The following is a 576,716-nucleotide window of genomic DNA, read 5'->3' on the forward strand; positions in this document are numbered from 1 at the left end:
CATCTCCAAAAAACTAAATAAAAGTGATCACAAAAGCCCCATGTACCCTAAGATGCTACCAATACAAACTACATCTCATCATGCCAAAAATAAGCCCCCAGAGTTCTGCTGATGAAAAAATAAAAAAAATTATAGGACTTTGAATACAGCAGTGCAAAAAATATATATTTTTTTTTTTAAAAAAAGATTTTTATTATTCAAAAGTGGAAAAATATAAAAAATATCGAGAATTTTAGTATTGTCGTAATCATAAAAAAATTAATCATCTTATTTATGCTGCCTGGCAGAATTAATGGTTTTTTTTCTCCCTGCCCTCCAAAAAAATGTATAAAATATATACAATACAACATATGTACCAATAAAAACTACAGCTCAGCACGCAAAACACGAGTCGTCATATTTGATGAAAAGAATTTTACTGGAGATTAAAACTGGAGATTAAAATAATCCCAACCCCCAAAAAAAATGTTTTTAAGGGGTTAAAAACTGCGTACTTATAATAATGGCTAATATAGACACTGCCTTATTGAAGAATGGTGGTTGTAGGTTTGCAGCACTGCAGTGCATGGCAGCTCTAGAACAACTAATAGATGCCCAGTCAGTTATTTGTACTCTATAAAGCAGGAGGGTAAAGGTTTCCTGTAAATGTAGGGTGTCGCCAACTCATAACATGTGGGTTATAAAAGTGTCCTGAAGGAGTGTGGCACTGTGACTCCCTTGTCTCCTAAATAGACTCCGTCGCCACCCTTTTGCAGCCCTCACTGCACCATAAGGCAGCAGCTCTCACACTTATTACAGTAATATGTCTGCTGGATGCATCTGTGCAGTAGTTTGGGAGAAATTTATTAATAGCACCCAGACACAGAACTAATCCTGCATATTCATGAGCTGCAGGGTAGCCACACCTAGCAGAAAATCTGCTGCAGCGCATAAAGTGACCATATAACGCTAGATACCAGCTATTCACTGGTGTTTTGTAGACCATATAATTACAATACCATCATATCCAGTGATCACAGGTGACTTCCTCTTTGACCAGAGTTATTCAGTTTCCCTTTTCTTCTATAACTGGCCCAGGCTGCCATGATAACTTCTCCCAGCCAACAACTTGTCTCTGTGGAATTTGACACGCAGAAATCTTTGGTTCCTCGCTTTTCCTTCACCCTCCCTACATTATCTACATCTTTGCACAATACCCTCTTATATAGTGCCCACAATAGTAATAATGCTACCCGTGATACCCCACACAGTAGCACTGTCCCTATTTTGTTCTCCCTGTAGGTCCTACATAGTAAGTGTTGTTTATAGTGACCCTCACACAGTACAAGTGCCCCCATTTAGCAATTATGCCTAGTAAAAATACCCCTTGTGTCTCCTTTCACTAATCATGACTAATTTCAGAAATAGTGCCCTATTTATGCCCTTTCAGAAATTATGTTCCTGTTTGCCCACTTTCAGAAATAATGCCCTTTTTTTCATAATGCCCTTTTTTAGTAATAATGCCCCCTTTTTAAGTAGTAATGCTCACTTTTCAGAAATAATGCCCCCCTTCACTAATAATACACCCAATGTCCCTGGTGTGTAATTAAAAAAAACAGTCCATACCTCCTGTGTTGCTTCCCGGCAGCTGTAATGGGCGGCACTGTCCACCGCTACTTCCGTGTTGTATGATCACTGCAGACATGCCTTGCTTCACTAACACTGAGGCTAGAAATGGACTACAGTGATCATGTGACTGTCACTTAGTAATGCAACATGGAAGTGAACGGGGGGGTAGCGGAGCCCATTACAGCCGCAGGAAGCAACACGGGGGGTGAGTATGGATATATATTTTTTTTTATTTAACATGTTCATATTAGCATCTGGGGGGCCCGACTGCTGTGTCTGACCCAGCAGCCGGGCCCCCCTTTGACCTATTCCTGCTCACCAAATATAATGGGCTCCTCATAGCTCAGTGGGCCCTATTGAAAGCAATGGGATGCAGGCAACCCCTGCAGCTGTGGCAGGGGATTACTTCATCCCTGCAGGGAGTCCCCTTGTCACTGAATACTGTGACAGTCCTGTCACCAATGGTTCTATCAGACGTGCTATTTTTTGCACACATAGGCGCTCGCAAAAAAAACTTGTCTGAATTCACCCTAAGGGCGCCCACCCACTGGCGATTTTTTTATTTATTTTTTTTTTTCTTTGCGTTTTGCGTTTTTTCTCAAGAGCAATTAGAATTGAATGTACTCCTGTCCACTGGCGTTTTTTGTTGCGTTGCGTTGCGATTTTTAACATAGGAACTGTCAGTTGCATATGTGTCCTTATTTTTCTCCTAATGCACCCATGAAAGTCAATGGAAATTAATGGAAAAGCCGCGAAAACGCGGCGAAAAACGCGGGAAAAACGTGGGAAAAACGCCGCGAAAACGCGGCGTTTTTCACGCACGAAAATCGCAAACGCCAGTGGGTGGGCGCCCTTATTGTGTAAATTTTCTGCGCCATGTGAAGGCGACAAGTGCCAGAGCTGAAGAGGAGTCCCGCTCTGGAGATGACAGCGCCTTTTAGGGTTTATTTTAGGGCTTTTACAGTAGAATTTCCTTCTGTAAAAGTTGCATCACGCTGCACGAAAACCGCATTTTCGCATGATGCAATGCAACAGAAAGGAAGGCTCCATAGTGAAACATGGGCTACAAAACATTGCAAAATGTGGCTGTATAGAGCATGCCTGATTTTGTATTCTCGCAATGTCGCAGCCTACAAAGCATCGCTCGTGTGAAGGAGCCATTTGGAAAGCATGGGCTTCACATACATGCAATTTGTAGCACTGTCACATCACAAGAAAATTGCGCGATGTTGTCACCCGGGTGGAAATAGCCTAAAGCTAAAGGTAAGTTTAGGAGAAGAGCCCATTGAGTAACAAACAATCTCAATTTCATGTACAACACCTTATCAATGTGTTCCATAGGCTGGGGTAAAGTGCGCCAAGTTTAATTTTCTAAATTTACTAGTCATCCTTCATTCCAAGTTGTTCCAAAGTGGGGTAATTAATGCAGCTTTCCCTGTCTGGTAAAGTCCGGAGTCATAAAACATAATAATTATGATTCGAGCAGGAGGGAGTTACCCCAACTTGTACAGAGTTTGGAAAGCATTACAAAGGATTGTATCTTTCTTGTCCTGGACGCCATCCAGCAGATAATGAGTGAGTGACATAAGCTTCCTCAGAACCCGTTCTACCTGTTTGTGATTCATTACAAGAGTTTCGGCACAGTTTTTTTTTTTTTACTAGGATAACCTGAAACTTCATAAATTCCAAAATGTCTTGGATATGAAAATCCGGTTTTGCTACAAGGATTAGCTCCCGGACTAAATAAACTGCATGGTAAGTGAGAAGCACATGTACATCATAACATCAAACTCTGCAATGTGTCTTCTAAGTGGAGACAAATAGATCTCCTCATGTCTACGCAGAAACTCAAGGATCCCGGGACGGGTGCCAACTACGTCCTTTATGAAATACTCAAGATTCACTCATATAAAGCAAATTACTAATGGTATTAGCGCCAAGAGTAGCCAAGGCACACCTCCATTATAATTCATAGACATGTAATTACGTGGAGTCCTACTTACAAAGTATACTACTTGTTCTTAGAATGAGAACCATACCATAAAGCAGCTCGTCCTGGACACAATATCTGTGATGTGACCCACAAATAGTCTTTATTGCATCTGCGTATAAATAGACTCTGGGTGGATAATTAGATGTGTGTTTTAAGAACTTTCCTTCCCAGCTGTGAGCATCACTTATTTCTGCAGACATACTGTAGTAATGGGAAGTATCCAAGTATTGCGCTTCCTAAACCTCACTCCTCCACTACAGTTGCCATTGTTTATTACTCCAGGGGCGTGGACAGTATGATTGTTCCTCTCACAGTATATGTATCACCCAAGAGGAAGCAAAGGGAGCATGACAATGGTAGTTTACTCATATTGACAGAGCTATGAAGGAAGGAGGGAAGAGAAGATCATCATAGAAGCTTGTAATTTGAGAGAGGAGATTGGGAAAGCAGACTGTGATACAATGATACAAAGTTTCATACACACTTCCTGGCCGGTGTACCTCTGATTATAAACAACCTCCCAGAAATCAATAACACAAGAAACTTTGTAACATGTCTTTTTACAGAAATTGATAACTTTCTCTACTTATGGCCGCCTGCAGATCCCGCTATGAGAACTCTGCCAATCACAAGCTGCGCTCGGCCATTCGCTGAATTCATTATTCATTCATTGCGTGTTTGTGCATGTACGTGGATGCGCCGGTTTTGTGCGCACCTATGTATGCACCAGCACACGCTCGTCTGAACGCACCCTTACAGAATAAAAACACTGTTTTTTTAAAATACAAATAAAAGTTGAATTCGCATTGCCGTATTCCAAGCCCCGTGCCTTTTTAAATTTTCCACCTCTGGAGCTATGTCTTGTTTTTTGCAGGAAGAGTTGTACTTTTCACCGATACCATTCTGCGGTACATGCGTCTTTTGATTGTCTTTTATTGCATTTTTTTGATAAAGCAAATGGGCAACGAATAGCGTTTTGGCCATTTTTTAAAATGATTTTTTAATGTCGTATACCATGTGGGATAAATAATGAAATATTTTTGTTTGGGGGGGCTGTCATGATTGCGATGATATCTATTGTATGTACTTTTTTAAAATTTAAAAATAGTGTTGTGAGGGAAATTTACAATACTTTTTTTTAATACACTTTATTGATCTTTCTTTTGACACTATTTTTAGTCCCTCAAGGGGACTTGAAGATTGTTTTCTAGCATAGTACACTGCATTACTTCTGTAGCGCGGTCTGATAGGCTGAGATAGCTGGCAGAGGCGGAGGCCTTTGTCAAGCCTTCTGCTGCGATGGTAACCCATCGACACCTCGCGATCGTATTGCAGGGTGCCAAAGGGTGGTGGGAAGTCTCCTTCCCCATCACCCTTTTAATGCCGCGATCTGTACTGATCACGGCACTGCACGGAAGGGGGATTGTCAGTTATCTCTGAGCTGCTGAGTGGAGACTAACTGCTCTGATGTATCACACACTGCACACACAGGGAAGAGAAAATCCTGGACCTCTGTCTCTCAGTAGCAGCCTTCACCTGCCTCCCACCCCTCTGGGGCCTGGTCAAGTCAAGCCTTGGCTTACTGCCCAACTCAGTGCACATTGTCTAACACATCACCAACATGTCAGCTGGCTTGCTTTTTGGCACTCCAGCACCCCCTGCATCCCAGCGTTGTCCTCCTTTGTTGGCAGTAATGTCAGCTACCTAATAGCCTCAACCTTGGCCGCATTGCCAGCTTGGCCACTGGTTTAGTATAGGCTCCTCAAGGCATGCGTAAACATTTGCATATCCTCCCCTACAGGCAGCCAACTCTGCCGCTGACAGCAGTACCCTCCCCTGCCTTGTGCGGACCCCGATTACCTGATGAGCTTTTATGGTTTAATTTACTCCTATACTTTTTCCTTCTCAGCTCTTTAATGCACTTTATTTTTGAATGACTCGATTTAACCGTTCTGGAAGTCCCTTCTCCATCTATTGAATCATTGTCTGATAAATCTGTGGACGACTCACCAATTTTTCTCGCAGCTTAGGATGCAGCAAGGCTCTGCTCCTCATCCTCCTCCGCTATGGATGTTCGGTTACAGACGATAGGATGCTTCACGGTGTGCAGGCTCATGTAATTCGAAGGATCAGGGCAGTATCCACCACCTACATTGAGGGGTTCATAAATCTCTGAACTCTGCCTTACAAAACTCCTCTTACCTATGGCCATACCATTATGTGCCCCTAAGGACCTGCTCGTTTTTTCCATCTACTCCCTTTTACCTTGCCCCTCCGCTGGCCACCATTCCAGCCCTCTGCTCCCGGACAAAAGGTTGTATAATTAGGCTCCTGCCCATTGGGCCTGCTTCTTGTACCATCTTGACTGTCTCTCTGTATCCTTCAAGAAGGGGAGAGGGCTAGCCCAGGGCAAATGTAACTTGCCTGACTTAATACCCCATTCTCTGTTTCCTTGACCCATGTGCCTGTATTTGCCCCCATACGGCTCCTCATACCTAGCCACACCTGTCCCTCGTTGGCCTTTCTCTTTTGCTCATCACTTTTTGAAATAGGTTGTTTCACTTCATATATTGTCCATAATAGTCATACATGTCATGTTTTCAGTGTGGATGCACTTGTGCAATTGTCTTGTCTCTAGTTATGTGCATTGCACAGCTGCAGCATGTCAGAGGTTAATGTCTGTGAATGTCTGGGATATGTCTGGAAATTGTATCAAACTGTCTTGTCACGTGACGTTGTATGATATGTATGTTTCTACAAGAAGTCAGAGGGGGAGTTGTGCAGAGTTCCATTGCTTCAATGGTCGAGTGTGGAGAGAGAGTGCTGGCCACATGGGGGTACGTTCAACCCTCATGTGGTAAAGAATGGAAGCAGAGGACCCATCCCAGGACTCCTACCTTAAGTAAGTGAAAGTAAGCCCCCACTGTGCAGTGTTCCATCTACAAGTGAGTGTCAGTGGAGTGTTCTTTCGACCTCCGGTGTGTCTGTTCGTGAGTGGAGCCTTACAGATAACTCAGACTGTAGACCCGGTGTCGTTCTGTGTCCCGGAGTGTGTGTTCTGTCCAGGAGCAGAGTCATACAGATAACTAGGACTGCAGGCCCGGAGTCCTCCTGTGTCCCGGAGTGTGTGTTCTGTCTAGGAGCGGAGCCTTACAGATAACTAGGACTGCAGGCCCGGAGTCATCCTGAGTCCCAGAGTGTGTGTTCTGTCCAGGAGCGGAGCCTTACTGATAACTAGGACTGTAGGCCCGGAGTCATCCTGTGTCCTGGAGTGTGTGTTCTGTGCAGAAGCGGAGGCTTACAGATAACTAGGACTGTAGGCCTGGAGTCATCCTGTGTCCCGGAGTGTCTGTTCTGTCCAGGAGCAGAGTCATACAGATAACTAGGACTGTAGGCCCGGTGTCATCCTGTGTGCCAGAGTGTGTGTTCTGTCCAGGAGCGGAGCCTTACAGATAACTCAGACTGTAGGCCCGGAGTCATCCTGTGTCCCGGAGTGTGTGTTCTGTCCAGAAGCAGAGCCTTACAGATAACTAGGACTGTAGGCCTGGAGTCATCCTGTGTCCCGGAGTGTCTGTTCTGTCCAGGAGCAGAGTCATACAGATAACTAGGACTGTAGGCCCGGTGTCATCCTGTGTGCCAGAGTGTGTGTTCTGTCCAGGAGCGGAGCCTTACAGATATCTAGGACTGTAGGCCCGGAGTCATCCTGTCTCCCGGAGTGTGTGTTCTGTCCAGGAGCAGAGTCATACAGATAACTAGGACTGTAGGCCCGGAGTCATCCTGTGTCCCGGAGTGTCTGTTCTGTCCAGGAGCAGAGTCATACAGATAACTAGGACTGTAGGCCCGGTGTCATCCTGTGTTCTCCTCCCTGACTTTGCTGAAATTGTTCTTCCTACACTGGTGTGGGAAAGTTATCTTCAAAGAAGTACAGTTCCAGTCACTGCCCATTCCCATTGATTAAGATATTCAGCTTTCATGGTGTGTTATTTTCTCCGCCAGACAACCAACAGTGTGAAGGAACGGTGGCGTCACGAGTGACAACTTCTTCAGTCCACTACACATCTATACAGGTAACTGCTGTCCCAGCGCTGCCTGGAAGAGGCCTAGCGTTGCCTTGGCTCAGACCGTATGCGTCCCTCCGGGGAGGAGTTTGGTAGAGCCACAGTGACCAGTGCCATCTCTACCCTCGCCAGCTCCTCAATGTTGTGCCTTGTGTTTTGGTCGCTGGGGGATGTTACAATTGTATTTCAGGTGAAAATACAGAGTTGGCCAATCAACTCCTCCCATTGTTTATTTACCCGGAAGGGAGTTAATACGGTATTTACGGAGAAGAGAAATCCTTTAATCTGGCATCCCATAACCAGAGAACTTGATAAATATAGACAAAGAGCATTCAAGTCTAATTTGATTTTCCTTTCCATCTAGCCGTACTCTCCTCACTCCTCGCTTTAGTCTCACGACAGGACGTGTAAACACGGACTAGCGGTGCCGTCCTGTGCTGATGGCAGAGTTTGAGGTGCGGTCGCTCATCATCAGCTCATTGAATGATCCATACATTTTTCGTTCACAGATTATTAGTAAAATGTGTTCCACAACCTTCTAACCCCTGAAGGGCCTGGAATGTGGTGGCTGACGCTGTCAGGGTGGCTGACGGAAAGGTTTAGGCTTTTGCTGCTGGGTTGTGTTTTCATCTGAATTATCCCTCACTAATTACTTTGCTCCCTTATGGGCTATCCACCTTATCAGAGCAGAGACAGAAGATCACATTGATTTATTGGGTGCTCTGGATGAGGTTCAATGGTCCTCTTTATAAATATAGTTGCTTAGAGAGTTCTTAACTTCAAAGAGTCCGTGGCTTTAAGGAGTAGATGTCTGGATCTGCTTCTAAGGTTTGTTTAGGTCAAGCAGTGTTGAGATGACCGGGTGGAATTACGTTTATAGTGAGAGGGGAGTATGAAGGAAAGCAGAGTCTTATATAGATGGTCTGCACTGTGTTTTATGTCCATCTTTGTAAAGCGTAGACATTGGACATACAGGAGAGGAGGTCCCATTGGTACGATGACAGGGATACAAAATTCATAGTGTTTTTTTTTTTTTGCTGGACTACTTTTAAAAAATAACTATCTTTGGAAAAAAATGTTAATTATTTTATCTTCTGACCGCCATAACTTTTTAATTTTTCCGTTGGCATAGTTATGTGTGGGTTTTTAATTTTTTTTTGTGGGACGTCCTGTAGTTTCTATTGGTACCATTTTGCAGTTCATATGACTTTTTGATCGTTTTTTATTACATTTTTTCTTGGAGATGGGGTGACCAAAAAAACGCAATTCTGAAGTTGTGTATTTTTTTTTTTCTGACGACATTCACCATGCTGGAGAAATTATGTGACAAATCGAACTTTTACAGATGCAGCAATACCAAATATGCTTTCGTTTGCGGCTGTTACGGGTGGGTATCGGCTGTCAAAGACAGTCGGCACCTGCATGTATGGAATGGAATCGGCTCCCAATACCGCTCCATACAAATCCCCCATCCTCCATTACGTAACTGTACATCATGGAGTGTGAAGTGATTAAAGTCTATGTCCACCTCCACAGCCAACTTTTTGTATTGTTTCAATGCATCCAAAATGAAAAACGCAACAACCTGTCTTGATTAAAAGTTCTAAATCATTTTGTGTCTACAGCTCCCATGCACGCCTATGTGTCTCCATAGTTACAGACTACATACAAACCCTCTGCAAACTGATTCCGAGGTCTGATTCCTACTCTCTTTTTCATGTTCTCTGGTTCTTGCTCTTCTACCAACTGTGTGTTACAATAAATATGGGGATAGATGGAAGAATGGCTGCATGGGGTTTATGTCATTTGCGTTACTATGGAGACATATAGGTCTGTATAGGCGTTGTAGGCACCAAAAATGTTTAATGGGCCACTCTGGTGATTTTTTTTTTCATTCATTATGTAGCTATCCCCCAGTATATATAATTTAGTATTACCTAGGTTAGTGTTTCTCTGTATCTGAAAATTCCTTGAGTCCTTCTCTTCAGGTGGGTCATGTGATCTCATTGTGACCATTTGAGATTTATTTGTCTTAACGTCTTGTCCAGTAGTCAGTATTTCAGACTTCAGGACCTCCGGTATGATGATATTGTGTGGACAGTATCACACACACTCTCAGGTGGGGAGATAAACTCCTATCACAGTTACAGGTGATGATTAGAGGTTTATGTCACACGGTTATAATGAAGGAGATGGCATTTCAGCCACCTAACTGTATACTTATGATCTTTAGCTTGTTCAGGTGAATATAGCAGATAATTGTACACCATGTGTACAATAGTTTTTTTAAATGGACAACCCATTTAATAACTTTAATGCCACAGGATGTAAGTTTACGTCCTGGCAGGGTGGTAGTTAATGCAACAGGATGTGAACTTACGTCCTGTGGATGGCGCAGGCTCAGACGTAAGCCCACGCCATACTGCAGCAGGAGCCGGCAGTAACTGTAAGCCGAGCTCCCACTGCAACAGCGGGTATTGGTGTGTACACCGATCCCCGCTCTTAACCTCTTACACGCTGTGATCAATGTACATCGCAGCATGTAAAGGGTTCACAGAGGGAGCGCGTTGTTGTCCGGCCTGCCATAGTTTGTGATCGCTGTTGTGAGCGATAATGCATTGCACTACAGAAGTACTATGATGCATTATCATAGCATTTCTGGTTTAAGTCTCCTACAGGGACATAAAAATGTACAAAAAAAATAAAAAAAATTTAAAAAACGTTACAAAAAAAAAACTTTTTTGCGCACTTTTTCCCTTTTATATAGAAAAAATTGAAATGCAAAAATAATCCATATATTTAGTGTTATTGTATCTGTTACAGCCTGTACAATAAATTGAACACACTATTTATTCTGCACAGCAAAGACCATTAAAAAAAAACCTAGAAAATGGAGGTAAATGCTTATTTTGTTTATTTTGCCTCTCAAAGAAAACTAAGGTAAACTTCACACTGGTGAGCACGGAATAGGACTGTGAATCCCGCCCCAATATGGTGTTCCCTCTTCTCCTGCACTGCTATGAGTAGTATTCAGCAGGCAAGGATTAAAAATCCCCGCCTGCTGAAAGAGCTGCCTCTGATTGGCTGAGCACTGTGACCAATCAGAGGCAGCTCTCAGCTATTGAATGACAGCTGAGAGTTGCCTCTGATTGATCCCTGCGCTCAGCCCATCAGAGGCAGCACTCACCCATTCATGAATTCATAGTGGACAGCGCTCTTTTCGAGCGGCTTAACGCTGCTAGAGCGTTTATTTCCGCTGTGACGCCCGCTTCGGTCACGTGAATTTTTGAACGCATAACTGATGCATATCAAAAATTCATGTGTCAAAACGCCCGTGTGACTGAGCCCTGAATGCAATAATGTAAAACAATATATATTTCCAAAAAAGGGTTTTATTATGCAGAAGTGAAAAAACCTAGAAAAAAAATTGGTATCATTGTAATTACGTACCATAATAATCGTATGTCATTTATGCTGCATAATTAATGCTGTAAAATAAAAAAAAACTATGGCAGCATTGAGGTGCCTTCTCTCCTTGCCCTCCCCAAAAATGTATAAGTTTTGCACTATGTACCCAAAAAGTGCTATAAAAAAAACTACAGTTTGCCACGCATAAAACAAGTTCTCATATGGTCATGTGAAGGAAAAATAAAAAAATTATGGCTTTTGAAAAGGGAAGATGAAAATCCCCCAAAAATCATTGTGTCCTTATGGCCAAAATAGTCTGTGTCCTTAAAGGGTTAAGCTAGCCCATATCTGATGCTGGCCTGCACCTCTGCGTCCTGATATGGGAGAATTGGGCAATCCTTGCCCTTCACTCAACATGAATTTAATAGAATATTAATTAATTGAATGAACTCTAATTAGAGATGAGCGAGTATACTCGAGCAAGCATTGCCCTTAGCGAGTACCTGCCCGCTCAAGATGAAAGGTTCGGGTGCCGGCGGCGGGCAGGGAGCTGCGGGGGAGAGCAGAGCGGAGCGGAGGGGAGATCTCTCTCTCCCTCTCCCCCCCCCCCCCCCCCGCTCCCTCCTGCTGACAGCCGCTACTCACCGCTCCCCCGCCGCCGGCACCCAAACCTGCAGCCTCGAGCGGGCAGGTACTCGATAAAGGCAATGCTCACTTGAGCTATTGCCTTTACCGAGTATACTCGCTCATCTCTAACTCTGATATAAAGCTCGGCTGGTTTCAGTGGAGTTATTGGCGCGGAGGGTTAACATCACAAGATCTGTATCTGTAATACAATGAGACTCTGGAAGCGGGCTATGGGCTAGATATAGGGGGCACATCCTCTCCTGAGCCGGACTATGGGCTAGATATAGGGGGCACATCCTCTCCTGAGCCGGACTATGGGCTAGATATAGGGGGCACATCCTCTCCTGAGCCAGACTATGGGCTAGATATAGGGGGCACATCCTCTCCTGAGCCGGACTATGGGCTAGATATAGGGGGCACATCCTCTCCTGAGCCAGACTATGGGCTAGATATAGGGGGCACATCCTCTCCTGAGCCAGACTATGGGCTAGATATAGGGGGCACATCCTCTCCTGAGCCAGACTATGGGCTAGATATAGGGGGCACATCCTCTCCTGAGCCGGACTATGGGCTAGATATAGGGGGCACATCCTCTCCTGAGCCGGACTATGGGCTAGATATAGGGGGCACATCCTCTCCTGAGCCAGACTATGGGCTAGATATAGGGGGCACATCCTCTCCTGAGCCGGACTATGGGCTAGATATAGGGGGCACATCCTCTCCTGAGCCGGACTATGGGCTAGATATAGGGGGCACATCCTCTCCTGAGCCGGTGCTATCTGACCTCAGAAAGCTCCGCAGCCCGTCCTGTAGAAGCAAAGCCCTTTGAATTCAGGAATTGCCTTGCACAACCTAATCCCATAGGAGGGTCACGCTAAAACATCAGCAACACAAAGGAAACCTTTTTTTATTCCTGTGGAATTTGCACATATAGCAGTTTTTTGTCCTGCGGTTCTTTTCTTCACTTGATGTATGGGCCTGATGCTGGCACAATGCCTACATACAATGTGGTCACCCGACAGCATCAACAAAGACTATTGAAGTCATATCATATGGCACAAGGCCTAGTATTACCATAGTATCCAGTGCTACGGTATTGTAATATTCCGCTGTCTATGTATATAAAGTCCCCTTATATAAGTCTGCTGCAAGTCACATTCTAAACACAATGGGGAGACCTCTCCTACCACTTGGATTAGTCGTTAGGAGGGGTATTCTGATTAGGTCCAACCACCTTTGGTCATCATCATATACTTAAATAAAAAAATAAATCTTGTTAGTTGTATAGTGTCAGCTTATTCCGCAGCGCTTTCAGGTAATTTATTTATTACCCCCCACCACCACCACCAAGCTGGGTACACATTTTACCGACCTCGGAAGGATGGAAGGCTGAGTCAACCTGACCCAAGCGGGGATTGAACCCACAACCTCACTTAACTGTTTATGGCTGGAATATCACTTTAAGCCCTTAACCCTTTCCAATCCACTGTCTGACGTCTGAAGACATTTATGATTTAAGGTTATACAGCTCCGATGCTGGAAGACGTCCATTGGGGTTCACTTACTGTATATTGCCAGCCTCTCTGCTGTCGGAGCCTATCCAATGTGTCACCTCATGCAGTACTGGCTTTAGTACTGGCTTTAGCCAGCAGATAGCGCTGTTGTATAACGGCAGAAAAAGAGTAAGTCCCCTAGGAAAACCAGGATACAAATTGGATTGGAAAGGGTTAATAGGGTGTATATAGGTGTGCAGGGTCTATATAGAGCAGGATTGCAAGTCGATCCTGCTACATACACTGTGGGTGCTGGTTGCTTCTCACGACTAACATCCACCTGCAACAGCTGCAATCAGCTCTAACGCTGATCACAGCTGTTAACTCTCTAAATGCGCTGTCAATTCTGACAATGGCATTTTAATGCTTCGATCGTGGTTCGGAGTTCCCGAATGCTCCTGTCAACCCTGCAATGAGATCACGGGGTGCCATTCAGTTGCTATGATAGCTGGGGGTTTTCTGAAGGCCCCCAGGGCGGCAAATGTAAAATTGTCATATTACATTATACTGTATGAGCAATCAAATGATTGCAAGTTCAAGTCCCCTATGGGGATTTAAAATTTTTTTTTTACGTTTTTTGAATTATTATTAAGTAAAATTAAAAAACAAAAACTGTTCCCATATTAATAATAAAAAAAGAAATAAAAGCACATATGGTATCACCGCATCCATAAAAGTCCGATATATCAGACATTATTTATCCCGCATGGTGAATGTCAGAAAAAAAGCAGAAGTCTGCCCCCTATCAGGCCCTGGTAAGCCCGACTAATGCTTCCAATGTGCGAGAATCCAAGCATATAAACATTACCCAATGCGGTTCCCCCTTACAATGATTTGGGGTCGTTAGGAGATTCTCTAGTCTAGCATGTCGAAGTCGGACGTAAAAAGATTGTGCATATGGAAGTTAGACTGCTTTTGTCGTTGCATTCATCCTAACCTCCTGTCATCTTAGTTTTTTCTTCTTTCATTGCAGTTGGTATAGAGGAAAATCTACTTGTATGGCCAGGATCACACGACCGTGTGTGCCGGCATGCCGCACACGTATATTTCATATGCTAGCACACAGCATGTATGCAATGATGTGTACTTTCTGCCGCCTGCTAATCCCCATGTACTGGCATGTATATGCGTGTCATACGTGCGCAAGATAAAACATGCGGCGATCTATGTACACATGCTGTACACTATTTTGACCAGTTTTTGGGAGGAGCACAGTGTTCCACACTATGTGACTGTATTCGCATTCAATTGGGGGGGGGGGGGGGGGTGTTGGCTGCATTGCTGAACTGCTGAAGGGCAAATTAGTGAACCCAATTTTTACTCCCATTGACAGCCAGAGGAAGCACTGGTGGAGTTGGGGAAGGAACCAATCATCACTGGCTACAGGTTGGCCCTGTCCCCAGGTCTCATGTCCCTAAAAGCTGACGCTGCAGCCTTGGACTCCAGCTTGGCCCACCATTCATATGTCCAGTGCTGAGATTCTCCAGAAACCAACTAACATTAGCAGCTCCTCTTATAATGCTCTTCCACTTTTATAAGCGTCCAACTTTAGATTTTGCGATCCTCTATTATGGAACCTTACCAGTTCCGATTGTGCCACAAAGTAGGTTGTTTGCTACATATTGAGATCAAGCATTCGAAATGTAAAACAACACAAATGGCTTTGTTGTATGTAATCTGCTCCTTGTAATATGGTGGTAGCGTGAAACAGAAAGCCCCTTGTTCTTTACATTGCCCCTTTAACAAAAGTTGCAGAGGGCAGCTTAGTGGGAACACTTGTAGGGTATTAAGTCTCCATTCAAAGGGAGGAAACTGAAAGAAATGAGAGGATTTGATGTCACAGCAAGTCAACAACACTTTAACTTCACTCCATCTGTTTTAGCTACGCTTCAAAAAGTGACCAAACACTTCACAAGATGCTAAATGAACTCGCCTACAGGAAGATAAGGGTATATTTGTATTTGGTGTGAATGTTAAACGATCGCATGAAAACCACATGCAAGAATAAACACTGCAAAAGTTATGGCCAACTTTTATCTATTGCATCAGTAGCTTCAGGCCGGCTTCACACGGACGTATTTGTGTGCACAATGCACAGAGAATAGAAGCCATGGGTTTCAGTGGGTTCGTTCACTTAGGCGTATTTTGCATCGCATTTCGGTCGCGCAAAGCAATGCAGCATGCTCTACTTTCCTGCGCACTTGAAAGGTGTGCAAATGCACACGCAATATGCAAGGAGATGCGTGATATGCTGCGTAATTCCGCTGGAGAAAGAACACATCTGGAACTCATTAGACTTATTAGCCATTTCAATGGATGCGTCTTTGTTTGTCGCACACAAATGAACATGCAATGCAGGCGGAAAAGGAACAGTAAAATACGCTGATGCGCAAGCAAAAAAGCATCAATCATTCCACAAATACGCTGCGCTCAGGCACACGCAAATACGTATACGCTCATGTGAAGGGGGCCTTTGTCTTATTCTAAGGCTAAAGCAACAGTGCCAGTTTGTAATGAGGTACCGCTCACCATAGAACCGACCCTTGGGAAGACCTGGCCGTGGCCTCAGACTCAGGGCAAAAACATCTACAAGCCAACGGACCAGGCTTTTTTGGACATTTGAACCCGAGTAATACTCTAGATCCATCTGATAATAAATAGGCATTTCTACTTACTTTGCACTAGTGTTGAAGCAGTCATGGGTTGGTATTCATAGGGGCTATCTGGGGACTCTAAACATGTTGTTGCCAAACTAGGAGGTAGAGATGAGTGAGCATACTCGCTAAGGCAAACTAGTCGAGCGAGTATTGCCTTATGTGAGTACCTGCCCGCTCGTCTCTAAAGATTCGGGTGCGGCGGGGGAGAGCGGGGAGGAACGGGGGGAGATCTCCCCCCTGCTCACTCCAGCAACTCACGGCTCCCCCCCGCCGGTACCCGAATCTTTAGAGACAAGCGGGCAGGTACTCGCATAAGGCACTACTCGCTCGAGTAGTTTGCCTTAGCGAGTACGCACGCTCATCTCTACTAGGGAGCCATTGGTAACACCTTGGGTACCAATAAAGTTGTGTCATTGGCCATCTTCATGTATACGTATATGGACTTTTGCAACACCCCAAAGGGTCATAGCAGGGTACAGTGCCTAAAGTGAGACTCAATTTCTTCTAAAGGGAGACTCAGCTCATATAACTAAATACTTTGGGGCTTATTTACTTAGACTGGCATTTCACATGTTTGTCTAAAGTAAACCCTGTACCTAGCTATCAAATGCATTAAGAGGCACAAGCCACTTTTTTATTCATTATGTAGCTATCCCCCAGTATATATTTCTCTGTATACAACTTATTTATATAGCGACAACTTATTCCGCAGAGCTTTCAGGTAATTTATAAATAAACCCTACCAAGCTGCATACTATTACTTCAGAAGGATGAATCAACCTTGAGACGGCTACCTGAACCATGCAGGGATTGAACTCCCAAACTTCAAGTCATGAGTGAGAGCTTAGTACTGCATTTCTGCTGCCCTAACACATGCACCACATGCGGCTCTTTTGCCTCAGAAGGTCGTGGGATCTCAGTTCTGACCAGCTCATATCTACTTGAGGGTTATGGGTTATGGCTAGTCAGGTTCTCAGTCTGTGTGATGCCATTACACAGGATCTGGCTGCAGGGGACACAGTTCATTCCTGTCACAGTTACTAATAAGGATCCCACAGCTACTGTCACACAGCTATAATAGAGGGGATCACAGCTCATCCTCCTGACTGTATACTTATCGACTGTAGCTTATTTAGAAGACTATGGGAACTAATGATAACTAAATTGCCCCCCACACCTGCAGAAAGAAATAGTATACCTGTGCTGATGCATCATGGGATAGATGTGAAAGTGAAACCAAAGCCTTTCAGTATCAAGATGGTGAGTGATAAGGGGGGGGGGGGGCTACACTGCAGGGAAGTGGCTGGAATATACAGAGGAGACCTCCAGAGTGTGACAGGCAATCAGGTGAGGGGGGCAGGGATAGAAATATGTGTTTTTGCCAGAATGGCCCTTTAATTCATTTGTTGCATCTGGCAGCAATTCTGTACATGAGATGAAAACCTACACCAGCATTTGGTCCCACCCCCAAGAGCCAGACTTTGCCCACTCTTTGAAAAGGTCAAAGGTATTACATAGATGCCAAAAAGCCACATTTTTGGAGCATGCACCAAAATGGAGACATTTGGACACCAGGATTCTGGCATCAAAGATGTAATAAATAAGTCCAATTGAGTTTTGCAAATGTTTCCGTCCGATAAATGCCATCCAAGCAATGCAACCTTGGGTAGATGAACGAGTCTTGCTCTTGAGAAGTGAAGGTGACTCTCAAGAGATCTCAGCTGTTCCTTCCTTATGATGTACAATACAGATACTCTGTTGTCCATGACTCCTCATTTCTTAAGCGTTCTTATCACAATGAGGTGGGCTGTGATGACCATATCTTGTAAGGATTTAAGAGTCGTTGTTGTTTAAACAATTTGGACTGCAACTTCTGTCTTCAAGGTTCATAGCTTTTCTATAAAATGTTCTACATTAACTCTGGATGGGAGTATAAGTCATAAGGTGTCCATGCACATAAGAGCAGAGTCGGCTGATCTCAGCAAGCCTGGCCAGCTGTGTTATGTGTATCAGCTCTTATCCAACAGTAAGCATACCCAAGCCTTTGCTCTCACTAGAGATGAAAGGTTTCTGGCACCTGCTGACTCCCCTCTGCCCATGAGAGAACGTATGGCCAAACCGAGTGCATATGGAAGTGGTGGTGGTCAGGAAGAATATAGCTGTCAGCAGAATAAGTATTCAGCTGATGGCAATGAAGCTGTATGGCCACCTTTCAGCCTCATGCACATAGTGAAGTCATGAGTACAGAGGCTGTATGGAGGTCCAACGGTTCAACATTATGTTTTTGTTCCACTGTATGGCACCTTTGTGAGATAATCTATTTTCCCCTAGAAGTAATGCTGCTATGGGAAAATACATATGTAATATAGCTTGAGATAAACAATGCAGCCCTCCCAACTGTCCTGGATTCGGCAGGAGAGGAGATTTGGAGACCTTCTCAAAAGGATTGGTCATCAATTAGTGACTGATGACCTATCCTGAGCATAAGTCATCAATCTCTTAGAGCCGGACAACTCCTTTTAAAGCTGCTCATTCACTCTAGAGCACTCTTTAACCAACATATATCCCTACTGACTCTCTCATCCCATGCTGAAACACAACATGTCCAATCTCTAGGTGATCCAAAACATTAGATGAACATTGGCAAAACCCCTCAATTTTAGCATGACCAGCCAACCATCTAATATGCATGGGGATGTCCTGGCTTTGACTAACGGAAAATATTGAGGACTGGGTTGGATGTTGCCTTTCAACATGCCCAACCTGTTGTTGTCTTTGAAGATATGTCGCAATCAGAGGTGTTTGGCAGCAGCTTATTGCCCTCTTACCCTGAGCCGGGAGTAGAGGTGTACGGTGGAGTTGGATAGATTAGCTTTTGATTGTAAAAAGTGCTTTTCTTTGATCCAATTGGTGCTGGCAGGTTAGAGATTGGTAGTTCCCTAAACTTTCCGTACTCCGCACAGTAGCAAAGTGAAAGACAATTCTCCTACCTTAACAGTAAAGATAAAATAACTTGGGCGGAACTTTTCCCCTTCATAGCCTATGACAGATCTATGCTTGATCACAACTTTACTTCAAAGCACATCATTTTTAGAAACCACTCAGAACTCTACACCCGTACTTATAAATGGTGACAGGCCATCATTTAAGATTTGATGATCCTTCAGCACTACCCCAAATGCCACAAGTGTTGAAACAGAAAAGGCAGAAACAAAACCTCTCTTCATATAAAAGACGATGGCAGAAGAAGATGACAGCCTGTACTTGTGGTTTTGGTAAAGCTAGTGTTTTATAGAAAACCTATTTAGTAAAAGGAAATCATGGGTTATTGAAATAGACCGTCTAAATATAGATAGGTTGTGTGTAAAAGACTTTACTAAAATATAGTCTTTGTGTGTGAGTAATGGGAGAGAAAAAACAGACAACTGTAGACTATGGTCAGGAAGTCCACAACCACCCAGAGCAAAAATGACCCCCTCTTCCTTATCTGAGCTCTGCATCGCTTCTTCCGGACTCTTCTTCAACTTCAACTTCTTACTATTCCTTGTTGTAGGAGAGAAGAGTGTGATAGCCTTCAGGCCAGATCACCTGTCATTGGTACTTGTAGAAAAGGGTGTGGGCGTCCTGTACAGGGTCGCCAACCTGCAGGAAGGTAGCAAGACACAGTCTAAGTCATCCTAAGCAGCGGTCAACACACTAGATATATTTTTGTCTGCTGTATATAGAGGTGACAGTTATGTTGCTTGACTCTAAAGGTGGGTGACAGATATCAACCAATATCCGGGTTTAAGTGGTCATTGCATTCTGAGAACAGTTGTATTAATATGATAGCCAATGTGATAACTGTCATGGTGCGCTACCACCACGACTCACCTGTCACAGGAGCCGCGGTCGGCCACTGCCTTTGTATGCAGTCTACCCGGCGGGTTCCATCTTCCTGCACTTACTCCTCTTTGTCATCCTGGAGAATGCGCGTGTGCGCTCCAGTATTATCTCTTAAAAGGACATCACGCGTTCTACCATTGGGTTTTCCACCAATCCTTGGCCACTTCCTCCTATATTAGGCATTCTCTATCCGTAGAGAATTTCTAAGCAATCAGTCAATTGTAGCGAAAAATGTTCCATTCTTTTGAATTCTTGTTTTGACTTTCGACTGACTGACTTCTGCTCTCCCTGACATCAGCTCTGATTATAGGACTACGCTATTGTTTTTTTGCCCTGACTATCTGCCCAGACCTAGTTTCTGCACCTGTACTGCCTGCCCAGACATCCGCCTGTCAAATGACTACACTCCTATGCACACCATCAGATACCATGCCTTGACCCTCCGCAGCATCAGCAGCCATATCACCGGGACTATACTGGGCAAATAACAGCTTGGGGTCCTCACAGCAAACACCACATCTAACTTAGAGGGATCAAGGGTAAAACCTGGATTCCCCAGGTGCTGCCTCCAAAGATAGCCTTAAGCCAAACTGGTGTATGGCAAGATGCGTTCACATCTGCCTGCCTGACCATAAATAGGAAAAGTTCAAATCCCTTTATTTACCTAAAATTACATTTTTGGGTTAAAAACTCTCTTAAGTACTGGACACCAGGCGTCTTCCCTTCCTCATAATTTGTAGTGTGCATGTGCAGCAACAGAGATAACATTGAAGTCTATGGAGAGGAAAGCAGGCAGGGGGAGAAGGGAGAGAGACTTTTGCAGCAGCTAACTTTTAAGTGATTTAGAGCTATTGAAATTACATCTAGACTGCTCAGTACTTCTCTAGCGTCCTCCACGTTGATGTTAGTCTGTGGTATATGGTACAAGACGTTAGAGAGTCAAATCTGTGATTTTCTCCATGTGCAGCATTTGGAGCCATAATAGCAGCAGTCTCATCCCACAAGGTCAGAGAGAACAGAAAATTAGAGATACAGGCAGAGGGGAAAACAGGTGAAAAATAAAGTCATAAGGGCTAAACAAAAAAGCGCCATCAATGGGGAACAAACAGATCCATTTTTTTTTGTTTTATTTTGGTTTCTCTCCTCAAATGTACGCATAAATGTGTTAACACGCGTGTGACACTGGAGGGGGGGGGCTGTTATAGACTTGCATTAGGGCATGGGAGCTTCACATTCTGCCTCTGAAGAGAACTGCAACACTGTTGCAGAATGCAACAAAGTAATAGCTGGTGGGCGGCAGGGGGACTATTTTTCTTATTTCTTTAATTGGTCATGTGATCAGTGACAACTTGAAAGTGAAAACTGAAATATAAATGACCTTGTCTGCTCGTGCTGTAGCAATGCTTTCCTGGGTCTGTCTGTTTCGTACCACATTGAAGGAAGTGGTCAGATGTTGTACTCATCAGGGGAATTTGTCTCCTTCGTCTTGTCTCAAAAGTAATGCTTCTATTGTTTTAGATTGTTACAAATAGTAACAGTCACCGCTAGACTGCAAGTAACAGAGAGACAGACGTCAAACGGGTCACTCCTAAATGTCTCTGCTGCACTAGGCAGAGCTGCCATTCAGAAGACCCGAAGAGTTGAATAACAACCCCAGTAGGAACCTGAGACCTTATGTACACGGGCGTATTTTCTGTCCGTATTAGGGCTTCCTCACATGATCATGGTTGCGCACGCTAAATCTGCGTGTGCTAAGATAAAGAATGGAAACTATTGTTTTTAATGGGTTCTGTCTCATAAGCGCATTTTGCGCACACATTTCACACATGTAAATAAGCAAAATCTGCTTATTATCCTGCATTTTGCTCAGCAAAAGACCCATATGGTGGGTTAAGCTGCCCTTAAAGGAGATGTCTCGAGGAAGCAGTGAATTTTTTTTTTGCCCAGTCCCCCCCATTAAGCATACATTACTAAGCCCCCCTGTAAATGACTTTTCTAGCTGGTTTGTACTTACCGTTCCAGCGTTTCAGCAACTTATAAAAGTTTCCCCAAGATGGCCGCCGGCTCTTTTCCCGTCGCTCGCTGCAGCCCGACGTGCGCGCTCCCGAGACGCTGCCAGCTGTGTCTCCATGGCAACCAGACGCCCCGCAGCCGCCGACCGGACCCACCGCAGCCGCCGACCAGTCACCCACCGCCAGGCAGCAGGTAACCGGTGCTATGCTCCCGGCTCCCCAGCGCTACGCTCCCGGCTCCCCAGCGCTACGCTCCCGGCTCCCCAGCGCTAGACCCTCAGCCCAGGTGAAGGCCCCGGAGCCCAGCGCTAGGCCCCGGAGCCCAGGTGAAGGCTCCGGAGCCCAGCGCTAGGTTCCGGAGCCTAGCGCTAGGTTCCGGAGCCCAGGTGAAGGCCCCGGAGCCCAGCGCTAGGTTCCGGAGCCTAGCGCTAGGTTCCGGAGCCCAGGTGAAGGCCCCGGAGCCCAGCGCTAGGTTCTGGAGCCTAGCGCTAGGTTCCGGAGCCTAGCGCTAGGTTCCGGAGCCTAGGTGAAGGCCCCGGAGCCCAGTGCTGGGCTCCGGGGCCTTCACCTGTCAGTGAACATCACCCCCGACCCATCACTTACCTGGGCGGCTTCTCGGGACAGCTGGACACCTGGGCGGCTTCTCGGGACGGCAGCTCCAGTTTCTGCACCTTCCTCTAACAGAGGATGGTACAGAATGGCCGCTCCAGCGCGCTCCCGAGCAGTGACAGCTCGTCTGCGCATGCGCAGAAGAGCTGTAGCGGGGAGCACACTGAAGCGGCTCGTGCTGAAAGGAGAAGACCGGACTGCGCAAGCGCGTCTAAAAAAGCAAGCTGCCAGCGAATTTAGACGGAACCATGGAGACGAGGACGCTAGCAACGGAGCAGGTAAGTGAATAACTTCTGTATGGCTCATATTTAATGCACAATGTACATTACAAAGTGCATTAATATGGCCATACGGAAGTGTAGAACCCCACTTGGTTTCGCGAGACAACCCCTTTAATTCTATATTTTTTATGGACGTAACATAGTAACATAGTATGTTAGGCTGAAGGGAGACAATGTCCATCCAGTGCAGCCTGTTTCACGCACTCACTTTTTTGATCCAGAGGAAAGAAGAAAAAAAACTCCAATGAGACAAAAGCTAATTTAGCCCATTTGGGGTGAAAAAAAAATCCTCCCTGACTCCATAATGGCAATCAGAATAATCACTGGATCAACGTTTGAAAGTTCCGGATCAACAACAACACTGGTTATTTAATGTCTATATGCTGTAATGTAGTAGCACTATAAAAAAGACGTCTAGTCCCTTTTAAACTCATCTATGGATTTTGCCATCACCACGTCCTCAGGCAGAGAGTTCCACAGTCTCACTGCTCTTACAGTAAAGAACCCCCTTCTGTGTTGGCGATGAAACCTGCTTTCTTCTAGATGTAGTGGATGCCCTCTTCTTACTGTCGCAGTCCTGGGTATAAACAGATCATGGGAGAGATCCTTGTATTGTCCCCTAATGAACATAGTTATTTGGTCGCCTCTTAACCGTCTTTGAACTGAAACCACCCATTGAAGTCTATGGGATCACATCCGCCGGTTGCAGGCAAGTCATTGGTCAATACTTAAGTGACATTCAGAATATGTGCTGTAAACTGCCATTTCTTAAAGTGTGTTACAGAACTTTGTGATTAACGAAAGCTTATTATATCATCCCTTTAACATTAAGGCTAACAGTCTGATTGCCATTAGGGAGTCGGGAAGGAATTTTTTCCCCAAAAGGGCTAATTGGCTTCTGGCCTTGGGGTTTTTTGCCTTCCTCTGGATCAACAACACAGGAGGATAAACAGGCTGGACTAGATGGACATTGTCTTCATTCAGCCTTACGAACTATGTTACTATGTTACTTTTAGTTAGCGCCTGTTAGGTTCTCTGATGTTATCGTGGTAACTGCCTAACTTTGTGCAAGTGACAATAATTCTCTTTCTATTTCATCCTCTGAGTTCATTTGTCATATATATATTTGTAAGCCCAGGGGCCACATCGTGCTCTGGTGCCTGTTCTCTGCTCCTACCCCGACAAATTGGGCATAGTGAGCGGCAGGATACGATGTCAGATAGGGAGGCGCATAGTGCAAATGCTGACATGGCAGCACCTGGCTCATCAGCTAGTGGCCGAACCCCCACAAGAATCCCACCAGTTTGTACCATACTAAGCTACCTCACCAAATTTGACGGGCACAAGATTATTCTCTCGGACCGGGTAGCTAGGCTCAGAAGCGTTATCCGCCGGTACAACGGTGCTCCCGAGCTGCGGACGGAACTGGTTCTGAATGCATTGAAGGGGGATGCACGGAAAACTGTGCTACTGCGACCCGAATCTGAGCGTCAGATTGCGGAAGCCATTATCAAGTTACTTGAGGATGTTTATAGGGAAGCTGCAAGTGCCGAAAATTTGATGGCTCGATGCTTCACTAGAGAGAAGAAGAGAATAGACGCCAGTTTCCAACGCGCTTCAGAAAATCCTATCCAGTATACAAAAACGAGGCGCATCCAGTATGAACACCACGGCCAATGGATCAAATCTTGATAGATGAGTTTATCCTCAGGCTACGCAGTGTGCCCCTTTGGCCAGAGTCTACGCGAGCGGGTCAAGTGGTTTTGTGGGATTCCATGTTAACTGTCTAACTTCATGAAAGTGACAAAACCTTCTATTGCTATTTCATCCTCTGAGTTCATTTGTAATCCGGGTGTCCACATCATGCCCCCATACCCGTGTCACCTGCCCCTACCATATCCACATGGGCCGCTGATCAGGCAAAGGATTGGTGGTATGAATGTTCATGCCCGACCAACACCCCACATAATAAGGCCCTTATATTAGCCGCACTTTTTTGATTCTATTGGTATTCTTTGCACTTGTTAGCAGCTGCTCATTACTGAACACCTCCGGATTTTCCGCCCTTCACCTTATCAATACTAATCACTCTGCCCTGCAAGTAGCAATGCGCAGAATAACTGCTAATCGTTATTTTCGTCTCATTTAATGAAATTAGATCTCTGTAGAATTGTGCAAAATCTGATCAGATATTCCCTATTTTCAGTTTTCATTATCATGTAAAAATGTTAATTACTATCAGTGCTGAGCTGTCTGGAGTCTGAGGCTGCGTTCCCACACCGCAAAAGAGAGCCTGCAAGACCGTGCCGCTATTGGCAGCCGCAGCTGGGCAGAGTTGCCTGTGTTTTCTTGTTGTGTGGCGATGCAGCCTGACTGTATATGGATGGAGGTTAGAGCAGTAGCTGGAAACTCCCAAATACAGAATCTATAGGGACCTTCAACACTATTGCGGAATATTCCGTCCTGTATGAAAGGCCTCTCACAGCATTCTCTGCTTACCACAGGGTTACTTGGGGTGGTTGCCACCTTTGTATCCCTATATACCTACTGCTTAGGCAGATAAGTGTCACCTCATTAGTAAGCATTTGCCATTCAGGAGCCTTGTAGAGCTGGTTGCACCTCTTTACTAACCATTTATATTACAATATGAGGATAATGCTCTCTAATAACATTATTCGTAGTATTACCATATTTTTCGCTTTATAGGACGCACCGGATCATAAGACACACCCCTGTTTTAGAGTGGAAAAGTAGGGGGAAAATATTTTGAACTCACCCCGGGCCAGTGCAGAGATAGTGCCAGGCGACGGAGCAGCAGAGGTCAGGAACAGCGGAGCTCCGTGTAATAGCGGTGCTTCTTCAGCAGGAGAAGGGAAAAAGCCGATTGGTGGAGGCGGGGAAGCAGCAGCAGTTCCCGCCGGGGCTCACCACCAATCAGTGGCACGTATGGGCAGCAGTGGGGAGGAGAGAAAACTAGTAAGTGATCGCATATTTGTTTGTGCGATCACGACTTTTTTTGCACAACCACAATTCAGTTAGCGTTATCACACGTTTAAACGCGCGAACAAATGCCCCGCTTTGGGAGGAAGAAAAGTGCGTCTTATAAAGCGAAAAATATGGTATATGAGATCACATGAATTCCTAATATAGTGAAATTCTTATAACCCATCCAGATTATCAAATATTCTGAATCCTACAAACCGGGTTACTACAGATGATCCCCCCGATGTGAGACCCTCATAAATCCGTTTATTGATACAGAAATTTGATATCAATGGAAATAGAAATTTAACAAAATCTTCAACAAAGAAACGGACAATAGAATAGGGAGCTTCAAGAAGGCCCATATCCTTAATTGGGAGAGAGACTGGGGTGCCTGCACACAGGCGGATTCGCATTGTGGGATCTGGAGCGGGCGTCATTGCGAAATCTAGAGCAAATCAAAAAATCTCTCTATATATAAAGACGAAAGCCCTCACTGTCTGACTCACTCACTCAATCACTGACTCACTGACTGACTCACTGACTCACTCACTTGCCACTAATTCTCCAACTTCCCGATGTCGTAGAAACATGAAATTTGGCACAAGCATAGATTATGTCCAAAATAGGAAAAGCTAATTGGTCCAAACTTGATTATTCAATTCTAGCGCAAAAGAACTAGCATCCAAATTTTACGTACAGAATTTAATTCTCTCACTTCCCGATGTCGTAGAAATTTGAAATTTGGCACGGGCATTGATTATGTCATAAAAAGGAAAAGTCAATGGGTCCCAACTCGATTATTCAATTCTAGCGCAAAATAATTAGCGTCCAAATTTTATGTAGGGAATCTAATTCTCTCACTTCCCGATGTCATTTTATATAAAGGAAACGTCGCATGGTTAGCTCCACGTGGGGTTTCCTGGGTACCGCAGAGAACTATGCAAAATGGTGAACATATGTTTTTCCTCGGTATCTCTAAAGTAACCACGACTTCATAAGATTTTCCGTGTGAACACCAGATAAACACCAGTACCAAATTAACTTGGGTGAAGCCGGGTATATCAGCTATATCAGAGCAACAAGAAAAGAGTATTCCCTTGTCCCTCCCCACTCCCCACTCCGTCCCTCCCCTCCCTAATGTTCTGTTCCCAGTTCTTAAGGTAAAATGGAATGCTGTACTATTAAAAAAAATAGAAATGTACAAACTTTTGTTGTACAACAATGTTTTTTCCCTCAGACCTGATCAATGTGACCCTTTTTGTAACTCAACACACAGGAAGCCTGTAGGCAAGTTCCTCCCATACATGTTGCAGGTAGAACAACTGACTGTAATGGTTTCCATGATGCCGCAGATCATGGTGTGTGGTGAGGGGGACATATAGACTCCCCCAGAGGAAACCTCACAAGGTGTAAGATCAGGGGAACCTGGAGGCCAAGGAAGTTCACCATTGTTACCACCTGCATGGCCAAACACTAAAGACTCCATCCGACCACCGCTTCCCATTACAGTCTGCAGACTTTCGTAGAAAGAACATCGACACGGTTTGTCATCCAGTTTCAGGATCTGTAACAATTGCAGTCTGTAGGGATAACATCACAAAGATTTCCGCAGAATCTTCCGCACAGTCGGCGACAGGACGTCCAATTGTCTACTTCTTCCAACGGTGGATTTCTGAGGACTTCGTGTGAACCCCCTGCGCTGTGGTTGGTTGGGCAACAAGGACATCTTATAGTAAAAAAAGTTTTGCTAAATGAAAATTTTTGAATTGCAGTTTCTATTGATATCAAATTTCTGTATCTGAGTGTCATTAAACCGGAGTTATGGGGAAGATCATCTGTAATAACCCGGTATATAGAACTGATATATAGGGGAACAGAACCTTCAACGCAGCCAAAAACAAAATTATAAAGTGATACTTTGGGAAAATAAACTTAAAAATTCATCTGTTGCCTGAAGAGGAGACACCAACCCCAGTGCCAAGGTTTCCTCTACCTGCAGTCGGTATGGTATGGCATGGTCATAGACAATGGTCATCATGACCCACCCTGAAACCTAGAGAAAACCTATAGAGAATAAAGTCTGCATATGCGTGCACAGTGGGTCCTCCGTATAGGCTTCCAGGCAGGAAAAAACTAATTGGGTTAAAATAAGAAAATTGTGTAACTCTTTTAGATCCTATGTAAGTACATAGGAAAACCAGAATGTCATCACTTGACTGTGATGGGGTGAATCTACTGCCTTTCTCACGATCTAATCTCCATTGTAGAATATAGAATACTGTCTTCCTTGTGCTCTGTATCCAGACACAGCGTTTACCCTCCTGGGGTTAAGTAAGCATCGTATGATGATATGTGTAGATTTTCTCACTCGTCTTCATGCAAATTCTGTGGATTTCATATTCTTCGAGATAGCTGCATTGTCATAAGAGATGAGCGGCCCTTCCAATATTTTCTTTGGCTCGGGTTTGTAGCTATTAGGCCAGTGTTGCAGAAAGTTCTCACTGCTTTTACTAAGTGCGTGACACTGGGCCCAGTCCCATGTGGGATTAAGGAGCGGCTTGGAGGAGAGGTGACAGTGATTTACACATCGCTTCCATGCAGCTAAGGTGAGATAATTGGAGGGGATCCAATGTAGAGACAGTTAGATGAAGCGGTGGCCATGAGACCCGAGTGATGGTGTATCTTATCCTTACCTTTCCTCTGGTATATAGACATTTTTACAATACTTTGTGCCAAAGCAATGCACACTTCAATACCACAAAAAAAAATCATCTGAGCTTCTATATTCCCAGGTATCTGCAGGCTAAATTAAACACATGAGATATGCTGATGGAATCAATTCACTGGGATAAAGTGGGCTTATGGGATATAAAATCCTGCAGATCAATATTAAATAAGATTGGGTAACGGCCTTGAATAATAAGAATGTTCTGAATGTAATTGTACTGACACGATATACAAAGAGCAATGGTTGCATTATGTATTGTGGTCATCATGGATTTGATCTTTACCTTATCAGCCTTAGGATCATACAGAGAGAGGGAGGGGAAGTTAAAATCAAAATGGGACACTATTTAAGATTTTATTCACAATAGAACACATCAGAAGGGGAAGGGAGACATTTTTCCATGTCATTTCATAAAAATTAACTGATTTAGAAATTAAGGGCAGCCACACATCTCACAAAAGCTGGGACAGGGGTAACAAAAGGCTGGAAAAGTAAAGGCCCTTTTACACACAACGATTATCACTTAAAATTCTCTCAAAAGCCATCTTTTGAGCGATAATCGTTGGGTATAAATGTGCCCATCTTTCACTTTTCTACCGAACAATGATTTTCAGTTCGGCATGAAATCCATTATTCGGCAAAAGAGCTGATAAGACAGACTGCACGCTGTTTTCTGCCCGGGAAGCGCTGATAACATTGTCTCAGCTGTCAGCCTCGTGTCAGAACAAAGTGAATTTATTCAGAGAACAGCGGGTGGTCTGTTCCCTGAATACAGCTCCTGGCGGGTCACATGCTACTAATTGGTACTAATAGGCATTAGTACCAAATAATAGTTTATGCAAAAGCCATCTTTTGAGCGATCGTCTTTGTGAGTAAATGGGCCCTAAGTGGTACTAATAAAAAAACTGCTTTAGGATCAATTTTCCACTAAGTCACATCACTGTATATAAAAAGAGCATGTTAGAGAGGCAGAGTCTCTCAGAAGCAAAGATGGTTAAGATTTACCAATCTATGGAAAATTGCATCTAAAAGTTGTGGAACAATTTCAGAAAAATGTTCAACATAAAATTGTAAAGACTTTGAATATCCCACCATCTGCAGTACATCATATCATCAAAAGATTCAGAGAAGCTGGAGAAATTCATGCACAAAAGGGATAAGGCCAATGATCAATATTGGATGCTCAAGATCTACGGGCCCTCAGGTGTCACTGCATTAAAAACAGGCATGATTCTGTAATGTAAATCACTGCATGGGCTTAGGAATACTCCCAGAAATCGTTGTCTGGGAACAGAGTTCGCTGTACAATCCACAAATGAAAGTTAAAGCTGTATCATGCAAAGAAGAAGCCATATATCAACACAATCCAGAAACACCGACATCTTCTCTGGGCCAAAGCTCATTTAAAATGGACTGAGCCAAAATGGAAAACTGTTCTGTGGTCAGATGAATCAAAATTTGAATCTAATGGTATTGGGTTGCATTAGTGCGTATGGCATTGGCAGTATATAGAAGCTGTAGAACAACATGTCAATTCGGAGTTTTGCCATGAGGTGTCTCTGAATACATTTATTACATGACTGTTGGTATACACATTACCTAGACCAGTATATGAAATACTGGTCTAAGTAAACATTCCCCATTGAGTAATTCAAATTTGAAGCAATACCAAAATGAATAAAAATGTGCCCCAGTTCGAGGAAAAACTGGCACAGACGTCTGATGCATATAGAGGCAGAGTAAGCTGGTGCTCATTCCTTACTAAGAGCCCCTATGACAAGGGTGATCAAACTTTCTTAATCAAGTTGTCAGACTGTACCACTCCCAAGTCATAAAGAATGATGTGTCCCCATCTAAAGTAGATGCCAAGAATCTCTGATGGGTTGATAGGTACAGACTCCACCTCAGAGAATTCCACCCATCAGGAGTACGGTGGTTCTATACCCTGTTGTAGCACTCCAGAGAGGAAACAAGAAGAATATACAGTATTTTCCATCATAATGTTTTGCAACTCCCATAAATTACAATGGAGAGAGCCAACCGAGAGGAGACCACAATCATGAGGGGCTCGAAGAACGGCACTGTGGTTTTTGTCCCCCCTGCTCTATAAGAATCTGTACGGATATGGAAATTCTGTTAATGCTAAATATCTGTTCATCAGGGGTTAACCTTCATTTGTATCCAGTCTGCATACATCACTGTTTCAAAGAGACCATGACATGAAATTCATGGTGTCAACCACAAATCCACAGCAGAAAATGAGAACCCAGCTTCTCTCGAAGTTCCCACAGAAATTCGGAATTCTCTGAAGACTCCATAATGTTTCCTGCCTATTTGAAGCATCACATGGTGGCTGCATCACATTTCCTGATGGATCGTTCCGTAAATATATACTAATTACTAGAATTTTAGCAGATGAAATTATAAAGCAGTCATATGTCAAGAAATGCGGTTAGAAGATTGTAGCTGCTGGTTGAAACTGGAAAAAACGTCATGATGTTATGAGAGGCCAGGAGTTGTTACACCCCCCGCCCCCCTCCGAGGGGTTCTCATGTAGCCAAGTAATATGTATCCTACATTGCCCAAATAAGTGTCCATTTATATCAAATAATGGAGCATAAAAGACTGTAGGTATATTGCAGTAACTGTATATATACTGTACATACTGTATTATGCTGGGTCTTACCCTGTTTGAATGTAGCTCAGTGAGTAAGGGCTAATGCCCACGGACGGATTATCGCAGTGGAATTCTTAGTTAGACACCCGCCGTGAATTCCGCAGCAATGTCCGTCCATAGACATGCTGTAGTAAATGAATCTCCCCTGCCCACGAGCGGAAATCAACTGCGATTTTCTGCTCACAGGGGAGAATCAATGTTCTATTGTACGGGGGAAAGCGCGTGGACAGCTTCCATTGCAGTCAATGGAAGCAATCTGTCCTGTGATACTTCCACTGTGAGCATAGCAGAAGTACCATGAGAATCCGAGTCACAACCCAGCGCATCATGCGCTGCATTGCGCATGCGTGCTGGCTTGCTAGGTGAGACACTTGCGTGTGGATCCGGAGAAGTGGATGTCGGGTCTCTGGGGGCTCGCCGAGTCTGATTCGACTGCGATATTTTGCAGGAGGAATCCGACCTGGCCGTGGCCATGAGACCTAAAGCTTAGTATTGTAGTATTATCTGGCTGCATATTTATAAGACAACTTTTATAACATGGCCAGCTTAGCTACAGTGTGTAAGCACTATGCATGGTGGTACAGGTCTGAATAGTGCAGTCATCAAATAATGGTGAGATACCAGTTCTGCTCCGTGATAGTGATTACAGTGCAGTTACCTCCTGTAATTACAGGTAACATCTTCTCTGATTAAAGTCATGCAGTTTCCCTTTCTTTATCTCAGTCCAGACTGCCATAAAGAATACTTCTAGGCATGACTTACCTTTGTGCACTCTCGCTAGCCTGCCGCTTCTTCTAACGCCTCATATCCACGTGTGGATATGATTTGCAGAGATCCATAGGGATGCATGGGTATCCGCAAATTAATGAAAGCACGCGGATTGTTTTTTGTGGACCTTCTGGTCCGGAAAAAAATCGTAGCGTGCCCCATTTCTGTGCGGATACCACATTGACGGCTTCCATTGAAGTCGATGGAAGCTGTCCGCAGTGCAGAAAAAAGAAGATTCGGACAGGAGGGAGAAGCCCCGGACAGGTCTGCAGAAAATCCAGACAGGTAAAAAAATGTCCTTGGTCACAGGCAGGGTTGGCTCCCCCTGCAGGTTGAATCCGAACCGCCCATGGCCATGAGGCCTAATGCTACCAACACAGTAATAGTGCCCTCTTTTGTGTTTCCACACATTTATATTCATGGCTGCCGTTCTATGTGATGACATCAGTGGTACGCGCCACATGTAATTATTCCTTTAGCTGTAGACTATTGACATTGAGTATGGCCATGCTCAGTAGGATCATGGGAGCTGCTGGCCACCTGATCACCAAGACCAGGGTTAGATGAAGGCACCGATACAGCGCTGAAACTCGTTGCCACTGACACTGCTAACTCTCCAGGTCTTCTTCTATGTCAAAGCGCACCATATACCCGCGATCTTTCTCCTTCTATACTTCCTATTCCAAAGCTTTTCTGGTCAACGGGGAGGCTGCTGATGATAGGAGTTTGCTATGTAGTGTCCGGAGGGTGCTACAGAAAACAATCACACACTTCTGTCCTGCATCACCGTCCTATGTGCTAACCGAGGTGTAGGAGGTGCAGTACATTACAGAAACCCTGTTTCTCCTCTTGCAACTGCAAGCTTGGAAAACAGCTGGCCTTTGGTTGGCTGCGTGTCATGCACCAACTGATTGGTTAGGGGTGTGTGCCTGTTGGTCCAGAGTGGGAAATATCACTGTGGTCCTCTATGTGAAGGGGGAGTGGAGGTAGAGAAAGTGCGGAAAAGAGACAGAAAGAGAAGGAGGAGTTAGTCAGTCTGCAGTGGGGAGTCGTCGGGAGCAGTCATGTAGGAGGGAGCCTGCAGTACTTTCAGCTGAGAATAAGCGTCAACTCTGTTCCCCCAAGTCCTTCTTACAGTGTGGAGCAAGGAGGGTTAAGCCGTTCCACAAAACAGTGAGTTACAAAAATCACCTGGTGAAATTTCAGCCAGGGCTAGTAAAGCGGCCATCTTAACTTCAGTATACTCTGCACAAGTCATTTCTAGTCTCCCCAAAAAAGTGAGAGAAGGAAAATCTGTAATTACTTGAAGAAAAGTATATATCTTTGTGTATGCTATTCATCTGCCTCAGTTCCATTGTACATAGCATTGTCCTGCCATTTACAATGCTATCTAAATCAAGTTACTGAAAGTAAACTGCACACTCCCAGTTGATTTTCAAAATCCAATCCAGGACTCGTGTCAAGTTATTTACCACCATTGATTATCTTAGTCCTAGATTGGAGTGTTGGCGTCATCGTGACAAACCACGTTTATTACACAACGTAAAATTGCTGGGCATTCTGTGTCAGGGTGCTACTTCTGAGTGGAATACCTTTGCCGCCATAGTCGGGAGAGATTGTAGAGCCACTCTTGAGATCCCTATGGTCTTCCCCGCTTTGGCGCCTTCCGCTCGGGTGTTGCAGTTACATTGCCATTTACTTATAGTCCCAGACAGAGGCGTAAATTGAAGGTGCTGGGCCCCAGTGCAAAATCTGGAACTGGGCCCCCAACTATAAAGCTTCATTGATAATATTGGTTTGCAATATGGGGAGGAGATACTTTATGGGCCCCCTAGGGCTTCTGGGCCCAGGTGTGACCACACCTTCTGCACACCCTGTACTTATGCACCTGGTCCCAGGTACTATTTTTCCACCTTAGGCTGCCTGTCCATGGGTGCTTCAAAATCTCACGGCAGATCTCCGCCACGGGAGCCGCCGCCCGGGAGCAGGAGCCGGCAGACGGATCTCCGCGGTGAGCCTATCTGACAGATAGGCTTACCGCAGAGAATTGCGGCAATCCACAGCATGCTGTGATTTGCCGCCCTTAAGCGGAAAATCGCTATGATTCTGTGCTTGTGGTCAGGGGAGTTGCGCTTTCCATAGCAAAGCTATGGAAAGTTTGCATTGCATTCCCCGCGGACAGATTATCGCCGTGGGGAACGCAATGCAAAAGCGCCTGCGGACAGGCAGCTTTATCTCTTAATAATATCTATGCAGTTTTACTCTATGAGGCACCTTTTTATTGCTTTCTTCTTATGTTTGTCACAGTGCCTTCCCACTTATTGTCACAGTGTTTTTATAATAGCGCCTGCCACCGCTCCCTTATAGTGTCGCCTGCCACAGCTCCCTTATAGTGTCACCTGCCACAGCTCCCTTATAATGTCGCCTGCCACAGCTCCCTTATAATGTCGCCTGCCACACCTCCCTTATAGTGTCACCTGCCACAGCTCCCTTATAGTGTCACCTACCACAGCTGCCTTATAGTGTCACCTACCACAGCTCCCTTATAGTGTCACCTACCACAGCTCCCTTATAGTGTCACCTACCACAGCTGCCTTATAGTGTCGCCTACCACAGCCCCCTTATAGTGTCACCTACCACAGCTCCCTTATAATGTCACCTACCACAGCCCCCTTATAATGTTGCCTGCCACAGCCCCCTTATAGTGTCGCCTGCCACAGCTCCCTTATAATAGCGCCTACCACAGCTCCCTTATAGTGTCGCCTGCCACAGCTCCCTTATAATGACGCCTGCCACAGCTCCCTTATAATGTCACCTACCACAGCTCCCTTATAATGTCGCCTACCACAGCTCCCTTATAGTGTCGCCTACCACAGCTCCCTTATAGTGTCACCTGCCACAGCTCCCTTATAGTGTCACCTACCACAGCCCCCTTATAATGTCGCCTACCACAGCCCCCTTATAATGTCGCCTACCACAGCTCCCTTATAGTGTCACCTACCACAGCTCCCTTATAGTGTCACCTACCACAGCCCCCTTATAGTGTCACCTACCACAGCTCCCTTATAGTGTCACCTACCACAGCTCCCTTATAATGTCGCCTACCACAGCCCCCTTATAATGTCGCCTACCATAGCTCCCTTATAGTGTCACCTACCACAGCCCCCTTATAGTGTCACCTACCACAGCCCCCTTATAATGTCGCCTGCCACAGCTCCCTTATAATGTCGCCTGCCACAGCTCCCTTATAGTGTCACCTACCACAGCTCCCTTATAGTGTCACCTACCACAGCCCCCTTATAATGTCGCCTGCCACAGCCCCCTTATAATGTCGCCTGCCACAGCCCCCTTATAGTGTCGCCTGCCACAGCTCCCTTATAGTGTCGCCTGCCACAGCTCCCTTATAATGTCGCCTGCCACAGCTCCCTTATAATGACGCCTGCCACAGCTCCCTTATAGTGTCACCTACCACAGCCCCCTTATAATGTCGCCTGCCACAGCCCCCTTATAATGTCGCCTGCCACAGCCCCCTTATAGTGTCGCCTGCCACAGCTCCCTTATAATGTCGCCTGCCACAGCTCCCTTATAATGTCGCCTGCCACAGCCCCCTTATAGTGTCGCCTGCCACAGCCCCCTTATAATGTCGCCTGCCACAGCCCCCTTATAATGTCGCCTGCCGCAGCTCCCTTATAGTGTCACCTACCACAGCTCCCTTATAGTGTCACCTGCCACAGCTCCCTTATAGTGTCACCTACCACAGCTCCCTTATAGTGTCACCTACCACAGCTCCCTTATAATGTCGCCTACCACAGCCCCCTTATAATGTCGCCTACCACAGCCCCCTTATAGTGTCACCTACCACAGCTCCCTTATAGTGTCACCTACCACAGCTCCCTTATAATGTCGCCTACCACAGCCCCCTTATAATGTCGCCTACCACAGCTCCCTTATAGTGTCACCTACCACAGCCCCCTTATAGTGTCACCTACCACAGCCCCCTTATAATGTCGCCTGCCACAGCCCCCTTATAATGTCGCCTGCCACAGCCCCCTTATAATGACGCCTGCCACAGCTCCCTTATAGTGTCACCTACCACAGCCCCCTTATAATGTCGCCTGCCACAGCCCCCTTATAATGTCGCCTGCCACAGCCCCCTTATAGTGTCGCCTGCCACAGCTCCCTTATAGTGTCGCCTGCCACAGCTCCCTTATAATGTCGCCTGCCACAGCTCCCTTATAATGACGCCTGCCACAGCTCCCTTATAGTGTCACCTACCACAGCCCCCTTATAATGTCGCCTGCCACAGCCCCCTTATAATGTCGCCTGCCATAGCCCCCTTATAGTGTCGCCTGCCACAGCTCCCTTATAATGTCGCCTGCCACAGCTCCCTTATAATGTCGCCTGCCACAGCCCACTTATAGTGTCGCCTGCCACAGCCCCCTTATAATGTCGCCTGCCACAGCCCCCTTATAATGTCGCCTGCCGCAGCTCCCTTATAGTGTCACCTACCACAGCTCCCTTATAATGTCGCCTGCCACAGCTCCCTTATAATGTCGCCTGCCACAGCCCCCTTATAGTGTCGCCTGCCACAGCTCCCTTATAATGTCGCCTGCCACAGCTCCCTTATAGTGTCGCCTGCCGCAGCTCCCTTATAATGTCGCCTACCACAGCCCCCTTATAATGTCGCCTGCCACAGCTCCCTTATAGTGTCGCCTGCCACAGCTCCCTTATAATGTCGCCTGCCACAGCTCCCTTATAATGTTGCCTGCCACAGCTCCCTTATAATGTCGCCTGCCACAGCTCCCTTATAATGTCGCCTGCCACAGCTCCCTTATAATGTCGCCTGCCACAGCTCCCTTATAATGTCGCCTGCCACAGCCCCCTTATAGTGTCGCCTGCCACAGCCCCCTTATAATGTCGCCTGCCACAGCCCCCTTATAATGTCGCCTGCCGCAGCTCCCTTATAGTGTCGCCTGCCACAGCTCCCTTATAATGTCGCCTGCCGCAGCTCCCTTATAGTGTCGCCTGCCACAGCTCCCTTATAGTGTCGCCTGCCACAGCTCCTTATAATCACGTCTGTCTAACTACAAATTAGAGGTATAGAATACACTGTTTATTCCTGTAGCGTTTAATGCTCTGGCGAACCCTTCACTCACCTCATGTTCCTCTCCAGAACTGTGAAATATTCAGCCAGATAAAACACTGGACTCGCCAGTTTGTCTAGACGTGGAGCACAATAATAAAGTCGTAACGCAGTCGGCTTCTTATTATGAGACTGTATTAAAGAATACTGAATACTATTACAATATATTACACTCAGTGCAAGAATAATGGGAGAGGAGAAGATCAGGAGGACGTGAAGGGACTTTGGGAGAAAACACTTTTATTTCCCTGCAGACACTTGGTATTGTTCAAGGCTCTGTGTATACATTATTAGGAGCCTCCGACGGGGGTTCCATCAAAGTTGCCTTCACTTTTTATGGCAAGAATAGCATATACCACTATTTTTGTGGTTCTAATTAAAAAAAGAAACTAATGGAAACCATGACAGAACCCTGTTAAGGGTCAATGGGGTCCATCAGTCCTTGTTTGGACCCAACATTAATAGGATGTGGCACAGCATTAAGGCTTCTGTTATAAACGGAAGCCATGACTCCAGAGTCAGAGTCTATGATGTGTCTAAAATAAAATAGCTTTTCTTCTTAAGCTTCACCTCTAGGGACGCTTTTGGCTTGACACAATCTAGTACTTCCTTGTTAGTGATTCTCGCTGTCCATGGGATCCGAAGCGTTCTTCTCCAGCACCATAATTCAGAAGCCTTTAACGTCCTCCTGTCCTCCTTTTCAAGTTTCCAGCTTTCACAAGTATTAGTTACAATGGGAAAAATAATTGTGATTTACTAGGCAGCACTTGGTTCTGAAACTGATGTCTTTACTTTTCCAGATCTTGTCCATTCCCAGCCAAGCCGCACGACCCAGTATTACTCTTCGTTTGGTTTTTGAACTGCAATCTCCATTGCGATTTACCTTGGACCTCAGGAATATGTAATCTGGTGCAGCATCAATCTCTAGATCTCATGATCTTCGTCTCGTTGATGTTTGCGATGGGACCTTCTAGCTCACTTCTTTCTTTGACTGCCATTGTCCTAGATCATTTTCACTTTCTGCAAGATTGGTGTGAAAATAGAAGGGCGGAATATAAGCACTTTCTGACTCAGCCAAGCCAATTTTCCTCCTAACTGCCTCCGCATACATGCTGTAAAGAAATGGTGACACAATGCACCCTTAGCGCACTCCTATTCTGATTTTGAACCAGTCGGTGCCCCCAAATCGTGTTCTGCCTGTTGCTTACTGATTGATATAGAGTGATCATCTGAGCTCAATGAGATGTGTCGAGACACCCATTTGTTGGAGGCAAATCCAGAGCTTCTCAAGGTCTACACATTCAAAAGCCTTAGTGTAGCCAATAATACAGAGAGGAGGTCTTTTTGGTATTCTTAGTCCCAGGGTTGAGATATGTTCATGAGTGCCTCTGTCTTTTCAAAAAACAGTTTTCATATTTCCTAATCTGAGAGATTAGTCAACAGGAAAGCTCCAAGGTTCAGCTTCGGGGTTCTGCTGCGATTTCGATGTGGCTCCTCAGACACATTTAGCCCCCGTTGATGGGGCAATTCCACATGTGACAGTTCAATGTGATTCCCCCATGGAAACCACACCAAAAATTGACATGTAAATTCCTGTTTCCCGTAATGCGGATTTCAGGATCTGCGTGCAAAAAAAATCTGTGCCATGGTTCATTTTCATAGTATTCAATAGAATGCTAAAATGATGCGGATTTCACAGCAGATTTGGGTGAAATTCTTCAAAGAAGATCCAGAGGAAATCCCCCCAAGTGAACACAGTCTAAAGCCAGTTTTGAGCAAGTGTATTACGGGGGCATTTATGCCCCCATAATAAGGACAACTGTCCCGACCTAATTGTGGGACTGCTGGTCCGAACCCATCGCGTTCAGGTCAGTAGAGACGCGGTCGTGCCAGGACACTATTCTGTGTTACGGGCACTTAGATGTATCTGTAATACACTTGTGTGCAGCCCGCCTAAGGCTAGTTTCGCACGGGCAATCGCGATTTTGCTGTGAGAAAATTGCAGAAAAATCGCGTTACTTCCCTGCAGTTTGAGTGTCAGTTCTATTTTTTCTTGCCGCTTGCAATTTTCTTGTGTGTGTTTTTTTTGTGCGATTTTGCCACGATTTTTTAGCACGAAAGTCAATAGGACTTTCTAATGTTAAAAACACATTGCATCGCACGAAGTTCGCAAGTTCGTGCTTTGCGATGCAATAAAAAGGAGGCTCCATAGGGAAACATGGGAGATGAAAAAAAGTGAAACGCAGAAAGAGTGTCGCAATTTTTTTTCTCACATGAGTGAAAACATTGCAGATGTGAAGGAAACCAATGAAAATCATTGGTTCCATAATTCTGCGTTTTTACTCACTCTCACATTGCGCGACAATCTCATGATTTTATCACCTATGTGAAGGCGCCCTAATAGTAATGGGCTGATTAGACTGCTGGGGAATGGTACCTTGTCCATTGCTGTTTCTCAGGGATGACTGGCTGGGCTTTGCAGGTACGCCTTGTGGTTGCACATGGTGTTTGTTTGGAGAGGGAGGGCTGTGAGACCTCAGGATCTGCTGGCTATGACCCTGTTGTCTATCAAAGGTGTGCTTATTTACATACAAAGTGCTTTCTAAAAGCAGCAATCAAATAATGGGCTACATTTTGTTTGAGAGCTTCAGTATAGAGCTTAGTTGTGCTATTCTCCCAGGACTCCAATATACAAGTGACAAAACTTTCCCACCGCTGCAGGGATCAAGGAATAAACTCAGGTACATCTGCAGGGACTGTCCCACGAGAAGACGAGGACCGCAAATCCTTACAAAGACTGATAATTGTCTAAAGTCATCATGCACATAAAATAGCACATTTTTTCTGACTATAAGATGCAATTCTTAGTAAAACAAAATCTTACTGAAAAGTGTATGCTAAATGCCTGAGGAAGGAACCTGGGAGGTTGGAAAGCTTGCTGTAACATCATGTATTTTTGTTAGCCATTAAAAGGTATCATATCTACAAGATGACTTGGTTTCTCTTACTGAGAACAATCACACTTTGCTCTGCTGGCTAACAAGGTACTAAACGTTTTTTCATCTTACGTTCTGCGTATGACACAGACAGGACCTGTTATTTAAGGTCTAAGCTTTTAGCAGCTCCCTACTTATAGTATATAGTATGATAGTAATAGTAGCTTAGTTAGGGATCATTGTGCAGTACAGGATAGGGACAGGTAGGCATCCAATGCCCAATAGGGTGTTAGCGGTCCGGTTGGTTGGTTGGTTGGGTGTTAGGGGTAAAGTGTTAGTGTAGTCAGGTCGGCATCTACTCTACCGCCTACATCCCTGTCTGCTGAGTTAGAGGAATCCCCATCATCATCTCCTGATGTACTGCTGGTCATCTTCTGAAGGAATCCTGTATCTACCGTTGTCCATAGGGGCCCCTGCTTCCATTTTGGTCTGGAAGTACCATGCACGAGACTCTCTGTAAATACCAGGTATATATGTACAGTTTCTTCAGGACTTCTGATTCATGTACCTGCTGATGTAATTTCCAGTATGTTATACATATATACTGCTGACACTTATATGCCTAGAAAGTAGAGATAAGCGAGTATACTTGCTAAGGCACACTACTCGAGCGTCTCTAAAGATTCGGGGGCCGCTGCGGGTGACAGGTGAGTTGCGGCGGGGAGCGGGGGAGAGCGGGCGGGAGAGAGGGAGAGAGAGATCTCCCCTCCGTTCCTCCCCGCTCTCCCCCGCCGCTCCCCGCCCCCCGAATCTTTAGAGACGAGCTGGGAGATACTCGGCTAAGGCACTACTCGATCGAGTAATGTGCCTTAGCGAGTATACTCGCTCATCTCTACTAGAAAGGTATAGTTATAACCTTATCTGGTATTTCTGTACACGAACTGATTTTGTGTAATCTGAACAGCGGTTCTTGGTTATTGTTATTCATAGTTAATTCTCAGGAAAAGACCCTCCAGTACATTTGGTGAAGGCAATGTTAACCCTTTCCAATACAATTTGTATTCTGGTTTTCCTAGGGGGCTTACTCTTTTTCTGCTGTTATACAATGGCGGTATCTGCTGGCTAAAGCCAGTACTGCATGAGGTGACACGTTGGATAGGCTCCGACAGCAGAGAGGCTGGCAATATACAGTAAGAGAACCCCGATGGATGTCTTCCAACATCAGAGCTGTACAGCCTTAAATCATAATGTCTTCAGAGGTCAGACAGTGGATTGGAAAGGGTTAAAACTCATTTACATGCCCACTCTTCCACTCGGTTCTAGGTCTCCTTGTTCTATACAGGTTAGGGTCTGTTGTGAGAGGGATTGTGTTCATACCCCCACCCCCAACAGGGTTACACATACATAACCCTCATTAATATAAATATTACTAATGATGCAGAACGGATTGAATGTCAAATTCTGCAGTAGACCTCACCACTAAATCCTATTACATTGTAGTACCAATCGCACCAAGACCTGTGACCCCAATGTTATCTTTCAGTTGCGAAACACCCACTGAAAAATATTTACTTGTAACCACATTAGCTAGATAGTAAATAGATATCAGAACTTGACTTCACCTTTAATAGTTGCCTTTCTTGAGTTCTAACATTACTTAAGTACTCAGATACTCCCAGGAATTACAGGAGAGTCGATTTGTGTAACAAGCGGGCTGTCACTAGAATAACAGATATGAACCAAGTATCAAAGCAACAGAAAACAGTAATACAAAACTAGGGACTCGCTGTTAGATGACAGCAGAATGTAATGGAAACCAGATGAGGACAATGAAGGTGATAATGAAACTGGAGAAAATGGTATGAAACAGAAATAACATTCAGAAAACCATTTCGCTAATGTTAGCTCTATCTATGGCTTTCCCTAATCTCTCCCTGATACTGACCCTAACACAAGACACCACTGTCCCTCAGTAGTGATCATTAATTCTTACTGTCAAGCCCTATCTGGACAAGTGTCCCTGAGAACAAGAAGGCAGTAGGAATCAGACAAGAAGCCAAACAAGCAAGCTGAATGATAAACCAAAGCTGATAAACAAAAATAGGGAACAAGCAGACAAAACCAGAGGCTAGGAAACCAAGAATGAGCTAGACATAACCATAGGAGCAAGACCAAGCCCACAAGAACCATCTAGTCTAGAACAATGGATCAGCTTTTGAAAAAGTTGCATAACAACTGCCTGAATGTCAGGTTAGAAGATGGAAGGTAACAATACTTAACAAATCTCAACATGTATCCCAATCTCAGTTTCTTGAATTTCCAGAGTGAGCATTGTATCAAGCCCCATTAGCTTCAAAGATATTTACTACAGGCTACCGAGTTTTCCAGAAAATAAGACACTGTCTTATAATAATCTTTGCCCCAAAAGGGCACAGTGTCTTAATTTTGGGGGGCTTATACTCACCTGGTCCGCGGCGTCCCGATGCCTCCTCGTCTCACAGCTGATCTTCTGCTGGTGACGGGGCTTTGAATACCCCACCTCCAGCAAAGCGAGTGCTGTGATTGGCTTATCGAGCGCTGGCAGCCAATCACAGCTGGCGCTCAATGAGCCAATCACAGCCATTCAGTGATGTCATTCACTGAATGGCTGTGAATGATTGAACGCTGGCTCTGATTGGCTGGCTCTTGATCCAGTCACAGCGCTCGCTTTGCTGGAGGTGGGATATTGAAAGCCCTGTCACCAAAAAGAAGAGGATTTCTCAGTGCAGAGGACACGGCAGCTTGCGCAGTGCCAGGGACCATCGCAAGGGACTTAGACGCCGTAGGCCAGGTGAATATTGATGGTTTTTTTCCTGTACTTTAGCTAGGGCTTATTTTGATGGAGGGGCATATATTTCAAGCCTCCCCAAAAACCTGGGCAGGCCTTACTTTCAGGGAAAAACGGTAGTATCCTTTTTGGAAATTTTCAAGATTATTGTCCAATCAAACTTGGTATTTTATGGTACTTTATTGAGTTCTGCATTTTGACCACAAGAAGCCCAGAAGCATAAGGCTATTCTATAAAAACGTTGTGACAGATTATGGAATTGCTATCCTACACAACAGATTCCCCATCGAGCTGGTATGTGGAAGCTGCCAAACAACTCATGAGTGCCATTTTTGGGGACCAATTAAGAGAATTAGCAATGATGGCACTATTGGTATTCAGGTAATGTTAGCATCATCCAAATAACATAGCCAAACAGTGACAAATAACCATACAATGCAGTGCCCACATAATAATGCCATATAGCACCTACAGTTGAGCAGCCCTACAGTGTGAATACAACGCTACCATTTATTGCCCACGTAGGCTTACCTATGGGCTATTACAATATGTTATTACTACAATACAATAAACCTTAATTGTCTACTTTCTACACTTCTACTTAAACATACAGTATGCCTGGATCATGTGTCATTGATGTCCTCAGGCAAACAGTCAGTAGGGTTGTAGGTGCAGAGTAGCTTAAAACACAGTGTGTATAATCGAGTAAATATGCTTAATTGAGGAGGAGTCCAGCTTTGTGTATATTGGCTCCATATGGGTATTACTTTAGAAAAATGTCTGCAAAAAGTAAACTGAAAAGTTTCAGGTTTCTGCCAACCAGGTGCCCTCGCCTGCCAGTGTGTAAACTTCACAGAGAAGTACCAAGCATGAAGGAGTTACATAAAAGAATGACACAAAATGGTCAATATCGGATCAGATCACTGAAACAACCGCAGCCAGCCTAACAGAACATAGGTCATTGCCCCCGGCAAGAATTAAAGGGGTCACAGTTTTCACTTATTTAGTTACAGAATAGGAAATCATACAGTTTTCTAATATACTGGATATGTGATTAAAATTCTGTTCACATCCCTTTCTTACACCAGTTCAGTGGCCACTATCTACACAGTAGAATGGTATAGCCCATGGATAGGTCTGTCCATACCGCGTTTCTACCCCGATAATAAGCCCAGCTGTGATTTTCAGGGGAAGTTGGGGTGGGGCTTGAATTATAAGCCCACCCCTGAAAATAAGCCTAAGCTACACACATAAAAAAGCAATATTCACCTAGTAGATGGAGATCAGGTTCCTCCCGCTGGGCGGTGGTGCTGTTGCAGGCTTCCGTGTATTCCTTAACACCGACAGAGCATTTCTTCCTGGTAGCAGGGCTTGAAAACCCTGCCTCCAGCAAGTGGTTGCTCTGATTGATTCATCGAGCGCTGCATCAGCCAATCAGAGCCAGCGCTCGATTAACCAATCATAGCCATTCATTGATATAAGAATGGCTTATCAACCAGCTTTCTGTGTTCCCCAGTTAGATCATAGAATGATAGAGTTGGAAGCGACCTCCAGGGTCATCGGGTCCAACCCCCTGCTCAGTGCAGGATCACTAAATCATCCCAGACAGATGTCTGTCCAGCCTCTAAAGACTTCCATTGAAGGAGAACTCACCACCTCCCGTGGTAACCTGTTCCACTCATTCATCACCCTCACTGTCTAATATCTAATCTGTCTCCTCCCTTTCAGTTTCATCCCATTGCTTCTAGACTTTCCTTGTGCAAATGAGAATAGGGCTGATCCCTCTGCACTGTGACAGCCCTTCAGATATTTGTAGGCAGCTATTAAGTCTCCTCTCAGCCTTCTTTTTTGCAAGCTAAACATTCCCAGATCCTTTAACCGTTCCTCATGGGACATGATTTGCAGACCGCTCACCATCCTGGTAACTCTTCTCTGAACTTGCTCCAGTTTGTCGGTGTCTTTTTTAAATTGGGGTTCCAAGAACTAGATACAGATGAGGTCTGACTAAGGAAGAGTAGAGGGGGGATAATTACCTCACGTGATCTAGACTTTATATTTCTCTTATTATGTTTGCCTTTTTTGCTGCTGCACCACACTGTTGACTCATGTTCAGTTGGTGATGTATTAGATCTGCCTGCTGCCCCCTTATTTCTCCATCCGTTGGCTTACTTAGATCTGCTGCCCCTTTATATCTCCATCCGCTGCCCATTTAGACACAACAATTATTGTTCAAAATTCGCTCAAAAGCCATCTTTTGAGCGATAATTATTGTGTCTAAATGCGCTGCCCTCGTGCACTGTTATCAGGGCCGCACACTGATTTTCTCAGTGGGTGCGGCTGATGGTATTCTTTCAGCTGGTATCCTGCTGGGACCTCTCAGCAGGATACCAGCTGAAAGCTCTGAGAACAAAGCAGCTGTTTGCGTATACAAAACAGCTGCTGTTCTTGGAGTTATCAGTGGTGTCCCACTCCGCCTGCATTCAACTCTTTAAGAAGCTAATTAGCCACTTAAGAGTTTTGTAAAGAGGATCACTCAAAACTGTCACTCAAACTGACGTTTGAGCGATTTTTGAGTGATCATCTTTCAATGTAAATGCACCTTCACTTAATTAGCCAGCAGGTGATACTTTCCCTGTTGCTCCACACAGGAGAGGAAGTAAAGGGAAACATACTTCGGTATTATTGTATCTTGACTCCACCAGGAACTCCTGGTGGAGATGAGATTGACAGGGGGGTTACGCCCCTGAGCGTGATTGGCTGCATATATGCTCTGCATGTAGGTCCTGAAGGGCCACTAAAGGATTCCCAGCTGCAGAGCACAAGCGGGGACTGCCACAGCATTAGGAGCGGTGAGCCCATCATCACAGAAACGGCGGCGGCTGGAACGCAGCTGACAGCTGGGACTAATCAGAGAGAAGTGGCGGCCGCCCAGCATTACAGAGTTGGCGGACAGAACAAAGCTGACAGCCAGAACTCAGCAGACATAAGCGGCGGCCGTCCGCCTCTCCCGTCGGTGGACCACATGCATGGCCAGCGGCAAGATTGGGAGCAGTGAGCGTGAGTGCGCCGTCAGGAAGCACATAGGCTTGGCCAGCTGGCGGGATGCAGCAGTGAGGTGGCTGAATGGGAGCCGGGGATGGCTGCTCCGCTCACAATGATCTTCGGCTTACATTATGAGATGGTAATGTTGGCATGTTACAGCGGGAACATGGCAGCATTTACAGCTCATAATGGAAGCCTAAGAACAGAACTAACCGTCAGCCTAAGGCAGCAGGGCAGCCAGTAATCAATGCACACGCTGCAGCTAGGACCTGCCAGCCTTGACCCTATCAGGAGCTATGGTGTGTGAGAGGGGCGTTCCTCGTATCGCACCCTTAGCTTCCAGTGGCATCAAGATACCATAATACCACATACTTCTCTTCTATCACCACGCCTTCCGGCTTGTCATATTCAGGCTGAACACAAGTGAACAGTGTGCTTGTGACAAATCGTCGTAATTTCCTTGCAGGCTACCAGGCCAGTGCTAAACTTTAAAATTATACGTTTATAAGACAAGGAACCATCTGGTGACTCTACTACTTCTTTATTTAATTTCATCCATTAGAGATGGGGGACGCATAGTCTGTGACTAACAAACTTTTTTCTTAATAAGTAATATTTAAAGGACTCAAGAGCCCACTTAATGGCCAGGTATTGTTTTTTCACTATTGCATAAGAGGTGTTAATCTCCATTACTGATCTGTGATAGAATCGATCCAATAGGAGGCATCAGTCTGTACTACAAACTCTTTTTTAAAGTCAGAGGGTGGGTTACTAACACGAATAAAGAGTTAATTTCAACATTTGAAACTCTTTCCAGCTTTTAGACTCCATTTTATCATAACTAACTCTTTTACCTCAGTGGGTTCAGGTAAGGGGTCTACTATGTCTACAAAATTAGCCAGAAAAAAAAAGCCTATAGTAGCCGGTGATTTCCAAAAATGCTCTCACTTGTATGTTATTAACCGGTTGGAGCCAATTATGAATTGCCCCTCTCCTGATTAAGTAACCCAGATATTTGGTCTCCTCCAATCCAATGTAACATTTCTTGGGGTTCACCGTCAACCTGGCAGTCCTCAGATCATCAATCACTGCCTATATCTTGGCTAGGTCTGTCCCTAGACCGAACTAAATATCACTATATCATGCCGATAGGCAGAAGCGTGTTATTGGTGTGGCCTTAAGATTCTGTCCAATAGTTTTGGAAGCTCACAGGATTCCCATGTAATCCAAATGGCATATTCACATATTGGAAAAAAATGTCCGGTGTAGAAGATGTTGTGTAATCTTTAGCAGAGTCAGTCAGGGATATCTGCCAGCATCCCTTAGTCAAATCTAACATGATGCAACAAACTGTACCAAGTAGGTCTATCAGTTTGTCAACTCATGGCATGGGATTTGCGCCAAATTCAAGCATAGAATTCAACTTCCTGAAGTCATTGCAGAACCGTATGGTATCATCAGGATTTGGAATTAACACAATAGGGCTCGCCCACGCACTATGAGACTTTTCAATTAACCCCAGCTCTAACATAGGTTTAATTTCTTTGGAGACTGCCTCTCGCCAGGCCTCAGGAATCCTGTAGGTTTGAGTAACTTTACACCGGGTTCTGTTATAATGTTCTGTTTTATGAGTGTTGTCTGTTCCAGTTTCTCAGAAAAAATCTCTTTATTATTTCTAACCAGCTGTTTAGCCTCTTTCTACATCAGACAGAGACTTGGACATCTTTACCTCCGGTACCGACTTATCTGGAATAGGCTGAGCCAGTGCCGCAGATAGAGCTAGCTGGTCCTTCCAGGGTTTTATCAAATTCATAAATCTGTTCTGGTTTTCTTTTACATGGCTGATACACTTTACAGGTCATTGCACTTACTTTTTCCTTTATTTCACAAGACTCTTGGCAAGTCCACTGGTGTACTCTCTGGAATCTCATGGCTAGAGTCACACCTAAATATGCCAGGATCTCGGCTTTTGGTGGGTCAAAGTCCTCGGCTGCCATGAGACCAAGATCCACGTAAGCTTTTTGGGCAATTGGGCCTGCCTATCATGCATTTGTCTAATGCTTCTTGCTTCACAGGCCTTTCAAACTTAGGCCTCTTTCCCACAAGCGTAAATCAGCCTGGCCGTGAAAACGGCCATCCGATAAACGCTGTGATCTGATGCATTGCAATGCATCAGATCACATGGCCGTATTCCTGAGACGTAAAAGCGCCCGGTCAGGCCGATATAGCGCCGGGCGTTTTTACATCGGGCCCAAAAGATAGTCTTGGAACTATGTTTTGGGCCGGAATATGTCAGCTGCTGGAGGTGGGAGGTAGTTTAGCAGCATGGTTGCTAAACTCCCTACCTTTGCTCTCCTCCCCCCATGCAGGCTCACCTCTGCTCTCCTCCCCGCTCGTTCTTTGCAATGGGAGAGGGCGGGGGCGGGTCTAAGTGCAGGCCACGCCCCACCTCCTCCCATTGCTTGCTGCAGACAAGGGGTGGGATGTGAGCGGAGCTCCGTCCCCTCCCATTGCAAAGAACGAGCGAGGAGGAGAGCAGAGGTGAGCCTGCGATGGGAAGGAAGGGGAAAGGGCCGACTGCATGGTGACTTTGGCGCATATGCGCCAGGGGCGCATGTTGTGTAAATGGGAGCACAAACATTAGATTTGTCCACCCGTTCACCAGTTTTATCTCTCCCAATGTAGCGTATATTGGCCGGCCGTGAAAACGGCGGCCAATATACGCTCATGGGATAGAGTTTTGAGCAAGGAAAGCTTCATCATCTTCATCCGATGTAATCGTTTGTAAATATTGACTTGCGTGTATCACTCATTGCTCAGCTGCTGGTTGAGCTGCTGGTTTGCCATACGTGGTATCAGATCCTGCAGCATCTGGCGGTCTTTATTTGCAGCCTCCGTTAACATGGTTAGCTGTGCAATGGTAGCTTCCTAAGTAGCATTGGTCCACTGTTGCTCTCGGTTTGCGACTTGCCATGCTGATGCAGCTTGCGACAATGTTCGCATCCGAAACATCAATTGTGGCCGAATTAGCTCAGGATCACCTTTAATGGGGTCAAAGGACACATATCTTTCTCCAATGCAAGAAGTCAGCTGCCAGTTGTAAGTTTGAAACTGACACTCAGCCAGCTTTATTAACACAATTGCAAAAGAAAACAAAATAGAAAATAAACAGGCTTGCCTCTCCGGCACTAACTACAAATACATTTTCCTCTATACCAACTACAAAACAGCATTTTCAGCAAACCCACAGATACTATGTGCAGCTTGCACAGACCAGCTTTCTGTGTGCCCCAGGTAGAGTAGCTCCCTGGTCTGCTAGCTGTGCCTTATATCTCCACCCACTGGCTTAATTACTTGTTGCTCGACATAGGGGAGGGGAAACATAGCACCCTTCTATCACAACACCTTTCGGGTTGTCACACTGGCTTTAGGAAAGCCTGTGAAAACTGAGCATGCAAAACTGATGGGGCTTAGTAACGTTTTCCACATGCACATCTTCCTACTGGCTCATTAAGCACTTCTTTATGTTATGGGACGATAGCCATCCAAAATATTTTACATTTGCCTGAAATGAAGTGTTTTTTATGTTGCTTGGCTCACAGTTCAAATGTGTCATAAAATACACAACCTCAGTTCTATAGAGAAAGTTGACTTGGCCAACTTCGATCCGAGACATTGATCATTAAGATTCAATGAGTCTCTTGTTATTTACTCATTTTAATACTTTTAGTGAACACAGTATTTTTCTGACTTTAGGGCCTCCTTCACGCGACCGTATGCGTTTTCACGTTCGCCCATATGTGCCCTATATTTACATGAATAAAGATTTGCCGTAATTGAGTCCCGATCTGTATTTGGGGAGCTGCTGCGTATAGGCAAAAAATACACTGAAGTGCTGAAAGCCAGCAATCGGCAGTAATCCTTGGAATGACTAACAATGCTTATAGGGCGAGCGGTCTTCTTTTCCAAGCCTTGTACGCAGGGTAACTCCCCCTCCCTTTTTCCCAGCTTCAATAAAAGTCCATGGGCGCTAGCTGTTTATTTCGGCAAAATATATAAAATCCTGCTGAAAAGCATCTGTGCCTTATCATCCAGAGGCAGGGGGGTCTGACAGATCCAGAGACCCCTGACTGCTGCCTTAATGATCCGGCAGTGCGCTGATCGATCACCGGGAGAACTCTGCAGCCATATCTACCACACAGTCCTCCCTCTCCCTGCCAGATCAGAGTAGATAACACTGGAGATCACTCGCATTTCACCCTGGGGTGCAGGACCTCCTCTATACACACAGGAACAGACAGGAGCAAAGATCAAAGGTCATGTAGTAGCAGCAGGACTGTAGATGTCATAACCATGTGAGCAGCTAGAGGGGTAATGTATTACTACATACGTATGGGGAAATTTACTGTTAATCAGTGTTTAACGTGCCAGCTGTAGGTGTGCGTATGCATGTAGCAGAGTTGTATGAGCGGACTGTGTGTGCATGCAGGACAGCTGTGTGTGCATGTGCATGCAGTAGAGCTGTGTGTGAATGTGTATGTTACAGAGCTGTGTGTGTAGATGTATGTAACAGAGCTGTATGTGTGTGTGCATGTCGCAGAGCTATATGTGTGTATGTTACAGAGCTGTGTGTGTATTTGAATGCTGCTGAGCTGTGTGTGTATGTAGCAGAGCTGTATGTATGTTGTAGAGTTGTGTATGTTGTACGCCTGTACAATATGCATGCAGCAGAGCTGTGTATGTGTACAATGGTAACTTATGTGTTTGCGCAATTGTTTAATAAGAGCCAAATGCGTAGGGACAGATAGGCTTTCATGGTAGCATGATTTTTTGTGCTGTGAAGATCGCGTTATCACGTACTTAGCAACGCAGTGAACTGTTCACATCGGCGCTGGATGCACCCACTCCATGATTAAAAAGGCGGTGCAGCTTAATTAGCCCCCAGGTGTTATAAATTTGCCCACCAAATTGCGACATTCATTGCGCAATTTCACGAGGTTCGGTTACGCTATGGTGCCTTGGGTGCGCAATAATAAAGCGTGTCGCGGGTTTTTTGGCACATGCGGATTGTGTGAACAAAAAGCGATAGTGTGAACGAACCCATTGAAAACAATAGGTTCTATTCTCTGTTCAAGGTGAATACAACTGAATCTGCCTGTGCAAACGCACTCGCGTGAGTAAGCCCTTAACCCCTTTTCTATACTAGAACACCAACGCTAATGACGGGAGCCCCTCCTATTTGTTAGATCCCTAGAAACATTTAAGGTAGTATGAAATATTTTTCCTGTTTTCTGTTATCTAAATCTAGGGTGCGTCTTATAGCCCGCCGCTGGCAACTATCCCCCCCAATGACTGGCACTAGGTCTATGCAAGTGAATGGAGTTACGGCGCGCCCCTTGTCTATCCCACCCTTGCCTTTAAATTAGTAGGAAATATTTTTTCCAGTTTTCTGTTGTCTAAGGCCGGCTGCGCACAGCAAAGCCGAATTCCGCATGTGGGTTCACGCAGCCGATTCCGGCGACCCTGCGTACCTGCTTTTGCGGTACTGCGGATGACCACAGACACTCGCCATTGGTGATGCGCAGTACAGATTTTTTTTTAAATGCTTGGTTTTCCCCCGCCGTTGCTAGGCGATCACGCAGATACCCGCAGCCTATTCGCAATGTAAATTACGGATGTGCTTCGGGTCGGATGGCTTTCATTGACTGCAATGGAAGCCGTCCGTGCAGATTCAGCACAAAAATAGAGCATGCTGCGATTTAAAATCTGCTCTTGGATATTGCAAAAAGTTCTATTTTTTCAATAGGCACGGAATACCACGAGTAGTCCATGCTGGTGACGATTGCAGATTCTGCTATTAAAATCCGGTGGTATGAAGCGGGCCTATACCCGGGGGCGTCTGATAGACTGAAAGATACTTTTGAGTTGAACTCCTGCGCTTTTTTAACGAACTTTTCTTCGACTTCTCATGATCCAGAATAAATGCAGAATATTCCCCCACATTCAGCCGCTCAGGACAATGGAGGGACAATCTGTGTTATTAAATGTCATTTTCTTCTCCCCACATCCAGTCCTTCGCTCCCCGGCGTCCTCGCATTCCACTCCCATTGCTGATAGTAACCTCACGTCGGCTCCATCTGCTGCTAGAAGACAGCAATTTGTTGCCTTTGTGTCTAGCAGTAGCCAATGGTTACTGTATGTCCTTAACATGGAAAATCAATTTACAGATATCTCCCGTGGACGTAGAACAATGGGCAAGCAATAAAGCGCCAAATACTGGGAAACGGACTGAAGTTTGCAGACCACCTGAGGTCAAGGGAAACCGCTGACTTTGTAAGGCTTAGAAGTGGATCTTCACTCTTGTGCAGCTTCAAGAAATTGTACTGCAGAACGTCTGCAGAGGGAAGAGAGGAAGATCTGGGACTGTTTGGATCTTGGTCTACACTGGTTAGGCTGGTTCCACATGGGCAATCGCAATTTTGCCGCAAGAAAATTGCAGCAAAATCACATCTTTGTTCCTGCGTTTTTTTTAGAGTTAGTGATCCTTTTTTTTAGAATGGTCTCACATTGCTGTCGCCCCAAGGAAAAACGCATCGCACCGAGAAAATCATGGCAAAATCGTCATTTTTGTCACACGATTTTTGAGTGCCAGCGCGGCTTTTTCTTGCACATTTTATTGTGCAAACTTAGTGCGAAACTCAGTAGGACTTTCTAATGTTAAAAACGCATCACATTACACAAAAATCGCAAGTTCGTGCGTTGCGATGCGATAAAAAGGAGGTTCCATAAAACATGCAGTCTACCGCATCACACAGCACACGGACGGAGTGTCTGTCTACTGCGCAATGCTAATTGCACCCGAAAATGTAGGGCGCAACATGCTCTCACTTGTGTGATTGCACCCTTAGGGCTTCGGCACACAGGCGTATATTTTGTGTGTGCAGAATCGCTAGCGCACTATGCAGAGGATAGAATCCAGCGACTTCCATGGGTTTCCTCACATTCTGCATTTTTGTATTCAATTTTCACGCACGCAAAAATATACGCGACATGCTCTATTTTCGTGCGCGTTTGCGCACCCAAGGCACCATAGGAGTTTACCCCATCCGCATGCAATCACGCACTGAGGGCTATAACAGATGGACATCATTTTGTCCCGTTATGCCGCCATGATAATCATAGCGGCATAATGGGATGAAACCATTAGTTTTAATGATTTGGTTTTCACTGGCGATATTCTCGCACGTTAATACTACGTGTAGGAAAGACCGGGCAGGACATATCTCCCCACTTTTTTTTTTTTTAACTCGCATGGAATAGTGCAGAGTTTGAAAGGTTAAAAAATATATTTTTTTACCTCGTTCATGGGCAACGACGCTCCGTAGTGGCGAGCATAGTATTTAAAAGGCTGAAATCCGCAGAATAGAAGGGCATGCTGGGCATTTAGAATCCACAGTGTTTTTCAAAAATGCTGCAGATTTGTTGTGGAAATTTTTGGATGCGTCTGATGGAGATTTTTGAAATCTCCTCCTCATAGATTGTACTTTAAGGGCTTATTCACACAGTTGTATATCGACCAGGTTTTTACGCCCCGGACAATATACACTGCCCCTCTAATGCATTGGTGCACAGGGGTGTATCTCCGCAGCATAAAAGCGCCTGGCTGGGCGCTTTTACAGCGGCGGTGACTCCCATAGACTCCTATGGGAGCCAATGACAGCTGCAGGAGAAGGGAGGTGGGAGGGAGTTTGGCAGTGTGACTGCCAAACTCCGTCCTCCTTCTCCTCTCCACCCCTTGTCGCTGTTTGCAATGGAAGGAGCGGGATGGGGTGGAGCTAAGTCCCGCCCCAATCGGTCCCTGTGGAGTCACCCTACCCCTATCGTCCTCTAGAGAGTTCCCCTTCCAGGAGCCGTTCCTAGCAGATAATTACGACTGCAGCATCGGTGTCATCCTGTGTTTCCTCCTGGACCTCTAGACTTCTGTTTACCTGCACCAGTGTATTCCTAAGTGTATCCTGATAAAGTTCTAAGTAAAGTTTTGTCAGGCCCTGACCGTTCACAGGGAATGAGGTAAGTTATACTGTCTGTGGCTCCTTTATTTACTGCCGAGGGTCATTCCGGTGGGTAACAGAATGGTGGCGTCACCTGTGACAACCTTATCTCCTTTTCTTATGTTTATTGGCCATCCCTCTCTTAGGGGTGCCTGGAAGAGGCCCAGCGCTGCTCTGGCCGAGCCTACGTGTGTCCCTCCAGGAGGGAGCCTGGCAAGTGCCACCATGACAAGTGACCACTCTACCCTCCCAGCTCCTCAAACTTATGCCCTGTGTCTGGAGTCACCCTACGGGACGCTGCAATATAACAGGGTATTAGAGCCTCTATACCCACCCATATCACATCTTGTATCCAAACTAGAGGCAGTACAACAGGATACTAGAGCCTCCTGCCCCCTGTATTACATCTTGTATCCAAGCTAGAGGCAGTACAACACGGTACTACAGCCTCCATGTCCCCATATCACATCTTGTATCCAAGCTAGAGGTGGTACAATACGGTACTAGAGCCTCCATGCCCCCATATCACATCTTGTATCCAAGCTGGAGGTGATACAACAGGGTTCTAGAGCCTCCATGCCCCCATATCACATCGTGTATCCAAGCTAGAGGCGGTACAACAGGATACTAGAACCCCCACGCCTGCCTATATTACATCTTGTATCCAAGCTTGAGGTGGTACAACAGGGTTCTAAAGCCTCCATGCCCCCATATCACATGTTGTATCCAACCTAGAGGTGGTACAACAGGGTACTAGAGCCTCCATGCCCACCTATATTACATCTTGTATCCAAGTTAGAGGCAGTACAACAGGGTATTAGAACCCCCATGCCCACCTATATTACATCTTGTATCTAAGCTTGAGGCGGTACAACATGGTACTAGAGCCTCCATGCCCCCATATCACATCTTGTATCCAAGCTAGAGGCAGTACAATAGGGTACTAGAGCCTCCATGCCTGCCTCTATCACATCTTGTATCCAAGCTAGAGGCAGTACAACAGGGTACTAGAGCCTCCATGCCCACCCATATCACATCTTGTATCCAAGCTACAGGTGGTACAACAGGATATTAGAACCTCCATGCCCGCCCGTATCACATCTTGTATCAAAGCTAGAGCCGGTACTACAGGGTACTACAGCCTCCATGCCCACCGGTATCACATCTTGTATCCGAGCTAGAGGCAGTACAACAGGGTACTAGAGCCTCCATGCTCACCCGTATCACATCTTGTATCCAAGGTAGTGGTGGACCAACAGGGTACTAGAGCCTCCCTACAAGGGATCAGTTTTCCACAATAAATGCTCCTTTTGCTTTGATATTGTAATTACAATCACACAGAGAAAGTTTCATTCTATTCCTACAACTTCTGATGCTTTTTTGATAATGAGTGTAAGCGCAAATTTTGTCTTTTGCCCTATTTAGATGGAATGATCATCATCGCTCGTCGTTCAGTTTCAGCCTGCATAATAATCAGCGGCGGCTCCTATACTTATCATGCAACTAACTAAGGGTCTTTTAACATGGACAAATTTCGAATGGCACTTTTTCCCAAGGACCCTTCATATGAATTGATGCAGGGGCGTAGCTATGAGGGCTGCAGAGGTAGCAGTCGTTACCAGGCCCTGGAGCCATAGACCTCATGTCCACTTGCACGGATTCCACTGCTGAAACCCGCAGTGGAATCCACCCGTGCCCGCAGACATGGAGATAAACAGGCAGTTTCTTACCTCTCTGGATCCAGCGTGGGTCTTCTCCGTCACCGCTGGATCTTCTTTCTTCAGCATGGTGGATATGTCCGGGCGTGTCCAACGCATGCGCAATGTCATTTTCCTTTTTTGAATCTCCTGCTTTCCCGTGGTTCCGCAGCATGTCAGCGCTGTCAGCTGCACGTGTGCCACGGGTCGAACGGCCTCCAATGACTTCAATAGAAGCCATCCCTGCGGGAGCTGCAAAAACATGGAGCATGCTGCTATTTCTTCCCATGCGTGTGACCCGCACATCAGGGAAAAAAAATCACATCCGCCTGCTTTTAGCTGCTTTGCGGACGCTAATGCATCCCTATGGGTGACTTGATTTGCTGATCTCCTGCGCGAGTCCAGCAAATCAAATCCGCTTGTGGACATTGAGCCTTAGGGTGCCCAAAGGCCCCTCTATCATATAGGAATACACCATTATTATAAATGGCACCTGGGTAGTTGGGGGTCATGTTACAGATTTTGCATTGAGGCCCCCTACATTTGATAATGATGATTATCCGTTCAGTCGCATCCGACCTTCGGTCATTCCATGGATCAAAGTTCCCCATGCATTTCTGTCTTTCACCGCATCTTTCAGTTCGGTGATTGACATGTTGGTGGTGGCCTTGTTTGTATCCAGCCATCTTGTTCTTTGTCATCCTGATCTTCTCTTTCCACTGACATTGCCAAGCATCAGTACTGTTTCCAGTAAGTTAGCGCATCACGTTGTTACCATGAGGCCGGTCAGGGACCACGGGTGGCAGTGGCGCGGTTCGCCGTGGCGTTCTGGGATGGTGTTGCACCCACGTTCGGGTTGGAGGGTGCATAGGGTGTTCCATAAATCTCTTTTGAAGTTATTTATTGCTATGAGAGGCACTTGCGCTCTACCTCTGTGAGTTATAGTGTCTGGCTGGGAGCTCCAGTCAGCCGGCTTGATTGGTCTCTGCCCAAGGGGCAGAGACTCCTGAATATAGTCTGGCAGCTGCTGATAGCAGTTGCCAGTTATTGGTTCCGTTCCCTGTGTTTCTGACTTCGGTCCTGCTCCAGTGAAAGTTACCTTGTCTCGATCCAGCTCTGCCTGTGTTCTATGGTTTTACTGTCATGTTGGTTTTTGGTGTACCCGGTGGACTCGGTGGATTGGGACACGCATGTCAGACATCTCCATTTAGTGTTAGAGTTGCTACGGGAGTACCAATTGTATGTTAAATTGGAGGAGTGCTCATTTGGGGTCAAATGCGTGTCATTCCTTGGGTATATCGTTACTCCAACTGATGTGTGTATGGAGTCAGACAAGGTTGCGGCAATCGCACAATGGGCTAAACCAGATAATTTGACGGCTCTTCAGCGCTTTCTTGGTTTTGCCAACTTTTACAGAAATTTATAAGAAATTTTTCAGTGATTGCACAACCACTGACTGATCTCACGAAAAAAGAAGTGGACGTGAAGTCGGAAGCTTCAGAGGAGTTTGAGGAACTTAAGAGGTCTTTTTCCACCGTGCCGGTGCTTGCTCAGCCGGACCCTCAGAAGCCCTTTTTTGTGGAGGTAGACGCTTCGGAGGTTGGGGTAGGGGCAGTCCTCTCGCAGGAATTGGGGGGCCATTCAGGGTATAGTCCGTGTGCCTTCTTGTCCCGTAAATTCAGTAGCGCCGACTACGTTGTTGGGAACAGGGAACTGTTGGCAATAAAATGGGCATTTGAGGAATGGCGTCATCTTCTGGACGGGGCTTGACACCAGGTGACAGTCTTCACTGATCACAAGAACTTAGTGTATCTTGAGAATGCTAAGCGTCTTAATGTGCGGCAAGCCAGGTGGGCGCTTTTCTTCTCGAGATTCAATTTTACAGTCACGTACCTGCTGGGAGATAAAAATGTGAAAGCTGATGCCCTCTCCCGCAGTTTTGGGACTCCGGAGGTTAAGGACTCCCGCTGTCGTGGTGGCAGCCCTGACACGGAACCTTCCGGCTCAGCTTCAGGAATATCAACAACAAACCCCAGAGGGGGTTCCGGCAGGGAAGTTATTTGTACCGATGTCTCTGCGGTTGTTGGTTCTGGAAAAGTCTTATTCCTCCATTTTTGGGGGCATCCGGGGGTCCAGGAGATTCTTGAACTATGTTCCCATTTCTACTGGTGGCCCGGCATGGCAGAGGAGGTCTGGGAGTTCGTAAATCGGTGTTTAGCTTGTGCACGTGGTAAGAGTCGCCATAAGAGCCCTGAGGGACCGTTAATGCCGCTGTCAGTACCTGGTAGTCCATGGTTGCACGTGTCCATGGATTTTGTCACTGATCTGCCTCTGTCACAAGGTTGTTCCACCATTTTGGTAGTTGTTGACAGGTTCTCGAAGATGGCCCATTTTGTTGCATTGGAAAAATTACCGTCTGACACTGAATTAGCGAAGATCTGCATTAGAGAGATTATAAGATTGCACGGAATACCAGTCAATATAGTTTCGGATCGGGGGGTGCAATTCGTGGCCCAATTTTGGAGGGCCTTCTGTAAAAACTTGGGAACATCTCTGTCTTTCTCATCAGCGTTTCATCCGCAGACAAATGGGCAAAGGGAACGTAAAAATCAAGACCTAGTACAATACTTGCGTCTTTTTGTGGGCGAGAGGGTCAGTCGGTGGGTAGAGTTTTTACCTTTGGCCGATTTTGCCATAAATAATCGTATCAGTTCTGTGACGGGGGTGTCACCTTTCTTCTGTGTGTTCGATCGGCATCCCCGGTTCCTGACTTCTATTCCAGTACCTACAGTTTGTCCTGCTGTTGATGTTGTTACTAGTGAGTTGCGGGTGGTCTGGAATGGTGTGCACAAGAATCTGGAGGAAGCAAGTGGTCGTATGCAACTACGTACTTGTAAAAGGTCCACTGTGTCGGAGCCATTTGAGGTCGGTCAGAAGGTCTATCTGTCCACAAAGAATTTAGAATTGAAGCTCCCCTTGGTAAAGCTTGCGCCCCGTTTTATCGGTCCCTTTGCCATAACGCGAGTCATTAATCCTCTAGCTTATGAGTTGGATTTACTGAGTTCTTGGAGGGTGCATAGGGTGTTTCATAAATCCATTTTGAAGTTATTTATCCCTCCGGTGTGTGTGCGCAGCGTGTGGCGCGTGCAGCCGTGCGCGCGCCTGTGCCTGCTATGAGAGGCGCGCGTGCTCTACCTCTGTGAGTTAGGCCGCCTGCAGACGAGCGGAAATCCCGCCGCGGGATTTCCCGCGGGATTTCCGCCGCTGAAAGTCTGCATAGGAGTGCATTACAATACGCACTCCTATGCAGACGGCCGCGGTTTGGCCGCGCGAAATCTCGCGCGGCAAACAAACCGCGGCATGTTGTAATTTTCTGCGGGGCACGCACTCACCTGGCCGCTGGCTCCGGTCTGCGCATGCGCCGGCTGCGCGGCAGCCGGCACATCAAAGAGCCGGGGCCGCCAGGCGCGGGTGAGTACGCGCTCGTCCCTGCAGGCTCTGGGGTCGGATCGCGCGGCGAGATTTCTCGCTGCCGGATCCGACCCGCTCGTCTGCAGGCGGCCTTATAGTGTCTGGCTGGGAGCTCCAGTCAGCCGGCTTGATTGGTCTCTGCCCAAGGGGCGGAGACTCCTGAATATAGTCTGGCAGCTGCTGATAGCAGTTGCCAGTTATTGGTTCTGTTCCCTGCGTGTCTGACTTCGGTCCTGCTCCAGTGAAAGTTACCTTGTCTTGATCCAGCTCTGCCTGTGTTCTGTGGTTTTCCTGTCGTGTTGGTTTATTCTATAGGCCTTGCCTGTCGGTACTAGTAAGTTGTCATCTGCATAGGTACGGCGGTTTCTTTCTGTCCTGCCACTAGGCAGCATAGGGTCAGTGTTGGCGGCCTGGACCTGTCCACCTTTGGGGTTACCTCCAGGAAGGGACATTGGCACAAGTGAGGGTCAGGGAGTCCCGCGCCATGCGTACCTGTGCACCCTACTAGTAATGTAACACACTTGGCCAAAAAAGAGAGTCACTGTTTGATGATTTTGCCCTCTAGTGATATTTTCGGTCAGATGCGATCTAACACTACCTTGTTGATTGTCATGGTGGTCCAAGGTATCTGTAGCATTCACCTCCAGCACCACAGTTCAAGCAGTCTGTTTTTCTGAGCGTCTAACTTTCACAACCATACGTCGTTATGAGAAAGACGATTGCATCGACCCGTCTGGTTTTTGTTGCAATGCTTTTCCATTCCTTGCATGGCATTCTTACCAAGTGTAATCCGTCTCTTGATCTCGGGTCCAGATTGCCCGTTGCAATCGATTTTGGATACAAGGAAGATGAAATCTTGGACCGACTTGACTTCTTCGTTGATAATTTTATGTTCCCTGTACCGTTGCCTACCGCTGTCATGACTCGTTTTCTTGCTGTTGAGCTACAGTCCCATGCATTCACTTTCCTTCTGCACTCATTGGATAAGGTATTCCAGGTCCCTTTCACTTTCCGCCAGCAGGGTGGTGTCATCTGCATATCGGAGGTTGTTGACGTTTCTGCCACCGATTTTGATTCTGATTTGTCCAGATTGCATCGCCTCATGATCGTTTCTGCGTACAGATTGAACAGGACTGGTGATAGAATGCAGCCTTGCCGTACGACTTTCTCCATTCCAAACCAATCCGTGTTTCCATAAGCTGCCCTGACTGTTGCTTCTTGGTTGTTGTAAAGCGACCTTATAAGCTACATTTAGTCTCTTCCTAATCTTTTAATACTTTAGCAATGCCCCCGCCTGCTGGTTTTGCATCAAGGAGCTTCTCAAAAGACCTAATAATGCAGAAAAAAGTTGTGGGAGGACCCCTGTGGTGAAAATTTTCATCCTGGCCCACGAGCCTTTAATTATTTCTCTGATGCAAGCTGTATGAAGATGAACAATCGTTAATACAATTTTTCAGGCCTTATACAGTTTGCATATCGGTCCCTATTTATACAGTAAGATGTGCTGGCAACAAACGATTTTTGACCCACATCAAAGATGCCATGCAGGGCAATAATCGGAAACAAACATCCTTAAAAAGCCCTTAAACAAACCCTATTCTGGCACTGTAGGCCACCGTAAGGGGTAGTAGAGGGTAAAGGAACCCTATTAATGTGCCAATAGTTTTCTATAGTTTACTGTTGTTTATTTCTAGTTTTTTCTTTACTACCTATACCGGTTTCCCGCCTCTATAGTGTCTTGTAAATTATTATCTGAAGTCATTTTTCACTCAGCACTTCCTACCTGGTAATCCAGCCACAAAGCCTCTGTGAAGGCAACTTTTTAATTTTGTTGGCTGTACTTTTGTGCAGATCCTGACTGTCTTATTCTTCCCATCCATTCACTGGCTTAAATTGGCTTCCATGTTGATTTCAATCTCTAAGGCTTCTATCACTGCTGCCATTGTTTACCCACAATACCCCTGGAGCCTGCTTGGTGCAGACATGCCCTTGCTAGTTTGTTCTGTCTATCCAACAGTAGTCTTGTGGTGCCATCTGATTCACATCTTGAATGCTTTGTCTGTTACTGGAAGCAGAATTGAATTGGCCAATGTCTTGGAATTTTTTTTTTTTTTTTTGCAGAAGCTCATGTCCGAGCAATGCGGCTGAGAGGGGCTGTAGACATACAAAGGGTTATGACATCAGCTGTTGCAGCGCCACCATGGAAACAGCCTTCGTCTTTCACTGTAGCTTCAACGTGCATTTAAATAAGTAAACAACGTTCTTAGTATGCGTCGTATGGACACAGTAGGACAATGGCCAATAAATAAAGAGACTTTCTCCGGGCATTAAAGCATGGCACGTAACCTAAGGAAAAGTGACTTTACAAAAACAAGAATGAAGCAATGAGAGCATTGTTAGCAGGACGTGTCCGGTGGATTTGACGTCTTCCATGGTCAAGTGAAGGGTCTTCAAGGAGGTCAACCAATTATTATTTTAGGTTGACTGCAAAATCTTAACAACTGCTGTGAAATTGCTTGGGTTTTGTTTTATTTCCTTCTTGGGAAAGTGAGGGCTGACTGAGGGAAGGAGGAGGTGGGGGACTAGCTAGTGAACTATCTTTTCCTAGAGTCTCCTATGAAAAGAGAAAGGACCATTTAAAATGCTTCTGCCTTTTTTTGTATTTTATTATTTTTAAAAAAGTGTGTATGTTAGGAACCACCAAGCGATTTTTTCCAAAATGGATCAAAGGGGTTCCCCACTTTGGACAATCAGAAGGGTCCTGTCAAGAACAGTGTTCAGTGGGACATGAACTCTATACTTCTCGGTTGAGTCTTGCAGCTTTGACCATCATAGAATCCTCCTAGCCTTATCCAACTATATACTGCATTCAGAAAGTCTTCAGACCCTTTCACTTTTTTTTTTACATTTTGTTATGTTGTGGTCTTGTGAAAAGGTAAAAAAATAATGTTTTCCCCATCATTCTGCAAGTATTCAGACCCTTTGGTATGACACTTGAAATTTAGCTTTGGGGCCTCCTATTTCTCTTGATCGTCTTTGTGATGTTTCTACGCCCTGATTGGAGCCACCTGTGGTAAATTCAGTTGATTGGACTTCATTTTCAAAGACACCCCTGTCTATATAAACACTTACAGCTCACAATATATATAAGTTAGAGACAGGGGTGTGTGCAGGCACAGATCTGGAGAAGGCTATAGAAAAATTCAACTGGACTGAAAAAAGCCAAAAGCACATCGGCGTCCATAAATTCTAAATGGAAGAATTTTTGAACTACGGGGACTTTTTCTAGAGCTGCCGACCCACTAAACTAAGTAGTTGAGGGAGGAAGGGCCTTTGTAAGAAAGGTGACCAAGAACTCAATGGTCACTCTGGCTGAGCTCCAAAGATCCCGTGTGCAGATTCATTTAGAGGGGTGAAGTTTGCCTGTGGATCTACACCAAAATTCACATCAAAATCCACACCAATGGTGTGGATTTCGATGTGATTTTTTTTTGTGTGATCGTACTCTAAGGGGAAAATTTACTAAGGCCAGCATTTTCAACTCTAGTCTTAGTTTAATATGCCTCTTCATTAGAGATTAGCGAGCATACTCGGTAAGGCGATATACTCGAGAGAGCATCGCCTTTTTCGAGTACCTGGTGGCTCATCCCTGAAGATTCAGGGGGGCCGCGGGGGTCGGGGGCGGCGTGGGGCAGCAGGGAGGAGAGTGAGATCCCTCTCTCCCTCCCGATCCCCTCCGCAACCCCCCGCCCCCCCCCCCCCCCGAATCTACAGGGACGAGCCAGCAGGTACTCGAAAAAGGCGATGCTCTCTCGAGTAAATCACCTTACCGAGTATGCTCACTCATCTTTACTCTTCATATATCAGGCGCATCTTGGCACCTTTGTGCGCTAACATTAAAATGCATGCTAGGTCCGATCGAGCATACATTTCTGGCATAATTTACACAAGTTTTTTGGCATAATTTATACATTAATCTGTTGGTCTGGGATGGTCACACTCCCTCCCGACAATACCACCCACTTTTTTTTACAAAAGAGGTGTGGGTGACACAAAAAGCTTAAAAGACACAAATTTTTATGCAAATCCCCACTTATGCAACAATTTACAACTTTTTTACCCCAGAAAATGACATAAAAGTCTTTAGAAATGTCCCCCTAAGTGTCTAACTGCTACAACCTCAACATATCAGCTGTAATCTGTGGAGGACCCCCTGTAGTATGGAGCTACCACAGGGGAAATGGAGCATTACATTGTGTCTATTCACTGTGTAATACAGGACAGAAAATGTCTCCAGAGAGACACACTCTTTATAACCGCTCTATAATCTGGCCGAAAGATGAAGATCCTGAACAGGAGACCTCTCTCTAATAACTGCCAATGTATATGAAAATGGGCTTTCTAAACTGGACTAATTAATACATATGTTTAGATTGTCAATGTATAAGTCACATGAGTTTAGTACACATAGTGCATTGATCTTCCATTGAAGAAAATTTTGAAGAGTGTCCAGTAAAGTTTCCAATCTACTCTTCCAATAGTTATTGGTCTCAGACAATCCTTAAAGCAGGGGATCGTTTGGTGCAATTTTGTCAGGAGAATAACTTCAGGATTGTCAACACTTGGTTCATTCAGCGTAAGCAACGCTTGTACACATGGACCTCGCCAAATGGACAACATTGGAACCAGGGTGACTTCATTCTGTACCAAAAAACTCTGGAAAAGCTCTATTGCCACCACAATGATGCTGCCTGGTGCCGACTGCAGCACAGACCATCAACTGTTAGTGGCTAAGGTGAAGCTCAAACTGTGCAAGATCAAAAAGATACCAACCAGAAGAAATTCAATGTTAGCGATAAATATCGCTAATCTATGCTGTGCAAGTTAAGAACAGGTTTGACCTGCTCAGTGCAGAAGGCAAAGATCCAGATAAGCAATGGCAAGAAATCGAAGATACAATCATCGAAATTGCTATTAGACATGTGCAATACCAAAAGCCAAAGAAGATAAGCAAATGGCTATCTGACAACACCATCAAAATAGCCAATCAGAGAAAAGTGGTCAAAACCAGGGGAGCATGGAGGAACCCAAGAATCTGAGCACAGTTTTTCAATGTGAAGCCAAGTAAGGCAAGAAAGGATTGCTAAATGTATAATGTCAAAATCTCGAAGAGGCAAATAGGAGGGGACATAGAAGAGACATATTTGATGAAGTAAAAGTGATGCAATCCAGCTTCTCTGCTCAAAAAGGAACAGTCAAGGATCATAATGGAAATGAAATGAGTGATCAGCAGAAGATCAAGCATAGATAAAGAGAATACATAGAAGAGCTATATGCTAGCCAGTCTGAACACCAAAAAGATAATAATAATGGCCAGATGGACATTAAACCTAACATTTTGGAAGAATAAATACCATAGGCTATGAGAGAACTGCCAAATAAGAAAGCCCCACGAATTGATAGGATACCTGTAGAGCTTCTGAAACCAATACCAGTCAGTACCCTCACAGCCTTGTGCCAACAGATATGGTCCACTTGTAAATGGCCAAAGGATTGGACAAGATCAGTATTCATCCCACCATCAAAGAAAGGTGATGCCTGAGATTGCTCCAACTGTTGCACAATAGCACTGATCTCCCATGCCAGTAGGATCCTTTTGAAGATTATATAAAAGCGATTGCAGCAGGTCATTGATCGTGAACTGCCTGATGTCCAAGCCGGTTTTAGGAAGGAGGGAGGTACTAGAGATCCCAGTGCTAACATCAGATGCATCATGGAAAAGACACGTGAATATCAGAAAGATGTATACATATGTTTCATTGACTACAGTAAGGCTTTCAACTGTATTGAATATGACAAGCTCTAGGCGGCTCTGCATGACTTGGTGTCTCAGTTCACTTGATCAAGCTTATCAGATCACTGTATATCAATCAAGAAGCAATGGTGTGAACATTCTGTGGTGATACAGACTGGTTCAGGACTGGCAAGGGTGTGAGACAGCACTGCATACAGTTCCCATTCCTCCTCGACTTTTATGCTGAGGTGATCATGAGGAAATTAGACTTGGACACACCCAACATTGGAGTAAAGATCGGAGGAAGGACCATCAAAAACATGTGGATGATGTGACTCTGCTGGTTGAAAGAGAGGAGGACTTGATAAACATCATTTTGAAACTTAAGGAAGAAAGTGAAAAATATAGGCTACCAAGAAATCAAAGACCATGACAGCAGCAGCTAATGGAAAATTAAAGCTTCAAATTAACAACAAAGGAATTGAATTGGTTCAGGAAGTCATCTTCATTGGATCAAAAGTTGACCACGTTGGCAAATCCTCCCCAGAGATCAAATGTAGGATCGCATTGGGCCGCTCTGCAATGGTAGACATAAATAAGATCTGTAAGAGCTAAGAAATCACTCCACTACCAAAAGCAGACTAGTTGGAGCCATCGTCTTTCCTATGGTGATGTATGTGTCTGAGATTTGGACACTAAGAAAGGCCGACTGAAGAAGAATTGATGCATTCGAAATGTGGTGCTGGGGAAAATTATTAAGAATACCATGGACAGCCAGGGGAACAAACAGAGAAGAGTTGGATCACATAAGACCATCGCTAGAAGCTAAAGTTACTAGACTGCAACTGACTTACTTTGGCCACATCATGCGTGCAACTGGCTAAAGAAGTCAATAACGGTCAACAGAGCATGAGCGGCTCCAGCATGAAAATGCAGGATACTCTTTAAAAACCCTTACAATACAGCAGTTCAGTGGTCAGCAGAGTTGTCTAGAAGTGCTGGGGTGCAAGTTCAGATCCAATACACGGCAACATCTTTATGGAGTTTGCACTTTTTCACCATGATTGTGTAGGTTGTCTTCAAGTTTTCACTTCCTATTAACAATGCAAAAAATAACATCCCCCCCCATTCTCCATTTTTGTTAATAGGTTAAAAAGCCTGAAACAGCCATGTACAACTTTCAATAGTTGTCTCTGTACAAAATAGGCCATATCTGTGCTATACACTAGCAGTTTTAGATACATATTTGCAGGAAGTGGGGTGGTCCTGTTGCCGGTTTTGCATTGAGGCTTTGGAGACTCTGTTACGCCTCTGTAGAGGGGTTGTTCTGTATGTTCTATTAGGGGCATATGAAGGTAATAGGGAAGGGGAGGGGGTGTTTAGGGACAAGGGCAGAAAGTGAATCTTGCTTCAGGGGATCGCTGGCATATGTGCACTATATGGACATCCATTGGTTTCATTGGGCATCATATAATGCTTCCATAGACTACTACTAGACAGTTCTGCCGGTTATACCAGCTGATCTTTAAGGGTACTTACAAACAGGCTCCTTACATCAGTTACCAGTGGGCATTTGGTGAGGATTTTACTGCAAATTTTGGTGCAGAATTCACCTACTCAAATAAGGAGGTGGAATCCACATTAGAAAACTTGCGTGATAATTGACATGATGCAGATTTAATTCTACACTGCATGTCAGTTTCATAGCAGATTTTTTTCCACAGCATGTGGATGAGATTTCGAAAATCTTATCTACCTTGGTGCTACTGTAAATGCATCAGATTTTTCATGCAGACCTTCCCAAAAATCCGCAGCAAATCTGTCCCGTGTGGGCATACCCATTGTTGTTGCCCTGATCCACTCTTCGCTTTATGACTGCAAGTTGTTAAAGGGGTTGTCCCGCGGCAGCAAGTGGGGTTATACACTTCTGTATGGCCATATTAATGCACTTTGTAATGTACATCGTGCATTAATTATGAGCCATACAGAAGTTATACACTTACCCACTCCGTTGCTGGCGTCCCCGTCTCCATGGCTCCGTCTAATTCTGATGTCTTCTGGCATTTTTAGACGCGCTTGCGCAGTCCGTGCTTCTGGCTGGTGAATGGGGCCGCTCATGCCGGAGAGCTGGTCACCGCGTCGTCATCGTAGCTCCGTCCCGTCACGTGTGCCGATTCCAGCCAATCAGGAGGCTGGAATCGGCAATGGAATGCACAGAGCCCATGGTGCACCATAGGAGAAGACCCGCGGTGCACCATGGGAGAAAACCGCAGTGCATCCCTGGGAAAGGACCAGCGGCCATCTTAGGGAGAAGATTTTTATAACTCCATATTTCGTCAGATCGGTGAGTAGCAAGCGGTTTAAAAACCGCTTTAAATTGCTATTTTATGCCAGGGGGTGACAGGGGGAATGGGTTAAGGTAAAATTTTGATGTTTGCCGCGAGACAACCCCTTTAATGATTGTTCTGCCCCTTACTAAACTTTTCCCTCTACAGTCTATCTTGAATGCAGCAGCCAGGCTTATCCTTTTGTACAGCTGCTACATGGATGTCTCCACCCTGTGCCAATCACTCCACTGATGCCTCCACGCTTTACCAGTCACTGCACTGGTTGGCCATCCAATATAGGATACAATTTATTTATCACTCTCATTAAGGTGACCAGACGTCCTGATGTAGGTAAAACAGTCCCTCTTTGGGACCCTGTGTCCCCCAAGATACCTAAGCAAGACAGCCTTTTGCCCCACTTTTGGGATGCCGGGTCACCATGAAAGTGACTACCAACCAGGGTGCCGCGGCGCTTTGAAGATGAGAAGGAGGTAAGTGGTCTCAGAGAGCACTATTAATACTGGGGCCACTGTGGGAGTCACTATTTCTACTGGGGTCACTATTACTACTGGGGCTACTGTGGGGGTCACTATTACTACTGAGGCCACTGCGGGGGTCACTATTACTACTGAGGCCACTGTGGGGGTCACTATTACTACTGAGGCCACTGTGGGGGTCACTATTATTACTGAGGCCACTATATGGGTCATATTTACTACTGGGGCAGATATAGGGGACATTATTACTACTGGGGCTTATATAGGAGACACTATTACTACTGGGGCCACTGTGGGGAACACTAGTACTACTGAGGCCATTCTGCATGTGGCAGCATACCTCAAGCCGACTTAGGGTATGTTTACACGTGGCGGAAATGTTGTGGAATGTCTGCAGCAGACGTTTCTGCAACATTTCCACATCCAAAAAAGCTGTCAAAATCCACACCACTGGTGATAATTTTGACTGAAAATCAGATGCGTATCTGCAGCTGATTTCATACTATGCATTGCTCCCCCTCAACTCCTCCGAAGGCTTCCCGCTGTCAGCGCTCCCCGTCATCCTGTTCCCAGCGGCCTGGTCAGATGCAGCGGCGCTTGTCAGGTGATGCTGGTCAGGTGAGGCCAGCAGCTGATTTCCAGTCAAAATCAGCACCAGTGGTACGGATTTTTTCTCTTTATTTTGGATGTAGAAATTCTGTGGAATTTGCTCCCTGCCTTTTTTGAAATGACCCTGTACTTTTTATAACGATGGAGGTAAAATCATACGTTGTGATAAGACCCGCCCCCTGACCACACCTTTCTGCCCCGCTTTGACCATGGGAAAATCTGATCACCTCACTCTCATCCATAAAGCTCTCCACAATGCTGCACTACCGTATATCTCCTTACATATCTCCGTCTATCTCCCTACCCATGCTCTCTGCTCTGATAATGATCTCAGACTAAAGGCTCATTTACACGCAAACGACTGAAGAATTAAAAGATTTATCAATCTCTTTGCATAAAGAGAAAATGCAATGCAACAGAATGCAATTTTAACTGCCATCTCCCCACGGAGATAACAGCCTGTGGTCTACTGAGAGATAAATGTGTTTACTTTATCTCCAGTAGCTGAACAATGGACTTTAAGTTCACCTTAAAATCATCGTTCAAACGAAAAGTGCCCGATGCCTGCGTTTACATGTAATGATTATCGCTTAAATTAATTCATTTGAACGTGTAAATGGGCCTTAAGATCCTCTTTAATCCGAATCTCTGCCTCAAAGATTTTTCCATGGCTGCACCAGTTCTCTGGAATGCGCTACCCCAGACTATCAGGCTAATTCCTGACACACATAGTTTTAAGCGTACCTTGAAAACACATCTTTTTAGGGAGGCCTACCATATTCCCTCATCTAAACTCTTCTCTATCTACCCTGCTTCTTCACCCCCTCTTGACCCCCTTCTTTCGTTCACTTCTCATTCTTCATTCAGCTTCTGAATGCAGAAAACGGAATGATTTATTGTTCCGTGTAAACAGGCAGTATCACCAATGAATGTAAAGTGCTGCATAATATATTGGCGCCACATGAAAAATATTACATTATTATTATTATTATTATTAAATTCCAGCATATCTGATGCCTACTAATAAGCATGGATATTTTGGGATCCGTGTGAGAATCCACCCAACCATAATGGAGCAACCCATGCAGTGTGTGTATCACATAAAATATACCAGGACATCACCACAAGGAAAACCATAGGGCCTTTTAAGGGAAAACATTTTAATCCAAATGTGCATTCTAGGGAACTAAGGGCTTGTGGCATCTAAGCAGGATCCTCATTACCTATGCTAAAAGCATCCACAGATGGAGCGCATTGAAAGGAAACCACAGGCCGCTTCCCTAAAAAAAACCAAAGCATTTTTTGTCTCCAACATTCTGTTGTCTTCCTAAATTTTATAGGGTTCTAGTGCATTGAGAGTCCTGACCTGAAATCACCCCAGGCACAGGGATTCTGCAAAATTATGGGTTTCAGTTAATTTTCTTAGTGTCTATGTTGGCTCAGAACCCAACCAGTGGTGCCAGCGGACTGTGCTTAGCTGTTGCCGTCTTAGCTAAGGACAAGGCACTAGGTATTTTGACCCATAAATCACTTTGGCTTTTTCTTGGCTTTCATTCTTCTGTTTTTGGCTTTAACCTTTTTTTCTTTTCTCTTTATAAGACAAAGTATTAGTGTTAAGACTTTAAAAATGATGTAGCTTAAAGGGGTTGTCTGGGACTTTTTGGACTTTTTCTATTGATGACCTATCTGGAAGAGAAGTCCAAAAAGTCACAGACAACCCCTCTAAAGGAAAGCTATACCCGCAGCCAGTGCAGGTGAATGTAATCTATTGCCTACTGTTATCAGCCAGTTCATGCTAGGTACAGGCTGACTCTAGCATTCTCCATCAGACCTCATTGCTTCCTTTGTAAGGGCTTGTGCCTCTCCACCATGCAAAGCCGGTTTACGGCACTATGTGCTCCCTCATGCCAACCCCGCTCTGCACTTCTACGCAGAGCGGGGTGCCGGCTTCAGGACTACCAGAGGGGAAGGGTCTCTCAGCTGCAGCGGGGGCGGGGAATGTACTGCTGTGCAGGCCGTCCTGGATTCAGCCGCACCATTAGCTTACTCGCCTGCCAGGACCTGCAGGTAACCCAGCTCTCCAGCCAATCAGGTAGAGGGGGCATCACTCCCCTGTCAATCTTGACTCCACCAGGGCTTCCTGGTGGTGTCAAGATACACTAATACCTGCTTTCAACGGGTTTTAAAAAAAACAAAAAACAGTTTGCTGTCGTTCGCTTGCTTTCGGTTAAGGTTTCTTTTTTACTTGAACAAATAGCGCTGCAGACTGCATTAGTTGTTCTGGTCAAAAAATATGGAAACCTAATGGACAGCAAACCATTTTTTTTTTAATCTATTGAAAGGAATGGGGAGAAAACCGGAAACATTTAATTCTGTCTTTCTAGTCTGTAAACTGAACAGAGAGATGGAATTGTGCCAGAAAGCCCCAAAGCAAGTGTGAATGTACCCTTAGCTTTAGTATTATACAATGTGGCACAGCAAGATCTCCATTGCACAAATGCTGAACCAGCAGGAAGTAGCAATAAAGTGGGAAAACTTCATTCTGGGAGCTAACAGGAAAGCAGCATAGGGTCACTGGCACATATCCCATGTTGCGCCCAAGAGCAAGCCTTGCATTTACACCTAGCATACCTGGGCAGGTGCCATGGCCCGTTGGTCATAGGGGTTTGGGCTGCTGGGTCTGGCACAGTAGTCGGCCCCCATTACTTTAATTTAAAGTGTGTTTAATTTAAAAACAATAAACAGTACATACTCAGCTCCTCCGTAACTCCCTAGCAACTATTAGGCGCCCCTGTTCCCGCTGTCTGACTTCTGGGTTGTGCAATCACGTGATAAACACATGATCGATGTAGTCAGTTCCCGGCCTAGAATGTCCGCCGGGATTATTAGTGAATAGGGACAAAAGGGGTAGTATTACTGAGTGGAGGCAAAACAGGGTATTATTACTGAGTGGTGACATAACAAAGGTATTATTGCTAAGTGGGGGCAATTTTGCTGTGTAAGGGTCACTATAAGCACCACTTACTGTGTGAGGCCTACAGGGGGCATGTAAATAGAGGCATAAGTAATATGTGGGGTATCACAGGTGGTATTATTACTATCTTGGGTACTATAGAAGGTAAGATTGTGTAAAGGTGTAGATAACATAGGGAAGTTTTGGAAAAGCAAGTAGCCAAAGATGTCTGTGTTTCAAATTCCGCAGAGACAATTATGTGGCTGGGAGAAGTTGTCATGACGGTCTGGGCCAGATACAGAAGAAAAGGAGAACTGAACGACTCCAGACAGAGAGGACATCACCTGTGATCACTGGATATATTTGTAGTGTAATCACTTATATGGTCTGCAAAGCACCTGTGTAGGCTCCTGCTGCTGACACTTGTATTACAGCCAAACACAGTAGAAGATTTATTTATATATTCCGGTTTTATTTCTGATTTTGGCTGCCAAAAAACGTTTCACCCCAGTAAGCATCGTAACTCCCAAAGTAGCGATCTTCCTCTTAATCAGCAACTGTAAATAGACAAAATAGTAACATTAAATAGGGGTTGAGTACACAAGGACAGTACTATAACACTGTGAACCTACAGGTAAGCAAGCTGCCCTTTGCAATGTCACCAATACGTTTGCAGGAACAAATAGTCTTTGAAATAGCAAGCAAAGATGTCCCACAGGCAACGGCCCTATTGAAACCAATGGGAGAACATCACGATCCCCTGCTGCGGCTGTAACAGCTCCAGAAGGGGATTCTTTTAGCGATCTTCTCCGACTGATTTCAATGGGGCCAGCACTGCTGCCGCCGGCCCCATTGGACACAATGGGAGAACATAGTGATCTCCTGCCGCAGCTGTGACAGCCTTGGCGGAGATGGAAACACCTCGCATCCAGGGGTTTCCACATGTTTTCAGTGGGAACAACAGCAGCAGAGCCGGCCTCATTGAAATCAATGGGAGAAAATTGCGATCCCCTGCTGCGGCTGTGACAGCTGCGGCAGGAGGTTCCTTCAGCCCTGTTGGGATGGGAGGCTGTTTCCATGTGAAAACGCCTCGCATCCAGGGCTTTTCAGAAGCATTGTGAGGGCGATATCGGGCCATCAGTCGCTCTCGCCAGTGTGCAGGAGGCCTTATAGTTAGAAGCGTTCACGGCTATGAATATACGTTTAAAGAAGTGGCAAAACTTGCAGGCAACCCAATGAAGTAAAATCCTCAAAGTAGAATAAATGCACGGTGGCGTAACCTTTACATGCGAAGGGAATGGCGAATGAGCCTTCGTTATTATGTGTAGTTCCTTTGGCATACGTCATAACGGTTCATGAATTACCAACCAACGGTAGAGCAACTGGAGGGCGTGTAAAGAGATTTACTCTTCTTCTCCCTGCAGTGCATGAAAGTACAGCCTGACAAACAATCACCCCTCCCCTCAAGTCGTTTGGATGACTGAACGAGCGCTGATTAAACCGAACGACAAGCGACTGAACCAGCAATGATTTTTACGCGGACTGAAAACTAGTGACAAACAAAAAGTGAATGAAAAGTGCGTAGAGGCTTCGCGTTTAAACATGACGATTATCGCGCACTTCCATTTGTTTGAACGGACTTTAAGCAATAATCGTATATATAAATGGTCCATTAGTTTTAACTGTAACATGAGACAAATAGGATCAAAGGAAAGGAGGAGCATAAAGGAAGAAGCGCTGGGATGCGTTATCTTCTGTGTGTAGTTAATCATGCTGCAGTAAAGTCACAGCAGCCAATCAAATTCCATCATTCATTAGCTGACATTACCTGCTGTATCCTGATTGCACAGGTCGCTGTATGATATCACTACTCTGCATTCCAATCAGGCAATTATTCATCTCATATTAGAATAGCGGAATAATTAACAAAACTAGGATAACAGAAATGTTTCCCAGCTGCACAAAGTCCTGAACCGTTCCACAGGTCAATTATAGCTAATGGAAAAATGGAGCTGGGGCCCAGATGTAACACCGCACAAATATGCTGCTCTTTTTCACTATCACAAGCTCTTCTGCCAAGATAAATCGGCTTAGAAGACGTGTTAGTGACATTTACGGAGCATATGATGAAGGAGGAGTATAATCAGTAGGACTGCACACTGCCTGCTCTACTAACGCGATTTGCAGATTTATCAGCACATAAAACTAAAAAGTTGGTTACTCCTGGCCTAGACGAAGAATAGAAGCAAGGATTCTGATATCACGTTACTGCTGAGCAACTATTTTACCCAGAACTGTGTTAGTGAAACTGGGCATATGCCAGGACCCAAAGGACTTGTCTAGCCAAGAGTGGCAATCGCACTATGTCCTGCTCTGTAAAGCTGGGACTAGTTTCAGCACTAGGAGCCCATTGGGTCCCATAAATTAATACAACTGGGACAACAAGTCTTATCCATTACATTCTACATCAATTTTGGCCCACTAGATTCAACAGGTTAATGGGGACCAACAGTAGCACACCTTCAGGGGGCTTTTAGATACCAAGATACCCCACTGCAAAGACCGGTAATCCGTTTAAGATGGCCATTCTGCTGCCCCCTGGATGCAATATACAGAAGTGGGGTCACAAAGGAGACATTTTTACTAAGTTTGGAAACAGAGGGGACACTGTTACTAAAAAGGGCCACACAGGAGCATTATTACTAAGAGGGGCACTAGAGGAGCACTATTTCTAAGCGGAGTCATCAAGGGGATACTATTACTTAGAGGGCTAAAAGGAGCACTATTTCTAATTGGGGCTCCAGAGGGGCACTATTACTAAGTCGGATCAAGTAATAGTGCTATGAGAGGCCATGAAGGAAGCACTATTACTAAGCAAAATCACAGAGGTGAGAAGAAATATGTACAAAGACATAACATACAGAAAAGGAAGTCAAATGTGCACCACCTGATAAACTGCAGGGCAGCCCAATCACCATATCCCCTAGTAGCATGCAGAAAGCCAGATTGTAATATGAGGGAGCTAAATGCTCAGTGCAGACTAATGTGCAGCCACTCAACTCAACCCAGGATTGGGGGAAGGGTGACTGCAGACAACATAGTCTGTATATGTAAATTGATACCAAGGATGCCAGCCATAGATAAGTGCTCCACACCATACAGGAATACAACCCTCCTGGCAAAGCAGTAGACCGCAAGTACTGTTGCTAAGTGAGACCATGAAGGGAGCACTATTACTAAGTGTGGCTACAAAGAGAGCACAAGAGTATTACTAAGTGTGATCTGGAGGGGGCACATTGTTACTTTGTGGGACCACAGAGGAGGCATTATGGCTGTGGGTGGGCAATGAGAGGAGAGGTAGCGGGAAGATGGAGAGTCTGTAGAAATGAGTCATGGCTGGAGGAAATCTTCATAGTGGTCTGGGCCAAAATTGAGAAGAAAAATGAAAGAGGATGACTACAATCCAAGAAGCTGTTACCTGTGATATGGAACAATACAATAAGACAACAGCAAAAACCAGATTGATAGAAAGGTCTTTGAACAGCTGAAAAGTCCAGTAAAATGTGCATATTAGGATTTTACAGAGAAATACTATTGATAACCTATTCTCAGGATAGGTCATCAATAGTTGATTGGCTGAGGTCTATGGCTTGTTGCCCCGGACGATCAGCTCATTTGGTGCAATATACCGGGGTTGGAGTGGAAACATTTGGCTCCAACCCCTGTGTAGTGGCCGGCACTTGTAAAATCAATGACTGCTGCACCTGCAGTTACAAGTGTCGGACACTACACAAGGGTCGAAGCAAAAAGCTTCTGCTCCAACCCCTGTGTATTGCGACATGATAGTGGGCGGCCGAACAGCTGAGCGACTGGAGTCTTTAGTAGCGGACCTCAGCCAATCAACTACTGAAGACCTATCTTAAGGATAGGTCATCAATAATAGTTTGTGGAAAACCCCTTTAACGTATAGTATATCCAAAGAAGCCCTCCTTTGTCTTCCATATATTCTGATCTCACTCACATAAAGAACGTCTTATGTCACCAGTAACGGCCTCTGTCTGCTTCTGTGGTTTGCCAAAAAATCAATTTAAAAAAGTGAAGAATTTTTAAAAATTGTGTGGTAACTATAAAAATGATGAAGCTATAGCCTAGAAAATATATCTGAATAACCCTTTTAGAATAAAGGATTTTTTGCTGTAATTGTGATTGGCACATGTGGCCTATATCCACACATGGGTTTGTATATTCTGGGATAAACACATTTTTATACTTGCTGGAAAGTTATTTAGAGTTGTTGCCACTTTCCTTTCTCCCATTCTTCGTGCCAAATAGTCAAATTAAATGGGTCAGCATTTCTCCTGAGACATGCCGTAAGCAGCAGAGCCTATAGGGCCATTTCCAGGTTTATATGGGTCTTGGGTATCACAAGTAAACCAAGGCTACCATCCAACTTCAATTTATGATCAAATCACCAGAGCTACCAAGTTACGCAGACGTCAGCTATTCCAATAACAATTGTGTACCTCTCATACAATCTACAGCTAGTGGGTCTAAGGAGAACGGCAAGGAAACTCCATCAAACAGTGCGTGAGTGTGAATAAAACAGCAGGAAGATAGGTGCTGCCTTACAAAAGGTACAGTACTATGCGCTGATACCCGCGCAAATCTACATTGTTCACGGTGCAAATGCCTTGCGCAATTGCACATACGGTCATTTAAATAAGCCTTAAGTGTGTCCTGGGCTGTGCTAACCGGCTAGTTTGGTGTTCTGATGGTGTGACAAATCACATTGAAGAGTAAAAACAAAATGAAGTCTGCTAAGTGGAAAAATGACCTGACATGACCGAAAAAGAGACTGTGTAATGAGGTACAGCTTCATCGAAGTACATGCAAAGGACTGTGTTATTGAGATTTGTTGCTGTTGCAAGTGGCAAACACCAGTCAGACTTGAGCATTATAGACTTTGCTGCTAGAAACTACCAAGTTATTTGCCTCTGTGTAGAAGTGTAACCACTAAACCTGTTTTCCTCAATGAGAGACTGTAACCTCTATGCCCATTGCCACATACTAAGTAAACACTCACAGTGGTGAACCCTTCTGGGTCCATGTCATTATCTCCCGTGAGATCTGCATCACATCCTCTGAGCTAGAAACTGTAAGAATTGGCCCCATACATGTTGTCTTACAAGTATTGGTTTTCAATGGAATGGCCAGCAATACATATGATTGGCATTTACTATCCCTAAGAGGGTTTGCCGCAGGCAGAAGTCTTAAGCAAACACTGACTATGCTAGACTAATGTGCCTTTTGGAAGATGGATTCTCGTTTGAATGAGCGAGTGACGTCACCCCTAACATGCGAACTGCTTAGACAGTAAGATTATGGTTGAGAATCGTTCCTTCTCATGTAGAGTTCCACATTCCTATATGGAACACGGAGCGGGAAGTGTTTAAACGCAATGAGATGCGAACCATCCAACTATGATTTTTAGTCCTGTTGAAACTAAACAACGAACGAAAAGTGCAGAATTCTTGTTGGGTTGTTGGCTCAGTCATGTTCATACCCAATGGTTATCATTCACTTTCTCTCTTAACGATTTTTTTTTTTAACGATAAGCGTTGCATCTAAATGCAGCATTAAGACAGCAAGGAGCAAAGATTAGAGCTGATGTGGGAAGATAATACAGTATTGTTTTCACTCCTAAAGGTATCATGTGTCCAGCAACACCTGTGCCTTCCAGAAAATGATTATCCAACTGCTGGTGTAATGGTGTAGAGACTCAACTGAACCGGACCAAGGGGACACTTGCTGAGAGTGAAATTCAACTCTTCTCCACCAGACAGCAGGACACCTTCCTCGTTCTTGAGAATGCTGAGAATGACCTTTAGGGACGCGGTCCTTGACATAACTTTCATAAGCTAACTAGTGATAATTAGATCAATTTAACAGAGAGTGCATTCCTTGCAGACCCTCGGCAACAGCTGAAACATTTCGGAGCTCAAGGAGAGAAGAAGGTGACCGAAATATTCCTTGAAGCACTCGGCCAGAGCAAATACTTCTTGGGGCATAGGCTTCTTGTAGGACGATTCCCAGGCCTAGATTAAAATAGATGGCATAGCTCAAGAGTTCCATGTCTTGTTCCACAAATAAATGTCATTAAATAAATCATTCAGCTCTAAAAATAAGAGGATTCATTTCAATAGACTGGATTCAAATGGGGAGAGTGAGCAAGTGCAAGAGGAAAGGGAGGGGTCCCAACGCTTGTTCTTCAGAGACCAATTAGAAAATTAAAGCAACAGCCTTAATGGTTCTTGAAATGTGCCCTGTGTCAAACAAAAGGTATTCCAAAAGTAAAGTAATCCCGAAAATTATGTGTATGGTAGGCACTAACGATAGGCACCCATCCACTAGACACTAGAACTATTGGCTGTAAACCACAGGACAACCACAAACCACAGGACAGGGTTCAAAAATATTAGATACTAGCTGATTACCCGGCATTGCCCGTGTATTATATATATATAGTGTACTGATTTAATATATTAGTATATGAGGAGGAAGAGATCATCTGTGTTATATATTAGTATATGAGGAGGAGGTCATCTATGTAATATATTGGTATATGAGGAAGAGGTCATCTGTGTAATATATTGGTATATGAGGAGGAGGTCGTCTGTGTAATATATTAGTATATGAGGAGGAAGAGGTCATCTGTGTAATATATTAGTATATGAGGAGGAGGTCATCTGTCTAATATATTGGTATATGAGGAAGAGGTCATCTGTGTAATATATTGGTATATGAGGAGGAGGTCGTCTGTGTAATATATTGGTATATGAGGAGGAGGTCGTCTGTGTAATATATTAGTATATGAGGAGGAAGAGGTCATCTGTGTAATATATTAGTATATGAGGAGGAGGTCATCTGTGTAATATATTGGTATATGAGGAGGAAGTCATCTGTGCAATATATTGGTATATGAGGAGGAAGTCATCTGTGCAATATATTGGTATATGAGGAGGAGGTCATCTGTGTAATATATTGGTATATGAGGAAGAGGTCATCTATGTAATATATTGGTATATGAGGAGGAGGTCGTCTGTGTAATATATTAGTATATGAGGAGGAAGAGGTCATCTGTGTAGTATATTAGTATATGAGGAGGAGGTCATCTGTGTAATATATTGGTATATGAGGAGGAAGTCATCTGTGTAATATATTGGTATATGAGGAGGAGCTTGTCTGTGTAATATTAGTATTTGAGGAGGAAGTTGTCAGTGTAAGATATGATTATGTGAGGATCAGGAGGTCTGTGTAATACTGGCATAATTAAAAATCCAAAACTCACCGACTTCCCCTGTAATTTTTGTTACCAATAGCAACCAATCACAGCTCAGCTTTCACTTGCTATACTGCTGAGATAAAATGAAAGTTGCGCTGTGATTGGTTGTTACGTGCAACACAGGTTTCCTTTTGGTCAGCTTTCATTTCTGTGTGGTACATAGTGGTTTGGTGCTGGTGGGAAGCTGTAAGGTAGTTGGAGCAGAGGAGGAGGTTGTCTGTGTAAGATATTGTCTGAGGAGCAAGAGGTCTGTGTAATATATTAGTATTTGAGCAAGAGGAGATTGTCTGTGTTAGACAAGACTGAAATAAAAAACATCTGCTTAAAGGAGATGTCCCGAGGCAGCAAGTGGGTCTATACACTTCTGTATGGCCATAATAATGCACTTTGTAATGTACATTGTGCATTAATTATGAGCCATACAGAAGTTATAAAAAGTTTTATACTTACCTGCTCCGTTGCTGGCGTCCTCGTCTCCATGGAGCCGACTAATTTTTGGCCTCCGATGGCCAAATTAGCCGCGCTTGCGCAGTCCGGGTCTTCAGCTTTCTTCTATGGAGCCGCTCGTGCCAGAGAGCGGCTCCGTGTAGCTCCGCCCCGTCACGTGCCGATTCCAGCCAATCAGGAGGCTGGAATCGGCAGTGGACCGCACAGAAGAGCTGCGGTCCACGAAGGTAGAAGATCCCGGCGGCCATCTTCAGCGGTAAGTATTGAAGTCACCGGACCGCCGGGATTCAGGTAAGCGCTGTGCGGGTGGTTTTTTTAACCCCTGCATCGGGGTTGTCTCGCGCCGAACGGGGGGGGGGGTTAAAAAAAAAAAAACCCGTTTCGGCGCGGGACATCTCCTTTAAGTGCAATTCCTGCATTTTCCCCAGGGGTAGTGGGGCTGTCTTATGCCCCCGCCCCCCTCCCAAATTTGTCCCCATGGGATGAGTTGTATATATATACCAAGTTTGGTTGAAATTGCTCCAGGCATTCATGAGTAAGGATGAATGCCCATGGACGGATTTCTACTGCGTTTCTGCAGCTATTAAGTTCTACTGAACCTAATAGCTTTCTGCCTGCCAATGCTCACATGTTGCATTCTACCGTGGATTTCCGCAGCGGGAAATAAATCGCGGCATGTTCTCTTTGCCATGCATTTACGCCACGGAAGGTCTCTATTAATATAGCATTAATGGAGACCGCAGAAATCCGCAATCATCAGCAGGCATTTTTTGTTTTTAATCGCGGACGCGGTACTTCCGTGGTGTAAATACACGGGTGTATCCCGCAACGTTTGTGGGCATGAGCCCTTATGGTGGCACATACACACATCCTATTTTATATAGATAGATAGATAAACAACTAGGGCAATAAACTACACTGGTATGGAAATTAAAGAGCAAGGGAAACTGTTGTAAATGATTTTCCAATTAAAGAGGGCAGAACAGCAGGCAAGTGAACACCGAACGCTTTGAAAGTCCAAAAAGCATTAAATACCATAGAAAAGTTTCCAGAATCTTTTAGACAGAAAGAATGATGTATGAAACCACTGGACACCAGGGGCAGATACAGTAAATATCAAGACACTAGGAGTAGGAAACTAAACCACAGGACACTAGAGACAGTTATGCTGAACCACTGGACACCAGGAATGGGACACCAACCCACAGGGCATCAGGGACAACAATGTTTAAAGTGGTTTTCCAAGCTATTTTTTTATATATTGTTGGGCTCCCCATGCCCCAAACTATATAGAATAAATATACTCACTGCAACATGAGACTACTGTGTCAGCAAACCGGGGCTGCGGCATTTGACAGGTGACGTCCCATGAACCTGGCATGTGGGCTTCTAATATAGAAGCTTCAAGGCAGGTTTATGGGATATCACTGATTACATCCCTGCCTCCTATGTGTGCAGTAAACAACCCACGTGACCGGAACAGCAGGTAAGAAAAAATAAAATATTTTTTATTTTATACACACCTCGTCCCACTGCCACGAATGCAAAATGTCAGAAAACCCCTTTAATCACACAGTCCTGAACCTCTAAAAACTATGGGAGGGACACCAAACTATTTGTCACCAGAGATAGTGCACTAATCTACTGGACCTCGGGAAAGGTAAGGTAAGGTAAAGTCCCCTGGTGCAGCACCGAGTCATGACCGACTCCTAGTGTGACGCCACATCATGATGTTTTCTTGGCAGGCTGTTTTTGCAGGGTGGTTTGCCATTGCCTTCGTCAGTCATCTTTTACCCCCCCCCCCCCCCCCCCCCAGCAAGCTGAGTACTCACTTTGCTGACCTCAGAAGGATGGAAGGCCAAGTCAACCTTGATTCAACTACCTGAACCTGCAACCTTCAGGCTGTGAGTGAGAGCCTAGCACTGCATTTTCTGCTGCCCTAACACTCTGCACCACACCTTGGGAAAAGGGGTGCTTAATTACTGCCCAACAGGGTTGCACCATCAAACAAATGGATACCAAGGACAGGGATGCTTCAGCACTGGACACCAAAGGCCAAGCCAATAAAGTAATCTATACCAGAGACTCAGATTTAATTGCTAAACAGCAGGAACTTTGACACTAAACCACTAGACACCAGAAGCTATAGCACTGGGCACTAGAGATTCTATTACTAAATCACTGGACTATGCCCCAAAACTACTAAACACACCAGTGGACATTCTGTCTGCTTTGGGGGGGGGGGGGGGGGCTTCAGAGGAACTTGACTTTTCACAGACCTGATGAAAGTTAAAGGTTTGTTCATCTTGTACTAGAGTTGAAGCGGCAGGTGAAGCCTTGTTCAGCCTTAGAGATTACCTTCAAGACTGGACATGCCAGAGCACTTCAGCAAGCTGATTGCCACATGTGGAGCGACAAAGAGAAGTGACACAGCAAACAGGTAGAGCAAGGTGTACGTATGTATGAGTGAGTCCTGAATGATGTGTCTTAACATGAACTACAGACTCCTGTAGAGAGCACATGAGATCACACCCTTATAGAGAAGTCACATTGCAGCCTTGTAACAAGAGCTTCAGAGAGCAGGTTGCTGGGATGGAGTGGATTGGAAAGTACCATTGAGAGAGTAGTTTGATGTTGGGGTGATCTACGGAGCACCAAAGAGACGGCAGAAGAAGTTGAGTTTGCAGAGACAATGAGACCGGTAGGAAGGCAATGACAGCCTCTTGGTACATTTTGAACAAACTCCAGAGCAGTCTGGCCCGAGAGCTACCTGTGTCGCCTTAGGTTAATCTGCACTCTATTGTAGGTCTCGGTACCAAGGATTGCAGAGTTCAAGCAGTCATTGTGGAAAGCCAGCATAGCCAATGGGGACACTTATCTGAAAAAAAAGACAAGTTAAGAACAAGAGACCCTGGTGTACCAACACTGTGTTTAATATGCAAGACTTTTGAGACTGTATGGTTCCCTACATATTTAGAGCCTATCATAACTACAAGAGCTGACCCTAAGGCTGTGATGCCCAATTCCTGGAAGTTAAGTTAAGAAACTGCCATTAGGCAATTACAACAGTGTGTTCGAGATTGCTGAGAATTCGTTACAATACCGTTAACTCAAACAGTTTTGAGTATATTATATGCAGTTGCTGCTAGTCACCACAAGGACCTGCATTGCATATTTCCGTGGAGCTGTAGGCACACAGTTCACCACAATGGTCGCTGTGGAATTCTGCATGGTGGAGGGTGGCCCTCTCTGACTCATGGAGGCATTTAGTTGGCAATAAATGTGTGCCTACGTGAAGACAGACTCCTAAGGGGCGTCTTGCATCGTCAAAGTTTCTGGCCTTTGCAAGGCCCCGTTTAGTATTGTTGCTGGTTTCAATAAAGAAAGTTATCGGTAAAAATCCAAAAATATAATAATGTGATCCTAGAGATGTCCTAGTGGTGCCAGATTACTGGACTTCTGGGATCCATTATTAAGTGTTGCACTTGGCTGTAACGGCACCACAAAGAAAATGAAGCATTACACAGTTCCCACTGAAATGAATGGGCTGACCATTTAAAGATTTAGACTATTGTGTCCTCTAGCAGCAACTGCAGACATTTATCAAGCTCTCCTGGATGCCTCTAGCAACCAATCACAGCAAAGATTCTATTTTATCAGAGCACTTTAAGAAATGAAAGTTCAGCTCTGATTGGTTGCTATGAGCAAAAGGATAGTTTTCTTTTACATGGTTTTGATAAAAGAGGCCCTCTTTCCAGACATTCTTAACTGTGGGAGATTTATTTCTAGAATCAGGGCCATATTATAGGGAGGGCACATTTCGGACCCAGGAGTCCTACTCAGCCCACCATTCTGATAAATGTTCAGTTATCATATTCAACAACTTCAACATCAGAGCTAGCGCTTGATGAACAAATTACAGCCATTCACTGAGCACTGGCTCTGATTGGCTAAGCATCACAGCGCTCAGCCAATCAGAGGCAGCGCTTCCAGGAGGTGGGGATTTTTCAATCCCCGTTCAGAAGAGATGCTAAAAAACAGTGCTGGGACCGAGAAGAAGATGCAGTGGAACCAGACAGCACTTCTACGGTGATGTATTCTTTTTTTCCTGCAGCTAGGGCTTAGTTTAGAGCTTTGACAGTAGGGTTTTTTACTGTCAAAGTTGCATCGCACAAAAAACGTGTTTCCGTGCGATGCGATGCAACAGAAAGGAAGGCCCCATTGGGAAACATGGGCTACAAAAAATTGCAAATCATGGCTGTATAGAACATGCCGCGATTTTGAAGTCTCACAATGTCGCGACGCTACAAAACATTGTTTGTGTAGGAAGGACCCATTGGAAAACCTCAGCTTTACATACATGCGATTTCTAGCATTGTTGCATAGCAATAAAGTCACCCATGGGTATGCGGCCTTAGAAGCAAAGATTCAGAGATTCACCAATCTGTGAAAAACTGTGCCTACAAATTGTGGAACAATTTCAGAAAAATGTTCTTCAATGTAAAATTTCAAAGAATATGTTCACAGTGCAATCCACAAATACAAGTTAAAGCTGTATCATACAAAGTGGAAGCCATATATCAACACAATCCAGAAACACCGGCGTCTTCTCTGGGCCAAAGCTCATTTAAAATAGACTGTGGCATAATAGAAAACTGCTCTGTGGCCAAATTAATCAAAATTTTAAATTCTTTTTGGAAACCACAGATGCCATATCGTGCAGACTCAAGAAGAGAGGGACCATCCAGCTTGTTATCAGTGTACAGCTCAAAAGCCTGCATCTCTGACAGTATGGGGTTGCATTCGTGCCTATGGCATGGGCAGCTTACACATCTTGAAATGCATCAATGATGAGCAGTATAAAGAGGTTATAGAATAACATATGCTCCCATCCAGACAATGTCTCTTTCAAGGAAGGACTTGCATAAGAGTCCGGGTGCTGAACTGGCCATCTACAGTCCAGACCTTTCATCCATGGAAAACATTTGGCACATTATGAAGAAAAATCCAACAAAGATGACCCAGGACTACTGAACAGCTAGAATCCTACATCAGACAAGAATGGGACAACATTCCTCTCCCAAAACTCCAGCAGTTGGTCTCCTCACTTTCCAGATGTACACAGACTGTTGCAGCAAGAAAAGCTGATGCTACACAATGGTAGACACGGCCCCGTCCCAATTTTTGTGAGATATGTTGCTGCCATCAATTTCTAAATGAGTTCCTTTTTTTAAATGAAATGGAAAAATGTCTCTCTTCCTCCATCTGATATGTTCTGTTGTGAATAATATATGGTTGGATTAGATTTATAAATGTTATGTGTGCTGCTGAGACATGTTGTACTACTGTGCTTCCAGCAGCACAGCACTCTCAGGGTTAATTGACCCTGCTCCTGGTCAGTCTCTGTCTGGTGTTCAGGGTGAGCAGTCATGAATCCTTGTCTGTTGAAGTTTGCTGTGTGATCTGTGCCTTGCCGGTTCATGTCCGTTTGTCATTTATATTCTGTCAGGTTTCTGTCAGCTTGCTGTGTGCCCTGTGCTCTGTCCGGTTCCTTATGCAAGCTTGCTGTGTGATCTGTGTCTTGCTGGTTCATGTCCGTTCGTTCGTTTATATTCTGTCAGTTTTGTGTTAGCTTGCTGTGTGACCTGTGATCTGTGTCCTGTCCTGTTGCAGCTTGCTGTGTGAACTGTGTCTGGTGCTGCTGGACTCCTGGTTAGTGTAGGGACTAGCAATATAACCAGGAGCCATGAAGTGGCCTGCTAGCTTTCATGTTTTGTACAAAATGTCAACTAATACCTGGTATTTATATTCAGCTTATCTGTTACTAGTGGTTGCATTATGTATGCTGTGTATTCTGGCTAGGTGTTTCCTGTTGTTCTGTCCCTGTCATTTGGCATGTGAATGCGTCCTGTTCTGGTGTGTGGCTCCTAGGATCAGCTAGGGCCCAGATCCGAAGACCGCTGGGCTGCCCTTATTGGGGCAATGTGCCCGCTTAGGTAGGGCCAGGTCAAGCTCAAGGTAGCACAGGGTCAGTTGCCTGGATTCTGTGTGAATCTCCTGTGAAACCCATTTGCGTGCATCCCGTTCTTTGGTCGCGATTGTGTGGGCCCTGTGCTTAGTTTGCCCACATGATCGTAACAATAAATCATTGTATTCATTTTTTCCTAACATTTATTTACATTTTACACAGTGTCCAGACTTTTTTGGAATTGGAATTATATTATTCCTTCAAATTTTTATTCATTTTGGTTATTTTTTTAAATCTTTAGTGAATTTTTCAAGAAAGAGAAAGATAGTCCCACAACTTGATTTTGCAGATTCTTTATATTTTCAGAAAACAGAATATAAAACATTTTAATCTCAGAGTAATGGAGGGGGGATGTGGCAACTTAAAAAAGGGAAGAAAAAGAAATAAAAAAAGGATGGGGCTGGGCGGGGAGGAACTGGGAAGAAATTGTTTTATAAAAGGAAGGCGGTAAGGAGAGAAGAAGGTGGGTAGAAATTGCTAAGAAAAAAAAGGGGAAGGGGTAAGGAGTAGACTAATGAACAATAGCGATATTTAACAAAGATTAATAAAAGAACAATATACAAATATTTATACTGTTCAACCAGGGTTGACCAAGATTAGGAACTTAAGTGGAATTCGATAATGACCACAAGGTGTTAAATTTAGGAAATATGTTTTCTAATATGCTAATGAATAGAGATGAGCGAACGTACTCGGTAAGGCCAATTTTGCAATCGAGCACCGCGATTTTCGAGTACTTCACTACTCGGGTGAAAAGATTTGGGGGTCGCCAGGGGGCAGGGGGAGGCGTGGTGGAGCGGGGGGTAGCAGCGCGGAACAGGTGGGAGCTCTCTCTCTCTCCCTCTCCCCCCCACTCCCCTCTGCAACCCCCCGCTCACCCACAGCGTCCCCGAGTGCTTTTCACCTGAGTAGTGAAGTACTCGAAAATCGCGGTGCTCGATTGCGAAATCGGCCTTACCGAGTACGTTCGCTCATCTCTACTAATGAACCATTCAAAACATTGCATATTCTTAATTTTGTCAAGGGTCTTAGTAAAAGGGATGGTTAGGGATCTCCAGCTAACTACTATGGTCTACTTAGCTGCGGATGATGCAAGTGCCACAACCTGATGTACAGATTTAGGATACCCAATTATATCAGCGTTTAGAAGTGCAGACCAGAAAGCTTAATCGAGGTTCCCAGTTTAGAATTTATACGGCATTCGATTCTCAGCCATTGTGAGCGAGTGACCGGGCAGAACCAGAGGAGATGTGCGAAAGTACTAACTTGTCCCCAATTGCAAAAATGAGTATTAGGACATCCATGGGGAAATGTGGCATGCCTTTCTAGGATGAGATACCACCTTGTAGAAATATTAATGGAGGTTCCTTTTATGTTCTTAGAGTGGGATATGATGCTAGTCCTGTGAACGATCTGCTGCCAGGAGGAATCTCCTGACATAGGGCCTACTTCATCTTCCCAAGTGTAGAGCTTGAGAAGCAGAGGGATCTAAAAGTGATTGTAGAGGGAGGATATCATTTCCCTACTTCTAGGTGAATTGTGGCATAAGACTAGTCATTTGCAAGCCCTTTTGAAGTTGATAAAAGATTATTGATCTGCATATTACGGAAGTATGTGGTATCAGATTGGTTTATTATTTTGTATTAAATGAATATTTTGCAATAATATCCTTTTTGTATTAAAAATAATCCAGTTTATTTTTATTTGCTGGTGTAATGCTGCACCATGCATGAATTAAGAAAATATGAACACACTCTTATCTGTATCTGAAAAGTGCGGCGGTTGGGGGCATGGCTAATCAAAACATGTTTTTACTTTTGTTATTCTAGTGGTTGCAACTGGTAATGGCACCCCGCTCCATGGCAACAATAGTAATAGTGCCTCCAGTTGTGGCCCCAGTAATGCCCTCAGTAGTGGTTTCAATAATAATAGCAACTCTCTTAGTGCTCTTAAAAGTAATAGGGCCTCCCACATCCTGAACCTGAAGCCAGGCAGCTACTTCACACCATCATGTATTTCCCTCACTCTATCTCTTTAGCTTTTATTACAGTCCAGTGGTTGTAATAAAACCTGTGACCCCTGACATGGGATGGTACAGGATGTATAGGAACACAGATGCTGGGAGGAGAGGTCAGTGATCACAGCTCTGATTACGGTGGCCGGACAGGAGCTAAAAAGAGAAAGTGGGTGAAATACATGATGGTGTGGGGTTGCTGCCCCGCCAGAGGTGCTCCCAGCTGACAGTTATATTTTACCAGCCATTAATATGGCCAGTAAAAAAAAAATGCCAACACTGGCCTTTGGACTTAATTACTGGCTGGGCCGGTGAGTTACCGGCTGGGTGCCAACCCTACTTCACATAGACATACTAGTAGGTTCTTGTATGTTTAAGACGAGAGCTTTCTGACTGAAGGTGTTGAGGAAGGAGTTAAGCATGCTTCCCCTAGGCTATTCTTGGTCCCATATTGGTGGTGATGTCATACAAGAGTGAGTTTAACGCCTTCCCACTCCAGGGCGTAAACTTACGTCCTGGGGATAGCATGAGATCAGAAGAGATCTTGCGCTATCCAGCAGTAGCGGGAGCGGCTGGACTCCCGCTGCAACAGCTAGGGTGCATCGAGGGAAGCAGCGACCCCCGCTGTTAACCCCTTCCCTGCCGCGATCCATGTAGATCGTGGCATGGGAAGGGTTCACAGAGGGAGCGCACTCCCTCTATGATGTTACCGGGCTCTCGTGATGTAATCGCAGAGAGCTCGGCTGGTTACCATGGTAACAGTACGCCACCTACAGGCATCCTGTAATAAGCGATAAGCCATTGCGGAAGAGAAGTCCTGCAGTGCCTTATCATAGCGATCATCGGTGCTATGATGTAAGTCCCCCAGAGGGACTCAGATAGTGTAAAAGAAAGATAAAAATAATGTACAAAAAAGAAAAATGTAAAAAAAAGTTTAAAAAAAACTGTTTTTTGTGCTTTTTCTCATATTAGCATTAAAAAAAATTAAATCCCACACATTTGGTATCATTGTGTCCATAACAACACGTACAATAAGTTGAACATGCTTTTTATCCTGCACAGCAAAAAGGCGTAAAAAAACGCTAAAAAACTGAGGCACAATGCTAATTTTTAGCCTTTTGCCTCCCAAAAAACGCAATAAAAGTGATCAAAAAAGCCAAATGTACCCCAAAATAGTACCCATAAATGCTACAGCTCGTCTCACAAACAATAGGCCCTCACAGAGCTCCACCCATGAAAAAATAAAAAGTTATAGGACTTTGAATGCAGCAATTTAGAAAAAAAAATATTTCCAAAAAAAGGGTTTTTATTGCAGAAAAGTGGAAAAACCTGAAAAAAAAAAGAATTTTGGTATGGTTTTGTTGTAACCACACCGACCCGCAGAAAAAATGGATTGTGTCATTTATGCTGCATTATTAACGCTGTAAAAAAAAAAAAAAGTCTATGGCAGAATTGATGCGTTTTCTCTCCCTGCTATCATTAAAAAAATAATAGAAGTTTTACAATGTAGTCTATGTACCCAAAAATGGCACCAATAAAAACTACAGTTCGCTGCACAAAAAACGAGCTCTTATACGGCCGCGCCGATGGAAAAATAAAAAAGTTATGGATTTTGAAAAATGGAGATGAAAATCCATCAAAAATCGGTGTGTCCTTAAGCCCAAAATAGGCCATGTCATTAAGGGGTTAAGAGGGTTTAAATTAGGCAGTCCTGGGAAGTTTCCTCACCCAGTGTGATTTGGTGACAACAGGTTGACCCACCTGTCCTCCCCATGTTTGTTGTAAAATGTATATGCTTGTAACCCTCCCCTCATGTGAGCTTTTATATGTTTGCTTTATGCTGTTCAGCATGGTTTTCATTATTTACTAGATGTTGTATCTAACTTCCTTCTCTTTGGTATTTGCTAGATGTCACATCTTGATGGAAGGGAGAGCCTTGCATGGTCTACAAGTCACCGGATAGACGTCAAGGACATGCTCACCCACAGAAGGTTGGCTGACATTTTCAGGATGACATGGCCTTGTATATACAAAGCTATAGGTTAGCTCACCCAGTGCCCTAATATCACATCTGTTCATGATAATTAGCAGCATTTGGAGGGTGCTTGGAAAGCTCTGGTGAATGGCCAGCAGAAAAGAGAACGTGGTTCCAGCACACCAATTCCAGCATAATTAAAAATCTCCAATGCTTTCCTTAATCCATATTATAAAACAAGTTGCTGCACGAAATGTAGGGTCATTTTCCTACATGTTTGGGTGTACAAGCACTGTTAATCATAGCAATGTGTATACTAAAAGTCAAGCACCATAAAACCAACGCCAGCCAATCACCACCATATTTGCAAACATGTGGGCTATCTCATTTTCCGGAAAAGATTTGAATGAACTATTAAAATCAATGGGCTCTATTGACGGCGTAATACGGTACATATTTATGTTCATGCGAAAGAGCCCTTAAAGGGGTTGTCCCGAGGCAGCAAGTGGGTCTATACACTTCTGTATGGCCATATTAATGCACTTTGTAATGTACATTGTGCATTAATTATGAGCCATACAGAAGTTATAAAAAGTTTTATACTTACCTGCTCCGTTGCTAGCGTCCTCGTCTCCATGGTGCCGACTAATTTTCGCCCTCCGATGGCCAAATTAGCCGCGCTTGCGCAGTCCGGGTCTTCTCCTCTTCTCTATGGGGCTCCGTGTAGCTCCGCCCCGTCACGTGCCGATTCCAGCCAATCAGGAGGCTGGAATCGGCAATGGACCGCACAGAAGCCCTGCGGTCCATGGAGACAGAGGATCCCGGCGGCCATCTTCAGCAGGTGAGTATGAAGACGCCGGACCGCCGGGATTCAGGTAAGCGCTGTGGGGGTTGTTTTTTTAACCCCTGCATCGGGGTTGTCTCGCGCCGAACGGGGGGGGGGGTTTAAAAAAAAAAAAACCCGTTTCGGCGCGGGACAACCCCTTTAAGGGTTATCCAAAACCTTAATAGAGACCCCCGCATCCTTCTGCCAAAGGTGAACCCAGGATCCTCATAACTATATGTATATCCCAGGATAATCCCAACTAGCTCAATGTAGCAACACAACTGTGATCATAAATAACCCTGGAGGCAGATGACAAGACTTATATCTCAAGAGTCTGGTCTAAGTCTTCTGAGAGTCGCGCTGACAATTATATCCTTGTATCTAGAGGGACAGTCACATGGGGAAGTCATAAGATTCCATTCAATCATTGGATAAGAAAGGATTTGATGTTTTCATCCTTTTATTGTTATCATGTAACATTATTACCCATCTAATATCCAACTATTGTATGTGATACATTTTGTTTCACCCATTACCTGCAATTGCAGTTCATGATCCCATGGGGTGTGATAAGGGCAGACAAAAATCATATATTGTGCAGCGTCCGATCGGAGCGCCGGCTGCTGCGGGGGAGACCACTGGGAAAAACAAGATGGTGATCACGGGGGCTCAGCAATCCCTCCACACAATGGCAGTATGGGGCCTAGCTCGGTCAACACAGTGGAAATAATCAAACCCACGATGGAGTTGGTACATAGATGACGTGTCACGTGACGCCAGTGCCTCTTCCAAGGGGTAAATCACCTGAAACAAATAAAAGAGTCCACAGTCAATGTATGTCTTTCAAAACCGGAGGCACACAGTTTTTTTTCTACTCATAATATCAAATTTTGATTTTCCAAGAATACAGTGCAGCAATTAATTCACAGACAACACTTCTGGCACATTTTTCCTTTGCCTAGACTCTGACACACTTGCTGTCAGGTTGTGCTGCTGGAGTCTAGTGTTCTCTAGGGTTCCAGGAGCACTCCTTCACAGGTGAGGGATAATTTAGCTGGCTAGGTGTGGTTTGCTCAGGTCATCCTATACCCATGGTCTGTGCTCATGAATAAATAACATCTCCTTTCAGTATCCGTTGGGTGTCCAGGGTGAGCAGTCATGTTTCCTTCTCTGTGCAGCTTGCTGTCTGACTTGTGTCCTGTTACCTTTGTGTTGCAGCTTGCTGTGTAAACTGTGTCCCTTGCTGCTGGATCATGTTGTCTCGTTAGAGTAGGGACCGCGGGACACGAGAACCCTTGATCGCTGGGCTCGCGGCTTAAGTGACTTGGCCAATTCACGAACTTATCCCTCATATTTATTACAGCAATTGCATCTGCTTTAGCGTGCAGGGATGTTTGGTGAGTGTGATGGTCATTTTTCAGTTCTATGTTTGTCTGTCTGTGAGTCCAGTCTGCAGTTTTGCAGTTTTCTGTCCTGTTTGGTGTTTCTGCCAGTACGTCCAGTCTCAGTCTATTTTCCGTCCCTTGTTCCCGTTACGTTCTTGGTCACGTTCGTGTAGGCCCGGTGCTTATTTGCCCACATGAACGTAACACTTGCTCATAGAAGTCACTCTTCACCCGACATATAGACGTCATCAGTCTCAGTTAGTTGATGGACGAACTCCTGAGGGGAGCACTTCTGACACAGAGGGGAGCAACACCTAACATCTTCTCACCACTGCCTACCTTCTTTCTCTTGCTGTTTTAATGGCATTTCTGCAGAGTAGCTGCTTACAACTTGTCCTCAAAGTTGAAGTAGTGGAGTAAGTCCTGTACCTCGACATGGTAGTTAAGCAGGGGAATGTGTGATCACGACTGCCGACTCCTTAAACAGGAACCGATCTCCGGACTCCAATCCCCGGAGGGGACCATGGCAAATGGGATAGGCCCGAGGCTCTGCCCAGGCAGGGGCACCAGAGCATCAGCTTCCTGCTCACATGTCCTCCTCCACAGACTACATCTCTCTAACCCTCTTTTTTCCTCCCCCTAACTTTGCTCCCAACCTCTCTGAAGAACCAATCACACCACACAGAGCAGGTTAGGGAAACAAACGCACCAACACAAAACATAGACTTACACGAATACACGTACAAACAGAGACACAAAGACTGTCCATGCAGGGCAGGCAAACAACACCCAGAGGTACCCCAATTTTGAGCCACTACAATTGTGTGTATGGATTTCCAGAAGTAGAACTCAAAGCTCATAAACCCCAGTGCAAAATCTGTAACAGGTCCTCCCACCTACCATTGAGGCCGGATTTCCATAAGTGTATTTCTGCACGTGATAAACAGAAAATAGAACCCATGAACCCCCGTATTTATTGTGCGTGCGCGAATGCGCATGGTTTGCACATGCAAAAAGTACATTAATAAATGCAGTTGCTCCATGCAATTATGCAATACCCATTCCTCAAGTATGAGAATGCTCCAGTCTAACACTGGTATCTACTAATGCAGCAGTGGGGCCTTTGATCATCCATAGGTACCAGGTGCATTTGTAAGAATCACTGGCATAACTATAGAGGGTGCAGGGGATGCGGTTGCACCCGGGCCCAGGAGCCTTAGGGGGCCCATAAGGCCTCTCTTCTCCATATAGGGAGCCCAGTACTATGAATAAAGCATTATAGTTGGGGGCCTTCTTAAATAATTTGGATTGTGGCCCAGGAGCTTCAAGTTCCACCTCTGGTAAGAATGTTTGTTTGCCTAGTCATTGAGCCATGCGAAGGTGATGCCAATCACCCAACGAATTAGCAAACACTCGTTCTTCATGTGATCACATCATTCACGCCACACAAGAAAAATCATCGTTGTCGGCGGCCCATCTGCCCGTGCAATAAAGGGAATGAGCTGTTGATAGAGTTGATGCTGTATGGGTGACAAACGATTACATATACTTTTTGAATTGGCTTGTGTGAAGCCCAAACTACCCCCAATGTCATTGATTGGTGCTCTTTACATTGTTCAAAACAGGCCGAGTAAAAGGAGGCTTACACCTGCAGCTTTGACTTTTCAGCATCCCATTCACAACTCAGAATGCATTACATAAAGCTGGATTCACACGGGTGTCAAAATCACGTGAGATTTGTGTTGCGAGATGCACAAATCTCGCTCAAAAATGAACCCCATGCTTTTGAATGGGGTCATACACACGAGCGATGTTTTCCTGCATGGCACCGGGATGTGATGCTATGCAGGAAACAAATTGCGGCATGTTCTATTTGGCTGCGTGATCTCATATTGCAGCCCCATTGTTTGCCATGGAGCCGACGGCTGCATTGCCACCCCCATTGAAAGTAATAGGAGTAACTTTGCGATCCTCTGTTGTGACAGCCGCATCGGAGGATCCCTTCCTCCCCGCAAGGCTGTTATGCCTTAAAAACCGCTCGCATATGGGAGCGGGATTCACGGCCCCATATCACACTTGCCCTTGTGAAGTTAGCCTAACTATACTTTAGTTGGGATTTAGCCAAACGTAGCTCTTAGGTGCTTAAACAAGGCATCACGTAGTTACTGTATGCAGATAGTGATTTCTGCTCCAAGTAGAACACATGATCTAATTATCCGATTTTAAGCTTACACACATTCATGTCTTAGATGCACAAGAAGCCAATTAATCTAAATATGGGAAAAGCACAACACAAACTTGAGGGAAACTATGCCGATGTTGCCACTGACAAATTTATAGTGGGCCGTCATGATACACGGCTGAACTAGACTCACCCAACCGTCCCTGAGCAAAAGTCCCAGCGGTTGTCAAGTCATCCAATCCAGATGTTCCAGGAAGCAACTCTCCTGCTACAACCAGACCATGGGCTTTGGTACTTGCCATGGCATTTACAAAGGAATTGCTTCCCTATGCTGCAGTGGCAGGCCCAGTGTATTAGCTCTGCCCAGGGTATCATGGCATCTCAGATTCTGTAGAGGGAGAGGAATCATCCAACTTCTTGTACTCCAACAACAGTTCCTTATCTTTGAGGTCATTGGGAACAGGGCTACCATGGCTAGTGCCTGCCCCATCAGCGTTGTCATCATACTCTGCCCACATGGGATAGCAAAATAGCGATGACTCACCAGTTCTAGTTATACCTTTGGTATCATGGCCTTCCAGTCAATCTGCCCTCTTCTGTAGGCCTCAGATTTTTCTGCCATTCTCCTGAGCATTTAGCGTATCGGTATTGGGTGCCACCGTGGCATTGAGTGCCACCACCTCCTCTTCTGACAAGGGCCTGTGCTGAGCTGAAGTTGGGGCAACCCTCTGCAAACCCTCATTGACCATGTCGAAACACTTGATTGCTGCTTTGTAGCTAGGGGAAGAGGGTTCCTACTGGGGCTTCTTGGGTGACAGTGGATCTGAGGCATGATCACCAGTGAGAGCAGTTCAGGTGGGAAGGATGTATGGCTTATTGGCCCCACTTCAGCCACCTACTTGTCACTTAGGTCAGCTTTGGTCCTTCCCATAAGGTTTCAGTCTATGGGATTTGGCATTTTTTAACTTGAAACACCCTTTATGAGGTAGTTAATCACATGGTCGAATCCCATCTGCAAGTTGATCATTTGCAGATAATAATGGAATGCAAGGTACAAAATCGTAAGGCAGAAACTGAGGCACTGAAGTGCAAGTTCAGGGAAGATACAGGCGGAGTTCAAACCGTTTCGTTGCAGCAATCAGGAAACCAAATCAAACAGTCCAGGTCAAATCCAAATACAGCATACGATAATCACACCTATACATTTAAAGGGGGTGTCCAATTTAGAAAACTTGTTTTTATATATCTTACTAGGAAATCCTGAGTTAATAGAGGATAGGTCCTCTGTTCAAGATCCTCATTCCTGGTGAGAATGGAGAGCAGTTGAACATCTCTTACTCGGAGAGACCCATCCTGTATCACATAGGCAACACATTGACATGAACGGGCACTATGAAATGCTTAATTTCCCACTGTAGTGGTGCTGCTGGGAAGATGAACACTTATTGCTAGGACTATCCCACAGATTACAGCTGATTGCTGGGGGTCCCAGCGGTGGTCATCTTTTATTAGGATCAAGTGGCAGGGAAATGTTTAAAAAGTCTTGGATGCATTGCCTCTATTTGGCACATACTGGACCGCTGGCGTAACTGTAGGGGATGTGGTTGCACCCGGGCCCAGGAGCCTTAGGGGGCCTATAAGACCTCTCCATATAGGGAGCCCAGTACTATGAATAAAGCATCATAGTTGGGGCCCTGTTACAGGTTTTTCATTGGGGCCCAGAAGCTTCAAATTACGCTTCTGCATTAATGGCTTAAGAGAAGTCGGGGGGGGGGGGGGGCCTAGATAAACTTTTGCACCCAGGCCCATGAACCTTTAGCTGCGCCCCTGTACTGGACCTTGAAGAGGCCGAGTACAGTGTGCGCACCACTAGGGGAAGGGAAAAGCAATCATGGCAGCAGAGGGATCTGCTTCTTAGTACTATCAAAGTTCACATAAGTTTCTCCAGGCTTCCTGTGTGAGGGACTGTAAGCAGATCTCTTTTTACGTCACTTCCACCTTACTGTAAATTCGTTCGGCGTTCAGTTACTGCATGCATAAAAACAGAACAACGGATCGGCCGGTGTAAACAGGCAGTTGTTCCAATCCGCCTCCATTCAATAGCAATGATTGCTCCTGTGTAGAACCACAGGAACGATTATCGCTGGGACGACTTTTTGGACATCTGCGTCTGACAGGTTGTCCCATGTTAAAGCACCTTTAGGCCTCATGTCCATGGCACGGATTGATTCCGCAGCAGAAAACCTGCGAGTCAGTTCAGAAATCATTTTCAAATGCTTGATGATTGCGGGTGCGATATTTTTCCTCACGGATGTACATGGATGTACTGCAGATCGTCTACGCAAAAAAAAAAAATCACAAGCCCAAAGTGCCTGCCTTCCCCTCCCCACCACCTCCCTGCTTGGGCTCCAAGCAACCAGAAAGGTATCAGCCTACAAATCCGCAACGCATCCACAATTGAATCTATGAATCTAGATCTATGGAGCCACATCCGCCCAGAATCCGCAGTAAAATGGAGAATGCTGTGATTACTTTTCCATGCGTGGCATCGACACATCAAAACTGCAGGTGTTCATTGAAGTGCAGACGCCCCATGCTTCCCTATGGGCTGCTTGAACTGTGGTGTCCCGCATGAATGCCGCAATTCAGATCTGTCCGTGGACATTGAGCCTAACTCATAGTTGGAGACTTTTTTTTTTGAGGAAATAGCGAACAAAATTAGTACAAATCCCATTTGTAACAACCCAAACTATAGATTTATTATTAAACACTGCAGTTCAGCTCATCATAAAAAACAAGGCTCTGTTGATGGCGGCATGCAAAAAGTTATGGGTGACAGAATATGGCAAATAAAAATGATTTTTAAATGATTTTACTGTACAAAAATAGAAAAAATTAGAAAATATTAGTACTGCTGTAATTGTATCGACTCTCCAAAAAAAATATTCCAGAATTTGTTTAGTTCACCTCCTTCCAAAAAATTTAATAAACAGTGATCAAAAATGCAGTGCAGGATGTGAGCCAGATGTAGGAATATGCTGCCTGCCACCTGAGCAGTGTGATGTGCTAATGCAGTGCAGGATGTGAGCCAGATGTAGGAATATGCTGCCTGCCACCTGAGCAGTGTGATGTGCTAATGCAGTGCAGGATGTGAGCCAGATGTAGGAATATGCTGCCTGCCACCTGAGCAGTGTGCTGTGCTAATGCAGTGGCAGGCAACAAAAATCTAAAAACTAATAGAGCCATGGACAGTCAAGTTTATGATTCGTGGCCCAGAAGATCAGCGACAGAGCCCATTGTGTGGACAACAGCCAGAAGATATAGAGTGTCTGCCACTCTGGGTGGATGACAAAGGAGTCTAGAGCCAAAATAGTGTCTGGGGCTTTTATAATCAGGGCGGTCCAAATGTTGCACAGAGCAGGATTATAGTTGATGTATATGACTTATTTCTTGTGTTCTCATTAAGAGTCATAGTAAGGGGAGCCTGTAGTGACAACCTTAATGGTGCACCCATCCTGTTGTATATTCATATAATTACACCCTTCCATCCGGTGACAACACTTGTTTGTCTGTTTTCTTCTAGTCCGCTGGAGGAGAAAGGGGCAGCATACAGAGGTCTGTAGAGGGATGCAGCCCTGTGTAGCTCCATGATGCCCATGCTGTATGGGTTGTAAGCTGGGGAGAGCTTCCATTCTCTGTGGGTCCCATAACTACCATGTATATGGAATGTACGCTCATGATATGGAGACAATGCTTTCATATACTTATTAATGAGAATAAAGCTTCAGTGACATTATCCCTGTGTAACCAGGACCCAATTATCTGCATATCATATGTTAAGGACAAACATACTCAAGTGTTATGGGTGCCCTAGAGACAGAGGACCCATTTCTGGCTGGTCTTGTTCACATTTTCAAGGGCGGTGAGAACCTGCCCAGGGATGTGGTCTCCACAGGTGTTGTAATGTTAAAGAACAAGGAAGTGAAAACTACACTATAAATGGCATCGAAGCAGTGCCAGCCCTAGGTTAGATGGTGCCATATGCAAAACCCCCTTCCCCTTGTTCATAAAAAAGACTATAGATATTGCACTGAGGTAGTGTTACAAGATGTAGCGTCCACCGAGATGGAAGAGGATCATCTGCCCAGGTGGACATATTCACCTGGTGCCCATTCTCCTACAAATTGCTAACTAGTGCCCTGTGCAATCACAAGTGGCCACCAGGACCTCCTGTTGTGGGTGATTAGGAGCATAATGGTGTCAAGCAGCACCAGAAAGCTGCCTGCCTTTTGTTTTTGTTGTGGGGTTTACTGACATAAATTGCAACAGAATTGCTGCATGAGCCAAAATTTGTACCAAATTTTGGCACAGCAGAACTTACAATGCTCACTGGACTGATGATGACTATTGGTAAATGCCTTGATATAAAAAGGACAATTTCTTGCTGTGTAGTGAGGTGAGTTAGGTGCTGAACAGAGGAAGAAGAGGCTGCCGGCTGTGAGGAGGAGGCACATGGTGCTAGTGAGGAAAAAGCCTGAGAAGGAGAAACAGCAGTGTTGAGGTGACACAGGACTGAGCTTGAGAGAGCTGGGAATGGCGCTGTCCAGACTCAAAGGGGAGCAGAATGGCCCAATATTAGCGGAGAGGAGGAGAGAGTCACGCTCCCTACCCAAGGACGATGCTGCAGGATTGCTTGGGTTAATAGAAACGGCAACTCTCGCTCACCAAACTGTAAGTGAGGCCAGCCTCATAAGGGACAATGAGTGTGCACACCAGATAGAGGGCTTTTACTAAAGGCACTGAACTGTTGACAGGTTTCAGGTACTCAAGCCTCTGTTCATGGACTGAGTTATTTTTTGGCAAGGAGAGAGTCAAGTGTCACCTAGAATATCGAGCAAGGCTTAAAGAGACATTGCGAATGTATACTGTAATTGTCCTTTCTAATAGACTATATTGGAAGGTTAAGCCCCAAAAGGAAGCTGTGTATCCTATTCTGTAACCTATATTTTTTCAGAGCCGGTACCGATATTAGTGGAGTATTATTGATATTGTTCACAAGAGATTGCTATTGTATGGCTTGCTCACAAAGTATTATTATTCCTATGTTTTAGTTAGCAGTAGGTAGCATGTAGGTACCCAAAAGTAAACGTTTAATTGCTTAATCATTACTATTATATCCTTATTGCACATTCTTATCCTTTTGTTTAAAAAAAAATATATTATACATTTTGGTTACTCCATCTGCTGCATCGTATCCTGAATCCTATGTCAGTACACTTCCAGTCATTAGGTATGCTACTGGCGCAATAAGAATTAAACAAATAATAGATGCAATAGCTCTTTTGGAGGGACCTCAGTGCAGCTTGCTTGCCTTCACAGCAATAAAATTTTAAAGGGGTTTTCCAAGCAGCATCGGCTGTCAGTGCTGGGCTGCAGAGTTTGGAATAGAAGCCACCGCTCCAATCCCTGTGTAGTGCCCGGTGCTCATAATTTCAGGCGGAGCTTTCATTGAAATCAATGGGACCCCAGCCTGCAATTACGAGCACCGGCCACTACGCAGAGGTTGGAGCAACAGCTTCCACTCTGACCCGGTGTAGTCCAGCACTGACAGCCGGCGCTGCCTTGAAAACCCCCTTAAGAAAGAAATACTAAGACCGCCTGTGCGTTCCAGACCAGCAGAACAAGCAGAGAATGGTTGCTTTTTCAACTTTTCATCTTCAGATGTTTATTTTTTCTGTTCTGAACGAAAACTGAAGCGAGGGCTTTGTACAGCTTGAGTGTATTTTTATTTTTGTGTATTTTACTACTAGGGGCTAATAGGAAAAAGGATGTCGATTTCTCCTGGAGTCAGCAAGAAACAGAGAGAATTGAAATTATTTTCATTAGTTGAGTCTCCACATATGTAAAATTCTGCTTTTGATAACTACTGGCATTCCGTGCGGGGCCACGAGGACCCAGGTGCTTCCTGCTGGTGACAAATTATATTGACTATAATCCTCTTGTCTTTATTAGGTATACGGCTCTGCGCACAGCTGACAAAGTCTCTACTGCAGGCTTTCAGGAAGCAGATTGGCCTCAAAGAACTGTATCAAAGAGCAGGCATTAGTATGAATAAACTGCTAGAGAGAACTGCCGGATTAAGGCGCAGCCCTCCAAAAAACTAATTGGAAAGCAGATTAGGTAGAAGGACCTTTTTATTGGACAAGATACGAGCCACCTAAAAAAGACGTTTAGAGGCAAAGCCTCTTCCTCAGCTTGGCTGGGTTAAGGCACTATAATAGGTGATAAAAACAAGTATATGAATAAACTCATCGTGTGTCCTTATGTAAGAGCAATGATGTAGAAATGGTCGATGTAGACATAATTTGAAGCCGTATGTTTTGTTTTGCTCAAGTCAGGGCCCAATATAGTATTGGTCAATCACTTCTACTAAACAGTCCAGTAAAGAACATAACATGGTTGGAAACACAGTGTATAATGTGATCATACCAGTCCAAATGAGGCAATGAAACAATACAAGATACATTATTACCAAAAACGTAAAACGCTCATAATTAGAGCAACGATTTCAATGTAAAAATAAAAAATTGACAACAGAAAGAAAGAAGAAAAAAGAAAGGGGGGAGGGAGGATAGAAGAGGGGGATGGAAGACGGAGACATTCCAGTGAAAGCTTGTAGGCTACGGAGCCAGGTGGACAATTCAGGGGTTTCTTGAAACATTATACAAGGAGTCCAAATGCACTGGAAATTATAGGAAATTCATCTTGGTCCTCTAAGAAGTAGATCTTAGAGAATCTATCATACCATTATGTTAAACTGGGAAATTGAGAGCATTTCCAGTGACAAGGGATAACTAAATGGGTAGCTTGCAACCACCCCTTCTTCAGTGAGGAAGGAGCCCTACGATAATTTTAAAGATTAAGGTCATTGCCAGAGACCAAGCCAAATGGGTGTGACAGACTTTATTGTAAAGGGCATTTATAGCTAACAAAAAGGGGCAGTTTTTCCACTCTCCCATTAGATGTGAGCATGAGTGCCCAGTATTCACATTGTATCTTTAGTCTTTCCTGGTGTGTATGGTAAACAGAACCACAGACCCCAATCTACATGCCCTAAAATCACATCTTAGTGGTTCCTCTGTGTGGCTAATAAAGGTTGAGTGTGGGTTCACCACTAAAGTCAGCATTATGTAGCACAGGAAGTGCTGTGTGCTCCTTCGGTGGGCCAGCCGGGGAAATCACCATCACCCTAGTTGGCCAGTCTGAGCCTGTCCTTGGGTTATCTGAGACCTGCTGACCAGCCAGTTTGCTACTATGAGAATGCCTGTGGGGGGTGACCTGCACAGAAAGAGAGTGTACACTGTAGGGGGGTACACTGAGTCCTGCTGGTGTGCAACGACCCGCACTGAAGACCAGAGACAAAAGTGAGTCCTGCTAAGTGAAGAGGCATCTGACATGTCTGTAGTGGAGACTGTGTGCGAAGATAAAACTACACCAGAGTGCATGCAAAAAAACGTGCTAGGGCTGGTTAACATGAGCGTCTGTACGCGGGGCTGCATTTTCCTGCTCTGTTTGAGGAGCAGGAAAATAGCACCCCATGGCCTAATGGGTGCGCCTTATGACGGAACAGTACGGCCCCAAACAGACCCCATTGACCATAATGGCGTCCATTCAGTTTCTGGCCAAACTTCCAGCTTTTTACAAGATGAAATATTCTGTGGCACAGAGTATTAAGGCAGCAGAAAAGCTAGAATCCAATGATGGGAACGTATAAGGCCCCAACACCCAATCTTGGAGTTAGCTGATAAGATTGAAGAGTCTCCTATTGATAAAATATCTCCTTTAGAAGCCATATTGGCCCCCCATCCAACCTATGTGTCAATAAGCCTTCTTCCATATAAGTAATACTGGCCTACTGGTTCCTATATTGGAACCTTCCATTAACAATTACCTATACATTGGTGTTTCACAACTCATAGATCGTTCTTCCGTGTTAAGGCAGCAGAATGCAGTCCTAAGCTCTTACCCATCACCTGAAGGTTGTGAGTTCAAACATGGTTCAGGCTCAAGGTTGACTCAGGCTTCCATCCTTCCGAGGTCGGTAAAATGAGTACCCTGCTTGGTGGGGGGTAATAAGTAATAATTATCTGAAAGCGCTGCGGAATAAGTTGGCGCTATACAAATAACAAGATTTATTTATTTATTTTAGCATGTTGCACTATTTCGATGCATTGCATTTAAACAGAATACAGTGATACCTGTGACACTGGTATGGATGAGCCCTTATAGACATCCATTGCTGCCAGCAACCCCTGCTGAGAACTGAGTGCTATAGGCTGTGCTTCTGGAAACCATCAAGTTATTTGCCTCTTTCAAGACATGTAGCCACAGGTTGTTGCCCTCACTAAGAGATTAACTGCCAAATACTAAGTAAAAACTCTTTCTAGTTAAAGGCCCATTTAGACTGGATGAATGTTGGGCAAACAATGCCCGACACTCATCTCCGCATGTACTCGCTCCCATGCTGCTGCACGGGAGCTAGTATGGCTGGCTCACAGCAGGGCAGCTGCAGGAGATTTATCTCCTTGTGCTCCCCCGCCCCTCTCCATTGACTTAACATAGCGACTGTTCAATACTGAACGGCTGCTATTTACACTGAACGATCAGCGATGCATAAACATGAGCTAAACGATGATCGTTCAGTGTAAATAGCAGCCGTTCAGTATTGAACAGTCGCTATGTTAAGTCAATGCGGAGGGGCGAGGGAGAGCAAGGAGTGAAATCTCCTGCAGCCACCCGCCCCCCTGCTGGCCGCTCTGTGAGCGAGCCAGCAATACTGGCTCCCGTGCAACAGCAGTGAAGCGAGTGTATGCGGGGATGAGTGTCGGGCATCGTTTGCATGAAATTCATCCTGTCTAAATGGGCCCTGCTTTGTCCATGCCATTGTCTGCCCCATCCTCGAGTTGTACAGACTATGGTGTATTTGGGAAGTGCATATGTAGCAATTCTCTAACATATCCATTATAGGAGCTGTGTTTGCTTATAGGTTGGTAAATGAAAAAGACAACTCAAGGACGTGGATTTACAGAGGATTGTTTGACTTCTAACTTCAGACATAAAGTTCATTATATTCTAAGAGTTCGTTAGACAATCTATTGTTCCTCGTGCCCATAAATATTCTGGAGTTGCTTCTCACACTATCGTGGATCTTCTACTGTGACGATCAAGGACAGTTCTGTTTCCCAATCTAGTGACAAATAATATATTCCACCAATCACATGTAAGGATCTATTCTCCTACTGACTTCACCTTTAAAGAGTACCTGCACTTTCATCTAACTTTTAGCATGTCATAGAGATAAGCCAAATGTGTTAATCAGTGGGGGTCCTGCTGCTGAGACCCCTGCTGATCGCTAGAATGAGGGGGCTGCAGCGCTCACCCAAGCGCTGAGCCTCCTCAAGAGTCTTAACTGCTTTTTGGCTCCTTCTGATGGCTGAAGACAGCCCACATAGAGGTCTATAGAAATCGCTGGAAGGAGACGAAAAGCAGCGATCATCGGGGGGCTCAGCAGCAGGACCCCCAATGATCAATACTTTTGACTTGTCTCAATGACATGTTAAAAGTTAGCTAAAAATGCAGGTACTCTTAGGCCTCCCTCACACAGACATTTTTTACCGCGCTAATCGCGGTATAACGCTCCCGTTGTTTTCAAATTTTTGCCCGCTCATCATCAATGATGACTTAAGCTAAACTCCGCTGTCGGCCGCGGCTTCCTACGGCCGAAAGCGAGAGTAAAATCGCGGCGCTTACCGCAACGGCTCTGTGAGGGAGGCCTTAAAGGTGAATACTATTCTTAAAATGCCGCGGCATGTGCACGTGGCCCTGCAACGTTTTTTAACACATGGTAAAGCGTTTCACAGCGCCTTTTAACACACCCCATCATTAGGATGGGTGATGAGGTGCGTTAAAAAATGCGAAAAATAGAACAGACAGCACTCACAAATCGTGACCTTACTTCAAGCGCAGGTTTGCGAGGCCCCATTGAAATCCATGGGAGCGTTGTACTGTGATTAGTCCAGCATCCCGAGCCATATTCGCGGTCAAAAGCGGCCAACGTGAGAGAGGCCTAAATTGTCAGACTGAACTCCTCTACCTTTTTTTTGCCGGCCAGCTCCACCGCTGCTTTCCAGCCAGCTGCAGATATCCACATTGCTATTTAAATAACTGATGGTGAGTGCAAAAGCTACATCTCCCACAATGCCCCTCTGCCAGTTACTGACGGGTGCAAATTCACGAGTGTACGCATCCTTATGAAGTATAGAACTTTCATACCCCTTTAAGCCTGGTGCCGGGTTTGAGGGCAAATGTCACAGGAATTTAAAGCAGGAATGCTGGCATCATACTCTGCCCCCTCCAACCCGGCACGAGGCTGTAGGGAGTCAGTTTTGCTTGGCGTGTCCCGTTGGCGAAGAAAACGAAGATGGAGACTGTCATAAGGAAGGCAATATAGTAACCAAAATCCAAAGCTGTTGTAGATTGTTTCACTATCTCTCAATCTGTGACCCCACCTGCACTTCTCTCAATACACCCCATGAGCGGACAGGCAGCGGACCCCCCACAGAATCAGCGGACCCCTTTTCCTGAAAAACTCTGTGCTTATGGGAAATCCTGCTCCTCCAACTATTTTTTACTGCATAGCGTTGTAACGCGGTGCCATACAGAAAAACATCGGTAAGGTGAATGAACCTATTCAAAAGAATGGGTTTCGTATATGTGCGTCTCGCCAGTATGAAGGCGGCCTCCGTCTGACACCCCGCTCTTCTGCTCTTGGGCCCAATTCCTTCCTTTATGCAACTCTCGATCTGGGATCTTCCACAAGGCCGGCACAGTCCTTTCCTGAAATACTCTGTGCTGCTGCAGACATTGCTTCTTGCAGCTCGCTATCTCCTCGGCCATCACAGACGCTGCTCCTTCCACTATATAATCTGCCATCCATGCCAGTTCCTCCTGCGGCGCTGGGCGCTGTATAAACGCTGTAAGGCTCGCAGCAGCTGTTTAAAGCATAAGACATTAAGATTGAATTTAATGCTGAGGATTTGCTGCTGAATCCCAGAGATGGAGTTAACAGACAGGTGGAACTGGAGCCAATGGAAAATGTATTCACCTTCTAAGATTACCAGATTCTTGCTCCTCCAGACTGGAATGTACTTAATTTGGCCAAGAGTATTCACCAGCCGCAGCCAGCGATGTCTAATGCACCATGTACAGTGAGACGTCCACTCCTCACCACGGTGTGAATGTGAGCCATGACCAGGGTTATGGCACCTCTACAAGACCCCTTCATCAGCAGTGTGAAGGATTAACCCTTCAATAACCAGAGCTTTGCTCACCAGAGCAGTATAAAGAAACTTTTCCTAAGTTCTAGTCTACTTTCTTTCATGATCCAGCTTCATTTTGCTGTCATTGACAGGCCAGCCACACACACTACATAGGTCACATTCAAACTCAAGGCTTGCTGCGCCATTTTAGGTGGCCTGCAATGAGGGCTCGGTGCAGAAAAACCTCTTACTTCATTATTTCTGGGAGCCCCATTGAAATGAACGCAGCGGCATTACACATGTGCAACCACTGCGCAATTCAATCTCCACAACACTGCAGCTCAGTGCAGCAAGCCCGCAGAGGGAAAAAGAGGGGACACGGGACCCCTGTTCTTGGAAATGTTGGAGGTGTTAGTTGTCTCTGTCCCTGCTTCTAACACCAGCCCTAGTGCACCCAAGTTATGTCAAATCATCCTAGGGGAATCCAGACGGGGCGGATTTGCCGTAGAATTTCTCTGGACGTAATTAACTAATCGACAATAGGACAATAGGGGTCTAAGGAGAATGTCAAGAATCATTCTTCCGAGCATGCACTGTACAGTCAAGCAAATTGCAATCGATAATAATCCAGGTGCTCGAACTAGCATGTCTAAGTGCACAACTTCTGGTGGGCTTTAAGAGCATACAGTGAGTTTGAATGCCATTGCTGTCTACTATATGCAAATAGGGAAGAAGGAACAATACCTCTGCAGCGCCGCTTATTGGATGGCAGCAATCCTTCAAATCAATGTCAGACCCTTTAACCCATTTAGGACCAAGCACTGTAAATATACGGCGGGAATTAAAGCCTCCTGCTTCTGTAATCAATCAGAAGCAGGACAGGTAGTCAGTAGAGATGAGCGAGCATACTCAGTAAGGCCGCCTGCACACGAGCGGAAATTCCGCTGCGGGATTTCCCGCGGAATTTCCGCCGCTGGAAGCCTGCATAGGACTGCGCTAACAAACGCAATCCTATGCAGATGGCCACGATTTGGCCGCGTGATATTTCGCGCGGCATGCTCTATTTCTGTGCGGGCTCGCAGTGCCCCACACAGAAATGTCACTCACCCGCCGCCGGCACATCAAACAGCCGCAGCCGGCGAGCGCAGGTGAGTACGCTCTGGTCCCTGCAGGTGCTCGGGTTGGGTCCCACGGCGAGAATCCTTGCCGCCAGATCCGACCCGCCCGTCTGCAGGTGGCCTAAGGCGATATACTCGAGAGACCATCGCCTTTTTCGAGTACCTGCTGGCTCGTCCCTGAAGATTCGGGGGCGGCGCGGGGCAGCGAGGTGGAGGAGAGTGAGAGAGATCCCTCTCCCTCCCGATCCCCTCTACAACCCCCCGCTCACCCCCGCGGCATTTTTCACCAGCTTTTCCTCTGCATGTTCTATGACTAATTCTCAGCTTTCCCAGAGCTGGTCAGTAGAGACCAGTTGCTATGATGTCTCCACTATTTTCTATGTTGTCTCCTGTATACAACAAACAGAAACTAGAGGTGATTCTGCGCTTCTGTCACTATTTCTATATAGCGAAACAGCAGAAACGAGGCAGACAATAGGAAGAAGTATTCACTGGTGTAGATATGATTTACATAGTTGTGAGACAGTAAAACACTATTAGCTGCAGCACTATTTCCTTGCATCTTTCTGCTTCTGTCGCTGCTTCCCTGTGCATAAACCTTTATGGGCGGTATGTAATCTGATCCCTCAGTTAGTTGTTAGTCTTTCTATTGTAAATTTAGTTCAGGAAGAAAAAAGTAAGTGAACCTTTATGTTAATGACTTTTCCAAATGCTATTTGTCAAAAGGTGTTTGGATTTAGGAGTGTTGGCTTCACAGGTGCTTTGTCCTTTAGAAAAGGCACACAGAGCCTGGTTAGTGACAAATATGTTTATCTCAAGGAAGATTGGTTAGTGTCAATCATGCCTTGATGCAAGCAACTTTCAGAAGTCATGAAGTTGCAAAAGACTACAAAGACATTGCTAAAGACACGGAGGTGCATCAATCCACAGTTGGACAAATTATTTACAAATGCAGAAAAATCAGGACTGTTGCAATTCAACTTAGAAGTGGGTGTCCTGTTACCGATCACTGCAAGAGCACAACAGGCAACCCTGAAAGGGGTGACAAAGAGTCACAATAAAAGGCCAACATAAGACTCTACAAACTGCAGAAACCTTTTGTTCATGCGTGCACCATTAGAAAAACACCGAGCAAGCAGAAAGGGTCTGGACTGGTGTTTTAATCCCTTAAGGACATGGCGAATTTTTGGCTTAAAGACGTAACGATTTTTGGCGGATTTTCAGCTCCCTTCTTCAAAAGCCATAACTTTTTTATTTTTCTGTCAACGCAACGCATCAGCTCGCTCCCTCTGTGAACCCTTTACATGCTGCCATCTACATAGATCGCGGCAGGGAAGGGGTAACAGCGGGGGTCGCTGTCCCGATCCACCCCCACTGTTGCAGCAGGAAGCCGGCTATCAACGACAGCCGCCTCCGGCTACCAGATAGCGTGGGATCTCTCCTGATCTCACGCTTTCTACAGGGGGTAACTGTACGTTTTGTTGCATTAAGTACCCCTCTGCCAGAACGTACATTTATATCCTGTGTCGGGAAGGGGTTAATGAGAAAAATGTGGATATCCTGTATACTCACCGGGATTCTCTCTGCTATATATGTTATTGCCTTAGGCTTTAGGCCTGATGCTTCCTACAGTATCTCAATGTGGATCATGGAGGAGGAAAGAATTCAATGAGTCAGGATTCATGGCAACGCTGAGTCAGCATAAAATTGTGATCAAAAAATCCCCGTATACACTGCTCAAAAAATGATGGGGACACTTAAACCTGAACAGAGATGTAGCTAGAAAAGGCTGAACCCCATAGCAACATTATGAATGACCAATATAGTGGTAGATATCAGCTCTACAGATGCGCTCTATGGGCCGTATTAGTGATTACAGTATTGTTATATCCAATGATCAAAGACGATGACAGGAGTCGTTCACTTTCCCCATGTTTTCCATCTAGCCCAGACCGCATGACCACTGATCCTGGCCACACCTTGTCTGTGCAGAAGTTGACATACAGATATCTTTGGCTTCTTGCTTTTCCAGCATCTTCCCTACATTTTCCACACCTGTGCACAATCTTCTCATCCATAGTGTACCAGGTTGTAATAATGCCACCCATGGTGCCCCAAGCAGTGATAGTATCTCCCCTTTTGTGTCTCCTGCAGACCCCATACACTAAGTGCTTCTTTTGGTGCCCTAAACACAGTAAATGTCCCTTCTTTGTCCCCCAGTTAGTAATTATGCTTGTTTGACCCCAGCTGTGTATATTTTTGCCCCCCCTTTATGCCCCCACTCAATATTTATAGCGCCTTTTATGACTTTTATGCCCTCGCTCAGTATTTAAACTCCCCCTTGCCACCCGCTGAGTATTTATAAGCTCCCCCCTAATAATGGTTATATTATAAAACAAAGCACATTATACTCACCCCTGACAACTGTAGATTCAATGTCCCTGTCACTCTGTTCCCTCCTCGCTTCCCAGCAGCCAATCATATGCTCAGATATGCATGACTGCTGCAGCCATTCCCCATTCACACTGAGTACAAGTGACAGACATGAAATAGTCTGAAGATCATGGAGATGATAGCTATCCGATGTGTGACTTCTCTTTCCTTGCCTGCTGCCTGCCTTGATCCTTGACCTGATCTATGTTGTAAAAGTATTCCACCTGCCCTAACTCTGGCTCTGTTTTACAACTACGCCCGTATGTACACCTTCCGCTACCGCATTATGTAAAACCTGACAAATTGCATGAGCTGCCTCTTAACTCAGACTGCTTCTAGGGTAACAGTCTGAGGTTCCCTGCAGTAAAGACCAGATCCCAATTGGTAGGGTGAAAGGGTGAAAAACTGTGAACCCCAAATGCTGCCCCTGGGACTAGCCCCAAATCAAAACCAGTACTGAGGCACAGCCAATCCATACCTGCTGCTGTGACAAGTATACTAAAAATGTCCAGTTAAACCATTTTTAGAGTGGAATACTTCCCCTGAATTTACTGAATTGCAACATAGTTTTCGGAATAACAAACAGAAACGAGGCGCAAGCTGGTCATACAATATTATACACCACCGCTACCAGCAACCAGTTCGCTCTCCCTCTGAGACCTATACAAATGATGCTCTTGGAAGCCAATGGGCTGCTATGCACTGTACAGTATTACTAATTAGGCCAGAATTCTTCAATAACTGAGGGGATGAATTACTCTTTTGCTTTCAGTAAGCAGATCAGTAATTCGGGCACATCCAGGGAGGGTTGTGCAAGCCACTGCCAACACAATACCAAAACTAGATCTGCTCGCACTCCCATCCCAGGACGCTCAATAGCCACAATGTCTGGACTGTGAATTAACACTGATGAAAATCTGCCGTTTAGACAAATGTGTGCAAGACCTAAATAATACTCAACAAATAACTGACAAGGCATACTTCTATTTCAGACGTGAAAGTATTGCCTACACGGTGCAGTATTATAATACTTATATTCTTGTACATAGGAGGCAGTATTATAGTAGTTATATTCTTGTACATAGGGGGCAGTATTATAGTAGTTATATTCTTGTACATAGGAGCAGTATTATAGTAGTTATATTCTTGTACATAGGAGGCAGTATTATAGTAGTTATATTCTTGTACATAGGGGGCAGTATTATAGTAGTTATATTCTTGTACATAGGGGGCAGTATTATAGTAGTTATATTCTTGTACATAGGGGGCAGTATTATAGTAGTTATATTCTTGTACATAGGAGTCAGTATTATAATAGTAATATTCTTGTACATAGGAGGCAGTATTATAATAGTAATATTCTTGTACATAGGAGGCAGTATTATAGTAGTTATATTCTTGTACATAGGGAGCAGTATTATAGTAGTTATATTCTTGTACATAGGAGCAGTATTATAGTAGTTATATTCTTGTATATAGGGGGCAGTATTATAGTAGTTATATTCTTGTACATAGGGAGCAGTGTTATAGTAGTTATATTCTTGTACATAAGGGACAGTATTACAGTAGTTATATTCTTGTACATGGGAGCAGTATTATAGTAGTTATATTCTTGTACATAGTAGCAGTATTATAGTAGTTATATTCTTGTACATAAGGGGCAGTATTATAGTAGTTATATTCTTGTACATAGGGGGCAGTATTATAGTAGTTATGTTCTTGTACATAGTAGCAGTATTATAGTAGTTATATTCTTGTACATAGAGGGCAGTATTATAGTAGTTATATTCTTGTACATAGTAGCAGTATTATAGTAGTTATATTCTTGTACATAGGGGGCAGTATTATAGTAGTTATATTCTTGTACATAGGGGGCAGTATTATAGTAGTTATATTCTTGTACATAGGAGGCAGTATTATAGTAGTTATATTCTTGTACATAGGAGGCAGTATTATAGTAGTTATATTCTTGTACATAGGACCAGTATTATAGTAGTTATATTCTTGTACATAGGGGGCAGTATTATAGTAGTTATATTCTTGTACACAGGAGGCAGTATTATAGTAGTTATATTCTTGTACATAAGAGCAGTATTATAGTAGTTATATTCTTGTACGCAGAGGAGTATTATAGTAGTTATATTCTTGTACATGGGGGCAATATTATAGTAGTTATATTCTTGTACATAAGGGGACAGTATTATAGTAGTTATATTCTTGTACATAAGGGACAGTATTACAGTAGTTATATTCTTGTACATGGGAGCAGTATTATAGTAGTTATGTTCTTGTACATAGTAGCAGTATTATAGTAGTTATATTCTTGTACATAGGGGGCAGTATTATAGTAGTTATATTCTTGTACATAGTAGCAGTATTATAGTAGTTATATTCTTGTACATAGGGACCGTATTATAGTAGTTATATTCTTGTACATGGGAGCAGTATTATAGTAGTTATATTCTTGTATATAGGGGGCAGTATTATAGTAGTTATATTCTTGTACACAGGAGCAGTATTATAGTAGTTATATTCTTGTACGTAGGAGGCAGTATTATAGCAGTTATATTCTTGTACATAAGGGGACAGTATTATAGTAGTTATATTCTTGTACATAGGAGGCACTATTATAGGAGTTATATTCTTGTACATAGGGGGCAGTATTATAGTAGTTATATTCTTGTACATAAGGGGACAGTATCATAGTAGTTATATTCTTGTACATAGGGGCAGTATTATAGTAGTTATATTCTTGTACATAGGGGCAGTATTATAGTAGTTATATTCTTGTACATAGGAGCAGTATTATAGAAGTTATATTCTTGTACATAGGGGGCAGTATTATAGTAGTTATATTCTTGTACATAAGGGGACAGTATCATAGTAGTTATATTCTTGTACATAGGGAGCAGTATTATAGTAGTTATATTCTTGTACATAGGAGCAGTATTATAGTAGTTATATTCTTGTACATAGGAGGCAGTATTGTAGTAGTTATATTCTTGTACATAGGGGGCAGTATTATAGTAGTTATATTCTTGTACATAGGGGGCAGTATTATAGTAGTTATATTCTTGTACACAGGGGGCAGTATTATAGTAGTTATATTCTTGTACATAGGGGGCAGTAGTATAGTAGTTATATTCTTGTACATAGGGGGCATGATAGGTTTGCATATTCATATCCTTTAATCACTGTATTAACTGCTTGTTTTCCATTATAAAGTTTTGTGATTTCTAAAATTTTTCCATCAGAACTGGAGAAAGTACCATGTTGGGATTGAGTCCAGGTCCTGGAACATAATGTAACAACACTGATGGCTGCTCTGATAGAGGAATATATGTAGTCTTCCTCTGTGACTGGGACTCAGGTTGAGGGGTTGGCATTATTCCATGACTGTCACAGTAAATTGATTGAATCCAGAAGACTTCAATGGGAGGATAAGACAAAGTGTTCTCACTTCCTCTGCCCTTTTCTTCCTTCTCCTAAATGTCACCTTACAACAACTGTGTAATTTGGCAGCAGTGAAAAGAGCAGGCTGGACGGGGCAGGAAAGCAAGACGTTGATCATTTAACCTCTCTGTGTTGTTCCTCGGTGAATTCTGCCTACACCCTTCAAGGAAAAAACATTTTAGAAGTTACATTTGAAGGAAAATCCACTCATTTTACATTCCACCAAAAATAAACGTTTGGGTGGAATTCGCTTATCACTCCTTCAAGCCACAATTATTTTTCAGTGAGGAAGTTACACCAGCTACTACACAAGACATCATAGGACCATAGTGAAAAATCCTAGTAGAGTCCTACCAGCAACCCCTTCAAGTCCGGAGAGTTTTTATTTCTTGCTTTCGTTTTTTTTTTCATCCTCACCTTTTATAACTTTATTTGTTCGTCAGAGTAGCTGCAGGAGGTCTTGTTTTTGTTGGGAGAAATTGTAGTTCTTAATGTTCCATATAATGCACTGAAAAACTAATAACATTTTTACATGGGATGAAATGAAAAAAAAGCAATTGCGACATTTTATGTGGCGCTTAGTTTTTACAGTGCTCAGTGGCAATAAAATAGACGTGAACTTTGTTCTGTGGGTCGGTACAGCTATAGCAGTTTATATGCTTTTTATGCTTGACTACTTTTAAAAAGTAAAGAAACTGTTTTGTTTTTTTTAAACTAAAATTGCTTTCCATTCCTTTATTCTGAAATCCATAACCTTTTAATTTTTTTCATCACTTGGTCTACATTAGAGATGAGCAAGCATACTCCTTAAGGCGATTTACTCAAGAGAGCATCACCTTTTCAAGTACCTGCTGGGTCGAGTGAGAGAAATCTTTCTTTCCCTTCCGCTCCCCTCCGTAACCCCCCGCTCACCCCCCCCCCCCCCCCCCTGAATCTTCAGGGACGACCCAGCAGGTACTCAAAAAGGTGATGCTCTCTCGAGTAAATCGCCTTAACGAGTATGCTCGCTCATCTCTAGTCTACATGAAGGCTTGTTTTTTGAAGTTGTCATTTTTATTTTTGAGACTTTTATGATTGGCAACAGATGAATGATGCTTATTGCTTTTACTGTTAGGAGATTACTTTAACCCCTTGAAGCTTCATAATGTACAGTTCTGTCATTAAGGTTTAGAATCGGGGGTTGATCCCCCTCCATACAATGATCTTGGCTGTTAACCCTTTAAATGGCACTGTCAATTCTGACAGCGGGATTTACATGTCTTTATCAGATTTATGGTCCCCGCAGTGAGGTTTCGTTGCATGGCAGCCAGGGGCCTTCTAAAGGCATATTGCCTGTGGTTTGGCTTTACAGACTACCAGATCGTCGTATAATGTAATATTGTAGTATAAAATTAAACTGCAGAAGCGATCAAGTTCAAGTTCACTATTAAGCTAAGAAAATGTAAAAATGAGTTTTAAAAAGTTTTATTAAATATTAAAAAAATAAAAAAGAATGAAAGTTTTGTTTTTTTTATCAACTTTAGGGTTCATTCACATAGGCATAGGTGATTTCGGGTCGGCCGTGTCACGGTCATAGCACAACTGAAAATCGCATGAACGGGTGCACAAATCTCCCGTTTGTGCGCATGTTCAGAAGGTCCAGCTCTACTAAACTGCCTCCCTCTTTCTGCCCCCTCGCCGACTCTTGGCAAGGGGAGGGGGTGGGATCTAATGTGAAGGAGGCCTAATGGGTTCAAAGTATGAAAAGTCCTCCCTAAAAACCCATTTCTAGGCATTCATCGGAGCACAGGAGCCACCTAAAACTAACAGGGGATTTTTGTGTGGGGGTCTCAGACATCAGCTGCCTTCCCAGGTGGTGAGGTGATCATCGCAGTATTTTATGGGGAGGATTAATGATGGTTTCCAGGATCCCGGCCTGCACTGAGCAGACGTATTATCTCTCACTAGCGCTCTGCTGTCTAAACATTGGCGATGACTGAGCCGCATAAAATACATGAAACTAATTTACTGTCCAAAGCTTTGATAGTGATCCCACTCCGTTACCTTTCTTACATAAACACCGGCATTCATTACCTCCTCATCCGTCTCTGCTTAAGAACAGAATTCAAAGACCTTATACAAAAAATGACACTGTTACAGATAACTTTTTGGAGTCCCAGCCGGCTTCAGTCTTCTGGACGCAGCCTGAGTTTTCAGTTCTGATGTGTCACTTTATGTGGTAATAACTTTGGAATGCTTTTGCTCCTCCAAGTGATTCAGAGATTGTTTTTTTCAAGACGCATTTTATTTTAGTGGTAAATTATGGTGGACGTGTTTTACATTTATATATATTTTAAAAATGCATAATTTGAAAAAGTTAGCATTTTTTAAAATTTGACATAAGCCAGTCATGAAGTACCACACAAAACAGTCAATTTATATAACATTTGCCACATAGTAACATAGTATGTTAGGCCGAAAAAAGACATATGTCCATCCAGCCTATTATCCCCCAATGCTGATCAAGAGGAAGGCAAGAAAAACCTTAATGAGGTAGAAGACAATTTTCCACCTTTAAGGGAAAAAATATTCCTTCCTGACTCCTCTCCACTTGCTTATAGTGCCTCCTCTATGGCTCCACTCATCAGACGCACAGGACGGAGGATAACATGACTCCTCTCCCTGCCTCTGGGGACAATGTACCATGGGGAAGAGTCAGGGTTTACAGAGCATGGCACTCGGCTGTCCCATGTGGGAGATGAATGGTTTTTACTGCTTGGATGGAATATTGGAGCCCGGACCAGCAGGCAAGGGAGGAGTGGGGGGCGATTGGGATGGTTTCCTGCCTCCCAGATGGACAGGACTGCCCCCCCCAAAAAAATCTGGGACTGTCTCATTGAGTCTGGAATGGTTGGGAGTCAGATTATATGCGTTTTCCTTGAAGCTTTATGACATTGTGATGACTCTAAAAATTCCATGTTATTTTCAGGAAAGGAATGCAATAATATTTTAATGTGTGCTAAGAAAAGAAAATCACGCTGTGCACTTTAGATTCCTGTCTATCAATGATTACCGTTTTATAGCCCTGCTTGGTAGCTGACCAAATAATCACACAAGCCTGGCTATAAAATCTAATCTTGAAGCTTCAAGTCAAGCATGAAAAATGGATGTAAATTATTTGACATTTTCCTTCAACAGTCATTAATTATTGGAATATCTTGAGAGGAAGTAGAAGGAATCAATATTCTGTACTTTGCCTGTTCACTCCACAAAAAGTTAAAGCAACCGCACAGTATTTGCTTCTAGTGATCAATAGGTTTGGGAAAAGCGGTGTGTGGGGGGGTTAGCCTGCTTTACTTCTGGATAGGAGGCAGCTTGCTGCAGTAGAGCCCTCACCCCCCACCCCCCACCCCCACCCCCACCCCCACCAAACTTCCCTGCTTTCAATATAAGTCAACTAGCGTGAAACTATAGCGGATGCAGAGGTTACAATTGGGTCCTGGTGCTTCTCAGCCAGACCTGTATTGATATATTTGTCTCAGTCATCACATAATAAATCAGGGGATTCCTGTGTGCCCTTTATAGGCTAGAGTTGTTGAGTCTTGGTATATTTAGCAGGAGTAAACCTAAAATTACAACTATCCACAGTTGTCTTGCCATACGGCATTGTGTTGCTTACGGACCTCTAGAACCCTCCACACATCCATAGAGCTAAATGGTGAAATCTTGGCCTCCTGCAGCACTCACTGCAAATAGTTTCAAGGGGGTTGTCCAGGTCTTAACTACTGCTGTCCTATCCACAAGATGGGTCATCAATAGTTGATCAACAAGAGTCCACTGTTATCAGCTACTATCAGCTACGGTTAGTGTAGATGGAGCCGACAGCTCTGTACATATTGCAGTGGCCCAAATTGGTAATGTAGGCACAGCTCCCATTAAATATTATTGTTCTCCAGCATCTAAATCATTAAGTATCGTATATACCCGAGTATAAGCCGAGTTTTTCAGCACATTTTTTAATGCTGAAAAAGCCCCTATACTCACCTTCCAGCCAGCGTCTGTGTCTCCGACGCGATGGTCTCCCCGGAGGTGCGGCAGGCTGCTTGAGAATTCTCCCCGCTGTCACTTTCCTGCTCGGCTTTGAATTCCCCCACCGTCATGGCTGTGAATGATCGCGCACCGGGTGCGACTGACTGGCGCTCGATCCAATCACAGTGCTTACTTACACAGCGCTGACGTATTCAAAGCCGAGCAGGGAGATGACAGCGGGGAGAATTCTCAAGCAGCTTGCCGCACCACCGGGGAGACCATCGCGCCAGGGACACAAACGCCGGCTGGGAGGTGAGTATTGCATTTTTTTTTTAACCTGTATATACTCGAGTATAGCTCGGCTTATACTCCAGACAATAAGTTTTACCAGTTTTTTGTGGTAAAACTTATTGACTCGACTTATACTTGGGTCGGCTAATACTTGAGTATATATGGTACTTTATTGAGATCTATCCTAAAAACAAGTGATAGCGCCATCACATGAAACATCGCCTATGTGTTTTAGCTAAACCTTGGTCACACTATATACTACAGACACTCCAACACAATTACTGATGATGATCACACAGCTCCTGTCACATAGTTGTAATAGAGCAAATCACAGCTCATCCTCCTGACTATAGAAGGTAATTAAATGGTATAGCCTCAGCTAATGGTGTGTTGATGCATCATGGGATAGATGTGAAATTGAAAAAACAAAATTTCAGCTTCAAGATGGTGCCTGATCAGTATCACACAGGAGGACGCCCCACAACGTATTAGCTATATAACCCTAACAAGACATAAATATGCGGGAGGAGTGGGATTGGCCCATCTAGAATGATACCACAAGGCTGCGATAGGTAATTGCATTATAGACATGTGGCAGCACTCTGGGGATAAGCTGTGGGTGCAGGTGGAGCATGCTATAAATCCCTTTCAAATCAAGGGAGCATTTTGTGGTCTAAATCTTACACCCCTATAAAAGAGTCTGTCACTTAGATCACAGGAGCTCAACTTTAAAATAATTTCTCAGTGGTATAGAACCCCGGTCAAATTACATAAAATATACCCCTCCGTTTCTGATCAGTGCTGGAGGTGTATGGCACACAGGGGCTCCATGCTGCACAAATGGTGGGACTGCCCTCTCATCGCCCCCTTGTGGCAAGACGTATCCAGACTATACCAAACCATTTGTGCTTCCTCACAGCAGTTCACGCCAGAGTTGGCGCTCTTATCTATTACCCTGGGTCCAGTCTCTTAGTTCAAAAAGTAACTCCTCAGGCACTTGATTATGGCTATGCGACAGATTATTATCAGGTATTGGAGACAAAGTGTTGCAGTCCCCTTTGTCCGTTTGCCCTCAGGCGGCTGCTAGAGCCTTGTTTTTTCTGTCTGTCCATCTGTAAGTGTGCAGTGGCCCCGTGTGAATCACTTCTTTGTATTTGCTCTGTTCCTGCCTTTTAACTTCTAGATCAAGCCAGATGTCCCTGGATTCTAGCGTGGGCCGTCCTTGTCAGGATGATCGTCCTGCTATTAGGCAGGGTTTCCTCTTTGTGGTTTTAGTTGTCTTGTAGGGATTTAAAGACTACAAGGGCCCTTGACATGGGCTTGTGAGCTCACGTGTTTTGGCCAAAATACAAACCAATGCTTTTTACCTACTTATTTGCAATTCAATCTGCCTCAGTGTATTAGTTCATTGGTAAGTATTTGGCCGCCTGGTGTTTGGTTTACGTTTCATTGTCCATTTGAGTGCATATTCCATCCCCTTTATTGAGATTGCGTTTGTGTAGGTCGCTGTTCACATGGCCTGCACAAATGTAACATATACATTACCAGTAGTATGAGGGTTTTTTTGTGATGAAGTTTAATCCTAGATTGCAATGTTTTAGCAAAGGAATCATCTTGCATTAACAAAAGAAGATTTTTTAGGATAATATTTTTAATATCAAAGAAATGTACACAATAACTAATGAAAAAAGTCAGAGCAAATTAACTTGATGTCCCATATGGAGATTCAGGTAAATAATATTCTCTTTTTTTTAATTAACTATATTTTTAGCCCTTTTAATGTTTTGATTACTGTATCCTCAATGAGTTAATCTATTAGAGATATGTGATTCAGAATTTTAATCAGCATCAAAAGAGCAGGCACGTCTGCCTCTCACAAACTCCCCAATGGGGAGATTCTTTACCACATGTGGTGGATGGCAACTCTTAGGCCTCATGTCCACGGGCAAATTCAGATTTAAAATCCGCAGCGTTTTTCCTGCACGCGGATCCGCCCCCCGTAGGGATGCATTAGACACCCACAGGTAGTTAAATACCTGCGGATGTAACTTTTCCCTGCAGGTGCGGGTCCCGCGTTCAGGAAAAAATCCGGACATGCTTCATTTAGGTGCGGGTCTCCCACGGGGACGGCTCCCGCAGGCTTCTATTGAAGCCTATGGAAGCCATCTGGATCCGCAGGAGACCCACGCCTGAATTAAACTCACCTGCTCTGGGCGATGCAGGTCTTCCTTCCTTCGCGGCAGGGGAACTTCTTTCTGCGGCCCGGCGGATGTGCCCGGCGCATGCTGAGCACATCCGCCGGGCCCAAGAAAGAAGATCCGGCCGTGAAGAAGGGAAGACCTGCACGGCCCGCAGCAGGTGAGTTTATTCTTATTTTCAGCCCTCATGTCCGCAGGGCAGGAGGGACCCGCTGCGGATTCTACATGAAGAATCCGCGGCAGGCCTGATTTTCCCCGTGGACATGAGGCCTTAGCTTGCAGTAAGGTGTTACCGGCAGAGAGTTTTCTATATTTATTTAGTGCGGATTTTACCCAATGCAAAATCTCCAATTAATAAAACATGCAGAAAGGGAATAACAGATTGATGTTGTTGCAAATTTAATGATACATTAAGATCATTTGAATTAAAGGGGTGGTCTCGCGAAATCAAGTGGGGTCATACACTTCTGTATGGCCATATTAATGCACTTTGTAATATACATCGTGCATTAAATATGAGCCATACAGAAGTTATTCACTTACCTGCTCCGTTGCTAGCGTCCCCGTCGCCATGGTTCCGTCTAATTTCGGTGTCTTCTTGCCTTTTTAGACGCGCTTGCGCAGATCCGTCTTCTCCCTTCTTCTCCCTTCGGCTCCGCTCGGCAGCATCGGCATTTTGGCTCCGCCCCCTTGTACGCATCATCGCGTAGCTCCGCCCCCGTCACGTGCCGATTCCAGCCAATCAGGAGGCTGGAACCGGCACACATCATGGGGCGGAGCTACGCGATGATGCGTACAAGGGGGCGGAGCCAAAATGCCGATGCTGCCGAGCGGAGCCGAAGGGAGAAGAAGGGAGAAGACGGATCTGCGCAAGCGCGTCTAAAAAGGCAAGAAGACACCGAAATTAGACGGAACCATGGCGACGGGGACGCTAGCAACGGAGCAGGTAAGTGAATAACTTCTGTATGGCTCATATTTAATGCACGATGTATATTACAAAGTGCATTAATATGGCCATACAGAAGTGTATAACCCCACTTGCTGCCGCGAGACAACCCCTTTAAGATACAATATGAAATCTGAAACAACATCCAAAGGAGCCTGCCAGATAACGAGAAAATCGTCTGTATACCTACCATACCATATATTGTTGGTTGACTTAATAAATTGGGCATGTATCTGGCCTCTATATGCCAGTCAGACAGTCAAATCTGTCCCAACTATGAGTTGGTGTAGATTTGTGCTATACTTTATGTATAGCACAGCGAGTGATGAATTTCTCCTTTGTCTGTAACAGATGTTGAAGATCTGTATTAGAAAACTAGAGCTGGCACTAGGGTTGGGACATCGACACAAAAATATCGATAGTCGATAGTATAGACTATCGCTGAACAAACTATCGATTATTGTAAAATATCGGTGGAAATCTATCGCTATTTCAATATATCGACTTTTTTAAATGCTGTATAAAAATAAAATCGGTCCGGGGTTAATAAAGCAACAATCAACAAAAAATAAAGTTTTCTTTTAAAACCTTAAATGGTTGAATTAATTATTAACTTCTCACTGTTAATAACATGAAAATATATTAAAGTTACAAATGAAAATAAAAAAATTACAGATGAAACATAGAATTAAAATGAGGTATATGAAAAGACCTTTTTTATCATTGGCCCCAATAATCGTTATCTAATGAGCCAGGAATCATTAATTTGCTCGCATGCTTTCCCTTCAAAATGACTGGGAGTGCAGAAAGATGATTGGAGGTAAACCCACTGAAACAAGGTCCTGGCAGCTACAAGGAAGCCAGAAGATGGCCGCTGGACCTGACGGGATGTGCGCATGATCTCTGTGTGTGTTTGTGGGGCTGCGTGCCCTGCATTGTCTCAAGTTGCTGCTGAGAGACCAACGGTCTTCATGGCAACTTGTAAACAATGCAGAGCCTGGTACCGCGAACGCAGTGCCCCGAACACAATTGTAATTGCACTAGATGGGTCTCCTATCTTTCCTTCGTGCGTTCAGCGCAGCCCTCCATCTGCATGTGGAAATGCTTTAATTTAGAAAGCACTGCCCACCACCATCGCGTTAGACACAAGTGTTCAGAGCCTGCGTCTAACGCGATGAACAAACGCATGTGGAGGAGGGGCCGAAGACCCCACTATTCTGAGAGTCGTTTTCCCTGGAGCCAACCTTATTGGTGACATAGAGTCACCTGACACTTTCCAGAAGTTTCTAGAACTTGTTTATAAGTTCATTGGTGTCGCGAGCAAAACTGCATCCTGTGCAACACAAAGGAAAGGGCGGAATGTAAAGAAGGAAGATCTGGTCACCGGACAGCAAGACACGTTTCTGCTTTACAAAAATCAATTATATATCGCCCTAAACTATCGATGTTACCGATATATCGAACATACCAATATTGATGAAAAGGATCACCAAAGCATCAGCGATATATCAATATTTCGATATATCGGTTTTCGATGTCCCAACCTTAGCTCCCACCCGTATAAAGATATATGAAGAAATTAATCAGCACAGACGGTCGGCTTCATTTTGATGGAATGCTTACTGACTGTTGACACAATTTATTTTTTTACATTATTCTGTAGATATGAACTCTTCCTGCAAAATTACATTTTCTGCAAAGCCTAGAAATTGCTTACGTCACACTAGGCCACAATTGGTGCTTAGGGACATTAGTCACTATATAAAAACCCAAGGATAAACCTCTCATAATGCTGAGGTTAGGCTACAATAATTAGGTCTTCAGAAAACACCATGACATCTGTTTGAACTCAACAATCTTTATGTAAAACCTGCAATTACGACAAAGATTTTTTTTTAAATTCCACTGGGATACATAGAAAGGACAAGGATAATGAATGTGTCCATCTACCAAATGTGCAATTACCCACCAATAAAAAGGGTTCATCACTGCACAATTACAGTTTATCTCTCCACAAGAGGGTTGGGAACTTGCATGATCCATAATATTCTTCAATAAAGTCCATTATTTCTCTCCATAGCAGGACACAATCGTTAAACGTTACATTCAATTACATTAATAACAACTTAGGCCATGTCCTTTTAATAGTAAATCCTACTTATCAGTAATTGTCCTTTAACAAGTTTACCTTCTAACCTCTATCTACCGATACCCTCTTACTACCAGTACCCTGGGTACCATAGGGTCCAACCTCTATCTACCAATACCCTCTTACTACCAGTACCCTGGGTACCGTAGGGCCTAACCTCTATCTACCAATACCCTCTTACTACCAGTACCCTGGGTACCGTAGGGTCTAACCTCTATCTACCAATGCCCTCTTACTACCAGTACCCTGGGTACCGTATGGTCTAACCTCTATCTACCAATGCCCTCTTACTACCAGTACCCTGGGTACCGTAGGGTCTAACCTCTATCTACCAATACCCTCTTACTACCAGTACCCTGGGTACCATAGGGTCTAACCTCTATCTACCAATACCCTCTTACTACCAGTACCCTGGGTACCATAGGGTCTAACCTCTATCTACCAATGCCCTCTTACTACCAGTACTCTGGGTACCGTAGGGTCTAACCTCTATCTACCAATGCCCTCTTACTACCAGTACCCTGGGTACCGTAGGTTTAACACTCCAAAGTAGTTTCTTCAACTGGGCCTATGGCCTAAAGGTTATATAATTTGCTGTTTAATGATTACAGTTTCTCTTGCCATGTCACTTCTTTACATCCGTGCAGTGGCCTCTGTACAGACCTTTTACAATGCCTGGTGTGTTTCCACATCCAGGAAATGGCAGGGAGAGAGACCCTCTCCTTTCATGCACACATGAACTTCAGTCCTGGAGGTCTGGTTTCACTCCAATTTTCTGTGGCTGTGCCCCAGCTTTAGATTATGGCTGCATCAGCGTCTTGCACCACTATTTACTTAGATGACCTCCTGCACCACTTTAAATGCTGGTCTCTTACTGCTGCATCACACACTCACACTAACGCAAGCTGGTGCCATTCAGCACTTAGAACATCCTCCTCCTCTGCGTGCTAGCGCCCTCCGCATAGTGCTGGAGCTTACCCACCTGCTTCATTCATCCTAATGGGGCTTGATCTTTTGGGTAGTGACATAGTAGTTGCATCACCACCTGTGCTACAGAAGGATAAGGCCCCTTGCCTAAGCGCTTGAACTACTTGTCATTCTCTCCCCATGATGCATCACCAAGAAGGCCAGGGTTTACTGGCCCTAATGGCTTGGCCACTCTGACATTAATGACAGAATTGGTTTGGCACACTCTCACATAAAAAAAAAAACTTAACAGCACTACAAAAATATAAAGAGCATGGAAGCATGCCTCCTCTGTGGGAATAATCCTGAATACGCAACCATATAGATCACTAAAAGAAGTGAAAAGGGCAGCTTCCAAAGTGCGGCATCAAAAAAGGGGTCTTTTTATTCCATTAAAGCAGGTGTGAGGTTTTGGCTGAGCATAGCCTTTTTCAAACATGCTTTACTGGAATAAAAGACCCCCTTTTTGCCACTGTTTTTTTACTTCTTTTGATGCTTCACACTCTTTTACATGCAAAGATAATCTTTCAAAGATTGAAAGTTTAAGTGTTCTTTTTGCATAAAGTGTTAATGGCCAGTAATGCCCATTAACACTTTATCATCTTCACTTGTATGTAAAAGGGCCTCCCGTAACTGTTTGCAGAGTCCAGCCTGACTAATCACACACACAGCTGCATTGTTCTTCATGCAGCTCCAGTCAGAATACAATGCAATCTCCTGGCTCCCGTGAAGAACACAGCATGCAGTCTATTATGAGATACTTTATCTCTCTGCAGCTGAATCATGGATTTTAAGTTCACCTTAAAATCAGCATGCAGACAAAAAGTGCACAATGGCAGCATTAACACGTAACGATTATCACTCATTTTCATTGTTTGAACAAATTTTGAGCGATAATCGTTACGTGTAAATGGGCCTTTACAGTTGTCCAGTATCACCAAGAGTGTTATTGTCCTTTACCCAAGCTTTGAGTATGCAATTGTTCTGTACTCCAATTGTCATTAAGTCATTGTCCTGTCCCCTAAGGACTCATTCCCATGGGCGTATGTGTAAAACGCTGCGTGTGGTTATGCAGAGCTTTACTGTGGTGGGAGCCGGCAGTGAACCGGCTATTGCTGGGTATGGCAGTGATAGTGCACTGCACATGACAGCGTATTTCATGTGACTTGTTTCTCTCTTTTTTTAATTCTCCGCTGTTATGTAGAGGCGTTACTTATGTAACGGTGCGCGTACGCAATGTACAGTGTATGGACAGCATTGCATACGTTATTCATAAAGAACATTAGGGTGGTTCCTGCGTGATACACGGTAAAATAGAGCCTGCCATGATCTTTTTCACCTGCATATCTACACGCAATGTATATATGCTTATATGAATGGACCAATAAAAGCCAATTTACTTCCATTGCATACTATGTGGGTGTGCCTTGAGTGCGTAATATGTGGTGAAATGATGGCCATGTGAATGAGCCCTAAGTGTCTGTGAGTGTTCTGTACCTCAAGCGTCAGTGTGTCGCAGAGTGTTAAGGCAGCAGAACTGCAGTCTTAAGCTATCGCTCATGACCTGAAGGTTGCGAGTTCATTCCCTGCATGGTTCAAGGTTGACTCATCCTTTCAAGGTCGGAAAAATGAGTACCCAGCTTGGTGGGGGGTAATTAATAAATGACTTGCAAGCGCTGTGGAATAAGTTGGTGCTATACAAAGAACAAGGGGTTTTTTTTCAATGTGTCACTATCATGTACCCCCACTGCCAGTGTGTCATTGGTCTTGTAAAAGTATTAATATGACCTGTTACACGTGTTATTCAGGAATAAACAGAATTTAGTCCGCAGCTTGTAGAAGCAACGTCTTTTTGGTAGTCGGGCCTTGAGTGTTTCCTGGAGTCCATATTTAGTCATTTTATCCGCATTCCTTACTCATATGGAATGCGGATAAAATGTACGGTAGATAATTTATGCATACGTAACATTATGTATTCAATCATCAGTACTAAACTTTGCAGTAATTTGCTACTTTTTCTACTGCAGCAAGAACTTGCCTCCCGTGATTGGACACTACACCTTTCTTTGTTCTGATTTGCACTATTAGTAAAAATAACACTGAATTGGCTCCTCAGACAGAAGACAGTAGTGACTTCTCACAGTTGATGTCTCTTGTTCTTTCTCTGATGACCATTGCTAATTAATTTTGACACTTGAGAGATCCCAGGAGTCTTATTGCCAATCTTAAATTTAAAGGGGTACTGCCACATTCTGTGTCTGTGTGTCATTGTTCTGTACCCCAAGTAGCAGTGCATCCTTGTCCTGTCACCTCCGGTGTCAGCCTCCAATTGTTCTGTACCATAATTCTAAGTGTGTTATTATCCAGTGCCTCAAGTATAAGTGTGCCATTGTTCTCTTCCCCAAGCCTCAGTGTGCCATTGTTCTCTTCCCCACGTGTCAACATCTCACTATATACCTGGAACTCAGTAAGAACTCATGTCCTTTGGTTGCACAGTTGTCTCCTGAAGCCAATATGCAAGGTCAATATGCAGCCACAACGTCCTTGGCTTCAGTGACATGATACAGCTCATAGCCACAACAACAGCTGGATGAGATTTATCCACAGCCAAACCATCTTTCCAATCAGACAATTTTTTTCTTCAGTCTATTAAGCAATACAGGATACAGTGCAGTCGTGGGACTTGGCATGATGGATTGTGAGACATATCACTGAGTCATCCACAGCTTGATATACACCCAGTATAAAACCATTGAAGGAACACACAGACCAGTTACATTACATTACTGGTTAGACCTGGGGAAGCAGCGGCACGTGTCCTACTCTTAGACTTGTGAGGGGAAGGTCACCGGACCAAACACAGACAATATGATTTCTAGAACCGAAAATAATCATAAGTTCCTATGTTTAGGTTATACATCATCAATGCAGTGAATAGATTGCTAATTTTTACAGAACACAGAAAAGCCGGCAAATTTGGAATGTATCATGTCTTGCTGGCTACCTACATGTACTAACAGTCCTGTATATACAGCAATGAATATACACCTGCTGTACATACATAATTATATACAGGAGATACCCAGGTTATACCAGCATGGTCTAAATCACTATATACAGGAGATGTATAACTTATAACAGCTGTGCATTATAATTATATACAGGAGATACCCAGGTTATACCAGCATGATCCATATCACTATATACAGGGAGATGTATAAGTTATACCAGCTGTATATATATAATTATGTACAGGAAATACCCAGGTTATACCAGCATGGTCTATATCACTATATACAGGGAGATATATAATTTATACCAGCTGTATATATAATTATATACAGGAGATACCCAGGTTATACCAGCATGCTCCATATACACTATATACAGGAGATGTATAACTTATACCAGCTGTACATTATAATTATATATAGGAGATACCCAGGTTATACCAGCATGGTCCATATCACTATATACAGGGAGATATATAATTAATACCAGCTGTACATATATAATTATATACAGGAGATACCGAGGTTATACCAGCATGCTCCATATACACTATATACAGGAGATGTATAACTTATACCGGCTGTACATTATAATTATATATAGGAGATACCCAGGTTATATCAGCATGGTCCATATCACTATATACAGGAGATGTATAACTTATACCAGCTGTACATATATAATTATATACAGAAGATAACCAGGTTATATCAGCATGGTCCATATCACTTTATACAGGAGATGTATAGCTTATACCAGCTATACATCTCCTGTACATATATAATTGTTTACAAGAGATGCCCAGGTTATATTAGCATTATCCATAGCACTGACTAGAAGAAGATAAATAACTTCTAACAGCTGTATATACATAATGGTAGACCAGATGATGTGCAGGTTATACCTGCATGGCCCATATTAGCATATACAAAAAGATTTATAACTTATACCAACTGGACATGCATAATTATGTACAGAAGATACCCAGGTTATACCAGCATGGTCCATATCACTATATACAGGAGATGTATAACTTATAGCAGTACATATATAATTATATACAGGAGATACCCAGGTTATACCAGCATGCTCCATATCACTATTTACAGGGAGATGTATAACTTATACCTGTACATGCATTATTATATACCGAAGATGCCCAGGTTATACCAGTATGATCCATAGCACTGTATTGAAAATGATGTTTAACCCCTAGCGACATCCAAAATACATGTGCGTTGAATGTAAATGGAGCTTGCATGCAATGAGCTCATGAGGCGAGCCCGCTCCATACACATCAGTCAACCATCCTTTAACTATTTAGATTCTGTTGTCTGTACTAATAGAGGCATTTAAATGACCCAAGAAAGGGAGGGAATTCCTTTTGTCTCCTGAATGCCCCTTGCCCCTTGCAATGAGATCACAAGGCGCTATTTGCTTGCCATGGCAGCCTGGGGCCTTGTGAAGGTCTCCAGGACTGCTTTGTTGTTTTGTCCACTAAGTAATGCCTATGACACGGTTTAGTAGAACGCTTGCAAATAAGTTGTGAAAATGATCAAGCAATTGCAAGTTCAAGTCCCCTAAGAAGACTTAAAAATCAGTTAAATAAAGAGCATTTCATTATTACAAAAAATTAAAACATTAAGTTTATTTTTTTTTCTCATTTTTAACATAAAAAGAAAGCGCCCCCTACTTTCCCACCCAAAATTAAGAAAAAAAGCTTTAAAACATAAAACAGTACATAGTGTATTGGTCTGCTATAGGTCCCTGTTAAAAAATAACATTTTAAACAAAAAACAGCCCTAGCTAGGCTACATGTAAAATAATAAAAACAATACTGACCTGGCAGCCAGCGTTCGGGTCACTCGTGATGGCCTGCGGCGCTGCTACAGGCTGCCGTGTCCTGCTTCACGCCAAATACTCACCTAGCAGCCGGTGTTCGGGTCCCTTACGATGGCCTGTAGCGCTGCTGTAGGCTGCTGTGTCCTGCTTCACGCCGACAGAGCAGTTCTTCCTGGTAGTGGGGCTTGAATACCCCGTCTGCAGCAAGCTAATGCTCTGATTGGTTAATCCAGTGCCTCATCAGCCAATAAAAGCCGGCGCTGGATTAACCAATCACAACCATTCAATTATGTAATTCAATGATTGAATGATGCGGTGCTAGATTAACCAATCAGAGCATTAGCTTGCTGGACGCAGGGTATTTAAGCTCCACTTCCAGAAAGAACTGCTCTATCGGCGTGAAGGAGGACACGGCAGTCTGCAACAGCGCCGCAGGCCATCGCAAGGGGCCTAAACGCCGGCTGCTAGGTAAGTATTAGACACCCCCCGAGCCAGCCCCCCCCCGTGTAGAAGACGCAGGTTGACTTTTAACCAAAAAAAGCATGCAAATTAAGCTGATAAAGTACTAATGTCTGCAGTTTCTCTGGTGATAGGCTGGGTGAATTTATCCCTTGGAGGAAGCTGTGTATCAGGGCATGTTGGGGTTGCCTAGTAGAGATGAAAAATGGTTGCATAATGATTGAACTGAAAGAAGCTGTAGAAAACTGAACCACATGGAGAGCGCTGATCCATAAATGTCCGAGAGTTGGCCCTGACTGAACGGATAAAGATAGTCATCATGTTTGAACTTCATAAACTGCATTGTGGGGCTCATGCTCTGCTAGCTGATCGTTAAATTCGGTCCAACCTAAAAATTGTCCTTTAGGTTTATCAGCAGTTCTCCACGGGGAGTGCTGATAGCATTGTTTCCCACTGGAGAACAAAAGAACTGAAAGCAGATAAGAGCCCTCAGACTATTAACTGCTTTCAGCTAAGGCTTAATTTGCACACTTAATTGCTATTAAGTAGCTACTTAAAAGTTTATGCAAAATAAACGCTCAAACCTGTCACTCCAACTTTCGTTTGAGCGATCTTTGAGTGATCATCGCTCTGTGTAAATGAGCCTTAATCTGCTGAGCTATCTTAACCTATGTTTGTTTTAAGAACATGACAAGTGGGTGCTTCCACACGGAACGATTATCATTTGCTCGAGCGAATGAGCAAACGATGTCACAGGGAGACATGTGAATGATCTCCAGTGTTATCTACTGGAGGGGGATCGGGCTGTGGAAAGACTGTGTGGTATGTATAGCTGCAGAGTTCTCCTGGTGATCGATCAGTGCACTGCCGGATCATTAAGGCAGCGGTCAGGGGTCTCTGCATCTGTCAGACCATCCTGCATCTGTATGATAAAGAGCAAAAGCTTTTCAACAAGATTTTGTAGACCAAAACCAGGAATGGGTCCAAAATATGGAAGACATACAAATCTTTCCATTATACTTTCTCTCAACGTATACAAAATGTTGATGAAAAGTATTGACGAGTAAATAAGCCCCTATAATCAGAAAAATACGGTAAATGAGGGGAAGGCTTGTTGCACCTTGTTGTATCTAATGAGGCGTTATGAATGATATTAAAATTGCCACAAATTATTAGCCGTCCCGAGATATTGTTTTTGAGCTTTCTTATCAATGTATTAAGGAAAGCAATTTGAGATTTCTTATGAGCGCAAATGTTTACTCTGGTTTAAGTAGAATTGTTTATAGTGCAAATTTGGGCAACAAACCTGCCCCTGCTGTCATAAATCACACCAGATAGTGAAAAGGTAACTGAGTCTTTCACGCCAATAATTACACTTGCTTTTTCTTGTCTGTATTAGGCTGGGTTCACACGGGGCGGATTTGCCACGAAAATTCCGTCCGGAATTTCGCCGCGGCAAATCCGCATGCGGCCGCTAATCCCGGGATTAGCCAGCCATGTGGACGAGATTTCTCAGGCAAATCCGCTGCGGCAAAGCCGGCAGAAGCCGCCGCTGCAGCGCGGATTTGCCGGCCATAGCATGTTCATTTTTTTTTCCTTCCCAGCGGCCGCGCTCTCCTCTATGGGAGCACCGGCCACAGTGGAAGAGCAAGCAGCCGAGTCGCTTCAAAACCGCCGCGGGTTTTGAAGCAGCGGTTCTCCCGGCGGAAATCTCACAGTTTTTCACTGCAGCCAAACCGCGAGATTTCCGTTGAGAATCCGCCCCATGTGAACACAGCCTTATAGAAAAATATATGTGTGAAATGGGGGTTGGAGAATTTTGTAGAGGGTGGCTTCGTAAAATGTGATTCTTGATTATGAATTATGTCCGCATTAGCCTTTTTGACTTCCTTCCAGAATAACAAGCCTTTGTATGGACTGTTCAGTCCTTTGATATTAAGTGATAGTACACAGAAAACAGAACTGCGAGGATGAAAGGTAATAACATAGAGCCAATGATCAACAAGCAAAGAGCTTCCAAACAATAAGGGAAATTCGAGCAGTGTGTAAGACGGCAAATTCTGGGACTGTAGGAGAACGGTTCTTGTTCTAGGCCTATGAAAATGGTAAGCATAATATATACCTCAACAGTCTCTTGTTGATGTGCTCCACTCCTTAGCCAGCTTAAGTGTGGATGATGGATTTTTTTTCTTCTTTCTGCTCGGGTGGAAAAGAAGAGCTTAGGCAAAGAGTTGAAGGCATTGCAGTGGATATCAGTGGACAGGGTAGAAAGTGGAAGCGCTGGCTTCACTCCCATTGAAATCAATGGGAACACCACAATACTGTTCAACTTTCTGGTCCTATTATGGACATCCTGTCCTAGGCAGGAAGTGGAATAGCAGCGCGGCGCTCCCACTGATTTCAATGGGAGTAAAAGTGGCGCTCTCACTTCCTCTTTTGTCCGCCGATGACCATCCATTATTGACACCACCATGTCTCCTTGGACCTAAAGGGGGGTGTCTTTTGGAATTTACCCTAGACCCTTCCTATTCAAGTAAGTGCTCTTGTCTAGATATTAATGCTATATTCCAATCTATGGGCTTGACCTCGGAGTGCAGGAGAACTTTTCATTCATTTATTTCCCTTTAAAATCTAATAATGTGATTGTAGTAAACAATTACTCATAGTCTGTTCTTATCTCAAACCATACACATTGGTGGTTGCTGAAACCCAAATTCTCTTCTACAGCAGACACCAGATCCCCATTAGTAAATACCAGTTCAAGAATGTTATCTCCTCTAATGACCTAACAAGCTGGTTTAGAGATGCTTATTTAAGTGCCTCTATCAAATTCCTTGAAAATGCTTTAAGGATACTTCAATCTATATCAGGCATATTAAAGTCACCCATTATTATAATATCTCCCTTGAGTAATTTCAGCAACTAACAGGTTATCATAAACCTAGTTTTGCCTTGGAGACCTATATATGACACCAGTTTTAATCACAGTTACCTAAGTAGTTTGCATTTAAATCCAGAAAGTTTCCAGCTCTTTGTGTATATTTCAAATCACAGTTGATTTAAGACTATATCTGACATAAATAGCTACTCCGCTGCCCCTTCCTTCTACTCTGTATTTTCTGTACAACATGTACCCTGGTATGGCTATTTCCCAGTCATTACAACCATTTAAGCATGTTTCTGTTATGTCAACAGGTCTAAATTATCCTTGGACATAATAGCCACAGAGCTTGTTGCCTAAGCTTTGGGCATTATATGGAGAACGTCACTTTTTTTGTTTTATTCTTAGCAACTACATCAATTTTACCTTCAATATACCCCATTTTTGGAGTTACCAACAAACCATTTTAACATAACTGGCAGGGAACCAAATACATTTCTACCTCCCCCATCGAGTTTAAATGTCTGACAAAAAAAATTCTGAATTTCCCATCAAGCACTTGTCTACCTTTAGGTGAAAGAGTCAAACCATCCTTTATTAACAAATCCATCTTAGACCACCTACCAACATCATGACTAACAAATCCCAAACTTATGTTTTACACCACTGTTATAGCTATGCATTAAAGGGCCACCTCGGTAAAATTAATTTTTTAATTCATTATGTAGCTAGTCCTCCAGTATATATAAGTGAGCTAGTGTTATTCCTTTCTATCTGAAACTCCTGGAGTCCTTCTCCTCAGATGATCATGTGATCTCATTTCTGACCAGCTCAAATTTAATTGGGGTTATACTGTCTGAAAGTAGTCAATTTCTCAATTTGTGTGATGCTAGAGGGGGACATAGACACTCCTATCAGAGTTACTAATGATAATCACACAGCTCCGATCACACAGTTATAATAGAGGAAATAACAGCTCATCTTCCTAACTGCATACTTATGGCCTGGCTTATTTAGAAAAATATAGAATGTAATGATAATTAAATTGTTCCCCTAGAAGACAAAAATGGTACAACCTCTAGGTAATGCTGTGCCGAGGCATCATGGGATTGATACGAGAGTAAAACAAAAAATTCTCACCATTAGGGCGAGCACCCACTGGCGTTTTTTTACCTGCGTTTTGCGTTTTGCGTTTTTCCTGCACAGGCATAGAGATAACATGTGTTCCTGTCCACTGGCGTTTTTTTTGCATTGCGTTTGCGTTTTTAACATAGGAACTGTCAGTTGCATATGTGTCCTTATTTTTCTCCATGGAAATTAATGGCAAAGCCGCGAAAACGCCGCGAAAAACGCCGCGGAAAACGCGCGGAAAAACCGCGGGACACGCGGCGAAAACGCTGCGTTTTTTTCCCGCGGGAAACGCAAACGCCAGTGGGTGCTCGCCCTTAAGATGGCACCTGATAAGCATCAGATAGGAGGCTGCATTGCACAAAAGTGACTGCATTACACAGAGGAGACTGCCATAGTATTGATAGGGGATAACTTGTTTTTCAGGTAAAACCCCTTTAACCCTTTCCAATCCACTATCTGACGTCTGAAGACATTCTGATTAAAGCCTGTGCTGCTCCGATGTCGGAAAACATCCAGCAGGGTATCCTTACTGTATATTGCCAGCCACTCTGTTGTCGGGGTCTCTCCGGCATGTCCCATACCAAAGTCCTGGCTCTAGCCAGCAGATGGTGCCATTGTAAAATAGCAGAAAGAGAAAACACCCTAGGAAACCCTTAATCCAAAATTGGATTGCAAAGGGTTAAGGTCACCCTGCCTATCTCTCTTAACAAGTGCTGGGTCCTCATATTACTATGTGGACTTGTAGAGTGGGGTCTTTTTAATCCTTTCTATGTCCCCCCAGTGCAACATCTATAGGAGAGTATCTAATTCTCTGCTATATAACCTGCCTCTCCTGACTGATGAGATGATAAAGTTTTCTTCCAGCAGCTCAGAACCGAAAAACTGGCAATGCGTTTCATATCAGAAGTGCACTTATTAGGTAACAGATTTTATAGCTGCCTGAGAGTAAGTGGAAAAGACGTGTTATAATGTATATAGCAGAGAGGAGAACATCTGTGATTGTTTACAGAGCAAATCTGTCATCTCATCTCTGAAGAACTCTCATGGACAGGTCTACGTAGACCGAAGACACTCACGGTCCAATGTCCCCGTAGAAAAATTGGAAATCCATAGCATGGACCAGTTCCCAGAAAGCTCTCCGGAGGCAGCCATTGGGCTGTACAATGATTTTTATCAGCCAGAGCAAAATACTTGAATGGTCTACAGATGTCGTATTCTTGTTTAACACCTTCTTAACAGATATCACTTACATGAGTACCACTGCAAGTGGACACAGCAGTAAAATCTTTGTAATATCTGTCTATGCCCAGATTTGCAGCATCCTGAATGGTAAATCCGACTAGTTATACAGCCATGCATTCCCTGCTTACACAGCCGCACATAACTAGGCACAATTGGCAACTTTGCCGTGTTGGGGCAAATTTACTAATACTGTCAAATAGCTAGACGACACAAGTCTTAAAATGTGTATCACAGTGACTCTGCTGAACGGTATATATACACACTTACACCAAAAATGGGGCCAATATCTAAGCATACAGGTGCTCAGCATCAAAACACAATTATATACCCCAATCAAACAACACCTACTTTAACCCCTTAAGGACCAGGCTGTTTTTAGGGATTTTACCCATGTGGCGGTTTTACTGCTTCATTTTTTTTCCTTTAGCTACCAAAATTATTTTTGCTGCATTTTTGTTTCCGTGACATATAGGACTATTTTTTGAATATATTTTTCACTGACTTTTTTTCCCGTTTTTTAGTTTTATTGTGGGTAAAATGCTAAAAAAAAATCATTTTTTTAACATTTATAGTTTTTTTAAAAATTATTTTTATATTTACACTAAAATAAAGTATGGAAATGGGTTCCTCTATTTATTTCGGACGTTTTGATATATAGTATATATGGTTTTGGTTTGCAGGGCGCATACGGCGACAGTTTTTGTTGGCGTCTGCTATGTGTTATTCTCTTTCTTTTGTATGTATTGTTGTTTTATTCTGTTGTTTTGTCTTACTGATGTATGTAATTGTGTTTTTTACTATCTATGTCCCCCATGACTTCATATTAGACCTCTGGGGGACATTCACTTTTTTTTTCACTACGAGGCTCCTGTAGTGAAAGTACATTTTACTTTCACTTTCCCCACACAGTGATCATTGAGCACTGTATATCAAGGAAGCAGAAAGCAGGAAGGGTTAAAAACCCCTCCTGCCTTCTGCTCCGGGTTATCAGCTGTCACTAGCAGCTGATAACCCGTTCCTGCCTCTGACTCATTGCAGAGCCAGGAGACTTAAAGCACCGCCGTAATTTTACTATCGGTGGTGCTCTAAGCCCAGGACCAGCCGCCATAAATTTACTGTGGCTGGTCCTAAACGGGTTAAATATAAAGTTCATCTTTATTGAATACAAACATCTCCATAAAAACCTTTTAAAATATAGAAGAGCAGATATGTAAAAAGCAGGTATATGGATCCATCTTTACATCTCACATGACCAATAAATGTTCATTACGTTCATATCAGCATAGACAGAAAAAAAAGGTTTGGTTACGGTGTTAGCCAGTAGGGCAAAGCGTGATTGTTCTCAGTAAGAGAAACCAAGTAGTTTGTAGATATGATACCTTTTAATGGCTTACAAAAAATACATGATGTTATAGCGAGCTTTCAGACCTCCCATGGTCCTTTATCAGGGCGTAATGAAATGGATCTGAAGAGGCATGAATATATATACACACATACTGATGACAAGGCACAGACATGGTGGGATTAATTTGCACTTAAAAGAATACCAGAACAGAAATACAAACATAGATTTGGTTTCATGGTCCCTGAATTACTGTTGGGGGGGTCACCAGGACAGCAGTGTTATCTGTGCTATAGATGTCTCATACTTTCATACAGTCACGCATGAATCATCTTGAAGAATTAACCCTCTATTGAAAGTGTCAAAACTTGTTTTATAAATTTATATTCCCAAATTCTTCTGTGGCTTTGTCATTTCAAATTGCCTTTCAATATAATCACTTTCATGTCTTCCAAGTTGTGTTTGTAACTAGAAAAGTGTTCGGCCACAGGTAATTCTGTCTTTCTCTGTTTAATTGTGAGGCCATGGGATCTCATCCTGGCTCTCAGTTTTTGTCCTGTTTCTCCAACATAAAGTTCCCCAACAGGACATTCACTGCACAGGATCAGGTACACAACATTGGACGTGGAACATGTGAATGTCCCCGGGATCTTATAGTCCTGCTGTGTGTTGGGGATCCGTATCCTGTATCCAGTCCGTACATGTGAGCAGGTCTTACAGCTTCTTACATTACAGGGATAAGTTCCTTTTTGTGTGTCAGAGGGTAATGCACTCCTGATTATAAAGCTCCTCAAATTAGGAGGTTGCCTGTAACACAGAAGGGGAGGGTCCGGGAATATGGTTTTCCGACGGTCATCCTTGTGTAGGGTATGGGGGAGTTTCTTTGCAGTTTTCCTTAGTACCTCTAGCTGTGGATTGTAGGTCAATACTAGAGGAACATGATTGTTTTTTTCTTTCTCTGTGTATTGAAGTAGTTGATTCCTGGGTATCACATAACATACACTGTCAGCAAGACCACCTTAATATTACCTGCCACACCCGACACGGGTTTCGGGTACTGCTCCAGTGCGGAGCTCCAATTGATTTCCATGGGAGTGAAGTTGGCGCTCCCCTTACTACCTCTGATCATCAATAACAACATCCGGCTTGCAGCATAGTGCAGCAGTCCAGATGATCAACTGACAGACGGGGGTCCAAGCGGTGGACCCCCATTCATCAACTACGTATGACTTTTCCAGGGTATAGGTCATCAGCTAAGATAGACTGCAATATCATTTTAATTCTGCCAGGAGTCCAGCCTCCTCTGCCCACCCTGCACTATCAATGACACACTGACCCTACTATTCAAGTAGGGTAAGTGTGTCATTGTTAAGGGGAATCCGCTGCAGTGACTGATACAGACATGAAGACAGCTTAACCTCAGGTGCCAGGTTAAGATTCATTTAGGCTGCCTTCACATCTGTTTTCCTGCTCTATTCGGGAAGCAGGAAAGGGGAATCTCTTGGTTGAATGGGTCTGTTTTATGACAGAACTGAACAGCACCGAACGGACCCTATTGACTATAATGGGGTCCGTTGGGTTTCTGCTCAGCTGCCCGGCATTTACTAGAAGATAAAGCGCTGCATGCATCACTTTTGTGTCCAGTATTTTGTGCCATATCTGCGATGGAACCTCCATCCAGAGGATCCAACGTACATCTGAAGGCAGCCTTATACATTGAAGAACGGGGAGCTCGTAGTAGGAGCCAAGGACATGATTCTAGCAGATCCCCAGTATGCCTGGCTGTAGATGAATAATGTAATAGTTGGTTTGAATTCTAATTACTTGGGTAGTAAATCCTAACCCTAATTCTCTTTCCCTCTGTATAATATTACAATACATAGAGGCTTTATCCAGCCATAATCTCCAGAGAAATGTGCCACTTGCAGCTAACAATGTAGTACTAAGCGTTCTCCATCCAGAGTTACCTATTATAAATCTTGTTGAGTCACTGAATTCCTCGCATTACTAAACCTTCAATTTTGTGTGAAATGTCAGGTGCCTTAAGGCCCATTTAGACACAACTATTATCGCTCAAAATTTGCTCAAAAGACGGCTTTTGAGCAATAACCGTAACATCTAAACACGCGGACATCGTGCACAATTCGTTCATTGGGGATTTCTAGCAAGCTAGAAATCACTGATGACTCTTATCAGCGCCGCACGCTGATTTTCTCAGCAGGCGGCGCTGATAGTATTCTTTCAGCTGGTATCCCACTGGCAGTTCTCAGTTCTAAATCGTTCAGTCATTCACATTCCCTGTATAAGTGAATAACAACGATTGAACCATCGGTATGTAAACCGAACGATTAGCGAACAGCCAATGATGATTTTGAAACTTGCATGAAATGAATGATAAGCGACAAAAATGATCATTCAGTGTTCAGTCGTTGGCCGTGTTTATATTGAATGATTCGATCAAATTCGAATGATCCAGAGATTTTTTCAACAATAATTGTAAATGCACCTTTAGTTGATCGGGATAACTCAAGGTCTGATAAACAAGGTGCTCGCCCACCGACCCAACATTATTCGGGGCTATTTCTTGGAATTTTAGTCCTCAAAAAGTGCAGTTCTTGGTTCTATCTGTAACACACAGCAATATAAGAACACCATATAATAAGGCCTTATCTGGATATTTCAGAGAGCCCATCTGACAAGTGAACCCTGGACCAGGGCCACTGTTAACAATAGGGCAGGTTGGATTCCGCATACGGGAGTCGGCAGCAGAATCAGACCCTGCCTGCGGCTGAGGAGCGTGCGTACCTGTCTGGCTCTTCTTCTTTCTTTACTGCGAATGTGTGTGGAAGCGCCGGCGCGTATGAGCAGTAGAGGGTTCTTTTTTCAAACTCCTGCTTTCCTGCGGAATCTGCGGCCCATCCGCCATGTCAATTGCGGATGAGCCACAGATTGGACAAAGCTGGCATCACTCATCATGATATTATCTAAATGTAGTGACTTCTATATAAAGGCCCAGTTAGACACAACGATTATCACTAAAAATTAGCTCAAAACCCATCCTTTGAGCGATAATCGTTGCGTGTAAGCGTGCCCATCTTTCAGTTTTCTGCCGAACAATGGATTTCAGTTCAGCTTGAAATCTGTCCTTCAGCAGAACAGATGATAAGCAGGACCGCAAGCTGTACTCTGCCCGAGGAGCGCTGATTACAGCTGATAGCATTGTCTCAGCTGTCAGCCCCGCCAGCAGAACAAAGAGAATTTATTCAGAGAACAGCAGGTGGTCCTCTGAATAAATTGAGCTCCACATGCTACTACTTGCTACTAATAGGCATTAGCACCAATTAGTAGATTATGCAAAATGATAGCTCAAAAGCCATCTTTTGAGCAATTATCTTTGTGTCTAAATGCACCTTAACACTAGGATCACCATAACTGGGCATTTGCATTAATTAAACCCTCCTCCCGTCATCCCTTTGTTAGAGGGGGGGTCAGGAATCCTAGCATGGAAATTCAGCCTAATTTACGCCTGGTTTAGAGGCACATTCCCTAAGTTGACAACAAAAGAAATATTTCTTCCTGTAACTTTACAGGTGCTCTAATCTGATACAAAGACCTTATTTTCTTCTGCCTTTTATAATTTCAGCAATGTAACCTTCCTCCTAGACCAAGGAACATTTATATTAGGGGATCCCTGCCAAAAAGTCAATCATCCGTGCCAAGACCAGTGAGTCAATGGCCTGCAGCAGAAGGAGCTGCATCTTGGACACTGGATGTTCTAATCTGTGTACTTCTGACCTAAACCTCATACCTCCACATTCCCTGGGATCTGAACCTGAAACAAACTGACGGTAAAAAGTATACTAAAGCAAAAAGTTAGATAAGAAACTTAGAAAAATTCAATTTGTAAGGCCCCAAAACCCCATATCTGTGTTTCAGAATGTGTTTCTGAAAGAATGCACTCATTGTTAATGAAGTTACCTTACTTGATACCAAGAGTAATGCTGCGTTTATATGGAACGATCATTCAGAAAATCCATCCATCAAGTGAAAGTGAATGATAATTCGTTCAGTTTAAACACGTCAACAACTGAACGATAAATGAAAATCGTGAGGTTCTCGGGTATTATTAGGTTTCAGCCAGCATAAAAATCAGTGGCGGCTCATTCACCCGGGCAGTTTAAACACTGATCATTCATAGGAATGTGAAACACTGAATGATAAGTGAACGAGAACTACGCAAATCTCAATAATAATCGTGCAGGCCAAGCAGGTGGCCTAAATGGGCCAAAGGCTTTTGTGGAATCTTTTACCTAAGAAGCATCTCTACCATTAAGGATTGGTCACCAGAAAACCTTCAAGATTGGTGCCAGCAAAATAAGTGACTAAGGTGACAAACCTAAATACACCTTCACAGAGCCATTACATAGTGAGAACTAAAGGGATAATTCCCAAGGGGCCTTCACCACCCATGAGACTTCTCCTCTCGAAGGGCCTCCACCTTGCAATTAACTTTAGATTAAGATTTGGAGCCAGAGACATAACTTGAAGATTTGGGGCTCCAATACAAAACCTGTAGCAGTCCCCCCAACTATAATGCTTTATTCATATTACTGGGCTTCCTGGAGACAATAGGCTTATGGGCCCCCCAAGGATCTTGGGCCTGGGTGCAACTGTATCCCCTACAGTTAAGCCCCTGGGTGGAGCTCTGTCCTCTTTCTTCAGGGCTCCTATCTACATGCTCCTCGAACTAGAAGATATCTAGTGGCCAAGAGTGCAGTATTATTGCCATTACTCATCATGGTGGTGAAAAGTAGTTGATGTGGTCTGGTGCCTTATACAATATATCACCGTGCATGCCTGTAGACAAGGAATGGAGCAGGACAGAGGATAGCAGAAACACGGGAATAGAAAGATGTCAATTAGGTAAGTACATTGGAAAGCGTTTTGTTTCATGAATTTTGTTTAAAATAAGCCGTATTAGGCTGCTCCCACAATGCATTCAGAATGTCTGTTATATGCCTAGAAAGCTCCCCCATTCACCCAACGGAGGCAACAGATTACCCTTGTGGCCCCATCAGACTGGTTTACATCTGTATACTTTTTCCTGCTGTATAGAATAGCGCAATCTGCTGCACTATTCCATACATTGGCATGTAGCGAAAAATTTGTGCTACTTGATATGTTTTTTTAACATGGAAGCCAATGGGTGACATGGCATTCAGTGGCCTCCAGCAAATAAGCTGCTTTATTGGGAAGGAGACCTGTCACCAATTTTTTTGCTCAAGTGTTTTCCCCAACTTGGACCTTGTACCATAACTCCAGGATTAGACAAACATTGCCCCACCTGTCTGTAGGTTTTGTCTAGTATTATATGTAACTCAGTCCCATTCACTTCAATTAAGTTGCCCTACAATAGCAGACACAACCTGTGGACAGTGTGCCACTGATTCTGGAAGAAAACAGCCACATATATGTGGAACATTACACATAACCAAATGAAATCAATAGGTATTGATATAACGTCCTTCTCAAGGGCAAATTGGACATAGTATCTGCTGGGAGAAATTCCAGTGGCCCGGTTGGGTCCTCAGGCCAGTGCCTAGGCTCTTGAATTAAATAAAGTAGAGCTTACACTCACTTACCGGATGCTGCAGTCTGTGCTGCTTTCGTTCCCAGGTTGAACTCGTAGCACAATCTATATATATAAAGACGAAAGCCCTCACTGACTCACTGACTGACTGACTCACTGACTGACTGACTCGCCAATTCTCCAACTTCCCGATGTCGTAGAAACATAAAATTTAGCACGAGCATAGATTATGTTCAAAATAGGAAAAGTAAAGGGGTCCCAACTTGATTATTTAATTCTAGCGCAAAAGAATTGGCGTCCAAATTTTATGTACGTTATCTAATTCTTCAACTTCCCGATGTCGTAGAAATATGAAATTTGGCACGAGCATTGATTATGTCATATATAGAAAAAGTTAATGGGTCCCAATTCGATTATTTAATTCTAGCGCAAAAAAATTAGCGTCCAAATTATACGTACGTAATCTAATTCTCTCACTTGAAATTTGGCACAAGCATTGATTATGTCATAAATAGGAAAAGTTAATGGGTCCCAACTCGATTATTCATTTCTAAGCGCAAAAGAATTAGCGTCCAATTTTATGTACGTAATCTAATTCTCTCACTTCCTTATGTCATTTTTTATAAAGGAAACGTCGCATGGTGACCTCCACGTAGTATTTCCTGGGTAAAGAACCATGCAAAATGGTGAACATATTTTTTACCTCGGTATCTCTAAAGTAACCACGACTTCATAAGATTTTCTGAACACCAGATAAACACCAGTACCAAATTAACTCAGGCGAAGCCGGGGATATCAGCTAGTCACTTTATATGATTGCTGCAGCCAGTCCCCAGCCTCGGTGTTGTTGAGGTTGGAGATTGTCTGCAGTGCCCACATAATATGATCGCACTACCAGGAAGTCAGCAAAGAGACTACAGCAGCAAGAAATGATAATAAGCTCTTTTTTATGCATATCAAGGGGTATTATTTTTGAATGGGAGCATATAAGGGGTGTGGTGCCAATATAAATGGCTGTTTGTAGCCCTCCATCTTGTATCCATACAGCCATGAATATTCAATGTATAAATTATAAGGATTGTATAACTGAGTTTTATAGACTTGCTGGAGACCATGTTAATACCTGCACATAGTGTCACCATTGTCTTGTAATTCTACTACCATTGTCTATAGAGTCTTGTGATCTATTGTCTAATTAATCATGCAAATCTATCATCATTGTCTTAAGAATGAACTGGGGCCTTATGTATACTTGGAGCTTACTGTTGTCATTGTTTTAAGGATCAGTTTTGTTTGTATGATCTGGTTAATGGTCACTTCAGATTGTGACCTTTTTGTACAAGCAACTCTATTAGAGATGAGTGAGCGTACTCGTCCGAGCTTGATGCTCGTTCGAGTATTAGGGTGTTCGAGATGCTCGTTATTCGAGACGAGCACCACGCGGTGCTCGACTCCATTACAGTTTCTTCCCTGAGAAATTTGTGCACTTTTCTGGCCAATAGAAACACAGGGAAGGCATTACAACTTCCTCCTGTGACATTCCAGCCCTATCCCACCCCCCTGCAGTGAGTGGCTGGGGAGATCAGATGACACCCGAGTATTTAAATCTGCCCCGCCCGCGGCTCCCACAGATGCACGCTGAGAGAGATCAGGGAAAGTGCTGTCTTGCTGTAGCTGCTATAGGGAGAGTGTTAGGTGTTATTTTAGTCTTCAAGAACCCCAACGGTCCTTCTTAGGGCCACATCTGACCGTGTGCAGTACTGTTGAGGCTGCTTTTAGCAGTGTTGCACAATTTTTTTTTTTTTTATATCTGGCGTGCAGACCATAGCGTCCTCAGTCTGCAGTCATTTTACAGAGTATAGGGGCAGTACTGCTGAGGCAGGGACAGTGGTACAGGGAACTCCATATACAGGCTATATCACAGGCAGTGGGCTTTTTCCCAAAAAGTGGAATAAAATACTATATTTGGCCTGCCTGTGACCGTCTTCAGTTTACGGCGTGTGTGCTGGGGGTAGTAGTTGCTGATTAATACCCAGCCTTGCGCATAATTGTTTCCTGGCTGCACTGTGCTTTCAGTAACCACAGTCATCCTCCAACAGGGAAATCCATATACAGGCTATATCACAGGCAGTGGGCTTTTTCCCAAAAAGTGGAAAAAAATACTACATTTGGCCTGCCTGTGACCATCTTCAGTTTACGGCGTGTGTGCTGGGGGAAGTAGTCGCTGATTAATACCCAGCCTTGCGCATAATTGTTTCCTGGCTGCACTGTGCTTTCAGTAACCACAGTCATCCTCCAACAGGGAAATCCAAATACAGGCTATATCACAGGCAGTGGGCTTTTTCCCAAAAAGTGGAAAAAAATACTATATTTGGCCTGCCTGTGACCGTCTTCAGTTTACTGCGTGTGTGCTGGGGGTAGTAGTCGCTGATTAATACCCAGCCTTGCGCAGAATTGTTTCCTGGCTCTGCTGTGTCCGTTACATGATCGCCGTCATCCCGCCAGAGGGAAAGAGTATACATATATACGCTGCATACAGTGTCTGTCTGGTTTTTCACCCCCCCATTTGAAAAAATTGAAGCAAAATACTTAAGGCCTACCACTGGCCTTTGGCCACTTGACTGGTTCTGCCCTGTGAATTCCAGTAGCTCAGTCATACACACCTAGGTCTCACTACAGGCTTGCGCATAATTGTTTCCTGGCTCTGCTGTGCGTTCCGTAAGCGAAGTCAGCCTCCAACCACAGGCCAATAAGCGGCACATTTAATTACAGCGTTCTGTTTCTGCTCTACTCGTAATACACCATGCTGAGGGGTAGGGGTAGGCCTAGAGGACGTGGACGGGGACGAGGACGCGGAGGCCCAAGTCAGGGTGTGGGCACAGGCCGAGCTCCTGGTCAAGGTGTATCGCAGCCGACTGCTGCAGGATTAGGAGAGAGGCAAGTGTCTGGAGTCCCCAGATTCATCTCACAACTAATGGGTCCACGCGGTAGACCTTTATTAGAAACTGAGCAGTGCGAGCAGGTCCTGTTGTGGATGGCAGAAAGTGCATCCAGCAATCTATCGACCACCCAGTCTTCTACGCCGTCCACAGCTGCAACTCTGAATCCTCTGGCTGCTGCTCCTCCTTCCTTGCAGCCTCCCCACTCCATGAAAATGACACATTCTGAGGAGCAGGCAGACTCCCAGGAACTGTTCTCAGGCCCCTGCCCAGATTGGGCAGCAATGGTTCCTCTCCCACCGGAGGAGTTTGTCGTGACCGATGCCCAACCTTTGGAAAGTTCCCCGGGTCCGGGGGATGAGGCTGGGGACTTCTGGCAACTGTCTCAAGAGCTTTCAGTGGGTGAGGAGGACGATGACGATGAGACACAGTTGTCTATCAGTGAGGTAGTAGTAAGGGCAGTAAGTCCGAGGGAGGAGCGCACAGAGGATTGGGAGGAAGAGTAGCTGGACGATGAGGTGACTGACCCCACCTGGTTTGCTAAGCCTATTGAGGACAGGTCTTCAGAGGGGGAGGCAAATGCAGCAGCAGGACAGGTTGGAAGAGGCAATGCGGTGGCCAGGGGTTGAGGCAGGGCCAGACCGAATAATCCACCAACTGTTTCCCAAAGCGCACCCTCGCGCCATGCCACCCTACAGAGGCCGAGGTGCTCAAAGGTCTGGCAGTTTTTCACTGAGAGTGCAGACGACCGACGAACTGTGGTGTGCAAGGTTTGTCGCGCCAAGATCAGCCGGGGAGCCACCACCACCAGCATGCGCAGGCATATGATGGCCAAGCACCCCACAAGGTGGGACAAAGGCCGTTCACCGCCTCCGGTTTGCACCACTGCCTCTCCCCCTGTGCCCCAACCTGCCACTGAGATCCAACCCCCCTCTCAGGACACAGGTACGACCGTCTCCCAGCCTGCACCCACACCCTCACCTCCGCTGTCCTCGGCCCCATCCAGCAATGTCTCTCAGCGCAGCGTCCAGCCATCGCTAGCGCAACTGTTTGAGCGCAAGCACAAGTACGCCGCCACGCACCCGCACGCTCAAGTGTTAAACGTGCACATAGCCAAATTGATCAGCCTGGAGATGCTGCCGTATAGGGTTGTGGAAACGGAGTCTTTCAAAAGTATGATGGCGGCAGCGGCCCCGCGCTACTCGGTTCCCAGTCGCCACTACTTTTCCCGATGTGCCGTCCCAGCCCTGCACGACCACGTCTCCCGCAACATTGTACGCGCCCTCACCAACGCGGTTACTGCCAATGTCCACTTAACAACGGACACGTGGACAAGCACAGGCGGGCAGGCCACTATATCTCCCTGACGGCACACTGGGTGAATTTAGTGGAGGCTGGGACCGAGTCAGAGCCTGGGACTGCTCACGTCCTACCCACCCCCAGAATTGTGGGCCCCAGTTCGGTGGTGGTATCTGCGGCGGTGTATGCTTCCTCCACTAAACCACCCTTCTCCTCCTACGCAACCTCTGTCTCGCAATCAAGATGTGTCAGCAGCAGCACGTCGCCAGCAGTCGGTGTCGCGCGGCGTGGCAGCACAGCGGTGGGAAAGCGTCAGCAGGCCGTGCTGAAACTACTCAGCTTAGGAGAGAAGAGGCACACGGCCCACGAACTGCTGCAGGGTCTGACAGAGCAGACCGACCACTGGCTTTCGCCGCTGAGCCTCCAACCGGGCATGGTCGTGTGTGACAACGGCCGTAACCTGGTGGCGGCTCTGCAGCTCGGCAGCCTCATGCACGTGCCATGCCTGGCCCACGTCTTTAATTTGGTGGTTCAGCGGTTTCTGAAAAGCTACCCACGCTTGTCAGACCTGCTCGGAAAGGTGCGCCGGCTCAGCGCACATTTCCGCAAGTCCAACACGGACGCTGCCACCCTGCGGACCCTGCAACATCGGTTTAATCTGCCAGTGCACCGGCTGCTGTGCGACGTGCCCACACGGTGGAACTCTACGCTCCACATGTTGGCCAGGCTCTATGAGCAGCGTAGAGCTATAGTGGAATACCAACTCCAACATGGGCGGCGTAGTGGGAGTCAGCCTCCTCAATTCTTTACAGAAGAGTGGGCCTGGTTGGCAGACATCTGCCAGGTCCTTGGAAACTTTGAGGAGTCTACCCAGATGGTGAGCGGTGATGCTGCAATCATTAGCGTCACCATTCCTCTGCTATGCCTCTTGAGAAGTTCCCTGCAAAGCATAAAGGCAGACGCTTTGCGCTCGGAAACAGAGGCGGGGGAAGACAGTATGTCGCTGGATAGTCAGAGCACCCTCATGTCTATATCTCAGCGCGTTTTGGAGGAGGAGGAGGAGGGGGAGGAGCATGAGGAGGAGGGGGAAGAGACAGCTTGGCCCACTGCTGAGGGTACCCATGCTGCTTGCCTGTCATCCTTTCAGCGTGTATGGCCTGAGGAGGAGGAGGATCCTGAAAGGGATCTTCCTAGTGAGGACAGCCATGTGTTGCGTACAGGTACCCTGGCACACATGGCTGACTTCATGTTAGGATGCCTTTCTCGTGACCCTCGCGTTACACGCATTCTGGCCACTACGGATTACTGGGTGTACACATTGCTCGACCCACGGTATGAGGAGAACCTTTCCACTCTCATACCTGAAGAGGAAAGGGGTTCGAGAGTGATGCTATACCACAGGACCCTGGTGGACAAACTGATGGTAAAATTCCCATCCGACAGCGCTAGTGGCAGAAGGCGCAGTTCTGAGGGCCAGGTAGCAGGGGAGGCGCAGAGATCAGGCAGCATGTACAGCGCAGCAGGGGAACACTCTCCAAGGCCTTTGACAGCTTTATGGCTCCCCAGCAAGACTGTGTCATCGCTCCCCAGTCAAGGCTGAGTCCGCGGGAGCACTGTAAAAGGATGGTGAGGGAGTACGTAGCCGATCGCACGACCATCCTCCGTGACGCCTCTGCTCCCTACAACTACTGGGTGTCGAAGCTGGACACGTGGCCTGAACTCGCGCTGTATGCCCTGGAGGTGCTTGCTTGCCCTGCGGCTAGCGTCTTGTCAGAGAGGGTGTTTAGTGCGGCTGGGGGAATCATCACGGATAAGCGTACCCACCTGTCAACTGACAATGCCGACAGGCTTACACTCATAAAGATGAACAAAGCCTGGATTTCCCCAGACTTCTCATCTCCACCAGCGGACAGCAGCGGTACCTAAACAATACGTAGGCAGCACCCGCGGATGGAAGCATCGTTCTCTATCACCATAAAAAACGGGGACCTTTTAGCTTCATCAATCTGTGTATTATATTCATCCTCCTCCTCCTGCTCCTCCTCCTGAAACCTCACGTAATCACGCCGAACGGGCAATTTTTCTTAGGCCCACAAGGCTCAGTGATATTACTTTTGTAAACAATGTTTATACGTTTCAATTCTCATTAAAGCGTTGAAACTTGCACCTGGACCAATTTTTATTTTAACTCGGCTGCCTCCAGGCCTAGTTACAAATTAAGCCACATTAAGCAAAGCGATTAATGGGTTTCACCTGCCCTCTTGGTTGTGCATGGGCAATTTTTCTGAGGTACATTAGTACTGTTGGTACACCAATTTTTTTGGGCCTTCGCCTACAGTGTAATCCTAGTAATTTTTATGGGCTTCGCCTGCACTCATGGTACAGCAAGGTGTGTGGGGTTGGCCTACACTTTTGCTACATAAATGTAACTGGGGCCTTGTCTATACTGCAACTACTGAAATGTGAAAGAGACTGTTATCTCCCTAAACTGCTGCAACGGGAATGTTACTGTGGCCTGTCTTGACTGCTACTACTACTGAAATGGAACTAAGACTGTGCTCCCCCTATACTGCTGCTTCAGAATTGTTACTGGGGCCTGTTTTGACTGCTACTACTACTGAAATGGAACTAAGACTGTGCTCCCCCTATACTGCTGCTTCGGAATTGTTACTGGGGCCTGTTTTGAGTGCTACTACTACTGAAATGGAACTAAGATTGTGCTCCCCCTATACTGCTGCTAGTGATATGTTACTGGGGCCTGTCCAGACTGCTACTACTACTGAAATGGAACTAATACTGTGCTCCCCCTATACTGCTGCTAGTGATATGTTACTGGGGCCTGTCCAGACTGCTACTATTACTGAAATGGAACTAATACTGTGCTCTCCCTATACTGCTGCTAGTGATATGTTACTGGGGCCTGTCTTGACTGCTACTATTACTGAAATGGAACTAATACTGTGCTCCCCCTATACTGCTGCTAGTGATATGTTACTGAGGCCTGTCTTGACTGCTACTATAACTGAAATGGAACTAATACTGTGCTCCCCCTATACTGCTGCTAGTGATATGTTACTGGGGCCTGTCTTGACTGCTACTACTACTGAAATGGAACTAATACTGTGCTCCCCCTATGCTGCTGCTAGTGATATGTTACTGGGGCCTGTCCCTAATGCTACCGATGAAATGTTACTAATTCTGGGCTCTGCCTATACCGCTGCTAATGCTATGTCACTGGGGTGTGAAAACGGAGGCTTCCCAAAGACATGATGGCGGCAAGGCCATTTCCCACCAACGCGGTTACTGTTAAGGTGCATATAACCACGGACACGTGGAGAGGACACGTAGTGCCTCAAAAACATCCCCCTCCTCCTCCAACAATGAAAACATTCTTGGCAAATACCTTAGCATTGGTCCGTCTGGTTGCAGTCCAAGAATTTCACCTTTAACGACACAACAAGAGAGCCCCCCCACCATCCCCCCGCCACGACCCACTTAATCCTGGCCACATTCCGAAAACCAACTAAATAAAACCGCGCTACTAGGTCCGCAGTCGCGACCACATTCCCACCAACGCGGTTACTGTTAAGGTACATATTACCAGTCTGACTGGGGCATGCACTGTGGGCCGAAGCCCACCTGTATTGTATCTGACGTTAGCTCTGCTGAGCAATGCACTGCAATGGGATACATTTATGTACCGCCGATGGGTTCCAGGGAGCCACCCATGCTGTGGGTCCACAGGGACTTCACATTACGGTTTTGTACCTGCCAGTGTCTATGTATTATAAACCTCGGTCAGACTGGGGCATGCAGTGTGGGCCGAAGCCCACCTGCATTTAATCTGACGTTACCTCAGCTGTGCTGGGCACTGCAATGGGATTTGTTTATGTACCGCCGGTGGGTTCCAGGGAGCCACCCATGCTTTGGGTCCACACGGACTTCACATTAGGGAGTTGTACCTGTCTGTGTCTACTTATAAAAAAACACCAGTCTGACTGGGGCATGCAGTGTGGGCTGTAGCCCACCTGCGTTTAATCTAACGTTATCTCAGCCGTGCTGGGCAATGCAATGGGATTTATTTATGTAACGCCGGTGGCTTCCTGGGACCCACCCATGCTGTCGGTCCACACGGAGTTGTACCTGCCTGTGTCTACTTATAAAGAACCCCAGTCTGACTGGGGCATGCAGTGTGGGCCGAAGCCCACCTGTATTTAATCTGACGTTAGCTCTACTATCCAGGGCACTGCATTGGGACAAACTACAGGAGCAATACAGTGCTGATGAGATGTGCACAGCTACGCTAGCATTGGAGTCCTCTGTAGGCACGCGATTGCTGAGGGTTTGTGGAGAGGCCTATGTCCTGGGTGCAGTGAAAGTCCACTTCCAGCCTAGGATTGCTGAATCTGTGGGCTGAGGCCTATGCCGTGGGTGCGGTGCAAGTCTGCCATGTTTGGCCGCTCAGATCAATTTTTTGTTCATGTCTTGGGTTTCCTAGGACCCACCTATGCTGTTGGTGCAAACTTAGTTCCCATTGCGGTGTTTGACCTGTCTGGCACAAAGGCACTGACTGACTTGGGTAGGGGGCAGAGCGCTGACGGCTTTCCCCTTGCAGTGTGGATTGAGCTATGCGACACCTTGACAGAATGAATAGTGTGTGGCACATGGATTCCCCATTGCTATGCCCATGTTTGCAGCTCCTGACGGAGGTGGCACAGGATTGGAGTTCTCATTTCTTCTGTACAGCATTGTGGGCTATCGCCCCACCCCTTTTAAAGAGGGTCGCTGCCTAGCCCTGCCAACCCTCTGCAGTGTGTGCCTCCAGTTCCTCCTCATGGCAGACGCACTTATAAATAGACATGAGGGTGGTGTGGCATGAGGGCAGCTGAAGGCTGCGCAGGGACACTTTGGTGTGCGCTGTGGACACTGGGTCGTGCGGGGGGGTTGGGCAGCATGTAACCCAGGAGAAGTGGCAGCAGAGTGTCATGCAGGCAGTGATTGTGCTTTGTTGGAGGTAGTGTGGTGCTTAGCTAAGGTATGCCTTGCTAATGAGGGTTTTTCAGAAGTAAAAATTGTTGGGGGGGGGCACTCTTGCCACTGTTGTGGCTTAATAGTGGGACCTGGGAACTTGAGATGCAGCCCAACATGTAGCCCCTCGCCTGCCCTATCCGTTTCTGTGTCGTTCCCATCACTTTCTTGAATTTCCCAGATTTTCACAAATGAAAACCTTAGCGAGCATCGGCGATATACAAAAATGCTCGAGTCGCCCATTGACTTCAATGGGGTTCGTTACTCGAAACGAACCCTCGAGCATCGCGGGAAGTTCGACTCGCGTAACGAGCACCCAAGCATTTTGGTGCTTGCTCATCTCTAAACTCTATGCATTAATATTCAAGTAATAGATCATACTAGTATAAAGGACAGGAGAGGGTTTTGGGGAGTTAGAAGCATTTTGGACCTGTGACAAGGAATGCCCGTCCCGTTTTCTCTGACTTTTCGCCGTTGCTTCTCCGGCCTTTTTGGCTGCTGCATCACATTGTTGACTCATGTTCAGTCTATGATCTATTCGTTTACACAAGTCTTTTTCACACGTGCTGCTGCTTGGCTCAATTCCTTCCATTCTGTATTTGCTTTTTGCATTTTTTTTTTTCCCAGATGTAGGACTTTGCATGTCTCCTTGTTAAATACCATTCTGTTAGTCGCTGCCCACTGTGCAAGCTTTTCTAGATCTTTTTGAATACTCTCTCTTCCCTAGTGTCAGCAAATTTGATCAGTTTCCCATCAATTCCCTCCTCCAGATCATTTACAACAATGTTGAACAACACTGGGCCTAGGACAGAGCCTTGTGGTCCCCACTTGATACATTCTTCCACTTGGATGTGCAGCCACTTATGACCACTCTTTGAGTACGATCACTCAGCCAGTTGTGAATCCACCTTACAGTTGCCTTATCAATCCCATATTTGGTCATTTTTTCAATAAGTATTGCATGAGATACTTTGTCAAATGCTTCACTAAAGTCAAGATAAACTATATCCACCACATTTCCCTGATCAACCCAGTTGATGATAATGTCCTTCTTTACTTGTCCTGAACTTGTCCTTCTCTAAAGCCATATCTGAATTTGTTGTTTTTCTTTGAAGTTGGTAAAACAAGGGGGTATTATTGAATAGGGGGCATATGGTTGCATTATTACTGAGTGAGGACATAGAAAGAAGCATTGTTACTAGAGATGAGCGAACGTACTCGTTCGAGCTTGATATTCGTGCGAATATTAGGGTGTTCGGGATGCTCGTTACTCGTAACGAGTACCACGCGGTGTTCCGGTTACTTTCAGTTTCCTCTCTGAGACGTTAGCGCGCTTTTCTGGCCAATTGAAAGACAGGGAAGGCATTACAACTTCCCCCTGTGACGTTCAAGCCCTATACCACCCCCCTGCTGTGAGTGGCTGGGGGATCAGATGTCACCCGAGTATAAAAGTCGGCCCCTCCCGCGGCTCGCCACACATGCCTTGTAAGTTAGCTGAGGGAAAGTACTATCGTGGTGGTGCTGCTGTAGGGAGAGCGTTAGGAGTCAGTGTAGGCTTCAAGAACCCCAAAGGTCCTTCTTAGGGCCACATCTACCTGTGTGCAGGCTGCTGCTAGCAGTGTTTTTTTTTTTCTTTTTCTCAAAATCGGCAGTGCAGAGCATTGCACCCGGTATTAGGGACAGAAGTGGTGCATAGGCAGGGAGAGTGTTAGGAGTGAGTGTAGCCTTCAAGAACCTCAACGGTCCTTTCTAGGGCCAAATTTAAGCGTGTGCAGTACTGTGCTGGCTGCTGTTAGCAGTGTTGCATATTTTTTTTTTTCTAAAAATCGTCTGTGCAGAGCATTGCACCCTCCATTGATACTACAGGGACAGAATTGTGTAGGCAGGGCCACAACACAGTTATTGTTCATTGAATATACACAGTGGGTCCTTCCCTTTGCAAAAAAGGAAAAGAAATTATATTTGGCCTGCCTGTGTCAGTCCTAAGGTCTCCGTGTACGTGTGTGCTGCGTGGACAACGTACAAAAATCAGACGCAACCAGCTACGGTTTACTGCAGGCTTGCGCCATTGTCTTTCCTGACTGGCAAATACCTGCTCTGCTAGAGTTAATAACTCTGCTACACTAAAGTTGTGTGTCACTTTTTCAGGGCCACACTACAGTTCTAAAAGTTATTGTTCATTGAATATACACAGTGGGTCCTTCCCTTTGCAAAAAAGGAAAATAAATTGTATTTGGCCTGCCTGTGTCAGTCCTAAGGTCTCCGTGTACGTGTGTGCTGCGTGGAGAACGTACAAAAATCAGACGCAACCAGCTACGGTTTACTGCAGGCTTGCGCCATTGTCTTTCCTGACTGGCAAATACCTGCTCTGCCAGAGTTAATAACTCTGCTACACTAAAGTTGTGTGACACTTTTTCAGGGCCACACCACAGTTATTAAACGTATTGTTCACTGAATATATGCAGTGGGTGCTTCCCTTTGCAAAAAAGCGAATTCAATTAATTATATTTGGCCTGCCTGTGTCAGTCCTAAGGTCTCCGTGTACGTGTGTGCTGCGTGGAGAACGTACAAAAATCAGACGCAACCAGCTACGGTTTACTGCAGGCTTGCGCCATTGTCTTTCCTGACTGGGAAATCAAATCACTGGTAATACAGCATGCTGAGGGGTAGGGGTAGGCCTAGAGGATGTGGATGCGGCCGAGGACGCGGAGGGCCAAGTGAGGGTGTGGGCACAGGCCGAGCCAGTGCGGTGGCCAGGGGTAGAGGCAGGGCCAGACCGAATAATCCACCAACTGTTTCCCAAAGCGCACCCTCGCGCCATGCCACCCTGCACAGGTCAAGGTGCTCTACGGTGTGGCAGTTTTTCACAGAGACGCCTGACGACCGACGAACAGTGGTGTGCAACCTTTGTCGCGCCAAGATCAGCTGGGGAGGCACCACCAACAGCATGCGCAGGCATATGATGGCCAAGCACCCCACAAGGTGGGACGATGCCCGTTCAACGCCTCCGGTTTGCACCACTGCCTCTCCCCCTGTGCCCCAACCTGCCACTGAGATCCAACCCCCCTCTGAGGACACAGGCACTACCGTCTCCTGGCTTGCACCCACACCCTCACCTCCGCTGTCCTCGGCCCCATCCAGCAATGGCTCTCAGAGCAGCGTCCAGACGTCGCTAGTGCCACAGTTTGAGCGCAAGCGCAACTACGACGCCACGCACCCGCACGCTCAAGCGTTAAACGTGCACATTGCAAAATTGATCAGCCTACAGATGCTGCCGTATAGGCTTGTGGAAACGGAGGCTTTCAAAAGCATGATGGCGGCGGCTGCCCCGCGCTACTCGGTTCCCAGTCGCCACTACTTTTCCCGATGTGCCGTCCCAGGCCTGCACGACCACGTCTCCCGCAACATTGTACGCGCCCTCACCAACGCGGTTACTGCCAAGGTCCACTTAACAACGGACACGTGGACAAGCGCAGGCGGGCAGGGCCACTATATCTCCCTGACGGCACATTGGGTGAATTTAGTGGAGGCTGGGACAGAGTCAGAGCCTGGGACCGCTCACGTCCTACCCACCCCCAGAATTGCGGGCCACAGCTCGGTGGTGGTATCTGCGGCGGTGTATGCTTCCTCCACTAAAGCACCTTCCTCCTCCTCCAACGCAACCTCTGTCTCGCAATCAAGATGTGTCAGCAGTACGTCGCCAGCAGTCGGTGTCACGCGGCGTGGCAGCACAGCGGTGGGCAAGCGTCAGCAGGCCGTGCTGAAACTACTCAGCTTAGGAGATAGGAGGCACACAGCCCACGAACTGCTGCAGGGTCTGACAGAGCAGACCGACCGTTGGCTTGCGCCGCTGAGCCTCCAACCGGGCATGGTCGTGTGTGACAACGGCCGTAAGCTGGTGGCGGCTCTGCAGCTCGGCAGCCTCACGCACGTGCCATGCCTGGCCCATGTCTTTAATTTGGTGGTTCAGCGCTTTCTGAAAAGCTACCCCCACTTGTCATACCTGCTCGGAAAGGTGCGCCAGCTCTGCGCACATTTCCGCAAATCCCACACGCACGCTGCCACCCTGCGGACACTGCAACATAGGTTTAATCTGCCAGTGCACCGACTGCTGTGCGACGTGCCCACACAGTGGAACTCTACGCTCCACATGTTGGCCAGACTCTATGAGCAGCGTAGAGCTATAGTGGAATACCAACTTCAACTTGCGCGGCGCAGTGGGAGTCAGCCTCCTCAATTATTTACAGAAGAGTGGCCCTGGTTGGCAGCCATCTGTCAGGTCCTTGGAACATTTGAGGAGTCTACCCAGGTGGTGAGCGGCGATGCTGCAATCATTAGCGTCACCATTCCTCTGCTATGCATCTTGAGAAGTTCCCTGCAAAGCATAAAGGCAGACGCTTTGCGCTCGGAAACAGAGCCGGGGGAAGACAGTATGTCGCTGGATAGTCAGAGCACCCTCCTGTCTATATCTCAGCGCGTTGAGGAGGAGGAGGAGGAGGAGCATGAGGAGGATGAGGAGGAGGGGGAAGAGACAGCTTGGCCCACTGCTGAGGGTACAGATGCTGCTGGGCTGTCATCCTTTCAGCGTGTTTGGCCTGAGGAGGAGGAAGAGGAGGAGGAGGAGGATCCTGAAAGTGATCTTCCTAGTGAGGACAGCCATGTGTTGCGTACAGGTACTCTGGCACACATGGCGGACTTCATGTTAGGATGCCTTTCTCGTGACCCTCGCGTTACACGCATTCTGGCCACTACAGATTACTGGGTGTACACATTGCTCGACCCACGGTATAAGGAGAACTTTTCCACTCTGATTCCCGAAGAGGAAAGGGGTTCGAGAGTGATGCTATACCACAGGGCGCTGGTGGACAAACTGATGGTAAACTTCCCATCCGACAGCGCTAGTGGCAGAAGGCGCAGTTCCGAGGGCCAGGTAGCAGGGGAGGCGCAGAGATCAGGCAGCATGTACAGCGCAGGCAGGGGAACATTCTCCAAGGCCTTTGCCAGCATTATGGCTCCCCAGCAAGACTGTGTCACCGCTCCCCAGTCAAGGCTGAGTCGGCGGGAGCACTGTAAAAGGATGGTGAGGGAGTACGTAGCCGATCGCACGACCGTCCTCCGTGACGCCTCTGCCCCCTACAACTACTGGGTGTCGAAGCTGGACACGTGGCCTGAACTCGCGCTGTATGCCCTGGAGGTGCTTGCTTGTCCTGCGGCTAGCGTCTTGTCAGAGAGGGTGTTTAGTGCGGCTGGGGGAATCATCACGGATAAGCGTACCCACCTGTCAACCGACAGTGCCGACAGGCTTACACTCATCAAGATGAACAAAGCCTGGATTTCCCCAGACTTCTCTTCTCCACCAGCGGACAGCAGCGATACGTAAGCAATACGTAGGCTGCACCCGCGGATGGAAGCTACGTTCTCTCTCACCATCCAAAACGGGGACATTTCTGCTTCATCAATCTGTGTCTAATATTCCTCCTCCTCCTCCTGCTCCTCCTCCTGAAACCTCACGTAATCACGCTGAACGGGCAATTTTTCTTAGGGCCACAAGGCTCACTCATATAATTTTTCTAAACAATTTTAATATGTTTCAATGCTCTTAAAAGCGTTGAAACTTTAACTTGAACCAATTTTTCGTTAAACTGGGCTGCCTCCAGGCCTAGTTACCACTTAAGCCACATTAACCAAAGCGATTAATGGGTTTCACCTGCCCTCTTGGTTGGCCATGGCCAATTTTTTGGATGTACATTAGTACTGTTGATACAGCAATTTTTGTGGGCCCTCGCCTACAGTGTAATCAAATAAATTTTTAGCCCACCTGCATTACAGCTGATGTTACATCCGCTGTGTTGGGCAATGCAATGGGATATTTTTATGTACCGCCGGTGGGTTCCAGGGAGCCACCCATGCTGTAGGTGCACACGGAGTTTAACCTACATCTGTCCACTTGTAAAGAACCCCAGTCTGACTGGGGCATGCAGTGTGGGCCGAAGCCCACCTGCATTAAGCACGACATTACTACCTCAGCTGTGTTGGGCAATGCAATGGGATATTTCTATGTACCGCCGGTGGCTTCCTGGCACTCACCCATGCTGTGGGTCCACAGGGAATTATAAATGCATCTGTTTCCACTTGTAAAGAACCCCAGTCTGACTGGGGCATGCAGTGTGGGCCGAAGCCCACCTGCATTAAACATGACATTACTACCTCAGCTGTGATGGGCAATGCAATGGGATATTTTTATGTTCCGCCGGTGGGTTCCAGGGAGCCACCCATGCTGTCGGTCCACAGGGACTTCACAATAGGGAGTTGTACCTGCCTGTGTCTATGAATTAAAAACCGCGGTCTGACTGGGGCATGCAGACACCTTGACAGAATGAATAGTGTGTGGCACATAGGTTCCCCATTGCTATGCCCACGTGTGCAGCTCCTGATGGCGGTGGCACAGGATTCTATTTCTCATTGCTTCTGTACAGCATTGTGGGCTATTGCCCCGCCCCTTTTAAAGAGGGTCGCTGCCTAGCTGTGCCAACCCTCTGCAGTGTGTGCCTGCGGTTCCTCCTCATGGCAGACGCACTTCTAAATAGACATGAGTGTGGCGTGGCATGAGGGCAGCTGAAGGCTGCGCAGGGACACTTTGGTGTGCGCTGTGGGGGGGAGGGGGGGCGGTTGGGCAGCATGTAACCCAGGAGAAGTGGCAGTGGAGTGTCATGCAGGCAGTGATTGTGCTTTGTTGGAGGTAGTGTGGTGCTTAGCTAAGGTATGCCATGCTAATGAGGGCTTTTCAGAAGTAAAAGTTTTTGGGAGGAGGGGGGCCCCACTCTTGCCGCTATTGTGGCTTAATAGTGGGACCTGTGAACTTGAGATGCAGCCCAACATGTAGCCCCTCGCCTGCCCTGTCCATTGCTGTGTCGTTCCCATCACTTTCTTGAATTGCCCAGATTTTCACACAAGGAAACCTTAGCGAGCATCGGCGAAATACAAAAATGCTCGGGTCGCCCATTGACTTCAATGGGGTTCGTTATTCGAAACGAACCCTCGAGCATCGCGAAAAGTTCATTCCGAGTAACGAGCACCCGAGCATTTTGGTGCTCGCTCATCTCTAATTGTTACTATATTGAGGCATTATTACTATCTGGGGCACTATAAATGGGGAGATGATGTGTAAAAGGTAGGGAGGGTGCTGGAAAATAGAGAAGCCAAACATGTCTCTGTGTCAAATTCTGTGACAGTGAGAAGTCCTCATAGTGGTCGGAGCCAAATGGAGAAGATTAGGGAAAGTGAACAAATCCAGTCAGAGGGGATGTCACCCGTGATCACTGGATATAACTATTCTTTAATTCAGTGGATACCAAGCTTTTTCAGCCATAGACCCCTTTTTGAAGCAAAAGTTTCTCGTGGGGTCCCAAGGTGTGGTCAGGGGAGGGGTTAGGGGCGGGGCTTATCTCTGCATATGATTTTTACCTCCGTCATTATAAAAAGGACAGGTCTGTTTAAAAAGAAAACAGGGAGGAACACTGGAGCACTGGATGGGCGATTGCTATACATTATGTTTAAGATTAACATCCTGCAGAATTAAATCCCGCACCACATGTCCATATCCACACGGGTTTTGTGCAGATTTTTTTCCACAGCGAGTGGATGAGACTTTCAAATTCTCATCCATTTTGCTGCTACTGTAAATTCCACAGCTAATCCGCTCCATGTAATAATAGTGACCCCTATATAGGTGGCCCCAGTAGTAATAGCATCCTCTATATTCGTGGCTTCAGTAGTAATAGCGTCCTATATTGGCCCCAGTAGTAATAGTGTCCCCTATTGCGCCCCAGTGGTAATAAGTTCCTCCATAGTGGCCCCACTAGTGATAGTGTCCCCTATTGAGGACTCAGTAATAATAGGCTCCCCCATTGCGGCCCCAGTAGTAATAGGGTCCCACATTGCTGCCCCAGTAGTATTAGGGCCCCCCATTGCCACCGCAGTAGTACTAGTGTCCCCTATATTGGCCCCAGTAGCAATAGCATCCCCTATATTAGTCTCAGTAGTAGTAACATCCCGTATATTGGCCCCAGTAGTATTAGCATCCCCTGTATTGGCCCCAGTAGTAATAGTGACCCCTATTGCAGCCCCAGTAGTAATAGTGACCCCTATTGCAGCCCCAGTAGTAATAGTGACCCTTATTGCAGCCCCAGTAGTAATAGTGTACCCTCTTGCGGCCATAGTAGTAATAGGCTCCTACATTACAGCCACAGTAGTAATAGTGTCCCCTATTGTTGCCCCAGTAGTAATAGGGTCGCTCATTGCTGCCCCAGTACTATAAGGATCTGCCATTGCCACCCCAGTAGTAAAAGTGTCCCCTATATTGGCCCCAGTAGCAATAGTATCCCCTGTATTGGTGCCAGTAGTAATAGCATCCCCTATATTGGCCCCAGTAATAATAGTGTCCCCTATATTGGCCCCAGTAGTAATAGTGACCCCCATTGCAGCCCCAGTAGTGATAGTGTCCCCAACATTGCCACCCCAGTAGTAATAGCATCCCTATATTAGCCCCAGTAGTAATAGCATCCCCTATATTGGCCACAGTAGCAATAGTGATCCCATTCGGTCCAAGTAGTGATAGTACCCCCCCCCCCTCCATTGCCGCCCAGTAGTATTAGGGTCCCCCATTGCCACCCCAGTAGTAATAACATCCCCTACATTGGCCTCAGTAGTAATAGCGTCCCCCTATTGCTGCCCCAGTAGTAATACAGTCCCCCATTGCCACCCCAATAGTGATAGAGTCCCCCATTGCAGCCCCAGTAGTAATAGGGTACCTCATTTCTGCCCCAGTAATATTAGGGTCCCCATTGCTGCCCCAGTAGTGATAGGGTCTTTCATTGCCGCTATGCTTGCTCTTCAGATGCAGGGAGAGGTTTGGCAGCGCTTATTACAATAGGGGCAATTGGGATGGCCATGGGCCCTCTTGAAGTCTCGGGCCCGGGGCAGTCGCCCTAATCGTCCCTATTATAATCCACCATTGGTCCTTGCTCTACTCAGGGGTCAGTACATTATATGAGAGCAGATCATGACACTGCGATCACGTGGTACCGCGTTACTGATCACAAGATGTCATGCGCCAGCTGTCCCTAATGCAGTGATCATTCAGTATATATCTACACAGTACTACCCTACCATGGCTGTCCAGGCAATGATTCAGCCATCGTATTGGTCCGGTAACAAACAGTACTATTACCTCTGACTGTCACACGCTATCTTTCTCACTACCATCTTTACAATAGACATAATTAATTAGCAACATTCCTATAACAATTATACATTACCCGTCCCTCACTGCCGAATCTACACATTATAGCACCTCATCTTCATATTAAGCTCCTCATATGAAGACCCATATAAAGATATTACACTTGTACCAAGGCATGTCTATATGTTGTACTTATACATAAAGGCATGCCTGGACATCTCACTTTAAGACTCGGTTACACCATAATATACCTGGATTACAGATGCATTCCTATACCTGTTAGCATATACAAACACTAACTAGATACCTGTAGGCCTAATAGGAGGAAATTGTCTATTTTTCTATCGTAGATAAGAAGTTTTACAGAGATGGACAAAATCTTGTCTATGCAATTGGGATCCCAGACGTTCTGTAAGACAATCACACAATTCTGCTTCCTCTCAAATTGTTATCATTTTTGTAACTGCATCAGTTTTCCCATCCAACTTCACCAAACAACATTTGGTCAAATGTCGGCCATATTTAATTCACCTGCCCTATTCATTAGTGACTTAATGTTAAAAACTTCTTCATTTCAACCTGACATTTACGGGAAACACGACAGCATGGAGATTATATTTCCTGGAGTCACAGACTTTTTGAACAAACCATCGCCTATGTCTCCAACACCAAACCATAACCACAATGCACAGCATCCCATCCTCGTGTCACATCCGGAAGCTCAAAGTTATCATGTGATTCATGTTCACTACCTATAACAACACAGTAATCCAGCATGTTAGGCCGGCTGCACACGAATGGGTTGGATCCTGCAACGGAATCCGACCCTGTGCCTGTCCGGTGACCCTGCGTACTTATCGCTTTCTTCTGTACTGCGGATGGTCCGGCCGGCAAGCTATCAGACACATGCAGTACAGATTTTCTTGCACTGTCGCTAATTAATTAGCAACATTCCTATAACAATACCCTACAGTTATACATTACCCCTCCCTCACTGCCGAATCTACACATTATAGCATCTCATCCATATATTAAGCTCCTCACATGAAGACCCATAGAAAGATATTACACTTGTACCAAGGCATGTCTATATGTTGTACTTATACATAAAGGCATGCCTGGACATCTCACTTTAAGACTCGGTTACACCATAATATACCTGGATTACAGATGCATTCCTATACCTATTAGCATATACAAACACTAACTAGATACCTGTAGGAGGAGGAAATTGTCTATTTTTCTATCGTAGATAAGACAATTTCCAGAGATGGACAAAATCTTGTCTATGCAATTGGGATCCCAGACGTTCTGTAAGACAATCACACAACTCAAAATTCTTCTTCCTCTCAAATTATTAACATTTTTGTAACTGCATCAGTTTTCCCATCCAACTTCACCAAACAACATTTGGTCAAACGTCGGCCATATTTAATTCACCTGCCGTATTCATTAGTGACTTAATATTAAAAACTTCTTAATTTCTACCTATTTTAATAAAATGATCTGGAAAAAAATCAATTTTCTTTTTTTGTCACTAAAAATTGCAGTTTTTCACCAGTTTTTGGCCTAGAGGTCAACATCATACATCTCTTTTCACTAAAAAATACAGTTTGGAGTCATAAATTATATATAGGATCATGATGTCTAAGTCTGAAACTGTCTATTAGAATATTAAAAATATATATGTTCTCAGTTTTCATGTTATTGTTAGCAAGGAGAGATCTAAGCAACAAATATTTTTTGATTTTTGGAATTTCTGGCTACAGTTCCTAACGGGGGGCAAATAGAGGGCAATAAAGTGTTAATAACAAAGGTGTTCCAAAGAAAAAAAATGTGAGCCCTTTTTTTAGATCCAATAACTGATTTTGTATATTCAGAGTGTATGGATTACAGAAATTACTTCTATTTTCCTGTATCACATCAAGTTTTTAAAATATCTTTGGCTCACGCCATACCATTGGAACCCAAAAACGAAGTGCCTTTATCTTACACTTTGACCTGTTTCTCAGCTCTGCTACACAAGCACGGCACACTTTACGAGGGGCCCACGGTTTATATTGATTACCCAGCTTCATTTCAAAATAAGCGAAATACACACTTTTAACAAATGAGGTTATGCTCTGTCTCTGTGCTGCGATCATAAAACGTCCACAAATATAACAAAAAATCTTTGGATCATTCAAACATTTCCTTCTTTGCATGGTTATAGCACAACAAAAACACTGAAACAGATGAAATAGTCCACTGAAGCCCTCATCTAGACATGCATTACGATATCTTGCTCTGCACTGGTTGATGTAGCTTCTGGTACTGGTGTATCTTGTCTTCACCTAAAGAATAGGTGGAGACAAAATGCATGTCCACAACTTGATTGGCTGGGCAGGCGAATGGGTGCCCATCATCTCCCCAGCTGCGACATCCCATTTCCTCTGCTGCCAACTCTGTCACTCCCACCCCCACCTCCCATCGGGGTGCCATGTGCGCTCTCACTGCTGGCGACCCTGTGACTTTTCTTGTTGCTCTCCTATAATTCCCTTGCTGGCTTCAGCTCTCCCGTGTGCTCTGCCATCTCCCCTCCCACCTCTGGCGATGTCATTCTCCCTCCCTCCCTCCATTACATCACTGCCGCTGTAACATAATTTCCCCTCATGGAAGTTTTCGCCTACCGGCTCTGGTGCAGTGTGTCCCCCGTGGAGACTCTCCCCACCAGCCTCCCATCAGCGTTGCAATATGTCCGCCACTTACAGACTTCCATCCCCTCACCTGTCACTGGCCCTGGTGCTCTGCTTTCTCCCCTCTCTGCTCCGCTGCAGTCAGTCAGCCGCTTTTAGTCTCCTCACCAGCCTCGCATAATGGCTGCAATATGTAACGGCAGCGAGGAGACTGACAGCGCAGGAGTCGGGAAGGGGACAAGGGAGAGTGGCGGAGGGGTGAGTGACACGAGGTGGGAGGGGAGATGATGGGCACCCATTCTCCTGCCCAGCCAATCAAGTTGTGGGCCTATGGGCGTGCATTTTGTCTCCACCCATTCTTCTGGTGGAAACAAGATACACCAGTACCGTAGCTTCTACCCAATGTCCACCGTTCCAACAGTGAAACCTGCTGCTGTCTGATGAAATAATGTCATCTGCTGTAAAAAATGATGCAAAATGAACTAAATTTGAGAGAATGTTTACTTTCAAATACATAATTGTGTTCCTATGTCATTGGAGATATTGTTTATTTTTTAATATCTTGTTAACCATAGTTACTGAAATGATTAATAATTGGCATGTAATGGACAAAAGTAAGGGCAAATTACATATAAAGCAAGAGTCAAAAACAAAAAAGGAAAATCCATGTTGACCCGTGCAATCTGGTAATTTATTGATGTTTGTTTCCACCTGTTTTGCTTTTGTTTCCTCATTTCATTCTGAGAAGTGGGCAGAAAAGGGGGAAACAAGTACCATATGTATAATATATATACCATATATAATATGTATCAGTGTATTAGTGGAGGTAATATCTAGCAGCGCTTTTCAAATGTTCTTATGCAAAACATGTATCTCTTTTAAAAGATATATAAAAAATGAAATTTACAACAAACCTTCTACTTAGACAATGTGAACAATGTCAGATTTCTGCTTGACATCTACGGGAAACACAACAGCATGGAGATTACATTTCCTGGAGTCACCAACTTAGCCTGCACTTTGAAAAAACCATAGCCTATGTCCATTGCATGCAGCACCAGGGCACCAAGCCTCAGCACGGACGCTAGATCGTGTTCACACAAATGGCATAAACATGCGCAAGAAAGGCATCCAGGCCCCTATCGTTCTCTTTTAGTGAGTTTGCCATCGCCACCTCCTCACCAGAGAGTTCCATAGTCTCACTGCTCTTACAGTGAAGAACCCCCATGTTTACCCATGACTGCCAAATGTTGCCTTCTGCTGTGCAGAGGAGGGGTCAGCACATTATATGAGAGCAGATCGTGACGTGGCCATCATGCGGTACCGCATTACTGATCACAAGATGTCATGCGCCAGCTGTCCCTAATGCAGTGATCATTCAGTATATATCTACACAGAACTACCCTACCATGGCTGTCCAGGCAATGAGTCTATCAGCCATCGTATTGGTCCGGTAACAAACAGTACTATTACCTCTGACTGTCACACGCTATCTTTCTCACTACCATCTTTCAAAATAATGATCCGCGCCACCAGGAAATAAATAGTGAAAAGGACTCACCTGGTGCCCAGCGGGGTTCCCATAGACCAGACGATCATACGGGAGCTGCCCGCTGGCACCTGTAGTCCAGGTAGACCCGTAGTAAATGAAGAGAATCCCAATATCCTTCGATGAGGAAGGAGAGTCGCCAGGAAAGAAACAAAACCCCAAAGGGAGAAAATCCCCTCAATGGGTTAAAAGATAAAGTTCCAAGGCAAAAAAATCTTTCCGCGCTGCTGTCGAGTTTCTCTTACGAGAAAAAAATGAATATAAACTGTCGTAGCAGACAGTAATTGAACATATAATTCACTGGTTTTAATTCCAAAGAATAAAAATACAAAGCATGCTGCAGGGAATAGCTCTGCAGCAAAGGTCTTTACAACGCGTTTCAGCGTTCTATAAAACGCCTTTATCAAGTATAAATAACATACAAACAATCCCACATTATATAGCAAGTCTTACCTCTCCGGAGGTGGGAGTTCCCAGTAGTTCGCGGGAGGCGACCGCGAACTACTGGGAACTCCCACCTCCGGAGAGGTAAGACTTGCTATATAATGTGGGATTGTTTGTATGTTATTTATACTTGATAAAGGCGTTTTATAGAACGCTGAAACGCGTTGTAAAGACCTTTGCTGCAGAGCTATTCCCTGCAGCATGCTTTGTATTTTTATTCTTTGGAATTAAAACCAGTGAATTATATGTTCAATTACTGTCTGCTACGACAGTTTATATTCATTTTTTTCTCGTAAGAGAAACTCGACAGCAGCGCGGAAAGATTTTTTTGCCTTGGAACTTCACTACCATCTTTACAATAGACATAATTAATTAGCAACATTCCTATAACAATTATACATTACCCCTCCCTCACTGCCGAATCTACACATTATAGCATCTCATCTTCATATTAAGCTCCTCACATGACGACCCATATAAAGATATTACACTTGTACCAAGGCATGTCTATATGTTGTACTTATACATAGAGGCATGCCTGGACATCTCACTTTAAGACTCGGTTACACCATAATATACCTGGATTACAGATGCATTCCTATACCTGTTATTATATACAAACACTAACTAGATACCTGTAGGCCTAACAGGAGGAAAGTGTCTATTTTTTCTATCGTAGATAAGAACATTTCCAGAGATGGACAAAATCTTGTCTATGCAATTGGGATCCCAGACGTTCTGTAAGACAATCACACAATTCTGCTTCCTCTCAAATTGTTATCATTTTTGTAACTGCATCAGTTTTCCCATCCAACTTCACCAAACAACATTTGGTCAAATGTCGGCCATATTTAATTCACCTGCCCTATTCATTAGTGACTTAATGTTAAAAACTTCTTAATTTCTACATATGTTAATAAAATGATCTGAAAAAAATCTATTTTCTTTTCTTTTGTCACTAAAGTTTGCAGTTTTTCACCAGTTTTTGGCCTAGATGTCAACATCATAAATCTCTTTTCCCTAAGGCTTTATGCACACAGCCGTGACCAGCTCTGCAAGCGGAATACCCCAAAGGAGTCCGTCACGGCACCCTCACAAAGACCCCCTACATACCTCCGAATCCGCTGCACTAAGTCCAGCATGACGCGCCGGCAGTGTCATATGATGCGGCCAGCGATGGGCACGGTGCGTATTCACGCTATACTTCCGCAACGCTATGGAGAGTTGCGTTCCCCGCAGTCGGATTATCGCCGCGGGGAACACAATTCAAACTCGCCCGTGGACAGGCAGCTTTAGGTCAAATGCACACAACTGGGTCGGATTCCGACTGCGAGATCTCGCAGCGGAATCAGACTCTGGGCCCCGGCATTACCCTCGCGTACCCACACGTCTTGTAGTCTTCTCCCTGCTCTGTGGATGTGCCAGCTGGCACGCCGCTGCACATGTGCAGTGCAGAGAGTCACGTCGGCGATGACATGGATCTGCGGCAGTTTGCCGTGGGAGAGATGGCTTCCGTTGACTGCAATGGAAGCCGTCTGTGCGCGCCTGTGTGAGGTTTGCACTAGAATAGGACATGCTGCGATTTTCCACCAGCGAGCAGAAAATGGTAGTTGATTTTCACTCGTGGGCTCGGAAATGCGTTTTGCTTAGCATGTCCTATGGGCAGTATTTGCTGCGGGATCCGGAGGCGAACGCTCACTTGGAATCCTGCGGTGCAAATACGCCCGTGTGCATTTGGTCTAAGGCTCCATGTCCATGGCCTGCACAGATGTCTCATGCGGATATTTGCAGTGGATGCACTCCGGGTCAACTATAAAAATTGATTTATTGTCGCTCGTGGGAGATCATGGATTGCATTGTTTTGATGCGCGGATGCACTGTGGATCATCCACACGTGGAAAAAAATGCAATCCCAGCTCCCAGCCCTTTCTCCACCTTCCTAAATTCCCTGTGGATTGTAATTTCCCATAGATTCCTACTTGACATCTGTGGGAAACACAACAGCATGGAGTCTCTACACATTATAGCATCTCATCTTCATATTAAGCTCCTCATATGAAGAGCCATATACAGATATTACACTTGTACCAAGGCATGTCTATATGATGTACTTCACACATAAAGGCGTCTGGACGTCTCACTTTAAGACTCAGCAATACTGGGATACATCTGGATTACAGTTACACTCCTATACTTGTTAGCATATACAAACACTAACGAGATACTTTCCTATACTTGTCCAGCATTTACACATATCAAGTAGCTAACTTTATGCAAATATACATATTTAACCATGAAAATGTTCTTATGTTCAGAGTTTAACTTTTTTGAGCACAAGCCTTCGGGGTTGCGAGTTCACTCCAGGAATAAAGACTCCCCTGAACATTGCAAGTGGTTCCAGACCACTTCCTGCGGGTAGGCCTGCACCAGATATCCCGAATTCACTTGGTAACCGAAGACTGTGACCCAACCAGCCTGCCCTGCAGCGGCCACTATACTGGGAGCTGCACTGTGTACAGGAGGTAGAGACGGTCTTGTTACAAGTGACTATAGCAGTTTCTGCCAGCAGGCACACGGGCGCAATTATCTGGATAGCCAACCAGCTCAGAAGGAAGGGGGTCACAAAGGGGAGAATCTGCCTACACAGGTTAATGTAGCATTAATGAGTTCCTCATCCCAATAGGCACTGTGTACATCTTAAGTCCTGCTTCTCTGTGTTTGGTGCTCTGAGGCGCAGAACATGGGAGCAGGACTGAAAATGTGCAAAGTACCAGCCAAGCACCACAATATGTGTAATAGTCCAAGTAATTAAAGAAAAGATGACCACCAGCATTATGGTCTAATTGAAAGTAATATTAACATATGTGGGGAGGGGGAGGGAGACATAAAGGAGGCAATATTTTTGTAGGGGCCACGTAAGGGTCATAAAGGGGGCATTATTTTTCTATGGGGCAAACAGGGGGCACTATTACTGTAGGGCAAAAAAAGGGCTTATTATTGTGGGGCTACAAAGGAGGCTTGCTATTATGAGGCCACAAAGGGGACATAATTTTATGCTGGGCATTGTGGGGGATTATTACTGCAAAGCAGCACTATTACGTTGTGTGGTACAAAGAGGTCGCTACTACCGAGTAGGCAGCATGACTACTATGTAGGGCGCACTGAAAGGAGCGTGAAGAGTAGCAGCAGAATCTGGAGTCAGTGCAGAGTTGTGTTACGGCTGGAAGAAGTCTTCATGACAATCCAGATCTGGATATAGAAGGAAAGGGGAAAAGGACAACCAAGCGCATTGAGAGTAGTCACTGGTAAGTCACTGACTGTAATGCTAAGATTACAAATGTAAGTGAATTCTTGTGCATCTTAAGAAGTGTTTAGGAGAGAGGTGTTGGGAGATCTGAAGGTGGAGAATGTTACATCATTGGGTGTTAAAGGGGTTGTCCAGCGAAACAAAGTTGGGGTATACACTTCTGTATGGCCATATTAATACACTTTGTAATGTACATTGTGCATTAATTATGAGCCATACAGAAGTTATTCACTTACCTGTTCCGTTGCTGGCGTCCTCGTCTCCATGGTGCCGTCTAATTTTCAGCATCTAATCGCCCGATTAGACGCGCTTGCGCAGTCCGGTCTTCTCCGTGTTGAATGGGGCTGCTCGTGCTTGAGAGCTGGTCCTCGTAGCTCCGCCCCGTCACGTGTGCCGATTCCAGCCAATCAGGAGGCTGGAATCGGCAATGGACCGCACAGAAGACCTGCGGTCCACCGAGGGTGAAGATCCCGGCAGCCATCTTCGCAAGGTAAGTAAGAAGTCACCGGAGCGCGGGGATTCGGGTAAGTACTATCTGTTTTTTTTTTCAACCCCTGCATCGGGTTTGTCTCGCGCCGAACGGGGGGGCTATTGAAAAAAAAAAAACCCGTTTCGGCGCGGGACAACCCCTTTAATTAAAAAATGCACCAAAAATGCACTTTGGAAAATAAATGTAAAAAGGCACTATTAGGCTTTACGTCTGGGACCTATGGCTCTATATGTTTCCATGAGCATACCTTCACAGGTGAGGGTTAATTGAGCTGGCGAGGTGTGGTATTCACCAGCCAATCCCCCTGGGGGATTCTCTTGCCAGAGAATGCTGGTAATTTTATCATTTTTATGTATTCTGTGTTAATCCCACTCTGAGTTTGGTGTTATGCATGTCTAGTCTGTAGTCTGTCTTTCACCTTCCCTGAGGATGGTCTGGACACCTGTAGTCCCAATCTGCATCATGAGCAGACCCCCTCTACCCTTCCCTTTTACAGATATGGCCTCCAAATGTCTGATGTCTTATGTGTGTGTCAGGTGGATGATGCCTGACATTGTTCCCTGTTTGTTAGTGCAGTGTCTGACTCTTTCCCTTTGGTGTGAGGACACTTGCACTAGCAGTGGCTTATCTGTATGCATGTGAGCTCTGAGTGGGGTTTCTGTGTTGGGTTACTCTGTCACCGTAGGGTTTTGCTTTTATGTGTGATGTGTGGTGCGTGTCTGTGCTGGTGGCCGGACATGTGTGTGCAAACAGTGTTGTGTTCATTGGGTCTGTGCGGGTGCCAAGCAAGGTGTATGAACAGTCCTGTTCTGTGTTGCATGCAATCCCTGGGGTGTTGGTGTGAACAGCTACATATTCAGTCTCTGTATAGGTTTCAAGAAATCAGGTGTGAACAGTCCTGTTCTGTGAGTTGGTGTGAACTGTATCCTGTCCTGCTGTGGATTGTTTGCCATGCAGGGATAAGTAGGTCCCTAGTTTCCAGCGTGGGGTCGTCCTTATCAAGACGGTCACCCTGCTTTTAGACAGCGTTTTCTCGTGATGGTTGTCTCCAGCGAATGATGAATGAGAATGAGTTCGCCCCAGAATTTAATTGTGCTATCATATAGTAATAATCCCCCACTATGCCCTGCAAAAACTTATGACACCTTTGTGGCCCCATAGTACTGTTTTCACGAAAATAAGACCTGCCCCAAAAATAAGCCCTACTGATTTTCTGGCTTTGGGGGTAGGCTTGAAATATAAGCCATACCCCGAAAATAAGCCCTAGCCGCAATACATTAAAAAAGCAATACATTACCTAGAAGGCTCTGGCTACAGCCCTCAGGAGCTTCAGTAGGATGCCTGCAGTCCTCAGAAGATCTCTTCCTGGTTACAGGAATCATAAATCCCACCTCCAGGAAGCGATGGCTCTGACTGGTTCTCAAGTGCTTCAAAGCCAATCAATGCAGTGCTCGATGAGACAATGAGATGGCTGTGATGGGTTTAACCAGTGCTGCATTGATTGGCTGAGCAGCGCTCGAGAACCAATCACAGCCACCGCGTTGTGGGGGCACAATTTACGAACTGGCCAATAATGCCGCGGCTTAGCCAATTCATAAAGCCACTCAGCCAATCAGTGCAACGCTGGATGAACCAATCACAGTCATGGCATTGGTTCATCGAGCACTGAATTGATTGGCTGAGCAGCGCCCGAGAACTAATCAGTGCCATCGCTTCCCAGAGATGGGATTTATGAATCCTGTAACCAGAAGGCGATCTTCTGTGGGCGGCCGAGGACTGCAGGAAACCTGCCAGGGCTCCAGAGAGCAACGAGAGGGACGTGGACTCTTTTGGGGCAAAAGGTAACATAAGACAGGGTCTTATTTTGGGGGAATCACAGTAGTAAGCCTCCTTTGTTGCCCCCCATATAAAAGCACCGTCATTCAGTGTGCCATCTTCACATGGGGCGCCCCGTAACACACACAGATCACACCCATGTATTTCTGATCCTCTTACAAGTATATACTTCTGAGCTGCACTCCAATAATGAGCCTGTTGTCCTTTGTGTCTGCTGGAACCGCTGGCGTAGGGCACCACGTGGTGAATGCAACTCCTATTGCTACACGTCGGTAGTATTTCATTCTATGGCGCCTTAAAACACAAGCTGTATTGATACTTGACCTCAGGTCTCACTAAACAGAGCCTCAATTCTCCATCCTAATGAATCCGGCTCATTCCAGCACAGAAAATATTTGTCCTTCATCACCAAATAATATCTCGATGCTGCCTGCGCCAGGTAATCAACATTAAATCTTGCTCCTTCAACAGTTCATATTAGAATTTGGGGGGGATCAGACAACTTTTACCCTTGTTCAGATAATAGAAGGACAAGCTGAGCTGGGCGAGGGGGCAGGGTGGTGGGTCCACAGTCACTGGAGCTTGCTGTTCTACCATGCAGACCTGGTTGCTCCGTTCTGGCTCAGCGCACACTCCAGACGCGGCAGAAGGCTTCCAGCAGAAGTTCAGCATAACCTCAACATACTTCAGGGGAATTATATGAAAAGTTACAAAAAGGGATGAAAATCATGATATGTAACAATACTGTGTAATGATGTATAATAGAACTGCTATATAACTACAAGGGTTGCACACATAGCGAGCGCAATGGGGCCCAGGAACTGTTTAAAGGCTCATTCACATGAATGTAAAGACGCCATGTAAGGCGCAGTGAATAGAACCCATTGATTTCAATGGTTTCATTCACATCTGTGTATTGCATATCCTATTTTTGTGTATATTAAGGCGGCTTCAGACTGGCGTATTGGCGCAAGCAAAATTCACATGTGCGATACGTAGGGAATAGAACCCATTGATTTCACTGGCTTTTTTTCTCATTTCCTTTTTTTTTGTGCATGAATTCTTGCACATGCAAAAAAAATAGGTCCTGATCTATTTTTGTGCGCCTTTGCACATCAAGGGTCCCCATAGAAGTCTATGGGAGGTTTGCAAATGCACATGCAATAAGCAAGGGAATGCATGAAACACTGCGCAAATCCGTGAAATAAAAAAAGAACACATTTGGAGCTCACTAGGCTAAACAGCCATTTAAATCCTGGCGTGCGCATGAAGTAGAGAAAAATATTCCGCTACGCGTGCAACAAAAGCCACATGGGTTGCTGATTGCACACATATATTTGTAATAACGTTCATTTTCCTGACCATGGATCTGTGTGAAGCTGCACCCAATCAGCTGATGAACGGCGAAACACTCGTTTATTCGCCGATCGCATCTTTGTGAAGTATAAAAAATCATTGTTGTCAGCATCACATCTTCCCGTGTGAATGAGGGGGGTGCTGGAGACACTGATGAAATTGCGTTGGAAGTGAATGATTGTACATTCTAAGTTGGCCTGCGTGAAAGCCAGTTAAGCGAGCACCAATCTCGTTAGTCATCACTCATCATCAGGATGACATCTAGCAATTTAAAAGGACTTTAATGCAGGATAGTGTGGGGTCTGCGTCAAAAGCTGATAGTGCCGAAGATGGTGTGCAACACATGGGAGGTGAGGGAGTCTCCTGAACGATAGGAGACAGTGGCGATCTAAAAGTCTTTACGCTGGCCACTATGTAGACGAACAGGACTGATGCAGCAAGGGGGTCACGGTAAACTACGACATGGCGAGAGATTCAAAGAGATGGTTGGATATGCCGAGGACCAGCAGGTGCATTTTGGTTGATACCTTGAGAGGAGACAGAAAGAGCCGAGAAAGCCGGTAGTCGGTGTGTGCAGGCTGACGGGGACCCCGGGAGAGAAAAGCTGCTGCAAGTGATGCCAATGTCAGATCTGGAGAGCCAGGAATTGAATAAGTGCTCCTGCATGCAGGACTGAGGGTAGCCGTGTCTGTAAGTGGAAGAGAGCCGGGAACAGCAACAAACCGACAAGTGGTGGATGCTCTGGTCTCTTGTCAGCCAAAGATGTATCCTTTCGGTCCTAAAGCCCAGGTTTAAGAGATTATGCTAGAGGGGCGTTAGGGAAACATAGCCAGTACTGGAGTGTTAAAGCCTACGGTGTGAGTAATTAGGTATAGAGACTGAAAGGTTAATTGCATAAAGGACAATCGCTGAAGTTACTAAAGACAGATTTTATTAAAATATGTTTATGTCAAGTTTAAGAACATTAACCGTCCTGTGGAGTGATGCCATGCAAATTACATTTTCTGTTTACTAATGTTTTATGTTGCTGCCTGGAACTTGCCTCTGCCTGTCGCACCGCACCATCACGTACTATCCACCTGTCTCAACAGGACAAGCCTTCCCGAGCCGTAGATGCTCTTTGTAACTGCTCTACACACTGGCTAAGGCTAGTATCACACGGCCAGATATCGCGCTCGGGAACGTGCGATGTTCGCGCAGATGTTAGTCATTGTGGTGCGATGCGGGAAAGAATGGAGTTCATATTTGTGCCAGATTTGTGCGTCTCGAGCAATTTTCTTGACCATGTCAAAGCGGCCTGAGACACGAGGGAGCCTTATTATGCCTTACTGTTGACCACATCAAAACTTTTTTTCCAGCCTATGAATAACCATGCCATCAGTCATTCAGTGTAGATGTAAGCACCAATCAGGGCCCACTAGTCTTGCCGGGCCCGTGGCAATCTGGGTAATCTGCTTTAAATCTGAGAAGGGTCCACTGTGGCTCACCCACATATACTCACCAATTGCTTGCGTCTATGCACTGACTTCGATTTTCATGCTTGACCATTATGTTGTCTTTATAGTTTATTTTAACACAGCTTTACTATCTACTTGCCCTTTGCTTGCTGGTGAGGGTGATTTCTAGACACAAAGGATCCTTTATAGTGGGGATGGGGAGAGTGCCCAGCTCTTAGGAGATTGTGGTAGCCCGCAGAAGTTTTGCTAATTGCAGGTACTAAGGGAGAAGTTTGGGAGGGGTGTAGAGTGCAACCTGCTGTATGGAAGAGATTTGGTGGGGGTTGGTTTACAGCAACTGGGAGAACAGGTAGATGGAAAAGGAGATTGTAAATAAGATCCGATTCACCTGACTAAACAAGGAAATAGAAGTATAAAGGCTGCTTATTGGTGTCCTGTCTGAGTAAGTGGAGGGACTATGTGGAAATCCTCCATGAGTCTGTACCAGCCTGGTATCATCACACCATGAGAAAACACTAATTATAAAGAATGTGAAGTCCTAACATCGATCACAAAATCTCTGACCTGGTTGCATCATTATTTTGTGATTATCAAGGTGGTAGTTATGTTTCTGGCAATGCTCCATTGGAAAGAAGAATGCAAATTAGCCGTCCTCTAGAACAGGGGTGTTAAACAGCAGACGAGTTTCTCGGGTCAACATCGCGCACATGGTTGTTCTCAAACGGCCGATTGTAATTGCAAAACTCTATAGTGATAGTGACCCCCATAATTGCCACAGTAGCAGTAGTGGCCCCAGTAGTAATAGTGACCCCCCCCCCCCCATAGTGGCCCCATTAGTAGTAATAACCTCTATAGTGACCCCAGTAGTAATAGAGTTCCCTATAGTGGCCCCAGTTGTGACTGACCCCCATTGTGGCCCCAATAGAAATAGAGACCGCCAAAGTGACCCCAGTAATAACCGTGATCCCCATAGTGGCCCCAGTAGAGAAAGGGGCCCTCATAATTGACCCAGTAGTGCGTAACCCCCATTGTAGCCTGAATAGGAATAGTGAACTCCATAGTGACCCAAGTAATAATAGTGACCCCAATAGCAGCCCCAGTAATAATACTTACCCCCATAATGACCCCTGTAGTAAGTGTCCCTTATATTTGTTGCTTGATACTATCAAAGCTGATACTGGCATGGATATTAAACAACTGAAAGAAGCAGTACAAAATCAAAAAGACATGCAGGGAACTTGCCTTTAGGGTTACTGAGAGCTGTGAAACACTAAACAACTAACAACAACTACTGGGTTGCTCCAGTAGTAATAGTGCCCGCCGGAGTAGTCTCAGTAGTAATAGCGCCCCCCACCTATTGAGCTCTAGCCGGTCAGCATCCCTACAGGCATTCCACTCACCTGTTCCTCACAAGGAATCGCCCATTATTTTCTATGAGATCTTTAAAAAAAAATCGCACTGGCATGTCATGTGATTTGCATGTGAATGCGATGCGATTTTTTACTATTGAAATCTATTGGAAGCGCTTGCCATCTTTTCACGCCCATAAAAACCGCAAATACTTTGATTCGAGGCGATGAGTTTTTTAAGAAAAGCACAGCGCACTGGCATCTGGAATTGCAATTTCACAAGCGTGATATTGGTCTGATATCGTGCTGGCCCGTGTGAATGCACCCTAACCAAATCTAATTTCTCTGTAGTTGACAAACAAGGGCCAGTTCGAAGGAGCAGGGGCTTTCTTTTTGGAAAAAAGCTTACATTTGGGATTTTTGGGGGATTTCTTGCATGTTATAGTGATCTGGTTGTTAAAAATTCCTATGTGAGCGTGACTGGAACAGTTTGCTGCCGGAGCTGAGCACGTGGCAAATTAGGAACAGTAGCCATACAGAGTACCTATTATTAAAAAGAAACATTAGGCAGGCCGCACATCTGGGTCTCACTTCATAAATACCGACATAAGTAGCAGAAGGGTCTGGAAAACGTCCTGCCGAATAAATGAGTACACTAGGAACGTCATGCTGAAGGGTAATGAAGTTTTATGATTGGAGGGCTGGGTACATTCTTGGCCACCACTTTGTTTTTCTGGCTGGAAAGTCTCAGTTTTCAAGGTATGTATTTTTAGAGGATTAAAGTGCAGCGATTCAGTCTCTACTTTTATGTGGAAAATATGATTGTGCGGTTAGCATGAAGGAGCGGGCGATGGCCAGGGCTTGTTTCCTAGCTCGCAGTGCATAAAACAGCCAGGTCTGGTTTTTCAGGCTTGAGGAGCGTAAGATGGCCATGTCTGGATTTCTAGCCTGTAGGGAAAGAGTCGACCATATCTGGATTCATAACTTGCAGGGCATCAGATGGCCATGTTTAGTTTCCAAGCTTGGAGGGCATATAACAACCACATGTTGCAGGGTAAATTAAAAAAAAAAATTTCAGATAACTTATTTATTACCCCCACCAAGGTGGGCACTCATTTTACTGACCTCAGAAGGATGAGTCAACCCTGAGCCGGCTATCTGAACCAAGTGGGGATTGAACTCACAACCTTCAGGTCATGAGCAAGAGCTTAGGACTGCATTTCTGCTGACTTAACACTCTGCACCAAATGAGGCTGTTATGTGGTATATGGTGGCTAGGTCTGGTTGAATCGCTTGCAGGGTACAACATGGCCAGGTCTGATTTCCTAGCTCCCAGGCACACGAAATGACTGCAGATCTGTTTTCCAAACATGCCATGCGCAAGATAGCCCACGTTGTGTAGCTTACAAGCCAAGGTGGCTATGTAAAAGTTTGTCAAACTTGAAAGAAGTTGGCCATGCATTCTTTCCTATTAAATGGTGGGACAAAATGTCTTGTCTGGACTGGCCTGAAAGGCGGGCAACCTGTGCAGTGTCTCCTGAAGGGGGTGCCATTGATGGCCTGAAAACCATGACTTGTAGCCACCAGAAGTCTTGATAATAATTGTATAGCACTGCTATTAAATTATTTTATGTATGGAACTATGGGGTCACCATATATTTGCAATACTTAAAAGGGACCTGTCAGTGGATGAAGTCAACAGGACTGGTGGCATGGCTCTGCAGCCATGGCCTCACTGACTCTGTCCGACGTCACCCACTGAGAATGAGCGTCACATTGGCAGCACTAGGAGACAGACCTGTAAAGAGGTTGTCTGGGAAAAGGATCTTTATCCAATGGCTGATCCTCACAAAGTACCGAGTGAAGGTTTGTGGAGCATTATACTGTATTATGAGGCAGTGCATAATATATTTCCATAGAAAATTGTATGAAAATGTTATGGCACTGCTAATTTTCACATTCTCTGTGTAGCCAGCCAGGGAAAGAGGTGTGATATGACTATTACAGTCCATAGCCCCCACCCGGCTGCACTACATTGTTATGATGGGGGACTGGATGTTGTGCGTCAGTCTGGATGGTGTTGTGCAGCTCCCCCACAGTAGAAAGGAGTTCCAGGAGTCAGAAAGGCAGTTAAACAACAAAACTCCCATTTATTTTGTGTCTTCAGGTGGTAGACCAGATGACACTAATACAGTTCCATATATCCAGCTCAGGAGATGGCGACTGGAGATACCATCGTTTCTACACAAAATCCCTGTACTGCTTATCCCAGTTTTGCACTGGGGCCCTGGGAAGACTCTTACAATGTTGAATGTAAGGGTCTGGTAGGGTTTGGAGCCTTTCTGCTGTATCCTGAACAGACAGATAGTATAGTCAGAGGAAAGCCAGAGGTCAGTAATGGGTATCAATTCACAGTATGGAGGAGCAGGCAGGAGGTGAAGCTTCACTGTTTACTGGGAGCACAATAATCACGTAAGAAGTGAGGCACAAGGCCAGGTTTATTATGGAAGTCCAAACAAGGGAGAAGGGCAGAGCAAGTCAGGAAGGCAGGACCTGGATCAACACGAACAAGGACTAGGCTACAAGTCATCAGGGAAACTGTCCAGCAAGCTCCATAGCTCAACAGGTAGAGCTGCTGCCTGGAGGTTCAAATCCTGACATTGTATCTGGCACCTTCCCTAGACTCAGGAATGAGGCTGGGGGTCACCTTCCTTTAACAGCTGTCTGCACTTTTTGCTACACCTGATGTGCGCTCATGTCTGAAGCTAAACAGGGGTTTTTATAGACTTCTGTGACAGATCCTGAATAATGGTGAATCACAGGGGTTACTCTGTTCCCCTGATCTAAACTACTCCAGTCACCAACTCCAACATAGCCATCAAAACAGCCCATATGTAGAAATACCTAAAAAATAATTACCCCACCCCATCTTCCTAGAGTAAGATCACCACTTATGTAGAAGTAACAAATCTGGGTCACTACATATGACAGTATGCCATATAATAGGGGTACTGCGTCTAATATAAGGCTCGCCTTGTGTCTGGTTCCTCATGAACACTTGATCCTTCCCTTCATCATGTATAGGTACAAGATGGCTGTGTTAGGTTAGACAACCCTCAAAGGTACAAGATGACTTTAGCTAAGTGGTAGGACAAGATGTCTGATTCGAAGCATTATTGAATATAAGACGTCTTAAGCCCCATTTAGATGCAGCGAATATTGCCCAAAATTCGTCCAAATGACGGCTTTTGAGCAATAGCATGTAAATGCGGCCCATCTTGCACTTACCGTACACTCTTCGTTCATCGCTGACTTCAAGTCAGCATAAAATCCTGCTAACCAAGACAACATGCTGTGTTCTCTGCGGGCAGCGCTGATAGCATTGCATGCAGCCAGCAGCCTGTGGCAGAACAAAGCAGATGTATTTAGAGAACAGACCGCCCACCGTTCTCTAAATACACACACACATGAAGCTATTTAGCTACTAATGGGCTGATTCGCCCATTAGTAGCTAATGCAAAATGATCGCTCACAACTGTCAGTTTCTGACGAATTTGGAGTGATCATCTTTGCGTGTAAATGGGGCTTTAGACTTGCTTTCCATCACGTATGGGCAACCATCACCCAAGAGTTGTAACTAGCTATGCGTTCTGCTATGCCATAAAAGGGCCGGTGTGTCTGGATGGTCAGTTTTCTAAATTGATAGCACTGCCCAATATACTGGGACACATGCAAAAAGATAATGCTAAAGATACAATGTAACCATGTCCTTCATTAAACAGAGCAACGTAGCTGTGCCTTTTCTTGCAGGGCTGGGGGAGGAAAATGTTTTCTGCCAGGTCTAGTGGCTTCTTTGTAGCAGACAATGCAGTCAGCAGGTGGTTCATTCCTTCACTTCTCCGCTTCCTCCATCCTCCCCCAACACTGGGGCTTACAGTCTCCAACCTGGAGAAGAAGAGTCCTGCTGAAGATTAGTCCCCAGTTCATGTAAGGGTACTTTTACACGTAGCAATAATTGTTCGCCCAAGCAAATGAGCAAAATATGTAGCAGTCGATTTAATTACAAAAAAAATTGTTTATTTTTGTTTTTAGAGAATTATTCAGTGGCTTTACTGATGAATGAGAGCGACTGAACGATCAGTGTTTAGACCGAACAATTAGCAAGTGAGTCAACAATGATTTTCTTGCTTACGAAGTGAACAATTTTCTCGTTCATCAGTTATGATGAACACAGGGCGCCTACACAGGATGGAATTAGGACGGGCAGACACTTCTGCGTCACAATGTTATCCCTAAGGGCCTGATAGAGGGACTGCACAGTAAAATATCAATATTTGCAGACAATACGAAATTATACAAGATAATCAATGCCACGGAGGACAATGTACGGCTACAAAAGGAAGATCAATATTGATAAATGTAACATTACGCACATGGGCAGAAGAAACGGATGTCACCAATATACACTAAGGGTGACTACCCACTACAGGTTTTTTTTCACTGCGAAATTCGCACCTTTTTTTTCTGCAGGGGTCTATGGGACTTGTAATGTTAAAATCGCAATTTACCGCAAAATCGTGATTTTGCGCGACCGCGATTTTAACATTGCAAGTCCCATAGACCCCTGCAGAAAGAAAAAACGCTGCGAATTTCGCAGTGAAAAAAAAACTGTAGTGGGTAAGTCACCCTAAGGCTGATAAATCGCCTGCGGATCACGCTCTGTGAAGCTTTCCATTGCGTTGCTATGCAAAGCGCAGCAGGATTTAAATTGCGGCATGCTGCGATTGCCGCGATTCTCCACAGTGAGCCTATCTGTTAGAAAGGCTCACAGCTGAGACCTGTCAGCTCTCCCCCTGCTCCCCGCGGCAGAATATTGCTGGCGATATTCCGCCTCTGCCGTGGACAGGGGGCCTAAATGGGAAAGTGATATGGAAAAAGACCTGGAGGTACTAGTGGACTGTAGACTTAACTGGAGTAACCAATGCCAGGCAGCTGCTGCCAAGGCAAATAAAGTTTTGGGGTGCATTAAAAGAGGTATAGGGGCGAGAACATTATTATTCCACCATATAAAGAACTTGTCAGGCCTCACATGGAACTCATGTAATGTTATTACGCCTGGAGGCTGCACCATATACCCTAAAAAAAGTTTTTGTTTGTTTTAACAACAATGTGCAGACTTCTTGAATACATCAAAGTATGACAAAATATATATAACCGTATTCACTAAGTAATTTTGTTGTCTCAAAAATATGTTTTGAAATCTTCTCACACAAGAAAATGCAGTTATGGACCTCCTAGTGTATGTAGTGGCATTTGGGGCCTATTCATTCTCTAAAGGTTAGACTGCACATATGAGTCCGGACGGGTATTGTCTCTCCTTGAGGAGAGCACATGAAAGGTGACTGAGGAGACTTATAAGGCCATACATGCTCCTCTTTCTTGAATATTACCCAGAGGAGCATACATGCCTTATAAATCTCCTCAGTCACCTTCTAGGTGCTCTCCTCAAGGAGAGACAACACCCCTCCCGACCCACGTCATAGGTCTCTCTGTAGCCGAGCCTGAATCCTACTGCACACTGATGAGGGGCAAACACCCCAAAACAGCTGTCTGTGTATGGATTCTGCCTTTGTTTTCAATGCCCAATCATTGTTAAGACTTGTATAAAGAGTAGGACATGGATTTGAAGGAATCTGCCATCCAATAGGTGGCGCCGCAGAGGTATTGTTCCATCTCCCTTGTTTGCACATATGAAGAACTCCACATTTTTTTAAAGCCCTATATATACATTCCCTTATTAGACAGCTACATTTTGCAAAAAGTTGATTCTGTCTTAGAACTCAATATAAGGGATGGAAAAAATGTTCTAACCAATCACTGAGATCTAAAGGTTCATGCCCAGAATTCTCTTGCACCCTTGCTTTGAACAGAGTTGTACAATGGCTGCTATACAGGTTCATGCGGTCTCTGCTGTACCTCAATATGTCTGCAATTTCATACACATTTACAGTAGAGGGATCATTCTGCAGGAATTGAGGCTTCTTCACACGGGCATATTTACGTGCGCAATAGACAGAGGATAGAACCCAATGATTTCAATAGGTTCGTTCACATGCGCTCTATTTTCCTGCGCTCCCCATAGAAGTCAATGGGGAAGGGGGGCGCTCAATATGAATGGAGAAGCGTAATTCCGCTGGTAAAAATTACCTCTATAACTAATTAGCCATTTCAAGCGGTGCATCTTGTTTGCCGCGTGCAAATGAACATGTCCTGCGGACGGAAAAAGTATAGTGAAATACGCTCAAAAAAGCATCGCTCATATGAAGGAGTCATTGGGCTAGCTTCACACGGACATATGCACGATTGCGCACGCCTTGACACAAAGTTATGCGCTATGAACGGGGATTTTTCACACGTGTCAGCACATCTTACCGTACTCTATCTGTCTGCAGGGTATGGTTTTTCATGTGCGGGACAGAAACACACGACAATTGGAACGGCTGATTCTTCTGAGTTCCAGCAGAATTACGCAGTGTTTCACACGTCTCCTTGCGTATTCACCTCTATGGGGACCTTCGGTGCCATACTGAAATGTGCGCACAAAATTGTAAATGAACCCATTGACATCATTGGGTTCTATTCTCCTCTATTGCGTGAGAAGTATTGCGGTGTGAAGCCGGCCTTAGATAGACATAAGCTGCCCCCTGCTCCTTCAGACTTCATGTGTACAAAGCTATAATGAAGCTTTACTTCTTAGGAGGAGCACCTATGTACATACGGAGTCGGACAATGCTTGTATGGTAGCACATGGCGGATGAACGGCATATGCCTCTACTGGTGCAGGATCCCTTATTCTGAGATTCCACCATCATCTACAATTTAATTATCTTACTCCAGCATTTAATAATCCAGAAAGGGGAAACAGCTGCTCCATCGCGGCTGTGAATTGAGGTCTTTCTACATTCTCATTGAGCCAAGGCCGGTGTTGGCTCGTCATCTTTGTATTGGCCAGACAAAGGGTTTACGAAATGTTAATTGAAAAATGTTGCATCTGCGGTATCTCTGGATCTGAATAAAGTACAAGACTGTACTTGGTCTATATACTGGTTATTTGGATAGGAAGTGGTTAACCCACCGGGAATAAATATGCCCCCACACATCCGGCGACTGGGAGTTGTGCTGCCTGAAAGTCCCCCAGGCAGGGGTTTATGTCGCCAATTGGACACAAATTTAAAAAAGAAAAACCCCAAGAAAACCATATACTATGTGGTATGCTCTATTCTGGGGCCCACTGTATACCGCCTGCTGCTCTTATTTATATAGCCCCTTAGTGACCAGAGTAAAAATTTATTTTACCCTAAGGACCAAGCGATTGTCATCATCACATTACAAGAACTTTAATTTGTTGACATAGTCATATGAGGGCTCCTTTTTTTTGGGGGGGGGGGGGAGTTGTATTTTTTATTGTCACCACGCTGGGGTACATATAATGTCTTGTGGATTGAGATGAGCGAACGTACTCGTCCGAGCTTGATGCTCGTTCGAGTATTAGGGTACTCGAGACGAGCACCACGCGGTACTCGAGTCAATAACATTTACTTCCCTGCATGTTTTGCGCCATTTCCTGGCCAATAGACATGCAGGGAAGGCATTACCACTTCCTCCTGTGACGTTCCAGCCCTATCCCACCCCCCTGCAGTGAGTGGCTTGCAAGATCAAGTGACCGCCGAGTATTTAAAGCGGTCCCGCCCGCAGCTCGCCTCAGACACACACTGGGAGAGATTAGGGAGAGTGCTGTTCCTGCTATAGGGAGAGTGTTAGGCTACTGTCAGCGTCTTCAAGAACCCCAACGGTCCTTCTTAGGGCCACATCTTACCATGTGCATTACTGTTGTGGCTGCTGGGAGCAGTTTTGCACAATTTTTTTTTTCATCTTGGGCTCTGCAGACTATTGCGTTCTCAGTCTGCAGCCAATTATACAGAGTATAGGGGCAGTACTGGTGAGGCAGGGACAGTGGTAGTGTAGAATCCTGTCAACAAGTACCCCAAAAAAGCTCCTGCTTAGGGCTAGCTGTGACCGTGTGCATTACTGTTGTGGCTGCTGGGAGTTGTAGTGGCTCACTATTAGCCAGCTTGGCCTTTCTGCAGGCAAGCATATAAGTTTTTTGGCCTACAGTGTGCGTTACATAACCGCTGTCAGCCTCCAACTACAGGCCAATAATTGCCTAATTTTTTACACCGCTCTGTGCGTCCCGTCAACTTCACGCACAGCGTACGGCCACAGCTGCTGATAGAGGGAAAGACATATACACGCTATCTAGGCTGCTGTTTTTTTTAAAAAAACTGAAAAAAACTCCTCCTTAGGGCTACCTGTGAGCGTGTGCATTACTGTTGTGGCGACTGGGAGTTGTAGTGGCTCACTATTAGCCAGCTTGGCCTTTCTGCAGGCAAGCGTATAATTTTTTTGGCCTACAGTGTGCGTAACATAACTGCTGTCAGCCTTCAAGTGCAAGCCAATAATTGCCTCATTTTTTACACCGCTCTGTGTCTGCTGTATTCGAAATACACCATGCTGAGGGGTAGGGGTAGGCCTAGAGGAGGCGGCCTTGGACGCGGGCGAGGACGTGGAGGTCCAAGTGAGGGTGTGGGCACAGGCCGAGTTCCGAGGGCCAAGTAGCAGGGGAGGGGAACACTGTCCAAGGCCTTTGCCAGCTTTATGGCTCCCCAGCAAGACTGCGTCACCACTCCCCAGTCAAGGCTGAGTCGGAGGGAGCACTGTAAAAAAAAGATGAGGGAGTACGCAGCCGATCGTACTACCGTCCTCCGTGATGCCTCTGCTCCATACAACTATTGGGTGTCAAAGCTGGACACGTGGCACCAACTTGCGCTGCATGCGCTGGAGGTGCTTGCTTGCCCTGCCGCTAGCGTCTTGTCAGAGAGGGTGTTTAGTGCAGCTAATTTTTTACAGCGCTCTGTATCTGCTATATTCGAAATACACCATGCTGAGGGGTAGGGGTAGGCCTAGAGGATGCAGCCGTGGACGCGAGCGAGGACGTGGAGGTCCAAGTGAGGGTGTGGGCACAGGCCGAGTTCCGAGGGCCAAGTAGCAGGGGAGGGGAACACTGTCCAAGGCCTTTGCCAGCTTTATGGCTCCCCAGCAAGACTGCGTCACCACTCCTCAGTCAAGGCTGAGTCGGAGGGAGCACTGTAAAAAAAAGATGAGGGAGTACGCAGCCGATCGTACCACCATCCTCCGTGATGCCTCCGCTCCATACAACTATTGGGTGTCAAAGCTGGACACGTGGCACCAACGTGCGCTGTATGCCCTGGAGGTGCTTGCTTGCCCTGCCGCTAGCCTCTTGTCAGAGAGGGTGTTTAGTGCAGCTGGGGGCATCATCACGCACAAGCGTACCCGCCTATCAACTGACAGTGCCGACATGCTTACATTCATAAAGATGAACAAAGCTTGGATTTCCCCAGACTTCTCTTCTCCACCGGCGGAGAGCAGCGGAACCTAAAGATTTTTTTCGCTGCAACCGCAGATAAAAGCACTCTCCTCTATATCACCGGTTAAACAGGGCATTTAGCTTTGTCCTGCTACTCCTCCTCCAGAAACAACATGTCATCACGCTGAACGGCCAATTTTTCTGCGGCCCAAAAGGCTCATCTGCATCTACCAAATTTTTTTTACAATTTTTCTAAGTTTCAAAAGTATTGAGACTGTAAAATGAACCAATTTTTTCAACAGGGCTGCCTCCAGGCTCTGTTACAAATTAAGCAACAGTGAGCTGTATCGTTAAAAAAATGTTTATGGGTTTCACCTGCCCTCTCGGTTGATACATTTTTCAGAGGTACACTTGTATTCTTGGTACACTAATTTTTGGGGCGCACGCCTACACTCTTATCCAACTAATTTTTCCGGCCTTCGCCTATGCTCATGGTATCCCAATGTTTCAGAGGTTGGCCTATACTATTACTACAGAAATTTTACTGGGGTCTGCCTGCCTGTCTATACTTGTGCTACAAGACAGTTACAGGGGTCTGCCTATACCTCTGCCACTTACATGTTGCAGGGGTCTGCCTATACTGCTGCTACAGAAATGTCACTGGGATCTGTCTATAGTGTTACTACAGAAATGTTACAGGGGTCTGCGTATACTGCTGCCACGTTAATTTTGCAGGGGTCTGCCTATACTATTACTACAGAAATGGTGCTGGGGTCTGCCTATACTGCTGCTACAGAACTGATACAGGGGTCTGCCTATTCTGCTGCTACATAACTGTTACTGGGATCTGCGTATGCTTCTGCTACATAAATGTTTCAGGGGTCTGCTTATACTGCTGTAACAGAAATATTACTGGGGTCTGCCTATACTTCTACTACAGACATGTTATAGGGGTCTGCCTAAGCTTCTGCTACATAAATGTTACAGGGGTCTGCTTATACTGCTGCTACAGAAATGTTACAGGGCTCTGCCTATACTGCTGCCACGTAAATGTTACAGGGGGTCTGCATATACTGCTGCTACACAAATGTTACAGGGGTCTGCCTATACTTCTGCTAATGAAATGTTACTGGGGTCTGTCTATACTGTTACTACAGAATGTTAATGGGGTCTCCCTAGACTTCTGCAACATAAATGTTACTGGGGTCAGTTTATACCTTTGCTACAGGAATATTACAGGGGTCTGTGTATACTATGGGTGCACTAAGTCTTCCCATTGCGGTGTTCTACCTATCTGGCCCAAAAAAAAGAAACCCAGACTGACTAGGGCATGGACTATGGGCCGCAGCCAACATCTATTTTCTCTCACGTAACCTCAGCTATCCGGGGCACTGCAGTGGGATTTCTTTATGTACCGTCTGTGTGTTCCTGCTAGCCACCCATGCTGCGGGTACACACAGACTTGCCATAGCGGAGTTGTACCTGCCTGGCAGTTTTTAAAAAACCAAGAATGTCTAGGGCATGGTGTGTGGGCAGCAGCCAACATGTATTTCCTCTCATGTAACCTCAGCTATCCGGGGCACTGCAATGGGATTTCTTTCTGTACCGTCTGTGGGTTCCTTGGACCCACCCATGCTGCGGGTGCACACAGACTTCCCATAGAGGTGTTTTACCTGTCTGTCCCCAAAACACTGACAGACTTGGGTAGGGTGCAGAGTGCAGATGGCTTTCCTCTTGCGTTGTCGATGAGGTATCCGATACCCAAACACAATAAGTAGTGTGTGGACACATGGAGTCCCCATTGCTATGTCACTCGCAGCACCTTGGGCCACTCAAGGTGTTTGCTGGGACCGAGCCTGACCCAGGGCCCGCTCACATACTTCCCACACAGAGTATTGCTGCATTGTGGAGATGTGTAGAAGTGCTGGGCTGGCAGCTGAGTCCACTTTATGCCCACGTTTGCAGCTTCTGACGGCTGAAGGCTGCGCAGGGACACTTTGGTGCGCTGTGGACGCTGGGTCGTGCGGGGGGTTGGGCAGCATGTAACCCAGGAGAAGTGGCAGCGGTGTGTCCCGCAGGCAGTGATTGTGCTTTGTTGGAGGTAGTGTGGTGCTTAGCTAAGGTATGCATTGCTACTGAGGGCTTTTCAGAAGTAAGAGTTGTTGGGGGTGGGGGCCCACTCTTGCCACTATTGTGGCTTAATAGTGGGGCCTGGGAACTTGAGATGCAGCCCAGCATGTTGCCCCTCGCCAGCCCTATCCGTATCTGTGTCGTTTCCATCACTTTCTTGGGTTTTCCAGATTTTCACAAATGAAAACCTTATCGAGCATTGCCGAAATACAAAAATGCTCGGGCCGCCCATTGACTTCAATGGGGTTCGTTACTGGAAACGAACTCTCGAGCATCGCGGAAAGCTCGACTCGAGCAATGAGCACCCGAGAATTTTGGTGCTCTCTCATCTCTAGTTGTGGAGCTTTAGCCAGTGCCTCTTTCATATCCGTATAAAGAAACGCGCAGTGGGGAGGAAGGTAGAGGGGAGGTAAAAGGGGAGTCCGACGGCTCGCGGGGTTAACACCCAAAACACAGCGTGCAGAGTATTATATCAATATTTCATATCAATATTTATAAGGATATTAACGATCTGTCGTATTGAAAGGGCAGAATATAGTTCACCCACTGGCGTAACTATAGGGGATGCACAGGATGCGGTTGTACCCGGGCTCAGGAGCCTTAGGGGGCCCATAAGGCCTCTCTTCTCCATATAGGGAGCCGAGTACTATGAATTTATAGTTGGGGGCCCTGTTACAGGTTTTGCATTGGGGCCCAGGAGCTTCAAGTTACACCTCTGCATTAAGGGGTTAAGAGAAGTTGGGGGGGCCCAAGACAAACTTTTGCACCCGGGCCCATGAGCCTTTGCCTACACCCCTGTTCACCCATGGATTCCAGACCCTCGAAAAGCCTCATGGCGGTCTAACAATATTGAAGTTAGTTATTCATTAATGAGATACCAATTTAATCTTCGTTTTACCTCAAAAAAATCCAAAGCAGCCTTTCACCAGGATTGAGCTTTGGTATGTTTGGTGGCTAAGAAAAAGAAAGTGGTTAGTCTCTGGGAATTTATAGAGATATGTGTTAAGCGTTTCTTTAGTAGGGCTTCCCAAGGATGGCTTCGAATGTTGCAGCCGGTCACTAAAAAAAAATCAATTGGTAAAGTCTTATCTATAAACTTTTAACTCTGGAGCATGACCACCAAATGAGAAACATATCTCCAGGAACTTGACAACCAAGGAAGCAATGTGACAGGTAATCTGGAAACGCATGGGTATTCGGGTGGGAACCAGATACCATCTGAATAATACCTTGTAGGACGCTTCTAGCATTGGAGTATTTCGAGCACTTTTGTTGGTTGACTTCCAAATCTGGGTCCACTCGTCTCCAGTAAGAGTATTGCCGATGTCTGTCTCCCATCTAGATACATAGCTGGGTTGGGTGCCGTAGGAGGAGTAGACTAATTTAGAATACATTTTCGAGATGATGCCTCTAACGTGAGGATATTTGAGACAAAAAGTCTCAAAGGGAGCTAGGGATAATGGGGAGCTAGTGTTTTTCAGAAGGATTGAGATTAGAGACAAGCGAGCGTACTCGCTAAGGGCAAATACTTGAGCGAGTATTGCCTTTTGCGAGTACCTGCCCACTCGTCTCAAAAGATTCGGGTGCCGGCGGGGGTGAGCAGGGAGGAACGGGAGGGAGATTTCTCTTTCTTCTCCCCCTTGCTCCCACCTACTAACTCCCGCAACTCACCGCTCTCCCCCGCCGGCACCCGAATCTTTTGAGACGAGCAGGCAAGTACTCGCAAAAGGCAATACTCGCTCGAGTATTTGCCCTTAGCGAGTACGCTCGCTCATCTCTAATTGAGATGAAATGTTTTATTTGCAGATATCTGAATATTTCCGAGTGGGGTTATTGATAATTTTTCTGAAGAGTAGCGAATGGGGTGACTCCTTCCTTTAAGAGTAAGTGGTAGACTTTAGTGATACCCTTGTCTGTCCTAGCCCGATAAGCCCAGGGGAGGGGGGTTGTTTTCAAGATTCTAAAAAAGTGCATGTTTCGTGATAGGTTTGGTAAGAATGGGTCTATTTGCTGGGGGTGGGGACGTAAAATAGATTAGGTTTTAAGAGGGTGCACTTTCAGAGCTTTTTCTATTTTTTTACTACTTCTGCACAATAAGAACATGTTTTTGAAGAAAAGCAATTGAATTTGTATCACTGCATTCTAAGACCCATAGTATTTTTTCCGGCAATGGAGGTGTGGGGGGCTTGTTTTTTGCAGGAAGAGTTCTATTTTTTTCATTGGTACCAGTTTGGGGTACGTGTTACTTTTAGATTGCTTTTTTTGGGGAGACAAATGAAAGAAAAATAACAATTGTGGTGTTAAGGCTCATTTACGCAAAGCAATGATCGCTCAAAAATCGCTAATAAGCGATCGTTGGAATGATAATCGTTGGTCTAAACGCGACCATCGTGCACTGCTAGCTGATCGTTAAATTCAGTCCAACCTAAAAATCGTCCTTCAGCCTTATCAGCAGTTCTCCACGAGTAGTCATCCGCTTCCATGCTGCAGTTGCTATTGATTATGGCATATAAGAGATTAAACTGCCAGGATCTGAGGTTTCTCCGTTCCTGGCTGTTAGAGCAGGAGCCTGGCTGTCAGTAGTCAGCCATCACTTTAAAAAGATGTCTATGCAGGTTTAACCCTTTCCAGTCCACTGTCTGACCTCTGAAGACGTTATGATTTAAGGCAGTACAGCTCTGATGTAGGACGTGTGTCTGGGTTCTTTTACTGTATATTGCCAGCCTCTCTGCTGTCGGAGCCTATCCAATGTGTCACCTCATGCAGTACTGGCTTTAGCCGGCATATAGCGCCGTTGTATAACGGCAGAAAAAGAGTAAGCCCCCTAGAAAAACCAGAATACAAATTGGATTGGAAAGGGTTAAAGTCCATTAGTGAGGTCAGTAAAATAGCGTATTGGCCCTCACTAGGGGGTTAACCCCAATGGAGGCCAATTGGACACATTTTAAGCCTCCGTTGGATGAATGGGGGCCTATGAATGTGGTAAAGGCCAAACATGTTCACAAAGTGCCAACATAGCTTTTTTTGAAAGGAGTTTTGAAAAGTAAGTAATTTTCTCCAGTTTTTTACTAATTCCAGGTCAGGCAAGCAGATCAACATTTTTCATCAAAAGGAACTTTTTGCATCAACCCAATTAGAATAAAGCATGCACATAACTGCAGACGCGCAGTCCCACCACTACAGGCACACTCACATTCCCTGGCATATTAACTGTTATTTCTGGAACGATGTCACCAGACAATGGGGTCTTTCTTCTTCGCTGACATCACTTACAGGAAGAACCCGTCCCGAGTTCTCAGTTCTCTCATCTGTTCTCATTGACTTAGTGTGGATTAAAAATGATTAACTGGAAATTAAGAAACAGCCACACATAAGAAAAAGGACTTTGTATCTAAAGCGGAATGTCTGAAGCCGCAAGCTTGTGCAGAAACTGCTGCCGTCGCCCCTCGCTGGATCATCACAGCGCTGGAAGCCATTAGGACTAAACCAGAATGTTGTCAGTAAATCCACTAGGCGCTGCTCCCATGGGCGCAGCACACGCAGCCTTGTAACTCCATGAAGTTAGTTATTGACATTATGGAGGTCCAAGCCAGAAAATCCCTGCAAGAAGAATCCATTTTAAAGGGGGAAATATTTTTAGGGTTTAAAAAAAAAACAAAAAAAAACCTAAATGAAAATTTCCCCCAGCGAGGTCTCTTCCTCTCCCCCCCCCCCCCCCATAACTTCCAGCTCTCAGGAATCACTTCAGTCTGTTAAGATAGGAAGTTGCAGGGAGTATCATTACTTGGCACCTAACAAAACCAAAAAAGTTTGGTACCCTGTTAGCCAGTTCAAACCAGTGGCCTTGCTCTGAGGGCGTAGTCATGTGCGAGTTTCATCCGGTAGTGATATGGATCCGTGCGTGCTAATAACACGTTGATTTTAATGTGTTTATTGACAATTAGCGATTTTTCTCTTGCAGCATCGCTGCATGTCCTACTTTTGGGTGATTCCTCATAAAGAATTGGCCATTATTTCCTACGAGATCTTTAAAAAAAAAGTGTGTGTGTGGGGGGGGGGGGGGGGGGGGGAACGCATCACACTTGCATACTCTGCTATTTACATGCAAGTGTAATGCGATTCTTAAGGCCCATTTACACTGAAAGATAATCACTCAAAAATCGCTCAAAACGACAGTTTAGAGCGATCATCTCTGCATAACTCTAGGTAGCCAATTAGCTACTTAAGAGTTAATGCAGGCGGAGTGGGATGCTGCTGTGACAGCTCCGAGAACAAAGCAGCTGTTTTGTATATGCAAACAGCTGCTTTGTTCTCAGAGCTTTCAGCTGGTGTCCCGCTGAGAACTGCCAGCAGGATACCAGCTGAAAGAATACTATCAGCGCCATCCGCTGAGAAAATCTGTCTAGAAAAAAAAAAGCTTGCTAGAAATCATCGATGAACGAAAAGTACCTGAAAACTGCATGATGGCCGCACGTCTAGAAGGTTATCGCTCAAAAGATGGCTTTTGAGTGATAATTGTTGTGTCTAAATTGGCCTTTACCAGTGAAAATTACTGGATGCTCTTGCGATTTATTCTTGCGCGTGAAAAACACATGGTAAATTCCAAGGTTAATAGGTGCAATGCGGTTTTTAAACAAAAATGCATCGTGCTCGCATTCAGATTCGCAGCCATACACACTCGCCCATAAGAACGCACCTTTAGGGCTCCTGCGCCCGCCTTTGTACATGCAAAATCTGTGCACGCTAAACCCATTAAAATTCATTTCAATGGGTTTGTTCTCACAAGCGCATTGTACACTAACATTTTGTGCGAGCGCACGTATAGGACCTCCTCTATTTTCCTGCGTTTTGCAGGAAAATAAAAGTCTACGGCAGGTGCAAAAATACGCAAGGGAAGGGCGTGACACTGCGCAAAATGCAGGAAAAAGGACCTTAGGTTTAAATAGTCATTAATTTCCATGTAATGGGTGTGTCCTTTGTGCGTGTGAACGCGCAAGAGTTACAATCATATATGCAGACATGCACACAACACCGACTATGGTCCTCTGCAAACCTCGTTTACGCGCAAATACGCTTAACTGTGGCGAGCATATTTGCACATGCACTTGTGTTAGGCTGCAGTATGAGGAACAAGATAATCTTGTAGATACCTTTAAGGCCACCTGTACACGAACAGTTGGACCCTACAGCAGAATCCGACCCTGTGCCTGGCCAGTGACCCTGCGTACCTTTCCGGAATTTTCTGAATCTGTACTGAGGCTGGTTTGGCCAGTGCGCTACGCACATGACCAGTACAGATTTTGCTGTGCTGTCTCTAGGCGGTGACGCAGCTTTGACGACTTCCCTTGATTTCAATGGAAGCCGTTCAGATGGAACCCACCTAAAAATAGAGTGTGCTTCGATTTTTCCTCTGTGAGCGGAAAATCACAATTGATTTCCCCTCACGGGCAGGAAAAAAAAAAAAAATCGCTTCTCCATTGCATGCTATGGGCGGTATTTGCTGCGGAATCCGGAGGTGGCCGTCCGCTCTTGATTCCACAATGACAATTCGCCGATGTGCAGGCAGCCTTAATGGTAGGCTGACACCCACTGGTTAACCTCATTAAGCCTTTAGATACCGCCGTAAATACAGCATTTAAATGGCTTTTCAGAAGGCTGAGCTCCCCTGTTTTCTGGACCCTCGCACCGTGATGAGATTCTGGGGTTCTGTTTGCTTTTCCCTGACAGCTAGGATCTTCTGAAGGTCCCCAGGGCTGCCATAGGTTTTTATTAGAGATGAGCGAGCGTACTCGGAAAAGCACTACTCGCTCGAGTAATTTGCTTTATCCGAGTATCGCTGTGCTCGGGTCTGAAGATTCGGGTGCCGCTGCGGCTGACAGGTCAGTCGCAGCGGGGAGCAGGGGAGAGCGGGCGGGAGAGAGGGAGAGAAAGATCTTACCTCCGTTTCTCCCCGCTCCGTGCCGGCACCCGAATCTTCAGGGACGAGCACAGCGATACTCAGATAAAGCAAATTACTCGAGCAAGTAGTGCTTTTCCGACACAGGCTGGGCTTAATAGGATGCCCGCAAAAATACAATATACTGCAATATTGAAGTATCACAGTTTATTGTGTAAAGGCTGGTTTGCACGGGCCGATGATCGCTCAATTGACAGTTTGAGTGACAGCTTTGAGCGATCATTTTGCATACACTTATAAGTAGCTACTTAGTAGCAATTATGAATGCAAATGAAGCCTTAGCTGAATGCAGTTAATAGCCCGAAGGCTATTATCTGCACTCAGATCCTTGTTCTCTAGGGGAAACCAATGCCATCAGCACTCCGCGTAGAGAGCTGCTGATACGGCTGAAAGACAATTTTTTAGGTTGGACTGAATTTAACGATCAGATTAGCATTTAGACGCACCGATTACCACTAAAACAATCGCCGATTAGTGATTTTTTTTTAGCTTTCATCGGCCGGGGTAAATGGGCCTTAAGCCCTTAGATGACTGTTCGTGTAATATGACAAGCTGGGGAAAATGCTTCGGGCAGCTGGCTTCCAGCCCCACAGTGACCAATACTAAATATGTAGTCACCCCAAACCAGCTATTCCCAGTGATATAATGGGGTGATGTTATGGTGCATCGGGCTGGTTACGGTTTCCCTGGTGTAGATGGTGTGGCAGTCCATATCCCAAATCAAGAAACAAACCAGAGAACCAGAGCAGGCAGGATAATTCACGATTTACTTGTGAATGAAACTTGATAGCTACAAACATCCAAGATGGAGGCACAATTCTTTAACATCAACAGATAAAGTATTTTTTGGATGGTGGTAGGTGTTATTCCTCTCGCTGGCTGCCTTGACCCGGTCCTGTACCCACTCTGTGTGTGTAGGATTACCTTTCTGGCTCACATTGACCATACGTTAAACAAAAAAAAAATGGATTATACCTACCTGATAATCAGGTTTCCAGTAGTCTCCACGACAGCACCAATTGAGATTGCCTCCTCCTGATAGGACAGGAACAAACTGAGAGGTTAAAAGCTCCCCCCCCTTCCCCACTTTCCTCAGTGGATTCTAACGAATTGCCGGGGTAGGAGCTCAACTTTAAAATTTTTTTTTTTTTTTTGATAAAATTATATTATATATATATATATATGTTTCTTTATATTATATAGTTTCTTTTCTATCAATTTAGGGAGGGCAGGTACGGGTGCTGTCGTGGAGACTACTGGAAACCTGATTATCAGGTAGGTATAATCCATTTTTTCCCCCAGTCGTCTCCACGACAGCACCAATTGAGACGTACCAACTAAAGTTTCCCTAGGGTGGGATTGCTGCCGAGAGGACTTTGCGGCCGAAGGCCCTGTCCTCGTCCTGCTGCACTTTTACCCTATAGTGTTTAACAAACATGTGGGGTTTCTTCCAGGCTGCGGCTTTGCATATCTGCTCGACCGAAGCTGAGCTATGTTCGGCCCATGAGGATGCTACTGCCCTTGTAGAATGGGCTTTCAGAGCTAAAGGGATTTCCTTCCCGAGGGCCTTATAGGACTCTGATGGCCAGGTGGATCCACCTGGCTATGGAGCTTTTTGCTGCTTTGCTCCCTTTATTTGGGCCACTGAACTGGATGAACAAGTTGTCGTCCCGCTTCCAGTGGCTTGTCGCCTCTATGTAGCCTAGGACTGCTCTCCTAACGTCCAGGCAGTTGAGGGTTTTTTCTTCCTCGTTTTTAGGTTTACTAAAATTTGAGGGGATTATTATGTCCTGGGACCTATGAAAATGTGATCCTACTTTTGGCATAAACGCCGGGTCCGTTTTAAGTACTAATTCGGTGGCCGAGATTTTCAGGAACGGGTGGCGAATGGACAAGGCCTACAGCTCGCTAGCCCGTCTTGCGGAGGTGATGGCTACTAAGAAAATGGTCTTAATAGTAAGCATTTTTATGGGTAGTGCTTCGATCGGCTCGAATGGTACCGTTGTCATGGCCCCTAGGGCCCAGTTAAGGTTCCAGTCTGGAAAAAGATTTATGGGCCCAGGCCGTAATCTAGTTGCTGCTGCTAGGAACCTGTTGACCCATCTGTTGTCTGAGAACTTTGTGTCACATATGGCGCTAAGGGCTGTGACCTGGAACTTCAGGGTGCTTGGAGAGAGGCCCGTCTCTAGGCCCCTCTGCAAGAACTGTAAGATTAGAGGGATGTCCGGGATAGAATCCCCGCGATCCCTTCCCTGTCTCCATGAGGAGACCCTTCTCCAACTTTCTGGTAGATAAGGTGGGTAGTCTTTTTTCTGCTGGACATTAACGTTTCTACTCCTCTCTCTGAGAATCCCTTCTCTTTTGGTGAGGATTCCTCAAGAGCCATGCTGTTAAGTGGAGCCTGTCTAGGCTCAGATGGCTCAGTGGGCCCTGCGATAGAAGACCTGTCCAGGTAGGGAAGATGACTGGGTCCTGGACGCTCAGTTGCTACAAGACCGAACCAGCTTCTTTTGGCCCAGAAGGGGGTCACCAGGATTAGTGTGCATACCTGGGTTCTGAAATATTGTAAGACTCTGGGGATTAACGGTATAGGGGGGAAGGCGTACACCAGCCCTTCTCCCCAGTCTTGGCCTAGGGCGTCTACTGCTGTCGGACGATCTCCTGGCCGGAGGAAGAAGAAATTGCTTACTTTGGCATTTTTCCCTGGTTGCGAACAGGTCCAATTGTGGGGTCCCCCACTGATTGATCAGGATTCTGAATGCTTTCAGGGAGAGAGAGCATTCTCCTGGGTCTATTTGCCTCCTGCTGAGAAAGGCCGCTTTTGGTTTAGCGTCCCCTTCAAATGGGTTGCCGTGATCGAGAGGATCCGGCCCTCTGCCCAGTGGAAATTTTTCTGTGCAATGTTTTGCAGAGCGGGAGATCTTGTGCCCCCTTAGTGTCGTATATGGGCGACCGCGGTGATATTGTCTGACAATATCTTTATATGCTGGTCCCGTAGCGAGTTCCCTAACTGCTGTAGGATCTGCCATACGGCCTGTAGTTCCCTGTGATTTGAGGACTGTTCTTTTGTTCTTTGAGGTCATGGGCCCTGAAAGAACTGGTTCCCCACGTGCGCTCCCCATCCCCAGGCGCTTGCATCCGTTGTGATGCGAGTGGCTGGGTTTTGTGGCCAATGAACCCCTCTCCGCAGGTTCTCTGGGGATGCCCACCAACGCAGGCATGTTTTCGCCGCGCTTGGAATGTACATTCTTGTCCCTAGAGAGGACCGCTTTTTGTCCCACGTGGACAGGACTGAGGCTTGCAGGGCTCTGGTGTGAGCCTGGGCCCATGCCACTCCTGGAATGCCTGAAATCAAGCTTCCCAGGAGAGACCTGGCTTCCCGAATTGTGCATAATTGTCTCCGTAAAAAGGTTTTGACTAGCAGTCGGATTTTTTGTATTCTCTCCTCGGTTAGGCAGGAGCATTGCGATTCTGAGTCGAGCGTTATACCCAGAAACGTTTTCTGTTTGTCGGGATCTAGGCTGGATTTTTCCCAAGGATTGGAGAAGTTCTAGCACTATCCTCAGGTGTTTTCGTTAGGAGTTCTCTGGACTCTGCTATTATTTGGACCGACTTCTTCCTCAGGTAGGCGGCTACCTCCGCCATAATTTTGGTGAAGATTCTGGGTGCTGAGGAGATCCCGAAGGGCAGGCATCTGAATTGATGGTGCTCTATTCCTTTGCCCATATCCACTGCGAGCCTTAGGTATTTCCGGGACCCCTCGTGGATCGGTACGTGGAAATAAGCATCCTTTAAATTGATGGATGCCCTGTAGGCTCCTTTGGGAATCAACTTTATCGTTGAGGAGATGGACTCCATCTTGAATTTTCTGTATCTGATGCAGGTGTTCAGAGGTTTCAGGTTCACTATCATCCGCTGTTTCCCACAGGGTTTCCTTGCTAGGAAGAGCCTGGAATAATGGCCCTGGGTCTCCTCGTTTTGCGGTACGGGGGATATTGCATTTAGTTGTTGCAGGTCCCCAACGGTTTGCCTTAGTAGGTGTAACTGTTTGGAGCCTCCCGTGATAATGAATTTTCTTCTGGGGAGGGACACCAGTTCTATCCGGTATTCCTGCTGTAAGATCTTTGGGATCCATGGGCCTTCGGAAATCGTGGCCCCTTGATCCACAAAGCCCTCCAGCCTTGCCCCTACGGGGATGGCGTCAGGGTCTCTGATTTGGCTCCCCCTGGTGGGGGTAAAAGAGGATATTCCTTCCTCTGCCCCCCTTGGGGTAACTCCAGCGGCCTGTCTTGCCCCTGCCTTGGTAGGTCTCTGGCTGTTGCCTTGGGGCCCGGAAGTAGGTCTTCCCTCTCTGTGGCTTTTCTTCCGGGGTTTTTGGGGCGCATAGCTTATTTTTGACCACGATTTCAGCCATAACACTCTTCTGGCTGAGTTAGACCGGGCTGTAGCTGTCGCCGAGAGTTTGACAGTTTCGGCCGCGGCGTCCGCTAGGAAATTTGTTGCCATACGCAGGATCGGAAGGGAATTTAGGATCTGTTCCCTCGGCGTCTTATTGGTTAGGTGTAGCTGTAGCTGTTCTAGCCGTACCCCCAGAGTTCGCGCCACACAAGTGGCTGCGATCCCTGGCCTAAGTCTGTTTGCCGCTGCCTCCCATGATTTCTTTAGAAGGCCCTCAGCTTTGCGATCCATGGGATCTTTTAACTGTGCGGCGTCCTCCACTCTTTTTGGACTATTTTGGTGATATTCTTGTGGACAGGGAAGGTATGCTTGCGCCTCTCCCCTAGTCCCCCAAATATCTCATCTTGTAGGGTACGTGGTTCTCTGGGCTCTTCCATTTTTAGTGTAGCCCTGACTAACTTAATCAATTCCATTAAGTCGTCCTGATGGAATAAGTATTTTTTGTAGTCCTCCTAATCTGAGGACTCCTCGGCCGCCTGTTCCTCTTGCTCCGACCGATGGAACTCTCTGAGTCGGAAGGCTCGTCAGGAACATACGCCCTTTTCTGGCGTTTCGCTGGCGGCGCCAGCTGTGACGTTAGGGCTGATCTACCTCTTCTTTCACCAGCTTCCTAACGTCCTCCTGATTCCTCTTTAACTAGCCTAGCTACGCATGCCTTGCATAGAGGCCTCTGGTACGTAGCTGGCAGTTTTATCCCGCAATCCGCGCATTTTCTGAGTTTTGTTCTGGGGGTGATGTCTTTTTATATCCCCCTGACAAATAAAGCATTTTTTGTGGGTAAATATGCAATTTTCCATACACAATACACTGGATATTTGCATTGTATTTTTGCGGGTACATATGCAATTTTCCATACACAATACACTGGATATTGCATTGTATTTTTTGCGGGTAAATATGCAATTTTCCATACACAACACACTGGATATTTGCATTGTATTTTTGCGGGTACATATGCAACTTTCCATACACAATACACTGGATAATTGCATTGTATTTTTTGCCGCACTGGCTACTTACGGCCGCTGAGGCTGAGGTTTCAGCTGTCTCTGGGGCTGGAGCACTCATTACTATACCGGTGCTGCAGACACCCTGCGACCTGTAGTGCTGGTTTGTTCTGGCTTCTCTCAGGTTCCTATTTTTTTTAAAATTGTCGCGCTCCTGCGCTAAGCCCCGCCCCTGCTCCTGATGCAGATGCGATGACGTCATCGCGCTGGACACGTGACGCGGCGCCCCGCCCCCCGCCGTCGGAGGGCTTCCTGGAGTGCCGCGCTGTAACTTCTGCAGGGAGGACGAGGGGGACTGAGGCTCCCGCTTTGTACCCCCCATGGGCCGCCGCGGGAGGAACCTGGCCCGGGGGTTACCACCCCATGTGGCGTCCCGGGAGTCGTCTGGCTGGGAAGGGAGGACAGGGTGAGCCACTGCCTTCCGATCCGCCTGTAAGTAATCCTGGCTGGTTTCTCCACCAGCTCCTCTCAGAGATCCTGCCTCCTGGCAGGACAGGAAGACACTGAGGAAAGTGGGGAAGGGGGGGGAGCTTTTAACCTCTCAGTTTGTTCCTGTCCTATCAGGAGGAGGCAATCTCAATTGGTGCTGTCGTGGAGACGACTGGGGGAAAAAAATATATATATATATAACTTGGACAACCCCTTTACACATGCTGGCCATGCCCCTAAATAATAGTCACCTCTCCTGATTCCCACCTAGCTGCAGTGCTGCAGTCCAGTCTTCCCATGACAGACACCGTGTTTACAGGCTGCTGCAACGTTCAAGTACTGAGGTCTATGATTGGCTGCAGCAGCCTGTGACGTCCCGTACAGAGGCTGACTAGAGCCTGTAAACAGACCTGGTACGGAGAAAGGAGAGGCAAGTCCTGGAGCAGCAGAGACTATAGGCCATATAGTATATATTGTTTTAAGGCATGATCAGCAGATTTAAAAAAAAAAAAAAAAAAAAAAAAGATTTAACCCCTTAGTGACGCAGCCCGTTTGCGCCTTAGTGACGGAGCCAAATTTTGGAAATCTGACATGTCACTTAACATAGCATAACTCCGTGAAGGCTTTACATATCCAAGTGATTCTGACATTGTTTTTTGCCACATGTTGTACTTCATTTAGGTGGTAAAAATAGACCCATAGACTTTGTGTATGTTTATTAAAAACCCCAAAAATGGGAACATTTTGAAAAAAATTGTCATTTTTTCACGTTTTCAACTGTAATATCTCAAATATGTGCAAACATACTGTATAAATTTTTGCTCAGATATATATTTCCATCTGTTCACTTTATTCTGGACGCACGTTTGAAAAACTTTCGTTTTTTTTAACCACTTAGGAGACGTACAAATTTAACATTACTTTTGAACATTTTGAGGAACACTTTATTTTCCGGCACCAAGCCAAGATTCTAAACGCTCATAGGTGTCAGAATTATAGATAACCCCACAAATGACCCCATTTTAAAAACTACACCCCTTAGTGTATTCACTGAGGGGGGCCAGGAGTATTTTGACCCCACAGTTTCTTTTCAGGAATTAATGCAATTTAGAGTAAAAAAAATAACATTTCATATTCTTGCAAATACGTAATTTTTAACACAGAATTTTTTTCTATACTGCACATGAAAACGAGGATTTACACCTCAAAATGCATATCCCCGTTTGTCCCGTGTTCAGAAACATACCCATTGTGGCCCTAATCTTCTGTCCGTATGCACAACAGGGCTTTCAGATCAGACATTTTGCTTGAAGGCGTTTTAGGCCCCATTGCTCACTTGTAGACCCCTCGAGCGGCCAAAACGACAGAGGACCCCCACAAATGACCTCATTTTGGAAACTAGACCTCTTAGCGCATTAATCTAGGGGTGTACTGCATATTTTGACCCAACAGTTTTTGAATGAAGCAAAGCAAAGCAGAAGGAAAAAAATTACGATATTTTTTTTTTTATCCATTATGTGATTTTAAAAACAGGTTTTTTTGGACAGCAGACATATAAATGGAGGCTTTCACCCAAAAATGGATACCCCTGTTTGTCCTGTGTTCAGAAACATACCCATTGTGGCTCTAATCTTCTGTCCGTATGCACAACGGGGCCCAAACAGGAAGGAGCAGCGGGTGGTTTTCAGAACAGACATTTTGGTTGAAGGCGATTTAGGTCCCATTGCCCACTTATAGAACCCGTGAGCGACCAAAACGACAGAGGACCCCCACAAATGACCCCATTTTTAAAATTGTACCCCTTAACGCATTAATCTAGGGGTGTACTGCGTATTTTGACCACAGTTTTTAAATGAATCGAAGCAAAGCAGAAGGCAATTATGTAATTTTAAAAATAGATTTTTTTGTAAAGCACACACGAATGAAGAAGTTCACCCCAAAATGGATACCCCCATTTGTCCCGTGTTCAGAAACATATGCATTGTGGCCCTAATCTTCTGTGTGGATGCACAACGGGGCCCAAACTGAGCGGAGCGTCAAACTTTAACTGTCTTTTGACTTTTACGTGACCGCCATTATCCGTTGGATAATGGGGATCACGTGACCGAAGACCACTCACCGCGGCCCCCAGTGACATCTCTAAGCTCTTGGCTACCTTTAGTAGCCAGGAGAAAGGAGATTTTAAATTTTCTCTTGCCCTCCCCAACTTCTGCGCTTGCGTCCGCCATTTTGGCGACGGGCGCATGTTCCAAAACTGGGGGAAGGTCCGCGGATAAGGATCCCGTCAGGGAACCTCGCTGGTGGCCTTATTTAAGTAATTTCACCTCCCCTCACGGATCCGATCCGTGATGGGAGGTGAAAATTGAGCTTTTTTTTACTTTTACGTGATCGCCGTTATCCATCCAAGTCCACCTCTAGGCCCTCGCTTTTTCATGCCCGCTTTATGTTGTCTTGGGACTCCCTGCTACCCGTTTGAGGGCTCTGCTACATACCGGTCTATCTTGGATAGGACTGGTTAGTTTCTTTTAACTTCCCACCACCCCCTCCTCCCCAATAGTCTTTTTCTTCCTCTCTACAGTCCTCCCTGCGGTTTCTTTTTTCTTTGGCGTTTTTGGTAAATACGTTTGCCTTGGTAGCGCAAAGTGTTTCACCTGCGTTCACCATATTGCAATTTGTTATTATATCAGACAAATCATCATATGTTCCTGGTTTATATGACCTTCTGTATCTGCTCATTTGATTTTCAAAAATTTCAAACAAAAGCCAAAAGTTTAAAACATCGAATTTTAAAACAAACCACAAAAAAGCCATGAAATTCGAAAGTATTCGAAAGAGGAAATATAAAATGAAGAATTTATACTGGCTTTGGCTCAAAAGGACACTTCTCTTCTAGAGACAACCCTTAGGCCGGCTGCACACAGCCGTGACGGGTTCCGCCCAGAAATTCCGCGGCGGAGCCCGTCACGGCGCCCCCCAGGAGACCCCATACTTAGGTGCGGTTCCGGCGTCCTCGCTCCCGCATGACGCGGCCGGCCGTGTCATATGACGCGCCGGCCGCGGAAGCGTTTTCACGCTATTTTCCGCTGTTCTACATTTCATTGTTGACTGCAATGAAAGCCGTCCGTGCGTACACCCGCGGCAAATAGAGCATGCCACGGGTGAGGACGGGTGAGCACTGAGCTATTAGGTTCAATAGAACCTAATAGCTGCGGGCAACGCAGCGGATTTCCGCCACGAATTACGCGGCGGAAATCCGTTCGTGGGAAGGAGGCCTTAGGCTTAGTTCACACTGGCTTTTTTTCCCGATCTGATCCAGTTTTACTCAAAAAAAGGGAAGTAAAATGGAAAGCACCTGAAAAGCTTTTTGCTTACATCCATTTTTGCAGTGGCTCTTCAATGCATGCAGCTCACCGGGAACTAGAGACGAGTGAGCATACTCGTTAAGGGAGTCCTTTTCGAGTACCTGCCTGCTTGTCAGAAAAAATCCGGGCGCCAGCGGTGGGTTGCGGGAGGGAGCAGGGGGGAGGGGGAGACATCTCCCCCCCCCCCCCCCCCCGAATCTTTTCTGACGAGCAGGCAGGTACTCGAAAAGGACGATACTCAAGTATTGTCCCTTAACGAGTATGCTCACTCATCTCTACTGGGATCCTAAGTTCAAATTTCAAGGGCAACATCAGCTTTGAATCAGTCGATACACTCTTGGTAAGATTTAAAGGGGTTTCGTCATTAAAAAAAAAATTATCTAAACTTACCTATTCCTTCACTGTCAGTCTCCTTATCACATTTTCTCCTGGTTGAGCTTCTCCAGTGCCCCAGGTCAGCTCGCTGCAGGCTGGGCCCAGCTTGTTATGAAGGCTGCTTATCACAAACTCCTTCCTGCTGGGTCAGTGAAGGTCACATCCCTGTGCTGTAGCTTCACTGCCTAGGAAGGAATTGTAATCTAATTTCAGAGATGGCTCGCATGAGCGATCTCTGAAGATAGGCAGTCCTCCTGCTTCCCTGTCAGCTGCAGACTGCCAACCTAATGTACGTAACCTCATAGGAAGGAGAAGAATCATGCAGCTGGAGCTGAAGTGAGCCCCCGGAATGCAGGAGACAGGAGAACATGGGGGAGGTGAAGATCTGGTAAGTAGACTGATGGGGAAGGAATAGATAAGTACAGCATTTTTCTTTTTTAGTGACAGAACCCCTTTAAACCTAAAAATCCAAAACAGACATCAACATTGGCCAGATTTGACTGTATAACTGTATTAGTTACAGAGCTACCATGCATGAGAACATACAACCTCCATGTAGATTGTGTCCATAGTCCGATGTGAACCTAGAACTCCAGTGTTATGCATTGAAGAGGCACCCAACCTCCCAATCAGCAAAATGGGGGGAGGGGGGGGGGGGGGGGGGGGGAGAAAAAAAAAAAAACATCCATCTGTATTCAGTTTCCAAAATGAAAAAGGCGAAGCAGTCTGCGCTTTTCATCTAGTGTTAAAAAAAAACAAAACAACAGTATGGAGATGGAAAATACGAAATACGGAAAACAGATTGAAACTGAAGATCTTCTGCTTCAATAGATTTCTATGAGCTTGGAAAAGTTTTTTAGTTTTGCTTTTCCCATGACTGAATAGCAAAATGCCAGTGAAAACACCCTTGAAGTTTAAAGATTGCATCCCGTGGTAAATCCACAGGTCTGGCAGCTGCAGCTTTATCCCTGAACCTGCCTGGTGTGCAGGTGGTGGACCCACGCCGATCTGATAGCGATGACCTAGTCGGAGGACAGGTCATCAATAGTTCTGAAAAACTGCTGCACATAAGGATGTAACCATCTGATACCACGGGAAGTCATCCCGCATGGACAGAGCTCCCTAGAGCGGCCAATGAGCTCACAGCTGGAATGCTCAAGCTTGCAGTGAGAAGAGTCTGAATGTGGCAATTAGGCAAAGATTAAGCAAGAAGGAAATCTAAAAATCTGTATTCCAACCTGAAGCACCAATGAAGGAACATTTTCTGCTGACCGACTAATTGTGAATTAAGAGTTTTATAAAAACCGTTAGTAATGAAGGAATTGACATTTTCTCTCCCTCTGTACAATCCTTTCTCCAAGCACCATCTGATTGGTGATCGGAGGTGAACGCTACATGTAGCCGCATATTTTTAATCTAGCAGCCACTGCAGGAGAAATCTGGTATTACATGTTGCCCATTGAAATGGCTATGGAACCAAAAAAAGGAATAGCTATGTACTCTGGTTAAAGGAGATATGAGAACTTTTAAAGGTTTTTTTTTTTTTTTTTTTTTTAATTGATGACTGACCAGTTCGTCAATACAGGATAAGCTGGTATTCGACTCTGTTCCCAAACCAACTGATTCCCAGGGCCAACGTCACAGTGGTCAGTGCAAAAAGCATAAACGCCGGCCACAGCGCAGCAGCCCAGGTTGGTACTTCAGGCTCAGATCCCACTGAAATTAGGGGAAGCTGCGCCTGCAATACCAATTCAGGCCACTGTGCTGTGGTCAGTTCTTGCGTCCTCCTTCACGAACCGCAGCCTTCGGAATTCGAATACCCAAAGGTGGTCCTAGTCTGACATTCTTATGCTCATTGCATGCCGAAATACATCTTCTGCTCAAAAGACAAATGGAGGCTGAAATACGAGTCACATTGTAGCCTATATTCTCTTATGTAAGAAGAAATAAATTTTTTTTTTTAAAAAGCCAAAATTTGTATGAAAAGCTAAAATTAAAAGAAAGACAATTCACATAATTAAAATACCAGGGAATTTTATTTCACTGGAACTTTAAAAAAAAAAGTTCACAACAATTCGCCAGCCTGTGCAACATGGCAGACCACGATTGTACAATTAGAAAAAAAATCAAAGATTCAGATTCTCTTCAGTCATTTCTTTCATAAGAAACATTCTCAAAGAAAATTTACACCGAGCTTTTTACAAAGCATGTTATAAAAAAAACAAAAAAAATTAAAAAAACAAAACCATTGTCCACATTCGCTCCATTTATACACATTCGCCATGCCGGTCTGCTACAAGCACAATTAAACCATTAGTAACGGCAGTTTCTTCTCCTTAAGACTAGAGTCCTTGAGAAAAAAAATAAAAATTAAAATAATTTAAGTTTTCAGTGAGACTTAAAAATGGTGTCCTGTGCAGCATGGCTCGTACCTCCAACACGTTAGTTTAACAGTGTCCGTTGGTTTGGGGCGCGGCAGCGTTGGGTCCCCCCAACTACTAGAAATCCTTCCTGATCGGCCAGCCCCAACTCAGTATGTTCCAGGTGAGGCAGTCCCGTCCTTCAGTCTGCAGTAATGTCACAAGGGTTAAGGCCCTTATTTTTCACTTCTTGATATATCCTTTGGAAATCCTTATATCGGGGCGCACACCCAAGTCGGGGCTCCCCAAAGTGCAAGCGTCCGGTGAACAAGAAGTCTCCTGAACCGACTTTGACGCCACATTCCAGCGGCGTCTTAATATGTCCTTCCCAGCCGTGACCGTCTATACTGGGCTGAAATATCTGGATTTTCTGTCTATAAAGTTTATCCACTGAAATATTAATGATTGATTCCTGCTGCTCAACGTCGGCCGTCACCTCCGAGATGGAACCCTTCACCACTGCAAAGACGAAAGAAACGCCCATTAATCACATGTACAAAACCTAAAAAAAGAGCAATGTGGGAGGGAATTTAGGCAAAAACGCAAAGGGGTATTTGAGTCCCTGTGCTTTACACTGCAGCCCAGCTTACCCACATTGGCTACTACAGATAATCACACAGGAAGTTGTAGGTTACAAAACGTAACCAATAATAGCAATTTCACATCTGCATTTTCAATCTTGCTGTTCCGCCGTGAGAGACCAAAAAAAAAAGCACAAAAAACTGTTTGTACCCATAGAGGGCAATTAAAAGTGAAGTCCTTCAGTCCCAATCAGTTGGCATTTTTCCATACTCAATTTTTAAACTAGAACAAAAAAGTGGCGACTGTTGTCCTTTAAAAAAATAAATTGTAATATATATATATATAAATAAATGGCCGCTTTCTGGTTTTGTGTTCTCTTACACATTGTGGTATCAATGGGGGACGAAAACTAACAGAAGTGTCTGCTTTCATTCTTCTTTCAGAGAACACAGAGGCTAAATAATAGAATTCTAGAAAAAGGATGCATTAAATTTATTAAAAACAAATCAATCAGGAAGCATTTCCGTTATTTGGTGGATGGTGCAGATATATCCATAACAAAAAACAAACAAAAACCAAACACACACTACCAGGGTCAGTCAAAAGCAGAAAGGAAAATAGTCCGCAGATGTGAACTTGCCGTCATCTCAGCATATGAAATGATGGATCTCATTAAAAATAGAATATCTAAGTGATTCTCACCAAAGTCACTGATGCAGACGGCGAGGAGGACCTCTGTGTCACCGCACGGCCGGCAGGGATCTGAGAAGGAAAACACACACCAGATAAGTGGACATGAAATAATAGGGCTTTTCAGGACAGTCTGCTGCAACAGCAAAATTTTCTTGTTCCACATTGTATTTCACAACTCAGAACGTGGAATTCTGGAGACGGAGCTTCAACACAATCACAGGATTTGGAGGGGGAAACAAAAGTTGTCTGCCTACGTTGGACCCGTTCCACAAGCTGCACATTGTCTCATTCCACAAACGTACATTACTGGCAGAAGTCACATTGACTCGTGTCTAACAAATCCAGATGTTAGGGAGCAACTACCGGCAGGCGGAAGCGTTACGCTACAGTCAGACTGACTCTCCTACCCGGTACACCTGCTTGTAAGACAGTTAGCATTAAGGTACCAGGGCGCTTTTAGACAGGTGCAAGACCCCCCCCCCCCCCAAAAAAAAAACACACTTTTAAAGGTGGACGTGTGAATTGCTACTTGCAAAAGGAAACAGGCCCACGGGGAAACTTTTGCTCGATTTCTCAGCTTATTGTATAACCAGCACACGTTTCGAGGCTATGAAGCTTCTTCCTCAGCATTTGCTCCCAACTCATGCCCAGAGAGAAGTACCACTCTATTTGAACACCCCTATGGGGAACAGAACATGGAAGAGATGCTCCAATTAGTGAGAGGAGCTGGAGGTGACCATTTAAAATAAATCTGAAGGTATTTAGTAGTTATTTTTTTTGCTGAAGGTCTTTAGTTTCTTTGTTCGTCTGCCAGAGATCACTATGAGTTATGCCAAGATGCAGCATACATTTCAAACATCAGTCAATGGCAGGCCCGCCCTTTCCAACAAACCCCGCCTACTTTTCCTATCACTTTTCAAATGTAGCAAGAGAAGCACAAATCAGTGCCAATTATTGGGGGAAGCGTGGCATGCGCTTTAATAAGGTTTACCCTCTTACCAAGACGAATATCATTAGTAGGTGGACCATAAGGCAGTGTGTGTCACACTGATTACAGCGATAGGTCTGCTATATGTATCTGCGCAGTACTTCTGGAGAAAAACTTAGTAGTAGCAGCCGACAGACACAGAAGTAGTCCTGCATAGTCATGAGCTTCAGGCTGGCCACACCCACTTCACCCTCCAGCCAATGATTGGCAACTCTCTTTATGCCCAGTAATGGGCAGACAGCTGTCAATCATTGGCTTGAGGGCAGGATAGGTGTAGCCATATACAGCTCATGTATATCTAGGACTACTTCTTGTAGTCCTCTAAGGGCTGCTACTGATAAAATGCAAGTTTCTCCCAAACTACTGCACAGATCCACACAGCAAATATATCATTGTAATCAGTGTGACGGGAGCTACCCTTTCTGCCCTCAGAGGGGTGACAGACACTTTAAAGCCCATCATCTACACACTGCAATGATACATTTATCTGGCTATAACAGTTGAGTACAGTGATAGAAGGGCGCCATTAAGCCATTTTGCCCTAGATTAGCACCTATGTTTCTCAAGTAGAATGGCAGGGATTATGTTGTGAAATCACACCAACTATTTCCGTCACGTGTCGATGAAAGCCTTATAATACGCAGCCTGCTTGGATTATACGAGATCCGGGCCGTGTGCAGGTCCAGACGGAGGACCAGAAGTACCCCTGACTACTCCGCCGCAGGGTCTCAGGTGGGTGACAACAGTATGGATCCAGTTCAATATATTTATGACACTGTAGCAAAGACCAGAGCAGGTTGCAAGAACTGCAGGTCACGACTCGCCTTCACACGGCTCGTTGCTCAATCAAATCACAGGTGACTAAAGCCCAAGAACCTGAAGTTCAACTTACTTCTTAGAGCAATACATCAAAATCCATAGTTGAGTCAGAGGTGTGATTGAACAGCCCATGGGCACGCCGTGACCCACTAGCCCCGCTACACTGTAAAAAGTCGGTGAGGAAGGCAGAACTAACAAGTAACAGCACCTGCCGTGCGGCCACAGCAGACCGCCACTTTATCTGCTGCGGGGGTTCCAGTTTTCTTGCTCCGTTCGGGGAACAGGAAAGGTAGAATCCCCTGGCTGAACGGACCTGTCTTATGACGGAACCAAATGGACCCCATTGACTATAATGGGGTCTATTTTGCTGCCTAACATTTTATCGCAAGGTAAAGACCCCTTTTGCCCCAAAAGAGGCAGGGTCTTATTTTCGGGGGATGTCTTATTATACTTAGCTAGCAGGCACTGTCTGGGTTCCTCCCACTGGTCTCCAGAGCTCTTCAGTCCTCAGCTGCCGAGAGAAGACAGCTTCCTAGTTTGGGGGTTTGTAAACTCCGCCTCCAGCAAGCAATGGCTCCAATTGGTTCACGAGTCCTGTGGATCAGCCAATTACAGCCATCACATTGGTTCGAGCGCAGCGGCTCAGAAAAATCAATGCAGCGCTCTAAGAACCAGTCACAGCCATTGCATTGGCTCATCGAGCGCTGCGTTGAATGGCTCTTGAGCGCCGTAGCTGAGCCAATCAGAGCCATCGCTTGCTGGAGGCGGGGTTTATGAACTCCGTTACCAGCAAGCGATCTTCTGTTGGCGGCTGAGGACTGAAGCTCCGTGGGGACAAGCGGGAGGGACCTGGACAGGCAATGCATTTTAAAATCTGCAGCATGCTCGATTGGTTGCGGAAACTGCGTGAATTCCCACTGCGGCAGTCATTCACTGATCAGAGCTGCAGTGTCACAGGCCACACGTGGATTTCCTCTGCGCTGGGCACATATCCTGAAGGAAGGCGCTGCAGACCGTTGGAAGTAAAAAGGCTTGCGTTGGAATGGCAGCATGCAAATTTTCCCGGGAAGTAGCAGAAATCTCTCCTTGGGGTTATCCTAACAAGCATCTATTCATTGACACTGAAGAGAGCAGGGCTTTATTTCCCTAATGCTCAGGGGATTGTAATTCAACCACTGGCCAGATAATACCAGCATTGTGCAGGTCAGCTGCCAAAACCTACAGGGAAATTCTTCAGAAAGATCCGTACTGTATCCTTAGGTAACCTGAAGCGGTCCCCTCCACCGAGCCCTGTGCGCTTCCCCTGCGTGGCCCAGGAGATGCAATTACAGCATATTTCGCAAGTTCCAGATGCTACAAGAGACTTGCCCTGTGATCTTGTAGTTGTCGGAAGGAACACGGCAGTGTGGACAAGAAGACCACCCTTGTTGTCAAAAAGGACTAGTGACTGTCCCTTCTTAAATGTAATGGGAGACCGCTATTATGAGCCCAACTCACTTAAAGGCCATGTCCACAGTTTTACAGCTCTGACCCCAAATTACACTACATAATCAGTTGAATCACTTTGTAAATGAATGCATGACATTACTTCTCCTGTATTATACTCCAGAGCTGCACTCACTATTCTGCTGGTGGAGTCACTGTGTACATACATTACGTATCCTGTACTGATCCTGAGTTACATCCTGTATTATACTGCAGAGCTGCACTCACTATTCTGCTGGTGCAGTCATTGTGTACATACATTACTTATCCTGTACTGATCCTGAGTTACATCCTGTATTATACTCCAGAGCAGCACTCTATTCTGCTCGTGGAGTCACTGTGTACATACATTACTTATCCTGCACTGATCCTGTATTATGCTCCAGAGCTGCACTCACTATTCTGCTGGTGGAGTCACTGTGTACATACATTACATATCCTGTACTGATCCTGAGTTACATCCTGTATTATACTCCAGAGCTGCACTCACTATTCTGCTGGTGAAGTCACTGTGTACATACATTACTTATCCTGTACTGATGCTGAGTTACATCCTGTATTATACTCCAGAGCTGCACTCACTATTCTGCTGGTGGAGTCACTGTGTACATACATTACTTATCCTGTACTGATCCTGAGTTACATCCTGTATTATACTCCAGAACTGCACTCACTATTCTGCTGGTGGAGTCACTGTGTACATACATTACTTATCCTGTACTGATCCTGAGTTACATCCTGTATTATACTGCAGAGCTGAACTCACTATTCTGCTGGTTACCAGTGGAAACAGCAAGTTTGTCAGACCCCCACAATAGCTCATATGCAGGGGGCACTTATTTTTCACTTTTAGTATACAGAACGTCTGAAGTCTCCCAGCACGTTAACAGCAGTGATAGAAGTCATACAAAAATCAGACCTGAGGCAGCATTCTGATCATTCCTGTAACTGCCTGTCGCTGGAGGCGAGGGTCCTAACCAATAAACCCCAAAACCCAATTCTATCCATCACCTCATCTACAGAGAAAATACTATAACTGAAGAGGCCAGATAAAGGGGGGGGGGGGGGTGACCGCACACTGGGCTGATTTGCCTTGATGTGATGAGAGATGATGCCTTCATGTAACCTCCATGATGAGGAATCACAACCCCAGGAACAGACAAGTCACATTACACAGTGGAGGAGCAGGAGGAGGATTAGGGAATGCGGCAAGTTGACAGATTCTTCTAATACCAAAAAGGTTTTGAGGCTTAACCCGAGCTGCCCCTACGAGCACCTGACTGCTTATGGCCATCCGAGGGGGGAACCAGAGAGGGTGCAATTCACGAGCAGTCTACCAAGAATTACTATATCTCGTCTGTACTGAAGCTGGTCAGACACAAGGGATGTTCACAGAAAACGGACATGTGGATCATCCAAGCATGTAGGATCAGGTCTCTTGCTAGCCAAGCCAGAAACCTACTGCACAAGCCTGTTACAAGGCTTGTATAAAGAGTCCAACATTGACTTGCAGGAATGCTGCCTTCCAATAGGTGGCGCTGCAGAGGTATTGTTCCATCTCCCTTATTTGCATATTACCCAGAGGAGCATGAATGGCCTTATAAGTCTCCTCACTCCGTCACCTTCTAGGTGCTCTCCCTGTAAGACCAGGTCAGGTCTATGCATGAGCAGGGTGTAGGGCAGCTTAAATGCCAAGAGGAACCAGAACACCTTACAGTACGTCAACTGCTCACAATTGTCTCATCACCTCCAAAGGCATGGTGCAACTCTCCAAAAAAATGGAGCAAACGGGGCAACCATTAGGGCCAAACACTGGAATTATGGTACATTCATTGTCATTCCTATGACAATGAAACCATCAAGATAATGGTCTGAAAGGACCCTATCGTTTGAACAAGCGGTGGTACCGTTAGCTCTCGTGCAGCCTGTTTACACAGAACCACCATTGGTTCATTCAGTCTTTTCCATTGGCTGTACAAGTGATTGAAGGCCTGAATGACTGCTGTATACACAGAATGAGAAGTGAACGAGCCAATGGTGGTTTTTAAGCCTGTATAAAATAGACAAACAAAAGTGAATGATTATCGTTGAGTTGTTGTCTTGGTTTAGACCGAATGACAGTCAGTCATTCACTTTCATTCGTTTGATCGATTTTTTGGAAGATGCATTCCGTCTAAAAACACCTTTACATGGAAAGCACACAAAAGTCAAATAAAAATGGTCAAATGACCAATTTTGACTGACAGGTGTGCCATATAGATCGCTCATTAGCAGTTTTGTTTTAGCCCACTGGAACGCAGTGACTAACGAGACGTCTCGTTTAGTGTAGACAGGCAGTGGCTCATCTTCGAATGACTGCCTGTTCACAGTGGATGAAGGCGGGCAGGTGGGCGGAAGTTGTGTGGTTTACAAGTACCCTTACAATAATGGATTACCATTTACTAAAGATACCCCACAGCCAGTGAGAGTAGTTACAGACTCCCTGCTGCCCATATGCTACAAAAATACACACTTCTCTTTTCATTCTCTCCCCCTTCTTGGACTTCTCACACAGCAGACATTTTGCTTTCGCCAACATTAAGAATCAAAGGGACTAGCCTAATATTTTATCTATTCTCCCCTCTTCAGGATATGGAATAAGTGGCGGTCCAACTGTTCCCCCGCCCCCATCACCGATCATAAACACACTGCATAACAAGCTCCAGCAGTCTCAGATAGAGGGGGACATGGCATCCTTGTTATCAGCAGGGATGCCAGTGCTTGGACCCCCACCGATCAGCCACAGCATGGGGGAGAAGTTTAAACCTTGGGACAACAACTTGCCAAAAGCTGGAAATCAGTACTAGTTACTTTGTATCAGGGAGGTTCCGACATCGCTGACTGACGCCTTCTGGATTGGTCAAAATGCAGAAGACACGACAGGATCAAAATATCTCACTTTACATATTGGACAGATGATGGTTGAAGATCCGATAAACGAACGCTCACCAGACCATCATCAATTTAGCTTTAGTTCATGCTGGCCGTATGTGTTCAATGATGCCAGCTAAAGGGCGATTGTCATTCTGGGAACTTTCCTTTCAACTATGGCTGCCCCCCCCCCCCCCAACCCCAGATTACAACATAGTCATGGGTTTAGTATAGAAAAAGCCCAACACCCTACTAGTTTGTTTTTTTTAATTCAAGGGCCACTCCAGCAAACACACGATTTTCCATCTCTGATCCTCATCTGATTGCCTGACATACTCTGAAGGTCTCCTCTGTGTATTGCAGCCACTTCCGCGCAGTGCAGCCCCTGTCTGATGCTCATCAGGCATCACCTTGATGGGGAGTTTTTTGTTTTTTTTTGCTTTCACCTGTACATCTATCCCATGATGCATCAGCTCAGCATTAACTAGAGGCTATACAATTTCTGCCTGCTGGGGAGGGGGACAGTTTAATCATCAACTATGGTCACCTAAGACCGTGGCAGTCGACGCTGCGTACCTGTCCGTAGTCTTTCTGTACTGCAGATGGTCCAGACAGCCTGCTGTCAGACATACGCAGTACAGATTTTCCCGCACAGTCGCTAGGCGATGACACAGCTGCATGCGACCTTTTGCGCAATGTTAATTGCGGAAGGGCCGCAGATCGGATGGCTTCCATTAACTTCAATGGAAGCCATCCACGCGGAATCCAGAGAAAAATGGAGCATGCTGCAATTTTTCTTTTGCGAGCGGAAATCAGTTTATTTCTGCTCATGTGCAGGAAGAATCACTTTTCCATAGCATGGTATGGACGGGATTTGCTGCAGAATGCCCGCCCCGGATTCCACAATGCAAATCCGTCCGTGTGCAGGCGGCCCAAATAACCTATAGACCATAAAAGCAGACAGTCCGGAGGATGAGCTGTGATCTCCTCCATTATAAAACTGTGCGATGATTATCAGCAACAGTGATAGTAGGTTCTGCACCCAGCCCTAGGCAGTTTCTGGGGCAAGTTTGTGTAGCAGCATCACAGACTGAGAAACTGACTAGTTTAATAGATTAAAAAACAAAAATGGTAAAAAAAATAATAATTTAAATCTTTTTTTAAAACAGATCGAAATTTGCCTAAACAATAAAAGCAACAGTACTTATTCTGCTCAACGGTAGACGCATCGGTCAGGTGCAGTTCTGCTCAGATGCCAGGAGAGTAGCACCTGACTGCTGTGCCCTCTGATTGGCTGCAGGAGGTCAGGTGATTTCAGATGAGAAGGACCGCGAGGCTGCAGCACTGGACCACCAGGGCTGAGAACGGCAAGTGCCGCAGCTTTCATTATGGTCACACATTTGGATGTTTTTATAGCATTCGGACACCCCCTTTAAGATGCCCATATGCGTTACACTAAAGATGGCCATACCCGAGATAATGGTGACCCAAAATAGCAGATTTTGGCCATTTACGGTAAGGAGACTATCGCTTGATACAGTAAAGCGAACTATCACTCACGATGCAGGATGGCAGGCCATGGCCAGTGAAAGCCTCGACAGGACCTGTTGTCCACTGCCCAGGCTCCTGTTGGCCTTCGCTTCCAGGTGGACGTCCTGAAACAGTCTGACCCCGTGTCGGGACGTGCAGCCATAACGGAAGACTAGCTGGGGACTGGGTACCGGAGGACCGTGACTAGAGACTTGTGAGTATTACTTCTACGTTACTACACCACTCTGGATCAAATTACTCCCAGATACCCCTCAGTTGCGGGTGAGACCCTTCATACGAACAATGCCACGGTCCATAGTCTTAAAAGTGAATGGGCAGCTTAAAAGGTGATGAAGATTGACAATTTCAATCAAATTGTAGAGTAACATTTAGCAATTGTTTTAGCCAACCGACGACACCATCCTAGTCTGAAGAACAATGGCCGTACTTGAAGTTTGTGCTTAGTTGGACAAGATAATTTTGACTTTGAGGGTATCTTCGTACATAGCAAAAATGCTGCAAAATCCGCACCTCATCACCCGCCTCACATCACCCAGCAGCCTCTACCGAGCGCTGAACCATTGGTTAGAGGATTTGGAAGTGGCATCACCTGACCAGCGCTCACTAGAGGCGGCCGTGGGACGGGGCGTGATGTATGGCGGGGCGAGGGGCAGCGCTGCAGCTGCTAAAATCAGCTGCAGATATGCAACCGATTCCGGGTCACAATCCACAACGATGGGGCAGATTTTGACATTTTTATGCACAAATGCTGCAAAACTCCACAGCATTTCCACTTCATATGACCGTACATTTGAAGGTGGTTTCCAGAAAGATCGCTCGTTTGCTGCCCGCCATTACTAAACACGCATGGACAGTTTTACTAAAAGGGGCATTCAAAAATAGAACATCAGAAAAAATCCCCCACAACAAATAGGATAATCTGCTGGGCAGCAGCGGGCACGCTGACTGCACTGCGAGTGCCTACTTACTGGCACCATGCTATTAATACTTCTTGTTATGAGAAGGGTACGCCCGGGTGACAGATTAGATGGTAGGCTTGTTTGGGCAGAGACCTCATAAAAATAGTATAAAAAACCCCTAATATTTCTCTGAATGATTATCGGCCGGTGTAGAAGGGTCCTTAAGGGCTGGAGCTGCTCATTGACTCTCCAAAGCAAATCCCGGTGGAGCAATGTCCTCAGGCTGAAATAAAGAGAAGCTAATTTTCCACAATCAGTTAATAAGTTACTCAGCAATCCATTACCAGAAGATGCCTGAGGGACCAGCGAAGCAGGCTACACCGAGGGACCAGCGAGGGGGGCTGCACCAAGCGCCCTTCACTTGCATTTTCCTCTGAGTATTAATTTGCATTTTAAGGAGTACCCTTTCACCCTTACCCGTGGTCGCTGGATGCAACGTCAGTTCAGAAAACAAGTAGTATTTCATCAACTGACTACTAGAAGAACTGCTGCTCCCCCTCTGCACAACTCTTCACTGGCTACTCATCGTCCCGTGAATCAAATCCAAGATATCATTCAATGACCTACAAGACTGCCCCATCCAACCATTCCTGACCTCATGTAATCTCCTATATACAACCTGCCCCATCCAACCATTCCTGACCTCATGTAATCTCCTATATACAACCTGCCCCCCCCATCCATTCCTGACCTCATGTAATCTCCTATATACAACCTGCCCCCCCATCCATTCCTGACCTCATGTAATCTCCTATATACAACCTGCCCCCCCATCCATTCCTGACCTCACGTAATCTCCTATATACAACCTGCCCCCCCATCCATTCCTGACCTTATGTAATCTCCTATATACAACCTGCCCCCCCATCCATTCCTGACCTCATGTAATCTCCTATATACAACCTGCCCCCCCATCCATTCCTGACCTCATGTAATCTCCTATATACAACCTGCCCCCCCATCCATTCCTGACCTTGTGTAATCTCCTATATACAACCTGCCCCATCCAACCATTCCTGACCTCATGTAATCTCCTATATACAACCTGCCCCCCCATCCATTCCTGACCTCGTGTAATCTCCTATATACAACCTGCCCCCTCTATCCATTCCTGACCTCGTGTAATCTCCTATATACAACCTGCCCCCTCTATCCATTCCGGACCTCATGTAATCTCCTATATACAACCTGCCCCCCCATCCATTCCTGACCTCACATCCCCACATGTAATCTCCTATATACAACCTGCCCCCTCCATCCAGATACCCCCTCCCCACATATAATCTATATACAACCTGCCCCATCCATCCATTCCTGACCTCACATCCCCATATCTCCCCACATGTAATCACTGGTCCTTGCAAGAACTTCTCCGCACATAATCTTCAGGATTTCTCTGATACATCGCCAAAACTTTGGAACATGTTACCCCAACACATGAGGTTCTCTACTACCTTGGGCAGCTTTAAAGGAACCCCAAACCCCCCCTCCCCTCTTCAGGGAAGAGGACAACCTACAGTAACCCTGCTGCCACCAGTATAAGAAAAACTACAGCCTTCACCTACTGTCTCCTTCCTCTTCCCTTGTAGATTGTAAGCTCATGCGGGCAAGGTCCTCCGTCTCTCTGTATCAGTTTAAGGCCCTTTTACACGGGAGGACTGTTGGGCGTTTAAGGGGGCAACAGTTATAACAATTATCACTCCTGTGCTTTAACAATCCTTCGGTAAATGGAGAGTGCGCCAGACAACGCTTCTGGCCTCCATTCACAGTAGACTCACAAGATGGACTGCCTGTTTACACGGCCGATGTTTATACCCACAAACTGGATGAAGAACGATCAAATTTATCAGATTTAAGCTTAGTGGTCAGTTTGCTTCACCCCAGGCAAAACTACAATGAAAGGTGATAATCAGAGCTCACCTCCTCCCCCTCTGCACATTGACCTCTACACTAGTCACAGAGTAAGTCTAGAACAGTCTCCCATAGAAGTCAATGGTCAGCTCCTTTCCATTGTGCAAGTGGCCCATGGAGCTGCTGTAAAGCATATCTCTGCAGTAAAGGTAAGATGGACGCTCCCTCAAAAAAAAACAAAAAAACTGAAGCGTGAAGTTTAAAAATGCATCATCCAAACACACAATGACTGGGTTGTCATTCCAGCTCAGTTCACTAAAATGTCGCTCCACATCTTCAACCTCGGGCGTGTCGCACAAACAAGGATACACACCCCATCCATTCTGCTTAGACCTATAAATTAGCAGCGCTCGGCTGAGTCAGACGCGCTCGGCTTATCTGTAATCACCGACTGATGCGGACTACACTCACTGCAAGCCTCAATCACTACTATTATGGTATTTGAAGACTGGGTGTAGGCTGCGTTATAAACAGCAACAAATGCAATTAAATGGGGATAAGCAGATAGTTAATGGGGCCAGTCATAAGCTGGCAGCCAATCAGAGACCAGCGTTTATACCCAAGCTGATGACATCATCGCCATTACAAGATCGGAATCAGGTGGTGCTCTACTGAAGAAATATGTCATACTAAGTACAAAAACATAAGACCGCAGTCCCACCTCCATGACACGACTGCATTATAGACAACCGCATTACGGCCTCGCTCACACCCGGCACGGTTGCGCAGAACAGAATTTAAATCCTACACGCAAAATGCGTTTATACACTTTTTTACAGTGTGCCCGAAAAGGCATGTGGCTGCATGGGAATGGGGCAAAGCCTGAATACAGCGCTGTGCCCTAAAGTTGCACCAAAGTCTTGGCGCAATAACTGGCATAAACTAAGCCAAACAGGAGCTATAAAAGACAGAAGTGACTAAAGATGCAACAGATTTACCATCCGGCATGATTCACTGTACTACATCTGGCATCATTTAGGACTGTCTAGTCCAAATCCACCATGTCCAACTATTGGACCATATTCATAAGCCTTCGCCAGTGAATTTGCGTGGCTTTTTGCCCATAAAAAAAGCGATTTTTTAAAAATTCTTTGGGTGCCTTAAAAAAGTAAAATATAATAAAAAATAAAAAAAAAATAAAAAACATTTTTTTATACCATGAACCTAAAAATTCATTTTGTGGTTTGCTTTATAATCCCTATCGATCTACAGCTAATGTTTGGATGTGGCAAACAACACTATAGAGTCAAAACTATAGTGGGGGGGGGGGGGGGGGGAATTCTGATTAGTTGTGAAGTTTCCACCACAACTTGCTGCAACAATAACATTGATATCAGGTTTTAAGCTTCCCACAGTGCCACCTAGTAGCAGACCAGAGTATTACAACACATATCGGAATGCTCTGATGCACCCAAAACTGAGTAGAAGTAAACATTTGTAGCTTTTTGCCTTTATTCCAACTTTTATCCTTACCAGAAACTGCATGCAAATCCGAGAGCGTCCTCTGGTTTATAAGTTCGTACTGGAAGCCAGTGATTTTACGGCTAATGTCCAACTGGGGCGTCGCTTCAATAAACAAGCCTCCTTGATCCAAACTAAAGCAGTGGACTTTTTGGGGTTGGTGGTTCCCGTCCTGAACTAAAAGCTTCAGTTCTCCAGTTTTTTCCAAATAAATATTAGCTCCTTTGGAGCCCATGAAAGGTTTGATACAAACAGTGAAGTGCTGGGAGTGTGACGTGAAGGTGTTGGGGCGCAGATTGACAATGAGCGCCCCCGTGGGATAAAGCCATTTCACCGTGCCTTCGGAACATCTCAGATAGACTTGCTCCACATCCTTCTTGTGGCTCTCATGGGTCAGTCCACTAGGGAGAAAGAAGAGTAAATGCATTACAAAGGGGGGTCTTCGTAAGAAATCAAATAAAGACTTCAGGATACTATAAAACCCAAATGTTCACGGCTAACACTTCCAATGCAGACCCCAAGAGCTTACAATCAAACATGCATAAGGAAGAGATACAACAAAGAGGTCATTTACACAATGCGAAGAGACTACGCTATAACCAGCAACTGTTTTAGAGGAGCACAGACAGCTGTATCACCATCACCTTAAAGGCGGAGGTGGGTTAAAAGGTGTAAACACAAGTAGAAGACAATGAGGAACACAGCGCTCCCGCATAACTGAAGCTAATGGGACTGTTCAATGGGTTGATACAATGGCTGTCCTAGCTTGAGTGATACCTTTTACTACTTCTGTTTTTTTTTCCCCTTTCCTAATATTTAGATTTTTCTAACAACTTTTTAATTACCTGGTGAAAAGTTTCTTAGGGTATGAACCACTCCTTCCCTTAAAGGAGTTTATCCAGGCAGCGCCCGTCGGGGTGCACCAGAAGTGGACCAGGCGCGCTGCTCTGACCCGTGCGTAGTGGACAGCACTTGTAATTGTAGGCTGGTGGCAATTACAAGTGCAGCTCCCATTGGATTTTGATGAGTTGTGCCTGCAATTACAAACGATGGCCACTACACAGGGATCGGAGCAGTGCCTTGCGATCCAACCCTGGTGTAGCCTGGCACTGACAGCTGATGCTGCCTGGAAAACCACTTTAGCATACAGGGTGGACCACAAAAGTAGCCTGGGCAGCACACTCTTATGAAAGTAGTTTACAGGTGCATTCAGACGTTGCGAAAACACTGCGGATCCGCCGAAGAAATTCGCAGCAAAACCGCAGGTTAAAGTTACAGCAGAAAATCGGCAGCAAGTCCCCCCCCATGTGAACAGGACTTCCTCTAATAGTAAAAGAAAAAAATAAATAAAAATCCGTCTTTGCTGCCTAAAGCAACCAATCACAGAGCAGCTTTTATTTCTTATACTGCAACTAAATCAGGTTTTCTTCTAGGCAGCTTTCCTAAGAGTGCGGTGCAGGACTACTTCTCGGTGGCCCAACCTGTATCTCTTACAGAAGGTTTGTACATAACATTGACTTCCTGGGGAGATCTCACTCTGTAGGTGCAGTGGGGATCGGTGACCTGTGAGAGGCGCACTCACTATGCTGGACTCACATTTAAGTAAGAACACTGTAGAGTTCTTGGAAGATAAAAATAGACTTCAAGAAAGATTAGAGCCGGACCCCAGGACCCCAGAAAACCACCGGAGAAGGTGGCGGGCTGCTGGCAGGAGGGGAAGTGTCTGATGTGTTTAATAACTGTTCGTGTCGCTCATTTCTGTCACCAAGTTCTGACTAATTTCTCGGAAAATGCCGCCCACCGCCACATCGAGGAAATAAAGACTGACAGCTCAGAAGGAAAAAAGACTGCTTTCTTAAGGAGTGCCAACAAGGAGCCCCATGATAGGAGGCGAACATCTGATAATCAGCTGGATTGTACAATCCTCCAACCTTAAGGAGCGCACAGACCTTTGTATCCAGTCAGCTGGAGGTCAGAAACCTCAGCAAGGAAGAAACGGCTTACAGACTGGTTAGTCCGGTCCGAGCCCCGCAGATAGTCAGGGGACTGGTCACGCAGGGGACTGGTCACGCAGCCAACGTCCTGCGCCTCAGCTGAAAAGCAGATGAGCTCACAGTTTGCTTTTCTCCGTTTAAACTTTTTTTTCCAGGACCGTTCAGTTTGAGCGAGCGATGTTTAAACTGAACGACCAGCAAACGAGCCAATAAGGATTTTCATGCTTGCATGAAATGAATGATAAGCAAATGAATTCTCATTCAAATGATGGCAGTGTAGAAAAAAAGAAAAAAAGAAGAAAAAAAAAGCAGGTGAGGAGTCACTGACTAGTCAAAAGGTTAGCATCCAATATATAAAAACCCAGAAAAAAAAATATTTAGGGTCAGAAAAAAAAAAACTGCCAAGAAGCTTGCCCCCCTTCTCCATCTCAGATTGCAAGCTCTTGGGAAGAAGTTCACATCTTCTTACCAAAACTTTCCTTAAGAGTGAGCGGCATGTCTTGCAGCGCCCCCCGTGCCCCCGCCGCAGGTGCTCCAGGCTTACCTGCCCTTCCAGTTGCACATGTCGCTGGAGTACTGCAAGGAGGTCCCCCTGCCCGTCACTATCACCATGAACACACTGAGCAGGACCCTCCTCAGCATGATGGCAGCTCGCGGCGGGGCAACAACTCCAAGAAGGCGCCCTAAGAGGGGATAGTCCGGGAGAAGAGGCGGCCAGCAGCGGCGGACATCGCCCGGTGCACAGGACTCTAGCCGGGAGCTCCCGCACGTCCCATCACCGGCAGCAGCACAGAGCCGTCCGCAGCGCTGCTCACTGTACTGTGCTGCAGCCAGCGTAGCTCCCCGCACTCCAGCACAGGCCCCGCCCACGGGGCGTGCTTAGGAGAGGAGGGCGTGGCTACGGCCCCGCCTCCTCCTGAACTCACTGCTCATTCCTACGGCCGGCGTCACACGGGCGATTTATGAATAGAACACCTTGTAGTCAGTCGGTTCACTGACATGCACGGCGTGCCCCCCCCCCCCAAAAAAAAAAGATGCAGCATGCTTCATTTTCAACGTATTTGTGCACCATAGAAGTCAATGTCGATCTCTGCACTGCGGATGTGCCGGCGCATATGCGCTTTGCTTTTTTTTTTTAAACCCCTGCTATCTCGCAGAATCTGCGGCCGGTCCGCAATATGAACTGCAGACGGGTCGCGGATCGGACGCTTCCATTGACTTAAATGAAACACGCTGCGATTTGTTTTCTGCATGCGGAATCCGGACAAAAAATCCACATGTGTAAATTGAAGTGCGATGCCCATGCTTCCCTATAGGGGGCCTGAACTGCGGATCTTCTGCACGAGACACCACAAATCAAATCCCCCCCGTGGACATTGGGCCTAAGGGCGCCCACCCACTGGCGTTTGCGATTTTCGTGCGTGAAAAATGCGGCGTTTTCGCGGCTTTTCCATTAATTTCCATTGACTTTCATGGGTGCATTAGGAGAAAAATAAGGACACATATGCAACTGACAGTTCCTATGTTAAAAATCGCAACGCAACGCAAAACGCCAGTGGACAGGAGTACATTCAATTCTAATTGCTCTTGAGAAAAAACGCAAAACGCAAAGAAAAAAAAATCGCCAGTGGGTGGGCGCCCTAAAGCTGCATGCACACGGGCTGGTCGGATTCTGCATGTTGGAGCCCGCAGCGGAATCCGGCCCTGTGCCCAGCTGGCATCTGTGCGTACCTGTATTTTCTTATTTTCTGTACTGCAGATGGTCCGCACGGCTCGCCGTCAAACATGGAAGCCGTCCGACCTGCGGCCTGTCCGCAATTAAAATAAAAAAAACAACCAGGAAGACTGCGCATGAGCGTGCGTGAGATATGCTGTCATGCTTAATTAAAAAAACTGCCATGTGCGGCAATACGCCGGACACACCGCGTTATACACACTGGGTTTTCCCACGCTAAGAACGGCTCCAGCTCCGGTATCGAAGGGTTACAGAGAAGTAGATGTCTAATACAAAGTAAACAGTTAAAAGCAAAGATTACGGCTTCATATGACGTTTTTGCGCGCACATTACGCAGAGAATAGAAGCCGCTGATTTGGATGGGTTTGTTCACATTTCCGTAAAAACAGAAGTAGAACATGTTCTATTTTTCTGCATATTTGCACTCCAAAGGTCCCCATAGAAGTCATGGGGGAGAGGGGGTGCGAAGCCTGCGCAATACGCAAGGGCGTGTGATAAACATTGCGCAATTCCGATGGAAAAAGAACACATCTAGAACTCAGAGGAATTAGCCATTCCAATCGTGTTTGTGTCCCGTGCGCAAAAAACAATAACAACTACAGACCCTGAGAGCTGGAAAATAAACCGACGGGCGCACAAAATAGGCCTCATTTATAAGACAATGGCGCGGACGCTCATCTGAAGGGCCTTTAGAGAATCATTTACAATCTACAGGTAGGAGCCGAGTGAGGTTTTGAGCCACATTATATCCTCACCTGTGGTTGGGATTCAGTCGTCTCGTGTAGAACAGCCCTCACATTCTAAAAACAAACGTTCTAGAGCAGCGTCACGAGGAAAGTCTGCAAAAGACGAAAACGGGAACCTTTTTCAGTTCCTGTTTTCCTGGGTAAAGGTCCCTGAGTGCAAAAGCACCCGGCAGCCGTCCCACAATCCATCGCTCCTACAAAAGGAGTGTTTGAGAGAATGGAGGAGCAGCGGCCAGAGATCTCTTCCGCCCCCCCCCCCCCCCATCCCCATTCACCGTTCATAGATGACCAACTGCCTGTTCACACGGGCCGATATTCGCTTAGTCTTCAGCTCAGCTAAAAACCAGGGCAATGTGCTCAGAGCCCCATAGGTGGCGGTGTGCACGCAGAGCAACAATCGCCCGAATTAGTTGTTTGCAGCAATTATTGGGGTGATAGTCACCCCTTGTAAAGTGCATGTGGTTTCTGATAGGATTGTAATAAAGTGGAGTGTTTTACAGCATCTCTTGTGCCAGAAGCTCCACCGTCAGGAGATACCGATCTCATGAGACTCGAGTCTTGGGGTCATGATCTTTCCAGGCCAAAAGTAGTCAGGTGGCCTTCAGACTGGGAAGGGTGCCATTAGTTTAGCAAACTCTTAGTTGACAGATGATATGCCCACTAGGGCAATTATGCCACAAAAACCTAGGTCAACCGCGGGCTCGAACAGTGAAGACAGAAATGAGCCCTAAGTATGACCACTGCTCATCTGTCATCCATGATGGTTGGCGTCCAACCTAGCCTAGAGGCCAAGCCTAGTAATCACCAATCAGCACTGTATCAGACAGTTCATAAAGCTTTACCTAAATGTTTGTGGGCCTTCTCTGTAAGCAAATCATTAATTAGCGCTGTTTAGTTAGGTGAAGGGCACTGGTGCCCTGGATGGAGATGGGGCTAGGGGGTGACTTGGCAGCAGACTGGGAGTCATTTCAAGGGGCTAGAGATCTGGAATAATAGTAATCTTCATTTATATAGTCCAACATATTGCACAGCACTTCATAAGTCAGGGGGGCTGGAGGTTAATGGGAGGTTCTTTCATGTCATGAGGGACCAGAGCAGGTCAGCAATGGATACATGTGGTCTGTATGTATCCAAGGAAGACCCCATCATCTAGTGCAGAAAAAAAAAAACATTACTATTGGATATGGCAAAGTGTTTTCAAATGGATGGCATGGAGGCTCAGTGTAGAGAAGTTACAATGAAGAACTATTGTGCTGAGGTTGAAACCACCCAGGGGAAACCTCTGCAGAAACTGATACAATGTATCAGACTGCGAAATACACTGTACAATATAATAACAGTCAACAATAGCAATCATTGCACCTGTGCTGACCGCTCACTGAATGGAGGTGGAGCACGAAAGAGATCTCTTCTGACCACCCGCTTCCGTTCAGAGTAAGGCCGGCTGTCGGATTCCGCATGTGTGAGCCTGCAGCGGAAACCATCCCTGACCGCAGCCGGTGTCCGCGTCTACCTCTCATTTTTCTTCTGTATCTGCACTACGGATGGCTGCAGCAAGCCGCCATCAGACATGTGCAGTACAGATTCCCCCCCCCCCCCCCCCCCCAATATTTATTTTTCCGGCACCATCGCTAGGCAAAGACATGGAATCCGCGACCTTTCTGCAATGTCAAATGCGGAAGGGCTGCAGATCAGATGACTTCCATTGACTTCAAGGGAAGCCGTCTGTGTGGAATCCACGCAAAATAGAACATGCTGCGATTTACTTTCCGCAAGCGGAAATCACGATCGCTGTCTGCTCCTGTGGGCGGTCATGCGAATGCTCTATTCTTGCTAATGGAAGTGGAATGCTGCGCATCGTCCACGCAGGTGACAATCGTGGATTCCGCGGCCTACTGTTCATAAACACTTGTTTGTGCAAACAGCTGACAGTCGATTGGTTTCAGGTAAGCGACTCGACTAGTGAGCGATCTTCAAAGTCACCCATAATCACTCTTTTCAATGATTACTCTGGTGACTATTGGCCCAAGCAAATGTACCCTTAAAAGGGGCACTAACATCAGTCTTATCTATTGAGCACAATCTATTGTTCTGTGTTATCAGCCTTGTTAACTTTTTGCTGAGAGAAGTCCACAAACAGCCCAGCCTTGAGCACTACATTGTATCACACACTCTATGTGTTACGTAACAGAGGTAGTTCTCTTTTGATTTTCCTTTAATTTTTTATTACTCATTTTGTGTTTTTTTATTTTTCCTCTGACGCGCCTTAGAAAAATTCACAAATTACCCCTTGAAAAATGATTATGAACAATCCTGTTATCTGATACCGAAGCATTAAAAACACACAAGCCTTTTAGCCTGACAGAGAGCTGAACATTAATTTCCTGCCTTGTGAGATGTCAGTTACACCAGTGATGGAACAGATAGGGCCTTTTATCTCTATGAATAGCCTGTTGTCATATCCTTATTGGAGGCAGTTTTTTCATATACATTCTACCTATTCGGTTGGCCCCGCTTGGAAGTCAGTATCACTTATCAACCTCTAGAGACCGTGTACTGCATCAGCAATCCACAGTCTATGGGCTGTTAAAGGGACAGTCTTCTACATAGGGAGCAGTATTATTGTAGTTATATTCTTGTACATAGGGGGCAGTATTATAGTAGTTATATTCTTGTACACAGGAGGCAGTATTATAGTAGTTATATTCTTGTACATAGGGGGCAGTATTATAGTAGTTATATTCTTGTACATAGAGGGCAGTATTATAGTAGTTATATTCTTGTACATAGGGGCAGTATTATAGTAGTTATATTCTTGTACATAGGGGTTATATTATAGTAGTTATATTCTTGTACATAGGGCAGTATTATAGTAGGTATATTCTTGTACATAGGGGGCAGTATTATAGTAGTTATATTCTTGTACATAGGGGGCTGTATTATAGTAGTTATATTCTTGTACATAGGGGGCAGTATTATAGTAGTTATATTCTTATACATAGGGGACAGTATTATAGCAGTTATATTCTTGTACATAGGAGGCAGTATTATAGTAGTTATATTCTGGTACATAGGAGCAGTATTATAGTAGTTATATTCTTGTACATAGGAGGCAGTATTATAGTAGTTATAGACTTGTACATAGGGGGAGCAGTATTATAGTAGTTATATTCTTGTACATAGGGACAGTATTATAGTAGTTATATTCTTGTATATATAGGAGGCAGTATTATAGTAGTTCTATTCTTGTACATAGGGGGCAGTATTATAGTAGTTATATTCTTGTACATAAGGGCAGTATTATAGTAGTTATATTCTTGTACATAGGGGGCAGTATTATACGGTAGTAGTTATATTCTTGTACATGGGGGGCCGTATTATAGTAATTATATTCTTGTACATAGGAGGCAGTATTATAGTAGTTATATTCTTGTACATAGGGGGCAGTATTATAGTAGTTATATTCTTGTACATAGGAGCAGTATTATAGTAGCTATATTCTTGTACATAGAGAGCAGTATTATAGTAGTTATATTCTTGTACATAGGGAGCAGTATTATAGTAGTTATATTCTTGTACATAGGGGGCAGTATTATAGTAGTTATATTCTTGTACATAGGAGGCAGTGTTATTGTAGTTATATTCTTGTACATAGGGGGCAGTATTATAGTAGTTATATTCTTGTACATAGGAGGCAGTATTATAGTAGTTATATTCTTGTACATAGGGGGTAGTATTATAGTAGTTATATTCTTGTACATAAGGAGCAATATTATAGTAGTTATATTCTTGTACATAGGGGGCAGTATTATAGTAGTTATATTCTTGTATATAGGAGGCAGTATTATAGTAGTTATATTCTTGTACATAGGGGCAGTATTATAGTAGTTATATTCTTGTACATAGGGGGCAGTATTATAGTAGTTATATTCTTGTACATAGGAGGCAGTATTATAGTAGTTATATTCTTGTACATAGGAGGCAGTATTATAGTAGTTATATTCTTGTACATAGGGGGCAGTATTATAGTAGTTATATTCTTGTACATAGGGGGGCAGTATTATAGTAGTTATATTCTTGTACATAGGGGGCAGTATTGTAGTAGTTATATTCTTGTACATAGGAGCAGTATTATAGTAGTTATATTCTTGTACATAGGGGGCAGTATTATAGTAGTTATATTCTTGTACATAGGGGGCAGTATTATAGTAGTTATATTCTTGTACATAGGGGGGCCGTATTATAGTAGTTATATTCTTGTACATAGGGGGCAGTATTATAGTAGTTATATTCTTGTACATAGGAGCAGTAATATAGTAATTATATTCTTGCACATAAAGAGCAGTATTATAGCAGTTATATTCTTGTACATAGGAGCAGTATTATAGTAGTTATATTCTTGTACATAGGAGGCAGTATTATAGTAGTTATATTCTTGTACATAGGGGGCAGTGTTATAGTAGTTATATTCTTGTACATAGGAGGCAGTATTATAGTAGTTATATTCTTGTATAATAATAATCTTTATTTGTATAGAGACAACGTATTCTGCAGTATTATAGTATATTCTCGTACATAGGGGGCAGCATTATAATAGTTATTTTCCTATGCATAGGAGCAGTATTATAGTACCGTAGCTTACATACACTTCTGACCTTGGGGCTGCATAAACACCACTGACAGCTCTGCAGGTTTTTTTTAGGAATCCATGGAAAACAATGTAACTTTGCTCATCACTGAAGAAGAAGAAGAAAGTAAACTCAGCCTAATAAATATATACCTGGCTCTTCTGTTCCTGTAGACCTATGGGCAGCCATATTTATTCCAGCCTGAAAGCCAGAAAGGGTTAATAAGAACCCCTTAGCTCTCCGTGCCTCCCATCAGATTGAGGTCTGCAGAGAGGCGCCTGTCATTATTATTTCACTCTGCGGTCTCTTCGTTTTATTTGGATTCTTGGTTTTGCAATGACCAGGACGCAGCGAGGCGTTGTTCTCTGGGCCGCCCAAAAATATGCCACTTCCAAGGTGGTCCAAGCTGAAAGGCCCTAATATAAACAGGATCCTTGTTGTTTGCTTGTTCTAAGACAAGGTCTGTCTGATGCCTTGTTGTCACTGTAACCTGCGCAGCCTCAGACATCCCCTGCTGACTTGTTGGTTTATGGAGTCTTTTTGTTAACTGAAGTCATTCTGTATCTCACAGGCGGCCTTTACCCCAAAACTGACATCTCACCCTGCAGTCAATCCCAAGGGATGTGCATGGAAAGAATCACACTTTATAAGCCAACTTGTGGATGAGAGCGTATCACACAAGACAAGCTTAGATACACTGGGTCAGCAGGCAGTACTGTACATGATAGGCTTAGCTATAGCAGCTCTCCGGACAGCACATGATAGGCTCAAGCACAGTCAGCTGACCGTATCACAGGATAGGTGTAGATCCAGAGATAGTAGCCAACGTGATAGGCTTAGATACACTGGCTCATTAGACACAATCACAACTATAAAACAGAGCTAAAGAGCCTCACGTGGTGCAGAGTGTTAAGGCAGCAGCAATGCAGTCCTAAGCTCTTGCTCACAACCTGAAGGTTGCAAGTTCAATCCCCGCTTGGCTCAGGTAAAAGGCTCAATCCTTCTGAGGTCAGTAAAATGAGCAGTGGGGGGTAATAAATAAGTGACCTGAAAGCGCTGTGGAATAGGTTAGCACAATACAAGGTTTATTGTTTAAGTTTATCTATAGGAGTAATCATATGGCTGTTTTCCCAAAATGACCTATTATTTGCGTATTTGCCTCCATATTTGTATTCTTTGCTATCGGGCAAATATGGATCCATATTTGCCCAACAGAAAATACAAATACTTTTACTTAAAACAAATTGATGACATTTCTGTTGAAATGCGTCCATAATACGCATCTGTATTGCGGACGTGTTTTTAGACGCTCATCTGAAACCAGCCTTAGGCCCCTTCACAGGAGTTTATCTGCGCAAGGAGAAATTGTGCGTGCAATACGGAGAATAAAATCCACTGGTTTCAATGGATTCGTTCAAATGTGCTTATTTTCCTGCGCATTTTGGTTGTGAAAAAAAAAAAACATGCAGAAAGCCCTATGTTCTTTCACCTTTGCGCAATAAGAGGCCCTCATAGAAGACAATGAGGATGCACGAATACGCTAGGAGATGCGTGAAACACTGAATAATTGTGCAGAAAAAGCACACATCTGGAACCCAGACTAATTAGCCATTTCAATCAGTGCATCTTTGTGTACCGCGCACAAATTAACATGCCTTGCATGTGGAGAAAGTACCATCAAATACGCCAATGCATGCACATTAAAAGCATTGTTCATTCTGCAAATACGCAGCGCTTCAGCGGGTGCAGATACGCCTACGCTCATGTCAAGGGGGCCTTAAGCCGGCGGCACATAACCAGGTCTGAATGGCAGAATCTGCCATCGTCACCCGTGAGGACAATTCATGGTATTCCGCATCCATTGAAAGAATAGAAAATTCGCATGGCCGCCCACAGGAGCTCGTTCAGTCGCTCTCACTTATACGGCGAGTGTGAGCGTCTGAATGATTTCTAGTGTTAACGAGCCAACAATGTATCTGCGGTATAAACAGGCCGCACGAGAGCGAACTCCGACATCATTCGCTCATTCAAATGATGAAGCGTTTGGTGTAAGCGGACTCGTGGGGCTTATTCACACATCAGCATTTTGTGAGCCAAAACCAGAAGTGGAACGTATAGAAAAAAGTATAATGCAAAGTTTTCAGACGCGCTCCCGGTTTTGGCTTACGAAAAACGGATGATAAATACCAACATGTGAATAAGCCCTTAGGCCGGCTTCACTCAGTCATATTCGCACATGCAATATGCGGAAAATCGAGCCTACTGAAGTCAAAGGGTTCGTTCACGTTTCTGTATTTTGCATTCGTCTTTTCAAGCGCGCAAAAACAAAAAAAAAACTATTTTTTTTGCGAGTTTGCACGCAAAAGGTTCCCATACAAGTTAATAGGGAGAGGTGCGCAAATGTGTACGCAAAACCCAAGGAGATGCATGATGCGTTGCGTAATTCTGCTGCTAAAGAACACATCTGGGACTCATTAAGAATAATTAGCCATTTCAATCAGCGTCTTTGTTTGCCCCATGCAAGTAAACATGTCTTGCGGGCGAAAAACGTACAATAAAAACACACTGATGCGCACTGCTCATTACACAAAAACGTAGCGCTCAGCTGTGCACCAATAGGCTTGTGTGAAGCCAGCCTTAGAGAAAGCGGTTCAGCAGCAAGTATCACACAGAATAAACTTAGATACAGTGGCTCAGTAGACAGTGTCACGTATAAAAAGTTTAGATACTGCGTCTCGGGAGATAGTATGTCAGGAGGGGTGTCGTGTCTCCTTAAGGAGAGCACCCAAAATGTGTGTGGAGAGTCCAAGGGGTGAGTGGATAGACAATGGCATAGTCTTTTCCCAAGGAGGGCACCTAGAAGGGGTGTGGGGACACCTAGAAGGTGAGTGAGGAGACTTATAAGGCCATGCAAGCTCCTCTGGGTAATTTATGCAAATAAGGAAGATAGAATTAATTAAAGAGGTAGTAATTCCATCTCCCTTGGGACGCAGTATTACACACCATAGGCTTGGATAAACATTTCATGAAGGGGCTTGTAGTAATACCCGTTTACATTACATACGGTTTCCGGGGGACATGTCTGCTGCCCGTCTTCTGTTTCCAGCCCTGACTGATACTAATCATTAGTTACACTAATCTTCTCCATCTATTGTAATAAAATGACTATTTTTAACCGTGTTTCCGCTGTTCTCTCATCTGATGGTCTCTCGTATTTCAGCAGTAAACCTCAAAATTCCCTCAATCCCTCCTTTCGCTCGGCGCAAAACTCAAAACAATCCAATTAGGGGGAAATCCAAGATGGCCGCCACAGGCTTCTGTTTGTCAGTGTTTGGATAAACTATTTTCCAGTAGAGGTTACCGCAGCCCGAGCCATAGAGGACTGCTTGTCCCAAACACACAGAAGCCATTGTCACTGTGTGGAAGGTAAATAAACAGCAGGGATGATAATGGCAGGCAGGCGCTCGGCACACAATGGCGGCACTATCAGGATGAGCCTCCATGTATGAGGACATTGTATGCAGACGGGTGATTATAATGATAACGACACCCTGTGTGCAGCAACAATGTACAAACCCTTTACCAGAACTCATCAGGTTGGTGGGAAACAAAAGACACCGGTATCTAAGCCAGGGGCGCTCTTACACAGAGCCACAAATCGCTTGCCCGCTCCTTCTGGCGGTTATCTTAGACTCAAGGATATATATATTTTACAGTATCGAATAAGAACGATTGAGCGATCGCTGCACCAATCATTAGCGAATGAGCCAGCAATGATCTTCATGCATGCAGAAAATCAACGATAAGTGATCAAATTATCGTTCAATTGTTGGCTAATTTAGCCAAAAAAAAAAAAAATGGCGACCATCTGAAGCACTGGATTCCAAAGCATTCATTCAGATGTCCGCTATTTAGCCGCGTCAAAACATCGCGTCCGAATACGCCGGCCAATGTTTTGACACGGCCAGAAAAGATAGGTCTTGCCTTATCTTTTGGCAGCGATCAGCCGGCAGCTCCCATAGGCTTCTATGGGAGCTGCCGGGTAAGTCGGCAGAGGGAGTTCAGCAGCGACCAGAGCTGCTATACCATGTCAGCTGGCTCTATTAGGCTAGTAGAAGTATTTATGCCAGCCGAAGGAATTCCGGGCTGCAGCCGGCCATGTGAATGCGCGAGAAAACGTGAGATTTGGTTGTGGCTCTTGATCGTTCATGCTGAAAAACGCATCGCCGTGTGAAATAGGCCTTATATTTTCAGCAGCTGGGACCGTAATGGCGAACCTATGACACGCATGTCAGCACTGACACACGTAGCCATAGTCGCTGACACGCGGACGCTCACCCCGTTAGTGAATACTGGCACTGATACGCGTAGCCATAGTCGCTGACACGCGGCCGCTCACCCCGTTAATGAATACCGGCAGGGGCCGTGACTCCCCTGCTGGTATTCACTAACCAGCACTACTAACAGCGCTGATCCCGGCGCACACTGTGATGTCAGTGTGCAGCCAGGATCCTCCTCCCCCCGTCCCCCGACGTCTCCTACCTGTTGGTTCCGCGGGTTGGTTCAGCACAAATGAGAAACAGTGCGGTCAAGTCGTGTTGTACAGTTGGGTTGCCAATAATGCTTTGATATACATAGTACACCTAAATATTATTGGCATGTGACTCTACAGCTCGCAGGATGACCTGAGTGATGGCAAGAATATGCTGAGAATTGTGGTTTACCAACTGTGGACCTTACATGAAGGCTATACTGATGTGAAAGTCAGACTGAATACATAACATTGTATGAATCACAGGTGAAGTTCGGTAGGCTCATTCATTTTGTTATCCATCTGGCCCAGATCTTTATGACTTCTCCAGCAAATTCTTGTCTTTGTGGAGTTTGCACCCCAGACATCTTTGACTCGTCTGATAATAGCGCTGCATGCTGAGTCACCTAAAATAGAGCTACTCACTGTGCCCCCAAAATAAAACACACCGCCTCCACAGCAATAAATACACTACTGGAACTAAATAAAGCAAGCAGCTAGAAGGAATAAAACTTTGGCACATGGACTGATTTTTGCTGCGGAATTCGCGCCAGATGCCTGCTGCGAATTCCGCGGAAATGTCAGTCCCTAGCATGCAATGTAAAATGGTTCTTCCACACACACGAGCAGAAATCACTTGCGATTTCTGCTTGCAGAGGAAGAATCGCACCATGCTCTATTTTTGTGCGAGACTCACAAGGACGGCTTGCATTGCAGTCAATAGAAGCTGTCCGTCCCGCGGCGATTCTGAAATGTCAATTTCAAAATATCTGCGGATCCGCATCATTTTCTGCTCTGCGCATGTGTGGTGGCGTGCCAGCTGGCACATCTGCACTGCACCTGAGACAGGTATGTGGGGGTCACTGGCCGGCACAGGGTTGGATTTCGCTGAGAGATCTTACCCCAGAATCTGACCCGGCCTTTCTCTGTGTGATTGTACAACTTCAGAGCAAAAGGGTCATTTATTGTGGAAAGGGAGGCTCTAGTACCATGTTGTACCGCCTCTAGCTTGGATACAAGATGTGATACGGGTGGGCATAGAGGCTCTAGTACTGGTAGTACTGCCTCTAGCTTGGATACAAGATGTGATACTGCAGGCATGGAGGCTCTAGTACCCTGTTGTACCGCCTCTAGCTTGGATACTAGATGTGATATGGGTGGGCATGGAGGCTCTAGTACCCTGTTGTACCGCCTCTAGTTTAGATACAAGATGTTATATGGGTGGGCATGGAGGCTCTAGTACCCTGTTGTATCGCCTCTAGCTTGGATACAAGATGTGATACAGGCAGGCATGGAGGTTCTAGTACCCTGTTGTACCGCCTCTAGCTTGGATACAAGATGTGATACAGGAAGGCATGGAGGCTCTAGTACCCTGTTGTATCGCCTCTAGCTTGGATACAAGATGTGATACCAGCAGGCATGGAGGCTCTAGTACCCTGTTGTACCGCCTCTAGCTTGGATACAAGATGTGATACAGGTGGCCATGGAGGCTCTAGTACCCTGTTGTACCGGCTCTAGATTGGATACAAGATGTGATACGGGCAGGCATGGTGGCTCTAGTACCCTGTTGTACCCTCTCTAGCTTGGATACATGATATGACGTGGGCGGGCATGGAGGCTCTAGTACCCTGTTGTACCGCCTCTAGCTTGTATATAAGATGGGATACGGGGCCATGGAGGCTCTAGTACCCTGTTTTTCCGCCTCTAGCTTGGATACAGGATGTGATATGGGTGGGCATGGAGCCACTAGTACCCTGTTGTACCGCCTCTAGCTTGGATACAAGATGTGATACGGGCGGTCATCAAGGTTCTAGTACCCTGTTGTACCACCTCTAGGTTGGATACAGGATGTAATATGGGGGCATGGAGGCTCCAGTGACCTGTTGTACCGCCTGTAGCTTGTATACAAGATGTTGTGGGGCTTGTAGCGGTGTGCGGCCGAGCATTATCCTGCTGCCCCTTGGAAGCCGCTATGAGAGGAACACATGTGTCTGCAGGATGTCCTGAACATATCGCTGAGCCGTCATTGTCCCTCCTACCACTATTAGGGGAGACAGACTTGCGTATGCGATGCCCCCCAGACCATCACACCAGCAGGGGGCAGTGTGCTGCTCCACAGCAAAGCCAGGATTGAGGCGCTCACCCCGAGGTCTCCAGACATCAACGCGGCCGTCGTCAGCGCCCAAACTGAACCTGGAATTGTTGCTGAAGACAACCCGGTTCCACCCCGTAGCGTCCAGTTTCATCGCTCATGCCATCACGGCAGACGGAGGTGACGGTGGGCTTTCACTGTACAGAGAGAACCATACATCCCAGAATGGCCGGCTGCTGACCCCGCTGTAAGCTTCTGCTACGGACCCTCACTATGCTTATGATGCTCACACGGGTGTAAGTGGCCATGTAATACGCAGTACACAACAAATACGCATGTAACATTCAGATGTTTTGCGTATGCCTAATCCTCATATCCTATATTGGTGTGTAATACACAGATAGGACATACAGTGGGGGGTTTTCTTTTGCACGCGTTAATCCACACCCATTGCACAAACGTGTGTGAATATGCTTGTATGACACGGGCCTAAGGATCTCTTCAGGATTGGCGGATGCTTCAGCGCCCAGCAGTTATCACAGGAGCGGGGATCGCTGGGACTTCACACAGGACCAGATCGCTTAGTGAACGGCGGCGGAGCGCGGCAGGGATCACACCGCCCACCGCCGCCATTCACAGCGCTCATAGACCAAAACCAATTAAAGCAATGCGCTCTATTTTCTGAGTTTGCGCCCACAAATTTTACATGCGTAATAGATAGCGCTAATGTGTTTGTGTGGAGAAGCCCTAAAGGTACTATTACACGGGGCGACTGTAAAAGAGAAACTATGGGTACGCATGGACGCCGCGACTGCCAGGGGCGGACTCCCACATGCCGTATACGGCTTTGCCGTGCGCAGGCGGCCTTATGATAGCCTTAATATACAGTAGCTCAGTAGACGGTATCACACCTCACAGGCTTGGATACAGTAGCGCAGTAGACAGTACCACACCTCACAAGCTTGGATACAGTAGCTCAGTAGACGGTATCACACCTCACAGGCTTGGATACAGCAACGCAGTAGACAGTACCACACCTCACAGGCTTGGATACAGTAGACAGTACCACACCTCACAGGCTTGGATACAGCAGGGCAGTAGACAGTACCACACCTCACAGGCTTGGATACAGCAGCGCAGTAGACAGTACCACACCTCACAGGCTTGGATACAGCAACGCAGTAGACAGTACCACACCTCACAGGCTTGGATACAGCAGCGCAGTAGACAGTACCACACCTCACAGGCTTGGATACAGCAACGTGGTAGACAGTACCAGACATCACAGGCTTGGATACAGCAGGGCAGTAGACAGTACCACACCTCACAGGCTTGGATACAGCAACGCAGTAGACAGTACCACACCTCACAGGCTTGGATACAGCAGCGCAGTAGACAGTACCACACCTCACAGGCTTGGATACAGCAACGTGGTAGACAGTACCAGACATCACAGGCTTGGATACAGCAGGGCAGTAGACAGTACCACACCTCACAGGCTTGGCTACAGCAACGCAGTAGACAGTACCACACCTCACAGGCTTGGATACAGCAGCGCAGTAGACAGTACCACACCTCACAGGCTTGGATACAGCAACGTGGTAGACAGTACCAGACATCACAGGCTTGGATACAGCAACGTGGTAGACAGTACCAGACATCACAGGCTTGGATACAGCAGCGCAGTAGACAGTACCACACCTCACAGGCTTGGATACAGCAACGTGGTAGACAGTACCAGACATCACAGGCTTGGATACAGCAGGGCAGTAGACAGTACCACACCTCACAGGCTTGGATACAGCAGCGCGGTAGATAGTACCACACCTCACAGGCTTGGATACAGCAACGTGGTAGACAGTACCAGACATCACAGGCTTGGATACAGCAGCTCAGTAGACAGTATCACACAAGATACGCTTATATAAAGGGCCTCAGCAGACTGGACTACACAAGATAGATTTAGGATGCATTCACATGGGTGAAACTCAGTCCAAAATTGATGGCAGCTTCACACGGGCGGATCAGTGTGTGCAATATGTGTGGTATACACCCCATTGTTTTCAACGGGTTTGTTCACATTTCCGTATTTTGCACGTGCACGCTCCATTTTTCTGTGCATTTGCGAACCAAAGGCCCCCATAGAAGTCAATGGTGGGGTGCAAGTAAGGGCCCATTTGCTGATAGCATTGTTTCCCCATAGAGAACAAAGGATTTGAGCGCAGATATTAACCCTCCGGCTATTAACGGCTTTCAGCCAAAGGCCTCATTTGCACACTGAATTGCTCTTCAGTAGCTGTCCTTTGAGCGATCATTGCTGCGTGTAAATGGGCCTTAAGAGTCGTGAGCTCTGCCCACATGGCCATCAGCCGCACCCCCCCGGTGTGACTGCACCCTTAGGGCTCCTGCACACTTGCGGTTTTCTTGCGATTGTCAATGGGACTTTTTCCCCGTCACATCACAGAGAGAAGACGCAGAAGAAGGTGAGCCGCACTGCTCACTGCAGGGGCACGGGTCGGATCCCCTCTGCAGGCGGCCTTTCTACTGTTAAAAATGCATCACAAGTTGGCGCTTCGCAATTTTTGTGCGTTTTTAACATTAGAAAGTCCCACTGACAATCGTGTGAAAAAAACGAGCAAGAAAAACACAAGTGAGCAGGAGCCCTGAGACACACAGATCAGCGGGCGGTATCACAGGGCAGGGTTAGATACACAGATCAGCAGACGGTATCACAGCGCAGGCTTAGATACACAGATCAGCAGACGGTATCACAGGGCAGGCTTGGATACACAGATCAGCAGACGGTATCACAGGGCAGGCTTGGATACACAGATCAGTGCGGGCGGCATCACAGGACAGGCTTGGATACACAGATCAGTGCAGGCGGCATCACAGGACAGGCTTGGATACACAGATCAGTGCAGGCGGCATCACAGGACAGGCTTGGATACACAGATCAGTGCGGGCGGCATCACAGGACAGGCTTAGATACACAGATCAGCAGGCGGTATCACAGGACAGGCTTAGATACACAGATCAGTGCAGGCAGCATCACAGGACAGGCTTAGATACACAGATCAACGGACGGTATCACAGGGCAGGCTTAGATACACAGATCAGTGCGGGCGGCATCACAGGACAGGCTTGGATACACAGATCAGTGCAGGCGGCATCACAGGACAGGCTTGGATACACAGATCAGTGCGGGCGGCATCACAGGACAGGCTTAGATACACAGATCAGCAGGCGGTATCACAGGACAGGCTTAGATACACAGATCAGTGCAGGCGGCATCACAGGACAGGCTTAGATACACAGATCAACGGACGGTATCACAGGGCAGGCTTAGATACACAGATCAGCAGGCGGTATCACAGGGCAGGCTTAAATACACAGATCAGCAGACAGTATTACAGCACAGGCTTAGATACACAGATCAGCAGACGGTATTACAGCACAGGCTTAGATACACAGATCAGCAGACCGTATCACAGGACAGGCTTAGATATACTGATCAGCAGGCAGTATCACAGGGCAGGCTTAGATACACGGATCAGCAGACGGTATCACAGGGCAGGCTTAGATACACAGATCAGCAGACGGTATCACAGGGCAGGCTTAGATACACCGATCAACGGACGGTATCATAGGGCATGCTTAGATACACAGATCAGCAGGCGGTATCACAGGATAGGCTTAGATACACAGATCAGCAGGCGGTATCACAGCGCAGGCTTAGATACACAGATCAGCAGGCGGTATCACAGCGCAGGCTTAGATACACAGATCAGCAGACGGTATCACAGCGCAGGCTTAGATACACAGATCAGCAGACGGTATCACAGCGCAGGCTTAGATACACAGATCAGCAGACGGTATCACAGCGCAGGCTTAGATACACAGATCAGCAGACGGTATCACAGCGCAGGCTTAGATACACAGATCAGCAGACGGTATCACAGGACAGGCTTAGATACACAGATCAACGGACGGTATCACAGGGCAGGCTTAGATACACAGATCAACGGACGGTATCACAGGGCAGGCTTAGATACACAGATCAACGGACGGTATCACAGGGCAGGCTTAGATACACAGATCAACGGACGGTATCACAGGGCAGGCTTAGATACACAGATCAACGGACGGTATCACAGGGCAGGCTTAGATACACAGATCAGCAGACAGTATTACAGCACAGGCTTAGATACACAGATCAGCAGACGGTATCACAGATCAGCAGACCGTATCACAGGACAGGCTTAGAAACACTGATCAGCAGGCAGTATCACAGGGCAGGCTTAGATACACTGATCAGCAGACCGTATCACAGGACAGGCTTGGATGCACAGATCAGTATAAGGTATCACGGGACAGGCTTAGATACAAAAATCAGCAGACGGTATCACAGGTCAGGCTTAGATACACAGATCAGCAGACGGTATCACAGGTCAGGCTTAGATACACAGATCAGTAGACGGTATCACAGGACAGGCTTAGATACACAGATCAGTAGACGGTATCACAGGACAGGCTTATATTAGCCAGTTGGGCAGCATGCTTGTCTATAAGGGGTTAATAGCAGTTTAACAGCTTCTGTACTGCGCCGACAGGTTGGGCTGGACGGCCAAGTTCCAGGACCGAATGCGTTAACCTACATACCGGTCACTCGCAGAACAGAAGCAGGAATTAACAGACGGCTGTTTCAGCCAATTAGAAGCGAGTAGGTGACCGGCTATAGCCAATCAGGTGAAAGACCCTCCCCGGATCTGTCTGTGCAGAGTAAAGTCACGTGGGTCTGTCTGGTTTCTCAGGTGTGTGGCGGGAAGAGGACAAACTATTCTATGGGGGCACTGCGGAGTGTGAGACTCCATAGTGATACAGAGTGTATATGACAGTGGGGGGCAGTGACTCCATAGTGATACAGTGTGTATATGACAGTGGGGGGCAGTGACTCCATAGTGATACAGTGTGTATATGACAGTGGGGGGCAGTGACTCCATAGTAATAGTGTGTATATGACAGTGGGGGGCAGTGACTCCTTAGTGATAGTGTGTATATGACAGTGGGGCGCAGTGACTCCATAGTGATACAGTGTGTATATGACAGTGGGGGGCAGTGACTCCATAGTGATACAGTGTGTATATGACAGTGGGGGTCAGTGACTCCATAGTAATACACTGTGTATATGACAGTGGGGCGCAGTGACTCCATAGTGATACAATGTGTATATGACAGTGGGGTGCAGTGACTCCATAGTGATACAGTGTGTATATGACAGTGGGGGGCAGTGACTCCATAGTGATACAGTGTGTATATGACAGTGGGGGGCAGTGACTCCATAGTGATACAGTGTGTATATGACAGTGGGGCGCAGTGACTCCATAGTGATACAGTGTGTATATGACAGTGGGGGGCAGTGACTCCATAGTAATAGTGTGTATATGACAGTGGGGGGCAGTGACTCCTTAGTGATAGTGTGTATATGACAGTGGGGGGCAGTGACTCCTTAGTGATAGTGTGTATATGACAGTGGGGCGCAGTGACTCCATAGTGATACAGTGTGTATATGACAGTGGGGAGCAGTGACTCCATAGTGATACAGTGTGTATATGACAGTGGGGCGCAGTGACTCCATAGTGATACAGTGTGTATATGACAGTGGGGCGCAGTGACTCCATAGTGATACAGTGTGTATATGACAGTGGGGGGCAGTGACTCCTTAGTGATACAGTGTGTATATGACAGTGGGGTGCAGTGACTCCATAGTGATACAGTGTGTATATGACAGTGGGGCACAGTGACTCCATAGTGATACAGTGTGTATATGACAGTGGGGCGCAATGACTCCTTAGTGATACAGTGTGTATATGACAGTGGGGGCAGTGACTCCATAGTGATACAGTGTGTATATGACAGTGGGGCGCAGTGACTCCATAGTGATACAGTGTGTATATGACAGTGGGGGGCAGTGACTCCATAGTGATACAGTGTGTATATGACAGTGGGGCGCAGTGACTCCATAGTGATACAGTGTGTATATGACAGTGGGGCGCAGTGACTCCATAGTGATACAGTGTGTATATGACAGTGGGGGGCAGTGACTCCATAGTGATACAGTGTGTATATGACAGTGGGGGGCAGTGACTCCATAGTGATACAGTGTGTATATGACAGTGGGGGGCAGTGACTCCATAGTGATAGTGTGTATATGACAGTGGGGGGCAGTGACTCCATAGTGATACAGTGTGTATATGACAGTGGGGGTCAGTGACTCCATAGTAATACACTGTGTATATGACAGTGGGGCGCAGTGACTCCATAGTGATACAGTGTGTATATGACAGTGGGGCGCAGTGACTCCATAGTAATAGTGTGTATATGACAGTGGGGGGCAGTGACTCCATAGTGATACAGTGTGTATATGACAGTGGGGGGCAGTGACTCCATAGTGATACAGTGTGTATATGACAGTGGGGTGCAGTGACTCCATAGTGATACAGTGTGTATGTGACAGTGGGGCACAGTGACTCCATAGTAATACAGTGTGTATATGACAGTGGGGTGCAGTGACTCCATAGTGATACAGTGTATATGACAGTGGGGGGCAGTGACTCCATAGTGATACAGTGTGTATATGACAGTGGGGGGCAGTGACTCCATAGTGATACAGTGTGTATATGACAGTGGGGGTCAGTGACTCCATAGTAATACACTGTGTATATGACAGTGGGGCGCAGTGACTCCATAGTGATACAGTGTGTATATGACAGTGGGGGGCAGTGACTCCATAGTAATAGTGTGTATATGACAGTGGGGGGCAGTGACTCCATAGTAATAGTGTGTATATGACAGTGGGGGGCAGTGACTCCATAGTGATACAGTGTGTATATGACAGTGGGGTGCAGTGACTCCATAGTGATACAGTGTATATGACAGTGGGGGGCAGTGACTCCATAGTGATACAGTGTGTATATGACAGTGGGGGGCAGTGACTCCATAGTGATACAGTGTGTATATGACAGTGGGGGTCAGTGACTCCATAGTAATACACTGTGTATATGACAGTGGGGCGCAGTGACTCCATAGTGATACAGTGTGTATATGACAGTGGGGGGCAGTGACTCCATAGTAATAGTGTGTATATGACAGTGGGGGGCAGTGACTCCATAGTGATACAGTGTGTATATGACAGTGGGGCGCAGTGACTCCTTAGTGATAGTGTGTATATGACAGTGGGGGGCAGTGACTCCTTAGTGATACAGTGTGTATATGACAGTGGGGTGCAGTGACTCCATAGTGATACAGTGTGTATATGACAGTGGGGCACAGTGACTCCATAGTGATACAGTGTGTATATGACAGTGGGGCGCAGTGACTCCATAGTGATACAGTGTGTATATGACAGTGGGGCGCAATGACTCCTTAGTGATACAGTGTGTATATGACAGTGGGGGCAGTGACTCCATAGTGATACAGTGTGTATATGACAGTGGGGCGCAGTGACTCCATAGTGATACAGTGTGTATATGACAGTGGGGGGCAGTGACTCCATAGTGATACAGTGTGTATATGACAGTGGGGCGCAGTGACTCCATAGTGATACAGTGTGTATATGACAGTGGGGGGCAGTGACTCCATAGTGATACAGTGTGTATATGACAGTGGGGGGCAGTGACTCCATAGTGATACAGTGTGTATATGACAGTGGGGGTCAGTGACTCCATAGTAATACACTGTGTATATGACAGTGGGGCGCAGTGACTCCATAGTGATACAGTGTGTATATGACAGTGGGGGGCAGTGACTCCATAGTAATAGTGTGTATATGACAGTGGGGGGCAGTGACTCCTTAGTGATAGTGTGTATATGACAGTGGGGGGCAGTGACTCCTTAGTGATACAGTGTGTATATGACAGTGGGGTGCAGTGACTCCATAGTGATACAGTGTGTATATGACAGTGGGGCACAGTGACTCCATAGTGATACAGTGTGTATATGACAGTGGGGCGCAATGACTCCTTAGTGATACAGTGTGTATATGACAGTGGGGGCAGTGACTCCATAGTGATACAGTGTGTATATGACAGTGGGGCGCAGTGACTCCATAGTGATACAGTGTGTATATGACAGTGGGGGGCAGTGACTCCATAGTGATACAGTGTGTATATGACAGTGGGGCGCAGTGACTCCATAGTGATACAGTGTGTATATGACAGTGGGGGGCAGTGACTCCATAGTGATACAGTGTGTATATGACAGTGGGGCGCAGTGACTCCATAGTGATACAGTGTGTATATGACAGTGGGGCGCAGTGACTCCATAGTAATAGTGTGTATATGACAGTGGGGGGCAGTGACTCCATAGTGATACAGTGTGTATATGACAGTGGGGGGCAGTGACTCCATAGTGATACAGTGTGTATATGACAGTGGGGTGCAGTGACTCCATAGTGATACAGTGTGTATGTGACAGTGGGGCACAGTGACTCCATAGTAATACAGTGTGTATATGACAGTGGGGGGCAGTGACTCCATAGTGATACAGTGTATATGACAGTGGGGGGCAGTGACTCCATAGTGATACAGTGTGTGTATGACAGTGGGGGCAGTGACTCCATAGTAATAGTGTGTATATGACAGTGGGGGGCAGTGACTCCTTAGTGATACAGTGTGTATATGACAGTGGGGTGCAGTGACTCCATAGTGATACAGTGTGTATATGACAGTGGGGCGCAGTGACTCCATAGTGATACAGTGTGTATATGACAGTGGGGCGCAGTGACTCCATAGTGATAGTGTGTATATGACAGTGGGGGGCAGTGACTCCATAGTGATACAGTGTGTATATGACAGTGGGGGGCAGTGACTCCATAGTGATACAGTGTGTATATGACAGTGGGGGTCAGTGACTCCATAGTAATACACTGTGTATATGACAGTGGGGCGCAGTGACTCCATAGTGATACAGTGTGTATATGACAGTGGGGGGCAGTGACTCCATAGTAATAGTGTGTATATGACAGTGGGGGGCAGTGACTCCTTAGTGATAGTGTGTATATGACAGTGGGGGGCAGTGACTCCTTAGTGATACAGTGTGTATATGACAGTGGGGTGCAGTGACTCCATAGTGATACAGTGTGTATATGACAGTGGGGCACAGTGACTCCATAGTGATACAGTGTGTATATGACAGTGGGGCGCAATGACTCCTTAGTGATACAGTGTGTATATGACAGTGGGGGCAGTGACTCCATAGTGATACAGTGTGTATATGACAGTGGGGCGCAGTGACTCCATAGTGATACAGTGTGTATATGACAGTGGGGGGCAGTGACTCCATAGTGATACAGTGTGTATATGACAGTGGGGCGCAGTGACTCCATAGTGATACAGTGTGTATATGACAGTGGGGGGCAGTGACTCCATAGTGATACAGTGTGTATATGACAGTGGGGCGCAGTGACTCCATAGTGATACAGTGTGTATATGACAGTGGGGCGCAGTGACTCCATAGTAATAGTGTGTATATGACAGTGGGGGGCAGTGACTCCATAGTGATACAGTGTGTATATGACAGTGGGGGGCAGTGACTCCATAGTGATACAGTGTGTATATGACAGTGGGGTGCAGTGACTCCATAGTGATACAGTGTGTATGTGACAGTGGGGCACAGTGACTCCATAGTAATACAGTGTGTATATGACAGTGGGGGGCAGTGACTCCATAGTGATACAGTGTATATGACAGTGGGGGGCAGTGACTCCATAGTGATACAGTGTGTGTATGACAGTGGGGGCAGTGACTCCATAGTAATAGTGTGTATATGACAGTGGGGGGCAGTGACTCCTTAGTGATACAGTGTGTATATGACAGTGGGGTGCAGTGACTCCATAGTGATACAGTGTGTATATGACAGTGGGGCGCAGTGACTCCATAGTGATACAGTGTGTATATGACAGTGGGGGGCAGTGACTCCATAGTGATACAGTGTGTATATGACAGTGGGGGCAGTGACTCCATAGTGATACAGTGTGTATATGACAGTGGGGGGCAGTGACTCCATAGTGATACAGTGTGTATATGACAGTGGGGCGCAGTGACTCCATAGTGATACAGTGTGTATATGACAATGGGGCGCAGTGACTCCATAGTGATACAGTGTGTATATGACAGTGGGGCGCAGTGACTCCATAGTGATACAGTGTGTATATGACAGTGGGGCGCAGTGACTCCATAGTGATACAGTGTGTATATGACAGTGGGGCGCAGTGACTCCATAGTGATACAGTGTGTATATGACAGTGGGGCGCAGTGACTCCTTAGTGATACAGTGTGTATATGACAGTGGGGTGCAGTGACTCCATAGTGATACAGTGTGTATATGACAGTGGGGGGCAGTGACTTCATAGTGATGCAGGGTGTATATGACAGTGGGGCGCAGTGACTCCATAGTGATACAGGGTGTATATGACAGTGGGGCGCAGTGACTCCATAGTGATACAGTGTGTATATGACAGTGGGGCGCAGTGACTCCATAGTGATACAGTGTGTATATGACAGTGGGGGTCAGTGACTCCATAGTGATACAGTGTGTATATGACAGTGGGGGTCAGTGACTCCATAGTGATACAGTGTGTATATGACAGTGGGGGCAGTGACTCCATAGTGATACAGTGTGTATATGACAGTGGGGCGCAGTGACTCCATAGTGATACAGTGTGTATATGACAGTGGGGCGCAGTGACTCCATAGTGATACAGTGTGTATATGACAGTGGGGCGCAGTGACTCCATAGTGATATAGTGTGTATATGACAGTGGGGAGCAGTGACTCCATAGTGATACAGTGTGTATATGACAGTGGGGGGCAGTGACTCCATAGTGATACAGTGTGTATATGACAGTGGGGCGCAATGACTCCTTAGTGATACAGTGTGTATATGACAGTGGGGGCAGTGACTCCATAGTGATACAGTGTGTATATGACAGTGGGGCGCAGTGACTCCATAGTGATACAGTGTGTATATGACAGTGGGGGGCAGTGACTCCATAGTGATACAGTGTGTATATGACAGTGGGGGGCAGTGACTCCATAGTGATACAGTGTGTATATGACAGTGGGGGGCAGTGACTCCATAGTGATACAGTGTGTATATGACAGTGGGGCGCAGTGACTCCATAGTGATACAGTGTGTATATGACAGTGGGGTGCAGTGACTCCATAGTGATACAGTGTGTATATGACAGTGGGGCGCAGTGACTCCATAGTGATACAGTGTGTATATGACAGTGGGGGGCAGTGACTCCATAGTAATACAGTGTGTATATGACAGTGGGGGTAGTGACTCCATAGTGATACAGTGTGTATATGACAGTGGGGGCCAGTGACTCCATAGTAATACAGTGTGTATATGATAGTGGGGCGCAGTGACTCCATAGTGATACAGTGGGGGGGCAGTGACTCCATAGTGATACAGTGTGTATATGACAGTGGGGTGCAGTGACTCCATAGTGATACAGTGTGTATATCACAGTGGGGCGCAGTGACTCCATAGTGATACAGTGTGTATATGACAGTGGGGCGCAGTGACTACATAGTGATACAGTGTGTATATGACGGTGGGGGTCAGTGACTCCATAGAGATACAGTGGGGCGCAGTGACACCATAGTGATACAGTGTGCATATGACAGTGGGGCGCAGTGACTCCATAGTGATACAGTGTGTATATGACAGTGGGGGGCAGTGACTCCATAGTGATACAGTGTGTATATGACAGTGGGGCGCAGTGACTCCATAGTGATACAGTGTGTATATGACAGTGGGGTGCAGTGACTCCATAGTGATACAGTGTGTATATGACAGTGGGGCGCAGTGACTCCATAGTGATACAGTGTGTATATGACAGTGGGGGGCAGTGACTCCATAGTAATACAGTGTGTATATGACAGTGGGGGTAGTGACTCCATAGTGATACAGTGTGTATATGACAGTGGGGGCCAGTGACTCCATAGTAATACAGTGTGTATATGATAGTGGGGCGCAGTGACTCCATAGTGATACAGTGGGGGGGCAGTGACTCCATAGTGATACAGTGTGTATATGACAGTGGGGTGCAGTGACTCCATAGTGATACAGTGTGTATATCACAGTGGGGCGCAGTGACTCCATAGTGATACAGTGTGTATATGACAGTGGGGCGCAGTGACTACATAGTGATACAGTGTGTATATGACGGTGGGGGTCAGTGACTCCATAGAGATACAGTGGGGCGCAGTGACACCATAGTGATACAGTGTGCATATGACAGTGGGGCGCAGTGACTCCATAGTGATACAGTGTGTATATGACAGTGGGGCGCAGTGACTCCATAGTGATACAGTGTGTATATGACAGTGGGGCGCAGTGACTCCATAGTGATATAGTGTGTATATGACAGTGGGGAGCAGTGACTCCATAGTGATACAGTGTGTATATGACAGTGGGGCGCAGTGACTCCATAGTGATACAGTGTGACAGTGGGTGCCAGTATTTCCATAGTGATACAGCGTGTATATGACAGTGGGGGGCAGTGACTCCATAGTGATACAGTGTGAAAATGACAGTGGGGGGCAGTGACTCCATAGTGATACAGTGTGAAAATGACAGTGGGGCGCAGTGACTCCATAGTGATACAGTGTGACAGTGGGCGCCAGTATTTCCATAGTGATACAGCGTGTATATGACAGTGGGGGGCAGTGACTCCATAGTGATACAGTGTGAAAATGACAGTGGGGGGCAGTGACTCCATAGTGATACAGTGTATATGACAGTGGGGGGCAGTGACTCCATAGTGATAAAGGGTGTATATGACAGTGGGGCGCAGTGACTCCATAGTGATACAGTGTGTATATGACAGTGGGGCGCAGTGACTCCATAGTGATACAGTGTGAATGTGACAGTGGGGCAGTGACTCCATAGTGATACACTGTGTATATGACTGTGGGACGCAGTGACTTCATAGTGATACAGTGTGTGTATGACAGTGGGGGGCAGTGACTCCATAGTGATACAGTGTGTATATGACTGTGGGGAAGTGACTCGATAGTGATACAGTGTATATATGAAAGTGAGGCAGTGTATCTACAGTGATACAGTGTGTATATGACAATGGGGCACAGTGACTCCATAGTGATACAGTGAGGCGCAGTGACACCATAGTGATACAGTGTGTATATGACAGTGGGGCGCAATGACTCCATAGTGATACAGTGTGTATATGACAGTGGGGGGGGGGGCAGTGACTCCATAGTGATACAGTGTGTATATGACAGTGGGGGCGCAATGACTCCTTAGTGATACAGTGTGTATATGACAGTGGGGCGCAGTGACTCCATAGTGATACAGTGTGTATATGACAGTGGGGGCAGTGACTCCATAGTGATACAGTGTGTATATGACAGTGGGGGGCAGTGACTCCATAGTGATACAGTGTGTATATGACAGTGGGGCGCAGTGACTCCATAGTGATACAGTGTGTATATGACAGTGGGGGGCAGTGACTCCATAGTGATACAGTGTGTATATGACAGTGGGGCGCAGTGACTCCATAGTGATACAGTGTGTATATGACAGTGGGGCGCAGTGACTCCATAGTGATACAGTGTGTATATGACAGTGGAGCGCAGTGACTCCATAGTGATACAGTGTGTATATGACAGTGGGGCGCAGTGACTCCATAGTGATACAGTGTGTATATGACAGTGGGGCGCAGTGACTCCTTAGTGATACAGTGTGTATATGACAGTGGGGTGCAGTGACTCCATAGTGATACAGTGTGTATATAACAGTGGGGGGCAGTGACTCCATAGTGATACAGGGTGTATATGACAGTGGGGCGCAGTGACTCCATAGTGATACAGGGTGTATATGACAGTGGGGCGCAGTGACTCCATAGTGATACAGTGTGTATATGACAGTGGGGGCAGTGACTCCATAGTGATACAGTGTGTATATGACAGTGGGGGGCAGTGACTCCATAGTGATACGGTGTGTATATGACAGTGGGGCGCAGTGACTCCATAGTGATACAGTGTGTATGACAGTGGGGGGCAGTGACTCCATAGTGATAAAGGGTGTATATGACAGAGGGGCGCAGTGAATCCATAGTGATACAGTGTGACAGTGGGCGCCAGTATTTCCATAGTGATACAGCGTGTATATGACAGTGGGGGGCAGTGACTCCATAGTGATACAGTGTGAAAATAACAGTGGGGGGCAGTGACTCCATAGTGATACAGTGTGAAAATGACAGTGGGGCGCAGTGACTCCATAGTGATACAGTGTGACAGTGGGCGCCAGTATTTCCATAGTGATACAGCGTGTATATGACAGTGGGGGGCAGTGACTCCATAGTGATACAGTGTGAAAATGACAGTGGGGGGCAGTGACTCCATAGTGATACAGTGTGTATATGACAGTGGGGCACAGTGACTCCATAGTGATACAGTGTGTATATGACAGTGGGGCGCAGTGACTCCATAGTGATACAGTGTGACAGTGGGCGCCAGTATTTCCATAGTGATACAGCGTGTATATGACAGTGGGGGGCAGTGACTCCATAGTGATACAGTGTGAAAATGACAGTGGGGGGCAGTGACTCCATAGTGATACAGTGTGAAAATGACAGTGGGGCGCAGTGACTCCATAGTGATACAGTGTGACAGTGGGCGCCAGTATTTCCATAGTGATACAGCGTGTATATGACAGTGGGGGGCAGTGACTCCATAGTGATACAGTGTGAAAATGACAGTGGGGGGCAGTGACTCCATAGTGATACAGTGTATATGACAGTGGGGGGCAGTGACTCCATAGTGATAAAGGGTGTATATGACAGTGGGGCGCAGTGACTCCATAGTGATACAGTGTGTATATGACAGTGGGGCGCAGTGATTCCATAGTGATACAGTGTGAATGTGACAGTGGGGCAGTGACTCCATAGTGATACAGTGTGTATATGACTGTGGGACGCAGTGACTTCATAGTGATACAGTGTGTGTATGACAGTGGGGGGCAGTGACTCCATAGTGATACAGTGTGTATATGACTGTGGGGAAGTGACTCGATAGTGATACAGTGTATATATGAAAGTGAGGCAGTGAATCTACAGTGATACAGTGTGTATATGACAGTGGGGCACAGTGACTCCATAGTGATACAGTGAGGCGCAGTGACACCATAGTGATACAGTGTGTATATGACAGTGGGGCGCAATGACTCCATAGTGATACAGTGTGTATATGACAGTGGGGGGGGGGCAGTGACTCCATAGTGATACAGTGTGTATATGACAGTGGGGGCGCAATGACTCCTTAGTGATACAGTGTGTATATGACAGTGGGGCGCAGTGACTCCATAGTCATACAGTGTGTATATGACAGTGGGGGCAGTGACTCCATAGTGATACAGTGTGTATATGACAGTGGGGGGCAGTGACTCCATAGTGATACAGTGTGTATATGACAGTGGGGCGCAGTGACTCCATAGTGATACAGTGTGTATATGACAGTGGGGGGCAGTGACTCCATAGTGATACAGTGTGTATATGACAGTGGGGCGCAGTGACTCCATAGTGATACAGTGTGTATATGACAGTGGGGCGCAGTGACTCCATAGTGATACAGTGTGTATATGACAGTGGGGCGCAGTGACTCCATAGTGATACAGTGTGTATATGACAGTGGGGCGCAGTGACTCCATAGTGATACAGTGTGTATATGACAGTGGGGCGCAGTGACTCCTTAGTGATACAGTGTGTATATGACAGTGGGGTGCAGTGACTCCATAGTGATACAGTGTGTATATGACAGTGGGGGGCAGTGACTCCATAGTGATACAGGGTGTATATGACAGTGGGGCGCAGTGACTCCATAGTGATACAGGGTGTATATGACAGTGGGGCGCAGTGACTCCATAGTGATACAGTGTGTATATGACAGTGGGGCGCAGTGACTCCATAGTGATACAGTGTGTATATGACAGTGGGGGTCAGTGACTCCATAGTGATACAGTGTGTATATGACAGTGGGGGTCAGTGACTCCATAGTGATACAGTGTGTATATGACAGTGGGGGCAGTGACTCCATAGTGATACAGTGTGTATATGACAGTGGGGCGCAGTGACTCCATAGTGATACAGTGTGTATATGACAGTGGGGCGCAGTGACTCCATAGTGATACAGTGTGTATATGACAGTGGGGCGCAGTGACTCCATAGTGATATAGTGTGTAAATGACAGTGGGGAGCAGTGACTCCATAGTGATACAGTGTGTATATGACAGTGGGGGGCAGTGACTCCATAGTGATACAGTGTGTATATGACAGTGGGGCGCAATGACTCCTTAGTGATACAGTGTGTATATGACAGTGGGGGCAGTGACTCCATAGTGATACAGTGTGTATATGACAGTGGGGCGCAGTGACTCCATAGTGATACAGTGTGTATATGACAGTGGCGCGCAGTGACTCCATAGTGATACAGTGTGTATATGACAGTGGGGGGCAGTGACTCCATAGTGATACAGTGTGTATATGACAGTGGGGGGCAGTGACTCCATAGTGATACAGTGTGTATATGACAGTGGGGCGCAGTGACTCCATAGTGATACAGTGTGTATATGACAGTGGGGTGCAGTGACTCCATAGTGATACAGTGTGTATATGACAGTGGGGCGCAGTGACTCCATAGTGATACAGTGTGTATATGACAGTGGGGGGCAGTGACTCCATAGTAATACAGTGTGTATATGACAGTGGGGGTAGTGACTCCATAGTGATACAGTGTGTATATGACAGTGGGGGCCAGTGACTCCATAGTGATACAGTGTGTATATGATAGTGGGGCGCAGTGACCCCATAGTGATACAGTGGGGGGGCAGTGACTCCATAGTGATACAGTGTGTATATGACAGTGGGGTGCAGTGACTCCGTAGTGATACAGTGTGTATATCACAGTGGGGCGCAGTGACTCCATAGTGATACAGTGTGTATATGACAGTGGGGCGCAGTGACTCCATAGTGATACAGTGTGTATATGACGGTGGGGGCCAGTGACTCCATAGAGATACAGTGGGGCGCAGTGACACCATAGTGATACAGTGTGTATATGACAGTGGGGCGCAATGACTCCATAGTGATAGTGTGTATATGACAGTGGGGGGCAGTGACTCCACAGTGGTACAGTGTGTATATGACAGTGGGGGACAGTGACTCCATAGTAATAGTGTGTATATGACAGTGGGACGCAGTGACTCCATAGTGATACAGTGTGTATATGACAGTGGGGGCCAGCGACTCCATAGTGATACAGTGGGGCGCAGTGACACCATAGTGATACAATGTGTATATGACAGTGGGGCGCAATGACTCCATAGTGATACAGTGTGTATATGACAGTGGGGGGGGGGGGGGGGCAGTGCCTCCATAGTGATACAGTGTGTATATGACATTGGGGCGCAGTGACTCCATAGTGATAGTGTGTATATGACAGTGGGGTGCAGTGACTCCATAGTGATACAGTGTGTATATGATAGTGGGGCGCAGTGACTCCATAGTGATACAGTGTGTATATGACAGTGGGGCGCAGTGACTCCTTAGTGATACAGTGTGTATATGACAGTGGGGGGCAGTGACTCCATAGTAATACAGTGTGTATATGACAGTGGGGGGCAGTGACTCCATAGTGATACAGTGTGTATATGACAGTGGGGCGCAGTGACTCCTTAGTGATACAGTGTGTATATGACAGTGGGGCGCAGTGACTGCATAGTGATACAGTGTGTATATGACAGTGGGGCGCAGTGACTCCTTAGTGATACAGTGTGTATATGACAGTGGGGGGTAGTGACTCCATAGTGATACAGTGTGTATATGACGTGGGGGGCAGTGACTCCATAGTGATACAGTGTGTATATGACATTGGGGCGCAGTGACTCCATAGTGATACAGTGTGTATATGACATTGGGGCGCAGTGACTCCATAGTGATACAGTGTGTATATGACATTGGGGCGCAGTGACTCCATAGTGATACAGTGTGTATATGACAGTGGGGGGCAGTGACTCCATAGTGATACAGTGTGTATATGACAGTGGTGTGCAGTGACTCCATAGTGATACAGTGTGTATATGACAGTGGGGGGAAGTGACTCCATAGTGATACAGTGTGTATATGACAGTGGGGGGCAGTGACTCCATAGTGATACAGTGTATATGACAGTGGGGGGCAGTGACTCCATAGTGATAAAGGGTGTATATGACAGTGGAGCGCAGTGACTCCATAGTGATACAGTGTGTATATGACAGAGGGGCGCAGTGAATCCATAGTGATACAGTGTGACAGTGGGCGCCAGAATTGCCATAGTGATACAGCGTGTATATGACAGTGGGGGGCAGTGACTCCATAGTGATACAGTGTGAAAATGACAGTGGGGGGCAGTGACTCCATAGTGATACAGTGTGAAAATGACAGTGGGGCGCAGTGACTCCATAGTGATACAGTGTGACAGTGGGCGCCAGTATTTCCATAGTGATACAGCGTGTATATGACAGTGGGGGGCAGTGACTCCATAGTGATACAGTGTGAAAATGACAGTGGGGGGCAGTGACTCCATAGTGATACAGTGTGTATATGACAGTGGGGCACAGTGACTCCATAGTGATACAGTGTGTATATGACAGTGGGGCGCAGTGACTCCATAGTGATACAGTGTGACAGTGGGCGCCAGTATTTCCATAGTGATATAGTGTGTATATGAAAGTGGGGGGCAGTGACTCCATAGTGATACAGTGTGAAAATGACAGTGGGGGGCAGTGACTCCATAGTGATACAGTGTGAAAATGACAGTGGGGCGCAGTGACTCCATAGTGATAGAGTGTGACAGTGGGCGCCAGTATTTCCATAGTGATACAGCGTGTATATGACAGTGGGGGGCAGTGACTCCATAGTGATACAGTGTGAAAATGACAGTGGGGGGCAGTGACTCCATAGTGATACAGTGTATATGACAGTGGGGGGCAGTGACTCCATAGTGATAAAGGGTGTATATGACAGTGGGGCGCAGTGACTCCATAGTGATACAGTGTGAATGTGACAGTGGGGCAGTGACTCCTTAGTGATACAGTGTGTATATGACAGTGGGGGGCAGTGACTCCATAGTAATACAGTGTGTATATGACAGTGGGGGGCAGTGACTCCATAGTGATACAGTGTGTATATGACAGTGGGGCGCAGTGACTCCATAGTGATACAGTGTGTATATGAAAGTGGGGCGCAGTGACTCCATAGTGATACAGTGTGTATATGACAGTGGGGCGCAGTGACTCCTTAGTGATACAGTGTGTATATGACAGTGGGGGGTAGTGACTCCATAGTGATACAGTGTGTATATGACGTGGGGGGCAGTGACTCCATAGTGATACAGTGTGTATATGACATTGGGGCGCAGTGACTCCATAGTGATACAGTGTGTATATGACATTGGGGCGCAGTGACTCCATAGTGATACAGTGTGTATATGACAGTGGGGGGCAGTGACTCCATAGTGATACAGTGTGTATATGACAGTGGTGTGCAGTGACTCCATAGTGATACAGTGTGTATATGACAGTGGGGGGAAGTGACTCCATAGTGATACAGTGTGTATATGACAGTGGGGGGCAGTGACTCCATAGTGATACAGTGTATATGACAGTGGGGGGCAGTGACTCCATAGTGATAAAGGGTGTATATGACAGTGGAGCGCAGTGACTCCATAGTGATACAGTGTGTATATGACAGAGGGGCGCAGTGAATCCATAGTGATACAGTGTGACAGTGGGCGCCAGTATTGCCATAGTGATACAGCGTGTATATGACAGTGGGGGGCAGTGACTCCATAGTGATACAGTGTGAAAATGACAGTGGGGGGCAGTGACTCCATAGTGATACAGTGTGAAAATGACAGTGGGGCGCAGTGACTCCATAGTGATTCAGTGTGACAGTGGGCGCCAGTATTTCCATAGTGATACAGCGTGTATATGACAGTGGGGGGCAGTGACTCCATAGTGATACAGTGTGAAAATGACAGTGGGGGGCAGTGACTCCATAGTGATACAGTGTGTATATGACAGTGGGGCACAGTGACTCCATAGTGATACAGTGTGTATATGACAGTGGGGCGCAGTGACTCCATAGTGATACAGTGTGACAGTGGGCGCCAGTATTTCCATAGTGATACAGCGTGTATATGACAGTGGGGGGCAGTGACTCCATAGTGATACAGTGTGAAAATGACAGTGGGGGGCAGTGACTCCATAGTGATACAGTGTGAAAATGACAGTGGGGCGCAGTGACTCCATAGTGATACAGTGTGACAGTGGGCGCCAGTATTTCCATAGTGATACAGCGTGTATATGACAGTGGGGGGCAGTGACTCCATAGTGATACAGTGTGAAAATGACAGTGGGGGGGCAGTGACTCCATAGTGATACAGTGTATATGACAGTGGGGGGCAGTGACTCCATAGTGATAAAGGGTGTATATGACAGTGGGGCGCAGTGACTCCATAGTGATACAGTGTGTATATGACAGTGGGGCGCAGTGACTCCATAGTGATACAGTGTGAATGTGACAGTGGGGCAGTGACTCCATAGTGATACAGTGTGTATATGACTGTGGGACGCAGTGACTTCATAGTGATACAGTGTGTGTATGACAGTGGGGGGCAGTGACTCCATAGTGATACAGTGTGTATATGACTGTGGGGAAGTGACTCGATAGTGATACAGTGTATATATGAAAGTGAGGCAGTGAATCTACAGTGATACAGTGTGTATATGACAGTGGGGCACAGTGACTCCATAGTGATACAGTGGGGCGCAGTGACACCATAGTGATACAGTGTGTATATGACAGTGGGGCGCAATGACTCCATAGTGATACAGTGTGTATATGACAGTGGGGGGGGGGGGGCAGTGACTCCATAGTGATACAGTGTGTATATGACAGTGGGGGCAGTGACTCCATAGTGATACAGTGTGTATATGACAGTGGGGCGCAGTGACTCCATAGTGATACAGTGTGTATATGACAGTGGGGGGCAGTGACTCCATAGTGATACAGTGTGTATATGACAGTGGGGCGCAGTGACTCCATAGTGATACAGTGTGTATATGACAGTGGGGCGCAGTGACTCCATAGTGATAAAGGGTGTATATGACAGTGGAGCGCAGTGACTCCATAGTGATACAGTGTGTATATGACAGAGGGGCGCAGTGAATCCATAGTGATACAGTGTGACAGTGGGCGCCAGTATTGCCATAGTGATACAGCGTGTATATGACAGTGGGGGGCAGTGACTCCATAGTGATACAGTGTGAAAATGACAGTGGGGGGCAGTGACTCCATAGTGATACAGTGTGAAAATGACAGTGGGGCGCAGTGACTCCATAGTGATTCAGTGTGACAGTGGGCGCCAGTATTTCCATAGTGATACAGCGTGTATATGACAGTGGGGGGCAGTGACTCCATAGTGATACAGTGTGAAAATGACAGTGGGGGGCAGTGACTCCATAGTGATACAGTGTGTATATGACAGTGGGGCACAGTGACTCCATAGTGATACAGTGTGTATATGACAGTGGGGCGCAGTGACTCCATAGTGATACAGTGTGACAGTGGGCGCCAGTATTTCCATAGTGATACAGCGTGTATATGACAGTGGGGGGCAGTGACTCCATAGTGATACAGTGTGAAAATGACAGTGGGGGGCAGTGACTCCATAGTGATACAGTGTGAAAATGACAGTGGGGCGCAGTGACTCCATAGTGATACAGTGTGACAGTGGGCGCCAGTATTTCCATAGTGATACAGCGTGTATATGACAGTGGGGGGCAGTGACTCCATAGTGATACAGTGTGAAAATGACAGTGGGGGGGCAGTGACTCCATAGTGATACAGTGTATATGACAGTGGGGGGCAGTGACTCCATAGTGATAAAGGGTGTATATGACAGTGGGGCGCAGTGACTCCATAGTGATACAGTGTGTATATGACAGTGGGGCGCAGTGACTCCATAGTGATACAGTGTGAATGTGACAGTGGGGCAGTGACTCCATAGTGATACAGTGTGTATATGACTGTGGGACGCAGTGACTTCATAGTGATACAGTGTGTGTATGACAGTGGGGGGCAGTGACTCCATAGTGATACAGTGTGTATATGACTGTGGGGAAGTGACTCGATAGTGATACAGTGTATATATGAAAGTGAGGCAGTGAATCTACAGTGATACAGTGTGTATATGACAGTGGGGCACAGTGACTCCATAGTGATACAGTGGGGCGCAGTGACACCATAGTGATACAGTGTGTATATGACAGTGGGGCGCAATGACTCCATAGTGATACAGTGTGTATATGACAGTGGGGGGGGGGCAGTGACTCCATAGTGATACAGTGTGTATATGACAGTGGGGGCAGTGACTCCATAGTGATACAGTGTGTATATGACAGTGGGGGGCAGTGACTCCATAGTGATACAGTGTGTATATGACAGTGGGGCGCAGTGACTCCATAGTGATACAGTGTGTATATGACAGTGGGGGGCAGTGACTCCATAGTAATACAGTGTGTATATGACAGTGGGGCGCAGTGACTCCATAGTGATACAGTGTGTATATGACAGTGGGGGGCAGTGACTCCATAGTAATACAGTGTGTATATGACAGTGTGGGTAGTGACTCCATAGTGATACAGTGTGTATATGACAGTGGGGGCCAGTGACTCCATAGTCATACAGTGTGTATATGATAGTGGGGCGCAGTGACTCCATAGTGATACAGTGTGTATATGACAGTGGGGTGCAGTGACTCCATAGTGATACAGTGTGGCAGTGACTGCAGTGAGGCAGTGTCTGCAAGGTGATACAGTTATAAGCTGGGACTGCAGAGGGATATAGTGTTTACGTGATGCTGTATATATGTATGTGACAGTGGGGCGCAGTGACTCCATAGTGATACAGGGTGTATATGACAGTGGGGGCAGTGACTCCATAGTGATACAGTGTGTATATGACAGTGCGGGGCAGTGACTTCATAGTGTTAGTGTGTATATGACCGTGGGGCGCATTGACTCCATAGTGATAGTATGTATATGACAGTGGGGCGCAGTGACTCCATAGTGATAGTGTTTATATGACAGTGGGGTGCAGTGACTCCATAGTGATAGTGTGTATATGACAGTGGGGCGCAATTGACTCCATAGTGATAGTGTGTATATGACAGTGGGGTGCAGTGACTCCATAGTGATAGTGTGTATATGACAGTGGGGCACAATTGACTCCATAGTGATAGTGTGTATATGACAGTGGGGTGCAGTGACTCCATAGTGATGGTGTGTATGTGAAAGTGGGGCAGTGACTCCATAGTGATACAGTGTGTATATGACAGTGGGGCGCAGTGACTTCATAGTGATACAGTGTGTATATGACAGTGGGGGGTAGTGACTATATAGTGATACAGTGTGTATATGACAGTGGGGGGCAGTGACTCCATAGTGATACGGTGTGTATATGACAGTGAGGGGCAGTGACTCCATAGTGATACAGTGTGTATATGACAGTGGGGGGCAGTGACTCCATAGTGATACAGTGTGTATATGACAGTGGGGCGCAGTGACTCCATAGTACTACAGTGTGTATATGACAGGGGGGGGCAGTGACTCCATAGTGATACAGTGTGTATATGACAGTGGGGGGCAGTGACTCCATAATGATACAGTGTGTATATGACAGTGGGGGGCAGTGACTCCATAGTGATAGTGTGTATATGACAGTGGGGCGCAGTGACTCCATAGTGATAGTGTGTATATGACAGTGGGGTGCAGTGACTCCATAGTGATACAGTGTGTATATGACAGTGGGGCGCAGTGACTCCATAGTGATGCAGTGTGTATGTGACAGTGGGGCGCAGTGACTTCATAGTGATACAGTTTGTATATGACAGTGGGGCACAGTGACTCCATAGTGATACAGTGAGAGCTGCACCTGCGATTGGGAGCGTCGGCCACTACAGAAGGAACGAAGCAGCAGCAGCTTCCGCTCCAACGTGTGCGTGCTCAGGCAGTGACAGCGGTGCTGCCTGGAAAACCCCTTTATGGGCAGAACTTTGCCATTCTAAAACTTTAACTTCATTCTTCTTTAAAGGAGTTGCCTGAGTTATGCCGAATGCACGCAGCTGGTCTGGATTCCGCCTATGGAATCCATTCCTGACCGTGGAGGGTGACCCTGTGTACCTGTCATCTTCCAGCCTCTGTACTGTTGATGGCCCACACGGCTCGCTGTCGGACATGCGCAAAACAGATTAATTTTTTTAGAACTCCTGCCTTTCCCGTAGAATCCGCGGCCCATCCGCAAAGTCAATTGCAGATGGGCGGTGGGTCGGACGGTTTCTATTGACCTCAATGGAAGCTGTCTGTGCGGAGACCGCAGTAAAATGGAGCAGGCTGCGATTTTTCATCTGCGAGAAAAAAACGCAATTGGTCTCCAATCATGTGCATGAAGAATCATCTCTCTGAGTCACCCATAGTGTACAATAAGAAAGTAGCTGATACTCCCTGCTCTCCATTCCACGCTGTCTGTTTTAGTTTCTATTGTATTTGTTTACAGGCTGCTTGACTGCAACTGACTGCAGCCTCTAAATATGGGGATGAGCGGAGAGAGGTGAGCTGGGAGACCGGTGGCGGGGGGTGAGCAGAGAGACGTGAGCAGGGAACTGGTGTCAGGGGACAGGCACAGAGAACGAAGCGGTGAGAGGCGGACAGGGAACCGGTGGCAGGCGATGAGCAGAGAAAGTTGAGCAGGGAACCTGTGGCGGGGGACGAGCGGACAGAGTTGAGCAGGGAACCTGTGGCGGGGGACGAGCGGACAGAGTTGAGCAGGGAACCTGTGGCGGGGGACGAGCGGACAGAGTTGAGCAGGGAACCTGTGGCGGGGGACGAGCAGCCAGAGTTGAGCAGGGAACCTGTGGCGGGGAACGAGCGGACAGAGTTGAGCAGGGAACCTGTGGCGGGGGACGAGCGGACAGAGTTGAGCAGGGAACCTGTGGCGGGGGACGAGCGGACAGAGTTGAGCGGGAACCTGTGGCGGGGGACGAGCGGACAGAGTTGAGCAGGGAACCTGTGGCGGGGGACGAGCGGACAGAGTTGAGCAGGGAACCTGTGGCGGGGGACGAGCGGACAGAGTTGAGCAGGGAACCTGTGGCGGGGGACGAGCGGACAGAGTTGAGCAGGGAACCTGTGGCGGGGGACGAGCGGACAGAGTTGAGCAGGGAACCTGTGGCGGGGGACGAGCGGACAGAGTTGAGCAGGGAACCTGTGGCGGGGGACGAGCGGACAGAGTTGAGCAGGGAACCTGTGGCGGGGGACGAGCGGACAGAGTTGAGCAGGGAACCTGTGGCGGGGGACGAGCGGACAGAGTTGAGCAGGGAACCTGTGGCGGGGGACGAGCGGACAGAGTTGAGCAGGGAACCTGTGGCGGGGGACGAGCGGACAGAGTTGAGCAGGGAACCTGTGGCGGGGGACGAGCGGACAGAGTTGAGCAGGGAACCTGTGGCGGGGGACGAGCGGACAGAGTTGAGCAGGGAACCTGTGGCGGGGGACGAGCGGACAGAGTTGAGCAGGGAACCTGTGGCGGGGGACGAGCGGACAGAGTTGAGCAGGGAACCTGTGGCGGGGGACGAGCGGACAGAGGTGAGCAGGGAACCTGTGGCGGGGGACGAGCGGACAGAGGTGAGCAGGGAACCTGTGGCGGGGGACGAGCGGACAGAGGTGAGCAGGGAACCTGTGGCGGGGGACGAGCGGACAGAGGTGAGCAGGGAACCTGTGGCGGGGGACGAGCGGACAGAGGTGAGCAGGGAACCTGTGGCGGGGGACGAGCGGACAGAGGTGAGCAGGGAACCTGTGGCGGGGGACGAGCGGACAGAGGTGAGCAGGGAACCTGTGGCGGGGGACGAGCGGACAGAGTTGAGCAGGGAACCTGTGGCGGGGGACGAGCGGACAGAGTTGAGCAGGGAACCTGTGGCGGGGGACGAGCGGACAGAGTTGAGCAGGGAACCTTTGGCGGGGGACGAGCGGACAGAGTTGAGCAGGGAACCTGTGGCGGGGGACGAGCGGACAGAGTTGAGCAGGGAACCTGTGGCGGGGGACGAGCGGACAGAGTTGAGCAGGGAACCTGTGGCGGGGGACGAGCGGACAGAGTTGAGCAGGGAACCTGTGGCGGGGGACGAGCGGACAGAGTTGAGCAGGGAACCTGTGGCGGGGGACGAGCGGACAGAGCTCGGCAGGGAACCTGTGGCGGGGGACGAGCGGACAGAGCACGGCAGGGAACCTGTGGCGGGGGACGAGCGGACAGAGTTGAGCAGGGAACCTGTGGCGGGGGACGAGCGGACAGAGTTGAGCAGGGAACCTGTGGCGGGGGACGAGCGGACAGAGCTCGGCAGGGAACCTGTGGCGGGGGACGAGCGGACAGAGTTGAGCAGGGAACCTGTGGCGGGGGACGAGCGGACAGAGTTGAGCAGGGAACCTGTGGCGGGGGACGAGCGGACAGAGTTGAGCAGGGAACCTGTGGCGGGGGACGAGCGGACAGAGTTGAGCAGGGAACCTGTGGCGGGGGACGAGCGGACAGAGTTGAGCAGGGAACCTGTGGCGGGGGACGAGCGGACAGAGTTGAGCAGGGAACCTGTGGCGGGGGACGAGCGGACAGAGTTGAGCAGGGAACCTGTGGCGGGGGACGAGCGGACAGAGTTGAGCAGGGAACCTGTGGCGGGGGACGAGCGGACAGAGTTGAGCAGGGAACCTGTGGCGGGGGACGAGCGGACAGAGTTGAGCAGGGAACCTGTGGCGGGGGACGAGCGGACAGAGTTGAGCAGGGAACCTGTGGCGGGGGACGAGCGGACAGAGTTGAGCAGGGAACCTGTGGCGGGGGACGAGCGGACAGAGTTGAGCAGGGAACCGGTGGCGGGGGACGAGCGGACAGAGTTGAGCAGGGAACCGGTGGCGGGGGACGAGCGGACAGAGTTGAGCAGGGAACCGGTGGCGGGGGACGAGCGGACAGAGTTGAGCAGGGAACCGGTGGCGGGGGACGAGCGGACAGAGTTGAGCAGGGAACCGGTGGCGGGGGACGAGCGGACAGAGTTGAGCAGGGAACCGGTGGCGGGGGACGAGCGGACAGAGTTGAGCAGGGAACCGGTGGCGGGGGACGAGCGGACAGAGTTGAGCAGGGAACCGGTGGCGGGGGACGAGCGGACAGAGTTGAGCAGGGAACCGGTGGCGGGGGACGAGCGGACAGAGTTGAGCAGGGAACCGGTGGCGGGGGACGAGCGGACAGAGTTGAGCAGGGAACCGGTGGCGGGGGACGAGCGGACAGAGTTGAGCAGGGAACCGGTGGCGGGGGACGAGCGGACAGAGTTGAGCAGGGAACCGGTGGCGGGGGACGAGCGGACAGAGTTGAGCAGGGAACCGGTGGCGGGGGACGAGCGGACAGAGTTGAGCAGGGAACCGGTGGCGGGGGACGAGCGGACAGAGTTGAGCAGGGAACCGGTGGCGGGGGACGAGCGGACAGAGTTGAGCAGGGAACCGGTGGCGGGGGACGAGCGGACAGAGTTGAGCAGGGAACCGGTGGCGGGGGACGAGCGGACAGAGTTGAGCAGGGAACCGGTGGCGGGGGACGAGCGGACAGAGTTGAGCAGGGAACCGGTGGCGGGGGACGAGCGGACAGAGTTGAGCAGGGAACCGGTGGCGGGGGACGAGCGGACAGAGTTGAGCAGGGAACCGGTGGCGGGGGACGAGCGGACAGAGTTGAGCAGGGAACCGGTGGCGGGGGACCGGTGGCGGGGGACGAGCGGACAGAGTTGAGCAGGGAACCGGTGGCGGGGGACGAGCGGACAGAGTTGAGCAGGGAGGCGGTGGCGAGGGACGAGCGGACAGAGTTGAGCAGGGAACCGGTGGCGGGGGACGAGCGGACAGAGTTGAGCAGGGAACCGGTGGCGGGGGTCGACCGGACAGAGTTGAGCAGGGAACCGGTGGCGGGGGTCGAGCGGACAGAGTTGAGCAGGGAACCGGTATCGGAGGATGAGCGGAGAGAGGTGAGCAGGGAAGCGGTGGCAGGGAGAGGCGAGCAGGTAACCGGTGGCGGGAGAGGAGCGGAGAAAGTTGAGCATAGAACCAGTGGTGGGGGACGAGCGGAGAGAGGTGAGCAGGAAACTTTGTGCGAGGGACGAGTGGAGAGAGGTGAGCAGGGAACCAGTGGCATGGGACGAGTGGAGAAATGTAAACAGGGAACTGGTGCGGGGGACGAGTGCAGAGAGGTGAACAGGGAACTGGTGCGGGGAACGAGCGGAGAGAGGTGAAAAGGGAGACCATTGGCGGTGGACGATCGGAGCGAGGTGAGCAAGGAGAGCGTTGGCGGGGGACGAACGGAGAGAGGTGAGCTGGGAGAACAGTGGCAGGTGATGAGTGGAGAAAGGTGAGCAGGGAATCGATGGCGGGGGATGAGCGGAGAAAGGGTGAGCAGTGAACCTGTGGCGGGGGATGGGGAGAGAGTCTGAAAACTGAGTGTCTACAACTCATGATAAATGTTGCGCAAGCATGCAAGAGTCCAAACTCTTTAATGACAGTTTTGTAACATTTTCCAGCCTGATGAACTCTTTTTTTTGAGGTCCTCAGAAATCTCCCTTGTTCGTGCCACGATACACTTCCACAAACGTGTTTGAAGAGCAGACTTTGATAGATTCTTGTTCTTTAAATAAAGCAGGTCTTCCGCTCACACCTGATTCTCATCCCATTGATTGAAAACACCTGAATAATTTCACCTTCAAATTATCTGCTAATTCTTAAGGTTCACTTACTTTTACCATTCAGACATGGGATATTGAACTTTCCTCACATGACCAAGTCTAACATTCTTGACTCATTGGTTTGATTTGCTTTATCTACTTCTTAATCTAATTTTCAAACAAGACCTAGTTTTAGGTCTAAAAAAAGGAAACATGGACAATTCTGTGACAACGAGGGCTGTGACTACATAGTGAAACTATCTACAGTACCCTCTAAAAGTTTGGAAATAATCCTTAAAAGAGGTTGTCCCACAAAAATATTGGTAGCTCCAGCCCATAACACGTTTCTGTCTCCAAATATTCCAGGACTAGAATAGCGCCACCTGCTGTTTCTATACTGTGACCACCTGAGTAAATGTTCCCAGGTGGTCACACATGCTCAGTCTTGCTTCTCTCTGCTTCAGTGGGTATGTGGAGGGATCACTAGCAGGGGAGCGGCTGCTTCTGAAGTTGCTGTGTCTTCTCTGCTATCAGAAGAGATGTGGAGCAAGTGATAAGAGAGCGAGACAGCGCTGCTGCAGAGAAGGGCTCGGTTGGGATACATTTCCATTTTTAGTGTAAAATCTCCCAAAGATGTTTTTGACTAGTGATTTGCTGTTTAAAACATAAAGTGTTTCCATACTATGGAGGGTACTGTATATGTGACTGCACTAATGCTGTGTATATGTGACAGTACATATAGCTGCAGAATACATGGACTGTAGCACACGTTACTGGCAGCCATATTTATACACATTCATGACAAGGCACGGACATGGATGTGATTGATTTGCACTTTGTTTTCATTATATCACAATATGTATCACATATATAAACAATTACATTGTATCCTAGGTGGCCCACATGTTTTTCGTATTTCTGGCATTATTAACACTTTCTGTTCTGCATTGCTTGCAGCCCCATGAAGGAGTCTGGAAGCAGCGCTTCTGTCCCCTTGAGAGCTGAGGATGCAGGGACTGAGCCGCCAGCCGATGTGGTATGTACCCCTACAATAGACACCCAGTAATCACACTGAGAGTCGTCCTCTTCTGTCTAATATCTCTGTTCAGCTTTTTTTTAACCCTAAAAAGCTGGGTGTTAGGCCAATTTCACACAGGCAACAAAATCGCATGATTTTCTCGCGATGCTCCAAATCACATGTATGTGAAGCCCCTGCTTTCCTATGGGTTCCTTCACATTAGTCATGTTCTGTAGGCTGCTACATTGTGAAAATAAAAAATCGAGGCACGCTCTATACAGCCGCGCTTTGCGATGTGTTGAAGCCCTTGTTTCTCTATGGAGACTTCCTTTCTGTTGCATCACACGAACAGGCGGTTTTCGTGTGATACAAGTTTTTCAGTAAGAAATTCTACTATCTGTCCCTAAAATAAGCCCTAGCTGTATGTAAAATAAAACAATACATCACCTAACAGGCGCTGTCCGCTTCACCGCACTTCTTCTCCCGAAGCTCCGCCACACTTGTCTGCAGTCTTCAGCCAGCGCTTTCTGGTGAAGGGGTTCAAAAATCCCGCCTCCAGGAAGCGCTGGCTTTGATTAGCTGAGCCTTGAGAACCAATCACTGCCATTGCATTGAATAGACATAACTATTGAAGTGATATGATACAATTTTATGAATTTGTTTCTTATTTTATGCCCCATCATAATGGGGGTGATGCTGCGTATGATGGGACAGTTTCTGAAGCAAGTGCCAATTTACCCACAATCCACTGCAAATTGGTTGAAATTCTATTTGCTGATTCATTTTACTCATTGGCCCAAAAGATCCCCCATGCATCTGCCAGCTGCTGCTAATCGTGCTTCCTACTTAATGTTTAAGAGGGGAAAGTGAGGCCATGTTGGGGTCACATGGGATTATCTGGGGGTCAGTCTGGAAGGTACGCAGCTGTTCATAGAGCCCCGGTTATTCCTCGGCTTTTCCAAACTCAAAAGGAAATCTTTTCGGTGCCTCCTTTACAGATTTGATTATTTTCAGCGTTTTTTCGCATGGGATTAAAGCATTTCTCGGAGATATAAGCAATTATTAGTTTTCTTCCCTGTGTGAGTATAGGCGCCGGGCAGTAATGATTGCTGCGGTTCCGGTCTGCATTGGATAAACTGTAGGGCTACACTTGGATACTTCTTCATAGTAGAGTCTTGGCAGTGCTGCCACTCTAGTGATTCTCTATCGATAGATACGTCCTGACTGTTACATAACAACGCTACACACTCCGATTTATGAAAATAGTCAGAAAGCCACAGTGTGATCAAAATTGTATTGCACGTCTTTTGTCATTGTGTAGCATTAGCTTTGCAGCCTTAAGGCCCATTTACACGAGCAGATGATCGCTCAAAGATCGCTTATTTTGCTTAAAAAATAATTGGTATTCAAGTAGCTTCTCAGCTACTAAATTCCAATTATGTATGTTAATGAAGCCTATTAGCTGTGCTCAGATCCTTTGTTCTCCATGGGGGAAACAATGCTATCAGCCTCCCCCCTCCCCCGTGGAGAACGACTGATAAAACTGATTGCTAAAATCAAGCTAACTTGATTTTAACGATCAGCGAAAAGAGCCCGAGATGCGGGTGCCCCGCGCCCATTTACACACACCGATTATTGCTAAAACAATCGCCGATTAGCAAAGTTTTAGTGATAATCGTCCAGTGTAAATGGGCCTTTAAGTTAAGACCCTCCAGACAGCCCAAAATAAACTGTTGCCCCCAACAGTCCTTTGTGGTTGCTCTTGGGATATTCATTTTGAAAACAAATGCCATTTTATTAGAATTTTGGATGATCAGCTTATGAACTAAAGAAATGCTATTGTATATTAAAAATATATAAAACGGTTTATTATAATATCCTAAAGATTAACCTGATTTCTGGCCATTTTATGATATGCAGCCTGCATTTTAAAGCAGTTTTTTCTTTTGCAGACTCCATAGGATAATGCACAGTTTTTGCTGAGCTAGTGAATGGGGAGACAAGCTGCTATGATGTCTATCATACACTTCACATAGAAAGTAGAGAAGATTTTTCTCCCCTATCATTACCGCTCATATACAGAGAAGCAGCAGCATGGAAGACTTCATAGAGTAGTACTGAGCAGTGTAGATGTGATTCCAGTAGCTGTAAGAAGGTAAAACACTCACTACCGTGTTTCCCGGTTAGTAAGCCCTACCATGAATTTCAGGTGGTTTTGGTGGGGGCGCTTGATATATAAGCCATCCCCTGAAAATAAGCCCTAGCTAGACTACATGAAAAAAAAACAATAACCACCTAGCAGCCAGTGTTCAAGTCGCTCGCGCTAGGCTTCAGTTGATCTTCAGGGTTGCCAAAAATTGGATCCATACCGATCAGCTAATGATGGCCTCTTCACCTCCGATACACCAGCGTTTGCTCTCTAGAGGGACGCTCCACAACGAGGTGCTCCTTGTTAAATTGAATAGTATTAGCTAAGTCCTGTCAATAGTAGCACATTCAGCTTGCTGTATCCCAGTGTTAGAGAATCATAGATGGCCCCGGCCCAGGGCATTCCTCATGGGAAAAAGGAGAAAAGCCCCTGGGAGCAGCATGTGATGTCACAACACCCAGTCCTACAGATAGTGGTTCAAGAGAGCATTAAATGCGTTTCGAGGGTAGCAATCTCCATCATGTTGGGATAGACTTTGCCTCGATTGTCTTTTCTTGTACTGTTCCCCACCGCAGACTTTTTCCTGTTTTTCTTAGACTTCTAGTTCTATCGTTTTTTTTAAATGAAAAGCAAAAACTTCACTTTTGCTATTCAAACTCAGCAATTAGGGTGTTCGGGGTAAACGTTTGGCTTTTGACATTATTTTAATGAAATTCCCAACTTGCCAATCTGCCTTTAGGAGGGGTTCACAAAGGGTGGAATTGCTGTGAAAATTCTGTGCGGAAAGTCTGTTCAGCAATTCCCCCCGCGGCTCAGAATCCTGGGATTAGCCAGCAAAGTAGACGAGATTTTGCAAAAATCTCGTCCACACGCTGTGGCCAAGCCACACAAAAACTGACATGCAGCGCGGAATTCAATTCCGAGGCATGTCAATTCTTTTCTCTTTTCCGCAGCGGCATCTCTTTGGGGAGAGAAAGCCTCAGCGGAATGCCAACGGCGAAACCATTCCAGAACCCGGGGCTAAAGGCTGTAGGTTTTGTAGCTGCGCTTTCCAGCGGAATTCTCGTGTTTTTTCGGTGCAGTCATTCCACAAGAATTCTGCTGAAATTCCGTCCGGTGTGACCCCAGCCTTACTGTTCAATGCTTCACATGGAAGCTCCGCCACATTGTCCTGTATGCTTTTCTTTAGAATATGAAAGGTTTATAGACTTTTATACATAGGGTCAGAGGTGTAGCTAGAGGCTCATGGGCCAGGGTGCAAATGTTTATCTTGGGGCCCCCAACATCTCTTAACCCCTTAACGCAGAGGTGTAACTTAAAGCGTCTGGGCCCCAATGTAAACCTGTAACAGGGCCCCAACTATAATGCTTTATTCATAGTACTGGGCTCCCTATATGGGGAAGAGAGGCCTTATGGGCCCCCTAAGGCTCCTGGGCCTGGTTGCAACCGCATCCCCTGTAGTTACGCCAGTGCATAGGGTGCTTGGTGCAACCAACACATAATTTCTTACGTGCACATTTGATGTTAACATTGATATAGTCTGTGTAACAATTGATATGACCCCTAATCCCTGATTTAATGCTTCATCTCATATTCATATTATAGCAAACTTGGCATTTTCTTACATGGGGGAAAACAATCTTGCGGTTGTTGGAAATGATCATTATTTTGTTTTGCTCCTCTTTAATGATAGGCTGTGTGTGCCACTTTATTGCCAAGGCTTTTTCCTTTCTAAACACAAAACTTGGTGGTTTTGAATATAATTCCACAGCAATTGTATCCTGATTTAAATCCCCCCCCCGCCTTCGTGTTTCCTAATTATTAGCATAAAGATCCCCCTATCTTCACTGTATTATATCACAATCAGGATATTTATTATTTCCCCTTTGGTTGCTTTATTATTAGTTTTTACCTTATTTTTCTGTAGGATTTCTCTGGAGACATTCGCTACTTCCTTCTTAATGACTTACAAAGAGAAGGGCTTTCATTTCAAACTTGTCCCAAAGTATTTTTGCTCCTCTAGTAAAACTTTTCCAGTTCTGCACCGTTCCTCCTTAGCCTCATAAACTATTCTTTTTGGGTTTGTTCTCCAACCGGTAAGCGGCAGCTGGAAGTTAAAATACAGCTATTGTTATCCGTTAGTTTAGTATATGATTCTCTCTAACAAAATCAGTTGCAGCGAGTTGTAGTTCATCCTTACTAAAAGTCAATGTAAGTTTAGGATAAAACACATTTTTATTAAAGGGGTTGTCCCACGCCGAAACGGGTTTTTTTTTTTTCAATAGGTCCCCCGTTCGGCGCGAGACAAACACAAGGGATGGGTTAAAAAAAAAAACAGTTTAGTACTTACCCGAATCCCCGCTCTGCGGCGACTTCTTTCTTACCTTAGCAAGATGGCCGCCGGGATCTTCACCCACGATGCACCGCGGGTCTTCTCCCATGGTGCACCGTGGGCTCTGTGCGGTCCATTGCCGATTCCAGCCTCCTGATTGGCTGGAATCGGCACACGTGACGGGGCGGAGCTACGAGGACCAGCTCTCCGGCACGAGCGGCCCCATTCACCAGGGAGAAGACCGGACTGCGCAAGCGCGTCTAATTGGGCGATTAGACGCTGAAATTAGACGGCACCATGGAGACAGGGACGCTAGCAAGGGAACAGGTAAGTGAATAACTTCTGTATGGCTCATAATTAATGCACAATGTACATTACAAAGTGCATTAATATGGCCATACAGAAGTGCTGAACCCCACTTTCTTTCGCGGGACAACCCCTTTAAGTTCCTGTGAAGATATCTCATCCATCTCCCAAATAAAAATGTCATTGATAAAGCGCTTCCAGAGGGCCAAGTTTGCATGAAGGTGCCCAAATGCAAAAAAGTTTAATTTTGCCCACCTTGCTACACAGTTGGCATAGCTTGGCGTGAACCTGGTCCCCATGGCGGTACCCAAACCTTGTGAATAGAAATCTTCATCATACATAAAATAATTGCAATTTAGAATGAATCATATGCCTTTGACTATAAAATCCGTCTGCTCCATAGGAATAGCTTTACATTTTTTAAGAAAAAGTTTTTTAACTAGAGATGAGCGAGCGTACTCGCTAAGGCAAACTACTCGAGCGAGTAGTACCCTATGCCAAGTACTTGCCCGCTCATCTCTACAAATTCGGGTGCCGGCAGGGGGCGGGGAGCGGCGGGGGAGATCTCTCTCTCACTCTCTCCCTTCCGCTCCTCCCTGCTCACTCCTGCAACTCACCGCTCTCCCCTGCCGGCACCCGAATCCTTAGAGATGAGCGGGCAGGTACTCATATAAGGCACTACTCACTCGAGTAGTTTGCCTTAGCGAGTACGCTCACTCATCTCTATTTTTAACCTCACATGCTTTTATTATTTTCAATCAAAGTTTATAGAGAAGTGATATCCAACGTTCACATAATATAATGGGGTCTCCAGGAAGTTGTGTCAAGAATGTATAAAATGGTTTTGTATAGCTAAGGCACGCTAGAAGTGCTCGGGCATATTCCTGTAAATGTTAATCCTTGTATTCTGAGAGATTAGCAGTTATATAACCAGTCCCTGATATAGTTGGTCCCCCAGGGATCAAGCATTGACTCACATATTTTGGAAATCTAGTAAAAATAAATTTCTATCTTGGGAGTCTGATTGTTTTTCTATTGGGTTTCATGTTTATTTAGAATTTCAAATTGTCTACCCCTTTGGGCCAAAATATTTAGCTCCCTCTTAGGCTGGATTCACACGGGGCGGAAATTCCGTCGGCAATCTTAAACCTGAGCCTAAGGCCCAATGTCCACGGGCAAATTAGAATTTTCAAATCCGTGCGGATGACATCTTTGTGTGGGTCTACTGCGGCTTCCACTGAAGCCTATGGCAGCCATCCGGTCCTGCGGCACATCTGCAGCTGTTACTGTGCTGTGTCGCGGGACCGCAGGAAAGCAGGCATTCAAAAGAAAAAAAAAATGTGCACGTCCCTTGCGTGCAGCACGCTGCCGGCATGCTGAGCACATCCACCGGGCCGAGGAAAGAAGATCCGCCGCGACGGAGGGCAGATCTGCAACGTCCGGACAGGTGAGTATATGGCATTTTCTGGCCTCATGTCTGCGGGAAAGGAGGGTCCCGCTGTGGGATTCTGCATGGAATTTCCCCGTGGACATGAGGCCTAAGCAGCAAAGTGGACGAGAATTCAAAGTCGCGGCATGTTAATTGTATCGCCATTTCCGCTGCGGCCAACTCTCCTCTATGGGGAGAGATGGCCGCAGCGGAACACAGGCTTTGAAGTTGCCTTTCTGCCGCAGAAATCTTGCGAAATTTCAGTGCGATCCCGCTGCGGTCATTCAGCGTGATTTACGTCCCCACAGCCTTATAGTTTGCAAATATTATAGATCAATATGTTCTATTAATGTGTATTTTTATGTTTACTAATTTAACACTGAAATATAAACCAAGTCAATGGGGTTGTCCTGTGCCCTCCTCGCCAAGGGCCCCCTAGCAACTATGCGGTCCCCTTCTATGGTACATACGCCATCATGTTAGTTTTAGCTGACAGTGATTGATTCACGTCACAGACCTCCGTGTTGAGAGTTGTTTTATTTTCTCGCCGAGCGGCATTGTTGGATTTTACTCACTCATCGTCCTATAACATTGGTTGTGTATTTTTCAGTCGATCATCATTCCCATGTACAACGCTGAGCTCTGGCTGGAGGAGTGCTTGAAATCGGTCTTGCAGCAGGACTTCGGAGGTGTCCTGGAGGTTTCCATTTATAATGATGGCAGCACGGTAAATAGTCATTTACTTTATATTCCATTCATACAGATCCATCCTTCTAGTTTGCAGCATGACTTAATATCCCTTCCTTCACACCCAATAATTTAGGAAGCTGAGATATGAAGAGCTGTTTGATGCAGCTTCATACTAGATTATTGTTATATTTGTCCATATATCTGTTTGTAACACAGAGGGATCGCTGACCTTTTGTTAGACCCCATTTACACTGAAATTCGATCGCTTAAATGAGCCTTTATAAATGTCAACTTTGCAACTGAAGCATAAAAGAAAAATTCCTTTTTGAACCCTAGAAGGACATCATTTAACCAGCAAGGGAGCGGTTTACCTTGCTGATCACATGAGCATATGGACAGTAAATGTCCCTTTACACCGGACAATCCTTTACAATGGAGCGATAGTCGTTCTGTGAATGGAGGTGGAGCGGGACGGAGATCATTCTGGCTTGCCCGAATCCATTCACAGTAAACAGGCAGTTGCTCAAAGACTGACCAACTCCTATTTACATCGTCAGACCAACGCTTGGCTTTTAGGTGAGCTAAAAACTAAGCAGCTCCAACAAATGAGCGTTTGTTTTTTTTCTCAGCGCCCTGTCGGCGGAATGACTATTGCTGGATGACCATGTGAAGGTATCTTTAGTGAAGCTCTACATTAGCGGTCTCCAACTGGTGTCCCTCCAGCTGTTGCCATACGGCAACTCTCTGCACGCCCCAGCAGCAGCATGTTGGAACTTGCAGTTTTTCAAGGTTTGAGCTTCATGTCCAGCAGTGTGAGGACCCCATCAAACCCTAAGAGTACGATAGTGGGGTTAACTATATTCACCCTTGACTTTTTAGTTAAAGTAGACGATGGGGCAAATTTACTTTGGCAAACCTGGAAAAATTGTGCCAAAAAAACTAGCATACATCCCATGCTAATATACTCCAGATCTATAATGTACACAATAACTTGGGTTCCAAGGTGGTCACACCTACTCAGTCTTGCTTCTCTGCAATAACGATGTCTCGCTATCTTATCACTTACTTAGCATCTCTTTTGACACCAGAGAAGATACAGCAACTTCAGAAGCAGCCGCTCTCCGGGAATCCTTCCACATACCCAGTGGAGCAGAGGGAGAAGCAAGACTGAGCATGTGTGACCACCTGGTATCATTTTTTTAAGGATGAATGCCCACGGACGGATTATCTCTGCGGAATTCGCAGTCAGACAGCCATTGCGTATTTTGCAGCAATGTCCGTTTATAGACATGCTGTGGTAAATGATTCTTTACTGCACACGAGCAGAAATTAACAGCGATTTTCCGCTTGCGGGTGGAGAATCGTAGCATGTTGTAATCTATGCGGAAAATCATGCGGGCGGCTTCCATTGCAGTTAATGGAAGCTGTCCGTCCCGCAATACTTTCGCTGTGAGCACAGGGGAAGTACCGCAAGAGTCCGTGGGTCCGCCCAGCGCCGGAGCGACATGCGCATTTGCTCGTCGGGCGAGACACTCGCGGCGGATCCGGAGAGGGGAGTATGGGGTCTCTGGAGGATGCCGGGTCTGATTCCGCTGCAATATTTCGCAGGTGGAATCCGACCCGGCCGTGGGCATGAGCCATTAATGAAGTGTAAATGCAAGAATATTTATAATTATGGGTTGGATCTAATTATAAACAATATTTTTTGCGGCATGGAAACCAACGTGCTGTCTAGAGGGGGTGCCTGTCTAGAGGAGGAGCAGGTTCCTCCAGGAGTGCTGTCATGGGCTTAAGGAAGCGGGTTACCAGTAAGTGTAATCTCAGTTTTCTATTAAATGATGTAAAGCAGAAATGCTGAAAAGCTGGAGAGACTGAAGAAAAGTATATTAGAAAGTTCCAGAACTTTTAATTCTACAATGATTAAACTTCGTACTTTTTCTTTTAGGATGGTTCTGTTGGCATTGTGCAGCGATGGAAGCCAATGCTTGAAGAAAGAGACATTCGATTAATTCTGGGAGGTCATGACAGCGAACGGCCTTGGGGAGGTAAGAGATAAACCTGACACCTAAGCATTTACAGATCTGTTGGCTAGTCCTAAAATATTATACTTACCAGGCTTCCCTTTCCCACGTTGTCACCCTGGCAAGTCAGCGCCCCGTCTATCAGAGTGACTCTTTTCAATCAGTCCGTGTATGTGTGCACTCCCATATGGAAAAGTGCAGTGTATGCGCATGGACTGAATGAAAAGAGTCGTGCTGATAGATACAGTGCGGACTTCCCGGGATGATAGCTTAGAAACAGGGTGTAACTCAGCATGAGTACAGTATAAAGGCCCATTTAGACCCAACGATATTTGCTCAACGCCGTTTTTTGAGCGATAACCGTTGCATCTAAATGCATGGACACCATACAGTTTTTGTGCATGAGTCGTTCCTTGCTCAATTCTAGTTTTCTTGAATTGAACGATGAACTTTTATCAGCGGGGCAGGCTGTTATCACAGTCGACAGCGCTGATAAGATTCTTTCAGCTTGCGTCCTGCTGGTAGTTCACAGCGGGATGCGAACTGTAATCATGGAGAACAATGCAGCTGTTTGCTTATGTAGTGAATCCACCAGCAGAATAGTGAGTGCAGCTCTGGAGTATAATACAGTATGTAACTCAGGATCAGTACAGTAAAACTAATGTCATGTGTTTTTAAAGTGGCTCAATCTTGTATAAAGATGAATTCTATATATGTAACTGTTACATGATGTTGAAAAGTGGACAGTTTTAACCCTTTACATACTATTTTTTGCCATTTTTTTGGATAATATATGCTCAATTTTTTCCTTTGACTGTGGCCTCATGTCCATGGGTACGCATGGATTCCAGGGGAAGAATCCCGCAGTGGTTTCCAGTCGTGCCCGCAGCTATAAGCTAAAAAAGGCATTTTCTCACCTGTCCAGACTTGGCAAGGGTCTCCTCCGTCGCATCCGGATCTTCTTTCTTCTGCACGTTGGATGCGCTCGGCTTGCATACGCTATTTTTTTAAAAAAATCGCTTGCTCTCCCGCGGATCTGCAGGACGGCAACAGTGACATCCGCTGTCGTGCCCATGGATCGGACGGCTTTCATTGACTTCAATGGAATCCGTCGGTGCGGGAAACTGCAGAAAAATGGAGCATGCTGCGATTTGTATTTCACGCATACGATCGACACGCCGGGATAAAATGACATCCGCAGATATTTAATTACCTGCGGATGCCTAATGAATGTCTATGGGCATATTGAACTGCGGATTATCCGCACAAGTTCCGAAATTCAATTTTGCTCGAGGACATGAGGCCTTAAGGCTAATTTAGACACAACGATTTTCGCTCAAAAATCGCTCAAAGCCCATCTTTTGAGGGATAATCGTCGTGTGTGACTGCACTGACATCGTGCAGTTTTCATACTCCCGTCGCTCATCGTCGTCTTTGAGTGTGCTGACGATGAGTCTTATCAGGAATTCACAGCGGGATACAGCTGATACTATTGTTTCAGCTGTATCCCGCTCCCTGATGACAGGCTGGGTATGAAGAACAGAGCTGTCCAGCTCTGTTCTCCATACCTGGCACGGAGCGCTCGGCTGTATAACAGCCGAGTGCTCCGAGCGGAAAGCAGCTGGATGCAGAAGACAAGTGGGGTCACCTCGCTTATCCTCTGCATCCTCCCCTCGAAACGCAAGGTGATCGCTCAACGTTTGAGCGATCGCCTTGTGCTGTAAAAGCACACAACGATTATCTCTCAATCGCTCAAAAGATTTTTTGAGCGATAATCGTGTCTAAACCAGCCTTTATCCTCGCCCTGCAGATCTGTATAATTGCATCTGTAGGAGTTGCAGGGAGGGATAGCAGACAACAGTGATAACACAGCAGCTGCTAAGATCAAGATGCCAGATGAAACGCAATACATTTGTAGGACCATGTCTTATGAGCGCGGTCCAGACCCATAGGGACGTACAGGGATCAGTTTTACTTGTGTCCCGGGCAGCGACCTAAGCCATCGACTGCAGTGTAGCTGTGTTTGGCGCTAATGGGAATAAGCACTCACCAGGCCAATATTCCCTTTGATTCCCAACAGCTATTGGGAAAGGTGGCCTGTCTGTGAATGTCTGTCCTATGTTACAGTCGGATGATGCGCCCCAAGGTGGCATGTGGCAAAACATGGGACTGTCTCACAACTCGCCTGGCAATGCCACAGAGAGCTTTGGGTATGTTCAAGGGGATATGATCAGTATATAGGCATATCCACTTTACACATATATACACACTGTATGTAGGCACATATATACACACTGTATGTAGGCACATATATACACACTGTATGTACGCACATATATACACACTGTATGTACGCACATATATACACACTGTATGTACGCACATATATACACACTGTATGTAGGCACATATATACACACTGTATGTAGGCACATATATACACACTGTATGTAGGCACTGTATATACGCATATAAATTGAAGTAAACATATACACATACAGAACATTGTTTTTCTTGTACTGACCCTTTACGGATCTGTGTTATACTCCAGAATTGTACCCATTGATCCAAAGCTGCGGCTCGGGCTGTTCCCACCAGAACCCTGTTTGCATGCAGGCAGCAGTAAGCAATTATGGTCCTTTTATACGGGCTGATTATTATACCCAAACATTCCTCTCGTTTGCCACCAATTGGGCATTGTAAAGACACCAAGCATCAAGTTGATGAACGTGTGTGAACAGGAAGATGTACAGCCAGCCTATGGGGACGAGCAATCCTAGTAACCATCGTTCGGAACCATAAGCCAATTTCTCGGCCCATGTAAAAGAGAATAAAATGAGTGCCAATTGACATTGGCGCTTGTTATATTGCGCCAAGAGTTTGACCCTTGTAAAAGCACCATTAGTGGCTGCAGCGGTCAGTTGCTGTAGTCCGGTACCCCCATGGCTGAGCAGTAATGCACCTCATCACAACAGACCTTGATTGGCTGCAGCGATCACCTATCTGCATGTAAACAAGCCTCACGAGGACTGCGGGAGCTGCAGCGCTACTTTGCAGGGCAAGAGAGCAAGTGAATACTTCTTTTTTCTTCTATCACATTTGTAACCCTTTTTACTTTCATACGGCGTAACCCCTTTAAGCTGACAAGAGTGTCCAGAGTGCATAGAAGTTGGAGAAACATTAGAGCAAGACACACTTTGAGCTCCTCTATGTAAATAAGAATCTTTCCGTTCAGTGACAGCAAGCCAAGATACTGAAAATAAGGAATTAGAAAGTTGCATAACTTTTCATCAACAGGGGAAGAGGGGGTATAAATGTAACTAAAGTTTAATCATGAACAATCTTGTTCTTGTGAATTCAGGAAGACCTTCTTCTTCTTTACCCCTTATGGGTACTATGGGGTCCATTAATGAGGATCAGTTGTACCCCGAAGATTCGCATTCACAAACCAGATCGGTAGCCTGATATGCACATACATGTAGAGCACACCTTTAATATGACTTGGTGCTGCTATTTTTGGCCCATATCTGCAGTCCTCAGACCCCCCTCCTCCCCGTTTTGGCTGTTCCAGTGTGTGCATTACTTAATGGCAGTTCTCTGCATTCTTCCTGCGGTACCTCAGACTGCTTAACCAGGGATTTGTGTTTATTTGGAATAAAAATATGCGTGAAGGAGGAGTCGCTGGGTAAAAATTTGGGGTCACTCCTCATTCCAGCAGAGTGTGGAATGTTTAATATCTCATGGAACTCGCATTACTAAGCCGGTAACTATAGCAACCCATTTCCCTTCCATCGTAAGAGTTCCGCACTGAATGCAAATCCGTTTGGCACGGAACGCATGCCTCTCCTTCCTTCCGCAAAAAAAAAAAATTAAATGGAATATTTGAGCGCTGCCGGTCTGAGGAGTGCGGCGGCACAAAAGTATTCTGTTCATGTATTTTATAAATGAGAGAATCGATCTATTTATTATTTAGAGGCTGGATGTTAAACACAGCTGCCACGGACACCCCGAGCTGCCAGATGTGGTTAAAATTTAATTACGGGGATGGAAATACAAATATTATTGCAGTGACAGTATCTAAGGAGCAGGAGTATTTTCAGCCGCGCTTTCGAGAAGCAGCTTAGTACTTTATTTTATTTCTAGAGTTTTCTTGTGTTTTTGTGCAGTGCAGCTACAGTGCAAAACTTTTGAAAAGAGTGCACTAACTTTGTAAATACAAGACATGACTTATCCTTGATTGTTCCTAAGTTACATCCTGTATTATCCTTCAGAGTCGCACTCATTAGTCTGCTAGAGGAGTCACTGTGTACATACATTACTTATCCTGCACTGATCCTGAGTTACATCCTGTATTATACTCCAGAGCTGCACTCACTATTCTGCTGGTGGAGTCACTGTGTACATACATTACTTATCCTGTACTGATCCTGAGTTACATCCTGTATTATACTCCAGAGCTGCACTCACTATTCTGCTGGTGGGGTCACTGTGTACATACATTACTTATCCTGTACTGATCCTGAGTTACATGCTGTATTATACTGCAGAGCTGCACTCACTATTCTGCTAGTGGAGTCACTGTATACATACATTACTTATCCTGTACTGATCCTGAGCTACATCCAGTATTATACTCCAGAACTGCACTCACTATTCTGCTGGTGGAGTCACTGTATACATTACTTATCCTGTACTGATCCTGAGTTACATCCTGCATTATACTCCAGAGCTGCACTCACTATTCTGCTGGTGGAGTCACTGTGTACATACATTACTTATCCTGTACTGATCCTCAGTTACATCCTGTATTATACTGCAGAGCTGCACTCACTATTCTGCTAGTGGAGTCACTGTATACATACATTACTTATCCTGTACTGATCCTGAGCTACATCCAGTATTATACTCCAGAACTGCACCCACTATTCTGCTGGTGGAGTCACTGTGTACATACATTACTTATCCTGTGCTGATCCCGAGTTACATCTTGTATTATACTCCAGAGCTGCACTCACTATTCTGCTGGAGGAGTCATTGTGTACATACATTACTTATCCTATACTGGTCCTGAGTTACATCCTATATTATACTCCAGAGCTGCACTCACTATTCTCCTGGTGGGGTCACTGTGTACATACATTACTTATCCTGTACTGATCCTCAGTTACATCCTGTATTATACTGCAGAGCTGCACTCACTATTCTGCTGGTGGAGTCACTGTATACATACATTACTTATCCTGTACTGATCCTGAGTTACATGCTGTATTATACTCCAGAGCTGCACTCACTATTCTGCTGGTGGGGTCACTGTGTACATACATTACTTATCCTGTACTGATCCTGAGTTACATGCTGTATTATACTCCAGAGCTGCACTCACTATTCTGCGGGGGGAGTCACTGTGTACATACATTACTTGTCCTGTACTGATCCTGAGTTACATCCTGTATTATACCCCAGAGCTGCACTCACTATTCTGCTGGAGGAGTCACTGTATACATTACTTATCCTGTACTGATCCTGAGTTACATCCTGTATTATACTCTAGAGCTGCACTCATTATTCTGCTGGTGGAGTCACTATGTACATAAATTACTTATCCTGTACTAATGTTGAGTTACATCCTGTATTATACTCCAGAGCTGCACTCACTATTCTGCTGGTGGAGTCACTGTGTACATACATTACTTATCCTGTACTGATCCTGAGTTACATCTTGTATTATACTCCAGAGCTGCACTCACTGTTCTGCTGGAGGAGTCATTGTGTACATACATTACTTATCCTATACTGATCCTGAGTTACATCCTATATTATACTCCAGAGCTGCACTCACTATTCTGCTGGAGGAGTCACTGTATACATTGCTTATCCCGTACTGATCCTGAGTTACAGCCTGTATTATACTCCAGAGCTGCACTCACTATTCTGCTGCTGGAGTCACTGTGTACATACAATACTTATCCTGTACTGCTCCTGAGTTACATCCTGTATTATACTCCAGAGCTGCACTCACTATTCTGCTGGTGGAGTCACTGTGTACATACATTACTTATCGTGTACTGATCCTGAGTTACAGCCTGTATTATACTCCAGAGCTGCACTCACTATTCTGCTGGTGAAGTCACTGTGTACATACATTACTGATCCTGTACTGATCCTGAGCTACATCCTGTATTATACTCCAGAGCTGTACTCACTATTCTGCTGCTGGAGTCACTGTGTACATACATTACTTATCCTGTACTGATCCGGAATTACATCCTGTATTATACTCCAAAGCTACACTCACTATTCTGCTGGTGGAGTCACTGTGTACATACATTACTTATCCTGTAGTGATCCTGAGTTACATCCTGTATCATACTCCAGAGCTGCACTCACTATTCTGCTGGTGGGGGTCACTGTGTACATACATTACTTATCCTGTGCTGATCCTGCGTTACATCCTGTATTATACTCCAAAGCTACACTCACTATTCTGCTCGTGCAGTCACTGTGTACATACATTACTTGTCCTGTACTGGTCCTCAGTTACATCCTGTATTATACTCCACAGCTGCACTCAGTATTCTGCTGGAGGAGTCACTGTATACATTACTTATCCTGTACTGATCCTGAGTTACAGCCTGTATTATACTCTAGAGCTGCACTCACTATTCTGCTGGTGGAGTCACTATGTACATAAATTACTTATCCTGTACTAATGCTGAGTTACATCCTGTATTATACTCCAGAGCTGCACTCACTATTCTGCTGGTGGAGTCACTGTGTACATACATTACTTATCCTATACTGATCCTGAGTTACATCCTGTATTATACTCCAGAGCTGCACTCACTATTCTGCTGGAGGAGTCACTGTATACATTACTTATCCCGTACTGATCCTGAGTTACAGCCTGTATTATACTCCAGAGCTGCACTCACTATTCTGCTGGTGGAGTCACTATGTAAATAAGTTACTTATCCTGTACTGATCCTGAGTGACATCCTGTATTATACTCCAGAGCTGCACTCACTATTCTGCTGGTGTAGTCACTGTGTACATACATTACTTATCGTGTACTGATCCTGAGTTACATCTTGTATTATACTCCAGAGCTGCACTCACTATTCTGCTGGTGGAGTCACTGTGTACATACATTACTTATCCTGTACTGATCCTGAGTTACATCTTGTATTATACTCCAGAGCTGCACTCACTATTCTGCTGGTGGAGTCACTGTGTACATACATTACTCATCCTGTACTGATCCTGAGTTACATCCTGTATTATACTCCAGAGCTGCACTCACTATTCTGCTGGTGGAGTCACTGTGTACATACATTACTTATCCTGTACTGCTCCTGAGTTACATCCTGTATTATACTCCAGAGCTGCACTCTCTATTCTGCTGGTGAAGTCACCGTGTACATACATTACTTATCTTGTACTGATCCTGAGTTACATCCTGTATTATACTGCAGAGCTGCACTCACTATTCTGCTGGTGGAGTCACTGTGTACATACATTACTTATCCTGTACTGATCCTAAGTTACATCCTGTATTATACTCCAGAGCTGCACTCACTATTCTGCTGGTGGAGTCACTGTGTACATACATTACTTATCCTGTACTGATCCAGAGTTACATCCTGTATTATACTCCAGAGCTGCACTCACTATTCTGCTGGTGGAGTCACTGTGTACATACATTACTTATCCTGTACTGATCCTGAGTTATATCCTATATTATACTCCAGAGCTGCACTCACTATTCTGCTGCCTCCACAGATGAAATCTCCCAGCTTTCCTTGCTTTCCTTGCTTGCCTCTCCTCTCACCTCTCATCTATATCTATGTGTCTCTAATCTCTTAATCTTATACACTCTTTACATCATTTAGTTTTTCTATTTTGAAGCTGAATTTCGTCTCGTTTTGTAACTGAATTCTAAATTGAAAACATGTTTTCTCTTTTAGAATTACAGCTGCAAAAAGAGTGTTATTACGCAACGTGCGCCCCGCTGTCTCTGGTCCCGGACTCGCTCTCTCTTTACAAAGCACAAGATTTGATTTCTAAACATAGTTTGAGTTTATTTGACGACTCTGTAAATTGGTCCACAAAACGCATGAGTCAGTGGGAATAGTAGTAATGGATACCTGCTGGCCTCGAGGGGTGGAAACACTGAATGTGAGTATCCAGCATGGCCTTAAAGGGGATGTACAACCTTTAAAGACCATGTGACACTTAATTGACAAATGTGAAGAAGGTGTTATCATGGCTGGGTATATGAGGCAACTCTCCCCTCACTTTCTGATGTCCCATCCACTACCGGTACATAGCCCATGTCATTGAATAGTTAACAGGTATGTCAGAGCTTTGAGACAAACTGACAGTAGCTTCCAGTGGATGAGTCAGTGCAGAATAGACCATGCTACCGATGATCACTACGGAGTCACACTTCATCTCCAGTGCTCAGAGCCTCCTGGATATATATATAATATATATAATACAGGATGTAACTCGGGATCAGCACAGGATCAGTAATGTATGTACACAGTGACTCCACCAGCAGAATAGTGAGTGCAGCTCTGGAGTATAAAACAGGATGTAACTCAGGATCAGTACAGGATAAGTAATGTATGTATACAGTGACTCCACCAGCAGAATAGCGAGTGCAGCTCTGGAGTATAATACAGGATGTAACTCAGGATCAGTACAGGATAAGTAATGTATGTACACAGTGACTCCACCAGCAGAATAGTGAGTGCAGCTCTAGAGTATAATACAGGATGTAACTCGGGATCAGCACAGGATAAGTAATGTATGTACACAGTGACTCCACCAGTAGAATAGTGAGTGCAGCTCTGGAGTATAATACAAGATGTAACTCGGGATCAGTACAGGATAAGTAATGTATGTACACAGTGACTCCACCAGCAGAATAGTAAGTGCAGCTCAGGGGTATAATACATGATGTAACTCAGGAGCAGTAAGGTAATGTATGTAAACAGTGACTCCACCAGCAGAATGGTGAGTGCAGCTCTGGAGTATAATATAGGATGTAACTCAGGAGCAGTAAGGTAATGTATGTACACAGTGACTCCACCAGCAGAATAGTGAGTGCAGCTCTGGAGTATAATACAGGATGTAACTCAGGAGCAGTACAGGATAAGTAATGTATACAGTGACTCCTCCAGCAGAATAGTGAGTGCAGCTCTGGAGTATAATACAGGATGTAACTCAGGATCAGTACAGGATAAGTAATGTATATACACTGACTCCTCCAACAGAATAGTGAGTGCAGCTCTGGAGTATAACACAGGATGTAACTCAGGATCAGTACAGGATAAGTAATGTATGTACACAGTGACTCCACCAGCAGAATAGTGAGTGCAGCTCTGGAGTATAATACAGCATGTAACTCAGGAGCAGTACAGGATAAGTAATGTATGTACACAGTGACTCCACCAGCAGAATAGTGAGTGCAGCTCTGGGGTATAATACAGGATGTAACTCAGGATCAGTACAGGATAAGTAATGTATATACACTGACTCCTCCAACAGAATAGTGAGTGCAGCTCTGGAGTATAAAACAGGATGTAACTCAGGATCAGTACAGGATAAGTAATGTATGTACACAGTGACTCCACCAGTAGAATAGTGAGTGCAGCTCTGGAGTATAATACAAGATGTAACTCGGGATCAGTACAGGATAAGTAATGTATGTACACAGTGACTCCACCAGCAGAATAGTAAGTGCAGCTCTGGGGTATAATACATGATGTAACTCAGGAGCAGTAAGGTAATGTATGTACACAGTGACTCCACCAGCAGAATGGTGAGTGCAGCTCTGGAGTATAATATAGGATGTAACTCAGGAGCAGTAAGGTAATGTATGTACACAGTGACTCCACCAGCAGAATAGTGAGTGCAGCTCTGGAGTATAATACAGGATGTAACTCAGGAGCAGTACAGGATAAGTAATGTATACAGTGACTCCTCCAGCAGAATAGTGAGTGCAGCTCTGGAGTATAATACAGGATGTAACTCAGGAGCAGTACAGGATAAGTAATGTATGTACACAGTGACTCCACCAGCAGAATAGTGAGTGCAGCTCTGGGGTATAATACAGGATGTAACTCAGGATCAGTACAGGATAAGTAATGTATATACACTGACTCCTCCAACAGAATAGTGAGTGCAGCTCTGAAGTATAACACAGGATGTAACTCAGGATCAGTACAGGATAAGTAATGTATGTACACAGTGACTCCACCAGCAGAATAGTGAGTGCAGCTCTGGAGTATAATACAGCATGTAACTCAGGGTCAGTACAGAATAAGTAATGTATGTACACAGTGACTCCACCAGCAGAATAGTGAGTGCAGCTCTGGAGTATAATACATGATATATCTCAGGATCAGTACAGGATAAGTAATGTATGTACACAGTGACTCCTCCAGCAGAATAGTGAGTGCAGCTCTGGAGTATAATACAGGATGTAACTCAGGAGCAGTACAGGATAAGTAATGTATACAGTGACTCCTCCAGCAGAATAGTGAGTGCAGCTCTGGAGTATAATATAGGATGTAACTCAGGATCAGTACAGCACAAGTAGTGTTTGTACACAGTGACTCCACCAGCAGAATAGTGAGTGCAGCCCTGCAGTATAATACAGGATGTAACTCAGGAGCAGTACAGGATAAGTAATGTATGTACACAGTGACTCCACCAGCAGAATAGTGAGTGCAGCTCTGGAGTATAATACAGCATGTAACTCAGGGTCAGTACAGAATAAGTAATGTATGTACACAGTGACTCCACCAGCAGAATAGTGAGTGCAGCTCTGGAGTATAATACATGATATATCTCAGGATCAGTACAGGATAAGTAATGTATGTACACAGTGACTCCTCCAGCAGAATAGTGAGTGCAGCTCTGGAGTATAATACAGGATGTAACTCAGGAGCAGTACAGGATAAGTAATGTATACAGTGACTCCTCCAGCAGAATAGTGAGTGCAGCTCTGGAGTATAATATAGGATGTAACTCAGGATCAGTACAGCACAAGTAGTGTTTGTACACAGTGACTCCACCAGCAGAATAGTGAGTGCAGCCCTGCAGTATAATACAGGATGTAACTCAGGAGCAGTACAGGATAAGTAATGTATGTACACAGTGACTCCACCAGCAGAATAGTGAGTGCAGCTCTAGAGTATAATACAGGATGTAACTCGGGATCAGCACAGGATAAGTAATGTATGTACACAGTGACTCCACCAGTAGAATAGTGAGTGCAGCTCTGGAGTATAATACAAGATGTAACTCGGGATCAGTACAGGATAAGTAATGTATGTACACAGTGACTCCACCAGCAGAATAGTAAGTGCAGCTCAGGGGTATAATACATGATGTAACTCAGGAGCAGTAAGGTAATGTATGTAAACAGTGACTCCACCAGCAGAATGGTGAGTGCAGCTCTGGAGTATAATATAGGATGTAACTCAGGAGCAGTAAGGTAATGTATGTACACAGTGACTCCACCAGCAGAATAGTGAGTGCAGCTCTGGAGTATAATACAGGATGTAACTCAGGAGCAGTACAGGATAAGTAATGTATACAGTGACTCCTCCAGCAGAATAGTGAGTGCAGCTCTGGAGTATAATATAGGATGTAACTCAGGATCAGTACAGCACAAGTAGTGTTTGTACACAGTAACTCCACCAGCAGAATAGTGAGTGCAGCCCTGCAGTATAATACAGGATGTAACTCAGGAGCAGTACAGGATAAGTAATGTATGTACACAGTGACTCCACCAGCAGAATAGTGAGTGCAGCTCTGGGGTATAATACAGGATGTAACTCAGGATCAGTACAGGATAAGTAATGTATATACACTGACTCCTCCAACAGAATAGTGAGTGCAGCTCTGGAGTATAAAACAGGATGTAACTCAGGATCAGTACAGGATAAGTAATGTATGTACACAGTGACTCCACCAGTAGAATAGTGAGTGCAGCTCTGGAGTATAATACAAGATGTAACTCGGGATCAGTACAGGATAAGTAATGTATGTACACAGTGACTCCACCAGCAGAATAGTAAGTGCAGCTCTGGGGTATAATACATGATGTAACTCAGGAGCAGTAAGGTAATGTATGTACACAGTGACTCCACCAGCAGAATGGTGAGTGCAGCTCTGGAGTATAATATAGGATGTAACTCAGGAGCAGTAAGGTAATGTATGTACACAGTGACTCCACCAGCAGAATAGTGAGTGCAGCTCTGGAGTATAATACAGGATGTAACTCAGGAGCAGTACAGGATAAGTAATGTATACAGTGACTCCTCCAGCAGAATAGTGAGTGCAGCTCTGGAGTATAATACAGGATGTAACTCAGGAGCAGTACAGGATAAGTAATGTATGTACACAGTGACTCCACCAGCAGAATAGTGAGTGCAGCTCTGGGGTATAATACAGGATGTAACTCAGGATCAGTACAGGATAAGTAATGTATATACACTGACTCCTCCAACAGAATAGTGAGTGCAGCTCTGGAGTATAAAACAGGATGTAACTCAGGATCAGTACAGGATAAGTAATGTATGTACACAGTGACTCCACCAGCAGAATAGTGAGTGCAGCTCTGGAGTATAACACAGGATGTAACTCAGGATCAGTACAGGATAAGTAATGTATGTACACAGTGACTCCACCAGCAGAATAGTGAGTGCAGCTCTGGAGTATAATACAGCATGTAACTCAGGGTCAGTACAGAATAAGTAATGTATGTACACAGTGACTCCACCAGCAGAATAGTGAGTGCAGCTCTGGAGTATAATACATGATATATCTCAGGATCAGTACAGGATAAGTAATGTATGTACACAATGACTCCTCCAGCAGAATAGTGAGTGCAGCTCTGGAGTATAATACAGGATGTAACTCAGGATCAGTACAGGGTAAATAATGTATGTACACAGTGACTCCACCAGCAGAATAGTGAGTGCAGCTCTGGAGTATAATACAGGGTGTTACTCAGGATCAGTAATGTATGTACACAGTGACACCACCAGCAAAATAGTGAGTGCAGCTCTGGAGTATAATACAGGCTGTAACTCAGAATCGGTACAGGATAAGTAATGTTTGTACACAGTGACCCTTCTAGCAGAATAGTGAGTGCAGCTCTGGAGTATAAAACAGGATGTAACTCAGGATCAGTACAGGATAAGTAATTTATACAGTGACTCCTCCAGCAGAATAGTGAGTTCAGCTCTGGAGTATTATACAGTGTTTAAAAGCTTTTTCTGGGATTAATATATTAATGACTTATGCCCCTTTTGCACGAGACAATTTATCATGTTTCTTTCTGTTGCTCTGTAGTTTTATTACTGCCGTTGTCAATGGGAACGACCAAATATAATAGAAGTGTGTAATTCTCTTACTATGTAGTTCTGTGATAGAAGTGTAAGTTCAGCTGAGCCATCAAGTGATACTTTCCATATTGGTCATCATCCTTCATGGGTGTGTATATATATATATATATATATAAGATCTGGAGATTTCTTCTTTCACCCTCCACCCACACGTGACATTAGCTTCCACTTCCCCTGCTGCTAATAACCGTGAGCGCACGCCGTATCAGTCCATCTCGCAGACCATTATCTTTATATGGTTGCTCCCCCCTCCCAGCACAACCAGCCATCACTGTGACAACCTTCTGCTTATCCTGTGACCTGATCTGAAACTTTAGACCTACAACTTTTTTTTGTTAATCATGTGCATATCACAAGCAAGAAGAAAATGTCTTCTAGAAGTGTAATTTGCTGAAGATGTGATTAACCCTTTCAGCAGGATCATCTCCTTGTTACACAGAAATCGATCTATTTGGGAGATGTTGGTTCTTGTCACCTAGTTATTATCTAATGCGTTCCCCCTCACAGGAAGCCTGCGCCCCTCCTGGCTTATGCAGATGAAGCCTAGGCTTCTTTTACACGGAGCGACAAATCATTCGCGTGAGTTCATACAGGCAGATAAGTTGTGCACAATTTCGTTCAGTCGTTCACATACAACGGGGAGCGAACGATGATTTTTATGAAATGAACAACGAATGAGAAGCGAACAAAATCTCCTTCATCAGCCAATCGTTGGCCGTGTTTACACCGAACGATAATTACACAAATTCGCACGATCCAACGATTTTTTGGAATGGTAATCGTTCCGTGTAATAGGGGCCTGAATCCTCAAACTTCTAATATACTTTTTTGATTCCTCATCATAAGATCTGTTTGCTGTCAGTGAACGATAACACTTTTTTTTATACCCCAGTGGCTGTCGGACTGTAAGGGTTGCTTTACACAGAGCAAATATCGTCCGACTAATCGGTCAGTCGAGCAAATGTAAGCGATAGTTGTTCCGTGTAAACGCGCCCACCACCCGCTTGACAAGTGAGAATTTGTTCACTAGTTGCATGGTCTCAGCTCACCTAAAAATAGTCGCCGAAATCCACCTAAAAATAGGGGGTTTTAATCATCGCCAGGTGTAAACAGGTAATGGTTGGCCTCCCAACGAGTAGCTGATGAGCTTTAGCGGGAGGTGTGCACCGCAGCAACCGCCAACATGAAAAACAGTCTGAAAACACAATTGTTTGTACACGAACAACTCAGTGCAGCGACTACTTAGTACGCAGCGCTATCTTCCCGCAAAATAAAAGCCTGTTGGAACGGAAGCAAACTAAGAACTTACTTTGCTTTCCGTTTTTTTTAAAAAGTTGTTGGGGAAAAAGCAGAAGCGTTCATTTCCGTTTCAATTCGGCTTCTCTGCTCCAAATACAGAGGAGAGATGGACTTGCGACTGAAAGTCATAACGGAGGTGTGAATGCAGCTCAGGGCTCGGTCAGACCAGCCATTTATGTATTTTTTGTGCGCCTCGTCTATTAGAACCATTGGTTTCCTATGAAGGGCTCACCTGTCCATTTGTAGAGGTGCAAAATACCCCTAAATTTATTTATTTATTTTTTTTAACAGCTAGGGGGGATTTTCGGCTTAGAGCTTATATTTCACCCAGGGTGCGGATCTTCACTCTGCTTTGGATTTGGAAGTGTTGCACAATTTTCCGCTGTGGACATTCCGCAGCATTTCCGCCCCGTGTGAACATAGCCTTAAAGATCAGTTCCAGGATCCTTTCCCATCGATCGCTGCACTCATAGTACCATTTTCTTGACATGATTTTTTTTCATGCTCTCCTGCTATTCCATACACTTCATCAGCACTCCCCATTCCTGAATAGAATGCCAAAACTGCAGTAGAGACCGCCACACAGCAGCACTCGAGGACAAGAATACATATAAATCTACATGATGCGGTGGTCAGTAGATTCAGGGGCACTCTGATGGACTCCATTGGCATTGTTACCGATGCAGTGCACCAAACACAACTTTGAAGACTTTTGTGGTTTAGTGGTCTTTCTCATATCCGCTCCTTTTATAGCATCTTTTTATCTCTTTGATCATTTTGTCTTTGCTCTTTTTGCTGCTCACCATAAATATACATCCCCAGAAGAATGTACAGATCTGATAGACGTCCCTTCATTCCCCAAAGTAGCGGGGATTTACTTTCTAGAAACAATTTATTTTATTTTGTCACTGAAGGAAATGAAGCGGGGGAGGGGGTTGTAGATCCAGTCCATGGGAAACTCATGGTGAACTATTGAACACTGTTATATTTGGGTGATTCCGGCTGCAGCGAACACTCCGGGCGTCCGGCTTCCCACTGCCGATGCCCTCAGGTGTAAGCTCCGGCTTACCCAAAAATAGCCCATTTATTACAGTCCTCTCGGAGCTGACCCTCACTAACGTAATGCAGTCCAGATGGAGTGATGTCATCAGCGCCGGCCGTGCTCAGAGCGGGGGACAGCATTGATTTATTGGTGCGTTTTCACTAACATTTCAAGCAATGAAAGCTCATTATGAGTCAATGTTATCATTGCTTTAAGGCAGAGAGTCTATAAGTGATCCAACAAGGTCAGAGATATTGGAAGGGAATTTACACCTTTTTTTAACCTAAAAAGCCTTTTACACGGGCCGATCATCATCATTCCGATTGCCGCAATCCAGTGAGAAACTGATCGATTTTTGTGTCTACGAAAAGTTTAGTTGCTCCTGTTAGCTTATTGTAAAAAATAACGGAAAATAACATTCATTTCGAAAAAAGTTTGTTTTTGTGGTCAGGACATTAAAAATATATGATTTTGAATTTACTTTAGTTTCTGCATCCAGAAAACTGAACGAGGAATCGGCCGTATAAACAGGCAGTAATTTGCTTCTGAACAACTGTCTGTTTACTGTGAATGGCAGCGGCGGGCTGGACCGATCCCCACCGCGCTCCGCCTCCATTTACTGAGCAGTGCCCGTTCCTGTCTAACATTACAAGAACGACTATCGCTGGGACAAACTGTGCTTTGTTGTACAGGAAGGATCATCGCTAATGAATGGAGCTGGAGCCGGCCGGGATTCATAGTAAATAGGCATTAGTTCATGGATGAGCAGCTGCCTGTTTACACGGGCCAATCCGTCATTAAAGTGGTTGTCCCGCGAAAGCAAGTGGGGTTCAGCACTTCTGTATGGCCGTATTAATGCACTTTGTAATATACATCGTGCATTAATTATGAGCCATACAGAAGTTATTCACTTACCTGTTCCGTTGCTAGCGTCCTCGTCTCCATGGTGCCGTCTAATTTCAGCGTCTAATCGCCCGATTAGACGCGCTTGCGCAGTCCGGTCTTCTCCCTTCTGAATGGGGCCGCTCGTGCCGGAGAGCTGCTCCTCGTAGCTCCGCCCCATCACGTGTGCCGATTCCAGCCAATCAGGAGGCTGGAATTGGCAATGGAACGCACAGAGCCCACGGTGCACCATGGGAGAAGACCTGCAGTCCACCGTGGGTGAAGATCCCGGCGGCCATCTTCGCAAGGTAAGTAAGAAGTCCCCGGAGCGCGGGGATTCGGGTAAGTACTATCCGGTTTTTTTTTTAAACCCCTGCATCGGGTTTGTCTCGCGCCGAACGGGGGGGGCTATTGAAAAAAAAACAACCCGTTTTGGCGCGGGACAACCCCTTTAAGCGTTATGCATGCAGGAACTGAAAGACAAACGAGAGGCAAACAAATTCTCGTTTTTTGTTCAGCCGCAACGTGCATTTACACTGAGCGATTTCTCGGTCCGTGTAAAAGAGCCCTTAGAAATATGCCTTACAGCATCCTCATGGGCCATAGACACAATGGGTAGGAGGGGAAACATTGAGTGCTATGGGAGGCTGTTGTAGGTGTGACCTGTGTAGATTGCATTGTGCAGGGAGGGGAGATAGATGTGATTTGTGGATCCTGTTCTCTCCATAGAGGCGTCACCTTTCATTGTAATCCTGCTTGTGATGAAATGACTGCTGAAAAGTTTTCTCTACAGAACAGGACTTTTATTAGGCTCAGTGTGAAAACGTCAAGATATTAGGATTTTTTATGACATCAAAAATGTAAAAAAAGCAGAAAACCTAAGAAATATTTGGAAATGTGCTTAACATGAAAGCTTGATTTATACAATAGGTGATTTTTCTGATGACACATCCCTTTATAGCTGTATTTACAATGTTCAGGCATTCCCTCCTGGTGCGGTGTCTGCATAGAGCTGGCTCTGGGCAGTTATCACTTACATGGAGGTGTGCACTCCAATCTCCAAGCATATTAGTGATTCTTTGTAATTATAGTGTTTTTACTCCAAAAACTGTAGCTCAAATGGCCGAGGAATAAGTCAAAACACTTATTCAGAGCTGTACCAAAGTGTATGACTTCCTTAATAGGTAGTCAGAGGTACAAGACTAGGGGCCTCATAACACATCTCAACATAGGAGTACAAGAAGGTGTCTGATGGCTCCAACTAGAAGAAAAAAAAAGGTTATTTCTTCATTTTTCTTTTTATCTATATAATCTCCCTCGGGTGATTAAGGATGAAAGGAGGCCATTCAAATCCAAAAGGGGGTATATCCCCACTTTCAAAAGAAACCATGATTTTGGGATGACCTAATTCACCAATTGTCCTAAATGAAGTAGTTAGTGAGATCTACTACTTATCCCTTAAAATACACTGGTTCTAAATTTCTAATTCCTCATATACCGGTTGAACACGTTTCAGCTGTCATAGCAGAGCTTCCTCAGGAACCATAACGAATGAGCTTGATAGATTTTTTGAAATAAAACCCTTTTTGAAATTTTTTACAAAGGTAGGGGTTCCCCAAGAACAATTAGTATTGCTGAACTGGTGTGGAGGTATAGCACAATAAACCTTGCTTAGGTAATGATTCTGTCTAACTGATAAGGTAGCGAAGCCTAGAATAAAACGCCCTTTTTAGACCCAACGATTCTCGCTCAAAAATCGCTCAAAGCCATCTTTTGAGCGAGAATCATTGGGTCTAAATGCACGGACACCATGCAGTTTTCGTGCACGAGTCATTCATCGTTCTATTCTAGTTTTCTTGAAATGAGTGATGAACTCTTATCAGCGGTGAAGGCTGTTATCACAGTCGGCAGTGCTGATAAGATTCTTCGAGCTCGCGTCCCGCTGGTAGTTCGCAGCGGGAAGCGAGTTGTAATCGTGGGGAACAACACAGCTGTTTGCTTATGCAAAACAGCTGTATTGTTCGCCAAGTTATAACGGCGGTGTCCCACTCCACCTGCATAGCTCTTTAGTAGCTACTTAGTGGCTATAAAGTATGCAAAGGTGATCGCTCAAAACTGTCACGCAAACTGTCGTTTGAGCGCCTTTTGAGCGATGATCTGTCAGTGTAAATGGGGTCTAAATCCCCCTTGTACCAAAATAAAATAAAAAATTCTGCAGCGTCACCAGCCTTAAAGGTAAGACGAGGTGCAAATCTATGGCTCGGCCGCAAATATCTACCACCGAATTTGAAGTGGAATCCATACAAAATAATCTGATGCAGATTCTGCTGTCTGAACATATCCTTAGTGAATGCGTCTTTCCACAAGCTTGCTGTTTTATATCACAAGCAAGAGGGTTGTTAATTTGGGTGAAGCAGGCACAGAGAGTAACTAGGCTCACTGATGGACCTGCCCTATAAACCAGCTTTTGTATGACATATGGCACTTTCTTCATGTTCAGATCGTTATTGGTTGCCGCTCTGAACATTTCCGGTATGTTCACACGTAGCAGAATATTCAGCAGCAAAATCCGCAGCATCTCCACTGCGTGAACGTACCCTCAGGCGCCATGACGTGCTAACATATAACTTTTTTTTCTCTTTGTTTTCCTTTTGGTTGTCATGGAGATGAATAAACGCCAAATATTTCTTGCTTTGCAGCACTGTACAGTATAAGAGCAATTAACCTTTAGTAATAAATGGGTAGGGATCCGTTGTGCCCCTTCTCACTCCACTGATACACCCTCCTGGGAACCACTCTTTCCATAGAGTAGTTTCTAAGAGCTACGGGGGCAATGGGCTATCTTTGTTAAATATTGACATGTAATAGAAGTTCTGCGCTGGCAGATAAGACGCTTGTTCCATGTAAACCGTGCCTCCTCTTTATCCGCTGTCATGACCTGAGATCCTGCTGTGGGTTCCGTATATTCAGGATCTCGCTTTTTCCCATGCATCTGTGGCATCATTAGGTTAGCACGCATGTCCGATGGGAGCTGGATGTGTTACTATATATACTATATATCGCGGCTAGATTGATAGTTTGTTACATTTTATCTGAACTGATACATTGTATCGGTTTTGAGTCCCAGGGTTCTCATAGAGGATTGTCTATACTGGGAGCAATTGTAACAAGCTTTCAGCCATCAGAACGTGGCCTCATGTCCACAGGCAGATTTGATATGCGGAATCTGCAATTGGTGCCCGTGTGGAAGATCCTCAATTCAAGCCACCCATAGGAAAGCATGGAGCGTCTGCACGTGCTCCTTTTTACTGCAGATGGTCTCCATTGATCTCTACGGAAGCGAGTGATCCGCAATTGAATTGCAGATGCAATGCGGATTTGTAGGCAAATACGTCTCTGGTTGCTTGGAGAACAAGCATGGAGGTAGGAAAGAGGGGGAAGGCAGTCACTTTTGGCTTGCGATTTTATTTTATTTTTTCCAGTGCAGACGATCCGCAGTGCATCCACGTACATCTGCGCAGAAAGAAAATTGCATCCGCAATCGCCAGCAAGCATTTAGGCCTCATGGCCACGGGTGGGTCAGATTCCGTGCGGCAAATCCCACATGGAATCTGCCTGTGCCCGCAGTCAGTGAGCCCTGCATACCTGTATCTTGCCGGCTTCGGCGTCCGCTGAGACCTCGCTGCTTCCAGGTTCAATGTACTGTGCACCGTCTTCACAGCTCGCCGTCGGACATGCACAGTAGATGTCCTTTTTTTTAATCTCCTGCTTTCTTGCCGGATCCGCAGCCTGTTCGCAGTGTCAGCTGCGGGTGGGCCACGTATCAAATGGCTTCGATTGGCTTCAATGGAAGCCATCCATGCAGGAACCGCAGCAAAATGGAGCATGCTGCGATTTGTTTTCCAGACCAAAAGGTCCGTAAAACAAATCTGCATGCTATAATTAAGCTGCGGACAACCCATGCTTCCCTATGGGCGGCTTGATCTATGGATCATCCGTGCAGGTGACCCACAAATCAGATCCACCCATAGACATGAGTCCGAAAAAATAATTTCCGCACTGACTTGCAGGTCTTCTGCTACGGAAATCCGCGCGTGCCTAATGGGGCAGACACTAAGGCCTGAGGTCTACGGCATGCACAGATTTTTCATGCGGATATCCGCAGCGGATTCACTTCTGAGTCGTCGTTAAAAGGATTTTATATTGCTTGGCGGAGATCGCGGATCCTGTTAAAAAAAAAAAGGGGGATGATTTATCGTTTTGTTTAAACTGACTGCCTGAGCGAACTGTGACATTGTTACTCACTCGGGCAAACAATTATCGCTACGCGTAGAAGTACCATTAGAGAACACAGGAAAATGACTGATGATTAGAGATGAGCGAACGTGTTCGGCTCCGCCCCTTTTCGCCCGGACACCGAACTTCGCGAGGAATTCCGTGTTCGGGCGAAAAAAGTTCGGGGGTCGCCGTGGCAGCGCGGGGGGTTGCGGCGGGGAGTGGGGGGGAGAGGGAGAGAGAGAGGGCTCCCCCCTGTTCCCCGCTGCTGCCGCCCGCGCCGCCGCGCCTCTCCCCGCCCCCCGGCGCCCCCCGAATACTTACGCGCGAACACGGAAGTCCTCGGAAAAGCCGGTGTTCGGGTGCGTAAGTGTTCGTTAAGAACACGTTCGCTCATCTCTACTGATGATGGTTCAGAGTTGCACTAAAGTGTCTGTTTTTTTTTGTTTCTTTCTTTCAGTTGGCTATGCAAAGAATCACGCCGTCCGGCAGAGCTCTGGGCGTTACTTGTGTTTTTTGGATTCGGTGAGTACATACCTGTCCTTGTATCTCATGTGTATGTTTTGCTGGTAAGAGTTCATAGCCATAGGTTCACTTTTGAGAATGTTTTTCTTTTCAGCCTCTATTTCTCACACACAGCCGTCTGCTTTCTTTTTAATTGACTCCTAGAGCTTCACCTTTTTAAGGCCTTGTGCCCACGGCCGTGACGGACTCCGCCAGCGGAATATCGCACCGGAGTCCGTCACGGCGCCCCCCCAAAGATCCCATACTCACCTCTCCAGTTCCGCAGCTTGAATCCCGTCCGGCAAACCCGCACGCATGGGCAGTACAGCGGATGACGTGTCAGCAGTGAGGAATGATGGTGTTGGCGGTGATGCGTAATCACGCGATACTTCCGATGTGCTCACAGCGGAAGTATTGCGTGACGGTCAGCTTCCATTGACTACAATGGAAGTCGGCTGCGTGTTCTTTCACGCTGCGGAATTCCGCGGTAGAATTCTGCAGCGTGCACATTGAGCTGTTAGGTTCAGTAGAACCGAATAGCTGCGGCATAACGCCGCAGATTTCCGCCGCGTTTCACACAGCAGAAATCTGTCCGAGGGCATTAGCCCTAAGGGCGTTGGGTCCTATTTACTGTTCAACATACAACGGTTTTCTGGCATAAATGACACCAGAAAACTGTCTTACATGTGTGCGCCACAATTATCATGTGTTTTTTGACACTTTCGGACCGTTTTTTTTGACTTGTCAGAAAAGGGATGTAGTCTAAATTGCACCAAGTTGCCATGAATTGTGCCAAAGATTTTCTTGGAATTTTTGGCATAAACTAAATAACAGGCGGTCTAAACTTAGATTAGACAGTCTTAAAATGTGACGGATTTATCATTGAGTGAAACTGTCTATTCTAATTTTGCTCTCTCTAACTTTTAGACAGAGTTAATAAATAAGCCCCGGTGTGTCTTTAGAAAATAACCTACTGTGTAAATGGTCAACGAGCTTTCAGAAAACTATCTTTGAAGACTTGTGTTAATACGATAGCCAATGTACTAACTAGCAAAAGCATAAATAACTTTAGCTAAATTTTACATTTTTGTGCTGAAAAACGTCTCCTAAGTACATACCACTGGGGTCTCACTTTACTTCTAATTTGCTGTCCACCATTTGTTATCAAGTGAGGTCCCTCACTAGTATCAGAGATAAGAGTGATCACAGGAGATAGGGGGAAGTGTTGTCTCATGCTGCCCCAAGACATCTATGGAGCAGCGTCAGAATATTAGGAGGGGGTTTGCTTGGCTACACGGGGCTCCCTTAACTACTGCACTGTCTTTAAGCATTGCGCACCATTTCTCAGCTGCACTGGTCTCAAGCAGCGAGCAACTGCCATCCCACCAATCAAGATGCGGCACCTGACACCTCTGTACGGATCGGCTCTTGCCTGAGGCGGAGTGCACTCATCCTGAGGTTCCACCTGGTGGTCGCTGCTGCTGATGAGTCCGATCGCTTGAGTCCTCAGGCAAGTTGAATGCTATTCCCCTCGCCACCTCAGGACTGGACAGGAAACGGGGAGGAGAGTTACTCCTGCAGACAGATATTGCTGCAGGCCGCATGCAGCAGCTTCTTAAAGTATACCTAACCTTTAAGTCCACTTATGCTCATTTAACAGCTTGTTTGTGTCTCATCAATTTTGTAATATTTGTTTTTCTTTTGTTTTGCCACTGTATATCAAGCCTGAAGTGCAGCCCCTCTGCTATCCACTGCTTGTCTTTAGGCAATTAGCTTCCCTAACAACTGGGATGTTAGGACGTTTTCTTAGCAGTGGGGATGGGGCCATCTTCTCAGGCTCAGCTCCTTGCAGCCAGTCTGTACACAACTTCTGCCCCTCCTGATCTTATATTCACCTAACCTGCTATGTGCACTTATCGTTATGTTGTAGGCATCATATATCTCTCCTGTTTTCTGTAGCCAACGCAGCATAATTCTTACTGGATTGATCTTTATTAGCTGCTTTACTAGGTCTTGTGTATTTGCACGGTCACACCATGCATAGAGATCTGTATATATTTGCTGTGACCATGCAAACACACAAGAGCTAATAAAGATTACTAAGATAAGTGGAGCTCAGAGAAGTAACCCTCTGTCCGCGCATGTGTCACCAATACCTAGTGCCTGTCTGTACACATATATACTAACCTGAGGATGGCTCACGACTGTCTTAGGGTGACTCCACATGGGACAACTATCAGCTGAAAATGAGCGACTTTCAGTGATAATTGTCTTGTGTAAATGCGGGACCAGAAAGGGTACTTAGCGAGAAATAGCTTGCTGGTCGCTTTGTTTCAGATCACTGAAGCGATGCAACTAGTGAGCGACTCTCACTTATTATAAACAGGTAGTCATTCACCTCTAAATCACTGCCTGTTCACAGTCAATGCAGGCGACCGGCTGGGAGAGATCTCCGGCTCTCTGCCTACATTCACGGAACGACTGTCGCTCCTGTGTGAAAGCTGAAGAGTAAGGAGTCATTGGGATGACCGTCGGGTGCTCATACGCCCAACAATCATCCTGTGTAAATCCACTTTATGCCTCCTGTCCACGGGCGATATGTCACTGCGTTATCCGCGGCGATAATCAGGCCGCAGGTAACGCAGTGAATGATTCCCATAGACCTAATTATGGAAAGCGCAGCCCAACATCCAAGAGCGGAGAATCATAGCAATTCTCCGTTCGCCGGATTCAAATCGGGGCATGCTTCGATTTGCCGTGATTCTTCGTGGTGAGCCTATTATATAGGCTAATCACGGAAACCTGTCCGTTCTCCCCCGCAGCGGATATCGCTAGCGATATTCCGTCACGGCCGTGGACAGGCAGCGTAAAAGGCCTTTTCAGTCAGCTCAAAAAACTCGTTAGCCGCTGGCTTGTCGTTCCGTGTGAATGCTTCAAGCTCAGCGCTTGCCATAGGAGGTGAAGCACTGAGCGAGAAGCCAGCGGGACGCCAGCAGGACTTTCAGTTTGAATGCTCCACACGAGCGCTGACGGCCTTAGCGGTGACGTCAGCACTCATGCAGTCATCCAAACGACTGTCCAGTTTACAAACTTCTCCTTCTGCAGACAAAGCATCTCATTTGTCTAGATACTTCTGTATACGCAGTGTGTATCTCTCTTGTGTGTATGCTTATATATCTCTCGTGTATATCTTTCTCTCTTGATTTTATCTATTGGCAGTCCTAGCCGTTCTCCCCTGTTCTAAGTTGTCGAGTAGCTTCAACTTCGCCTGCCCATTGTGAATCTGGGATACTCCGCTGTCACCTGTCCCCATGGGAAAGCTGGGGTCAAAATGTGTTATTTCAGGGGAAGTTGTCAAATACTTCAGCAAGTGTCTAGAAGTGACAGTTTAATCACACACTGACGGCGGCGGGGCTGTGTACACACACGTCTTCTGTGTTTAGACAGTTCCCAGTTTTCAACAGAAGTCCTTGTCTCTTGTGCTAGGGCCAGAAAAAGTATGTAATCATGAGCAGCCTATGTGACAGCTAAGGGAATGTGCCTCCATCAACCTGAGGAATAGGGATCAGCAGGGAACATATGATGTGTCTGCCAGATTATATTATTCCATTTTCCTTATTTGCATAAATTACCCAGAGGAGCTTGCATGGCCTTATAAGTTTCCTCACTCACTTTCTAGGGGTCTCCACACCCCTTTTGGGTGCTTTCTTTGGGGAGAGACTATGCCCCTCCCAACCCATTCACCTTCTAGGTGTCTCCACGCACCTTCTGGGTGCTTTCCTTAAGGAGACACGACACCCCTCCTGACCCATGCCAGATTATACGTATGCAGGCTAATCTGTTGGCCAGAGTGGAAGCTTGTGATGGCGCACAATACTGCCACAGTAATGTCCCATCAACTGCCTGACCATCATATTACACAGTTCAAATCTGTTATATTTCACTTCTGAGTGCTCTTCTCCTGGATATTAACCCTCTCCAATCCACTGTCTGCCGTCTGAAGACATTATGATTTAAGGCTGTGCAGCTCTGATGTTGGAAGACATCCGTCGGGGTTCTCTTACTGTATATTGCCAGCCTCTATGCTGTCGGAATCTATCCAGCGTGTCACCTCATGCAGCACTGGCTTTAGCCAGCATATATTGCTATTGTATAACAGCAAAAAAAGAGTAGGCCCCCTAGGAAAACCAGGATACAAATTGGATTGGAAAGGGTTAAAGAGATCTGCAGGGTGTCTTATACAGCAGTGCTAACGAATGATGTGCCACGTGCAAACTGGTGTGACTACATATACACATACAGTGCAATTCATTGGCTATAACCCATTACGGAAGGTGATGTTTCCAGACACTTCCTATTGTTGAAGAGTAGTCACTGCATATTCTAGGTATATAGTTCCAGGTTCTTGTTCTCGCATCCGGCACCTCCTATATCTTAGCTTCAATGGGTTATTGTTTGGTGTAAATGAAGTTTGAAACGGACATCCCAACATAAGAACTTATCCTTTATCCACAGGATCAGTAGTAGCCTGATCATCTATCACAAGAATGGGGGACCCTTGTTCCCTGTATATGAATGGAGTGGTGGCTGAGCATGTACACTGCCACTCCATTTATCTTTATAGGACTACTGGAGACTGCCAAGTGCTATACCTGGCTAATTCTGGCAGACCTGTAGAGATGAATTGAGCGGCAGCATGCATGCTTGGGAACTACTCCATTCGTATAGAGAGACATGGGTCCCAGAGGTTGGACCCCCATTGATTAGACACTTAGAATTATAGAATGGTAGAGTTGGAAGGGACCTCAAGGGTCATCGGGTGCATCCCCCTGCTCAGTGCTGGATACACTAAATAATCCCAGGCAGACGTCTGTCCAGCCTTTGTTTGAAGAATTCCATTGAAGGAGATCTCACCAACTCCCGTGGCAACCTGCTCCACTCATTCATCACCCTCACTGTCTAATATCTAATCTGTGTCTTCTCCCTTTCAGTTTCATCTCATTGCTTCTAGTCTGATCCCTCTGCACTGTGACAGCCCTTCACCTGTGTATAGACTGCTATTAAGCCTCTGCTCAGCCTTATTTTTTGCAAGCTAAACATTCCCAGATCCTTTAACCGTTCCTCATAGGACATGATTTGCAGACCGCTCACCATCTTGGTAACTCTTCTCTGAACTTGCTCTAGTTTGTCGATGTCTTTTTTAAATTGGGGTACCCAGAACTGGACACAGTATTCCAGATGGGGTCTGATTAAGGAAGAGTAGAGGGGGATAATTACCTCATGTGATCTAGCCTCTATGCTTCTCTTAATACATCCCAGAATTGTTTGTCTTTTTGGCTGCTGCTTCACATTGTTGACTCATGTTCAGTCTATGATCTATTAGTATACCCAAGTCTTTTTCACATGTGCTGCTTAGCCCAATTCCTTCCATTCTGTATGTGCTTTCTTCATTTTTCTTGCCCAGATGTAGGACTTTGCATTTCTCCTTGTTAAATACCATTCTGTTAGTTGCTGCCCACTGTTCAAGCTTTTCTAGATCTTTTTGAATCCTCTCTCTCCTCTCCGGTGTTAGCTATCCCTCCTAGCTTTGTGTCGTCGGCAAATTTGATCAGTTTCCCATCAATTCCCTTCTCCAGATCATTTATAATAGAGCAGAGCCTTGTGGTACTCTACTTAACACATTCTTCCACTTGGATGTGCAGCCATTTATGTTCAAAAATATTTTATTGAACTTTCATATTAAATTACATTTAACATTTGAAAATAGGACAAGTGCCCGAGGAGTCCCTTTTTTTGAGCTGAGAGACTGGGCCCAGGGTAATAGATAAGAGCGCCAACTCTGGCGTGAACTGCAGTGAGGAAGCACAAATGGTTTGGTATAGTTGGGATACGTCTTGCCACAAGGGGGCGATGAGGGGGGAGTCCCCCCATTTGTGCAGCATGGAGCCCCTGTCTGCCATACACCTCCAGCAGTGATCAGAAACAGAGGGGTATATTTTAAGTAATTTGACCGGGGTTATATACCACTGAGAAATTATTTTAAAGTTGAGCTCCTGTAATCCAAGTGATAGACTCTTTTATGTGGGTGTAAGATTTAGACCAGAGCTCTCCGGGAACGGGTCTCCCCAAGGCCTCCTCCCATCTCCCAGCCGGGGTACATCAGTGTTATCCTGAGTGCAGGCGCATCCTTCGCCGTGCATAAACATAAGATAGTGTGAGGTTTACTACCATCAGAGTATGGGGCAAGTGTAGATATATAGCTGTGTAGTGAGAAGTACAATAGCCAAGATCCCCTTGGCAACCATGTCCACCATTTACGTCTATTAGGGTTCTCACTCCGCTTGCCGCTGTGACGTCTTGCACACAAGGAAACCGGATGCCATTTATAAATCATGTTATTTGTATAGCGCCATCTTATTCTGCAACGCTTTCAGTTATTTATTACCCCTCAGCAAGCTGGGTACTCATTTTACTGACCTCAGAAGGATAGAGGGCTGAGTCAACCTTGCCATGCGGGGATTGAACTCGCAACCTTCAGGTCGTGAGTGAGAGCTGCCCTAACACTCTGCGGCACATGAGCCATTTATGGCCACTCTTTGAGTGCGATCGCTCAGCCAGTTGTGAATCCACCTAACCGTTGCCCTTGTCAATCCCATGTTTGGTCATTTTTTCAATAAGGATGATATTTATCCCTCTAGATGCCCCCTTAACCCCGGCTGGTGCATGACGCTCCAATCTGTTAGGGAGTCCTAGAAGTAAGGGAGATGGCACGACACCTCTGCAGCGCCCTTCGGCTGCTGCGGCCCCACAACACATCTCATTACAGCCCTGGTTTTATTTCCCATCTTTGCCCCTTTCCAAGTCAAACAGAGCGCGGTCCGCCTGAGCACTTTTGCGCTGCAGACTGGCACTCCGCTGATGGTGTGAATGGCCTGGAAGCTGTTTTGTTTGGCAGCAGCTGCGCTCTTCACTGCAGCTTATTAATTTAAACGTTTTTCACAGATAAAAAGTCATTTGTGCTGTCCGTGCTTGTGAAAGAGAAGATTCTCACCCTCCTCATCATCGCCTGGTAGCACAGGAGGAACGACACTGCTGTCCCAGCTGCCAGCGCCCCGGGCCAGAGAGATGAAGTGAAATGCCGCATAACTGTTCACATCTTGGGCTTTATTATTTTCTTTCTGCTTCCCTAAAGCTGAAGTTTGTTTTCTCCTCGGCATACAGCGCACATTTGTTGTTGTTGGCTGGCGCACTCGCTTTCATGGTACCATTGCCCCACAGGCATTTTGCAAGCTTTTGAAATACTAGATCCTTGACTTCTGTTTCATCTGAAAAGGTAGAGGAACCTAGATCCTGGCTCCAACCGCGCCGCCCTTAATTAAAAGAGTGTGTGCATGTAAAAACTTATATATACCCTCTTTTCTACATATATATAGTCTTTTAAATATATATAAAAGTCTGTGTGCATATGTATGTGTATGTATATATGTGTGTGTGTATGTATGTGTGTATGTATATGTTTGTATGTATATATGTGTGTGTGTGTGTATGTATACATACATACATACATACTCACTCACTCACTCACTCACTCACTCACTCACTCACACAGACTTTCACTGGTTGCCACATAGCTCTTCCTAGGTGTATGTTTCTACTTATGTAGTTACTGAATAAGTAGTGTGGCACTCAGGAGTCTGGGAAGGTTGTACGGTTGCACTATAGGAGGTGTGGTGGTAGTGATTTGGTTATGCCACCCAACTTTCCCAGGTGAACCTGACCTAAGGCCCATTTACACTGAACGAATGTCGGGCAGACAATGCCCGACACTCGTCCCTGTGTGTACTCGCTCCCATGCTGCTGCACAGGAGCGAGTATCGCTGGCTCGCTCAGCAAGGAGGCGGTGCAGCTGGAGGAGATTTCTCTCCTCGCTCTCCCCTGCCCTTCTCCATTCACTTAACACAGCAGTTGTTCTCACATGGACGGGTTGGATTCCACATGCGGGAGCCCTGATCGTGGCTGTTGACCCTACGTATCTGTCTTTTTTCTTCTTCTTCTATATTGCTCATGACTGCGGACGCTCGCCTTCGGTTATATGCAGTACAGATTTTTTTTCAAATCTCTATATTTTCCGCTCCGTTGCAAGACGGTGCCATGGGTACCTGCAATCTATCCGCAATGTCAATTGTGGAAGGGCTGCGGATCACCTGCGGCAGGGTTTCCATTTTCCTGCTCTGTTCGGAGAGCAGGAAAGGGAAAGTCCCTGGCCAAATATGTCCGCCTTATGATGGAACCAAACAGCACCGAATGGACCCCGTTGACCATAATGGGGTCCGTTCAGTTTCCGCTCAGCTTTACGGCATTTTAATGGCAGGGAAAGCATGTTTTTCTTCCAGTATTCTGTGCCGGATCTGGGACGGGACCTCCGACTGGAGTTTCCAATGCAGGTGTGAAAGCGACCTAATGAAACAATGCACCAAATCTGCACCATTTGGCAGCCTTGTGTTTCAAGGATGGGATTCCACATCATAAATAGACATGCTGCGGATTTAGAGTCTGCAATGTTTTTCAAAAACACTGCGAATTCATTGTGGAAATTTTCCACACCGTGTGAAGGAGACTTTTAAAATCCTCTCTATAAGGCTTGTGCTGTAAATTCCGCAGCATTTCTGCCATGTGTGAAGATGGCCTTAGGGGCAGGCGGTCTCTACGTGCTGATGGCTACCAGTCCCCCTTCTGTCTCCAATGAATCTACACCGTCTCAGATGATGGCATTCTGGTGCCCTTGCTCCTGCCCTCCTCTGTTACCCATTACTTGGTACGCAACAGGAACGCTATCTTTTCTGCTTAGGGAGAGCACCTAGAGGGTAAGTGGGGAGACTTATAAGGCCATTCATGCTCGTCTGGGTAATATGCAAATAAGGGAGATAGAATAATACCTCTGCAGCGCCACCTATTGGAAGGCAGCATTCCTGCAAGTCAATGTTAGACTCTTTATATAAGCCTTGTAACAATGAGTGGGAATTGAAAACCAAGCCAGAATTCATACACAGACAGTTGTTTCGGTGTGTTTGCCACTCATCAGTGTGCAACATCATGCCCTAGTCTATGAGTGAAGGATCACCTTCAGTATCTTCCACCAAGCTGCGGAATTCAGTACATGATTGTAAGACACGACAAGAAGACTAAAGTTCTTGCTCAGGATCAAGTGTGAATTGGTGCAAAAAAAAAAAAAAAGTGTTCCAAGAGAACAATTTCCAGCATTCTTCCAGGCGATTCTGCAGAAATGCTCAGGTACTTGGCTAATTTTTTTGAAACTTTTTATTTAGTTACAATTGTTTTCTTCTGCATCCAGGTCTAAATGTGACATTCAGATTTATGCCACCGTCTGTTTACCAGAAAACAATTGGGGACACACAAAGACTTTTAAGATAGTCTCTGGAGTAAAAAAAAATTGCAAACTTTTCTTCAAAAGGGGGCGTGGCTAGAAAGATTTATGTATAATTTACGCCAAAAAACTGGCAAAGTTATGCCAGAAATGTGCGCCAAGTCGGACCTGGTGTACATTTCTCTGTAGGTGCACGGAGATGCGCCTAATACATGCGCTGAGGGAAATTATACTAAAACTGACGTTTGGAAGGCCGGGTTTAGTAAATTTCTCCCTGTGTATTATGGAAGCTGAATCAGAGTTGCAGTTGGACATATAATTGTCAGCAGGGTGGAGCTAAACCGCTCTTTGCTGCTAAGAGCAATCTGCAGCCTTTTTAGATTTGCTCCTAGATGTGATTGTAGGTCATGATAAATTGGTCAAAATCAGTGCAAGATGAAGAAGAAAAGAATTTACAAAAATACAAAACTTTTTTATGCAAAAAACGAACTTTTGCAAGGTTTGGAAGCTTTATTAAGCGAGTCATCCTCTTCACCATGGGAATTGCTATGGGCCCTTGTCAAGTCAGAGGATACATTTGTTGTGAGATTCCCCATTACTATGGCAGCGGCTGTATGCGTCCGGTTCGGTGTCACATGTCAGTGTCAACACTACCAGCCCTTTAAATAGTTTACAACTGTGAAATTGTTGGACTCGTGTCCAGGGATCTGCAGGAAGTTTTCATTAGTTTTTTGTGTGTGTGTTTGGCAGCTGACAACGGAATATTACTTTATTGTTTTTTTTTATTGTTTTGTTTTGTTGCTCTGTTGCAATCAGATGGTTGTGTCCAAGAACTTTCAGCGGGTAGATAGTAATTATATTGAGACCGACCTAGGAGGACAATGCGGAGCTGCTGGACTTGTTGAATGTTTGCCGTTGGGTATGTTGGAACGCATTGAAGCTGAAGTTTCAGAGTCAATGTGATTCTTTGGGAGCTGCTTTCGTGTATATATATATATATATATCTATATATATATAAAATAAATAAAATAAATATATATATATATATATAGCTGGACCCCCCAATCCCCCTCTATGCAAACCTCGGTGACATAGCTGTACGTCATGGAGCGTTAAGGGGTTAAAGGCTGTCAGAGAGGCACTGAAGAAAGAATAGAAGTGCAAACAGAAATCAATAGAATAGAATAGAATAAAGTAAGTAATTAGATAATTAAACTCATGAAATGAAAGTAGAAAGTGAAAACCCCTCTTCAGTCCAGTATGGCTCCTGCTGTTTAGTCTGAATATCCATTTAGCCTTTTCTCTCGTTAATTCGGAATCTAAGTTCCCACCTCGTGGTCCAAGTTTCACAGAGTCCCCAAACTTTTAAGGACTCAATGTTACCGCCATGCATGTTGATCATATGTCTAGCACCCGGAGTGTCAGCTTAGATATGCCTCGTCTTAATTCTTGTAGTTTTCCCCAAGTAAATCTTTGGACAAGGGCATTTTGCCACATATACAACCCCTTTACTCCTACAGTTAGTCTACGGTTTCATGTTATATGTCTTATCTACAGGGTTGGTAGATGTACCAGATTTCATAACATTTGGGCAAAGTGTGCAGTTACCGCAGGTCCGTGTGTGGGTTCATACTGTGATCAGACCCCGTTACATGTGGCGAGAAGTGACTTGGTACTGTCATATCTCGTAAATTGGGACCTCTTCTGTAAGAGACATGTTCTGTAATAACATGTTTTAAATGTGGATTGGTGAGGAGAATGGGCCAGTATTTTCTTAAGATGTTACATCTGTGTCAGCAGTAAGGGGTTTATCACGGTCCTCCGATTTCGCATTTCTATATGTCTTCTTGAGGATATTGGTGGGATATCCTCTTCTCCTAAATTTGACAAATAGCGAGTTACATCCCCCTTTAAACCACATATCATCAGAACAGTTCCTTCTAGTGTACAGATATTGCTCTATGGGTATACCCCTATGTAGGGAAAGAGGGTGATGACTGTTCCAGAGGAGGAAGTTATTAGTTGCTGTAGTTTTACGAAAAGTATACGTGATAATTCTACCACCTGGTTCAAGTGTGATTGTCAAATCAAGAAAATGTACAGCTGATTCATGAACCTTAAATGTGAATGTCATGCCTATGGAGTTGTGATTGAGTTGATCCATGAAGACATGGTAATTGGTGATATCCCCATCCCAAATGATGAGGATGTCATGAATTCTTTTGATGGTATTTTTAGTGTCACGTAGATAAGATGGTAGAGAAGTGACAAATATTCTCAATACAGTATCAGTATAGGCACTAGCTCCTTGAGTCACATTATCATTACCCGATACAATAGGTCTGCTGGGAACAGGTATGGTCTTTTTGTGTAGTTTAGGAAGAGTATAGAAAGTTGCTATGGTAGGATTTGGGTTAAAATAAATTTAAACTCCCGGTCATCTCGGCCTCCGTGAGCCTGCGCCCGGTCATCTCGGCCTCCGTGAGCCTGAGCCCGGTCATCTCGGCCTCCGTGAGCCTGCGCCCGGTCATCTCGGCCTCCGTGAGCCTGCGCCCGGTCATCTCGGCCTCCGTGAGCCTGCGCCCGGTCATCTCGGCCTCCGTGAGCCTGCGCCTGGTCATCTCGGTCTCCGTGAGCCTGCGCCCGGTCATCTCGGCCTCCGTGAGCCTGCGCCCGGTCATCTCGGCCTCCGTGAGCCTGCGCCCGGTCATCTCGGCCTCCGTGAGCCTGAGCCCGGTCATCTCGGCCTCCGTGAGCCTGAGCCCGGTCATCTCGGCCTCCGTGAGCCTGAGCCCGGTCATCTCGGCCTCCGTGAGCCTGAGCCCGGTCATCTCGGCCTCCGTGAGCCTGAGCCCGGTCATCTCGGCCTCCGTGAGCCTGAGCCCGGTCATCTCGGCCTCCGTGAGCCTGAGCCCGGTCATCTCGGCCTCCGTGAGCCTGAGCCCGGTCATCTCGGCCTCCGTGAGCCTGAGCCCGGTCAATTTTCGAACCACGGAAGATGAAGTCGCACACGCATTCTACGGCCTCGTTGCCAATTTTGGATTTGCATTTGGCCATTTTTTTTTTAGAGTGTGCCAAGTTTCTTCTCGGTCGAATTTTCATGTTCTTATCCAAAGCAGGACGGGTGAAAGTGTCTGTTACTGAATTGTGCCAAAGAGGGGATACATTTAGATTTTAGACACAGATTCGTAAACGGGTCAGATCTATCACTGATGCCAAATTCGCTTTCTTTAAGCAGTTGCTCTAGGAACAGCAGGTTCATCTGTGGAAAAAGGAAGATCCTGGCCATTTCTTGTCATGGTGTGACATTTATGAAGGGCTAGTTTCCTAGAGAGCAACGTAGTATCCTTGACACAATCAAAATGTGAGAGAGATGTGTTGGTGAACGACAGACCCCTAGAACGTCGGGCGCAACTCGCAGTCGCCCGTGTAAGTACAGCCCAAGACAACTCACCTGACTGTTCCTGTAACTCCTGGCCGTAGAGCACTTCGAGGTATTCCCGCTGTGACCATAATGTGCAAATATGGGAATACTGATTTTAAATCATTAACATATCACATAAACGTAACACAGTCCGTGAAGTTTACTGATACTCTGTGTTAGGGATTGTTCACATGGGCGGTAGTGCATCTCAATCATGTAAATACGCGTGTTTGCGCAACCGAAAATCGCTTACCCCTGCATTTTTTGACTGCTCCGGCATATTTGGTGTTAAATTCCAAGATTTTCTGCGTATGTCGCCTGAGATGCCGAGACAGGGAACTAACGGCTGGGATCTAGTTTCTACAAAAAGGCACTGTGTAATGCCAATATACACAAACGCATCTCTCTATATGTCTATGGTCAGTGTGATAGTGACTGAAGACTGCAGCTGATGTACTACCGCTACGCTAGTAACGTTCGCTCTAAGATGACTTATACTAATTGAGTCCATATACGTGCCGCACCTGAGAGCCCAAATCCCTGAAGGAAGAAGCTGTTTCTTTACTTTACATGATCCAGCGCTGGTTTTCTTCAACACATGACCATTGTGCTGTGATTACACTCACTGCCACTATTCACTATTGCAATTTGTAACATCAAACAGGCGGAGAACAATGCTTTTCTTTTCTCCAGGTCAGTGAGCTGCCCCTCCCCCGATCCCTCTATATTATTTGGCTCCTGAAAGATCTGTAAACCACATTTCATTACTGGATGTTAGAAGAGTTTCATAAAAATCTGGCTGTTGCTTCTTATTAGTCGTACGTCTCAGTTCAAGCACAATGGAGCTGATGGTGGTAATGTTTTCTTTGGCGCTGTTGAAACTATTTTTATTTATCCAGTTGTTGGCATCAACACCTCTGTTTAAAAATGTCACAACCAACTTACGCACACTGAATATGAAATTGTTACTGTGATAGTGACCCTATATACAAGAATACAACTAATATAATACTGCCCCTATATACAAGAATATAACTACTATAATACTGCCCCCTATGTACAATAATATAACTACTATAATACTGCCCCCTATGTACAAGAATATAACTACTATAATACTGCTCCTATGTACAATAATATAAGTACTATAATACTGCCCCCTATATACAAGAGTATAACTACTATAATACTGCCTCCTATGTACAAGAATATAACTACTATAATACTGCCCTCTATGTACAAGAATATAACTACTATAATACTGCTTCTATGTACAATAATATAACTACTATAATACTGCCCCCTATATACAAGAATATAACTACTATAATACTGCTCCTATGTACACAAATATAACTACTATAATACTGCTCCTATGTACACGAATATAACTAATATAATACTGCCCCTATGTAAAAGAATATACCTACTATAATACTGCCCCCTATATGCAAGAATATAACTACTATAATACTGCCTCCTATGTACAAGAATATAACTAATATAATACTGCCCCCTATGTACAAGAATATAACTACTATAATACTACCCCCTATGTACAAGAATATAACTACTATAATGCTGCCCCTATGTACAAGAATATAACTACTATAATACTGCCCCCTATGTACAAGAATATACCTACTATAATACTGCTCCTATGTACAATAATATAACTACTATAATACTGCCCCCTATATGCAAGAATATAACTACTATAATACTGCCTCCTATGTACAAGAATATAACTAATATAATACTGCCCCTATGTAAAAGATTATAACTACTATAATACTGCCCCCTATGTACAAGAATATAACTACTATAATACTGCCCCCTATGTGCAAGAATATAACTACTATAATACTGCTCCTATGTACAAGAATATAACTACTATAATACTACCTCCTATGTACAAGAATATAACTACTATAATACTGCCTCCTATGTACAAGAATATAACTACTATAATACTGCTCCTATGTACAATAATATAACTACTATAATACTGCCCCCTATGTACAATAATATAACTACTATAATACTGCCCCCTATGTACAATAATATAACTACTATAATACTGCCTCCTATGTACAAAAATATAACTACTATAATACTGTCCCTATGTATAAGAATATAACTACTATAATACTGCTCCGTATGTACTAGAATATAACTACTATAATACTGCTCCGTATGTACTAGAATATAACTACTATAATACTGCTCCCTATGTACAAGAATATAACTACTATAATACTGCTCCTATGTACAAAAATATAACTACTATAATACTGCCCCTATGTACAAGAATATAACTACTATAATACTGCCCCCTATGTACAATAATATAACTACTATAATACTGCCCCCTATGTACAAGAATATAACTACTATAATACTGCCCCCTATGTACAATAATATAACTACTATAATACTGCCTCCTATGTACAAGAATATAACTACTATAATACTGCTCCTATGTACAAAAATATAACTACTATAATACTGCCCTCTATGTACAAGAATATAACCACTATAATACTGTCCCCTATATACAAGAGTATAACTACTATAATACTGCCTCCTATGTACAAGAATATAACTACTATAATACTGCCCCCTATGTACAAGAATATAACTACTATAATACTGCTCCTATGTACAAAAATATAACTACTATAATACTGCCCCCTATGTACAAGAATATAACTACTATAATACTGCCCGCTATGTACAAGAATATAACCACTATAATACTGTCCCCAATATACAAGAGTATAACTACTATAATACTGCCTCCTATGTACAAGAATATAACTACTATAATACTGCCCCCTATGTACAAGAATATAACTACTATAATACTGCCCCCTATGTATAAGAATATAACTACTATAATACTGCCCCCTATGTACAAGAATATAACTACTATAATACTGCCCCCTATGTACGAGAATATACCTACTATAATACTGCTCCTATGTACAATAATATAACTACTATAATACTGCCCCCTATGTACAATAATATAACTACTATAATACTGCCTCCTATGTACAAGAATATAACTACTATATACTGCTCCTATGTACAAAAATATAACTACTATAATACTGCTCCTATGTACAAAAATATAACCACTATAATACTGCCCCTATGTATAAGAATATACCTACTATAATACTACCTCCTATGTACAAGAATATACCTACTATAATACTACCTCCTATGTACAAGAATATAACTACTATAATACTGCTCCTATGTACAAGAATATAACTACTATAATACTGCTCCTATGTACAAGAATATAACTACTATAGTACTTCCCCCTATGTACAAGAGTATAACTACTATAATACTGCCCCCTATGTACAAGAATATACCTACTATAATACTGTTCCTATGTACAATAATATAACTACTATAATACTGCCCCCTATATACAAGAGTATAACTACTATAATACTGCCTCCTATGTACAAGAATATAACTACTATAATACTGCTCCTATATACTAGAATATAACTACTATAATACTGCCCCCTATGTACAAGAATATAACTACTATAATACTACCCCCTATGTACAAGAATATAACTACTATAATGCTGCCCCTATGTACAAGAATATAACTACTATAATACTGCCCCCTATGTACAAGAATATACCTACTATAATACTGCTCCTATGTACAATAATATAACTACTATAATACTGCCCCCTATATGCAAGAATATAACTACTATAATACTGCCTCCTATGTACAAGAATATAACTAATATAATACTGCCCCTATGTAAAAGAATATAACTACTATAATACTGCCCCCTATGTACAAGAATATAACTACTATAATACTGCCCCCTATGTGCAAGAATATAACTACTATAATACTGCTCCTATGTACAAGAATATAACTACTATAATACTACCTCCTATGTACAAGAATATAACTACTATAATACTGCCTCCTATGTACAAGAATATAACTACTATAATACTGCTCCTATGTACAATAATATAACTACTATAATACTGCCCCCTATGTACAATAATATAACTACTATAATACTGCCCCCTATGTACAATAATATAACTACTATAATACTGCCTCCTATGTACAAAAATATAACTACTATAATACTGTCCCTATGTATAAGAATATAACTACTATAATACTGCTCCGTATGTACTAGAATATAACTACTATAATACTGCTCCGTATGTACTAGAATATAACTACTATAATACTGCTCCCTATGTACAAGAATATAACTACTATAATACTGCTCCTATGTACAAAAATATAACTACTATAATACTGCCCCTATGTACAAGAATATAACTACTATAATACTGCCCCCTATGTACAATAATATAACTACTATAATACTGCCCCCTATGTACAAGAATATAACTACTATAATACTGCCCCCTATGTACAATAATATAACTACTATAATACTGCCTCCTATGTACAAGAATATAACTACTATAATACTGCTCCTATGTACAAAAATATAACTACTATAATACTGCCCTCTATGTACAAGAATATAACCACTATAATACTGTCCCCTATATACAAGAGTATAACTACTATAATACTGCCTCCTATGTACAAGAATATAACTACTATAATACTGCCCCCTATGTACAAGAATATAACTACTATAATACTGCCCCCTATGTACAAGAATATAACTACTATAATACTGCCCCCTATGTATAAGAATATAACTACTATAATACTGCCCCCTATGTACAAGAATATAACTACTATAATACTGCTCCTATGTACAAAAATATAACTACTATAATACTGCCCCCTATGTACAAGAATATAACTACTATAATACTGCCCGCTATGTACAAGAATATAACCACTATAATACTGTCCCCAATATACAAGAGTATAACTACTATAATACTGCCTCCTATGTACAAGAATATAACTACTATAATACTGCCCCCTATGTACAAGAATATAACTACTATAATACTGCCCCCTATGTATAAGAATATAACTACTATAATACTGCCCCCTATGTACAAGAATATAACTACTATAATACTGCCCCCTATGTACAAGAATATAACTACTATAATACTGCCCCCTATGTACAACAATATAACTACTATAATACTGCCCCCTATGTATAAGAATATAACTACTATAATACTGCCTCCTATGTACAAGAATATAACTACTATAATACTGCCCCCTATGTACAAGAATATAACTACTATAATACTGCCCCCTATGTACAAGAATATAACTACTATAATACTGCCCCCTATGTACAACAATATAACTACTATAATACTGCCCCCTATGTATAAGAATATAACTACTATAATACTGCCCCCTATGTACAAGAATATAACTACTATAATACTGCCCCCTATGTACAACAATATAACTACTATAATACTGCCCCCTATGTATAAGAATATAACTACTATAATACTGCCTCCTATGTACAAGAATATAACTACTATAATACTGCCCCCTATGTACAAGAATATAACTACTATAATACTGCCCCCTATGTACAAGAATATAACTACTATAATACTGCCCCCTATGTACAACAATATAACTACTATAATACTGCCCCCTATGTATAAGAATATAACTACTATAATACTGCCCCCTATGTATAAGAATATAACTACTATATAAGACTCATTCCTTCCTTACTGCTGGATATATGTCCGTTTCTTTACTGTGTTATGATCCATCTATTGCCTAATACTCGGAATGTGTTATTGTGTCTGCACTCACACAATAGTTGGACTGGTTTGGTGAGACGTTTGTTGAGCTCATATCTCGGCCTTGAGAGTTATCCCACATACAACAGAAGCTGCTGTGACCCAGACAATAGATAATGTGTGCTTGTTCATTCACATTGCCCTTTATCAACAACCTTGAAAACTAGTAATTGGCTGTGGCTGCCTGGATCTTCCTGGATGTCTGTCCTCAGTACGGCTGCACAACCACCTTTTACATCGCAAGGTCACTGGGGAGCAGCCCCCGCTCCTCTATGGGCCCACGCTTGCGTCATATCCCAACAGCCTACCCTTGTGGGAGCTGCCATTGTTAGGCATCAGCAGATTCATTTGATATTGTGTCTATAGATAAAATGTCACATAATACTGATATGCAGTATTTCTTTGGGATGCCAAGTTTTTATGTTCATAATATATGCCTCTTTCCTCACATTACTTTACATGTGGGGCACTTGTATAAAACTGAAATTACAGAACGTTCTTCATTTCCATGTTTTTATTTGGTTCCCACCATGCATCGTCAGGAGCCACCATTTTTGAGTCTTACTAGTAGACCGACACATACTAGTTTAAGAAGGGTCTTATAATAATACCATATAATAATGTAATATTCCATTAGGAGGACAAGGGGTCTTATTGCGGATATTCCAGTGTCGGATTTGTCACTCTTGCCGATCTAGTGGGAGCCTTTTAATCTGTAATAATGCAGTTAGAGCCTTCTGGTGTCTGGTGAGACAGTGTTGATTATCACCTTTGGTGGGTCAGTAGTAGCCTGATGATCTTTAGTCCCCAGTGTTGACCTTGTTGAGTTGGATTAAGTGCCACTTTAATTCGAACCTCTCATTCCTGTCTCCAAGACTTTTCTAGAGCAGTACCAGTACTCTAGCTTCCCCAAACTATCCGGGCAATCCCGGACACACAAAACTTCAGGCGTGCTCTAAAAATGCAGCTCTTCAGAGAGGCATACCCCATCTCCTAAACCAAACTCCTTGCCAGTACTCTGCCTGATAACATGCTCCCTGTCCTTCTGCTGCTAACCATAATCAACCACCCTTTGCAGTCATACCGATTCAGCCACCATACGGCTAAAGTCTGACCATAGCATCCCAGACTCTCTACCTTTCCTTAGCTTGCATATCTCCAGCCCAGCTTGTAGTTTCCAGGTTCACTCTTTGACCCCTTTTTGAATATTAGCACCACATTGGCTATGTGCCAATCCAGTGGAACAGACCCCATTACTATAAAGTCCTTAAATATAAGAAAGAAGGGTCTGTATCACATTTCTTAATTTTCTTACAACCTGGGGGTGTATGCTATTGGGACCTGGCGTTTTGTCGATTTTAATCTTTTTAAGACTGCTCTGCACTGCTTACGGTTAAACTGGTGACATTTGGTGGAGAGTTTACTTTATCACTTTGCATCCCACCTGACATTTCATTTTCCTCTGTGAATACACGGGATAAAAAGCTATTTAATGGTTTTGCTTTCTCCTCATCACCCTCTACAATTTTTCCTACATTTTTTATTCAGGGGCCAACACTTTTAGTATTAATCTTTTCATTATTTATATAGTTGAAGAACAGTTTAGGGTTAGGAGCTCAGCATCGGACCACAAGACCACTTTAAGGCATACACTCCATAGAGTTGGGAGTTTATGGAAGTGTAGCCAGAAATAAAGCTATTTCTTAAATAAAACATGAGAAAATGTGTTTGGAGGTCACCAAACAGCATGGAGCAGACTCTGCAAACTCACGGGAGAAGGTTCTCTTGTCAGAAGAGACCAAAATCAAACTGTTTGGCCATCATGGGAAACAGGCTGCCTGGTGCAAACCCAACACTTCCCAGCACCCCAAGAACACTATTACCACCGGAAAAGTAGTGATGGCTGCATCTTGCTCTGGCGACTGGAAAACTGGTCAGGGTTGAAGGAAAGATGGATGGCAGTAAATAGGGGGTAATTCTTGAGGAAAATGTGTGTCAGTCTGCTAGAGATTTGAGACTCAACGGAGATTCACCTTCCAGCAGAAAGATTTTATTAAACTTTCCACCTTTTTTAGTGTCTCGCCCAATGATTCCTAGTGGGTCCTCCCGGTTGTCTAGCTTTGGGAGCCTCCCATGGAAGGACCATTAAGCACCACCTTCTTCCCTCTTGTCCCATTTAGTCCAGCTCTATATATCCTTATATTTGTAAGATGTGGTTGAGAAAGGAGAAAGCATGAAGAGGGAACAGCTCAAGGGGTTAGGGAAAGGAAGGTGCCCTAGGTCCAAAGACCAAAACCGATCATAGGATTTCTCTGAAATTCTGTACTGAATCACCTGGGGTTATATTGGAGCGGTTTAAGGGAAAACATTTCAATGTCTTGGAACGGCCTCGTCAAATCCCAGACCACAATCTGACTGAGAATCTGTGGCAGGACTGGAAGGCTGCTGGACACCAACGCAAATCCATCTGATCTGAAGGACTTGGAGCAATTTTGATTGGAAGAAGGGACCAAAAAGTATCTAGATGTGCTGAGTTAATAGAGACATACCCCATTGACTTAACACGGCCATGAATCCCACCCCTATATCACGCTCCCCAACCATATTAGTCAAATGATGCAGACTGTCATAAATCCATTTTAATTCCGGATTGTAATACAACAAAGCAGGATAAACACCAGGCGGTGAATCCTTTTGCGCGGCTCCGTACATAGCAGGTAATCATCCCCTAGGAGTACTGCCCTGCATAGTAAGTTAGAGCTGGAAGGTTGCTTTAATGTACAGCGAGCTGCTAGGACAGTTGGGTAACTGGACACCCATGTGCGGTGGAGGGGTTGGGTGAGGGGCTGCTTCAGTGTTATATACACTTCTCTTCACTAGAAAAAACAGCTTTTTACCAATTAAGTTGAATTACCAAGGAAAGCCCCCGCCAGGATGGTATATGAATCAGACTCCTTTGGGGCTTTTTGATGAATCAAACTCCAGAGCTTCCACCCAAGGACAGCTGCACAAGACTTATGTAATAAGTCAAGGCCATGTGTAATCCACTTCCTGTCTACTGAGGGGGTTCATCACAGGGGGTCTCAGATGTCTGCCTTTAGAATTGTTGGCACCATATATAATGAAACTGGTGTGTTTCCTAGAGTGCCAGTCTTTGGGCGAATGTGGAGCTGGTTATTCCAATAGGGATTAATATTATGACGAAGGATGAACATGTGAGTCCCTTCTGCAAATTATCGGGACAGAGTATATGATTTGCCAGCTATGTTGATCTATGGGGTGATGGCTCAGATCTTTCTATAGTTTTTTTTTTGGTGCCCATATATTTTTGGCCCCAGCGCGAATCCAAGTCGGTGGCCCATAGGTGAATATGTAGCAAATGAGTTCTTCACAATTCCACATGTTCATGGGGCTGTACTGTTATGTTATTACACACTACACTGCAACACCCTCTAACAATATACTAAGTGCATCGGCTCGGTGTTCAGGACCCTTTTGGAGTAAAGTGGTATAGCTTGAAAGGCTGGTAAGACCTCTGCCACTGATTTTGCAATTCAAAGCAGTTATCCAGTTTTTAGTTACTGTTTTCAATATCTCTGCTTGCTGTCAATGAATCGTGCAGGCTTTTGTTTACACGTAGAGGATGAAGACCTGACTTGACCTAATTTTATTTCATGTTGCTCTTTGTATTTGTCAGCTTAACAGCCTGCACTTTAGGGCGCATTCACACGGGCGTATGTGTATTTCATGGGCCTAAACACACCGTCGCCTTGCCTTTTCCTGCCTATTGGCAGTCCTTTTTAGGCACATACAAAAACCGCACAAAATCAATGGTCTTTTTAATGCGCCTATAAAAGACTGCCAGTAGTTTCCTGCCTATTGATGCTCGCCCATTTATTACGCTGTGTGATATGCACCACGATGGGACACACTGCGTTGTTTTGTGACACAACCAAAAGTCACGTGGAAAATATGTAGCTGTGAATGAAGTCATTGAATTCAATGGGCTGTATTCTGCGTATTTCACATGCATATACACTTGTATGAGAGAACCCTTAGGCCGGGCTCACACGAACGGTTCAAATTCCGCATTGGGATATTCGCAGTGTAAGACCTGAGATCCATCGCGGTAAGTCATTGCAAATGCTTGCGGGAAACGAGAACACAAAGTAGTAGAACTCTGCCGGTTTCTCTCTGTCCAGCCAGAATTCTGCTTTTCCTATGTATTCTGAGAGCTTGTTCCGAGCGATTCTGCCGCTCACATGCAATTTTATTTGCGTATAGGCTGCGGTTCACACGCTCCCACTGACTTCAATGGAGGCCGTCCACACGGAATCCGTGGTAAAATAGAGCATGCTGCGATTTTTCTTTTGCTCACGAAATACGCAATTCGTACCTGCGAGTGTGAAGGAAAATTCAACAATACACACCTTTCAATGCCCGCGTTTTTCCATGGCTCTTCCGCGTGGACAGTGATTGCAGAGTCCGCAGTTCAAACCAGTTTGTGTGAGATCGGCCTTGGAATGATACAATGTATCAGTGCAGGGAAAATGTCATACACTATCAGGACAAGAGCGAGATCTGTGCTGCTACCTTCAGCTCAGGGATGCTGTCTACATTGGATACAATTGTTGGAATGTTTCAGCCTAGTATTCGATCTATGGAAGTAAGCAAGAATGTCCCCGTTCACTGACAGCAAGCAAAGTTGTTGAAACCCAAAGTACAGTGTTTAAGAAAGTTAGAGAAGTCATGCAGTAATGTTAGAACCTAACCTAGGATGGAGTCCTTCTTACTGTGTGTATAGCGCTCCACGGCTCGGATACCCTCCCTCTATTGGCAGCAGCCAGGCGCTGATGGCTCTTGTAAAACATTTTGTTTTCCCCTTCCTGATAATTCATTTTATTTCCATGGAGAATCTGTTCTGTGACTCAGATATTTTCAGACATCTGCAGATTTGACACAGAGAACTAATCTTGGGGCTTGTCAGCTCATTAGTTTCCCTGTCATGGTCCCCCATCCCAGCGCTCCTGGGCCAGAGGTCTGACTCACCACTTCTATCTCGGACAGTTTACTGGCTCCTCATGTCCCCGGAGGATCAGTTCTTCCAAGTCCTCCATCTCTTTTCTCTCATTCTTTAGGTGTGGTGGAGAATGTTTTGCTTGCGGTTTGCAGCTCACAACACATTTTGGTCCAGGGTTGGGGTGATCCACCCACCTGATTGTCATGGCATTGAATGATTTCTTCTGTTTGTATCAAGATAAGCAATCACATTCAGGCTCTGATAGGTAGATGTTATATTCTGCTCCTCCAAGCAGAGGAGGAGCAGAAGTATAAGCCTGGGTTCACACAGGGCGGATTTGCTGCTTTTTTGCCGCGGTTTGCCGTTGCATATCCGCACTGCGACAAAACCGCTGCGTTTGCAGGGCAATGCAGCACAAATGAGTTTTGCAAAAAAGCTGTTCTCACAGGGCGGATTTTTTCCGCACAGCCGCAGTGCAGAAATGCAACTGCGGCGCGGTTTTAAAAGATGCAGCATGTCTATTCTTCTGTCTTTTCCGCGGCACTTTTTTGTCCATAGACCTCTATGGACGCAGCAAAATCTGCACCAAAATACGCGGCAAAAAGCAAAAAACACTTGCGGATTTTTCCGCAGGAAATTCCGCAAGCCAGAATTAACCTTTGAAGTCGTTTTGCCACAGAAGCATTTCTTCTGCGGCAAAACCGCAGCAAATCCGCCCTATGTGAACCTTACAGATAACATCTATATTAAGCAAACATAGCGAGTGTGCAAGCTGTATTCACCGTGTGCTGTTTCTTAAGTGTGTGACTTGGGATTTAGGATTTAGGGAATTTGGAAGAGTCCCTTGTATCTATTTTCTGGTTATCTATTTGAATTTTTGCATATTTTACTTTTTATCTAATCTATCTGTAGGATGCCCATTTAGAATGTGCTCCATGACTGACAATGCCATTCGGTGTACATCATGTGTCCTGTATGCAGTCCTTGAACATCCAGTTGAGGGCATACTGCTGTATGAGATGTGAGTGTTGCACATTTGGAAGTTCAGATCCTGAATCCAAATAAGCAGCTTGTAATACGGAGATCCATTCATTAAATGGCTGTGATTGGTTCATTGAGCGCTGGCTCTGATTGGCTGAGCTGGTGCTCAAGAACCAATCAGAGTAAACTCTTGCTGGAGACTGAGTTTTCAACCTCCGTTACCAGCAATAGTTGCTCTATGGGCGCTGACAAGTACACGGGAAGCCTGCAGGAGCACCGGAGAGCAGCGGCAGGGACCCGGACGGCTAGGGGAGTATTGCTTTTTTTTCAGCTTATCCTACCTATTTACATATTGTTTATTGTACTTTATTTGTCCATAATTTATATTTCTCTCCCATCTTTTTCTTGCCGCTTCATCTCGATCCCCATCCCTTCTCCTTCCCACTATTCACCCTTGTATTGATTCCAGCCTAAACTGATTAATGGCATTTGTATTTCTGGTAGTTTAATTCACCAATAAAAGAGAAGTCAAATTGTATCAATTATAAAGTAGTTGGATTCTACTTTCTCTGGATTTGGGAAGGTTGTGCCTTTATACCTGGGTTGTTGCTTCTATATTCCCCCATTTTACGCCCACTTTGTGGAAGCAGTAATCTGATTGGCAGCACCTCTACCCATCCTCCATTCACCACATGACTAGGGCGCATAAACTTTAGTGAGTCTTGTCTATTACACAGGTAATAGACTGCTTTCACATTAATCTGTGATTGACATAAAGCCTTAGCCCTCCGTTAAGAGGTTCTGCAGCAGCATGGGTGTGTATCATAAAATATATTGCTGAAGAACCTCAGATGCTGCAGAACCTCATAAAACTTACCAACTATTGCAGAATCTCATAAGAAACGCACCTCTTTTGCCACATAGCATCATAATGCATACCTCAGCTGCTGCAGAACATCATAATCCACACACCTCCAGCCGACGAAGCTAATATTACACAAATTAGCTGAACCTCGTAGTACAGTCCTCCGAACATCACACCATACACCTCAGCTGCTGTAGAACCTCATCATATACTAGCAAGTCTGTTCATACTAATTCAGTAGTTCAGTGATCGTTTTGTCATTTATTAAACAATTAGGCAGATTTAGCATTCTGTATTCGAGGGAAGTTGGTTGTCAAAATCTTTTGTTGCTGTAATGGCGGCCAAGTTAGTTTTCACCCAGTTTTCATAGAAATGCATGGGAAGAACTAGTTGAGTCAAAAAAGAGGTAGATATGGATACAAGACGTGCCTTAAAATAACCGCAAATGCACCAAAATGCACTGAATACACACGCAGTGAAAATTGTGTGATTTTTTCATGCACCGAGATTGCAGATGCCCGTGTGAATGTGCCCTGAGGGTATGTTCACACAGGGTGGATTTTCCAGTGCGGACCATTTGCATGGAAAATCCGCAAAGTCTGCGCTAAAATCCAAACCAAATGGTGCGCTTTTTGATATGGATCTTGGAGTGCAGATACAGGAAATTCCGCCTCGTGAGGACTTACAGTTCCCATAGGGATACTCAGGCTGGTCTCTCACGACCAGATTTGGATTGCGATATCCGTGATCGTCACCCGCGCGGTCAATCGGCGGTATTCCACATCCATTACAAGAATAGAATATTGGCATGTCCGCTCACCTGACCGGACAGCGCTTCTGATTTCCGTTCACGGAAATAAAATCGCAGCATGATCCATTCTTGTGCGGATTCTGCACGGATTGATTACATTCAAGCCGATGAAAGCCGCCCAACCACGGCCTATACGCAATTGACATTGCAGATAGGTTGTGGGTACCGCCGTCATCCCCCTAGTGATGGCACAGTGAAAAATAGATGTGAAAGAAAAATCAGTACTGCGCATGTCTGATGGCGAGCCGTCTGCACCATCCGCAATACAGATTTAACATTTTCGCGCGGAGCCGGATTCCAGTATACTACTGGAGTCCTGAATGGCAGATCTGGGACATCTGAGAGCAGAGGATGGAAGTGTAGGAAAACGAATCATTTAGGACCCGGGGAAAGCTGGGTCAGATGCTGCTTGGAAACTGCCGTATTGGCTGTTAATCTCCAGCCGGCTGCCCTAGCCAAGACAGGAGTATAAGGTCTCTAACTTTCTAGCAATGTGAAGAATTAAGATGTTACTGCGCACATGAAATTTCATCAGCGTGGTTTAAAGCACCGCTGACAAATCGCTTAACCTCTGCACTTGCCACATTGGGGGGATCGGGTACCCCCGCCTTTACCCTGGCAGCTGACTCATTTGCTCCCCTCCGTGAAATGAAACGCATGCTTTTTTTTAATCTGAGAAAGTTTGGTGAAAGCGAAAAAGTTGTGAAAGTTTGCAGCTCAGCTGTGACACGCATGATGAGCTCTGACCACTTTACTGTAGTTATGGGGGATCTGTTTACTGTACCGAGAGGCTTCGGAACTAAACTTTACACGGGCTGATAGTCACCAGAGTAAAGGCATAAATCAGTGACTTCATGTGACTGCCGGCCGGGTACACACTGAGTGAGAGGTCGCATCGTTGTCGCTAGTCCTTCTGTAAATTGAACGGCTGCTGAGCAGCTTCTTGCTTGGTGTGAACCGGAGGCGCTCGGTCTACGAGCACAGGAGCGCTAGTCGCTTATACGTTCGACAATCGTACCGTGTGAAGTTACCTTCATCGTGTCCATATGACTCACTAAGCTTGGAGTCAGATGTACCTTTCCCAGTTCAGCCAAAGATGGAAACATTTCTGATTTAGCAGTCTGTTGTTCAAAAAGTTTGACCATTTCATGTAGATAAAGCTTAATCACGGTATAAAGAGAACTTCTCCAACCTCTTCCATGCTTCTGTATTGATAGGAGTTATCTGGAGCTTAGATGTTGGAGCCCTATCCTTAGGATAAGCCATCAATATCAAATCAGTAGAGGTCTGACATGTAAGTTGTTCATGTAAGTCCATTCAAAAGAATGGAGTTCATATCTATACGAGTTTTGTGCCTTTTGCAACGCACAAAACACGCATAGGATTTCCGCCCCTGTGAATGTAGCCTAAGTCCCGAATAATACCTTTTTAGCGTCTAAGAATTTTCCATACTTACATGGGAGCGAGCTGCACAATGGTCCGACCCCCAACAATCCCAGTCATTACCAGCCATACTTACATGGGTGCGTGCTCCACAGTGGTCCGACCCCCAACAATACCAGTCATTGCCAGCCATACTTACATGGGAGCGAGCTGCACAATGGTCCGACCCCCAACAATGCCAGTCATTGCCAGCCATACTTACATGGGTGCGTGCTCCACAGTGGTCCGACCCCCAACAATGCCAGTCATTGCCAGGCATACTTACATGGGAGCGAGCTGCACAATGGTCTGACCCCCAACAATCCCAGTCATTGCCAGCCATACTTACATGGGAGCGAGCTGCACAATGGTCCGACCCCCAACAATCCCAGTCATTGCCAGCCATACTTACATGGGTGCGTGCTCCACAGTGGTCCGACCCCCAACAATGCCAGTCATTGCCAGGCATACTTACATGGGAGCGAGCTGCACAATGGTCCGACCCCCAACAATCCCAGTCATTGCCAGCCATACTTACATGGGAGCGAGCTGCACAATGGTCCGACCCCCAACAATCCCAGTCATTACCAGCCATACTTACATGGGTGCGTGCTCCACAATGGTCCGACCCCCAACAATCCCAGTCATTACCAGCCATACTTACATGGGAGCAAGCTGCACAATAGTCCGACCCCCAACAATCCCAGTCACTGCCAGCCATACTTACATGGGTGCGTGCTCCACAGTGGTCCGACCCCCAACAATGCCAGTCATTGCCAGGCATACTTACATGGGTGCGTGCTCCACAATGGTCCGACCCCCAACAATCCCAGTCACTGCCAGCCATACTTACATGGGAGTGTGCTGCACAGTGGTCAGACCCCCAACAATCCGAGTCATTGCCTGCCATACTTACATGGGTGTGTGCTGCACAGTGGCCAGATTCCCAACAATCCCAGTCATTGCCAGCCATACTTACATGGGAGCGTGCTGCAAAGTGGTCAGACCCCCAACAATCCCAGTCATTGCCTGCCATACTTACATGGGTGCATGCTGCACAGTGGTCAGACCTCCAACAATCCTAGTCATTCCCTGCCAAACTTACATGGGTGCGTGCTCCACAGTGGCCTGACCCCCAACAATGCCAGTCATTGCCAGGCATACTTACATGGGTGCGTGCTCCACAATGGTCCGACCCCCAACACTCCCAGTCACTGCCAGCCATACTTACATGGGAGCGTGCTGCACAATGGTCCGACCCCCAACAAGCCCCGTCACTGCCTGCCATAATTACATGGGTGCATGCTCCAGAGTGATCCAACCCCCAACAATCCCAGTCATTGCCTGCCATACTTACATGGGTGCGTGCTGCACAGTGGTCCGATCCCCAACAATCCCAGTGACTGCCATACTTACATGGGTGCGTGCTCCACAGTGGTCCGACCCCCAACAATCCCAGCCAGCAATACTTACATGGGTGCGTGCTCCACAATGGTCCGACCCCCAACAATCCCAGTGACTGCCAGCCATACTTACATGGGTGCGTGCTCCACAGAGGTCCGACCACCAACAATCCCTGTCATTGCCAGCCATACTTAAATGGGAGTGTGCTGCACATTGGTCAGACCCCCAACAATCCCAGTCACTGCCAGCCATACTTAAATGGGAGTGTGCTGCATAGTGATCAGACCCCCAACAATCCAGTGATGAGAATGTTATTGCCTCAGCCCTGCATAGTGGCGTACACGGACTCCGTGTGGGGGCTTCGTACTATGAAGAGACCACTGATGGCCACTGCAGGGTTCAGGAGAGTTGAGTAGATTTCTCCTTTACATGACCTCCAGAAACACACAATGTACATCGGACGTAACTGTCAACATGAAGTCTTGTCACTTTTAGAGAGCGTGAAAACTGCCCCAATGTTTAACAGCCTGAAATAAATCTGCGCAAGGTCACATGGAAGTCAGATCCGAAGATGACAGGTCAACAACTTCCTCATATCACTTCTGCATTTTCATCATTCTTATCTATGGGATTCATCTCTGTGCTCCCCGCCTGGGTCCGCATGGCGCCTGCCCCACCCTGCCACTCCTGGACCGAATATATGGCTCTTGTGTATCAACTCAGAAGACGGGTCCAGTTTTTTATAATGACAGCAATAAGCGTCACATAGAACCGCTGCTCACTGCTGGTATACATCCAGAGATCGTTCAGTACATGCTAACATATAATCAACAGCTAGTGTAGTAATAAATCCCTGGTGTCAGCTGATTTATGGTAATATATGGCGGGCAATCTTGGCCGCCTTCACATTTGAGTTTCCCATCGGAGGTATACATTTGTAGGACTTCCCGTTGTATACAGCTATCTTGGCGCACAGTGGCGTATGTTGCCATAAGTTTCCATGTTCGGATGATAGATAGATAGATAGATAGATAGATAGATAGATAGACATGAGATAGATAGATAGATAGATAGATAGATAGATAGATGTATGAGATAGATAGATAGATAGATGTATGTGATAGATAGATAGATGTATGAGATAGATAGATAGATGTATGTGATAGATAGATAGATGTATGAGATAGATAGATAGATAGATAGATAGATAGATAGATAGATAGATAGATGAGATAGATAGATAGATGTATGAGATAGATAGATAGATGTATGAGATAGATAGATAGATGTATGAGATAGATAGATAGATGTATGAGATAGATAGATAGATGTATGAGATAGATAGATAGATATGAGATAGATAGATAGATAGATATGAGATATGAGATAGAGATAGATATGAGATAGAGAGATAGATATGAGATAGATATGAGATAGAGATAGATAGAGATAGATGTATGAGATAGATAGATAGATGTATGAGATAGATAGATAGATGTATGAGATAGATAGATGTATGAGATAGATAGATGTATGTGATAGATAGATAGATGTATGAGATAGATAGATAGATGTATGAGATAGATAGATAGATAGATATGAGATAGAGAGAGATATGAGATAGAGATAGATATGAGATAGAGAGAGATAGATAGAGAGATAGATATGAGATAGATATGAGATAGAGATAGATAGATAGAGAGATAGATGTATGAGATAGAGAGAGAGATGTATGAGATAGAGAGAGAGATAGATAGATAGATATGAGATAGATAAATATGAGAGAGATAGAGAGATAGATATGAGATAGATAGATAGATATGAGATAGATAAATATGAGAGAGATAGAGAGATAGATATGAGATAGATAGATAGATATGAGATAGATATAATATTCTAGTGCCTTGCAGAAGTATTTCCCTTCTTCCAGAGTCTTTCCCGTCTCGCTACATTAACCTGTCATTAAAATGGGCTTCTGGGGAGATTGTACCGGTCTATTTACTAAACATTTCTATCAATTTATCGCCTTGAAGATGCCAAATATTTTTTACTATGATGCAAACGATAATCATATGAAGCCACACACCCCAAAACGTCAATACTTTGTGGAGCCAGCTTTTAGGATTCGTAACGCTGCAGTCACAGCCATGAGGTCTGGCGTCTGTGCTACTATGTGTATGGTGTGTCTAGAACGCTGAAGTTAAGGTTAAAGGGTGTTCCCATCTCAGCTTGTCGTAGCCGGGGTGGGAACACTGCAGTTTTGCTCCCCTTTAGTCTTTGCTACATTTGTAGTTAATCTATCATTAGTAGCCACAGCCTCATCATACCCAAGTAACCAGTTGGCCGATACTAACACGAGGTGATGTGAATTCTTGGAACGGTTTCTTGTGACTGACATCACTCTATTCTCCCGTTTGCAGGATGACGTCATGATGCCACAAAGAATCCAGCTGCAGTATGAGGCGGCACAGCGCCTGCCAGAAAGTGTGAGTGTTCCCATACTGAATAACCCCGTGCCTCTTCTTTGTGTTGGTGTTTGTGATGGTTCAAGTGTTGCAGCACCCGAAGCACCATAATTAATTGTACGTTCTGTGCCAACACCACGTTCTTTAATGCCAATGCCAGCACCATTATAATGGAATATATTGGCCATAATACATAGAATGTAGGTTTTCATTATTGGTTCAGGATCTAAGCTAAGGGCACCTGCCTGTTTACACACCCTACCAGGCAGCTCACTGCGTCAGCGATCCAGCATGATGTAGTGCAGAGTGGGCCTCCGTATTGGCTGGCACAAAGTGCGGAAATACTACATCACATTTCTGACAGAGCGAAAATAATCAGTATGATTGAACACAGATAAGTGCTGAGTTATGCCGTTCATTCACCCAAATGGAGAATGGAGTCGGTGCGGTCAGGGATCATTCTGGCCCGCCTCCATTCACAGTAAACAGGCAGCGGCTTGTAAATGAATGACTGCCTGTTTACACGGGACAATCCGTCCTTGAGTTTTCTGCATGCAGAAACTGAATGACAAACGAGTGAATGAATCCTCATTCCTCATTCAGTCGCTGCCTGCATTTACATTGAACTCTAATCCTTCAGATTCTCGCTGGACACAGGAATCTGAGCGATGTATCGCCCGTGTAAGGGAGCCTCAGGGTAGGCTCACCTGTGGCTGATTATCATGTGGAGCAACACTAAAATCCACCTGTAACACAGATCTTTGGGTGGATCTCAACATGTCGTTCACCCCCTTATTTGGAGAGGAACCTGTGATAATCTGTGGTATAAACTGACATGTGGAGGACTTGAGATCTGCACGGCCGGTCACTCCATACTGCAGATTTGTTTCCGCAGCGTGGATCAGATTTCTTGAAGTGTCACCCACGTCGCTGGTGCTGTAAAATGTTGTGGATACTCCACAGCCAGCGGAAAACCCACAGTATTCCTACTACATGTGAACGGCAAAGCAAAAGCTACAGAGTGCATGGATGTATTCATTACACAACAGTGAAGATTCAGATGCCGTTCAGGGGGGGTGAAAAGCTGGGTGTGCTTTCACTTTACTATTCACCCTAGCTATGAAGGTTTTACCTGTAGTTGGCTTTGCTGGTGCCACTGAGCTGACTGAAAGCTCTTGTGATTGGGTATGTTGTATCACTAGAATGTCACCCTATTGACCCAGTAGAACAGCGGTGACCTTTTATTGAGGGTGACCCCTCCGGGGTCCTCTGTCATCAGGATGAAACAATCCTTCATAATGTACAGCGAGGGCCAGGTCATCCAGCTTCTTATGGGAGATGCAACATCTCATTCATAAAGGTTACATTGTGAACGAACGCCATGTATTGTGCTCTCTTACCCCTCCTTCAGTGCCACCATTGTGCCCTCTGTTACACACGCTCCAGCCTTCCCTCTTCTGCACACTTTATTGCGATATACCATGCAGATGTGGAGTGCGTGCTTGCTTGGACTAAGCATGGGCACTGTGCTCCCCCCTCCTCTCCCGCTAGTGATAGTCCGTCGCGGCCGTGGACAGGCGGCCTAAAACTTTATTCTTCTTTGTTTAAAAGAATTATTTGACTTGCAACAGGAACACAAAATGCTCTCTTGACGCATTTCCAGTGCTGCACAGAGTCCTTAGTCGTAGCTACTGCCAAGGTTACACCGAGGGGCGCCATGTAGCACCAGAAACGCGTCAGCAGAGCTTTTCATGTTGTGGTTGCAAGTCAAATCATTCTTCTCAGTTAAAAAAAATTACATGTTGGCTTTCATTTTCCAAGGCGAGGTTCAATGACTTTTCCTAAAACTTGCGCGCCCTTTATTGCGCGCGCTCCCTCTCTTTATTGCGCGCGCTCCCTCTCTTTATTGCGCGCGCTCCCTCTCTTTATTGCGCGCGCTCCCTCTCTTTATTGCGCGCGCTCCCTCTCTTTATTGCGCGTGCTCCCTCTCTTTATTGCGCGTGCTCCCTCTCTTTATTGCGCGCTCTCCCTCTCTTTATTGCGCGCTCTCTCTCTCTTTATTGCGCGTGCTCCCTCTCTTTATTGCGCGCGCTCCCTCTCTTTATTGCGCGCGCTCCCTCTCTTTATTGCGCGCGCTCCCTCTCTTTATTGCGCGCGCTCCTTCTCTTTATTGCGCGCGCTCCTTCTCTTTATTGTGCGCGCTCCTTCTCTTTATTGTGCGCGCTCCTTCTCTTTATTGCGCGCGCTCCTTCTCTTTATTGCGCGCGCTCCTTCTCTTTATTGCGCGCGCTCCTTCTCTTTATTGCGCGCGCTCCTTCTCTTTATTGCGCGCGCTCCTTCTCTCTTTTGCGCGCGCTCCTTCTCTTTATTGCGCGCGCTCCTTCTCTCTATTGCGCGCGCTCCTTCTCTCTATTGTGCGTGCTGCCCTCTGTACTCTCTTCTTCTATATTCCTTTACTTTTGCTTGCCACTCTTTGCTGCATGCTCTGTATTGCACTCTTTTTTTTTTGCATCAGCTTCTCTTATGCGCTCTTTTTGCATCAGCTTCCCTCTCTCGCGCTCTCTTCTTGCCTCTGCTTTGCTTGCTTCTGCCTACTGCAGCCTCTTCTGCTCCAGCGCTTGCTCTCAGTTAAACTCTCTTGCTCTGTTTTGTCATGCATATTTCTGTGTAGCGCTCTCTCTTTATTGCGTGATGTCTCTCATGCTGTCTCCCTGTACGATGGCGTTCCCCGTGTACCGAAATCTTGTCATGGGAGGCTTATTTCAAGCCCTGAGCGCTTCACAATGCCATTTGGATACAGCACAAAAGTTAATTTGCGTTCGGCCACAATTGTGCCCTTTAATTACACCGTAGGAATCTTGGCAAGTGGAAATTCTGTACGTGGGAATCGGCCCCTAATTGGGATCGCTGCATCTTTAACCATTTACAGGAGACCCCATCATTGAACTGGTATATAGGCATTCGTCAAATGACACTGCTGGAAGATGATATTACAAAATGAATAAAATCATACTGAACCCCACTTTCATGTAACTTTGTGGCACCCAGAAATATTTAAAAAAATGAATTAACAGATATTAAAAACTTACATCAACTTGCTGTAGGAACCTCAACTTACTTTATCTCACGTTGTACTGCTAGAGCTTTGATTTTGGTGTTGCTTTAAAACCAATAATCCTTATTTAAAAAAAAAAAAGACCACAATCAAAACTCTGCAATAGTCCGAGATACAGGCTGTAGATACGCAGTCGGAAGTGAGGACTGCAGTGAAAGCAGTGCAACTCTAACTTGTAACGGCTATACTGAGGCTGAATTGCAGATAGAGCTTTCATTTTGGTCTTGTTTTAAAATTCTTAGCCACAAAGCTCTAGCTCCACTTCTAGATGTTTTGTTGCAGGAAGCAAACCGCTCCATACATTGTTCTGTGGCCTGGGTTGGTACTGCTGGCTCAGCCTTATTGTAGTGAATGGGATTCAGCCTGCAATACCAACCCAGGCCACTGCATAATGTATGGAGCTGTCTTCTTCCTGCAGGAAAAGTGAAAGAAGTGGAACAACCCCTCTAAAAGTTAGAATGTATTTCATGCATCCTTGCATGGATGTATTAAATACATTCTGGGCAGTGAAAAGGTAAAAAGAGGCTGTGCAGCAGCTGCTTTGGTATTGACTTTGCAAACGGATATGTTGCATAGTTAAACGTTGGGCATTGTGAATCGGTCCCATAGGGAGTTTATGGTATAGCCTTCTATACGTGCCCGTCATCCCAGCAGACATTATGAACCGATCTTGCAGTGCTTGCTGGTTGTTGGAACAGATACTGCATATATATCAATGTGGCGGTTAGTTGGTTATAGCGCTGTATATACACTATCCATACATAGCAGGAGTTATGAAGTGCTTCAGCATATAGACGTCTGTGTGCTTTTGCAGTCAAAGTCCAGCGGCTCTTGGGAATTAAATCTTAATGGCCTCCATATTAATAAATGGGAGCATTGAGCAGCTTTTTAACCCTAAACCGGAGAGCCCTCTAACCATCTTGCCTGTGTTCTTGCAGCCTCTCGTATACACCCATTGTCCGCACGCCAGAGAAAACATACCGTCCTTGCACACAGCAGCAGACATAACACAAGCCTGTGTCGCTTGATACACTCTTGCAAATAACCATGAAGTTGGGAAAACAAAAATCCTCACGCCACAGACAAGCGCTGCGGCGCGGCTGGTCACATGACTGCGGTATGTTGTCTGCAATAATACAATGATCCGGTGATGCGCCTGCACCTCTGTTTATACTCCAGTCCTGTCATTTGGGTTTTATTCCCAGTGGTTTAGGGAGAGTGTTGTGCAAACATCACAAAATAACGCCGATAAGCTCCGCCCTCCATTATTACCCGGATTATACCGACAGGAAGGGACAAGTCCGGCTTATGTCAGCCTAGTGGCGGCATTACATCTCTATTCCCCTAATATGTACTATACAGGGGGTCCAACTCATTTTTTCCATGGACCACATTGCATTATGGCTGCCTACAAAGGACGTTTATAAGGGCTCATTCACATAGCATATTTGCACTCTATATTGCATGTTTATTTTTTACACTCTTGATATGGACAGCTTAATCCCCATTGATTTGCATCGGGGTACTCGGACATGGGTTTTATTAACGTGTATTTTACACACATGAAAAAAAATCACAACCTTTACTATTTTGGTCCGTATTATGGACCGAAATGACCCATTAAAGTCAACGGCATCTCGTAAATATGCATAAGGCTGGCTGCACACGATCGGATTTGCATTGCGGAATCTGGAGTGGGTGTCCGCCTCCGGGTTCCGCCACAAATACCTTCCATAGCATGCTACAGAAAAGCGCTTTTTCCTGCATATGAGCGGAAATCAATTGCGATTTTCCGCTTGTGGAAAAAAAAAATCGCAGCATGCTCTATTTTTGAGCGAACGGCTTCCATTAAAGTCATGGAATCCGTCTGACCTGCGGCCCTTCCGCAATTAACATTGCAGAAAGGTCATGGATTTTGCATCATTGCTAGGCGATGACACAGGAAAAGCAGGGGATTTGAAAAAAAAATCTGTGCTGCGATGTCCGATGGTGAGCCAAGCAGACCATCCGCAGTACAGAAGAGCAAAATGACAGGTACACGCGGATGCCGAATGGAACAGGGTTGGATTCCGCTGCAGGCTTCCGCATGCGGAATCTGACCCGGCCGTGTGCAACCGGCCTAATACAGGTGTAGTCACGTCACGGACCAAAACTACATACACCCGTGTGAATGAGCCCTAAATGTAACTACCCCTTAACATGGCTATGGAGCTCTCTGCACTATGATGGGGTTTCTCCCCTTCCACCTCTTTAGTACTGCGCTTCCTACCTAGTAGGGTGACTAGGGTGCCCGGGTAGGGCTGGAGAGCTGTGCCACCACCTGTGAGTTGCTGAACAGAGCATTGTGAAGGTGTGCCAGAGCTCAGAATCCATGATGGCACCCGCTTTCTGTGCTGGGGTGCCCCATCTGCCAAGCACTGGCTGCATTCTCCGTGGAGAGACGGTCTTTCTGCGTCTGCATCTTGCTGAGGTCCACATAAAATCATATGGTGGGCCGAACTCGACCTGCGGGCCTTGAGTTTGACACGTGTTGTAATGTATCAGATCTTCAAGTACTAAGATAGACCCTTAAAGGAACTCATCAACAGAATGGATTCCCATGCAATTTGGGTATCTGATGCACAGTGGAGGGTGATGTAGTGGGCAGAATGGCATACCCTAAATAGTCCATCAAAGTATGTCAAGACGCCAGGACCAGGGACAGTCGCACCCCTCAGACTCCTCCTGTATTTAAGGAGGCACTCTGCTGAAAGTGTCATGTGGCCTCCCCTGACTTTTCCGAATGGTTGAGGTCACTCACAAAAAGGAGGGACATTAGAGGGCTGTTTAGTGGGTGCACTTTGTAGCTTACTATTACTAGGGCATTGGTGCCATGTCTAATGTGAATGGGCGGTTGCTCTTTAACTTTTGTTCTATTGGTTTATGTGATGCACTTAAGTCAATCACTGCTGTTGAATCCGTCCCATAGGCAATGATCAAATGACTTCTGATATCCGTCCTTGTATTTCTGGGTTATACAATGCACTGCCATACCAGGGAAAATGTGTGATATCTGTGTAATTACAGCTGTAAGGCATGCAGCGTTGTGCAAAGACCCGTGTATGATATGTAACACATGGGGTGGTCCAAGCAAGGCATAATAACCTGCCCATTGTCAGCAACCAGGGGCACAGCAAAGCCTGAGGCTGCACTACTGAGATCCTCTGATGACAACGTCATCTTCCTGTTTCTATCAAGGCAATTGTTCTCATGGAGACACTATGAAGATCCAAATCACGATCTACATCAATACTTACATGATAACTGACACTATTTAGCACCTGACAGAAATTAGAAAATGTTATGTTTTCATCAAGAGCTGTCAGTAGTGCAGCCTCAGGCTTTGGGAGTGGAACTTCAATCGTATATCAAATTTGTTCTGATCTTTTTTTTATTTACCCCTGTGATTGAGGGTCCATGATTGGTCGGACCACACCCAGAATAACATGCATAGTAATGACAGAGGACACCCCAGGACAAAGGTGGGGATGGCTTGTAACCCCCAGGAGTATATAATTTTAGCAACCTGGGAGAACTTGTATACTGTCGCTCAAGAAGATTCCCAGGTGAGCAGCTCAGGCAAGACAAATAAAGGAAAAGAACTAAGGGACCAATGGGCGTTTACAGAAAGAGCTTTGCACATGCATAGGACAGATAAGGAATTGCCATGAAGTTAATCTTATACAGTGCAACAATCTACTAGGAATAGCACCGTGGTTGATGACCGTTATTGCATCCACAACCAATCACTTCTACAAAAACCACTTTATACCAATCCAGAAGCAACTGTGAGAACACAGTTTGGGGACACAGATTGGTTTGGGATTCGGTAAAAGTGTCCGACAGGGCTGCATCCTCTCACCCTTCTTGTTTAACCTATATGTGGAAGTGATCATGTGGAAAATGGACCTAGACGATTTGGAAATCAGGGTGAAAATAGGTGGCAGAAACATCAACAATCTCCATTATGCGGATGACACAACTCTGCTTGCAGAAACAGAAGCCGGTCTGAAGCAGCTGATATGTAAGATTACAACTGAAAAATGGGCCTCTACCTGAATTTAAAGAAGACTAAAATCATGAGAACTGCAAAAAATGGCCAAATTCAAATCAAAATGGACAATTAGGTCATAGAATGCGTGCGAGACTTCATCTACCTTGGTTCAAAAATTGACCAGGCTGGAGAATCTATGCCAGAGATAAAACATAGAATGGCATTCGGGCGAAGCGGGATGCTAAACATGGACAAAATCTGGAAAAGTAGGGATATCGGCATAGCAACTAAACGCAGGATAGTGAAAACCACCATATTCCCCAGAGCCATGTATGGATGTGAAAGCTGGACTGCGAGGGAAGCTGATAGAAGAAGGATTGATGCGTTGGAGCTGCGGTGCTGGCGAAAGCTGCTGCATATACCCTGGACGGCAAGAGTAACAAACCGAGAAGTCCTGAATCGTAGAAGACCCGATATATCACTGGAGGGGAAGATGACCGGACTCAGGCTCACAGATTTTGGCCATGTAATGCGAGCAGAGTCACTAGAAAAATCTATAATGCTTGGACAGATCAGTGGGAAAAGAAGACCTGGCACCAAAGGACACGATGGCTGATAATGTCAGAGCTGATACTCTCATGGATATCACACAACTGAAAGAAGCAGAGCAAAACTGAAAAACGTGGAGGGAGCTCGCCTTTAGGGTCGCCGAGGGTCATGAACAACTAAATGGCTATCAACAACATCCTCAACCAACTTTAGTACAACAGCAGACGTCTTGCCCAGCTCAGGCCTGTTTGAATGAAGATTACTTGTTTTTATGGGATTTCTCTTCCAAGGAATTGTCCCTTCTCCCAGACGGTGTGTTTTTCTTGTCGCAGGTCCAGGTTTTGGCTCATCATTGCACTGACAGGAAAGGTGTTGCAGTTACGCCTTTTGCCACATCCCTCAATCTTCCTTCTTCGAGATCAATCGCTGCCCATCTTCTGTTTATGTTCTTCTAAGATGAAAATATGCCCCTGTGTCTCCCCTTCCTCTTCCTGTGAATGAAGCTACATTCTGGATGCTTCCATAGGAAATTATTCTCTCTTGGGACCAAGGGGTGTCCAACAGACTCAGCATTGTAAAGTAATGTTGGCACGCTCAGAGGAATTTCCACTACCTAGACTCAGTCCCAGTTTCTAAATGTACTTGTATGTGTCACAATATTAAATGGTATTTCCGGGATATAAAAACAGAGCTAAACGGGCTTAAAATAAAATAAAATTGAATACTCACCTATTCCATTACCTCCCTGTCCAGTGCTGCAGGCCCTGTGGGATTCATTAAATAATCCCAGACAGATCTCTGTGCAGCCTCTGTTTGAAGACTTCCATTGAAGGAGAACTTACCACCTCCCGTGTCAACCTGTTACACTCATTGATCACCCTCACTGTCAAAAAGTTTCTAATATCTAATCTGCGTCTCCTCCCATTCAGTTTCATCCCCTTGCATCTGATCTTTCCTTGTGTAAATGAGAATAGGGCTGATCCCTCTGCACTGTGACAGTCCGTCAGATATTTGTAGACCGCTATTACGTCTCCGCTCAGCCTTCCTAAACATTTCTAAATCCTTTAACTGTTCTTCTTGCCGACTGCTCACCATCCTGGTAACTCTTCCCTGAACTTGTTACAGTTTGTCTGTGTTTTTTTTTAAATTTGACACAGTATTCTAGATGAAGTCTGACCAAGGAAGAGTAGTCTATGCCCCCAGTCTTACAAGGGAGTTTCATCAGAAGTATGCAGGAAAGCCCACCCCCTGGGATGTCCAGAGGCCATTCTGAAGGGAGAGGACTACTGTCGGGGCTTGAACTTAGGAGCTCTTGTGTTCCAAGCAGCATCTCCCCCTGCTGAGCCAACTAGCCTTCTAGACCGCTCCCCTGCTGAACCTTAGCCTTGTTCCTTGCTCCTGATCCAGTTCCTGTTTTGACCCCTCCCTGTTTGCTCATTGGACATACTATAAAAGCCTGGTCCTTCCTCCAGTTCCTTCCAAGATTATTGTGCTCTCAGCCTGTAGTCCAGCTCCTCTACCTACCTGCTCCTCCTTCTACAATTGCTACTAACCATGTACTGACCTCTGGCTTCACGCTGACTATGCTACCTGTCTGCTTCTACTGTATCGTAATCAATACTAACTGTTTACTGACCTCTGGCTTAATGCTGACAATGCTACCTGCCTGCTCCATTGTACCGCAACTGATACTAACAGTGTACCGATCTCTGGCTTCACCCTGACTTCGCTACTTGCCTGCTTCATAGTATCAGTTGTGGTACAAACAGTGTACCAATCTCTGGCTTCACCTTGACTACGCTACCTGCCTGCTCCATTGTATTGCAACTGATACTAACAGTGTACCGATCTCTGGCTTCACCCTGACTTCGCTACTTGCCTGCTTCATAGTATCAGTTGTGGTACAAACAGTGTACCAATCTCTGGCTTCACCTTGACTATGCTACCTGTCTACTCCTTTGTACCGCAACCGATACTAACAGTGTACCGATCTCTGGCTTCACCCTGACTATGCTACCTGTCTGCTCCCTTGTACCGAAACTGATACTAACCATGTACCGACCTCTGGCTTCCCCTGACCATTCTTTTGATACCGTTTGTCTGACTAAACCAGGAGTTATTCCCCATGATGTAAGAGAAAAAGTTCTTCAGTATACCCTCTAGGAGGGTGGGGTAATTCAGAGTAGAATTTAGAATGGTCCGATGTACACCTACCGGTAGCTATTAAACTCTTTGTTAGAAAAAATCAAACACTTAGAAGAAGTTGTCATTTTGCTGCAAAACTCCGAATGCCGTTACATCTCAGGCAGATTTGTAACTGATTAGATGAACGGTCTTGCCAACTGAGGCTCTAAAAGTGGTTCCCCTCTTGACCTATAAAAGGCTCTCGGAGGCTCCTTGTGTGTAGTGACCTCTTCTTCCGCTTGTGTAAAGCTTGTTGACCACTAGACGCCTCTACGACGCAGAGAAGAGATTTCACCCCGTTACCAGAGTCTGAGAGGGGGCGCATTATTGGAATGTAAAGAGCTGGATGGTTGTGTTGCCGAATTGACCACCGCCTGGGCCATTCTGACCAGACTGTTGGGAGGTGTTGGGACCAGTGAATGCGTGAAGGCACATAGGACTCAGGACGCCCTCTGCAGACCACTAGTACAGAAGATTGGCTGACAAGCACAAGCCGCTCCAACTGTTTCATTGTCCACCATCCAGAGACAGATGGCACCATCATTACAGACCCCTGAGTCTGTCAGAACCATTTACAGGCACTTGGCTAAAGGTCATTTGGTCTCGTGGCGCCCATTAGGAGTGCTGCCTTAAAACCCACCCACCATTGCCTCTGTTTGCAGTAGTGTCGTGAACAACAAAACTGGACTGCTGTGGAGTGGAACTGGGTTTTCCTCAGTGATGAATGCAGGTTTAGTTTGGGCACTGATGACAATATGTTTGTGTCTGGAGACCTCGGAGTGAGTGCCTCAATCCTACCTGTAGAGTGGCACACTGCCCCCTGCTGATATGATGATCTGGGGGGCAATCGCATATGACAGTTGGTCACCCCTAGTAGTGGTATGATAATGCTCAGCCGCACACACAAGGGGGTCACAGGAATGTCTCGACAACATTGTCACACTTTCATGGCTGCCGGTCACCAAATTTATCACCAATAGAACATGTATAGGACCATCTGGGACGCCAACTTCGACTGCCTAGGAGTCGATCTAGAGGCTCATTTTTAAGCAGATATGGAGTGATATGCTGCAAGATACCATACAGCACCTGTATGCCTCCATGTCTGCACGTATCACATTTTGTATCCAAGCTAGAGGTGGTACAACAGGGTACTAGAGCCTCCAAGGCCGCTTGTATCACATTCTGTATCCAAGCTAAAGGTGGTACAACAGGGTACTAGAACCTCTACGCTGGCCCGTATCACATCTTGTATTCAAACTAGAGGCAGTATAACAGGGTACTAGAGCCTCCATGGCGGTACAATAGGGTACCAGAACTTCCACCCCCCCGTATTACATCTTGTATGCAAGCTAGAGGCAGTACAACAGGGTACTAGAGCCTCCATGCCCACCTGTATTGCATCTTGTATCCAAGCTAGAGGCAGTAAAACAGGGTACTAGAGCCTCCATGCCGGCCCGTATCACATCTTGCATCCAAGCTAGAGGTGGTACCACAGGGTACTAGAGCCTCCATGCCTGCCCGTATCACATCTTGCATCCAAGCTAGAGGTGGTACCACAGGGTACTAGAGCCTCCATGCCCGCCCGTATCACATCTGGTATCCAAGCTAGAGGCGGTACAACGGGGTTTTGGAGCCTCCATGCCCACCCGTATCACATTTTGTATCCAAGCTAATGGCGGTACAACAGAGTACTAGAGCCTCCATGCCTGGCCATATCACATCTTGTATCCAAGCCAGAGGCAGTACAGCAGAGTATTAGAGCCTCTATGTCCACCTGTATGACATATTGCATCCAAACTAGAGGCGGCTCAACAGGATACTAGAGCCTCCATGCCGGCCTGTATCACATATTGTACCCAAGCTAGAGGCGGTACAACAGGATACTAGAGCCTCCATGCCCCCCATATCACATATTGTATCCAAGCTAGAAGCGGTACAACAGAATACTAGAGCCTCCATGCCACCCGTATCACATCTTGTATCCAAGCTAGAGGCGGTACAACAGGATACTAGAGCCTCCATGCCACCCGTATCACATCTTGTATCCAAGCTAGAGGCGGTACAACAGGGTACTAGAGCCTCCCTACAAGGGGTCAGTTTTCTGCAATATAATGCTTTTGCTCTGATATTGTAATCACTCATATCAACGTTACGATCACAGAGAAAGTTTCATCAGACAACTTCTTCTCGGGGAGGGATTGATTTTGGCAACAAGTGTATTTTCCATTTTAAAAGGGAAGTGTTTCAGTCATTTGTCTAATGTCTGCTGATGGGAGGGATACAATTAGTCTTAGTATAATTAACTTGCATTTCTAAAATGACCATTGATTTTGAATTCCTGCATTAACAAGGTAAGAGATTTGTGAGGTTGTGAGATACATATAGTATTCCGTCATCCACATATACAGCAGGCTTATAAGGAGTCCTCCCCTCCTGAAGCCCCTGTATATTTACATTTTTCCTGATGGTGATTGAGAGATGTTCCATAACTAATGCATAAAGTAAGAGCAAGAGGAGGTTACCTGTGCCTAATACTACTCTGTATGTGTATAGGACCAAAGTACATCATTTACCCAGACCCTGGTGGTGGAAAAAGAATACAGAGCAAGAATTCTGTCAAGAAATCCAAGAAAAAGCTCAATTTTGTCAGGTTTTAAATCCCATATGAACCTGTGAAAAGGCCTTTTCCGCATATCCTGATACAAGGTGCAGTGGTCTAGAGAAGGTTTGGGCTCAATATGTAAATAGCAGTGCTTCATTAATATTGTCCCAGGTCTCATGATCCTTAACCAAGCCCACCTGGTCTATGTGCACCACTGCAGGGAGGACAGGAGCCAGTCTATTGGCCAACAGTTTAGAAAATAGCTTTCCATCCAGATTGATTAACGAAATAGACCTCAATTAGTAGTAGATCATCTCGATGTAATTAGAGCACATAGAGATAGAATGGAGTAACGACGAGCACACAAGTCATTTCTTCAATGACGAGGAGATAAAATGGTTAATGACATCCTTCACCCTCACAGAATTGTATTTGATAGAAAGCTTAGAAGGCACCCCGGGTAGATTACCGATATCTCGCCTTCTGAATGTGCCATAACATCCTAAGTCGCTAGGTTAATGTTGCCAAGTTCTACGTGCAGTTGACCGTCTCTGTATGGAATGTGGGTTTTCCTCCTGTTTATGGTACTGAGTGCCCTATTTTTCTCAATGTGTTCTGTTACTCTGTCTGATGGGAAGTTAATTCATTTGTTTTATATGTCTTCAGTTATAAAAACTTTTTTTAAACGCATCTGTAAAGCCTGCCTGGACCTCGGGGACTGGACTTTTCCCAGCAGGCTTGATTTAATCACCTTACCAATTTCAGTATCTGAGAAGTCTTCTTCTACCTCTTCCCTGGAGTCAACATCCAAAGTGGGAAGAGCAGTGTCCTATGTACGAGGGGTGTTGATTAAAGATTTTCCCTCACCCACTTCCTGTGGACTAAGAGCAATGAAACTTGGCCCAGTTATTAGTCCTTCTCTACATAGGTGCCACTGAGGGACACACTTCTCCCATCTCTTTATGCCACTGTAAACACCTCTCTTGTAGAAGTCATCAGGATGCTCCAAAAGCCACGTTCTGACCTCAGAAATTAGAATCTCATCATCTGGATAATGCTTGCCCTTCAAAGATGACTTCATTGGTGGAAAGAGGTGGAAGTGCGATGTTGCGAGGTCGTGTGACTAAGGGGGATGTGGTAGAATTTCATACCCGCAGCAACGTGCTTTCATCTGGGCAACATGTGAGTTGCAAAGTAGGGCATTGTCTTGCAGAAGGCGGGCACCTTTGGTGAGCAGGCCACGTCTCTTGGTTTTTATGGCCTCCTGCAATTTCCGCAGCAGTGAAGCATAGTACGCCCCAGTAATCATGGAACCCTTTGCTAGGAAATCTATCAGGACTACTCCATGCTGGTCCCAAAAGACTGTGAGCATGACCTTGCCTACCGAGGGTTGAGCACCTGCCTTCTCTGGAGACGGTTAGTCCAGATGCTTCCATTGCATCGACTGGACTTTAGTCTCTGGATCATAGTGATGGACTAGCTTTCATCCTGTGTGATAAGTCTGTTGAAAAAGACCTTCTGGTTTCCATGGCACATCGTCAAAAGAGCCTGGAGCATTCAACTCATTCCTGTTTCTAGAAAGGTGTGAGCAGCCGGGAACCCAGCGAGCGAATACTTATGCATATGAAGGAGGTGTTGGGTGATTATTTCCACGAACCCCACACTCATCTTGACATTTTATGCTAGGTCGTGAATGGTTACGCTGTGGTTTTACAAAATGGCAGCCTCCACTTGTTGGATGGTGTGTTCATCAATAGCGGAGTGGGGTCGCTCTGGAGTTGGAGCCGTTTCCACCAAAGTCTGACCACATTTGAATTGACGATGCCAGTTCTGGAATCCTCCCCATAAACCTCTTTCATCTCATCGAATGTCTCCCTTGCTGTGCGGCCTTTTGAGTAAAGGAACTTGATGACTGCCCTGTATTCCACTGGGTCCATTATCAGACCTCGCCCCACTTCAGCACCTGTAAAAGAAAGACCGTTATCAGTTCAGAGTTGCAAATTGGCTCGTGACCTACAGAGACTTATATCATTACAGATGTGCGGTTTCAGCATCCTGCGATAAACAGAAGCGGGTCAGGGGAAAACTTTAATGAACGCCCCTTACATATTTGGTTGTGCAATCTGATAAAATAGATGGGCACATATCAGCAAATTGACCTTTAATATGGGAAAGCTGAGCTTAATAAGAACGGAAGACCTAAAGGATCTCTATAGGGTTGTGTGTATCTGTACCATCAGCTTTTTTATTAGGAGGAATGCAGATATGTATAATGTGTGGATGTAAGAGAGGGCTGCCACATTTGTTTGACTATATATATAGAATTGAATGTCTGTCTGTCTGTTTGTCCTTTATGCGCTACTACACCATTCATCCGATCGCCATGAAACTTTGGGAAGTTGTTGAGTACACTCCTGGGAAGATTATAGGCATAGTACAACTATCCTATGATAAATGGCGCACGTACGAGCGTCGCCAGTTACGCCCCCCCCACCCACGTAGATCGTTCAATTTCCATCATTGCCACCAATTCTCTCACTTCCCGATATCATAAAAACTTGAAATTTGGCACGAGCATTGATTATGTCATAAATAGGAAAAGCTAATGGGTCCCAAGTCGATTATTCAATTCTAAGCGCAAAAGAATTAGCGTCCAAATTTTACGTACGGAATCTAAATCTCTCACTTCCCAATGTCGTAGAAATTTGAAATTTGGCACGAGCATTGATTATGTCATAAATAGGAAAAGTTAATGGGTCCCAACTCGATTATTCAATTCTAAGCACAAAAGAATTAGCGTCCAAATTTTACGTACGGAACCTATTTCTCTCACTTCCCGATGTAATTTGGCCCGAGCATTGATTATGTCATAAATAGGAAAAGGTAATGGGTCCCAACTCGATTATTCAATTCTAAGCGCAAAAATGTTAGCGTCCAAATTTTACGTACGGAATCTGATTCCATCACTTCCCAATGTCATAGAAACTTGAAATTTTACACGAGCATTGATTATATCATAAATAGGAAAAGTTAATGGGTCCCAACTCAATTATTCAATTTTAAGCGCAAAAGAATTAGCGTCCAAATTTTACGTACGGAATCTAAATCTCTCACTTCCCAATGTCGTAGAAACTTGAAATTTGGCACGAGCATTGATTGTCATAAATAGGAAAAGCTAATGGGTCCCATCTCGATTATTCAATTCTTAGTGCCAAAAAATTAGCGTCCAAATTTTACGTACAGAATTTAATTCTCTCACTTTCCAATGTCATAGAAACTTGAAATTTGGCACGAGCATTGATTATGTCATAAATAGGTAAAGCTAATGGGTCCCAACTCGATTATTCAATTCTAAGCGCAAAAGAATTAGCGTCCAAATTTTACATACGGAATCTAATTCTGTCACTTCCTGATGTCATAAAAACTTGAAATTTGGCACGAGCATTGATTATGTCATAAATAGGAAAAGTTTATAGGTCCCAACTCAATTATTCAATTCTAAGCACAAAAGAATTAGCGTCCAAATTTTACGTACAGAATCTATTTCTCTCACTTCCCGATGTAATTTGGCACGAGCATTGATTATGTAATAAATAGGAAAAGGTAATGGGTCCCAACTCGATTATTCAATTCTAAGCGCAAAAATATTAGCGTCCAAATTTTACGTACGGAATCTAATTCTCACTTCCCAATGTCATAGAAACTTGAAATTTGGCACGAGCATTGATTATATCATAAATAGGAAAAGTTAATGGGTCCCAACTCGATTATTCAATTCTAAGCGCAAAAGAATTAGCGTCCAAATTTTACGTACGGAATGTAATTCTCTCACTTCGTGATGTCATCTATATATATATAACTGAATGTATGTCTGTCTGTCTGTCGGTCCTTTATGCATTACTACAGCATTCATCCAATCGCCGTGAAACTTTGGGAAGTTGCTGAGTACACTCCTGGGAAGATTACTGGCATAGTACAACCATCCTACGATAGGTGGCGTGCGTGCGAGTATCGTCGACAGTTATACCCCCCAGACAAAGATCGTTTGATTTCCATCTCAAGCACGAAAGCAAAAGGCATTAGGAGCAGCGGGATGTGTGTTCAACCAGAAAATGATGCATCCGCCGAACGTTTCGCAAGACAATTGCTGGATATTGAGAATGCTGAGGTAAAATGAAAGCTGTGCTGTGATTGGTTGCTATATATTATACTGCTGAGGCAACATGAAAGCTGTGCTGTGATTGGTTGCTATTTCTTATACTGCTGAGGCAACATAAAAGCTGTGCTGTGATTGGTTGCTATATATTATACCGCTGAGGTAACTTGAAAGCTGTGCTGTGATTGGTTGCTATATATTATACTGCTGAGGTAACATGAAAGCTGTGCTGTGATTGGTTGATACTTCTTATATTACTGAGGTTACATGAAAGCTGTGCTGTGATTGGTTGCTACTTCTTATATTACTGAGGTTACATGAAAGCTGTGCTGTGATTGGTTGCTACATATTATACCGCTGAGGTAAAATGAATGCTGCGCTGTGATTGGTTGCTTTTTTTTATATTGCTGAGGCAGAATAAAAGTTGAGCTGTGATTGGTTGTTATTTCTCTTTCTGCTGAGGTAACATAAAGGCTGCGCTGTGATTGGTTGTTATATTTTATACTGCTGAGGTAACATGAAAGCTGCGCTGTGATTGGGCGTTATATATTATAAAGCTGAGGTAACATGTAAGCTGTGCTGCGATTGGTTGTTATTTATTATACCACTGAGGTAACATGAAAGCTGCGCTGTGATTGGTTGTTATCTAGATATATAAAAACTAATGAATGTATGTCTGTCTGTCTTCGCAGCAACGCGCTACGGGTAAGCTAGTTCTTAATAAAATCGTTTGTATGGACCCCTAAATCTAAGTGAACCTTTAAGGCTGATTAAGACACAATGATTTTCGCTCAAAAATCGCTCAAAGCCGTCTTTTGAGCGATAATCGTTGTGTATAACTGCACTGACATCATGCAGTTTTCGTTAAGCCGTCGCTCATTATTGTCTTTCAGCATACTGAAAGATCAGCGATCAGTTATCAGAAATTCACAGCGGGATACAGCTGGTACTAGTGTTTCAGCTGTATGCTACTCCCTGAAGACAGGCAGGGTATGAAGAACAGAGCGGTCCAGCTGTGTTCTTCATCCCCCACTCAGAGCGCTCAGTTGTATAACAGCCGGGCGCACCAAGCACAGAACAGTTGTATGCAGAAGACAAGCGGTCCAGCTGCGTTCTTCAATCCCTGCTCGGAGTGTTCAGCTGTATAACAGCCGGGAGCTCCGCGCAGAAAACAGCTGGGTACAGAAGACAAGCTTCCGCTTGTCTTTTGCATCCTCTGCTCAGAGCACAAGGTGATCATTCAACGTTTGAAAGCACACAATGATTATCGCTCAAAAGATTTTTTGAGCCGGGAGCAGGAGCCGCCGCTGAATCTGCGCCGGTCAGCCCTATCTGATAGATAGGCTGGCCACAGAGAATCGGGACAATTCGCAGCATGCTGCGAATTGCCCGCCGCGAGCAGAGAATCGCAATGATTCTCCGCTCGTGGACAGGGGCCGTCGCTTTCCATAGCAATGCTATGGAAAGCGTCGGCCGGTGTGATTCGCCGGCGGTTTACTGCCGTGGACCGGGGGCCTTAGGTAATTTTAGTCCAAAATTGATCTCTAATGTTGACTTGGTCAGCTCATGTGGAGGTGGCGGAGTCTGCTTACGCAAGGCTTCCAATATATGAATCTGTTCGAGGCGTTTTGAAATGGTAAATACTAGAGATGAGCGAACGTACTCGTCCGAGCTTGATACTCGTTCGAGTATTAGCGTGTTCGAGATGCTCGTTACTAGAGGCGAGCACCACGCGATGTTCGAGTTACTTTCACTTTCATCTCTGAGACGTTAGCGCGCTTTTCTGGCCAATAGAAAGACAGGGAAGGCATTACAACTTCCCCCTGCGACGTTCAAGCCCTATACCACCCCCCTGCAGTGAGTGGCTGGGGCGATCAGATGTCACCCGAGTATATAAATCGGCCCCTCCCGCGGCTCGCCACAGATGCGTTCTGACATAGAGGAGGGAAAGTGGTATCTTGGTGGAGCTGCTATAAGGAGAGTGTTAGGAGTATTTTAGGCTTCAAGAACCCCAACGGTCCTTCTTAGGGCCACATCTAACCGTGTGCAGTACTGTGGAGGCTGCTTTTTGCAGTGTTGCACTTTTTTTTTTTTTTGTATATCGGCCGTGCAGAGCATTGCGCCCTGCAGTAATTATACATACTCCAGGGCCAGTAGTGGTGGTGAGGCAGGGACAGAAGACATATATTTATTGAATATAGGCAGTGGGCCTTTCCAAAAACATTTGGGGAAAAAAATCTATTTGGGCTGCCTGTGACTGTCCTCAGTGTACTGGGTCTGTGCTGGGTGTAGTTGTCCTCCTAATTCATACGCAGCCAGCTAAGTGTTACAGCAGGCTTGCGCAAAATTATTTCCTGGCTCTGCTGTGCGTTCGGTAAGCGAAGTGAGCCTCCAACCACAGGCCAATAAGCGGCACATTTAATTACAGCGTTCTGTTTCTGCACTACTGGTAATACACCATGCTGAGGGGTAGGGGTAGGCCTATAGGACGTGGACGCGGGCGAGGACGCGGAGGCCCAAGTCAGGGTGTGGGCATAGGCCGAGCCAGTGCGGTGGCCAGGGGTAGAGGCAGGACCAGACCGAATAATCCACCAACTGTTTCCCAAAGCGCCCCCTCGCGCCATGCCACCCTGCAGAGGTCAAGGTGCTCTACAGTGTGGCAGTTTTTCACAGAGACGCCTGACGACCGACGAACAGTGGTGTGCAACCTTTGTCGCGCCAAGATCAGCTGGGGAGCCACCACCACCAGCATGCGCAGGCATATGATGGCCAAGCACCCCACAAGGTGGGACGAAGGCCGTTCACCGCCTCCGGTTTGCACCACTGCCTCTCCCCCTGTGCCCCAACCTGCCACTGAGATCCAACCCCCCTCTCAGGACACAGGCACTACCGTCTCCTGGCCTGCACCCACACCCTCACCTCCGCTGTCCTCGGCCCCATCCAGCAATGTCTCTCAGCGCAGCGTCCAGACGTCGCTAGCGCCACTGTTTGAGCGCAAGCGCAAGTACGCCGCCACGCACCCGCACGCTCAAGCGTTAAACGTGCACATTGCCAAATTGATCAGCCTGGAGATGCTGCCGTATAGGCTTGTGGAAACGGAGGCTTTCAAAAGCATGATGGCGGCGGCGGCCCCGCGCTACTCGGTTCCCAGTTGCCACTACTTTTCCCGATGTGCCGTCCCAGCCATGCACGACCACGTCTCCCGCAACATTGTACGCGCCCTCACCAACGCGGTTACTGCCAAGGTCCACTTAACAACGGACACGTGGACAAGCACAGGCGGGCAGGGCCACTATATCTCCCTAACAACACATTGGGTGAATTTAGTGGAGGCTGGGACAGAGTCAGAGCCTGGGACCGCTCACGTCCTACCCACCCCCAGAATTGCGGGCCCCAGCTCGGTGCTGGTATCTGCGGCGGTGTATGCTTCCTCCACTAAACCACCCTCCTCCTCCTCCTCCTCCAACGCAACCTCTGTCTCGCAATCAAGATGTGTCAGCAGCAGCACGTCGCCAGCAGTCGGTGTCGCGCGGCGTGGCAGCACAGCGGTGGGCAAGCGTCAGCAGGCCGTGCTGAAACTACTCAGCTTAGGAGAGAAGAGGCACACGGCCCACGAACTGCTGCAGGGTCTGACAGAGCAGACCGACCGCTGGATTGCGCCACTGAGCCTCCAACCGGGCATGGTCGTGTGTGACAACGGCCGTAACCTGGTGGCGGCTCTGCAGCTCGGCAGCCTCACGCACGTGCCATGCCTGGCCCATGTCTTTAATTTGGTGGTGCAGCGCTTTCTGAAAAGCTACCCACGCTTGTCATACCTGCTCGGAAAGGTGCGCCGGGTCAGCGCACATTTCCGCAACTCCAAGACGGATGCTGCCACCCTGCGGACCCTGCAACATCGGTTTAATCTGCCAGTACACCGACTGCTCTGCGACGTGCCCACACGGTGGAACTCTACGCTCCACATGTTGGCCAGGCTCTATGAGCAGCGTAGACCTATTGTGGAATACCAACTCCAACATGGGCGGCGTAGTGGGAGTCAGCCTCCTCAATTCTTTACAGAAGAGTGGGCCTGGTTGGCAGACATCTGCCAGGTCCTTGGAAACTTTGAGGAGTCTACCCAGATGGTGAGCGGGGATGCTGCAATCATTAGCGTCACCATTCCTCTGCTATGCCTCTTGAGAAGTTCCCTGCAAAGCATAAAGGCAGACGCTTTGCACTCGGAAACGGAGGCGTGGGAAGACAGTATGTCGCTGGATAGTCAGAGCACCCTCATGTCTATATCTCAGCGCGTTGAGGAGGAGGAGGAGGAGGAGCATGAGGGGGAAGAGACAGCTTGGCCCACTGCTGAGGGTACACATGCTGCTTTCCTGTCATCCTTTCAGCGTGTATGGCCGGAGCAGGAGGAGGAGGATCCTGAAAGTGATCTTCCTAGTGAGGACAGCCATGTGTTGCGTACAGGTACCCTGGCACACATGGCTGACTTCATGTTAGGATGCCTTTCTCGTGACCCTCGCGTTACACGCATTCTGGCCACTACGGATTACTGGGTGTACACACTGCTCGACCCACGGTATAAGGAGAACCTTTCCACTCTCATACCCGAAGAGGAAAGGGGTTCGAGAATGATGCTATACCACAGGGCGCTGGTGGACAAACTGATGGTAAACTTCCCATCCGACAGCGCTAGTGGCAGAAGGCGCAGTTCCGAGGGCCAGGTAGCAGGGGAGGCGCGGAGATCAGGCAGCATGTACAGCGCAGGCAGGGGAACATTCTCCAAGGCCTTTGCCAGCTTTATGGCTCCTCAGCAAGACACTGTCAACGCTCCCCAGTCAAGGCTGAGTTGGCGGGAGCACTGTAAAAGGATGGTGAGGGAGTACGTAGCCGATCGCACGACCGTCCTCGGTGACGCCTCTGCCCCCTACAACTACTGGGTGTCGAAGCTGGACACGTGCCCTGAACTCGCGCTGTATGCCCTGGAGGTGCTTGCTTGTCCTGCGGCTAGCGTCTTGTCAGAGAGGGTGTTTAGTGCGGCTGGGGGAATCATCACGGATAAGCGTACCCGCCTGTCAACCGACAGTGCCGACAGGCTTACACTCATGAAGATGAACAAAGCCTGGATTTCCCCAGACTTCTCTTCTCCACCAGCGGACAGCAGCGATACCTAAGCAATACGTAGGCTGCACCCGCGGATGGAAGCATCGTTCTCTATCACCATCAAAAACGGGGACATTTTTGCTTCATCAATCTGTGTATAATATTCCTCCTCCTCCTTCTGCTCCTCCTCCTGAAACCTGACGTAATCACGCCGAACGGGCAATTTTTCGTAGGCCCCCAAGGCTTAGTCATATAATTTTTCTAAACAATTTTTATACGTTTCAATGCTCATTAAAGCGTTGAAACTTTCACCTCAACCAATTTTTATTTTAACTGGGCTGCCTCCAGGCCTAGTTACCAATTAAGCCACATTAACCAATTCACCAATTTTTTGGGGCCCTCGCCTACAGTGTAATCCAATTAATTTTTTGCCCACCTGCATTACAGCTGACGTTACATCCGCTGTGTTGGGCACTGCAATGGGATATATTTATGTACCGCCGGTGGGTTCCAGGGAGCCACCCATGCTGTCGGTCCACACGGAGTTGTAACTACATGTGTAAGCTTCTAAAGAACCCCAGTCTGACTGGGGCATGCAGTGTGGGCCGAAGCCCACCTGCATTAAGCACGACATTACCTCAGCTGTGATGGGCAATGCAATGGGATATATTTATGTACCGCCGGTGGCTTCCTGGCACCCACCCATGCTGTGGGTCCTCAGGGACTTCACAATAGAGAGTTGTACCTGCCTGTGTCTATGAATTAAAAAGCCCGGTCAGGTTGGGGCATGCAGTGTGGGCTGAAGCCCACCTGCATTTAATCGGACGTTACCTCAGCTGTGATGGGCACTGCAATGGGATACATTAATGTACAGCCGGTGGGTTCCAGGGAGCCAGCCATGCTGTGGGTGCACACGGAATTCCCATTGCGGAGTTGTACCTGCCTGTGACTATTTATAAAAAACCGCGGTCTGACTGGGGCATGCAGACACCTTGACAGAATGAATAGTGTGTGGCACATAGGTTCCCCATTGCTATGCCCAGGTGTGCAGCTCCTGATGGCGGTGGCACAGGAGTATATTTCTCATTGCTTCTGTACAGCATTGTGGGCTATCGCCCCGCCCCTTTTAAAGAGGGTCGCTGCCTAGCCGTGCCAACCCTCTGCAGTGTGTGCCTGCGGTTCCTCCTCATGGCAGACGCACTTATAAATAGACATGAGGGTGGCGTGACATGAGGGCAGCTGAAGGCTGCGCAGGGACACTTTGGTGTGCGCTGTGGACACTGCGTCGTGCGGGGGGGGGGGGTTGGGCAGCATGTAACCCAGGAGAAGTGGCAGCGGAATGTCATGCAGGCAGTGATGGTGCTTTGTTGTAGGTAGTGTGGTGCTTAGCTAAGGTATGCCATGCTAATGAGGGCTTTTCAGAAGTAAAAGTTGTTGGGGGGGGGGCCCACTCTTGCCGGTATTGTGGCTTAATAGTGGGACCTGGGAACTTGAGATGCAGCCCAACATGTAGCCCCTCGCCTGCCCTATCCGTTGCTGTGTCGTTCCCATCACTTTCTTGAATTGCTCCGATTTTCACAAATGGAAACCTTAGCGAGCATCGGCGATATACAAAAATGCTCGGGTCGCCCATTGACTTCAATGGGGTTCGTTACTCGAAACGAACCCTTGAGCATCGCGATAATTTCGTCCCGAGTAACGAGCACCCGAGCATTTTGGTGCTCGCTCATCTCTAGTAAATACCTTCTTTTAAGTCTAGGCCATGTTTGCTTGAGGTCCTCCTGAGGATGCACTTTAATGCTTCCTATTATGTCGGTAGGGCAATAGGATTAGAGATATGTGTTATCAAAAATGACCCAATGGGGTCCCTCAATTCAGAAACACATATTGCATCTTTCAGAAGTTTAGCATATAATCTCCCGGTAGAGCACTGACAGCTGTCCCTTTTTTGAAATGTGAGAAATTTGATAGCAGCGAGATCCTGCAGCCTTGGTTTTGGCTCACACACGGTTTTCATTATTGCCTCCTTTTATCTGGTAGTGGTGAACCCTGGAAATAATATCCTTAGGGCGGTCTAGATCTGTGGGCTTAGGGTCCAGAGACTGATGTACATGATCCAACTCCCAGGACCGCTAAAATAGTGATAAAGGTGAGGCGAAGAGTTTCTGCCAGGTTCTGCTGCTCCACTATTTCAGGAAGACCCCATACTGTTATGTTATTTTGCCTCCTTCTATTCTTTGTGATGTCTAAAGAATCTGCAAAGTATTGCTATTGATAGGTATAAGCCACAATAAGTTGTTGGGAGTCCACTCTGTCTGATAAGGCAGTCAGCAACATTTCCAGAGAAGCGACTCGCTCATTCACCCATTGCGTCTTAGACCTAATGGTAGACCACTCGCTCTTAGAAGTTCTTCAGCGGTGGGATATAGTTTTACATATCTTCTCTCATAGGTATACCTTGTGTCAGGCAGACCTATGTGGATCTGCCATTACATACACAGATAGTCGCAATGGTGTGACTGCTGACGCTGTACTGGGCCAAGTCGCTGTACCTAAAGATCTACACAGGAGCTTAGTAGAAAACCAGGCTGAAGTCAGGCTTGGCGTCATGGGTGTAGTAATGGTGCCGAAGCTGAGAGTCAGGGCAAGAGCAGATAATAAAAAAGTCCAGAGTACAAAGCCAAGGCCAGAATAGTCTAAACAAGGCAAGGGCCAGAACAAACAGAGGCTTTGTCACAAATGGCTGTATGAGACCAATTGCTTAGGCATCCACCCTAGGGTTTGGGCGCCTAGTATAGCAGATGCTGGCTGGTCATTGGTAGGAGACAGAATTAGGAAGTCGGCGCTGTCGTTATAAGACAGTGGACGGGAACACGCGCCCTATAGGCAGATGCCAACCACAGGTCCCAGAGCAGGTGAACGGTGGTGGAGCATCGTGACGGTATGCCCCCCCCCCCCCCCCTCCTCTAGGCCACCACCTCTTTGCAGAAAGAAATATCTTGATTAAATCAGAAGCCTAGGTGGGAGAGTCTCTGGTCTGAGTCCAGATCTTAAGAAATGCCAGGTGATACTGATTTGCTGCTGGTAGTAACCGAGTTGGAACAGAAACTAGTACTACTGGAAGTAAATTCGGAACTCCGGATGCCTCTGAAAGCCGAGTAAGAATTGTATACACCTCTGAAAGCTATCTCTGAACTGCAGACACCACTGGCTGAAGACTCAGAGCTGCAGGCACCTCTGGCAGCAGACTTGGCACTGGAGCAGATATCACTGGCAACAGACCTGGAATCGAAACAGGCACCTCTGGAAAATGACTCTGCACAAGAGTAAATGACACTTCTGGCTGCCGACTTGGCATAGCAACAGATGACACTGCAAGCTGCAGCGTAGACCAGCCGCAGGCACCATAGCAGGCACTAGCACAGCAGTTGGAGGCATAGATGGCTTGAGTCTCTGGAGAAACAGCACGCTGAACTCCAATTTGTAAATCAAGTGGAACAGTGACAAACCCGATGACATCAACCAGGAGTTCCCCATCAGCAGAAGTGACAAGAATGGGCTTCTTCAAGTATAGCGTAGCTATCCTGTTCTTGACCACTAAGGCCTGGTGGATAAAGTTCTTGTCAGTGTTGGAATTAAGAAATGCCTCTTTAGAAAACTGAGAGTTGCCTCAGGTAAGAGATGCAGGAAGCAGAAACTGTGGAGAGGTCTTGGTGTCAACCAGGGCAACTTCTCCCACTTGGCCTAGGTGGTGAAAACTCTCAGGCTTCACTGAGTAAAATTTTAAGACGTGTCCTTTGTCACCACAGTATACGTGGTGTTTTTGCATTTGCCTCCTCAGGTGTTCTTCAGATGAGTGCTTAGTTCTGTCTACCTCCATAGGTTCCTCGGCAGACAGAACAGAAGAAGGCTGAAGTGGTCTAGAGAAACCAGGAGCCAAACCCATTTTTCTCCTCATGAGAGATTTCACATAGGCGTTTTCTGGACTGAATACCAATTCTTGAGTCCAAAGAGATTTTCCAAGGAAGAGGGTAAATCTCTGCCAGCTAGCTCATCTTTTAGTCTGCCAGAAAGTTGCCTGGAGTGTCTGGTCATTCCATTCTAGTTTAGTGGCTAGTGTGCGAAGCTATATGGCATACTGGCCAACTATTATGGACCCTTGGTGTAAGCACAGGAGAGCAGACCCAGCAGATGCTCCTCAAGTACGGTACAAAATGTGGGCAGGAAGGTCTGAAGATCACAGGACTCTTATCGGTGTAGCCCAGGCTAAAGCATTGCCAGACAGTAAAGCAATGATAATTTTACTGCCATCAGCATGGAACTGTACAGATTTGAGCTCAAAATAAATCTGTCATTAATCCAAAAATCCTTGGCAAGATTTAGGCTCTCCATCATATTGTGATGGCAAATGCAACTGAGGCCCAGTGGAAGGAACAGAAACAAAGAGCGGAGACTTAAGCCCATTTACACGCAAAGATGATCGCTCAAAATTCCTTCAAAAGATAGGATGATTGACAGTTTGAGCGATCATTTTGCATAAGCTGCTAATGGGCACTAATGTTCATTAGCTTTATTTGCATGTAAATGAGCTTCCCTGAGCTGTATGCCGAGAATAGCAGTTGATCTGTTATCTGCATACAGTCCCTTTGTTCTGCCACAGGACTGCAGCTGAATACAATGTTATCAGCGCTCCCATGGAGAATCACAATGCAGTGCCATGCAGGGAAACATTGCAAGTGTGAATGAACCCATTCAAAAGAATAGGTTTCATATCTGTGCGTCTCGTAATGCAGAAATCTCGCATGATTTTCTCGCCAATGTGAAGGAGCCCTAAGGGCGATGCGAGAGAGTCAAAAAATGCTGAATTATGAAACACATACTTTTCAATGCTTTCCTTCAAATTTGCAATATTTTTACTCATGTGATGTTGCGAGAGAAAAAAAAAAGCACGGCATGCCCTATCTTTCTGCATTTTGCGTTTTTTTTTATCTCCCATGTTTCACTATGTAGCCTCCTTTTTGTCGCATCTCAAAGCTCGATGCAATAGTGTGAGAAAATCACAAGTGGCAGTGATGTTTTTGCGAGAAAAAGCAGTGCTGGCGCTCAAAAATTGCAAGAAAAAGCCGCGATTTTCTCGCGGCGATATCATGATCGCAAATGTGAAGGAGCCCCAAGACCGATTTCGCATCTGCGTCACTAATCCCGCTCAAAATGCCAGCGCTTTTTCTTCTGCCCAGAAGTGGGCAGCTGGACGGACCCCATTATAGTAATTTGGGTTCTACCGGCGCTGTTCGGTTTCATCCAGAGTCGGAGCAGGAAAGCGGAACCCCAGGCCAGATGTGAAACCACAAGAACAGTTGCACAACTAATAATAATGCAGCTGATGAGCTACAAAATGTTGTTTGTACAGTTCTGTCTTGGAAGTCGGAGAATTCTAGATGTAGTTTGTAGGGAAAGGAGATGTTTGAATACTTCAGAAATGATATTTTCTGCCATGGAGTAGGAGGAGTTCAGAGCTTTATCGTTTGATCACTGAGCAAGGGGGGAAGAAAAGTCTGGGGATGGATACAGGAAAGAGAGCAGTAACATGATTTTATATGGTTGGTATCCATATAGTTAATTCTGTAAAGCCCATAAACCCTTTGAACTAGCCAGGAACTTTTATTGCAAGTTGAACCATGCTGGTAGCAGGAATCGGAGCTTAGGGGATTTACTCTTGAAGAAGGAAAAAGTGTTATAGTTGACACCTAAACCTGGTTTGCACAGGCTTCAAAAGATGGTCTGATGGGCATCGGTTTACCCCAACCGACCAGCCCCCATTCCTCATAGCGAGGGGGATTTCAGGAAAATGAACAGTTTACTTCCTCTCACCACCCTGCTGTCCAATCAGAAGCATCGCCTAATAAGTTGCTGGGTGGCCTTATAACTCCGAGCCCAGGACGAAGAGTAGCATATCAGTGGTACAACAATGGTTGGTTGACAATGCGGGGGTCAGTCTGGGACCTCTTTTACACAGGCCAATCAATCGGGAATCCGGGAAGCTGGACGATGACCGTTTAGTGTAAATGCATATCCCGACTGAACTGCGAACGAGAATTTGTTAGTTTCTCATTCAGTTTTCTAAATACAGAGAACTGAACTAGAGTATGGCGCATGTAAAGGGCAGTATCCCATATGAACAACTGCCTGCTTCCTGTGAATGGAAGCTGGTGGGTCGGAACACTAGTTCAGCCAACAGCTCTCTTTCTCAATTTCTGCCAATGTACTTGCGCGCTGGGACAAGCATACATGTGTTCTGAATGTAGTAAGGGGAGCAAGCTACTGCCAGGTTTCCCTGGTGGCAACTATTCCCCCAAAAACAAGGGATTGGGCATGTCAAAATCCAGGTGCGCGATCCTTAGCTCCTGCCACATCAAAATCTGCATGTTCTGATATACATCTAAAGTGTATGACCATTTTAAATATGAACTGTGCTCCCCTTGTCAGGGGACTTGTCAGCTCAGAAACTTGATTAGATGTGTCAGCGAGATGTATAGACTGTGATGGAGTCATTTATGCTTGATTTATAACTTGAGTGAGTGGAAATACACTCATTGTCAGTAACATCCCTCCCCTAGACGTTGTCAGGAAAATTTCTCTGTGATTGTACCATTGGTATAAGTAAGTGATTACAATATCAGAGCAAAAGAATCATTTATTGTGAAGAACTGACCCCTTATAGGGAGGCTCTAGTACCCTGTTGTACTACGGTACCTCTAGCTTGGATACAAGATGTGATATGGGCGGACATAGAGGCTCTAGTACCCTGTTGTACTGCCTCTAGCTTGGATACAAGATGTGATACAGGCGGGCATGGAGGCTCTAGTACCCTGTTGTACTGCCTCTAGCTTGGATACAAGATGTGATACAGGCAGGCATGGAGGCTCTAGTACCCTGTTGTACCGCCTCTAGCTTGGATACAAGATGTGATATGGGCAGGCATGGAGGCTCTAGTACCCTGTTGTACCGCCTCTAGCTTGTATACAAGATGTGATATGGGCAGGCATGGAGGCTCTAGTACCCTGTTGTACTGCCTCTAGCTTGGGTACAAGATGTGATATATACAGAGGGTATGGAGGCTCTACTCTGCTGTTGTACTGCCTCTAGCTTGGATACAAGATGTGATACAGGTGGGCATGGAGGCTCCAGTACCCTGTTGTACCACCTCTAGCTTGGGTACAAGATATGATATATACGGAGGGCATGGAGGCTCTAGTCCCCTTTTGGGTTGCCTCAAGCTTGGATAAAAGATGAGATATAGGCGCACATGGAGGCTCTAGTTCCCTGTTGTACCGCCTCTAGCTTGGATACAAGATATTATACGGGCGGGCATGGAGGCTCTAGTACCATGTTGTACCTCCTCTAGCTTAGACACAACATGTGATCTGGACGGGCATGAAGGTTCTAGTACCCTGTTAGACCACCTCTAGCTTGGATACAAGATATCATACAGGTGGGCATGGAGGCTCTAGTATCCAGTTGGGTGCCTGTAGTTTTGATACAAGATGTGATACGGGTGGGCATGGAGGCATACAGGTTCCGTATTGCAACCTGTGGCATATTGCTCCCCATTTGCTGGAACTGACCTCTAGATTGTACAAACTCATAGGCTGTTAATGTTGGTGTCCCAGATGGTCCCATACATGTTCTATTGGTGATTAATCTGGCTACCAGGCAGCCATGGATGTGTGACAATGTTGTGGGGGCTTCCTGTGACCCCCTTGTGTGTGCAGCCGAGCATTATCCTGCTGCCCTTTAGAAGCCACCATGAGAGGAACACTTGTGGCTGCAGGATGTCCTGAACATATCGCTGAGCTGTCATTGTCCCTCGTACCACTACTAGGGGGGGACCAACTGTCATATGTGATGGCCCCCAGACCATGAGGTGCTCAATCCTAGGTCTCCAGGCACAAACACGGCTGCTGTCAGCGCCCAAACTAAACAAGGATTCGTTACCGAAGACAACCCGGTTCCACTCCGTAGCGTCCAGTTTCATTATTTACAACACCACTTCAAACAGAGGCAACAGTGGGTGTCAAAGACAGAACACGTAATTAGCGCCATGAGACCAAATGCCCTTTGATAGGACCATCCAGCTTCTCACATCCCAATAATGCGCCCCTCTCAGACTCTGGTAATGGGGTTAAATCTCTTCTCCGGAAGAAGAGGCCACTACACACAAGGAGCCTCCGAGAGTATTTTATAGACCAAGGGGGAACCACTTCTAGGACTTCCGGTGACAAGCCCGTTCATCTAATCACCACAACTCTCATCATTTACAGATCTGCCTGAGATGGAACTGCATGCCGGGTTTTGCAGCAAAACAACAACTTCTCAGGGCTGGAATGCTTTTGACAACGGGTGTAGATTAATCACTGGCAGCCACAGAAGTGCTGGGACGGTGCGGGAGACGTTCTTCCTGGGGGCTGTGCGCCCCTCTTAGCTGCGCTCCGTGTAACTGGGGATATTCTTGTCAGTAAGATCCTTGGCATCCAGCATCTTTTGGGTTGCCGTATGGGACGTGATCCTTAGGGATAATCCTGGGTGAACCCCCCCACCTCTTCGCCCAAACATCAATGTGTAAATTATGCGCTCGTCAAAGCAGATCTCGCTATTACGACAACGGCGCAGCTGTTGCTTTACAGCAAGCTCTTATCCGGAGAAAATCGTTAAGAAAAGTGACCATTTGCTCGGTTCACAGGCCACTCCACTTAATTTATTAATCACCTTCCCTTCTCGCAGAAGTCGTTGTCTCCTCTGTGAAAGAGTCCGTGCTTGGCACTGCGTCTGATCCTGGCAGAGGTCCATGCCAGCAGCTTAGTGGGGTCTGTTCCACACGATCGGCTCTGAAACCCCATCCGCCTGGTGGATGGCTCAAAAAGTCGGCTTCGTCACTGGTAATCAGAGCGGAATCCTCCCTAATTAAATAATTATAATGCTGGGTAGCTCCCCCCTAGTCTTTAATTAAAGCCACTTAACATTCAGGAGCGTTTGTCGCCAGCCTGAGCCGCCATTTGTTGGCGTGACATAACAATGCCTGTTCATTCTCATTCAGGCCAAATCTGTCACAACAGCGACTATTGTTCACAGCCCCAGTGCATGATGTCATCTGCTGCCATGTCTGGCCCACTGTAGAATGACACATACCTACACAGGTACCACCCAAAAACCCTACCGGGATATGGGATTCAGGGCTTTGCATCCAGCAAAACGCATGTTGGGGTATAATATTGGCTTGGGGGTCCCATTGCAGAAGTCTATGCGCCTCACAAAAACAACATTGGTGTGATGCATGATTTTTTGGGGGGTTCGGGGTTTTGCAAAAGTTACTGCACTACTACTGCCAACATATCCATCGATATATCCGCCGCTTTCATATTTGGCTGTCGCCCAGCTTTCCAAGGAACAGATATTGCTGTGAATTTATCTTTCTTCCTCGCTGCACATCGGTAGACAAGGTTTTGTTTGTATCTCTATTTGACCTGTTGCAAGATATAGGAGACTGATAATCACTCCTCTTTCCCAGCACCCAGAATGACACATTTGCCTATTTTTGCCATTCGAGTGCCTAGGAAAGTTCCCAACTTGAATGGCAAAATAGGGTCTGGATGATGGGTGTTTCTTCTGTATTGTTCCTGGGATATCTTGCCCATCCTTGGAGTCAAGCGTAATGCTGATGTGGCCCTCAAGGACAATGAGTTTGACCGCCCTGCAATAAGGTTATGGGCTCATATGATAGGGGTTGTTTAGTCTGCTGATGTGACTTTCATACTCGCCAGCCTCTCCGTCCCTCGCTGTTTGCCCACAACGCCGCTGCTCAATCCATGGACGTTATGGGCCTAGACTATGTCCATAATTAGAGGACAGTGTGTACATGCTCACACAGCACAGGGGAGAGGAGTCCGCTCTATGGGTAACGAGGGAACGGGGGGTCCGGTGAGTACGTAAATCACTGCCCCTGTCCAATGAGCGTATGACCTTCGTGTATGCTTGATCACACAGCACAGAAGAGTCCGCTATATGAGTAGTGAGGGAACGGGGAGTCCGGTAAGTACGTAAATCACTGCCCCTGTCCAATGAGCGTATGACCTCAGTGTATGCACGCTCACACAGCGCAGAGGAGTCCACTCTATGGGTGGCGAGGGAACAGGGAGTCCGGTGGGTATGTAAATCACTGCCCCTGCCCAATGAGCCTATGACCTCAGTGTATGCACGCTCACACAGCGCAGAGGAGTCCGCTCTATGGGTGGCGAGGGAACAGGGAGTCCGGTGGGTATGTAAATCACTGCCCCTGTCCATTGAGCGTATGACCTCAGTGTATCAGGCTCACACAGCGCAGAGGAGTCCGCTCTATGGGTAACGAGGGAACGGGGGGTCCGGTGAGTACGTAAATCACTGCCCCTGTCCAATGAGCACATGACCTCTGTGTACCGGGCTCACACAGCGCAGAGGAGTCCACTCTATGGGTAATGAGGGAACGGGGAGTCCGGTGAGTATGTAAATCACTGCCCCTGTCCAATGAGTGTATGACCTCAGTGTACCGGGCTCACACAGCGCAGAGGAGTCCGCTCTATGGGTAGCGAGGGAACAGGGAGTCCGGTGAGTACGTAAATCACTGCCCGTCCAATGAGCGTATGACCTCAGTGTATCGGGCTCACACAGCGCAGAGGAGTCCGCTCTATGGGTAACCAGGGAACGGGGAGTCCGGTGAGTATGTAAATCTCTGCCCCTGTCCAATGAGTGTATGACCTCAGTGTATCAGGCTCACACAGCGCAGAGAAGTCCGCTCTATGGGTAGCGAGGGAACAGGGAGTCCGGTGAGTATGTAAATCACTGCCCGTCCAATGAGCGTATGACCTCAGTGTATCGGGCTCACACAGCGCAGAGGAGTCCGCTCTATGGGTAACCAGGGAACGGGGAGTCCGGTGAGTACGTAAATCACTGCCCCTGTCCAATGAGCGTATGACCTCTGTGTATGCACGATCACACAGCACAGAGGAGTCCGCTCTATGGGTAACGAGGGAACGGGGGTCCGGTGAGTACATAAATCACTGCCCCTGTCCAATGAGCAAAAATGACCTCCGTGTATCGGGCTCACACAGCACAGAGGAGTCCGCTCTATGAGTAACAGGGGTCCGGTGAGTATGTAAATCACTGCCCCTGTCCAATGAGCATATGACCTCAGTGTACCGGGCTCACACAGCGCAGAGGAGTCCGCTCTATGGGTAACCAGGGAACGGGGAGTCCGGTGAGTACATAAATCACTGCCCCTGTCCAATGAGCAAAAATGACCTCCGTGTATCGGGCTCACACAGCACAGAGGAGTCCGCTCTATGAGTAACAGGGGTCCGGTGAGTATGTAAATCACTGCCCCTGTCCAATGAGCATATGACCTCAGTGTACCGGGCTCACACAGCGCAGAGGAGTCCACTCTATGGGTAATGAGGGAACAGGGAGTCCTGTGAGTACGTAAATTACTGCCCATGTCCAATGAGCGTATGACCTCTGTATATGCATGCTCACACAGCGCAGAGGAGTCCGCTGTATGGGTAACGAGGGAACGGGGAGTCCTGTGATTAGTAAATCACTGCCCCTGTCTAATGAGTGTATGACCTCAGTGTATGCACGCTCACACAGCGCAGAGCAGTCCGCTCTATGGGTAACGAGGGAACGGGAAGTCCAATGAGTATGTAAATCACTGCTCCTGTCCAATGAGTGTATGACCTTAGTGTATGCACGCTCACACAGCACAGAGGAGTCCGCTCTATGGGTAACAAGGGAACGGGGGTCCGGTGAGCATGTAAATCACTGCCCCTGTCCAATGAGCGTATGACCTCTGTGTATCGGGCTCACACAGTGCAGAGGAGTCCGCTCTATAGGTGGCGAGGGAACGGGGGTCCGGTGAGTATGTAAATCACTGCCCCTGTCCAATGAGCGTATAACCTCAGTGTACCGGGCTCGCACAGCGCAGAGGAGTCCGCTCTATGGGTAACGAGGGAACGGGGGTCCGGTAAGTACGTAAATCACTGCCCCTGTCCAATGAGCACATGACCTCTGTGTACCGGGCTCACACAGCACAGAGGAGTCCGCTCTATGGGTAATGAGGGAACGGGGAGTCCTGTGAGTACGTAAATTACTGCCCATGTCCAATGAGCGTATGACCTCTGTGTATGCACGCTCACACAGCGCAGAGGAGTCTGCTCTATGGGTAGCGAGGGAACGGGGAGTCCGGTGAGCATGTAAATCACTGCCCCTGTCCAATGAGCGTATGACCTCTGTTTATCGGGCTCACACAGCGCAGAGGAGTCCGCTCTATGGGTAACGAGGGAACGGGGAGTCCTGTGATTTATAAATCACTGCCCCTGTCTAATGAACATATGACCTCAGTGTATGTACGCTCACACAGCGCAGAGGAGGCCGCTCTATGGGTAACGAGGGAACGGGGAGTCCGGTGAGTACGTAAATTACTGCCCCTGTCCAATGAGCGTATGACCTCAGTGTATCAGGCTCACACAGCGCAGAGGAGTCCGCTCTATGGGTAACGAGGGAACGGGGGGTCCGGTGAGTACGTAAATCACTCCCCCTGTCCAATGAGCGTATGATGTCAGTGTAGCGGGCTCACACAGCGCAGAGGAGTCCGCTCTATGGGTAACCAGGGAACGGGGAGTCCGGTGAGCATGTAAATTACTGCCCCTGTCCAATGAGCGTATGACCTCAGTGTACCGGGCTCACACAGCGCAGAGGAGTCCGCTCTATGGGTAGCGAGGGAACGGGGGGTCCGGTGAGTACGTAAATCACTCCCCCTGTCCAATGAGCGTATGATGTCAGTGTAGCGGGCTCACACAGCGCAGAGGAGTCCGCTCTATGGGTAACCAGGGAACGGGGAGTCCGGTGAGTACGTAAATCACTGCCCCTGTCGAATGAGTGTATGACCTCAGTGTATGCACGCTCACACAGCGCAGAGTAGTCCGCTCTATGGCTAGCGAGGGAACGGGGGTCCGGTGAGTACGTAAATCACTGCCCCTGTCCAATGAGTGTATGACCTCAGTGTACCGGGCTCACAGGACGCGACAGGTTCCCTTTACATTTCTCAAACTTGGTAGAAAACCAGTAAGTGGTGGTCCCTGTTGGTATGGGGGGTCTGACGGCGATGGTGCATCCTGCGTACTGCGCTGGCATATATAACGGCGATATAATCTAATCACAGATAATTCATCTCTGGAGACGTGCAGACTTCAGAAAGAGGAAATCTATTACCCAGAAATAGGAAGGAAGCGCTTGCAGATATTTAGTAAGTGCTGCTTTATTTGTAATGTTCTGTATGGGAGGTGAGCGCCCATGTGCTGCATTCACCCACTCCATGCTTACATCCTATACTCAAATACTATACACTGCACATGTACATACTCATACTGCACACATACATATGTATACTCATACTATACACTGCACATATACATACTCCTACTGCACACATACATATGTATACTCATACTATACACTGCACATATACATACTCATACTGCACACATATATACTATACACTGCACATGTACATACTCCTACTGCACACATACATATGTATACTCATACTATACACTGCACATATACATACTCATACTGCATACACACACACATATATATATACACTCATACTATACACTGCACATGTACATACTCATACTGCACACATACATATGTATACTCATACTATACACTGCACATATACATACTCATACTGCACACATACATATGTATACTCATACTATACACTGCACATGTACATACTCATACTGCACACATACATATGTATACTCATACTATACACTGCACATATACATACTCATACTGCACACATACACACATATATGTATACACACTCATATATTGTACACTGCACATATACATACTTATACTGCATACACACATATATATACTCATACTATACACTGCACATGTACATACTCATACTGCACACATACATATGTATACTCATACTATACACTGCACATATACATACTTATACTGCATACACACACATATATATACTCATACTATACACTGCACATGTACATACTCATACTGCACACATACATATGTATACTCATACTATACACTGCACATATACATACTCATACTGCACACATACACACATATATGTATACACATCTATTTTCACACCTGCAAAATGATCCGAAAACACGGCCGTCCGAAGAAGCCCTGACTGTGCACATTACACATGCAACCGTGCACAGCCCTGTTGTACACACGCAGACTATATATATATATATATATATATATATATATATATATATATATACACACGCGCGCACACCATGTACACGCATGGTATGCAAATAAGGGAGATGGAATAAATCCTCCACAGTGCCACCTACTGAAAGGCAGCATTCCTTCGAGTCAAAGTGGGACTTTTTATACAAGTCTTGCTACAATGACTGGGAATCAAAAGCAAAGCCAGACCCCATGTACATATAGCTGTTTCCGGGTTATTGCCCATCATCAGTGTACAGTAGGAGTCTGGCTTTTGCTAGTGAGAGGCCTGGGACAGGGGTCAGAAACGCTCTTTTCTCCTTAGGGAGAGCAACTATATACTATAAATAAGTGAGGAGACTCAAATGGCATGGGGTCTGGCTTTGCTTTTGATTCCCAGTCATTGTAGCAAGACTTGTATAAAAAGTCCCACTTTGACTCGAAGGAATGCTGCCTTTCAGTAGGTGGCACTGTGGAGGATTTATTCCATCTCCCTTATTTGCATATTACCCAGAGGAGCGTGCGTGGCCATTTGAGTCTCCTCACTTATTTATAGTATATAGTTGCTCTCCCTAAGGAGAAAAGAGCGTTTCTGACCCACGCATGGTATGTATTAGTGGAGGTCTGCGGTGGTGCTGTAGAGCATGCTCACAGGCCGCCCGCGCAGTTCCTCGCCTCGCTCAGGCTTGTCTCCTCCTGGACACGTGGTGGCTGCCCCCGTAGAGGTTCTCCTGTGTTCCCCACATTTAATTACGATTTCATTAGCAGTGTGTCTTGTAGGGCTGGCGGCTCGGAGGAGGAAGCGACTATCATCAAGATTTAATGACAAATAAAAATTCCTGGGGTTTCGGGCCGTGTGTTTTCTGCAGCACTTCACTAACCGACACCACAGCCATCCCAGTAATGTCACTTTGGGCATTTTACGCTGCCGTCACAACAGCTTTTAAAAGCTCATATTAAAAAAAAAATGTTTTGTTAACCCCTTAGTGACCGCCAATACGCCTTTTTACTGACCTCACTAATGGGCTTTAAATCTGTACATACGTCATTTTAAGGCTGCGGCTTGTCTGACTACTCACAGCCAGGCTCCTGCACTAACCACCAGGAGAAGAGAAAACACAAATTCTGGCAGTTTCACATATTACATGGCACAATCAATAGCAACTGCAGCATGGAAGCAGATGACAGGGGATATGGACTTTTTCTGTCACCCATCAGCACCCTGCAATGTGATTGCAAAGTACTAATGGGTACCCATGATAGGTGGAAGCCTGAAAACGTTCTCTATGCCCCCCTCCCCCCCCCCCCCACACACACACACACACAAGTAAAGCTGCATGTCCACGGGCGTGATTCTGCCGGCAATTTATCACTCTGTCTGAAGCTTTACATAGTATTGCTGTGGAAAGCGCAGCCATGACGTTCACAAGCGGAAAACCGCTCGCAGGATTCAAGTCGCAGCATGCTGCGATTTGCCGCGATTCTCTGTTGTGAGCCTATCTGTCAGATAGGCTCAGTGCGAAGAACCGCCAGCTGTCTCCTGCTCCCCAGCGGCAGAGATCTGCCGTGGGATATCGCTACGCCCGTGGACAGGCGGCCTGACTCAGCCTATTAGGCCACGCCTCCAGCAGAGTCTAATAGGCTGCTGTCATCTGCTTAGTAGAATGCACTACATAAGTAATGCAGTGTACTATCCTAGCAATCGAACAATTACCTCTTCAGGCCACACCTAATAGGTATTCCTGTGGTCACACTGACCAGACAATGATAATATTGTGTTATTTATTATGCTTGGTAAAGTCTGATAATCCAGCCCAGAACTCCCATGTAATGCGGATGCAGCAGAGAGGATGAGGTGGGAACTACCTACAAATAAAGCTGGTAATGCTCTAATTTGGGCTTTCTTCTGAAGTTTCTCTATACTTCCAAGTGACCATCTGATAGTCCAGATGTTCTCAATAATCCTGCACATATAAAGTCCAATTGATATCAGATTAAAGGCCACTAAGGATACTCTGACTTAGAGCGGAAATGTTGCGTATTTTCCGCAGCAGAAAAACCGTTGCAAGATACGCATAATTTCCACATCAAGAACCAAACCCCGCACTGGTAGGGATTGTGGTGCCGATCTACAGTGGACTTCAGCCCTTCTATTGGCTGCAGATCCGCGTTAAAACCCACAACGATGGTGCGAATGTTGATGCAGATTTCGCTACAGATACCCCGCTGCATCTCCACTACGGGGGATCACACCCTGATAGGGAATGGCGTTCCATTCTCCGTTCAACTAGGAAATGATTCCCCATTAGGCGTCATATGCGTTCCCAGTCTCGGTGTGCCTCCCTGCAGTATTACACAGGACCCCCCACCCTCAGCACAGCTGGGGGGCTGCTGTTTGGGTTTTGATGTGTTTATGTGACACAGTTCCCTCTATGGCCGCCTGCACACGGGCGGAAATCCCGCGGCGGTATTTCCCGTGGGATTTCCGCCACTGAAAGTTTGCATAGGAGTGCATTACAATACGCACTCCTATGCAGACGGCCGCGGTTTGGCCGCGCAAAATCTCACGCGGCAAACAAACCGCGGCATGTCCTATTTTTGTGCGGGGCACGCACTTACCCGGCCGCCGGCTACGGTCTGCGCATGCGCCGGCTGCGCCGCAGCTGGCACATGAAAGAGCCGGGGCCGCCAGGCGCGGGTGAGTACGCGCTCGTCCCTGCAGGCTCTCGGGTCGGGTCCCGCGGCGAGAATTCTCGCTGCCGGATCCGACCCGCTCGTCTGCAGGCGGCCTATATCAGTGTTATGGGAGCCACAGGTTAAGGCCGCCTGTCCACGGCCGTGACGGACTATCACCAGCGATATTCTGCCACAGAGGAGGAGGGAGCACTGAAAGGTCTCCGCGATGAGCTTATTAATGATAGGCCCCCCGTGGAGAATCGCAGCATGCCGTGATTTTAATCTCACGAGCGTAAGATCGCTATGATTCTACACTCGTGTGCAGTAGTTTGCGCTTTCCATGGTTATCCTATGTAAAGCGTGTCGTGTGAGCTCCGTGTGCGATTTATCGTCTGTGGACAGCCAGCCTAAGACAGAAGAGCCCTTATGTAGCCTTCATTCGTTAGTCCTTATCCTGCTCCTGACTCCATTATTAGAAGTCTTACAGCAGGTTACTCCCCATCTGTGTATGGATTCTGGCTTGGCTTTCAATTCCCAGTCATTGTATAAGACCTGTATAAAGAGTCTGACATTGACTTGCAGGATTGCTGCCTTCCAATAGGTGGCACTGCAGAGGTATTGTTCCATCTCCCTTATTTGCATATTACCCAGAGGAGCACGAATGGCCTTGTAAGTCCCCTCACTTACCTTCTAGGTGTCTCCCTAAGGAGAAAAGATAGCGTTCTTGACCCCGAGAGGGTTGGCCATTTCCCCCCTTAGTATGAGAGAGGATGTCAGTTCATCCTCCATGTAGTAACATTTCTGGAACATCTTCTATCTTAACTCTGTCTTGTGCCGTTCCTCTGTTATTCCTCCTAGAAATGTAAGAAGGAATTGATGACTGGGCGTTTATGTACCGGTAGTTTAATATTCATACATTTATTCAGTATTTTGGAAATAATGCTTAATCATGATGTAATGAATTGTTCAGCATATTCTTAATGTACTGTTGGGTTTCAGTTCCTTAACTTCTTCAGAAACTCTGCTTGCTGTCCGTGAATAGATATACCGTGACCCTCGGATAATTACTGAAGATATTTTTTCAGTTTTTTTTTTCCTTTTTCCCTATAGATAATTGGATGTCGGGTGATACGGGAACCCCCCAATGCTACAGAACGTTACACCCGATGGATCAACAGTTTGACGCCCGATCAGCTCCTCACACAGGTGATCATGTCAGACACCCCAATGCGGTTCTTATATGATAGTCTACATTAAAGTCCAACTTCAGAAATATCCTGGAAATTCCGCTTTAGTTCTATAGCTTTCTTATATACTTTGTGTCTCAGTTCTTCATGGGACCTACAGGGTAAGGAAGGGCTGACCTAAAATTCTAGGACCTGCTTCTGAACCTCCAGACACCAGTACATAATCTTCTTCTTAGTCCTTCCCCTCCTGCGGGAGACTGGTGGAGGGGTCAGATGATGCTCGGAGTACTCTGGCCAGCGGGGTGACTGTGTGACTATGAGGAAGATTGTTTTACTGGTGGCTGGAGGTTCTGCGCTGGGACGGGGACACTTACTGGGGGGGGGGGGGGGGGGGGGGCAACAAAGGGGGACATGATGACTAAGAAACCTGTCCTGACCTAATACTTCTCACAGCTGAGAGTTTGTTACAATGTATCAGTCTATAGACAATCTTTATGCATCAGGAGAACAAATCCATCTCCTGTCTCTTTAGTCTGTTTCCGGGAAAGCTGGGTCACTACTGATTCGGCTGCCACTTTCATTCCCACAGTGCTTTTCTGTACTTTTGCCGTGTTATGGAGTTGGGTTTATAGCGGCCCGATGTCCTACCCCCATTGTGTTCCAGGCATCCCCGGTACAGAGAAGGGTGTTAGGGCATTCCGTGGAATTCCTGTAATCTGGAATCCAGACGTTCTGATAATCTGGCAGTCAAGTCCCTTCTTTGTCAGTTTACCATATTTTGTTATTCCCTTGGCATCCGTTGTGTGTTAGGTGTGGAGCTCATGTGTGTTCGGTTAGCTGCACATCATAAACCCCCCCATGAATGGTATCAGAATTCTTCCGTGAAAATCCTATTTTTCCCACCATCCTCAACCCATGGGAAATAAGTGCCTGGCCGTGCAACCCTAGCTCCCTTGCCTTCACCACTAGCGGGCCTTCCCAATCCCCTGTAAATGTCCCCTGGATTAAGAGTTACAGGTTAGGGACAGGTGCAGCGTTTGCAGTCGGGCTCTTGGTCTTTGAAGCCGGTCCTGTCCCTCCTGTGGGGGTCCGAGCCCCCTCCTCCTCAGTCCATCTGTCCACATGTTGCTGTCTGTCTAGCACAAGCATTTGTAAGGCAGTGGGGCTCCTTGGTAATACTTGTATCGGGGGCTGCGTTGCATTTGCAAAAGGGAGAGGGGGATACATTTAATGCATAGAAATGTATACATTGTCTAGATTAGTGGACTGGCGGATGATTACAGGTCTGTCAGGACAAACCAGGACACTGCATGTTGTTGGGCTGTAGGCACAATTGGGGTCCTAAGATGCATCTTGATATCTAATGACACTTTATATCACCATATGTGATATGCTTTTTAATGGAAGAAATGAAAAAAAAAAGATGTCATTGGTATTGCCACATTCGTTAACAACCTGAACTGCTACATTATTGCGTTATTTCTGCCACATGCTGAATTTCATAAGAAAGAATAATAAAAAAAAAATAGCTAATTTCTGTTCATAACAAAAGCAGTATAAAAGACATGAAATGTTGTATGCACCCCCGAGTGGTACCAATCAAATCTAACACGTCACACCCCAAAAAACTAGCCCCCACGCAGCATTGTTGTCAGAAAATTAAAAATTCTGTCGTGCTTGGAATGCAGCGAAACAAAAACAAATATTTACTTACGTTTTACTACTCTTGCGCAAAATAAAAACGTAATTCTACTAATTCGAAATAAAGTTCTAATGATATTTATTGCCCAAGGTGAACACCGCAAACACAAAACCCTAAAAAATTTAACAAAATTGCTGTTTGTTTTTTTTCTGACCTCCCTCCTCCAGAAAAAAAAACTAAGTTGTTAAATGATGTCATTAAGAAGTATAACTTGTCCTACGGCTGCTGTATGTTGACAGAGACATAAACATATGGCTTCTTGAATATGTTGGTAAAAAAAAAAAATGCTCGGTCGTTCAGGCCCAAATAGTTGTTATGGACTCAAAGGGGTTTTCCAGGCAGCGCTGGCTTTCAATGTTGGGATACAACGGGGTCGGAGCAGAAGCCGTTTCTCCAACCGCTATGCAGTGGCAAGCGCAGAACCCATTGGTTTTAATGAGAGCTGCGTTGCAATTACAAGTGACGGCCACTACACAGAGGTCGGAGCTAGGGCTTCTGCTCTGACCTGGTGTAACCCATACTGCGCTGCTTGGAAAACCCCTTTAACACTTGCAGTACTATTTACTCCCACCTTAACATTGTTAGGGCATCTTCTAGATCTTTTCCTGTTCTGCTTCTCTATCTCATAAGTTCATAGCTGCCTAACTTGTCTGAATGTGAGAAGTTTGGAACATGACTTTATCTATGACTAATACCGAAACCCTCAGTTCCAGTAAGTGTGCCAGGAACAGCAGTATTTCTGAAGAAGGCATCCTTCATGGTATCACTGAGAGATAAGACGAGGTTCTGACCTAAAACCAGATGAAATGCAAATGTTAGGAAAGGAAATGGGGAGGAGGATTCTTCCGATATATATTATCAGATATTCTTAAAAGGGCCCCTCCCCACCAACACATCACTGAAAAGTGGAATGTAGTCCGCACTGTATGGGCCTTAGGCACCGCTTCACCTGACGTGTTGTAGAGGAATTCTGCGGCTGGAGTAAACCTATGGAGCGGAGTAGTCTCACTGTCCTCCCCAACAATATCATGGGCAGGTCCCTGCAATCAGAAGGGTGTAAAACCTGCCCATAGACAAGATAGAGCTTCCCAACGGACATCAGGGATACAAGATCTCAGGTACCTTCACCTGTATCACAGCTGGTTGAAGTTGACTTGGGTTTCCTCATTTCCTCAATATAGTTGACAGGCCTCAAGCCATGCGTGTTTATAAGGCTCCGCTCAGTAGTGGGGAGCCAAGGGTGCAGGAGTGCCCCAGGAGGGGTGTCCTTGGGAAGCCAGAAATGGCTGTACATGGGATCATACTGACTGAAGGTACATTTGCATGTACTTCACTTTCACTCTATTGAGCGCACTCATCTCTATGTTTTAGGCCTTCTGGCTAACAAATAGCGAAGGATCTTTCTAATTCTGGCTGGATGTCTGGGCCGCCACAACACGGCACACTTTCTAATTTATTTAATTTGTGTCATGGAATTTTTCAGATGAGGTGTCTCTATGGGCGTCCCTTCTGGAGGTATGAAAGGATAGCAAGGAGCTCAGATTCCACTTTACCTTCTTGGGAAGACAAACCTTTCGACTTATGGTTCCTGGCCGGTCCTGGGTTGGCAGCCTAGACAGATAACAAGCAGCAGGATGGGTTCCGTGAAGGGAGGTCAACAACTCCTAAATTTTACAGGGTTGTCTGCTCTGGAGAGTCATGGTAAAGGTTTACGGGTGGCCTGTCCCTTTTGGGAGCCTCGTGTGGCCCAGAGTGTTAAGGCAGCAGAAATGCAGTCCGAAGCTCTCGCTCACGACCTGAAGGTAGCCGGCTCAAGGTTGACTCAGCCTTCCATCCTTCTGTGGTCGGTAAAAAAAGGACTTGAAAGGCAATGGCACACCACCCCACAAAAATAGTCTGCCAAGAAAACGTCATGATGTGACGTCACCCGAGGAGTCGGTCATGACTTGGTGCTTGACCAGGGGACTTTACCAGGGTCTTGCATTTTGTTGTGAGGCACGCCGCACCTCTTTTAGTTGTACTTGGACGAGAGAAAGAGCGACCTCAAGGTTTTTATAATAAAATAAAAAGTTCCTGTTATGTTGTTGCTGCCAAACTGGAATAATACTTTCCCTGTATCTGTACGTTGCAGCACAAGAATAAATGAATGATGCTTCTTGGTGGTTCTGAAGTCAGTACAAATAGGAAACGCTGAGGATTTCCTGTTATTCTGCTAGTGGAATTTACTGCGCTAGATCAACATCAGACAGACTTTCACTGCGGGTTTGTGTATGGGGGGACGACTAATATCTGTAATTTTAGATGGAAGTGCAACATTGTCCTTCAGGGCCTATAGTCAGTTACAGAGGGGAAAGCAATGGAAGCCCTGGACTGAAAGAACACTCCGGGTATGACTGATGCACTGGGGATGCAGAACAGAGAACACTGCCCCCTCAGGTCAGAACAGTGCATCAGTCTGAAGTGTTCCTTTAATATAATCAGAGTCCACATGAGCTGACAATCTAGTGGCCGCTACAGTAGTAGTGTTACTATAGCATTGGGGGATGTTTTACAACCAGCTCTATGTTGGGCTGAGCCACCCACCGTATCAAGGACTGTACACATTTGTACCCTAGTGCGTCCTCATCGTGCCCTTTCCTACACTTCCCTGGTTCCAGAGCGCAGGCACAGCTCATCCCTCTATATTGCAGATCCAGGAGAGGACTCCTCAGTCGGCACGGCGCCAGGGGTGAGCTGGAGAAGATTTTGGCAAAAACAAATCTTGCTTCAGATGGCACCGGGCCAGTAAGAGGATTAACTAGTTCACTGCTGACAGGCTGGACACTCAATTCAGAGGAAATGTCAGTCAGCGCTTCACTGGATATACGGGGCAACAGTATTGACTGCACCCCTTTAATTACCAAATAAATAGGGAGCGTTCCTGCCAAGCATTTCTGAGTCACTGCGGAATGAGTTCATCTGTCCATTCCACAGCTAGGAATTCTTGAAAGATGCAAAAATGCAGATGTTCATGAGTCGTCATGTGGAAAGCTTTCCGTCACTGTCCGGCTGTGGATCACAAAGGTTTCACTAGTCAGTGATGACTTTTCTTAGACTTTGGTACAACTCTTGAACTTTCGGTTAGGAGACTGTACGAAAGGCTAAAGTGCTGTGGCTCAGGTAAGGTTAGGCTGGAGGGGTCCCTGAGGATATAGCATTCAGTCCAACAGGCTGGAGCAAAGTAGTTTCAGGCTCTTGGAGGAATGTCATTTCTATTGAGTTCAATAGAATATGGCTGTGATACAGGGGCCAACACAGCGGGGGGGCGCTTGACTTTGGCTCAACAGGCTAGATAGCTTGCTCATAATAACTATTGCTATTTGGCAGGAATATTAATAGTGGGGCCCAACAGGCTGAATCCACTGGCATAACTATAGGGGATGCTGTTGCACCCGGGCCAGGAGCCTTTCGGGGCCCATAAGGCCTCTCTTCTCCATATACAGAGCCCACTACTATGACTAAAGCATTATAGTTGGAGGCTCTGTTACAGGCTTTGCATTGGTGCCCAGGAGCTTTAAGTTACGCCTTTGCATTAAGGGGTTAAGAGAAGTTGGTGGGCTCCAAGATAAACTTTTGCACCTGGGCCCATGAGCCTTTAGCTGCGCTCCTGGCTGAATCGCTGAAGGTTGTGACCAATGGCCTCTAGTCGTTCGTTACTAGGCCCAACAGCCTGGAGCGCTTTGGTGATTGAGCCAGCAGGCTGGAGTACATTGATAATAAGGTTAGCAGGCTGAAGCGCCTTACCAATGGGGCAGCAGGCTGGAGTACAATGGTAATAAGGGTAGCAGGCTAGAGCTCCTTACCAATGGGGCAGCAGGCTGGAGTATACTGGTAAAGAGGCTAGCAGGCTAGAGCGCCTTACCAATGGGGCAGCAGGCTGGAGTATACTGGTAATAAGGCTAGCAGGATAGAGCGCCTTACCAATAGGGCAGCAGGCTGGAGTATATTGGTAATAAGGATAGCAGGCTAGAGCGCCTTACCAATGGGGCAGCAGGCTGGAGTATATTGGTAATAAGGATAGCAGGCTAGAGCGCCTTACCAATGGGGCAGCAGGCTGGAGTATATTGGTAATAAGGATAGCAGGCTAGAGCTCCTTACCAATGGGGCAGCAGGCTGGAGCTCATTGGTAATAAGGATAGCAGGCTAGAGCGCCTTACCAATGGGGCAGCAGGCTGGAGTATACTAGTAATAAGGCTAGCAGGCTAGAGCTCCTTACCAATGGGGCAGCAGGCTGGAGTATACTGGTAATGAGGCTAACAGGATAGAGCGCCTTACCAATAGGGCAGCAGGCTGGAGTATATTGGTAATAAGGCTAGCAGGCTAGAGCTCCTTACCAATGGGGCAGCAGGCTGGAGCTCATTGGTAATAAGGATAGCAGGCTAGAGCGCCTTACCAATGGGGCAGCAGGCTGGAGTATATTGGTAATAAGGCTAGCAGGCTAGAGCTCCTTACCAATGGGGCAGCAGGCTGGAGTATACTGGTAATAAGGCTAGCAGGCTAGAGCTCCTTACCATTGGGGCAGCAGGCTGGAGTATACTAGTAATAAGGCTAGCAGGCTAGAGCTCCTTACCATTGGGGCAGCAGGCTGGAGTATATTGGTAATAAGGATAGCAGGCTAGAGCTCCTTACCATTGGGGCAGCAGGCTGGAGTATATTGGTAATAAGGATAGCAGGCTAGAGCTCCTTACCAATGGGGCAGCTGGCTGGAGTATACTGGTAATAAGGCTAGCAGGATAGAGCGCCTTACCAATGGGGCAGCAGGCTGGAGTATATTGGTAATAAGGCTAGCAGGATAGAGCGCCTTACCAATGGGGCAGCAGGCTGGAGTATATTGGTAATAAGGATAGCAGGCTAGAGCTCCTTACCAATGGGGCAGCAGGCTGGAGTATATTGGTAATAAGGATAGCAGGCTAGAGCGCCTTACCAATGGGGCAGCAGGCTGGAGTATATTGGTAATAAGGATAGCAGGCTAGAGCGCCTTACCAATGGGGCAGCAGGCTGGAGTATATTGGTAATAAGGCTAGCAGGATAGAGCGCCTTACCAATGGGGCAGCAGGCTGGAGTATACTGGTAATAAGGCTAGCAGGATAGAGCGCCTTACCAATGGGGCAGCAGGCTGGAGCTCAATGGTAATGGGGCCAGGTAGGTATGTACCAGCAAGCCTGGGCACAGTAGAGAAGGATTGCTCCCCTTTAAAGCTGCAATAGAAAATCTTTCTGGATGTAAAGTAACGGAAAGAGCATATACGTTTGAGGGCCCTGAATCCTTGCTTCACTTGTATATCTAGGACACACTATACAAGGTAAGCCTATGATATTACTACCCACCACTTTGTATTGATGCTTTTCCGTCCTCTTTTGTGTCTATTGGAGAATCTCATCTTAAGATTGTACACTGCTTAGACTCGGGCCACACAGCGACTTTAGTCATGCAACGCTCAGTCTTAAGGCCCTTTTACACGGAATGCTGATCATTCAATAAAAATCGTTCAATGAGCGAAAATGAACAATAATCGTTTAGCGTAAACACAGAAAAGCGATTGAACATCAAGCGATGTTGTTCATCATTCATTTCATGCCACATAAATCTCTGAGACTGTTATATCAGGAGTCACATCCAACTTGTCACCCGCAACCAGAACTCCGTCAGGTTTGGATGTTTGCCGACAGCTGTGTCACGTTGCGTGCCACAACCTTGTTGTCTTAATGATGCCTGACCCAAGTGGCCGTGTGGCCCGAGCCTAACCCTTGTTACATAAAGTTCTCTCCCCGCCCCTCTGCTCCTACAATTGTTTCCACTTGTGGATACTTCCTTCCTACCTAAATCTGCCACCGTTCATTATGGGGTTAACCTATATTAACATCCTCAGTAAAATCCAGCGGCCGGCCAGCCCAAAGTGGAGCTACTTAATACATCCTCCTCCTAAGACCAGACATTAAGTACCAGCTCTGGGAAGCCAGGGATCAGGAAATGAAACATTTTGTCTGAGGGTCGGCAATTACAAATCAAACCCACCAAAGGCTTCAAGACCCCAGATAAGCTAAACAGTCTTACTGGAATGGTCGCCATGCTAAGACGAGACAAGGAGATGAAAGAAACTGCTTTATCCTCTTTCTGTAGAGCTTCTAGTAGGGGGGGTGCGCTATCTTGGCCCAAGTTCACTTCTCGAGTCCATTGACCTTCAGAGCTCAACTCTGGTGAACATCACAAGTCTCCGCTTCTCCTATGTACTGTATAACCTATGTAACCTAACTCCCATCACTGTCACAGCTTTGTTACTGAGAGGTTTAATAAACTTTGTGTATCAAGTGCTCGGCATTTTCAATGTCTCTGCTTGCTGTCAGTGAATGACAACTCTGTCGTGCCCTGATAGTTTGCTATATTGTAACTGCCCTGATGAAGTTTTATCAGCCTGAAGTCCAGACTATCCGCTAGCAGAGGATTATGTAGATTGGATGCAATGGGAGCAAAGCATCAGCTGAGAGAAGCATTTACAGACCTGTACTGCAGACCCATGTACCACTGAATGCTGTTTCCCATTAAGCTCCATATTCTATCCTAAATCCAATATCTCTCTATATGTGAGATAAAAGTGTGTGCTGCCATATCAAATCAGAGGCACAGTATGGCGGCATTACACAGATTCTAATCCTAAATGAGAATGTTTCCAGTCACTGACAGCAAATAGAGATCTGGAAAAGGTTGACAAGTTAAAACATCTGTAAACTTCACGGGCCATTTATGTAACTTTGATAACCGCCAATTCGGCTGAGGGGTCTTGGGGCATTAAGTCCAGTGGTTGGTTCACCGCCTGGTTGAGAACTCGTCTGGTTTCTTGGTGTTGCAGCGCTTGATGTTCTGCATCCACCATACTGCACCCACTTGGGACAGTTGTAATAATGTACAAGGAAACCAGCACCCCAAACCTATAGAAATCTGACTCTGCCATCCATGAAGCCCATCGTGATCTCGACTCTCCCGTCTCATCCCATTAAGCAAGCAGAGGTATTTCAGCTCTCAAGGGCAAATGAGGCATATTGCTTGTCATCATCTTTGGGGAACTGTGCCAAGCTGGGGTAAGCGAGGAGCACATATGTGCCATGGAGAGCGGGGGACTATGTCAAAAAAAGTCCTAAGAGACCAAAGACATTCCTGTAAATACGCCTGATGCCCCCCTAATGATCAGTGCCATGACTGGTCAGCCTATCACTGTAGGGCACGATTATTCATGTCAGCATTATGTCATTACTGTATGGTGGCATTAGTTTTATGTAGGTACGGTATGGCATTATTATTCATGTCCGTATTCTATATGCTCTAGAGCCTCGTGTGGTGCAGAGTGTCTTAGCAGCAGAAATGCAGTCCTAAGCTCTCGCTCACGACCTGAAGGTTGCAGGTTCAATCCCCATGTGGTTGAGGTAGCCGGCTCAAGGTTGGCTCGGTAAAATGATTACCCAGCTTACTGGGGGGGTAAAGGGCGACTTGGAAAGGCAATGGCAAACCACCCCGCAAAAACAGTCTGCCAAGAAAGCGTCACGATGTGACGTCACCCTAGGAGTCGGTCATGACTCGGTGCCTTTACCTTTCTATAGGCACTATGTGGTATTATTTGGGCTCTCTATGGCACTATTATGCGAGCAGATGGGGCTGCTCACCCGTATGGCCAGGATCCTCCATAGATTTGCTCTTGTAGTCCAGAATATTTGGGAAGCAGAAGTTGACAGGTAGCGGCCGGGTTGAAGGATTGAGCTGACCCTTTCATCGCGGTCAGTCATGGTCCAGGGTGCAGTTTTGCGAATGTGTGTGATTCTTGCGGCTCCCTCTGAGAAGAGGGGCTCTATGTATATTTAGTTTTATTCTAACCCATCTGATCTCTGCAGAGCAGATGTTGACAATTACGAGGGGAACAGAGGCTGCTCTGTGGTCGGCCGGCGGAGCCTGCTGCACGTGGGTCGATTGAGACTCAAGGCGGTAACTGCTTCCTGTCAGCACGGCTGAGTGACAGCGCTACAAGAGGGGGCTGCAGCCCCGCACACTTTAACAAAGTCACTTTTGTGATCCTTTCCTCCCCACACACTTTCTTAAAAATAAATAAAAGAGGTGGATGAATTAACCCCTTCTGGGTCTCCAAAGCTTCGTAGACTTTGATTTGATAACAGTATTACACTATAGGGAACATGCACCCGAGTATAACTGATCTCCACCAAGTCCAACATGCAATAAAGTCGAAGGCAACGCCAAAGTGAACTGTTCAAAACTTTTCGGAGCACAAACGCACAAAACATTGACATTTCAGGCCACAGGTAATCTACAAGTCGCTGGCTTCTGTCAGGATTCTGCAAACTAGGTTTTACTGCTGGGATAGAAGAGTAGTCGGCTGCATGGGGTTTATCACCTAACTTGTTCCAGTCTCCTTTAAAAACATTCTAGCGACCACCCAGCTTTCCACTGACCCAGAATGACATATGGTGCTCTTCAAGGTTACACGCCTCATGCTTTGTACTACTGCTCTGCCTGTGTAACCCATTCATTTCACACGTTCAGGCATATACTCCTGAAACAGGGGCCTAGGATGAGCAAGATTCCCCTACTGATACATGAGCTGCTTGATAATTGGTAAGGGGGGCTTCCCGCCTGCATTGGGGGTTCCTTCATAGAGCTGGCTGCAAATTTTGGAAGAAAAAGTGCTGCATGCAGCACTTTTTATTCCTTCCCAAAACAGGGCAGCTGGGCAGAAAGTGGGCGACCCCATTAGAGTCAATGAGGTCCGCCCAGCACTGTTTGATTCCATCCAGAGACGGAGCCGTTCGGCCGCGGGGTCCTCCTTTCCTGCTCCCCGAATGTAGCTGGAAAGTGGAATTCCAAGTGCAAGTGTGAAAGCAGCCAATTTTTGTAGAATAGCAAATGATTAACAAAAGGCCCATTGATTTGCATCTGTTTATGAGTGGCCGTTGGGTGGTCTTTCGTAGCTGTCAGAAGAAGTCTTAGATGAAGCCACTTGACTTGTAAAGGGCAAAGGTCGACTATGAGCCTGAGGTTAAATGATGGTGGTCACTGGTGCTGCGCGCTCCACATTTACATGATGAGTATCCAATGCTGAGCAGTTAGTAACGATGTGGTCAGGGATTGTCATAACTCACATCCTTAGTAACATTTACATTGAAGTGTGGGGTCACCTTTTGTATAATCCTACCCAAAATAAACTTTTTCGGAGACCTGAAGCCTTGAGTCATTCTCTTGTGAGTCAACGATTCAGCGGCCTCTTGGTCTCCCACATCCATTGGGTGATAGCAGCTCATTCCAGACATTACAGTAACTCCCGCTATATTCATATTTGTGTAATCCTTGGGGTACCGCGCTTTCCTCCGCCCCTTTGTGTGCGGTAAACTAAATAAATACATTTGGCTTTCCTATGTACAGAGTTGCCCCATCGTTCTTTATTGGTAATGGGAAGTATTCTGCAGCTGCTTGGCCTGAAAGGGGAAGAAACGGACTGTACTGCGGTTTGGCAATCAACTTGCATGATGATGGAAAGTCCCCCGATGATTAGTCCATGATAAATAAATGAGAAGAGCATGACTTCACTTCAGAGGCCAGCAGCTGGAGTCAGAGATGGACCTGTCAGAGATAGCATTCTCGCATCAGGGTTTAACATGATTGTTTAATTAGGGGTTATTTGGAGATATTGATTGCTCGGACCGTCACAGATCTAGAGAATGGGGAGCCTGTACCATCATAGTGCAATCATAGATCCCATGATGCATGGCCTCCTGTTGGAGCGGGCACTGCCATCGCTGGTGCCCTCAGGTGGGGCTTTCATTACCTATTGATTGTACATACAGTACTCTGCAAAGGGTTTAGGCAGGTGTGGGAAAAATGCTGCAAAGTAAGAATACTTCCAAAACTAGAAGTGCTAATAGTTTATGTTTGTCAGTTAACAAAATGGAAAGGGAAGGAATAACAGAGAAATCTGAATCACATCCATATTTGGTGGGACCGCCCTGCTGGACAACTGATTTGGAAGGGAAGTAAGCCTCCTTGGCCGACTCAACATTGCTCATTTCTTTCTGCTTCTTCAAAACTGCACTGCCAGCAGCCATACCTACTGATCCAAAACAGAAGGGCGGCTGTAGAACCACATGCCTCAGCATGCAGGCAGCCAAATCGCTGTATGGAGGAGCATTGCATAGGTACAAGATACTGATGCTCCTCCATATAGCAGTGGCTGTCTGCATGCTGAGGGATGTGGTTCTGCACCCGCCCTTGTGTTTTGGGTCAGTAAGTATGGACGCTGGCAGTGATTTTTTAATTGATATGTTCTTATTCAAAAGCACCTGAACAGCACATCTAGAAACCTCAGTCTGCTTTGAAATCTTGGCCTGGGAGAGACCATGCCAATGCAGTATAAGAACCTTGTGTCTTGTTGCCGTTCTCAGTCTCGCCATGGTGTATGACATGAAACTGTCTTCCACAACCTCACCTTTGTAGCAGAGTTTGGCAGTTCCTCACATGGCTCTGAGCCTCCTACACAGCTGTTTGTTTCAGTTAATGACTGTGTTTCAACCTACATATGACCATAATGATCCGTATCACCTGCTTGGTATAATTGTGTAATCATACACCCGGCTATAATCTTACAAAAGCCCTGACTTTCTGCAAGTGTACCTAGAAAAAATGATGATGTTTTGAAGGCAAAGGGCGGTCCCACTAGATAACTTCATTTAGATTTCTCTTTTTGTTATTTGCCAAAAACACTTCTATTTTGGAAAGTATCCTTACTTTGCAGCATTTTTTCTGCACCTGCCTAAAACTTTTGCACAGTACTTGTGTGTATGTATGTGTGTCTGTATACATATATATATATTTATCCTTTGACTATCCTATATAGCACAAATGAATTTTTAGAATTGACCTGCAGGGTGACCATGACCCAGTAAGACTTAGCATGCAGAACAATAACGTACTAACTCTTGGGGTGACAGGACAATGCCACCCTGACACAAGGGGTACAGGGCACCGCACACTGGCACTTTGGGTATAGTTATGATACACAATGACACTTGGAGTACAGATGTATCATATAGTTTTTCTGTATCCTCTCCACTGTTACCATCTTTCATTGTCAGCTGTGAAGTCTCTTTTATGTTATACTCCTGTCAGAGCTAATAACATCCTAAGTATTTAAGGTCTTTTGAAGTATCTGCCCCCTCTTAGACCGGTGACCCCGCTAATCTCCTGTCTCTGGGTCACTGGGTGAATCTTGGCTGCATAGTAAGACTACAACACAAGTTGGCCTAGTTGTGGAGCTCGATAAGAGAGGAGCAAACCTGCGCTGCTCTCATCTACACTATCTCACTATTTAAAGGGTTTGGCCCCTATGGACAACCGCAGCTTATATTGTGCACCCCCTCACTGAACATGCTATCCCCCGATCTTCGCGCTACATTCTGCTGTTTCATAGTCATATCGGTTTATAGGAAAATCTGGGCGACAACCAGCAGCCAGGTCACAATCATTATAGCCTCCGTTGTAAAGCCTACAGCGAGTTCACCCAACTCTTCCTAAAGGTACAACTCTCGGGCGTATAAGTGCCTGACAGCCGTCCATGCACTACCGCCCGACTATCGCTCCTGTGCCTTATGGCCCTTTTACACGGGCCGACAGTCAGGTAAAGGACTACACCAGCTAAGGTAAATTACCCTTCGGTTTCTGACTTGCAGCTCTTTCTCGTTGGGTCCTGATGAAGCATATACTTCTATATATTACATATACTACTAATGAAATAAGCAGATTTGCAATTTAGCAGCTCAAGAAAGTTGAGGAACAGCTTCTATGGTGCTCGTCCTCCAGGTTTCTGACCCACAGCGCTGCCTAGTTACTTAGTGATACTGGAGCCGGGAACAAAGCGCTGCCTTAGAATAGCTGCCTCACATATGAAGTCCAGATGCTGAGGATACAAGGGGGGTCACATCTAAAGGGGCGGCAAAACACAAGTAAATAATCTCTACTCCCCCTGTGGAGCGACAACGTGCGGAAATGTTTATTGAGAGATGAGTGTGGTGTCTGTGCGCCACGTGTCTGCGCAGACGGAGACCGTCCGCACTACACCCCCCATCATGTCCTCTTAGAATGCCTTCCAGCAGCGTGAGACAATGTATCCAAGCTGGTATGTCTGCTAAGCTGATCTATCTAAAGGACCTTTATCACGGAACGATTGTTGCGCAAAATTAGTGTAAACGAACGAAAATGCACGATAATCGTTACATTAAATGCAAACTGCCGCTCGCGATTCATTTACTTTTCGCTTATCGCTCAGTCTCAAACAGCGTAAAAATCCTCGCTAGTCCGCTGACTTTTCACTGCGTGTAAACGCTCCCCGCTCAGGGTTTCACGTAGAATGTGCAGCGATGAGCGAGAAGTGGGCGATTGTCTGCGGTGATCTGTCTGTCTAACCGCTCTGCATGAACAACTAGCGGTGAGGTCAGCCGTACGTACAGTCGCTTAGCTGACAGTCGTTCCATGTAAATGGAGCATTAGGGTATCATGTCTGCTGAACCATCATATGTAACGTGTCGTGTGTGGAACTTCGTGCTGAGCTGTAGCCAAGTCTGCCGTGTGGTGTGTGTTGTGACAGTGTATCTAAGCCTCTCGTGTGTGATACTACGTGCTGAGCTGTAGCCACGTCTGTTGTGTGGTGTGTGCTTTGACAGTGTATCTAAGCCTCTCGTGTGTGATACTATGTGCTGAGCTGTAGCCACGTCTGTCGTGTGGTGTGTGCTGTGACAGTGTATCTAAGCCTCTCGTGCGTGATCCTATTTGCTGAGCTGCAGTCAAGTCTGTTGTGTGGTGTGTGTTGTGGCAGTGTATCTAAGCATTTCCTGTGTGATACTATGAGCTTAGCTGTGGCCAAGTCTGTTGTGTGGTGTGTGCTGTGACAGTGTATCTAAGCCTCTTGTGTGTGATACTATGTGCTGAACTGTGGCCAAGTCTGTGGGGTGGTGTGTACTGTGACAGTGTATCTAAGCCTCTCGTGTATGATACTACGTACTGAGCTGTGGCCAAGTCTGTCGTGTGGTGTGTGCTGTGACAGTGTATCTAAGCCTCTCCTATGTGATACTCCGTGGTGAGCTGTGGCCAAGTCTGTGGTGTGGTGTTTGCTGTGACAGTGTATCTAAGCCTCTTGTGTGTGATACTACATGCAGAGCTGTGGCCAAGCCTGATGTGTGGTGTGTACTGTGACAGTGTATCTAAGCCTCTTGTGTGTGATACACCATGGTGAGCTGTGGCCAAGTCTGTGGTGTGGTGTGTGCTGTGACAGTGTAGCTAAGCCTCTCGTGTGTGATACTATGAGCTTTGCTGTGGCCATGTCTGTGGTGTGTGCTGTGATAGTGTATCTAAGTCTCTTGTGTGTGATACACCATGGTGAGCTGTGGCCAAGTCTGTGGTGTGGTGTGTGCTGTGACAGTGTATCTAAGCCTCTCGTGTGTGATACTACGTGCAGAGCTGTGGCCAAGCCTGACATGCGGTGTGTGCTGTGACAGTGTATCTAAGCCTCTTATGTGTGTTACTACGAGCTTTGCTGTGACCAAGTCTGTGGTGTGTGACAGTGTATCTAAGCCTCTTGTGTGTGATACACCATGGTGAGCTGTGGCCAAGTCTGTGATGTGTGCTGTGACAGTGTATCTAAGCCTCTTGTGTGTGATACTCCGTGGTGAGCTGTGGCCAAGTCTGTGGTGTGGTGTTTGCTGTGACAGTGTATCTAAGCCTCTTGTGTGTGATACTACATGCAGAGCTGTGGCCAAGCCTGATGTGTGGTGTGTACTGTGACAGTGTATCTAAGCCTCTTGTGTGTGATACACCATGGTGAGCTGTGGCCAAGTCTGTGGTGTGGTGTGTGCTGTGACAGTGTAGCTAAGCCTCTCGTGTGTGATACTATGAGCTTTGCTGTGGCCATGTCTGTGGTGTGTGCTGTGATAGTGTATCTAAGTCTCTTGTGTGTGATACACCATGGTGAGCTGTGGCCAAGTCTGTGGTGTGGTGTGTGCTGTGACAGTGTATCTAAGCCTCTCGTGTGTGATACTACGTGCAGAGCTGTGGCCAAGCCTGACATGCGGTGTGTGCTGTGACAGTGTATCTAAGCCTCTTATGTGTGTTACTACGAGCTTTGCTGTGACCAAGTCTGTGGTGTGTGACAGTGTATCTAAGCCTCTTGTGTGTGATACACCATGGTGAGCTGTGGCCAAGTCTGTGATGTGTGCTGTGACAGTGTATCTAAGCCTCTTGTGTGTGATACTCCGTGGTGAGCTGTGGCTAAGTCTGTGGTGTGGTGTGTGCTGAGCCTCTTATGTGTGATACTCTCCCATGGGTATTGGATCTAATCCTGTCATGTGTGATACTGTCTGCTGATCTTCTGTATCTAAGCATGGCCGCATGCACACGGGCGGTTGGATTCCCCATGCTGAATCTGTCACTGGCGTCCGCATGTATCTGCTTACTGAATCTTGAATTTTGAATTGGTCCACACGGCTCGCCATCGGACATGCACAGTACTTTTTTTTTTAAACTCTTGCTTTTCCCGTGGAATCCGCGGCCCCGTCTGCACCTGATAGACTTCGGGGGGCTGCAGTCCTGCCCTGAGTGGCAGGCAGGTGAAGGAAGGTGGAGGTAAGTTTGTATAACACTTGGTCTGTCGTTCAGTGTCTGTGGAAAGCTGAGTGACGGGCTTATGGACACAGTAACGGCTTCTACTTGTATGGGGGGCCAGAATCTGTAATATCTAGAGATCACTACGTTTTTGCTTATTTGACTCGTAGGGGTCTTATTATCTTTAAGACAAAAGCTCTGTTGTGGAGGAGCGCTGCCCCCCCGCTGCAGAGAGGACTCCTTGTAGGATCTGCTAATAATGCTGTTTTATAGGAAGCAGATCTTGTAAAATCTTAATGAATGAGGAAATTACTTGTTATGTAAAGAATGAAATGTGGAAATGAAGAACAAATGGGCGGAACTTTACAAAGGACTCTGAGGCACCCGCAGTGCGGCACGAGGCACCCGTATCCTCCTAATACTTAGACCACCTACACCTTAGGGAGGCTCCGAGATCGTATTGGGATGGGACTTTGTATGTCCAGATGGTCCCAGTTGTTTGCCAGGCTTGTGGGGGAGCTGCTGGAGGTCTTCTGGGATGCCTCATCTGTGCGGCAGCACCAGTGTTACAGGAGGTCCTGCCAAGGAGACCTGAACACTTATTTATATAGTGCATACATAGTCCACAGCGCTGCACACACAGTCCACAGCTGCTGCACACAAAGTCCACAGCGCTGCACACACAGTCCACAGCGCTGCACACACAGTCCACAGCGCTGCACACACAGTCCACAGCGCTGCACACACAGTCCACAGCGCTGCACACACAGTCCACAGCTGCTGCACACACAGTCCACAGCTGCTGCACACACAGTCCACAGCTGCTGCACACACAGTCCACAGCTGCTGCACACACAGTCCACAGCTGCTGCACACACAGTCCACAGCGCTGCACACACAGTCCACAGCTGCTGCACACACAGTCCACAGCTGCTGCACACACAGTCCACAGCTGCTGCACACACAGTCCACAGCTGCTGCACACACAGTCCACAGCTGCTGCACACACAGTCCACAGCTGCTGCACACACAGTCCACAGCTGCTGCACACACAGTCCACAGCTGCTGCACACACAGTCCACAGCTGCTGCACACACAGTCCACAGCTGCTGCACACACAGTCCACAGCTGCTGCACACACAGTCCACAGCTGCTGCACACACAGTCCACAGCTGCTGCACACACAGTCCACAGCTGCTGCACACACAGTCCACAGCTGCTGCACACACAGTCCACAGCGCTGCACACACCCTATAGACCTGGTGGGACTGAAGTCCACCTTTGAGTTTACCTGTTTGGAAACCTGTTGAAGTTCCACAACTCACTTAAGACCCATTTTGACCCAACGATTCTCGCTCAAAATCCACTCAAAGCTGTCTTTTGAGCGATAACCGTTGCATCTAAATGCATGGACATCATGTGGTTTTCGTGTACGAGTCGTTCGTTTTCTTGAATTGAGCGATGAGCTCTTATCAGCCGTGCAGGCTGTTATTACAGTCGGCAGCGCTGATAAGATTCTTTCAGCTCGTGTCCCGCTGGTAGTTCACAGCTGGGCGCGAGCTGTAATTGTGGAGAACAATACAGCTTTTTGCTTATGCAGAACAGGTGTATTGTTCGCTGAGCGATAGCGGCGGTGTCCCACTCCGCCTGCATAGCTCTTAAGTAGCTACTTAGCTACTATAGACTATGCAAGGATGTCACTCAAAACTGTCACTCACACTGTCATTTGAGCGACTTTTGAGCGATCATCTGTCACTGTAAATATGGCCTTAGAGAGGCCATAGGGGTTGTACCAGAATTACAAGATATCAAAAGGGTAGGGGATAACTTCTCACTGCTGAGACCCCCATCGATCCTGAGGATGGGGGTCCTGTGTCCGCCGTTCTACTCACTGCGGGCTTACTGCACCCCCTGCAGTGAGGAGGCAAATGAACGGAGCGGCGGTAGAACAAGCATGCTGACACTCCACTGACTTTCAGTGGGTCTGCAGAAATAGTTGAGTGGCAAGTGCTTGGTCAGCCCCATCGAAATGAATGTTAAGAGACTACATGACGTGGTGCACCAAGGAGCACAGTGTCTTTTGAATGACAGATATCTAGCCCCAGATTATATTGTGTAGACCAGGGACGCACAACCTCCTATGGTACAATGGCCACATTGTCAGATTGAACCAATCCTGAGGGCCACAACAGAACTTACATGGCAGTCAGAATAATCCCTGGATCAACATTTGAAAGTTCCTACCTGACTGTAAGACCCGGATCAACAACCCCGCTGGTCACCTAATGTCTATATCCTACAATATCATAGCACTCTAGAAGGACATCTAGTCCCTCTTAAACTCCTCTATGGAATTTGCCATCACCACATACTCAGGCAGAGAGTTCCACAGTCTCACTGCTCTTACAGTAAAGAACCTTTTCTGTATTTGTGATGAAACCTGCTTTCTTCTAGACGTAGCGAATGCCGTTACACTTGCAGTCCTTGGTATAAACAGATGATGGGAGAGATCCTTGTATTGTCCCCTCATGTATTTATACATAGTAATTTGGTCGCCCCTTAGCCCATTTTTGATGCCTCTCTGGGTATTCCAGTCCTCTCTATCGGATGCATCTCCCTCCATTGTAGTTTATCTGAAATGCTGAAGCAGCCAAGTGTTTCCCTACCTCCATACATGGCAGCGAGGATGACTACATGCATGACTACCTCTCTGCTGACTCCTCCGAGCAGTGCCACACAGTGGTCAGAACACCTCTATTATGCCCGTACGTGAGATGGGCACACCGTGCAGCCGTTCCTGCTCCTCTGCCAGGCGTCTCTCTGGTATGATAAATACATATGAGCCTCCATCATGATCTGATGGTTGGGGGCACCCAGAACAGTATTGTTGGCCACTTGTGGCGCACCTCTGCCACAGAGCAATCCGATGATCGGTAGCATGCCTGCCTTCATCAGTCATGTTGGCTGCAGCATTTCTTCTATATACACTGGCATATGTTCATATAGGGTAGCTGGCGGGTGGTAGTTTCTCCGTACACGGGCAGTGGGACATGAGAGGGGAAGCTGCAGCAGAAATGACTCACAGCTCTATAAATACATCCGACCATTTCCTCCGCTCAACCAAAAATATCAAGTCTAACCTCTTAACAGAACGCCGCTTGTTCTGCGGACGGTGATGCGTGGCAGACGTGCGCAGGGCGTAACTGCCCCCAGCTCTGCTCACAGATGGCCATTCTACCTCTGTATTAGGAAAGACGCACATGCAGATTGTCTCTTCCATGTCATATAGTGGGCATGACATGTATGTACAGTATGCACAGGTCTATACGGGGGCAGTTAAAAAGGCTTTGTATTAGAAAACTGGCATTGAAAAGTTGCAAAATTCGGCGCAAGGGCCACATGCATAAAAATGTGGGTTTATTTTAGCTTCTGCACCAGCCTTGCCACTTTCTAGAAGAGTGAGTGGAGCTTGTTGGGAGGCATGGCCGCCCCAGACTGACCCATTTATCTAGTATTTACACCAGAACCTGTCATCTATTATTCCAGAAATCCACGTCTTGTCCGGATCGGGCGTGCATTTCTGTCAAGGTGCACAAAGCTGCCGGGGAGGCGCTTGATGCATGAAGAGGCCCATCTTAAGCACACTGTGCGCTGAGGGAAACTGTACTACACCTGGCGTCGGAAATGCCGGGTTTACTAAGCTACCCCCTATATGTGTAATTTGAGTACTACCGATGTATCTAAGCCTATCCTGTATGATGCTGCCAATGCATCTAAACTTATCATGTGTGATATAGTCTGCTGAGTGAGTGTATCTAATCCTATTATGTATGATATAGTCTGCTGAGCCAGTGTATCTAATCCTATTATGTATGATATAGTCTGCTTAGCCAGTCTATCTAAGCCTATCATGTGTGATATAGTCTGCTGAGCCAGTGTATCTAATCCTATTATGTATGATATAGTCTGCTGAGTGAGTGTATCTAATCCTATTATGTATGATATAGTCTGCTGAGCCAGTGTATCTAATCCTATTATGTATGATATAGTCTGCTTAGCCAGTCTATCTAAGCCTATCATGTGTGATATAGTCTGCTGAGCAAGTGTATCTAATCCTATCATGTTTGATATAATCTGCTGAGCGAGTGTATCTAAGCCTATCATGTGTGATATAATCTGCTGAGCGAGTGTATCTAATCCTATCATGTTTGATATAATCTGCTGAGCGAGTGTATCTAAGCCTATCATGTGTGATATAGTCTGCTGAGTCAGTGTATCTAAGCATGTCATGTGTGATATAGTCTGCTGAACCAGTGTATCTAATCCTATTATGTATGATATAGTCTGCTGAGCCAGTGTATCTAATCCTATTATGTATGATATAGTCTGCTGAGCCAGTGTATCTAAGCCTATCCTGTGTGATATAGTCTGCTGAGCAAGTGTATCTAATCATGTCATGTGTGATATAGTCTGCTGAGCCAGTGTATCTAATCCTATCATGTTGATATAGTCTGCTGAGCGAGTGTATCTAATCATGTCATGTGTGATATAGTCTGCTGAGCGAGTGTATCTAATCCTATCATGTGTGATATAGTCTTCTGAGTTGTGTATCTAAGCTTATCACGTGTGATGCTGCCTGCTAGAATTACATGCGTGGGCTTATTATGCAGGACCTTGTCTTCTGAGGCAGTGTATCTAATCCTATCATGTGAGATACTAGGGATGCTCTGTTCGGGGAGCAGGAAAGGGGAATCCCCTGGCTGACCGTCTCCCAGCGGACCCCTAGTGACTATAATGGGGTCCGTTCTGTTTTCGCTCAGCCGCCTGGCTTTTAGCTGGAAGTAAAAGCGCCTCATGCTATATCTTCCAGTATTTTGTGCCAGATCTGTGGCGGAGCCGCCGCCCGGACGTTCCAGCGCAGATGTCAAACCGCCCGTGGTAATGTCTGCTGTGGCATGAAAGGGTCACCGGTCATCTGCACCTCTTGTTTCCTGTAGTCAGAGCCCCATGTACGCAAACTGTTGTCAGTAGGTGGGCAGAGAGGATTCTGGGAGGACCCCAAATCCTGTAATGTTTGTCTGCCGGTGTGCACTGACTCTCTGGAGTTTGCTTCGTGATTACACATTGTGAAAGTGAAAGCTGAGGGTCAGCAGGATGTGAGGGGGACCTTATATCTGCCAGTATCACAAGGAAAGCTTCCTGCACTCCAGACAATGGGGTCCGAGGCTGGCGGCTGCTGCGGCTTTAACCCTCTAGATGCTGCACCTCATGTTGGCGCTCTCAAAATATGCTCTCATTGAGAAAGAAAAACTACGCATCAAGAAGGACTTATTGGAATGTAACAAAACTGTGTGAATGTAATGATGATGTGAGCTAGGGATTACAGTACTAGAGTGAAAGGATACGTTTATGGGGGAAACTGTGCAATTCATAGGAGGCTCTGCTACCCTGTTGTACCGCATTTAGCTTAGATACAAGATGTGGTACGGGTGGGCATGAATGCTCTAGTACCCTGTTGTACCACCTCTAGCTTGGATACAAGATGTGATACAGGTGGGCATGGGGGGCTCTAGTACCATGTTGTACCACCTCTAGCTTGGATACAAGATGTGGTACGGGCGGTACTAGTACCCTGTTGGGCTGGCTCTAGCTTGGATACATAATGAAATGCGGTCAGGCATGGAGGCTCTAGTAAGCTGATGGGCCACCTCTAGCATACATGAGATGCGGTCAGGCATGGAGGCTTTAATACCTTCTTAGGTCTAGCTTGGATACTAGATATCATATGGGGTGGCATGGAGGCTCTGCTACCCTATTTTACTACCTCTAGCCTGAATACATGATGTGATACGGGCAGGCATGGAGGCTCTAGTACCCTGTTGTATTGCCTCTAGCTTGGATACAAGATGTGATACAGGTGGGCATGGGGGGCTCTAGTACCATGTTGTACCACCTCTAGCTTGGATACAAGATGTGGTACGGGCGGTACTAGTACCCTGTTGGGCTGGCTCTAGCTTGGATACATAATGAAATGCGGTCAGGCATGGAGGCTCTAGTAAGCTGATGGGCCACCTCTAGCATACATGAGATGCGGTCAGGCATGGAGGCTTTAATACCTTCTTAGGTCTAGCTTGGATACTAGATATCATATGGGGTGGCATGGAGGCTCTGCTACCCTATTTTACTACCTCTAGCCTGAATACATGATGTGATACGGGCAGGCATGGAGGCTCTAGTACCCTGTTGTATTGCCTCTAGCTTGGATACAAGATGTGATACAGGCGGGCATGGAGGCTCTAGTACCCTGTTGTACCACCTCTAGCTTGGATACAAGATGTGATACGGGCGGTACTAGTACCCTGTTGGGCCGGTTCTAGCTTGGATACATAATGAAATGCGGTCAGGCATGGACGCTCTAGTAAGCTGATGGGCCACCTCTAGCCTGCATACGTGACATGCGGTCGGGCACGGAGGCTCTAGTACCTTGTTCGGTCTAGCTTGGATACAAGGTATCATACGGGGCAGCATGGAGGCTCCAGTACCCTATTTTACTATCTCTAGCCTGAATACATGATGTGATACGGGCAGGCATGGAAGCTCTAGTACCCTGTTGGGTCACCTCTAGCTTGGATACATGATGAGATGCGGTCGGGCATGGAGGCATACAGGTTCCGTACGGTATCCTGTGGCACATTTGCCCACAGATATTGTAACTGAGCCTCTAGATCATTCACACTTATAGGCTACAAAAGCTGATGTCCCGGCGGATCCCATAAGAGCTTGATTGTCGATAAATCTACCGATTGGGCAGAGGCCTTCCTGCAAAATCCTTGTTGTGTGTTGGCAAGCCTTATCCTGCTGGGTAATGAGAGGAACACATGTGGCTGTAGGACGTCCTGAACATATCACTGAGCTGTCATTGTCCCTCGTACCACTACTAGGGGGGACCGACTGTCATATGCTATGGCCCTCAGACCATCACACCAGCAGGGGGCAGTGTGCCGCTCTACAGCAAAGGCAGGATTTAAGCTCTCCATACCCAAACAGAACTTGGATTCATCACCAAAGACAATATGGTTCCAGTCCTTAGCAGTCTAGGTTTGCCAATCACAACACCACTGCAAACGAAGGCGACGATGTTGGGATGTTAACCCTTTCCAATCCACTGTCTAACATCTGAAGGCATTATGATTTAAAGTTGTACAGCTCCAATGTTGGAAGACCGTCCGTCGGGGTTCTCTTACTGTATATTGCCAGCCTCTCTGCTGTCGGAGCCTATCCAACATGTCACCTCATGCAGTTATATAACGGCAGCAAAAGAGTAAGCCCCCTAGGAAAACCAGGATACAAATTGGATTGGAAAGGGTTAATGGCAGGACACTTCATGGGCGCCGTAACACCAAATTTCCTTCTGCTAAGAGCCTGGAAATGATCCGGAAGAGACATGCGAAAAATGGACAGTGCTCCCAAAATCAAACCAAAAAGAACAATGCAAAACAGACTCACGTAATGTGGTGGGGTCGCAGCCTGGTGGGTCTTGATTATACACTTCACTAGACCAGGGCAAATCCGCCGTCCAGCATGGACATCCACAATGGAGAGTGCCAGTCACAACCGCCCGATCCAACAGTCTGGGGTCAGCAAATATCAGGGACAAGAAAAGCAGAGAGTGCTTAGGGACTATTCTAAATGAACATATAGTGCAACGAAAGGAGATGGGTCACTTACTTTACCAGGGAGGTACGTAGGCCGAGACAGACCTCTGTCAACTCCCTGTTATCTGGAAGAGCAGCTATACCAAGTACCAGTGGTCCAGAGGAATCTACGGTTTGCTGAAGTTTGTCAAGGTTTATTAAAGTCAACAAGTAAAAAAAAAAAATTTCTTCAACACATTTCGGGAGTTACAAAGTAATACTCCCCCTTTCTCAAGTGACCAACTTCCCTTTGTTGCACTTTTATATAGATCTTCATTTAGGGTAGTCCTGTATCCTGGCATAGACAGGGTCCAATGGTGAAGGTGGCACCTATGTCTGGATGGATCTTCTTATCAGCATATCAAACGATCCTCTCTACTGGTGGACTGTGCCCTCATGTAACCACTGGTCCCAACATGTCCAAACACCTTAATCAGAATGGCCTAGATGGCGGGCAGCTTGTCTCATTCCAATAACGTGCCCCCTCTCAGGGTCTGTTAGCTAGGCAAAATGTGTTTGACTGTGATGTAAAGGCATCTAGTGGTCAATGACCTCTCAACAAGAGGTACACTACACAAAAGTAGCCTCTGAGAGCCTCTTATAAGGCAACGGGGAAAGTGCTTTTGTGGCAAACTGTAAGAATACATAAATACTACTTTCACATCTTGACCATTCTCCTGTAACGATTCTAGTTAGTGCCCTAATAACAGCACCAGTGGGTATGCTAGTCGGTGTGACTGTGCATGAACAGTGCCAGCCAAAGACTGCCCTGCATGAATAGTTTCAGTCAAAGGGTGCTCTGCACGTACCTGAGACTGACCTACCTGTGTGACTTCTAGCAAAGATTGCATCCAGGAATAGTCAGATAGGCTTTTCATGTCAATAGTAAAAGTCAGTGTGGCCCACGTGACTAGTTTAAACCATGATGTACCCATAAATAATGCCAGTCTGCTCCCATGAGACCAGTATCTCCCTGTCCCAGGGCAGGGGTAACATGAAGTTTTGTTCATGTTATCATTTCCACCATCAATAAGAAACTATATTTACTCTCTTATTGTCACATTTGGGTTTTTTTCCCAGAAAAGAAGGGACTTGATGAGAACTTGCTCATTTATTTAATCCTCTGCAATGTTTAACCCCACAGATGCTGCAGTCATTGCTGACCGGGGGCATCTAAACATTTTACAGAAAAAAAGAACGAAAACTTTTTTCCCCTTACATAAGGCTTTAATTATTTGAAAAATTAAAAGAACAAAAAAGAAACTGGCATAACCATGGCAACCCATACCATAAAATAGTGCATTATTTATCAAGAACGGAAAATTCCATTAAAAAAATAGCAGTTTTCTGATCCTCTTACTTCTCTAAAACAGGAATAAAAAATAATGTTAATCGTACATACCTCAAAATAGTACCAATAAAAGTACAAGTTGTCCCACAAAACCGGGCCTGATGCCGCTCTGTCAGCTGGAAAATGAAAATGCTCCTGTCCTGGAACATGGCAATATACAAAAAGTGTACAAGTGGTAAAACCTAATAAAACCTCTATAAACGTGTGCTGTCATAATCTATATGACTCTCAGAATGAAGGTAACGTAACCTTAATACTGTGAGCGCCATAAATATAAATCACAAAAAAAACAATAATGAAATTGCCATTGCCCACAGCAAAAAAATAAAAGGTATTCAATACATTATATGTATCCAGAATTGGTTCCCTTTAAAAAGTAGAAGTTGTGCCACAAATGCCCAGGTGTCATACAGCTACATTGATGGAAAAATAAAAGTTGTGACCGCTGGAACACAAAAGGGGAAATGATTTCGCCTGGGTTCTCACATGGAAATTACGCGGTTTGGCCGCAGGTTTTGAAGCGGCCTGGCCGCTTGCTCTTCCGCTGTGGCCGGCGCTCCCATAGAGGAGAGCGTGGCCGCAGCGGAGGAGGAGAAAAAATGAACATGCTGCGGCCGGCGAATCTCGTCCACATGGCTGGCTAAGCCCGGGATTAGCAGCCGCAGGCGGATTTGCAGCGGCAAAATTCCGGACGGAATTTCCGCGGCAAATCCGCCCCGTGTGAACCCAGCCTTACTGTCTCTTAGGGCTAAAATCAGAGTTGTGTGTCAAATACATCTACATGAGCGTCCAGGCAGAAGATGGATGCAGCCAGAACTCAGAGCAAAGGGGCTGTGGAGCTCGAAGAAGAGATGGAAGAGCGGTCCCAGAAAAAGAAAACACTTGTGGGAGGGGGGCGCTTTTGGATCACAGCTAGTGCTGCCATTAGAATACTCAAAGGTTTGTTTAGAAAAGTGTTATCTGCCCCTAACTAGCACTGTCAGCAGCATGAGAAGTACTGACAAACTCCCTTTAAGGCCACTTTCACACGGCCGTGAAAATCGCACGAGATTTGTGCGATATGAGACGCACAACTCTCACATGTATATGAACCCATTTCTTTTTGAACGGGGTCATATACACGAGTGATTTATTTTTCTTTCATCGCATTGTGGTGCTTGAAAAAATCGCAGCGTGTCAAAAACACCTGTCATCAGAGGGAACATCACGTGAGCGCGATATCGGGCTGCGTTTCGCGGACCGATATCACGTTCGTCCGCGTGAAATTAGCCTAAGTCTGTAGCTTTTGAACCATTTGTATAGAAGAGTGTGTGCACAGGACTCTGAAAAGGTCCCCCTGTAGAATTATTATGGGCCTTTGGTGTGCAAATGTGCACTAAAATAGGAAGCCGCCCTAACGTCCTAAACACATGGACAGTCAGCTGAGCCAAGCATTTATTTTATGGGACAACCAGGGGAACGTCTATTGGACCAACACCCAACCGTTGCTGAAGGTGTGTTGGCAGCTTTACCCCCCACCAGGCCTGGTAACCCGCTACCACAAGCACAGCCACTGCACATTATCTGGTGACCAGAGCAGACACTGGTATTCTCTCTCCACCCAAAAACATCTCCTTACACAATTGTGTGTTTTTCCCATTTTTGCTGATTCGGCAGTGACTCAGTTGTGTTTGCTAACAGCTGATCATTTCATTTCTTGCAAGGTGGCATGACTGAAAAACAAAAAAAAGCCTGTCTTGTCAAAGTGGGAAGTTCTTTACAGCTAAAAATGCTATCAAGGGGTTCTCATCCAGAATTATGTAAATGTGGCAATGAAAACTTTCACAACTTATTAAAATCCATCATTTCAATAATGTAGCATTTTCACGATCTCGGTTTGTAGCTAAGAACATTCTAGCTTACAACCACGGGCCGAACACTCACCTCGAGGTAAGTCCGCTTTCACATCTGCTCTGGAACCCCCATTCTGAGGTTCCAGAGCCGATTCCACGCAAAAAAAAACAGAAGAAAAGGTGCATGCAGCACTTTTTCGTCCGGTAAAACGCCGGACCGCTGAGTGGAAATCAAACTGACTCTATGTGGTCAATGGGGTTCGTTCGACGCTGTTCAAGGCCATTATAAGACAGATCCGTTCAACCCGGGGATACCCCTTCCCTGCCCCCATAACAGAGCAGGAAAACAGAACCTCCAACGGAGATGTGGAAGCAGCCTAAGGCCGCCTGCACATGGGCGGGTCGGATCCTTTGACCCGGTGACCACAGTTTACCCGTCTGCTGGTCTACTCCTCTGCTGCGAATGTGTCATCCAGAGAGGCGGCGCACAGTACAGAGGATGCGGCTCCCGCAACCATTCTGCAATGATGATTGCAGGATGGCCACGGCACGGACAGCTTCCATTGACTTCAATGGAAACCAACCATGCGCAGCTCACACAATATTACCAGATTCTGGATTAGGGGTCTCATATGGAAGCCGGCCGTGCGTAGCCCCACAGCATTACCAGATTCTGGATTAGGGGTCTCATATGGAAGCCGGCCGTGCGTAGCCCCACAACATTACCAGATTCTGGATTAGGGGTCTCATATGGAAGCCGGCCGTGCGTAGCCCCACAACATTACCAGATTCTGGATTAGGGGTCTCATATGGAAGCCGGCCGTGCGTAGCCCCACAACATTACCAGATTCTGGATTAGGGGTCTCATATGGAAGCCGGCCGTGCGTAGCCCCACAACATTACCAGATTCTGGATTAGGGGTCTCATATGGAAGCCGGCCGTGCGTAGCCTCATAACATTACCAGATTCTGGATTAGGGGTCTCATATGGAAGCCGGCCGTGCGTAGCCCCACAACATTACCAGATTCTGGATTAGGGGTCTCATATGGAAGCCGGCCGTGCGTAGCCCCACAACATTACCAGATTCTGGATTAGGGGTCTCATATGGAAGCCGGCCGTGCGTAGCCCCACAACATTACCAGATTCTGGATTAGGGGTCTCATATGGAAGCCGGCCGTGCGTAGCCCCATTACATTACCAGATTCTGGATTAGGGGTCTCATATGGAAGCCGGCCGTGCGTAGCCCCACAACATTACCAGATTCTGGATTAGGGGTCTCATATGGAAACCGGCCGTGCGTAGCCCCACAACATTACCAGATTCTGGATTAGGGGTCTCATATGGAAGCCGGCCGTGCGTAGCCCCACAACATTACCAGATTCTGGATTAGGGGTCTCGTAATTGTTCATGAATGCTCAATCTCCCCTTTTCCTCCTGGGATTATTTTGCAGTCCTGTGCCGGATTATGAGAGGTTCTCGAACACTGCGTGCCAGATTAATAGGATTGTTGTATGTTGAAATGCATATCCTGCCATAGACGGATGTGTAGAGTCTGGTTATAGTGAAACCAGCATTAGTACGTAGGATATGTGATTGGGTGACACAGGAAGGATATGGGTCAACCTTGAGGTACAGGAAGAGCAGAAATGGCTGCACGCAGACGCACCAAACCGTGACCCTGGTGTTCTACAATGTCAGCCACACGCAGCCAATTTGTGGTCACCAGGACTTACTCCGGCGGAAACGTATAATACCTAAACCTTGTTAAAGGGATATTCCAACTCATCATACATGCAGACGTGTGCAGGAGTCTCTGAACCCTATCACATGGTGGAATGAGTCGCTGTCCTTGTATGCTGCTCCTCTGTGTGATCGTATGTGCCTGATAAGTAGGACATGACCTATAACCATGGGGCCCCATACCAAAGCATGTTCTGGGGCCCCAATACACTATGACACCTGTCAGCAGTAGATGGAAGAAGTGTGATGTTAGCGGATGAGGGACATGGCTTTTGTTGACCAGGAGCATATAGTCTCAGCTCTTGTGCATGATGATGATGATGATGACGACGATGACGAAGATGAAGATGAAGCTTATAAACTTTTTTTCTTCTTGGGTTTTCTTAACATTGTTTTTGGGACTTGCTTCTCATATATAGGTCTTTGCAGAGAGCCACCCCAGATAGTTCTTGTTAGACCCATGATCTTGCAGGTCACTTCCAGACAGTCCAAGTTAAAGGGATTTTCCAAAATAGAAAAAAAAATCCATGGCCAGGGAATGGTTGACAATAGAAAAATAATGGGCATATGTCTGAAGCGTCTTCCGGGGTTGGAGTGGCTGCGCTGGCATGTGAGGGCACCTTGGAGTATAGTGTGTTTTTCTATTTTCAGCCATTCCCTACCCGTAGAATATTTTTCTCACTCCTGGAAAACCCCTTTAACTGCAGAGTGTGAATGACATGTTCTTAGACCAATGTTGAAGTTGTAATCTAGCCAGGAGTATTTATCGTCTATCCACTGGCTAGATGATCAATGTTAGATTGGTAGGGGTCTGATCGCTGAGAACCCCACCAGAATACACGACCTCTGTTCCCCCCAGCCACATGACCACCGCTATGAGGAGTATGAATGGGGTGGTAGTTGAGCATGCGCCCAACCTTTCCATTCATAGCCTAGGATTTATCTCCCGTCTAGTGTAGATGTGATAAATGCTTCTTACTGGAATTCTCCTTTAAGTGATGATGATAAATGGGGAAAATTGGCTTTTATCTCATTGTTGCTTTTGTCCTTCCTCTGGATCAACATGGGGGGGGGGGGGGGGTGTAATAGGCCGAACTGGATGTCTTTTTTCAGCCTTACATACTATGTTAGTTCACTGTTGTCATTTTAGATCATGGAAAGGTGGCATCTGAGGACAGTGGCCTCCCATACCCAGTAGATTGGCCGATGCAGCTTTTGAGCACGTGGGCTGTAGCCTTGTGATGGCATCCGTAGCACTTGAAGACGTGCAGGATTTGTCACGTTCACATTGATCCCCAGCTTAGAAGTGGTCTAACTTCATGCACTCTTCTAGACTTATCTTTTGTTTTGCCGGCCACATGAAAGCCTTACCCCCGGGCATGCCGCTGCAGTACAGCAGGATATGTGACTTGGGTCTACCTGATGAAACAGCTGTGACTGGTAATAATTTGGTAAAGTTTCCATTCCTTATGTTGGCAATTAAATATGATTGTCGCCAGTCAAGATTTTCTAATGTTGGACTCCCTAACATCTCCCTGGGTTGTCCGCTGTCTCCCCTCAGACATCACAGATTTAGCTATAGAAAATTAAGTGAATGACTCCCCGGGCCTGAAATTGTCTCCGGACATCAGAAAAACACTTAATTGGTTCAAACGGCGTCTAATGTGACATTTGTGTCACTCGTCTTAGCACAACATCCTGTGGCGGCTGCGAAGCGATCTACAGGGTGGGTTTCGAGCGGGGAATGGTCTGCAATCAATTTCAAGTTCCTTGGACTTCAGATTTGGCAGCAAGCACTGAACACTGTCATGTTGGGGAGGGGGTCCTGCTTGTTCAGAACACATTGGAAGACTTCATGAAAGGTTTGAAGATTGGAGTTTAATGAGGAGGAACGCTTCATCTACTAAAAACTAGAGTTACGTTATAAATGTGACTGTGTGTTACCTTTTCATGACTAAACCGCTGAAGTGATTTTGATGAAATTTGGCAGGGAGATAGCTTGCATCTTGGGGAAGGACATGGGCTACATTGTATCCCGTTTTATCTCTAGGGAGCGCGTAAAGACAGATTTATTTGATGATGCACTGGCGCACCTATGCTTCGCTGCATCGTCATGTGGCGAGGTGAAGGGGAAGGGGGTGCGTATCATAAGCCATGCCTACAAAAACGGGCAGACACGTGAGGGCAGACGTCGTTGCCACATGTATGCGATTATTAACCCTTTCCAATCCAATTTGTATCCTGGCTTTTCTAGGGGGCTTACTCTTTTTCTGCCATTACACAACGGCGTTTTATTTTGGCTAAAGCCAGTACTGCATGAGGTGACACGTTGGATAGGCTCCGACAGCACAGAGGCTGGCAATATACAGTAAAAGTACCCCAACGGACGTCTTCCAACATCAGAGCTGTACAGACTTAAATCATAATGTCTGCAGAGGTCAGACAGTGGATTGGAAAGGGTTAAGTGCAATGGAAGGGAAGGGGGTGCACATCATGAGCTAGGCCTCCTCAAATGGGCAGACACGTGAGGGTTGCCATACATATGTAGTTATTAAGCTACCAGGGATACCCAGCATTGCCCATGATTAAAACTTGAACGAAAGACACATTAACATGGATTGAGATTTTAAAGAAAATCTGTGTTGCCCCCAGCAACCAATCACAGCACAGCTTTAATTTTTACCTCAGCAGTATAAGAACTGCCAATCAAAGCACTTTCCTCTACAAAAAGCATTTGCGATGACGAGCAATATGGCTGAAGGGCAAACACTTGAGGTAGCAGGTGTACACTATTGTTTTTCTCATGGACAGCAGTATGTGGCGGCTCACGTGTATACAGTTCACAAAACCTTTATATCCTAGCAAAAGATGACACGATCAAAAACTTACAGAACAGCACTGACAGCAGATTGCAGTTACATGCCTTTCACTATTTCAACTTTTTACGATTCAATATACAGCAAAACACAGATCAGATTAAAAAAATGCAAATGCCACATGGACGAAGTCACAGTTAACGAGCTAGTTGTATTATATATTACAGCACACATGGATCAAGCCCAGTGGAAGCCTGCAGCACAACATTGTCTGGGGGGCAGCTTCCTTTCTTGTGTGGAGAGACACAGGATTGCTCCAATAGTGTATCCAATATTTGTTCCATACCTTCCTAAAATAATATCACCATACAGTGCCCGTGCCAAGCACAAATAATAGTATCACACTGTGTTCAAATAATGCCACCATACTGTGGCCCTGTAATACACTGTGCATGGCCTAAAACCTAGTGCACAAATAATAGGCTTTGCAGTCTCTATCATGCCGTGTCTAAATAATAGTGCCAGATACTGCTGGAATCATCATGTCCAAGTCACTGTCCGGTACCATGTGGCCACATAATGGTATCATACTATGCCAAAACAATACCACCATGAGGTTTCCAAGTAGTGCTAATGAGATACTGAGATACTTCAGTATAATGCCAAATAATACTGACAGTGTTACCCTATGCCCTCTGTGCCAGCTATCTTGGCATGGCATTGTGGCACCAGCTTTTTAAACTACAGACAATTTACTTTATAAGTAGAATATTTACAAAATTATCTTGTTCACATTCACTTTGGATATTCTCTCCGAAATCCCACGCCTGCGCCTTGAGCTCGGATACCGGCGCATGCGCAGATAAACTCTCCCTTCTGTGGGCAGCGGTTATTTCTCCATGGATGGGTATCCGAAATTCCACACCTGTGCCATGAGCTCAGAGAGCTGCATGGATGGCATATTAGGTGTCTGAGGAGAATGGCAGGGTGGGATTTCCGGTTTTATATGGAGCTAGCAGACACAATCTGGCTCGCTCTGCATTATTTACATGCCGCTTGGGAAAAGTTTTTCAAAGTTTCAAAACTCACATATGCTTTTGGCCGCGGTCATAACGCATACAGAGTTGTAAAGAGGGATGCGTCATACTTAGTTCATATGGAAAAAAAACTGCTGACAAGTTCCCTTTAAATTATAGATGTTAGAGAAGTTTTCCAAAGAGTTTCTAAGAATGAGTGAAGCGTTGCTGATTGAGACAGGACTGGGGGACTCAGGATGGCGAAGCAGTGAAGGTGGATGAACCTTCTGAATGTCCCGTAGGGCAGTTCCTGTATGCTCCAGTAGACCTCAGGCTATGGAGCGCCGGGCGCTGTGCTGGAGAGGGTGGAGAGCCGTGAATACACCAGTGAAAGATGCCAAATAATATAAGAAAATGACTGTTTTCTTAACCTCGGGAGGGAAAAAATTGAAACAACAGCCTCCTTATCGTGAGCCCTGGGATAATATACCTCATGTAGCGCCACAGCGGCAGGGGAGACCCCCAGACAAATGGGGCAATGTGCAGATTGGGATGTGCTCACAGGCGTCCCATAAACCAGCTCTCCTTCCAGACTCTGTTATGTGAGAGATCTGGAGCAGAACCCCTCTCATTAACCACTTCACTGCCAGTGAGGCACCACACAGAATTACTGCATTAGCAAGATAAAAAGTGGGAAGGTGGGAAAGTTTAAGGGCATCTAGAATTTTCCATCTCACCTGTTTGCCAGTTAGGAGTCCCTGTACCTGTACCCGTATCTAAATCACGAAGCTGCAAAACAAATATACATACATAATCTAGCCCCTTGGCATAAACTCTCCAAACATGTTTACAGCCCCTTAGGCCGGGCTCACAAATGCGTATGATTACCACGTATTACGCGTGCATTGTGCATACATTTGATACGCGATAATTGGCAGGCAACCCAATACATTGCCATACGCAGTTCCGCTCACATCTGCGAGGTGGAATTGCATAACATGCGAGCGCAAAAAAAGAACGCAGCCTGTTCTATTTTGCGGTGTATTACTCACGAATCGCTATGATTCTCTGCTCATGGGGGGGGGGCTGTGCATTCCATAGCAACACTATGGAAAGCGTTCACTGCGTTCCCCGCTGCCGGATTATCGCCGCGGGGAACGCAGTGAAAATTTGCCCGTGGACAGGAGCCCTAAAGACAAAAGATTGTACAACCCCAATTTCAAAACAGTTGAGACGCTGTGCAAAATACGAATAAAAGGTAAAGAGAAAAAGAATGCAATCATTTGTAAATCTGATATAACCCCATGTTATCCACAATAGAGCATATTATATACTGTAGGTGGAGGGACATTCAAAGTCTTTGCAATTGTACGTCGAGGAACATTGCTCTGAAGTTGTTCCACAATTTGTAGACGCAGTTTTTCACAGATTGGGGAACCTCGGACCATCTTTGCTTCTGAGAGACCCGGCCTCTCTAACATGCTCTTTTTATACACAGCCATGTGACTTAAGGCTGGTTTACGCGGGCCGATGATCACTCAAACGACAGTCTGAGTGGCGGCTTTGAGCGATCATTTTGCATAAAGTATTAAGTAGCTGCTCAGCTACTTAAAGGGGTTGTCTCGCGGCAGCAAGTGGGGTTATACACTTCTGTATGGCCATATTAATGCACTTTGTAATGTACATCGTGCATTAAATATGAGCCATACAGAAGTTATTCACTTACCTGCTCCCTTGCTAGCGTCCCCGTCGCCATGGTTCCGTCTAATTTCGGTGTCTTCTTGCCTTTTTAGACGCGCTTGCGCAGATCCGTCTTCTCCCTTCTTCTCCGCTCGGCAGCATCGGCATTTTGGCTCCGCCCCTCGTACGCGTCATCGCGTAGCTCCGCCCCATGATGTGTGCCGGTTCCAGCCTCCTGATTGGCTGGAATCGGCACGTGACGGGGGCGGAGCTACGCGATGATGCGTACAAGGGGCGGAGCCAAAATGCCGATGCTGCCGAGCGGAGCCGAAGGGAGAAGAAGGGAGAAGACGGATCTGCGCAAGCGCGTCTAAAAAGGCAAGAAGACACTGAAATTAGACGGAACCATGGCGACGGGGACGCTAGCAACGGAGCAGGTAAGTGAATAACTTCTGTATGGCTCATATTTAATGCACAATGTATATTACAAAGTGCATTAATATGGCCATACAGAAGTGTATAACCCCACTTGATTTCGCGAGACAACCCCTTTAAATACCAATCAGGTATGCAAATGAGGCCTTCACTGAACGCAGTTAATAGCCCACCGATAAGCGATTTTTTTTAGCGAATATCGGCTGGTGTAAATGGGCCTTTAGTAGAAAGTTGACACTCTAACTGTTTTTTATTAGTACCACTTACTTTTCTAACTTTTTGATACCCCTTTCCAAACTTTCATGAGATGTTTTGATGCCATCAATTTCTAAGTGAGTTAATTTTTTTTAATGAAATGCAAAAATATCTCCCTTCCGATATGTTCCAGTGTGAATAACATAAGGTTAGAGGAGATTTACATTCTTTGTTTCTCAACATTTATTTCCATTTTGTACAGTGGCACACCTTTTTTGAAATTGGGGCTGTAAATTACACTAAACTAAACCACTACTGAAAAAAGCGCTCATTATAACAACCGCGCATATACAGAGCCAAATAGTTTATTTGGGATCGTAACTAACTAGATCAATGTTTCCAACAATACTTAGCTTGTCGCGGGTCATTTCTACTGCAGCCGTTTATGCTATATAATAAGCTTGAATGCAGACCCTCACAGCAAAGCATCATGGTCCTAGACTGTAGTACCATGCCCATAATAATAGTTTAATCCTGTAGATCACAGCCATATACAACTCTGCAGTGGATGAAGCTGCCCTTGAAGTAGCAATGCTCTTACTTTATAAGATACCTGATTGGATATATTCGGTTTTCGTTGACATGTTTAGCAGAAGATTCTGTGTAGCATAGTTGTGGCACTGCCCTACACTCATATTTATGGGAACCACTAGTGCCACCTTCTGTTGTTGGACTCTGCATCTGTCATGCTTTATTTCCCCAGGGAGGTGTTGCCTCTAATTGTCACATTGTAACAAGTGAAACAGAGCAGTGTCCCTGGAAGCGTGGCGTTGATTGCGCAGTGCTCTGCTCAGTGTCATCCAGACCCCGGAGCCACCGCTATCTTTGGAAGGGACCCCAGGCTGACACTTGTTACTATATGGGACACTTTTGTTTATCTTTGACTTCTCAGAGAAAAATAGATAATTTCTCACATCTAAATTTGAGTTCTTGGTTTGCAGATGTCCTGCAGTAACCTCGCCCCACCTCTTCCTCTCCCAGATTAGTCCCGTTACTTTGTGCCTAAGATGAACGACTGCCTGTTTACACGACATGCAGAATGAACACCGTACGAGACGCGAACGACTTCTTGTTCGCCGTTCAGTCGGGGCATGCATTTACATTGAGCGCTGGATGCATAACGATTTATCAGCCCGTCTAAAAGGGCCCTAACTCCACCCAAGGGTGGACACCCACTTGCGTTTTTCTTGCGCGTTTTTTTTCACGCTGCGATATTGCTGTGTTTTTTTTTCACGCGATTGTGAATGGGACTTTCTAATGTTAAAAACACATCACACAAAAATCGCAGAGCACAAACTTGCAATGCGTTTTTAACATTAGAAAGTCCCATAGACAATTGCGTTAAAAAAAAAGCGATATCGCATGAAATAAAATGCAAAAGAAAAGTGTATTTTGGGTGTCCACCCTAAGGCTGGGTTCACACACAACGGAATCCCGGCGGAAATCTCGCGGTTTGGCCGCAGCGAAAAACCGCGAGATTTCTGCCGGGAGAAGCGCTGCTTCAAAACCCGCTGCACTTAGCCGCAGGTTTTGAAGCGGCCTGGCTTCATGCTTTTCCGTTGCGGCCGGCGCTCCCATAGAGGAGAGCGCAGCCGCAGCAGAAGAAGAAAAAAATGAACATGTTACGGCCGGCGAATCCGTGCCGCAGCGCCAACTTCTGCTGGCTTTGCCACAGCGGATGTGCCGCAGCGAAATTTCGGACGTGCTTAGGGGCAAAAAAAATAACATCTGACTGCTGTTATCCCCAATGCTGCAGACACTGCATGTCTGGAAGCTGAGATATGAAGAGCTGTATTTAAAATTCCAGTAGATCTAATTCTGCTGTCTGTGACTTGGAGGGAACTCTGTGGTTATCCGGTATTTCCTCCTGGCTGCTCTGATTTTGCTGTATTTTCTATGCTCATCATGGAGTGTAGACATGCCTGATAGCAACCCTACTCCCTCCATATGACAGTCAGAACAACCTTTAGGTGTGAGGACCCCGACAAACATCACCTCCTATCTCATCTTCCTGGACTGCTGTGAATGTGACATGAGGGTAGCTGCAAACCAATACCATTTTTTGCAGATATTCTATCCATTGAAGGAAACATGCGATGCAAGCAGAGTTGTACGATTCAGGGCAAAGTTTTACGGAGTAATGCACAACAAAACAATATTGGTAGAAATTGTTCCCAAGTTTGCAGAAGTGAAAACAGGGTACAAAAATAATGACCCTAGTAACCAAGCGTACCAAAGGCTATGTTAATGGGACACACACACCAATATTTGAGTTATCCTTTAAGGGCTTGTTGACACTTGAGTGACAGCCGTCCATTGTTCAGCGCCTTCGTTGGCAGCCATATCTACCAGCATCTTAAACGGGTTGTGTGAAAGTGGAAAACAAGACCCTTTCCTATTTCAATCTCATACAGCTGACCTAATTTGAAGTAGTCTATCATTCACTAGTAGTGAGTGACATCACAGGAGCAGCAGTATCAGTGATGTCATTGCTTCCTGGAAAATTGATTGACTGTTGTTTTATAACTCTTAGGCGTCCTGCTTTGCTGGGATTTTACTTTTGGCTACAGCCGACAGCGGAGTTTAGCATACCATATCATTGATGAGGTGCACCAAACATCCAAAATAGAACAGACTGAGAGGCTCCATTAAAAAAAATGGGAGCGTTATACCGCAATTAGCTCGGTGCTGAAAACGCCGCGCTAATCGCGGAATAAAGTGGCTGTGTGAGGGAGACGTTAGGATTAGACTGAAACTCTGGAACCATGTTCAAAAGCTACACCTGGCTCCAGTTCCATCTGTCAATCTCATGGTGCCATAATTGATTGTCACTATTTATCAGATATCCATATGTTATCATACTGAATAATTCATTTACGTATTGGGGTAACTCATTGGAAATCATTCGTCTTACCGTGGTACAGAATCACTCCACACTAAGTTGTCACGTCTGCACTTTTCCATGCCAAGATGTAGGTGCGAGAGCAAGGACTTTATCTATTTTTACTCATTCAATTGTGTACTCCCTTTCTACTTTAGTTGCAGTTTGAACATAAATCACACCCCAACACAGTCCATGCTGCCCCAGATACATGCTGCCACCACTTCTGGTAAATGGAGCATAAGTCTCAAATACACTCACTGCTCCCAAGCGGTCAAAGGCTAAAGGTTCAGATCAACAAGGACTAAGCTTAGTAAAGTTTTAAGCTTTAATACAAAAGGATGCAGAGATTACAAAAAGGGAAACAGAAAAAGTGTAATGACATACAAAAAAAACGAGCAAAACTGTTGTAAAATAAAGGGAGGAAAATACAGAAGACCTAACAGTCATTAGAGGGTAACAGTCCTTCTGTTCCTTAGAGGGTAAGTGATGACATTTCAGATTTCTCTGAGAGTTCATTTACAGACCTGCTGGTCTCTTATGTTGAAGGGTAGGAGCCCATTTAAGAACAAAGCTCCCACTCCTCCTTGCCTTCACTAGACCACTTTTATGCCACACTGTATCACTTGTCCGCTGCTTTTTAAAAGCGGAACCAGTGTAAACCGTTGTACATGCCAGGCGCATAGATGTAGCATCGCTTTAAAGAAGACCTGATCTGGTGTGTTTTATGTTTCCTGGCAGGCCATTGACAATATATATACAACCTTGTTTTCCTTTGATCTTTTGGGACACATGAGCTGTGTTCCAGCATCGGGAGGTATTTACTCAGGGGTTTCCCCCGATATAAATATGTATTTTCGTTCTTGTGTCTGTTCTCTGTTGAGATGTGAGACTACAGATGGAAGACAATATTTCCGGTTCAGTTGCTAGGATCATTGTCTCTGTGTCTTGTTTTTTCCACAAGCTGTTGACAAGTCGGGATCATCTCATGGTGATGAATAGGTTAGTCATGAAGGGAGGCTTCTTAGTGTAGCCATAACTAATGTGACCTACGAGTTATAGACTCATAATTTGTCTTGTATACTTCTGGCCCCTTAATAGTCTACTATGGACCTTTTATACAGTTAGTAGTCTTCCTGACTTTATAGTGGATGAACGGGACACAAACTAAGAAGATCTAAAGAACTTCTGTCCAGGATTTAAAGAAGCAACCCAGGATTTTTTTTTCTTTTTGGTGGGGGGTGGGGGGATCCATCATAGTATCAGTGACCTCCGCTGTGAAGAATCCAGTTCTGTAGCTCCTCCCCTCCAGACTGTGTGTTCTGCACTCCCCCCCAGCCTCCAGGTCACATGACCAGCACTCTGACAACGCTTTGAATTCTGCAGTCTTTCTTTCCCACAGCAACTAATCACAGCACAGCTTCATTTCGTATTCTGCTCCTGAAAGTTAAATTTGCCCTGTGATTGGTTGCTGTAAGCAAGGGAGCCTTTTTTCTCTATGATAGTTTTTATAAATGTCTCTCATTAACTGCAGGACACAGAGTGTTGTCAGAGTGCTGGTCATGTGATCTGAAGAAAAGTGAAGAATACATAGCCTAGAAGGTATGAGCTGCAGAACTAGATTCTCCACAGCAACGTTCAGTAATACTGCGGCAGATTTGTTAATACTGTCCAATAGTTAGACAATGCTGACTTGGACTAGATGGTCTTAAAATGGGCCAGATTTATCACAGTGACTGCTGAATGGTAAATCTGTTGAATCTTTAGACTGGCTAGTCTACCTTCATTCCATCAATTAGTTGGCTTAGTTTATACCAAAATTGTGCCAAGTGTCGGCCCAATTTTTGGCGCACAATGTCATAATAAGGCCACGTGCTTTTGTCGGACCAGTTGTAAAAAGGGTAAAAAAGAGTCTAAAACACACAGTAAATGTGATGCAAAGTATGTTTGACAGTTTTCTGAGATAATTAGCACCAGAAAACTTGAATTTTCAATAGTAAATCTGTCCCAATTTGATGGATTTCCCCCCCAAAAAACAGAGTGCTTTTACAAGTTACATTGACATTACCTGCTTCTATGAGGATTGCTACATAATGAACAAACATTCTCAATGGCAAGTCTGTCTAGAAATATCTGTTACTAAGAAAGTTCTGGGACACTCTAGTTGACATTACAGATCCCACTGGGGTTGTCACACAGTTTTCCTAAGTTTTTGAATGGGAAATTTGACTAGACATACAGTTATACTGGAGAATGACGTATAGACCACTGCTGAGTGGGTGGCAGTCCTTGTGGTGGTTGTAGTTTTGGCCTTTTTGGTTGTCACTAGAGATGAGCGAGCACGCTCGGTTAAGGCAGTTACTCGAGCAAGCATCGTTCTTCTTGACTAACTGCATACTCATCCGAGAAATTTCTCACTCTCCCCCCCCCCCCCCCCCCTTCCCCAGAATTTTCTCAGACGAGTATGCAGTTATTCAAGAAGAACGATGCTCGCTCGAGTAACTGCCTTAACCGAGCGGGCTCGCTCATCTCTAGTTGTATCACAGAAGGGGAAATAAAAAATTAAAAACAATCACAGAAAAGTGGCCGTTACTTACTGAGTAAGGAGTGCATATGAGGGAGCAAATAACACCTGTGCAGGACACCGATGAGACAGCCACTCACACTGCCTCTTGTTAATGAGGGGGGTGGATGCTTGGTGTACACTCCCACACATAGTGGATACAGGGTGCCAGACCATTCTGATATATGTAGTTCACCATGCAGACCAGCAGAAAATTCGGGGGAGAGCGGGGGGAAAGAGAGAGATCTCTCTCACCCCCCCCTCCGAATTTTCTCGGACGAGTATGCAGTTACTCAAGAAGAACGATGCTCGCTTGAGTAACTGCGTTAACCGAGCGTGCTCGCTCATCTCTAGTTGTCACCCAACTTTAACAGAAATAGATACATAATGGAAAAAGGTGAGTACAAAAGCTTTTTTACTTCCATTATTTCTTGACATGTCATTTACATAAAGCATCTTTTGAGGACCCTGTAGATTGGGCCAGCATCCTGAAGCCAAGGGTCTCCTAGAACTTAGTGTATGTTCAACCCCATTGTCTTTGATCAGCTTCATATATTTATGAGCAATAGCATGATTAATCGGTGTCGTTATGTCTACACTCACGCAATTCATATCGTGATCCTCACTTTTCGTAAGAGATGATTCTTTGGTACATAATGGACAGGATTAGGTAATGTGCTTTTACCACATACTGCATGTTGACTAAGATCCCTTAGACTGTAGCTGTATCAGGAGGCTCATAAGCTTCTTGTATAGTAGTATCCTCATGATACACTACCTGTCTTGGTCATACCTTCCCATGAGAAATTGTGTTCCCTTTAAAGAGCTACCATAGACCCTCAGCCCATTTTTGTAGGCAATCATTAGAGGTTGCACCACGGCCTTGGCGACCACACAGGGAAAAATTGACCATGGATCTGATGAATGTCCTGATATTTTTTGCTGCTGGGTTAGAATCATATACAAACCATAATGGTCTTTGTGATTTCATCTGAAAGACAAGTCAGTGTCCCAGTATTGAAAGCTCGCCATACAGATGTAAACAGAATTAATGTTTATAGACAAGGTTACTTGTCCTGGTAAGTTAGAAGGGTCCTGCCATTCAATATAAGACTTGGGGTATAAGGTTAAAGTTTGCAAATAACATGACTGCTGTTTGCTATGTCATTGGGGAAAGGGGTATTATGGGCTTGTGGAGGGGCAATACATGGTCATCGGTGATGTGCTAGAAAAGAAAGAAAAACTGTCCTCTTGGGAAGGTATGCAGCGACAATATACATACCTACTGCTCTCCTTAAAGAAAGACAGCACCCCACTTGACCCACGTTACAGACCTCTCACCAGCCAAGCCAGAAACCTACTGCACACTGATGAGGGGCAAACAACCCGAAACAGCTGTCTGTGCATGGTTTTCTGGTTTGGTTTCCTATTCCCAATCATTGTTTTACAGACTTGTTAAAGAGTTGTACATTGATTTGAAGGAATGCTGCCATCCAATAGGTGGCGCTGCAGAGATATTGTTCCATCTTTCTTATTTGCATAAATTACCCAGAGGAGCTTGCATGACCTTATAAGTCTCCTCACCTCTCACACCCCTTCTGGGTGCTGTCCCTGGGGAGAGACTATGCCTCTTCCCCCACCCCGACCCACTCACTTCCTACGTGTTTCCACACACTTTTTTGGGTGCTTTCCCTAAGGAGAGACGACACCCCTCTTGATCCACATACAAGGGAGGATGCAGATTTGGTGATATCTTGCTCACCTACGGTATTTCGGTTGTGTGCGGGACACAACAGCCAGTTGCGCTTGTAATACAATCACTCAGGGTGCAGCCACTTTTGCTGTCAATAGTCAATACAAGTAGCTCCCAACCTTGGAAACCGGCGGAGAAATATGCAGGTCTGGCGCTACACCTCTAATCGTAATGACAGCAGACAAAGTCCAGATGCACCGAACAATGCAGTTTTATTGGTCTTAAACACAACTCATTTCAAAGCACAGAGCTGCTTTATAAGATACATGGAGATCCACTCTACCTGATGAAGGGCCTGTATTCCTTGAAACGTGTTCTATTTAAGACCAATAAAGTTGCCTTGTTCAGCACTTCTGGATTTTGTCTGCTGTCACTACTGGGAAGCGTGGCAGCAGTCCTGTATGTGGCCTGCCTGTCTTCACGCACATAGTCCTGTCAGTCCACATGACATGTGCGGGGCTTATTTGCTTCCTGACCTTACCATTGATTGATTGACCCTGGGGAGATGGGCCGCAGGAGAAAGTGATGAAAAGTCTTTTACTAGCTCCTCGGCTGATTTTTTATTTTTTTTTTACACCACACTAAAAATGTCGGGTTTTCCGAGCAAAGTTCTGTGACTTTGGAACATTCTTTGTAACTTAATCTCTGCAAGGACAGGCTCACACCAGCGTAAAATGTGCGGTGAATGGAGTCAATGAAAGTACAGGGATTTTCATTGATCCATTCACACTTGTGTTTATTCATTGCGTATAATATGTGCGTAAAAAAGAACGCGGCACGTTCCATTTAACCGTGTATTACACGCGATACAGCCCTATTGTTCTCTATGAGTGCGTATGAAAGTGCAGTACCTATGCAATTACATTGTGTATATTTGGTGTTCTATAGGCTGCTAGCAAACAAAACCGGAAATTAAAAAAAAGGGGGGGGGGGGGGGAATCAAGAAGTCGATGCATGGCAGCTGATCGCAGCTCTGCAGTCTGGTAAAGTGCTGCGCTTTTTACCATACGCTCGGGTGAGGCCGCCCTAGGATGTGAAGGTTAGTTTACAGGATGGCACGGAAATGATGGCAGGTCGAGGCGAAGCTCCATTTGTTGCAGCGCAACACCTTTACTGTCCAAACTTGTATGTTTTCACCCCATGGCCGGGCACGGTACACCTTACACACTGCTTCATAAACAGGTCACGGCCACAAGGGTTAATATTTATATATAGCCTTTAGATAACGCTTCTTCTATAACTGGAGTGGCACGCTCAACTTGTAGATTACACAGTGTGTAATTGTCCAATAGTCCCAGGGGGGCCACACAGCATCCTTCACCACTTCACAACCTCCTGACTTCTTAGTTACTTGGTAAGTGCCCCACTGTGCCATGCTGCCAACCTCTACCTCGCAGCTTACCATACTTTACATCTCAGTTCCACATCCTGGAGACCCCCGGCGCACACTACCTGTCGCACCGAGCAGGCCCTCGCAGTCCATGGACCCATCTCTATGTCGCCTAGCCAGAGATTCATCTCACCAGTCATTCGCTGTGCTAGCAGCCGTAGCAGGGCCTGTCTAGTGCTCCCCCCAGTGGTAGTGGTGCAGCAGTACAATCTAGTGAACTTCACAGGTAACAATGTTGCCACTCCTCTACACAATGCTGTGTTGCTTGTCCAAAGGAGCGATGGCAGCACAAACACCTACATGCCCATGGACAGTGCCTGTTAAAGGGGATGTCTGGGTAGTTTTTTTCTTTCTTTTTTTTCTTTCCATTCCCCATGCAGTATAACAACTTACCGTCATATACACTCATTGTAAAAAAATAAATAAAAATGGAGCCCCTAGAAGAAAAAGTTTTGCTGAAAAACTCTTCATGCAGTTCCATCTCAGATATGTAATGATGAGAGGGTTGGTGATTAGATGGATGGTCTTGTCCCCAGAGGCCCTAAAAGTGGTTCCCTCCTTGGCCTATAGGAGGCTCTCGGAGGCTCCTTGTGTGTAGTGGCCTCTTCTTCCACTTGTGTAGAGCTTGTTGACCACTAGACTCCTCTACGATGCAGAGAAGAGATTTCACCCCGTTACCAGAGTCTGAGAGGGGCGCATTATTGGGATGGGAGAAGCTGGATGGTCGTATCGATGAATTGTCCCCCACCGGGCCGTTCTGACCAGACTGTTAGGAGGTGTTGGGACCAGTGGATGTGTGAGGGCACACAAGGTGCTCAGGCTCAGGATGCCCCCTACAGACCACCAGTAGAGGGGAGTGTCTGACCAGACTGTTAGGGGATGTTGGGACCAGTGGATGAGGGTGCACAAGGTGACCGGGCTCAGGACGCCCCCTACAGACCACCAGTAGAGAGGAGTGTCTCACCAGACTGTTAGGAGAAGTTGGGACCAGTGGATGTGTGAGGGCACACAAGGTGACCGGGCTCAGGACGCCCCCTACAGACCACCAGTAGAGGGGATCGTCTGATCGTCCAACAGATCCGAGCAGCTCCAACTGTTTCACTTACAATCAACATTCCAATCACACATATAAAGTTTTACTCTATTCAGACAACTCCTAGGGGAGGGATGGGTATTTTCAATGAATGTACTCGCCTCTCCCAGCTCCCCGCTGTGTCTTGTGCTGCTGCTCTAGGTTTACCCTCTGATGTCACGTTTACAGGCTGACATGGGCTGCTGCAGCCTGTGACAGAGCTTAACAGTCGATCGATGATCTCTGCTATTGGCTGCAGCAGCCTGTGATGCTCCGTAAATAGGCATGACTGCAGCCGGTAAATAAAAGACTGGAGCGATGACTGAGCAGGAAGTGGGGAGAGGTGAGTATATGCTAGTACTGCCTGGGGAACGGGGTTTTACAAAGAAATAAAACTACCTGATAACCTCTCTAAGGTAGGCTCCAGCCTCCACCTTACACTCCTTACCAATTTCAATCTCTTTGCTTGCTGTTAGAAAATGAAAACCTTCTTTTTTTACATCTGGAGTCCATAAACCTTCCCCAACCTATTCTTGCTCACACAACTAACTTTGAGTCATTACATTGTATCAGGGCCGTCATCCCTCTGTAAGCTAAATACAGCCACAAATATATCCTGGCTGATCGTTCTCACCTATACATTGAAACACACAGGACAAAAAAAAAATGGTTCCATTCACTGACAGTCATGAAGTCCCTGATAAATCTGCTTTGTGAGAGCCGTTCTCCTGTGATACATTGTTTTCTGGCTGCTGGGTGGTTACATTGTACATCTAATATTAGAGTGAATGCCACAGCTTTACCCGTGGTGGCATTCTGCATGGCCGTGCAGTTTTGCCGGCTGTCCCTGAATGCAGGCTTTGTCTCGTGGCATATGAGCTGCAGCAGCGTCCTCCAAACACTCATTGTATTGTTCTCTGATAGTTTTATCTGGATTCATTCACACGCTGACAGTCGTTGCTGCCCAGTGGATGAGATCCCCGGTTCTGGTGTATGATGGGGCTTCTACTCATCAGTGTGCAGCCATGTCCACTAAATACAAGCCACAAGTACTGTATGGTAAGGCTGGGCTCACACTACGTAACATTACTGCGTCTTACGTGTAATTCTCAGGCATCACATATAGGCCCATATGGAGTTCTGCTCACACTTGCGTGTAGAAATTGCGTAATACGCAAACGCAAAAAAGAACGCAGCATGTTCTATTTTGTGGCTGTCATGGGCAATACAATACTGTTGCCATATGCCGTGATAGGCTGGGTTACCGCCGGCTGCCCAGCGGTAAAACACTGCGTGGCTCATACAGCATTTTACGCATAAGGCCGCGTGAGCCTGTATATATCTTCTGTATCTGTGTGTATATGTATGTGTGTGTGTATTGTACATATATAATTATATACAAGAGTTACTCCAGTTATACCAGCACGCTCCATATCACTATATACAGGGAGATGTATAACTTATGCCAGCTGAACATATGTAATTATATACAAGAGTTACTCCAGTTATACCAGCATGCTCCATATCACTATATATAGGAAGCAGGGGCGTAACTATAGGGGATGCAGGGGATGCGGTTGCACCCGGGCCCAGGAGGCTTAGAGGGCCCATAAGGCCTCTCCTCTCCATATAGGGAGCTCAGTACTATGAATAAAGCATTATATTTGGGGGCGCTGTTACAGATTTTGCATTGGGGCCCAGGAGCTTCACGTTACACCATCTGTACATATATTAGTATATGCTCGAATGGTCCCCATCACTGCTTTAGTTTTTGCTATGGCTTTGTGACTCTTTCAATTAAAATTATTATAGGATTATTTTTTTTAACTGGATTGAAAAGGGTTAAATCTATAGAAGTTACCTTCTTGGAAAGGGCTCTTGTACCACTTATGTTTGGACTAGGCATTTGGCATGGGACAAGACTGTAACATCCTACCAGATGCCCGCGGCACACCCTTCCCCCAGTTCGAACCCTTCATAGATCATTTGGATCTGTTCCAAAGATGGGGTAAAAAATTATCTAGAAAGAGCAATCTTCTTGTCCAGTCATCCAGCGGGGGCTTTTGTTTCCAGCCGGCCAGTGAATGGCTTTTCCGGTTGCTCTACCAGTGGCTCACAAAGCGCAGAATAGCAGTATACAGCCCTGAGCGGAATCTCAATTCTCCTGAATTCATTACCAGATTGCCGGGCCTTGTGTTTGTTACAAGATTCAGACAGTTTGTCTATTTTGTCGCCTGCCAGAAAGTGATGTCATATAAACACAATTGATAAAGGTTGCAGGGGTGACACGTGACCCACAGCATCTGCCGACTCCGAGGGGACTTTTCAGATACCCGTAAATTACTAGAAGACGGACAACACTGTACTGGAGGGTTTATTGACAAAAGTAAGAGGAGTGCATGTGTAACGAGCAGAATACCTCCCAGCACCCCACCACTATTGGAGCCCCTAGATAGAGTCGTAGCTTCACGTGTTGGGTCTCCGGACCACTCTGCTGTTCAAATACATGGATTGTCCACTTTGGGGCCTCTTACCCCAAGTGTCAGTATGTTGTTATCCCGTACCTCATCCAGTACACAAGGTCTTTACTACTACTTGTATATGAAGTCACACCTTCACTACAACTACCTGTACGTGAGGTCACACTGTCACTGCTACTCCTTGTACATAAGGTCACACTGTCACTACTACTACTTGTACATGAGGTCACACTGTCACTACTACTCCTTGTACATCAGGTGACACTGTAACTTCTACTCCTTGTACATGAGGTCACACTGTCACTACTACTCCTTGTACGTGAGGTCACATTGTCACTACTACTACTTGTACATGAGATCACACTGTCACGACTACTACTTGTACATCAGGTGACACTGTAACTTCTACTCCTTGTACGTGAGATCACACTGTCACTACTACTACTTGTACATCAGGTGACACTGTAACTGCTACTCCTTGTACATGAGGTCACACTGTCACTGCTACTCCTTGTACATGAGGTCACACTGTCACTACTACTACTTGTACATCAGGTGACACTGTAACTTCTACTCCTTGTACGTGAGGTCACACTGTCACTTCTACTCCTTGTACATGAGGTCACACTGTCACTACTACTCCTTGTACATGAGGTCACACTGTCACTACTACTCCTTGTACATGAGGTCACACTGTCACTTCTACTCCTTGTACATGAGGTCACACTGTCACTTCTACTACTTGTACATCAGGTGACACTGTAACTTCTACTCCTTGTACATGAGGTCACACTGTCACTACTACTCCTTGTACGTGAGGTCACATTGTCACTACTACTACTTGTACATGAGATCACACTGTCACGACTACTACTTGTACATCAGGTGACACTGTAACTTCTACTCCTTGTACGTGAGATCACACTGTCACTACTACTACTTGTACATCAGGTGACACTGTAACTGCTACTCCTTGTACATGAGGTCACACTGTCACTGCTACTCCTTGTACATGAGGTCACACTGTCACTTCTACTACTTGTACATCAGGTGACACTGTAACTTCTACTCCTTGTACATGAGGTCACACTGTCACTACTACTCCTTGTACGTGAGGTCACATTGTCACTACTACTACTTGTACATGAGATCACACTGTCACGACTACTACTTGTACATCAGGTGACACTGTAACTTCTACTCCTTGTACGTGAGATCACACTGTCACTACTACTACTTGTACATCAGGTGACACTGTAACTGCTACTCCTTGTACATGAGGTCACACTGTCACTGCTACTCCTTGTACATGAGGTCACACTGTCACTACTACTACTTGTACATCAGGTGACACTGTAACTTCTACTCCTTGTACGTGAGGTCACACTGTCACTTCTACTCCTTGTACATGAGGTCACACTGTCACTACTACTCCTTGTACATGAGGTCACACTGTCACTACTACTCCTTGTACATGAGGTCACACTGTCACTTCTACTCCTTGTACATGAGGTCACACTGTCACTTCTACTCCTTGTACATGAGGTCACACCTTCACTACAACTACCTGTACGTGAGGTCACACTGTCACTTCTACTACTTGTACATCAGGTGACACTGTAACTTCTACTCCTTGTACATGAGGTCACACTGTCACTTCTACTACTTGTACATCAGGTGACACTGTAACTTCTACTCCTTGTACATGAGGTCACACTGTCACTACTACTCCTTGTACGTGAGGTCACACTGTCACTACTACTCCTTGTACATGAGATCACACTGTCACGACTACTACTTGTACATCAGGTGACACTGTAACTTCTACTACTTGTACATGAGGTCACACTGTCACTTCTACTCCTTGTACATGAGGTCACACTGTCACTTCTACTCCTTGTACATGAGGTCACACTGTCACTTCTACTCCTTGTACATGAGGTCACACTGTCACTTCTACTCCTTGTACATGAGGTCACACTGTCACTTCTACTCCTTGTACATGAGGTCACACTGTCACTTCTACTCCTTGTACGTGAGGTCACACTGTCACTTCTACACCTTGTACGTGAGGTCACACTGTCACTTCTATACCTTGTACGTGAGGTCACACTGTCACTTCTACTACTTGTACGTGAGATCACACTGTCACTTCTACTCCTTGTACGTGAGGTCACACTGTCACTTCTACTCCTTGTACATGAGGTCACACTGTCACTTCTACTCCTTGTACATGAGGTCACACTGTCACTTCTACTCCTTGTACATGAGGTAACACTGTCACTTCTACTCCTTGTACATGAGGTCACACTGTCACTTCTACTCCTTGTACGTGAGGTCACACTGTCACTTCTACTCCTTGTACGTGAGGTCACACTGTCACTTCTACACCTTGTACGTGAGATCACACTGTCATTTCTACTCCTTGTACGTGAGGTCACACTGTCATTTCTACTCCTTGTACGTGAGGTCACACTGTCACTTCTACTCCCTGTACATGAGATCACACTGTCATTTCTACTCCTTGTACGTGAGGTCACACTGTCATTTCTACTCCTTGTACGTGAGGTCACACTGTCACTTCTACACCTTGTACGTGAGATCACACTGTCATTTCTACTCCTTGTACGTGAGATCACACTGTCATTTCTACTCCTTGTACGTGAGGTCACACTGTCACTACTACTCCTTGTACGTGAGGTCCCACTGTCACTACTACTCCTTGTACATGGGGTCACACTGTCACTGCTACTCCTTGTACGTGAGGTCACACTGTCATTTCTACTCCTTGTACGTGAGGTCACACTGTCACTTCTACTCCTTGTACATGAGATCGCACTGTCACTACTACTCCTTGTACATGAGATCACACTGTCACTGCTACTCCTTGTACATGAGGTTACACTGTCACTACTACTCCTTGTACGTGAGGTCACACTGTCACTGCTACTCCTTGTACATGAGATCACACTGTCACTACTACTACTTGTACATCAGGTGACACTGTAACTTCTACTACTTGTACATGAGGTCACACTGTCACTTCTACTCCTTGTACGTGAGGTCACACTGTCACTACTACTCCTTGTACATGAGGTCACACTGTCACTTCTACTCCTTGTACATGAGATCACACTGTCACTTCTACTCCTTGTACGTGAGATCACACTGTCACTACTACTCCTTGTACATGAGATCACACTGTCACTTCTACTCCTTGTACATGAGATCACACTGTCACTACTACTCCTTGTACATGAGGTCACACTGTCACTACTACTACTTGTACATGAGATCGCACTGTCACTTCTACTCCTTGTACATGAGATCACACTGTCACTTCTACTCCTTGTACATGAGATCACACTGTCACTACTACTCCTTGTACATGAGGTCACACTGTCACTACTACTACTTGTACATGAGGTCACACTGTCACTACTACTACTTGTACATGAGATTGCACTGTCACTACTACTCCTTGTACATGAGATCACACTGTAACTACTACTACTTGTACATGAGATCACACTGTCACTTCTACTACTTGTACATGAGGTCACACTGTCACTGCTACTCCTTGTACATGAGGTCACACTGTCACTACTACTACTTGTACATGAGATTGCACTGTCACTTCTACTCCTTGTACATGAGGTCACACTGTCACTACTACTACTTGTACATGAGATCACACTGTCACTACTACTCCTTGTACATGAGGTCACACTGTCACTACTACTCCTTGTACATGAGGTAACACTGTCACTATTACTCCTTGTACGTGAGGTCACACTGTCACTATTACTCCTTGTACGTGAGGTCACACTGTCACTTCTACTCCTTGTACATGAGGTAACACTGTCACTATTACTCCTTGTACGTGAGGTCACACTGTCACTATTACTCCTTGTACGTGAGGTCACACTGTCACTGCTACTCCTTGTACATGAGATCACACTGTAACTACTACTACTTGTACATGAGATCACACTGTCACTTCTGCTACTTGTACATGAGGTCACACTGTCACTACTACTCCTTGTACATAAGGTTACACTGTCACTTCTACTCCTTGTACATGAGATCGCACTGTCACTACTACTCCTTGTACGTGAGGTCCCGCCGTCACTTCTACTCCGTGCACATGAGGTCACACTGTCATTCTTCCATATGAGGTCACACTGTCATTTCTACTCCTTGTACATGAGATCGCACTGTCACTACTACTCCTTGTACATGAGGTCCCACTGTCACTACTACTCCTTGTACATGGGGTCACACTGTCACTGCTACTCCTTGTACGTGAGGTCACACTGTCACTACTACTCCTTGTACATGAGATCACACTGTAACTGCTACTCCTTGTACATGAGGTTACACTGTCACTACTACTCCTTGTACGTGAGGTCACACTGTCACTGCTACTCCTTGTACATGAGATCGCACTGTCACTACTACTCCTTGTACATGAGGTCCCACTGTCACTACTACTCCTTGTACATGGGGTCACACTGTCACTGCTACTCCTTGTACGTGAGGTCACACTGTCACTGCTACTCCTTGTACATGAGATCACACTGTAACTACTACTCCTTGTACGTGAGGTCACACTGTCACTACTACTCCTTGTACATGAGATCACACTGTAACTGCTACTCCTTGTACATGAGGTTACACTGTCACTTCTACTCCTTGTACATGAGGTCACACCTTCACTACAACTACCTGTACGTGAGGTCACACTGTCACTTCTACTACTTGTACATCAGGTGACACTGTAACTTCTACTCCTTGTACATGAGGTCACACTGTCACTTCTACTACTTGTACATCAGGTGACACTGTAACTTCTACTCCTTGTACATGAGGTCACACTGTCACTACTACTCCTTGTACGTGAGGTCACACTGTCACTACTACTCCTTGTACATGAGATCACACTGTCACGACTACTACTTGTACATCAGGTGACACTGTAACTTCTACTACTTGTACATGAGGTCACACTGTCACTTCTACTCCTTGTACATGAGGTCACACTGTCACTTCTACTCCTTGTACATGAGGTCACACTGTCACTTCTACTCCTTGTACATGAGGTCACACTGTCACTTCTACTCCTTGTACATGAGGTCACACTGTCACTTCTACTCCTTGTACGTGAGGTCACACTGTCACTTCTACTCCTTGTACATGAGATCGCACTGTCACTACTACTCCTTGTACATGAGGTCCCACTGTCACTACTACTCCTTGTACATGGGGTCACACTGTCACTGCTACTCCTTGTACGTGAGGTCACACTGTCACTTCTACTCCTTGTACGTGAGGTCACACTGTCACTTCTACACCTTGTACGTGAGATCGCACTGTCACTACTACTCCTTGTACATGAGATCACACTGTCACTGCTACTCCTTGTACATGAGGTCACACTGTCACTACTACTCCTTGTACGTGAGGTCACACTGTCACTACTACTCCTTGTACATGAGGTCACACTGTCACTTCTACTCCTTGTACATGAGGTCACACTGTCACTACTACTCCTTGTACATGAGGTCACACTGTCACTACTACTACTTGTACATGAGATTGCACTGTCACTACTACTCCTTGTACATGAGGTCACACTGTCACTACTACTCCGTGCACGTTAGGTCACACTGTCATTCTTCCATATGAGGTCACTACTAATTACATATAAGGTCACACTGTCACTATTGCTTTTTGTATGAGATGACATCATCGCTACTACTTCTTGTACAGGAGGCCATGCCATCTCTATTGTACGTGAGGTCACACCATACCTATTACTTCTTGTACCATCACTACTTCTAGTATCTAAGGTTATTCTACTACTTGTACATGATGTTACACAACTACTTGCAAACAAGATTATACCTTCACCACAACATCTTGTACGTGAGGTTACACAATCGTTGCTACTTGTACATGAGATTACCCCGTCACCACAGCTTCATGTACATGGGGGTTAGGCTGTCACTGCCGCTACTTATACATGAGGTCACACTGTAACTACTTCTTGTCCATGCGATGTACCTGCTGTGTGTCTTCTGCTCTCTGAGAACACTTACAGATCCCTCGTAGATAAGAAAAGATAATGATGGGGCCTAACACATAATTACCACTAATGAAAATGATTGTGTTTGTGATGCTTGGAACAACCAGCGACTCTTGTCATCATTCCCCATCAGTACCTGTCTGCTTCCCCAGATTGGCAGCCACTAATTTTGCAGGTTGACAAGAAGTCATTTTGTTCATTTGACCATCTTAAATATCAAATCAGACCCCCCTCCCTCCTCAGGAGAACAAAGCTGATTGTGTCATGTTGACAGAAGCTTCACAGGGCTACTTGTCGGGACAAGACGGGATTGTTTTGTATGGTGCTTTCATATTGGCGCAGGAATCCCGCTATCGCCCGCTGACAGCTAGTGTCATAGCCTGCTAATGAAGGCTAGCTGTAATCCTACAAACGATGAATATTAACAAGGATCCTGAGCAGCCCCCGCACTTGTACCACCGTTAGCGAGGTAACCTCCCTCAGCGCCTCTTATCAGACTCGCACCCCAGAAAGTATGATGCGGCGAAAGTACTGATAAAGAGAAAATAATATGATCTGAGGACAGCCACCTACAGTCACATTGTGTCAGCGGGTGCCACAACATGGTGCCAATGAGACCCTACACCCAGTCCACCCTACCCAGTCCTATAGCCTTCTGTATACATATACAGTATAATGACATAGGTCCTGCCCCAGGGCTGAGAACTGCCACTAGCAAGCCTAAGAGGGACCCTTTACTATAATAGAGCCAGGAGGGGGATTTCAGATTACCGCAACCTCGACTTGACAATGTAGTTAAACTGGAGTCCCTGATCATGGTCATGCTTTATTAGAGAAAATCTACAGTGTAAAGCATGGGGGGGGGGGGGGGGGCAAAGTGCAGATTGGAATCTGCAATGTGTATTCGTTTCGGATGTGATCCTTATTTCTTGACTCTTGGGAGTCCTAATTGGAAACCTGCGCTTTACTAAGAGATAACTACTGATGAGATGATAGGCGAATTTGAGACTACCACAGATTCCAATGGACAGCGCAAATAAGCTGGAGTCACTGATCATAGCCATGCCCAAATGGAGCAGAGATGCAGTATAAAGCATGGGGAAGGGATAAAGCAGCACAATAAGTCTATGATGAGACAAGAGTTGGATTTCAGAGTACCTCAGGCCTGAATAGGCAATGCATTCAATGCCTAGCCACTATAGCTGTGTGTTAGTGGGAGCTGCAGTGTGAAGCATGGGAATCCAGCACAGCAGCCTAAGCCTCTGATATCCACTATTAGAAGAGTCTGTACATGTATCTCACAATTGCGGTTTTGCTCATTGACATCATAAAGACTTCTGTCCTCTCATTTCTGCAAAGTCGTTTTATAGTTGAGCCTCCACATATCATAGACATTTTTTATTCCGCCTCCTACTTGGAGATTAGTGGAAATCTTGGAGGAATTTGTAGGAAGATGCACTTGGGCTGCCATGTGGGTGTTCCTTTCTCAGTTTAGCGGTGTCTTATGTAATGGTTCTTTATCCTTTCGGTAGACTTATGGTATTATGCCACTTTACTTTAGAGATGTAAGTAGTATGTAGAGTTGCACGTCTTTGTTTTCAGAAGTAGGCGGTGTAAGGCGATGGGCTGCAGGGAGAGGGACGATTAAAGGATCTGTGTGAGGTACGAGTATTATTGTAGCAGGTGTAATGACAGGCTTCAGAGGTGGATCCAACCAGCTGCTAATCCCAGTGTTATTGTCTCAGTTTGACATTTGAGATCATTGTTAAGTTAATATTTGACAAAACCCATTGTGTACACTGAATCCTGCATGTAGAATGACATAATTCTTGGCACAGCCTATAATGCGCCACTTCTCGGGTAATTAGGAACCATAACTTGGTTACTTAGTGCAGTTTCTGTCTACTTACAGCCTTAGTGCCAATCAGGAAACATGATGGTCTTATGTATTCAGAGAAGATCATATTCTTCTAAGCAGAGGTGGGGCTTACTGCTGTGTGGGTGGGCAATGACAGCCCCTGAGGATACTAATACTAGACAGTGGGGCTGATTGCGGATTATTCCACTTCCAGGGTAGTGGGACCCACTCTAACCCCAGTGCTGGAGATAATGCTCCCATAATGCATCAGACTACATTCCTTTGTGCACATCTGACATTATATCACATAAAGAAGAGATGTGTATATTACACATTTGAAAGCGTATTTTCCCCTTAATTCCTTGAGTTTGTTTCTTATTAACATTCATACCCAATTTGTGTGGTTATATTTGCATCTAGGAAGCTGGGTGACAAACCACGAATATGTTTGCCAAAGAAGGGATCACCCAACTTTCCTAGACATCTGAATGGCTAGTGAGGTGATACAGAAGCTAAAGGGGACTTGCTTTTCATTCAGGAGTCTGTAACACAGTATGTTAGGCTGAAGGGAGACAATGTCCATCTAGTTCAGCCTGTTTCCAACCCCCTTCCTTGTTGATCCAGAGGAAGGCAAAAAAAACTCAATAAGGCAAAGCCAATTAGCCCTTTTGGGGGAAAAAAATTCCTTCCCGACTCCATAATGGCAGTCAGAATAATCCCTGGATCAACGTTTGAAAGTTCCTACCCGACTCCAAGACCCGGATCAACAACCCCACTGGTTATTTATTGTCTATATCCTGTAATGTCATAGCATTCTAGAAAGACATCTACTACCTTCTTAAACTCTTCTAGTGATTTTCCCATCACCACGTTCTCAGGCAGAGAGTTCCACAGTCTCACTGCTCTTACAGTAAAGAACCCCCTTCTATGTTGGTGTAGAAACCTTCTTTCCTCTAGACGTAGAGGATGCCCTCTTGTTACCGTCAGAGTAAATGCTGGCTTAGAACCTATACAGGAGCAGTAGTGGTGGCCATATTGGTTATCACCCAGCTTTCCCCGTGTAGAACTTTTACAACTTAAAGGGGTTGTCCCGCGGCAGCAAGTGGGGTTATACACTTCTGTATGGCCATATTAATGCACTTTGTAATATACATCGTGCATTAAATATTGGCCATACAGAAGTTATTCACTTACCTGCTCCGTTGCTAGCGTCCCCGTCTCCATGGCTCCGTCTAATTTCGCTGTCTTCTGGCGTTTTTAGACGCGCTTGCGCTGTGCGGTCTTCTGCCTGGTGAATTCGGCCGCTCGTGCCAGAGAGCTGGTCACCGCGTCGTCATCGTAGCTCCGCCCCGTCACGTGTGCCAATTCCAGCCAATCAGGAGGCTGGAATCGGCAATGGAACGCGGAAGACAGAAGAAGAAACTCCACGGTGCACCGTGGGAGAAGACCAGCGGCGCCATCTTTAAAAGAAGAAATGAAGAAGCTGCAGAACGCTGATGCAGGTAAGTGCAATGTGCTTTTTAAAAACTAACAAATGCTTTCTTTTTCACAGGGCAGAATGCAGGGGTCCATTAAAAAAAAAAAAAAAATTTCACTTTCGCCACGAGACAACCCCTTTAACAAAAGATGATGACTCAAGAACTTACTTGTACAGGGGCCTTTAATTAAGTTTGTACTAAAGCTTATTGTTTAGCCCTTTCCCTTTTAATAATATGCTCCAGAGAGCATTCTGTCACTTATCTCAAGTAGATACACAGTAGTCCATAGTCCTGGATAGCGTCCTATCTCTTTACATTGTGAGGTGTACTGATATCACAGGAGTGACGGCCCTGTAAAAGGGATCTGCCACCATCTTTCTGCAGCCCGAGCACCGTAAGGTAGTGACAATCACACTGATTGCAATGGGGATCTATGCAGTAGTTTTGGAGACACTTTTATTAGTGACACCGCACTAGTCCTGTATATTCATGAGCTGCAGGCGGGCGACACCCACCCACCCTCCAGCCAATGGTTTGCAGCTCTCTCTCTATAAACAGTCATAGGCATAGGCAGGCAGCAGTCAATCATTGGCTGGAAGGAGGAGTGGGTGTCGCTAACCTGCAGCTCATGAATATCCAGGACTACTTCCTGTAGTCCTCTATGCTTGTGCTATTACTTATACAAGGCAAGTTTCTCCAAAGGTCCTGCACAGATGCACACAGCAGACATATCAGTGTAATCAGTGTGACGGGCGCTACCTTGTGCTGCTCTCAGTGAGGGCGGGAAAAACATGTGACAGAGTCTTTTTAAGCAAATGATGGACATTTTGGAGCCCAACCAACTGCAGCTTTGCAGCTTTAAGCAAATTGCTGCGACCCAGAGCCAAGTTTCTGTATAGATAAAGCAATCAAATGATAACATGTGTCTGGGTGTAATGTAACCAAAATGCGGCAATGATGGACTACTAGAAGAAAGATGCCATTCAGTGTACCCTGATGTGCAGGTGGAAAATGTCCACAAAAAGGAGAACGAGGCTGCAAACATTGTGCCATTCACTATACGCTGCACACATGAAATCAGCCCTTAGAATTAGACTAGTAATTATTAGGAAATTATAGTACCAGTGTTTCTGGTGGCAATGTGCCACACAGCTGTGCTACATGGTACATCCATTATGAGCCCCACACATCACACACACATCTTTGCTACATCCACCCTGACCCCACACATCACACAGCTCTACTACATCCATCCTGATTCACAAACACAGCACATTACACACACAGCTCTACTACATGCATCCTGATTCACACACATCACACACACAGCTGTGGTACATGCATGCTAATTTCCAGACATCACCAGCTCAGCAGACTCCTGGATAGAGTGATCAGCCCCTCATCATTTGATCCCTGACTCCACTCACACAGGTGATCACATGATGGTGACGTCATCACAGCTCCTGGTGGTTGCTGTCAGCCTATCCAGTATACAGTACTTTATACCAAATTGCACAATGGCTTCTCCCACAGTAGTGAGATCACGGCAGGACCTTCAGCTCACTGGATCTCTTTTACTAAACTGCACAACAGCTCCTCACACAGCAGTGACATCACCATAGGTCCTTCAGCCCCCAGATCTCTGTTGTGGCGGTAGGTCGGTGTCTTCTGTCAGGACCGCTGAGTTGTGTCTGAGATAATAACGGCTTAGTTGTATTCGCAGTTTATTATTTTTGTCATCCCGCTCAAGAGCCCTAACTGTGTTGTTCTTCTTTCGGTCAGGCTCTGTATTTTATATATATTGTAGGACCTGTGATGATGTCACCAGGGCTGGAGCGATGATGTCACCAAGGGCGGGGCATGAGAAGCACCCACACACAAACATACATACTTATGGTCAAGTGGTTGTTAATAGTTTGATGAGTGGAACAGTTAATAAGCTCCCCCACTGTTCTCCCAATGTCTTTGAACGCCTCTAGCACAACTTGCATCAGACAGTATGTGGACACTGGTCCGTGTGCTATCGATATACACGCAGGCTGTACATTGACATGCATTAGCATGTTTTATTTCTCATCCGTGATACGGATAGGAAGAGGACATGGGATGAGTTTTTCACATGGATATGAGCTCACGTGAAAAAACATCCATGTGTATAGCCTCATAGGTTATAATGGGGCCGTGTTCTGTCTGTGGATTAACATGGACAGTATGGGCCCCAAATACACTGGTGTGTCGGAAGTATGAAACGTATACATTTTTGCATCTTCTTTCTCCCCTTGCTTTGCCTGTAAAAAGGTTTCAGTCTTCACTGTAGCTGTGGTATTCTATTCATGAATCAGAAAGCTCATGTCTCTCCTACTGTATATAGGGGCAGGTTAAACCTGGGCTGCAGTGCTTGCAATTGTTGGAGGAGAGATTTAAAGTTTTTTTCCCCAGAAGCGGTACAACTCCCGTCTGCAAGCTGTGTCTGATATTGACGCTTAGTTCCACTGCGGTGTATTGGGCTGAGCTGCAATACCACACACAGCCTGTGCTACTTCTGGAGCTTGCGCTGCTCCTACAGGAAGCCATACATGCTTTTCTAGTCCTATAAAGCCCCTTTAAGCCGCCATCTTGTGTAAAGGCTGTTGGTATTCGGTTAGATTTTTTTTCTGAGTTTGCCTGGCCTCATTCACAGAAACAGATGCTTGGAGGTGGCTGAGAATAGTGCAGGAATTTTCTCCCAGCTTTCCACAGGTATGAATAGTGTATGCAATGGTATTTCTTCTACTCCTCCTCTCCTTCTGCATTATATGTCAGTCTTTGCTGTAGTCATGGCAGTACAATACGGTACTAGAGACTCTATGCCTGCCTGTATCACATCTTGTATCCAAGCTAGTAGCGGTACAACAGGGTACTAGAGCTTCCATGCCTGCCTGTATCACCTCTTGTATCCAAGCTAGAGGCGGTACAACAGGGTACTAGAGCCTCCATGGCCCCCTGTATCACATCTTGTATTCAAGCTAGCGGCATAACAACAGGGTACTAGAGCCTCCATGCCACCCGTATCACATCTTGTATCCAAGCTAGAGGCAGTACAACAGGGTACTAGAGCCTCCATGCCCGCCTGTATCACCTCTTGTATTCAAGCTAGAGGCGGTACAACAGGGTACTAGAGCCTCCTTGTCTGCGAATATCACATCTTGTATCCAAGCTAGAGGCAGTACAACAGGGTACTATAGCCTCCGTGCCTGCCCATATCACATCTTGTACAACAGGGTACTAGAGCCTCTATGCCCGCCTGTATCACATCTTATATCCAAGCTAGAAGCGGTACAACAGGGTACTAGAGCCTCCTTTCAAGGGGTCAGTTTTCCACAATAGATGACCATTTTTCTCTGATATTAGAATTTAAGTTTAAGCTAAGTTCCGGTGGCGACATAATACAACAGTACCCCACAATAGATGATCATTTTTCTCTGATATTGGAATCACTTATAATCAGCGTTACAATCACACAGAGAAAGTTTTATCCATCTGACAACTTCTTCTCGGTTCTTGATGTTTTTTTTGCCAATGTGTAATGCTAAGCAGAGCTGATGACTCGGTAGCTTGGCCGCATGGTTATATGGCTGTTTTTTCCAGTGCACATTCTACTTCTGCTGCCAGGCTTTGGTTCCTGGGATTTCCGATCACATCTCCGCCTGCCAAGACCCGCAGCTCTTCTCTTCCAAGGCTGGTTTGGAAACACAGGAAATTGATACCCCTGGAGCTGAACCTTTTGGCGGTCGGGCTGAACTATTGAACCTGCTCAGTCAGCAGTGGGAGATGAGAGCTGCACCCGCACTGCTGCCAAATGCTGCAAAGTGTCTGTAATGGAAAGCAGCAGGTTAGAGCTTTGGGGGGGGGGGGGGGGGGGGGGCTTTGTGGCTGTAAACATCTTACCTTACAGGCGCTTTTGAAAAATGTTAAAATGAATCCACATACAATGTAACAACTAAAGGGGTATTCTGGTATTTTCTCAAGTTTCTACCCATCCAGTGGATGAGTGAAAACTGATGTTTTGTGGGGTTCCAACCGCTGGGATCTCCACTGATCCCAAGAATCAGGCATTCCATTCGCTCCACTTCCACTCACCTTTGCAGCACTGCTCCATCCTGAGTTACATCGCTTTTAATGGAGAGCTGGTCACCATGCTCAGTTATCTTTGTCCGCCCCATTGAAATGAATGCAGCAGCAGAGCACATGCATGGCCAGCTTTCCAATGAGCGTGACTTAACTTGGGTCAGAGCAGCAATATAAAGGTGAGCAGAAGTGAGGCAAACAGAACCCCGCCATTTCCAGCATAGGTGGGGGTCCCAGCTGTTGGACTCCCACTGATCTATCAGTTTTCATCCATTCAGTGGATGGGTGAAAACTTGAGAATATGGCCCCTTACTGAAATACCCCTTTAATCATGTTTTATACTCCAATCCCATCAAGAGCTGCAACCACAAGTCATCTAGAGCCCAATTAAAACTGTGGGTGTTGGACAGTAGCATGATTGTCTGGGGTAGTACATTACAGAGAACTGGTATAGCTCAGGAACAATCTTGGAGACGAGCAGAGAACGTTCATATTAAGGCCACTGCTTCATGTAAGGCCATTAGCAGAGTGGAGAGCAGGGGTAGTGAGGTAGACAGAAATGAGAGAGGAGATATAGGATGGTGCAGCACTGTGGAGAGCCTTATGGAGGAGAGTGATGAGTCTTAACTGTGTTCTGCAGCGGATGGGGAATCAGTGCAGTGACTGGCACTGGGTAGAGGCATCAGAGCAGTGACTGGCACAGGGTAGAGGTAGAGGCATCCGAGCAGTGACTGCCACCGGGTGGAGGCATCAGTGCAGTCACTGCCACCGGGTGGAGGCATCAGTGCAGTGAGTGGCACAGGGTGGAGGCATCAGTGCAGTGACTGGCACAGGGTGGAGGCATCAGTGCAGTGACTGGCACACGGCTAAGAGGCATAAATGTAGCAACTGGGCAGAAAAAAAGAGTATCGCTACTGCATTCAGAATCGCTAGAAAAGGGGATAGTTTAGTGCGGGAAAGTGAATAGTAGCGAGCTGCAAAAATCAAAATGAGAATGGATCAGAGAGATAATAAGTGTTTTTTTTTGTATCGACAATAAGAGAAGGGCGGATTCTAGAGATGATTTTGAGGAGCGAGTAAAACATTGAATATGAGGAGTGAGGAAAGATCGGAGTCAAATAAGACCCCAAGACAGCGGACATACTGCCTAGTAGTTATGGTGGTACCACAACTGGGTAGAAGTATCAGGTTTAGGTCAGTTAGTAGATGGTTGAAAAACAAGAAGTCCAGTTTTTGAGAGATTCATTTTCAGGTAAAGAGATGACCTGATATTACGGACAGTGGACAGACAATCCCGGTTGTTGTGTAGTAGCGCAGGTGTGATGTCACGGGAAGAAGTATATAATTGGGTATGGCCAGCGTAAAGATGGTACTGAAAGCCAAATCTGCTGAGTGATTATTCAGTAGATAGTAAGGAGGACAGACCCCCATACTGAACCCGGAGGGACCCCAACTGCAAGAGGAAGAGAAGGTGCACAGCTGCTAAATAATGCAGTGAACGAGCGGTACGGCAGCAGGGTATACTGCGGTAATTATGTAGCATTCTGTAGCTACACTCTGCTACTGTTTTTAGGTCAGTGTATATTATTTTGGTACTTTATGGCGCTCTTAATAGGGCAACATATGGTGTAATTATTTAGCAGTTTTATGACTGTTATTTGGACAATAATGGGTGGTATTACTTCAGCACTTGGCAAGTGCTTGAATAATTCATCTTTGGTAGTATTAAAGCCCATTTACACACAACGATTATCGCTCAAAATTCGTTCAAACGATGTCTTTTGAGAGATAATCGTTGCGTGTAAATGATACCATTGTTTGCTTTTCTGCTGAACGATGATTTTTAGTTCAGCATAAAAACCATCATTAGGCCAGCTAGCTGACTGCAGGGACCACACACTGTGATACTCCACGGGGAGTGCTGATAATTGTTTCAACTGCTGTCCCACTGGAGAACAATGGAGCTGTATGCAGATAACAGACCACCCTCTGTTATCTGCATACAGCAAAGGGGGGCTCATTCGCATACAAATGAAGCTACTAATGAGCATTAGTGCCCATTAGTTGTTTATGTAAAATAATCGCTCAAAACTGTCATTCATGCTATCTTTTGAACGAATTTTGAGCGGTCTTTGCGTGTAAATGGGGCTTTACACTGTATGCACTGTTATCAAGGCAGTATATGATGGTATTTTGCATGCACTGTATTGCAGTACTATTTGGACACTATTGATTTGTTTTTGGTTGTTGTTATTCAAAAAATTAATGCAAGACTCCCTTTATAAATGGTAATATATATGGTAGATCTATAAACTGGACTGTCAGATTAATGAAACTTAACTTTTTTTTCTCTCCCCAATGATTTTTCAGATTGTCAATCAGCACTGTGCCCTAAGGCTCGCTATCACCCTGAGGGCTCATGGCCACGGCCGTGTTCTTGTCGCATACCACTTGCTTAGTTTCAGAGACTTTAAAACCAGTACAGAGCCGATGCATCCCGCAGCTGATGGTGGTTACAATTCTATCCCGTGTACAAATGTATCGGTGTGCTAAAGTAGTGCAAGTAAAGTGCACTACTGGATACACGTGGAACAAACCTTCAGCTACAATATGGTTTAGACTTCTAATGGATTTTCACCTTTTAGAAGTTTACATGCATCTACCTATCCAATAACAGCAATCAGAGATCTTGAAAGTGCTTATGAATACAACATATACTCTATTATTCTATATTAGGGCATTACAGAACGTCTCCGTATACGATTAAATCTAGAATAGTCGCTGACATTCACATCTTGTAGGTAAACAGTATAATAAATCCTCTGGCTATGTTTGGCGATCACTGTAGTCGCGCCTGCTGCGTTGCGTTCTCATGGGAAACCTAACTAGTGTCAGCCCTCTTACATAAGCCCCGCCCCTCCATTGTCTGCCTCATATATCCGTATAATGACCTGCTCATTGGTGTATGATCCAGTGCCATTATTCTGGGGTGTTCTGGTCAGCGATGCGTTACCAGCACAATATACAAGTCAGGGAATCTGTGATTGCATCATGAGCAAGGCCATAAATCATACGTGCTAACTGCGATCTTATCAGGGCCTGTCAGTAGACTTTGTATGTACAGATCAAGGGGAGGCTGATGACAGGCACGCCTTAATTACACAGTACAGTAGCCCAGAGACACCTGAGAGACAGGTGATGTGCAGGGACCTGCCAGCGGCCCATATCATTTCTCACACTCGAAGGTCTCACCCAAAGTTTCTGTTCTGTATTTACAAACACTACTTTCCATTTTCTCACAACAAGCAGAGGTCTTGCACGTTGTGAAGAATTGAAAAACAAGGTCTATAAGGAAGTTGCAGCCATAATAAGAGGGGTTTGTTCCAATAGTATCCAGTCTAAAGAATTCTCTGTGAGCTTAACCTTTTCCAATCCAATTTGTATCCTGGTTTTCCTAGGGGGCTTACTCCTTTTCTGCCATTATACAACAGCGCTATATGCTGGCTAAAGCCAGTACTGCATGAGGTGACACGGATAGGCTCAGACAGTAGAGAGGCTGGCAATATACAGTAAGAGAACCCCGACGGACGTCTTCCAACATCGGAGCTGTACAGCCTTAAAGGGGTTGTCCCGCGAAAGCAAGTGGGGTTATACACTTCTGTATGGCCATATTAATGCACTTTGTAATATACATCGTGCATTAATTATGAGCCATACAGAAGTTATTCACTTACCTGTTCCATTGCTAGCGTCCCCGTCGCCATGGTGCCGTCTAATTTCAGCGTCTAATCCCCCGATTAGACGCGCTTGCGCAGTCCGGTCTTCTCCCTGGTGAATGGGGCCGCTCGTGCCGGAGAGCTGGTCCTCGTAGCTCCGCCCCGTCACGTGTGCCGATTCCAGCCAATCAGGAGGCTGGAATCAGCAATGGACCGCACAGAGCCCACGGTGCACCATGGGAGAAGACCCGCGGTGCATCGTGGGTGAAGATCCCGGCGGCCATCTTGCTAAGGTAAGAAAGAAGTCGCCGCAGAGCGGGGATTCGGGTAAGTACTAAACTGTTTTTTTTTTTTTTTTTTTAACCCATCCCTTGTGTTTGTCTCGCGCCGAACGGGGGGCCTATTGAATAAAAAAAAAAACAGTTTCGGCGCGGGACAACCCCTTTAAATCATAATGTCTTCAGGCGTCAGACAGTGGATTGGAAAGGATTAATACATGAGAAGTTCAAATCTCTCTTCTGATAGTTTGCTACAATGTATCAGTGCAGGTATTAGATCGGGTTCACATCTGTGCTGGAACCTTCCAGTAAAATGTTGGGCAGCTAAGCAGAAACTGAACAGACCCCATTATAGTCAATGGGCCCTTTTTGAGTCCATAATAAGACTGATCTATTTGGCGAGGGGATTCCCTTCTCCCGCTCCCTGAACAAAGTAGAAAAACTGAACCCCCGACGCAGATGTGAAAAAATCCTAAAGGCCCATTTAAATGTAAAGACAATCTTTCAAACTATTGAAAGATTGACAGTTCTAGCGATCGTTTTGCATAACTGCTAATGGACACTAATGCCCATCAGAAGTTTATTACCTTCATTTGCATGAGATGAGCCTCCAGCAGCTGTTTGGCAAATTCCAGCATGTAGTCTGGACTTTGCACTCATCTGCAGTGTCTTCCCAGGGGCTGCCTCGGGCTGTCAGCTGAATACAATGTAATCAGCTGCTCCCGTGGAGAACACAGTATGCGGTCCCTGCTATCTCTCTTTGACTGAACGATGGATTTTATGCTCACCTAAAAATCATCGTTCAGCCGAAGAGTGAAAGATGGAAGCGTTTGAACAAATTTTGAGTGATAATCGTTGCGTGTAAATGGGCCTTTGTTCAGGCTGTTTAGCTCTGTTTAGCTCTTTACATAATTATGTAAGCTGAATACAATTATGCAAACCTTCAGTGAATAGAATTATAAGACCCTGTTCACACAACAGATTTTGATGTTGAATTGGCACCAAATCTGCGACAAATTCGTGTCCAATTGATTTGAATGGGAATCCATGCGCTAATGGATTTTAAATCCTTGTTGCAAAAAAAAAAAAAAGTGACGTTACTTCCGCGCTTGGATTCTGTGTATTCCCACCCGGAGACGCCCCATTGAATTGGACCTGCATTTAGATAATAATATTTACTTTATATAGCGCCAACATATTCCGTAGCGCTTTACAAATTCAGGAAAACACACACAAAATAGGTCTTAACATACAGTATTAAATCTCTGCGCATCTTGAACAATATTGGTGAGGGTCCTGCTGACATGAGCTTACAGCCTATAAGGAAGTACACACATAGGACACTGTACATGTATACATACATAATGCTGTGTGAGTGGATCACCAGTCCTGCTTGTGAATAAACAGAGAAGAGGTGCAATGGGGTATATAGGGGGACGCTGTAGGAAGAAGAGGCTCATGATTCCAAGGGAGAGTGTAGAAGCAGGGTAGTTGAAGAAGAGTTCAGATTAGGTAATATGGGAGGACTCCCTAAAAAGATGTGCTTTTAGGGCACACATAAAGTTGTGGGTATTTGGACTTAGTCTGATTCACTGGGGTAGAGATTTCCAGAGAACTGGTATGGAAAAATCTTGGAGGTGAGAGTTGGGGGGTCCAAATTAGATAGGAATTTAGTCTACAGTCATTAGCAGAGTAAATCATAGAATTAGAGAGTTAGAAGGTGTCTCCAGGGTCATCTGGTCCAACCCCATGCTCAGTGGGTAGGGCGGTAGACAGAAATGAGGGAGGACATAGAGGATGGTGCAGCACTGTGGAGAGCTTTATGGATGAAAGTGATGACTTTAAATTGTATTCTATATTTGACAGGCAAACAGTGCAGGGACTGGCACAAGGGTGGAGGCATCGGTGTAGTGACTGGCACAAGGGTGGAGGCATCGGTGTAGTGACTGGCACAGAGTGGAGGCATCAGTGCAGGGACTGGTTCAGAGTGGAGACATCCGTTCAGTGACTGGCACAAGGGTGGATGCATCGGTGTAGTGACTGGCACAAGGGGGGAGGCATCAGTGCAGGGACTGGCACAGGATCAGCGGAACAATAAGAATTTTGCTGTTTTCTCAGTGAGAAAAGAGCAGATTCAGGAGAAGTTTTTGAAGTGCTGGTAACATGAGCGAGCGAGTGACAGAATATGGGGAGTGAAGGAAAGGTCAGAATCAAATATGACCCTAAGGCAGCGGGCAGGCTGCCGAGGATTAGTGTGGTACCACAGACTGAGATGGAGATATCAGGTTTAGGTCGGTTCAGAGATGGCAGAAACACAAAAAGTTCCGTGTTTTTTGAGAGATTCAGTACTAGACGCCATAGTGTTAGAGACCGCGGACAGACAATTGCTATAGAGTTAAATCTGAAAAATGTGTCACAATCTGCGGCTCTTTAGAGTGGATCCGCACGCAGGCTTTGACATATTCCAAGTGTAGATACGTGGCAAAAAGGTGGAATGAGCCGCAGAAAATTCCGTGACACATTCCGCCGTGTGGACATACCCAAAGGGGTTAAGGAGAGAGCAATCTGAGAGGTAGCTTAGGAAACAAGGGTAGACCGGGTAGACCAGGAGTTTGGAGATGAAGAAGAAATTAGAGCCGAGTCGGTAGCTGGCAGCACAAGGCGGGAGTGGAGACGGTTTCTTCAGTAATGGGGATATGATGGCATGTTTAAAGGAGGGGAAGATACCAGAAGAAAGAGACTGGTTGGATAGTGATGTGAGGTGACTGATAACAGCCGGGGAGACACTTAAGGAGGTGAGAGGGAATAGGGTCATTGAGGCCGCTTTCACACGGGCTGTAAAATCGCACGATTTTACGGCATTGAGATAAGGGCGACACGAAACGCGTGTTTGTGAAACCAATTGTTTATCAATGTCTCTTTTTTACATTAGCGATGTTGTAACTGATGCAATGTTGTGAGAGAAAACAATTGCGGCATTCTGTATCTTTCTGCGATGTGCGATTATTTATTTTATCGCCCATGTTTCCCTATGACACCTCCTTGATTATCGCATCACATAGCACAAATGTTTTCATAGATTTTCATGCTACGTGAAATATTGTTAACATTAGAAACTCCTATTAACTTTTTTGTGATGAAATCGCACGTGAAAATCTCGATACAATGCGAGATTTTTTTACGAGAAAAAGCATCACTGCCACTACAAAATCGCGGGAGCAAAGCTGCGGTAGTGCAGTGATTTCTCTAGCGGCGATATCGCCGTCACCCGTGTAAAAGAGTCCTACGGGCTCCTACACACTGGCCATCTCGATATCGCTGCGAGAATATCGCGACATTCTTCCCGCAGTTTTTGAGCATCAGCACTCCTTTTTCTCACAAAAACTTTACTGCCAGTTGTGATTTTTCTCGCACAGTTTTAACACATGATTTTGTCGCCATCTTTTAGCACAGTCTGCATCAGGTGGGTCAGAACGTGAAGGCGGGGCGCGTCATCGCGTACAGTTTTAGGGCCTCATGTCCACGGGGAAAATCAGGCCCACCGCGGATTTTTCATGTAGAATCCGCTTCGGGTCCCTCCTGCCCCGCAGACATGAGGCCTAAAAATCTGAATAAACTCACCTGCTCCGGACGATGCGGATCTTCCTTCCTTCGTGGCCGGATCTTTTTTCTTCGGCCCAGCGGACGCGTTTGGCACGCCGGCAGCGTGCCGGGCACATCCACTGGGCCGAAGAAAGAAGATCCGGCCACGAAGAAGGGAAGAACCGCATCGTCCGAGCAGGTGAGTTTAATTCTGGTACGGGTCTTCCGCAGATCCGGACGGCTTTCATAAGCTTCAATAGAAGCCTGCGGGAGCCGTCCCCGCGGGAGACCCGCACGAAAATGGGGCATGCATGTAGTTAACTACCTGCAGGTGTCCAATGCATCCCTATGGGGCGCGGATCCGCGTGCGGGAGAAACGCTGCGGATTTGAAGCCCGTGGGCATGAGGCCTAAGAGATTATTGTAGTTCTCAGCAGCCAGACCGAGACAGGAGAAGGAAGAGATCGAGGACAGCGATGACTGTAAGGAGTCTAAGAATGGCTGGGTGTAACCGGCCTGTAGATTCCTATGGTAGAAAGATGAGAATACTTGACATTACGGCCATTTTCACACGGCCAAAAAAATTGCGTGAGAGTTATGTATTGTAAGACGCATGAATGTGAACCCCTTTCTTCTGAATAACGGTTATATACTTGAGCGCTTGGGGGGGGGGGGGGTTTGCATTCTGGTGGAGGAAAAAATTGAAACATGTCCTAGCTGTGGGCGTTCCCTCGGAATGCCTCACCCATTATTATCAATGGGGCCAGGAAACACTTGCCGATCTTGCGAGTCGAGTGTCTATTGTCTCATCGTTAGTAATACGTCGGACAGAAGAAGCTGAGACCAAGGGAGAGATGCAATCCTTCTCCTTGGATGATTGCTGTCATAGACCAGAAGGCGATTCCTGTTGATCGCCTTTCTAAATAAATCCATTTTAAACATGGAGTCCGCAACAGACACTCTCACATCAAGGAGATGAATAGTCTCCCTAGATGATGTCATGCTGAATTCAAGTTCTGGGGAGATCACATTCAAGAACGTGTGCAAATCCAGTAATTCAGAGTTGGTACCATTCCACAATACAAAAATGTCATCTCTGTACCGATACCAACAAACGAGATGCTCCCAATACCGATGTATAGATATGGCCCTCCTCGCAGATACACATGTAAATATTGGCGTAAGTGGGTGCCATATTGGACTCCATAGCGGTGCCCTGTCACTGCCTGTAGTACACCCCCTTCCTTATACAGTGATCTAGTACATAGTGGAGTAGCACAACATATAGAATACTAGAAAAGTTGTGGAACTTTTCATTGCACTTTATTAGGATAATAGGGTTAAACACTTTATAAAGGTTTTATAAAATGTCTGACATCACAACGTTTTATCATTTGGGGGCAGGGTGGTCAGTTTTACAAGACCCCCCCTCCCATTTCTAGAAAGAAGGGTCCTTAAGAGCAGACTCTGCTCCCATCCCACCATTGCTTTTAGCCTAGGGATCTCTAGATGTCAGATGACCACTGAGCGAAGTATTGTTGGAAGCGCTTGGGGGTTCAGGTTTGATTTTCAGGGCCAATGTCATTATTCTGCACTCCCCATCCAAGTAAATAAAGGCTGTTTTAGGGTACTAATACATGATTGTTAGCAGCAAATCACCAGCATGCGCAGTGGCAGCTAATTACCAGACTTCACCTGGACTTGCTGCTGTTTCAAGTTGTAAGTCCAAGTGCAGCCGGACAATTAGCAGTAAATGGTGAGTGTTAGCGCTGGTGGCTAATGATCGTGTACTACGGTAGTATCCTAGTCATGCTGGATGGTACGTCACATTAGTTTATGTTATCAATCTGAACATCGATGTGCACTTATAATGAGGGCAGTTTAAATAGTTATCTATAATATTTATATCACGATGCACCTGAAGGGGTTAAACCAGTAGGTGCTGAGAGTGGCCGCTGTACTGGGGTGCCATGGGGTGCTGCATCGTCTGTAGCCCTTCCTGCTGAATCGGATTGTTCTTCCTGTTGCAGAGCCCCACTATGTGTAAACAATGACTAAATTCCCTGGCTCCAAGGATTATGGAGCTGTTAGTCCACTGCTGTAAACCTGTGCCTATGTTGGGGATGAGTAGCCAGCATGAGGGCTGAGCCCTGCAAGGTCATGACTTCATTAGCACTCCTCAGAATCCTTCTGTAGACGCCATTTCTCAAGAGACCATTAATCCAAGTGGATCCAGGTCCTATTTCTCTAACATTTCAGACAGATTTTTTTTATTTGTATTGCTACAGCTGTCAAGATCCTTCACCCTGCTGCCGACGGGATGTAGCATTAGAAATACTAGAATCTTGATGAAAAGGTTCAATTAAACATGTATTTCAAGTTTAACGACTGCTCTGAGTAAACAGGGAGTAGCAGTTGCAGTATTATAGTAGTTATATTCTTCTACATAGGGGGCAGTATTATAGTAGTTATATTCTTGTACATAAGGGGCAGTATGATAGTAGTTATATTCTTGTACATAGGAGCAGTATTATAGTAGTTATATTCTTGTACATAGGGGGCAGTATTATAGTAGTTATATTCTTGTACATAGGGGGCAGTATTATAGTGGTTATATTCTTGTACATAGGAGGCAGTATTATAGTAGTTATATTCTTGAACATAGGGGGCAGTATTATAGTAGTTATATTCTTATACATAGGGGGCAGTTTTATAGTAGTTATATTCTTGTACATAGGGGGCAGTATTATAGTAGTTATATTCTTGTACATACGGAGCAGTATTATAGTAGTTATATTCTTGTACATAGGGGGCAGTATTATAGTAGTTATATTCTTGTACATACGGAGCAGTATTATAGTAGTTATATTCTTGTACATAGGGGGCAGTATTGTAGTAGTTCTATTCTTGTACATAGGGGGTAGTATTATAGTAGTTATATTCTTGTACATAGGGGGCAGTATTATAGTAGTTATATTCTTGCACATAGGAGCAGTATTATAGTAGTTATATTCTTGTACATAGGAGCAGTATTATAGTAGTTATATTCTTGTACATAGGAGGCAGTATTATAGTAGTTATATTCTTGTACACAGGAGCAGTATTATAGTAGTTATATTCTTGTACATAGGAGCAGTATTATAGCAGTTATATTCTTGTACATAGGGGGCAGTATTATAGTAGTTATATTCTTGTACATAGGGGCAGTATTATAGTAGTTATATTCTTGTACATAGGGGGCAGTATTGTAGTAGTTATATTCTTGTACATAGGGGGCAGTATTATAGTAGTTATATTCTTGTACATAGGAGGCAGTATTATAGTAGTTATATTCTTGTACATAGGGGGCAGTATTGTAGTAGTTCTATTCTTGTACATAGGGGGCAGTATTATAGTAGTTATATTCTTGTACATAGGAGGCAGTGTTATAGTAGTTATATTCTTGTACATAGGGGGCAGTATTGTAGTAGTTCTATTCTTGTACATAGGAGCAGTATTGTAGTAGTTCTATTCTTGTACATAGGGGGCAGTATTATAGTAGTTATATTCTTGTACATAGGAGCAGTATTGTAGTAGTTCTATTCTTGTACATAGGGGGTAGTATTATAGCAGTTATATGTGTGCCTAATTTCATAAGAAGCACACATCTTTTTAATTAATGTAGCGTATTTCTGATATCTATGCACCAAATAGTTATATTTAACTTTGCCAGGCTGTGTCCCTTCCCAACTAAAGACGTGAAGACTTTACAAAAAAAAGGCAACTTTTTACACAATACGGATGTAAATTTTCATCATCTTTTCGCCACAGTGAGGGTGCGCAGCTAGGGATGAATTTAAGTCTAAAGACGTTAAAAGAGTTGTGCCTGAAGCGGTGACATCACCACGATTCTTCATATTCACGAGAATGTAAGCTGTTATTACCCTGGCATTTAATATCCCATAGCATTGAGGAATGGGGTACATTGTGACAACACTAGCCCCCTCCATTAAGATGGAAGCCCACACACTGATGCACTGTCATATTTCCATAAATAGTTGGTGTGTTTTTCTTGCCGTCTCCATGGAAAGTGAAAATAAATCATGATCTCGGGAAGTTTTATGTAGTTAGGATGATTAATTGTGCATCACATATAGTTTACTTCCTGTGCTTGTGGCTGCAGAGGACTGCGGAGCCCAGAATCGTATCTCTCTTGCTTTTATGTAGACAATTCAGCTTTTACTAAACTCAGAACGCCTCCGAAACTGCAGTTATTCCACTTCTAATTATAGCTGTAATACTGCAGCATGATGATAAATGAGCCTGACATACAGTAAGGATGGAGGAACATGACCTATGACTACTTTACATAATGATAATGGAGCAAGCTGGTATAACCTGGGCATGTTCTGTATATAATCATGCATATACAGGTATAAGTTATACAGGTGGTATATGTTATATATCTACTTGTATGTAGCATTATGGGTCATGATGGTATAGCCGGTATTAGTGTATCTTGACGCCACCGGAAGAGTGGGTGGCGACAAGATACAGTGTTTTTGACATGCCGGCCCCTCCCCCCTGTCAAGTCCTGGCACTCAGTAACAGCGCCTTTGGAGTTCCCTGCGTATCCGGACAGTGAGGGAGCGGCAGCACAGTGGCTTTCCCGGCTGAATGTCAGCATTCTACAGCGGTGGGGGAGACAGAGTGAGCGGTGGGGCCGGCAGCGGCACAGGCGCTTCCCCTTCGCCCTCCCTGCACTGACCAGCGTTGCAGGATTTTACTGGAACACCGGCGGCATCAGCAGGAGCAGGAGTAGCAGCAGCGCCCGCACTACTGCGATGCCTCACACAGAGTCACGGAGGGAGGGGGAGGCCGAGGGTGGTGGCCAGCGGCGGACACAGAGGGAGCACTAGGGACGGCTGAGACGCTTCCCCGTCGGCCTCCCTTCACTCTGCAGCAGCCGGCGAGACACCGGGAGCCGGGGACCTGTGGCCCTGACTGTCACTGAGGGAGGGGGACACGGAGACTGCAGCCCAGCAATGGACAGTCAGGGAGCGGCGGGGAAGGCAGAGCCGCTTTCCTGTCGGCCTCCCTTCACTGTGCAGCAGCCAGCGACACACAGGGAGTGGGGGAGCTGCGCCCCTGAGTGTCATTGAGGGAGGAAGGCAGGGAGATGCTGAGTCTGGAGGGCAGCGGCGGAGAGTCAGGGAGTGGTGCAGGGGCGCCAGAGCCGCTTTCCCCCCTCGCCCTCCCTGCACTGTGCTGCAGCTGCTGGGGAAGCACGCAGGGAGTGTGGTAGCTGCGGGGCTGACAGGAGGCTGCAGGATGAAAATGAAAATAAAGGACCTTGCAACCTTGAGCCAATCGGGAGCTAGGGGTGTGACAGGGGCGTTCCTCCTGTCAAATCCCTAGCTTCCAGTGGCGTCAAGAAACACTAATACTAGTATAGCCTGGTCATTGTCTGTATATAATTATATATATGTACAGCTGATATAAGTTACGTATCTTCTTCCATATAGTTATTTGCTTCATGCTGGTATAATCTGGGTATCTCCTGTATATAATTATATATGTACAGCTGGTATAAGTTATACATCCCCTGTATATAGTGATATGGAGCATGCTGGTATAACCTGGGTATCTCCTGTATATAATTATATATGTACAGATGGTATAAGTTATACATCTCCTGTATATAGTGATATGGAGCATGCTGGTATAACCTGGGTATCTCCTGTATATAATTATATATGTACAGATGGTATAAGTTATACATCTCCTGTATATAGTGATATGGAGCATGCTGGTATAACCTGGGTATCTCCTGTATATAGTGATATGGAGCATGCTGGTATAACCTGGGTATCTCCTGTATATAGTGATATGGAGCATGCTGGTGTAATCTGAACAAAGATCAGCCCGTGTAAACAGGCAGTCATTCCTCTGACTGCCTGTTTACTGTGAATGGAGGCAGACAGGAACATCCCCGACTAGCTCCGCCTCCAGTCACTGAGAGACAGTCGTTCCTATGTAATAAAGCCCAGGACTGCTTAGTGCTGGGATGACAGCGCCCGCGTCCCGTGTAAAAGGGCCCTAAGTTATACGTTGTTTGTTATGTAGTGATTTGGATGTTATACTGTTTTTCTTTTTAAGCAGAACTTTCAATCACCTAGAAGGAACATTGTTCTGTAAGAGAGAATAAACAGTCATAAAACCATCTCTGGTTTTTATCACCGAATCTGCAGTATATAAAGAACATCATTAACAGAGGCCGAGGGTTTTGCAACAATCTTGACAGAAAGTTGATTTTCTCCCCAGTCATTGGGAAAGTATTTGGCATCCTGCGACGGCTCCCTGAATGATACGGTTGCAACATCACCTGGTATTCTGAGTCGGGGCCCCCACAAGAACTTCACTGCTTACTGTGTTTACTTGGTGGTAACGGGTGAATTTCTCATATTTTATGAGGGAATAGAGACCTCATTTGCCTAAGTGGTCTGCACTGGCCTGAACCTCACAAAAAAAACTTTGGTCAAGCGGAAAACATACAACCTCCGCAGGTTGGGATTTGATCTTTTTAAAGATCGGTCCCACAATACCTTTAGGTATAAAGTTGAACAGTTTGGGCATGAGTACAAACAGAGCAGTCATATTGTTCTGCTGGTTGGGACACCTTCCCATTCTCTTTTTGCACATATTTTACAATTTCCCTTTGGTTATGATTCACAACAAAGTTTTAGTCCTACGGTCTTCTGTTAGTGTGAAGCTGCCAATACAAATGAGATAAAAGCCTGGCCAACCAGCTGATTTTGCTTGTACTGGACGACCATCTAAAGGCCTATTTAGACGCCAAGAAAATCTTTTGAAAGATTTAAAGTTTTAGCGATCTTTTTGCATAAAGTGTTAATGGGCACTAATTGCGATTAACACTTTATCATCTTCATTTGTATGTGAAAGGGCCTCCAGGACCTGTTTGCAGATGTGTGATTAAACACACGCTGGTCTCTAAACACAGCTGCATTGATCTTGTCTGGACTACTGGCAGAATACAATGTAATCTCCAGCTCCCGAGGAGACCACAGTATGCGGGCTGTTCAGAGATACTTTATCTCTCTGCGGCTGAACAATGGATTTTACGTTCACCTTAAAATCATCATACAAACGTGCACAATGCCCGCATTTACAAATAATGATTTTCGCTCATTTTCGGTTGTTTGAATGAATTTTGAGTGATAATCGTTGCGTGTTAATGGGCCTTGAGACTTGTTTCAGATTGCGATGTTCAGTGTGGCGCTGGTTCCATCCCTGATGTCTATCTCACATGCAGAAAACTGCATGATGGTGGAAACCTGGATGGAACCATGGGGTAATATATGCGAGCCAGACACCTCTTTGGTCTCCGTCTCACATAGCTTCTGTCCCTGTCAGTCTTTTACACTGGATAGTAAAGGGTTGCCCTCTGCCCAACAGTGCCAACCACTGCGCCACTGTGCTGCCCATGTTACAATATATCATCCAAGTGCGAGCCTTACTTGCCCCTGCATCGCAGCCCAGGTTTTGAGTTGCATGTATGTGTCCTAGTGAGGTAGACCAGACATACCCAAGGGAAAGTCCACCTTGACCTGCCTTCCCACATGTTATATAAACACGTCAGAAGAGTTAACGGAGACCGCAGTCTGTTCCATAAATGTGAGCGCTCTTGCATGTTCCGCAGAACTCTGAACTCTCCAGCACTTGGAATCTTCAATAGAACTTATGGTATGTCTGAGCATACATTAAAGGGAAGCTGTCACGTCCTTCCAGAACTATAAACTAAGTTATGGTGCTGTTAACAGAGGTGACAGGAAACCAAGTGATGATCTTTTATACTCCTCCATTCCTCCGATACTGATGTCCATGCGCCGCACAAAAATCTCTTTTCAGATTGCCATGTGCATGCTGTCCTATAGACTTCTATGGGAAAGCATCCGCAATGCAATCTGTCAGATTTTTGTATGGCAAATGATTATAAAAGAAACATATCACCATCCCTAACAGCACCATAGCTTAGTTTATGGTGCCATTGGGAGGGGACAGGTTCACTTTAAGGTGGACTTTGCCCTTTATAGATGACCTTGTGATGTCATCAAATCTCAGATATGTTTAATAGAGATGAGCGAGTATACTCGCTAAGGCACATTACCCGAGCGAGTAGTGCCTTAGCCGAGTATCTCCAAAGATTCGGGGGGCGGCAGGGGAGAGCGGGGAAGAATGGAGGGGAGATCTCTCTCTCCCTCTCTCTCCCCAGCAACTCACCTGTCACCCGCGCCGGCCCCCGAATCTTTAGAGACGAGCGGGGAGATACTTGGCTAAGGCACTACTCGCTCGAGTAATGTGCCTTAGCGAGTATACTCGCTCATCTCTAATGTTTAAGCCTTGGTGGCATACATGTACGCCCTCTGGGTGTGGGGCTCTGATAACAGTAATGTAACATGGGGTATAACAAATGTCTTGCCACACAGGGAGAGGAATGGATCAGCAGCGCAAGCCTCTGTTTACCCAACATTGTCTGCATGTGTGATTGTTTGAGTGCATTCACACGGGCGAGCGCAATACCGGTCTGAAGAACGCGGACCAGTATCACACTCTACAACCTGCGATTCTGGGTGGCAGCACATCTCTGTACCCGCCATTTTCATGGGCACGAAAGGATCACAAGTGCTTCCAATCATTTTCAATGGTAAAAATCACATCACGCTCGCATGCAAATCGAACGGCATGCGAGTGCAATGCAATTATTTTAAAGATCCCATAGGGCGATTCCTTGCGAGGAGGTGCCTCAGATCCGGTCATGCAGCGACTTTTAAGTCTTACAGCTTCGCTGCGAGAGCAATATCTCTCATGTGAATAGACTCAATTACCAGCATCGGCTGCTACATGGGGGTCGGAGCAGCAGCTTCCACTCCGACCCCTGTGTATTCTGGCACTGCCTGCAAAACCCCTTTAATACAGGGTGAAGAGTGGTGGCTGAGACAACCCTCCACGGGCTGAGACAAGCATGAGACCGCATATCCGGTGCAAAAATATTAAATTGCCTTTATTCCTCCATTGCATGCAGTGTTTCGACCTCTCGAGTCTTTGTTCTTGTTCTCTGGTAATTCGATTTGGGGACTTAGATACTACCAGCAGTAAGTTATTTACAATGAGGAGCCAATGCTGAGCTGTTTGTAGTATCTGAGCACCTCAAGAATGAATGTTGATTCGCCTTTGTGAATAATCTGGTTCCTTAATCCAGACAGACCGGTCCTGCATGATTTTGGAGAATTCCTAAACCAAGGAGACCACACACATTATGCAAGATACCGTAATAATCCACGTTGTACTGACGGATGTCGGCACATGGCAGACTACAACTCCACAGCATACACTTAGATAAGAACTCTGCTAGATACTAAGTCCATTACATACATAGCACTTACTGTACATGCTAGCTCTGCTACATACATACATGCCAAGGTCCCATTCAGACGGTAATATTTGAGCAGTATTTTGCATCAGTCTTTGGAAGCCAAAAGCAGGATAGGAACCTACAGAGAAAAGGGATAATGCAAAGATTTGCATCTCTTGCATATTTTAGACCCAATCTTGGTTTGGGCTTCCAAGTACTGAAGCAAAATACCTTCCTGTGTAGGTCTGGATGCATATCAAAGTTGGACCCATTGTGGCTTTGCATGCTGTAATACCTAGTTGTGTCCATCTATCGAGCTATTATCATGGATTTTGCCGCAGTTTTCGAAAATAGCAGCAAAACTGTAATATTTGCAGTAGGTTTTCAGAAAGTCGCAGTAACTGTGTGATGATACACTGATTTTCCCAGTCATTTGGCCCATTCTGATTACACACCCAGATACCTTTTCCTGTGGAGCACTTGCTGTAGATTTGCAATCCCAGAAACACGCGACCGTTCTAACTGTATTACGGAGAACATCAGGCAGTCGTTCGCTCATAAATGGACTGCCTGTTCCCTTGGCCGATGTGTCATACAGCTTTCTGCATGCAGAAACTGAATGGCGAATGAGAGACAAACATATTTACATAGAGCGATAATCCGTCAGATTCCAGCTGGATGCCCCGAATTCAAACAATTTTTTGGCCCCTGTACAAGGGCCCTTCGCGCTCTGTGCAGAATTCTACCTGTCAAGTAATCCCTGCCGTTTACACAATAGTGAGTTGAGCTCTTGGACCATCATTCATCTCTGTTTGGTTTATTGACGTGATGTGGGTGCGGGGACCCTCCTCGATAACCCACAAGTCAGATGTGCTTTACAGATTAGGACTAAATAAAGCTTAGTGCTCGATGGGTCCCAAATATTTGCCTGCCTAGTTCTATCTGTTTGTGTGTAAAGACTGATGAGTTGTGACTGGGAGTGCAGGAGATAGAGGAGGGCGAGGCTGAGGTCACCAGCTACATTTTATCAGTCAGTGTCACTGGTTAACCTCTGAGGGAGTCGCTATGTCCCTGTTTACTGTCCCTAAAATTAGAGCTAAAATCAGTGTTTTAAATAAGCCGGTACCCCTAAAATAAAAAAATTGCCCCCAAATAAGGACTCATTCACACAAGCATATTTGCGTGCGTAATAGGCAGTGAATGGAACCCATTGATTTTTTTAATGTCAGGTTCCATTTTTGTACACTTTGTGTGTATTAGTTGTCAAAGTACCCACCAGAAGGTCCAAATATGCACAGTGCAAACTCTGTGCATATCACGAGCCGAACTTGCATATGTAAATGTGAATGAGCCCAAAATGTAATTGCTCCTTAACCCTTTAAGGACTAAACACCATAAATTTACGGCGCTTAGTCCAGGGATTTAATCCCGACTGATAGCAAAAAAATTCAGCATGGGATTAAAGGTCCTGCTTCTGCAATCTATCAGAAGAAGGTCGGCTCCTCAGCTGTTAATCACAACCCTGTGGAGAAGGCAGAAAGTTTTTTTAACCGCTTTTGCCTTCTCTCTTGCAAGCTACATAGCGCTCTATGTAGTGAAGGAAGAAAGCAAAAGTGTTACTTTCGCTATTTGACCTGATCACGTGACCGCCAGGTGCCCCCTGCCACAGCAGAGCTGCAGGGCCATAGCAATGTAAATGACCCCCCGAAAAGTCTTATTTGACATCATGGGGGACACAGATGTTACAAAAATAAGTGAAAAAAAAAGAAGAAAATGGCTGACACTAACCAAAACCATTGCCATATGTGCCCTGTAATCTGAAAACATACAAATTATATATCAAAGCGTCCAAAACAAAATGAGGAGCCCCTTCCTGTGCCTTATTTTAGCATAATATACTAATTTTAAAATAAACAGCTATAAATTAAAATTAATCAGCTTTTCACCCCTAATAAAACCAAAAAACGGACAAAAAAGTCAGTGAAAAGAATAGCTTAGGGTGCCAGCTAGGGCTGTCAGAGCTGTGCCACCACCTGTGAGTCACTGAACAGAGTGGTGTGGAGGTGCAAGAGCTGCACCCACTCCCTGTCCTGGCGCTGCCCCAATCTCCTAAACACTGGCTGCATCCTCCAGGGAAAGTGGAGAACTGGTCCTTCTGTATCCGGACCTCGTCATGAGCCACATAAAATGACGTGGCAGGCCAGATTCAACTTTCTGACTTTGAGTTTGACACGTGCTCTGAAGCAAATAATACATAACACTGGGATTTTGTCAAGGCAGTGCCACCTGGTGCCCCCCACTGCGGTAATCTCAGAATGCTGGCTTAGTAATGCCAAAATAGTTACATAAAGTATTGGCATCCATTTAGGAATAATTGTTTAATACTCAAGGAAATCTAGTCTGCCAATGATGATGAGACCTTGGACTCACTACTATGGGGTCGTTTAGGTTTTACATTTAAAGGGCCAGTATCTATTTATTTTTGTGACTGAGATGTTTTGCCTGCAGGGTCTGAGCCCTTTGTACTTTGTGCTCCTGTTTTTTTGCCCTGTGTTAATGAATACTGGAGAGATTAGTCCCCGGCTGCTCGAAGTCTTCTACAGTCACCGGACAAGGCTTCGGTATATGGCATTACTTGTATTATAATGGCTCTTGCTGTTTATAAGAGGAAAATACTAAAGATTTCCAAAACATTAAAGGGGAAGAATTCACAGTTCTGTAAAAGATTTAGGGAGGTAAGTGACTTGTCTCATATTGTTTAGGATGTTCTCACTGATTCCAGCATCTGACATTGTCAAAGACACGAGGCACACATAACATTTAGACGAGCCGATAATCACTTGAATGAGCGAGTGACGTCATCGCTAGCTTGTTCGCTCTCGTGTAAATCCATGATGTTACCATCAGTGGTCAGTGGGAAAGATCTAAGTAGTCCCTATGAATCTTTCCCACTGACCATCAATGGTAACATCATGGATTTGAAACACACAGTTTAATAGAAAGTTTGATACTTCTCCAGCTGTTTGCGAAAGAGGCTTCCTTGCCTCGAAACGCGTCACAAGCTGGCATCAAATAGAATGGTTTTCCTCATTCATCATCTCCGAGTTCTACCTTTCCTTCGGGTGTTTGCACCAAGCACCTATTTTTTTTCTGCACCTCAACTTCGGGCATCCGACACTGGCTTTGTACTGTCATTACGGTGGCAGCACCCCTTCCTTAACATGTTTCCATGTCCTCTCTGTATCAGTACCTCTGCTCACCCTTCGTCTTGTGTTTTACACTACATGTATGAAGCCATAATATCCAGCAATGATGCAGCTGAGCTACACTGGATATCATTGTAACAAACCTCAGCTGTGAGAAATACTTAGTCTATTTTGAACTTCAGCTTCTAGATGCAAGCCATAATCCCATTCACTGACAGAAAGCAGAGATCTTCATAATGATGAAGAATTGAAGTTAAAAGTATGTTAGAAAGTTGGAGAACTCTTCATTATGCAGAGATTAGGTGATAAACTTGCATCAGGCCGCACATGGACTCCTGTCTGTATGCCGTCCAATATCCACGGACCCTGCACATTGCACTATTCCTGTCTGTGAAAACGGAAGAGAATAGAACATGAGATTTATTTCACATAGATCATCAGTCTGCCTGAGTATCTTAATTGGGTCTACTCGCTGTCCGTGGAATACGTGGATAGCACGCTGCCCGGCTATACAACCATCAGAATGGGCCCTAAGAGAGGAAGCTCAAGAAAAGACACTTGGCATTGCAATGCAGATGTAAAGGTCATTTTCTGCCTGTCCACCGTAAGATGACAGCCCCTATGGCCTGCCATTACTGGTTGTCACCAAACATATCCTGATTTTCACCATATGGCAAATTGCAGTGGACTTTTAAGATTTCTTGCAAATTGTTCTTCTGTCCCTTTAAGAGTGAGTTTTTCCTGGCTGCCCTGTAAGGGTTAAACACGCCTGTGCTGGGTTCACACTGGATCCTTCCTGCACTCCTCACCCACCTACGCTTCCAGCTCAGCTCTTAATAATATTAGACAGGGAACTGTGGAGGTGGTGAATGTGCTGCTGATTAATCTCACAGCTCCCTCAGGCTGGGAAGCCTCAACGCCCCAACTGTAAACCCCCCTTAAATTCTGTGCTATGGGAAAAGTAGGCTGGGCAGCCCCCTGTCCATGGATACTCCTTCACCTGCAGAACTTTCCAAAAAGTCCTTGGCAGGCCCTAAGTCCCAGAGAGCATGCCAAGATCATGAGCGAGAACACCCTGTGGAAGTCTGATCATCCCAGGATGGGGCAAGGAGATAGAAACTATCCAATAGAAAGCAGCCCCTCCAGAAGACTTGTGGGGTCCCCTACTACTTATACTCCAGTTATATACACGCAAAAGACAATCCTCCCGCTAGAAGGAGTCATCAGAAAGGCAGTATCCTCTTAGAAAACCCTTCTTGGAACACATGTGGCTGCAGGGCGTCCTGAACATATTATGGTCCCTCATACCACTAATAGGGGTGACCGACTATCTTATGCAATAGCTCCCTAGACTACCACACCAGCAGGAGGCAGTGTGCCGCTCCACAGCAAAGGCAGGATTGAGGCGCTCACCCCATGGTCTCCCGTAATGAAGCAGTAGAGCCGGGGTGAACTTAGCCTTAGCAAATAAAAAAATCTGTATTGTACATCTGTATCTGCTTATTAGTACACAAGTGTGAATGAACCCTTACATAATACAAGGAGCCGCGTCTGCAGAGTATCTCAGGAGATAAGTGTGCTGACCTTGGATGAAGTGACAAGCTGCAAGTTACATAGTAGAAGAAGCCGGGTCTCCAGCAGCACGGAGGGGGGCTTGGTGATCCCGTAGAGGGCCGTGCTCTTTGGGATGGGTGGCCAGTAGAGATGAGCGAGGACGCTCGGATAAAGCAGTTAGTCAAGCGAGCATCGCTCTTCTCGAGTAACTGCTTACTGGTCCAAGCAGGCTCGGGGGTGGCGGGTGGGAGAGCGAGGAGTGAGAGAGATCTCTCTCTTGCCACCCCCCCCCCCCCCCCCCCCCCGAGCCTGCTCGGACCAGTAAGCAGTTACTCGAGAAGAGCGATGCTCGCTTGACTAACTGCTTTATCCGAGCGTGCTCGCTCATCTCTAGTGGCCATCATTAAGGGCATGTAGCCTGGAACACACACTCTTATTTCCTGTCACTCTGCGGCTCTTCTTGTCTATGCTGCATGGACTCCGCATACCATGACAATTTATGCTGAAATTCACTTTCTCTTTCTGTTTGCTGCATTCTTGGGAGACCGTTCTATTAGTGTGGGTGAGAACTAGGTAAATGTGCCATTCAGATGTCAAGGAAGTCTTGGTCACAAGACATATCCAGGACTCTTGTGTATCCTGTATTGGAGGGAGGTAAAGGGTTAACACGTCTGGACGCACACAGCAGTGGCGTGTCACACGTGTAAACAGATGTGTGGTTTCTGTATGACAGGACGTAATCCACCTGAATGGGAAAAAAACACCTCCTTTCTAGAGTTTTGGAAAAAGTTCCTGTGATCTCCCCCTCCCCATGAGAAACAGTTGAGATCCCTTTAAGATGTATTGACTATATCCTTCATTGGCGCAGTGACAGTCCCTCAGCCGTTGATGTAATATTTACTCACTACTACTCTTACTTCCTCCAGCACGTCTTTAACATACTGGATGATGAGGCTTATACTCCGTAGACTTGTTCCTCAGTAGGGGAGATTTACATCACATCACATCACGCTGGGAAAGCTCATATGGAAAGTCAATGGTTTCTCATCTCTCTGGGTAGCCATGCCAGCTCTGCTTACAGTCTTATGTGACGTGCCAGCGTGAGCGCAACAGCTATGCATATAGAACAATGTTAGGTGCCAGCCAAGCCTGTAATCCCTTGTAGTACTCTACACCTGCAGCCCCAAGTAATGTATCCACAGTGGCTGTAATGCACCAGCTACGCTTGCAATATCATGTGACGTTCCAACTCTGCCTGTAACCCTATATAGTGCTTCCCATGTACACTATGTTGACAAAAGTATTGGGGCACACGCAGAAGGTGATGAAATACTATTTTATTCACATTTTTCAGTATGGTGTTGGGCAGTCTTTGGCCTCAATGACTGCAGTCACCCTCCTAGGGGCCGCTTTCCACCAAATTCCGATAGATGCGTGAAAGGATTTGCTTCCAGTCCTTGAAGAGTGGATGATAGGCGTGTTGGACGTGGTGTTCTAGTTCATCCAAAAGGTGCTCGATGGGATTAAGATCCGGAATTTGGCTGGCAAAGGAATTTTGCAAGCATTCTGCTCCTCAAACCAAGTCTCAATATTGCGTGCTGTATGACATGGAGCTGTACCCAAGTATTGCCACAGGGTGGGCAATGCCACATTGTGCGGAATGTCTCTGCACTAGAGATGAGCGAGTATACTCACTAAAGGCAATTGCTCGAGCGAGCATTGCCTTTAGCGAGTATCTCCCCCGCTCGAGACTGCAGGTTCGGGTGCCGGCGCGGGGGAGCGGTGAGTAGCGGCTGTCAGCAGGAGCGGGGGGGAGAGAGGGAGAGAGAGATCTCCCCTCCGTTCCGCTCCGCTCTCCCCCGCAGCTCCGTGCCCGCTGCCGGCACCGGAACCTACAGACTCGAGCGGGCAGGTACTCGCTAAAGGCAATGCTCGCTCGAGCAATTGCCTTTAGCGAGTATACTCGCTCATCTATACTCTGCACCCATTGGTGCTGAGGGTAGATTTCACTTAAATCAATGGCCCTAGTCCTTCCCAGCTGAAACCCTCCAACACCATAAGAGAACCTTCTCCAAACGTCACTGTTGGGAGGATGCAGTCGCGTGGAAACCGCTCTCCAAGCAACCATCACACTCACTTGCAGCCATGCGACCGGAGGTTGGTGTACTGTGATTAATCTGTCCACGACACCTGCTTACACTCCTTTAGAGCCCAATAACGACCCTCCAAGCACCATCACTGGGGTCTGTGTATTCACTGATGTGATGTTTGGCTTGCATGTAGCCGCTCATCCATGGCAATCCTTCGTTGGATGGTTCTGGTGCCAATGGATATTCCGATGGCTGTGAAAGCTCTTGAGCGAGTGTTTCGGCAGATTATTGTATGTGATGTCTTTGCGGCTCATACAAGGCTTCGTTGTCCACGTTCTGTCAGTTTATGAGGTCTCCCTGACTCTGGCATTTCCGAATAACATTGCCAACAGTGGATTTTAGGAGGTCCAAAGGTGCTGCAGTGTCTCATTGTGATTGGTTACTCAGGTGACATCCAACCACCAGACCCCGCTGTCTCCTCTACGCCTGGTGGCATTCTGATGCTTTCTGCATTGGGATATATCTGTGTGATCCTCTCCTTTATATGGTTTGCATATCCCCTTCACCTGACGGCACAGGATTGGTGGTAGTGGCGGGGCTAATACGTTTGTCAACATAGTTGTAAATGTGCCACATATGCCACCTGTGCCTGTAGTGCCATGCGAACCTTGAGCTATACCGATGAAATGTGCCACAATCAAGCATATATTTTTCAGGTTATTGCCTTACCCCTGAGATCGCATCCAATGTAGCACTGCCGTGTTTTTACAAACCACTCTTTATTACTCTATGTTCTGGTAGCCATCGTCAGTAGGCCTCTTTTACACCTTGTCCCGTCACTGTATTACTACTAAACGCCATTTACAAATTCCACACGCCTGTTCAATATGTGATGCCTTTCAGCAATGGCCGGATATCTCTCAGGCTGGGAGAATCCCCAGGGGTTGATGTTGGGGGGGGGGGGGGGGGCTTTTTAGCCACACTGTGCTTGGTATGAATGAAGGGGGTGCAGGTCAGCGTTCAGCTAACTCAGCCACCTACCTGTGTCACTGAACTCTTCACCAACTTGTCTTGGCTTATTCCTCCTGTATGACCACAACTGGTTTGTTACCTAGTCAGGACAAGGCTTTTCCAACAAGCCCACTGAAGGGCTGGAGTCTTTAAGAACAATGGGGGGGCATCTTGGAAACATCTTGCAGCAGATGAACTAAGTGGAATACATTAAGGATAAACCCAGGTCTCTAGGAAGAAAAAGTAGCAGAAAAGTGCAAGGATTAGAACTCTATAGTCCCCCACCCCTACGACATTCCCAACTGTAGTGCTCAGTCATTGGAAAGTCATTTGGGAACCCCTTGTGGTACCATGTTATTTGCAGCAACTAACAGATCTGTGTGTTTCTTGTAGGTCTTCACATCCCATGGGCCCACCGTCGTCATGCCCACCTGGTTCTGCTCCAAAGAGTGGTTTTGTTATGTGGGGCAGTTTGTTGAAGATGGACAAGTAAGTGCTATAACTCATTCCGATTTGGTTATTTTGGGGTCTACCCTGCCGGTCATACAGAGTGCAGCAGAAGATGACAAAGAGCACAGGAATACGTTCCTCCTAGTAAAATCTGCGCTGCGTCCTCAGGCCTGATGGGAGGGATATTTGGAAATATAATAAAAGGGATTGAGCAAAACTTTTTGGATACAACAATATCTTCAATCCTGTAACCAGTGATGTCAATATTGGCTCTAACTAGAACGGCGCTCTGGATCCTGGAGGGCGGTGGTCAGTCCAACAATAATGGGACATAGTTATAGAAACTGCTCAGATGGTGCTGGAGTGTATAACAACCTCATCAATATCTCTTAGACTATATGCTGGATTATAAGGATTTCCATTTCTTAGTAAGGCCCCCTCTCCCTGGGATATCTTGGTCCTGAGTGGATGCGTAACGATATATATGTGTCTGGATATCTCTATATAAGGAGAGGAAGTTGTTGACGGCTGATTGCCGGCCTGACCCAGAGCCCTGCTGTTCCTCAGCTTTGTACAATGTCCCATTCTCTCGCCCTGACATGATAAGGACAGTTTGTCAGCTGTCCAGAAATAACAGGGTTCCCGTAACGCAGCCTGGGAAATGGCAAAAGGGAGTGTGATGGGTCAGCCTGACTCATGTCACCACGTCGCCTGCCTGCAGGGGTCCTGTAGTCTGAAGAGGCAGGCGCCGTTAAAGGTACAACTCTTAGATTGTAATTCGAGAATCGCCTTCACTTCTAGGGAAGCTGGGTGACTCCCAAAATGTCCTGATTTACATCTCCCACAGAGAGTTGTTGCCAGACAGATATGCCCGGGTGGGCACTACACATGTACCACTCCCATTTCACCGTATAACCAGGCAGATTTGCAGTTGAGGAGACTGGGAAAGCTGAGTGACCGCCAGTACTACAAGCTGATCTCTGAGGGGATTGGTAATGGGGGGTGGATATGGGATCTACCCTTGTTGGCCTGCCTGACATATTTTGGAGTACAAATCATCATAACTGTCATCTTTTGGTCAAGAGCAAAGTAAGGGAAAAACTGATATCCATATCGTATGTAAATATGTGACACCTTCATGCACTTTTCTTAAATAACACCCCCCCCCCTTCCAGAGTCAGACCCCGCATGACTCTGTTGGGGTATTCCAGACTAGTGAATGTCTATGGGAATAATGAGAGTATCCCAGCAGCTGTATCCCACCCCTCACCCCTCTAGTGATGTGGTTACCCCTCTCTCCCAGCATTACTGAGACAAAAGGGGGCATCTGTTATGTTTTTGGCACTGACGTGGGGAAATGTGTAGTGCTACAAGATGTATCAGAGATGGGACCGTAAAATCTCAGGTTCGGGTTTACAAACCGTTTATATAAACCGACAGGAGATCTTCCCACCGGAGGTTCCTGCCATTCAGAGCACGCCCACGTTCATCTTAGACGTTCACATTGTCTTAAGAAGCGTTTGAGCCTGGAAGGGGGCAGTCAGATTGTCACCATATTTTTTCCTGAATTTCTGGTTTGGTGGTGAACTGTGTAACCTTTTTTTTTTGTGTTTTTGACTAATTAGTCCCAAATTGCGCTGAAAGTTGTAGATGCTGGTGTGTAAATCAATGCGCTTGATTTGAGCTACACCCACCCAGGATACATTAGTCGGAAGTATGCCACAGACATGATAACTTAAACAGTCTGCTCCTTAAAGGGGATCCCATCTGCCACCACTGTGTGAGCCCTGTAATACTGCAATCCTCATCATTTTTCAAGATCTCTGATTGCAGTCAACAAGTAGAAGCAGGTTTATTACATGCCGAGGCTGTAGACCTGTGCAGACATAATAGTTCTTACAGCTGGGGGGTTGTTATAAATGTATCTCATTGACTCCAAACTGATACATTTTACCTGTACTGTTACATATTGTAACAAGATATCAGGACAGGAGAGAGATCTGTGCTGCAACATATTCTCTAGCTGGGATGTAACTGTAACAAACCCGCAGTTGTGAGAAGATCTGAACAGGTTTGCAGCCCCTAGATGTAAACAGCAATGTTCATATTCACTGACCGCACCCAGAGATCCTAAAATGGGGAAGAACTGAAACACTAATCTATTAGAAACTTGCAGAATTTTTGTTAAAACAATGGGGTGCAGCCTTTTAGGCCGGACGGTGATCTGCGGTAAAACGTGAGCATCCAAAGGCATGAATTCTTGATTTTTCATTAACACTCGCGGATAGGAATTGCATATTCCGCAAGCATAAGAGAAATCTCAGCATGCTCTATTTGGCCATAGAATCTGACCCGCATCTGACCCGCATCCATACGCAATTAACATTGCATAAGGGCTGCGGGTACCCGTGTCATCGCTAAGCGAAGGCGCAGGAAATACAAATAATCCGCAGTACCGTTATGGGAGGTATGCAGGATGAGCGGCCGGACTCACAGCTAGAATCCGCTGCGGTCCTCCCACATGTAGAATCTGACCCGCCCGTGTCTGCCTGGCCTTTCCTTTACAGAATTCCCCCCCCCCCCCCCCCCCAAGTTTGCCCTGGATCTTTTGATTCCTCCGATCATGCGATCTACAGCAGTGCTCCCCAACTCCAGTCCTCAGGGACCCCCAACAGGTCCTGTTTTCAGGATTTCCTAAGTGTTGCACAGGTGATGTAATTATTGTTGGTGCTTCAGACATTGCCACAGGTGTTCTTACCATAGGATATCCTGAAAACATGACCTGTTGGTGGTCCCTGAGGACTGGAGTTGGAAACCCCTGATCTATAGGATGCGAGGCTCATGAAAAATAGACACAGGAAACATCCCATCATATTCACCCCATCGTCATCAGTGTTTATTACTTGATCCCTGACGTCTCCGTAGGTCGGGGGTGTCATTTTGTTTGTTTCATTTTTAGGGGACCCCCGAAGATCTGCTGTTCTTCTATGATCACCTTCGGAAAGGTGGTGGAGTACATCGAGTAGATGAATGCCTCCTCCAGTACCGCTACCATGAACATGCAACCACACATTCCATATCCGAGTGAGTATATATGTGATACATCATACATCTCTGTGTCGCTGTATACAGCTCTGTATATGTGGTATACAACACGGCAGTCTATACATCCTGTACTACTACTGTATACTATACTACACTCCGGTCTGTATATGGACTGCGGCTGTACGCACAATCTCTCTATGGCACTATATAGACCGCAGCCGTGCCCCGGGAATGATCGTCTGTTGTCTAAGGTACGTTTCCTCCAGTCCCAGCAGGATCCAGACAGTAGCCTTTTACAGCCTCCCAACCATCATCCCCTTCACAAGTCCGACCTTCTGGGAGCAGCCCGTGCCTCATCCTCCCTCCATACAAGACTCTGCTCTACTGCCAAGTACAACATCCTGCTCAGGAAGAAGGCGGATCAGTCCAGCGCTGTTTTTCCTAAGCAGAGTCCTTTCATTTTCTGGGGTGTAACTTCTGCAGAGCACACAGTAGACTTGTCATACACGGCCTCCATAATGGGTCCAGCAGGTGTTTTTACACAGCTTTCCTTGACTCCTGCGCAGCATTGATGCATTCCCTCGTCCCATATTGCTACATTATTACATACATTTCCCATTCAGAACTATTGAAAATGTGTATGGCACCATCTGCGGATAGTCCGCATCAAAATCCACCTCCAAATCCACATTGGTGCGGATCTGCAGCCGACTTCACCCCTTCCAAAAAAGGTGAAATATGTTACTTATTCACATCACAATCCTCTTGGACTTTGACATGAATTTTGGTACTTATCCACCCAAAATTGCGCAACGTAAAATATGCTGCAGATTGTGATCCAGGCGTAATATAGTAAGTCACAGGAAGTCGTATTCTTCAGTGGATCATGTTAGGAGCGTGGTGCTGGGCGAAGTTTCACGTTCTCCGCTCACTACAACACATGACTTTCCGAGAGTCTGCCTCATGTTAACCCATTCATTACTGGTCAAACCAAATCGCCATACTGCTTCTATAGGACCAAAAGTTCCAGCACGTACTGCCAGGTATTCTGTAGTATCTGTTCTCAGCTTTGGTGGCAGTTGAACTATAGGCTCCAGCATTCTCTGTCCATCATTCAGATGCTTCAAATGTTGATGATAAGTCACAGTGTGTTGGACAGATTGTGCTACTTGTCGTAAGCAACTCTTGTAATGTCGGAGTTCCCAGCCTATCATAAGTAACTTTGATCAAACCATAACTCCCAGCATGTTGGGCAACAACACCCAGAATTCTGAACCGCAACTCTTAAAGTGCTAAAATAGCCACACATTGTCAAAATGGGTAATGTACATTATCTAACTCTAAATGCTGAGAACTTCCGCATTGGAGAACTACAAGTCCCAGTCTAACTTATTTTTGTCACCTTTCATTGCTGCTGTGTTCCATGTGCTCTATATATGGGAGTACAAGCATTGTGCAGGCATACTAATTTCTCTCATTCCTAGAAAGTCCCTAAAAATAGGGGACTATTTTTTTAGTGTCTCTGAAAAATATTAGAGGTGTCTGTGAATGTTTTGAGGCTACTGGTACTTGAGGAAGTTAATATAATGGTAAATAGCATTTTACAGTTCACAAGAAATGAGTTAACCCTTTGCAATCAAATTTTGGATTCAGGGTTTCCTAAGGGGCTTTCTCTTTCTGCCATTATACAATAGCGCTATCTGCTGGCTAAAGCCAGTACTGCAGTATGTGACATGCCAGAGAGGCCCCTGACAACAGAGCGGCTGGCAATATACAGTAAGAATACCCTGCCGGACGTCTGCCGACATCAGAGCTGCACACGCTTCAATCAGAATGTAGGAAGACATCAGACAGTGGATCGGAAAAGGTTGATATCAGCGTCTAACCTTTAGACATGTATTGCTAATAATCGTTATCATTCAGTTTGGTTTTTCAGTGTGTCTGTAAAAAATGTTGGCTGTCTGTGATTTTGGATTCGTTGTCCAGGAAAATGAAAAATCCAGATTGTAATTCTGGTTCTTCAGCAAGTGGGGCTCTTAGATCCCACCACCCCACCTGCTGGACGTCCCGCGGCTCCATTAGTGTTTACTTGTGATGGATGTTTCTCTCTGCTGGATGGTTGTTTGGTTAGGAGGTTTCAATTGCAGCAAAGACAGCTTATAAATTTCATACCACAAGGAACCTCCAGTGAGATATGGATCATGGCAACTAATTCACCTGCTCCAAACCTTTAGGAACAGGAAGGATGCAGGGGGGGTGGACATCAATACCTTCTGCTTTTTTTATGGAATTGAGCAGGACACTGGGATTGCCCAGGAACTGAACCACCAAAATAGACATCAGGGTGGATATGCTTGTCATGAATACTGTTATTGTGACTATCCAGGAGCTCCAAGACGTTGCTGTCTTTTATGAGCCATTTTTTGGGGGGGAAATAAAACACTGCAGTGTTGGATTTCGATCATTGCACAACATGCAGTATGAGATACAGAGAACTTCTATTAGATATCTATACACACATTACATGCTCTTTGGTAGGTATATCTGATATTCCACAGGGGGATTCTAAATTCCCAAATTGTTACATTTAAATGAGAGATCATTGTACAATGACCCGTTCTGCAACTTACTGATGTACTTTGAGTTCCAGTGTTCCCTAACGGACAGCAAGTGTAGAGGTTGAAAACCGTTTGAAATGAAAACACTATTCTAGATTAATAGGATTCTACGATATGAAACCAAAATTACTGGGTTCTTTCTGGTTGTGATTACATATATGCTGCAAATCCTGTGGCAACCTGTTCCACTCATTGATCATCCTCACTGTCTAATCTCTAATCTGTGTCTCCTCCCTCTCAGTTTCATCCCATTGCTTCTAGTCTTTCCTTGTGCAGATGAGAATAGGGCTGATCCCTCTGCAGTGTGACAGCCCTTCAGATATTTGTAGACCGCTATTAAGTCTCCTTTCAGCCTTCTATTTTGTAAGCTAAACATTCCCAGATCAATAAACTGTTCCTTATAGGACATGGTTTGCAGACCGCTCACCACCCTGGTTGCACTACTTTGAATTTGCTCCAGTTTGTCGGTCTTCTGTAAATTGGGGTGCCCAGACCTGGACACAGTACTGCAGATGAGGTCTGACCAAGGAAGAGTAGGATGAGTATGATCACTCAGCCAGTTATGAATCCACCTAACAGTTTCCTTGTCGGTCTGTTTTGAAGATAGGGACAACATTTGCCCTTCTCCAATCTTCTGGGACTTCTTCTGTTCTCCAGGAATTTTCAAAGATTATGGCGAGTGGTTCAGCAATCACCTCCACTGCTTCCTTTAGTATCCTAGGATGTAATTAATCTGCACCTGGAGACTTCAATTAATCTAAATTAGCTAAGGAACATTTTATACGAGCCAATTGTCATTTGCATGAGAACATGATGGCACCGCTAGCTCATTCACTCTCATGCAGCCTGTTTAGACACGCACAGGCATCATTGGCTCGTTCAAAGGAGCATCGTTCAGGCTTCCACATTCGCTGTATAAGCGAGTGTTGTTTAAACTTAACGATAAATGAACAAGCTAACGATAGTTTTTAGGCCTGCATAAAATGAACAACGAGAAAAAAGTGAATGATTTTCATTCGCCGGTAAGTCGTTAGCTCTCGTTTAGATCAAATCATTATTCACTTTCACTTGTTTAAACGATAATTGTTCTATATAGAAGCACCCTAAGTGCTTCCACACCATATCTCTGCTTATAGATAGCTTGCATTCTTTTATTCCTTCAAAAGCACAGGGAAGATCAGCTGATGTTACATCGACTTTCTGAGAAAAAACAGATACAAAATAGGAATTTAAAATTTTGGCCTTGTCAACATCATTATTAATCAATTCACCATTATCATCCTGTAAGCATCCTATAGCATCTTCGACTTGTCTTTTGCCTTTGACATACTTCTAAATCCTTTTTTATTGCTTTTGGCCTCTGTTGCAAGCCTCAATTCATTATTGGCTTTAGCTTTTCTGACACTTACCCTACAGTTTCTGGAGACCGCATTATATTCATATTTTTCATCCTTTTAAGCGTGTAATTTCTGTGTTCGTCCATCCTGGTCTCTTTAAATGCTTCCCGTTCTTCCTTCTTTTAGGGATTGTTAACGACTGTGCTTTGAGAATCTCATTTCGCAATATTTCCCAACCTTCTTGGACATTTCTGTCCTTAACAACATCCAGCCATTGGATTCTCCCTATCCTCTTTCTGAGTTCAATAAAATCTGCCTTTCTGAAATCCAACCTTGAGCTCTGAGTATTCTCACGTCTTCCTCCCCTTGTTATCCAAAATTCGAGGATGATATGATCCCTGCCTCCTAAGGTCCCAGCCACCCTTACTTCCTCAACCATTCCCTCCCTGTTGGTAAGAAGTAGGTCCAAGATAGCAGATCCCCTTGTTTTCTGTTCTACCTTTTGGAGGATAAAGTTGTCAGCGAGAGCGGATAAGAATTTGTTGGATCCATTACTATTACCTGAGAGATTCCCAACAAATGTCTGGATCGGTAAAATCTCCCATAATCACTATGGTGCACTTTTTTGAGAACTTGGCCATCTGATATAAAAAAAGAGTCCATCCATATCTTCCGCTTGTCTAGGTAGCCTTTATGTATTGCATAACTTAAATTTATGTTATCACTCAAATAAAGAATGACACCTAATGTACTCTACATAGAAAATATGGCGTCATGGAAGCAAAAATACACCAAATTGTAATTTTTTGTCTTACGTTTACACAACTTGCTACCTTTAGCTGAGTTGTACAATAACTACCCTCCGGTGCCAAGACGTCCTCAGACCTGGCACAGATCATCAGCATGGGACGTCAGCAAGACTTTCTCCTGCTACCTGAAAGCTTAACAGAAGGTTCCCACACTGTAATAAAGCAACGCTGCAAGGCGTCTTCCCTGTAACTCACTGCTTGTATGAAGCGGCAAGTTCATACTCCTTGATCTGCACCTGTCCTGGCTCTGACTATGGGAACCTGTTCCCCCAGCTTTCCCTGCTTTGGAATCACTGATACCAGCCCTGGGGGTGGGGAGAATAGTAGCAAGCTAATGTTCCTGGCACCATACATGTTGCAGAGGAGGATTATGGGTATGTGCCTGGAGCGCACATCTTACCTGCAAGAGATGAAATTTGTGGCTTGAGATGCAATTTCCCCTCGCCGTATATTAGGAAGCATAATATAGTAATTATATCAACCTCCTGTAAAAACCACAGCTACCTGTTAACGGGGGCTCATTGTGTGGCTGATGAACCAGGTCTATTCTTAAGAGGTGTCCTGGAGGTGGAGGGGGAGCATGGCGCTGGAGAGATACTCTGACTACTGTGGGAACTTGATCGGATCAACTGTTCATAGGTCATTTAAAGGGGCTTATGGGAAGAGAAAGACATGACTGCTTACTTCAAGGAGCAACGCTGCGTCTCGTGCTGCGGCATTTACACCTAGAATGGTCATCCAGATGCAGGAGCAGGGGGGCGCGGAGACACGGGGACGAGTGTTGGGCATCGTTTGCCCGACACTTGTCCTGTGTAAATGGGCCTTAACAGAATTAGTAAATAGAACTGTCATACTAACAACAATGGTAAAGTGCAACAGTACATAGAGAGGAAACAATGCGTCCTATAGAGTTTAACACAAATAGCCAAAGAAAGTATTACATTATATCAAATAGCCAAAAACTACAATAGCAGCATATATGCCATTGTCTTGTAGTTCTTGCAAATCTTGTATGGTTAACACTCTGTGGTTGCAGATTAATTGGGCTTCCAATAGGAGTCGCCATTTTCTTGTATTCCTTGCAAGTCCTGCATGGTCAGCACGGTGGGATAGCAGACTAATAGCAACAGATTGTTGTATCTCATTCGTCTGGGGCTATAAATATGCTTGGGGAATGACTCCCACTATCCCTTTAGAAAGCGTGCCTTGGGGGCGCCAGGCTTCACGCCTGCTATATATATATATATATATATATATTATATATATATATATATATATGCTGCTGTTGTATTTTTAGGCTATTTGATATAATGTAATACTTTGTTACACTTGTATTTATAATTGTTATTAGTTTGAGAGTTCTTTTCACTACTTCTAATGTGTCTTTTGGTCGCCATTTATCTGTTATTTGCACTTTGTTCATCTATATCTACTTTATTATGGCTCTATACCTTCCTGGTTATTTGTAAAATTAGTTTGGTAATAAAGCTTGTCTTGTTATTTTATGATTGGCTGAGCTGTGATTCTTCTTGAGGTGTAGTGTGTTTTTTGTTTCACACCTATTAACTGTTGGTCTTAGACCCCATTTACACTGACAGATGATCGCTCAAAAGTCGCTCAAAAGTCGTTCAAGTGACAGTTTGAGTGACAGTTTTGAGCGATCATCTTTGCATAGTCTATAGCAGCTACTAAAGAGCTATACAGTCGGAGCGGGACACCGCCGCTATCGCTCGGCGAGCAATACAGCTGTTTTGCATAAGCAAACAGCTGTATTGTTCTCTGCGCTTACAGCTTGTGTCCCGCTGTGAACTACCAGCAGGACGCGAGTTGAAAGAATCTTATCAGCACTGCCGACTGTGATAACAGCCTGCACCACCGATAAGAGTTCATCACTCAATTCAAGAAAGCTAGAATTGAGCGAGAAATGAATCGTGCACAAAAACTGCGTGATGTCCGTGCATTTAGACACAACAGTTATCACTCAAAAGACGGCTTTGAGCGAATTTTGAGCGAGAATTGCTGGGTCTAAATGAGCCTTCATAGGTGTCATCCAGAGGTAAATACTGCAGCACAAAGCACAGAGTTGTTCCTTGAAGTAAGCAGTCATGTCTTTCTATTCCCATAAGCCCCCTTAGATGACCTATAAACAGTTGATACGTAAGGTCCCCACAGTAGTGAGAGTATCTCTCCTGTGCCATGCTGACATGATTCTCGTTTAGGTGTAGTGCATCTAGATAAGTTGCAATACCAGATACAACCCATGGACAAGAGTGGTGCTGTTGCTGGAAGAAAGCAGCCATGTTTTTCTAATCTCATACATTCCCTTTCAGTTTTTTTTTTACCAGGGGAGAACAATGAGAATTAACTGCATCCTCTAAATGGCCTCCAATGTGGCAATCGCTAGCGCTAAAGCATTGACACCCTCCTCCTTGTCTATGGGTGTCAGGGCATTCTAAGAGATTTAGTATAGCAACAGCTGGAGAGTCAATGTAGATCATTGCTATATATGTTTAAATGCTGTACAACCAAATACATTCTGTATACTACGTGGCTCAGAGGGGGTAATGGACAGGTAACAGAACCACTGAGGCAGCGGTTGGGATCTGCTCTTTCTTTACTGTAGATAACGTAGCAAAGTTACAGTACCGACATGATAATCAGTACCTATACAGTGCAAACAGTACATAGAATGTAGAGCAGAGCTTCCCAAACTTTTTTGTCCCATAGACTACTTGCTGATTTTTTTTTTGTTTTCCGTAGACCCCCTGCCAGCCTAATATTGAATTGTCCTTAACTTATTAAAGTCAAATGGGTTTTCCCAGCTGACACAGCGCTGCTCCCTTTTGATAGAGTTTTTGTAGAGTGGACAGTTTAAAAAAAAAAAGCACAATTTTTATTCAGATCCTTATTGAAAAGACCAAAATGCAATTAAATATTTTGATTTGGAACGAAGAAAACCTAGTAAAATTCTTACATCAATTGACTCCACAAATAATGCCGTTAATGGAGGGAGGAGTCGGATGCTCTGATAGCAATTGGTTCACTATCTGGCTTCACATTAGTGAGTCCTAGTCTCTAATCTCTACCTCCAGTGATTTGCAATGGATTTCTGTTTTCATAAGAAGATTGGCGACCGCGCTTAAACCCCTTTCCACGAGGTATGAAGATGGAAAAGCTATCAAAAACTTTCTTGCAATAGTCCATAGTGCAGGATAAGCCCCAGGTACGGCGCGATGCGTTGCTGCTGCTATGAAAACTTGCACATGAATATAGCCGACCATAAAGCAGATGGGTATAGTTCACGCAAAACCTCCTGGGCTCGGCGGATCATGTGAAAATGATGCGCAGAAGAAACTTTATAGGTAAGTTAGCTACTGCGCAGGTCTGTGTTGTCTGTCGTCAGAGCCCAAGAAGTTTTGCGCCAACGCTACATAACCAATTTTCTGAAATCTCAAAGAGGTAAGTAACTTCTATGTCTATTATCAGTATTATTTATACACAATCTGTGTAAGGTGCATTATGTCATTTACAGAACACCTAAATGTTGATGATGACCTGCCCAAATGGGGTCCGCTCATGTGGACCCCCATTTACATCTTGTGTCCCCCCAATTTTTTTTTCTTGCTGACATGGACCCCCAGCAAGTCAAAATTGACCCCTGGGGGTCCATATGGACCACTTTAGGAATCTCTGATGCAGAGCATCCACACAGTTGTAATATAGTATACAGTATGCACACAGGGCACATATACTGCAAATATAGTACAACACCGACACAGTGCCAGTATGATAAACACTTCGTATACAGTACACATTCCATATATGTTATACACCTAAACAGCATACAGCGCATCAAATGGGGAACAGCTGTAGGTCTCTCCTCTCCAGTGATCTCCTCCCAGTAGCAGCATTTTCCATGTGTACTGACCCTCGTCTTCCTCTTTCTAGGGAGACAATCTGGAAGAAACGTGTCCAGTTCCTTGAGCAGCGAGTCCTTGAGCACTGGCCGTCATTCACCATCTGGAATGCCGGTAAACAGGGACGCAAGTTGTATCGGAGCCTGACGCCCAGAAACAGGGCCAAGGTAGGTGGCTGGTCTCATGTTGGAGCTGCGCCAAAAGGGAAAGCATCGCCTAGATTTCTTTTTGCTTATTAGAACCAGATAGTGAAACATTTTCCAGTTTTCTACTCTGTTTTTATTTTCTCATTCCATTTTTTTTTATTCTATTGTTTGCACATGATTATGGTGGTTGACATCTTGCCTGAGCTGCAATTAACAGCATTTAGAGATTTTCTTTAAAGCAGGTTCATAGGCCATAGACACAATGGACAGGAGGGGACCATTGATTTCTCAGGGAGAGTGTTCTAGGCATGCTCTGTGAGGCTGCTTTCACACCTGCATCGGGGTCTGTTTTCCTGCTCAGTTATGGGAGCAGGAAAGGGGAATCCCTGGTCAAACGGGCCAGTCTTCTAATGGAACCGAACAACACCAAAAGGACCCCGTTGACTATAATGGGGTCAGTTGGGTTTTTCGCTCAGCTGCCTGACATTATACCAGATGAAAAAGCGCTGCATGTACTTAGGACCCTTTTACACGGTCATTATCATTCAAAGGAAATCCTTGGATTGTGCAAATTTGAACAATAATTGTTCAGCGTAAACACAGCTAACAATCAAACGACAACCAATAATTCGTTCGCTTATCGTTCGTCGTTCACTTTATGCAGGCACAAAAATCTTCGTTTGCTCATTCACAACTTGTTACGTGTAAACAGCGATTGTCCAGCCATTCACATTCACTGGTGCAGTAAATTTGAATGACTGAACGGTCAAGCGGACGAAATTTGAATTATCTACCTTCATGTTTAAACTGGCTGTCACTGTTGACTTATGCGAACAATTTCTTACTGAAGAACAAACTGGAGGCAGAAAGACTGATGAACAAACCCCATCACAACCATGGTGTTATAAAGGGCTATGGAAACTGTGTCACTGTACTAATACTTATGGACCCAGCTGTGTATACAAAATAACATACAAGAATGGGATTTTATAAAATGCAAGTTGTCCTACCAGCTGCATCTTCCCTTTTCCTTGCAGGTAAGGTAAAGTCCCCTGGTGCAGCACCGAGTCATGACCGGCTCCTAGATTGACGTCACATCGTGACGTTTTCTTGGCAGACTGTTTTGCGGGGTGGTTTGCCATTGGCTTCCCCAGTCATCTTAACCCCCCAGCAAGCTGGATACCCACTTTACTGACCTCGGAAGGATGGAAGGCCAAGTCAACCTTGAGCCGCCTACCTGAACAAAGTGGAGATTGAACTCTCAACCTTCAGGTCATGAGCAAGAGCTTAGGACTTCATTTCTGTTGCCTTAACACTCTGCGCAGAGCTCAATGTAGTGGTAGACCAGCAGTCTTTTTAGATCGCCCTCTCTTTATTTCCCAGGTAGTCATAAATTACCCCTGTCATATTTTAAAGGCTCTTCCAGATTGGCATGTATGTTGCTTTTTCCACTATGTATCTCTTAAAGGGGTCGTTCAGTTCCTGGACAACCCCTTTTCAATAAGACCCCCTGTGTGAGAATAATAAACCGAGATATACTTACCCCTCCGCGGCTGCCGGGATCCGGCGCTGAAGCTCACTGCAGTCCTGGTGATTCCCCTGACAGATGATGTAACAGGAAATCAGATGACTGCTGCAGCGTCACCACCTGTTCTCCTGGCATCAGCACTCACATCCTGAGCGCCATGATGCCAAGAGTTCAAGTACATGACACTGCAGCCTATCATAGGTTGTAGTGGTCACGTGAGTTCCTGTGACGTCATCTGTCACAACAAACTCTAGAACCGCAGCGCGCTGCAGCGCTGGATCCTGGCAGCCATGGAGGGGTAAGTCTGTTTATTATTTTCACACAGTGGGTCCTAATTTTTGACATTCCCCTAGATCAGTAAACTGTATTCCCTGAGATAGTCTGTGCTCCTTCTACTTAGTAACTTTTAATATGTGACCTTTGGCAAGATCTGCACAGCCCTCTTCTGAAATACTGTACTGCTGAGGACCTTCCACTGTGTAGCCCCCAGCCGGTGACCTCCACAAGATCAGCTCCCTTCTCTCCCGAAACCCTCTGTTCTTCGGGGGACCTTGCTACTTCCATTACATAACTATTAACCCTTTGCTATCCAATTTTGGATTCAGGGTTTCCTAGGGGGCTTTCTCTTTCCGCCATTATACAATGGCGCCATCTGCTGGCTAGAGCGAGTACTGCGGTATGTGACATGCAGGAGAGGCCCCCAACAGCAGAGCAGCCAGTAATCCTCAGTAAGAATACCCTGCCGGACGTCTTTTGACAACGGAGCTGTACAGGCTTCAATCAGAATGTCTTTAGACGTCAGACAGTGGATTGGACAGGGTTAATCCGTGTACACTGCTCCAGCAGCACACTGCTTTCCCAAAGAGCTCCATGTGACTGAGGATCCTGGTCCTTCCACTGAGTTACTCTGTGACCGCACCTAAGGCCAACCTAGTCCTTCCTCTAAATACTCTGCAGTGCTGGGGGTCCTGCTCCGAGCACAAGACCTCTACTGATATACTCTGGGCTCATGAGCGAGGACCCTGCTGGTGACACTATGTAATACTGGGACTTCTACCTACTCTTACGTAGGCTGCAGTAGTCGTATAGCGGTACATAGCAGTTATCTAGTGACCTCTGTGCTTGGTGCTGACGCCCTCATACAGTTGAGGCTTGTACATAGATACAAAACGGTTGTACTCATAACCTGGTCAGGCAAGATGTGGAGTAATGGTTCACAGAGGAGGCTACAGATTTCATCTGTTCTCTGTGTTCTTTTCATAATATTTCAAACGTCAGCCATATGAAAGTAATTATGTGTTCAGCCGGCAGACCACACACAGGAGAGGAGGATCCTGTATGAGCTCAGGTATGAGAACTACATGTCTGCATGACTGCTACAGGCCTTATAGGGGTCTGTATGTGATGGTCCATAATATTAATAGGGCTTTATTCATTGCCTCACCTTGCGTGTTCAGTGCTGTATTCCATGTGCTGGCTCTCCTAACCCTGATATCTCATGTTCTGTCTCTCCTGCTCTGTCTCTCCTGACCCTCCTATCCCAAGTTCTGTCTCTTCTGCCTCTTGTATCTCATTTTCTGTCTCTTCTGCCCCTTATATTCCATGTTCTGTCTCTCCTGTCACTCATATCCCAAGTACTGTCTCTCCAGCCCCTCATATTCCATGCCTTGCCTCTCCCACCTTTCATATCCCATGTTCTGCCACTCCTGCCCCTCACTTCTCATGTTCTGTCTCTCCTGTCCCTCATATCCCATGTTCTGTCTCTCCTGTCCCTCATATCCCATGTTCTGTCTCTCCTGTCCCTCATATCCCATGTTCTGTCTCTCCTGTCACTCATATCCCATGTTCTGTCTCTCCTGCCCCTCATTTATATTCCATGTTCTGTCTCTCCTGTCCCTCATATCCCAAGTGCTGTCTCTCCTGCCCCTCATATTCCATGCCTTGCCTCTCCCACCTTTCATATCCCATATTCTGCCTCTCCTGCCCCTTACTTCTCATGTTCTGTCTCTCTTGCCCCTCATATCCAATGTTCTATCTCTCCTGCCTCTCATATCCCATATTCTGCCTCTCATATCCCATATTCTGCCTCTCCTGCCCCTCACTTCTCATATTCCATCTCTCCTGTCCCTCATATCCTATGTTCTGTCTCTCCCGCCCATCATATCCCGTCTCTTGCATTCTAGTTCTATTTCTCCTGCCCCTGATAGATCATGCTCTGTTACTCCTGCCTCTCATATCTCATTTTCTGTCTCTACTGCACCACATATCCCATGTTCTGTCTCTCATATCTCATGTTCTATCTCTCCTGCTCCCTTAAATCCCATGGTATGTCTCTTTTGCCTCTCAGATCTCATGTTCTGTCTCTCCTGCCCCTCATATCCCCTGTATTGTCTCTCCTGCCCCTCATATCCCCTGTATTGTCTCTCCTGCCCCTCATATCCCCTGTATTGTCTCTCCTGCCCCTCATATCCCATGTATTGTCTCTCCTGTCCCTCAGGCTCCACCATCTGTAAGGCCGGGTAAGCGTGTTTCTTGCCCTCAAACACCAGACGGAACAAGTGCATTTTGTGTCTTGTTTCACGCCCGTCTGAGGGTATCATCTCTGATCGATCCAGGTAGTGATTTCCTGTAGTACAGAAAGCTCAGGCTTCATGTGTTCTGGGGTTATTCCTGCAAGGAGTGCTGGGCTTCAGTAACACCTCCAGGTAGCTGCGGCCTCCATTATTTATGGCCGTAAAGGTCAATAAGACAACTATTGTATGTTTTATGGGCAGTCAGTGACTTGTTCAGAGAGTGGGCCTCATGGGAGCATGGCCTGCTTGTGGCTTAATACTCTCTTACACGTGGGCCCGTAACCTAGCTGTCGCACTTTGGCCTAACAGAAGGCAGTTCGTTACTTTCTTTGCGAAGCCCATATATTGGGTATACAGTGAGGTGATGAAGGCTTCTACCAGTGTTTAATTCTTGCAGTGTTCCTCTGAAGGAGCATTAAGGCCTCACACACACGGGTGGATTTGTGCTGCAGAATCCAGGGCGGGTGCCTGCCTCCGTATTCCGCAGCAATAACCCTCCATACCATGCTGTAGCAAAGTGATTTTTCATGCCCACGAGTGGAAATCAATTGCAATTTCCACTTGCGGAGGAAAAATCGCAGCATGTTCCATTTTCTACTGGCCCTGCACTGACGGCTACCATTGGAGTCAATGGAAGTTGTCTGACCCGCTGCCCTTCCAAAAATAACATTCCAGAAAGTTTGCAGATTCCGCATTATCACCTAGTGACGGTGCAGGGAAATCTGTACTGTGCATGTGCGACAGGACCATCAATGGTACAGATTAAAGATGAAGAAAGCAGATAAGCGGGGTCACCGGCTATGGCCAGGCCCGGATTCCGCAGCCCTGCCTGTCATACTCTGTGTTCACCATTGCTCCTGCCACTTATATCTCATGTGTCTTTGGTCTCTCCTGTCTCCATATTCTATCTTGTCCCTCCCATCTCACGTTTCCACACTCCTCGCACTGGCCCTTCCTCTGGTTCAGGCTCTGTTGCTACCGTCTCCCCCTCACCGGGCCTGGCTGCTTCCAAATACTGCTGCACAGATCGTACCATCCACTCCAGCTGACATTTTTATTAACGCTTGCCTGCCCAAACCTCAGAGACTGCGACCTCAGACGACCATCAGCACGGTTGGAATTAAAATAGTTGCCATCCTATGATCAGTTGCTAAATCTTTGGGATCTGGAGAGAGAGGCCCGTCTGTACATGTCATAGGCGACCTGGCAGCGTGTACCAGGGCTCATTCACATGAGCGAACTTGTACAGCGTATTGCAGTGCACTATTTGTGCAGGTAATACGCAGTGAATAGAACCCATTGATGTCAGTGCCTCCGCTCACTTGAGCAGATCTTTTCATGCAATATACGATCTCTTGCAAGAATAAATACAAGTCCTGTCTGAGTCCATATTACCACCATAGAAGCTCATTGAAGTCAATGGGCACGCATCAGTACGCACAAAATACATAGGAAAACCTGCGTGAAAACAATGCGATTTTATGTGTTCTTTTTTTTTTGCACATACTTACGAAAGTAAGAAGACTGCCAGCAGGCAGAAAATGCAAGGCGTCAGCATATGTCGGCCAGTGAACACACTCTATATTTACGGACCGGAATCCGCCGCGTACTTATGGACTGAAGTATGTGTTCGCCCACGTGAATGTAACAGGAAGGGGTTAAAGGATTGTTCTGGTGTTTATTAGATGCAGGATGTATTCGATACATATAGGGGAGCGAAGCTTGGGAGGTAAGCGCTTCCGTGGAGCAGCTGGAGGACATCTGTGCGTACGGGGCCGCACTGCGCCGGGGACTCCATGTTGTTGTGGGATAATAAAACATCACTATTTAGTTATGGATCTCGGGTTTTGTTAACATTTCAAAGGCTGAAGCTGAACAGACTCCTCCATTCAGAAATAACACGACTCCTATCGAGGACGGAGATGGAAACCAAATGCTCGGTGTATGTAGGAAGCGTCCCACATAAAAGGGTCTCTGGCAGGACGGGATGTTGCTGCGCGGCTTTGTGGGGCGGCCGCTCTGCCGTCAGTCAGGAGCTCACATGTATGAGAACATAGTAAGTTCTTGTATAGCGACAGGACAGCCGTACTGGTATCAAGGTTGTCCTCCTGTTTACACGGCTGAGCAGCTGAATTTAGGCGGGGCTACAATGTGATTGGCAGCTGTGCTTTAACCCCTTAAGGACACAGGGCGTACAGTTACGTCCTGTGCGTTCAGGGTTTGTATGAAGGAGGATCAGGAGCCTATCCTGCTTCATACAACGCGGGTGTCGGCGGATTCTTAAAGCTGACACCCGCTTGCAACACCTGCGATCAGCGTGAACGTCAATCACAGCTGTTAACCCTTTAAATCCCTCACGTCAAAAGTGAAATCGCAAGGTGTTGTTCAGCTGCCATGGCAGCCTGGGGCTTCTGAAGGCCCCTAGTGCTAACATGGCTAGTTGCCGATCAAGCCATGCCTGTCAGATCACAGTATAATGTAATACTAGGGTATTACATTATACTGCATTAGCAATCAAAGTATCGCAAGTTCAAGTCCCCTATGGGGACTAAAACTAAATGTAAGAATGAGTGAACAAAAAACTTTGATTAATTATTGGAAAAAATAAAGGACAGTAAAAGTAAAAAAAAACAAAAACTCTTTACCTATTTTTATAATTAAAAAAATATATATTTGGCATTACTGTGTCCGTAAAAGTCTGAACTATCATATGTGTCCCACAGGAACATCATCAGGAAAAAAATACACAACTCCAGAATTGCAATTTCTTGGTCACTCCGTCTCAAAAAAAATTAATAAAAAGCAATCAAAATTCTGTAAGTACTACAAAATGACATCAATGGAAACTACAGGACGTCCCATAAGAAACGCGCCCTTGCACAACTATGTCGACGGAAATATAAAAAAGTTATGGCGGCAGAAAATAATTTTAAAAAATTTCCAAAGACGATATATTTTTTAAAAGTATTACAGCAAAACATATCAAAATTTGGTATTGTAGTAATAATACTGACTCCGAGAATAACGTTATGACTCATCGCATAAAGAACCCGCCCTCGCGCAGCGATACATAATTAAAAGATGTATGATTTTTGTGAAAGTTGGCAGATAAAAATGAACATGTTAAAAAAAAGTGTGCGGTCCTGAAGGGGTTAAAGCTACACACGGTGGTATGCCGTAGTCCTATGTTGGGAGCTCACAGCACACAGATATTAGCGTTGTAAGTCGTCAGTGTTGGACAGTAAGGTTGCTGGCATGCAAACGGATTTGTGCTGCGCCATCCTCGGCAGGCGTCCGCACCGCGGATACACAGCAGATACCGTCCCTAGCGTGCTATGGAAAAACGCTTCTTCCTGCACACCTGCGAAAACCAATAGCGGTTGCCGCAAGCAGAGGAAAAATCGCAGCATGCTCCATTTTTGCATAGATTACGCACGGACGGCTACCATCTAAATCAGTGGAATCCATCCAACCTGCGGCCCATCTGCCATTAAGTATGCGGACGGGTAGCGTATTTCACGTCGCCGCCTAGTGGCAGCGTGGGGAAAAAATTTAAAGAAAAAAATCTGTACTGCGCATGTATGACGGCAATCTGCCGGGTCCATCAGCAGTACAGATGGAGAGGAGAAAAAAGATTTTGCGGTAAATTGCGATTTTAACATTACAAGTCCCATAGACCCCTGCAGAAAAAAAACGCTGCGAATTTCGCAGTGAAAAAAAACTGTAGTGGGTAGTCACCCTTAAAGGGTGTTCAGAAAGGAAGAAACTTCCAAACACAGCGCCATACCTATCCACAGGCTGTGTGTGGTACTGCAGGTCAGCTTTGTAATACCTGGCACCAGTGATGGGTAGGTGTAGACAACATGATGACTGATGGAGCTGCTGTGACCCGCCATCACGCACCTGCGAAGCAGCGGTCTGCAGTACCCGGCACTACATGCTGGGACTTGTGGTGTTTGCAGCAGTTGCATATTCTCAGATTGGAGGCCGTTGCTATAGAGCGGCGTGCAGTAGGTGCTGAAAGCGTTAATGTGCGCACAGTACGTTCCGCCGGATCATTCCTCACTCAGACATGTGCAGCTCTGGCTCCGCTCCGCACTCATGACATTAAATCCAAAAGTACGAATATCCCCAGGAAATGAAGCTGATGATAGAAACAGGGCTGCTGGAATCCGGACAATGCTAGTCAGGTGAAGAATAGCTTATATTACATCAGCATCCCTCTGCAAAGTCGTCTTCCAGACTGTTAGTGACCCGTTGCCATGGTGACCGCGGCCGCAATGCATTTTACAGGCCACCTGCTACACGGCTACAGGAGCTGAGGATGAGTCCCAAGTGGAAGCAGAAGGGAAGGAAGTTGTGTAATTCTGGACCTTGTTACATTGTATCACGACATACCGCGCTCCTCACTGCCAGCTTCATTTCACACAGCCGAGTGCGATATCGGGCCATGAAACTCGGCCTAATCCCACGTGCGCCAAAGTGTCATGTACCATTTTTGTGTTAAAACTGCCTCGCATCACTTAGAAAAGTAGTGATTCTCCTCCACGTCCAATGCTGTGCCGGCCCCATTGGTAAAAAATGGGCGGGGCATTCCAAGGGAACGCCAAAGATAGGACATGCCATGATTTTTTTTCCCGCAGTGCGATGTGGATGTGGAGATACATTTGCTCAACATATAGTATCACACCTGATAGGCTTAGATACATCTGCTCAGCATTTAGTATCACCCCTGATAGGCTTAGATATATCTGCTCAGCATATAGTGTCACCCCTGATAGGCTTAGATACATCTGCTCAACATATAGTATCACACCCGATAGGCTTAGATATATCTGCTCAGCATATAGTGTCACCCCTGATAGGCTTAGATACATCTGCTCAGCATATAGTATCACACCTGATAGGCTTAGATACATCTGCTCCACATATAGTATCACACCTGATAGGCTTAGATACATCTGCTCAGCATATAGTGTCACCCCTGATAGGCTTAGATACATCTGCTCAGCATTTAGTATAACCCCTGATAGGCTTAGATACATCTGTTCAACATATAGTATCACACCTGATAGGCTTAGATATATCTGTTCAACATATAGTATCACACCTGATAGGCTTAGATACATCTGCTCAGCATATAGTCTCACCCCTGATAGGCTTAGGTTCATCATTACAGTTGTACTTTGTTGGTATACATCTCCAAATACAGCAGTGGCAGATATTCCCTGTAATTAATAAGCAGTACAGTAAATGTGTTGAAGACATGGATGCAGTTGCGGTGGAGACATGTCCCCAGGTGACATGCTCCAAGGTTCTCTGGACTTCTGCCAGAAACAAGGCTCATTGACTGGAAAGGAAGCAAATAGACATAATAGACAGTGCAAGAACAACCAGAGAAGGAGGCCGAGGCTGGAGCCACACGGAAACCTGTTGTATGAAGATGTGGAACAAAACAATCACCTGTCTGATAGACCACCTACCATGTATCACATGCATAATGAGGGTCCATGCTCGTCCAATATGTATGCCTACTAGTTGCTTCCATTAAGCTGGCTGCAGACAGTAGGGCTGTACACTAGTGGCCTCTACCACAGTATGTACAGTGTATAACGTTGCCTTATATACGCAGCGTTCTACCCTATAGCTGAGCTCCTATAATGCAGCGGATCGGCGGCTGAGAGACTCGCTACTTGTAAATAAGTAAAAATAAAAAATAAATAAAAAACCACAAGTGTCACCAGGAAAACAACGCCTGCTGGCTGACACGAAATGGGACCGTCTCTAATACTAGGATGAATAGATGCAAGGTGGTATATAGAACAAACAGCCGCCTACACTGGGACATACGAAGGTGCGAGCCGGACTGAGGCTGTAAAGAATCCTATGCAGTAACTATAAATATCCCTTCCCTGATGCACTAACAGTGCCACGTAGGTCTGCCAGGTCACTGACCTCAACCATATAGCCCTAAGCGGTTATAAAGCCTCCCAGTTGGTCCCTCTGTGGCACCATGAATAGTCTGCAGTCAGTAGTGTCCTTAAGGGCTTGTTCACACGCAGTATAGCCGCGCAAGGAAGGCGCGTCTACCAATAGTATCCTATAGAAGCGTTCACATGAAAGAAGGTTAGACGCGTTAAATGTGCGCACCTAACAAAGATAGGACATGCGACTGCGGGTCGCATCTCAGCTCTGTCGTGCGCGTAAAGATAGGACCTGACCTATCCTTGGTGCATGCTTTCCATGGACTCCTATGGGAGATGGAAATCACGCACCTCGGGTCGTGTGAACGGGCTACTTAAAGTTTGCGCGATCTTTGGTGCAGTATAGCCGTGGTCGATGCATGCGGCCAAACGGAGTGCCCACAGCGCTTGAGTGAATGACCCCTAAAAATGAATGGTGCCTTTAGTTCATTGAATGGATGTAAAGACTGAATAAACAAGGAAGCTTCAAGGTGACGTCACACTATGATTAATAATGATACCAGTGTTAATTAGTTTTAACAGTCACTATAGTAATTAGTCCCTGACTCCAATATCTCCTAGGAGGCCAGTAGTCACAGTGACACCTGCTGGTCAGGTGAAGACAGAGCACTATAATGTGAGTGGAGAGCTGGATGGTAATTATATATTTTTTTGTCCTCAGGTTGTCGGGTTTTGTGATGTTGACGCAAACAAAATTGCAAAAGGTTTCTACACGTTTGAGGAATCTGAGGTGAGACGAGGGAAACGTTGTGTCTTTATGGTGCTGGAACTATCATTTCAGGCATGCTCGTTAATACTCGTGCATCCTTTCCACCCTCCCCTTAGGGACCTTTCATACGGGACATTTCTGTGTCACAATCTTATCCCTATGGGACTTCTGCACCTGTTAACATCCACACGTCTTGTAGGATTGTTGATGTGGATTTCTAACCTACAGAAGATGGAATTCCGCAATTAAAGTATGCGGAATAAAACGCAAGGGATTCTAAGAAGACATTTCTCATCATGTATTCTGCAGTTAAAAATGCAACAAAATCCGCATCCGTGCTGCATCCTGCGGACAATTCCATCTCCTGTGAAAGGTCCATTGTATGCAAGTAAGGGAGATGGAACAATACCTCTGCAGCGCCACCTATTGGAAAGCAGCATTCCTGCAAGTCAATGTTAGACTCCTTATACAAGCCTTGTAACAATGACTGGCAATTCCCAGTCATTGTTACAAGGCTTGTATAAAGAGTCTAACATTAACTTGAAGGAATGCTGCCTCCCAATAGGTGGCGCTGCAGAGGAATTGTTCCAACTCTCTTATTTGCATATTACCCAGAGGAGCATGGGTGGCCTTATAAGTCTCACTCACCTTCTAGGTGCTCTCCCTAAGGAGAAAAGCTAGCATTCTTGACCCAAGTCCTTTATACTCACAGTAGTCCATGAACTGACCAGGGCATGTAAAGGGTCATAGACACACTGAGCAGTAGGACAGACATATCAGAGACCCTGAGGATGGACTCAAGGACTAATATGTAATATCTAATGAAGGAACTGGTCTGGCTCTGAAATGTATTGCATGTACACTTCATAGAAGACATGGTTATATGCCATGTCATGTCACGAGCATCGCCTGACCAAGTCTGGAGGTTCTTGCACTGTACAATTGGCTTTCTTGCTGATATTCTGGGCTTCATGGTTCCTGGACGGACTTTGGGCAGCGTCTTCTCTCCATTTCACAGGCTTCTTAGAGCAAAGTGATCCGCGCACTACACCACCAGGTTAGGACAAAAGGTACCTGTTTACGCGGCACGACTCAAAAGAGTGAATTCAAGCAATAGTCGCTCAGTGTAAACATGTCCACCGACAGGGTGACGAGTGGAAAGCCGCTAGTGGTTTAGTTTCAGCTTACTAAAAAAAGTAGTCACTGCTTGACCAAAAGTCACTGATGTAACGTCACAGTCGATAGTTAAATGACTTGTGAAAGAATTCGACCTTTCACCTGCGCACTATTTTCCCATTGGGTGATGCCCAATATGCGCCTTTGTGTTTGCTTCTCCCGTTTAGTATTTATACTATTGCCATTGTCACCTGTACAAAGTATTGGGTGTTTTAGGGCTTAAACACCATTCTGGATGACATGACTCCTTGGAGCAGTATGGGATCCTGGGGTCAGATTCGACACGGGGAGGTTATCTCCTTCATACTTGTTGGGGTTCTTCAGTATCCTCCCAGCACCAGTCCATCAGTTTGCCCTAGTGTTGGGGGAAGTGATTTACAGGACTACTATCAGCCACAGATGGGCATGATCGTAGCTTGTAAGTAATGCTCTTCCCCATACAAGATGGCTGTATGAATAATACCACGAGGGGGGATTATTATTAGGGCCCTTTTACACGGAACCATTAATAGTTGGATCATGCGAATTTGAATGCTAATTGTTCGGTATAAACAAATGTAAATACAGTATAGAGGAGAGACCGCAGAGCTCACCAGTCTATAGGTGCCTGGGGTACTCCAATAGTTGCCCACATGGGCAGATCTGGGTGGGGTAATAGAGAGTAAGCAGAGCAGTGAGGCTGGCTCCACACGGGCCAGAAAATCACACGGTTTTCGCCTGTTGCGATAGTAAAAAAGCAGATTATGAAACCAAGGATTTACAATAGTTTCCTTCCCATCTGCGATATTTTCACTGATGCGATCTTCAGGGGATAAAAAATCGCGGCGTGCTCTATCTGTCTTTCTGCGATTTTTAATTTTTTTTTCAAATCTCGCATGTATTCCTATGGAGGCTTCTTTTTATCGCAACACTACAAACGCGCCTTGTGATGCGATGCGATTTTAACAATACAAAGTCCCATTGACTTATGTGCTAAACAAAATCACGCAAATTTGCTGCGCGATTTTATCACGGGCGGTAGCGGTGCGATCCGACATTATTCTCCAAAAAAAGCATCGCTGGCGCTCACAAATTGCAGTAAATAAAGATGCGATTTTTGCCACGATTTTCTTGCGACAAAGTCGCAATTGCCCGTGTGGAGCCGGCCTAAATCTGTGACTGATACATTTTGGATTATAAAGGCTCCTTCACACAAGGCTAAGCGCATTCGCACGCAGCTGAGCACGGCGCTTCTGCAGAACGGACTATGCTATTTGCTCGCACGTCGGCATATTTTACTGCACTCTTTCCATCCGCATATTTATTTGGAAAGCGATTTAAATGGTTAATTAGTCTAATGAGTCCCAGATGGGTTCTTTTTCCAGAATTATGCAGCCTATTACACATCTCCTTACATTTACGCACCTCCAATTGATGTTTGTGGGGACTTTTGGTGCTCAATTGTACAGAATAGTAGAGTATGCTGCGGTTCTTTTTATGCAACGAAAATGTGAGCGCAAAATATGGAATTGTGAACAAACCCATTGAAATCAAATACGCCCATGTGAAGGAGCCCCAAGATCTCCCCTCTTATCGGTGCTGATGCTCTTCAGTCTATGTGCAGCAGTTACCTGATCATCATCATCTCTACAACGGGCTACCTCTGTAGTTTAGAATATACAGCGGCCAATTGGCATGACTAGAGCTGTACTGTACAGCCTGGGGCGGACTCAGCAGTCTGGGAAGACTGACTTCTGACTACTTCAGACTAATTGACAAAGCTGCTTAGCTGGAGTCAGACCTTGTTCCTACGAGCACTTAAACTGTGAGACCCACGTTGGATATTCCTGATGTAGACATGACTGTTCGATCCAAGGCTGCCCCTCGGAGGGATTATTATAGCCACACGCGGTTTAGTCGCAGGCAGTTAGGTAGATCCGCATGTGGCTGCACAAGAATTCACATGGCATTTTTCTTTTTTTTTGCAAATCGATTTTAAAAGCAAATGTGGAAAATTCCAGCCTGCATAAACTACAGTATTCTATAGAATTAGAAGTGAAATTCTGCTGTGTGAATGAGGCCTGTTTGTTCTTGGCTGTGCCGTAAATGATCAAAGGTGCAGTGTAAAGCATGGGGGTGAACTTGCTTAGAATGCACCGTAACACATTGCAATGTCTTGTGTATGATTGTTGAGTACATGAAGACTCAGCCTTTGTAATTTTCCCTTACAGAAGCGGCCAAAGCCTCGGATCCCTGTGCGGCACTTCACAGAAGCCAAACCTCCATTTATTATCTGTGTCAAGCTGGTGAGTGATTCTGAGCAATGATCGCCTGTCACATCAGGGGCCACAACACTGAGGGTATAGGGGAGGAGGCCCGACGGCTGCCACCTTCTCCAGAAACAGGGTCAAAAGCATGTTGTGAGCTGGCGCCATTCAGACTAAGGGCCGCGCACTGTCCCAGGAGGCCGCAGGTCCTATTTTTGTCCGTTTTCACGGCTGAGTATAGGCCATGTAATGGCAGAGTCCATGGCGATCAGGTGGCACATGGATGGGTGGCACTATGCTGGCCAAGGTAGGTTGCACTTAAGAGTGTTGGGCACAACTTGCTTACATAGATGGAGACTAAGCCAGTAATATCTGGTATACAGAGAGTTAACTAGTAAAGGTGCTAGTAAGTCCAATTATAGATGCCAGATGCAGCAGTAATGGCTGGGGCCATAGATGTGGTCGGGAGGCGGCCTCCCCAACGCCATAAAATACTTAACAGGCATCAAATCTGCACAGATCTGAACACAACAAAGGATCCAGTGATGTGCTGCTCTGAAGCCACATAAGAAGAGGTGTCCGCACTGAACCCCATCATCGGCTGTGCCTGACACAATGGGTGTGAGGCTGTATATAGGAGGTGCGGGGTTGGACTCACTCCCCACGTCTAACACTATCTGGGAGGGCAGAGATGTGTGGTTCTCCAGGCACCGCGGCGCCCCCTGCATGCTGCTCTCATGTGGTCACATTGATTAATACCAGATCAGAAGAGGGAAAAATAGCGCTAACCTGCAGGGGGCAACCTCGGTTACACTTCAGAGTGAGATATGAAAATGAAGCAACTTTGTCATGAGGGAAAAATCTATCATTTTGTGTATACAGCTCCCATGTAGAGCGATGTGCGTCAGGTTTACACACAGACCCCATAGTGCAGGGGTGTCAACTTCATTTTTACCGAGGGTTACATCAGCCTTATGGTTGCCTTCAAAGGTAATTGTAAGACTCAATAGTAATAGTAACCCCCCCATAGTGGTCCCGGTCTTAACAGTAAACCCCATAGTGACCACAGCAGTAAGTAGACCTCAATAGTGACCCGTAGTAATAATAGTGACCTCCATAGTGACCCGCTGTAATAATAGTGACCTCCTGTAATAATAGTGACCTCCATAGTGACCTGCTGTAATAGTGACCTCCGTAGTGACCCGCTGTAATAATAGTGACCTCCGTAGTGACCCGCTGTAATAATAGTGACCTCCATAGTGAGCCGCTGTAATAATAGTGACCTCCGTAGTGGCCTTCAGTAATAATAGTGACCTCCATAGTGACCCGCTGTAATAATAGTGACCTCCATAGTGGCCTCCATTAATAATAGTGACCCCCAGTAATAGTGACCTCCATAGTGACCCGCTGTAATAATAGTGACCTCCATAGTGACATGCTGTAATAATAGTGACCCCCCCATAGTGGTCGCAGTCTTAACAGTAACCCCCATTGTGACCCACAAAGTGGTCCCAGTAGTAATAGGTACTCCCATAGTGACCACAGCAGTAAGTGACCCCCAGTAATAATAGTGACCTCCATAGTGACCCCCAGTAATAATAGTGACCTCCATAGTGACCCGCTGTAATAATAGTGACCTTCATAGTGGCCTTCAGTAATAATAGTGACCTCCATAGTGACCCGCTGTAATAATAGTGACCTCCATAGTGGCCTTCAGTAATAATAGTGACCTCCATAGTGACCCGCTGTAGTAATAGTGACCTCTGTAGTGGCCTCCAGTAATAATAGTGACCTCCATAGTGACCTGCTGTAATAATAGTGACCTCCGTAGTGGCCTCCAGTAATAATAGTGACCTCCATAGTGACCTGCTGTAATAATAGTGACCTCCATAGTGACCCGCTGTAATAATAGTGACCTCCATAGTGACCTGCTGTAATAATAGTGACCTCCATAGTGACCTGCTGTAATAATAGTGACCTCCATAGTGACCCGCTGTAATAATAGTGACCTCCGTAGTGGCCTCCAGTAATAATAGTGACCCCCAGTAATAATAGTGATCTCTGTAGTGACCCGCTGTAATAATAGTGACCTCCATAGTGACCTGCTGTAATAATAGTGACCTCCATAGTGACCTGCTGTAATAATAGTGACCTGCATAGTGACCCGCTGTAGTAATAGTGACCTCCATAGTGAACCGCTGTAGTAATAGTGACCTCCATAGTGACCCGCTGTAGTAATAGTGACCTCTGTAGTGGCCTCCAGTAATAATAGTGACCTGCATAGTGACCTGCTGTAATAATAGTGACCTCCGTAGTGACCCGCTGTAATAATAGTGACCTCCATAGTGACCCGCTGTAATAATAGTGACCTCCGTAGTGGTCTCCAGTAATAATAGTGACCCCCAGTAATAATAGTGATCTCCGTAGTGACCCGCTGTAATAATAGTGACCTCCATAGTGACCTGCTGTAATAATAGTGACCTGCATAGTGACCCGCTGTAGTAATAGTGACCTCCATAGTGACCCGCTGTAGTAATAGTGACCTCTGTAGTGGCCTTCAGTAATAATAGTGACCCGCTGTAATAATAGTGACCTCTGTAGTGGTCTCCAGTAATAATAGTGACCTCCATAGTGACCCGCTGTAATAATAGTGACCTCTGTAGTGGCCTCCAGTTGTAATAGTGACCCCAGTAATAATAATGATTCCTATAGTGGCCCGAGTTGTAATAGAGTGCCCCATAATAGACCTAGTAGTAATAGAGACCCCATAATGACCTCAGTAGTAAGTGACCCTCATAGTGACCCCAATAATAATAGCGATCCCATTAGGAATAGTGGCCTCCATAGTAATAGCGACCCCAGTGATAATAGTGGCCCCAGTAGTAATGGGGTCCGCCATAATGGCCCTAGTAGTAACACTGACCTCTATATTGGCCCCAGTAGTAATATGTGACCTCATAGTAGTCCCAGTAGTAATAGTGCCCCCCCTCCCCCTTCAATCGGCCTCTGGCCCGGCAGTACCCCTACAGGCATTCCCTAGCCTCAAGCCCCGATCCGGTGGCAGCAGCAGCCTCTGCTCAGTTTGTCACCATTGACCTCTGTCCTTGGCGTCTGCACTGTATACAGAAAGACTGGCACACAGTGAAGGCAAGGAATGCGTTCAGTGGACCGGATGCCAGGTTTGTGGGCTGACATCAAGAGAATGGCGAGGCAGGTGAGTATAACAATCCGGCCCCCAGACTCAGCGCCCATGGTTCTATGAGCCAATAAACTTAGTTTACAGACCTCATAGGAGCTGACAGGAGCCCTTTAAATTCACTAAAAGTGAATCTCAAGTCCGGGAAATCAACTTTCCCAGTGCACCCTAGTCGCTGACTAAACCGAAGAGATGCATCGCTCCTTTCCCATTTAGGTCTTCCATGTAAGTAAACCGTTCTCCTCTCTGTCAGTATATGTGATCCCTCTGTACATCCGTCTGCTGCGGACCCGGGGAGGCAGCAGTAATTAGGGGCGGACGGCTTTCATTAGATTTTCTCCAGACCCTATAAAAAAAGAGAAGAAAGCCAAATGTGGATTGAGGAGCAGCGAGGAGGCTGCGGGTGTTACCTTTGATGTATGACTTGGCCCGGCAGTGGAGGGGCGCAGAAGTTAACGCTACCTTTCATTATTCACCTTGTTTAGATTCTCCCTCCTGATGTAAGTATTACGCTTCCTCTGGGGTTGCCGTGGCAGCATCAGTAGATTACAGAGAGCCTGCCAACTCCTTCTGTAGCCCTACGAGCTAAACTTCTTGGGCTCCAAGGAGCCGACCTGCTGAGTATTATATATACTTATCTGCTCCCCACATCCGGCAGACTACTTGTGCACAAGAATGGAGTAAGAGGACTACTTCTCTCATCCTGTGTGTGCTGCGGGGTGCGTCCAGCGACAGCTATGACAGCACACAGAGAGAACAAGAGGGGAAGGTAAGTATTAGGCCTCCTTCACACGACCGGATGCGTTCTTACGTTCGCCCATACGCACCATATAATCATATGAATGAAGATTTAACGCAATCGAGTCCCGATCTTTATTCGTATATTTCAAGCCATTTACACGGGGCGCTGCGGCGTGAATGTTAGATACGGAGAAGCGATGGCAAGCAACGGTCTGAGGAAAATGCTCGGAATGACAATTAATGCTTAATTAGGGCGAGCTGTGTTCTTTTCCCAGCTCCCTCTCCATATTTTCCTGCTGCCATAGAAGTCAATTGGAGCTTGATGCAAATCGCATCAAAAGACAGGGCAAGACCTGCGTATAAAACTAGGGACCGAAAATGGTCGTATAGATGCTACTTTTCCAGGTGCAGTTATTTTACGCGACAAAAAGTGGGTCCCTGTCTGCAAGGGGAGGAGGCGGGCCTGGCTGGGAGCTAGTGCACTGACCTCCCGTCCCCTCTTTGCCCTCTCCCCACCCCTCGCCACTGTTTGCAATGGGAGGGGCGGAACTGGTGGAACTTAGCTCCGTCGGCCTATATACGCCTGTCGGAATAAGACCTTACAATAGGAAATCCTACTGTTTCCCCTAAAATGACCACTAGCTGCATTAAAAAAAAGCAAAAAAACTATACATTACCTAACAGTCACTGTCCACGCAGTCACACTTCTCCTCCGAAGCTGCGGCACACTTGTCTGCAGTCTTACGCCAGCGCTTCCTAGTCAGTGGGATCAAAAGTTAGATTAGAGATGACTCGGATTGTTGCTGTTACGGTAACTTTTTAAATGCCACTGTCAGTGGTATTTAACCCATGATGAGACTGTGTGCTGCCTGGGTGTCATGGCAGCCTAGAGTGAAAATACAGTGCAATGCAATTCTGTAGTATTGCATTATTTGGTATAAGTTTAAAAAATGATCGCAAGTTCAACTCCCCTATGGGGACTAACAAGAGAGGTAAAATTAGGCACATTTTTTAACATTTTTAAATTATCAGAAAAATAAAAAATATTAAAAATTTAAAACCCCTTTTCCCTTTCATTGCATCAAAAAAGTATAATAAATTAAAAATTGCCATTGCTGCATCCATAATGAGCCCTCATACAGCTGCATCAGCAGAAAAAAAATATATGACAACAGAAAGCAGTTTATTAAAGGCAAACCAGAAACAAATGATGCACTTATGTTTTTTTTTTGCATTGAGTTTTCCTTCTTATGTATCTAGAAAGCCTCATACTTAACAGTAGTATGCAGGCTCTCTTACATTTAAATTTTTGGCTGTGGGGTGTTTCCAGCACTGATCCGCTAGTCTCTGATGAAAGAGAAACTCAGCATCCCACTCCTCTTTCAGAGGCTGTGTAGCATAGCCCGCTCAATACTACACAGCTATCTCATCGTCTGTCTGAGTAGCTGCTGGTCCTTTCCCCCTCACTGCTGATAAAAGCAGAAAATTTAGCTGGAGTGAATCACAGCCCTCTGTAATAGTAACTTTCTTTGGTCTCTGTCCTCTTTATCACCTCCACCATCCCCCGACTCTGTAATAGCTCTCTGTGCATTGAATGCATGTGCACAACATGGAAGCAGGCGAGGGGAGGAGACAGTCAGGTTACTCTGGCTGACAGAATTTCCTAAGCTTTTAGTCCTCTAGTTTGCAGAGCTTTGGAAAACAATACAAGCATAGAAATAAGGCAATTAGAAATTTTTAATAAAAGCCGAATACAAAAAGTCTTCATTTCCAAAAACGCTTTGATTAAAAACAAGAGTGCAAATGTATACACCGCCTGTAAGTATTTTATATTTTTATGTAGTACTGCTTATAAAGATAAATTTGCTCTCATTGCAATTGTACTGACCCAAAGAATAAAGATAAGATGGAATTCTTAGATGCACTGCGGACACCATAAATGCACCCCATGCCCCCACACAAAAAATTAGTATAATTGCACTTTTTAAAACTTTTTTAAAGTGGTGTAAAATTGAGAACGTTTTTCAATTTGTTACATGGTATGTTAAATTGTGCCGTTGAAAAACACAGTTTGACCCAAAAAACAATCCCTCATGTAGCTATGTGACTTGAAAAAAAAAATTTGTTTTTTGAAAATGCAGAGGGAAGATAAAAATGAAGAAAAAATAAAAGAAGGGCTGCAGGTGGAAGAAACTAAGGGTGACTACCCACTACAGTTCTTTTTCACTGCGAAATTCACAGCGTTTTTTTTCTCCAGGGGTCTATGGGACTTGTAATGTTAAAATCGCATCATGCAAAATTGCGATTTCGCGGTAAATTGCGAAATTTGCCGCAATGCGTTTTTAACATTAGAAAGCCCCATAGACACCTGGAAAAAAAACCAGCAAATTTACAAACGCTAGTGGGTAGTCACTAGAGATGAGCGAGCATACTCGATAAGGCACATTACTCGAGCGACTAGTGCCTTATTCGAGTACCTGCCCGCTCGTCTCTAAAGATTCGGGTGCCGGCGCGGGTGAGAGTGGAGTTGCGGCGGGGGAGTGGGGGTGAGAGAGGGAGAGAGAGATCTCCCCTCCGTTCCTCCCCGCTCTCCCCCGCTGCTCCCCACCCCCTGCCGACACCCGAATCTTTAGAGACGAGCGGGCAGGTACTCGAATAAGGCACTACTCGATCGAGTAGTTTGCCTTATCGAGTATGCTCGCTCATCTCTAGTAGTCACCCTAAGGGGGACATTTTATATGGACTGTGCACCACAATTGCGATATGACACAAAGTTGCCGGTAATGACGCATGCCATAGTTGCACTGTGATTTATGGCTGTTTGTGCTTCTCTCGTCACTTTTCCAAAAAGACCTCCCGTGGCCCAACATATTTACTATAACTTACACCAGAAATTGGTGTAAGATAAAAAGCAAATCTCCGCCACACTTCTGGTGCATGGATAGCCAAAGATGGGCCAAACCTTCGTGATTGGTGGGACCCCTATCGCTCCTAAGGACAGAGGTCCCAAATGTCCCCGCATGAATGTTGCAGCAGTTGTGCATGAGCTCTGCCGCTCCATTCATTTCAATGGGAGCGCTGGAGATAGCCAAGTTCTGGCTGTCCCATTGAAATGAATGGAGCAGCAGTCCCACTACTGGACCTGACAGTGCAATCAGCTGGTTGTATAGTATGCTGCAATACATCAGTATTTTGGTGTACTATACAATCACACTGACAGTTAAATGAAGGCCTTTGGGCCCTTTTACATGGAACAATAATCGTTCAGTGTAAATATATCCGACCATTGAACGATAATTCATTGACTTATTTCATTCAGGCATACAAATTCGGCATTTGCCAGTCATTACGTCTAAAAGGTGATCATTCAGTCATTCACAAACCATTTCCAGACTTTCCCTGACAGACCAATAATGATGGACTGACTGAATGAGCTATGGTGAAAAATGCCGAAAAAAATCAAAAGCTCGTGTAAATGAAGCAAGCGAACGAGTTATTTGCTTTCAAACAACGTTCAACAATTAATTGCTCAGCATAAGAGGATTCTTCGTTAGGCCTCCAATTGCTATAACAACCATCGGCATAGGGGCGCCAATGGGCTGGCAGGGGGAGTCCCCACCTTTTGTCAATCACTTAGATGCCAAAGTCAATGCTGAGTGCTGCATCTAAGGGGTTAAACGTCTGGAATCAGAACCAGCCCCAATTCCAGCAGCTGCACCCTGGCATTGTATGCCGCTGATTCCCTGGAGTACAGTAGCTGTACCTAGGAGATTTAATGGCGTATATATCTGTCATGAGTGGGGCCTCATTCCCATGACCGATATGTCATATAGCAGGAAGGGGTTAAACATGGGAAGGAGGTTAAACGGGCTATGTTAGAAAGTTGGAGAACTTATACAATGTACAGCAAACTTTCAGCACTGATCCCCTTGGATAGGAGAGAGTCTGTCACCTTGTATCAGTCAGTACTGGATCCGCTAACCCTGTTCTCTCCCCGCAGGACCTGACAGGAGGAGGGTTTGAGGACAATCTACGCTCTCTGAATCTGACGGAGGGAAAGGATTATTATCACTTCAGCTGAGGCTACTGCACAGGTACAGGTGTATCAGGGCATGGGTTTAGCATCCTAGCACAACTATTCTGTTTGCAGAGTCATTAGAAAACAATAGGCTCCGCAAATAGTGTAAGGCGCCAAATGAGTGTTCAGCACGTTGTACAGATGGAGCTCGCCAGCCATTTGTTTGGCGCCTGCAGCATCAGTATTATAGAGTTGTTGTGCCCCATTTCATATAGCACATGGCAGCATCTGATGTACACAGTGACGTCTTTCACATTGGATGGTAACGGGCCATGTAGCTGTAAGCTCAGTGATACGGCCAATGAGGATCTTACTCTAGTACAATCTGTTTTCAGCATCAGCGCCTCTATCAGTTATCTCTGATCTTTTGGGGCACAGAACATCCTGTACTTATATCATCCATAGGAGCAGATATGACCAGACTACCCACCTATGACCAGCACCCCACATCTCATTGATCTGCTGTTGCCCAGTATATGATCAGAAATATCCCTCTTTTGGTTTTAAAGAGCCTAGCATGGGCTGCTGTGTAACTGGATGTATCTGGTACGGCCCCCGTGGTAGAGGTCTCCTTGTGGTGTCAGATATGCACATGAGGACTCACGAGGAAGATATCCGTCAGATCACATGTCATATATCTACCAACATCACATGGGTGAGGAGTCATCCCCCTGATTAGTAGGGGGTCTCCTGTCAGCGGTGCAGCATGTTGTGAAGCCCCACTGAGCAGTTCTCTGTCTTCTAGTGTCGGATTCCCCTGGGATGAACAAGAATACAAGACATCTAACCTCTGGAGGCTTCTGCTTAGTACTGGGGAGCAGTGAAGTGTGGCTGCTGGACTGGAGAGACATGGGCGGAGGTGCAGGCTGGTGGTACACATGGTGCATGAGGCCTACAGACGGACAGCTCTGCAGCAATCAGAGTTACTGGAGGATTTGTCACACTATATTTTATAACAGCTAACCCTCAATAAATGTGTTTTATCAATGAACTGGTTGCCGCTGGTTATAGAGAGTCGGTGTAAAATGATGCAACTTTCTAATCTACCAATTTCAGTATTTCTGCTTGCTGTAGGTGAGTGGGAACATTCTTGTTTGGGGCCTTGTTTCTCCAGTTAATTGTACATTGATGGGCGATCCTAATGATGGGTCATCAATTAAAACTACAGGATAACCTCTTTAATCACTGTCAAATGAAAAGCTCTGCAACTTTCTTGTATAATCTGTGTTTTATTTCCTCCGCATTTTCAAGATCTGTCATCTTTGAATGGAAACACTCTTGTCTACCTCTAAAGGTTGAAAATACAACCTATACTAATAATTGTCAGTGGTGGCAGTTTGTAGCGAAGTGGTTTAAAGACCCCGCCTCCAGCAAGAAATTGCTCTGATTGGTTCATCGAGCGCTGGCTCTGATTGGTTGAGCTACCACTTTACGAACCAATCACAACTATTCAATGAATAGCTGTGATTGATGCATCCGGCACTGGCTGTGATTGGCTGAGCCCTAGAGCTCAGCCAATCAGAGCAATCTCTTGCTGGAGGTGTGGTCTTCAAACCCCATCGCTAGCAAAAGATGCTCTGTTGGTGATAGCAAGTGCCTGGAAGCCTTCCCGGAGCTCCGGAAGACAGCGGCAGGGACCAGGACGGTGCCAGCTAGATGAGTGTTCATTTTTTTTCAGCTTCCTTGGCTGCTGCGTTAGCTGTGCTGAAAACTCAGCCAAAAGTTGTCAAAAATGCATGACAGCTCTGCTGCAACCGCAGTACATGCAGCGGTAAAAAGCGCTGTGTTTCTGCAAACACCTGTGTGTGTGGGGGGGGGGGGGGGGGCTAACACAGATACGACTGCAACAAGGTCTCACCTGGGAGCAGTATAAAAAAAATGTTTGGGAGGTCAGCTTCTGGATGTAAACAAGAATGTTTCGATTCATTGACAGCAAGCAGAATTCTTGAAATTGGTGAATAATTGAAACCTAAAGTGACTAAAACAAAAAAACAGCAAGCAGCGCTCCTTTGTGAATGTTTGTGGGAAAAGGTACCGTTCAATGCAACCTGGAGTTCACCGGCAAAAAGGCCGGAAAAACTTCCCAAGACCGCAGTCTGGGGCATTCTAATCAGCTTTGTTCTTCCGTCATGCAATGCTGCGACTGTGTCCGTCTTTCTCAAGCGTAATACATAAATTAGTGATTCAGATGAAAGTGACTTGAAAGAAAAATCTTTTTAATGTGGAGTTTTAGTCTAGAGGCGTTTTAGTAGGTATATTGGCGAATGGCATAATTGGCAAGCTCTTAAAGGTGTATCCCACCTGGACCGCTCCTCTCTTAAAACAGAGCAGCTAGGCAGCTGGAGGGTAACCGTCACCCATTCACATGAATATGTGGTAACAGCAAGTCCCAAGTGGGAGACCCTCTCTGTGCCCTTTATACTGACCTGCCCCTGAGGGGCTCCTGAACCAGGAAGTGGGCCTCTCTATTTAATAAGTGTCCTCTGGGGCTGCCAACAAGGATCCTCCTTACCCACACTACATCCCAGCAGTGATGGCCACAAAAGAAACAGCGTAACACACTACACCCTCCTGACGTACAACAGGGACTAAGTCCTAACAGACGCAGTCTCCCCAGGTCAACAGGGTCCGGCGTGGGCTATGGGAGTACATGGCTGGAGAGTGGAGAAGAGGAGGTGGCGCTGCGCAGAGGTAGAAGAGAGAAGTGCAGGATAGAGCAGTGCTGCACTGTGCAGCAGACTGAGCGGCGGCCGTGTGAGACACCTGACTACAGCTGCAACACCAGAAGAGCAGAAAGACTGCAAAGGCGGCTCAGGCATGGGCCTGTCTGGCGGGCTGAGCGCCTGTTTTTAATCTTCCCTGGGCAATATGAATACAGAAGAGGGGTAACCTGTAGGGATAGAGGCCCTAAAGTATGCCTCACAGAGACCCCTTCGTCTAGGCAGTACACTGTGGCTATCAGTTGGAGCGCCAGAGGAGCCCACCACCTTCCCTTCAGAGACTTTCATCCTTGGACCAACTAAATGAAAAGAAGTGAGAAGTGGTGCTACTTCCCAATGAGCTCCCCAACCTCTGCTCCATGTTATATACCGTTCCCATGGCCTCCATCGGTCGGTATACCTTTACCTTATTTATTTATCATGAAATGCTATAGTAGACTCCGCTATTCCATACAAAGGTATACAGTGAATTAAAGTGTAAGTGCTAATTAGAACTACAGTTCACCCCACAAAAAACAAGTCCTCTTTGGCCTGCATTGATGGAGAAATAAAAACCGCTATGGCTCCTGAAATGCAACAATAGGAAACAATTAAGAAAAAGCTAAATATATATATATAATACGTATTGGTTCTATTGAAGTGACCTATGGACTAACATTATAAAGTTACTTATACCATACGGTGCATGTATAACAAAGATGGTAAACTATAGTGGAGCTGGCCCCTGGTAAGAACCAGCCCTTATATAACTACGTCAATGGAAGAGAAGTTCTGGCCCAAAGAATGCAGTGATAATAACCAAAACGAAATTGGTGCGTCCTGAAGCTCTAAGAATGAAGTGATGATATTTACATATAACTGTAGGGTGGAGCTCCATGGTGTATTCTGCTAGTGGGCCATAGGTGTCCCAGTCCGGCACTGCACTCATATGTAAGGGCCTGCTGGGAGCTGGAGTTTGGAAACCATTGGAGAGACACATGCTTGAGACCTCTCAATCCTGACAGCGCGTATAGTCTGTGATTAGTTAGTAAATAGCCTCTATGTCTGCCCTGGGACTACACATCCCAGCATGCATGGCCCCACGCTCCTTCCCCTGTGCTGTGGATGAGATGTGAAGTGTCAGCGCTTCTCCTATAAACAGTTCCCGCCGTACTAAGTGGAGATGGGATCAAACACAAACTATGTCATGTAGAAATTCACAGCAGGTGTCAGTACAACAAACATGATTTATTACAGGCGGCTGATGTGCATGGAACAGAGCAGACATCGTGATCATACAGTGCCACCTGCTGGCCATCACCAGTATACTGAGGAAAGCAGGGGCATAGCACACTGACCCATTATAGCTGCAGATCTTGCAGTAGATTGCCTGGCTAAGGGTGAAATCTGAGCTCAAATCTCCAGCAAACAATTGTCTTGCTGCGTACTTAAAGGGGTTGTCTCGCGGCAGCAAGTGGGGGTATACACTTCTGTATGGCCATATTAATGCACTTTGTAATGTACATTGTGCATTAATTATGAGCCATACAGAAGTTATTCACTTACCTGTTCCATTGCTAGCGTCCCCGTCTCCATGGTGCCGTCTAATTTCAGCGTCTAATCGCCCGATTAGATGCGCTTGCGCAGTCCGGTCTTATTTTCTGAATGGGGTCGCTCGTGCCGGAGAGCGGCTCCTCATAGCTCCGCCCCGTCACGTGCCGATTCCAGCCAATCAGGAGGCTGGAATCGGCAATGGACCGCACAGAAGGCCTGCGGTCCACCGAGGGTGAAGATCCCCGCGGCCATCTTCACCAGGTAAGTAAGAAGTCACCGGAGCACGGGGATTCAGGTAAGCACTATCCGGTTTTCTTTTTTAACCCCTGCATCGGGTTTGTCTCGCGCCGAACGGGGGGGGCTATTGAAAAAAAAAAAAAACCAGTTTCGGCGCGGGACAACCCCTTTAAAACCTGCAGCTCATGGCAATTCCACTAGAATGTTTCAACATCGCAGGGATGACATTTGTTAAATCTTCTCCCCATGGCTGGTACCGTGAACACTGCGGATATTCTGTGCAAGAATGTGTGTGCACATACCCTTACTGTATGTTATTGCGCAGTGCCTTTAGTCTCTACAGTATGTTTTATCACTAATAGTGCCCCTTCAGTGACCCCACAAAATAAGTGCCCCCTCTGTGCCCCTCAGGATTACAGTAATCACTCTGTATCTACCCCACCCTTTCTATAAAAGTCACACCAGCAACCTGCAGTATCTCTCTTTGTAATTCACAGAGCTTCAGGTCAGAATGCCGCTTGACTCAGTACAGAGGTCGACTCCTCCCTCTCTCCACCGCTCCGTGGCAGTAATATACTGAGAGCAGGAGAGAGGGGGAGGAGTCTACCTCTGTACTGAGAGTAGGAGAGGGGGGGGGGAGGAGTCTACCTCTGTACTGAGCCAAGTGGTGTTTGGACCAGCAGGACTATGAATTACAAAGAGTTATGCTGCTGGCCAGACTTTCAAGGGGTGGCTGGCAAATCAGTGGTGGAACAGGGGGCAGGGTCATTAGGCTGCGGGCCTTGCCATCCAACAGGCCTCATAGCAGTCACATGGTCTGCCCTCATTGGCACCGTAGGCATTGATACTTTTATTCACATTGCGTCTTGCAGCCCATCCTTGGTTTCTATTAAGTAGTCCCATCTAAAATGCCAAAAACCGCATTCAAACAGAACCCTGGATGGATGTCATCACTAAAAAGAAGTCCGAAAACTGCGAGGTTTGGTCTCTGTTTCAGCGGGTTTCCGTTCACTTCTGGCGTTTTGGATGAATGGAATAGCGCAGTTGACCATACTATTATGTCTGGCTAAAACGCTGGAAATGCACAGAAACCTGCAGAAATAGATACCAGGTCTGGCCTCCTTTTCAGTACTGATGGCCTACAGAGCCGTGCAGGGTTCTGTCTTAATGCTGTTTTCGGGATTTCAGGTGGAACCCCTTTATGGAAACCAAGGATGGGCTGCAAGGCGCAGCGTGAATGTAGTTTTGTCTGCACCGATACATTATAACAAGACCATCAGGATAGCAAGAGGATTCGTGTTTACACAGAAGAATGAGCAGACTGGATACAACTGTAGCAAAACATCAGCTGCATTCGGTCGGGAGGAATTTTCAACTGCTGACTATAAATTAAATTGTTTCCATTCACAGAAGCAAGCGGTGGTCTTGAACATCATTAAAAATTGAAACTTCAAGTGTCTTAGAAAGTTGCAGAGCCCTTCTCCCACAGGGAGCACAGCTCACCATCCAGAGTCCTGGGGGTCTAGGGGGGGTCTCACCAATACATTCCTGGCGGATAACACACTGAAGGACATCTGCACCACATTAGGCTGGGCCCTTCCTGGCAGGACCCTGACTTGTTAACCCTTGCTCTCCCATACCCAGCTGGTAACTGGTGTAATGTCATTATCTCCTATGGAATTTAAGGCGGATTACTGGAACCTGCAGTCTGGGGTGGCATCTCTTCTCACCTCCAGCGCCACAACAGGTCGCAGAGGCAGTTACACTGCTCGTAGACAAAGGGTTAAACCCAGGGACTGAAGAAAGGGCAGGCGGATGTCAATCTTCAGAACCTTTCTACCTTCTTCCCATCAATTAACATGTTTTTTTGTTATCAAGGGGTGGAATATATTAGGCAGCAAGTGACAAGTCAGTTCTTGAAGTTGATATGATGGAAGCAGGAAAAATAGTCAAGTGTAACAATCTGGGTGCCAAGGGGCAAAATGTGCCATCTAAGTGACTGTGCAGGTGGTTTTAATGTTACGGCTAATTGGTGTATTGGCAAGGGGGAATATGTAACAACTGCACATCGATGGAATGAAGCAGAACAATAGGGAGGAGCCTGGAGATGTAATTTTAAGGGGGCTATCCCTTTCCCCAAGGTGCCCCAAGTGCTGTACGCCTTGTGCAGCAGCGGGGGGCTGTACAGGGGTGCCCTGACCCCCTCGGCTCTTCATGACAAGTCACCTCCGGCAGCGCTGCCACTCCTGGAGTTCTTTGGGTTTCCTACATTACACACAATACGGACATCTCTGTGACTCCATCCTGATCCTGGCAGGTAACCAGCGGAGGAGGAGAATGGCGCTGTCGGGGCATGCAGCGGCATTTTCCAGCAGGTGTCCCTTGAGAAATGCACCTGAAAGCAGCTGCCAGTGTAACAGAGCTTCAGCGGTTCTCATCCCATTGTGCGGATAATCTGGGTATTGTTAGAGAAGGTGCGGAGCAGGAAGGCGTGAATAACCTTAATAGGACACACAGGCTGAATGATCACATCAGTTAACACCTTCAGCCTCTCCCTAAGGTCCTTTTACACGGGACAAGCTGTCAGACAAATGATGCCCGACACGTGTCTCAGTGATGCTCCTCCTGCACTGTTACACAGGAGCAAATATCGCATCCCCCCCCCCCTACCACCACCTACCTCCATTCACAGCAAGCAGACAGTCGCTCAGAAGTGCTGTGTACACTGAACGGCACGTTGTTCAGTTTTATGCATGCAAAAAAAACCAAACAACTGAAGGATTCTTGCATTTACACAGGACGATTAGCATTCAGATTTCCACGGGAGCACAGGAATCTGACCGATAATTGTCCCATGTAAAAGGGACACCAATCTGAAGCGGTTGATAACAAGGAACAATAGATTGAATTCCATTCCACTGCACATCACACGGCAGGTGTACGGTCCATTTACAGCGTACTTGAGATTTCAAAAACTTTTCAAAAGCAAACCAGCTCTTCATTGGCTTAATCAATTCAGTTTTCCATATAGATTCCACTATTTTTCTGCTACCCTGCTGGGTGTGGTATGGAGGTTTTTTAAGCATCTTATCTGCCAGTACAGTACAGGCTGGGAGTTCCTCTTCTACACTTCCCATGCTGCTTTTCATAGCCCTGCTCCAGTAGTCAGCATCTGAGTGCCCACCCCACTGCTGCAAATAGTAACTAATAGTGTTCCCATGTCACTGTTACTAGAGAAGCAGAATGCCTAATGACAGGCAGTGGATTGCAAAGATTCTGGAAGGGAGACCCCTAGTGGCAGCCACTTCAAACTTGAGTTTCAGTAGTAAGACCAAAAAATTAAGTGCACGTATTTTAAAAGATTGATGATACACAAATAGATTGTTAGATGAGCATAAGTTACGTGAAAAGTTAGTGTCCATTTAAGGGAAACTATTCATGTAAATGATAAACTCTCACAGGGGAGCTGGATCTGAGCTTCTACACTGAATGATCACTGCATTAGGAACAGCTGGTTCATGGTGTCTTGTGATCAGTGACACGGTACCAAGTGATCGCAGCATCATGATCTGGTTTCACATAATCTACTGACCCCTCCTCTGCACTGCAGAAGGCAACATTTGGCAGTTATGGATAAACATGGTGATTTGAGGGACTTTGACCGCTGGCAGATTGTTGGTGCCCAGAGGGGTGGTGCCAGTAACAGTTGCCCTTGTTGGCTATTCCTGAACTACGGAATCAAGAGTGTTCCAGGACTGGTTGAATCATGGACATATGTCTAACAGAAGATCACACAGCAGCAGGCCACATTTGGTTGATCCTACAGACAAGTGTCAGGTGGCACGTCTGATATCTCAGCAACAATATGCCACAATGGACCAACTGACCCTGCAGTACAACAGCATGGAAGTAAGGCAAAGTTTCCACAATGACCATGCTGGTTCCGTGTGTCAACTGGGGTTCAGTATCCGAAGACTGACAAGGATGTCCCTGATGATATCACGTCATTGCCAACAACACCTAAAATGGACCCAAGAAAGACATCAGTGAACCTTGGACACATGGCAAACAGTCCTCTGAAGTGACAGGACAACCGGACAACCCCGCTTCAATAGGGCTGTATGGGTTAAAATAATACACTGAAACATACTTGCCCTCCCTCGGCCGCTGGGATCCAGCTCTGCAGCTCCACTGTGGTTGTTGTGATAGGTGACATCACAGGAACTCAGGTGGCTGTTGCAATCAATGAGAGGCTGAAGTATCACCTTCCTGAACTCCTGGCATCATGGGGCTGAGGCTTCTTTCACACGAGCGCATATTGGCCGGCGTTTTCACGGCCGGCCAATATACATTTCCATCTGGGCATAGTAACTCGTGAACAAATCTAACGTTTGTGCGCCCTATCACATGGCATGGGGTCTGGTTCATATGCACCGAGCTCACCATGCTGTCGCCCATTTCCCCTCCCTCCCCATTGCAGGCTCACCTTTCACCTCCTCCCTGCTCGTTCTTTTCAATGGAAGAGGGTGGGGGCAGAGCTAAGCGGTGGCCCGTCCCGCCTCCTCCCATTGATGGCTATGGACAAGGGGCGGGGAGAGGGTGGTAGCTTAGCTCCGCCCACATCCCAGCCCTTGTCCATAGCCATCAATGAGAGGAGGCGGGACGGGCCGGTGCTTAGCTCTGGCCCCGCCCCTTCTACTGTACAGAACGAGCAGGAGGCAACAAGAGGTGAGCCTGCTTTGGGGGGGGGGGGATGAGGAGAGCAGAGGGAGCACTGCTGAACTCCCTCCCACCTATGGGCCCATGCAGCGGCAGACGTATTCCGGCCCAAAAGATAGTTCCAGGACTATCTTTTGGGCCCAATATAAAAACGTTCGGCACTATTTTAGCCTGGCCGGGCGCTTTTACGTCTCAGTAATATGCCCATGTAATCTCATGCATTGGAATCCAATGCATCAGATCACAGTGCATATTGGCCGGCATTTTCACATGCGCTTGTGTGAAAGAAGCCTCAGGATGTGAGCACCGATACGAGGAGAACAAGCGCTGATGCTGCAACTTCTCATTGGCTGCAACAGTCACCTGAGTCCCCATGACATCACCAATCACAACCCCTGGGGCCACAGCAGGTGTTTCAGTTTATTATTGTAACCCAAATAGCCCTATTGAAGCTGGATTGTGCGGTAAATCCCTTTAATCTCTTCTTTACTGAGTGCAAGTAATTCAGAGGCAAGCAGGTGACTGCAGGAGACAAAAACATTGGGATACCACCTTATCACATACTAAGTCGTGTGGAACTACAACTCCCAGCATGTTCTTCCATTAGCACACCAGGTAAAGGAACTATAACAGAACACTGATTATACAGTCACTATCATGGGAGACGATCACAGCCACTTCTCCGGCACAAAAGAGCTATTTTTTTTTACACGCCTGCAGATTACCTGAGGGCTCATGTCCACGGGCAAAATCAAATATTACCCAGACACAAAATGGGCATGTGAATAAGCCCCAAGTGTAACACATTCGTTGTATGGAGGGCCCTGAGCACATTCACTACATCTGTTACCAGGGATGTTGCATACTTGAGGCGGACTGAGACTTCTGCCCTGGACGGCGCCTCCTAGTGGGATGGGGAGTGGGTGGCACAGTAGACCGAAGAAGAGGAGGGGACCTGGATGCTCTTTAGCTGATAAGTGACTCAGGACTTGCAATGATGTCATGATGGGGCAGAGCTCTACAGTGTAACTAGGGCACATGCCTCAGTCTATGATGTCACAGGTTACTCTGGGAGTAATCCACGAATGTAATGATGAATATACCTTAGCATGTGTACTGGGCAGTGGAACTGAAGGAGCTGTGATGATCTCGCAAGGGGGCAGAGCTCAGCAGTGAAGACTGAAGGTCCTCTAATGATAGATGCTTGGGTGAGATCTTATTGCCAGGGAAATGCTGAGACTTGTAGTTCTCTTATTCCTTCTGAGCAGAGCTGGTGCCATGCCAGCAATCAGCAAACCCTGGCAAGTGCCAGATCCCACTTTTACAGACTCCATTCTCTGCTGCTTCCAAGCGGCAGTGGAAGCCGCAGAGAACAGAGCCTGTCAATCAAAGAATAGCAAGCTCCTCTTCTCACTGGGACACAGCGCTAGAATGTGTTATGTCCTGGGAGGTGGTGACTTTCCTGACACGCGACTATCTCATGTTTTTTCACTTCAAATGCCAGGATAGCGGTGTGCGGACATTTTTGTCTTGTGCACATCTACTGTGGAAACCAGAAGTTAAACAGCGAGTTTGCAGGGGAGTGATGTGGGACACAATCCTGTTCACAGCTGCTTCCCTTCATGCTCTGCATCCATGCACCAGCAATAAATAGGAGATGTCTGTGTAGGGCTTGTTTGCATGGGAAACGTTTTTTTGTTTTGGGGGTCTACTGAGCATTGGGAAAGGTCTGGGTCTGGGGTCCATACTGAGCAATGGAGGAGATTCTGGGGTCTGTACCGTGGAGTGGGGGGATTCTGGAGCCTGTATTAAGGATTAGGAGATTCTGGCGTCTGTACTAAGCATTGGGGGAATCCTGAAGTCTATGATAAGGTTGAGGCTAGAATCCACCATTATCCTCAGTACTCTGCAGTCCCCTGCTCACCACACTGTGTGCAGGGGCCGGCAGCATGTGTAACTGCAATACCACTTCCCTATTAACTCCTCCTCTTTGTTTCATTCTTCTTTGACTTGCCACAGAGGAGGAGTTTAGAGGGGAATGGAACTGAAGTTACACAAGTTGACAGGCCCTGAGCATTAGGCCTCTTTCCCAGGAGCGTATATCGGCCGGCGTTTTCACGGACGGCCGATATACGCTGCTTCTGGGGTGCAGAGCTTATGAATGAGCTCACAAATCTACCATTTGTGCACCCGTTCACATGGCATGGGCCCCGGCGCATATACGCTGAGGTCACCATGCCGTCGCCACTTTTCCCTCCCTCCCCACGCTGCTAAACTCCCTCCCACCTCTGGCTGCTGTCATGGGCTTCCATAGGAGCCCATGCAGTGGCTGACATATTCCGGCTCAAAAGATAGTTCCAGGACTATCTTTTGGGCCCGACGTAAAAACACCCGATGCTATATTGGCCGGCCGGGCGCTTTTACGTCTCAGGAATACGGCTATGTGATCTAATCCATTGGAATCTAATGCATCAGATGACAGCGTATATCGGCTGGCCAGTAAATGCTCGTGGGAAAGAAGCCTCAAGTAGTGGTTGATAAGCTGTGTCCCAGTAAGAGGAAGAGGCTCGTTATTCCTCTTTTAAGGGTGCAGTTACGAAATCTGTGTGTGTGGGAGGCCACAAAGGGGACTAATTTCACTAAGTGGGGGCACTATTATTGAGCAGGGCCACTTAGTGCCACTTAGAGTTTTATTGGGGGTAGCTGTAAGATGGGGAGAGTGCGTAAGGAAAAGGTGAGGTTTGAAGAAGTCTTCATGGTAGTCTGGACCTGAATAGAGAAAAAAATATATATTTCAAGGGGCGCAGTGGGTAGCTTTATTACTTACAGGGGAGTCAAAGGTGTTTTGGCTGCAAACTCTACAGAGGTAAGAATTAGCTGGAGTAATTATGAAGGTCTGGAGCGGATGGAGAAGAAAAGGAACAGCCAGAGGATGTCACCTGTGAGTCGGTCTCAGACATCACATCGGTACTGCGATCACATGGAAGGGATGCAGCATTCTAGTGTGTGAAGTTACAACTCTCAGCATTTCGTTACCATCACTTGGGTCATACTAGGAGCTGTAGTTTCACATGCAAAAACTTCTATAGCACACGATCAGTTGCCGGTAATGCTTCCGTACACCATGTTTACCATTCCAATGATCTAGGCCTCCTGCACACGAGCGGAAATCAACGCAGAATTTCCGCCCATGCACGCTGCCATAGGATTGCACCTAAAAATGCAATTCTATGCAGACAGACGCAATTTGACCGCGTGAAAACTCGCACGGTAAACAAATCACGGCATGGGCATGCTGGGTCTTGTATGTCCTTCTCTTATATTTTCACCCTATCATTTTTTCTAATAACCTTTAATGTCCTGGACAAGATGGCACGCCTTCCGTAGGGTAAGTCTATTAATTATGCAAAAAGTTCATTATACAGCGCCGTTCATCCTGATCTTCCTGATTCTTGAACAGAATTACAGTGAAAACTGGTACACGGGCAAAGGAATCTGATAAATTACTTATAAGCCATTCAGGGACTCTGGAAAGCTGGGTTAGCTCTATTCACACTTGTGCTGGCTGCCATTAGGAGTCACATATAGGGATTTGGGTTTCCCGGAGGCGCCCCCAGTTATTCCGCTATACCATTCAGGAGCGGCCGCTGACTCCCCACTGGGAGCAGTAATAGGATTAGGGAGCAGCACCATTACCGCTGCCCTCCCCACATCAGCGCCTGCATGGTTTGGGGTCAGTGCTGTGACGGGGTGAGGGAGCAGAGATTTAAATCTGATGCGACATGGCAGATCCAAACAAAGGAATGAAATAAAGAGGCCACTTGATCTGCAACATCTGGACTTCATTGTGTAAGTGGATCCACATGGGGTGCAGACTGCGCCCGGCACTGCCAGTTCCAGTTCAGGACAGGGTGGGGAGGTGGTGACTGACCCTCAGCCCACACCAGGGGTTAAATGGAGGGGAAATGAACCTGCATTGCCGGGGGGCGAGCGGACACCTCTGTATCCGGTACATGAATAATACATCACTCCTCTATAAATCTGGCAGAACCAAATGAGGTGATGAAGCGGCGATGCAGAAGGCCGTGCGCCCCGTGTATATGGAGGTAGAGGGGCAGCTGAGGAGATCTCAAGACGACAACTTGACATTTAAGGGGAAATTTCTTAAGACCAACGTTTGACTTGCCGGTATTAATATAACTCCTGCTGCACACGATGTCCCTGAACGGATGGACATGCACATGTCTGTACATACATTAGGCGCATCTCAGACTATCCGTGTACCTGCAGAGAAATCTACTCCAGATTTGAGCTAGAGCAGGCTTAATATAGAATTTTTGCCAGTTTTGGGTCTAAATTGTACATAAATGTGTTTGGTTGGTATGGTCACACCCCTTCTTCTAAAAAGTGGTGCCAGCTGGCATACATTTCAAAAAGTTGATCATTTTTTGTACAAGAAGAGCTTACGCCAAAATTGCAACTTTTCTGCATGGCTTTTAACTTCGTAAACTCCCTCAATAGTCTTTACAAGCAGCTGCATTCTGCAAAGGGGAACACTGGCCATGGGGCAGGGCCGGTTAGGGTGCTTGTAGACTGGACGCTTCTTGTTTGCATGAGCGAACAAGCCAGTGACGTCATTGCTAGCTCATTCGCTCTTATGCAGCCCATTTAGACAGACAGATTCATCGTTGACTCATTGAACGAGCGTTCAGTGTTTCACATTCTCATTCATGGTTTAGTCATTGGCATGGTTTAGTCCCGCAAAATGACGTACCCTTACGTCATAGAGATAGCGCGAGATCATTACTAATCTCGCGCTATCCCACAGCAGGAGCCGGCTGTCAGTGATAGCTGACGTCCCGCTGCAACAGCGGAGGGGCATCGGAGATGCGCCCCCCCCCCCCCCCCGCTGTTAACCCTTCCCTGTCGCGATCTAAGTAGATCGCAGCAGGGAAAGAGTTGACAGAGGGAGCACGCTCCCTCTGTGTCTCCAGCCGGCTCTCGCTATGTTATCGCGAGAGCCCGGCCTGTCGCCATGGCAACAGGGCGCCAGACAGTGGCGTCCTGTAGTGCCAATGCCTATGATCGCTGTATAAGCGATAAGGCAGGGCAGTAGGCCTGCCATGCCTTACAACACTGTGCTGATGATCGCTGTGATAAGTCCTCAGGGACTCAAGTTGTGTAAAAAAAAAAAAAGAAAAATGGAAAAACAAAATCGTAAAAAAACCTTTTTTGTGCTTTTTCTATTATTAGCATAGAAAAAGGTAAAAAAAATTAAAATGGCACATATTTGGTATTGACGCATCTGTAGCAACGTGTACAAAAAGATGAACACACTTTTTATTTTGTACGGCAAAAAGTGTAAAAAATTTTTTTTTGCATTTTGCCTCCCAAAAAATGCAACAAAAGTGATCAAAAAAGCCATGTATTCCCCAAAATGGTACCAATAAAATCTACAGCTCGTCTCGCAAAAAATAAGCCCTCACAGAGTTCTGTACACAGAAAAATAAAAAAGTTACAGGACTTTGAATGCAGCGATATAGAAAAAAAAAAGATTTCCAAAAAATTATAAGAATTTTTGTATCGTTGTTACCGTACCGACCTGCAGAAAAAATTTATTGTGTCATTTATGCTGCATGATTAACGCTGTAAAAAAAAACAAACAAATCTATGGCAGAATTGATGCGTTTTCTCTCCGTTATCATAAAAAAATAATAAAAGTTTTACAATACAGTTTATGTACCCAAAAATGGCACCATCAAAAACTAAAGTTCGCCACGCAAAAAACAAGCCCTTATACGGCCGCATTGACGGAAAAATAAAAAAGTTATAGCTTTTAAAAAATGGAGATGAAAATCCGCCAAAAATCGTTGCGTCCTTAAAGGGGTTGTCCCGCGGCAGCAAGTGGGGTTATACACTTCTGTATGGCCACAATAATGCACTTTGTAATGTACATTGTGCATTAAATATGAGCCATACAGAAGTTATTCACTTACCTGTTCCGTTGCTGGCGTCCCCGTCGCCATGGTGCCGTCTAATTTCAGCGTCTAATCGCCCGATTAGACGCGCTTGCGCAGATGGGTCTTTTCCCTTCGGCTCGGCAGCAGCGGCGTTCTGGCTCCGCCCCCTTCTACGCATCATCGCGTAGCCCCGCCCCGTCACATGTGCCGATTCCAGCCAATCAGGAGGCTGGAATCGGCACACGTCATGGGGCGGAGCTACGCGATGACGCGTACAAGGGAGCAGAGCCAGAACGCCGCTGCTGCCAAGCCGAGCCGAAGGGAAAAGACCCATCTGCGCAAGCGCGTCTAATCGGGCGATTAGACGCTGAAATTAGATGGCACCATGGCGACGGGGACGCCAGCAACGGAACAGGTAAGTGAATAACTTCTGTATGGCTCATAATTAATGCACGATGTATATTACAAAGTGCATTAATATGGCCATACAGAAGTGTATAACCCCACTTGCTGCCGCGGGACAACCCCTTTAAGCCCAAAATAGGCCATGTCCTCAAGGGGTTAAACATTTGCGTCCTTCCACAATTTTTTTTTCTAAGGTTTCAGATCTCAAATACGGGATGCTCTAGTTCTGACTGGTACTGATGGAATTGACTTAATGGCAACATCCAAGAGACTCTAAGGCCGCCTGCAGACGAGCGGGTCGGATCCGGCAGCGAGAATTCTCGCCGCGGGACCCGACCCGAGCGATTGCAGGGACGAGCGCGTACTCACCCGCGCCTGGCGGCTCCGGCTCTTTCATGTGCCGGCTGCCGCGCAGCCGGCGCATGCGCAGACCGGAGCCGGCGGCCGGGTGAGTGCGAGCTCCGCACAAAAATAGGACATGCCGCGGTTTGTTTGCCGCGCGAGATTTCGCTCGGCCAAACCGCGGCCGTCTGCATAGGAGTGCGTATGGTAATGCACTCCTATGCAAACTTTCAGTGGCGGAAATCCCGCGGGAAATCCCGCCGCGGGATTTCCGCCCGTGTGCAGGCGGCCTTAGAGTAAGGTTTAGTATGCTTTGTTCTATGTAATCTCAGGTAGGTGAGTTACAGAACACTAAGGTCTGCTCCCTCTGCGGACCACTCAGCGCCCTTCTTACACCCTTTGTCCAAAAAAAAAAAATCCAGCACCTAGAAGGAGTTGCTGTTTTGGCAAGCAGTTCCATCTCAGGCAGATATACAAATGATGAGAGTTGAGAGGCTCTCGGGGGCTCCTTGTGTGTAGTGACCTCTTCTTCCGCTTGTGTAGAGCTTGTTGACCACTAGACGCCTCTACGATGCAATCATAAAAATATTGTAATCACTTATATCAGCATTACAATCTCACATAGAGAGTTTCTAAACTCCTCCTAGGGGAGGGATTGCTCTTGATAATGAGTATATAATGCTCTGGCCATTTTGGGATCCATCTCCCACATCCTACCTTATGTCATCTATTAACATCTAGTCATCCTGGCCGTTGCTTTGGTTCTCCGTGAAGACTTGGAGCAGTTTCTTGAGAAGGCGTCCATGGCTTCAGCGTCGCTCTGGATGGAATGCAGAGAAAGCATTTAAAGAGACTGTGACAGCTATCTCACCCAGAGACACAGGGCAGAAATGAGCAAGTGACCCCGATATTAATAGGGTTCAAAAGAACATTTTTCAACAAAAAAAACTGTGCATAGAACTGAATATGAAATATGAGGGGGGTACATAAAGTTTATCAAAAAGAGAACTGTCCATATTGCTGCAATGAAACAAGATCTCCACTAATTTAGAGACTTTCGGTGGCATTAACACCCCAGAGCCCATAGTACAGTGAAACCTGTTTGAGATAACCGTGTAGAACTGCATTACATTGATAATTGGTGTTGTGTCAGGGTTGGTCTTCTCAAAGAGGTGGTCTTATGGAGAGATTTCACTGTATATACTTACCCCTCCTTGCTCCAAAGTAATTGTTCATTCCAATTTATTGGATCCCCAACAACTTTACATATAACTTTTCTTCCAGCTTCTCCCCTGCCTTCTGCGGAGACATCCCCCCTCCCCCACCACCTTCTTCCCCAGTAACCCTTGATTTACCTTTTTTAGAGGTTACATTACAGACATTTCACTTTGAGGAGTTCAGAATTCCACTAGCCACTCAAGCAGGAAAGAGCCAGAAATCCCGGGTCGTGTAATAAAATCTTATACTCTGCTCTTTGCGTCAAAACCTTCCCATCAATTTTTCCTTCTCTTTTATGTTGCCAGAGACTTATTATAGCTCGGTGAATTTGGAGATGAAAAGCAGCAACTGAAGGTCACATGGTTAATCATATGACGCTTTATGGAAACCAGAACCTTAATGTAAAGCCACTTAAAACATTGGAGAGTGGGGAGCCGGCTGTCCTCTGGGGGGGAGACAATACATGGCGTCCGTCCACAACCGCAGCAGCTCCAGTGAATCATCTGCGGCTCACGGCCCTCTTAGTCTAGGGCCACAAGCCAGGGCCTAGCAAGACGCATACTCTAATACAGAGTTCATTTAGAAATGATTTGGCTGCCGTCTTCATTTTCCACTCTGATCTTAGACTTGATGGAAATATGTGCATAGGCTGGGTCCGGGCCAGGAAGTGCAAACAGGATGCACAGAGAACTGCAATGAAGGATCCACCAAGAGAAAGGGGGGGTGCAACATCAACCTGCACATCGGCTGCCAAAATCTGGACAGTACGGCAAATTTTCAGAGTTTCTTTTAGACCTTCCACTCTCACTGCGTTAGGAGAATTAGGTGTGGTACGATATCCAGCCGTTGGCTTCCAGTAATGGAGACCATGAATAGTATGAATAGTGGTGAACATGAAGATGTCTGGAGTTGACGATGATTGTGTCAAGCATGGTGGAGTTTGGAATACAAGTGAGGGGTATAGGACTGTTATGGGGTTAATAATGAAGATTGATCTTAAACTAGCAGAAAATGAGAGATTAAAAAAGTACAGAAAAAGTGGTGATTAAGAGAGAAAGATAGAATGAGTGTTGGGAAAGCTGTTCCATGGGGAAGGTCAGTGTAATGTAATGATGGTTTCAGACTAAGGGCCCTATCACACGGGCCGAATGTGGGAATCTGGATGATTATTGTTCAATGTAAATGCCGACACCACTGGGCGAGGATCATTCCTGTGTAAGAGCACAGGAACGATTATCACTGGGATGACCCATTCGATATCTGTGCCTGACAGGTCGTCCCATCTAAAAGCAACCTAAGGCTAGGTGCACACTAGCCTATCTGTGAATCGTGCTCTATAGACTAGGTCGCATTGGACAGCACATGGATATCAGTCTTATAACGCAGACACAGCACACTGACCTGCATTCTTGTCCATGAAACGGGACATGCTATGAGTTTTTCATGTGGACCATGGTTCTTTGTGAAAAAAGATCCTTGTGTATAGCCCCATAGGCTACATGGGGGCTGTATGCTGTCTATGGAATTACATAAACAGCATAGAGCCTCAAAATATGCCAATATGCACCTAGCCTTAGGAATAAAGTTCAATACTAGTGCAGGGGTTCGTAAGATGGATTGAGGTTAGCACAGCATAACAGATGCAAGGTTAGTAGAGGAGCTTGGATGAGAAGACAGTGTTAGCAGCATGTTGTTTGAAAGTCAGGGTTAGTATGGGTTTTAATGCAAATGGTGCAAATTTATGTTTGGCGAAGGCTGAAAGGAGAAGTCATGGATGGGTGTAGCCAGTAGACTCCAGGGTCTAGCTTGTGCACATTGGTGGAGATGTAAGGATGTGCGAATGAGGTGGTGGCAGATTGTTGGAAGGGATAGTCAGGAGGATGGGTATCATGAGAAGATGTTAGGAGAAGGGGTCAGGGATAATGGCTGATGGATTTAGGATTCCTGCAGAATATTAGGTGGAATGGTTTAAAGGTCCTGGGTGGAAATGCCAAGAGACCAGGCATGGTTTTGAGCATAAAGTCAGGTTCCCAGGGTGCTGGAAATATGTTAGATGGTGTCAGATGTGAGGATGGATCTGAGGACGGCAGCAGGATACAAGGAAGACTCTGTTATTGGCAGGTTCTTGGGAGGACGAGTTATGTGCATGGGTATTAGGAGGAGAGGTAGAAGGTGTAAGATGAATGGGTTCCAGACCTAGTGTGGGTGTAAGGAGGAGAGGTAAATAGATCAGGACAAGAGCTGGGGTGTTAGCAGTAGAGATGATGGTTGTTCAGTGGATGGGTCAGGACTAGAGATGAGCGAGAATGCTCAGTTACTCAAGCGAGCATCGCTCTTTTTGAGTAACTGCATACTTGTCCGAGAAAATTTAGTGCGAAGGGGGGAGAGATCTCTCGCTCATCTCTAGTCAGGACTATTGCTGTGTTGTTAGTAAAGATATAGGTTGTTGGTAGAATCTGGCAGAACTCAAGAACGTCTGGTTTTAAATTTAGAAAGTTAACCACATGAGGAATTATGGGGCCACAAGAGAAAAGCTTCTGCACTTCACAGTCCAGTGCTTGAAATGAAACTCCATTAGTGTTACTTTCTATACAACACACCCCTGTGGTATGGAAGACTGGAGGGAAGGAATAGCAGCGCTGCTGGGCAAGATGTCCTCCTATAGAGATAGAAGCAGAGTAGGAGTTACATAGGACAATTGTAATTCATGCCAATGAGCCATTTTCCTCTAGATAAGGGCTCCCACACACTTGCGTTTTTTTAACGCTGCGGTTTTTAACGTGAACGTCAATGAGACTTTCTAATGTTAAAAACGCATCGCACAAAAATCACAAGAACAAAAAGAACAAACGTGCGATGTGTTTTTAACATTAGAAAGTCCCATTGACAATTGCGGTAAAAAATGCAGTGTTAATGCAGCGTTAAAAAAACGCAAGTGTGTGGGAGCTCTTAGGCCAATGTCCACTTGTACGCACGGATTCCACTGATGAATCCCGCAGCGGAATCCAGCCGAATCCGCGGACATTGGGGGAAAAAAAGGTTATCTTACCTTTGCGGCTCCCATGGGATCTCCTCTGTTCCGGCCGCATCTTCCTTCTTCAGCACGGCGGATGCGTCCGGGTGTGTTGGACGCATGCGCAGTGCTTTTTTTTTTCTTTTGGAATGTCCTGCTTTTTCGCGGATCCACGGTACAGCCAAAATGACAGATGTAGCTGTGCTGTAGACATCACGGCTTCCATTGACTTCAATGGAAGCCAGCCCGCGGAATCCGCTGCCAAAATGCAGCATGCTGCGATTTTCTCCCGCAGTGTGCAACCCGCATGCCAGAAGAAAATGGTGTCTGCGTGCTTTTAAATCGTTTGCGGATGCTAATGCATCCCTATGGGTGACTTTGATTTGCGCATCTCCCGCGCGGGTTCCACAAATCAAACCCACAAGTGGACATTGGACCCAAAAGATGTTTCCTCTGGTGATTACTGTGAACAACATTTATTACATGTGACTTTGAGGATACTTTGATCTCACTTGGTCAACCAGTAGCAAGAAGTCCAAGCTTCAGTCTTTCTGCCATTACACCAGATGTTAACTTTTTGGTGGCCCTCCTTGGGGAGAGACTATGCCATCCCCTTACCTACTCACCCCTTAGGTGTCTGCATACACCTTTTGGATGCTCTCCTTAAGGAGAGACGACACCCCTCTTGACCCACATTACTAGCCTCTCACAAACTAAGCCAGAGGTCTGCTGCACACTGATGAGGGGCAAACGTGCCGAAACAGCTGTCTGTGTATGGTTCTCTGGCTTCCTATTCCCAATCATTGTTAAGACCTGTTAGAAAGTCACATTGATTTGAAGGAATGCTGCCACCCAATAGGTGGCGCTGCAGAGGTGTTTTTCCATCTTCTTTATTTGCATACATTAACAATTCACCCCCGTGGCTGGTGCAGTCATGGGCTGTAGATGAAATAAGTTGTTACTCTTCATCTCAGCATGTGATTTAAAGGATAATTCGATTTATGGGCCCGAGTAAAAGGGCCCTAAGACTGTTCAGATTCCCATATCCAGAAAACTACACTCACTGTCAAAACCAATCCCTCCCCTAGAAGTTGTCAGATGGAATGAAACGTTCTCTGTGTGATTGTAACATTGTTATATGCGATTACAATATGGGAGCAAAAGCATCATGTATTGTGAAGAACTGACCCTTGTAGGGAGGCTCTAGTACCCTGTTGTACCGCCTCTAGCTTGGATACAATATGTGATACAGGCGGGCATGGAGGCTCTAGTACCCTGTTGTACCACCTCTAGCTTGGATACAAGATGTGATACGGGGGCATGGAGGCTCTAGTACCCTGTTGTTACACCTCTAGCTTGGATACAAGATGTGATACAGGTGGGCATGGAGGCTTTACTACCCTGTTGTACCATCTCTAGCTTGGATACAAGATGTGATACAGGTGGGCATGGAGGCTCTAGTACCCTGTTGTACTGCCTCTAGCTTGGATACAAGATGTGATACGGGAGGCATGGAGGCTCTAGTACCCTGTTGTACTGCCTCTAGCTTGGATACAAGATGTGATACGGGAGGCATGGAGGCTCTAGTACCCTGTTGTACCTCTTCTAGTAGGTTACGGATAAGTTACCAAGAATAGAAGTTCAAGCTGATTACAGGGTGTTGGGTAGATGGGTCCAGGCTGCTGTCAGGGTGCTAGTAGGAGTGGTGAAGGATGTTAAGTGCATGGGTTTTAGGAGGAGAAGTAATAGGTGTAAGATGAATGGGTCAGAGCTAGTGTGGGTGAACTACCGGTGGGGGACAATTCATCGATATCACCATCTGGCTTCTCCCATCCCAATAATGCGCCCCTCTCAGACTCTGGTAACGGGGTGAAATCTCTTCTCTGCGTTGTAGAGTCATCTAGTGTTCAACAAACACCACACAAGGGGGAGAAGAAGAGGTCACTATACACAAGGAGCCTCCGGGAGCCTTTCATAGGTCAAAGGGGGAACCACTTTTAGGGCCTAAGGTGGCAAAACTGTTCATCTAATCACCCCACAACTCTAAACATGATGTTCCACAAGACACCATTAATTCTGCAGAATTTAAGACATCTTGAACTAATCAGCCATTTCAATTGGTGCGTTTGTTGCCCGTGCACAAATGAATGGGGAAAAAGTAGAGCCCAAAATTGAACAATTGGTGTTGTGTAATGAAAGACAGGATTAGCCATTGAAAGACAATAATTACCTGCTTACACCAGATGATGATTAATGAACCAGTGACTATTTTTAGGTGAGCTGAAACACAGCGACTAGCAAGCTAATTCTGGCTTGACACCCTGTTGGTAGCTGTGTTTACTACCACTTACATTCACTCTATTGAGCAACTATTCAGACAATAGTTGTTCTGTGTAAAGCTACCTTAACTCAGGATCAGTACAGGATAAGTAATGTATGTATACAGTAACTCCACCAGCAGAATAGTGAGTGCAGCTCTGCAGTATAATACAGGATGTAACTCAGGATCAGTACAGGATAAGTAATGTATGTATACAGTAACTCCACCAGCAGAATAGTGAGTGCAGCTCTGGAGTATAATACAGGATGTAACTTAGGATCAGTACAGGATAAATAATGTATGTACACAGTGACTCCACCAGCAGAATAGTGAGTGCAGCTCTGGAGTATGATACAGGATGTAACTCAGGAGCAGTACAGGATAAGTAATGTATGTACGCAGTGACTCCAGCAGCAGAATAGTGAGTGCAGCTCTGGAGTATAATACAGGATGTAACAGGATCAGTACAGGATAAGTAATGTATGTACACAGTGACTCCACTAGCAGAATAGTGAGTGCAGCTCTGGAGTATAATACAGGATGTAACTCAGGATCAGTACAGGATAAGTAATGCATGTACACAGTGACTCCAAGAGCAGAATAGTGAGTGCAGCTCTGGAGTATAATGCAGGATGTAACTCAGGATAAGTAATGTATGTACACAGTGACTCCACCAGCAGCAGAATAGTTAGTGGAGCTCTAGAGTATAATATAAGATGTAACTCGGGATCAGTACAGGATAAGTAATTTATGTACATAGTGACTCCACTAGCAGAATAGTGAGTGCAGCTCTGGAGTATAATACAGGATGTAACTCAGGATAAGTAATCTATGTATACAGTGACTCCACCAGCAGAATAGTGAGTGCAGCTCTGGAGTATAATGCAGGATGTAACTTAGGATCAGTAGAGGATAAGTAATGTATGTACACGGTGACTTCACCAGCAGAATAGTGAGTGCAGCTCTGGAGTATAATATAGAATGTAACTCAGGATCAGTACAGGATAAGTAATGTATGTACACAGTGACTTCACCAGCAGAATAGAGAGTACAGCTCTGGAGTATAATACAGGATGTAACTGAGGATCAGTACAGGATAAGTAATGTATGTATACAGTGACTCCACCAGCAGAATAGTGAGTGCAGCTCTGGAGTATAATACAGGATGTAACTCAGGATCAGTACAGGATAAGTAATGTAGGTAAACAGTGACTCCACCAGCAGAATAGTGAGTGCAGCTCTGGAGAAGGGTGAGTGCTGGTGAGCTCTGCTGAGATCCAGAGGGTGTGGTCGTGTCAGGCACAGAAGCAGAGTTTGGCCCAGCAAGGCATGCTGTTTCTGGGGCTTCCAGGAGCAATGGAGCCCCTGACCTCCTCCCTCCGGCTTCGGTGGGGGGGAGGGAGGACTGAATCCCAGGAGGGGAAGAAAGCTAGTCGGGGCAACAGCAATGTGACCCTGACTCCCTGGGTGGATACGGAGGTCAGGAGGAGAAGAAGCCAGGCTAAAGAAAAGCAGGTCAGTGCCAAAAGGGAGGCTGTAAGTTGGGGCGAACGCCAAAAGGGAGAGTCTGTGGAGGAGCTGGCATCCCGCATCGCCACCCACATGTGGGACTATGAAGAGGCCGGGAGGGAGCTTGTAAAGCAGCGTAGAGAGCTCCAGGCTGCCTGCTGTGACATGGAGCGAGCCTCCCGTGGCAGGAAAGTGGCAATAAGCCAGAAAATTAAAGCTTGTGAAGAAGCAATAGAAATATATGAGGAGGAAAGGGAGAGGATCCTGAGGACCAGGGGTCCCTTTCGTGAAAAGTTGCTTAATGACAGGCGGTTCTCCCAGATGGCAGCCAGGAGCCCTGGCAGCAGAAAAACTGGGGGAAAATACCACCACAGCAGCTCGGAGGAATCGGAAGCTTTGGGGGGGCGGGCGGCATGTTCTGCTAAGCAGCAGTCCTCGCTGCAACCGGGCACGGGCACCAGCATCCCGGCGGAACAGGTTTGCCTGCCCTCATCATCAGATGGCAGTGATCCAGATGGAAGTGACTATGAGAGCAGCAGCAGCGGACAGGGGGCGCTGTTGATGCAGCAGATCATGCTGCAGGAGTCCCCTGCAAGAATGCAGGCTATGCACTTTGGGGATTAACTACCACCAGAAACAGCAGCGGGAGGTAAAAAGAACAAGAAAAAGAAGAATAAAGCTTACATCCAGGAGAGGTTCGTATATGTAACCAAGCACCCTGGCCTAGCTGCAAAGTCAGGCCAGGGAGCTAGCCCTGGGCTCCTAGACCCAGCCTCTGTTGTGAGTCCGGTGCAGGGGACCAGGGAAGAGAGGGTTAATGCGGCCCAAAACTCCAAGCCCGCTTGTGCCAGTAGTGGGACTGGAGGAGTTAAGGAGGCAGAAAAGGTCGGTGAAAAGGTTCAAATGAAGGGTCGTGGCCAGACCGGAGGCACTGGTGCTGTTGGTCGCAACCCAGTGGAAGGGGGAGGCAATTCGGCGCCAGGTACCATCAAAAAAGATGGCGGCTTGGCTGTCCCCCCTGTGTCCCTGAAGTGCCTGTCGGGCGTTGAGGGGAAGCAGTGGGTGGTGGTCGGGTCGGCCAATCCTCCCACCCATCCCGGATGTCCCGCTGCAGATCCCAGAGTCGCTGGTGTGGGCAGAGCTTCAGCAAGAAAAACTCCTATGGAATTGTGCACGGCGGATACGGTTTTGCAGCCTCAGTTGGCTGCTGAGGTCGGGGACTTTCCCTCTGGGGAAAAATTAAAGAAGCAAAAGGCAGGTCCTGGTCAGGAGAAGGGTGTAAAAGCTGGAAAGAGTGTAAATGTGAGTACCCCTGTTACCCCTGCTGCTACTGCGGCTGTCTCTATACCTCCAAATGTCCCCAAACCCCCAGGTTCATTGCCTGCTGAACAAGCAGGTACGGTTTCAGTAGATGGTCGGGGGGTGGGACAGGATCCAGTTGATCCACATCTGGCAGAAGTTATGCCAGTGTCGCCGCTGGGGGGAGGAGAGAGGCGTCCTCCTTGTCTTTGGGCTCCGGGGACGATGTCTTACAGCGGCGTCTCCTGGAGGCTTTGAGGAGAGGGGAGAGCTCAATGACTGTAGGAGGTAGAGTTGTGGACTTGTCTCTTTGGGTAGAGAGACATGGACTTGGAGCCTTCCGAGAGCAAAGGGGGGAGACCCTATGGTCCCTGCCGACAATCGGGCAGGACATTGGCCGTAGGAACGTGGCTCGTCTTCAGTGGAGAGGCAGTGATGCATGCCCATTGAGGGGCAAAGTGGTTGAGCTTCTGCTGAAGATGGGTTTTAGGGCGCAGGACATCTATGCCCTTATCCACCCCTATGGCTCGTCTGAGTTCGACATCAGCTTTGCTAGCCCAGAGGGCCTTGAGCTTTTCTGGGGGAACTATGAGCTGATGAAGGACGAGCCCGGCTGGCGTGGTTTTGCTGCGCAAGTAATAACCCGCTAAACTGGAGTGAAGAGAGTGACCGTTTTGACCCGTAATGAGTCACTCTCTTGTTATGACATCATGACTTGGATCAGTCGGTACGGTGAGGTAGTGGATATGCCGCAAAAAAACAGATGAACACGGCATCTGGTCTGGAGCCTGGACATTCATGATAAAAGTAAAGCGTTCGGGGAACTCGGTGGCCCACATACCATCTGCGGCTTTCCTCGGTAGGGATCGCATTCTGGCCTTCTACCAGGGGCAACCAAAGCTCTGTCACAAGTGCGGCGACCCCACACATTTGAGTGCCGCCTGTAATGTCATCAAATGCGCTCTGTGTGGCGAGGTAGGTCATCTTGCGGCATCTTGTGCGGTGATTAGGTGTCACCTATGTGGTGACCTCGGTCACCCATTCAGCCGCTGTCCACGCTCTTTCGCCAATGCGGTCATGGGCCCAATGGAGGAGCGCCATGAGGTTGCCTCTGCAGGGGAAGGGACCAGCAGAGGCGGAGGAGTCCAGGAGCCTGTGAAGAACAAGCATGTTGGGGCTGCTGCACTAAGGTGCCAAGGTGGCAGGTGGGTCAATGCTGGCACCTGTTCTGGATGCGACTCATGTGGCTGAGGCTCCAGGGGAGGGCGAGTTGGATAAGGAGGTCAGAAGGATCCAGAGGGAGGAGGCTGCCACTTCTTCAGATTCCTCCAGCTATGAAAGTGTGGATGAGGATGGCAAGGAGTGGCGACAGAAAAAGAGAAAGCAGGGCACCGGGGAAAAAAAGAAAAAAATGCGGGAAAGAAGAACTTCCCCTATACTGGCCCAGGTGCAGGAAGGTAAACCAAACTCGCCTCTTGTTGAGCTCTCCAACAGGTTCCAAGCTCTCTTCTTCTTCAGAGGAGGAGGTGGAGGGTGAGGATCCTGGGGCAAGTGTGCGGCCTACAGGGGGCGCCGAGTCTTCCTCTTGTGAGCGTACAGTAACCTCCAAGGGGACGGCTGGCCCGGGGCCAGGTGACAAGGACGACGAGGTTGAGGAGCCCCTTGCCATGGACCTTTCGTTGTCAAAAAAACGTGGCAAGGGGTCTTCCTCAGACCCTGAAGGGAAAAGGGGTGGGAAGAAGAAAGCCATTTAACTCAATCATCAAAGATGGCGGCACCCGCTCCGTTGACTCTGGCATCAATTAACGTTGCCAGCATTAAGTCAGATATGGCGAGATTTGTGGCCTTTGATTTTCTCGGCCGTGTTGAAGCCGACATTTTGTTTTTGCAAGAGACCAGGCTGCCAAATTTAGCAGCTATACATAAAGCAAAGAGGGAGTGGAGGTCCGGGCCATCCTACTGGTCTCTTGCGGCCGAGCCATATAGCGGAGTGGCGGTTCTTTTTACCGCAGCGGTTGAATGCCGACGGGTTATTGAGTTAGAAATAGGAAGGTGCCTGATCCTGGATGTTCTCATGAAGGGACAAGAGCTTCGGCTAATCAACATCTACGGTCCCCAAACCAAGCGGGACCGCAAGGATCTCTTTATGAGGATCAAGCCGTACCTTTTTACCAGTCGGCAGGTGATCTTTGGGGGTGACTTTAACGCAGTCACGAGGACCCGTGACAGGGGAGGCTCCCTAGGCAAGCTGACTTATGATAGCGTCGCGCTTAATAGCATAGCTAGCGAAGCTCGCCTGGTGGATGTCCACATCCGGCACACCCCAGGCCACGCGGGTTTCACCTATTATAGAGGCGAGTGCAGGTCTAGAATAGACAGGTTTTATTTGAAGGAGGAAGCCATCTCTTCACCAGTTTCTGTTGTTGAGGTGGAATTCTCCGACCACTGTCTGATTTTGTTTTCCCTTAATGTTGCAGAGACCCCCCGGATGGGTAGAGGCTTAATGAGGCTGAATTCATCACTCTTGGAGGAAGCAGAGATAAGACAGTCCTTTGAGGATTTTCTGCAGAGCCAGGTACCATTACTGGATCTTTGTAGCAGTAAGTCAGAGTGGTGGGTGATGCTCAAGATCAGGGCGGCGAGGTTCTTCCGCCAGCTCTCTAGCCTCAGGAGCCTGAGTAAGTACCGTCTTTATCAGGGCCTGAGGAGGAAACTTGAACATCTCGTCTCGACTGGAGGTTGCCGCGAGGAGATCTCCAGAGTGAAGTCTTTGCTCAAAGGGTGCCAGTATAATAGGCACGCATCTTTGGTTTTTGAGAGGGACTTCGGGAAGTACCACTCGCCCGACCCCTACAGAAACTGCAAGATGTCAGTGAATCGTAAAGTTGTCACTGCACTGGTCGATGGTACGGGATCTCTGAACAGGTCCAGATCAGGGATTCTGGAAGTCGTCAGATCCTTCTACTCGCACCTTTTGAGAAAGAGGGATCTAGATCGAGATGTGATGTCGGCTTTCCTGGCTGAAGCTGTTCCTGAGCCAGGGGATGACATCTCCCTTAATGTTTTGACAGAGGAGATCAACATAGAGGAAGTTAAACTGGCGATTGATGGGCTTGCGCTCAAAAAAAATCGCAAGAACCGGATGGCTTAACATCCGAGTATTATAAAACCTTTAAGGACCTCTTGAGTCCCCTCTTGACTGAGGTTTTCAATGAGTGTCTTTCCTCGGACACTCTCCCAAAGTCAATGAGGAGGTCGGCTTTGATCCTTCTGTCAAGGGGTAAAGACTCGAGCCGTATTGAGAACTGGCGTCCCATAGCGCTTCTCAATACAGACAGGAAGGTTCTGGCAAAAGTGCTGTTTAATCGGCTGGTCACGTTTGCACCCCGGCTCCTCTCGGGCGCCCAGCATTGCTCTGTTCCAGGCCGTAGCACCTTTAGTGCTGTTCTACATGTCCGGGAGGCAGTGGAGCAGGGTAGGGCTGGTCACTGGGAGGGGTACCTGCTGTCCTTGGATCAGGCCAAAGAGTTTGATCGGGTTAATCACGAGTACCTCTGGTCTGTTCTTCTGAGATATGGCCTGCCAGTGGGGTTTGTCAATTGGCTCAAGACATTGTATGCGGGGGCTGAGACTTTTCTGCTAGTGAACGGTTGGGTCGGCCACCCATTTGAGGTTGGGTCTGGCGTCCGTCAGGGTTGTCCTCTGAGCCCCTTGCTGTACATGTTTGCCATTGATCCTTTCCTTAGGAGGATTGATGGTGGGCCTATGGCGGGGGTCAGGATGGATCGGACGGTGCCGGAAGCCACCCTCAGGGTTGCAGCGTACACGGATGACTTCACCGTCTTTGTGTCCTCGAGGGGGGAGGCAGAGTATGTAATGGCAGAGGTGGATCGCTACTCGGAAGCATCTGGGTCCGGCATCAACTGGGATAAGTGCGAAAGTCTCTGGTTAGGAAGGCGAGATCCTACATTTGGTCTCCCGGACACCCTTCCAGTGCCCCAGGACTCAGCTAAAGTTCTCGGCATCAAATTTGGCCGGGGAGATTACCCCATGCAAAATTGGGTGGTCAGGCTCGATGGTGCCACTTAGAAGGTGGCCCAGTGGAAGGGTTGGTCTTTGACCCTTCAGGAATGGGTTAACCTGATCAAAACATACCTGCTCCCTTTATTCATCTACCTGGGCAGCGTATGCATTTTGCCAGAGCCTCTCTGGACCCGGGTCTACAACCTGTTCTTCCTAATGTTGTGGGGGAACAGGTTCAACCTAATTAGGAGAGATGTCACATATCGCATGGGGAGACTAGGGGGGTTATCTATGGTCAACCCCGTGGTGTTTCTCGTAAACACCTTTGTTAAGATCAATATAGGCAACCTCTGGAAAGAGAGGGCTCCTCCGTGGGTATTCTCCTGTTGGGGATGACTTCGGCCTTTCTTCCAGGAATGGGAGACTGGAGGGCGAGTGAAGGATCTTCGCACGCCGCACGGGCATCTTCCGGCTTACGCTACCGTGGTTCCGAAGATGATACGTCGGTGGGGTCTGGGGATGTGGGAGATCAGAACGCTGTCAAGGAAACTCCTCGATAAGAGGGTTCTATTGACCCATTTATAGAAGCCCATGCCGCTCAAGGACTGCCCAAGTCGGGACCTGGAGGGAGGGTTACGTTTATTGAATTCTGACAGGATCCCCTTGAAGTTTTGGGACTTGACTTGGCGCTGTTTCCACGGGAGACTGTATGTAAGGGGCAACTTGAAGAGCAGGCCTCTGGTGGATAGGGGTTGCCCCCGCCAGGAGTGCAGCAATGTACTAGAAAGCATGGAGCATTTCCTGCTTCAGTGTCCCTTTAATACAGAGGTGTACAATCGGGTGGGAGCCTCCATTGGTTGGCCCAGGTTGGCACGCCTCTCGTATGCGGAATGGGTTTATAGGGCATTCGGGGACCTTGGTGGCAGGGACCGGTGCACTTTATTTTTAGTCAGCCTAGTGGTCAGGTTTGACATTTGGAATGCACGGTGTCTAGTTTCGACGGAAGAGAAAATCCTCCGCGCGGATGAGATGAATAGGAACATCCTGGGTGACCTGGTGAAGGGGCGCTCTCTGGATTATGAGAGGTTGGGCACGACTAAGGCCTCTCTCCTATGGAGAGGGTTTGTGTTACGTTAGGGACAGTTTTCTTATTGTTAGGGTCTTTTTAGGGACAGAATAGGGAGAGGTAGGTCAGTTTTCTCTGAGGGCAAGTTTTAGGGAAGGAGTAGGGACAATGTAGGGACAGATTAACTATAGGGATAGTTTTTCTCTATTTGGTCGGTGCCCGGCTTATCATATCCAGTCCTGGTGGAGGGCTGTGTGTGACACTAGTAGAGTTTTTGTTTTCGGTCAAAGATAAAGTATGTACGGCTGCAGGTAACTGAACCTTAAGCTTTCGGGTATTAATGTGTAGTGTTGGTTTGTAGTTATGTAGTATGAGATGTTATATGTTTTGTTTTGTATATAGGGTTAGGGGTTATAGATAGGTTGGGTGGGGGCTTATTGGGGGGAGGGGGGGATTTATGCGTCAGCCGTAGCTTGACAGGTCCCGGACAATGAACATTGGGCACGGACTGTTGGTGCGGGCGTGGCCCTCAGGCTGCGGCGGGCAGGGCGTGTATTCTGGTGCAGCTTGGCTCGTCCTGGACATAGACATTGAGCACGGACTTGGGATGCAGGCGTGGCTCCCAGGCTGCACCATAGGGTTTTTTTTTGGGGGGGGGGGGGTTTGGTCTGGTTATAGGGTTAGTTTAGGATTATGTAAGATTCTATTCTTTAGGTGGTGGGCATTACAAAAAAAAAAAAAATTATAAAAATTTACAAAAATAAAAAAAAACATTTCATAAAAAACAAAAACAAAAAAAAGGGTATTGGGTTGTTCTTGTTATTATTACTTTTTGTTGTTAGTATTATTGTTATTATTATATAATTGTTTTGCCATGGAATTTCGGTTATTAGTCATGTTTTCTTTCTTCTTTTGGATTTCAGGCTGGATCCTGTGAGTTATGGATATGTTTCTTACATGTGGGTATATTGTTATATGTAGTATGTAGTGTATATGTATTGGTGAGGATGAGTGAGTGTAGTTTTGGAGTGCAGGTTGGTGTAGTGTGCTGTATATATTATTTGGACCAGATGGACCCTTTGCTTTTGTCCCCTTTGTCCTGCAGTAAGGCAAAGTACAGTTAATATAAGTGATCATTTGTTTTTGTTTTATGTTTATGTCTTGTGCCAAGTGAGCGATATTTATGTTCTGTTTATTGTTATGTTTTTCACTTTTATAATAAAAAAGATCTACAGGATGTAACTCAGGATCAGTACAAGATAAGTAATGTATGTACACAGTGACTCAGGATCAGTACAGGATCAGTAATGTATGTGCACAGTGACTCCACCAGCAGAATAGTGAGTGCAGCTCTGGAGTATAATACAGGATGTAACTCAGGATCAGTACAGGATAAGTAATGTATGTACACAGTGACTCCACCAGCAGAATAGTGAGTGCAGCTCTGGAGTATAATACAGGATGTAACTCAGGATCAGTACAGGATAAGTAATGTATGTATACAGTGACTCCACCAGCAGAATAGTGAGTGCAGCTCTGGAGTATAATACAGGATGTAACTCAGGATAAGTACAGGATAAGTAATGTATGTAAACAGTGACTCCACCAGCAGAATAGTGAGTGCAGCTCTGGAGTATAAAGGCCCAATTAGACCCAATGATTCTCGTTTAAAAATTGCTCAAAGCCGTCTTTTGAGCGAGAATTGTGACTACATTCTCATTCAAGCCTCTGACTTCTCTCCAAAAGTGGTCAAAAAAGGGCATTCCCAGAAGATATGACTGCCCTTTTTTGACTACTTTTGGAGTAGCAATGCCCGTTAAACATCTCCAACAAACCGAAGGCATAGAGCTATTAAATATATGAAGGAGGGCAAGCATATAGTACCAATGCATTAGGAGTTTATACTGAGTCTCTTTGAGTGTGGTACCAATGGAAGACTCAGCAGCCCTACTCTATATAACTTGCCATCGCTCCTGGATGATAGACCACCCTGGGACTGCTTCCCTTTCCAGCATATATTTACAATGGCGGATGATAAGATCTGATAAATTGCTGAAATTGGACTCTTTGTACTCACTCTACTTTCACAAACTCTTTCAAATACAGGGGTTGGAGACCTTGGGAGAGCCAAATAAAGAGACTACGCAATGTCGGTCCGGATGATGGCAACAACGCTCACTGGATAGTTGATTTAATTGAAGTAAAAGCTTCAAACAGCCTAAGTTCCAGATAGATCGGATCATCCATATCCACCAGAAAGAAGAGCCCTCCTGCAGACCAGATGTACACCATCATCAGAGTTAGACGTTCCGGGATTATTAAGGATAGAGACCATGGAAGAATTCTGGGATGTCACAGAGAAGCATCGATTGCAAACAATCCAAATATCCCTCATACAATGCACAGTGCCCAAAAGGGTAGCAAGAGAAGAGGAGGCGTTGCAGGACCATAAGAGGGAAGAGATGCATTTGGGCAATTCACAACTTCTCCGTCTCATTTAGTATAGGCATGATAGGCAGCCCACGACAGAAAGCGCCTGAGGTGTGTAGCCCAATAACAGGGATGAATATTGGGCACAGTGAGCTACTTTCCGAAGCAATTTTGGTAGGAGTGCCATCTTGACTGCAAAAATACAGCTTAGGAGGGATATGTGGTGAGCAGTTTAGTTAAGGTGGCCTTTACCTGGTGGAAAAGGGTAGGGCAGCTTTGAGAATAAACCATACCCTATATAATTATGCTATTGCGATATTGCTGAATTTTGTGGTACATACAGGAGATACAGTACACCACTAGCGCTTACCAATGCGAGATTGTACACAGCACACCTGGGTGCATGCTGTTCGTTTGTTTATTGCGTGTAAACTGCTGAACAGCGCATGATTCGTACACTTTTGCGCTTGTTTGGCAGTTCCCCCGGCAGACTGATTTATGTAAATATAACGCCGCTACTTCGCAGATTTTCACGTATTGCGGGGGTCTCTGGAACGTAACCCCAGCGATAGACGAGGGATCACTGTGTATTTGCACACCCCCCAGCCATACCCCTCCTAAGATCAGGGTGCTCACATAATTAGGGAGCTAAGGGTTCTATTCATAAGGCGAAAAGGAAGCGGAACAAAGTGCAGCCTTTCCTAGTACCGATACAGAAGATGTTGGTGGTAGAGCCATTTTTGTAATAAAGGAGTCTAAATAAGAAAACAAAAATACATATTTGGTATCGCTGCGTCAGTAAAAGTCCGATCTATCAAAGTATCACATTATTTACCCCGCACGATGAACAACATCAGGAAAAAAAATAAAGAACGCCAGAATGGGCTTTTTGTGGTCGCCCTGTCTCCAAGAAAATATGGAATGAAAAGTGATCAAAAAGTCGTATGTGTTCCAATATGGTACCAATACAAACTACAGGACGTCCCGCAGAAAATAAGCCCCGCACAACTATGTCGACTGAAGAATAAAAAAGCCATGGCACGCAGAAGATGGAGACAGGAAATAATAAAAAAATTAAACATCTTTGAAAAAAATTAAAAGTAGTTCAGCAAGAAAAAAGCCCTATAGGTTTGCTATGGTAGTAATCGTCCCGACCCGCAGAATAAAGGTATCAGGTCATTCTTGTTGCAGTTTGTGTACAATAGAAACAAGATGCACAGAAAGAGCGGAATTTCATTTGTTTTCGATTTCTCTCCACTTAGAATTTCTTTAATGTTTTTCAGTACATTATATAGTGTGAGGGATTAGCGTTTAGGATCGGTAGCAACCTGGGCATAAGCAGTCAGAGACAGTGACAAGTGGGATAAAGTCTTTAGTCCAGGCTTCACCTGGGCTTATTTCCGTGCAAACAAAGCAAAAACAGGCCTTAACTTCAGGCCAACATAAAGTAAATCCTGCTCGTCTGAGCACTTACTAAACATGGAGCGTCCCTGTCTACACACTTGTAAACAAATGGTATCTGCACACAGCCAGCCAGGCTCTTAGACCTGCAAAGGTCTCAGCTCTCTTCCAGGCCCTGTAGGTCCAGGCTTTATAAGGCCTGGTACCAGCCTCACCTGGTACGTGGGAGTGGCCATCCCACCCTTCGCTTTGACCACTCCAGGAAAAGCCGCCCGGATTATGCGGCTTGGAGCCACTTACACACTACAACGTGTCAGTAACTTAATGTTACTGACACCCGACTGCCGGCTTCCTCCACCGAGCCCAGGCTGCTCGGTGGCACGTATCTGCCCAAGTGCTCCCCAAAGCCTCATAGGAGAGCATCCTAGGCGAAATATATCTGCCCTCCAGCACTTTGCCGGTCACCATCTCACATACCTTCCCCCTCTGTTCGAGCCTGTGGGGTCTGACACCTTTAGCCGCCATGCAATGCGTCCTTGATAAGGCATCGGCATTGCCCTGTAGCTTTCCGGCCCTGTGTTCTACCGAAAAACTAAAGTTTTGCAGGGTCAGGAACCATCTAGTGACTCTGGCATTTCTTTCTTTTGCCTGTGACATCCAGTTTAAGGGGGAGTGGTCTGTGATCAGCCTGAAGTGCCGACCTAGCAGGTAATATTTTAGGGATTCCAGGGCCCACTTGATGGCTAGGCACTCCCGTTCAACAATACTGTAATTTTTTTCCGGCGGCGTGAGCTTCCTGCTCAGATAGATCACGGGATGTTCCTCTCCCTCTACTTCCTGGGACAGAACTGCTCCCAGTCCCACATCGGACGCGTCTGTTTGGACAATAAATTCTCTTTTAAATTGGGTGTGACTAACACTGGACGTCTACAGAGGGCCCGTTTTAACTCTTGGAACGCCTTTTCTGCATTAGGGTTCCACTTGACCATAACTGACTTACTGTTCTTGGTCAAGTCTGTTAGGGGCGCTGCTATGCTAGCAAAGTTTTGCACGAACCGCCTATAATACCCTACAATGCCTAAAAAAGCTCTCACCTGCTTTTTAGTTGTGAGTTGTGGCCAGTCCTGAACGGCTTCAACTTTATTGACCTGGGGTTTTATAATACCCCTACCTATTATATACCCCAGGTTTCGGGCTTCTTCAAGACCCAGGGCGCACTTCTTTGGGTTTGCTGTGAGCCCTGCTTTTCTAAGGGAGTTTAGTACTGCCTGTACCTTGGGTAGATGGCTGTCCCAGTCTTCGCTAAAGATGATGATATCATCTAAATATGCTGACGCATATTGACGATGGGGTTTGAGTATGATATCCATCAATCTTTGGAAGGTTGCTGGGGCTTCATGCAAACCGAAAGGTAGGCAGATGTACTGAAACAACCCTTCTGGTGTGGCAAACGCAGTCTTTTCTTTCACGCTCTCTGTAAGGGGAACCTGCCAGTAGCCTTTAGTAAGGTCGAGAGTGGAAAAATATCTGGCATGACCCAGTCTTTCAATTAACTCGTCCACTCTCGGCATTGATTATGCGTCAAATTTTGACACGTCATTTAGCTTCCGGAAGTCGTTACAGAAGCGCAGAGAGCCATCTGGTTTTGGTATCAGCACGATAGGGCTGGACCATTCGCTTTTCGACTCCTCGATTACTCCAAGGTCTAGCATTTTCTTGACCTCCTCTGAGATGGCTCGTCTGTGGGCTTCTGGAACCCTGTACGGTTTCAACTGAACCTTTACCCCTGGTTCAGTTATAATGTCGTGTTTTATGACACCAGTACGCCCTGGTATATCAGAGAACACATCTGAATTACGCTGTATAAATTCCCACGACTCTTGCTGTTGGGATTTGGACAGGGACCCTGATACACACACCTCTGGGACCCCACCATGGGGGGTGCTCACTGCAGTCAGGGCTTCTCTGTCCTTCCATGGCTTAATTATATTTCACAGAGTAGGCAGAGCAAAAAGTCTCCAAATTTAACTTGAGTAGCCCTTTCACAGTGGTGACTTGAATTAAAAAATATAATTTTTATTTTGAACTTTTTAAAAATGCACATATAGGGGCACAACACATAAAACAACAAAAACAAAAAAAAGGTAAGTAAGGGGCGTGGTAAATACCATCCAACCACACCGTCACTAAAGATGGGCATCCAATTGTGCTGTGTGTGTGGGTGTTTGTGTGATCTGGTCACCGGCGACCACGAAGTTTTTTTGTCCTGCTTAAAGCCGGTAATGTATGAGGCAGGGGTATATTGGTACTTGGGGTTTGTAAGATTATCCCCAGTTGTTTTGGTCTTTTTTATTTATAAAGCCCACACACCGTAGATGGATGCAATTTTTAGTGATTTGAACGTTCGTTTCTTCACAATTCTTTTTTGCCCCCCCCCCCTTTTTTTTTCAAAGGAGGGTAGAGGTACCTGACCAATTCCTAAATGGATAGTCGGAATTGGCCTTGGCCGTAGGGATCATCTCCCGAGGTTGCTAGATATGTATGATGCCAACCTCCAGAGAGAGTCTCCCGGTTAGTATAGGACGGCCTCGCCTCTATAGATAAGGGTCGTAGTGTAAATACTTGACCCAAGCATATTCGAATTTCCCTTTTTAGTATGCTGATTCTCGTATTTAATTGCTCGACGCGTTTCACCACTTCAATTCTCGTGCATCATCAGGAGCATTATAAATCGGGATTGAGTAGAGACAGTATAGATGATATCATGAGGTCACCAATAGACCAATTGATAAAGAAACGAATATCTTAATTTTTGGAGGGCCTGTTCATGCAGCAGGTTTCTCAAAGGATCGGGTCTAGCCTGGGTAGAAAGTTCGATACTCAAATTTCTCTTATTGACAAAAGCAATAATTTGAGATTTGCCAGAGATAGCGTATCCTAATGACCCAAATCAGCCTTGAATGCGAATGTCTGGCGTGGGGTGTTCAGGACTGATACGGGAATGTTCAAGCTGCTACTACTCACAGAAACATACCATAGGGATGCAGTATTATGCTGTGAGTAAAGTAGTATTGGAGCAATCCGTCTCTGTCCAGAGATTGGATAGCCGGTTCGTCCTATGCAATATGCATACTGGGACACTAAGCCGGTATCGCAAGGGTTTTTGTGCCTGTGCTTATTCAGGACACATATCCCCAGGTGAGGAAAAGGAGAGAAGCACTAGCCCCCTGCTTCTCTATAGAGAACACCCCGTTCACCAATCTGCTGCTTCTTTAGCTATCACATAAACAGACTAGTGGTTTACTAGCCCGTTACGTGTAGGAGCTTATCTAACAGAACCCGCCCGAGTTTCTTTTCCCAGAGTGTCAGAATTGACAGAAGAAAAGGATGGATACAAGATGAAAATAACAAAAGTTGGTGTCCATAGCCCAGATGGTAGGCTTACCATCTGGGCTATGGACACCAACTTTTGTTATTTTCATCTTGTATCCATCCTTTTCTTCTGTCAATTCTGACACTCTGGGAAAAGAAACTCTGTTTATGTGATAGCGTCCCAGTATGTATATTGCATAGGACGAACCGGCTATCCAATCTCTGGACAGAGACGGATTGCTCCAATACTTCTTTACTCACAGCATAATACTGCATCCCTATGGTATGTTTCTGTGAGTAGTAGCAGCTTGAACATTCCCGTATCAGTCCTGAACACCCCACGCCAGACATTCGCATTCAAGGCTGATTTGGGTCATTAGGATACGCTATCTCTGGCAAATCTCAAATTATTGCTTTTGTCAATAAGAGAAATTTGAGTATCGAACTTTCTACCCAGGCTAGACCCGATCCTTTGAGAAACCTGCTGCATGAACAGGCCCTCCAAAAATTAAGATATTCGTTTCTTTATCAATTGGTCTATTGGTGACCTCATGATATCATCTATACTGTCTCTACTCAATCCCGATTTATAATGCTCCTGATGATGCACGAGAATTGAAGTGGTGAAACGCGTCGAGCAATTAAATACGAGAATCAGCATACTAAAAAGGGAAATTCGAATACGCTTGGGTCAAGTATTTACACTACGACCCTTATCTATAGAGGCGAGGCCGTCCTATACTAACCGGGAGACTCTCTCTGGAGGTTGGCATCATACATATCTAGCAACCTCGGGAGATGATCCCTACGGCCAAGGCCAATTCCGACTATCCATTTAGGAATTGGTCAGGTACCCCTACCCTCCTTTGAAAAAAAAAGGGGGGGGGGCAAAAAAGAATTGCGAAGAAACGAACGTTCAAATCACTAAAAATTGCATCCATCTACAGTGTGTGGGCTTTATAAATAAAAAAGACCAAAACAACTGGGGATAATCTTACAAACCCCAAGTACCAATATACCCCTGCCTCATACATTACCGGCTTTAAGCAGGACAAAAAAACTTCGTGGTCGCCCGTGACCAGATCACACAAACACCCACACACACAGCACAATTGGATGCCCATCTTTAGTGACGGTGTGGTTGGATGGTATTTACCACGCCCCTTACTTACCTTTTTTTTGTTTTTGTTGTTTTATGTGTTGTGCCCCTATATGTGCATTTTTAAAAAGTTCAAAATAAAAATTATATTCCATGGCTTAATTAGGTTTACATGGTACAACTGTTCTGGCTTCCGCCTACCCGGCTGGTACACCTTATAGTTTACCTCTCTGACTTTTTCAATTATTTCATAGGACCCTTGCCATTTTGCTAGGAATTTACTTTCTAGGGTGGGCACCAACACTAGTACCCAATCCCCAGGGTTGAAGGTTCTCACTTTGGCGGACCTGTTATATACCTGGCTTTGGGCTTCTTGAGCCTGCTGTAAATGTTCTCTAACAATGGGCATGACCGCCGCAATTCGATCTTGCATGAGGGAGATGTGTTCAATAACACTCATGTAGGGGGTGGACTCGTGCTCCCAGGTCTCCTTAGCTACATCAAGGAGCCCTCGGTGATGTCTACCATAAACTAATTCAAAGGGAGAGAACCCAGTGGAGGATTGTGGGACTTCACGGATTGAGAACATTAAATATGGCAGCAGACAGTCCCAGTCCTTCCCATCCTTATTGACTACCTTTTTTAGCATGCTTTTTAGGGTCTTATTAAATCTCTCAACCAGACCATCCGTCTGTGGGTGGTACACAGACGTCCGTAAGTGCTTAATATTCAGCAGCTCACACAATTCCTTCATGACCTTTGACATAAAGGGGGTTCCTTGGTCCGTCAGGATCTCTTTTGGTATGCCCGTGCGGGAGAACATGTGAAGTAGTTCATTTGCAATACCCTTGGATGACGTATTGCGTAAAGGAACGGCTTCGGGGTAACGGGTGGCGTAGTCTACAACCACTAATATATGTTGGTGACCCCGGGCAGACTTTACCAAGGGCCCAACTAGGTCCATAGCGATCCGCTCAAATGGCACCTCTACGATGGGCAAGGGCACTAAGGGGTTCCGGTAATGGGGCATAGGAGCTGTTATTTGACACTCCGGGCACGACTCACAGTAACTTTTACATCACCATGTACCCCAGGCCAGAAAAAACGCTGAAGGATGCGTTCCTTAGTCTTTTCGCTCCCAAGATGACCTCCCAGCACATGCTTGTGTGCCAGGTCTAAGACCATCCTGCGATAAGACTGAGGTACCACCAGCTGTTCCACAACCTCCCCACGGACCTTGTCAACCTGATACAACAATTCTTGGTTGACTGCCAGGTGTGGAAACACAATATCAGCCCCTGGTAATTGAGGCTCCCCATTTATCACTTTAACATTTTTCCTGGCCTTTACTTAGGTGGGGTCTCGGAGCTGCTCAGTTCCGAAATTGGCACGGGAGACTTCTAAGTCAGGCATAGCAACCACTTCGTCCTGTACCTCCGTCTCACCCGCCAGTACTGTTAAGGGAAAGTTATCCCCATTCTCTTGGGTCACCCCTACTGCCGGAACCGTACCCTCAGGGTCAAACGGTTCTGGACACACATCATACACATTTGCATCATCATGAACCTTATTTGCAGACAACCCACGGTGTCGCCACAAGTCCCAAAATAGGGGAAAGTCTCTCCCGAGGATCACGGTGTGCATTAGGGATTTTACGACGCCCACCTCATGGGTGGCAAGTCCACACGGAGTCTCAAGTCTTACAAGGGCAATAGGATACTCCTTGGTGTCCCTATGCACACACACAACCCCCATGCGATGGCCGGTGACTGTTGTTGGATCGACCAAGCTGGAATGCACCAGCGTAACCAAGCTCCCTGAGTCCAGTAGAGCTGTCACCGCAAAGTCATTCACCTTTATGTGACATAATGGTCGATCAGTCTCTGACGCAGTCTCTGCAGAACATACTGGCCGTGCGAACATCGACCTCCGCCGGGCAAAGTCACAGTCCATTGGTTCCACGGTAAGTGGACAGTTGGCGGCAATATGCCCGGGCTCACGGCAGCGCCAACACAGTATGGGGCCCCGGTCCCCTTGGGGTTCTACCCGGGATCGGACTGTCCAGTTGGGACTCGTCTTCTGTCCCAAACAATCCCCCTCTGAGCCGCTTCCCTTTGGGACACTTTTGACACCCCTTACATACGGAAGTCTTACCAGGTGCTCCGGCCGACTTGCTGTTCCCGGGGTTGGAACGTCCAGGAGGCACGGCTTGCAATAAGTCCTCCGTGGCTTTATACCTCTCGACGAGGCTCATGAGTTGGTCCACGTCCTGGGGACCCCCTTGTCCCACCCAGCGCTGAATTGCAGGGGGCAACGAGCGGATGAACTTGTCCAGAACCACTTTTTGTACGATCTCCGCCGGGGACGACTGCTCTGGTTGCAGCCACTTTCTCACCAAGTGGAACAGGTTGTACATCTGGGATCGAGCTGGCAGGTCGTCAGCGAAAGTCCAGGCGTGTACGCGTCGGGCCCGCACATTGGTGTCCACGCCCAAGCGTGCCAGGATCTCACCTTTCAGCTTAGTATAGTCCTTGGCATCCTGCTCACCGAGATCAAAATAGGCCTTTTGGGGTTCTCCTGTCAGGAACGGCGCTACTACCTCAGCCCACTGAGGTGCCGGTAGTTTCTCCCTTTCTGCCACTCTTTCAAAGACTGTGAGATAGGCCTCAATGTTATCGGTGGGTGTCATCTATTGTAAGGCCGCCTGCACTGCGGTACGGGTGGTGGGGAGCGAACCAGCCGATCTCTGCACACTTTGCGCCACCGCCAGGAGTTGCTCTTGCAGCTGTTGGTTAACCCGCTGTTGCTCCTGCAAGGCTAAACGATTGGCTTCCACCAGTAGAGCATTAGTCTCGGCCTGAGCTCTCATGGCCTCCTCATGGACCTTTTGCTGGGTCGCCGTCATTAGCGTCAGCTGTTTCATCAGATCCTCCATCTTGGCCGTATTGGGTTGCCGCGCCGTTGCAGCCTTCACCCAGGACATAGGGGTCACAGCACTCTCCAGTCAATCTCTCTTGGGGCGATTGCCCTTAGCAACTGTTCTCCAGCTGCTGCAGCAAAATGTCCATTAATTGGTGTATGTCTCTTTAAGACCGCTGCCAGCATCCAAACACCATATGTAAGGGATTAGCGTTTAGGATCGGTAGCAACCTGGGCATAAGCAGTCCGAGACAGTGACACATGGGATAAAGTCTTTAGTCCAGGCTTCGCCTGGGTTTATTTCTGTGCAAACAAAGCAAAATACAGGCCTTAACTTCAGGCCAACATAAAGTAAATCCTGCTCGTCTGAGCACTTACTAAACATGTAGCATCCCTGTCTACACACTGGTAACCAAATGGTATCTGTACACAGCCAGCCAGGCTCTTAGACCTGCAAAGGTCTCAGCTCTCCCCCCAGGCCCTGTAGGTCCAGGCTTTATAAGGCCTGGTACCAGCCTCACCTGGTACGTGGGAGTGGCCATCCCACCCTTCGCTTTGACCACTCCAGGAAAAGCCGGCCCGGATTATGTGGCTTGGAGCCACTTACACACTACAACGTGTCAGTAACTTAATGTTACTGACACCCGACTGCCAGCTTCCTCCACCGAGCCCAGGCTGCTCGGTGGCACGTATCTGCCCAAGTGCTCCCCAAAGCCTCATAGGAGAGCATCCTAAGCGAAATATATCTGCCCTCCAGCACTTTGCCGGTCACCATCTCACAATAGTAAATTACATAGTACCATTGGGAAATACAACTTGTCCCGCAAAGAACAACCCCCAGCAGCGAGATCAATGGAGAAATAAAGGAGTTATCATTGTTTAAAAGAGGGGAGAAAAAAACGGAGAAGAGCCTCATCACTAAGGGGTGAAGGGATCCTGTCCGCTGCCTGACCCACCATGAACTAACTTATGGTGCTGTTAAGGCAGGGAGCCGCTGCTGTATTTTGTAGGCCTCCTTCACACGGGCGATAGCGATATCGCCGCTAGAAAATCACAACGACTAGTTAGCCATTTCTCGCAGCCGTAATCCGGCCCGACCGTCTGCATTCACCCTAATAGCACGCTATTCATATATATGTATGAAACTACTTTGAATGTACCTTAATACTTCCCATGTCTCTCCAGACTGCAGCCCTCTATGGGTTAATTGCGTAGGTGTTTTTACGTTTTCTTGGTCACGCAGTCTATTGGCATGAATGGACGTTTTTGGGCGATCATGTCCAGCATTTCCTCACTCATTCACATGATTGTGAGCGTTGTTTTTAGTATAAAAAAATACGTTGCACCTTGGAAAACCTTCGCTCTGCAAACATCCTGGGGATGCCTTCTAAGGCCCATATAAAGGCACTTGTAAGCTCTTCGCAGCGTTGGATGCTGCTATAATGCCTCCCCCTCCCTTTCTTTGTCCAGCTCTCATAGAAGTCTATGGGAGCCACCGCCGTATATAACCGAAGCTCCAAAACTGTCTTTTTACCCAGCGTATATGTGTCGGTGCGTATTTCGGTCACATATGTTCCATTTTTGACGTCTCAAGGTTTTTACATGCCATATATTGGCCCATGTGAATGGATGCATTGGCAACCGCAGGCTCAGATAGTCGCGTATATCGCTCTGGTGTAAAAACGTTGGCGTTTATGCGCTCGTGTCAATGAAGCCTAAGGCTGCTATGCAGTGTAGTTGCACATGAACAGGGCTTTTGATCCATTCAAACTTCGCGCTATAGTGCAGGACTTTGAAAAAAACTGTGGGAAGATAGGATCCCGCCCCGTTTTTCCTGAACGTAGTAGTAACTTTCGCTCTGACCTCTGTGTTATTGGGGCGATGTCAATGGGCGCACAATCACTGGACAGTTCGGGGTCCCAAGCGACAGACCCCAGCCGATCGGCTATTGATGACCTCTTCTGAGGATGCAACATCAGTAGTATATACTGTATGCTTAACAATGCTCCTATTTTAAAGGGATGTTCGTATCTATCTATCTATCTATCTATCTATCTATCTATCTATCTATCTATCCATCTCATATCTATCTATCCATCTCATATCTATCTATCTATCTATCTATCTATCTATCTATCTATCTATCTTTCTATCTATCTATCTATCTATCTATCTATCTATCTATCTATCTATCTATCTATCTATCTATCTATCTATCTATCTATCTATCCATCTCATATCTATCTATCTATCTTTCTATCTATCTATCTATCTATCTATCTATCTATCTATCTATCTATCTATCTATCTATCTATCTATCTATCTATCTCATATCTATCTCCATTCATGCTTATGTTCAGGAAGATGGACAAGCCTTTAGTCATGTGCAGGGATGGATCACTTCTGAAGGCTCAGTTCTGGAAGGAGAAGACATCTCCAGAGCATCCATCCTGGAATCCGTGCAGACTCGCCCCGCTCAGGTGAACTACTTGTCTACGGAGGTTTGTGAGTCAGACATGGGCTCCGCTCCTAACAGTCTGCTCTGTGCTGATCCCCCTGATCAGTAATACTGTAAGCCCCCTACTCTTCCCACTGCTACTACTGTAACCCCTTATTACCATGTAATATAGTCTGTATCATGTTTGTATCCAGTATACAAAATATGTAACATCAGCCAGTAATAAAGAAAGCTATAAAACTGTAACAATTGTTTCAGTTACTTGAAAAAGCAAACAAACAAATCCAGAGAGCTAATAGATGATGTCTGGAGTGTGTGCGCCACCTAGTGGTCAGAAAGTGGGGATTTCCAATGACTGTTGCTATTGAACCTAATAGCTTTCCTGCTGCCAGTGCTCAAATGCGGAATTCTGCCGCAGAAAAAAAATTGCGGCATGGTCTACCTCACTGCGGATTTCCGCAGCGGAAGGTCTCCATTATTATAGTGTTAATAAAGAATGCGAGAATTCTGCAATCACTCGTGGGCATATCAGGCTTTTAAACATAGTACTCCCACGGCGTGAATCCGCGGGCCTTGCAGGATATCCTGCAACGCCCGTGGACATGAGGCCTTAGTTCATGTTGTGGGAAGGTCTTTACCAATATGTAGAATGAATGGGGGTCTGGCCATAAAATGTGCATTAAATGTAAAGTGTAAGCACAATAAGAGAAGTTCTGGTGTTTACAGTTTTAGGTGACGTGGGATCGTGATGGAGCTGAGTGGGCCTATCAATAACTTGGGGGGCACCATGAGGCCTAATTAATATCTTGGATTGTATAATGGGGCCTTACTAATGACTCAGGTTTCAGAGTGGGGTCTATAAATTACTAAGGTGGTCCACTGAGACTTTGTTGCCCAAAGGCCATGTAAATCTAGAGCCCATCCTGACCAAGGGTCTGCTTCACTCCTTCCTTGTGCATCCGTTCTTTTAATGTTTCATCCATTTTAATGTTTCATTGGGTGGAGGGTTTTGGGGGTGGGGGACAGGAGAGAGCTTTGTGAACAGGGGAGAACATTGTGGTGGGTCTGATTATGGGTTTTGCAGAAGAGTAGTGGAGAGGGATTGGGGAGGAGAGAGAAGGCTATAGAGGTAGAGGAGGGGAGGAAGTTTGGGGAGGGGAGCGGTTTTAGCCATGGTCTTCCGGCATCATGTGGATGCAACAAAAGATTATTTTCTGAAGAATCTAAATAAAGAAGAAGACATAAACTAATGATGCAGACACTGCAATGAAAGGATAAACATTTATTCACAACTCATTGTGATTTCTGATGAGGGAGTGTGGGGGAGGGGAGGGAATTGGGGAGAGGGTTATGGGGGCAGGTTGTGGGAGGAGGATGGAGAAGGCAAGATGTTTTAGTCATCCTCAAGAATCTTAGGCTTGCTGCAGCAAAATAGGTTTCTGATGCCTTTAGTCATGTGCAGGGATGTGCTGATCTCTTCTGAAGACTCAGTCCTGGAAGGAGAAGACATCCTGGAATCCGTGCTGACTTGCCCCGCTGAGGTCCTGGATAGCAGGTGTACTGCTTGTCTATAGAGGTTTGTGAGTCAGACATGGGCTCCGCTCCTAACAGTCTGCTCTGTGCTGATAAAAATTTATTCACAACTCCTCAGAATTGTGATTTCTGATGAGGGAGTGTGGGGGAGGGGAGGGAATTGGGGAGAGGGTTGTGGGAGAGGGAGGGGAAAGGGTTATGGGGGCAGGTTGTGGGAGAAGGATGGAGAAGGCAAGATGTTTTAGCCATCCTCAAAAATCTTAGGCTTGCTGCAGCAAAATAGGTTTCTGATGGTTCTGAAAAAAAGAAGAAAACAACCGTGAGAATTTCATAAGAGAAGATTAGTCCTGTGAGGACAGTAGTGACTGGGGAATTGACTTTGTACTAGAGAATGGGGGGGTCAGCAAGGGGTCTTGTGGGTACAGAAGCCAGAAGTGCGGGGTCGGAGAAGCAGTGATATATATAAGGCTTCTTGTATTCGATGGATAGGGGAGACATGTCAGGGGGACGCTGTGTGTTCTGGGCATTGTTCTCTGTACAGATAACTGGTAACAGCACTTAATGGCTGGTAACAATTAGATCACCATTACCTCTAATCTGTACATAGGGGAATGTAGGGGAGGAAATAAGGCTTTGCTGACATCGGTAGGTGGAGGTTGTATCCGGAGCCTCCGGCACAGATCATGCGAAATGTTGGACAAAAGAGTCCTGCATGCAGAACATTTATGTACGGTAAAATGCTGGGCGGGATAACAGGAACCGAACAGACCCATTATAGTCAATGGGGGCTGCTTAGCACCATACAGTTCCGTTATAAGATGGAACCTTCTGGCCGGGAGATTCTTTCTTAAGGCTTTTTTACATGCAATGAATATTGCTGAAAATCTGACTAAACGGCCAGAAATTAGTGATAATACATGTGAAACGCAGACATCGCGCACTTTTTATTTGAATGATGGATTTTAGTTTTTTTTCAAATCCATCGTTCAGCAGCTGAAAGGCTGGGAAAATCTACTTTATTTGAATGTATTTCACTCATCTTTCCATAGACTGCAGGATATTTTCCCCAAGGCGTGTTTAGACTAGGAGAACAATGCAATGTGCCTGCGGGTCCTTTTACATGCAAATGAAGATGATAAAGTGTTAATGGCCATTAACATGTTATCCAAATAGATCACTAAATCTTTCAATCTTTTAGTCCTTTGTAAGATTATCTGCATGTAAAAGGGCCTTTACTGCTCTCATAACACAGAAGGAATACAGAATCCACAACACAGGTGTGAACATAGCTGAAGCCTGTATTCCATGAACCGCAGAGAAAATAAACTGTAAGACATAAAGAATGAATAAGTCTTGTACTCACCTTTTAAATCGTCTCCATCTGCTATTGTTTTTGCTGCAGAAGAAAAATATGATAAGAAACCAAATATCCAAAAGCAAAACTAAACCATTATATTCTGTGGCCATCCCTGACATACCGCGATCTAATGATGTCATGTGTTGTAATGATTGTATATTATATCCCCATCATGTCCGCCCCTTGTCTCTGAAGTGTGATTTCTGATGAGGGAGTGTGGGGGGATGTCAAGGAGAATGAGCCCAGATATTGGGGTAACGGTCACTACTGCGGGGTCCTACAATGAGATCTTTCTCATCATGTATCCTGCCTCATCCTCCTTACCATCACCCTCCAATTCCTCATTCTCCTCCATGTTTATCCCATCGGTATCCTTCTCCATCCTATTATCAACACTTATTATTCATCAATTACATATCTGTAATCAGGGGCGTTGCTGAAGGTTCATGGGCCTGGGTGCAAAGGCTTATCTTAGGGACCCCCAACTTCTCTTAACTCCTTAACACAGAGGCGTAACTTGAAGTTCCTGAGCCCCAATGTAAAATCTATAACAGGGCCCCAACTATAATGCTTTATTCATAGTACTGGGCTCCCTATATGGAAAAGAGAGGCCTTATAGGCCCTCTAATGCAATCACATCCTCTATAGTTATGCCAGTGTCTGTAATGTAGTGTAATATGTGATGTCTTTTACAATAAGCCCATTGTAGATGATTCTCTACTTACACACTGATGGTATCGAGTTTGTTCATCGATGGGAAACTGACATCTTTTTCTTCACTTTTATCTTCTTCAATACTGAACAAAACATAACATATGTATAATCTAAACATAAATATCTATAACGTCATGTAATACATAGTGTTTATGCAATAAGTACATTGTAGATGATTCTCTACTTACATGCTGGTGTTGTCACGTATAGCCATTTTTGATGCCGTCCCAAGTCCGGTGTGCTCGGAAGTTTTGTCCTCCTCCTGGACTTCTTCTACTCTACTGAACAACAAATAACATATTATATATATATATAATGCAATGTAAGGAACAAGCTGCTCCTCCACACATTATTGTCTGGCTGACTACATATTTTCAGGGCTTAAGGCCATTGCGCCTGCCCTACGGCGATTGTGCCGGTGGCGATTGTGCCTGCCTTATGGCGATCGTGCCTATGGCGACCGTGTCTGCTTTGCAGACTTTCAGGTATTTTTGGCTTTTTCAGTGAATATGTGTTTTTTTTTTCTTTTTCCTCACCTCTGTGATTTTGTGTTTATGCAATAAGTACATTGTAGATGATTCTCTACTTACATGCTGGTGTTGTCACGTATAGCCATTTTTGATGCCGTCCCAAGTCCGGTGTGCTCGGAAGTTTTGTCCTCCTCCTGGACTTCTTCTACTCTACTGAACAACAAATAACATATTATATATATATATAATGCAATGTAATATATGGCGTATTTATACGATAACCACATTGTAGATTATCCTAGAGAGATGGGGTCATTATGCTGGAAGATACTTACTGATCAGAGGCCGGGGTGTTTTCCTCTATAGGCTGTTTTAATCTGCGGAAGACATGAAAAAAGAACAATGTAAATATGACATTTACAGGTTAGAAAATGGTCAAAAAAGAATATTTATATGAAAGAATCTATGAAATATGAAGCAAGGAATTTTCTGTACCACCCCCTCATTTTGTAGATGACATTTACTGGTGATTGTATGAGGGATTATCTTGTATTATTTGCCTGTCGTGGTTGGATGCTGCTATTGGCTTCTCTCCACTTCTGCATTCCCACTATTATATATTATATTGTCCCTGTGGTGTGATTATCTGATGAGTGGGGGTCATGTCTGGGGGATTAGTATTGTGGGGTCTTACAGTGAGATACTTACATATAATCCATGATATTTTTTATTTCGATATTGGTGATGTCTTGACCATATACGCGGAAACCGTCCTCCTCCCAGCGGACCCTGTTAGACAAAAAACAAGAGGATGACAATCTAGGACATTGCCTCGCTACTGTAATTTTATATGCAGCGGCGGGTATGAATGCGTCCCGTATACCAAACGACACATCTTTTAACCATCTGTAATACAGTTTAATTGTTGCCTGTATACAATAAGCACATTATAGAGGATTCTCTACTTACTCAACAATGTTATCACATCCCCGTTTGATGACATCTTCTTCTCTGTTGAACAAAACATCACATATAAAGAAATTTAGTTCTGGCAGCTAATGTGACCAGAGGATAATGTAATAACTGTTAGACTTCTTCTCTACTCAACAACAAATAACATATTATATATATATATATATATATATATATATATATATGTATATATATATAATGCAATGTAATACATGGTGTATTTATACGATAACCACATTGTAGATTATCACTAGAGAGATGGGGTCATTATGCCGGAAGATACTTACTGATCAGAGGCCGGAATGTTTTCCTCAAGTGGCTGTTTTGATCTGTGGAAGACATAACAAAAGAACAAAGTAAATATGACATTATTCGCAGCGGGTTTTTTTCTCCAGGGGTCTATGGGACTTGTAATGTTAAAATCACGATTTCGCGGTAAATTGCGATTTTTGTACGATCGCGATTTTAACATTACAAGTCCCATAGACCCCTGCAGAAAAAAAAACCTGCGAGTTTCGCAGTCAAAAAAACCTGTAGTGGGTAGTCACCCTATTAGTGTTGTATATGGCCCCTTGCCCTGTGGTGTGATTATCTGATGAGTGGGGGTCATGTCTGGGAGGATTAGCACCAGATATTGTGGTAACAGTCAGTATTGTGGGGTCTTACAGTGAGATACTTACATATAATCCATGATGTTTTTGATTTCTATATCCTTTATATCTTGTCCATATACGCGGAATCCGTCCTCCTCCCAGCGGACCCTGTTAGACAATAAACAAGATGGTGACAATCTAGGACATCGTCTCGCTCTATAAGATGTATAATCAGCGCCTGCAATGAAAGCGTCCGTGTACCGACCAAAACATCTTTTACCTATCTGTAATGTAATGTAATAAATGTTGCCTGTATACAATAAGCACATTATAGAGGATTCTCTACTTACTCGACGATGTTATCACTTCCGCTCTTGATGATATCTTCTTCTCTGTTGAACAACACATAACATATATATACATTTAGTTCTGGTGGCTAATGGGGCCAGAGGATAATATAACCTTACATAGAAAAGGAAAATCAGGACTGGTGTATTTTAGGCTTTAAGGAAGCAGTGACTTTTGATATTTTTGCATCTCCATGTTCTGATAGCCATGACTTTGTAATTTTGCCATCAGAGGTCCCATATGGGGTTTATTATAGTGGGATAATTTAAATAAGTTAAGTGCCCCATTTTGGGGTAGATGGGGGTTACTAGTGAACTGTCACTCCTTTCTGCCCTTTTATTAAGAGGAGAATTAAGGCCTCATTAAACCCAACAATTCTCGATCAAAAATCGCTCAAAGCCATCTTTTAAGCAAGAATTGTTGGGTGCACGGACTTTGTACATTTTTCATTAACAAGTTGTTCATTGATCTCTTTCAGCAAGCTGAGAGAGAACGATGAGCCCTATCAGTGCCACGCACTAAGTTCTTAGCGGGATAGCTCTGATACTATTGTTTTAGCTGGTGTCCCGCTTAGAGAACACAGCAGGAGTATGCAGAAAACAGCGGTCCAGCTATGTTCTGCATATCCCACTCTTGAGTGCTTAGCTATATACTACTAGCTGAGCGCTCCGTAAACACAACAGGATTATGCAGAAGACAGCACTCCAGCTGTCTTCTGTATACTTCACTTGGAGCGTACACCTATATACCAGCTGAGCGCTCCGAGAAGACAACAGCTATATGGAAAAGATAGCGGTCCCACTTGTATTCTGCATACATTTACACACTTATGCAAAGTGAACGCTCAAAACCGTCACCTAAACTGTCGTTTGAGCAAATTTTGAGCAATCATCTTGCCGTGTAAATGCACTCAATGGTTATCGCTCAAAAGATGTCTTCTGAGCAAAATCGTTGCGTCTAAAAGGGCCTTTAGAAAGAAAAAAACAGCAATTCCTATAAGACTAGAACATTAGGATCGTCATGCTAGGAGATACTTACTGGTAGTAAACCACGCCGTTGTTCCTGGTGGTCTCCAGCCACCTGTGGGAGAAGAAAAGAATTATTATGTCTGGGAAGAATAGCCCCAGGTATTGTGGCAACAGTCACTATCATGGGGGTCCGACAGTGAAATACTTACTGCTTTTCCAAGAAGTCTTTAAGGTGTCTTTGCGGCAACTCATCGGCACAGATGTTATAATAGGCCGGTAGGGTGTAAAATGTTGCCGCTTCTTCCTCGTGGGTCCTATTAGAGAGTAAAGAAGATGGTGATAATCTAGGACATCGTCTCCCTACTACAGGGGGTATAATTCAGGAACATCAGCGCCCGCCATCATTTTCCAGATACAGGCAGCACTTCCATGTATCTAAATATCATTCAGGGGTCTTACAAAAGGATACTTACATCTCATCTCTATACATCTGCTTAAAATCCTCCATAATTTTTGTCGCTAAAACTCGAAAACTCTCTCTCTCTCTGCACTATTAAAGAGATAATAGGTTAGTGAGAATCTAGGTGACTGGTCGGCCATTATTATATATGGGACTGGACATTATACACAATACCATTATATCATAATTCATTATGGGCTCTTATCATTTCTGTGTTGCCCCTTCCAGACATTCAGGATGTTTTCAGTCCCCCAAACTCCCCAAATAGTACAGATAGCACAAGCATTAACATACTCAATGCATGAACCCGATGCTCGGAGTCAGTAAGGAAACTTATCACAATGCATTATGGGCTGTAAAAGGAATGGATCAGGTGTGATCACTTCCACAACAATAGCCGATGAGGTCAGATCTTCGTCCTACAGTCCGACTATAGATTACAGTCAACTAAACTGTAATCATGGAAAGGAAGCATTTGTTTCATTGGTTCTAGCAATATGGGATCAAGTTGATCTGTTCTTTCTATTGGCCATCGTCTCACTTGAGCATTAATAATGCTGAAGACAAATGTCGCATATGATCATTAACCCCTCAACGCTATATGATGTAAGATTACTTGGCTGCGGGGTACTCAACGCACCATGATGCAAACTTATGTCATGTGGATGATGCGGGATCAGAGGCTGAGCCCCCGCCATCTTGCACTGGGACCCAGCTGTTACAGAGAGATAGCTGGCCTCCCGCCGCAACACCTGAGTTCAATGAGATCACAGATCCCCACTTTTACTCCCTATATGTCGTCATCTATGTAGTTCACAGCATGTAAAGGGTCCATAAAAGGAGGGCACTCCCTCTGTGATATCATAGGACCCATTTTTATATTTTTTTAGAAATGAGGAGACAAGAACTTGCAATGGTTTGATCGCTGCTGTAATATGATGTAATGCCATAGCATTACATTATACTGTGATCTGACAGACAATCTATCCTTCAAATGGTCCCCGGCTCCCATGGCAACCCACGATATTATCGCAGGGGGTCGTGCAGGACCCCCGAACATTGATCAGGGCATTTATATCCCACTATTAGAATTGACTGCAGCGTTTATTGGGTTTATAGCTCCAATCAGTGGTGCGGCTTATCCGAGTTTTTGCGGGCGGGTGTGGGCTATAATAAACAGCCGTCACCCGCATTGCATGGAGCGGGATCGACCTGCGCACCCCTCCATACATATTCTGAAACGGCAGGACATAAATATACGAGCGTTGAGAGGTTAATTTCTGGAATGTTAATAATTGCTAAATTAAACCTGTTGCTCCCATTGAGTCTTCACTCATCCTATTAGCTAAAATGAAGCCGTTATTTTCCTTCCGCAGCGAGGTACAGCAGAAAATCCGCGTCACAATCTGGGCTCTTTGGCGCAGATCTGCAGAGATTTCAGTTGCTTCACTTCCGTCCAGTTGAAGGGGTGAAATGTGCGGCAGATCTCCGGTACAATCCGCCGCGTGTGAATTCAACCTAAGGCCGCTGTCACACACAACGCTTTCTACCGCGATTCGCGCAGCGTCCCGAGCGCCGCTCTACCCACGGTTCAATGCTCTTATTGATTTTATTAGAGTTTGTCAGACCTGCGCAGTCTGTTCTATTTTCAGCCCGCCATCAGCATGGGGAAACAGCAGGATACCCATCTATTATATGATGCAGCTCAATGAGAATCATACAGTTTACATATTAACCCATTCATCTCTATGGGAGTCTGCATAGCCTCCTGAAAAGAGGTAAACTTGCAGTGTGCGGACTTTACCGGAGGCGCCGCAGGAGAGGGAGAGCGGGGACAAGAGGCTCCCGGGACTCCCTGTCACCTAAACTAGAAGCCCCAGAACTTAGTTTAGGCAGTCTGTGCTGCCAGATGACATGATGACACTTGTCACATCACCACAAGCACCTTGTACCGGCACCCCATCACATCACATTATACATTTACATCACATATTACTGCAGGAGTGAAGAAGAGATCAGAAGTAAAGAAGAGGAGTAAAGATAAAAGATAGTAAAGGACACAATAGGAGCTCCACATACAGCGGACTTACCTCCAACACCAACTACAACGCTCTATGGAATGTTGGCGCTGCAGCTCCTTATATAACCTGTGTGATGTCATAATGTGAGGGGAGGAGCCAACAGCCGCAACATTATGACATCACAAGCTGTAGCCGTTAGACACCAGCTGAGGCCCAGCAGCCAATCAAATTCAATAAAGAAAAAATGGTCTCTAAATTCTCCCCCGGACCCCCAAAACCTTGTACAATGGGGGATAATGCCATTATTTCCATAGAGTGTAATTGTGTAGTCATTTCTAGTGATTATAACACTGATAGATCCACGACCATCACTCATATCTGACGATAATATAGAAGCCCCTCGGGATTGTATGTGCATTGGAGGGGGGTAATAGATGATACATAGAGGGGGGCTGATAACGGATATATGAGAAGTATAAATCTATATATATAAAGACGAAAGCCCTCACTGACTCACTGACTCGCCAAAGGTTCTCCAACTTCCCAATGTCGTAGAAACATGAAATTTGGCACAAACATGGATTATCTCCAAAATAGGAAAAGTAATTGGGTCTCAACTCGATTATTCAATTCTAGCGCAAAAGAATTGGCGTCAAAATTTTGCATACAGAATCTAAATCTCTCACTTCCCGGTGTCATAGAAACTCGAAATTTGGCATGAGCATTGATTATGTCATAAATAAGAAAAGCTAATGGGTCCCAACTCGATTATGCAATTTTATGCGCAAAAGAATTAGCGTCCAAATTTTATGTACGGAATATAATTTTCTCACTTTCAGGTGTCATAGAAAGATGAAATTTGGCACGAGCATTGATTATGTCATAAATAGGAAAAGCTAATGGGTCCCAACTCGATTATTCAATTCTATGCGCAAAAGAATTAGCGTCCAAATTTTACGTACGGAATCTAATTCTCTCACTTCCCGGTGTCATAGAAACGTGAAATTTGGCACGAGCATTGATTATGTCATAAATAGGAAAAGTTAATGGGTCCCAACTCGATTATTTAATACTATGCGCAAAAGAATTAGCGTCCAAAGTTTACGTACGGAATGTAATTTTCTCACTTTCTGGTGTCATAGAAACGTGAAATTTGGCACGAGCATTGATTATGTCATAAATAGGAAAAGCTAATGGGTCCAAACTTGATTATTCAATTCTATGTGCAAAAGAATTAGCGTCCAAATTTTACGCACGGAATGTAATTTTCTCACTTCGTGGTCTCATAGAAACGTGAAATTTGGCACGAGCATTGATTATGTCATAAATAGGAAAAGCTAATGGGTCCCAACTCGATTATTCAATTCTTTGTGCAAAAGAATTAGCATCGTAATTTTACGTAGATAATCTAAATCTCTCACTACCCAATGTCATAGAAACATGAAATTTACCATAAGCATTGAATATGTCATAAATAGGAAAAGCTAATGGGTCCCAACTCGATTATTCAATTCTAGCGCAAAAGAACTAGCGTCCAAATTTTACATACGGAATCTAATTCTCTCACTTTTTGGTGTCATAGAAACATGAAATTTGGACGGGGCATAGATTATGTCATAAATAGGAAAAGTTAATGGGTCCCACCTCAATTGTTCAATTCTAAGCGCAAAAGAATTAGCGTCCACATTTTGCATGCGAAATCTAATTCTCTCACTTCCCAATGTCATAGAAACTTGAAATTTGGCACGGGCATTGATTATGTCATAAGTAGGAAAAGTTAATGGGTCCCAACTCAATTATTCAATTCTAAGTGCAAAAGAATTAGTGTCCAAATTTTACATACGGAATCTAATTCTCTCACTTTTTGGTGTCATAGAAACATGAAATTTGGACGGGGCATTGATTATGTCATAAATAGGAAAAGTTAATGGGTCCCACCTCAATTGTTCAATTCTATGCGCAAAAGAATTAGCGTCCAAATTTTACGTACGGAATCTAATTCTCTCACTTCCCGGTGTCATAGAAACGTGAAATTTGGCATGAGCATTGATTATGTCATAAATAGGAAAAGTTAATGGGTCCCAACTCGATTATTTAATACTATGCGCAAAAGAATTAGCGTCCAAAGTTTACGTACGGAATGTAATTTTCTCACTTTCTGGTGTCATAGAAACGTGAAATTTGGCACGAGCATTGATTATGTCATAAATAGGAAAAGCTAATGGGTCCAAACTTGATTATTCAATTCTATGTGCAAAAGAATTAGCGTCCAAATTTTATGCACGGAATGTAATTTTCTCACTTTGTGGTGTCATAGAAACGTGAAATTTGGCACGAGCATTGATTATGTCATAAATAGGAAAAGCTAATGGGTCCCAACTCGATTATTCAATTCTTTGTGCAAAAGAATTAGCATCGTAATTTTACGTAGATAATCTAAATCTCTCACTACCCAATGTCATAGAAACATGAAATTTGCCATAAGCATTGAATATGTCATAAATAGGAAAAGCTAATGGGTCCCAACTCGATTATTCAATTCTAGCGCAAAAGAACTAGCGTCCAAATTTTACATACGGAATCTAATTCTCTCACTTTTTGGTGTCATAGAAACATGAAATTTGGACGGGGCATTGATTATGTCATAAATAGGAAAAGTTAATGGGTCCCACCTCAATTGTTCAATTCTAAGCGCAAAAGAATTAGCGTCCACATTTTGCATGCGAAATCTAATTCTCTCACTTCCCAATGTCATAGAAACTTGAAATTTGGCACGGGCATTGATTATGTCATAAGTAGGAAAAGTTAATGGGTCCCAACTCAATTATTCAATTCTAAGTGCAAAAGAATTAGTGTCCAAATTTTATGTACGGAATCTAATTCTCTCACTTCCTGATGTCATTTTATATAAAGGAAACGCCGCATAGTTACCTCCCCGTGGTGTTTCCTGGGTAATGCAAAGAACCATGCAAAATGGTGAACATATGTTTTTCCCGGTATCTCTAAAGTAACCACGACTTCATAGGATTTTCCGTGTGAACACCAGATAAACACCAGTACCAAATTAACTCGGGCGAAGCCGGGCATATCAGCTAGTACTACTATATAAACCTTCCGTCATTTTATGGAGACACTGCTATTTCCTGAATGATGTGGAGTGAATATAACATTTCCCACATAAATCCGTATTTAGGACTGAAGTTTGTGTTGGGGACATCCTGATTTCTTCGGTACAACAAGCTTCGCCCTCCCAGCTCCTCCCATTATATGACATCATTTCACTTAATATGATGGGATAGAATTAAGGCCATAATCTTCCCTGGTATAAATGGCTGATGGGTAAGGAGTTTTATAAAACATCAGTGGGATCCAGATTGGACTGTTTGTACTGATAAAGATCATCTACAGTAGCCGCGCCAATTCGCCATTTGCAAATGACATTGCAGATAGTTTGCAGGTAACCACGTTATCGCCTAGTGATGGTGCAGGAAAAAGATTTAAACGAATAACCTGTACTGCGCGAGGTCGACGGCGAGCCGCCCCAACCATCCGCAATACAGATGAAGACGAAAGAAGACAGGTACGCACGGACACCAGCTGCGGTCGAGGACAGATTCCACTGCGGACTCCCGCATGCAGAATCCGACCTGGTTATGTGCAGCCGGCCAACCTAACTGATTTACCCGGCATTAAGCCACATTGGTCATTATGTACCAATGTACATATCACCTTAACCCTTTCCAATCCACTGTCTGACCTCTGAAGACATTATGATTTAAGGCTGTACAGCTCCGATGTTGGAAGATGTCCGTCTGGGTTTTCTTACTGTATATTGCCAGCCTCTCTGCTGTCGGAGCCTATCCAACGTGTCACCTCATGCAGTACTGGATTTAGCCAGCATATAGTGCCATTGTATAATGGCAGAAGAAGAGTAAGCCCCCTGGGAAAACCAGGATACAAATTGGATTGGAAAGGGTTAATAAGCCTTTTTGGCAGGACCTTTTCCTGCTATTTAAAGGGGTTTTCTGAGACTAAGATGTTAATGATCAATCATTATCAGATCAGTGGGGTCTGTGTTCTGGCTCTAATGATCGATCATTATCAGATCAGTGGGCTCTCTGTTCTGGCCCTAATGATCGATCATTATCAGATCAGTGGGCTCTCTGTTCTGGCCCTAATGATCGATCATTATCAGATCAGAGGGCTCTCTGTTCTGGCCCTAATGATCGATCATTATCAGATCAGTGGGCTCTCTGTTCTGGCTCTAATGATCGATCATTATCAGATCGGTGGGCTCTCTGTTCTGGCTCTAATGATCGATCATTATCAGATCGGTGGGGTCTGTGTTCTGGCCCTAATGATCGATCATTATCAGATCGGTGGGGTCTGTGTTCTGGCCCTAATGATCGATCATTATCAGATCAGAGGGGTCTGTGTTCTGGCTCTAATGATCGATCATTATCAGATCAGTGGGCTCTCTGTTCTGGCTCTAATGATCGATCATTATCAGATCGGTGGGGTCTCTGTTCTGGCCCTAATGATCGATCATTATCAGATCGGTGGGGTCTGTGTTCTGGCCCTAATGATCGATCATTATCAGATCAGAGGGGTCTGTGTTCTGGCTCTAATGATCGATCATTATCAGATCAGTGGGCTCTCTGTTCTGGCTCTAATGATCGATCATTATCAGATCGGTGGGGTCTCTGTTCTGGCCCTAATGATCGATCATTATCAGATCGGTGGGGTCTGTGTTCTGGCCCTAATGATCGATCACTATCAGATCAGTGGGCTCTCTGTTCTGGCTCTAATGATCGATCATTATCAGATCGGTGGGGTCTCTGTTCTGGCCCTAATGATCGATCATTATCAGATCGGTGGGGTCTGTGTTCTGGCTCTAATGATCGATCATTATCAGATCAGTGGGCTCTCTGTTCTTGCCCTAATGATCGATCATTATCAGATCGGTGGGGTCTCTGTTCTGGCCCTAATGATCGATCATTATCAGATCGGTGGGGTCTGTGTTCTGGCCCTAATGATCGATCATTATCAGATCGGTGGGGTCTGTGTTCTGGCTCTAATGATCAATCATTATCAGATCGGTGGGGTCTGTGTTCTGGCTCTAATGATCGATCATTATCAGATCGGTGGGCTCTCTGTTCTGGCCCTAATGATCGATCATTATCAGATCGGTGGGGTCTGTGTTCTGGCCCTAATGATCGATCATTATCAGATCGGTGGGGTCTGTGTTCTGGACCCCCACCAATCAGCAGTTTGAAGTGACCGCAGCGCTTGAGTGAGCACCGTGGACACTTCAGTACATTTCAGATACAGCGTCATACATTGTATAGCGCCTCCGCCTGGTATAGCAGCCCAATCCCATTCACTTAAATGGGCCTGAGCTGCTGTCAGGCCATGTGACTGATGAATCTGACAAACAAAACAGTCCACAAGGAGTTAACGGGCAGGTAGTGACAGTGTTCAGACCTGCACTTATATTACAACTTGAGTATAAAACACTTTAGAAGCTTTACTAGGAAACACATCTGAACGTATCAAATCATCGGTCAACAATTTACCTTCTTTTTATATATAAATGTAGGTTTTTCTGGGAATAATAAAACACATTTGTGGTCCAACTTCAATATCCCCAACATTTCCCAATTGTTTGCCGAATCCTAGAAGAATGTCCACCATAAGTAGATATGAAAGATCCATCATCTGCTTTTCCCTTCCATTATCTAATAATTCAGATGGAATCATCCTTCCTCCTTCTCTCCCCGTTCTTCTCACTAGATCGTCAGTATTCCCTCCAGCCACAAATGTATTTACCATTTCCTCTATCTATATCCAGCAGTTCCATCATTACTCCAAGTATGTCGTAATCTAATAAATTGCCCCTTCAGTAGCCCTGTAACACACTGAGGGGCATGAGAACGCTCCCGTCACAACAAATTATTGATCTTCGTCTCCTTTTTATACAGTCTTTGTAAAAAAAAAATTAAATCAAGCCCCTAGAAGTTGTCGTTTTGCTGCAAAACTCAGCAAGCATTTACATCTCAGGCAGATATGCCTGTTGTGATGGTCTGGGGGGGCCATCACATACAACGGCCGGTCACCCCTAGTAGTGGTACGAGGGACAATGACAGCTGGGCGATGTGTTCAGGACATCCTGCAGCCACATGTGTTCCTCTCATGGCGGCTTCCAAGAGCCTTCCAGCACGATAATGCTAGGCCACACACACAAGGGGGTCACAGGAGCCCCCACAACATTGTCACACTTCCATGGCCCAATTTATCACCAAAATAATATGTATAGTACCACCAAGGATGCCAACTTCGACAGCTTACGAGTTTGTACGATCTGGAGGCTCAGTTACTGCCAATACGGAGCAAAATGCTGCAGGATAACATACAGAACCTATATACCCCCATGCTTACCCATATCACATCTTGCATTCCAGCTAGAGGTGGTACAACAGGGTATTAAGCCTCCATGCCCGCCTGTATGACATCTTGTATTCAAGCTAGAGGTGGTACAACAGGGTACTAGAGCCTCCATGCCCATCTGTATCTCATCTTGTATCTAAGCCAGAGGTGGCCCAACAGGATACTAGAGCTTTCATGCCTGCCCGTATCACATCTTGTATCTAAGCTAGAGGCGGTCCAACAGGGTACTAGAGCCTCCATGCCCGCCTGTATGACATCTTGTATCCAAGCTGTGCTGCTAAACTTCCTCCCACTCTCTTTGCTGGCATCTCCCATAGATTTCTATTGGAGCTTAGATTGCTGCCGGCAAGGGGTGGGGGAGGGAGTTTAGCAGCTTGAGCCTCTTCTTAACTATATCAGTGGCGCTATTGAGCTAGTTGAAAGATTTCTCCCCAGCCGACGGAGTGGAATAGACGTGGAAATTCCGTGTGGACCCTCCACATGAAAATCCCGCTGTATTTACAGTAGCAGCGAAATAGAAAAGATTTTGAAAATCTCATCCACATGCTGAGGAAATAACCCGCACAAATCCGTGTGGGAACGGACATGTGGGCAGAATTCCAGTCTGCGACATGTCAATTATGTCGTTGTCTCCGCTGCAGAATTCACCTCTTTCAATGAGTCGGTTAGCTCCGCACAGGAATTCATGACAAAAACAGCTTCAAAACCTGCGAGTTTGGAGGCAGGCCTTCCGCTGCGGACATTCTGCTGGAAATCAGCCCCGTGTGGACCCAGACTAAGGAATGGTCAGATGTGCTGGAATGCCATCTAACCATATCCCTTCCATGAATAGAAGCTAATATAACTTTATATCACACAGCAATCATATCCATGGCGTAACTATAGGGGGTGCAGGGGATGCTGTTACACCCGGGCCCAGGACCCTTAGGGGGCCCATAAGGCCTCTCTTCTCCATATAGTAAGCCTAGTAGTATGAATAAAGCATTATAGTTGGGGGCCCAGAAGCTTCAAATTATGCCTCTAAAGAGATGCGCCCCCCCCCCCCCCCCCCGCGCTGTTTACCCCTTCCCATGCCGCGATCTATGTTGTAAAGGGATTTTCCACTGAAATACTTTTCATGATTTTAATAAGAGCCGTGCCTGCAGTTACAAGCGCCGGCCACTATAAGGAGGTCGGCATGGAGGCTTCTGTTCCGACCTCTCTGTTCTGGCGGCTCTGACAATATGTGCCCGCACAGTTGATTGGTTGGGATCCCAAGCGGTGGAGCCCGGATGATCAACTAGTGATGATCTATCCTGTATTTCAGTGGAAAACCCCTTTAAAGAGGTTGTTTTTAGCCAGAAAAACAAAATTGTGTTAAAATGGATGGTTGTGGAACCCCCTTCCCCATCAGGCTGGATGAGACCGATCAACACCATGATCCCCTATGAAAAAGTACCAACATAGGGGCTGCCCTGATGAATGCCAACAAATATGGGGTTCTTGGCTGGACTCACAGCCCACACTGCATATTCAGCCATTTTTTGCTCCCCTTCCCCCTTTTACTCCCCTCTTATGGAGACAGTAAATCACAAACAACTCTACAGGTTTGATTGTTAGAAGATCCAGAAGAATCTTAAATAGTTGTTTTATTGAACAAGTGGCGCCTCCAGTAGATTACAAGGCGGACGTCCGTTACTTCAGTGTCTGATTCACAATAGATGACGTTCCTGGAAATACGGAGTTACAACCAATATTCTAGACTGCGGCGCATACAGGTCCTCATTATTCCTTCTCCTCTGGTGGCTGGGGGGTTTATCTTCATCCCTGGAGGAAAAAACACAAGGAACACCAAGATTTGAACGACTGAATGGAATGACTGCCCTTTATACAATCAAGCAAACCCGTTATACATCTTAACCCCTTAGTGACTGCCCCATAGTCTTTACATCCTGGCTTTCTGGGCTTTAATCCTCAGGGCGAACGTGTTTTTATGGCCCTGAGGATTAAAGTCCCGGGGGCCGTGGACGTGACAGCCTTCTGCTGTTGGCTGCCGGAATGCTGGGATCTGAATGACTGAATGGAAGGATTGCCATTAACACCACCAGACATACCCATTCTACATCTTACATGCTACATGTGATCACATATGTGTAGAACGGGTTTCCAATTGTAAATAATGCATAATCACTGCATAAAGGAAAATACAACTTTCTAGTCTACACAGAGAGATGATAAAACCGTAGCAATGGGAAAGGGAAGTAGTTTGCCCATGGCGGTCATTTTCAGAGCGGTTGCTATGGGCAGATACTCCGCTTTTCCTTTCTACCGGTTCGGATTCATCTCCGCCTCTAAGTTTCAGTTCCTGACCCTTTTCATGATGTGTTTCCGGTCCGTGAATGAGAACGCTCTTGTATACATGCGGAGGCTGGAAGCCTCTACACAACTAGACCGGCTCTCAACTAAGAGGTGGATAGAATAGTTTCTAGACAATCCTCTGTGAGCTCAACAGTCCGGGCCTCAGACTGATACGTTGTAGCAAAGTAGCAGAGACATTCCTGCAGATGCGTTTAGCTCACAGAGCGTTGCCTACTCCGATACAATGGGGATTGGCGGCACACTGCAAGTATGCATGTCATTGTGTACTCGCAGCACGCCAGCAGTCATGTGACCCCGACCCACCTACGTACAGCTCTGCAGCCGGTGAATGTAGGCAAGACAGTTCTCATTCACCAACAGCAAGTAGAGATAATGCAAATGGTTAGGAGTTCAAACACGAATCTGAAGTAACAGATCTGGCTATAAATGTGCTCTCTGTGCGTCCCGGGGGAGGGGAGGAGCACTTCTATTATTTCGGGGTTCATGATTTTGTACGTTTGTTGTTTTTTTCTATATGTAAAATGTAAAAGAGATCTGAAAAGAGTTGAACACACAAAGTATATGAGACGCCTGTAGAAAACATCCCTTACTGTATATAGAGAATAACCGTTAAACATTGCCTGTATATTGTGCGCACAACAAGATACAATCTTACCCGTCTTTTTCCGTACAGAATCCTTATCCTTGTACCCGCCCCGACTGCACCGTTTCTGTGGATTATTGCTGCGCTCTCTTCTGCGTCCAGACCGACATCTGTCCCTATGACTTCCGCCAGATTGCCGGGACTCCATAGAACGAGACGCTCCCGCCTGGAGAAGCAGCAGATTAAAGGTTCTCAATAACAGTTATTTCCCGGAGTATTTATGGATTCATTAAGCTGCGCTGGATGGACGGTAGGATATTCCCAGCAGTCGGCTCGCTGTCTTGTACCCAGGAGAGATTCCCCATGTCTGACTACAAGAATGAGGGACATTACAGCCAACCAACAAAGCCTTCAATCCCTTATGGTAAAGCTGCACTTCGCCCCACCCCCCACAAAGTAAAGCACATCTTTACGAGGTCAAACAGTAACGAGTCACACAAAAGTGACCAACAGTACCAGCAATATAGAAGCGTTGCAGTCACATAAAACATTGCATGTCACTCCGCACTGAAAAAAACAGCGAGCTGAAAGAACTATCCCAATGTAGTGACCCAGTACACCATCCAGGTCCCCTCCACAAATGTCATACACGCTTGTCTTATGTGGATGCACTGTGAGACACTTGCTGTGTCTCGTCATTTCCAGTGTCTGTGTTGCATAGCTGCGGCGCTTGAGAGGTTAACTTTTAATAAAATCCAAAGCATGCATGTAAATGTGTCAAGTCAGTCATATCATGTGGTATAAAGGAAGGTATAAATAGGAGTGATTGAGAGCAGGAAAGGAGTTCCATCTTCCAAGGTGTTACATCTTGTCTATTACTTGTGTTCCACCTAACACAGAGCCACATGGAGGCAGGACAGATTACCTGTGCTGTTAGTGTTTTGGATGTGAGTGGAGTGAGCCCCCAAGAGTAAGAAAGAGCATTTGTAAGTAACTACTTCTTCTCAAGGCCAGTGCAGAGGTACTAATAAGTTTTCAAGTTTTCCTAGGTGGCCATCCAGAGCCAGGATCACCCCGTAGAGGTACACCCTTTACTTGTCACACCTACGCGTCCCCAAGGCTGGGTGGAATTACTTTAAGCTAACTTCTGTCAGAGTGTCTGTGGAGCGACCCTACCCCTTTTCCCCTCCGGCGTGTTCCCCACCAGGAGTAGTTCCTGACAGATAGCAAAGACTGCAGGACCTGTGTCATCCCGAGTTTCCTCCCTGACCTCAAATCTTTGTCTTGCCTGCACTGTAAAGACTCTAAGTGAACTGCCTTGTATTCTCTGTTTAAAGTTTTTCTGAAATAAAGTTCAGAACCTTTCCTCTAACCATTTCTAGAGATCTGTGGTACTCAAGAACTGTTTGTGGCTACATGGATTCTCTGCCGAGAGTCATACTGGTGTGTGAAGGAACGGTGACATCACCTGTGACAACTGCAACCCCTGTTATCCTGTTTATTGGGTTTCTCCATATCCTAGGTGTCCCCCCGGTGGCCTGCACTGAAACTCTGGCCTTGGATATGTGTGTTCCCTCCAGGAAAGAGTTTGGTAAGTGCCGCCATGACAAGCCAAGAGCTTACTCTCCCAGCTCCCCATGTATGTCAGGTATCTGGGGTCTCCCTATGTGAAACTGCACCAACTATAAAGGGGTTATCCAGGCAGAGGCTGCGGGGATACACTGGTATCAGAGAGGAAGTGCTGCTCCAACCCCCCTATAGTGGCCGGAGCTCAAAATTGCCTGCGCAATTGCAAGCAGAGCTCCTATTCATTTCAATGAGAGCTGCGTTTGCGATTACGAGCGCCAGCCGCTACACCATGGTTGGACCAGTGCTTGGTTAACCATTTTAACCCCTCCTGCAAGACGGCATACATGTATGGAATGGGCACAGAAGTCAAGCCCACTCCATAAACAGCAGATGTTGGCCATCTTTGACAGCAGACCTCTATCTAGGATGTAAGGTGACCAGACGTCCCGATTTAGGCGGGACAGTTCCACTTTGGGACCCTGTGTCCCACCTTCCGCCAGGGCCCCAGTGGGAAGGTTTTTGTCCCACTTTCTGGTGATGTCTAGTCACTATTAGAGTGATTACCAGCTGTGGTGCCGCAGCTCCCCTCCCAGTAATCATTCTGCAGCGCCGTGGGCCAGATGCATATGCTGATGGTAGTGTGTGCATCCGGGATCCTCCTTCCCCCTTCCCTCACCTCTAATCTTTGGTTCCGCAAGATAAAGAGAAGAGGGGAGAAGGCACTGCTGTGGGCGCACACACTTCCAGTTGCCGGAGAGGACCATCGGCACTGTGAAGACCAGGCAGATGTAAGTATAGGGGACATAGAGGGAGTGCTAATATTATGGGGTTACTGTGGGGGGCACTATTATTGCTGGCCTAGTATAGGGCAGCAATAGTACTATAGTGCTACTGTGGGGGTCACTATTATTCCTTGGCTGGTATAGGGGAGCGCTAATGCTATGGTGCTACTGTGTGGGTCACTATTATTGTTGGGGCTACAGTGAAGGGTCACTATTATTGCTAGGGCTACTGTGGGGCAGTCACTATTATTGCTTGGGCTACTGTGAGGGGTCACTATTATTACTAGGGCTACTGTTGGGGTTGCTACTATTGCTGGGTCTAGTGTGTGGGGGTCACTATTATTGCTGGGGCAACTGTGGGGGTCACTACTATTGTTGGGGCTACTGTGAAGGGTCACTATTATTGCTAGGGCTACTTTGAGGTGTCACTATTACTACTTGGGCTATTGTGGGGGATCACTACTATTGCTGGGGATTCTGTGGGTGACACAATTATTGTTCGGGCTCCTGTGGGGGGTTATATTATTGCTGGGGCCGTTATATTACTCTAACCAACTTAGGGTATGCTTTCACGTCGTGGAAATGCTGCGGAATGTCCTCAGTGGACATTTCTGCAGCAAATTCTGCATCCAAAAAACAGTCAAAATCTGTACCATTGGCGCAGATTTTGACTAGAAATTAGCTGCAGATACGCAGCGGCAATCCCTGGACTCCGGTTCCCTGCATACTGGTCAGGTAAGGTGCCGCTGGTCAGGTGAGACCACTACAGGCCGCTGGAAACCAGAAGCTGGGGAGCTCTGACAGCGGTAAGCCTACAGAGGAGGTAAGCGGCTGATTTCCAGTAAAAATCCGCAACACTAGTTCGTATTTTGACTGTTTTTTGGATGCAGAAATCCCGTGGAATTTTCTCCTTACCTTTTTTTTTTGAACCGGACCTGTACTTTTTATAATGATGGAGGTAAAATCATACGTTGTGATAAGCCTCGCCCCTGACCACAACCCTTTGTCCCACTTTGACCATGGGAAAATCTGGCCACCTTATAGGATCAGAAATCCAAATCACAGATTCGGGGTATCAAGGCCCACAGGGCTGATATGTAAGCTCTGCGTATTGCACAGCTTAACAGAATGACTGCAGAAATACTCTCACCGCAAGTGTTTATATACTATTGCAATGAGACAGCAAGCATGCGCAGTCTTGGCAATAGCTCGGGATTCCCTGCTAGGCAGTGAACGCTACGTCACTAGTGACCGGGTACACTGAGCTGCAGCAACCAGGAAGTGATGCTGTACGAGTGGCCGAGGACTGTAAGAACCTCCTCAAAGCTCTGGAGAGCAATGGGATGGACCTGGACCGAGCCTGCTAGGTAAGGATAAGACTTCCCCGAAAATAAGACACTGTGCCTCTTTTGGAGCAAAAATTAATATACGACAGGGTCTTACTTTCAGGGAAGCACAGTACAGTAGACTCCAGGAGCAATCAATCCATCGCAAGTTCTTGTCCCCTGTGGAAACTAAAGGAAGATGTAAAAAGGAGTTTAAAATAGTTCTATTAATTACAAAAGGAATAAAAGGTAACAAGAGATTTTTAAAGAAACCCTTTTCCCACATTCATATAAAAAGAAAACATATTTGGTATCGCTGTGTTCTTAAAAGTCTGATCTATTAAAGCACTGCATTTATCCCGCACGGTGAACATCGTCAGAAAGAAATAACACAATCAAAACGTCATATGTACTGCCAAATGGTCCGAGTAGAAACTACAGGACGTCCCGCAAAAAACAAGTTCTCACACAACTACGGTATGTCCACAGAAAAACTAAAAAATGTATGGCTGTCAGAGGATGGCGGCAGAAAAGAACTTTATTCAAAACATAATATCTTTGGCGGCAGGGGGGCGGGGGATTAACACACGGGCGCCTAACTTCGTAGCTTCGTGGCCTAGGAGCGTGGAATACATGTTACGGACCCACGCTTCGTCACTCTCCTCCAGCGCTGTCCTCCCCTATGTGCTTCCAGTGTCCTCACCGGCCGCTGTCACTCTTCTATTCATTGGGCCGGTACTCCCTCACTGTCCTCCGGCGCTCTGTGCTCCCAGCTGCCAAACCTGCTGTCAGTCTCCTCGCCGCGGACCATTGCAGGGAGGCTGGCGGGGAAGCCACTTGAAGCTGTGCTCCCATCTGCCAGATACTGTTAATCTCCTCGCTGGGGGAAATTGCAGGGAGGCCGGTGGGAAAGCCACTTGAAGCTGTGCTCCCATCTGCTAGACACTGTCAGTCTCCTGACTGTAGGGAGGCCAGCAGGGAAGGCGCTTGCAGTTGACACTGGAAGGTATGACACAGCCCAGCCAATCAGCAGCTGGGGGCGTACCCTACACCTCCAACAGTACAATTACAGGTCTCCACCCATTTTTGTGGTGGAGACAAGATACAACAGAACCCTTAGGCCGCCTGCAGATGGCCCGGTCAGACCCGCAGCAGGTTGCGGACCCGTGCCCCTGCACAGCCCTGCTGCTCGCCCGCTCCTGGCGTTTTCTCTGCTCTGTGATGCGCCAGTGCATCACCAGTGACATTTCTGTGCTGGCCTCTGCGAGACCTGCACAGAAGTAAACATGCCGTGATTTGTTTTCCGCATGTGTTTTCACGCAGACAAATCGCGGCTGTGTGCATAGGATTGCATTATCTAATGCAATCCTATGCAAGCGGGCTCGGGCGAAAATTCTGTGGGAAAGCCTGCCGTGGAATTTCCGCCCGTGTGCAGGGGGCCTAAGGCAGACAATTACAGTGGATGAAAGCAAATACAGCTGCTGCACAAATCAGGATGTAAGGTGGAACTAACAATTTGCTGAGGAACCGGTTTGGGGGCTCATGTTTTCTTGCGCTTTGTCCCCCAGGGAGAACATTGATATTTGAACTTGCAGAGGATGTAACATTTGCAATACCGTTCAATAAGGAGCCAGTAAAGAACCATTTACACGGAACGAATGTCTGGCAAACGATGCCAGATACTTTTCCCTGCAGATACTCGCTCCTGTGCTGGAGTATCACTGGCAGCGCGGCCAGCAGGGGACCGGGATGGCAGGAGGAGATTTCTCTCCTCACTCTCCCCTGCCCCTCTCCATTCACTTAACACAGCGGCTGTTCAGTACTGAACGGCTTCTATTTACACTGAATGCTCATCGTTCAGCTCATCGTCCATGTAGCATAAAATCCTGATCGCTCAGTGTAAATAGCAGCCGTTCAGTACTGAACAGCCACTATGTTAAGTGAATGGAGAGGGGTGGGAGAAAGTGAGGAGAGAAATCCCCCCCCTGCCTCCTTGCTGTTAAGCAACGATACTCGCTGCTGTGTGACAGTACGGTAGCGAGTAAGTGCGGGGATGAGTGTCGGGCATTGTTTGCCCGACATTCATCTTGTGTAAGTGGGCCTTTAGTCCTGCGATGTCTAATGTCCACTGACCCCAGTTGGAAAAGGAAGGTGCTTTCATACGAGGGGGGAATAACGCCCCTTTACATGGGATTGTTGTGCTAATCGTTTGTTAGATCAACCATTTTGCACCATAGTTGTGAAACGTGAACGCATGCAGTAAAAGGCAAAAATGCAATACCTAATAATCTATGAGCGACTGCCTGCTTAGTATGAATGCAGGCGAGAGGACTGGAATAATCCCTGTCCCTCTCCGCCTCCATCATATTATCTCATAGGCTATCACTTGTGGCTGAGCATGATTGCCTTCCAAGTATAGGGGCCTAGTGGTGGGGCTGTAGAGGACTATAGAGACCTATGCTTGATCAGCAGGTTTTTTGGCAGTGGAGACATCGGTTTCCAAGTGTAAGACGGTCCCGACAACAGTTGGCTTGATGTGCTTTCCTTTTGATACGTTTCTCCCTTTTGTCCTCCATTCGTGCCTCTTTGAAATTCACAGTGCTGTTGGTAACGGCTGACCCCCAAATTGAGTGCTCGAGGGCCAGGGCTTCCCAGTTCTTGATGTCTATGCCACAGTTTTTTAGGTTAGCTTTATGCCCATTTTCTTTTGCTGTCCACCAACATTCCATTTTCCATTCTTGAATTGCGAGTATAGTAATTGCTTTGGCAGATGGTAGTCGGGCATTCGCACAATGTGGCCAGTCCAGTGAAGTCAATGGCGAAGGATCATCGCTTCAATGCTGGTGGTTTTTGCTTCTTCCAGAACGCTGCCATTTATCTGCCTGTCTTCCCAAGAGATCTGTCGTTCCAGAAGTTGAGAGTGACGTTTGTAGACGGTCACCGTTTTGCAGGCATATAACAGGGTTGGTAGAACAATAGCTTTATAAACAAGCATCTTGGAACCCCTATGAATGTCTCGATCCTCAAACACCCTCAACTTCATTTGAAAAAATGCTGCGCTCGCAGAGCTCAGACGGTGTTGTATTTCGGCATCGATGTTCGCATTTGTGAAAAGGTGGCTGCCAAATTAGCAGAAATGGTCAACCGAGTGATGAGTGTTTCTGTGTAAAAGCACAGGAATGATCATTGTTGGGACGTCTGTTGGGCTCTTAGGCCCCTTTTACTTAAGTGCTCGACTGCCATCCTAAGTCAAAGACTTCACCTTATTTGTGCTAAAATGTGCAACTTTTTAAGCCTCTCAACACTTTTCAAAAGTGGCGACAAGAGGCGGTGGACTTTCATGGAAAGGGGATGGGGTTAAGCTGAAAGGCGGCCCCCACTGCCCAACAGATCTACCATAACGTGCACCAGAAATTGGTGTAATTTATAGTACAGACATAGATTCCAATTTCAAACAGCAAAAAAGCTCCAAAATGATTAAGAAGAATGTGGCTCTTGAAGCACTATCTTAAATTGCTTCACAACCACAGCCAATCATGGGCAATAGGTCACTGCTGTGTTCAGTGATTGGCTGCAGCAGTCACATGTCCTGGTCAGCTGCACCCCTTAAGGATAGAGTGGTTGGAAGCAATTTTAGGTAGTGGGAAAACTGCTTTAACAGGTTTTGCGCATTTTATCCCTATGGACTTTTGATTAAGATATACCAATTTTAGAAAATCTTGCAACAACATTTTAGGGAAATCCAGCGCTTTTGCTGGTGTTTTTTTCAATAAAACACTCTGTCTTGCAGGATTCTGGGGAAACATGAGAGATCCAGCCTAATCCAGCAGTAATACTTAGAATTTTTGCCTGTGCAGCAAGCAGAAATTGGCAGGCGTGGCTCGAGTGGGTGAGCCTACTCTGACCCAGTCACCGTGGTGGCTACTCTGCCTAAATTGGTGGCTCATGTAGTAAGTCCGAGAGAGGAGCGCACAGAGGATTCAGAGGAAGAGCTGCTGGACGATGAGGTGACTGACCCCACCTGGTTTGCTAAGTCTACTGAGGACAGGGCTTCAGAGGGGGAGGCAAGTGCAGCAGCAGGACAGGTTGAAAGAGGCAGTGGGGTGGCCAGGGGGAGAGGCAGGGCCAGAGCAAAGAATTCCCCAACTGTTTCCCAAAGCACCCCCTCGTGGCAAGCCTCCATGCACAGGGCTAGGTGTTCAAAGGTGTGGATGTTTTTTTAGTGAGAGCACCGACGACCGACGAACAGTGGTGTGCAACCTGTGCCGCACCAAGATCAGCCAAGGAACCACCATTACCAGCCTCACCACCACCAGCATGCGCAGGCATATGATGGCCAAGCACCCCACAAGGTGGGAGGAAGGCCATTCACCGCCTCCAGGTCACACCACTGCCTCTTCCCCTGTGCCACAACCTGCCACTGAGATCCAATCCCCCTCCCAGGACATAGGCAGGAGCGCCTCTCGGCCTGCCCCCACACCCTCACTTCCACGGTTCTCCACTCCATCCAGCAATGTCTCTCAGCGCAGTGTTCAGCTGTCGCTAACACAAGCGTTGGAGAGAAAGTAGAAATACGCCACCAGCCACCCACATGCACAAGCTTTAAACTTGCACATTGCCAGATTAATCAGCCTGGAGATGCTGCCGTACAGGCTTGTGAAAACGGAGGCTTTCAAAAACATGATGGTGGCGGCGGTCCTGCGCTACCTGGTCCCCAGTCACCACTATTTTTCCCTGTATGCCGTCCCCTCCCTACACCGGCACGTCTCCCGCAACATTAACCGTGCCCTCACTGGGAAGATCCACTTAATGACAGACACGTGGACAAGTACTGTCAGGAAGGGACACTATAGCTCCCTGATGGCACTTTGTGTGAACTTAGTGGAGGCTGGGACCGCTCATGTGCTACCCACACCAAGAATAGTGGGTCCTATCTTGGTACTGGTATCTGCGGCGTATTATGCCACCTCCTCCAAAGCCCCCCTCCTCCTCCTCCGCGACCTCCACATCTCAATTAAGAAGTGTAAGCCCGTCGCCAGCAGTCGGTAGTGAGCGGCGCGGCAGCACAGCGGTGGGCAAGTGCCAGCAAGCCGTGCTGAAACTAATCAGCTTAGGTGACAAGAGGCACACGGCCCCCGAGCTGTTACAGGGTCTGACAGAGCAAACCGACCTCTGGCTTTCGCCACTGAGCATCCAACCGTGCATGGTTGTGTGTGACAACAGCCGTAACCTGGTGGCGGCTCTGCAGCTTGGCAGCCTCACACACGTGCCATGCCTGGCCCACGTCTCAATCTGGTGGTTCAGCGGTTTCTGAAAAACTACCCCTACTTGTCTGACCTGCTCCGCAAGGTGCGCCGCGTCTGCGCACATTTCCGCAAGTACACCATGGATGCTGCCACCCTCAGGACACTGCAATGTTGGTTTCAGCTGTCAGAGCACTGACTGCTGTGCGACCTGCCCACGCATTGGAATTCTACGTTGCACATGTTGGCCAGGATATACGAGCAGCGTAGAACAATTGTGGAATACCAGCTGCAACATGGGAGGTGGAGTGGTGTCACCACTCCCCAGTCAAGGCTGAGTCGCAGGGAGCACTGTAAAAAGATGGTGAGGGAGTACATAGCCGATCGTACCACCATCCCCCGTGATGCCTCTGCTTCATACAACTATTGGGTGTCAAAGCTGGACAAGTGGCACGTACTTGCGCTGTATGCCCTGGAGGTGCTGGCCTTCCTGCCGCTAGCGTCTTGTCAGAGAGGGTGTTTAGTGCTGCTAGGGGGATTATTACAGATAAGCATACTCACCTGTCAACTGCCAGCGCCGACAGGCTTACACTCATAAAGATGAACAAAGGCTGGATTTCCTCAGACTTCTCTTCTCCACCAGCAGCAGATCATAAAGATTCTTTTTGCTGCAACAGGAGAAATATGCATCCTCTATCACCACAAAAAAGGGGAGAAGTAGTTTGGTCTATCTCTCTCGGATATTACTCCCCCTCCTCCTCCTCAAACAGCATGTTTTCACGCTGAACCTCCAATTTCTCAGCGGGCCAAAAGGCTCTGTTAAAACCTATGTTTTCAGATGTGCTGCCTCCAGGCTCTGATACAAATTAAGCAACAATGAGCTCTATCTTTAAAAAATGTTTATGGATTTCACCTGCCCTCGGGGTTAAGCAATTTTTCAGGGATACACTTGTACTCATGGTACACCAATTTTTCCAGGCCCTCTCCTATACTCTTAACCAACTAATTTTTCCGGGCTTCGCCTATACTCCTGGTAAACAAATTTTTTCAGGTCCGCCAATGTTTCAGGGGTTCACCTATACTCTTGCTACAGAAATGTTTCTGGGGTCCGCCTATACTCTTGCTACAGAAATATTTCAGTGGTCCGCCCATACTCTTGCTACTGAAAGGATTGAGGTGTTTCACCTATACTCTTGCTACAGAAAAATTTCAGGAGTCCGCCTATACTCTTGCTACTGAAATGCTGTGGGTGCACAAAGGTTTACCATAGCAGTGTTCAGCTGTCTGGCACAAATACACTGAATGACTTGGGCAGAAGTGTGGTCTGAAGCCAAGGTCCTGGGTGGGGTGAAACTCTGCCATGTTTGGGCACTCTCATTTCTTCATGTGTAATACTGTCTTTGGGTTTCATTGGCTCGCCTATGTTGGGGGTGCACAAAGGTTTCCCAGTGCGGTGTTCAGCCATCTGGAACAAATACACTGAATGACTTGGGTAGGGCGCAGAAGGCTATCCCATTGCGGTGTTCAGCTATCTGACACCCACACCTACACATGGAATTCCCATTGCTATGTAACTCACGGCACCTTGGGTCAAACAAGCTGAAGGCTGGGACCGAGCCTGACCCTGGGTCCACTCATGTGCTTCCCACACAGAGTATTGCGGGTCCTACCTTGGTCATGGTTTCTCAGGCTTATTATGCCACCTCCTCCTTCTGCTTGGGGTCTGGGGATCTGCACTGGTCGACATGTATGTGCTTCCGTGTTACCACAGTCATCTGAGACACTGGTTTAGACCAATCGAAAGAAGCATAAGTGAATTAAGGAGACGTTAACAGCTGTACTACCATTCAAGTCCGCCTTATGCACACGATTGCTGAGGGTGTGGGCAGAGGCCAAGGTCCTGGATGGGGTGAAACTTTGCCATGTTTGGGCACTGTAATTGCTTTATGTTTAATACTTTCCATGGGTTTCATGGGCTCGCCTATGCTGTGGGTGCACAAAGGTTTCCCAGCGGGGTGTCCAGCTGTCTGGTACAAATACACTGAATGACTTGGGTAGGGTGCAGAAGGCTTTCCTAGTGCATTGTTCAGATATCTGACACATACACAGAATGTGTTCGTTGCGTGTAAACTGCCATCGCAGTTCACTGATTTGTTCACTTTTGCGATTGTTTGGCAGTTCACCCGACATATTGATTTATGTAAATATAACATTGCTACTTTGTAGATTTTAACGTAAAAGTCCCATCTATCAAAGTAACACATTATTTACCCCGCACAATGAACATCAGGAAAAAAATAAAGAACGCCAGAATGGGCTTTTTGTGGTCGCCCTGTCTCCAAGAAAATATGCAATGAATAGTGATCAAAAAGTCGTATGTGTTCCAATATGGTACCAATACAAACTACAGGACGTCCCGCAGAAAATGAGCCCCGCACAACTATGTCGACTGAAGAATAAAAAAGCCATGGCACGCAGAAGATGGAGACAGGAAATAATAAAAAAATTAAACATCTTTGAAAAAAATTAAAAGTAGTAGAGCAAGAAAAAAAAAAAACACCTCTATAAGTTTGCTATGGTGGTAATCGTCCCGACCCGCAGAATAAAGGTATCAGGTCATTCTTGTTGCAGTTTGTGTACAATAGAAACAAGATGCACAGAAAGAGCGGAATTTCATTTGTTTTCGATTTCTCTCCACTTAGAATTTCTTTAATGTTTTTCAGTACATTATATAGTAAATTACATAGTATCATTGGGAAATACAACTCGCCCCGCAAAAACCAACCCCCAGACAGCGAGATCAATGGAGAAACAAAGGAGTTATCATTGTTTATAAGAGGGGAGAAAAAAACGGAGAAGAGCCTCATCACTAAGGGGTGAAGGGATCCTGTCCGCTGCCTGACCCACCATGAACTAACTTATGGTGCTGTTAAGGCAGGGAGCCGCTGCTGTATTTTGTAGGCCTCCTTCACACGGGCGACAGCGATATCGCCGCTAGAAAATCACAACGACTAGTTAGCCATTTCTCGTAGCCGTAATCCGGCCCGGCCGTCTGCATTCACCCTAATAGCACGCTATTCATATATATATGAAACTAATTTGAATATACCTTAATACTTGTCATGTCTCTCCTGACTGCAGCCCTCTATGGGTTAATTGCGTAGGTGTTTTTACGTTTTCTTGGTCACGCAGTCTATTGGCATGAATGGACGTTTTTGGGCGATCATGTCCAGCATTTTCTCACTCATTCACATGATTGTGAGCGTTGTTTTTAGCAAAAAAAATACGTTGCACCTTGGAAAACCTTCGCTCTGCAAACATCCTGGGGATGCCTTCTAAGGCCCATATAAAGGCACTTGTAAGCTCTTCGCAGCATTGGATGCTGCTAAAATGCCTCCCCCTCCCTTTTTTTGTCCAGCTCTCATTAGAGTCTATGGGAGCCACCGCCGTATATAACCGAAGCTCCAAAACTATCTTTTTACCCAGCGTATATGTGTCGGTGCGTATTTCGGTCACATATGTTCCATTTTTGATGTCTCAAGGTTTTTACATGCCATATATTGGCCCATGTGAATGGATGCATTGGCAACCGCAGGCTCAGATGGTCGCATATATCGCTTGGGTGTAAAAACGTTGGCGTTTATGCGCTTGTGTGAATGAAGCCTAAGGCTGCTATGCAGTGTAGTTGCACATGAGCAGGGCTTTTGATCCATTCAAACTTTGCACTACAGTGCAAGAGTGGTGGAAGCTCTTCATTTTAAGCTAAGTGCTTTGCTGTTTGGTTTGGTTTTTGTTTCTCTTTTTGTTTTGCGCTAGGGCCCCAGATAGGGACTGGTCAGTGGACCAGGCACGAGTGCAGGCTTGCACCTATCAGCGCGGTCGGTCTGCCGAGCAGGCAGGGCCCCCTCTCGGGTTAGGGGAGTATAGGGAGAGAATTCCCCCATTTATTTTGTGTTTTCTTTGCACAGTTGTGCCTTTTATTTATGTTATTGAGGTTGCACGTTCATAGGACGCAACAGATTGACCAGCCCTTACCTACTCAGGGAGATTCTGTGCAGTTAACATGAATCCTCTTGAGGTTTTGTCGCACCAGCTTGGCATGCTGGCTGCTGAGTTCCCTGAGATAAAACAGCGACAACTTGCGCTGCAGGTTCCCAGCAATGAACCAAAAATTGAGCTACCTGACCGGTTTTCTGGTGATAGGCAGAAATTCGGATCGTTTCGGGATGCCTGTAAGCTATATTTTAGACTGCGTCCAGTGTCTTCAGGGGACGACGCCCAAAGGGTGGGCATTGTCATGTCCAGACTGCAAGGGGCGCCACAGGCATGATTTTTTCATCGCCCCGGACGTCTGAGGTCTTGGACTCAGTGGATAACTTTTTTGCTGCATTGGGTCTTATCTATGAAGACCCAGATAAGATATCGGTGGCTGAAGGGAATATCAGACGTTTAAGACAGGGAGACTCCTCTGTCGAGGATTATTGTGCTGGGTTTCGACATTGGGCAGCAGAAACCCAGTGGAATGACCCTGCTTTAAAGAGCCAGTTCCATTGGGGTCTATCCAATAAAATCAAGAATGTACTGGTAGGTTATCCAGTACCCCGCAGTCTAGACGAGGCCATGTCTCTGGCTATCAAAGCTGGGAGACGGATCAGGGAGAGGCAGCAGGAACTCTCCATAAACTCTGGCCTCTTATCTGCAGATGTGGAGGAGCCCATGCAGTTGGGGTCTCTGGCTGCAAGGGTTAGGAGTGGGAACAAAGTACAGTGTAAAGGCCGATGCTTTTCCTGTAACCGCATTGGTCGTATGGCTCAGTGTTGTCCCCGTCATAATTGCCAGCCAGGACTTGACCCGGAGATTACTGAGGGGGCCCCTCTAGGCCATCAAATTGCTTGGATATCACCCTCCAGACTGGTGCTTCCGGCTGAGTTCCTTTGTGACAGAGTGGGCAGTCCCATAAAAGTCCTTCTGGATTGTGGAGCTAGTATTAACTTAATACATCGGGAGACGGTCAAACGTTTAGGCTTAGAGATGAAGGCTCTGGAGTCTCCCATCCCGGTATCCGCCATTGATGCGGCTCCACTATCACAGAGAAGTCTGATGTTTTGTGTGCCTAACATCCGTTTAAAAATTGGGCTGTTCCACATGGAGATTATAACTTTATATGTCATAGAATCCCTCCCTTCGCAAGTAGTCTTGGGGATGCCTTGGCTACGTCTACACAACCCGGTAGTAGACTGGGAAAAGGGGGACATTGTTAAATGGAGCCCTGGTTGTCTGTCCGGTAGCATTTCTGTTGATATAGCTTCTATTCAGGCAGAAGAGCTGCCGGAAGTCATCACTGACCTCTCTGGTGGGTTTCCCCCAAAGGGGGCAGACAAATTACCACTGCTCAGACAGGTGGATTGTGCAATTAAACATCTCCTTGACTACGAGTTCCCCAGGAGCCGCATATCCCCTCCTGAGATACTGGCGCTCAAAGATTATTGTTCAAAGTAAATGCCGACACCACTGGGCGAGGATCATTCCTGTGTAAGAGCACAGGAACGATTATCACTGGGATGACCCATTCGATATCTGTGCCTGACAGGTCGTCCCATCTAAAAGCAACCTAAGGCTAGGTGCACACTAGCCTATCTGTGAATCGTGCTCTATAGACTAGGTCGCATTGGACAGCACATGGATATCAGTCTTATAACGCAGGCACGGCACACTGACCTGCATTCTTGTCCATGAAACGGGACATGCTATGAGTTTTTCATGTGGACCATGGTTCTTTGTGAAAAAAGATCCTTGTGTATAGCCCCATAGGCTACATGGGGGCTGTATGCTGTCTATGGAATTACATAAACAGCATAGAGCCTCAAAATATGCCAATATGCACCTAGCCTTAGGAATAAAGTTCAATACTAGTGCAGGGGTTCGTAAGATGGATTGAGGTTAGCACAGCATAACAGATGCAAGGTCAGTAGAGGAGCTTGGATGAGAAGACAGTGTTAGCAGCATGTTGTTTGAAAGTCAGGGTTAGTATGGGTTTTAATGCAAATGGTGCAAATTTATGTTTGGCGAAGGCTGAAAGGAGAAGTCATGGATAGGTGTAGCCAGTAGACTCCAGGGTCTAGCTTGTACACATTGGTGGAGATGTAAGGATATGTGAATGAGGTGGTGGCAGATTGTTGGAAGGGATAGTCAGGAGGATGGGTATCATGAGAAGATGTTAGGAGAAGGGGTCAGGGATAATGGCTGATGGATTTAGGATTCCTACAGAATATTAGGTGGAGAGGCTGGGATGTTGGCCGAACCTTCAAGGGACGGGTCAGGAATGGTTTAAATGGGTGGAAGTGCCAAGAGACCAGGCATGGTTTTGAGCATAAAGTCAGGTTCCCAGGGTGCTGGAAATATGTTAGATGGTGTCAGATGTGAGGATGGATCTGAGGACGGCAGCAGGATACAAGGAAGACTCTGTTATTGGCAGGTTCTTGGGAGGACGAGTTATGTGCATGGGTATTAGGAGGAGAGGTAGAAGGTGTAATATGAATGGGTTCCAGACCTAGTGTGGGTGTAAGGAGGAGAGGTAAATAGATCAGGACAAGAGCTGGGGTGTTAGCAGTAGAGATGATGGTTGTTCAGTGGATGGGTCAGGACTAGAGATGAGCGAGCATGCTCAGTTACTCAAGCGAGCATCGCTCTTTTTGAGTAACTGCATACTTGTCCGAGAAAATTTAGTGCGAAGGGGGGAGAGATCTCTCGCTCATCTCTAGTCAGGACTATTGCTGTGTTGTTAGTAAAGATATAGGTTGTTGGTAGAATCTGGCAGAACTCAAGAACGTCTGGTTTTAAATTTAGAAAGTTAACCACATGAGGAATTATGGGGCCACAAGAGAAAAGCTTCTGCACTTCACAGTCCAGTGCTTGAAATGAAACTCCATTAGTGTTACTTTCTATACAACACACCCCTGTGGTATGGAAGACTGGAGGGAAGGAATAGCAGCGCTGCTGGGCAAGATGTCCTCCTATAGAGATAGAAGCAGAGTAGGAGTTACATAGGACAATTGTAATTCATGCCAATGAGCCATTTTCCCCTAGATAAGGGCTCCCACACACTTGCGTTTTTTTAACGCTGCGGTTTTTAACGTGAACGTCAATGAGACTTTCTAATGTTAAAAACGCATCGCACAAAAATCACAAGAACAAAAAGAACAAACGTGCGATGTGTTTTTAACATTAGAAAGTCCCATTGACAATTGCGTTAAAAAATGCAGTGTTAATGCAGCGTTAAAAAAACGCAAGTGTGTGGGAGCTCTTAGGCCAATGTCCACTTGTACGCACGGATTCCACTGATGAATCCCGCAGCGGAATCCAGCCGAATCCGCGGACATTGGGGAAAAAAAAGGTTATCTTACCTTTGCGGCTCCCATGGGATCTCCTCTGTTCCGGCCGCATCTTCCTTCTTCAGCACGGCGGATGCGTCCGGGTGTGTTGGACGCATGCGCAGTGCTTTTTTTTTTCTTTTGGAATGTCCTGCTTTTCCGCGGATCCACGGTACAGCCAAAATGACAGATGTAGCTGTGCTGTAGACATCACAGCTTCCATTGACTTCAATGGAAGCCAGCCCGCGGAATCCGCTGCCAAAATGCAGCATGCTGCGATTTTCTCCCGCAGTGTGCAACCCGCATGCCAGAAGAAAATGGTGTCTGCGTGCTTTTAAATCGTTTGCGGATGCTAATGCATCCCTATGGGTGACTTTGATTTGCGCATCTCCCGCGCGGGTTCCACAAATCAAACCCACAAGTGGACATTGGACCCAAAAGATGTTTCATTTGGGGATTACTGTAAACAACATTTATTACATATGACTTTGAGGATACTTTGATCTCACTTGGTCAACCAGTAGCAAGAAGTCCAAGCTTCAGTCTTTCTGCCATTACACCAGATGTTAACTTTTTGGTGGCCCTCCTTGGGGAGAGACTATGCCATCCCCTTACCTACTCACCCCTTAGGTGTCTGCATACACCTTTTGGATGCTCTCCTTAAGGAGAGACGACACCCCTCTTGACCCACATTACTAGCCTCTCACAAACTAAGCCAGAGGTCTGCTGCACACTGATGAGGGGCAAACGTGCCGAAACAGCTGTCTGTGTATGGTTCTCTGGCTTCCTATTCCCAATCATTGTTAAGACCTGTTAGAAAGTCACATTGATTTGAAGGAATGCTGCCACCCAATAGGTGGCGCTGCAGAGATGTTTTTCCATCTTCTTTATTTGCATACATTAACAATTCCCCCCCGTGGCTGGTGCAGTAATGGGCTGTAGATGAAATAAATTGTTACTCTTCATCTCAGCATGTGATTTAAAGGATAATTCGATTTATGGGCCCGAGTAAAAGGGCCCTAAGACTGTTCAGATTCCCATATCCAGAAAACTACACTCACTGTCAAAACCAATCCCTTCCCTAGAAGTTGTCAGATGGAATGAAACGTTCTCTGTGTGATTGTAACATTGTTATATGCGATTACAATATGGGAGCAAAAGCATCATGTATTGTGAAGAACTGACCCTTGTAGGGAGGCTCTAGTACCCTGTTGTACCGCCTCTAGCTTGGATACAATATGTGATACAGGTGGACATGGAGGCTCTAGTACCCTGTTGTACCGCCTCTAGCTTGGATACAATATGTGATACAGGCGGGCATGGAGGCTCTAGTACCCTGTTGTACCACCTCTAGCTTGGATACAAGATGTGATACGGGGGCATGGAGGCTCTAGTACCCTGTTGTTACACCTCTAGCTTGGATACAAGATGTGATACAGGTGGGCATGGAGGCTTTACTACCCTGTTGTACCATCTCTAGCTTGGATACAAGATGTGATACAGGTGGGCATGGAGGCTCTAGTACCCTGTTGTACTGCCTCTAGCTTGGATACAAGATGTGATACGGGAGGCATGGAGGCTCTAGTACCCTGTTGTACTGCCTCTAGCTTGGATACAAGATGTGATACGGGAGGCATGGAGGCTCTAGTACCCTGTTGTACTGCCTCTAGCTTGGATACAAGATGTGATACAGGAGGCATGGAGGCTCTAGTACCCTGTTGTACCTCTTCTAGTAGGTTACGGATAAGTTACCAAGAATAGAAGTTCAAGCTGATTACAGGGTGTTGGGTAGATGGGTCCAGGCTGCTGTCAGGGTGCTAGTAGGAGTGGTGAAGGATGTTAAGTGCATGGGTTTTAGGAGGAGAAGTAATAGGTGTAAGATGAATGGGTCAGAGCTAGTGTGGGTGAACTACCGGTGGGGGACAATTCATCGATATCACCATCTGGCTTCTCCCATCCCAATAATGCGCCCCTCTCAGACTCTGGTAACGGGGTGAAATCTCTTCTCTGCGTTGTAGAGTCATCTAGTGTTCAACAAACACCACACAAGGGGGAGAAGAAGAGGTCACTATACACAAGGAGCCTCCGGGAGCCTTTTTTAGGTCAAAGGGGGAACCACTTTTAGGGCCTAAGGTGGCAAAACTGTTCATCTAATCACCCCACAACTCTAAACATGATGTTCCACAAGACACCATTAATTCTGCAGAATTTAAGACATCTTGAACTAATCAGCCATTTCAATTGGTGCGTTTGTTGCCCGTGCACAAATGAATGGGGAAAAAGTAGAGCCCAAAATTGAACAATTGGTGTTGTGTAATGAAAGACAGGATTAGCCATTGAAAGACAATAATTACCTGCTTACACCAGATGATGATTAATGAACCAGTGACTATTTTTAGGTGAGCTGAAACACAGCGACTAGCAAGCTAATTCTGGCTTGACACCCTGTTGGTAGCTGTGTTTACTACCACTTACATTCACTCTATTGAGCAACTATTCAGACAATAGTTGTTCTGTGTAAAGCTACCTTAACTCAGGATCAGTACAGGATAAGTAATGTATGTATACAGTAACTCCACCAGCAGAATAGTGAGTGCAGCTCTGGAGTATAATACAGGATGTAACTTAGGATCAGTACAGGATAAGTAATGTATGTATACAGTAACTCCACCAGCAGAATAGTGAGTGCAGCTCTGGAGTATGATACAGGATGTAACTCAGGATCAGTACAGGATAAGTAATGTATGTACACAGTGACTCCACCAGCAGAATAGTGAGTGCAGCTCTGGAGTATAATACAGGATGTAACAGGATCAGTACAGGATAAATAATGTATGTACACAGTGACTCCACCAGCAGAATAGTGAGTGCAGCTCTGGAGTATGATACAGGATGTAACTCAGGAGCAGTACAGGATAAGTAATGTATGTACGCAGTGACTCCAGCAGCAGAATAGTGAGTGCAGCTCTGGAGTATAATACAGGATGTAACAGGATCAGTACAGGATAAGTAATGTATGTACACAGTGACTCCACTAGCAGAATAGTGAGTGCAGCTCTGGAGTATAATACAGGATGTAACTCAGGATCAGTACAGGATAAGTAATGCATGTACACAGTGACTCCAAGAGCAGAATAGTGAGTGCAGCTCTGGAGTATAATGCAGGATGTAACTCAGGATAAGTAATGTATGTACACAGTGACTCCACCAGCAGCAGAATAGTTAGTGGAGCTCTAGAGTATAATATAAGATGTAACTCGGGATCAGTACAGGATAAGTAATTTATGTACATAGTGACTCCACTAGCAGAATAGTGAGTGCAGCTCTGGAGTATAATACAGGATGTAACTCAGGATAAGTAATCTATGTATACAGTGACTCCACCAGCAGAATAGTGAGTGCAGCTCTGGAGTATAATGCAGGATGTAACTTAGGATCAGTAGAGGATAAGTAATGTATGTACACGGTGACTTCACCAGCAGAATAGTGAGTGCAGCTCTGGAGTATAATATAGAATGTAACTCAGGATCAGTACAGGATAAGTAATGTATGTACACAGTGACTTCACCAGCAGAATAGAGAGTACAGCTCTGGAGTATAATACAGGATGTAACTGAGGATCAGTACAGGATAAGTAATGTATGTATACAGTGACTCCACCAGCAGAATAGTGAGTGCAGCTCTGGAGTATAATACAGGATGTAACTCAGGATCAGTACAGGATAAGTAATGTAGGTAAACAGTGACTCCACCAGCAGAATAGTGAGTGCAGCTCTGGAGAAGGTTGGGTGTGTGAGAGCTCTGCAGGATCCAGGGTGTGGTCACCAGTGAGAGGAATCTTACCCAGAAAAGTCTACAGGTGCTGGGCTTGCTCCAGCCATGGAGTCCCGGACCTCCTCCCTCTGGCTTCGGTCAGGGGGAGGGAGGACTGCACCCCAGGAGGGGAGAACACCTGGTCGGAGTGGCAGCAATGTCACCCTGACTCCCCTGGAGGAGCCCAAGAGGACCCGCAGCCAGAGGAAGAGAGTGGAGGACCATGCGGCAAAACAACGTTTGCAGGCAAGTTGGGCTGATCGCAGGGAGGGTGAGTCTGTAACGGATGTGGCAACCCGTATCGCCAAATATATGAAGGACTATGGACATGTCGGGAGGCAGCTGAATAAATATACGCAGGAGCTGCACGCTGCCCGACATGATGCGAAGCGGGCAAAATCCCGTACCAGGAAACTGGCCACATCACGGCAGATTGAAGCTTGTGAGGAGGCCATTGAGTTTTATGCGGAGGAGAGGGAAAGGATTCTGGAAAGAAGCGGACCTTTCAAAGAAAAACTGTTAAATGACGAGAGGTTTATCAAAATGGCGTCTGTGAGCAGCGGTGCTATTAAAGAGCGCTCTGCCAGGCACTCCAGCAGCAGCAGCTCGGTGGAATCCGATGCTGCTCAGGATGGTCAAGCTGGGTGCTCTGGAGAGCAGCAATCAGCACTGCCAGGTGGGACTACAGGGCCCAGCATCCCAGCTGAACAGGTCAGCCTGCCCTCCACATCAGGCGAGTCTGATTCAGAGGACACTGATGATAGCTGCAGCAGTAGTGGAGAGGGGGCGCTGATAATGCGGCAGATACAGCTGCAAGAGTCCCCAGAGAGGCTGCAGTCTTGCTATTTCGGGAATGATTTACCCCCGGAGACCTCAAGCAAAAAGAGGAGGAAAAAGGAAAAAACGTATATTGAAGAAAAGTTTGTTTATGTCACCAAGCACTCTGGTTTGGCTGCAAAGTCAAACCAGGGTGGTAACCCTGAGCTCCTAGTCCCGGGCTCTGTGGTGGGTCCGGTGCAGGGGACTGGGGAAGAGAGGGTTAATGCGGCCCAAAACTCCAAGCCCGCTTGTGCTAGTAGTGGGAATGGAGGAGTAAAGGAGGTGGAGAAGAGCATTGGGAAAGCGAAGAGTCGCGGCCAGTCCAGAGGTGCTAGCGCTGTTGGTCACGTCCCAGTGGGAGGGGGGCGTGATCCGGCACCAGGTCCCACCGGTGGTGGCTTAGCTGTCCCCCCTGTGTCCCTAAAGCGCCTTTCCGGTGCGGAGGGGGCGCAGGGGGTGGTGGCTGGGTCTGCCGACCCTCCCACACATGGTAAAGATCCTGCAAGGAAAGTTGGAGGAACTACAACTCCTAGAGTGGCTAAGGTGGGCGGAGCTACAGCCACCAATGTCCAGAGAAATGTTGAAGTGCATCTTCAGCCACCCACCGGAAGTGCCATGGACTTGCCCTCAGGGCATAAAGGGAAAGTTAATGGTAAAGATTACATGGGTCCTGGTCCAGCAGCGAATGGAGAAGTGAGTGAGGTAATGGATGCGGCTGTTGGTACCCCTGCTGCCCCTGTTCCTGCTGCCCCTGTTCCTGCAGGAACAGCTGTCCCCGGTTCCCCGGCAAGTATGCCACCTTGTTTACGGGTGGGTGGGGCTTCGGAGGGTAGTCAGGGCGTGGGTCAGGATCCAGTCGCCCCTCCAGCGGCGACAACATCTGGTAGAAGTTATGCCAGTGTCGCCGCTGGAGGGAGGGGAGAGGCGTCCTCCTTGTCTTTGGGCTCTGGGGACGGCGTTTTGCAACAGCGCCTCCTGGAGGCCTTGAGGAGGGGGGAGAGCTCGATGAATGTAGGGGGCAGAGTTGTGGATTTGTCTCTCTGGGTGGAGAGACATGGTCTTGGTGCCTTCCGAGAACAAAGGGGGGAGACTGTCTGGTCCCTGCCGACAACCGGGCAGGACATTGGCCGTAGGAATGTGGCTCGTCTTCAGTGGAGAGGCAATGACGCGTGCCCATCCAGGAGTAAGGTGGTGGAGCTTCTGCTGAAGATGGGTTTCAGGGCAAATGACATCTATGCCCTGATCCATCCTTATGGCACGTCTGAGTTCGACATCAGCTTTGCTCGCCCGGAGGGCCTGGAGCTCTTCTGGGGGAATTATGAGCTGATGAAGGACGAGCCCGGCTGGCGCGGTTTCGCTGCACAAGTGGTAACCCGCCAGACTGGAGTCAAGAGAGTGACCGTTTTGACTCGTAACGAGTCCCTCTCTTGTTATGATATCATGACTTGGATAAGTCGGTACGGAGAGGTGGTGGACATGCCCAATAAGAACCGGGACGAACACGGCATCTGGTCCGGAGCCTGGACGTTTATGGTAAAACTTAAGCGTTCAGGGAATTCGGTGGCCCACATACCATCCGCGGCCTTCCTTGGCAGGGATCGTATCTTGGCCTTCTACCAGGGGCAGCCGAAGCTCTGTCACAAGTGCGGCGACCCCACACATTTGAGTGCAGCCTGTAACGTCATCAAGTGCGCTCTGTGTGGCGAGGTAGGTCATCTTGCGGCATCTTGTGCAGAGATTAGGTGTCACCTGTGTGGTGACCTCGGTCACCCATTCAGTCGCTGTCCGCGCTCTTTCGCCAATGCGGTCATGGCCCCAGCGGAGGAGAGCCATGAGGTTGCTTCTGCAGGGGAGGGGACCAGCAGAGGCGATGGAGCCCAGGAGCCAAGGAAGAACAAACATGCTGGGGCAGCCAAGCTAAGGCGCCAAGAGAAGCGCGGAAGGGGCAGGGAGCTGGTAGAAACCCAGGTGGCAGGTGGGTCAATGCTGGCCCCTGCTCCGGACGCAAATCATGTGGCTGAGGCTCCAGGGGACAGGGAGCTGGATGAGGAGGTCAGGAGGATCCAAAGGGAAGAGGATGCCACTTATTCAGATTCTTCCCACTATGAAAGTGTGGGTGAGGGCAAGGATGAGTGGCAAAAGAAAAAGCGCAAGCAGGGCTCCAAGAAAATTAAAAAAAGGGAAGGGAAATCTTCCCCTGCAACGGGCCAGGTGCAGGAAGGCAATCCAAACTCTCCTCTTGTTGGGCTCTCCAACAGGTACCAAGCTCTCTCGTCCTCGGAGGGAGAGGTGCCTAGGACAAGCATGAGGCCTACAGGGGGTGCTGAGCCTTCCTCTTGTGGGGGTTTGGTGACATCCAGGGGGAGGGCTGGCCCAGAGCCCAGTGGCAAGGAGGACGAGGTTGAGGAGCCCCTTGCCATGGACCTTTCAGTGTCCAAGAAACGTGGCAAGGGGTCATCCTCAGACCCTGATGAGAAGGGGGGTGGGAAGAAGAAAGCCATCTAACTCAATCACCAATGATGGCGGCACCCGCTCCGTTGACGCTGGCATCCATTAATGTTGCCAGCATTAAGTCTGATATGGCTAGATTTGCGGCCTTTGATTTTCTCGGCCGCGTTGAAGCTGACATTTTGTTTTTGCAAGAGACCAGGCTGCCAAATTTGGCAGCTGTGCACAAGGCAAGGAGGGAATGGAGGTCTGGTCCATCTTATTGGTCTCTTGCGGCCGAGCCATATAGCGGAGTGGCGGTACTTTTTACCGCAGCAGTTGAATGCCGACGGGTTATTGAGTTAGAAATAGGGAGGTGCCTGATCCTGGATGTTCTCATGAAGGGACAAGAGCTTCGGCTAATCAACATCTATGGTCCCCAAACCAAGCGGGACCGCAAGGATCTCTTTATGAGGATCAAGCCGTACCTTTTTACTAGTCGGCAGGTGATCTTTGGGGGTGACTTTAACGCAGTCACGAGGACCCGTGACAGGGGAGGCTCCCTAGGCAAGCTGACTTATGATAGCGTCGCGCTTAATAGCATAGCTAGCGAAGCTCGCCTGGTGGATGTCCACATCCGGCACACCCCAGGCCACGCGGGTTTCACCTATTATAGAGGCGAGTGCAGGTCTAGAATAGATAGGTTTTATTTGAAGGAGGAAGCCATCTCTTCACCAGTTTCTGTTGTTGAGGTGGAATTCTCCGACCACTGTCTGATTTTGTTTTCCCTGAATGTTGCAGAGACCCCCCGGATGGGTAGAGGCTTATGGAGGCTGAATTCATCACTCCTGGAGGAAGCAGAGATAAGACAGTCCTTTGAGGATTTTCTGCAGAGCCAGGTACCATTACTGGATCTTTGTAGCAGTAAGTCAGAGTGGTGGGAGATGTTCAAGATCAGGGCTGCGAGGTTCTTCCGCCAGCTCTCTAGCCTCAGGAGCCTGAGTAAGTATCGTCTTTATCAGGGCCTGAGGAGGAAACTCGAACATCTCGTCTCGACTGGAGGTAGCCGCGAGGAGATCTCCAGAGTGAAGTCTTTGCTCAAAGGGTGCCAGTATAATAGGCACAAATCTTTGGTTTTTGAGAGGGACTTCGGGAAGTACCACTCACCTGACCCTTACAGAAACTGCAAGATGTCAGTGAATCGTAAAGTTGTCACTGGACTGATCGACGGTACGGGATCTCTGAACAGGTCCAGATCAGGGATTCTGGAAGTCATCAGATCCTTCTACTCGCACCTTTTGAGGAAGAGGGATCTAGATCGAGATGTGATGTCGGCTTTCCTGGCTGAAGCTGTTCCTGAGCCAGGGGATGACCTCTCCCTTAATGTTTTGACAGAGGAGATCAACATAGAGGAAGTTAAACTGGCGATTGATGGGCTTGCGCTCAAAAAAATCGCCAGGACCGGATGGCTTAACATCTGAGTACTATAAGACCTTTAAGGACCTCTTGAGTCCCCTCTTGACTGAGGTTTTCAATGAGTGTCTTTCCTCGGACACTCTCCCAAAGTCAATGAGGAAGTCGGCTTTGATCCTTCTGTCAAAGGGTAAAGACTCGAGCCGTATTGAGAACTGGCGTCCCATAGCGCTTCTCAATACGGACAGGAAGGTTCTGGCAAAAGTGCTGTTTAATCGGCTGGTCAAGTTTGCACCCCGGCTCCTCTCGGGCGCCCAGCATTGCTCTGTTCCAGGCCGTAGCACCTTTAGTGCTGTTCTAGGTGTCCGGGAGGCAGTGGAGCAGGGTAGGGCTGGTCACTGGGAGGGGTACCTGCTGTCCTTGGATCAGGCCAAAGCGTTTGATCGGGTTAATCACGAGTACCTCTGGTCTGTTCTTCTGAGATATGGCCTGCCAGTGGGGTTTGTCAATTGGCTCAGGACATTGTACGTGGGGGCTGAGACTTTCCCGCTAGTGAACGGTTGGGTCGGCCACCCATTTGAGGTTGGGTCTGGCGTCCGTCAGGGTTGTCCTCTGAGCCCCTTGCTGTACGTGTTTGCCATTGATCCTTTCCTTAGGATGATTGATGGTGGGCCTATGGCGGGGGTCGGGATGGATCGGGCGGTGCCGGAAGCCGCCCTCAGGGTGGCAGCGTACGCTGATGACATCACCGTCTTTGTGTCCTCGAGGGGGGAGGCAGAGTACGTGATGGCAGAGGTGGATCGCTACTCGGAAGCATCCGGGTCCGGCATCAACTGGGATAAGTGCGAAAGTCTCTGGTTAGGAAGGGGAGATCCTACATTTGGTCTCCCGGACACCCTTCCAGTGCCCCAGGACTCGGCTAAAGTTCTCGGCATCAAATTTGGCCGGGGAGATTACCCCATGCAAAATTGGGTGGTCAGGCTCGATGGTGCCACTCAGAAGGTGGCCCAGTGGAAGGGTTGGTCTTTGACCCTTCGGGAAAGGGTTAACCTGATCAAAACATACCTGCTCCCTTTATTCATCTACCTGGGCAGCGTATGCATTTTGCCAGAACCTCTCTGGACCCGGGTCTACAACCTGTTCTTCCTAATGTTGTGGGGGAACAGGTTGAACCTAATTAGGAGAGATGTCACATATCGCACGAGGAGACTAGGGGGGTTATCTATGGTCAACCCCGTGGTGTTTCTCGTAAACACCTTTGTTAAGATCAATATAGGCAACCTCTGGCAAGAGAGGGCTCCTCCGTGGGTATTCTCCTGTTGGGGATGGCTTCGGCCTTTCTTCCAGGAATGGGAGACAGGAGGGCGAGTGAAGGATCTTCGCACGCCGCACGGGCATCTTCCGGCTTACGCTACCGTGGTTCTGAAGATGATACGTCGGTGGGGTCTGGGGATGTGGGAGATCAGAACTCTGTCGAGGAAACTCCTCGATAAGAGGGTTCTGTTGACCCATTTCCAGAAGCCCCTGGCGCTCAAGGACTGCCCAAGTCGGGACCTGGAGGGAGGGTTACGTTTATTGAATTCTGACAGGATCCCCTTGAAGTTTTGGGACTTGACTTGGCGCTGTTTCCACGGGAGACTGTATGTAAGGGGCAACTTGAAGAGCAGGCCACTGGTGGATAGGGGTTGCCCCCGCCAGGAGTGTAGCAACGTACTGGAAAGCATGGAGCATTTCCTGCTTCAGTGTCCCTTTAATACAGAGGTGTACAAACGGGTGGGAGCCTCCATTGGTTGGCCCAGGTTGGCACGCCTCTCGTATGCGGAATGGGTCTATGGGGCATTCGGGGACCTTGGTGGCAGGGACCGGTGCACTTTATTCTTAGTCAGCCTAGTGGTCAGGTTTCACATTTGGAATGCACGGTGTTTAGTTTCGACGGAAGAGAAAATCCTCCCCGTGGATGAGGTGAATAGAAACATCCTGGGTGACCTGGTGAAGGTGCGCTCTCTGGATTATGAGAGGTTGGGCACGACTAAGGCCTCTCTCCTATGGAGAGGGTTTGTATTTCGTTAGGGACAGTCTTCTTATTGATAGGGTCTTTGTAGGGACAGAATAGGGAGAGGTAGGGACAGTTTCTCTGGAGTAAGTTTTAGGGAAGGAGTAGGGACATTGTAGGGACAGATTAACTATAGGGATAGTTCCTGGTGGAGGGCTGTGTGTGACACTAGTAGAGTTTTTGTTTTCGGTCAAAGATAAAGTATGTACGGCTGCAGGTAACTGAACCTTAGGCTTTCGGGTATTAATATGTAGTGTTGGTTTGTAGTTGTGTAGTATAAGAGATGTTATATGTTATGTTATGTTATGTTTTGTATATAGGGCTAGGGGTTATAGATAGGTTGGGTGGGGGTTTATTGGGGGGAGGGGGGGGGATTTATGCCTCAGCCATAGCTTGACACGTCCCGGACAATGAACACTGGGCACGGACTGTTGGTGCGGGCGTGGCCCTCAGGCTGCGGCGGGCAGGGTGTGTGTATGCGGTGCAGCTCGGCTCGTCCTGGACATAGACATTGAGCACGGACTTGGGATGCAGGCGTGGCTCCCAGGCTGCACCGTAGGGGGTTGTTTGGGGTGTGTGGTGGTTTGGTCTGGATATAGGGTTAGTTTAGGATTATGTAAGGTTTTATTTTTTTTAGGTGGTGGGCATTAAAAAAAAAAAAAAAAAAAAAAAAAAAAAATTGCAAAAAATATAAAAAAAAAAAAAAAAAAAAAAAAGGTATTTGGTTGTTCTTATTGTTATTACTTTTGTTATTTGCATTATTGTTATTATATAATTGCTTTGGTTATTAGTCGTTTTCTTTCTTCTTTTTTTTGGGATTTCAGGCTGGATCCTGTGAGTTAGGGATGTTTTCTCACGTGTGTATATTGTTATATGTAGTATGTAGTGTATATGTATTGGTGAGGATGAGTGAGTGTAGTTTTGGAGTGCAGGTTGGTGTAGTGTGCGGTGTGTATTATTTGGACCAGATGGACCTTTTGCTTTTGTTCCTTTGTCCTGAAGTAAGGCAAAGTACAGTTAATATAAGTGATGATTTGTTTTTGCTTTATGTTTGTCTTATGCCAAGTGAGCGATATTTATGTTCTGTTTATTGTTATGTTTTTCACTTTTATAATAAAAAGATCTACAGGATGTAACTGAGGATCAGTACAGGATAAGTAATGTATGTATACAGTGACTCCACCAGCAGAATAGTGAGTGCAGCTCTGGAGTATAATACAGGATGTAACTCAGGATCAGTACAGGATAAGTAATGTAGGTAAACAGTGACTCCACCAGCAGAATAGTGAGTGCAGCTCTGGAGAAGGGTGAGTGCTGGTGAGCTCTGCTGAGATCCAGAGGGTGTGGTCGTGTCAGGCACAGAAGCAGAGTTTGGCCCAGCAAGGCATGCTGTTTCTGGGGCTTCCTGGAGCAATGGAGCCCCTGACCTCCTCCCTCCGGCTTCGGTGGGGGGGAGGGAGGACTGAATCCCAGGAGGGGAAGAAAGCTAGTCGGGGCAGCAGCAATGTGACCCTGACTCCTTGGGTGGATACGGAGGTCAGGAGGAGAAGAAGCCAGGCTAAAGAAAAGCAGGTCAGTGCCAAAAGGGAGGCTGTAAGTTGGGGCGAACGCCAAAAGGGAGAGTCTGTGGAGGAGCTGGCATCCCGCATCGCCACCCACATGTGGGACTATGAAGAGGCCGGGAGGGAGCTTGTAAAGCAGCGTAGAGAGCTCCAGGCTGCCTGCTGTGACATGGAGCGAGCCTCCCGTGGCAGGAAAGTGGCAATAAGCCAGAAAATTAAAGCTTGTGAAGAAGCAATAGAAATATATGAGGAGGAAAGGGAGAGGATCCTGAGGACCAGGGGTCCCTTTCGTGAAAAGTTGCTTAATGACAGGCGGTTCTCCCAGATGGCAGCCAGGAGCCCTGGCAGCAGAAAAACTGGGGGAAAATACCACCACAGCAGCTCGGAGGAATCGGAAGCTTTGGGGGGGCGGGCGGCATGTTCTGCTAAGCAGCAGTCCTCGCTGCAACCGGGCACGGGCACCAGCATCCCGGCGGAACAGGTTTGCCTGCCCTCATCATCAGATGGCAGTGATCCAGATGGAAGTGACTATGAGAGCAGCAGCAGCGGACAGGGGGCGCTGTTGATGCAGCAGATCATGCTGCAGGAGTCCCCTGCAAGAATGCAGGCTATGCACTTTGGGGATTAACTACCACCAGAAACAGCAGCGGGAGGTAAAAAGAACAAGAAAAAGAAGAATAAAGCTTACATCCAGGAGAGGTTCGTATATGTAACCAAGCACCCTGGTCTAGCTGCAAAGTCAGGCCAGGGAGCTAGCCCTGGGCTCCTAGACCCAGCCTCTGTTGTGAGTCCGGTGCAGGGGACCAGGGAAGAGAGGGTTAATGCGGCCCAAAACTCCAAGCCCGCTTGTGCCAGTAGTGGGACTGGAGGAGTTAAGGAGGCAGAAAAGGTCGGTGAAAAGGTTCAAATGAAGGGTCGTGGCCAGACCGGAGGCACTGGTGCTGTTGGTCGCAACCCAGTGGAAGGGGGAGGCAATTCGGCGCCAGGTACCATCAAAAAAGATGGCGGCTTGGCTGTCCCCCCTGTGTCCCTGAAGTGCCTGTCGGGCGTTGAGGGGAAGCAGTGGGTGGTGGTCGGGTCGGCCAATCCTCCCACCCATCCCGGATGTCCCGCTGCAGATCCCAGAGTCGCTGGTGTGGGCAGAGCTTCAGCAAGAAAAACTCCTATGGAATTGTGCACGGCGGATACGGTTTTGCAGCCTCAGTTGGCTGCTGAGGTCGGGGACTTTCCCTCTGGGGAAAAATTAAAGAAGCAAAAGACAGGTCCTGGTCAGGAGAAGGGTGTAAAAGCTGGAAAGAGTGTAAATGTGAGTACCCCTGTTACCCCTGCTGCTACTGCGGCTGTCTCTATACCTCCAAATGTCCCCAAACCCCCAGGTTCATTGCCTGCTGAACAAGCAGGTACGGTTTCAGTAGATGGTCGGGGGGTGGGACAGGATCCAGTTGATCCACATCTGGCAGAAGTTATGCCAGTGTCGCCGCTGGGGGGAGGAGAGAGGCGTCCTCCTTGTCTTTGGGCTCCGGGGACGATGTCTTACAGCGGCGTCTCCTGGAGGCTTTGAGGAGAGGGGAGAGCTCAATGACTGTAGGAGGTAGAGTTGTGGACTTGTCTCTTTGGGTAGAGAGACATGGACTTGGAGCCTTCCGAGAGCAAAGGGGGGAGACCCTATGGTCCCTGCCGACAATCGGGCAGGACATTGGCCGTAGGAACGTGGCTCGTCTTCAGTGGAGAGGCAGTGATGCATGCCCATTGAGGGGCAAAGTGGTTGAGCTTCTGCTGAAGATGGGTTTTAGGGCGCAGGACATCTATGCCCTTATCCACCCCTATGGCTCGTCTGAGTTCGACATCAGCTTTGCTAGCCCAGAGGGCCTTGAGCTTTTCTGGGGGAACTATGAGCTGATGAAGGACGAGCCCAGCTGGCGTGGTTTTGCTGCGCAAGTAGTAACCCGCTAAACTGGAGTGAAGAGAGTGACCGTTTTGACCCGTAATGAGTCACTCTCTTGTTATGACATCATGACTTGGATCAGTCGGTACGGTGAGTTAGTGGATATGCCGCAAAAAAACAGATGAACACGGCATCTGGTCTGGAGCCTGGACATTCATGATAAAACTAAAGCGTTCGGGGAACTCGGTGGCCCACATACCATCTGCGGCTTTCCTCG

General features: G+C 45.9%; 2 protein-coding genes and 3 long non-coding RNA genes across 8 annotated transcripts; 3 read left to right on the forward strand and 2 right to left on the reverse strand.

Moving 5' to 3' along the window:
* Positions 1-81,319: 81,319 nt before the first annotated feature.
* Positions 81,320-99,749, forward strand: LOC136587297 (uncharacterized). The gene is made up of 3 exons (XR_010787458.1): positions 81,320-81,425; positions 88,936-89,018; positions 99,408-99,749. It is a non-coding gene; the product is annotated as an uncharacterized lncRNA (long non-coding RNA).
* A 102,174-nt stretch (positions 99,750-201,923) lies between these two features.
* METRNL (meteorin like, glial cell differentiation regulator) lies at positions 201,924-218,450 on the reverse strand. The gene is made up of 4 exons (XM_066587951.1): positions 218,164-218,450; positions 215,638-216,026; positions 203,551-203,610; positions 201,924-202,785 (listed from the first exon to the last, which is right to left on the reverse strand). Exons 1-4 carry the CDS (start codon positions 218,259-218,261, stop codon positions 202,469-202,471), a joined length of 864 nt encoding a protein of 287 aa, XP_066444048.1. The 5' UTR covers positions 218,262-218,450; the 3' UTR covers positions 201,924-202,468.
* A 17,669-nt stretch (positions 218,451-236,119) lies between these two features.
* B3GNTL1 (UDP-GlcNAc:betaGal beta-1,3-N-acetylglucosaminyltransferase like 1) lies at positions 236,120-484,301 on the forward strand. 4 transcript variants are annotated; one of them, XM_066585849.1, is made up of 14 exons: positions 236,120-236,165; positions 261,156-261,234; positions 268,043-268,159; positions 270,068-270,167; positions 291,526-291,590; positions 323,083-323,148; positions 362,960-363,055; positions 449,151-449,246; positions 452,167-452,291; positions 460,965-461,100; positions 471,826-471,894; positions 475,260-475,334; positions 483,233-483,326; positions 484,056-484,301. In XM_066585849.1, the coding sequence occupies exons 2-13, from the start codon at positions 261,160-261,162 to the stop codon at positions 483,311-483,313; spliced, it is 1,101 nt and encodes a 366-aa protein (XP_066441946.1). In that variant the 5' UTR covers positions 236,120-236,165; positions 261,156-261,159; the 3' UTR covers positions 483,314-483,326; positions 484,056-484,301. The 4 variants fall into 4 exon arrangements, with proteins under 4 accessions (XP_066441946.1, XP_066441947.1, XP_066441948.1 ...); XM_066585850.1 differs by lacking the exon at positions 362,960-363,055; XM_066585851.1 differs by lacking the exons at positions 236,120-236,165; positions 261,156-261,234; positions 268,043-268,159 and adding an exon at positions 278,108-278,318.
* A 44,463-nt stretch (positions 484,302-528,764) lies between these two features.
* LOC136587668 (uncharacterized) lies at positions 528,765-547,550 on the forward strand. Its single transcript, XR_010787481.1, has 2 exons — positions 528,765-528,930; positions 546,269-547,550. It is a non-coding gene; the product is annotated as an uncharacterized lncRNA (long non-coding RNA).
* Positions 534,359-534,836, reverse strand: LOC136587667 (uncharacterized). Its single transcript, XR_010787480.1, has 3 exons — positions 534,783-534,836; positions 534,519-534,623; positions 534,359-534,421 (listed from the first exon to the last, which is right to left on the reverse strand). It is a non-coding gene; the product is annotated as an uncharacterized lncRNA (long non-coding RNA).
* Positions 547,551-576,716: the final 29,166 nt, after the last annotated feature.

The sequence above is a fragment of the Eleutherodactylus coqui genome, chromosome 13, assembly GCF_035609145.1.
Source record: "Eleutherodactylus coqui strain aEleCoq1 chromosome 13, aEleCoq1.hap1, whole genome shotgun sequence".
NCBI lineage: Eukaryota > Metazoa > Chordata > Amphibia > Anura > Eleutherodactylidae > Eleutherodactylus > Eleutherodactylus coqui.

Bases quoted from the DNA above. Each gene is read 5' to 3' on its own strand.
- METRNL (XM_066587951.1), bottom strand. From the start codon at position 218,261: ATGCTGAGGAGGGTCCTGCTCAGTGTGTTCATGGTGATAGTGACGGGC. The intron at 216,027-218,163 runs GTAAGCCTGGAG...CTTTCTCCCTAG, and splicing joins ATGTGCAACTGGAAGGGCAG to TGGACTGACCCATGAGAGCC. The intron at 202,786-203,550 runs GTGAGAATCACT...TCGTCTTTGCAG, and splicing joins CGTCTGCATCAGTGACTTTG to TGGTGAAGGGTTCCATCTCG.
- B3GNTL1 (XM_066585849.1), top strand. From the start codon at position 261,160: ATGAAGGAGTCTGGAAGCAGCGCTTCTGTCCCCTTGAGAGCTGAGGAT. The intron at 261,235-268,042 runs GTATGTACCCCT...TGTATTTTTCAG, and splicing joins CTGAGCCGCCAGCCGATGTG to TCGATCATCATTCCCATGTA. The intron at 449,247-452,166 runs GTAAGTGCTATA...TTTCATTTTTAG, and splicing joins AGTTTGTTGAAGATGGACAA to GGGACCCCCGAAGATCTGCT.